The 543043-nt window shown below is 52.5% G+C and overlaps 149 protein-coding genes across 149 annotated transcripts; 65 read left to right on the forward strand and 84 right to left on the reverse strand.

The window, feature by feature from the left end:
• Nucleotides 1-2806: 2806 nt before the first annotated feature.
• Nucleotides 2807-4596, forward strand: Tigd2 (Tigger transposable element-derived protein 2; the record flags this gene model as incomplete). Its single annotated transcript, XM_066151887.1, has 3 exons — nt 2807-3348; nt 3405-3775; nt 3839-4596. The coding sequence occupies 3 exons, from the start codon at nt 2807-2809 to the stop codon at nt 4594-4596; spliced, it is 1671 nt and encodes a 556-aa protein (XP_066008680.1).
• Nucleotides 4597-6216: 1620 nt separating this feature from the next.
• Nucleotides 6217-6870, reverse strand: CGGC5_v007676 (uncharacterized protein; the record flags this gene model as incomplete). Its single annotated transcript, XM_066151888.1, has 1 exon — nt 6217-6870. The coding sequence occupies one exon, from the start codon at nt 6868-6870 to the stop codon at nt 6217-6219; it is 654 nt and encodes a 217-aa protein (XP_066008787.1).
• Nucleotides 6871-7361: 491 nt separating this feature from the next.
• Nucleotides 7362-9659, reverse strand: pxa1 (PXA domain protein 1; the record flags this gene model as incomplete). Its single annotated transcript, XM_066151889.1, has 5 exons — nt 7362-7473; nt 7537-7815; nt 8282-8999; nt 9054-9080; nt 9134-9659. 5 exons carry the CDS (start codon nt 9657-9659, stop codon nt 7362-7364), a joined length of 1662 nt encoding a protein of 553 aa, XP_066008786.1.
• Nucleotides 9660-10380: 721 nt separating this feature from the next.
• On the reverse strand, nt 10381-11993 carry CGGC5_v007678 (Protein MSS51; the record flags this gene model as incomplete). The annotated part of the gene is made up of 3 exons (XM_032024991.1): nt 10381-10408; nt 10458-11115; nt 11168-11993. The coding sequence occupies 3 exons, from the start codon at nt 11991-11993 to the stop codon at nt 10381-10383; spliced, it is 1512 nt and encodes a 503-aa protein (XP_031878379.1).
• A 317-nt stretch (nt 11994-12310) lies between these two features.
• Nucleotides 12311-16269, forward strand: msp-5 (Pre-mRNA-splicing factor rse1; the record flags this gene model as incomplete). The annotated part of the gene is made up of 4 exons (XM_066151890.1): nt 12311-12554; nt 12698-14612; nt 14670-14777; nt 14955-16269. 4 exons carry the CDS (start codon nt 12311-12313, stop codon nt 16267-16269), a joined length of 3582 nt encoding a protein of 1193 aa, XP_066008672.1.
• A 226-nt stretch (nt 16270-16495) lies between these two features.
• Nucleotides 16496-17396, reverse strand: CGGC5_v007680 (uncharacterized protein; the record flags this gene model as incomplete). Its single annotated transcript, XM_032024989.1, has 2 exons — nt 16496-17158; nt 17214-17396. The coding sequence occupies 2 exons, from the start codon at nt 17394-17396 to the stop codon at nt 16496-16498; spliced, it is 846 nt and encodes a 281-aa protein (XP_031878377.1).
• Nucleotides 17397-22065: 4669 nt separating this feature from the next.
• Nucleotides 22066-23507, reverse strand: CGGC5_v007681 (uncharacterized protein; the record flags this gene model as incomplete). Its single annotated transcript, XM_032024988.1, has 4 exons — nt 22066-22376; nt 22427-22909; nt 22959-23175; nt 23349-23507. 4 exons carry the CDS (start codon nt 23505-23507, stop codon nt 22066-22068), a joined length of 1170 nt encoding a protein of 389 aa, XP_031878363.1.
• An 11119-nt stretch (nt 23508-34626) lies between these two features.
• On the forward strand, nt 34627-36952 carry CGGC5_v007682 (uncharacterized protein; the record flags this gene model as incomplete). Its single annotated transcript, XM_032024984.1, has 2 exons — nt 34627-34686; nt 34760-36952. 2 exons carry the CDS (start codon nt 34627-34629, stop codon nt 36950-36952), a joined length of 2253 nt encoding a protein of 750 aa, XP_031878413.1.
• Nucleotides 36953-38416: 1464 nt separating this feature from the next.
• Nucleotides 38417-39046, forward strand: CGGC5_v007683 (uncharacterized protein; the record flags this gene model as incomplete). Its single annotated transcript, XM_032024983.1, has 1 exon — nt 38417-39046. One exon carries the CDS (start codon nt 38417-38419, stop codon nt 39044-39046), a length of 630 nt encoding a protein of 209 aa, XP_031878403.1.
• A 494-nt stretch (nt 39047-39540) lies between these two features.
• Nucleotides 39541-40075, forward strand: NUT2 (Mediator of RNA polymerase II transcription subunit 10; the record flags this gene model as incomplete). Its single annotated transcript, XM_032024982.1, has 2 exons — nt 39541-39580; nt 39639-40075. 2 exons carry the CDS (start codon nt 39541-39543, stop codon nt 40073-40075), a joined length of 477 nt encoding a protein of 158 aa, XP_031878414.1.
• Nucleotides 40076-40907: 832 nt separating this feature from the next.
• On the reverse strand, nt 40908-43138 carry CGGC5_v007685 (DnaJ-like protein subfamily C member 7-like protein; the record flags this gene model as incomplete). The annotated part of the gene is made up of 3 exons (XM_032024981.1): nt 40908-41196; nt 41251-42412; nt 42469-43138. 3 exons carry the CDS (start codon nt 43136-43138, stop codon nt 40908-40910), a joined length of 2121 nt encoding a protein of 706 aa, XP_031878415.1.
• Nucleotides 43139-46377: 3239 nt separating this feature from the next.
• Nucleotides 46378-47364, reverse strand: rlc1 (Myosin regulatory light chain 1; the record flags this gene model as incomplete). The annotated part of the gene is made up of 3 exons (XM_032024980.1): nt 46378-46796; nt 46851-47289; nt 47362-47364. 3 exons carry the CDS (start codon nt 47362-47364, stop codon nt 46378-46380), a joined length of 861 nt encoding a protein of 286 aa, XP_031878357.1.
• Nucleotides 47365-49902: 2538 nt separating this feature from the next.
• mesA lies at nt 49903-52524 on the forward strand (the record flags this gene model as incomplete). Its single annotated transcript, XM_032024979.1, has 3 exons — nt 49903-50751; nt 50806-52050; nt 52105-52524. 3 exons carry the CDS (start codon nt 49903-49905, stop codon nt 52522-52524), a joined length of 2514 nt encoding a protein of 837 aa, XP_031878416.1.
• Nucleotides 52525-52998: 474 nt separating this feature from the next.
• Nucleotides 52999-53925, reverse strand: ESD (S-formylglutathione hydrolase; the record flags this gene model as incomplete). The annotated part of the gene is made up of 2 exons (XM_032024978.1): nt 52999-53088; nt 53146-53925. The coding sequence occupies 2 exons, from the start codon at nt 53923-53925 to the stop codon at nt 52999-53001; spliced, it is 870 nt and encodes a 289-aa protein (XP_031878417.1).
• A 2845-nt stretch (nt 53926-56770) lies between these two features.
• Nucleotides 56771-58278, reverse strand: orsC-8 (Tyrosinase-like protein orsC; the record flags this gene model as incomplete). Its single annotated transcript, XM_032024977.1, has 6 exons — nt 56771-56929; nt 56981-57063; nt 57128-57631; nt 57685-57760; nt 57816-57972; nt 58049-58278. 6 exons carry the CDS (start codon nt 58276-58278, stop codon nt 56771-56773), a joined length of 1209 nt encoding a protein of 402 aa, XP_031878418.1.
• A 2097-nt stretch (nt 58279-60375) lies between these two features.
• RPO26 (DNA-directed RNA polymerases I, II, and III subunit RPABC2) lies at nt 60376-61097 on the reverse strand (the record flags this gene model as incomplete). The annotated part of the gene is made up of 4 exons (XM_032024976.1): nt 60376-60412; nt 60537-60656; nt 60736-61005; nt 61063-61097. The coding sequence occupies 4 exons, from the start codon at nt 61095-61097 to the stop codon at nt 60376-60378; spliced, it is 462 nt and encodes a 153-aa protein (XP_031878419.1).
• Nucleotides 61098-61470: 373 nt separating this feature from the next.
• On the forward strand, nt 61471-63099 carry sfc2 (Transcription factor IIIA; the record flags this gene model as incomplete). The annotated part of the gene is made up of 2 exons (XM_032024974.1): nt 61471-61555; nt 61625-63099. The coding sequence occupies 2 exons, from the start codon at nt 61471-61473 to the stop codon at nt 63097-63099; spliced, it is 1560 nt and encodes a 519-aa protein (XP_031878375.1).
• A 437-nt stretch (nt 63100-63536) lies between these two features.
• On the reverse strand, nt 63537-65266 carry ZRT3 (Zinc-regulated transporter 3; the record flags this gene model as incomplete). The annotated part of the gene is made up of 3 exons (XM_066151891.1): nt 63537-64940; nt 65009-65139; nt 65203-65266. The coding sequence occupies 3 exons, from the start codon at nt 65264-65266 to the stop codon at nt 63537-63539; spliced, it is 1599 nt and encodes a 532-aa protein (XP_066008735.1).
• A 1920-nt stretch (nt 65267-67186) lies between these two features.
• On the forward strand, nt 67187-68236 carry NUC1 (Mitochondrial nuclease; the record flags this gene model as incomplete). Its single annotated transcript, XM_032024972.1, has 1 exon — nt 67187-68236. The coding sequence occupies one exon, from the start codon at nt 67187-67189 to the stop codon at nt 68234-68236; it is 1050 nt and encodes a 349-aa protein (XP_031878395.1).
• A 741-nt stretch (nt 68237-68977) lies between these two features.
• Nucleotides 68978-71072, reverse strand: paa-1 (Polyadenylation factor subunit 2; the record flags this gene model as incomplete). The annotated part of the gene is made up of 3 exons (XM_032024971.1): nt 68978-70654; nt 70704-70819; nt 70982-71072. The coding sequence occupies 3 exons, from the start codon at nt 71070-71072 to the stop codon at nt 68978-68980; spliced, it is 1884 nt and encodes a 627-aa protein (XP_031878369.1).
• A 1625-nt stretch (nt 71073-72697) lies between these two features.
• Nucleotides 72698-74396, forward strand: DGAT1C (Diacylglycerol O-acyltransferase 1C; the record flags this gene model as incomplete). The annotated part of the gene is made up of 4 exons (XM_032024970.1): nt 72698-72977; nt 73030-73070; nt 73120-74125; nt 74176-74396. The coding sequence occupies 4 exons, from the start codon at nt 72698-72700 to the stop codon at nt 74394-74396; spliced, it is 1548 nt and encodes a 515-aa protein (XP_031878371.1).
• Nucleotides 74397-74548: 152 nt separating this feature from the next.
• On the reverse strand, nt 74549-75639 carry icmt (Protein-S-isoprenylcysteine O-methyltransferase; the record flags this gene model as incomplete). Its single annotated transcript, XM_032024969.1, has 2 exons — nt 74549-75308; nt 75620-75639. The coding sequence occupies 2 exons, from the start codon at nt 75637-75639 to the stop codon at nt 74549-74551; spliced, it is 780 nt and encodes a 259-aa protein (XP_031878370.1).
• Nucleotides 75640-77310: 1671 nt separating this feature from the next.
• CGGC5_v007697 (putative acetyltransferase) lies at nt 77311-78173 on the forward strand (the record flags this gene model as incomplete). Its single annotated transcript, XM_032024968.1, has 3 exons — nt 77311-77486; nt 77591-77713; nt 77771-78173. 3 exons carry the CDS (start codon nt 77311-77313, stop codon nt 78171-78173), a joined length of 702 nt encoding a protein of 233 aa, XP_031878387.1.
• Nucleotides 78174-78227: 54 nt separating this feature from the next.
• CGGC5_v007698 (Uncharacterized protein) lies at nt 78228-78716 on the reverse strand (the record flags this gene model as incomplete). The annotated part of the gene is made up of 2 exons (XM_032024967.1): nt 78228-78348; nt 78406-78716. The coding sequence occupies 2 exons, from the start codon at nt 78714-78716 to the stop codon at nt 78228-78230; spliced, it is 432 nt and encodes a 143-aa protein (XP_031878372.1).
• A 357-nt stretch (nt 78717-79073) lies between these two features.
• On the forward strand, nt 79074-81122 carry PEX8 (Peroxisomal biogenesis factor 8; the record flags this gene model as incomplete). The annotated part of the gene is made up of 1 exon (XM_032024966.1): nt 79074-81122. The coding sequence occupies one exon, from the start codon at nt 79074-79076 to the stop codon at nt 81120-81122; it is 2049 nt and encodes a 682-aa protein (XP_031878396.1).
• Nucleotides 81123-86048: 4926 nt separating this feature from the next.
• On the reverse strand, nt 86049-87000 carry DDR48 (Stress protein DDR48; the record flags this gene model as incomplete). The annotated part of the gene is made up of 2 exons (XM_032024965.1): nt 86049-86921; nt 86977-87000. 2 exons carry the CDS (start codon nt 86998-87000, stop codon nt 86049-86051), a joined length of 897 nt encoding a protein of 298 aa, XP_031878373.1.
• A 1473-nt stretch (nt 87001-88473) lies between these two features.
• CGGC5_v007701 (Sterol uptake control protein 2) lies at nt 88474-89923 on the forward strand (the record flags this gene model as incomplete). The annotated part of the gene is made up of 4 exons (XM_066151892.1): nt 88474-88578; nt 88648-89739; nt 89804-89831; nt 89892-89923. The coding sequence occupies 4 exons, from the start codon at nt 88474-88476 to the stop codon at nt 89921-89923; spliced, it is 1257 nt and encodes a 418-aa protein (XP_066008796.1).
• A 73-nt stretch (nt 89924-89996) lies between these two features.
• On the reverse strand, nt 89997-90839 carry RTM1-4 (Protein RTM1; the record flags this gene model as incomplete). The annotated part of the gene is made up of 2 exons (XM_032024962.2): nt 89997-90676; nt 90737-90839. 2 exons carry the CDS (start codon nt 90837-90839, stop codon nt 89997-89999), a joined length of 783 nt encoding a protein of 260 aa, XP_031878411.2.
• Nucleotides 90840-90880: 41 nt separating this feature from the next.
• Nucleotides 90881-93074, forward strand: CGGC5_v007703 (Sterol uptake control protein 2; the record flags this gene model as incomplete). Its single annotated transcript, XM_032024961.2, has 5 exons — nt 90881-90918; nt 90993-91010; nt 91373-91480; nt 91679-91793; nt 91869-93074. The coding sequence occupies 5 exons, from the start codon at nt 90881-90883 to the stop codon at nt 93072-93074; spliced, it is 1485 nt and encodes a 494-aa protein (XP_031878406.2).
• A 786-nt stretch (nt 93075-93860) lies between these two features.
• Nucleotides 93861-96080, reverse strand: CGGC5_v007704 (1-phosphatidylinositol 4,5-bisphosphate phosphodiesterase 1; the record flags this gene model as incomplete). Its single annotated transcript, XM_032024960.1, has 2 exons — nt 93861-94384; nt 94436-96080. The coding sequence occupies 2 exons, from the start codon at nt 96078-96080 to the stop codon at nt 93861-93863; spliced, it is 2169 nt and encodes a 722-aa protein (XP_031878358.1).
• A 1299-nt stretch (nt 96081-97379) lies between these two features.
• CGGC5_v007705 (uncharacterized protein) lies at nt 97380-99209 on the reverse strand (the record flags this gene model as incomplete). Its single annotated transcript, XM_032024959.1, has 7 exons — nt 97380-97395; nt 97462-97868; nt 97922-98526; nt 98585-98766; nt 98822-98883; nt 98965-99036; nt 99123-99209. 7 exons carry the CDS (start codon nt 99207-99209, stop codon nt 97380-97382), a joined length of 1431 nt encoding a protein of 476 aa, XP_031878404.1.
• A 1118-nt stretch (nt 99210-100327) lies between these two features.
• On the reverse strand, nt 100328-102027 carry TPK2 (cAMP-dependent protein kinase type 2; the record flags this gene model as incomplete). The annotated part of the gene is made up of 4 exons (XM_032024958.2): nt 100328-100355; nt 100408-100782; nt 100854-101107; nt 101167-102027. 4 exons carry the CDS (start codon nt 102025-102027, stop codon nt 100328-100330), a joined length of 1518 nt encoding a protein of 505 aa, XP_031878405.2.
• Nucleotides 102028-106217: 4190 nt separating this feature from the next.
• Nucleotides 106218-107437, reverse strand: CGGC5_v007707 (L-type lectin-like domain-containing protein; the record flags this gene model as incomplete). The annotated part of the gene is made up of 4 exons (XM_032024957.1): nt 106218-106998; nt 107094-107164; nt 107236-107259; nt 107345-107437. 4 exons carry the CDS (start codon nt 107435-107437, stop codon nt 106218-106220), a joined length of 969 nt encoding a protein of 322 aa, XP_031878420.1.
• A 575-nt stretch (nt 107438-108012) lies between these two features.
• Nucleotides 108013-108339, forward strand: TIM13 (Mitochondrial import inner membrane translocase subunit TIM13; the record flags this gene model as incomplete). Its single annotated transcript, XM_032024956.1, has 2 exons — nt 108013-108096; nt 108163-108339. The coding sequence occupies 2 exons, from the start codon at nt 108013-108015 to the stop codon at nt 108337-108339; spliced, it is 261 nt and encodes an 86-aa protein (XP_031878409.1).
• A 324-nt stretch (nt 108340-108663) lies between these two features.
• CGGC5_v007709 (Nuclear speckle splicing regulatory protein 1-like protein) lies at nt 108664-109884 on the reverse strand (the record flags this gene model as incomplete). Its single annotated transcript, XM_032024955.1, has 1 exon — nt 108664-109884. The coding sequence occupies one exon, from the start codon at nt 109882-109884 to the stop codon at nt 108664-108666; it is 1221 nt and encodes a 406-aa protein (XP_031878407.1).
• A 518-nt stretch (nt 109885-110402) lies between these two features.
• Nucleotides 110403-112542, reverse strand: CGGC5_v007710 (LIMR family protein; the record flags this gene model as incomplete). The annotated part of the gene is made up of 2 exons (XM_032024954.1): nt 110403-112173; nt 112232-112542. The coding sequence occupies 2 exons, from the start codon at nt 112540-112542 to the stop codon at nt 110403-110405; spliced, it is 2082 nt and encodes a 693-aa protein (XP_031878408.1).
• Nucleotides 112543-113569: 1027 nt separating this feature from the next.
• On the reverse strand, nt 113570-116430 carry opgH-1 (Glucans biosynthesis glucosyltransferase H; the record flags this gene model as incomplete). The annotated part of the gene is made up of 3 exons (XM_032024950.1): nt 113570-113928; nt 113983-115918; nt 115972-116430. The coding sequence occupies 3 exons, from the start codon at nt 116428-116430 to the stop codon at nt 113570-113572; spliced, it is 2754 nt and encodes a 917-aa protein (XP_031878391.1).
• Nucleotides 116431-121601: 5171 nt separating this feature from the next.
• sed4 (Tripeptidyl-peptidase sed4) lies at nt 121602-123428 on the reverse strand (the record flags this gene model as incomplete). Its single annotated transcript, XM_032024948.1, has 1 exon — nt 121602-123428. The coding sequence occupies one exon, from the start codon at nt 123426-123428 to the stop codon at nt 121602-121604; it is 1827 nt and encodes a 608-aa protein (XP_031878402.1).
• Nucleotides 123429-125353: 1925 nt separating this feature from the next.
• Nucleotides 125354-126068, reverse strand: CGGC5_v007713 (uncharacterized protein; the record flags this gene model as incomplete). The annotated part of the gene is made up of 3 exons (XM_032024947.1): nt 125354-125513; nt 125586-125817; nt 125870-126068. The coding sequence occupies 3 exons, from the start codon at nt 126066-126068 to the stop codon at nt 125354-125356; spliced, it is 591 nt and encodes a 196-aa protein (XP_031878401.1).
• An 8399-nt stretch (nt 126069-134467) lies between these two features.
• CGGC5_v007714 (uncharacterized protein) lies at nt 134468-137409 on the forward strand (the record flags this gene model as incomplete). Its single annotated transcript, XM_032024946.1, has 4 exons — nt 134468-135391; nt 135578-136307; nt 136355-137209; nt 137306-137409. 4 exons carry the CDS (start codon nt 134468-134470, stop codon nt 137407-137409), a joined length of 2613 nt encoding a protein of 870 aa, XP_031878433.1.
• A 357-nt stretch (nt 137410-137766) lies between these two features.
• CGGC5_v007715 (uncharacterized protein) lies at nt 137767-138192 on the reverse strand (the record flags this gene model as incomplete). The annotated part of the gene is made up of 3 exons (XM_032024945.1): nt 137767-137868; nt 137935-138009; nt 138070-138192. The coding sequence occupies 3 exons, from the start codon at nt 138190-138192 to the stop codon at nt 137767-137769; spliced, it is 300 nt and encodes a 99-aa protein (XP_031878432.1).
• A 1082-nt stretch (nt 138193-139274) lies between these two features.
• Nucleotides 139275-140144, forward strand: EFM4 (Protein-lysine N-methyltransferase EFM4; the record flags this gene model as incomplete). The annotated part of the gene is made up of 2 exons (XM_032024944.1): nt 139275-139327; nt 139391-140144. The coding sequence occupies 2 exons, from the start codon at nt 139275-139277 to the stop codon at nt 140142-140144; spliced, it is 807 nt and encodes a 268-aa protein (XP_031878400.1).
• Nucleotides 140145-140561: 417 nt separating this feature from the next.
• paa1 (Protein phosphatase PP2A regulatory subunit A) lies at nt 140562-142864 on the reverse strand (the record flags this gene model as incomplete). Its single annotated transcript, XM_032024943.1, has 8 exons — nt 140562-140915; nt 140965-141302; nt 141350-141450; nt 141511-141770; nt 141821-142312; nt 142365-142516; nt 142570-142675; nt 142799-142864. The coding sequence occupies 8 exons, from the start codon at nt 142862-142864 to the stop codon at nt 140562-140564; spliced, it is 1869 nt and encodes a 622-aa protein (XP_031878399.1).
• Nucleotides 142865-144539: 1675 nt separating this feature from the next.
• FRS1 (Phenylalanine--tRNA ligase beta subunit) lies at nt 144540-146537 on the forward strand (the record flags this gene model as incomplete). The annotated part of the gene is made up of 3 exons (XM_066151893.1): nt 144540-144592; nt 144684-146417; nt 146492-146537. The coding sequence occupies 3 exons, from the start codon at nt 144540-144542 to the stop codon at nt 146535-146537; spliced, it is 1833 nt and encodes a 610-aa protein (XP_066008617.1).
• Nucleotides 146538-147263: 726 nt separating this feature from the next.
• On the reverse strand, nt 147264-147929 carry CGGC5_v007719 (uncharacterized protein; the record flags this gene model as incomplete). Its single annotated transcript, XM_032026580.1, has 3 exons — nt 147264-147388; nt 147450-147789; nt 147879-147929. The coding sequence occupies 3 exons, from the start codon at nt 147927-147929 to the stop codon at nt 147264-147266; spliced, it is 516 nt and encodes a 171-aa protein (XP_031876942.1).
• A 70-nt stretch (nt 147930-147999) lies between these two features.
• Nucleotides 148000-151154, reverse strand: CGGC5_v007720 (Phosphoinositide 3-phosphatase; the record flags this gene model as incomplete). Its single annotated transcript, XM_066151894.1, has 2 exons — nt 148000-150381; nt 151128-151154. The coding sequence occupies 2 exons, from the start codon at nt 151152-151154 to the stop codon at nt 148000-148002; spliced, it is 2409 nt and encodes an 802-aa protein (XP_066008659.1).
• A 789-nt stretch (nt 151155-151943) lies between these two features.
• rps3 (40S ribosomal protein uS3) lies at nt 151944-152935 on the forward strand (the record flags this gene model as incomplete). The annotated part of the gene is made up of 2 exons (XM_032026582.1): nt 151944-151966; nt 152179-152935. 2 exons carry the CDS (start codon nt 151944-151946, stop codon nt 152933-152935), a joined length of 780 nt encoding a protein of 259 aa, XP_031876929.1.
• A 1034-nt stretch (nt 152936-153969) lies between these two features.
• Nucleotides 153970-155592, reverse strand: CGGC5_v007722 (putative magnesium transporter NIPA4; the record flags this gene model as incomplete). Its single annotated transcript, XM_032026583.1, has 7 exons — nt 153970-154456; nt 154519-154810; nt 154867-155118; nt 155171-155261; nt 155347-155372; nt 155432-155475; nt 155576-155592. 7 exons carry the CDS (start codon nt 155590-155592, stop codon nt 153970-153972), a joined length of 1209 nt encoding a protein of 402 aa, XP_031876956.1.
• Nucleotides 155593-159970: 4378 nt separating this feature from the next.
• CGGC5_v007723 (uncharacterized protein) lies at nt 159971-162751 on the reverse strand (the record flags this gene model as incomplete). The annotated part of the gene is made up of 4 exons (XM_032026585.1): nt 159971-159993; nt 160051-160479; nt 160780-161434; nt 161486-162751. The coding sequence occupies 4 exons, from the start codon at nt 162749-162751 to the stop codon at nt 159971-159973; spliced, it is 2373 nt and encodes a 790-aa protein (XP_031876944.1).
• Nucleotides 162752-163422: 671 nt separating this feature from the next.
• Nucleotides 163423-165188, forward strand: ARCN1 (Coatomer subunit delta; the record flags this gene model as incomplete). The annotated part of the gene is made up of 5 exons (XM_032026586.1): nt 163423-163425; nt 163482-163925; nt 163980-164182; nt 164238-165045; nt 165099-165188. The coding sequence occupies 5 exons, from the start codon at nt 163423-163425 to the stop codon at nt 165186-165188; spliced, it is 1548 nt and encodes a 515-aa protein (XP_031876940.1).
• Nucleotides 165189-165903: 715 nt separating this feature from the next.
• On the forward strand, nt 165904-168543 carry cut20 (Anaphase-promoting complex subunit 4; the record flags this gene model as incomplete). The annotated part of the gene is made up of 6 exons (XM_032026587.1): nt 165904-166123; nt 166175-166502; nt 166551-167136; nt 167185-167895; nt 167951-168008; nt 168065-168543. The coding sequence occupies 6 exons, from the start codon at nt 165904-165906 to the stop codon at nt 168541-168543; spliced, it is 2382 nt and encodes a 793-aa protein (XP_031876941.1).
• A 305-nt stretch (nt 168544-168848) lies between these two features.
• Nucleotides 168849-169938, reverse strand: gtr2 (GTP-binding protein gtr2; the record flags this gene model as incomplete). The annotated part of the gene is made up of 3 exons (XM_032026589.2): nt 168849-169707; nt 169768-169869; nt 169925-169938. The coding sequence occupies 3 exons, from the start codon at nt 169936-169938 to the stop codon at nt 168849-168851; spliced, it is 975 nt and encodes a 324-aa protein (XP_031876922.2).
• Nucleotides 169939-172083: 2145 nt separating this feature from the next.
• On the reverse strand, nt 172084-173365 carry CGGC5_v007727 (uncharacterized protein; the record flags this gene model as incomplete). The annotated part of the gene is made up of 3 exons (XM_032026590.1): nt 172084-172461; nt 172515-172910; nt 172964-173365. 3 exons carry the CDS (start codon nt 173363-173365, stop codon nt 172084-172086), a joined length of 1176 nt encoding a protein of 391 aa, XP_031876921.1.
• A 3461-nt stretch (nt 173366-176826) lies between these two features.
• Nucleotides 176827-177612, reverse strand: CGGC5_v007728 (uncharacterized protein; the record flags this gene model as incomplete). Its single annotated transcript, XM_032026591.1, has 2 exons — nt 176827-177216; nt 177283-177612. 2 exons carry the CDS (start codon nt 177610-177612, stop codon nt 176827-176829), a joined length of 720 nt encoding a protein of 239 aa, XP_031876961.1.
• A 3620-nt stretch (nt 177613-181232) lies between these two features.
• On the forward strand, nt 181233-182193 carry CGGC5_v007729 (uncharacterized protein; the record flags this gene model as incomplete). The annotated part of the gene is made up of 2 exons (XM_032026592.1): nt 181233-181334; nt 181414-182193. The coding sequence occupies 2 exons, from the start codon at nt 181233-181235 to the stop codon at nt 182191-182193; spliced, it is 882 nt and encodes a 293-aa protein (XP_031876960.1).
• Nucleotides 182194-183172: 979 nt separating this feature from the next.
• Nucleotides 183173-186141, reverse strand: Clcn3 (H(+)/Cl(-) exchange transporter 3; the record flags this gene model as incomplete). Its single annotated transcript, XM_032026593.1, has 6 exons — nt 183173-184483; nt 184535-184720; nt 184768-184859; nt 184911-185025; nt 185078-185230; nt 185284-186141. The coding sequence occupies 6 exons, from the start codon at nt 186139-186141 to the stop codon at nt 183173-183175; spliced, it is 2715 nt and encodes a 904-aa protein (XP_031876920.1).
• Nucleotides 186142-186653: 512 nt separating this feature from the next.
• On the forward strand, nt 186654-188709 carry CGGC5_v007731 (Uncharacterized protein; the record flags this gene model as incomplete). The annotated part of the gene is made up of 3 exons (XM_032026594.1): nt 186654-187081; nt 187144-187450; nt 187501-188709. The coding sequence occupies 3 exons, from the start codon at nt 186654-186656 to the stop codon at nt 188707-188709; spliced, it is 1944 nt and encodes a 647-aa protein (XP_031876919.1).
• A 925-nt stretch (nt 188710-189634) lies between these two features.
• Nucleotides 189635-190273, reverse strand: CGGC5_v007732 (uncharacterized protein; the record flags this gene model as incomplete). Its single annotated transcript, XM_032026595.1, has 1 exon — nt 189635-190273. One exon carries the CDS (start codon nt 190271-190273, stop codon nt 189635-189637), a length of 639 nt encoding a protein of 212 aa, XP_031876928.1.
• Nucleotides 190274-195889: 5616 nt separating this feature from the next.
• Nucleotides 195890-197014, forward strand: CGGC5_v007733 (Cell division control protein 42-like protein; the record flags this gene model as incomplete). Its single annotated transcript, XM_032026596.1, has 4 exons — nt 195890-195909; nt 196224-196343; nt 196517-196895; nt 196949-197014. 4 exons carry the CDS (start codon nt 195890-195892, stop codon nt 197012-197014), a joined length of 585 nt encoding a protein of 194 aa, XP_031876918.1.
• A 2325-nt stretch (nt 197015-199339) lies between these two features.
• GBU1 (Guanidinobutyrase) lies at nt 199340-200683 on the forward strand (the record flags this gene model as incomplete). Its single annotated transcript, XM_032026597.1, has 4 exons — nt 199340-199468; nt 199524-199531; nt 199571-199698; nt 199755-200683. 4 exons carry the CDS (start codon nt 199340-199342, stop codon nt 200681-200683), a joined length of 1194 nt encoding a protein of 397 aa, XP_031876925.1.
• Nucleotides 200684-202232: 1549 nt separating this feature from the next.
• CGGC5_v007735 (Asparagine--tRNA ligase) lies at nt 202233-204040 on the forward strand (the record flags this gene model as incomplete). The annotated part of the gene is made up of 2 exons (XM_032026598.1): nt 202233-203854; nt 203914-204040. 2 exons carry the CDS (start codon nt 202233-202235, stop codon nt 204038-204040), a joined length of 1749 nt encoding a protein of 582 aa, XP_031876923.1.
• A 7588-nt stretch (nt 204041-211628) lies between these two features.
• On the forward strand, nt 211629-214004 carry nrd1-1 (Negative regulator of differentiation 1; the record flags this gene model as incomplete). Its single annotated transcript, XM_032026600.1, has 1 exon — nt 211629-214004. One exon carries the CDS (start codon nt 211629-211631, stop codon nt 214002-214004), a length of 2376 nt encoding a protein of 791 aa, XP_031876959.1.
• A 1694-nt stretch (nt 214005-215698) lies between these two features.
• CGGC5_v007737 (putative acid phosphatase) lies at nt 215699-217307 on the reverse strand (the record flags this gene model as incomplete). The annotated part of the gene is made up of 2 exons (XM_032026601.1): nt 215699-215812; nt 215874-217307. The coding sequence occupies 2 exons, from the start codon at nt 217305-217307 to the stop codon at nt 215699-215701; spliced, it is 1548 nt and encodes a 515-aa protein (XP_031876952.1).
• A 3642-nt stretch (nt 217308-220949) lies between these two features.
• Nucleotides 220950-222482, forward strand: CGGC5_v007738 (Uncharacterized protein; the record flags this gene model as incomplete). Its single annotated transcript, XM_032026602.1, has 1 exon — nt 220950-222482. The coding sequence occupies one exon, from the start codon at nt 220950-220952 to the stop codon at nt 222480-222482; it is 1533 nt and encodes a 510-aa protein (XP_031876950.1).
• A 675-nt stretch (nt 222483-223157) lies between these two features.
• Nucleotides 223158-226126, reverse strand: cdc17 (DNA ligase 1; the record flags this gene model as incomplete). Its single annotated transcript, XM_032026603.1, has 5 exons — nt 223158-223694; nt 223767-224535; nt 224584-225739; nt 225794-225957; nt 226101-226126. The coding sequence occupies 5 exons, from the start codon at nt 226124-226126 to the stop codon at nt 223158-223160; spliced, it is 2652 nt and encodes an 883-aa protein (XP_031876951.1).
• Nucleotides 226127-226695: 569 nt separating this feature from the next.
• On the reverse strand, nt 226696-228162 carry CGGC5_v007740 (Pyruvate dehydrogenase E1 component subunit alpha; the record flags this gene model as incomplete). The annotated part of the gene is made up of 4 exons (XM_032026604.1): nt 226696-227204; nt 227258-227712; nt 227780-227913; nt 228031-228162. The coding sequence occupies 4 exons, from the start codon at nt 228160-228162 to the stop codon at nt 226696-226698; spliced, it is 1230 nt and encodes a 409-aa protein (XP_031876958.1).
• A 1134-nt stretch (nt 228163-229296) lies between these two features.
• FBXW7 (F-box/WD repeat-containing protein 7) lies at nt 229297-231480 on the reverse strand (the record flags this gene model as incomplete). Its single annotated transcript, XM_032026605.2, has 5 exons — nt 229297-229560; nt 229616-229964; nt 230016-230378; nt 230427-231022; nt 231076-231480. 5 exons carry the CDS (start codon nt 231478-231480, stop codon nt 229297-229299), a joined length of 1977 nt encoding a protein of 658 aa, XP_031876949.2.
• Nucleotides 231481-236677: 5197 nt separating this feature from the next.
• Nucleotides 236678-238121, reverse strand: SLC39A9 (Zinc transporter ZIP9; the record flags this gene model as incomplete). Its single annotated transcript, XM_032026606.1, has 4 exons — nt 236678-236858; nt 236910-237890; nt 237980-237996; nt 238089-238121. The coding sequence occupies 4 exons, from the start codon at nt 238119-238121 to the stop codon at nt 236678-236680; spliced, it is 1212 nt and encodes a 403-aa protein (XP_031876937.1).
• Nucleotides 238122-238877: 756 nt separating this feature from the next.
• Nucleotides 238878-240428, forward strand: HAT1 (Histone acetyltransferase type B catalytic subunit; the record flags this gene model as incomplete). The annotated part of the gene is made up of 3 exons (XM_032026607.1): nt 238878-238896; nt 238955-239230; nt 239278-240428. The coding sequence occupies 3 exons, from the start codon at nt 238878-238880 to the stop codon at nt 240426-240428; spliced, it is 1446 nt and encodes a 481-aa protein (XP_031876939.1).
• Nucleotides 240429-240641: 213 nt separating this feature from the next.
• On the reverse strand, nt 240642-241820 carry P5CR-2 (Pyrroline-5-carboxylate reductase; the record flags this gene model as incomplete). The annotated part of the gene is made up of 2 exons (XM_032026608.1): nt 240642-241606; nt 241742-241820. The coding sequence occupies 2 exons, from the start codon at nt 241818-241820 to the stop codon at nt 240642-240644; spliced, it is 1044 nt and encodes a 347-aa protein (XP_031876946.1).
• A 558-nt stretch (nt 241821-242378) lies between these two features.
• ctk3 (CTD kinase subunit gamma) lies at nt 242379-243271 on the forward strand (the record flags this gene model as incomplete). The annotated part of the gene is made up of 3 exons (XM_066151895.1): nt 242379-242537; nt 242590-242754; nt 242819-243271. The coding sequence occupies 3 exons, from the start codon at nt 242379-242381 to the stop codon at nt 243269-243271; spliced, it is 777 nt and encodes a 258-aa protein (XP_066008758.1).
• A 385-nt stretch (nt 243272-243656) lies between these two features.
• Nucleotides 243657-244307, reverse strand: CGGC5_v007746 (mitochondrial 54S ribosomal protein bL12m; the record flags this gene model as incomplete). The annotated part of the gene is made up of 2 exons (XM_032026611.1): nt 243657-243983; nt 244080-244307. The coding sequence occupies 2 exons, from the start codon at nt 244305-244307 to the stop codon at nt 243657-243659; spliced, it is 555 nt and encodes a 184-aa protein (XP_031876953.1).
• A 420-nt stretch (nt 244308-244727) lies between these two features.
• MDN1 (Midasin) lies at nt 244728-259598 on the forward strand (the record flags this gene model as incomplete). Its single annotated transcript, XM_032026612.1, has 1 exon — nt 244728-259598. The coding sequence occupies one exon, from the start codon at nt 244728-244730 to the stop codon at nt 259596-259598; it is 14871 nt and encodes a 4956-aa protein (XP_031876954.1).
• Nucleotides 259599-260275: 677 nt separating this feature from the next.
• CGGC5_v007748 (putative NADH dehydrogenase) lies at nt 260276-262025 on the reverse strand (the record flags this gene model as incomplete). Its single annotated transcript, XM_032026613.1, has 5 exons — nt 260276-260399; nt 260458-260600; nt 260659-261724; nt 261774-261816; nt 261878-262025. 5 exons carry the CDS (start codon nt 262023-262025, stop codon nt 260276-260278), a joined length of 1524 nt encoding a protein of 507 aa, XP_031876938.1.
• Nucleotides 262026-262693: 668 nt separating this feature from the next.
• On the reverse strand, nt 262694-268199 carry UTP10 (U3 small nucleolar RNA-associated protein 10; the record flags this gene model as incomplete). Its single annotated transcript, XM_032026614.1, has 3 exons — nt 262694-263596; nt 263648-267773; nt 267823-268199. 3 exons carry the CDS (start codon nt 268197-268199, stop codon nt 262694-262696), a joined length of 5406 nt encoding a protein of 1801 aa, XP_031876927.1.
• An 861-nt stretch (nt 268200-269060) lies between these two features.
• CGGC5_v007750 (Isoamyl acetate-hydrolyzing esterase 1-like protein) lies at nt 269061-269975 on the forward strand (the record flags this gene model as incomplete). The annotated part of the gene is made up of 3 exons (XM_032026615.1): nt 269061-269066; nt 269130-269226; nt 269290-269975. The coding sequence occupies 3 exons, from the start codon at nt 269061-269063 to the stop codon at nt 269973-269975; spliced, it is 789 nt and encodes a 262-aa protein (XP_031876948.1).
• A 2300-nt stretch (nt 269976-272275) lies between these two features.
• On the forward strand, nt 272276-274203 carry CGGC5_v007751 (uncharacterized protein; the record flags this gene model as incomplete). Its single annotated transcript, XM_032026616.1, has 2 exons — nt 272276-272471; nt 272528-274203. The coding sequence occupies 2 exons, from the start codon at nt 272276-272278 to the stop codon at nt 274201-274203; spliced, it is 1872 nt and encodes a 623-aa protein (XP_031876930.1).
• An 819-nt stretch (nt 274204-275022) lies between these two features.
• On the forward strand, nt 275023-275726 carry isoc2 (Isochorismatase domain-containing protein 2; the record flags this gene model as incomplete). Its single annotated transcript, XM_032026617.1, has 2 exons — nt 275023-275066; nt 275156-275726. The coding sequence occupies 2 exons, from the start codon at nt 275023-275025 to the stop codon at nt 275724-275726; spliced, it is 615 nt and encodes a 204-aa protein (XP_031876931.1).
• A 121-nt stretch (nt 275727-275847) lies between these two features.
• On the reverse strand, nt 275848-277621 carry thi4 (putative thiamine biosynthetic bifunctional enzyme; the record flags this gene model as incomplete). The annotated part of the gene is made up of 4 exons (XM_032026618.1): nt 275848-276615; nt 276676-277063; nt 277117-277252; nt 277336-277621. The coding sequence occupies 4 exons, from the start codon at nt 277619-277621 to the stop codon at nt 275848-275850; spliced, it is 1578 nt and encodes a 525-aa protein (XP_031876926.1).
• An 808-nt stretch (nt 277622-278429) lies between these two features.
• On the reverse strand, nt 278430-280673 carry CGGC5_v007754 (uncharacterized protein; the record flags this gene model as incomplete). The annotated part of the gene is made up of 5 exons (XM_032026619.1): nt 278430-279115; nt 279169-279452; nt 279504-279734; nt 279789-280502; nt 280558-280673. The coding sequence occupies 5 exons, from the start codon at nt 280671-280673 to the stop codon at nt 278430-278432; spliced, it is 2031 nt and encodes a 676-aa protein (XP_031876945.1).
• A 734-nt stretch (nt 280674-281407) lies between these two features.
• On the reverse strand, nt 281408-283357 carry CGGC5_v007755 (5-aminolevulinate synthase; the record flags this gene model as incomplete). The annotated part of the gene is made up of 2 exons (XM_032026620.1): nt 281408-282933; nt 282985-283357. The coding sequence occupies 2 exons, from the start codon at nt 283355-283357 to the stop codon at nt 281408-281410; spliced, it is 1899 nt and encodes a 632-aa protein (XP_031876955.1).
• A 1656-nt stretch (nt 283358-285013) lies between these two features.
• On the reverse strand, nt 285014-290635 carry ATRX (Protein CHROMATIN REMODELING 20; the record flags this gene model as incomplete). The annotated part of the gene is made up of 3 exons (XM_032026622.1): nt 285014-285250; nt 285349-285882; nt 285938-290635. 3 exons carry the CDS (start codon nt 290633-290635, stop codon nt 285014-285016), a joined length of 5469 nt encoding a protein of 1822 aa, XP_031876932.1.
• A 1657-nt stretch (nt 290636-292292) lies between these two features.
• GSH2 (Glutathione synthetase) lies at nt 292293-294030 on the forward strand (the record flags this gene model as incomplete). Its single annotated transcript, XM_032026623.1, has 4 exons — nt 292293-292600; nt 292681-292756; nt 292810-292958; nt 293007-294030. The coding sequence occupies 4 exons, from the start codon at nt 292293-292295 to the stop codon at nt 294028-294030; spliced, it is 1557 nt and encodes a 518-aa protein (XP_031876933.1).
• Nucleotides 294031-294339: 309 nt separating this feature from the next.
• Nucleotides 294340-294889, reverse strand: CGGC5_v007758 (Single-stranded DNA-binding protein RIM1; the record flags this gene model as incomplete). Its single annotated transcript, XM_032026624.1, has 3 exons — nt 294340-294392; nt 294455-294543; nt 294612-294889. The coding sequence occupies 3 exons, from the start codon at nt 294887-294889 to the stop codon at nt 294340-294342; spliced, it is 420 nt and encodes a 139-aa protein (XP_031876934.1).
• A 1122-nt stretch (nt 294890-296011) lies between these two features.
• On the forward strand, nt 296012-297629 carry STE3 (Pheromone a factor receptor; the record flags this gene model as incomplete). Its single annotated transcript, XM_066151896.1, has 3 exons — nt 296012-296549; nt 296599-297079; nt 297134-297629. The coding sequence occupies 3 exons, from the start codon at nt 296012-296014 to the stop codon at nt 297627-297629; spliced, it is 1515 nt and encodes a 504-aa protein (XP_066008616.1).
• Nucleotides 297630-298648: 1019 nt separating this feature from the next.
• ERF4 (Ras modification protein ERF4) lies at nt 298649-301035 on the reverse strand (the record flags this gene model as incomplete). The annotated part of the gene is made up of 3 exons (XM_066151897.1): nt 298649-298750; nt 298805-300129; nt 300228-301035. The coding sequence occupies 3 exons, from the start codon at nt 301033-301035 to the stop codon at nt 298649-298651; spliced, it is 2235 nt and encodes a 744-aa protein (XP_066008775.1).
• Nucleotides 301036-312069: 11034 nt separating this feature from the next.
• On the forward strand, nt 312070-313647 carry CGGC5_v007761 (uncharacterized protein; the record flags this gene model as incomplete). The annotated part of the gene is made up of 2 exons (XM_032026627.1): nt 312070-312548; nt 312618-313647. 2 exons carry the CDS (start codon nt 312070-312072, stop codon nt 313645-313647), a joined length of 1509 nt encoding a protein of 502 aa, XP_031876936.1.
• Nucleotides 313648-319471: 5824 nt separating this feature from the next.
• On the forward strand, nt 319472-322910 carry CGGC5_v007762 (uncharacterized protein; the record flags this gene model as incomplete). The annotated part of the gene is made up of 2 exons (XM_032027632.1): nt 319472-319763; nt 319825-322910. 2 exons carry the CDS (start codon nt 319472-319474, stop codon nt 322908-322910), a joined length of 3378 nt encoding a protein of 1125 aa, XP_031876011.1.
• Nucleotides 322911-322995: 85 nt separating this feature from the next.
• CGGC5_v007763 (uncharacterized protein) lies at nt 322996-323412 on the reverse strand (the record flags this gene model as incomplete). The annotated part of the gene is made up of 2 exons (XM_066151898.1): nt 322996-323055; nt 323272-323412. 2 exons carry the CDS (start codon nt 323410-323412, stop codon nt 322996-322998), a joined length of 201 nt encoding a protein of 66 aa, XP_066008773.1.
• Nucleotides 323413-324061: 649 nt separating this feature from the next.
• On the forward strand, nt 324062-325599 carry CGGC5_v007764 (uncharacterized protein; the record flags this gene model as incomplete). The annotated part of the gene is made up of 4 exons (XM_032027634.1): nt 324062-324218; nt 324285-324470; nt 324527-325456; nt 325550-325599. The coding sequence occupies 4 exons, from the start codon at nt 324062-324064 to the stop codon at nt 325597-325599; spliced, it is 1323 nt and encodes a 440-aa protein (XP_031876018.1).
• A 724-nt stretch (nt 325600-326323) lies between these two features.
• Nucleotides 326324-328077, reverse strand: BGL1B-2 (Beta-glucosidase 1B; the record flags this gene model as incomplete). Its single annotated transcript, XM_032027635.1, has 2 exons — nt 326324-327710; nt 328034-328077. 2 exons carry the CDS (start codon nt 328075-328077, stop codon nt 326324-326326), a joined length of 1431 nt encoding a protein of 476 aa, XP_031876019.1.
• Nucleotides 328078-337271: 9194 nt separating this feature from the next.
• CGGC5_v007766 (uncharacterized protein) lies at nt 337272-338116 on the reverse strand (the record flags this gene model as incomplete). Its single annotated transcript, XM_032025644.1, has 2 exons — nt 337272-337861; nt 337993-338116. The coding sequence occupies 2 exons, from the start codon at nt 338114-338116 to the stop codon at nt 337272-337274; spliced, it is 714 nt and encodes a 237-aa protein (XP_031877782.1).
• Nucleotides 338117-338684: 568 nt separating this feature from the next.
• CGGC5_v007767 (putative oxidoreductase) lies at nt 338685-339668 on the reverse strand (the record flags this gene model as incomplete). Its single annotated transcript, XM_032025645.1, has 2 exons — nt 338685-339113; nt 339168-339668. The coding sequence occupies 2 exons, from the start codon at nt 339666-339668 to the stop codon at nt 338685-338687; spliced, it is 930 nt and encodes a 309-aa protein (XP_031877793.1).
• A 377-nt stretch (nt 339669-340045) lies between these two features.
• Nucleotides 340046-342107, reverse strand: ctc-1 (FACT complex subunit ctc-1; the record flags this gene model as incomplete). The annotated part of the gene is made up of 5 exons (XM_032025646.1): nt 340046-340640; nt 340697-341068; nt 341124-341626; nt 341685-341907; nt 342097-342107. 5 exons carry the CDS (start codon nt 342105-342107, stop codon nt 340046-340048), a joined length of 1704 nt encoding a protein of 567 aa, XP_031877783.1.
• A 946-nt stretch (nt 342108-343053) lies between these two features.
• On the forward strand, nt 343054-345240 carry CGGC5_v007769 (putative acyl-activating enzyme 1; the record flags this gene model as incomplete). Its single annotated transcript, XM_032025647.1, has 9 exons — nt 343054-343390; nt 343452-343786; nt 343851-343878; nt 343943-344046; nt 344101-344219; nt 344272-344380; nt 344430-344826; nt 344882-344978; nt 345030-345240. The coding sequence occupies 9 exons, from the start codon at nt 343054-343056 to the stop codon at nt 345238-345240; spliced, it is 1737 nt and encodes a 578-aa protein (XP_031877778.1).
• A 2137-nt stretch (nt 345241-347377) lies between these two features.
• CGGC5_v007770 (uncharacterized protein) lies at nt 347378-347887 on the forward strand (the record flags this gene model as incomplete). The annotated part of the gene is made up of 3 exons (XM_066151899.1): nt 347378-347486; nt 347525-347588; nt 347833-347887. 3 exons carry the CDS (start codon nt 347378-347380, stop codon nt 347885-347887), a joined length of 228 nt encoding a protein of 75 aa, XP_066008636.1.
• An 830-nt stretch (nt 347888-348717) lies between these two features.
• On the forward strand, nt 348718-351084 carry FUSC3 (Allergen Fus c 3; the record flags this gene model as incomplete). The annotated part of the gene is made up of 2 exons (XM_066151900.1): nt 348718-348777; nt 349369-351084. 2 exons carry the CDS (start codon nt 348718-348720, stop codon nt 351082-351084), a joined length of 1776 nt encoding a protein of 591 aa, XP_066008637.1.
• Nucleotides 351085-353099: 2015 nt separating this feature from the next.
• CGGC5_v007772 (uncharacterized protein) lies at nt 353100-355682 on the reverse strand (the record flags this gene model as incomplete). Its single annotated transcript, XM_066151901.1, has 2 exons — nt 353100-355069; nt 355166-355682. 2 exons carry the CDS (start codon nt 355680-355682, stop codon nt 353100-353102), a joined length of 2487 nt encoding a protein of 828 aa, XP_066008638.1.
• A 15118-nt stretch (nt 355683-370800) lies between these two features.
• CGGC5_v007773 (uncharacterized protein) lies at nt 370801-372304 on the reverse strand (the record flags this gene model as incomplete). The annotated part of the gene is made up of 3 exons (XM_032025652.2): nt 370801-370924; nt 370997-371015; nt 371068-372304. The coding sequence occupies 3 exons, from the start codon at nt 372302-372304 to the stop codon at nt 370801-370803; spliced, it is 1380 nt and encodes a 459-aa protein (XP_031877803.2).
• Nucleotides 372305-373384: 1080 nt separating this feature from the next.
• CGGC5_v007774 (uncharacterized protein) lies at nt 373385-373694 on the forward strand (the record flags this gene model as incomplete). Its single annotated transcript, XM_066151902.1, has 2 exons — nt 373385-373533; nt 373595-373694. 2 exons carry the CDS (start codon nt 373385-373387, stop codon nt 373692-373694), a joined length of 249 nt encoding a protein of 82 aa, XP_066008634.1.
• A 283-nt stretch (nt 373695-373977) lies between these two features.
• Nucleotides 373978-375534, forward strand: CGGC5_v007775 (putative magnesium transporter NIPA7; the record flags this gene model as incomplete). Its single annotated transcript, XM_066151903.1, has 3 exons — nt 373978-374800; nt 374862-375450; nt 375513-375534. The coding sequence occupies 3 exons, from the start codon at nt 373978-373980 to the stop codon at nt 375532-375534; spliced, it is 1434 nt and encodes a 477-aa protein (XP_066008635.1).
• A 1026-nt stretch (nt 375535-376560) lies between these two features.
• On the reverse strand, nt 376561-378861 carry CGGC5_v007776 (putative RNA-binding protein; the record flags this gene model as incomplete). Its single annotated transcript, XM_032025655.1, has 1 exon — nt 376561-378861. One exon carries the CDS (start codon nt 378859-378861, stop codon nt 376561-376563), a length of 2301 nt encoding a protein of 766 aa, XP_031877775.1.
• Nucleotides 378862-379358: 497 nt separating this feature from the next.
• cnd3 (Condensin complex subunit 3) lies at nt 379359-382554 on the forward strand (the record flags this gene model as incomplete). The annotated part of the gene is made up of 2 exons (XM_032025656.1): nt 379359-382062; nt 382124-382554. 2 exons carry the CDS (start codon nt 379359-379361, stop codon nt 382552-382554), a joined length of 3135 nt encoding a protein of 1044 aa, XP_031877764.1.
• Nucleotides 382555-382732: 178 nt separating this feature from the next.
• las21 (GPI ethanolamine phosphate transferase 2) lies at nt 382733-385724 on the reverse strand (the record flags this gene model as incomplete). The annotated part of the gene is made up of 9 exons (XM_032025657.1): nt 382733-383301; nt 383355-383809; nt 383857-384119; nt 384169-384404; nt 384465-384835; nt 384885-385012; nt 385065-385356; nt 385416-385460; nt 385513-385724. The coding sequence occupies 9 exons, from the start codon at nt 385722-385724 to the stop codon at nt 382733-382735; spliced, it is 2571 nt and encodes an 856-aa protein (XP_031877763.1).
• Nucleotides 385725-386598: 874 nt separating this feature from the next.
• CGGC5_v007779 (uncharacterized protein) lies at nt 386599-387066 on the reverse strand (the record flags this gene model as incomplete). Its single annotated transcript, XM_032025658.1, has 3 exons — nt 386599-386720; nt 386783-386833; nt 386883-387066. The coding sequence occupies 3 exons, from the start codon at nt 387064-387066 to the stop codon at nt 386599-386601; spliced, it is 357 nt and encodes a 118-aa protein (XP_031877766.1).
• A 1230-nt stretch (nt 387067-388296) lies between these two features.
• On the forward strand, nt 388297-390276 carry pli1 (E3 SUMO-protein ligase pli1; the record flags this gene model as incomplete). The annotated part of the gene is made up of 7 exons (XM_032025659.1): nt 388297-388447; nt 388620-388853; nt 388906-388974; nt 389028-389341; nt 389404-389509; nt 389565-389790; nt 389841-390276. 7 exons carry the CDS (start codon nt 388297-388299, stop codon nt 390274-390276), a joined length of 1536 nt encoding a protein of 511 aa, XP_031877765.1.
• An 800-nt stretch (nt 390277-391076) lies between these two features.
• On the forward strand, nt 391077-391965 carry TRAPPC6B (Trafficking protein particle complex subunit 6B; the record flags this gene model as incomplete). The annotated part of the gene is made up of 4 exons (XM_032025660.1): nt 391077-391417; nt 391497-391614; nt 391683-391772; nt 391834-391965. The coding sequence occupies 4 exons, from the start codon at nt 391077-391079 to the stop codon at nt 391963-391965; spliced, it is 681 nt and encodes a 226-aa protein (XP_031877777.1).
• Nucleotides 391966-392233: 268 nt separating this feature from the next.
• CGGC5_v007782 (malate dehydrogenase) lies at nt 392234-394203 on the reverse strand (the record flags this gene model as incomplete). Its single annotated transcript, XM_032025661.2, has 10 exons — nt 392234-392240; nt 392398-392534; nt 392584-392728; nt 392795-393257; nt 393322-393409; nt 393490-393600; nt 393677-393708; nt 393765-393834; nt 393977-393981; nt 394134-394203. 10 exons carry the CDS (start codon nt 394201-394203, stop codon nt 392234-392236), a joined length of 1128 nt encoding a protein of 375 aa, XP_031877767.2.
• A 1629-nt stretch (nt 394204-395832) lies between these two features.
• On the reverse strand, nt 395833-396689 carry rpl44 (putative 60S ribosomal protein L28e; the record flags this gene model as incomplete). The annotated part of the gene is made up of 5 exons (XM_032025662.1): nt 395833-396013; nt 396097-396221; nt 396337-396360; nt 396425-396519; nt 396638-396689. The coding sequence occupies 5 exons, from the start codon at nt 396687-396689 to the stop codon at nt 395833-395835; spliced, it is 477 nt and encodes a 158-aa protein (XP_031877762.1).
• A 2329-nt stretch (nt 396690-399018) lies between these two features.
• CGGC5_v007784 (UPF0357 protein) lies at nt 399019-399405 on the forward strand (the record flags this gene model as incomplete). The annotated part of the gene is made up of 1 exon (XM_032025663.1): nt 399019-399405. One exon carries the CDS (start codon nt 399019-399021, stop codon nt 399403-399405), a length of 387 nt encoding a protein of 128 aa, XP_031877761.1.
• Nucleotides 399406-400287: 882 nt separating this feature from the next.
• CGGC5_v007785 (putative Delta(7)-sterol 5(6)-desaturase) lies at nt 400288-401444 on the reverse strand (the record flags this gene model as incomplete). Its single annotated transcript, XM_032025665.1, has 3 exons — nt 400288-400495; nt 400553-401134; nt 401194-401444. The coding sequence occupies 3 exons, from the start codon at nt 401442-401444 to the stop codon at nt 400288-400290; spliced, it is 1041 nt and encodes a 346-aa protein (XP_031877785.1).
• Nucleotides 401445-408297: 6853 nt separating this feature from the next.
• rco-1 (Transcriptional repressor rco-1) lies at nt 408298-410329 on the forward strand (the record flags this gene model as incomplete). Its single annotated transcript, XM_032025666.1, has 5 exons — nt 408298-408430; nt 408486-408567; nt 408635-409523; nt 409581-410048; nt 410102-410329. The coding sequence occupies 5 exons, from the start codon at nt 408298-408300 to the stop codon at nt 410327-410329; spliced, it is 1800 nt and encodes a 599-aa protein (XP_031877804.1).
• Nucleotides 410330-410592: 263 nt separating this feature from the next.
• Nucleotides 410593-411395, reverse strand: CGGC5_v007787 (Ribonuclease MRP protein subunit rmp1; the record flags this gene model as incomplete). The annotated part of the gene is made up of 2 exons (XM_032025667.1): nt 410593-411028; nt 411079-411395. 2 exons carry the CDS (start codon nt 411393-411395, stop codon nt 410593-410595), a joined length of 753 nt encoding a protein of 250 aa, XP_031877772.1.
• Nucleotides 411396-413805: 2410 nt separating this feature from the next.
• On the forward strand, nt 413806-416249 carry AVT1 (Vacuolar amino acid transporter 1; the record flags this gene model as incomplete). The annotated part of the gene is made up of 7 exons (XM_032025668.1): nt 413806-413969; nt 414080-414769; nt 414827-415239; nt 415299-415459; nt 415515-415580; nt 415643-416037; nt 416096-416249. 7 exons carry the CDS (start codon nt 413806-413808, stop codon nt 416247-416249), a joined length of 2043 nt encoding a protein of 680 aa, XP_031877773.1.
• Nucleotides 416250-418242: 1993 nt separating this feature from the next.
• ksp1 (Serine/threonine-protein kinase ksp1) lies at nt 418243-420162 on the reverse strand (the record flags this gene model as incomplete). Its single annotated transcript, XM_032025670.1, has 1 exon — nt 418243-420162. The coding sequence occupies one exon, from the start codon at nt 420160-420162 to the stop codon at nt 418243-418245; it is 1920 nt and encodes a 639-aa protein (XP_031877788.1).
• Nucleotides 420163-428971: 8809 nt separating this feature from the next.
• On the forward strand, nt 428972-429998 carry UTR4 (Enolase-phosphatase E1; the record flags this gene model as incomplete). Its single annotated transcript, XM_032025671.1, has 3 exons — nt 428972-429017; nt 429124-429164; nt 429366-429998. The coding sequence occupies 3 exons, from the start codon at nt 428972-428974 to the stop codon at nt 429996-429998; spliced, it is 720 nt and encodes a 239-aa protein (XP_031877786.1).
• Nucleotides 429999-430960: 962 nt separating this feature from the next.
• On the reverse strand, nt 430961-431863 carry BMT2 (25S rRNA (adenine(2142)-N(1))-methyltransferase; the record flags this gene model as incomplete). Its single annotated transcript, XM_032025672.1, has 1 exon — nt 430961-431863. The coding sequence occupies one exon, from the start codon at nt 431861-431863 to the stop codon at nt 430961-430963; it is 903 nt and encodes a 300-aa protein (XP_031877774.1).
• A 535-nt stretch (nt 431864-432398) lies between these two features.
• On the forward strand, nt 432399-433266 carry RL25 (60S ribosomal protein uL23; the record flags this gene model as incomplete). Its single annotated transcript, XM_032025673.1, has 4 exons — nt 432399-432420; nt 432576-432643; nt 432799-433091; nt 433179-433266. 4 exons carry the CDS (start codon nt 432399-432401, stop codon nt 433264-433266), a joined length of 471 nt encoding a protein of 156 aa, XP_031877771.1.
• Nucleotides 433267-433730: 464 nt separating this feature from the next.
• Nucleotides 433731-434105, reverse strand: TIM8 (Mitochondrial import inner membrane translocase subunit TIM8; the record flags this gene model as incomplete). Its single annotated transcript, XM_032025674.1, has 2 exons — nt 433731-433897; nt 433988-434105. The coding sequence occupies 2 exons, from the start codon at nt 434103-434105 to the stop codon at nt 433731-433733; spliced, it is 285 nt and encodes a 94-aa protein (XP_031877799.1).
• A 609-nt stretch (nt 434106-434714) lies between these two features.
• CGGC5_v007794 (putative metal ion transporter) lies at nt 434715-436641 on the reverse strand (the record flags this gene model as incomplete). Its single annotated transcript, XM_032025676.1, has 2 exons — nt 434715-435294; nt 435347-436641. 2 exons carry the CDS (start codon nt 436639-436641, stop codon nt 434715-434717), a joined length of 1875 nt encoding a protein of 624 aa, XP_031877760.1.
• A 1397-nt stretch (nt 436642-438038) lies between these two features.
• Nucleotides 438039-438824, forward strand: SPCS1 (Signal peptidase complex subunit 1; the record flags this gene model as incomplete). The annotated part of the gene is made up of 4 exons (XM_032025677.2): nt 438070-438095; nt 438287-438440; nt 438501-438560; nt 438633-438824. The coding sequence occupies 4 exons, from the start codon at nt 438070-438072 to the stop codon at nt 438822-438824; spliced, it is 432 nt and encodes a 143-aa protein (XP_031877768.2).
• Nucleotides 438825-439047: 223 nt separating this feature from the next.
• On the reverse strand, nt 439048-439565 carry Rbx1 (E3 ubiquitin-protein ligase RBX1; the record flags this gene model as incomplete). The annotated part of the gene is made up of 4 exons (XM_032025678.1): nt 439048-439146; nt 439197-439267; nt 439333-439411; nt 439461-439565. The coding sequence occupies 4 exons, from the start codon at nt 439563-439565 to the stop codon at nt 439048-439050; spliced, it is 354 nt and encodes a 117-aa protein (XP_031877759.1).
• A 9-nt stretch (nt 439566-439574) lies between these two features.
• On the reverse strand, nt 439575-440510 carry CGGC5_v007797 (uncharacterized protein; the record flags this gene model as incomplete). The annotated part of the gene is made up of 7 exons (XM_066151904.1): nt 439575-439743; nt 439906-439954; nt 440017-440091; nt 440163-440169; nt 440285-440321; nt 440380-440441; nt 440475-440510. 7 exons carry the CDS (start codon nt 440508-440510, stop codon nt 439575-439577), a joined length of 435 nt encoding a protein of 144 aa, XP_066008882.1.
• Nucleotides 440511-441687: 1177 nt separating this feature from the next.
• CGGC5_v007798 (uncharacterized protein) lies at nt 441688-442725 on the forward strand (the record flags this gene model as incomplete). The annotated part of the gene is made up of 1 exon (XM_032025680.2): nt 441688-442725. The coding sequence occupies one exon, from the start codon at nt 441688-441690 to the stop codon at nt 442723-442725; it is 1038 nt and encodes a 345-aa protein (XP_031877757.2).
• Nucleotides 442726-444605: 1880 nt separating this feature from the next.
• Tdp1 (Tyrosyl-DNA phosphodiesterase 1) lies at nt 444606-446981 on the forward strand (the record flags this gene model as incomplete). The annotated part of the gene is made up of 10 exons (XM_032025681.2): nt 444606-444989; nt 445059-445165; nt 445217-445289; nt 445345-445526; nt 445594-445631; nt 445705-445778; nt 445856-445916; nt 445993-446171; nt 446269-446459; nt 446612-446981. The coding sequence occupies 10 exons, from the start codon at nt 444606-444608 to the stop codon at nt 446979-446981; spliced, it is 1659 nt and encodes a 552-aa protein (XP_031877792.2).
• An 18582-nt stretch (nt 446982-465563) lies between these two features.
• Nucleotides 465564-467090, forward strand: sge1 (Global transcription regulator sge1; the record flags this gene model as incomplete). The annotated part of the gene is made up of 2 exons (XM_032025682.1): nt 465564-465636; nt 465709-467090. The coding sequence occupies 2 exons, from the start codon at nt 465564-465566 to the stop codon at nt 467088-467090; spliced, it is 1455 nt and encodes a 484-aa protein (XP_031877756.1).
• A 564-nt stretch (nt 467091-467654) lies between these two features.
• CGGC5_v007801 (putative cardiolipin synthase) lies at nt 467655-469026 on the forward strand (the record flags this gene model as incomplete). Its single annotated transcript, XM_066151905.1, has 6 exons — nt 467655-467695; nt 467746-467868; nt 467925-468068; nt 468171-468493; nt 468625-468871; nt 468927-469026. The coding sequence occupies 6 exons, from the start codon at nt 467655-467657 to the stop codon at nt 469024-469026; spliced, it is 978 nt and encodes a 325-aa protein (XP_066008717.1).
• A 362-nt stretch (nt 469027-469388) lies between these two features.
• Nucleotides 469389-471577, reverse strand: MTO1 (Mitochondrial translation optimization protein 1; the record flags this gene model as incomplete). Its single annotated transcript, XM_032025684.2, has 3 exons — nt 469389-471071; nt 471133-471397; nt 471450-471577. The coding sequence occupies 3 exons, from the start codon at nt 471575-471577 to the stop codon at nt 469389-469391; spliced, it is 2076 nt and encodes a 691-aa protein (XP_031877753.2).
• Nucleotides 471578-472114: 537 nt separating this feature from the next.
• On the reverse strand, nt 472115-473938 carry Vps45 (Vacuolar protein sorting-associated protein 45; the record flags this gene model as incomplete). The annotated part of the gene is made up of 3 exons (XM_066151906.1): nt 472115-472528; nt 472583-472729; nt 472799-473938. The coding sequence occupies 3 exons, from the start codon at nt 473936-473938 to the stop codon at nt 472115-472117; spliced, it is 1701 nt and encodes a 566-aa protein (XP_066008716.1).
• A 659-nt stretch (nt 473939-474597) lies between these two features.
• Nucleotides 474598-475871, forward strand: MMM1 (Maintenance of mitochondrial morphology protein 1; the record flags this gene model as incomplete). Its single annotated transcript, XM_066151907.1, has 3 exons — nt 474598-474644; nt 474730-475747; nt 475824-475871. 3 exons carry the CDS (start codon nt 474598-474600, stop codon nt 475869-475871), a joined length of 1113 nt encoding a protein of 370 aa, XP_066008715.1.
• An 86-nt stretch (nt 475872-475957) lies between these two features.
• On the reverse strand, nt 475958-477377 carry CGGC5_v007805 (putative CAAX prenyl protease 2; the record flags this gene model as incomplete). Its single annotated transcript, XM_032025687.2, has 5 exons — nt 475958-476440; nt 476500-476883; nt 476940-477021; nt 477154-477246; nt 477340-477377. The coding sequence occupies 5 exons, from the start codon at nt 477375-477377 to the stop codon at nt 475958-475960; spliced, it is 1080 nt and encodes a 359-aa protein (XP_031877794.2).
• A 5676-nt stretch (nt 477378-483053) lies between these two features.
• Nucleotides 483054-484291, forward strand: CGGC5_v007806 (uncharacterized protein; the record flags this gene model as incomplete). The annotated part of the gene is made up of 4 exons (XM_032025688.1): nt 483054-483088; nt 483459-483491; nt 483557-483978; nt 484032-484291. The coding sequence occupies 4 exons, from the start codon at nt 483054-483056 to the stop codon at nt 484289-484291; spliced, it is 750 nt and encodes a 249-aa protein (XP_031877748.1).
• Nucleotides 484292-485061: 770 nt separating this feature from the next.
• ale1 (Lysophospholipid acyltransferase) lies at nt 485062-486978 on the reverse strand (the record flags this gene model as incomplete). The annotated part of the gene is made up of 5 exons (XM_032025689.1): nt 485062-485492; nt 485548-486569; nt 486646-486745; nt 486848-486892; nt 486957-486978. The coding sequence occupies 5 exons, from the start codon at nt 486976-486978 to the stop codon at nt 485062-485064; spliced, it is 1620 nt and encodes a 539-aa protein (XP_031877795.1).
• A 1327-nt stretch (nt 486979-488305) lies between these two features.
• VRG4 (GDP-mannose transporter) lies at nt 488306-489656 on the reverse strand (the record flags this gene model as incomplete). Its single annotated transcript, XM_032025690.1, has 4 exons — nt 488306-488739; nt 488815-489195; nt 489257-489347; nt 489402-489656. The coding sequence occupies 4 exons, from the start codon at nt 489654-489656 to the stop codon at nt 488306-488308; spliced, it is 1161 nt and encodes a 386-aa protein (XP_031877796.1).
• Nucleotides 489657-490697: 1041 nt separating this feature from the next.
• On the forward strand, nt 490698-491820 carry CGGC5_v007809 (Oxidoreductase BOA17; the record flags this gene model as incomplete). Its single annotated transcript, XM_032025691.1, has 2 exons — nt 490698-490826; nt 490879-491820. The coding sequence occupies 2 exons, from the start codon at nt 490698-490700 to the stop codon at nt 491818-491820; spliced, it is 1071 nt and encodes a 356-aa protein (XP_031877797.1).
• Nucleotides 491821-492183: 363 nt separating this feature from the next.
• adi1 (1,2-dihydroxy-3-keto-5-methylthiopentene dioxygenase) lies at nt 492184-492924 on the reverse strand (the record flags this gene model as incomplete). The annotated part of the gene is made up of 4 exons (XM_032025692.1): nt 492184-492315; nt 492374-492433; nt 492502-492813; nt 492895-492924. 4 exons carry the CDS (start codon nt 492922-492924, stop codon nt 492184-492186), a joined length of 534 nt encoding a protein of 177 aa, XP_031877798.1.
• Nucleotides 492925-493756: 832 nt separating this feature from the next.
• On the reverse strand, nt 493757-494570 carry Derl2-1 (Derlin-2; the record flags this gene model as incomplete). Its single annotated transcript, XM_032025693.1, has 2 exons — nt 493757-494314; nt 494391-494570. 2 exons carry the CDS (start codon nt 494568-494570, stop codon nt 493757-493759), a joined length of 738 nt encoding a protein of 245 aa, XP_031877790.1.
• A 1053-nt stretch (nt 494571-495623) lies between these two features.
• Nucleotides 495624-496153, forward strand: hH3v (histone H3-like centromeric protein hH3v; the record flags this gene model as incomplete). The annotated part of the gene is made up of 3 exons (XM_032025694.1): nt 495624-495690; nt 495753-495877; nt 495935-496153. The coding sequence occupies 3 exons, from the start codon at nt 495624-495626 to the stop codon at nt 496151-496153; spliced, it is 411 nt and encodes a 136-aa protein (XP_031877791.1).
• Nucleotides 496154-496794: 641 nt separating this feature from the next.
• CGGC5_v007813 (uncharacterized protein) lies at nt 496795-497365 on the forward strand (the record flags this gene model as incomplete). Its single annotated transcript, XM_032025695.1, has 3 exons — nt 496795-497014; nt 497077-497156; nt 497216-497365. 3 exons carry the CDS (start codon nt 496795-496797, stop codon nt 497363-497365), a joined length of 450 nt encoding a protein of 149 aa, XP_031877749.1.
• A 14-nt stretch (nt 497366-497379) lies between these two features.
• On the reverse strand, nt 497380-499439 carry AMPP (putative Xaa-Pro aminopeptidase P; the record flags this gene model as incomplete). Its single annotated transcript, XM_032025696.1, has 4 exons — nt 497380-497805; nt 497863-498124; nt 498209-499292; nt 499364-499439. The coding sequence occupies 4 exons, from the start codon at nt 499437-499439 to the stop codon at nt 497380-497382; spliced, it is 1848 nt and encodes a 615-aa protein (XP_031877752.1).
• Nucleotides 499440-500640: 1201 nt separating this feature from the next.
• On the forward strand, nt 500641-504085 carry kap111 (Importin beta-like protein kap111; the record flags this gene model as incomplete). The annotated part of the gene is made up of 8 exons (XM_066151908.1): nt 500641-500682; nt 500738-500919; nt 500983-501324; nt 501376-501508; nt 501578-503357; nt 503412-503467; nt 503647-503927; nt 504001-504085. The coding sequence occupies 8 exons, from the start codon at nt 500641-500643 to the stop codon at nt 504083-504085; spliced, it is 2901 nt and encodes a 966-aa protein (XP_066008871.1).
• A 232-nt stretch (nt 504086-504317) lies between these two features.
• On the reverse strand, nt 504318-505482 carry CGGC5_v007816 (Tryptophan--tRNA ligase; the record flags this gene model as incomplete). The annotated part of the gene is made up of 5 exons (XM_032025699.1): nt 504318-504775; nt 504832-504950; nt 505024-505139; nt 505207-505287; nt 505369-505482. 5 exons carry the CDS (start codon nt 505480-505482, stop codon nt 504318-504320), a joined length of 888 nt encoding a protein of 295 aa, XP_031877808.1.
• A 712-nt stretch (nt 505483-506194) lies between these two features.
• Nucleotides 506195-507254, reverse strand: CGGC5_v007817 (mitochondrial 37S ribosomal protein uS10m; the record flags this gene model as incomplete). The annotated part of the gene is made up of 4 exons (XM_032025700.1): nt 506195-506424; nt 506479-506885; nt 506958-507112; nt 507195-507254. 4 exons carry the CDS (start codon nt 507252-507254, stop codon nt 506195-506197), a joined length of 852 nt encoding a protein of 283 aa, XP_031877802.1.
• A 375-nt stretch (nt 507255-507629) lies between these two features.
• fcf2 (rRNA-processing protein fcf2) lies at nt 507630-508437 on the reverse strand (the record flags this gene model as incomplete). Its single annotated transcript, XM_032025701.1, has 2 exons — nt 507630-508010; nt 508234-508437. 2 exons carry the CDS (start codon nt 508435-508437, stop codon nt 507630-507632), a joined length of 585 nt encoding a protein of 194 aa, XP_031877747.1.
• A 977-nt stretch (nt 508438-509414) lies between these two features.
• HAP5 (Transcriptional activator HAP5) lies at nt 509415-510625 on the forward strand (the record flags this gene model as incomplete). The annotated part of the gene is made up of 5 exons (XM_032025702.1): nt 509415-509499; nt 509621-509634; nt 509746-509799; nt 509869-510537; nt 510596-510625. The coding sequence occupies 5 exons, from the start codon at nt 509415-509417 to the stop codon at nt 510623-510625; spliced, it is 852 nt and encodes a 283-aa protein (XP_031877746.1).
• A 458-nt stretch (nt 510626-511083) lies between these two features.
• Nucleotides 511084-513963, reverse strand: sec15 (Exocyst complex component sec15; the record flags this gene model as incomplete). The annotated part of the gene is made up of 10 exons (XM_032025703.1): nt 511084-511162; nt 511223-511476; nt 511542-511698; nt 511783-512075; nt 512133-512268; nt 512321-512430; nt 512483-512584; nt 512642-512773; nt 512826-513836; nt 513913-513963. 10 exons carry the CDS (start codon nt 513961-513963, stop codon nt 511084-511086), a joined length of 2325 nt encoding a protein of 774 aa, XP_031877745.1.
• Nucleotides 513964-514918: 955 nt separating this feature from the next.
• mei2 (Meiosis protein mei2) lies at nt 514919-518391 on the forward strand (the record flags this gene model as incomplete). Its single annotated transcript, XM_032025704.2, has 13 exons — nt 514919-514951; nt 515605-515658; nt 515806-516288; nt 516341-516514; nt 516569-516817; nt 516893-517438; nt 517485-517606; nt 517666-517696; nt 517749-517766; nt 517816-517888; nt 517949-518028; nt 518080-518194; nt 518246-518391. The coding sequence occupies 13 exons, from the start codon at nt 514919-514921 to the stop codon at nt 518389-518391; spliced, it is 2124 nt and encodes a 707-aa protein (XP_031877807.2).
• Nucleotides 518392-518681: 290 nt separating this feature from the next.
• CGGC5_v007822 (Uncharacterized protein) lies at nt 518682-521420 on the reverse strand (the record flags this gene model as incomplete). The annotated part of the gene is made up of 1 exon (XM_032025705.1): nt 518682-521420. One exon carries the CDS (start codon nt 521418-521420, stop codon nt 518682-518684), a length of 2739 nt encoding a protein of 912 aa, XP_031877806.1.
• A 1882-nt stretch (nt 521421-523302) lies between these two features.
• On the forward strand, nt 523303-527155 carry CGGC5_v007823 (Vegetative incompatibility protein HET-E-1; the record flags this gene model as incomplete). Its single annotated transcript, XM_066151909.1, has 7 exons — nt 523303-523405; nt 523491-524504; nt 524620-524698; nt 524743-524828; nt 524880-526324; nt 526373-526654; nt 526781-527155. 7 exons carry the CDS (start codon nt 523303-523305, stop codon nt 527153-527155), a joined length of 3384 nt encoding a protein of 1127 aa, XP_066008886.1.
• Nucleotides 527156-543043: the final 15888 nt, after the last annotated feature.

The following is a 543043-nucleotide window of genomic DNA, read 5'->3' on the forward strand; positions in this document are numbered from 1 at the left end:
GCTGCTAAAGGTACCTTGCCCTCCTCTGCTTCCCTATCTTCACTGCCGCACCATCTTCTAACAATATCCAGACGCCAGGGATCTAAATACTCCGTCACTAGAGCTGCCTTGACTACCTCCTCCGTCTCCTTCGATTCTTCCCCCCTCCGAAGACGACCTCATCGCGACGGACATGTCTCCCAGTGCGTTTGCTCATGCGTCCACCTCTCCGTCTACATCTACGTCTACGTCCTCCCAGTGTGTACGCCCGTGTGTGCGTGTGGGTGGTAATCTCACTGGGAAGCAGGTACTAATGTCAGCTAATTGGCGCGCACTTTGTCCGTTTCCTCAACCCCGTTGCCGCCCTCTTTTCTTGATTATTGAGCCTTGCTAATTAGTAGACAAACAACCGTTTTCTGTAACATTTCGCTTTCTGGCTTGCTTTTTCCTCCGTCAGGCCAGCCTCACCTGCCTGCCATCGTTTCCGTTTCTCTTGGGTCATACAAAATCTTGTTTCCCTACAGAATCTCCCAGCATGGCCCGATCCGTGGTCACCTTGCATCAACCTGACAGACTCAGCTATGCCAGTCGTGATCTTACAACACGAGGCGAGAAACATGGGAATCTAGATTCCCCCGTTTGGTCGCCTGGGCTGTCTTAGTGGCCGTTCTCCTTTCAGCGTGGGATAAGCCGAGACATGACAGAGCAACCGAGGGCGAGCCCAGGCCCCAGAGGAGGCGCGACAGAACAAGACGAGACGAGACGAGACGGAAGCAAACCAGTATCCCAACTAGTGTCTGTGTGTGGCTTGCTCCATTCCCGTCAAAACTGTTCCTAGATCCGCCGTCGTTTCTTCCCATGCGGCAACGGAGACCAACCGAGCCAGTGGCTTCTTCTAGCTCATCCTCAATTCCCTAGCCGTGGCGGTTGTTAGTGGTCTAGACACCAATTGTAAGCCGACTATGATGTCTTTATTGATGAAAACACTCAATGCCCACCCTGCTTCGCCCTTGAGATACGCAACCTCATCAACTGCCATGCGCACTTACAGACACTCTGGAACTCTCTTCAACGGCATTTGCCTCACCACCGCCGCCCTACCTAACCTGCCTCTCTTGCCTCGATCGCTGCTTGCAAGATGCTCTTCTCCGCCATCGTTGACCCCTCGGTTCTTTTCGTTCCTTGCCAATATCATCATGTTCTATGCATAAGAGTCCGCTGTACCTCAGTCTTGTTGTCGCCCTCCCCTCCTCTTTCGGACCTATCATGACTGCAACCACTTTTCCACCCAGACTCTCCTGCTCTGACAACCATCTCGGCTCTAGCGATTCAACTCAACCTCCGACCCAAAGGTTTTTTTCCCAAGAATCGGACTGGCCCAGCCTGCTGACTGTCACCAAATCCTTTTCCCCCCTCGGCGTCTTCCTTTCACTCCTTGTCGAGGGCTTCTTCATGTATCTGTGGATGCATGTGCACGCACACAGGCTAGAGAGCTCCATCTTATCCTTCACCAGGCCCGCTGCCACACCAAGTCAAGACCCTAGTCAGACTTAGATTCAATCCTACCCACCACACCCCCAGTAGGAGACGAGACACCCCCGTACCCTTGCCGGCAGTGTACCTACTTACATGGAAAACATCCGCTCTAGTGTACGGCGGTACATATGTATAGTAGAGGACGGCCCACCACCGCACCGCACCGCACCGCATCGCACCGCACACCTTCCCATCCTTTCGTGCGCAGGACAGTATTACTATCTTGACAAGCCCGCCTACCCCAACCCTGACCTGCTAGCTCTGGCCGCCAAGCCTTGCATTGTGCGTCGCGGCGTCTGATTCTTGCAGGAGACCGCTTCCTACCCTTCTCTTCCTACTGGTCCGATTCGACTCTCCAGACCTGTCAGGCTTGTCTTCCTCTATCCTCCACTGGCCGGCCGGGTAGATACATCGAATCTATCTCCTCTGCCATCGACGCTCTTCTCCTCATCTGATCCTCGCTGTTGTCTCTTTCTCATCACCGCCATCTCTCTGCGGACGCTCGCAGATTGAAACATCAATCGACCACCGCCAAACCTGCAGTAAATCGATTGCCGGCCTGCTCCTCACCGTTCAGACGGCGGCACGAGAGAAGAAACACCCTCGGAACCGAGAAGGCGTGAGCGAATCCGGGGGGTCCTGATAGGGTAAAAGATCAACTGACTGGGTTGGTGGTTACCGCGTTAAAAGGCAGTTGCTCGTTGCACCCGCCCTCGAACTCGAACCCCCAACACCTGCATCAAGGACCGGCCCTTTTCGTTTAGAAGGCGCTGCAGACAGACAGCCCGAACCCAAAGCCAGACGGGCAACAGCCATTCACAAAGCAAGCAGTCAACCGGACAAGAAGACAAGACAAGACATCCTTTCCTGTCCCTTCCCCCCTCCCAACCCAACACGCTTCTGCAGCCTGCAACGCACTTGCATCTAAGTCACCCCCGGGGCCCAGGGCTTCTTGACCTACACAGCAGACCGTCTGCACGCCTGCACTCCTGCACGCCGCGCCTCCAGGAACCAATTGGCCTCCTCTGTCATGCATGCCGTCTTCCGTTCATGAAGTCGAACCCACCAATATCTGCTTGCTGGGACCAGGCATCCCCACACTTGCTTGGCCCGAGTGCCATCCCATCAGTCAAGCCAAAGCCATCGGCGCGATCCCCTCTTCGCAATCACCAACCCAGAACCTGGATTGAACAACTACAGGCCACCTAGGTAGCCAAACACACTTGCCGCTCGGAGCCTTGTCGAGTTGGCTTGTTGGCTCTTCCTGGAACTCGACCGAGTCATATAAACAATGGACCACTCCATCGTGGGCACCACCACTATGGATCAAGACAACCACATGGCTCAAGACGAAGACAGCCACATGTCACAGAGCCACACATCCTTCGGCAATGAGAGCTGGAACGACATGAATTCGTACACTCACCAAGCCACAATGCCAGACTACGGCCCATTCGGCGCCTTCATGCCTACTATGCCTCACGGCTTGCCGTCTGAGTCGATTGGCAGGATGCCTCCTCCTCCGGCGCCCCCTCAACCGATACAGCCGCATCATCAACAATCCCATTCACAGCTTCCAATGCTCATGATACCGTCTCAACCAACATGGCCCAGCATGTTGACGAATCCAAACAGCTATTCGGCACCACCTTTGGGCATGGCTCCTGTGGTCCCTCCCGCGCCCGCCAGGACGGGGAGACACGGCAACGGTGCCCAGCCCCAGCAGCGAAGGGTCTTGACGGATGAAGACAGGAAGAAAATGTGCCAGTACGCGGCCGAACACCCCAACGTCAAACAGACTGATATTGGTGCCATGTTTGGGGTTGAGCGCAGGTAGGCCTTGGTACCAAGACTGGCAACGTGGAATACCAAACTGACATCCTCCATAGCACTGTATCCAAGGTCCTCAGAAACAAGGAAAAGTACCTGAATCCTGAGGCGGACAGAAGTCAATCACCCGCCGGCAGACGCCATGCCAAAGGCAAGTACCCGGACATTGATCGCGGCGTCGTCTCCTGGTATAGGAAACAGGTCCAAGCAGGGTTAACTCCAGGTGATGAAGAGATCCTGGAGCAGGCTAGGCACTTCTCTACCAACGGCGGCGGTGAAGCAAACCAGACGAAATCGATCAACGCCACGTGGCTGGAAAGATTCAAACAGAGAAACATCCTCCCTGGAGGAAGGCTCTCGCGAAGGGCATCGGAAACGAACATCACGAACCACGCCAAAATCTCTGGCTCTCCATCTCTAGGAGCATCTGGTATCTCCCCAGCATCGCCAACAGGTCATCAGTCCCCTCTGTCCGCTGACAGAAGCGACGAAGACGTTGTTCACGGTCTTGGTTTTGTCAGCTACGGAGACGGTCCAGCATACAAACATTCCAACTCTCAAAGCACCACGTCTCTCAACAGTGCCTTGACCGATGCGGCCAATTCATCCTTCTCTGGGAGTGCCCTGAGTCCAACGGGAACCTTTACCTTCTCCCCTGACCCCAACGCTGGAGCTTTCTTGCCCCCTGATTCGTCTCGCCAGATGCACGGAACGGCTTCAAACTTCCAGAGGCCCAGAAGCCAGACGTTCCCGAACATTGACGTTGAAGCAATGTACCAGACTGCAACGACTGAGCCCATGACTCCGAAGTACCACCCAGCATCGACTGCCCCGTCTTCTGCACTAGAGTCACCGATCTACGAGATGGCGGCACCGCACTTTGCTCTGGATACCGCAATCACATCGTCTCCGCATCTGCATCACAGCAGCAGCAATAGCAGCATGGCCGGCAGATCAGCGACCACGCCTGCAGGCTCGTCTCCAACATCCCCGACGCAAGAGGAGGCCCGAAGAGCGGCCGACACGTTGCTGAGCTTTTTCTCCAGCACAGCTGCGAGCGGCTTGGTCGACCAGAAGGACTACCAGGGCCTGCTCAAGCTGACGGAGAAACTTCGAGTAAATCCGCAACATGCTGCCAAATCTTCGGTGGGCGGCCTGGATCGGATTCCCGAGGGCGACACTGAAACTCTTACCCATCACCCGAATCACATGTCTTTTGAAGTCAAGCCGGAGGCAGTCTTGACCCAGTAAAGGCCCGCGATCTTTTCTTCCCAGCGAGCACTCCATCGTTTGCTCAGGCGTTATGTCTTGCTTTTGTTTTGGGCCTGGGCATGGACGGGGTAAGGTACAGGGACGAAGCCACGCGATTAACGCGTGCGTATCAACAGAACAGCGACCATCATCATGGTCCCACAAACCCCTAGACCCGGCGAGGGTTCTGCAAAGAACGGCTCACACTCGCCGGGATCGGGTTACGGTTTCGAAAACATCATCGGCTTTACCTACACGGTCAATGTCTCGCGACAGCCACATCACTCCCATGATCGACATCTTGAGCGTCTTCCATCCCCGGCCCCCAGTCTCACGACATCGAAATATGGACACAATATACCTTATCATTACAGAGCCAGGGGACAAGATTAGCAAAAGACGAGGTGATGGGAGAACCATTCACTCCAAACTTCAACATATTCTATATACCCCAATTTCGCATCCTTATCCGCCGCTCATCAAGGAAAAGACCTTGCCGCTCACGCGAACACCGAAAATTCCCACCTTGCGCGACCTTTGCAAATACTTGTTCTTGGTTTATTTCAGTATCTAACTCTTTTTTTTTTTTCCGTCACTCAGCACACCGTTTCCAAGCGCTCTGTTATCTGCCCCTTTCCTTGTTTTCTTTCCTTCGCTATATCGACGATTCGCAAACGAACTCGCCACTGTATTATTTCCCGGGTTTCCTCAGACGCAGCTGCATTGCGAGATAAGGGGGTTTGGGATTAGGTCAGGGAGATTGGCTGAGGTAGCCAGGCATTGGGAGAAGGGAACACGGGAGCCCTCAAGGGATCATCACTTCATCATCTACGGACATCATCTATGGACATCACATAATCGGACAATCGGACGATATCTGAACGATTTTCTGACAGGAGAGGGAAACCGAGAAAACAAATGGCAGGAGACCTGTACAGAGCAAGGGAGGCCAGAGGATGATGGGGAGACGACGGAGAGAGGTGGAAAGGCACTCCACCTCCCGAGTCTGAGGTCAGGAAACTGAGGCCTCCTTGGCTACGAAAACAACAACCAAAGCAGCCAACCCAAAGAAGACTCGCGTTACCCCGGCCAGAGTATGCGCGAAATCCGAAAGACAAGAAAAAAAACGGGCGGCCCCTTTTGCATTTATTTCTAGGGATTAGCCCCTTTTTTTGTCCCCTCTACGACTGGTCTACAGAAATTACAAAAAACATCGTTTCTCCCTCGACGAATGCGTTGACAAAGAGATGGCCGTGACGTTTGGGAAGGTTCACAACCCAACCAGTGCAAGGAGAAGACTATCGTGATGTATACGAGCGAGCATTGGGGTTGCAATGGGGATAATCCTCGCCCACCTTCCGTGATATTGTCTTGTGTGTGTAACTCAGATTCGCTTCTGGAAACCGATGTACACTGGAAAAGCAATATGGCGTGTAAACGGTGTGATGTGAGACTTGGAATGGCATTCTGTGTAACATGTGGCGGTCATGATCGTGAACATCGTTGAACATTGCGAACATCGTGGAATCAAAACACTTCATTATCTTGGCAGAAGGGTATCTAGACTAAACGGGGATCAAGACGAAGCACCAAAAAGAAATGCATGGCAGCACACGAAGCTCATAGGCTCAATCGTTCCTCCCACAGCTCAACCACCCCCTTCTCCGCCAGCTCGGGCATCAGTCTCACCAGGATCAACTCCAACATGCCATACACAAAGTGCTTGTTGCAGTATTCGTCCGAGAAGACGTCGAGGATGCCCTCCTCAATCTCGGACAGCATCTGCTGCTGATCCTCATCGTCTTCAGGAGGCTGCGACTTTGTGCCGTTCTCGTCACCTGAACTATCGCAGTCGCTAGTGCCGGTGGCGACCGCCTCGACGTTGGCATCCCTGCTGCTGCCAGGAGCAGAACCAGCACCACCGGCCGCGGCGGTGTCATCCCCGCTAGCCCCAGCTTCTGCTGCTGCTCCTGTTGCTCTAGAGTCCGGACCGGACCGCCACCGGAGGCCAAGGCCTCGCCCGCCCAGGTAGAGCCTAGCCAGCCACGGCGGGATTCTGGCTAGAACCGCGCTAGCGCACCTGCGGCGCAGGGCACGCAGCTCCTGATCGGAGGAGGGGGCCACCAAGGTCGAGACGCCGGGAGCGTTGTTGGGAAAGAGGGCGGCGCGGATGGACCGAAGGAGGGTGGGCAGGTACGCGGCGTCGAGAACCCGTTGGTGTATGGTATGCGAGATGAGCCTATAATTCGCGCGCGACGCGGCAAGCGCTCTCATGTCAGTCCCGGCTTTGCTTCCGACTCGGACAGTCGCAGTTCATGCGTGGGGGCTACAGGGTCAATGTGTGTGAAGTGAGAGGATCTGCGGGAGGGGAATCCAACGAGAATGTGAGGCGCAAGACATTGGAAATGAATGGAAACAACTAAGGGGAAGGAAACACGAATTCAACAGGGATTAGACACGGCTGACGACGAGCGAGTGTTGGAAGGGCCGCGCGCATGTAGCGCAGCATGCGCCAAAAGAGGGGATACAAGTGAAAAGCTTGGTACGCTGGAGGCGAAGGTTGCGTCTGTGTCGCAAGGCAGGCAGAATATTTCCCCTGTCCGTCCAAGATCCGTAAATGGTTGCTGATGCTCCCCGGGCAAGGCTACCGTCTCTCCCCGTAATTATGTGTGCTTTCCATGCGTCGGAGGGTGTGACGTCCAATTCTTTCGGGCCCCAGAACCAGGGCTCTGTAGCAAGCCACGCAAGGACGAAGATTCGGGCTGTCAAAGAGACGTATCTCGTCTTGCCATATTGGGCCAGCCGTCATGTCGCCAACTGTCGAATCGGATGACGGTTGATAGACAGCTAGCCGCTGAAAGAGAGCAAGCTGCTAGCCTGCCTCACGGGACGGATCGAGTCAGTGGCTGCGTGACGCTTCAGCAAACGAGGTGCACTAACAGGCGGCCATTGACGAAGCCCGTGGGGAGCCCCATGATGATACTGCTAGTGAAGGCGGCCCGGTCACCAGCAGCAAGAATGATGCCAACCCGTGTACCGACTTCTGACGGAGTTTCTGGCAGGCGGATGCGGTGGGGCGACGGGAAGCGAAGGGCGTGACGGTTGAGTGACTGAGTGCCGGGTCTCCGTAGGTGTGCGTGGATGAAGGAGATGACGGTGGTGACCAGACCCTTGTAAGTCGGTGCTCGTTGTTGGAGCTGGGCGCGTAAATGAGGCTTCCTGGTGGATGGAAGCGCAGCCCCGCGACAACCTATCAAGCAAATCGGAGGCGAGCAACGTCGATTCCCTCTGCGATTGGCTGGCGCCCATGAGGTCCTGCAAGTGCGACCGTAGTCTCGAGAAATCGGGGTAGGAGGTCAAGTCTGGGTTGGGTCGCAGAATGGGCCGGGTGGGGGGTGTCGCACAGCATATTTCGGCTTTTTTCGCGCAGCATTCCAAAGGACTCGACCCCTTCACTGCGCGCACCCCGAACCGTTTCGTTACAGCTTGTATCAAGTCCATCGCCGAATGTGCCTTCTCAGCAGCCCACTAGGCAATTACTGAAGCAGCTCTCATCTTGCACTTGTTCGACTGAGCGTTTCCGTCTGCTCACTGGAGCGAAGCCAGGTCAAGTGACTTGAAGCTCATGCGGTGTGACGTGAGTTCGTCTGGAAAGGGAGGGAGGAGGAAGATGATGGATGCCTACCTGTCCATGGGTCCGTTTAGGGCGGCGACCCGGCCTGGACCTTTCATAGCTCCGAGCTGAAGCATCGAGAGCGTTCCGCTCAACCAAGGCATGCGGGCGTCCAATTCGATCAGGTCGGATATGCAGGTCCACAGCTTGAAGGCGAAGATGGGAGTCTTCACTGGCTGTGCTTCGTCCAAGCCCGTGAGCGCATCAGGTGTCTTTGAGTCTGATAACTGACCCGTCAACTCGTGTTTCTCATCGTAGGCAACATCTGCTCTTGGAGGCAAGGATGAAGACATGGCGAGAGTGCTGACAAGCAGGCGTATCATTGCAAATGACAGAAAACACCAGTGTACGAAAGACCAGAACACCCCTTGGATTGACCAGCTGCAGCGAGCCGGTCTAGGTAGAGGAGCCGCTGACCCGGCCTGCACCGCCTCTGCAACATCTTCCTCAATGGGTTCGGATTTCCGTTCAAGGACTCTCGTGAGAATAATCAGGCATTCGTAAATAAGCCATGGTTGAGAGAGCCGATTGGCCAAGACATTGCCAATGATGAGCTCAGAGAAGATTTGACCGACCAAGGAGGTTAGGCAGTCGTTTTCAAGGTCTTCGGTTGGCAGCAGTACGGCTAAAACGCCTTGTACCAACAATTGGCGGTAGATTGCCTCGTTCTCTTGCTGCTTCGCAACGGTCTCTGGTTGGTCTGGCCGTGGTATTGGTGACAAGGGCGCCACTGGACAAAGTGCGTGGTAAACTTCTCGAGGGTCTATCTCCGTTGGAGGCCTACATACGGGGTCATGCGCTGCGCGATAGGCTGAAAGGTGGTGTTAGTTCATGTGGAAACGAGCGAACAAAGAGCAAGCTTACCGACGATATGTTTGTCCAGCAAGTCGGGAAGCTCGTCGAAGAGCAAGCTTTCTAGATCGACCTTCCGTAGCCGTTGTTCCAGAGCTCTGGTACAATGGGCTATGATCTGGACAATCTCGTCGACAAAGGCCTCATCTGGTGTGATCTTGCTGTACCAGGCCTGTACGTATTCCCTCAAAATGACAGCAATCAGGGCGTAAAGCTGAAGGTCGACGTCGTTTCGACTTGTCAGGGGCGGCAGTAGCTCCTCGATCGGGGGCGGAGTGGTTCTCTCCTTATCGGAGAGCTGTTGGGAACATAGGACACGACGGATGAAGGCGGCAGTGGCCCTGTCGGAGAGGAAGTCGGCAGGGGCTGCGCGAATTGATCGGCGAGCGGAAGGATTGCTCTGCAACTGCGGACGGAGACGTTCGGTAGCGGGGGTCGAGGGTGTCGGGGCAAAGGAGGTGATGTCGTTCGCGAAACTGACTGTTGCGGGGGCTTTCGGGCGCGGCGTGGGTGCGCGAGGAGTAGCGACAGCTGTCATGGCCGTCTAACGTCTGTAAAGCCGCAGTCTCATGGTATGACTTGGTATCAAGGGCGACCGGGCGCACGCCACCAGCACAGAGGAGTTGGCGAGGAGGGGTTGTCGTCGACTTTGACTTGCAGCCAGCTAGATTTCGGACGACGCTGACCTGTGCTGTGACGGATTAAGGTGAAGTGACGACGGGACTGGGGACCTGCCCCCGGCTCCCAGGTTAATTACAGGGAATGCTGGTCTGCCGTTGCAGGTGCAAAGCGGCTCAACCTCCCGCAGCTGTGACCCCGTGCGCTGCAGGACGGCGCCCGGACCTTACATAAGGCAACCTACCTAAGCTAGGTAACAGTAGCTGAGGAAGCTGCGTCTGCAAAGGAACGCCGCTGGCACCGGTTTGTCTAACAGGCACAAGACAGAATTCTTCTAGAAGCGATCATTACCTTGGCATCGGTATATACATGCGACTTGGGAAAAGTTGACGGCAAATTTGCTGCCTCTCATCGATGCGTTCATGGCACCTCTGGATGCTACTCAAACGACAACGTCTAGACTCATAATTTCACAGGGTCAAGAAAGCGTGTGGAATGCAGTAGAGTCGGCTTGGTTTTTTCCCCTCCTTTTCTCCCCGTCTCCTGTTGTACAATGCACGTGTCGTGAGCAGTATAGTACACTTATTTACAACGCCTCTCTATGCACGGCCTAGAATCATTACCAGTATCCTCCAGGCCACTCAGAGATCCTTGGTCGCCGTTTCATACCTGCTTGAGTCAGTACTAATGTTCAAGACCATGCCGTTGTACAACATACCTCTTTCCACGGAATGCCCAGACTCCCCAGTTTCCGCAGCTGACGTCCTGAGGGTCGAGGTCGTTGAGATCCCACCTCAGACTGCGGAAACGGTTCTCGCCGGGCTCCAAAAGGATATCGAACTCGCCAGCGGCAGTCTTACGAACCCACTCAATGTCTCTCTCCATGTCGAACTGGGTGTATCCCGTGGCAATGATGGGAAGCTTCGTCTCAAGAAGCATCGGCAGAGTCTCGGACCATTCATGGCTGCTCGCCGGGTGACCCAGGCCGGGGTGGAAAAGGCAGAAGCAGTCAAAGTATGGGTCATATGGCGCAAAGTATCCCGTCTTGTGGATCGTATGATAGTAGTCCACAATAGTGCTGATCTTCAGCTTGTGAGATATCCGGTCTTCAATCACCATGCCGAAAGGGTTCTCGGGTGTTCTGGGGGGTAGCGGGAATTCGTCATCCCTGTTCGCCATACTTTCAGGGCCGATGAAAATGAGGTGAATCTTGCTCTCGGGGAATAGATGCGCCAGCTGAAGCCAGACGTTTCTCGGAAGCGACGACTCGGCGCGAGCGCCCAAGCAGAACACTCTCACAGGCGGCGCCTCAGGACGAAGGTCCTTCATATCTGTTCCCTTTCCTGAAAGAGGGGGGTGAAGTGTATAACGCAAAGCTGTTCACTCATGAGCTTCTTGATATCACAAGCTTCGCGACGAAGGACCTACCACTCAAACTCTTCAAACCCTCGCTTGTGAGCCTTTCGCCCTGCTTTACGCTGTACGGGCTAAGCTCATGCAGAATGCTGCCAATAGTAATGGGGTACGTAAGCATCTTCGTGACCTGCCTCATGCTACGCTCGTCGTTGATAGCCTCGAACTCTCGGCTGTACATGAACGTATCCCAGTTGGTCATGTTGACAACGGCCTCCGGCATTTGGTCGTCGGCCATGACGAACTCTGGGAAAGCACGGCCAGACCGCAGATCATGGTCATCCTCATTGATCTCCTTCAAAGTATCGCAGATCTCAAGGTGTGCCTCGTAATTATCCATCCAGTGCTCCTTGCTGCAGTAAACAGGAACTCCACAGTCGGGGCATTCGAAGTCAACATGCGCCGGCGCAAGGTTTCCAGTCTGATGTGTGTGCTCCTCGCCCTGCGGTGCAATCGTGGGTACGCGAGTTGCTCTGTGGTCTGGGTGCGGGCAGTACGCATGTTGTCTCATGAAGGCCGCTCGACGCCGGATCTCGGGAATGGGCGAATTCGTGAAGGAGTGGAAAAGATCGTCCGAACGAAGCTTCCGGGTTGCCGTCTCGGTGCTCGCGGGCTTAGCAGCCGCTGCCTCGCTAGAGACTTTGGTCGTTGAAGAGAATTGCCTCGTCGCATTATTCGCCTTTGATTTCCTCGGAACGGTGGAATGTAGACCCCTCGTCGAGTGGGCTGATGCGATTCTGGAAACGGTTCTGACACCGCTGTTGGAGACCAATTGCCTCCTCAATGTCGCGGAACATTGTCCGCAGACGCTGGAGGCTGCTCGTCGCAATGCCGGCTCCATCTTTGCCAATACCGAACTGTGAGATGCGGCGTGCGTCGATAATAGCTATGACCAGTGTATGCGTCCCAGAGCTCTGCCCGCGGTGGGTTGACCCGAAATTTTGGGTGGCCCGGATCAACTAGGTGCCGGAGGTGGGTCTCCACCGAACCTCGTTTCGAGCAGTTGCCAAGTGGGAACCTAGAGCTTCTGAAATTTTGTACTGGAGCTCTCCAGCCTCCTAGCCCACCTTCACTTCAAAACACCACCGCGTCGTGTCTCATCATCCAGTCGAGCTCGAATTTTGCGGCCGCGCAGGCTTTCTGCGCTTACCTGCAAACATGGCGACGACCTCGAACATGTTTCTTTACTCCCTGACCCTTCAGCCGCCAACCAATGTCACTTTGGCGGTGTTGGGTCAGTTCTCCGGGACGAAGGAGCAGAACATCGTCACGGCGTCTGGATCGCGCTTGACGCTCCTCCGACCCGACCCGTCCCAGGGCAAGGTCATTACGCTGCTTTCGCACGATATTTTTGGCATTATTCGGTCCATGGCCGCCTTCCGGCTGGCAGGAAGCAACAAAGGTAAGTTTTGTTCCTCGTTCCATTTGAAGCTTCACTTAGTGATTCGAGAAGCTTGCCAGTCGCGACGCGTGTCACTGAAGCCATTGTCGCTCAGTGCTGGCGATACTTGATCGTATCGAAACTTTGCTGACCTCGTGTCAAAGACTATCTCATTCTTGCGACTGACTCTGGAAGGATCACAATCGTCGAGTACATCCCCGCGCAGAACCGATTCCAACGGCTGCATCTAGAGACCTTTGGAAAGTCTGGAGTACGACGCGTGATTCCCGGAGAATACCTCGCTTGCGATCCCAAGGGCAGAGCTTGTCTCATCGCCTCGGTCGAAAAGAATAAACTTGTCTATGTTCTGAACCGAAACGCTCAAGCCGAACTCACCATCTCCTCGCCCCTGGAGGCGCATAAGCCTGGTGTCTTGGTGTTGTCCATGGTTGCGCTCGATGTTGGCTACGCGAACCCCGTCTTTGCTGCACTGGAGATAGAGTACACGGAGGCAGACCAAGATCCCACGGGAGAGGCCGCTCGCGAAGCCGAGACTCAGCTGGTGTACTATGAGTTGGACCTGGGACTCAACCATGTTGTCCGAAAGTGGTCCGAGCCTGTCGACCCGACAGCATCTCTACTCTTCCAAGTTCCTGGTGGTCAAGATGGCCCCAGCGGTGTCTTGGTGTGCGGAGAGGAGAACATCACATACCGTCATTCAAACCAAGAAGCCTTCCGCGTACCGATACCACGGAGACGTGGCGCTACGGAAGATCCTTCAAGGAAACGCCACATCGTTTCTGGTGTAATGCACAAGCTCAAGGGCAGTGCTGGAGCCTTCTTCTTCCTGCTTCAGACGGAAGACGGTGATTTGTTCAAAGCTGTAATCGATATGGTTGAGGACGCAGACGGCAATCCTACCGGCGAGGTTAAGAGGCTCAAGATCAAATACTTTGATACTGTGCCGGTGTCGTCTAGTCTGTGTATTCTCAAGAGCGGTTTCTTGTATGCGGCTAGTCAGTTTGGCAACCACCAGTTCTACCAGTTTGAGAAGCTTGGAGACGATGACGAAGAGAAGGAATTCTCGAGCGACGACTTCCCAGCCGACCCCAAGGCTGGTTACGATGCAGTGTACTTCTACCCCAGGCCACTCGAAAACCTGGCTCTGGTAGAGAGCATCGACTCAATGAACCCCCTCCTCGACTGCAAAGTCGCAAACCTGACTGGCGAGGATGCGCCTCAAATTTACACAGCATGTGGAAACGGCGCTCGCAGCACATTCAGGATGTTGAAGCACGGTCTGGAGGTAAATGAGATCGTTGCCTCTGAGCTGCCCGGTATTCCTTCAGCCGTGTGGACACTCAAGCTGAGCCGTGGCGATCAGTACGATGCCTATATTGTGCTGTCCTTTACGAACGGAACCCTTGTGTTAAGCATCGGCGAGACCGTCGAGGAGGTTAGCGACTCGGGATTCCTGACCTCGGTGCCCACGCTGGCAGCGCAACTGCTTGGCGAGGACGGTCTTATTCAGGTCCATCCCAAGGGTATCCGTCACATCCGCCACGGCCAGATCAACGAGTGGGCAGCCCCTCAGCATCGATCCATCGTTGCTGCCACGACCAACGAACACCAAGTTGCTGTGGCTCTGAGCTCCGGTGAGATTGTGTACTTTGAGATGGATGGCGATGGATCTTTGGCAGAGTACGACGAGAAGAAAGAAATGTTCGGTACCGTCACCTGCCTTAGCTTGGGAGAGGTTCCGGAAGGACGTCTGAGAAGCTCGTTCCTTGCAGTGGGTTGTGATGACAGCACGGTTCGTGTTTTGTCTCTGGATCCCGATTCGACCCTTGAGAGCAAATCGGTGCAAGCCTTGACTGCTCCTCCTTCATCCCTGGCTATTATTGCCATGGATGACTCTTCTTCTGGCGGCTCAGCCCTGTACCTCCATATCGGACTTCACTCTGGTGTCTATCTGCGGACGGTGCTAGATGAGGTTACTGGAGAGTTGACAGATACCCGGCAAAAGTTCCTGGGCCCCAAGCCCGTGCGACTCTTCCAAGTCACCGTTCAAGGTCGAACGTGTGTGATAGGATTGAGCTCACGTCCATGGCTTGGGTACTCCGACCCTATCACTAGAGGTTTCGTGGTCACTCCCCTCAACTACGTGGACCTGGAATGGGTATGGAACTTCAGCAGTGAGCAATGCGAGGAAGGTGTTGTTGGCATTCAGGGCCAGTCCTTAAGGTAAGCATTCTTTTTCTTTCTCTTTCGCTTTTTTCCCTTACCATGATGAGAATGGATTCCTACGCCAAAGTGCAGTGAGGTCTTACGCATTTTTTACCAATTGTTCCTACTGAAGGTTCTTCTTTCATTGGCATCTTTCGAATATTCACTTCGTGGCCCGCCTCTGACAAGAATCAGGATTTTCGCCATCGAGAACCTCGGAGACACAATCACACAAAAGTCGATACCCCTGACCTATACTCCAAGGCGTCTTCTAAAGCATCCCGATCACCCCATGTTCTACACTGTTGAGTCAGACAACAACACACTGCCTCCCGATCTCAGGGCCAAGCTCATCGCGGAGCCTGGAGTGGTGAACGGCGACGCGACTGTTCTCCCGCCTGATGAGTTCGGATATCCCAAGGGCAAAGGTCGCTGGGCATCCTGCATCAGTGTCATTGATCCATTGTCGGAAGAGCAACGAGTACTGCAGACCGTTGATCTCGACGACAATGAAGCTGCGGTCAGCGCTGCGATTGTCTCTTTTGCCAGCCAGGACAATGAAAACTTCCTGATCGTTGGCACAGGGAAAGACATGATTGTCAACCCACGACAGTTCACGGAAGGATACATACACGTATACCGCTTTGGCGAAGACGGCCATGAGCTGGAATTTATCCACAAAACTAAGGTTGAGGAGCCTCCCACGGCTCTCCTGGCCTTCCAGGGCAGACTGCTTGCTGGTGTCGGCAAGACTCTTAGGATATACGACCTGGGTCTACGACAGATGCTCAGAAAATCACAAGCAGATGTAGCGCCGCAGTTGATTGTGTCTCTGAGCACACAAGGCAGTCGCATCGTCGTGGGTGACGTACAACACGGTGTCACCTACGTCGTCTATAAGCCCACCACCAACAAGCTCATCCCATTCGTCGACGACACAATCGCGAGATGGGTCACCTGCACAACCATGGTAGACTACGAGTCGGTCGCCGGAGGAGACAAGTTCGGCAACATGTTCCTCGTTCGTTGTCCAGAGAAGGCGAGCCAAGAAGCCGACGAGGAGCAGGCTGGTTTGCACCTGCTGAACACCAGGGACTATCTCCACGGCGCACCTCACCGTCTCAACCTTCTCAGCCACTCGTACACCCAAGACGTGCCCACAAGTATCACAAAGACTAGTCTCGTCGTTGGTGGCCAGGACGTTCTCCTTTGGAGCGGTATCAACGGAACCATTGGCGTCTTCATTCCCTTCGTCACCCGCGAGGATGTCGATTTCTTCCAGAACCTCGAGCAGCATATGCGCACCGAAGACGCGCCACTCGCAGGCAGAGACCACCTCATGTACCGCGGTTACTACGTACCGGTCAAGGGCGTCATTGATGGCGACCTCTGCGAGAGATACACACTCCTGCCTAATGACAAGAAGCTGATGATTGCCGGCGAGCTGGACCGGTCCGTGCGGGAGATTGAGAGGAAGATTTCAGACATTAGAACACGTTCCGCCTTTTGAGGAGGCTTATAAGTGGTGGTTATCACCATCCATTTCTGGGAAGGAGACATGAATTGTTACGTGTATTGTACAAAGCGTAAGGTATATGTTAGCGGCGTTTCATACAGGCCAAAGAGCCGTTGGGTGGTACAGGACATGATGACGATGCAATGAACAACAGTTCTAATAATACCAATCCCCCAAAAACGCCTGCCAATTTCGTGTGAATCCATCAATCCTCGCAGCCTCACGCGGACCCCCTCCAGAACGGCCCCCGGTTCTTGGGCGCACTCTTATCCTTCCCACGTCGACCCCGCTCTTGCACCGGGTGGTCCCTCTCCCACACCTCGTCCGCAGCAAACGCCTCCATGGCTTCCTCGAGGTCATACCCGGCCTGCTCGAGATACAGCACGGCAACGTCGTAGTCGGAAACCTTGCACCCGGTCATGAACCGCCGGATCTTGCTCTTGCGCAGCTCCTCTTCCTCGCCCTCGATCGGCCGCGGCGACAGGCTGATGCCGGCGGCGTAATACTCCCCCGGGATCAGCACCGTCTTGCGGCCCTGCAGGAGGTGGTCACTCGTGATGTTGTTGGCGCGGCGGAGGACAGCGGCGGGTACGCCGTAGCGCAGCGACAGGGAGGCGACGGTGTCGTGCTCGTGGTTGAGGAAGTGCAGGGTATCCTCGGGCGGCGTGGCCGTAGCGGACGAGCCGGCCTTCTCGTCGTCAACGGGTACGTTGGTTGTCGCTGTGTACGGCGGGGGCGGGGCCGAGGGCCCGGAGACGTGGAGGTTGCTGCGGGCGACGGAGGTGTAGGCGGGCGGGTCTTTGAGATTCGGCGGGAGGACGGAGGTGGCGGGGTTGGACGAGGTCTGGCAGTAGGGGCAGTAGGACGCGAAGCGGGGGTTGTCCTGGACTTGGGTCAGCATCTATTGGTCTGTAATGACAACGGAAAGGAGGCGTTACGTGGATGCAGCTGCCGCATATGATTCGCGCGCAGCATTCCAAGACACGGTCATCGGGGAGCGGCTTCTCGGTCGCGGGGTGGTACCGGGGCACGGAGGTCAGCAGCTTGGCGCAGGTGCAGCAGGCCGAGTTGTCCATCGGCTGCCTCTCCTTCTCCGTCGCCAGTGTTCGCTCGATCTTCATGTTTCGTTGTTCTTGTAGCCGCCAGGACGGAAAGGAAAGAAAGGGAGAAGAATATTTTATCGCGACTTATCTGGTCGAAGCATGAAGTTGATGGCGCGCCGGGTCAGTTGACGCTTACGCGGGCGCAGAGGGGTTCATAGAGTCCCTGCAGGGGTCGCCACCCCGCACCGCCACCGGGGGAAGCGGCCGGCGTTTTAGACTGACGTCTTCCATCCGGAGAGTAGCGGGATTAGTCAGTGACATGTGCTCAGTCTGATGTTAGCAACGACATGATGGGTAGCTGCCAAGAACAAGCTTGTGTCAGTCAGGCTTTAATCTGGTACGCAATGTGATGAATTTGATATGCCTTTCAAAGCGATCGAACGAAGTCTTGAGAGAAGTTACAGTTGATAGGCAAGATTCCGACGATACCATGTCGGAGAAATTCGCCTTCTGTTGTAACTAAGATATCCGCAATCAATCTCCATCGATTTTGGAAGCTATCCTCAATCGCGCGAGTGATTTGTTGCGATGATAGGCAACAACAACAAGGCTTGCAATCGGCTGTAGCGAATGCCGATGGTCAGAGTTGGCTCCCGTGGAGGACAAGCAACTCCCAAGATGCTTATAGGAGCCATTTTGAATGTTCATTTTCCAGCCTAATAGCTGATTTTGCTGTAACTTTGTGAAAGACTCGCTCCTACTCCATCTGATCAAATCCAACCAGTATGCTCCTCAGCGGTTAATGAGATAACTGCGGACGGGTTTGGCGTATTCAGCTTGCCAAGAAGAATGCCCGAAGTGCGACTGTAAAGAGAATTTCACCTTTAGACTTTTCGATCCAAGATAAATAAGTGTGTGGGATGGTCGCTATGTCGCGGTCACTTCGCGGTATGGGTGCAAGTACATTTAGACAATGATCTTATGGCAGTTTGAAATAATGCAGATGCAGCTTCTACATGCACTTCCAACCCCCTTTTATATTAATCTCGATATTCTCCGCTGCATGCGTGGAATGCTATACTTGCGCTTAAGTTAAAGGCCATGAGATTATGTGCTTGTACGCAGGTGATTAATTTGTCACCAGTTGGGCTAAAAGAAGTGCAAACTGGAAGGCGGAGGTGAAGGACGAAGATGCGATCCTGAGTTAGCGACGCCAAAGACTCGATCCGCTACGATCCTGTAAAAGAATGACCGAAAGACAAAGAAATTAGTCTGAGCAAAAGCTCGGGTGCGGATTCGAACCGCAGACCCTACGAAACCAGCGATTGAATTTCATACCAAGTTCAAACTAACGATCTAGGACGTTATACCTCTGGGCCACGCCCTTCATCAGGCTTGGTTGGCAAGAACCGCACCGAGTTTGTCTAAGAAGGAAAGAAGCACTTGCTTAGTTTGGTTTTGGGCAGGTGCGTTGAGTCGCTCCTTCCCCTAACCCGCTACTCATAGACGAAGGCAGGACTTCAACCCACTGAAGCTACACTTGAGGAATGTACTACATAATAACGAAACTTCAGTTTGAGAAAGAGCTCACAGATGCGGTAAGAGGGGCAGTGGAAGATAGAGATTATATGACATATCAGTATGGTATTGGAAATGTGCGGTCAACTTGCTTTATGATTTCGACGAGAAATTTGCCAAATCGGAATCTTCTTTTCACATTGACTCCTCAATACCACGATATTTGCTCGGAATGGCTGGTAAGCTATCTATGGCCAGCAACTGTGCTGTCTGACAGGCCATGGATAGTTCTGCACAAGTCGCTGTGATAGTAATTTGCGACCATGGGAGTAGGCTGGGATGCTTATTTTGCAAGAAGTACATACAAGTTCGTTGGCGGCGCCAGCATCTCGGTTTGGAGAGCATACATAATGTCTCGGAACCAAATAACACAACTGCCTTCGACAGCAAAAACGTCAAGGCCTCGCCAACTCGTATCGATGTTTAGCCTGTGCCGAACACCATCTGCATGGCCTTATCCATCTCTATGCTGCCTAAACGGAGCCAAGGATAACCGCAACTCACGATCAATAACTCGAATATTTCAGCTAAACACACCCCAGGCCCCTGAATCATCGTCCAGAAATGCACCACGTCACAATGCAGATTCCGAATATTCTCACAATCTAAAGCAACATCAATTTCATCTTGGCCCTGAAACCAAATTTCGCAAAAGACACTTGGCTCGGATCATCAGCACAGTCATCCAAGGGTCTAGACCTTTCAGATGACAAATGTCCTCTGCCTGGTGCCCAGAGAAAGCGTCAAGATTCCTCATCACACAGATATGCAAGCCCAGATTCTAGCCAACAGAACGGTTCAAAACTAGACTGCGTCACATAGCCAAGGAACATCACGCACGCCTCGCCGCTCACCCGGAACACCCCCTTGATGCGGGCGCCTTCGGGCAAACACTCCATCATCACAGCTCTCCAACTCCAAACGGCCCCCCGAAGCCTCCAATCCCCACCTCCCGGCCATCCCGATCCATCAACCGTTCCCCCGGCGGGTCTCCCTTCGGCCCCAACGGAGTCTCGCTTCCCCCGGTGTCTCCCTGGCCTCTCCAAACACTCCAGCCAGGAAGGACAATAGGACTTTGACACCAAGCAAAACAAACCCCGTCACCGTCCTCCCCAAAAAGTCCTACTTACGTAATTCCCGTATGCCCTCAGTGGAGAAACCCTCCCGTGCTCACTCACACACACCCCCTTCGTCAGGTTCAACACCCCCCGACATTACCATTAGGTGATTCGGCTCCACTTCCCCGTAACACAAACTCACGATACGTGCCTCCTCCCCCCGTCTCCCCCAGCCGGTTGCGTATTCCGGCGCGTGCGTCTGAGGAGGGGGAAAGGAAGGAGACGGGGTCAATCAAACATGAAGATGGGGTAATCACAAACCTCCCCAGATTTTCCAAAAAAGACAAGATTCAGGCACATGTACATGCACATACGCGCACACATACGAGAAACGGACGCCCGCTGCCGGGACCTTCCCTCAACTGCCGTCACGTCACGTCACGCCTGGACCTCAATCTCAAGACGTACGGTCCCTGGTCCCGAATCACGCACAATCTTGTTACTAACACGTTTCTGAACTGCGTCGCTTCCATTGGCCTAAGAAAAGTTAAAAAGACAACACGTAGGCCATATGTGCGCTGCCATCGGTAACGCTCTCGCAAAGCTATGCATCTCATACATTTCATGACCAAGAAGAATCAAGGATCGTGGACGAGACAAACTTGAGAAACAACAGCCATGCCACGCCAAGCTAATACGAACCGTTCCGTCTCTTGTAGACATGCAGGATTTCCAACACAAGCTTCGAAAAGCAGAAAGCCCACTCACACACAGCCGTCTCTTCCACGTGTCTTTCAGGCACAAAGGCACAAGAAGAATCCTCTTGGAAGAAGCAAAAGGTACCAACACTTCTGTTGTAACTTTCTCGCAAACCCCGAGTCAAGCTCCCATTGCGCTCCCGTAACTATTACCTAACTACATGGGGGGTGAAAGCGGGCGTACGCAAGTTCCCACGATGGAGCACAAAATGACCCAACATTGCACCAAACTTGCATGCTACCTTTCTGCAAAAGAAAGTGACCAATCGCCTCGCAGAAACGATGCCACGCAATCTCAAACTCTCGCTCGTGATGCCTCATATATGCGGATGCCATGCTTAGAAAGCAGTTAAAGAGGCTGCCGCCTGAGACCAAGTAAGAAGGAAGGAACAATGTTGGCCAAGATATTTCACACGGACTCAGCTCCGATGCCGCGACTATGGATGCCGTCAGCCGAGACGTGATGAAGGAGGCTGGTTTCGCTCGAGGGCCACTTCCGGTCCTGGAACATCCGAGTCCCACTTTGTCCGCCGCCGGCCGATCTGGACCTCACAGCGGACCTCTCCTGACGACGAGCCATCTTACGCAGTAGGAGATCAACACCAAGCAAAGACCGCTCTCATAGACAACCACGACAGCACCGTGAAGACGATATCTCTCAAGAAGAAAGATGGAAACTTTTTCATGCAGAAAAATAAACAAAAACTTTTTTTGATCCCTCCTGTTTTTCCCTGTGCATCATCGTACGTGATGGGTTTGAAAGGTTTGAAAGACAACATAAACGCCATTAAAATCATGATGAACAGGCTTTCTCTCCTCATAGCCCTCCTATCCAATGTACAAGAAAAGGTTTCAGAGACGAGTGCTACAGGCCGCCAACCCAAACCACCGTTTTGGGGTATTTCCGCCGCCGAGACTGTGTCCTATATTCGAAAAAAAAAAAAAAGATGCGAAGGAATTGATTGTACTTTTATGTCGTGATCGCATTTCCCGTAGATGACCGCGGCGCGGGTATTGGTGCCATCTTTTAGAAACGTTTCGATGTCCCCGTCGCTTTGTTGTGATTAAGGACGCTGCTACAATGCTTCGCCCGTTTAAAAACAATCTCGCCGTCCGAATGCTGGTTTTTGGTCGTCGTGTCGCCCGGGTATCGAGTGTTTCGCTCGCCACAACCTCCCAAATAAAATGATTACTTTTTCTTTTCTTTTGCAAAAACAATAAAACAAACGGCCAGAGGCCGTGATGAGACTTTTTTTTCGTGGTCAAAACCATTTCCTTCCCCTCCAAATCATCGGATGGCTACACCAAGCTGTATCGCTGGCGCTGCAAGTTCGATCCGTCGGGGGCGTAGGGTTACCTCATGTTGCTGGTGTCGAAAGAGAATTGTGAAGGGAAGGCCATGCTGGCACTCAGCCCAAAGGGATCCCAGTCGATGCCAGTGTCCAGGAGCTGGGTCATGGAGGGATAGGCACCGCCGGTAGTCTGGGCTGGCTGAGCAGACTCGGCCTGGCTCGTCATGTGCTGGCCCGGTCCAACGGAGTTGGGGGAAGCCATCATGTTTTGTGGCGCGTCACCGGAGAAGTTGTTCGGGTACGGGCCGGGGCCGCTCGGGGTGTCGATCTCAGAGTCCTCAATCATGTCTGCTGGAGCATCATATTCTTGCTCTATACTCATGTTAGAAAACGAAAAAAAACACGGAGATGGCTTTGCTTACCGAGCTGCTCAATGTGGTTCTGGAACGCCGGGGTCGGGTAATATGGACCGTTGTTGCCGACTCTCGGGGGGCCGCCGGACATCATGTGAGCCCGGGCAGCCGGGTTCATCGGGGCCATTGGGCTAAGCTGTGACTTCATAGAGGGAGCCATGGTACGCATCGGGCCGTTCTCAGAGGCCGCCGGTGAGAGCGCCGGCTGGCTGCCATACGGGGCCGTGTTCGTCGGAGAGTTGGAGTGCGACGAAGGCGTCGGGCGGGTCTTGGGGGACGCCGCTGAATGGCCTCCCTGTATTGGCGGAGGGAGCGGGCTGATACCGGGCTCAAGCTTCGGAGCGATGCTCGAGTTGGATCGTCGAGACTGGTGGTGACGGTTCAAGATGGCCCGCTGAATAGGCGGAGGCTGAACCATGTTCTGCGGAGCATGGGTCGGTCCCAAGCTGGGGCTGCCCGTTTTGGCTCGAAGCTCAGCTTGAACATCGATGCCTATGACTGATAAGTAAGGGTCACTTGAGATAAGACATTGCCATCTTACCCTTCTCGAGAAGGATACGTTCAAGCAGAGAGTTCTTGTAACGCAGCATCAGACACTCATCGGCAGCCGTGCGATGAGCAGCCTGCAGGTTGTGCAGGTTGGACTCATGGACGCGGATGGCCTCTTCGAGTTGCTTGATGTACTCGGTTCGACGCTCACGGAAAGCAGCCTGAGCCTGGCGGTTACGCTGCTTACGCTCCTCGGACGTGGCGTAGATCTTGGGGTACAGATTAGCATTCGGTCGGGGTAGGAGATAAGACCAAACAAGGTTTCGTCCCAAGTGAAACCTTAAGATTGTGTGACACAGACAAAAGTCTGGGGAAACATGGTGTTGAGCCCGCAGTAGGTAGATAGGGAGTGAAAACAGATGACGAGAAAAGATTGACTCACGGGTTTGCGACCACCCTTCCGCTTGGGCTGCTGGTTCTCGGGGGCGGCATTGGCGTTGTTGCCAGTGCCGTTAGTCGCAGGTTGCTGTTCGGCCTCGGGACTAGAGCCCGTGGTCTCGGGAGTGTCCTCCTTGACGGGATCTTTGTTGTCGATGGACATCTTATCTGCCATTCCTTATCTCGTCCGGGGGTAGTTGAGGCAGCTTGCCGGTCGGCAGCGGCAGCGAGGACAGCTGCAGCAAGCACGGTAGACCGAAAGAAGGGTAGAGAGGTATCTCTCTAGGCGTTGAACGCGGCCGTTGTGACGTCGGGCGTTCCACACTCCAGCCCTATGATGTTCTGGAAGGTGTTCGTGTATGGGTGTTTGCGCGTGGTTGCGGGCGCAAGAGAGATGACAAGCAGGGACGGGGCAGTAAACAATTGCCCGAAAAAGGGATATCCGGGGGAAGAGATGGCAGTGGCGCCAGCGAGCGCCCGCACGGGAATTGGGGCGAAACCGCCAGCGTGGTAGACGGAACCTGAGAGGGTGGGAAAAATCTACGCAGGCGCAAGATAAGGTACAGAGCGCTGCGCTGCTGAGACTGTGACTGGGGGGAGAGGCATCCAAGCGGGCGCAATTGAGCTTCAGTTGAATCTTTGACAGTTATTTTTTGCCAGCCCAGAGATAAGGGATGCAGCGATGAGAGGTTGCAGTGTGTAAGGAAATGGAAGAGAGCGGCGGTCTTTTATGTAATGATAATAAACTGCGAGCTCGAGGGGGGGCGCTCTCCAGCCATTCGTCGCCCAGACCCAGCACCACCGAACAGGGCCGCCGGCGTGGGAGAGAGGGGGTGCGCAGAGGGGAGGGGCGTGAGCAAGTTGAGGGATGGGTTTGGGATGGACCGTCGAGTGTGTGGGTGGAGGGACGGTGGAGGATTGGAAGAGGGGATTCAAGGAGGAGGGAGGGGGGTGTGCAATGGAATGGGGTAGCGGGCACTCACACACACAAACACGCTCTCACTCTTTCTCTCTTCGCACACTTGCAACAAGTGCGAGAAGACACGACGGGAGGAGGGGGGGTATGTGTGGGGATGATCAGACCCTGTAGCTGTCTGTCTGTAGGCCAAGCTCTCGCCCAGGTCGATGTTCCTGTTAAAAAGGACGGTATGCTCTGCTTCGGAGAGCCCACACACGTTGACAAGATGGAACCTGCTTGTCTCTCCTCTTTCTTCCCTTTCTCTCTTCCCTTTGGCTCGTCTTCGGACGGGGGTAAGGAAATTCAAGCTGGCAGACAGGCTGGCTTGGCTTGGCTTGGCTGGCTGGACTGATCAGTTGGTTGTCCGTCCCGTGTGCCTCCCCACGTTTTGATGCAGCTGCAACGAGGGCAACGTTTTCTGGAGGACGTGCGGGCAGGCCCAGGAGCGTCAAGAACCACTGCGCGGAGATGGTGGCCACCCCCAACAACCTGAGAGGTTGGCTGAAGGAGAAAAGAGGATTTGGGGTCAGCAGCAGATGACGATGGACCGCGTGGTGTCTATCCTTCGGCAGAGCCAACCAGCAACAAGTCGTGGAACCCGGGCAACGACCAGGCCGCTCACGACGACGGTGATGTATGGATGGATGGATGGACGGCTGCGCGACGGTTGCTCCAAAAAGGTAACCCCAAGAAGGGGATGAGGCGAACGTGAGCCTGGTCCTGCTGCTGGTGCTGGCGGATGTCGTCGGTTGCGTATCGTGCAGCAGACAGAAGAGGCCAGCAGACGAACAACTCAGCTCGTCTAGCTCGACAGAGATGCAGCTTCACTGATCAGGTCGCGCGGCTGCTGCGCCAGCCCAGGAACCCCGCTTCTGACGGTGGAGGGTTTGGTTTTGGTCGTTGGGGTTCGTTCGTTTTCCTGCGGCGTGATGACGGTTCGCCGCGCGATGTCCGTCGTAGCGTTGTCTCGGTCTACTTGTCGTTCCAGTCGTAGCTTTTCGCTGGCCTGCACGGTCTCAACGGCGTCTCTCGTCTTTCGTCGTCGACTTCTCACGGGATTGACGTCAAACACAGCGTCGAAAACAGAGGAGATTCAGTAGTTGAAGAGTCCGAAAAGCTTTTCAAAACCCCTTCTGGCCAAGGCAGGAATATTGGGGTGGGACTGGTTATATGGCTTTGGGGGCGGGTACTTGGCTCCAGGTAGCTTTCGCAGTCCTGGTGTTAACGCGGCCCCCAGACCACCCCTGGCGCAAACCGTTTCCTGCCTACCTCATTTTTGTGGCACACGCACGAAGCATTAACATGAGGCTTCTGGCCGTGGAGAGGGTGGGAAGCTGGCCAGAAACCAAGGCATTTGCCTCGTTCACCAAAGTGGGCAATTATTGGTCCAGATGCTTCTCTTCTTCCAAGGCCATGGCTGCCATCGACGGCTCCTCTCGAGACCTTGGGGACTGGTCCAATACCAAACTAAGATTGGAGGGTACCTTGGGATGGGATGTGGCTGTCCAGTGCGCCCTATCGCATAGTGGTATCCCGTCGGTGTTGTGCAGCAATAGCAGCTTTTCCTCCGACCACCGGGCTGCCTGCCGTCACGTTCCTGACCCGAATTTTGTGCATCTTGCGGCATCCGACTGGGACCTGCCCGCGATGAGACTTGGCTCTAAGGTTCACCATTGAAAGCACAGGGAAGGCGTCATTTCGGGGAACCTTGTTGACATTCAGGACAACCAGAAGCTGTCGTCGTCAGATCGCTGCGGTAAGGGTTCCAAAGAGGCAGGCCTGCCTGCCAAAGTTGGACATGAACCGCAACAATTGCTCCAAACCAATTCAAATTGCTGACTCAAGGATCCAGCGAGAGCTTCTGCATCCGTGGTTCCTCGCGAAACTCGCAATTAGCCAGCGACAGACACAGAACGGCTCAGCAGATCGATATTGTGACAGCCTAGCCAAGCCCAGGTCGTGCAAGGACCGACAGGCAAAGAGATCCCTCAAGGATCCGCGCGTTGAATGATAAGGGGGCGGTATTTATATGCACCGTGATGCGCGATGGGCGACGATAGAGTGTGTCTCTTTTGGCCCGTTCCACTGTTCAAGCCTGGGTAGTGCGGCTCAGTGATGAACCTAGAAATGATGCAAGCGTTGAAAAATTCCATCAACCATCAGGTCAATCTCGCAGCCTCCGAACCGGAGGCTCCCCCACAAGCCTTTCCTTGCGTGGACGAAAAGACACCCAGATCACGGACGGGCTCTCTCGTCGAGCATCAAAAACGACCATCCTTGGCATGCAAGAGGTCATTTCACCAGACCTTTCAGACGTAGGACGTCCCAGGCGTATTCGCGGCAGCCGGTGTTGCTGGCGACTGGTCGATTTTGGCGGTCATCAGACGAAGCTGGGGCCGGGCTCTGAACTGGAGCGGAGCCACGTTCGCATCGAACAAATTTTCAGATCACCTGAGCTCCAGCCAGCATCCGGGAGGCGGAGAGCTTCCAGCTGTCGTCCAGTTGCGAGGCACCCCCAAAACCAACGCCCCTCCACCAGTCCAGGTGCAGTTGGAGACTTGGGGTACCTGTAGCGCATGTACCTCGGGGAGAGAAACGTTAGCCTGGCCAGAGAAACGCCATGTGCGTTTGTTGACGTCCACTGAAAATTGTTGGTCCTCGAGGAGAAGGAAACACGTCGGGAGACAACAAGTGTCCAGAGAAAGGCTGAGCAGGATGTAGAAAAGACGCCGAGTTGATTTGAGGTCCAAGGCTCGCCCCATTGACTCCATTGATGATCGCCAGGCTGGGCGTTTCGACCAGCAGACGTGCGGTTGATGACGCTGAAGCGCATTCAGAGGTGAGCCTAGGCCCTTGAGCGGTGCCGCGGTAGCGACTCCATGATCCGCGACGGGAGCAGCGCAAGTGCCGTAGCAGCAACGGCGGCACTGGAAGCGGACAGCGTGTTAAAGACGGCGGCCAGAGTCTGGACTCAGTTGTAGGCTGCAGGCTCAAAGCAGATTCCCGCGCTGGACAAGCCTGTAGCGTTGGATTGCATCCCTGCGAACTGTACGGTAAGGCGACGTTAGCGACGCACTAACGGATGCTTGCCTCAGATCCTTGGACTGTTGAAGAGAGAAACTTGTATCTCCGCGGAGTCGTCTCCAACTCTTCTTTTCGGAGGTCTTCTCCAAGTAACTGCCTGCCTTCGTAACGTGACGCAGAGCGACGTGATTGAAAAACTTGGTGTGGTGGCCCTATCCCGGTGCAGGAAAGGCTATTCGACGTTGCGGCGGCCAATAATTGTCGGACTCGACCCTCCCGGAGCGCTGCGCCGATGGTTACGGCAGGAACCGAGCAGTCGGGAGAGGTGAGGTGAGGTGATTGACGGTGTTTCGTCACATCCTCGTCTGTGCCGTGAGGTTCAAATAATTTTCACCCATCCTTCATGCCCGGAGGCCGCGATGGCACTGAGGTCATCCATCCTCCGGTCTCGGGATTGGACCGATCTCTCTCCCATCTGACTTTCTGTTCGAGGCAACCGATGTTCGTCCTTTTTGATTTCTTGGGGGCAGCAAGTCCGACGCCAAGCCTGCTCAAGGTTTGTTGCAGACAGCACTTGTTGAGCTGGCAGGCGATCTCGAACGTGCGCAGTTGCAATTGCCAGTGACACTTTGGGTGCCGTCTGGGCTTTGGCGCCGTCCGTTCGCACCGTTCATTTTCTCCGTTCGTTCTAAGCCGTTCAGCTGACCGTCTTGGACGAAATGGCCCTAGCGTCGGATCGGGGTCCAAATGCATGGCCCGAGCTTCCACTTGCACGTCCATGATCCATCTCTCAGTCTCGGTGCAGAAAGAGGAAGAAGACGAGGCAAAAAAGTGGAGAGGGCTTTTTCTTCCAGAAAACTTCTAGTCTCTCCGACTGGCCCCCGAGTCCGGACGTTTTCCGCGCCCTCAAGGTTCTCACTCATTCGCCGTGGCATCCGAACATCGGAAAGCCAATCATCTGACACGAATGCAAAAAGGCCTTTGCCTGCCCGGCGTCGCATTACAGACAGCAACACACCATCAGACATTTCCTCTGCCCTTTTTTCCCTCTCTTCCTTTGCTCTTTTGCAATGCATCAGTACGCATCCAGGCTCCCGTACACTACGCGAGCCCTCGGGCGGGGCATTCCGCTAGTGGACCGCAGCTGTGGATAGATTCCTCAGATGCAAGCCGTGTCGTTTCATTGCCCCTTTGGGCCAAACCCGTAGAGAGGGGTGTGTTCCCGACCGTCTGACTTACTGAGAGAGCTGGCCGCCGGCCACCCGCCATGTCAGCACCTGGCGGCGCCGTTCAAAAGTCCTACAAACACGAACGTGCCAGCTGCGTTGCGGTTACGTAGCGGTCAGGTGATGCTGTCCCCCGTGACTCACGAGGGTTCCGCGGGAATCGCAGACAGGCTGACCCGGATCGTGATCTTCAGAAGGGAGTGTGGAGTGCCCGGGCGTCGACATCTGCAGTAATTAGACATCAGACATTCCATTGGCACCTTTGGTCCGTCACGATGCTTGGCTTGATGCCTCACAAACGTGTTCGGGATGAGTCCGGCGTCCTGCCAAGCTCATGATGCCGCCGGGTCCGAAAGTCCTTCAAATGTGAAACCATGTCCGCGGCGGGATGGAAGACGTAACGAAGCGGCGGTCCGAAGACCGCTGAGCCTGATGTCTTCGGGGCATGTGTCGTAAGTTGAGTCTCTCAAAGCTGGGATGAGTCGGACAAGTGTGTCGAAGATGCTTGGAGAGAGGAAAAAGTCAATTGCCAGCATGGACCGGAGGCGGGCATGTTGAGCTTTTTCAATGTCGTCCGGTTCCCAAACCACTGACGGAGTCTCTTGATTCATTCGACATGGAGTATCCATATGTGCAGAAAACCGCTGTCATGGAAATTGTGCCTCCTCGGATTATGCTTTGGTTGGGCCAGCTGCGACCAGGTGTCGGCTCTGAGAGTTGTGTTCAACAGAAACACGCAATCCGATCACTCAAACTCTATGCGGCTCTTCAGTGTTCCAAATACTTGTTATTCAATCTGTTCCGAAGATGAATCAACCAAATAACTTAACAGTCTTTCAATGCAATGGTCCAAGCAGCTTTTACTGCCCTTTGTCGAGTTGCCCGGCCTCTGTCAAGCTCGGTCATGCTCCGTGAAGACTGTGTGCCTCCACGTCTGACTCGAGCCATTCCTTTCTCGGCCACGCCAACCCCAAACCAACTGCGCATTGTACCACACGCTCTGACGTGGCCTCCATGAGCTGCTTGATCGCGTCGCTCTTCAACAAATCAGCATCCGGCATGGTGTAGTGGTTAACATACTCCGCTTTCAAGCCGGTCCAATGGTCTGAGGCTCCGGAGAGCTCCGAGTTCGATTCTCGGTGTCGGAAACATGTCTTTTTGTATCATGTTTGATCGTGGGTTTGTGTTCAGTGTCCAATCTTTGATCCTGAACTGCGTGGAGAGGCATCTTGATGGAGACATGGCGCAAGGGTACTGGGTTGGGTTGTTGGAGAGAAAGAGATACTGACTTAACTCAGGCTTAATGATATCGCGACATGTCGAGCATCAGTCGAAAGGCAGATAAAAGAAGACAAACTCCATTGCATTCTGTCACCAAACATTACTACTCTCTTGTTGAACAAAGAATCTCGATGAGGCGATGTGGATTCGACTTTATGAGCCAGATGCGGGAGGTTATCCGCTATTGATTTGACAGCCAACGAGCATCAGATCTATGTGTGTCAATAATCTGTGAAGAAATTGAGGCAGCCACCACCAACTGAAGGAAGAACCTTGGATCATCCCCTCTGCATGATGGATCGTCAGGTTATCTTCTTCGTCTACCTCTTTCCCAGGCAGCCACCTCCGAGCTTCGTCGGCAAACATGCGCGCGGTCTGCATCGCTCAATTCGACAAATCTGACAACACGGCACACGACAGGATCAGTTTCCCTTACTTCTCGGTTGTAGACTTTTGTGATTTGACTGGAGCCTCGGCATGGATGTGATGGGTGTTTGTTAATGTTATCATCCTTCGCATCTCGTGCAACCTGCTGTTCAACTTTTCCGAAAGCCACTAAACACATGGAACTGGGACGGAGATGGTGTCAACTGCAGTCTTGAGATGATTACACAGAGGCGTAAAACTTTACTGAGTCTTTGTGTATCCCTTCCAAGCTCTCTGACCCATATCTATGGCCGTGTGTCCGCAACTCACAAGACGAGATGGCTGCGTGCCCATTAAACCGGGCCCTCCATGTGTTGTCCGAGCCGGTCAACGTATAATATAGAGCTGTGTTCCTGGCTTCTATCCTTTGACTCCTAGATCCACCGGAAACGCACCTATGCACGGGGCAAGAAAACTCCACTGCAGACGATGTCGGGTTTTCCGTCGTTTCTTCCCTGGTGCATCCAGTATCGTTCTTCTTCTGGACTGTCACCATTGGGAGCTTATCGAAGGTTTAATATCTCAATCTTTCCGTTGCTACCGTAGTCAAGACGTATATACTGGAAGTTATGGGCGAACTCTATGCACTTGTGAGAAAATCATGCCCCTCGAGCAAGAGCATCTTGAATGTGATACCACGAAGCTTCCACGTGAGTTGGCTTAAATTTATTCTGAATACGATGTCTACGCTCCATACCCCCGCGCCAAGTTGGTCGATGTCGCCTCAGTGATTAGCATTCGGAAGAGGCGTCGTCTCTAGAAAGGGCCAAGGTCCCAGGAGGACTTTTGTCTGCCGTATACCCAGTGTACTTGAAGTACCATCGAGCTTCGTTCAGGTGAACCATGCAGTCCCGTAGACGATCATGTCCAGTTTCCTTCCTGCCAGCAGACTCGATCGAACCTTCCAACGTCTCCCACAGATATCTCACATCTGGCCTCGAAGTGATATTACAACTTGATTCAACAAGATCACAACAGGCTTGTGCCTTCCTAATTACCGCTAGATATCTGCCCACCCCCTGACTCGATCGACTATTTAAACCTCCATTCCTTCGCTGAACAGTCAAGAAGTTGATTCACATTCAACAACAACAATAACCTACGCAACTCGTCACATTGGACATCAACTTCGATCAACTCCACCACTCACCTTACAAGATGAAGACTCAGACCAGACGTGATGGCCCTCAAGAAGTGAAGGAGACCACGAAGTCCAGCGCCGCGAGCATTCAGGGGCAGGCAGGCTCGCCCGAGTTCTACAACGATGTCTGGGCGCACCATCTAGAAATGCTTCTCGCCGAACAACCAACTCCTCCAAGCGCCTTGAACCAATTGACTCCTCCAACTATATATTCCGCCTTCCACCCGCTCGCAACCGACTGGCCAGCCGACTGGTACTAGATGAGGAAACTTCGGCACCTCATAAGAATGGCCTTTGATTGCGTACATGGCTTCAATGCCTTGTTTGCACACGTTGCCGGTAATCTGTGAGTAGCCAGCCGTCCCATACTCTGATGACAGTTGACGGAACACTGACATCTGATATGATAGGCCTGGAGATAGCCCAGGATGAGCTAAGATTGAAAAGATAGAGAGCAAGAATGACGGAGAGGTGCTGGTCTGCGAGTGGAAGTTTCAGAACGGGCGTGAGATGGAGCTGAGAGGTAGGCGTCAGATTGAGCAATATGAATACGAATTAAACCCGCGAGACCTACACATCTGGACCGTGACTGCTGATCGATGCCATAGGTGATGTTCACGTTCCTTCCATCCTGTCACCTACATTCTTCACCTGGTAATATCTAGTTCTAGCTGCGAAGGTGCGGGTGATATCGCTGCCTGCCGTCAGGTACCCGTGGTTTCTTTGGGGATATCTAATTTTGCGCCAGCGATTGACTTCTCTTTCTTTTTCAACACAAACACATCGTCCCCACACCCACTCTAAAGAAACCATTCACATTCCCCCGAACAACTCTTCAATTACAACTCAACATTCACTTCCCAACAACCCCGATCCAGCCATAACACCAACTCAACATGAAGACCACTGCTCGCCGCGATGGCCCGCAGGAGCCTCCCAAGACTCGCTACTCCCCTTTCGACAGTGAGGTTCTTCTTCAGAATTTCGCTGCGCAAAACGACCGGTGGATCAGAGCAATAACTCATCCATCCTGGTGGTCGATCCTGGAAGTGAACCTGAAGCCTCTTACCAGACGCAAGGCCAGCCAACCTCAAGCTCGGCTTCCCGCCACTGCCATCCTTGGGTAACAATGTGGACCACCCAAAGACGGAAGGACAGCCGCCAGAGCTTCGCAGGCAGAAACAGTTCGCAAGGCAATGCTTGGGTCTTCTCTACGTCACATGGCAACCGAACTATTCTGCGACGATTCTTTCTGACCTAGACGATGTCTGATGTAGGTCTTCTCTAGCTCTATCTTGCAGGACTTTCCGCCGGATACAAGAAACTGACTAAGTGACCACAGAGTATCAGACGGGATGGCTGCGACGGGAGGAAGGGCAGACAAGGGCGCATTGGATTGAGGACAGAGAGTGGTTAAGATGGAAATCGAGTATCAGCGGGGGTCAGCTACCTAACAAGACACCAATCTTCAAATCGAATAACGATTACGCTATGCATACCACACAAATCCAAAGAATTGAAAGCCAGAGAGACGATGATATCGACCCTGCCCGCAAAAGGACTTCTTCAGGGAGATCCGTCTCTTCACGGCAGCTAAGCGTGACCAACAGGATGCTCCAACTCACAGAAGAAGTGATTGTAAGACCAGAGTGAAACTGCAAAGGAATCGGGTTCCGGAACAGACTGTCCTTCAAAGAATGTGGCCGTCGAACACGAGACAAGGCTAGATGGATCATGTTGGACAGATTACCAGTCAATAAAATCACCAGATTAAAGCTGATGGATATCCTGCTAGAACATCCAGCGAGCCTTTCCTATCCCATAGTGGCAATTCTGTTCTAAATCTTAGCCTGTTGTATGGAATGCGGCAACGAGGATCTTGTGTCGTCATCTACTAGCATAGTGCTGCATCTGGAACTAGCCGGAAGGCCAGCATTCCGCACCATGAGCCTCATTCTGGGCGAATCATCTACTGTTGAGACGTAACCGGAAGAACGAGAGGCTGAAATTCGGTGTTTTGGCGTCAAGCCACGACTTCTATCGCATGTCCATATTTTATACGTCTATCTCTACCATGCCATCCGAATCATCCTGCAGCCGGAGTGTTTGTACAGTGTGTGTGTGTTCACAAGGCAATTGATGCTACATTTTGGCGAATTTGACTTCGAGTCGCAACTCTCAAGCCCAGGCGGGAAGATCCAGTTCCTCGGAGCCGGGTAGACTTCCGCTAATCTTCAGCCTTGCTGGGCTCTTCGTAGCACCCATCCATGGAATACAACACGAACCTTTGGAGTCTCATGCTGCGTCATTATGAAGGTGAAAACGATGCGGCAGCCCGGGCTAATCTTTTCCTTTCAGTCCCTTTCATCCTCGGTAGACAGCGTTTGCTCCCGAGACGTTGACCAATGTGTTTCGAACGAGGTTAAATGGAGAGAACCGGGAACTAGAAGTCTGTGGTCCGACACTGGCTTGCGTTGAGTTGCAGCCACCAGATAGTGGCGCTGCGCCTGTGAACGCATAGCCGAGGCTGGCTTTGTTGTTGTCGTGATCGCATCGTCCACTAGAATTTCCGTTCGCTGATATCTCTGAGTGGGAGAAGCACTGCCATCCAATCGAGCAGATGCAGCCACAACAGGAGGTGTCAATGTCACCGTCGTACTTACCGTGGCGTACAAAACAACGTGAACAACAACAAGCCACGTGAAACAACAGAGAGTTCGAGAAAGAGTAGACGTGGACCCCTAGACACGAGGTGCGCCTGCTCTGTTTGTTTGACCCACGAGATGTTCAGGGTGAACCCAAGGTGAACCCAAGCAAACACTGAGTGAAGGCACCGCGAACGGTAAACAAATGCGCCCAGAGTACGGTGCAAACACTGTCCGGATTGCGGCAGCCCCACTTGATCATCCAAGGCCCGGGGCGTGGAGCTTGGGCCGTCACTGTTTTTCTACCTCGAACGGACCAATCGAAACAAAGCAAACGACTGTGGAATGTAAACAAACGGCAGCCCCTCCAAGCACTCCCCCGTCGCGTTCTACGTACCCAACGCCGAACCTGTGAGCCACACCCACTCTCACTCTCGCCTGACATCATCAAATCTCTCACAGAGTCTCTTCCCAAGGACCTGGCTTGATCGACGATTTCTTCGTCTTGACCATCACCCATACTAACCTGACAGCAACATCAAACCGAAGTCGACGATACCCTCACGGAGCAGCAATCCAACATGACGCCGCCTCGCCGTCGTTCGGCCCGGTTGGCCAGCGGTGGTGCGAACACGCCCAAGGTAAGACAATCCGACCGCCAGCTGTAAACAAACGACTCGCGGGCCCCGAACTAACGTCCTTTTTCTTTCTTAGCCCAAGGCCAAACAGACTCTCGCTTCCGTCGCCGAGCGAGATGATACTCCTCCCTCTAAATCTGTCGCTGAGAGCTTGAATGCCCTCGTCGTCCCCGATCACGACCCAGCCACGCCTTCCTCCTCTTCTCAACTGAAGGCCCCCCTCTCGGAGATGCACCCGAGCAAGGTTCACCCTACCGTCGCTCCTCCCTCCGCTACCTGGCTTGGCTTCAGAGATATGAAGCCTTCTGATAAGACTACCGATACTCAGGCGACGCCCTCCAAGACGTCTGGCGTGCCTGAGTCGCCCTTTACTTTCCGCGTTGATCAGCCAACTGGAGACACCGGCTTGAGCAACGATGCCCAGCGCATGATGAATGAGCTGCGCGAGGAGGCCGCTAGAATTAAGGCTGAGCTGCTGGCTAAGCGCGAACTCGAGAGGGAGGACGAGGAGCTGAATGGACGAAGAATCGCAAAGGCGAAGGGCAAGTCGAGCCGCTACAGCGCTGCTCACATGGCCGAGTTCAAGAAGATGGACTCTATCGAGGGTCATCCTTCCGCTTTCCGCGCCCAACCCGGCCGCGTCACTCCGCTGAAGAGTTCCCTTAAGCGCTCGCAGTCCAAGGCTAACTTGGATGATACTCCCACTCAACCTAAGTCTAGCCTCAAGCGCTCCCCCTCAAAGGCCAACCTCGACGACACTCCGAGCCACCCCAAGTCGATCCTCAAACAGCCTTCTAAGCCCAACTTGCTGGCCGCTGGTACACCCAGCCAGAAGTCGAGCCTCAAGCGGTCTCCGTCTAGGGCGAACCTGGACGACACGAACTCGAACGAATCCAAGAAGACATTGGCTGGCCCTCACCCTAGGGCTCGAATCTTTGCCAACCTGGAGCCTCCTTCGTCTGTCAAGCGTGTTCGCCAGCGCTTCGAGGACGATGCTTCGACGGCGCGTCCTACTTCTCGCGATGGCAGCTCCCTTCCGCGCCCCAAGTCTAGCGGTAATGACGCTCCCGCTGCCTCTGCGCCTACGCCTGGCCTTCGGTCCCAGCCTAGTCTGGCTTCGTTGACCAGCCCTACCAAGTCTTCCCTTGCTCGCGCTGCTGGCAGCAGGATGCCTCTGCCTAGCTCGCTGGTCAAGTCTCCCAGCAAGCCTGATCTGGGAAGCCTTGCTAGATCTCCTTCCAAGCCCGACCTTGGAAGCCTTCGAAAGTCTCCATCTAAGCCCGACTTGGGCGGCCTCACAAAGTCTGCCACCACTAACGATTTGAGTGCGCTGGAGAAGACAGCCGAGCTGAAACGCCGGATTGTGAGCCCAGGACGATTCGAGAGAGTCAAGTCTATTTTGCGAGGTGGAAAGGGCGCCTTCGATAAGGCCAAGAGTGCCATCCCCCAGCCTGCGGCTGGTGTCGCGCAGACTCCCGCTCCCCAGGTCGCCATCGAAAAGGCACCGCCCGCTATTCCCTTCACTACTCCCCGACGCAAGCTATTCAAGAGAGTTGATTTTACTCCTGACACGAACCGCACTACCGACGTTCCGAACACGATCGCCCACAAGGCATTCGCCTCTGCTAACCCGATTCGTAAGCAAGGCGAGGTTCAGTATCCCAACCTCAATGCTGTTCTTGGCAACAACGTCACCCAGAGAACCAAAGATGATGGCCTGTACCCTGACTTGACGATTGAGAGCCCGTCTACGAAGGCCGCAGAGCCCAGCGATGCTCTGCCCGCGACCGTCCCCGGAACCTTCACCTTCCGCAGCGACCATACCATTCGGTTCGGTAGCGCCTCTCCCACTGGATTTGGCTCGACTGCAGGACAATCTAGCATCCGTCATGTGCGTAGATCGCTCGACATGCCGGGTAGCTTCCCCAACGACTCCAACACCTTTTCCAACAAGGAGAACCGGTCCCCAATGCAGCTTCTCGCTGGAAAGCCCCACGGAATGACCAGCAAGAAGCGTGCTCGAGCGCGTGAGGAGGAAGGCGACCTCGAAGAGGCTTCTGGTGAGCGGGCTGGCAAGAGACGTAAGGCTGAGCCAGTCCCTGAGGGAGACGCTCTGCTTGCCCCCAGACTTATGGGAGCCACCCCCAACACCGTCGGCAAGAAGCCGCAGACTCCCCGAGTCATTGCTTCGCCGAGCCCTACTAAGAAGCGCATCGGCATGAGTCTCAGCCGACTGAACATGCTGGCCAAGCCGAAGATGCGCAGCTGAATACGGCATGAACTTCCACATGGAAATATTATGAGCCAGCACATTGCTTCGCGACATCGTAAAGGTGTTGCTGAATTGTACTATATGATGACGAATGGGGAGACACGCGGCTGTTTGTTGCATCAGGAGACTGATTGTTCTTCAACTCCGGTGTCTCAGGATCACACGAAAGGCGTACGACGGATGCTTTGATTTGCAGATTGATTAGGTTGGCAGAACCAGGGGGTGGTCGAGGATGGATTGGCCATGGCGTTGTTTGGTCCACATGTGTACAATATGATGGGTGTTGACAAGAGGATTGCATTTTGTGTTTGGTCTCGGTCAAGGTATCACCTCAACTGAGTTTTAGGTTTTAAAAGTTGCGCGCCAATGCAATGGCCATACGAGTTTGAGCAAAATTTTGTGCTGCCGGAAAGTGATTCGGGTGATGTGCAGGTGCTAGTGAGAGTATTCCTGCCCGAGGAACAATGCTTCGAGCACTTGCCTGACAAGTCAACGTCCTACTACTGTTGAAGTTATGCGGCACTCCTCCCTAGGTAACATCACTTCATGGTCGATTCATTCTCTACCACACTTATCCGAATCATTAGACAGAAGGCATCACGGTCTTTGAACCACGGGGAGCATGGATTCGGCACGGGTTCCATTCACTTGTGCCTTTTGCTAGCAGCTCTCCGACGGCCCTCCACAGGTCCTAGGCCGTTCGGCCCGCCTCACCTGTTCATCTTGCTACACGGCCATCATCGACCTTGCGATATGCTGGGTTTGCGGCGAGATCGTCCTGCGCGGAGACGACTGTGTCAGCCTAGGCTGGTGCTTCTGGCATCGAGCATGCTACGGCTGTCTGTTCTATGGGAGCAAGATCATATACCGCGGGGTGCCGTTGTCGAACCTCTTTGACGACCACGGAGAGGACCATGACAGGGAAGGCATGCTAGGTAGGAGGAAGGGAAGAGAGGTTGATATCCCTCCGGTTTGCGTCGCTTGCTCCGTTGGCCTTGAGGGAGAAGACTTGGTGCAGAGTGGGCTGAAGAGGACCGAGAAGGTCGACGGCGGTCTTGGTCGCGTACGATGGGAGCTAGGTCAAGGGAAGACTGGGAACTTGGTGACAGCCCCGGCTGTAAGTGAACATTCGACTGATTGTTTTCGCTACTAACCGCTGAGTAGTCCATCCGTTCCGTCAGTCGAGACTCGTTGTCGGTGCGTCGAGCTGGGGAAGGATCCCGCGGGGATGTGCAACGTCCAGTGCCGCTGGATTCTACGATCTACGTCTCGGTAAACGACCCTTTGGAGGAGAAAACATTCAAACCAAGTCCAACGAAGCCAATCCCAACTTGGATGCAACCGTACCGACCCGTTGACCAAGTAGAAGAGCGTCCAGTAGTCAACAGTCCACTTCAAAGTCTGGTTGGATTTGCACAAACCCCAGAGACGTCGGTGTCTGGCGGCTCGACTGTGGGCACAATGGGGTCGCCAACGCCGACCTACCAGCCGACAACACCACAGTCTTCCTCGCCGTGCCCTTCGCCGATGTCTCTCCGCATGTGGCCACCGGACCAGCGACGTCCCCAGGCCCCCACTTGGGTAAGCAACGAACCTCTCAAGCGCCCGTCGTCCCGTCTCGGAGCTCGTCTTGGGGACCGTCTGGAAAAGACCGACACGACTACATCATCAGGCTACGTGACGCCCCCCGAGACCCCTGGCGAGAGAGAAGCACGACACATGACGCCGCCCCCACAACTAAGACGTGTCCGGCCCCGAAGCCCACTGGTGCCACCAGAATACGGACGCAGAGCTGTGCGTCTTGTGCGCCGCACACCGCCGCCCCAATCGTCCGAGTACCTGGAGCTGTACAACCCCATCCGGTCCCCTTCACCACGGCCGCGTGCCAGAGAGTCGGCCATGGTGGCGCTGAGGCGAGTCAGCAGGACGGCCAACGGTCTGGGACATTCGCGCGAGACACCAGAGACTGGGATCGATCGTGGCAGAGACCATAGAGACACGGAGAGAATGACGGCTGACGGCGCGGATTCGCCCCGCGAAGGAACGAGGAAGAAGATAGCTTGGAGGAGGGTATTCGGCGGCGCAAAGTGAGACGTAACGCGGGGTCCGATGTTGGACCCTGAGATTCATTGTCTAGGAGGTATCCTTACCAGAAGCACTCTAAAGTGTGGAATGCACCCGAAAATAGACTGCTTTAACCCGACGGCCATCTCAAAGTGCCATTAGCCTCGTGGGGTTATTCCCGGCTGTCCAAGGAATAAAGCCAAGGAAAGATTCCACCGTTGAAGTTATGCAGAGGGGTCAGCTAATATGACCAGGGTCCCGGACTGACACCCGCCAAACCCCTGTAAGACGGAGCCCCACACCTACCTGAGGTGCCTGCCAGAAGGTGCCGCCGGCTCATCCCGCCAACAACCAGCCGAACTAAAACAAACCACCAACATCCATCCACTCATCGCAAACCTCAGCCTCGCATCGTCGCATCGTCACATCCCACGGCATCGCATCCCCAACCCGCGAGCTCAACCACCGTCCCCCTCGCATACGAGCCCTCCACCTGATCCTTCAACCAAACACCCGCAAAGATGGCGCCAATGGACAAACCAACTCCCGCCGAACTCGAGCGTAAGCAACAACCTCTCGTCAACTCCTCGCGGCGCCCGCTAACCCTCACCCAAAACAGAACAGCTCAAAGACACGATCCAGGACCTGTACCAGATCATGGTTCAGGTGACAACCTACAACGCGAATCAAACCCCCACGGGGCCCGCCCTTGCCGACTCCGTCTCCGCGCTCTCCTCGTCCCTGCAGCGCGTGCACATGACCGCCACCGCCGGCGCGCCGCCCTCGCCCGACCTGCCCGGCGCCCTGCCCAAGATCCCGCCCGAGCTCGTGCAGTACGTCGAGAACGGCCGCAACCCCGACATCTACACGCGCGAGTTCGTCGAGCTCGTCCGCCGCGGGAACCAGCTCATGAAGGGCAAGATGAACGCTTTCGCGCAGTTCCGCGACGTCCTTGCGGAGCACATCGAGAAGGGCATGCCTGAGCTGAGGGACGATGTTGGGAGGGTGCTCGAGGCGACCAAGGTCACCGGGAGCGGGCGGCCTGGAGGGAACTAGGTACGGGGAGAGAGTCATGTTGGATAGACGGATGAATGGATGGATGGATGGAGACGATGGATAATTGATACCCAAAAGTCGTGACGACGCGACAAATCACACATTTATAGAGACTCACGAGTGTAACACAATTAAAAGAATTGCAGCATGCAGTAGGCGACATAAAACTGCCCGAGACAAAGTCTAGAGTCCAATTACCAGGTGTGTGAACTATGCCTAACCTTGATGACATTGAAAAGCAATCCCCCGTAGTAGAGATATGCAAGACGCCTCCCAGCCCACCCCCATAGTTGTTTGGGAAAACAAAAACTAAAAAACAAGACTGACGTGTACCCCTGGGTTTCTTTCTCTCTTCCTCATGAATTTGTGAAATTGGGTGTCGTAACTCTAACAAGAAAAACGCAGGTTTTGAAAAAGGGTTGGGTAAAAAAAAAGGGGGTGACAATCGATCGATGCCTTGGTAACGCCGCCGGTGTGTGACTTTTCTTGCGTCATGTCTATCCCGAAAAAAACAGATCATGGATGCCAGTCTGCAGTCGACTCATTCCCCGCCACGGAGCCGTATGCCCAGCTTCCGGGCCCCTAAGATGCAAATATACACGAATCCCACAGTTATCGCGGCCAGTATCAGGAGCTGCATTGGGACTAGGACCAAAGCGGCCACAATCCACACTCCGTACTGGCGTACCTTTTCCACAATTCGGCCACCTCTATCTTGGCGCCGCTTCATGTGGTTCTTCATCGTCTCTTGGGTGAATGAGCCGCCCGGCTTGCGTCCCGGCTTGGCCGACTCGTCGTAGCGTTCTGCTTCATCTTCCTCAGATTCGGATTGTCAGGTCGAGAAGTTGAAGCCGCGTCCACCGAAACCTTGGCCGCCGCGCGGGCGACCACCAGAACCGTCAGCAAACGAGAAGTGTGCACCGCCGCCGGGGAAGCCGCCTCCGTTGAAGCCGCCACCGCCGCCGAAGCCGCCACCACCTCCCATCATGTTGAACAGGATCTCAGGGTCGATGCCCCCGTGCATGCCGCCCATGCCACCCATGCCACCTCCCATACCACCGCCACCGAACATGTCGGAGGGGTCGATGAGGTCCTCACCACTGTCATAACGAGCACGCTTTCTGTAGAATGGTTAGCACTGGCCGAGTCGAAGTATGTTTAGACAGGCGACTTACTGAGAATCGCTCAAGGTTTCGTAGGCTTCACCGATGTCCTTGAAGCGCTCGGCGGCCTGCTCGTCGTTGGGGTTCTTGTCGGGGTGGTGGATGATGGCCAGTTTGCGGTATGCCTTCTTGATCTGGTTGTCATCCGCATCCTTCTCGACACCGAGGATCTTGTAGTAGTCCTTGCGCTGGCTCTTCTTGAGCTCCAGCTCGGCCTTGCGAACCTCCTTGGCGATGGTGCGGTCTTCGGGGTCGAGCTCCTGGATCGCCTTCCACTCACGCACAGCATCCTCCCACTTGTTGGCCTGGCCAAGAGCATTGGCCTTGGTCTTGCGGGCCTTGAGATATGTTGAGTCCAGGCTGATGGCACGCTCACAGTCGGCAATGGCATCGTCGTACTGCTTGAGCTTGATCTTGCAGAGCGCCCTGTTCTGCAGGATCTTGGAGTTGGTGCCGCGGTTGGCGGGGTCAACCTCCAGAGCGGAGGTGTATTTCTCAATGGCAGACTGCCATCGGCCAAGCTTGTAGTCCTGGTTGCCCTCCTCCTTCATGCGGTCAAGCTTCTGGACGATTCTCAGGTACTTGACGGCATCGCGCATATCGGGGTCGCAGCTGATAGCCTTGCGGAAGTGGCTGACGGCCTTGTCGTTCTCACCCTGGGCATACAGAGCACGTCCACGGAGCACCAAGGCCTCGGGATCCTGGCTGTTGCTCCTCAGCAGACTCATGGCAATGTTCTGCGCCTCGCCGAGGGCATTCACGGTGCCCATCTTCAGGTAGGCCTCGCCACGCATCAGTTGCCACTTGCGGGGCTTGGAAGCGCCGAAACCCAGCTGTCGCTCGGCCTGGTCCAGGGCGTGCAAAACCATGGAGCCGGCGGTGCCATCTCTCAGGGCGCTCTGGGCGGCGGTGATGTGCTTAAGCATCTCCCGGGCCGGAGCCTGGTCCTTCGCAGAGGGAGGCGGGTTGATGCGGCCGAAGACGAGAAGGGCCTCCTGGGGCTGTCCGAGACTGGTGTAGATGCGGGCCAGGCGGAGGAGAATCTTGGGGTTCTCGGGGTCGAGATCGGCGGCGCGGGTGCAGTCCTCGAGGGCGTACTCATACTGGGTGTTGGACATGTACGCGGCAGCGCGGTTGCTCAGGTAGGTGGCGGAATCGGGGACCAACTCGATAGCTAGACTGGACTTAGTAACTGCGGTGTCGCGGACTTTGCAACCGGCGGCAACATACCCTTGGAGTACTGGAGGATGGCATTCTTGTAGTCCTTCTCCTTGAAGAACTTGTTGCCCGCACCTTTGTAGGCCTCAGCCTCATCCTCGGTAGTGGGCACAGGGCTGGAGGGGTTGGACTTGTGAGGTGGGGGAGGAGGGGCATCGCCATTATCATTGCCGTTGACGTTTGTGTTGATGCCATTCGGTATGGGGACGGAGAATGAAGCCTGGGCAGAGGGTTGGGGGGCCGGGGCAGGAGAGGAGGAAGGAGCGGCGTTGGACTGGGAGGAGTCAATGTCCATGGCTCCGGGGGAGTTGCGACCGCTCATGGCTGAAAGGCGCTTTGCACGCTCTTCGGGGGTGAGGTTGAGGGGGTGAGTGTCGTAGTCGATCTTGCTGGTCCTGCGTGATCCGGGGTCTGTAGGGTGGCGGCCGAAAGTGCGGGATGTGCGCGATGACTTTGTCTCCCGAGGGCCTGGAGATGCGGGCTGGGAGGATTTTTTGGTGGGGGATTTCGTCGGCGAATGAGCCTTGGTGGGTGACCGGGGCTTGGTGGGCGACTTTGTGGGAGAGGAAGCCTCCGAGTTGGTGGGAGGAGGGAAGTGAGAGTAGGCTGGGGGGGCGTCGTAGTCGTTTTCGTCCTGGCCGGCTTGCTGCTTCTTGGACGACTTCTTTGCGAAGAGCTTCATTGATAAAGCAAGCACCCTCTGAGGGGAACCAAAAGAATGCGCGGGCTTATTTTTTTTGGTTAATTAGGTAAGGAGGGTCGGCAGACCTCGATGCAAGGTTATGCTTGTGCCGGATTCCCCAAAGCGCATTAACGGGCCTAGTGAAGGAGCCGGCTGCAGCAGCAACTTTTTTTTTCTGCGCTCAAGGTTCCTTTTCCTTTGGACCTTGGGTGCGCCCGGGTGAAGGCAGCTGTACCTTGTCTCGGGGAGCGGAATGCGGGAAGGGTTCGGATGGTGCAGGCAAGCGTTTGTCTGCTGCTTTAGGGGGCTGCAAAAGCAAAAGAAGCTCAAGAAAACAATAGAAAGTCGAAGAGCAGGACGAGAGAAGGAGGAAGAAGGAGTGAGAGAAGGACAGCGCGGGCTCTTGGAAAGGCGAGGTAGAGGTAAGGTGAGGGCGAGGGCGCGCGGAAGGAGAGGCGGGAAAGAGAGAGAGGAAGGAAGCCCAGGCAGGTAAGGTAAGGTTTAGGAAGAGAGGAGGCTCAGCCAGAAGACACACAGCCCATTGGCACTTGGGGAGTGGACACTGGAGGAGACTTGACTGGAGGAGGTGCTCGAGGAAGCCTGAGAGGCGGACAGGCAAAAGATAGAGGGAGAGGGGTAGGGGACGGGAACCCGGTGGAGGCAGGTAAACGTCGGTAAGGCAAGGTAAAAGAAGCCAAGGTAAGGCAGCAGCAGCAAGCAAGCAAAAGCTCAGTGGCAGCAACAATAGCTAGAGATGGAGATTGCACAAAGTTGCTTTTCAGATGTCATCCTGAGAGACGAAATAACGGAAAATCCCAAACAACAAGCGAGACGAGCCTTGCTCGCCCGGGGGACTTGATCGATTTATCAGCTGTGCACAATTTTTTCTTCTTCCCCTTCCTGCCTCTCCTCTCTCCGTCTCTCTCTCTCTTTGCCTGCCCTGTACCTATGGATACGGGGGAGACGGAGACTGTACAAGGCCCTGGACGCCCATGTGCTCGCCTGGGCGTGCGTGATGTGGATGGACGGCCATGTATATTTTACATAGCACACAACCCAGCGCTGCCAATTACAACACTTTACACTCCATTATCCCCATGACACCAGCTGGCGGGGACTGCTGTTGCTCGCCCTTGCAGCTGTTCCAGGCGGTGCTTCTGCTCCTCCCCAGCCCTGTCGGTTTGAGGAGGATCTCTCCCAAGAACCAAACCAAACCAGCCTGCCAGAGACAACTGACATCTCCATGTCGACCAACTGCTTGTCTCGCCTGGGCATGGCACTTGGCCTTTGCCATTGGGCGCCCGCGGCCGGCAAAACGTGTATATGATACCTGCAGACTCGCGTGCGCTGTGCGTGCAGTTGATGTAACCAAGACCGGTCGCCGCCACACATCCCCACAGGAAGCTTGTCCAAACGGTCCAGTCCCGTCTCCCGATGACTACTCGCAGCCGCCAGAGAGCCAATGGCGAGGCCAAGACGTCGTTGGCTTGTTTACCTAGCTGCACAGCGGTGGATGAAGAGATCGTCGGACGACTGGTCTGCGGACGACACAATGAGGAGAGGAGTGTTGCTCGCTGTTGTTCGTCTGTCTCCCGTCTCGTTTCCTAGCCACCGTGATTTCGCTGTCGCCCTCGGCCGACCAATGGCGCATCACGCGCAAAGTATTAGGTTCGTCGGGGGCCATGTCATATCCTCCCGGCGACCGACGCAGGCCTCAACTGTACTGGCTAGAAATAGACCAGGATAGTGACTAGACCTGATCCCGCGAAAGAGGAGCTTTTCGTGTGTTCAACCTCCATTGGAGGGTCCTCCAGCTCCAGGGCCCAGGGACGACAGCGTCATGGCGTTTGCAGGGGACCACAGCTGCCCTTCCTGACTGTCGGGACACGGCGGATATCAGACGTCGAGGATGAGATAATGCTGAGCACGTTCCTTTCACCGACTCCAAGACTTTAAGGGGGAGGACAGAAGAGGAAGAAAAGGGAAACACTGGATCCAAGCTGTCGTACAGCGGCACGACGCTGAGTTTTCAGGCTACCTACTGCGCATCTGCCTTAACTTACAGCCCAAATTGCCATTGCCGTACCCGTGCCGCTGCTGCTTAGGAAGGTTCGGGATACAGGCTAAATCGGCATATCGAGGCGTTTGCAACAAACGGCTATTGCTCTCCAAGTCCGCTGCATCCCAGCGGGCCGGTTCGAGAAGGTTCGGTGGGGCTCCGTCCCGGACCCTGCGAGGCGCGCCCAATCAGCGCCCACCATTGACCGCTGTCACCTTGGGCCGCCGAACCGCCCGAAGGTGCTGGTTGCTGAATGGCACCCGACCACCTGCACCGACCGCAACTGAGAAAAAGTCCCTGAAAAATCAATGTGCAAGCTCGGAACACCCCATGTCCCGGTCACTGCCGCCGGCCCCTTGTTGGCAAGAAAAAAAAAAAAAAAAAAAGAGGTGCCCTGCCAGCTGCTGCCGTTGCTGCTGCTGCTGCATGCTGTATGTACAGGTAGTCAGGCCGCTGCAGACTGCCCTGTGAGTGGCCCCGAGTGGCCTCCTCGCTGATGTGCATCTCCCAGCCTCCTCCTAAACCAAACTGATGGCATCACCACCCCCTCGGCTTGCCCATTCAAATTGCCCATCCCAAAGTCCAGATTGCCGCTCAAGGCCACCGTGGCCAGGGTTATTACGCAGTCCAGCGGGTCTTCCCAGAACCCCCCTCTGGATGCAAGTTGAAGCGGATGCAGAAGACGTGCATGCACTGCCCTCAACGGCCTGCGTCCCAGCCTTTTCCATTACACTGAATTCCCCATGCCTTGAGAAGAGACACCGTCGTTGCATGTGGAATCGTCCTCGACGGAATAGCCCTTGATCCCCCGCCCCGGCTTTGGCCTCTGTGGGATCTGTCCCCCGTCACTCGACGTCAAGTCATCGTCACAATGGGCGCCTGCCGCAACGGCTTGTTGACCGGCGCCAAACAACAGGCCTCTCTTGGCGCGAAATGCTGTGAAACGGAGCCGAAATTATTCCTGATACTTTCCGTGATCCGGTGTCCTTTGATTATTTCCCTGAATAAAAATACAGTGCAAGTCATGTCCAAGTCTGTTCGTCAATCCCTCCGTTTCCATTTAATTGTGCTCGTTTCCCCTCCCCGCGGTTACGGCAAGCTTCGTCTCCACATATTGCTCGCCCAATGTCGTCACAACCCGATCTCCCCTGTGCCATGAGACTTTTCTTGTTTTGTACCCTCAGTCCTCCGATCCTTCGGCCGAGTTAGGCTCTGACGCCGTGTTGGAGGAACCCATGATGGAGTTGACAAAATCTTGGTATCTAAAAACCTCGCCGCGCTTGCCCAATCCGCTTTGCATGCTGCGACTGAACGCTCTTCGGCCCGTGAAGCCTTCAATCACCTTCTCGACCTCGGCCTCCGTCAGCGGACGTTCGCCAGGCTCTGGCGCAGTATTGAGCAGCGCGTCTCGCAGCTCGTTCAGGTTGATCTGGCCACTGTCGTCGTCGTCGAACGCGGAAAAGGCGGAGAGAAGCTCGGATTGATGGGATAGAGAGGCCATCATCGTGGCCAGAGAGTTGAGAAAGGCCGCCATCGTCATCGTCTGAGGTGCGGATGGCGGGAAGAAATGTGTTACGTCGGATGCGTTGGATGGCAGGCCTGGAAAGTGTCAAACATTGCAAGCGAGGCAGAGCTGTCACCTTGTCGACTTACCCAGCTGGTTTAGCATGTCCGCCACATCGTCTCTGTTAATGATGCCGTCGCTGTCGCGATCCAGAATCTCAAATCCTTCTCTGAGTGTCCTGACTTGAGCAGGTTGCAATTGCGCAATGGCGCCGCCGTGGCTGACGCTCTTCTTCAACGCTGGCCGCGCAGCGATGGGCGAGGTCATGATGTTGCTGGTCTCGCCGCCAGTGGGCGTGCGCACTCTCGGTGTACGGCTCTCGACTGTCTCTGTTGGAGTAGTTGGGTTGCCGAATCGCCCGTTGTTGGTAGCGTAGGACGCCTTGGTCGGTGATCCGGACGGAGTGACTTGTGTTGAGGCTTGGCGCACGGCAGAAGGCGATGCTGGAGACTCTGGTCGTCGGAAGGGTGAGCTGCGCGGAGAGCCATATGGTCCTAGTGGGGAAGGTTTGTAGCCAGCGGGCATTGCCTGTGGATTCTCGACGTCAAAATTCATGCGCTCCTCGAGGCGATTCGACGCGTGAGATGGACCCTGGCCTACCATAATGAGGGCTTTTGCGGCGAAAATAGATGTGGTGGGTGGGAAATAGGGAATGCCTTGCTCAGGAAGTCTGATGCCGCGCGCCCACTTGGCACCAAAGTAAACAATGCGAAATATGGAGAGGCCAAGAGGCGTTGGTTCACTGTCTGAGAGGGTGGCAGTGATGCTGCAGGACGTGGGGAAAAGCAATGGCAAGATTAAAAACTGTGCACAAGTGTTGGATAGAGCCGATGGATGTTGGTTTCGTATTAGAGTCAAGCTGGAGGCGTATGTCACTTGGGAAGCGGTCAGATCCAGCCACAAGACGAAGGCTGATTTGGGGTCGAATGTAAACAGAGGCGTCTTTTCCACGACAACCGCAGCCTTGCAGCAGCTTCCCGCGACGCAGGGGCCATCTCTGACGTGGGGCACTCAGATGTGGCTGGTGGTTTGTGGCTCAAGAAATCCAATTGCCGAAAGCGTGCCACCAGCCACAGGGGTTTCACGTCAGGACCCTCGGCGCTAAGCGCATTTTAGGTTGGGTGCGACAGCATGGGCCACCAGGAACATCAAAAGGGGAAAGGAGGGAGGACAAGGGGGGGGCGGGGGGAGAACGTGGAAAGGGGAAGGGAAAAGGAGGGGACTTGGGAACGTGGGAACCTGCTTCTTGAGCACTGAGGGGGAGTTGTCGGAAAGTCGATACATGATCAGGCGGCATCAGTGATCGTTCATCAGGATCAGCAGAGCTACGTACGCATTCGTCGGCGCTTTCGCAGACACTGCCCACTGCCACCGGCCGAAGCCCACTCCTTTGCGGCGATACCCACGGACAATGGAAGACGCAGCCAGTAGTGTAGGTACTATGGTATGTTGCTGCGGTATGTACACCTCCCTCAGCGTCAATTGCGGACTGTCGAGTGCCAAGTAGAGGTATCCAACCCCGTACTCCGCCTACCAGCTGTCTCTTTGTTTCGTCTGCCCGTGAGCTGCCCGCCCGCGCACGCCGCCATCGGGCTGTCCATCTGGCATTCTGGCCTGACTGACGGACGGACAGACTGTGTCTGTGTGTCTGTTCAGCTACGGTATGCAGTGCCAAAGTAAGGGTAAGTGAAGGAACAAACTCAAGGTTGGTTCCTTAAGGCGATATCCGTAGGTACACTCAGCTCACTGCTGTGCCCGTGGAGCGCGAAACTTACCGGGCGAGGCAGAGAGCGATACCGACCTGACTCTGAGATTCTGCACACATAGTATATCCGTAACCACGTAACGACGACTAATTAGTTTGTCCCTCACCTGCGACCCGCGACCTGCTTGGGCGACACGCGGAGAGCCACACCGGCGCAGCGTGGGCACCAACCACAGACGGGCAATCCCCCCCTTTTAGTGTCCATCAGGGGCAGGCCTCCCTCCATCTTCAATCAGACGCGCTGTTTGGTCCAAAGAGGCGTACCTTGCTTCTGGCGTATTTAGCTGCGTGCTGTTCGTGCCGGTGGGGGATCGAATTGGATTGCACAATTTTAAAAAATAGGAAAAAGAAGCACCACACCTTAAACCAGCCCCTGTCAGGAGTTCTACAAGGTCCTTACACCACCAAGAAAGCCACCAGTGACGGCCACTACTACCATCACCATGGAACCCATGGACTGACTGACCATGTGCCCTTCTTACCTCACCTTACTAAGTAGGCGGGAACAGAAAAGACCCAAAAGACCAGGCCAAACGTCGTAGCAGATGGTGTCTCGGTGCTGTTCTCTTCCAACGCATTGACATTGAACGAGCAGGATATCCCTTCTCTGTTGTCTCCCATTCCCCGAGGGCGATCCTGTTTCCCTCGCCAGCGTCTGCCTGTGTGCGCCAGTCACTGCCCGGATCTGACGTTTCGAAGAGCGCATCCGGCTGTCGTCTGAGAACGCCTCCGCGCGCTACCCTGCCTGGAAATACAAGTGAACACCGCAAAAGGCACGCCTACGGCTACGTACCAGCTGCTTTTTTCCCGCCTGGCTGCCTTCTTGTAATGGACAGCTGAGGTGCCGCACCTAGGTCCCTGACTGGCTGGGAGTCCCTACAGGATACAGCGCCAATAATACCTCCCGCCTTCCCTCCCTCGCACTCTGCCTACACTGCCGAACAGTCGCCCTCCCTATCTCTATCTTGCATCTCGGGACCCCACGACTCGCACTTGGCTCTCCCCAGAACAGGAGTGCCTTACCTTACAACCACCATCCAACTCGCCTCCCGACTCCCGACGATACTGCGGACGCCGTACTCGATACCAGACGTCCTCCCTCTCGGTCGCATCATTCATGTCGCACTCGGACTCTCGTCGAATGTATCTGGCTGCCGCAAGCCGTCGTTAAACCGCTCCTGCGACCACCGCCGCCAACGCCCTCCCACTGTCGCATTGTCGCAGACAGCCAAATCTACTTCGCATCGCTGCACCTCCCCGGACGGACCTCGACACTGCAGTGCATTGGATGGCTCTGCCTACCGGCAGCCTGCGCAAGCCTCCCCCATTTATCGATTTGAACTGCTCCGCAATTTAGCAGTGCGGCCCTCTTCAACATGGCTTCAACACAGACCGCGCTGCCATTCCTTACGCGCAACTACTCCAACACCCAGCAATATCAATCGCCCAACGGCCCCTGGCCCAGTCGTCGGACTTCGCTCTCCAGTTTCCCTACCGGCTCCGCCTCGAGATCCCCCTCGCAAATGTCCAACACTTCTCGCCCCTCGCGATCCCCTCAGCCGCCGCCTATCGCCGAGACGGACCGCTCCTCGAACCCCAGCTCAAAGTCAAAGACGCCCTCCACCGGTGTGTCGTCGCAGCACTCGTCGCTGTCCGCCCCGCGCCGCTACAACCCCGATGCGCACCCCCCACGCAGGTTGCGCTCTCAGTACCCGCGGGGCTCGACCGAGAATCATGTCGAGTACATTCTGGTCGCCTCTTTCGACATTGACCGAGGCCCGGTCATGGAGCACCAGTACCCGGTCTCCATAACTGGCGACGAACACATGTTGGCGGAGCTCATGTTACCCGATCAAGCTCACGTACGCAACCAGGACTGGACCATTTTCTTCTTGCACAAGGATACGAGTCAGGAAGAGGAGGACGAGGAGCGCAAGGCAAAGGAGGCCAGGAAACGAAGGCGCAAGAGGCTGAGGAACCGCGCAGCTGGAATCATTGACGAGGAAGACGAGGGCGAGGACCTAGGAGATGAGGAAGACTTGGACGACTTGGACGATTATGACGATGACGAGACCGACGACGATGAGCCGGAAGGGGGAGAAGGGCCACCGCTGATCTATGTGCTGAATCTGGTCAATACGAAACAAGACAAGACGGTCAAGAGAGGTGCTGTGGTCAAGGCCATGGCCATCTGCACCAGGCATCCATTCTTGCACATTTACAAGGTAACGCTCCCCTTTCCATAGTTGTTTAATTTCACGAGACTAACCAATATCCAGCCCCTTCTCCTGTTAGCGCTGGATGAGTACTTCAAGGCTCCAGTACCCGAAACATTGGCTATGTTGTACGATGCTGTAAACGCCATGGACCTGTCCCTAATGCCGAAACTGAGCCTGCTCGAGAGACACCTGCTGCAAGCCAGTGACAACAAAGACCTGTTTGTGGAGAAGTTTGAGCAAATGATTCAAATGCGCATGGCCGAGGACCGTGGCGAGCAAATCAGCGACCAACCGTTTGACGCGAGCCGGGAGCCTCCGAAAATGCCAGGCGTCTCGAGGAAGGGAACGAAAGCGCACATCGAACTCGGCTCGACATATTCAGTGCCCCGGGATACGCACGAATTCGAAAGCAAGGTCATGTACAAGGGTATTCCGGTGCCAATCAAGGTCCCGGTTGCCGTCATGCCGGAAACCGTAGGCGACTTCTCCTTGGTCAAGCTCATCCAGAAATTCTCAGAGCCTCAGGGCAAGTCACCACAACCGTTCCCGTTGCACCCGCAGTTGACGACGAATGGCCCGCATACACACCCGATCATCGTGCTGGTCAATGCGTTGTTGACGCAAAAGCGAGTGATTTTCCTGGGCCATAACATGCCTTCGGGCGAGGTTGCGGAGGCAGTCCTGGCTGCGTGCGCCTTGGCATCCGGTGGTACGCTGAGGGGCTTCACGCGACATGCGTTCCCCTACACGGATCTAACCAAGATTGACGACCTGCTCAACGTACCTGGCTTCATTGCAGGAGTCACCAATCCGACATTCGAGTTGCACCCTGAATGGTGGGATGTCTTATGCGACCTGCCCACGGGGCGTGTCAAGATCAGTAGCAAGATTGACCCCGCGCCGGTGACAGAGGGAATGGTGTACTTTCAGCAGCAGAATCCGTCTTATGCCGGACTCGTCGGGGGCACATCCAAGGTTGCTGCTGAGAGCGACCTCACGGGCGACGCGGCATTCATGCAAGATGTCTTGAGGAGCATTGCGGCAAGGCACGGCGAAAGAGTGATACGCGCCAAGTGGAGAGACTGGGTGATCAAGTTCACCCGAATCGCAGCCGCCTTTGAGGAAAGCGTGTACGGCGCGAGCGCTCTCTACATTGGCGGCGATGAGTTGGAAATGGGCTCCATCGGTATCAACGGCCACGGCTACGTGTGGCCGGATGAACAGTCAAAACACAAGGAACTTGCGGGTAATGTGACAAGAATTGAAGGCTGGAGAAACACAAGGAGTTACTACAGCTTCATCCAGGTAAGAAAGAAAAACCATCGTTGTGGCGGCATGGCCTTGTACTAACCGTCTCAGGATCTCGCACAGATGTACCAGGTCAGGCCACTAAAGGGTCTCGATTTGCACCACATGCACGACCGGCTGCGAACGCAGCGGCTCAATCCAATGCAGAGCAAGGAGATTTATGTTCAGTTCTCCAAATACGTCCACTCCTACGATGAGATCTGCCTGCTTCTAAGCGTCGCACCGGAGTCTCATGCAGGACTGTTCTATATCGCCCTCGGTCTCTTCCACAAGGACCGCGAGGTACGACTGAAGACGGCGGACCTCCTGGAACGTATCGGCGAGCACGAGGCCGGGCAGCATTGGTGGAAGGCGCTCAGTCGCTTCGAGAAGCTGGCGTTCAACCGGATCCGCAAGGAGGCGGACGCGGAGATGCGGGCGAAGCTGGAGAAGGAAGGCTTGAGTCCCGAGGTGGAGAGACGGATCAGTTAGGCGCTTTTCCCGGACTCGTTTCTTGCACTTGCATGCTTCTAGACTTTATACTCCCATCATGGCGGGCGCTGCTCATTCGTACCGGCGCTGGCGTTCTTGCTTTGCGGCACCCCTTTCTTTCTCGCGCGGGAGGGATACATATATGTTTTACCCTTGCGAGTCCAAAAGAAAAAGGGGTTGCGTGGACGCGGAAATAGTTGGCATTTGGTTTTCTTCACGAAGGTTACGATGGAAACGGGTGGATGATACGTCGGCTATTGTTCTCAAATTCAAACAACCTCAGCAGCAGCGGCATACTACTAAAAAACTAACTTATTCAATTACGCGCGCGCAATACATGTTCCCTTCCGTCCCTCCGCACATACGGTTTATGGTATACTCCTTCCTTCTCCTCGCCTACTGCTCCAAACCGCAAACCTGGGGGATGGTCCATTTCATTTATTTACTTTACAGTCTTTGGTTCCGGCCCTCTAGTCAGGCGGAGCCGAGACCCAAGTGCTTGGCGGCGTGGTCTACGTGGTCCTTGGCGAAGGAGGCCATGAAGAAGTAGGAGTGATCGTAGCCCTGCTAGTTGTCAGCTTCACACCGTCACTCGTTGTTATCTTTCACGGCTAAACTCACGTAGTGGTATCTCAGGGACAGACCACCAATGTTCTTCTCCTTGGCGACCTTCTCAAAGTTCTCGGGAAGAAGCTGCTTCTGGATGTAGAAGTTGTCACCGAGGCCGACGTCAATGAGGGCGTTGAGGGGGCCGTAGCTCCAGTTCTTGAGCAGCTCGGTCGAGTCGTGCTTGGCCCACTCGGCGCGGTCGTCGCCGAGGTAGCCGCTGAAGGCCTTCTCGCCCCAGGGGCACTTGCTCGGGTTGGCGATGGGGGCGAAGGCGCTGACGCTGCGGTACATGCCGGGGTGGCGGAGGTAGAGCGACAGGGCGCCGTGGCCGCCCATGGAGTGGCCGGTGATGGAGACGCGGGCACGGTCAAGCTTGCCGGCGAACTCGCGGAAGAGCAGCTCGGGCAGCTCCTTGGTGATGTAGGTCTCCATTTTGTAGTTCTGGCGGAAGGGCTCGCGGGTGGCGTCGACGTAGAAGGAGGCAGCCTCGCCAAAGTCCCAGCTGTCGCGCTCGCCGGGGAGGTCGAGGCCGCGCGGGGAGGTGTCCGGGTAGACGATGGCGACGCCGCGGGCCGAGGCCTGGGACTGGAAGAAGCCCTTCTCGGTGCAGTTGTCCGGGGTGCAGGTCAGGCCGGAGAGGTAGAAGAGGACGGGGACGGCGCGGGTGGTGGCCTGCGGGGGCAGGTAGAGGTTGACGGCCATGTCGGTGCCGGTGGTGTTGGACTTGTGGGAGAGCTTGAGGAGCTGGCCCCCGAAGGAGGTGATGGTTGCCTTGGTTGTGAAGCCGGACATTTTGGCGGTTGGATTAGTCTCTTTGACGAGATGGGGTTTGGGGGTATCGATTGCAATTGGAAGCTGGGTATATATGGTGTGCTGCTTGTTTTGCAGAATCAAAGAAGCAAGAAGTGGAGAGAGAGGAGGGAGAGAGGTTGATGAGAAGAAGAGAAGAAGATTTGAGGGGGAAAAGCTGCAATTATTCTATGGCCTGGAAGTTAAAGAGGAGTAGTACAAGGGCCCTTGGGATCAAGAGGTGGCATCGGAGGGCGTCTAATAAATAAAACACCGAGTTATGTCCATTGAGATCAGATCGGAGAGGGTCAAGCTCGCCAAAGTGGAGGACGGACGGCCTTGGCCGTGTGTAGGCCCAGAGACGGTGCTGAGGAGTCGAGGTACGGTCTCTGCGTCTTCTGCCATTGCCCGTTGACCTGATCGTGATGATGCTGATTCTACCCCACCATGTATGTCTAGGCCAAGGAGGGGTAAAGGTAAAAAAAAACGGTACACCGTGTTGAAGGTAATGTAGGTAGCTGTCACTGCCAGCTCTCCGAAGAATTGTTGGTTGACATCGGCTTCGGTAGCGCATCCGACACTCGCAAAATCCAACGGCACCCTTCGGAAACCCGGGCGTGTACATGCCAAAGATGGTAAAGCTATCCGGGAAAAGGAACCTCTTCCACGATAGGTAGCAGCTACTATCGCAGCGCCCAATGGTGTGTGGGTGGGTGCATTACATTATTTTGATGGTGGTCTTTTCGCTCATGCTGCGACGAACCCCGCATTGCGTGCGGGACCGGAGACCTCAGCTGGGTGCGTCATCGGCATGGAGGGGGGGAACGCCTGGTCTGGCACACCATGTTCCCCAGCGGCAGGCAGCCCGCCTAAGCTTTCAGCGGATTGTAAGCAGCCCAGCCCAGCCCAGCCCGTCAAGCTTGCATTCTACAGCTCCCTTCCCTGAAATGATGCTTCCCCAACTCAACCTTTCCCCAATACCAACCATCCATCCATCCACTCAAAACACATAATTCTTCATTCTTTTCTTCTTCATGGCTTCCACGAAGATCCTTGAGCAGAGGCTCAGAGCGCGGAAACTCAAACACCCGGCCCAAGGCATTGAAACTCTGCATGGTGGTTTGGTGTATATCGACTTTAGGCACATACGCATCTTTCCTCCAGCACTGGGCAACATGTGAGCTGGTTGGCCAAGGATTGACTGACTCCCTTTTCCTTTTGCGTTTGCGAGGGGAGATATCGCATTAAGAGAGATGATTCGACGAGGTGGTAGGCAGTTTGACGGACATGGCGTCCACCCACCAAACTCTTTTGACTTCCATTGATAGTCGCTGGTCGACGCGATGTACTTGCAAAGACGTCAAAGCTGCATCGCTCCGGGCATACCAGGCTCGGTGCCGTCTTTTCTGGGCTGTATCCACCGTGCAAGGCGTTCGCTATCGGGCAGCCGATGGGTCCTCAAGCGATCGGCTCCTACCGAAGGGACGGGACGCACGCCGAGAACGTGGCCGGGTGAACCCCGAAGCTGGCGATGTCCAGCAAAAGCTGGTATCTTCGACAGTATCCGTCGAACAGGCGCAAGCCGTGGTCACACGTGTCAGGTCCGTTGCTGCCGGTGCATTTCCAGCATCCGAGTGGTTCATGCTGTCCTGTCAGAGACTTTCGTCGATGGGATGGAGCTCAGAGGTCCAGGAGTCCAAGCGGACATGGAGCGAGTCGAGTAATGGCAGGAGACGAGGGACATCACCTGACGAACTCGTGGAAGACCAAACCACAGACTGCATGGTCGACGTCGCGTTCGGACGAGAAACCGTGAGATTCAGACACCTCATGGCACAACAGCCTGCGAAAGCCTCACTCAACTGCCTCACTCGCGACGGATCTCTCGGAGTCGAGACGCCAAGGACCTGGAATAAAGGTGAGACGGAACACGCACGACATTCGACGGTCGACTCAGGTTCGGACCAGTCGCCGTTAGTCGTTCGATATTGACAGCAGATACACACATCAGCCAGTCGGCCTACCAACCTCTCTCGCAGGAAGATCCCGTGTTTACAGATCGACGACCATCAAGGCATGAAGTCGGACGGGCCCACCCTCGCCCGCTCGACCTTGGTGAAGCGTTCATCGCGATGCCGATATACCTGACGAACCGGGCTAAAAGGGGGGCGCGCTCGGTCGACGGGCCGCACTGTGGCACCTCCGTACGTTTGTCCGCGACGGCACGAACGTCATGCCCGGGCGGCCGGCATGCCCGGGTTGCTGAGAAGGCAAGGCATCCCTCACAATGAGAAAGCCTCGGAGAACTACGTCCGCAAGGGTGGCCAACCGTCAATTCGCGCTCAGGGCCTGCTTCACTCTCACCGTTCGCTCAGCACTGCGGATGTCACCACGCTTCGCATTCCCGGAGGAAATTCCGGCACAGTCTGCTTGTGTGTCAAGCCACCCGCTATTTTGTCGCACATGTGTGAAAGGCACTTGACTCGTATCATTCGTCCAAAACGCCTCGTTGAATTTGCACGTCGCTCCGTCTGATGCTCTAACACTGCTTTGCGGCCAACCACGCTATGCCATTCCGCCATTACCGCCCAGAGCTGGCTTCGCATTAATCCCGCCAGGTCACCCTTTACAAAGGAGATGGGGTGCCGTGTCTCCCCGCCGCCAATTACAGAATGCAACCGAGCCAATACTTCCAGAGAACAAGATGATGCCGCCCATGAACGAATGACTACCTGACACTATGCCGATCCCAGAAGAGTAATGAAGGAAAGTAGAGAAAAAGATAGAGAGAAAAGGTAAAGGAGACAGAGAGAGAAAGAGAGAGAGAGAGAGAGAAAGAATTGATGGCTTAGTCTGTCGCGTAGATGTAACAGAACGGCCCGGCCATGGTGTCCATCGCGTTGCTGAGGGAAATCTCGTCGTTCAGCGGTCCCAAGTCGAGAAGGTCGTCGAGCTGGACCACCGGGCTGGGAGGGCTGTTCTCCATGGTGCCGGTGCCGAAGATGGTCTAGATTTCAGTCAGCCCCTCTGGTCATCCCTTAAAAAGCGCAAGACTTACTTGACGGTTCTCCCAGTCCAGGTTCTGCCACAGCCAGTAGACACGGTCGAGCTGCGTGTGGTGGAGGTAGAACACCGGGTCGCCTATCAAGGAAATCGTCAGCAAAAAACAGCATCCTTCACCAAACATCTAGCCTCGTCAACATACCAGGGCTGATGTAGACGTCAGAACCAGGATCCAACCCGAAAGCATAGTGTCCCGCCCCATGGACACCGAGCTGGCCGAGACCGGAATAGTTGGTCTGGCCCTGCGCGATGCCCTGGAACCACTCAATGTTGTCGTTGTCCGTGATGAGATCCGTGACGTTGCGGAAGCTCGCCCAGGTCCGCAGGACGGCGCCGTTGAGGTCGCGCTTCAGGCAGCGCGGGTTGTCCGCCGTCGGGGTGTCCGAGTTGTTGGACACCACGGAGCCGAGGTTCGGCATCGCCTCGGGGCCGAGGTGCACCGTCATGTTGGTGAAGGGGCCCGACGTCACGCAGCCGCCGCCGGTGCCGGCGGGCAGCGTGATGACCTGCTCGGTGCTGTTGAGGACGAGGCCGTCGTGGGCGACGTAGGCGCCGTCACTGCCCATCGAGGTCGCAGAGCCGTCGAAGATCGGGCTGGAGGCCGGGTCGTCGCCGTCGAGACTCCATTCCCAGTAGGGGAGTGTTCCTGGGTTTGTGTCAGTCGCTGTCGAAGTAGAGGGGACTCTGTGGTTGACTTACCCGTGTAGCCACACTCGGTGCTGAGCTTCTCCTCGTAGGTATGGATGTAGTAGCGGTGCCAAAGGAGGAACGTGGCCTTGGTGAGGTAAGTATGCGAGCAGCATATCTGGAGATAGCTTGTGTGTACTTACCGACATGTGGACGTAACCAGTCATGTTCTGGTGCAGGGCCACAAAGTCGTCAAACATGGACTTGGAGCCGGCGATGTCGGTGTAAAGGGGGGCCTTGGACTGAAGGCAGGTGACGGCATCCGTGTAAGCGATGCGGTCCTCGCCAGGCATGTTTCTCCTGTCGAATCGACCTTGGTCAGCAACTTGTATCGTTCGTCAGGGGGAACGAGGAGGCAAGCTAGATAGCAACATACCATTCACGGCGAACGCGGACGTTGTCCTTGGTGCACTGGGAAGTGCCATTCGCTGCCAGGCGCGCAAGAGCGTTGTTGTAGGCCTGGGCGTGAAGGTCCGAGAGTGCTTCACCCGAGTCGACGGCCTCCTGGGTGTAGTTCGTCGCACGCGGCATGAGACGAGCAGAGGCAGACTGCGCCAGCAAGAGCGGGAGAGCGGCCGCCGCGAGGATGGAAGACGGGGAAAGCATCGTGAACGATGAGAAGGCGGCAACAAATTAAGACTATAGCCAAGAAGCGAGCGTTTGGCTTGATATTCAAAAGAAAATGAGAGGAGTTGTCGGCTCGTGTCGTGCTGGCTTGGCCCGAACTATCTTTTTTCTCTCCTTCGACGGGAAGTTCTGAGGCTCTTTTATATCGAAAACGATCTGCGAGCCAAGCCCGAGACGGGCCTAAGCAGCGGTGACGATCACCAGGAAACAAGCCTTTCACATCCTCGTTCTCGACAGCTCCCGCTGCGCCGTTGCCGAAAAGATGGTGTGCTCGCTGCTGCAGAGCTACCCAGCTAGTCGGCGCCCCCAATCCTACGAACCAGGGGATCGCTACACCTCAGAGGACTCATGGCGATTGCGCACGTCGACGCTCGACACGTAACGTCCTTATCCACAGGTTTCTATTCTAGAGGAGGGGGGGAGAAAGAAAGAAACGGGTCAAGGTTGTGAGGTTGTAGTCTAAGCTAGGCCCCAGGTGGGCCAAGAGAAGTTTGTACTGACAGACCAACGTGGTTGCATAGTATGGATCCCGGAGTCTGAGGCGAAGCAACACACACAGCGTCGAGCCGAGTGACGAGATAAGCGTCTTTGACAGGCCCGGATAAGTTGAGCCTCCCGCTTCGCTTCCACTCGCGTTCGGGAACAGTGTGGGGGATAAGCAAAAGAGACAACCCTACGCTTGTAAGGGCACACTTTTTGTTTTCGTCACGAGCGAGCCGAATCACCTGCACCGGACGAGTCCCGTGAAGCGGAGGAATCCTAACGAGGCGGTGGGCGCGTTGCGATCTCTGCTGCTCCTCTATTTCATGGCGGGGAAAAGAATGAGTAGTGTCTTACGCAACCAACAGGCCTATCCCCTGAGGTCCGAGCAGAAAAATGAAGACGACGACGAGAAATGTGAGAAGCGACGTTCGTTTCCCCGCGCTGTCAAGGCTCGTTCGCGGGAACGAGCGAGAGACCGAGCCGAACATCGAAAGAGTTGACGATATCAACTCACCAAGACACCTCTTATCGTCATCGCCAAGACAGTAAGCAAGGCTGGGTGAAGCATACTTGCAGAAGAAGGTGTTTACCGCGGATCGGCTGCACTTGGCTTTTCAGATCGAAAGAGACGTATTCAACCTAGATAGAGCACCCATGTCGACGGCCATAAGCAGCAATTAAAAGTGGCTCCCAAACAATGTTAGGAAGCCGTCTTGGCAACCTTCTTTCGTTAACCTTCTCTACCAATCTACATGAGGTGCGTTAGTACCTTTCCCTATTCTCTAACGACTTAACGAGGACCCGTAAATGTCCAAAGACGTGAACCTGGCAAAACCTTACGCGTGTAATTCGGACGACGGGGAGTGGCTTGGCTGTTGGCGACGTTTTGTTCTGTGTCGATCGCAATTCACACAAAGTCCTCCGGGGCGGGTCCGGTCTCTGGTCTCCGGAAGGCGGGCGGCAGGCGGCCCGGGATGGGATGCACGATCGGTGCTTGTGCTGTCTGACTCGCCCAGACCGGCCGTGTTGGGCAGGTGCTTTGGGTCCCTTGGGAGGGGTCTCACTCTCAATGTTTGTCCCCCGGACCACTCTCGCTCCCACCCGTTACACTGCAGGCGACCACTCGAAGCGACGATCCGAGGAAACACGTAATCCTGTTTCTCACGAACCCGCCGCTGCACTGCAATCCACGACGAGAGCAACATCCCCAAAAAAGAATGCCATGGGGCGGGGATCTGGTTTTCCTCACTGCGGATATGTAATTTTGTTTCTTGTGTGTTTAGAGTTTGATGAAATCCAATTGCCTAGAGAACGCCACGCTCAATGCAAATCAAATAAAGTACACTGCTTTTGGTGTCTTCTTTTTATAGTTGTGGTTGGGTTTGCTTCTTCTTTTTGTCTCCTCGAGCTTTGTTTTCGTTGTCCTGTGCATTCTGAAAGAGCCGACACCTCCGGAAGAGAGTAGACGCGGAAGGGGCGCAGCTTCGGGAATCTGACTATCCTTCAGGCAACGACAATAAGAGATGGGTATAAGTGCCTTGCATCTAGTCGCGTAGTCTTCTTCTTGCCCCGGGTAAAGAAAGCCAAGATCTCTCACTGGAGGAGCTCCTCGCAAGTCCAATCCTCGTAGCTGACGTTCGGTTAGCCTGCGTCGCTCACGGCATCGTCCATCCGGGCAGGCTTGCGTGGACTGCAGGGCTGGGGGCGGGGGTTGGATTGGGTTGGGTTGGGGGTCATCCGGGGTCAACACTTACTATCCGTCCGGCATGTATCGGCGCACGATAAGAGGAATCTTCTTCTCGCGCATCTCCTTGATGGCGATCTGAAGAGGATCCGTCTCACCTTCCAGGTCGACGAGTACCGGCGCATTCATGCTACAAAAGGCCCTGCGTCAGCAAAAGTCTCGACCGATGGCCTGCATCGTGAAGTGGGAATAGAATGGCGCCGTCGTACCTGATTTGCAGAGCGCGCGTGCCGAGGATACGGGCGCGTTCGTACTTTGTCATGTAGGGCGTGGTCGTGCGCTGGTCATCGGGGATCTTCTTGTCGCGGTGGCTCTTCTCGTTGCCCTTGCCAGAGTTCGCCGCAGCAGAGGGGTCGCCCGACACGACGACGTTGTCTGCGTCCTCCTCGTCGCCCTCGGCGCGCCCGACCTCCTCGTCCTCAACGGGGACCTCGGGATCCCAGTAGTCGGCGGCCTCGTCCTCGTACATGGGCTCGTCGCTGCCAATCATTAGAGTCGCGTTTCTTCCTCAATGCAGAAAACCTGTCTGGACGTACCCTCCGCCAACATCATCGTCGCCAAAGTCAGACATGTTTCTTATCGATGGTGAGTGCAGTTAACTGAAGGATGCCGTAGTGGAATTGGGTGGTGGTCGAGCTTCCGTCGCGTAATTGTAGGTGTCGCGGGGAGGGACGAATTGATTCTGCTGGATCCAGCCGTAAAAAATTATTGACGAGGCTGCGATTCAGCAGCTGGAATGTGGGTCTGCACTAGCCTTATCAGTACCAAAAAATGCTTATCCGGACCGAGGAGACCCCGGCTTCTCCAATGTGGCTGGTGAGCGCACAAAATTTCGTCTCACCGCCTGACGATATTCTGCCAGAAATAAGTTCACGAGCTGGTTTCTGAGACGATACTTTTCACCCCATCGTCAAGGAAGGCATGCCCTTCCCCAATCGCTCGCCATGACGAAAAGGAAGGCTTCAGAGGCTGTCCTCGTCTCGGAACCTAAGAGGTCCAAGATTGACGACCCCGAAGCCGCCGGCACTGGTACGCACATATCTGGCAATTGGGTGTAAGCCAAGTTTTTTTCTTCTCACTAACATGACGCCCGGGAAGCCCTCAGCGACGATGACTTCGACGACACGGCCAGCAACTCCGCCTCGACAGCCAACGCCGACGCAGAGACGGTTCTGACGGGACAAACCTCCCTCACTACCCGCTCCCGCAAATTCCCCTCGGACCTCAAGACAATTCCCTGCACGTATCCCGACTGCCACAAAACCTTCAACCGTCCCGCCCGCCTAGCCGCCCACTTGCGCTCCCACACCGACGATCGCCCCTTCAAGTGCACCTACCCGGGCTGCGACAAGGACTACCGCGAGGAGAAGCACCTCCGCCAGCATGTCAAGGGCTCCCACACCCAGGAGCGAGCATACACCTGCACACACGATGGTTGCGGCAAGTCGTTCCTGACGGCAACCCGTCTGCGCCGCCACCAGGACGTCCACGCCGGCCAGGAGCGCTTCCGCTGCCGCGAATATCCCCCGTGCAACCAGAGCTTCCGCAAGCACAACACACTGCAGCGGCACATCCGCTCGGAGCACCTGGGCGCCCACGCGTATCCCTGCCAGGAACCCGGCTGCGGCGCCGGTTTCGACTCCCAAGGCGCCCTGCGGAACCATACCCGGCGGGAACACAGCGAGCCGCAGTTCTGGTGCGAAGAGTGCGGCGGCGAGGAGGGCGGCGCCAAGGTCGGCTTCACCTCGTTCGCGCTGCTGCAGGCGCACATCCGCAAAGAGCACCTGAACTGCATCTTTTGCGAGTTCAAGTGCACCGGCCAGTGGGAGCTGGAGCGGCACGTCGAGATGCGGCACTCGGGCATACCTGTCGAGGCCCGCAAGACGATCGCTTGCACCTGGGAGGGGTGCGACAAGAAGTTCACCAAGAAGCACAACCTCACGGTGCATATCCGCACTGCCCACGAAGGATTCCGCGTAGTTTGCGGCGAGCTCGATGTGACGGGCACTGCGGGCTTGGAGGGCTGGTCGAATGAGCAGGGTTGTGGTGCTGGCTTCATCAGCAAGATGAAGCTGGAAGAGCACATTCGGCACGTTCACCTAGGTCTACCGCGACCGCAGCCTAAACTCACCGAGGGGCCGTCAAACCTCATTGACGACATCGCTGGCACGAAGCGAACCATCCAGTGCGCAATTGAAGGCTGCAACGCCCGCTTCATCCGCCACCACGACCTCCAGGTCCATCTTGAGAACCACCCCCCTGCGGCTCCACAGATGGACCAAGTCGAAGCGGCAATCCTGAGTCTGGCGGACACCCCCAGCTCAGAAGACATGAGCGCCGCTCCCTTTGGCGAGAACCGTGAGATGCCGGAGCTGCCCTTGTACGGCATCATACCCGGCGTCACGGACTTCACCGGCGGCGACCAGGGCCAGACCGACGATTTCTGGATCGGTGCCGCAGATGACTTCAACACACCGCCGCAGACGTGGCAAGAGGAGGAAGCTGCCATGCGCGCCCTCATTGACGAAGACTTCACCCGCTTCGTCGATCCGGCGCTGGGAAATATGGCGTAGAAAAAGGACACATGATTTTGACGACGTATTGATACCCGGCCACAGGCCACACCAAAAGTTGATGGATGGGGAATCACTAAAAGTTGTTGCTTTGTCACACATATATGTAAATGAAATCAAAGGAGCTAGGATGTTACGGTCACGAATGTGGTACCTCGAAGTGCGCTAGTGAAATCATTCATTTTCATTGAACCCATAATTGATGTCCCCCTCTATAATGCGCCGCTGGAATGCTGTTCAGCAAGTCGATTGGAACCAAGCCTATGACAGTGAAGCGGTAGTGATGATTCTAACACAATTAAAGCCTTCCGAATCCGAAACCTGCCTTGGTATAATGTATGTATGCCCGTGCCAACCGTAACCAAAAGACAGATCCTGTGACTCCCTGAACCGTTCGAGCATGACTTGAAATGCCCAATGCGAAAGCCCGTATGCCGTTAATGCGTAGATGCAATGGCGCCAGTGATACCCAGCAGAGCCATGCCTATGAACCCGAAAAATATGCAGAGGTTGCGGTTGTGATTCAGGCTGAGCGCCTCTACAAAGAGTTGCAGGCCGACGCTGACCATGATGCCAGCTGTGATGGCAAACATACAGGCGTAAGCTACTGGGGTTGGGCTGATGTGGGTGTGATTAGCGAGCTTGAACCACAACACAGCAATGCCGGCGCCAAGGGGCTGGCTGAGGCCGCCCAGGATGGCGGCCCAGAACATGGCCTTGAGACGACTTCCAAGGGCCATGTACAATGGCAGAGCCATGGCAAAACCTTCGGTAATGTTGTGCACGAAGAGAGCCATGAACACGTTGAAGCCGAGTGACGGGTTAGCGTGGTTCGTGGCGTAGGTGATGAAGCCTTCAGGGAACTTATGAAGCGCAATGGCGATGGAGGTTTGCAGGCCGAGTGACATGAACGCGTTCGTGGGCACATGGTGGTGATGTTGGGCCTCGACATCCTCTTCCTCGCCGTCCTCGCCGTGCGCCTCGTGGTCATGGTCGTGATGATGACTGTGATTGTGGCTGTGACTATGGCTATGATCATGATCGTGCGCTTCGTGGTCCACGTGATTCCGTGATGGCACGGGCTCTCTTGACGCCGCCCGACTGGTCCGTACCTGTCCACTGATGGGTGAATGGCACTGAGAGTCGCTCTCCTCCAAGTCTGTCAGATCGGTATGGCTGTGGTTATTTGGGTACAGCTGTGCGATGCTGGTTCTCACAATAGTTGGGTGTCTCGAGGAGGCCGCTGAGCGGTTGGCCACATGCTTGAAACATTCCTGGCCGCATGGATCGGAGTACCCAAAGCAAGGGCCCTCCTCATCGCAGTTCGATTTCATGTCATTCATGAAAGATGCGATCCGCTGTTTGACTTGAAGCATAGAGGGTCGCCTTTCCACCGTCGCACCGCGGCTTCGCGATATCCGCGGCGGGTGCGAGTGCGTCGTGTTGAGGGCCAGGGCGCTCCTAGCATGTCCCTTAGGCATCAGGGATCCTCCGTTCTCATGCGCCGTCTCTCCATTGAGCAGAGGCGTGGACTCGGTAGCGTGGCCATTCTTAGTGATGCTCTCCACAAAGGGCCGTCGCGATGATCGGCGACTGCCCGAGTACAAAGACGTCTTTCTGCTCTGGCTGCGTGACCGAGTATCGGCTTCATTGTGTGTGTGATCACAATCAACCACATGCGACGGCATGTACTGGTGCAGCAGACGGGAGATAACCTGTATACCAAAAAAGCCCCCAACAAAGCAGCCCATCATAATGAAGCCCGCCTTTTGGTCTTGGTAACCATCCTCCTTAAGGTACTGTTTTGATGATGGCAGCATGCTGTTTAACGCAGAGTAAAGCTAGAGACCGGGAGTGGTATTAGTAATAGTTCTGAGGTGTCGCGCATGGGGCTGCTGGAATGACATACCATAACGCCGAAGCTCAAGCTCAAAGAGCTGGCGAGAAAGACATTGCTTTCTTGTATCCTGAAGTTGCGCTGCCCTGGTAGCCATCGTACCAAAATGTCGATGCAAATGACGGACGCGCCTACGATACAAGCTGCCGAGAAACACCAGTCAGCAAGATTTCCACTTCAGACGTCCATGGAGTTTTGTCACCTACCAATTCCACTCACGATACTCATGATCCACCCCCTGGTATCGTTGTCGATCTCTGTCGCCTTCATGATGGGCGGCTTGGGCTCAGCGCCTCCAATGGTTGCCTGTTGCGATCGCGATCCTTAGCGCATGTAGCGAAATGGTGTCTCGATGTCTTTCTTGTTGAAGCGCAATTTGTTGGACCCAATTTAGGAAAATCGCCAGAGTCCTAGGTGTGCCTGGGGAACAGGTGCTGGTGTGGCGGCTTCGATTCGTCCTGCAGGAGAGCGGGTGACGTATTGCGGCGCGCAATAGACCCAGACGATGGGATATTGGTTCGAGGGTCCCGGGAGACGGGAGCGGATAAGTATGGGGATGTTGTAGATTTCGGGAGAGGCGTTTAGAACCTTGATCGTAGGTAGATTGTCCAAAGAGGTAGGCAAGATAGGGGAGAAGGGATAGGGAAAGTCGAAGAGGTTGCTGGAGGAAGCAAAGGGTATTGTTGTTGGTGGGAGAGTAGTGATGTAGACGGCTGCCAATAAGATGGAATGGGACTGGGCGCTGAGCGGCGTGCTTTCCAGGTTTGCGCTGGGGCCGCAGCCAGAGAGGTGGGGGGCTTCACTGGGGTAAGTAAACTGGGAGCGCCTGCACCATAAGCTTTCCAGCAGCGCGGATTGTACGCAGTAGTGGATTCGGAGGCGCTGGATTTGGCGCTTTCTGGAGCCACTGCGTTGTTTCTGTGTGATGGATCATGGGCGGTAGTGAAGTGGGCTGGGGGCTGGGGCCTTCTGTTGTTCATGATTGGACCGAGGCCGTCAAGGTTCTCAAAATTCCTCCTCTAGTACACAAGTCACTCCGCTACTCACGCAAGAAAAGGTCTCACGCCCAAACAAAGCTTGTTTCCCATCCATTCTCTTTTGCATATCTACTTTCCACTTTCCACTTCGGACTCCCCTTGCCTGCGCGTTATCAGTTGGCTGCCGCCCTGCCCTGCCTGCAGCTTGCCGTCTGACCCTCCCCGATCGCAACCCACCTTTTGTCTTTTGTTGCCTTTTGGCGCACAAGCAGGCGATGCGGCTCTTTCAATGAGAGAAAGACGGCGTCGAAGTCGAACTGCATATGTTTCTCAAAAACTTTGTTTTGTTCTACAAGGTGCAGTCATTCAGAAGAAAATAGACTGTACACAAAAGATGCACGTTGTCAGCCGCTTTGTTGGGATCCCCCCGGCGGCGAGTCAAGCTGCTGGTCGACAACACACCCATGGCCTTGGCTTGAGAACCCGGATGGCGCTACATGCCGGGTATCCTCGTACTCCCTCGAGACCCGTGACTCTTTGGCGATGTACGCCAGCTCATTGAAGCCGCCCGAAGCGCATGCTAGGGAGATGCCAACACATGTGAAAGGAGGGAAGACTGCTGCTGCTTTGACGGCTGTCGTTATTTTAGGTAGGGACCATGGATCCAAAGAAACTTTCTGAGCATCGCAGGGTCTTGCCCAGACCGCGAATCGGAGGCTGGCATTTTGTCATCCGCTTTTTTTTTGGGGGGGCATGGAGCCTCGTCTCTCGGTGAAGCGACTGCACGCTCGCCGAGGCCAGCCCCATTTCAGCCCCTCAGCCTGCACCCCGAAATCCCTCCAATCCTCATCCCCGCCTTCGCACCTGCCAGCTGTCGGCAAATGCTCGGGACATCTGCAGCGGAAGCCCCACACGAGCTCCTCCTTCCGATCGGCGGCCCTGGAGAAGTGAGATCGGTGCAGTCGGCGGACCAAGCGCCGTCGCAAGCCCAAAATTTTATCCAGCTCCGAGCTCCAAATTCCCGTCCCGTGAAGAACCACAACTGAGACATCCACCACACCACCACCAGGTCAGATCCACGTGCCCTTCCTTCCAACACCCGTGGTCGTCGCTGTCATAACCGCCTGACGCTGGCGCCCGGTTTCCGTTCTCCTTTCCTCCTACAAACTACTTTTCGAATCCCCTCAGAATACCGGCCGCGACCCAGCCCGCCATGTCGAAAGCAACATCCATCGCCCTCGTTGCGGCTCTAGGCGCGGGAGGCGGCGCCGCCGTCACAGCAGCCATGTACGGCCTCCGCTCCAAGCAGCCCGCCACCGACGCGCCCATGACCGCCGCGCCCTCAACAAACGCCTTCACCACCGCTCCCACCGTCCCCGTCCCGGGCGCCCAAGTCTTCGACAACAAAGCAAACCCCAACGTACCCCTGCCGTCGGCGCCCCCGCCAATCCCCGGCGCCATCCCCGGCGCCATCGTCGACCCCGCCGGCCTCTTCCAGTACGGCTTCCCCGGCCCCGTCGCCGACCTTGCGCCCCGCGAGGGCCTCATCTCGAGCTTCGACCGCCGCACACGCAACCCCCACTGGGTAGTCGAGCACATCACCCCCGCCTCCCTCGCCCAGAAGGGCGGCGACCGCAAGGGCAGCACCTTCCTCGAGGACCCCTCCGTCCCCGAAAAGTTCCAGGCCAAGCTCAAGGACTACTTCCGCAGCGGCTACGACCGCGGCCACCAGGTCCCCGCCGCCGACTGCAAGTGGTCTCAGCGCGCCATGGACGACACCTTCTACCTCACAAACATGTGCCCCCAGGTCGGCGACGGCTTCAACCGCGACTACTGGGCCCACTTTGAGGACTTCTGCCGCCGCCTGACTTCGCGATACCCCTCCGTCCGCATCGTCACCGGCCCGCTGTACCTCCCGAAGCGCGACCCCGTCGACGGCAAGTGGTACACAAATTACGAGGTCATCGGCAACCCGCCCAACGTCGCCGTGCCGACGCACTTTTACAAGGTCATCTTCGCGGAGGACGGCAAGGCCGGCGGCAACGTCGCCATCGGCGCCTTCGTTATGCCCAACGCTGTGATCCCCAACGAGAAGCCGCTCTCCGACTTCGAGATGCCGTTGGAGGCCGTCGAGCGCGCCGCCGGTCTGGAGTTTGCGTCAAAGCTGGCTCCGCAGCGTCGCAGGAGGCTGTGTAGCGAGGCCTCGTGCGCCATCATCGTGAGGGACTACGCCGACAGGCAGAAGGCCTTCACCAAGAAATGAGAAGGGCTGCTGTTGGGTTGAGAACACATCAAGGCGAGCGCGGGAGTTTGCGATCTAGAGGTCTGCATTCTCCAGGGCTATGGGGGAAGTCGCCCATCTGAAGAAGTTCCATTCATGTCTGTACATTTACCCTCGGAGAGAGGAGCACAAACGAGGAAACCCATCTGGGGAACATCGCAGGATAGCATCTGAGCGGGACCGTAGGGCGTGTGGTTTGCTGGCGGCGACACATACATGTACACTAGATAGGCCCGACGGCTAGACAGTTGATTGGACTGCCACTACATCACAAGCGATCTTTTTCAAACTGGATATGGGCAGTCTTGGTTGGGGAAACTAACACGCATGATCCGCAAGCCATTTTGCTGTCATGTTTGTGGAAGTGCTGCATGCATGGCAGTATCTTCCACCCGGCGTAATGATTCTTCAGGCCGGAAGACAATACTGCGCCAGTATCCTGTTCTCTTGTCAGGTTAGCGTGGAGAGATAATTCAGTTTGAAACACAGCGAACGATCAAACGAGACATCCGGGCAAGCATGTGTTATTTAACTTTGTTTATAACACTAGGGTATCACCACTGCCCTTCTCCCTTTTCGTATTTACTATTCTCACACCAAGGTGACTGTCCAATTTGCAGTTGTTGGTTACGCCTGGGATCTGTCCTGGGATTTGTCCTGAGATCTTTCCTTGGACCTTTCCTTGGATTTACTTCAAGATCTGCCCTGAGTACTGCCACGTGACTAACGAATTCTCGTATAGTTGCCGCGTCGCTGCTCCGCCTTGAGACTCTCCTCCTGACTGGGCAAAGGAGCTCTCCTGCCCCCGCGGTCGTGCCCGTTAAGGTCAGCTCCGGGCGGCGGCATAGGCATGGGAGGGAATCCGGGTGGTGGTACAAAATTTGGCGGCGGGACCATACCGGGAGGGAAACCGCCGGGCGGTGGAGGAGGGAGCGTGCCTCCGGCCTTCTGGATCATCTCGGCGATCTTTGCAAGGTCGGCAGGATTGCTCGGGTCTATGCCACCAGGCAGTTGGATAGGCGGTGGCGGAGCCCCGTTCAGGCCAGGCAAGCCTGGTAGAGGGAACGGCAGCGGCGGGGGAGCTCCACCGTTTGCGCCAACGCCTGGGATCATCGGTGGTGGCGGTACCGGAGGCCCGCCAGCGCCATTCGGTGGCATAGATAGACCGGGCAGGCCAGGCAACCCAGGCAAGCCGAGGAAACCAGGAACAACTGGCTGCTTGAGCGGCATCTTCTGGTCGACGAGGCCGTCCATTTCGTCCTCCATCTCCTGCTCCTCTTCTTCCTGTCTTTGGCGACGACCTCCGCGACGGTCCCAGGTTCCTTGAGCCTCGGCCGCCGCCTCTCCGATGTGATACCTGTCCTGGAAGACGTCGGAATCTCCCGGCCGCTTTCTGGACCAGAACCTCGTGATACGGTCGTTCGAGCCAGAAGCCAGGATGTGACCAAGCGGGTGCCAGTCCAGAGACCAGATCGCGAAATCGTGTGCGTATGGGACCTTATGAGCTGGGTAGATGGTCTGGGCGCTAGTTGTGGTTGGGTCCGAACTGTCGTACGGGGCGATGGTGGTGTGGCCAGCTGGCGTGTTCGGCTCGTCTAGGATGTAATGGTACAGAGAGCCGTCGTGTCCACCAGTGCTAAGGAAATTCGAGTGAACGGGATGCCACGCGATGGTTGAGATGTCCTTCTCGTGTCCCTTCAACAAGCAAATGTCTCGCATCATTCGGAGATCGAAGACGCGGGCAGTTTGGTCTCTTGCTGAGGTTGCAAGGCAGTCTCCTTGAACTCGCTCAAAGAGCGTCTTGGTAATCGTGTTCTTATGGCCGTGAAGCGTCGTCAAGCAGCGGCCGGTTCTCGGATCCCACAGCTTAACCACGTGGTCTTTTGAACCCGACACCAACAAACCTTTGGTGGGATGCCAATCACAACTCTTGGCGTCCCAGCCGTGCCCCTTGAGAACCGACTCTTCGACTCCACCTGCGAAGTCAAAAATCTTCAATGTCGAGTCGTCGCATGCCGTGACGAACTTGGAATCGTTCGGGCTGAAGGCGAGGTCTCTGATCGGGTCGTTATGTGCAGCAATACTCTGAAGGTTATTAAAGTTAGGCTGCCAGTACTTGACGCTGCCGTCGTGGTCCGCGGAGATGAGCCAGTCGTCGTTGTGAGAGTATGCTAGCGCTCTAATGGCGGAGTCGTGAGCCTGCATGATGGTCTCAAAGTTGAATCCGGTGCCGTTCCATAATGTGAATTCTCCGCTGGAGGAAGCCGTCAAGAGACGGCGGCCTTCTGGTGTCCATCGGACGACATTGATAGGATGTTTGATCTTGTTCAGTGATGAATGAAGGTGCTTCACGGGTATCGAATCACCAGGATCTGTTCTTCTGGCTGAAGGAGGTGTGAACTGAGATATGTTAGCAGGCTTATGAAGTTATGAGAGATGCAATACTGACATCGACGATGAAACTCGCACTTGGCCTCTCAGCCTCGCCAGTGTAGACATCTCCGTCTGCCGGCGCGCGATTGCGCATCCAGTGTGCGACGGTTGAGCCATAATCTGTTACGGGACCTGAACACGGTGTCAGCGGTTCTGCTAAAGCATCTGGTCTGTCTCAAGTCTCCACGTGAGCCTGACGGAGAGATGATGCCCTGCACGTGTCCGCAATCCACGCAAGTTCAAACATTCCCATCATGCACCGAGATTGCGATTTCGTCGAAGAGGGCAACTCACGTCGTCCTCTAGCTCTAATAAAGCCTCCGTCCTGACCGTCTCCTGGCGGCCCTCGCCTGTCGTGATGATCCCCACGAGGATCGTAGGCCATCTTTAAAATCCCATGCGCTGACACGTGCAGTAAAGAAATGCGGTCTTGTGGAGCGTGGTTATACTAGTCCGAAGTCGATTGCTATTTCTGTTGCAACCTGGCGCGTTTAGGTGGTGATGGATGCTTCCTGCTTGACGATGATCCACGAGGCCGTCGCCAATCACTGAAAATGACCGCGACGCGTGCACGGGCCCGATCCATTCTCTCGAGATCACATGACCTTGAGGCTGATTGAGCTGGAGCCAAGGTCGAGAAGGTACGTACCTCCCTCGTGGCTTCTGTGGTGTCACATAATACTGGTGGTGGCGTGCGTTAGCTTCACGGTTTGTCTTATCGGCGCCAACTGCCTGCTTATCCGGGCCAACATCGGGCCTGATGCTTCCATTCTTATATTCTCCGAAGTCTTCTTCTTCAGACCACGTTCTATCGTCGACAGAATGAGGTGATAATTAGGTACGGCCCATGACCCATCGTTTTTTGCCTAGCCGCAAGAAATGCCATGCCGCGACCCCTTCATTTTGGCATGTGATAGAGTTCAGCCACGGCTCCCTCTTCAATTTCTCTCATGGACGCCCCACGAAGCCCCGTGTCCCACCACTCAGAGCTTCCACCGGGATCGCCGTCGCTATCCGTGGAGCCGTAGGACCCCTGGAGCGCATGCATGCCGCTTTTCTCGTCGTAGCGTTAGCTCCCAGCAAGGTGATTTGGCCCGGCTGCCCGCTGTTGCTGCCAAAGTGCGTGCTGCAAATGCAATCCAGACCCGAGGACCTTGGCTGCCGTGGGTGCTGTCACCTCAGTGGACAGGTTCGGCGACCCTGACATTCTCAAGGTCCCCCCTTCCAATCTTTGCAATCCTTGGGGCCGTGCTTCCATCGGTCCATCCAGTTCGCCAGGAGCTCTCGGCTGTCAACTCCTCTGATCACCCTCATTTGTTTTGCTGTCTCTGAAATTTTGTCTCTCTTCTCCGACTTCGACAAGCCCGTTCTGCACGCCGGCTGCATTCTTGTCGTCAGCGCGCCTCCTGTTCCCTCATTCCTACACGTCGAGCAGCGAATCCCCACGCATCAAGGGCTGATGGCGTCGGCCTAGCCTCCTCCACCTGTTTTCCGCCCCCTTCCCCGAGCGAGCCCAGTGTCTCCCCCTGCCCTGTGCCTTGACGTACCCCCTTCCCTCTTTCTGCTGGCTGCGGCTTCAGATCCCCCCCCTCGCACGCACGACGTGCCCCTCCTCATCCAATCCACGCTCGACGCCAATGCGCTCACCCATCCAGATAGCTTCCCTCCAAGCTTAGGGAGCTCGGATCGAATCGCAAAAGCGCCGGCCTCTCTGCGTGTCTGCCCTTGGAAACACCGGCTAAGAAGTCAATTGGTAATTTCTTGGCTCCGACCGGCCTTGGTCTGGTGTCTTGCATATTGCTCCGATATCTTATCGTTACGCTTGCCACTCACTCCCTGCATTGCATATACAAAGCTTTCCTCGCCATTAGGTCTCCTCACCCTTTTTAAACTTTCACCCATTCTCCCCGTCGTCATCCACCACTGTGGCACTATTTCCTGTCGTCCTCTGTTCCTCCCATTGCTTCATTCTCGACCGGCCTCAATTGCGCTCAGGACGCATTGCCCGTCATGAACACGGCCACCGTGACGAGCGTCGAGAGCTCAACCATGACCACCACTCTGCGTAACACGAGCAATGGCAGACCCGAGCCGAAGTCCGCCAAGTCGTCCGTCTCCGCCTCCGCTTCCGACAACCAGCGCTCGACCGAGGAGCTGAGGAGAGCGGTCCAACGGAAATACAGACACGTTGCCGCCGTTCACAAGAGCGTTCGCCCTTCCACCCTGAGCCATGACTCCAACGCCGCCCCTAGCTTCCTAGGCTTCAGGAACTTAATGGTAATCGTACTAAGTATGTTCATCGACGACACTGCGGCTTGACGCCCTTGGCTGACTTGATACAGTTGTCGGCAATCTTCGTCTGATGATTGAGAACATCCAAAAAGTAGGCGCACTCCCACAGTAATCCTAGTCACGTCACTGACACGCCGTAGTATGGGGTATTGATCTGTATTGGATGCCACGACTTCCGTAGACAAGATGTGCTTCTTGGCCTGGGCCTCTACGCCCTCATCCCTTGCCATCTGTTCGCCGCCTACCTCATCGAACTGGCCGCTGCTCAACAGGCTAGGGGTCTGAGGGCAAAGTCGAAGGACGGCGCCGCCAGCCCAACGGAAGACCAACGATCTCGGTTCAACGCAACATGGAAGGTCATTGCCTGGATCCACGCCGTGAACATCACTCTCGCCCTGGCCATCACGACATACATGGTGTACTTCCACATCCACCACCCCTTGATCGGCACCCTGACCGAGCTTCATGCCATCATCGTGTGGCTCAAGACGGCCTCGTACGCCTTCACGAACCGAGACCTTCGACATGCCTTCCTGCACCCCGTCAAGGGCGAGCTGGCAGCCATGCCCGAAATCTACGCAAAGTGCCCCTATCCGAACAACATCACGATGGGCAACTTGGGCTACTTCTGGTGGGCGCCCACGCTCGTTTACCAGCCCGCGTACCCGAGAACCGAGAAGATCAGATGGGTGTTTGTCGGCAAGCGCATGGCGGAGGTCTTTGGCTTGAGCGTCTTCATCTGGTTCGCCAGCGCCCAGTACGCTGCCCCGGTTCTGATCAACTCCCTGGACAAGATCGCATCGTTGGATGTGCCCAAGATTCTGGAGCGACTGATGAAGCTCTCCACCATCTCCCTGGTCATCTGGCTCGCCGGCTTCTTCGCCCTCTTCCAGTCATTCCTTAACGCCCTCGCCGAAGTCACCCGCTTTGGCGACCGTTGCTTCTACGAGGACTGGTGGAACAGTGAGAGTCTGGGTGCTTACTGGCGTCTGTGGAACAAGCCCGTATACACGTACTTCAAGCGTCACGTCTACTCTCCCTTGATCGGCCGTGGCTGGAGTCCCAGGGCGGCTCAACTCGCTGTTTTCTTTGCTTCGGCGGTGCTTCACGAGGTTCTTGTCGGTATTCCGACCCACAACGTCATTGGTAAGTCATGTATCAAAACCCGATCGCAGCAAGGAGCTAATCATGACTAGGCGTCGCCTTTGCCGGCATGTTCCTCCAACTCCCTCTCATCGCCCTCACCACCCCGTTAGAAAAGATGCAATCGCCCACGGGCAAGATGATTGGCAATTGCATCTTCTGGGTTTCTTTCACCATTCTCGGACAGCCGTTCGCCGCGCTCATGTACTTTTACGCCTGGCAGGCCAAGTACGGCAGCGTGAGTAGACAGATGGCCTGCGCGAGAAGTTCTTAGACTGTTTAATTATAAAGACGAGGGCCGGGAAGGCGCTCACCCGTCATTTCTCATGTATCTTATCTACTGGGTTATAGAAAAAAATATAATACCGGCGCTGTTTTGACACCATCTTACACATAATGACACACTTGACGAATACGTCCGTCCCATCATCCGCAAAACGGAATCAACGTCCCGACGCGCTTGCGGTACTGGACATAGTCGTCGCCGAAGAACCTAATCAGGAGCTCCTCCTCATGGCGTATCCTCTTGGAGAAGAAGAACCACAGCACGCCCGCGTAGCCGAGCAGGGAGACGACGTTGCCCATGACCAGCTGGGTTCCGATAGCCCACCAGAAGAAGCCAAAGTAGGACGGGTGTCTGAACCACGCGTAGATGCCGGCCGTGACGAGCTTGTGCGACTCGGTCTTGTAGTGCTGCACGGTGTGGTTGAAGCTCTCGCCGGCGGTGATCATGGCCATGGAGCGCACCGTCTGCCCGACGACGACGAGGGCCAGCCCCGCGGCCATGAGCAAGTGTCTCGAGCCAAAGGGCGCCCAGACGGAGTCCCTGGAGAGGACGTTCGTGAGGAGGCACTCTGCGAAGGCGGTGGCGTGGGCGATTGCGTAGGCGGGCCAGTTGGCGGTCAGGAGGAAGGCGTGGACGGTAGCCTGCGGCGTGTTGAAGGCGGCGGTCGTCCAGAACTCGAGGAAGTGGAAAAGGGAGAGGGCGGCGAGGAAGAAAGGGAGGCGCCAGAGCGGGGAGGCGGTCGTCGTGAGGATGAGGGCGGTGGAGAGGAGGCCGGTGAGGAAGGCCGCGCCGAGGCAGAAGGCGCGGAGGGCGATGCCGGCTAGAGATTTGCGCTGGTGGGGGTAGAATTCCTGTCCCACGGGCGCGGGTGTGCCGGGAGCAGGCGCGGGGCGGGAGTCGCTGGGAAGAGAGTCAGTTTCTGGAGATGGTGATGATGATGGGGTGTCATCGTGGTGGTGATTCAATAAGCTGGGAGGGTCTTGGTAGAGGGGGTTCACGTGTCTGCGGGAGGACATCGTGATGGTGGGGTTTTGGTGTTGAGGGGTCGAGGAAAGGGTTGCATGTGCTGTGCGGGAGCAGAGCCGTCCAGGGGGTGAGAGCAAGGCAGGTAGGTCAGGGTCTGAGGACGGAGATTTCACGGCGAGATCGGGGCGGGTACGAAGGGAGCACGGGACCAAGGGAGGTGGAGGGGGCCTGGGGCTGCTACTTACACCCGACGAAAGCTTGTCATTGTGCGTATGTCGTGTGCCTCGTTGGCGAGAGCTAGCTAGCTTGCTTCAACGATCCGATGTCAAGAAGGAGGAGGTGGTGGTAGTGGTGGGTGTCGGCACTCGACGGTTTAGAATCCGCCTTAGACTGGGGGCCGCGGGACGCGGGGACGGTAGGAAGAGGCCGTGACACTTTGAGGACAGGTACCTGATGGTCAGGTCAGGCAGGGGGGTTGGCAGGGACGGAGAAGGGTGGCGGGCGGCTCTAGCTCCTTGTGTCCGTCATTCCATGCATGAACGACCTCGATCTGTACCTTTCGAGTGCGTATGGATATCCTCTTTCTATTCGACAATCCTGTTCAGCCCTAGTTCAAAGCGTAGAGAGAGAGAGAGGTGTTGTGAGTGAGTAATCGCCCGCTTCTGGCACTGCAACTGTGTCGAAGAGCTGGTGGAAGTCTGTTCCCTGCAGCGGGCGGATTCGGTTGCGCTGTAATGCTCGGATCTTGCGATGTGGAGGCTCAAAAAAAAATGACAGAGTGGACAGCAAAAGAGGATCAGCAGAGATGGACCAAAGAAAGGGAAAAAAGGGGGGACTCGACGTTGGAGTTTGTGGAGAGAGTCGGCATGCAAAAAGGGACTCCGAGGTCCCACTTCAGCCTGGGCAGGCGGACTTTGTCGTTGCATTCCCTCTGTCAGTGAATCCCACAAGGACAAACGCCGTCTCCGGTGACCACTTCGGTGAGGGAAACGGTAATAAACAGTGGGTGTGCACTGCGTGTTTGGAAGTCTGGAGGACAGGACGGGTGGGACGGGTAAGGCCAAGCGCCCAGCGCGGGCCGAAGGTCAGGGGCGGATGACGCAAGTGCGTGGACCTTTTCTCTATTCTGCCCCCATCAGTCGTCGTCTGTGTCTGTCTGTCGCTGCCGTGTGGCTCCATGTCTCCTGCGGTCTTCGCTGCTGATGCTGCCGCCGCTCTAGTTTTTGCTTCCAGGTTTCCATGCTGTACATTGCGCTTTGGGCCCTTGGCCAGGGAGAGCACGGAAAGCAACAGGTGCAGGCAGCATGTCGCCGCCTAGTCGTAAGCACCTGGGCTCTCGTTATTTTAGGGTGTTCGGGCTCACCGACACTGACGCTGGACCTGGACTTTTGCTCTTCTTCTGATCATGGGTACACTTTCGAAGAGCAGATAGACTACTGTAGCTCGAAACGGCCGGCAAATAACTCCCGAGATCTTTGTCACACTGCGGTGTTTAATTCTTTTTCTGGCGGGGGAGTAGTAAAAAAAGAAAAAGGGAAAACAAGAGACAAATCTGTCATAGGGCTGGTTTCGGTCTCTCATGTTTGGTTCCTGTTTCTTCTCTCCGTTTACACAAAAAGTTATTGTTGGTCCCTTTATCTCTTGGAGGTTCTATTTCTGCAACCCGATCTACACCACCTATCTGCACCGCATATCTCTCTCTCCATCTTGGCTTGCTCCGCCTGCTGCCCCCCTCGTCTGGTCCTGCCCGTCTCGTCAGTCTTCGCTCCTCATCTCGCTTCGCGTTGTTCCTTGTTCATTGCTCAACGAGTAGGAACGCGACTCTTGACCGCCCTCTTACATAAATCGCCTCACTCGTATTCTGCAGTACAGTATACACTACACCGACAAGCCGTCGCCTTCCCCCCCTTTCACCACACTCATGCACAAGAAAACCATGGACATCCGCACCATCGACAGGGAAGAGAACCGCCGGCGGATGAAGGATGGCGAGCTTTACCATGCCTTCACCCCGGATCTCATTGCGGATCGGAAACGCTGCCAGGCCGCCTGCACCAGGTTCAACAACGCCGGTGACGTGAGCCGCCGCACGCTTGTCGGCATGTGGAAGGAGTGAGTAGTTCCGCCTCCATTTTACTCTATTTCTCTCGGCAACCCTGAAGCCAACCCCTCGGCTCTTCTTTCCCGTCTTGAGATGTAGACCTAACCCAGAACAGCATCAACGGGGACACAATCCCTCTTCCTCCACCGCGGGCCCGCCGTGACGAGGACGACGCCATCTTGGAAGACTGGCCGTGGGTTGACGCCCCGATAAAGATGGACTACGGCTACAACGTAAAGTACGCATCTGGCCCCTCGCAACCTGTCTTGTGTCTCGTTAAGCTTACCGTCTGCAGATTCGGCCAAAACGTCTATGTCAACTCTAACAGTACATGGATCGACACCTGTACCATCACAGTCGGTTCGCGTACCCTGATTGGCCCCAACTGCTCTTTCTACAGCGGCACACATCCCCTCGATCCCACGCTCCGCAACGGCACCCGCGGGCCGGAGAGCGGGAAGCCCATCACCATCGGCGACGATTGCTGGATCGGTGGAAACGTCATCGTGCTGCCGGGCGTGACCATCGGAAAGGGTGTGACAGTCGGGGCGGGAAGCGTCGTGACCAAGGACGTGCCGGATTATGTCGTCGTTGTTGGCAACCCGGCGCGTGTCATTAAGGAGATTACGCCGTCGAAGCCGACGAACGGCGCGGTAAATGGGTTATCGGCCACCATCAATTATAGCGCTACTATGTAGTCTTAATGCCTTTACGCGTTTGTTCAACATGTCCGTTCGTGTTTGTGTGTATGTTCAGAGACCGCCCTGAATGGAAAAGGACGAGATGATAAGGACGAGGACGTTGATAATGCCCCAGAGAAGGGGGACCCATGTGGACATCGAGAAGTAGCCGGCGTTGTAGACCGCACCGAGACTGCAAAGCCGTGGGTTAGCTACGCTGTGTCGTCGACGGAACATTGCTTGCACTTACATCAACCCGACGACGCTCCCAGCACACAACGCCTGCACGCCCGCCACGAAGGCGTAGAACAACGGCACCGCCCATAGGTAGGTCAGCGACCCGCGCTTGTTTGTGTGCATCGCGATCGTAATGGCGGCAGCGCCCATGTGCACCGCGGCGTAGATGATGAAGGTCCATATCACCGTGAAGCGCCAGATGTCGCGGATGTAGAAGAGGCTCCAGCGGTGGTCGTCCGTGAGGTCCCGCAGCTGCCAGTTGATGCTCGGAAACGACGGAACCTTGTAGTTTGTCGGCGGGTAATTTTGCGCCCGAGAAGACATTGCTGAACGGCGGCCCTGGGGCTCGACGGGAGAAAGAAGACGAGATGTTGAAAGTCGGTGGGTTTGGTGAGCTTTGGAGGCGCAGTGATTGCAGCTGCTGATCGTCACTACCGGGGTTGGCTGTGGGATGTTGCAGGGATGGCGCAGCTTTGAGGGAAGCTTGAGGTGTGGCTTTAGGGGCACTTCAGGTGCCTCGGCAAAAACGCCCGCGCCAGTCCCGACGTCCTGCCATCGGCATCGGCACCATCGATTACAATCACCGCGACCCAATAACGGCCGCTTCCGCTGCTCCTCCCATTCAATCTCATCCTGACAGTCGCACCAGCCTCTGGTGAGCCGTCGCGATTGTAGCTCAAGATGCCGGCGGACAGACTCCTTAACACGGTCCTGCAACTGTACCAAAACGTCCACGATGATCGCAAGACGGACCAGATAGTCGGCTCTACGACGACCCTCCTGACGACACTCTCGAACCCGCTGAACCTCGGCGTCCTTACCTCCCAGCTTCTCACCGCGCCTGCGATTTGGCAACGTCGCGACGGTCTACGGACGAGCTTGCGCATCATCAGCATCTACAACAGCGCCGCGATACGAGTGCGACAGAACGAGATCGATAACGCCAAAAATGTTCATGGCCCGCGGCAGGGCGGGGGCCTCGGTTGCGACACATGGGTGCGCGCCGTTGCCAAGGGCGCGGACGATCGGTCCAATCGATGGCAGCATCTCCTGGTTTTGACAGGCGTCTTGATGGGAATGGAGGCGAATGATAGACAATCTCTGTCGAGGGGCTTGCGGAATACGCTGGAGGAAGCCGTTGTCACGGCTGCAAACCTCGCTTTGGAACGTCAGGACGGGCCGTTCGCCTCGGCCTCTGTGGTTCTGGCGCTGAATTACGTCTTTCCGTTTCTTTCCGACTTTCACCAGAGCGTGATTAATTGCAACGCGCTTCTACCGATCGTGGTGTTGGCCATCACCGGGGATGACGGCTTTCAGGATGGCCGGTTCTTGGATGATATCCGCAAGGACGTGCAGCAGTACGGACAAATGGTTGCATGGCCTCCCACCTCTCCCTCATTTGCGCTGCTGCAGACCATAGAGGGCAAGCCCCTGATGGGCGGCATGGGACCGTTGTCAAAGCTGGCAGGATTCGCTGCCACCAATGCGACTGACTCGGCAGTCGTGCTCGACGCTCAGGATGCTTTGATGGAGTTTACACAAAAGATGCTGCGGTACTGGCAGCACAACCCTCTATCGACGGTTGACGGCGCCGAAGAGACGGCGCGGTTGGAGCAGAATACGCTGGAGGCGACGTGGCCGGCTTTGTGGCAGTTGCTGAAGAAGACGATGTATGCGACGGTTGCCGTCATGCAAGCCATCGTCGGCCGGAGTCTTCTTGACCCGCGCATGAGAAACGACGCGATCGCCCCCCAGGTGGCTACCAAGGCGTTGTTCACCCTGAGGAACTTATTCTTCATCTCTTCACGACAAGGAGCCAACGCATTCCAGGCTTACCAGTTCACCTACCTGACAAGTCTGGATATCCTCGCACGCTTCCCAGACGCCTGCGTTGCGTTCTTGGAAGAGACCAAGCCCCCTCATGCCGGGACGGTCCCTCCCAGCTTTTATGATAGGACTCTGGACCTTTTCTACTTGAACGTGGCGGAACACTTGCCTCTCAACATGCCCACAGAGGCGTGTGACGCTTTGATTGTCCGCCCCGCGACGGCCTACCTCACCCATACCGGCGGCCTGACGTCCACAATGGTTGAGCTTTTTGAATCCGCCCACAGCGCTACGCTGTCTGTGCTGTCTTGCCCTCACAACAGCTCGCTGACGGTCGGCCTCGTTCCGTTCTACGTCGACGCCCTTTTCGCATCCTTCCCGGCGCAGATCTCAACACGCCAGTTCCGTGTGGCCTTCAAGACGGTCATGCAGATCGTCTCCCCGCCGTTCCCCATCTCCCTCGCCGAGCCGCAGCTCTCCGAAACCCTCTTGGAAATGGTCCGCTTCAAGGCCATGGACGCGGACACCGCCCCTCTCCCCCTGACCCAGGACGTTATCAACCAGGCCGAGAAGGGGCTTTCGCCTCAGGACCCCATGTCAGAACAGAGCTCACTTGTCTTGACGCTCATCGACTCCTTACCATTCCTACCTCTGCCCCTGGTCGAGGACTGGTTGACGTTGACCGCGCAATCGATGAATGAGATTGCCGACCCCGTCCTGCGTCAGCCTGTCAAGGACCGCTTCTGGGAGGTGCTCGTCAGCGGCGAGATGGACGTCGAGAGGGCTACTATCGGTGTCGCTTGGTGGACTACCAAGGGTGGGCGTAGGTTGGTCCTGGGTGAGCAGCTGGCTCCTGTGATGAGCGGTGCGATAATGGATGAGGGGAGGTCCAGTAGACTATAAGATGATAAGGGCGGTTGTCGTTGTATGGGGTATGATGGTAATGTGTAAGCGTTTTATCTTTCTTGGGTACTTTTGGGTGCATGGATATATCCAACATGCATTGATGCATGCAGATTATGTTCCTTGCTTTTCTTTCCAGCCCGTGACATCGATATCCGGTGATGATTCGTAGGTTACTGTAGAGGCTCCCCGCAAAAGGGAAGAGCCACCTACTTCAAGTTCACCCAGAATGTAGGCATTTGGCAGTCCCAACCACTGTACGCAGCAAGAAATCTCAAAGTCCGGTGCAGGTGCATCAAACGGTCGGTGTAAACATGCTGAGGAACCTGGCAGCCTCTTCCACTGTGATTCGCCAGGGGTGTGATGCTCAGCCGCACAATGCTGGCGGCAAGACGAGATCCCCTGCTACCCTACAACCAACGGTCCGGCAAGGGGGCGACCATCAACCTTGACGTTCCCCCCTCACCTCCGGTAATCAGTATGTCATTTCAAAGTCCTTGCTCACCACTTCCAACGTTTCAAAAGTCTAACTGTGTCGCAGAGTTCTCATATCGCTGAATGGCCGATCGGACAATTCGAGGATAGACTTGGACAATCGAAAAGATGGCACAGAAATGGAGACACGATGACTACAAGGTGGCATGGATCTGTCCGCTAGAGGTGGAACAGATCGCTGCATTGGAGATGCTGGATGATGAACATCCCGCCCTGCCAAAATCCCCAGCGGACCATAACGTTTACAGTCTGGGGTCCATCAATGGCCACAACATCGTCATCGCTGGCTTATACGAACCTGGGAACTGTCCCGCGGCTACGGTCGTAGCACAAATGAGGATGACGTTTCCTAGTCTCAGGTACGGTCTCCTGGTTGGTATTGGCGGTGGAGTTCCAGTCGAAACAGATAACGGGATAATACGCCTAGGTCATGTTGTGGTGAGCAAGCCTACGGCTGGCCATTCAGGCGCTCTACAGTATGATCATGGGAAAGCGAGGGATGGCCAATTCCAACGCATAGGGGCCCTAGCACCGCCGCCGGCAGTTCTTCTTAATGCCGCGCAGGATTTAGAGGCAAAACGAGCAAGACTGGATATCGACCCGGTGCAGCAGAACGTCAGCCGGATTAACACAAGGCGTCGTGGCCTGCGACGGTTCCAGTATCCCGGTATGATGAACGATTATCTCTACCCGCCACAATACGCCCATACGACACAGGGAGAGCCTTGTACAGTCGTATGCGACCCATTGAAGCGCATATCCAGAGCAAGTGACGACGACGAGACGTACGTAATAGTTCATAGTGGCAACATTGCATCTGGGGAGCTGGTGGTGAAGGATGCAAGGCTAAGAGACGCGCTCGCTCAACAACATGAGCTTTTGTGCTTTGAGATGGAAGGCGCGGGAGCGATCGCCGACTTTCCTTGTCTTATCGTCCGCGGTATCTCTGATTACTGTGATTCGCATAAGAATGATAAGTGGCACGGGTATGCGGCCGCTGCGGCAGCTGCGTATGCTCGACAGCTCTTCTTTCACTTGCCGGTGGATGAGGTGCAGCGGCGAGAATTTCCCTCTCATGGTTCAATTGCCCGCCAGCCTTCAGAAATTAATTAGAACCTATGCAGACCACCCATTAATTCAACCCATACGTTTAAGTTGCAAGGAGTCAACAGCGTAAACAACTTCGTCGCCAGACAAGCAGAGCTTGGACGCCTGCACGAGGCGTTGAAGTGGACTGGGAATCGTCGGACCGTTGTTGTGCATGGCCTGGGCGGTATGGGGAAGACCCAGACGACGATAGCGTACGCGAAACAACATCGACATGATTACTCCGCGGTGATCTGGTTTGACGCAAGCAACGAGACTGCCCTGAGGCAGAGTTACCAACGAGCAGCCCAACGAATTGCGAGCGGGAACGCGTCCGTCATGTACGTCCAGAACGCCGTAAACAGCAGAGACCTCGATGAGACGGTGGCGGCAGTCAAACGGTGGCTGGAGGACCCAAAGAATAATCGATGGCTTTTGGTCCACGACAATTATGACGACGTCGAGTTCCGTACACAAGACAGCTCGAAACAGACTACGCGATGCGTTGTAACGGACACGGAGTCTAATGTTCGCGGGACAGTCTCGAAAACATACGACATACGTCCTTATTTCCCAGAGACTGAACATGGCGCCATTTCGATTACGACACGGTCATCTTCTGTAGGCCGACTCGGACAAAGTATCCAGCTTGAGAAGCTATGCGACATCCAGGAAAGTATAGAAATACTGGCATCGACCTCCGGGCGCGTTGATTTTTCCAAGGGTAAGAAACTAGCTCCATGGCCGTACTTGAACTAAAAGATGCGGCAGATCCGGGTTCCAAGCTACTTGCACAAAAGCTTGATGGCCTTCCACTCGCCCTCGCAACAGCTGGAGCCTATCTGAACAAAGTTTCAACTAGCTCTACGGAATACATTCAAATGTACGAGATAAGTTGGCTGCAATTGCAGGAGCAGAGTCCACACCTTCTAGAGTACGATCGAGCATTGTACTCCACTTGGAATGTCTCTCTCCGACATATTCAGTTGCAGAACCAATACGCCGTTAAGCTCCTTCGACTATGGGGACATTTTGACAACTACGACCTATGGTACGAACTGCTGCAGGCAGGCAGACTGAAGAAGCCAGCTTGGCTTCATAAGATTACTAAAGACAGGCCAAGTTTCGACGCAGCAATGAGAGTTCTCTGTGAATATGGTCTAGCAGAGCCGAACGCATATAGCCAAGCAGACTGGAGACCGGAATCGAGAGGATATAGTATGCATCAATGTGTTCATGCATGGGCGGTCCACGTCCTCAACGCACAATCGAGCCGACACCTGGAAAAGGCAGCGATACGATGCGTTCTATCACGCGTTCCGCATGACTGCGACACTCAGTGCTGGTTAGTGCGACGAATCTTGCCGCATGCTGACCGAATGGTAGCGAAGATCGAAGGAGACCTAAAAGTCAGCCCATTGGTGTTCCATAGGTTTGGCAGGCTTTACCTTGTACAACGACGTTTTACAGAAGCCAATTCAATGATGGAACAGTTTCTTAGAGGCCTTGAGAAGCTGTGTCAAGACCATATACTACCACTCTCAGACGCCGTCTCTCTTTTAGGCAGACTCTACCTTGCACAAGATCGACTGGACGATGCAGAGGCCATGTTCAAGCGAGCTCTTCACATCCGTGAGAAGACATCGAGCTTAGACCACATTGGCATAGTCGCTGAACATCATCTTCTACGTGTTGTCTATTTCAAACGAGGGCAACTAGAGGATGCCGAAGGATTGTGCGAACAAATGATCGAAATCCACGAGAAAGCACAAGAGCCAGACTATCTATCGACAACCTCGATGGCCAGTGATCTTGGCAGTCTCTTCATAAAACAAGGTCGACTGGAGTATGCAGAGACCTTGTTAAGATTGGCTCTCCAAGGCTACGAGAAGGCAGTAGGCCTTGACGACCCAGACACACTCCGCATCGTCTGTGACCTAGGCATTTTTTATACCAAAAGAGGCCAGCTAGAGGAGGCCATGACAATGTGCGAACGGGCTTTCGAAGGCTATAAGAAGGCGTTCGGGCCAGATCACCCGGATACACTCCGGCTGTCCGCAGTATGGGCTCTGTCTACTATGAAAGAGGCCAGCTAAAGGATGCCCAGATAATGTACGAACGGGCCCTACAAGGCTTCCAGAATGCATTCGAGCCAGGCCACCGGGACATACTCCTGACCTTACATTGTTTAGCCGTTGTCTTCGAAGATCAAGGCCAACTTGAAGACGCCAGAATGATGTGCGAACGCATTCTTCAAGCATACGACACGACGCTGGAGTCAAGTATCTTAGAATTCTTTGTTCCGGCTTTAGATATGCTCCACAGTCTTGCAGGGTCATTTGAAGAGCAGGACGAGGCATTTAAAGCTATGTCATGCTACCAACAGGCTCAAAAGGGGTTCTTAGATGTATTTGGACCAGATGACGATCAGTACATCGATATATGTTATCAGATTAGCTCGTTGCAGTCTTCGATGAAAGAGCTCACCATTTCCCCAGATGCAGCTTAGGCAAAAGGATAAGGGAGGTCGACTGCATGCGAAAGGTCGGGCCCTGGAGGATAGACAGATGGAGCAGATTTGAACCGCAGAAGCGTCCACAGACGTGTATAAGCAATAGCGATTATCGCGAAGCTTGAAGAAGGGTATGAATCCACTTTATAATAGACCTCTTTCTTTTGGAATAATTTAAATTGGAAGCGGCTGCAGACTCTGTTTCGATATCGATAAGTCGCAAAATTCACTGTGTCATTGTCCGCAGTAACAAGACGGAGTTTGGAAACAATGAAGCACCTTTGGTCACTTACTGCACGTGTTTTGTTTGTTTTCTTTGGTGCACGTAGTAGGTCCAGGAACATGTATAGGACAGCTTCGTATCAGACGACAATTTGTCACATTAGAATGCTAGGTCGCCGCAAGACTAAGACTCTTCTTGCCCGCCCTATGTACTGACTTTCATCCGTCAGTAGCTCATCCCGATGAATCCAAGGCACGCGAATGATGAAAGATTCACTATGACTGGGATGTTCCACGTATATCTGCGAGCCCTGAGTACGTAGACTGCGAAGCTACGAAACTTGGCACTGACCGGAGTGATTTGACTGCTTTATCTTATTGTGAAAACCCCTACTGGGTGGGCTTAAAACTTCCTTAACATACATACCTGCGAGACCGTCACAAATACATGTAGGCGAATCACATCTGGCCACAGCGACGCACTCATGTATCACGGCTGACAGCCGAAAACGACATAACTTTTGGTCATCATGTTGTATTAAACTCGCTAGGCCAAGCTAATAAGACGAAACATCCCACAGCGTGGAGAAGACATTATAAAAACTGAAGGCTTAGTAGTCGTCGTTGCCGTATCCCTTGGCCTCCCTCTTCTCCTGTCCCTTGCTCTCGAGCTTGTCGCTGTTGAGCAGGCTGCCCGCCTTCTCGAGCACCTTGCCGAGCTTGCTGTCGCCGCCCTTGTTGCTGCTGCCGTAGCTGTCATCATTGTCACGACGAGAAGAGCCGTAGCTGTTGTCGTTGTCGGTGTCGTTGCGGCTGGAGCCGTAAGAGTCGTTGCCGCCGACGCGACCTGACGAGCCGTAGGAGTCGTCGTTCCGGCCCGTGGAGCCATAGGAGTCGGAGGTGCTGTTGTTGTTGCGACCGGAGCCGTACGAGTCGGAGGTGTCGTTGTTGCGGCCGGAGCCGTACGAGTCCGTGTTGGAAGACCCGAAGGAAGAGTCGTTGTTCTTGCGACCCGAGGAGCCGTAGCTGTCGTTGCTGTTGTCGTTGTCGTAGGTGCGGCCCTTGTTCTCAGAGGCGTTGTAGGAGAGGGAGTCGGCGCCGGCGAGGTTGGAGGAGGTAGACTCGGCAAAGGCGGAGCTCTTTACGTTTGAAGAGCCGTAGGAGTCGTTGTCCTTGCGGGAGGAACCGTATGAGTCGTTGTTGGAAGAGCCGTAAGAGGATTCGTTGTTCTTGCGGCCGGATGAGCCATAGCTGTCGTCGTTGTCGCGACGAGATGAGCCGTAGCTGTCATCGTTGCGAGAAGAGCCGTAGGAGTCGTTGTTGGAGGATCCGTACGAAGACTCGTTGTTGCGGCCGGATGAGCCGTACGAGTCGCCGTTGTCACGGCGGGAGGAGCCGTAAGAGTCGTTGTCGTTGCGAGAGGAGCCGAAGGCGGAGCCAGTGTTGGAGCCATAGCTGTCCTCGTTCCTGCTGGAACCGTAAGACTGGAGATGTGTTAGTGGCGTGTAGCTTGAAATGTAAGGCTGAGGTTGAACTCACGTCGTCGTTACCACCGTAAGACATGATTGCTATATTTTTATTTGGAGGAAATGATTTTGTAAATTGGTTCAGATGATTATGAGATGAGGCGGACCTACATCCAAGAGACGAGGGGCTGAAGGGGTATTTAACGGCCATGACACCTGCAGCATGATGCCAGTTACAACGGTCTCACTCTCACATGTGCGCTTGGCAGGAACCTGGACCCTCCCGATCGACAAGGCGGTGGCCCATCGGACGTGTGCGTCTGGGGGCCGCTAGGAAACGCATGTTTACGACATTTCTGGGAGGCCGTACGTGCTCGGGGAATGATGGGATGGATGGGACGTTGAAGCTTGATTTGGGGAGGTCACTGCCTTGCCTAGCTGAACCTGTTGGAGGTACAGAAGCAGGTTCGTGATACGCGCCACTTGGCAAGCGCGATTTAGGATGAGAAGAGCTTGTTTGGGGAAGCCCTAGGCTGTTCTCGGTCTGGTCTGGCGAAGCACATCCGATAGTGTAATTGTCCTGTGCAGCTCAGCTTGGTATGGGAGGGGGACAAGCAGGGACATGAGAGCTGGCGATGGGGACCACAGACTGGGACCCTGATCGGCGGGAATGATGAAGACTCGGTAAGACGGAATGCATTCCCAGCTTGCCGTCGGGGGCCCCTCGGCGACATGTCAGACGTACGGCATACCCAGTTGCCAAAGGAAAACAAGGCAGCGGTTTGTCCTATCGTCAATTAAAGATATTACAGAATTGAGGGCGACACCAGCGCGGATGTCATGACGGACTGACGTCCGATCCACCCACATGGCGTCATACCGGAGACCATTGCGCAGGCCTCCCCGAGATGGTGGGATGGAGAACTGGTTGGACGCTGCCCAGCAGGTAGGTGCAGGTGGTGGAGGGATATGTCATTGCGGCAGAGACAGCCAAGAGCTGAAGTTCTGGGACCGAGTGCCCGCACTAAGGCAATGGCTGCATGTCTTAGTGAACGTCGTTGCCGTTTACCCCGCCATGAAGAGGAAGAGACGGAGGGACCTTTTTCTCTGGGAGGTGGCAGATTTCTCGCGAATCGTTGGTCCCACGTTCTTGGGTCCCCTGTCTTCCTTGGAGGCCGCTGTCTTGAGGACGGCACTGCCGGTTATGTAATCAGCTACAGGGCACCTACCTGGCGCTAAGGCCCCTTTCCGTTGGTCTGGTGGGTTCTTCCTGACACCTTCCAGCTTGACAGGGATGCTGCGGCGCGAATACGTGTATTCGGTAAAGCTCAGAGACAATTTCCAACGACTAGCTGAGATGAACCATCCCGCGTCCAATCAAGCTTCCTTTCGAGACTAGAGGTGATGCTAAGCTTCAGGGTCTTGCACTGCCACCCGTGCCTGGATAGTTCCGTCGACCGAAGCTGGACCGGTTCTTGGCGATGGATTCTCTCCTTCACCACTCGTTGGGCGGCTTTGTGATCTGTTGGTCTGTCAATGGAGCCGGCGCCAGAGCCAGCCTTGATCGAGGATGAATATGACAACACCCTTGCCTGAATCTCGCGTTGTCAAGTATCACCAGATCCGGCACCACAAAAAGTCCAGGCGAGGATGTCTCGAATGCAAGACGAGGCGTGTAAAGGCACGTTTGCCCTCGCATCGTTACTAGGCGAACAGCAACAAATCACTAACACGTTGTCCGTAGTGTGACGAGAAGAAACCGACATGTTCAGCATGCGCAAGGCGAGAGACACAATGCCATTACGTGGAGCCAGGCCTCCGAAGGCCCCCTGGGCAGGAGAAGTCCGGCACTGGTAGTCCTCAGACAGACACCGACGACGCATCCCCCAACCATCGCCAGCCGTCACCAAGCTACGAAACCATCTACACCCCAGAACACTTGCTGCACCTTCGCCTCCTGCACCACTACAACATCTGCACGGTGCAGTCCTTCACCGACGCCTTCCAGCTCGAGGGCTTCAAGTCGGAGGTCCTCCGTCTTGAGGTCCCGAGCCTGGCCCTCCAGCACCACTACCTTATGGACGCCCTCCTCTCCGTGACCCTCCTTCACCTGGCCAGCACAGATCCGTCCACTGACCTCCCCGTCACCAAGTACCGAGACCGCGCGGTGAGGCAGCTTCGGCACCAAGTCGAGCAGGTATCAGAAGACAACGCCCGGCCCGTTTTTATGGCTTCACTTTTGCTGTCCGTGACTGCCCTCGCAGCCGATCGGCACACGGGCTATGATGGTATCTGGCTTACGAACTGGCTTGCGATGGCCATCGGACCGCGGATGATGATCGATGGGCTCAGGAAACAAGTGTCACTCCGCCCCACGCCGCAGAGGAGTATACCGCTCGAACACGCTGCCCCTGTAGCGATTCCACTGGATCTGGAAGATGCCCTGCGAATGGACGCGGACGACGAGGACTGGGAGTTTCGTGAAGACCTCCAACGTGCGGCAACCGGGATTGGAAAACTTTTTGGCTCGTTGGCATGTCCTACCTGCGATGGCTGCGTGGCATTCAAGGCCAGGGCATGGCCGTTCTCATTCGTCTCGTCGAGGTTTGTGGACATGGCTCGTCAGCTGAAGCCCAGGGCTCTGGCCGTGATGAGTTACTACCTGCCGTTCTTCCACTGGTTTCCCAGGGTTTGGCTCTACGAGGACGTGGCTGTCCAGGAGATGGAGAGGATTGCGTTAGCAGTCGGGAGCGAGTGGGCGACGCCTTTGGCTGCCCCAAAGGTTGCTGTTAGGGTCAAGGATACGAGCCTCCTGAAGGAGTACCTACTTGGGCTTGTGTCCCGGGAATGTCTTCGAGACGAGAGTGCTTTTGAGGGATTTGTCTGATTATGGTTGATAGAACCGAGCAATCGGAAAACAAAAGAAAGGTATGTATTATCTAATGTTCAGGAGTACCCCTGATTCTAACGCGGGCGGTTCAAAATCAGAAACCGATGAGACTTCTAGATACGGCTACTAGTCATACAGCCCAAGCTTGCTCGCATAGCTGGTCATGGCGGCATACTGTATTCACAGCACACCTCCCAAGAACATCAACCATCCATATCCTGCATAGCCATTATCTCCTTTTTGCCGGGCACATACTTAGCGGGGTGGAAGACCGCCGTAACAGCCACGACACCAAGCATCAGCAGCGCGTCAAAAATGTACAAATACACCTCCGTCGAGAGTAGGACGCCATCGTTTCCTTCGACATACTCGACGAGTCGAAACAGCGATCTCACAAAAATCAGGCCGCTCGCAACGTAGAGCACACTCATCACACCCCTCCATCCTCTGATGTGCCTCTGCCAGCCCGAGTTAGCTTCTTCGTGCAGGACGGCGGGCGGCACGCGGTCCAGGAGTCGACGATGGAACACGGCGGCCGCCACGACGAAGAGACCAAAGAAGATGAGCTGGACGGCCAGGCCGAGCAGGATGATGGTCTTGCCGGTGTTCATCGAGTTTGCCTGGGCGAGCAGACCGGCGCCCATGACCTGGACAAGGAAGGAGAGCACGTCGCCGACAACGAATATCTTTGTGAGGCGCGAGGGCTTGATCGGGGAGAGGGGCGCGCATTGGAGGTAGAGGATCAGCCGGCCGAGTACCATGTAGATCGAGGCGGCGAAGAGGGCGGGGGCGACGAGGAGGCAGAGAGTTTGGATCATGAAGAAGCCGAGGTTGCCCGTATCGGTGGAGGAGAGAAAGCGTCCAAGGTATCCGGCGATCTCGACTGTTGGAAACTTTTGTCAGTGGTGATGTGAGGTTGTGTGGCCAGTAGGGGACAACGTACGGAGACAGCCGATGATCAAGGGGATAAAGTACCATGCCCGCCGGCGGACGATGATGAACACGTGCCATGCGCACCCGACTACGAAGCCAATCAAGAAGATCATGGCAGCCGCCCCCGAGGGAGAGTACTTGTAGAGGTTGTAGGATGCCATTGTCGGGTTCCGGTGGGAGGAGGACTGGCGTGTAAGTGAGGTTGAGACGACGGAGACGAGATGTAAAGACTGGATGATTTGAATCTATAGACTGACTCTTGGAAGTACAAAAAGAAAGGCAGCGTTATATACAAATATTCCATTCGAGATTTTTTCACCCCATCCTACAAGTTCCACCGCATCTCTCCCTATCTCGTCAAGCAGCACCATCTCGCATCTCGCACTTCGCATTTCGCATTTGGCTATCGACACGGTGCAGTCGGTGAATTACACACACATCCCACGCTCCTCATCGGCCCTTTCCGCCCCACCACGGAGCATTCCATCGCATTGCACCACAAACGGGGAGGCTATGTTTGAAAAAAAGCCCAGTCTGAAGGATGGGGGCCAGTCTCTACAGCAGAACCCATCCCGTACGCACGAGATTGTGTTGTGGGGAGAGGCTACGCTCTGCCGGTGTAAAGACCCCCAATACAGCGTATCAGGACGTCCAGTACGCCTAGTGAGTCCCTGTACGCTAGTAAACTCAGCCCCTCCGGTGCCCGGGGTTCATCTGAAGTCCCGGGCTTGCCCAGCGCCCCCATTGCACTTTGGTATGTAAACTTCTGCCCACATTTTCAAGGCGTCGCCTCAGACCTCGCTTTCGCATTACAAGACCGAGGGCTGGAAGCATGATCCTTTTTCTCCCACTTCATCACTTCATCCTCACCCCCTGATATCTCACGCGTCGAACAATGATGACAATATAAGCAAGAACACGCTGTCGAAGGAGAACTGACATATACCGGCAGTACGGCACACACACACCACACACATACGACTCATATACGGCACCTGAATATGAACCGCCGGGCTCACAAAAAGTCGAGGAACGGCTGTGTTGAGTGTAAACGCAGACACATCAAGGTGAGTAATCTCATGAGTCTACCTCACAACAGCCTACTAAATAAAGCTTCGTCTGTACTGACATGAACAACTCAGTGCGATGAGACCCGCCCCAAGTGTAAAAACTGCACCATCATCGAGCGGGAATGCGTATACAGGACGCCGCCCCCAGCGGCGGTGCCCGCAGCAGTCCCCGCGGTAGCACCCGGGATCGGCGGCGCTGAGGGTGGTGCCGAAACTTTGCATTCGGGTCCGAGTACGCCGTCTAATACCGCCGGATGCTCTCCCTTCGCCGACGGCTCCTCCGGGACGCCGGCTCATCAGCAGCAGCAGCAGGGCGTGTCGCCCCTCGCGTTCCCGGACCCCTCCGTCATCCGCTCCGGGCCGCAGGTCAACATGGACCACATGGAGCTCCTCCTCACCTTCAAGCTCGAGCTCATCATCCCGGAACTCGACGAGCACCTCCGCGAGTGGGGCAGCCGGATCACGCTCAAGGCGGGCGTCGACGCCCCCTACCTCATGCACGAGATCCTCTCCGTCTCGGCGCTGTACCTCTCCCGCGCCAGGCCCGACCGGAAACAGTACTACACGGAGCAGGCCGTCCAGCTGCAGATGGAGGCCATCTCCCTCTTCAACTCCTCCACGACCAGCAGCTTCGACATTGACGACTCCAACTGCGTGCCCATCACAATGTTCACCTCCCTCCTCGGCCGCCACCTCTGCATCGACGCCCTCGCCACCCCCGCCGCCGCCGGCCTCGACGCCTTCCTCGACAGCTACCTCAACTTCGCCCGCCTCCGCCAGCGCGGCGCCCACGTTATCCGCAGCGCCCGCGCCGCCCTCGAGAGCTCCGAGCTGCGCCCCTTCCTGACCTGGGGCCCGGGCCTGCAAGACCTTATTGGGGAAGGCCACGCCTGCGACGGCCTGCAGGACCTGATCTCCGCGGCGACGACGCTGGACGCAACCTCCGCCGCCGCGTGCAGGCGCGCCGCGGAGCTGATCCAGGTGTCGTTCGACAGCTGGGAGGACCGCGGCAGCGTCCCCGGGCAGCAGCGCATGGTGCAGATGATCTTCACGTGGGCGTTCCTCGTGCCGGAGGAGTTCGTCGCCATGCTGAGCGGCCGCCGCGCCGAGGCCGTCGCCGTGCTGGGGTACCACGCCGTCATCCTCCACTTCGCGCGGGACATGTGGCAGATTGGCGCCGCCGGCGCGCAGCTGCTGACCGCGGTGGGGGAGCACCTCGGCCCCGGGTGGGAGGAGTGGCTCGCGTGGCCGCGCAGCGTTGTCTTTGGGCAGACTTGAGGAAGCGTCAAGGTTTTGGGGAGAGAATTCCCAAGTGGATCTTTGGCATTAGACCTGTATTGAGCCGCTGACGGCGCAGAAGCTTGTGCAAAGGGCCAAGGAGCTGGTTCTTCCCTCGTGACACAGGGCCCCCCGACGGGTCATGGGAAAATAGCGATGCATCCAAGATGCGTCCCATGACTGTTGGCATGCCCTTGGCCAGCTCGAGGCCCGAACGCGGTGGGAGGACCATTTCGAAGTACTCTAGGCCTCGCCCTAGTCAGGCTGAAGTGAGGTGCCCGCGGTGATGGCCAAGTTGCTGACAATGACCAAAAGAGCACTCGACGGTGGCAGCGGCACATTAACAGCTGATGGTACGGGTTGCGGACGATGACTACCTCGGCTTTGAAACAAGTCGTAGCTGTTGAGAGCGCACCATCTGTCACGTTCGGCAGCCCAGACAAGAGTATGGATTGATGGGCAGAAATGTCAAGGCCCATCCGTGGCAAAGTAACCAAGTTCAGTACGCCAATAACGCCGTATGTCGATCAAGGTCGACTGGCGTGATTGGTTTTCAACCGCTATCTATGAGCTTGCTGTTAGCCATGCCACCAGCCAGAAGATGAGTTGGTGACGCTCGGGCTAGATAGATCAAACCGATTCATCGGCACTATATGTCAGAGCTACCGATAGTTCTCTGTTGATAAACTTCAGAGATCTTACGAGGAGAAAGAAAATATGATTTTAACGCTGCATGCTACGCTAAAGACCACCCCTGAATGATACTTCAACCGATAATGGCTCAATTTAGTACACCTTCTTGGTGATCCTCACAAGGATCACACTCTCCGTCAACTTCCCGTCACAATCCATCAGATGTACGAAGCGGAATCCGCCCCTCAAACGGTCAAGTCTCACAGCCGCCCACGCAGCCAAGTCGTCCCGTCCGATCTCGTCGTCTCTAACGGTGAATCTCACAAATGTCAACTCCTCCACGACGCCTGGCACGCCCGTGAACTTGAGCTCTTCGCCCTTGAAGTCGGGGTCGATACCCCTGTTGGACTTGGTCTTGGCCTTGTACTCGCCCTCCTGCTCGTGGCCGTCGTTCTTGATGTGCGCGCCGGGCAGGCGTTCCTCGGGGGATTCGACGTGAATCTCGACCTTGACGTACGGCTTGAAGCCGGAGACCTTGGTGTCGCCAGGAGGAAGAGGAAGGTTTTGGGCAGCCAGGACGTCGATTTGGAGGTCCAGGGTCTTGTATGCGATCTGCGGCACGTCTTTTGCCGCGTCGGGGGCAGGTGGTGGTGAGCCGGCCTTGATACAGCGGTAGCCTGTTCTCTTCATCAGCACAATATCACACTACTAGAAAAGAGGAAACTCACCCTCGGGCTTCAAAACATAACCAGACGTGCCTGCGAACATGGCCTCATTGAGCATCATCCCCTCGTCCCAATTCTGCCAGTTGAGCGCAACAATCTGAATGCCCCTGCGCCAAAAGACAGGAGCGTCTAGGTTGGATGACCCGATACGCAGGCCAGAAGGATAAGCCCTCATCAGGTAGTGCCTGTTGTGATGGAATAGAATTTCGGGCTGCTTCTCGTGGACCTCCATAACGCCCTTCTCCGACAGCGAGAAAATGTGCGTTGGCATCGACGCCTCAGGCTGCGTGAGTGACTTGAACGAGACACCCCGTGTGTAGATGCCCAGCCTGCTCAGCGCCTGAATAATCTTGGATTTTTTCTTGTTCGCGGCGGCAGCCTTCTGGTGAGGGGCTTCACCAGCTGCCGCGTCGTCACCCTCATCTGATTCCACAGCGTCACCCGTCGGCGGTGCGTACTTCACCTTTACCAAAATCTTGCCCTTTAGGTCCGCCGGTCGTGGCAGTTCTGCAGCGTCGACGTCAGGTGTCGGTATCAACATGTCCGTCCAGCAGTCCTGCATAATCTTCACCATGACCTCCTGTTGTTGTGCGCTACAGTGAACCTCCAGGCTAACAATCAGGGGCGTGTCCGACGCGACAAAGCCATAATCGCGAATGGTCTCGCAAACGTGGCGGAAGGGGACCTCCTTGGTGAGCGTGTATCCGTGGAATACTTGAGGCTCGATGCCGTATGGCTTAGGCGACGGCGTCTTCACCAACTCAACCTCCTGCCCTTCAGCGGGCGGGCTTGTCGTAGTCGTTGCATCCGTTACTGGCTTCGTGGTCGTTGCATCCGTTGCCGGCTTTCTGGTCGTTGTATCCGCTGCCGACTTCGTTGCAGTTGCCGCCGCCGCGGTCGCCGTAGGCGGGCTGGCGCCCTCCTTCTTCTCAATCCTCTCATCCATCTTCTTCCCCAGGGACGTCTTCTCAAGTCTGCTGGACAGCGAACTCGGCATCTTATCCTTGAGCCTCGACAGCCGGCTCTTCTTCACCTTGGTCCCGGCAGCAACCTCCTCATCGCTGCTGCTGACCGAGGTGCCATCCTCGTTGTCGGAATCGTCGCCATCCCAGACGTCAATCTCGATGCACCGGCATCCCCTTTGCAACACGTTCTTGTAGGCATTCGTGCTCGATTCACTGTACAGTTGGTTTCCCGTGAGATATGTGTTGTGGCTGGAGCTGATGAAGTAGCTCGACAAAGGGTAGGTCAGGTCCGTCTCTACAGCAGGGCGTGTGATGGCGGAGTGAGTAGAGGTCATATAGTCCAGGAAACCGTTAAAATCCAGCTCCTTGTCCGAGACGCCCTCGATCGCCTTGAGATGCTCAAGGGCTTCCTCGTCGGCTTGAACGTTCTTGACAAACGATGCGATCTGCTCCTTGTGCCATTTCTGATCATCCTTGCTGGCGTGGACGTTGAAGATCTTGGTGAGATGAGGCAGGATAGACTCGTTGAGTGACTTGACGGTGCGGTGATGTTCGCTGGCGCCGCCGCCTGCCTGGGGCGTGGAGGTGCCCGTTCCCGTCGGGGACACCGTCGGTTGGGTCGTGGTTGCGGTCGCGGTTGCGGTCGCGGTTGCGGTTGCGGTTGCTGGTGCTGCGTCCGCCATGGCTAGTGTCGATGTTGAAAGAGCAAAAAGAGGCGGTGAGGTTGGCGATAATGAGTGAAATATGTTGTAGGGTCTAGGGAGAGGACGAACGAGTATCGCAGGCAAGTGAGACGCCAGATGATGCAAGTAGGCTATGAGATACAGGACGCGTCTCGTATGCTGGTGTCAGTCAACCAGTGAGCGTGGTTGAGCCGCGTGGTCGACGTCAAAAAAGAGATCGACTTGTTTTGTTTGAACCTGAGCCTGGTTTTTTTTTTTTTTTTTTTTTTTTATAACATGTGGCAGTACGTCAACCCGCCAAGCAGCGATACGTGTGAGAAGAGGACAGAGGAATCTTGTTTCCCGACCCGCTCCTTTCGTAGTGCACAAATTGCAACCGAGCGACGATCCAGAAGGTGCTCAGCTGGGCGGTAAGGGTCACAGAGGGAAGGGTCGAAGCTGAGTGGTTCCTCATGTGAAGTGTCCCCCGGTGATGCTGCCCCCCTCCCCTGAGCTGTCGGGGTCACGACGTGTGGTAATGGCGTCACAGGGTTCTGGCCTAGCTGATCTTTAGCGGTAACAGGCCCCCGGTCCAGCCCAGACCGCTGGGCTCTAGCTTCTTAGCTTCTCAGCTGGGCTCTGTCCTTTGGGGGCGATATTAATAGCGAATGGAAGCCCCTTATCGATAGCAACGACCTGGACACGATGGAACCCACGACCCCGCCAAACCCCTTCCTCTACCCCTCATTTTAGTGCCGGAATGTCGGTCTGGCATCCTTGCACCTGAAACCTCTGGTATCTCTCGGACCTGTGGTCGTCGTATGTGAAAGACGATTAGTTTTTTGGTGATAAGTTATTGTGATCACTATACAATAAGCATTTGACTCGTTCACTTTGGTCCGATGTTGAAATGCCGCCAAGGTCCCGGAACGGCTTCCCGAGCATGAACTTGCAAAGTACGAGGAACGGGCCGCACCCGCTGTGTGTGGGCCAAACTCATGCTCAACTCGCTTTCATCCCGGCCCTCTCTTGTTCTCCATTTGGTTTCTTCATGTTCCCGGGATGCTATATCGAATGTCGTTTATTCGTACTGTATCGCTCATAAATGTCGTCAGGTCGTAAGGCGTGATAGTGACAGTATGTACATATCCATCCACCACAAGCCCCCTCGCCTCTGAATGTTAACGTAATCGTACCAAGAAACTCGCCCATTATTTCGTTACTTCCTCCTCCTCTTTCCGACCTTCTTTCTCGTGGCCTTTCTACCCATGTCCCTTTTTCTTCGCAGCCATTGCGCCGCCACCTCTCCTCTCACTTCTCTTACTGCTTCTGCTTCCTATTCACCAGTCAACTTCTCTCCCCAAAAAACACCTCTCACGGCCGGATTGGCGATGTTACTGACGTCCACGTGTTGGCCTTGCTCATCGTCCGCTTCCTCATCATGGCCATAATGTCCGCCTCCATGTGCTCGATGTTCTTCTCCAGGTCGGCGTCCTCGACCGCAAATTTGCCTTCCCGCCGACGGTCGAACATGATCCATCCGACGACGATGACGACAGTCAGGGGTATCGTGATTGCGAAGTAGACCCAGAGCGATTTCGAGATGACGGGATCCGCGTCTTTGGCGAAATCAAAGAACGTCATGCTAAAGACCGAGGCCAGGAAGGTGCCGGGCAGGAACACCGCACCGAGCAGCGAGATCGTCTTCATCGCTGTGCTGTCCCTCTTGCTCGCGTGTGCCAGCCGCCTCTGCTCACCAGCCATCTGGAACTGAATCTTTGACTCTCGCTGGGAGAGCAAGTTGTACAACTGTCCGCGAGTCAGCACATCTTACCCGCTCTCCAGGGAGGCAGAACACATACCGCGCTTCGCTGGATATGGAGTCTCTCCAGCGTGGTCGCCTGGTAGTTCTCAATGCCTTTTAACTTGATCTTGTAAAAGTCCAGCCGGGCGTTCATGCTACGGTGCAGCTTGTGCAGCTCTACCGTGAACTTATCCATCGGCACTTTGTGCTTGAAAAGCGCCATTGCAGACTCGAGCTCCTTCACGACCTCCCGGTACGCCTGCGGCCGCTTCCACAAGACCTGGCTGTGGCACTCGACCAGGTCCCGGCTGATGGCGTCGACTTCGAGATATCCATCCTTGCTGACGTACCCCTCCTCGTCCTCGATCTCGTTGCGCATGCTGACGGCATGCTCCAGCCTGCGCAGCCAGTCTCGCGCATCGCGCTGCTTCTGGTCATTCTGCGACGACAGGTCGTGGGAGAGGATAATGACGGGGAGCAGCATCGGGTGGCCGACCTGCTTCGCGCAAAAGCTGAGGTGGCGGATCGCAGCCACAATGTCGGAGCTCGGGGTGCCCTTGACATACCCCGACGTGATGCCCGTCTTGAAACGGTGCGACAGCATGATCTCCCATCCTCGGGTTTTGCCCTTCTTTCGCACGTCGGACTTGCGAAAGATGATTTCTTGTGTTGAAAACGTCAGTGAAAGATGCAATGAGGGGAAAAAAGAAAAAAAACTCACGAAGCGTCGGGTCCTCGTCTTCCTGGTCGTAGGCGGACCAGAAAAATGGACCGACGACGCTGGTCCCCTCAATCGCCCTATAGGGCAGCCTCATGGCTCTTACCATGGACTCGTAAGCATCGGCCGTGAACGAGATTGTGTGAGGAGTGAAAGTGTCTTTGTGCTTGGCGTTCTTCTGAAGTCTGTTCCAAAGTCAGTCTCTCTTACCCCCAAGTCTCAATTGAGAGAGTTGCCAACACTAAACGAATGCCACTCATCAACTCGACTCCCTCCTTCACTTTCGGCGGCTCGAATGCACCCTGAAACAAACACAGCGTCAGCCCAACACAGCGCTCATCACGCGTTCCGGACAGTCTTGTAACTGGGCCCGGCATACTTACTCGTCGATACAGGAAGTTGTCAAACTCATCCATTGTCAGAGGATGCTCCTCGCACGAGTCGTAAAACGGATCCTGTTCAATTGGCTCAGTCTCAACCCACACGATGTGTCTCCGGTCTCATCGTCAGATTTCTCCAGACTAGACAGCCTTGTTCTTACCGAATAATTGAGTATCTCAACATAGTGCGTCGCCTCGGTGACTTGGCGGCACTTGCTGACATGCTCGCGGAACATGTAGTCGTCCATCTTGAACCTTCGAATCCTCTCTCTCGATTGGCCGTTCAAAACAAACTCGCCAATCCCTCAAGAGACGAACAGAAAAGCCAATAAAACAAAACCACGGCTACGTCAAAGGAGTTAAGGGGAAAAGAGTTTTGTAGGTTCCTGCAGGTCGTCCATCATGGCTCCAGACGGACTCCTTTCATAAGCCGCGCCCAGCCCCGTGACTTTCCGCCATGTCTGCAGCACAAGCGGTCGGGGGAACGGGTCCAGTCCGGTCCATCATCCATGGATCCAATGCAATCTGCACCTCGAAGCCCCCCTGCCAATTGGCCGGGAACACCACCCACAGCGCCCTCGCTCACTGGACGTCGCCCTTCCACAGCTTCCACAGCGGCCTCCGCAGGGGATTTCGGCGGGCTCCCAATGTCGCCTACGAAAAGCTTGTAGCGTCCCTCATGGATACCGTCCTGCTGCCCTGGCCACAATCCCCGCACTCCACCCTGTCACCGCCAGAACGAACCGTTGCTCCCTCTGCATTAATAGGCCCGGATAAGAACCCATTGGAGCTTGTTTGGACGCTTGGCTCACGGTTGCGTGGGGGTGTGTCCCCTCTAGTGCGGTGAATTGGAGCTGGGGCGTCGAGAATCCAACCCGGAGCACGAGAGAGACGCGCAGAGATGCAACTCAGCACGCACGTATCCCATGTCCGTCATCAGCGTGTGTTGCTTTGCGGTTAGTAACTTATGTTAACCAAATGCCGTGGCTAACCCATCTGGAGCTGTTCCTGCAGTGGTCTGATCCCGCAGCCCAGGTAGTCAAAAGGTCTAGACCTCGTCCAAGTCCACCAAACACGACGTGGAAGATAATCGCTGTTAGGTATTGATGTATCCAAATAATACGGCGACGAGTCTCGTCTTGTTGCACTTTTCCATCTTCCAGGTCCGTTGAAGCCTCCAACCGACCCCCGTCATTGCTTTCCTATCCATTTTCCAAACCACCAACCAGGCGCCCAAAACAGTGCAGACATGATTTATGAGACCCCCAGCGTCTGCCAAGCGCCTTATACTCTTCGAGCGCTATTCGCAGACCGGAACATGCGTACACGTTCACATTACTAGGTCGAACTTGATCCAAGAGACATATTAGAAGTCGGTGAATAGATGGCCATATCTGAAACCACACGTTAGCAGAACCCCGGACCGTTCGGGATAGAGAAACCCACTCGTCATGCCCGTTTGTGCCGTAGCGTTCGGGATCCTCAGGGTATCGGTCAAACTGGCTCGCGTCGCCCGCGCCGGCCTTGACCGGGGGCGTGTACGGCGCGTCAATGTCCTTGCGCGCGAGCCTGTCCCAGGTAACCTCGGTGAACCAAGGGTGGTTTTTCACATCGCCAGGACCGCCGTACAGGTTACCCAACCGTTTGGTGAGATCGGCCGTGATAAGCTTCTCCAACAAGTCCTGCGCGTCGGGGTTGATATAGGCCGGGTATTTCACCTTGCCCTTGAGGATGTTTTCGTAGATCTTCATTGGCGACCCGCTGTCCCAAAACGGTGTGTACCCGCACAACATCTCGTATATCAAAATACCAAGAGACCACCTATGCCAGGATCAGCATGTGAAAATGACTCTCCCCGCCGGCCACAAAAAAAAACAAAACCAAAAACTTACCAATCCACGGATTTGTTGTAGCCTTTGTTCGAGACAACTTCGGGAGCCAGGTAGTCTGGCGTACCGCATAGCGTCCATGTCTTGTCTGGCACTCTCTTGGCGAAACCAAAATCTGTTATCTTAAGGTGTCCATGCCGGTCGAGCAGCAAGTTCTCGGGCTTGAGATCTCTATAGATGATGTTTCTCGAGTGCAGGTACTCGAGCGCTAATGTGACTTCGGCGGCGTAGAATTTCGCAACGGGGTTCGGGAATCGCTGAGAGATCGCGTTAGCTCAGTCATGGATGACATGGTTTCTTTTAGAACTTCACATACCCCCGATTTCCTTAGCAGCGAGAAGAGTTCACCACCTTCGACAAAGTCCATCACCATGTACAGGTTCTTGGAATCCTGAAACGTACCCCATAATGTGATCAAGAATGGGTGCTTGACCTCGCCCAGCATGCGCCTCTCGTCGTTGGTATGTTCGACCTGCTTCATTTTGACGACCTGCGCCTTCTTCAACACCTTGACGGCATAGAAGCGCTGGTTGTGCTTGGATTGCACAAGGTGCACTCTTCCAAAGCTACCCGTTCCAAGCGTCCGCAAAATATCAAAGTCTTGCAGCGTGTATTTCCCCTTGGTCTGTCGGACCGCGTCTGCAGCTGCCTGCTGCTGCTGCTGCTGCTGCATGCTTTGCTGCTGTTGAGGAGCGTGTAACATCGACTGCTGCTGCTGCTGTTGGAGGCGCGAGGGATCGGTACCGGGGCTTGGATTGGGTTGAGGGGCTTGCGGATGCGCTAGGTATTGGCCGTTGTTGGCGGCACCGTCATGCTGGGGCGGGTTGATGAGGTTACTGATGCTCGGGAGGTTCTGCTGGTCGGCTTGGTTGTTGTTGTTGTTGTTGTTGTTGTTGTTGTTGTTGTTGTTGTAGTGAGGCTGGTGGGGTGCCGATTGATTAGGCGGATGGACGGTGACGGGATACATCTGCTGGTGTTTTGCGGCCTCGAAGGAGGCCGAATCCTCCTGCTTCTGTCCCTGGCCGTTGGAGGACAGGGAGGAAAGAGTGGTCGAGATAGAACTGTCGAAGGGCTTCGAAGAGGTAGGCGTCACTGGGCTGGTGGGTAAGCTGGCGCCCTGAGAGTCTTGATTGCCCTCCCTCGTCCGTTTTTTCTTGAGAAAGCCGAGGGTAGGCATGGGGATGTCGGAGAGGTTAAAAGGGCTGCTTGCCCCTTGGAGAAACGGCGGAAATGCGCAGGCGCAGGTGTCGGGGCCCACGACGTTTGCAAGATGGGTATGGGGAAGGAACGGTCGCAAAGTGATTCGTCGATTCAAGGGACAGCCCGGTTGGGTTGTTGGGTGAGCAGCGACGCGGGGGAGGGAAAAAGGGCCGCGGGCGTCAGTTGCGACTACTCAAGAGGGCAAGCCGGAAGCCGGGCTACGCTGGCAATATTGTCGTTAGGAACAATGAGGCCTAAGTCGGCGCATTCTTTGGCGGGAGGGAAGGGACAGATGGGAACGTACAGAGTTGCAAGTTTGCGAGAGTGCGGTATTACAAGAAGCGGCAGTCCAGGTCCGGCGGTAGTGGCAGTGGCAGCGGCAGCAACGCGCAGTTAAGGTAGGGAACCGGCCAGTTGGCAGTTATTGCAATTAGGGATTGCAACGGGAACCTAGGGCGGACGGAGCAAGCGGGAGCTTCTATTTCTTGGAGGCTGGGCAGAATAATGGTGTAAGTTTACGGTGCAGGTAGCAAATGTAACCAATGAGCAACAGGTTGCAAGGTCAAAGGGTTGGTCGATACACGGCACGCGGCTCCAGGAGCAAAGTAAATGTGAGCGTGAGAGCGCGACAACAAAGGAAGAGGGGAGATTCTGGGCAAGAGGAAGCTAGGTAGGTAGGTGGAGGAGGAGGGGAAACGAACAGATGATGAATTGGTCGCCGTCTTTTGGGAGGGGGTCGGTCCTCTCAGTCTCTCTGGTATGGGGATGGATGCTTCGGCGGAATGAATGCAAGGACTGCAAGGTGGGATTCTGTCTTGGTTTCTTTTTTCTCTCTCAGTCGGAAGCGACAGATGGCTCGAATCGAATGACGAGGCAGCTCTCAGTGTGAGGCGTCAGATTCGGCTGTTGCGTCTGCGACTGCTGCGTCTGCGGATTCGTCTGGCGTCTGCTGGGATCTCTGGGCCGGGCCAACAGGAGCAACGGGATCTCTTCCCTCCTTCTGTATGGATGAAGGATGGTGGGCGGAGTAATTAAGGTAGGAGGCGCCGGGACGGTGACTGAGTCGTTGCGCGCACCGATAACTGGGGACAAGATGGGACCAAAGATTAAGTGACAGCTGTTACCCTCAATTGATTGTATAGATGACACGGGGTTGATGGCGACGAAGCTGAGTTGTTGAAGATGTCGAGAGTTGAAGTTGGTGCAGAAAGAGTCGAGAGGAAAGGGGGGGAAGAGAAAGAAAGAAAGCTTGACCAGTAGCAGGCGAGGGAGGTCGAGGCCGATGATGATGTAGGAAGTCGTGCTTTGGCTGCTTAAGGCGGCTGCGGGAGAGCTAGGGAAGGCGGAATTGTGTGAAAGGTACCGGAGGTGGTCGCTTCTGGCCGCGGAGGGAGTGAGGTGGTGGATAAGGTATGGATGGATGCTTGCTGTTGGCGCAGGGCGAGAGGGCGTGCGTGTGGATGCAGCCGTGGCGGAAGAGGTACTTTGTAGCAGTGGTTCAGAGTCGCGGGTCGACGCCCACGTTTAGACGAGAACGGCGTAGCCACCTTCCTAGCAGTCCCCAAGGTACGACGAATACCTCGCCGTGGGTGCTTCTGGACAGAACGAGAAGCAAGAATGCCAATTGGACATGCCGAGGACGGTTGAATTGAAGTTGCCTTAATCTGACTTCTATGGTCGCGGGGACGGCCACCATCATGCCCAGCACATTCATCCCACGGCTGCTTTCTGCTAGCTACCTACCTACGTAAGGTAGATAGGTCGGCAGGTACATTTACGTTAGGTAGGTAGGTTAGCTGTGAGGTCGAGGTGGTGGTGACCAGCCAGCCCAGCAAAGGTGGGGTAGGGGCAGCCAAGTAACCTGACCTGAATCTCGACGGGTCACAGTTGCAGCGCCAGAGACATTTCCGACCTGCGTGACCTGGCCGGGCCCTCGATGATTGACTCGAACTTCATCCTGCCCCGGAAATCAATTGCTGTTTTCTGCTGCTCCTTTCAATGTGCGGGCTGCTTGCCTACACAATTCGCGTTTGATCAATGAATGCGCAAGCACTACACGTGAAGCACCGGCCAAGATGAGCTGCAAGACCATGACCATGACCCCTCATCATGGAAGCACTGGGATTGGAAGGTCAGGTACCTTACCTCGCCTGAGGGACACAGCTGCCCTCGCCCACTAAGGTGCCCTGCTCCCCCAACTTACCTGAAAAGAAGTGGGAAGGAGACGTCAGGACATGGTTCCTGCACTTTCGCTGCTTGCTTGCACTTGCACTTTCACTGGCTCTTGCTTCCACCCGACGACCCCTCCAACCCTCCTCAGCTCAGCTCACCCACCTCAGACCTCCACGAAAAGATACGTTCCCCGCTGCAACCTCGCCTCTAACCTCCCACCTCCTCTCACTTCAACAACCACCACCACCACCACTACCAATCCTCCATCTGCGACCATCACGCTACGCCTAGAATGTCTTGGACGATACCCTTTCACGTTCCCGTCACTTGTCGTCCTTTTCCCATCCGCACTTGTCAGCGATCGTCCACTACCCCCCATTGAGCCCCTCATTCCATCGATGATGGCCCATTCTTGCAAAGTCTCGCCATTCTCGCCGCGCCGCTACCGTCTTGCTCTACCGAAACCTTAACCAACCTGAGCTCTGAGCTGTCCGCAAGCTTGTGCAAGCAAATCAAGTATTTGACCCTCCCCGCAGATTGCAGTCCTGTCTCCCAGCCACTGCTTCCCAGTGAGACATAATGAGACGCTCGCCCTCCCAACAGCAAGCAACAAGACGCCCGCGGAGACAGGAGGCATCAGAATTCCACACCCAAACAGGACGCTTTCTTCTCCTCCCGGCCCTCGCTGCTGACAGTCCAGTCCCGGAAACCCGGATCGACCACCAAGTCTCTCCAGTAATAAGCAGACAAAAAAAAACATTTCGTCCGATGGTCCCTGGCAGTTGCCGGCCAACGCAGCTGGAGATTCCCGAGACTGACATGCGCCGCCGGGAACGGCTGTCATCCGGGCACCGACTCCTCACTTGCCCCCCCCGTCTCGATCCTGATTCCGCCGTAACCTCTTGACTGCAAGCAGCACGTTGAAACCGGGGTCATTGTATGGTTCCAAGATCCCAACAAGCCGATCCCAGCAATGGTGAACCAAGGATCCGAACACACCGCGGCCCTGCCCTGACTATCTCGGTTGTCGCCTGTCCAGTCTTTCTTTGGATGTGCCGAGAGAGACTGGCTGTGGCCGACATGTGTGGCGGGAGCTTCCCACCGGCATGAGCCACATAACGGTGTCCTATCAGGATAACGATAAGCCGAAGCCACCCCATCATCCCGTCTACAAAAGCCCGTCTGCGGTGCAGCATCGCGGGATTGCTTCGAGCGTCTTGCTCGTAGCGCTTTGGCCGTCGGCGTTCTTGCTACAAACGCTGAGAACCATCGGTATACCGATCGATAACCGATATCAAGTGCCCTGCCCGTGAGAGTGAAAAATCGAAAGAACAGACGATCCTTCCCGGCCATCCCAACTCATCCGACCAGTCCTACATTGCGCCTTTGGACCGTACAAATTTTAAACCTGCCAAGTAGTCGTGCCAGAGAGGTTGTCATCCCGTAACTTTTGCCAGTTTCCCTCTAGCCTCGAAGCGTATCTACCAAGATCAACAAGTCATCATGTTTCCAAGATTCGGATCTGGAACCAATCTCGGGCGGATTACCGACGGCCGAGCGAGCGAAAAGACCGCGGCATACCTCAGCCACCCAATCGTAAAGTTGCTGGCATTGAACTTTTGCGACGACGTACTCGCCTTTTCCAACTTACTGAAGAACGCACACACAGACACACATCTCCCTGACAACCATCGTATAAATACACTTGATTCATCTCAAACTGAGTATCATAAGAAACATGAGTGAGCGAAGGGGGGTTTTGTTAGAAAAAAACACAGCCTTGAATCTCGTTTTTTGGTTTGTTTGACCTGCCCATGCAATGTGTGAGTGTCGTTGGTATGTACGGTCATCTCTCCTAATCCAACCAAACTCGCCGCCCCCCTCCCTTTTCGTCCTTCTTTTTTTCCATCATTCTGTTGCCCCCGGAGACAACCTCTTGACTTCAGAAAAAAATAAATAAACTTCCAAACCCACCATCATCACAACTCTCCTGCTTTAAAAGCGGTGTCTCTTGTCGTTCTTCGCCCTCCAGGCAGTGTAGCCAACGTAGCCACCGCCGACGAGACCGAAAAAGAGGAAGACCTTGAGGAAGAACCACGTCCAGCTGCCGCCCTCCTTGGGCTGCTTGACAGATCCGGAGCCCTTCTTACCCTTGCCGCTGCCCGGCGTCGTCTTGCTGGACCCCTTGCCCGTCTGCGTCGTGTAGAGGTTCTTGGCCTGGATCGAGATGATGTCGTGGTTGTCGCTCAGCTCGCCCGTCTCGGCGCTGAAGCCGAGGTACGCGATCTGCGGGATGGCGGGCGGGCTCTCCGTCTCGAAGCACAGCGTCCAGTCGCCCTCGGACTTGTACTGCAGCTCGAGCTTGAGCTGCTTGTCCTGGAAGTACGTCACCTTGGCCTTGGTCGGCACGCTGGCGTGGCGGATGCCGCGCGCCGAGCAGCCCGCGAGCTCCGTGCCCTTGCCGTCGTTGTCCTTGTCGTAGGCCGTCTTACCGTCGCCGTACATGGCCATGACATAGGGGAACACGGTGCCGGGGCGGTTGTTCTTGTACGTGTCGAAGAAGACACCGAGACCCTCAAAGTTATCCGGGCTGCCGAAGACAGTGCCCTGGGTGCCGCGAGACTTGGTCACCCACATGGCGAAGCCGTCGCCGTAGAGCTGGTTCTTGCCGTGAATCTTGAACTCGACTTCGATCTCCCAGTTGGTCGCGGTCAGAGGCACTCTGCTAAAGAGCCAGCCCGTTTGCGACGGACGGTCGGACGTTAAGCGGATGTAGCTGTGGTAACCCCTTTGTTTAGCCTCTCTTTCTCTTTTTTGTTTTCTTTCTCCCCCTTTTCCTTTTCCTTTTGTTATGGGCGGGATGCGACATACGAGTCTGTTCGAATAATAGTGTCTCCTCCAAAGTCGTACCATCTACTCGCCATGTCGGAATCGAGGTACGGCTACATTGTGAAGAGAGGTCTTAGTATATCGCAGGTCAGGGGGGTGACACGTGGATGCGGGAATCGCGAACCTGGTTCAGGGAGTGCGTTCGGAGCTGCAACACCAAAAGTCAGTTCTCGTCATCTTCTGCAACTTCGGGCAAATTGCGCAATTGATGCGCTCGGAAGAAGTCAACTTACCGCGATGCTCTTAACCTCGCCATCGTCCGCCTTCGCGGCACCCCAGGCCATTGCGGCCAGCCACACGGCCGACACGGATGGCTTGAACCACATGATGAGGAAGGTGCCGAGTCAGAACAGAAGGAAGAAACCGGGGGGAGGAAGGGAAAAGAGAGAAACTGTCGTCGCGCGCGCGTAGAAACAGAAAGGAGGGCCGCCGGGTTGAGGGTGGGAGGTGAAGTAGCCGCGAGGTCGGTCCAGCGACGAAAAGACGTCGTTCGGCACACGAATGGTGGTGGTGGGTTTTGCTCGTGTGTTCTTCCCAGCCGTTAGCTGTCCTCTTTTTTTTGGCCGATGGATCCTGATTCCTGGGGTCAGCACGTTTGGAGAGCTACTACCCCTGTCTGAAGGCACTAAGGAAGATTCCAGGGGGCAAGGTGCCTCCCAAGAGTGACCTTCGCAACCACCAACAGCAGTGCACTCTAGCTGCTAATTGGCGGGTCGGGCGGTCTTCAGGAGCCCCCTGTCTTCCAATAAGTGAGTTTGTGGCTGAGGCCTAGAGCCTCAGGTGCGAGTGGTGCCTCAGCCACATCAGCCTCGCCTCGATCGCAAACCTTCCGACTTTCTTGTATGCCAATGCCGTTCAGCGAAAAGAATTTCGCCAATTCCAACCACCACCAACCGTCGCAATGGATTCCACCTCGGTCAAGCAGGCTGTCATGAAGCAGGTCCTCCAGGAGGCCAACCTGGCGAACGCTCGCGTTCTCATCGACGTAAGTGGAACCCTCGAAATGTACGTCAACGACAAATCAAATACTGACGTGCAATGTCTTCAACAGAAGCTCCAAGAGAACTGTTTTGAGAAGTGCGTCCCCAAGCCTGGCACCTCCCTCTCTAGCGGCGAGACTACATGCATGACCCAATGCATGGAGAAGTACATGGCGGCATGGAACCAGGTCAACACTGCCTACATCAACAGGATAAAGCAGGAGTCCGGCAACCAGTCTCTGCTGTGATCCAGCCACAAATAAATCGGCAGGAGTAAAAGTAAGGGCTGGATGTTTATGAATGTACTATCACTATACGACCACGAATCGCAAAGGAGGGCATCAACAAGCCCAAGGGAAGCATCAGCTTGGGGCGTATATAAGGGCAAAAATCTTGCATGAAGGATTTTCCATCAAAGGCTCTGCATCAAGGCTAGGTACGCCGTGTACAACAGAGGCAATAGAAAGGAAGAAGCATGGTCCACTCTCATAGCCTGTTTTCCCGAAAATATAAAGGGAAACAAGAGAAAGCTTTGTTCTCGGGGGGTATCTTTGATCTTGGTCGCTGGACATCTACTGCTCCGCCAGCCCCTTCGCCTTCGCCTCCTCCGCCTCCCGCTTTCTCGCAAGGTAACGCTCCCTTGCGCTTGAAATCTCCCCGTCCGTCTTCCTCGTCTTCGTGGCCCTCTCCACCTTTTCCTTCTCCTTCTCCTCTTCCTCCCGTGACCTCTTGAGCGCCGCCTCCAACTGCGCCTCCATCATCCGCGTCTGCCGCTCGCGCATCGCGCCCTTGCCCCCGGAGCCGACGAAGCCCGACCCGCTGCCGCGATCCGGTCTGGCTTCCCGCGGTCGCGCCGCCTCCTGTCTGACCTGTGCCTCCTTCTTTGCGCCGACGTTGAGGCCGCCCCTGAGCAGCTGCCGCTTGTCCACGACCTGCCCCTCCTCGTTGACGGCAACCGAGCCGCCCTTCTCGTTGATCTCTCGCGCCATGTCGGCCTCGGTCTTCTCTTTCGGCCCATCCTCCTCCTCCTTCTCGGACCCGGCAGGACCGGCCTTGGCCTTCTCCTCCGCAGCCTTGAGGACCTCGGCATGCCTCTCCTCGCCCTTGTTCAGCATGTTCTTGTAGAACGCGCTCATGCCCCCCGTCTTGTTCTTCTTCGCCTCCTCCTCCTCTCGCCTCTTCTCCTCCTCCTCAATCCGCCTGTTCTCCTCCTGCTGCTTCTTATACGCCTCCGTGACGAACTTCTCCTTGTCGGCGTACTCCTCCCCCTCCGCCTCGCGCTCCCTCGCAATCTTCTTCTCCTCCGCAATCAGCGCATCCCGCTTCCGCACCGACGCCGCCGCCAGCAGGCTGCTCATGTACTTGGGCTTCCTCTCCACGTCCTCCTTCGTCTCCTTCTTCGCCGGCTTGAACGACTCGTACACCCCGTCGTAGTCATACACGCTGGGGTCCAGCTCCTCCGCCTTCTCGGCGTGTTTGCGGGACGCGAGGCTGCTCGAGAGGTCGCCAAACATTGCGCTTTCCTGTTTCTTCGCTTTCCCTTCCGGCGGATGCGCCGGCGGCAAGGGATTCTTCGTCTTGGATTTTCTGCCGTTTTCTGATCTCGAGGTTGAGGATGGAAGATCGAACCCGCCTAGCTCATTGAGCGTCTCGACTTTGTTCGCTTTATTTGTTGCATCGTCGTCTGAGTCGTCGCCGCCGCCGAATGCTGTTTTCCGTTTTGGCGGGGCCGGCTTAGACGCGCCAGGCTTTTTGGAGAGGTTTAGTCCGAATGACAGTCCTGGTTTGCTCATTTTGGCGGTTCGTTGTTGAGGACGCAAGTTCAAGTTCGAGGTTACCTTACGGAGGCGCGCCTGAGGTAAGGCAATTAATTCCCATTGCGCCGTGCACGGTCCATTCGCGACCCACTCCTGCAGCAGCCCGTTCACCGGGCGCGGCACCGAGCTGCATCCGGAGCGGACCCGGCTGGCCATGCCGATTTATATGATCTGAAGCCTACGAGAATAGGCGTGTGTTCACCGCCAGACATTGCAGATGGGTATTGGCAATTGGTTGTATAGTTCGTTGCAAGAGTCTATGAAAAGTAAATCTATCTCGTACACGTACGGCGGTCTCGCCGCTATTACAACATGTCTATACAGGGAAGTGCGCGAGACTGGTCAAACTTCCGTCTCATCCTCTGGCGCGGGATCTCAAGCCGAAACTCCTAGCGATATGTTCTCCCCAGCTCTTGGTAGAGACTCGAATTCGACGAATGATGATCCAAAAGAACAAAAGGAAAAGGATGGCTCCAGGCAACCCCTAGAGACAATTACAGTCTTACGCGGCCTTCTCCGCCAAACCATCGGCGAATGTCTGACTCGACACCACCACCGTTGCTGCTGCTGCCTGGTTCGTCGTCATCGCCACCCATCCATTTGGGCTTCTTGATGTCCTGGAACCATTGCGGGGCCTCGAACGTGTCAATTGTGTTCTTCATGCGGTGACCGAGAGACTCAAAGAAGTTTTCGTCTTCGGGCTCCTCGTCCCGGTACGGTCTTGTGCGAGACGCTTGTCCAGGCTGGCGATCATGCGTGGCTCGAACAGGCGACCTCGCTGGAGACGCTGCCGCGCCAGTGCGTGCCCCTGGGATGGTCAAAACAGGTGCGGACCTTCCGCCAACTTCAAGCCGTGCAAAAGCTTCCTCTCGTCGTCGCAAGGCAGAGTTACCGCCTAGTTCACGCTCGATCAAGTCTCTGCCCTCTCTCCAAGACCCGGTTCCAAACACCCTGCCATCGCCCTCATCATCATCCATGAAGTCCCCGCCGAACCCGAACATGCGCTTAATCTTGCCATACAGGCCGAAAAGAGTGGCAGCAACGGGGACGAGAACGAAGATGGGGAACAGGTAGTCGGCCCAGCGACCCATGGGGGTGAAGTCGATGAGTTGACCGAGGAACCCGTAAAACCGTGTCTTTGAGTAAATGGATTCAGACAGGAATGTCATGAAGTTGTAGGACAGAGGGACGCTCAGCTTGGCGACCTGGCCAGCGTACCAGAAAGCCGACTCGTAAGCCGTATTGCGTCGGACAAGAGCACGTCCTCGCCACGTCTTCACCTCGGTCATGGTGGTAAAGGTAGCTGCGCACATGTACAGAAGCCAGAGCACCGAAATAACTTGACCGGCGAAACCGACCTGGCCCTTTTCGCCGACCCAATGATGAACAACTGTAAGGCGGATGACTGACAGCTGAGGGAATGCAGCCTTAATCACCTCAGACCAAACAATCAAGGCCGAGGCCACCGCCAGAAATGCTCCGAGAAAGATGGCGCCGTACGGTTCGCAGTGATAGTAGTACAGGTATCGGGTATATGGTGTATGTACGGTGAAGCGGTCCCAGAATCCCGCGTCGGGTGACGGCGCACCGAACTCGAGCTTCTTGGAGGCTGCAGAGTCGAGAATAGCTTGTGTCTCTGCGGCCTCCTTCAAAAGATCGTTCCATTCGTTCACGTAGCGGGACCGCGCATGTCGAGCCCGCATCAATTTCCTGGACAAATCCGCCATGAACTTTTCCGTAATGACAGTCGGCAGAGAACGGCTCTCGACAGCCACGCCCATCGTCGACCTGGGATGCGACTCTGGAAGGTTGGCGCTCTCGACGAGCTCGTCGATCCATTCGCTGAACTTGACGGCGCTTCCGGTCTTTCGGCGGCCCAGCTCTGACACCTGCAACTCGACATCCTCCAGGTTCAGTAGGGAGTCCTCCATCTTCTCATACAACTTCGGGGCCCGAATCTGTAATCTCCGCAGTCGCCCACTGATAGACGAGTATCGAAAGAGCCGTCGGGGTATCGAAACAAGACCGTGACCCATTAGGTATATCGCAAAAACCAAACCGTAAAAGTATGCAAGCGCCATGAAAGAGGTCTTGAGTGTCGTAATGCTAGGTTGGTATCTAATGAAGAGGTACGCAAGGCCGACACCAGCCGTGCCGAGAACCATGACGTGGTACTGTGCATTCTGTCGGAGTGAATACTTGAGGCTGTCTTGCGGTTCGCGGTATCCAGAGTCGGAGTATTCGCCCAGGATGGGAAGAATAAACCTATCGCAAAAAGCGTCAGTATATGGCACACACACAACAAAGGGGCAAAATTCCATACCATGTCAACGCGAACGTCAGCCAGTAAGTGATCCTCCACGAAACCAACAGCATGCGCTGGGGAAGCCAGACGCCGCGGGTTGCCTCATCGTCGGTTCTCGCGCTCGAAGCCAGGTCGATCGGGACTAACAAAACCATGCATGCGGGCAGCCATAATGCGAAAAAGATCGGCACAAGATAGAATGCCGGTGTGGTTCGTAGAGGCAGGTAGTGGCGCAGAATGAAGAGGACGATGACTGAGATGGAAAGCAGCGCAAGAAGCGCAAAGATTTCAGAGGGCACTGGCGACGATGCGCTCACGATGTGTAACATGTTGTCGGCAATGTCAGGGGCGTGTCCATGGGATGCGGTGCGATGCTCGTTTCGACCTGTAGATGCTGTGATGCTCTTTAATTCGTGATCATCGGGAGCTGGGGCTGGAAGAGTCGGCGTTGGTGAGATTTGGCGGGCGGACGAAAAGTTCGCAACGCGCAATGGAAGAAGGAGGGTGCCGTAGAGAAGTGAGGTACACCATTGTAGGCTCCCGGATACCAAGGAGCGCCCTCAGCAAAGTGTTTTGACAGGGGCAACCACACAACCGCTGCGCGAACAGGGTCATGTGCACGGGCCCGGAGTGTTGGAAGGTCCGCAAGCAAACAGCAAGGTGCCTTATCTCGAGGGCGGTTTACGTCATCTGCACGGCACTCTCTGGAATCCACCAGGCAATGCACGCTCCATTTTAATTGATGAAGACTTGCGAGGCCCAATTTTGGCTCCCGACGGGTCCGCTTTTTGCCTCTTGGAGTTGGACAGCCCGTTCTGGTCCAGTCCTGATCAAGTTTCCAACCCCCTGTTCCTGGTGGTGGTGGTTGAACTCGCACACGAGGTTGATGATCTCCAAAGTTTCTCTCGCACATTCCCCGGCCTTTCCTGGATCCAGTATTACCTTGGCCTAGACCTGAGCCATGCTGCCTGCAACCGTTGCGTCGGGCCCTTGATACCGTCACATTTGCATCATGCATCTGAGGTCAATCAGCCCCGTTTTATGCACGGCGTTTGGTTGTCTACACTCAAGTCCTGGGCCTCATTATCAGACGCAGTGTTCCGACCCAATCCCATGTTAGTTTCTTGAACTTGATGTGCAAGACTTTCTGGCATATGAATTGATAGCAAAGAGACATGCACGCTGGGTCACGTTGTATCCAAAATAATGATGGATTAATATTAAGAAATGGTAAAAGGAGTGGCTCGTATCGCTTGATGCCAACTGTCTATCCCACAGAAATGTCTGCCAAAGTAAACTCCATCTATAAATCCCATTTTCATGCCAGAAAACCCATCATAAACTGGGTCGTCGTTCTTAGAAAGTGAACTTCATCAACGCCGGGTTGAGGAGGACCGGCACCGCAAAGTGACAAACAATGACGCTGCACAACGGATAGATGGTCGCAAAGGTTCTGATCTGCCACTGCTCTGGGAAGACGAAATAACCACAAATCACAAGCGCTGTGAAGGCGAAGCACATGAAAAATGTGCCTGCAAAATTCTTGATAATCTTGGGTATCTCCTCGAGGAAGTTGCAATTCTCCACCTCCTTGGAAGTTGCACCCCACTGGATGTTGATTTCGAAGAAATGGCAAAGGAGCGCTCTCGAGACGTGAAGAGAGATACCGCCGAGGAAGAGGGTAAAGATAGGCATCCATTTGTAGTTTTCCCATACTGAAGGTTATGTTAGCATTCGCAAGTGTACTGGTGAGAATAGAGATAACTTACAGGCTGCGAGGAGTGATTTCTGGCCAAGGCGGTAGCGGAGGATAGCCAAGGCGAAATTGCCGACGAGGGGGAAGACGATGATGATGGAGAAATAGGTGGCGAATGAATCAAGATAGTACTTGTCCAGCTGATTCCAAAACCATCCAGTGTAGAAGTAGTTGAACAGGGTAAGAAGCCAAGATGCTCCGATGGCGTAGTAGGTACCAACATAGGCCAAGATAGTAATCTTTCTGTAGAACGCAATCTTGGAGAAGAGGAACCTCTTGAACAGGGGGGTGAAGGGCCCGCGAGTGATCCAGAAGCGGAGAGGGTGGAAGATCAACTCGTTGCTGCCGTACGCATACTTCTCCCAACGAGCCAACTCATCGTAGACCGTCAGAGAGACACCCTCCTTGAAGCCATCCCCAGTGTAGGCACCATATCTGATAGTGTATCCGGCTGTCTGAAGGCGCAGGGCCATGTCGAAATCTTCAGACACGTGGGACTCGGACCAGAACTTCTCATAGCCATCCTCTTCGTCAAAGTAAGACGCGGCATCCTGAAGAGCCGACCACCGCAAGACAGCGTTGTGACCGACAAAGGGCGAGATGTCTCCGTTTGCAACAGCGAACGTGATTGCACTGTAAATCATGTGTGTGAACCAAGTGACAGCCTTCTCGAAGAAGGAGTCTGAAACGTTCATAACGCCAGACGTGTACTGGAGAATGGCGATCTCGGGAGAAGCTTCCATCTCACTGACGGCGTCGAGGAGGCAGTCGCGGGGAACACGGGTGTCAGAGTCGATGAGCAGAATGTAGTCGCCAATTCGAATGTTGCCGTCCGCCCATGTGCGACCTTCGGACTCCTCTAGGACTTGGGTGAGAGCCTGGGCATAGACTTGGTCCTCGCTCTCCTGGCCCCACTTGCTACCGCGCTGGATTTCCAGGAGCTTCTCCTCGACTTTGTTGCTAGTCATGAGGGCATAGTTCATGTTGGAGGCCTTTTTGAACCGGCCTCTGCGGATGAACGGCTCCTCCCCGGAGTTTTTGGGGTTGGGGTTATGGCCAGGACGGGCGGTCCATCCCATGTTATGCTCCTCGTAGAATTCCCTGCGGGCCTGGGCCTCATCCTCATCGATGAGCTGCATACCGTCATCATTGACCAGGATGTTTGCGGTGCCCCCCTGCATCTCATAAGTTGAGATGGCAGCCTTGAGGGAAAGCACTGTAGGCTTGATGACAGAGTTGAGGCCTTCCTTGTAGACAGGCATCTGAATCGTGACGTGAGGAAGCTCGCCTGCACTAGGGCTCAACCGACGAGGTGGTTTGCCAGAATAGTTCTTAGCGTTGGCGTTGACCCCAGATATAGGGCCGAACAACTGAAAAATGATGGTGGATATCGTTAGGAAGAAGAACAGGGAGATAAAGATCGTGGCGGGCGTGACGGCAACGAGCGCCCAACGGGTGTAGTCGCCGTCGATCGTCGATTGCAATGCGAGATTTCGGTAGCCGAGACCCAAGCAGGCAATGGACAGACCCAGAGCCAGGGCGACAATCATAGAGCTGGTCAGTCTGACTGGGCGGACCTCAGCCTTGAGTGCCTCTTCAAGAGCTGCCGGGGAAAGCTCTTCTATGTTGACGTCGATCGCCTTCTCGTTCTTTGGCTCGTCATCTTCCTCGCCATCATCGGTCTTCCAAATCATCGAAATGATCATTTGCTCAATACTCTCCGGCCTAGCAAAAATTTTGTTCGGATCGTCATCCCATACCACCAGAAGAGGCGGATCCAAGACGAAAGCCGCATACTGATGCTTCTGACATCTAGGCAAGTCGGTCATCCTTGGAAGGACCTGCAGTTGCAACCCTCCTTCCAGAGCAACGGAGTCCTTGGGCTCCCTGCTGTTCAGAAGACCTTGTATGATGGACTGGATGACAGGAGTGTTCACTGTCATGGCACACTAGTCTATGTCAGTTCTAACATTATGTGACTGGGTGTCATTTTCCGACTTACGCTGACGTTGAGCTGGCCAACCATGTCAAAAAATCCATAGGGGACAGTCTGCATCTGAGGAGGGGCGCAGACGAAGTCATTGCGGCCCTTCTTGAGGACGATACCCTCGCCCAGGTTCCATGCCGATGCGTAACCCTTTCTCAGCTGTTCCTGGTACATGCCGTGCACCGTTACATCAGCTCTGAGATCGATAATGCTGCTCGCATGCTTGTCTCTCATGCCAGCAGTGAGAGCCAAGCTCACGGTGGACTGCCTGGCGGATGTCCTGGTGCTCTGGCTCCGATACGGCCCCGGCTTCTCGGATGACTGCGTCGCATTCGACGGCATAGGCAGGGTGTTACCCGAAGACTGTTGTCGGTGCTGTGGTGTCGACGGAGTCGGCTTCGATTGCCTTGTGGATTTGTTGGACTCGGAGCCTGCCGCCCGGGCAGGCGTGAGGTACGACTTGAAAGCATGCATCTCGTGATAATCTCTGAAACGAACGAACCAAAGCTGGTCAAACCACTTCCAGCGTCTGGATAAAGAAAGAGTGACGCAGACACCGTAAGTGAGTGGATGGTGGTGAGGAAGGCTCAGTCGTCCAGGGGATGGGAAGGAGGAGAGAGATATTTGAGAAGGCCTCAATGCAAAGTCCTCTCAAGTGGGCAAGGTCAGCAAGTAAGTCCAGGACAAAGGTTAGCTAGCCTAAGCCGCATGCACGGGGGCACCGGTAGCTGAGCAATATTGCATGGCCTGGCCGGCACCGCCATCACGACAACCACAGCAACTATGGGGCGGCGGCAACGAGAGGCCATGCTCGAGTTGGGTCTGGAGGGGAACAAACAACGGCTGGACTCAAAAGCCACGGTGTGAAGTTGGGTTCCACCGGTCTAAGTCACCCGCGCGAGACGGACTATCAGGTTAGCTGAGAATTGATGACAAGCGGCATCGAATGGCTTCGTCTATGAGAAGCTGGCGCCACCCGTGCGCTGCATGGAAGACGGGTAAGCAAGCACAAAGACGGTAGGGACATCCGCCCATCGTGAGGCAGTAGCGTGGCTCGAGGCGACAAAGCAGGCCGAGTCCTTATCGCGTAAACGCTGCCTACCCAAGCGCCGCCGAGCCAAGCCGTTAGACTGAGAAGAGACATTGCACCCTTGTGAAGCCAAACACGCTCTAGTCTATCGGCATCCCCTGCCCAGGCTCAGCACAGCATGCAGCCGTCATGAAATGGCCAAGGCGGGATGGCCAACGATATCCACCGGGATGGCGGGAGGACGTAGGATGCAGATAGATAGCCCAATTTCTGCCAGTACGCGATATCGGGAAAGAAGCAGACCGACCGTCTTGGTGGTAATGCCCGATTGCCTCGCCGAGATCTCCCCGGAAGGAACCATCTCTCCTCCGAGGGTCCGTTTCGTTGATCAATGCTGCTCAGAAGGGGGAATAGAGTAATCAGGAACAGGATCGTGGTTCCCGGTGCATCTAGCTCAGGAACGTCGAAGGCCGCCTTGACTTGGCGCCCTCCTAGTTGACGACGAAGCTGCGAAGGCTTCAGGAAGTGCTTTGAAGCTGGGACGAGAAAACAAAGCCAGAGACCACCAGCAACTGTCTGTAGCCTAGAGAGGAAAGGTGCTTTTTGCCTCCTTTCTGCTTCGAGAAAAGGCTTGCCGCGAGTTCAGCCTCCAAGAGGTCTTGGACCACTGAGACACCACGCTTGTTTATGTGGCTTGCGCCGGTCGGCTTAGATGCCAGCGCTAAAGTAGCGCCGTCCCTGAGTGCAAGGCAGTTGTTTTTAGACGACAAGTCCAACTCAACCCAGACCCCTGAGGGAACAAACAAGACATGCCAGGCCATTCCGAGGTCTCGGTAACCTTATCTAGTACACTTGTACGAAGAATAGAACCAACAAGGGAGTCTCACACCCGCCTGAGTCGAAGAGTCTCTGACCTGGGCTTCGGTCGCCACGTTTAGTGGGATGTCCTCGATGCCTCGTACGCGTAACAAAGATGCTGAGCCTGGCGTCATGTTTCCATTTTCATAAAGAAACTGAGTTTGAATCGTTCTCAACGGTGGGTTTTGAATCGGAGGTCGTCGAGAGTTCTGATCTCGCGAGTTGTGAGTTGGCACTCGCCACTGTGACTAAACAAATAGAAAACTCTAGGCGCTCGCTTGCCGCGAGAAATCGGTACTTTGACAGTTCCAAGTAATTCGGTCATGGCGGCCTCAGAGATATTCAGGGACGAGGATTTGTTAGTGAGCGAGAAGGACTGGGGTGTATGCCTCCAAATGCTTACTTTTGGAAGCGAAGGTATTGTTCAGATAGGAGGGAGAGATAATGAGACGGGTCAGAAGAGTAGTGTGGAAAGTCGGTGGGTGTGCTGTGGCTTGCTGAAGCTGCGACGTCTAGCTTAGCTCACCGCGTGTCAGGAGATTGTGCGTGTCCTTGCCGGCATAACAAACAACATTAGGAAGCCGTATTGATGCAAGCCTGCGAAGGTGGTCTCGTATGTATTCATGCGGGAGACGTGGGGGAGACGGCAGGACGGCAAGAGCTGGCAGGCAAAGACGGCAAGCTAGATTGGAAACTGCATGAAAAGGACGATAGGAACAAAAGAAGAAAAAGGCAGTGACGGAGGACGGTCGTGTAGATCCCAAGCCAGCCGGTGATCCCGCATCCGGCGAAGTCTCTTTTGCTGGGTGTCTTCCAGGGGTGGTTCCTGCTTTATGCAATAGCACCAGATGGCTTATTACCTATCGTGGCCATGGAATGATGCCCATTGGCCGGGGACGAGAGAGGTGCAGGTACCCGCTCCATATATGCATCTATGCCGTCTTCAGCTCGCCGGCACTACGCCAGCCTACCATTCCCTCTTTGGCCGCGACGAATCTCCTCGCTCAAATCTTCCGCTGCCCCCTGGTCTATGCATGCACCCATCTTTGCTGCCCAGCCGTCGTCCACGAATCCGATGCCCTGTCGTCCCGTTTATATCAACTGGTGTGCTGCACGACCAGGAATATTGGACGAAGTTCCGGCCGCATCACCCTTCTATCCCGATGGTGGCGCCTTTTCGGCCATTTGATTGCCTCTGCCGCGTCGCATCCCGCCGACGTATCATTGTCGCCTTTTTTGACCAGGCACCCAGGCTCGCTGCAGTTTCTGCTAGCTGAATGATGGAAGTGGAAACACTCGACTCCCAACAAAGAATGGTCCTGATGAGGTGGCTCGTCCGCCGATCAAAGAACCAGCAGTTGTCGGCTCTGCCACCAGAAAAAGTCAAACACTTCGTTCCTGCTTCGACCAGCCCCAGTGCGGAGGCCTTGTTGCCGTCCGTCGGCCCGCCTATCGCCCAAGGCCATCCAGTCACCCTCTCGTCTTTTACGAGCTTTATCTTCGACCGTGAGGCCGAGCGCCGAGAGGATCTGCGTTTCTTGGACGTGGCATTTCGTCAACAGAACGGCCCGTTCATCCTGCATCTGTGAGATGCATCGAGACGCATGAGATTTGTGTTGCCGCATGTTGTCATCGAAGAGGTGGCAAGTCGCCAAAATGTCATGGGGTACCCGTTAATTTGAGCTATCAAAGAAGCGACAGACGGTTTGTGCAGATCCCGTGCTACGCTATTGCCATCACGCATTTACACCTCCCGGTTTGCCATGTTGAACTAACCGATTCTGACTCTTGCCCAGCTTTGCTAGGTCGATGAGCAGAGTCTTCGACAGTGGACACACACCACGCCGACGATGACCCAGAGCAAATGTTCAAGGGTGGAAGCCCCGAATGGCCCATTGCCGACCCCCACTTGGAACACTCTCAGCTGAATCCATAGTTGCATTGTAGAGAATGTGGTCCTCTTTTGGTTTCAAACACCTTTGAGCACCTAATCGCACCACGAACGATTCAACGGCACCAATATCTACCCTAACGCAGAAATTGGGCTATCAGCTTAACTTCGTACCCGATTGACGAACACACGCCGCGGGTGCATATTCGTGCCATTCAATCTCCCCAAGTCGGAAAACTTGCCGCAACAAGCCACAGATCGATATTGTGGACGGTTTCGATCCAACTTTGCTATCGACTTGTGCAACCAAATACGAGTTCTGCTGTACTTCCGGCCCTCTTCGTCAGCCCCGTCAAGCTGCAGGCTGCAGTCAAGCGTCTCCTCCCGCCGCCGGTAGGTCTGGACCGACACCATCACACCGCTAGGCAACGAACCACGACTAGCTCTTATCATGTTGCTTTCCGCGTGGCCTCGATCCTGGCTATTTCAGGAAACCTCGTGCCTCGAAGCAGACATCATCGCGAAGTAGACACGTCAGAAGGCCCTCTCTTTCTGTCAGTTCTCGTCGTTGTCAACTGGGGCGGCTTGTTATCCCATCGCTCAACACTGCTCAAAGATATCTTGCTTTTTGCACCCGCGAGGCAGGATTTACGTCGGCCAAAAGCCAATATATGGATTGATGGTGCGCTCCAGGGGCATGGAGGCCCAATTTGCCCCTGAACAGTCTCTTTTTGATGCTAAGGGTTCAGCTGTCACCTCCATTGCGAAGTTCGTGCCTGGGCTCGGACCCTGCCGCGAGCCACGAACACGCTACCCTGACTCTCCAACTCAGCCCTCATTTAACCTCCAAGATGGAATCTGACAGGCTGAGCGCCCGGCGAGAAAAAGAATTAGCATTCCAACTTCGCAAGCAAGGAGCTGGTCCCAGGGCCATGGGACTTATCGCGCGCGGAGCTGGTCCACACTCCCGGAAAATTCTACCCTAGCCATGTCAGGCTATCCTCACATTTGAATGGCTAGTGCCGGTCTGATAGAAGGCCTAGTATATGCCAGGGTCCAATATCAAAGTCTGCTGTCACTGGGATGGCAGCGTAGTGCTTCCAAGGAAAGCTGCAGTTCTCGTTATCGTCACGTTTCACTCTGTCGTCCCCAAACAAATGGGTGGGGAGGCTGCACCCAGTCGTACTCAGCCAACCACCGCAGTTTCGTGGTGCTGTCGATGGATCCAAAGGCAGGATAAAGCAAGATAACTACACTTTGGACCCGTGGTTCTCATCTAGGACATTTACCAAAGGTTGGCAGGCGCTTTAGCTAAACAGTCTTAGCCGGTTCGCCAATTCATCACGCAAGATAACGCAAATGATTTCCCAGCCCTACCTCGCCGATAGTTTGGATCTTCTTGACCCACGTTGCCTTCGGTCAATCTGCGTTCCCTAGCATGGAGCACTACCTGGGGGCACCATTAAGGTCGCTCTTTGTTGGCGCCAGTTCAAGATTCTGGGCTCCTTCAAAGCCATTGTCCTTTCACCACAGGTTCGCTGTCAGGGCTTCAGGTCTTTCCTTCGTCATGCATTGTCAAGTAGACACTCTTTACAGAAAAGAAACCCATTTGAGGGGGTACACCCTTGGGCGGCCTGTACAGTTGGCAAGACGGTATCCCGTTGACAGCTTCAGCAGTGGCTGGAGGGCATTGCGCATCAGATCACACCGATGACCAGTCACGGGGCGCTTGTAGCATTGTCATATCACGGTGCCTAAGCCAATCCTGGTTTGAACGTGTTTATGAAAGAACATCAGCCTCTGACATGAATCCCTAAGTACACAGCATCCAAAGCGAACCGATGGCTGGTCTATAGGAGTACCCGCTCACTTCATCAGAGCAATCGTCTTCATCATCTCGAAATTAGGGAGACCTAGTCCCGTCACAGGATCCCAGCCCTGAGTTCCGTTCCATGTTGCAAAGGGAATGACGCCGGCGCCCTGCAACGGCTTTCCAGACTGCAAGTCCACACCGCCGCAGCCCTGCGCGACACCCGTGTTCACGTCCGTCAGGCCCCGGAATCCTCGCTTGTACAACCAAGGGTTCATGAAGCCCATTGTCGGCTGGCCGACGCGGATCCTAGCATCGTTGAGAAGGCCAACCAGACCGGCAACCAGCGGGGCAGATGCGGACGTTCCTCCCGTGCCGACGAGCCGGTTCGCGTTGACAATCGGAAACGGCGGGCTGGCGGAGTGAGCTGAGATGTCGGGAAATCCACGGCCGGTGAAGTTGGCGAACGGCTCGTAGTACTTCTTGGTCTCGGGAGAGATGCCCGTCGCCAGGTACGAGGTCACCGCGGCCTCCTGGTACCACGCCTGCTTGAAGTAGTTGCTGAAGCCACTGCCGGAGGCGACCCACGTGATCTCGGGGCCGAACGCCTGCGTGCCTCCCACGGCGGTGATGTACGGGCAGGTGGCGGGGAAGGTCGGCGTGAACTGGGGAGCGTTGCTGCCGTTGTTGGCGCGGCAGGGGGCGCCGACGCCAGTGTCACCGCTCGACTCGAGAACAGTCACGCCGCGGAGACCCATCATGCCGATGAGGTTGCACACGCGCGTGGCATACTCGATGGGCACCGTCTGCTCGTCGTCGCCGTACGAAACGGAGAGCACCTGCGGGATGGCAGCGTTCTCCTGCGTCATCATGAACTGGTAGAAGTCCAGAAACGGCTCGTTCTGGTTGTCGGCCTGCGTCGGCGTGCGGAGGTTGGGGATCAAAGGCGGCTTGCCTCCGGTGATGAACTGAGTGATGGGGAGGTTCTTGACCGCGGCGGCCATGACCTGCGCGTCCAGGTTCGCCTCGCCGATCTGGCCCTTGGGGTCCTGGTGGTCCTGGCCTCCGTTGACGAGCACGCTCTTGAAGCTCTGCGGCGGCAGCTGGAAGCGTGTCAGGAACGCCGTGAGGTCGTCCTGGCGCGCAGACTGGTTCAGGAAACTCGCAAAGCCGACGCGGCTGCCGGCGGCGGGGTCAGCTTGGTAGGCGCCATAGTTGTACGCCAGCTCGAAGCAGGCCGGGGTGAAGGCCTTGGAGCAGTTCGCCGTGGCGCCCGGCGGATTCTGTCCCTGTCTGCGAGCCAGCGGGGGAGGCATGGGCGGCATGGCACCGGCGGGCATCGAGGCCGCGAACGCGGGGTCCGACTTCATCTTTCCAAAGTACGTCGTGGGTGTCACCAGCTCAATGTGCTCCGCCATGGTGTCGGGGATAGAGTACTGCTGTGTGCGCAGCTTCATCGTGCCCTGGACGTCGTAGTAGGCAAAGTTGGCTCCGAGAATCCTGTTCGCGGTCCCCACGTCTGTCGCGAAGTTGACGAAGCGGCCCCCGTCTGTGTACGAGACGTCCTTGACGTTCTCCTTGGCGAGCCACGCCTGCACAGAGGCGACGGACTGCTCTGCCGGCTTGAACATGTCGTTGACCTGCGCCGCCGAGAGGTACTTGCCGTAGTTGGGGCTGTCGGGGTCGGAGACGTCCTTGAGCATGGGCTCGAGCTTGTCGATGTTTTGCAGCTTCAGGCCGATCTGGAGGTTGATCTGCTCGCCTTCGGCGGCCATGTTGACCATCGAGACGCCCGAGACGAAGTTGGCTGCTCGAGACATGAGGCGGGCTTCGACTACGACGGCGGCGGCCGCCAGGGCTAGGAGGGCCTTGAGAGGAGCCATTCCGGCTGGCCTTTTCGTTGGATGGACTCGGGTAGGGGATGAGGATTATCGAGTCGTCGTTCGCGTCTCTCAAAGGGCCGAATTGGAAGATTATTCACAACTAGGGACAATGGCCAACTACGACGAGGCACATGAAAGAGGCGCGGAAACCAAAAGCAAGTCGACAAGAAGACGAGACGATTAGAAGTACGGATCACGAGTCGGAAGACAGTCGGCTCTACGGTTGTATCCGAACTACCAACCCCAGGCACAGTTTCTCCTTCTTACTTGGGGGGACAGTACTGCAACTGCTGTTTGCCTTCGATCCAAAGGCCCTACCGGGGCCAGGTGTAATGGTTCAGACAGTACATGTCGTAGAATCACGCTGCGCAGTAGGGCAGGTACAGCCCTTCTCGCGCAGGTTTTCGTCTGAAGGCAACCAACCGGCGGGATCAGACTTTAAGGTTACAAGATCCCAAACGTGCAAGCTGCACGTTTCGAAACCTGGACCTTGCCCTCACGCAAATACAAATCTGGCCGCGGGATAGCCGACAGAGGAGAGAGGTATTTTCTGAGGGAGCGCAATGCAGGAACGCCAAACCTTATTTCCTTTTCGCGGAGTGCAGGAGCAGAGGAGATCGATCCCGCGCGTCCCACGGTTTGGTACGGCCACTTATTTGCCATCCATCGCCTTCCACAACCCACATTCCCAGGAAACTCAACGCTTGCCTTGGCTGAAGATGGTCATATACTCGCTGGAAATTTAAGGTGTGAATCATGTCAGTCTAAAAGTCTTTCGATAACCTGACTTGTCAATCACATCCGTGTCCACGACCACTCGATTACGTCTCCTCTGCAGGTTGACGCGGTTAATCTTTCGCCATGCCTTAGGTTTCCTTCCTGTCGTTCGTTCGTGTCCTTGGCACCGGTGGCTTGTTGTTCTCTGGTTCGACAGGGGGGAAAGCGAAATACCGGACGCCGGATTTGAATGCCTAAGATGCCCGGAATAGCCTCCGTCGCCCGCATTATGGAGAAACAAGACATGAAGCCGCATCACTTGGCAAATCCTGCTGCGAAAGCTTGATCGTCGCAGTGGGAGAAACACTCCGCCAATCTGCGCCGGGCGATCCTCCCCTGGAAGAAAAAGCCAAGAGAACATGCAAACAAGCAATTGAGCCGCGCTACTAGCGCCGTAGATCCAATCAACAACCACTGCCGGCCGAGTGCTCTTTTCTCTCTTCCCAGGAGATGACCGCTCGACGGCCCCTTCGCCTTCCGAGAAATGATTTGGATTTGATGGCCCCGGCGGGCGAGGGTCCACCAGGTGCCCGTGAACGGATGGTGCCTGGGAGTTTCCGACCACTGGCGGCCTTCCTGCCTCCCCCCTTATTTTCTTGGCAAGATGTGTAAAGTTGTTTCTGTGCCGGGCGGGCCTTTTGGGCAGAGCAAACGGGATGGCATGGTCACAGCGGCCTCTGCATTCTTTAGGTTCCGAATCCGAGCCGCACTCCGGTCTGGCGCCAGACCCCTTTCGGTGCTGGAGAGACCAAGTGGCTGACGGAGACGGGACGGCCCAGGAGCTTCTCCCGTTGGATCGTTGGTCTGGATCATTCTTCAACAACGTGATGGGGCGTAATGGGCCGGAACCGCATCCCAGAGAGACACATCACCATTGCTAGTGGTTTTTTTTGTTTCCGTGCAGAGTTTATCTGATCATTTCCTACATAATACCTAGTCATACAAAAGAGCACGAAACGCCTGACTTGAGCACGGGGAGGGAAAATCCGTCCCATCTTGGGCAACATGAGGCGGTGGTAAAACACGAAGCAAAGTTGTTCCGACCGGCGCGCACCACAACTCTGATGAACACCCACCCACAACCGACGGGAGGAAAACGTGACTTTCGTTGAACACATGAGACTGAGAGAGACCAAGGCCGGTCGTTTCTACGATAAACCGTCTGTGCGCTTCGATATTGTTGCTGTGGCGATGAATTCGAACTGGTTGACAGGAGGGACGAATGGAGCCAATGGAGGTACCGGATGGTTGTTTGGAATTTTGACCTCGACCATGGCTTTGCGACCGTCGTATGGAAATTGAAAGAATCTGGTTGGTCTATTGTTAGCACCATATTCATCCAAGTGAGTTGCGCAGAGAGTTTGCCGCCCGGGCCCTTACCTGGAGTCTTTGTACAAGTGGCTCACAGATATCATGAAGTTTGAGGCTGAACGGAACTCGACGACCTTGAACGAGAAGAGGTTCGTTGGTGACGTCCAGCAGAATGCTCCATTGATGGGGAAATCGTTGTTCGGGCCGTTGTCAGGGGTTATCCCGTCCCACGGCCAAGTTGCATTACAGTGAGCGCCGTTGACATCGACGACGCCTTCTGTGTTGTAATCGTAAAAGTCGACTGGCATTGCCATGTTAGCGAGGCACAACTATGATGTTGAATTGAGACTTACAATCGAGTGTACAGTTATACATATCTGAGGTCTCTGTCTTTTGGCAGACGGTGGCCAGGTTGCTCAGTGTCATGTTCAACCACGGATATCTGAACCGGCTGGCCTCTTGGTGGATCTTCTCGTCGTCTTCCAACGCCGTCGGCAGGGAGGCTACGAGAGGTATAACAGACAGCATGGATATGAAGAAGAGAGACTTCATCGTGATTAGCGTTGTGATGGCTGAGACAGTGTTGATGTTGTAAACAGAGACTAAACCTCTCAATGTGTATGGTGAGGATCTCGGCTTTACTCGTTAAATTTGACTCAAATACCGTCAAGTTATGGCCTTCAAGATTGAGCTTAGGCCATTATTTATAGTTATAGATTCGATGACAGCGCATTCTATGCAGTCTTCCCCGTCGCCGCAACCGAATGTCGTCGTAGACCGCCTCGGACTGCAAAGCCATTGGAGCAACGGCGTCATGTACCCGGCCGACGATATGCCCAACGCGGGCCGGTGCGAGAAGCCGTCGTTGTGCGCGGCTACAGGCAACCCCCGTTCGTCACAAATACGATATTCAACCGCCTTTCGAGGGAAGGCTGGATGTAGTGCCAGCCAGTCACCGGAACGGAAGAGCCGAAATCAGGACGAGGGTACCTGCCGAGAGGTTGCCCGTGTTTCCCGGAGATTGTTGTCACACCGAGGATCATGACCTTCAGGTTACCAAGAAGATGGAGAGAGGGCCCAGCGACTGTGGCGCAGATTGACAAGATGCTCAGTCTTGACCACTGGTGATGTGCCTGATCACGGTCTAGAGTCCCTTCGCCCAGATCATTCGCTGAAGGTGTCGAAACGAGGCGAGGTTGCTTGGCGGACAACAGGTCAGGCAACTGGAACAAAGTGAAACTCGTGATCAAGATTAACGCTTGGGTTGCAGCAAGAGCTTGTCGTTGAACTTCCTATTAGTGACTCGCAGTGAACGGTCGTGTAAGTCGGCCCGCGGGCGACCAGAATACCGATCCTGAAAGAGCCAAGTATGTCTGCACAAGTCATACCCATGCGGATGGCCAATCTCCTGCACATAGTAGGAGAACATGGCCCAATCAGGGTGGCGTGTGAGTTACTGCAGATAGGGCGGCTAGGCACAGATGATTCGTTTTCCCGTGCAACCAGCCCGGAAAGTTGCTTTCAGACGCTGCCTGTGGCACCATTTCGGTGGCGGAATGGTTGCCGGACGAGCTTTGTTTGCTTGAGCAGGTTGTTTCTCGGTCTTCTTCGAACCAGAATGCATGGAACATCGGCTCCCAGCAAGAAGCATACCCAGCCCCCTGGAATGCTTCGCGTAGCATTATCAATGCAGCCATCCAGGCCGCGATGCTGCGCATTGAGTCCAAAAGGGCTCTGGGTTTGTCCAGAAATGGTCATGTGTGTCAGAAAGTGGTATTCTCGCAGAGCCTCGACATGTTGTTGTCCAAAGGATTACTGAGGGGCTTCTTTGCGACTACATACAAGCGATATCTCAGCCTGTTTCCTAAGATCGCTTGAATGTTCCGTTTCAGGCAGCATAGACTATATGCCGGCGGTGAAGAATTCTCGCAGCGAGCCAATCAGTCGAGCCGGCCTCGCGATGATGTGCGTGTCGTCGATCTCCGAGGTGAAGCCGTCGTACTGCTCGAGGAGTCACAGCTTCATTGACCGACTGAACGCCAAACACTGCCTTGTCAACGTGATGTCAACTTTGAGGATGAAGATATTTGTGAAAGCGGCAAACACGCACACCGCTTCTTGGCTGCGAGTCATCAAGACCGAGCCTGAGTCCCTCATCAAAGCATCGACGAGCTCCTTCCATGCGCTGACCGGCTTCGTGTGACATGCAGTTGCTCAGAGCCGAGAGTAAAGGGGTCAGGCAGTGTCGCCAAACACGGCGTGCTAGCATGAGTTTTGAGTCCAGGGTCGTCGCCACGAGGTCTCGTCGTGTCGGACGGCAGCATTTGGCTCAGCGGACCATCTTCATCGGGAAGGGCCGTGGCAGGCAAACAAGGAACTCCTGTAACGGATAGAACAGTATGCTGAGGGCATAACGTTAATCGAACGACGGGCTCTCGCCTTGAAAAAGAGCCCCAGGGGTCAGCCGCCGCAATCCTCGGCAAGACTGGACAACACAAAGGGGCTGGATGGGCAGGAAAGTAGTAGACTTGCGAGGGTGATTGCATGGTAATACCAGGCCAGCCAAGACTAGTTGGTAGTGATCGATGATGTCGTACGCAGATATCTCTGCAATTTTTTCGATTGTTAGCGGTTCGAGGATGGTCAAGATATGACTGACTGAGTGTCGTTGAGGTTGATGCCATGGTGCGAAAGCACCAGGGAACAAGAGAGCGGAAAGATGTATCCTTGGCTCGTACGCCGGAATTGCAGAAGTCAAGTTCACGGAAGGAACTGAGATGGGCATTTGGGAAGGTATGTCTCTTGCCGTTGCTGCTGCCACTTCTATCCCGCCATCGTCTCGAGTCTGGATTTCCAAGTCGCTACTCCATCCGTCGTTCAGTAATGAATTCCTACTAAATACATTGCCTCTACTACCATCATCTTCACACGTCAGTCTCCATCTTAACTTCGGTGAAACTATCAAACTCTGTACTGAAATGTTGGTGAATCTGATTGCAGCGCAGACGCAAACACTCTCTGGGAAATCCCAAATCAGCGCTGTTTTCGGTGGCACCACGGCTCATAGGAAGAAGAAGACGTTCTCTTTCTCGAGCTCTACGTTGACCAATCCATGGGTCCTCTACAAGAATTTCCTGTTTTTCCTGTGCTAGAGCGGCTCCTTTTCCTGTGATATCGTACTCTACTTTATCATGGTCGTCGCTACCATTATCGTTATCGCTACTCCATCGTCCCTATTATCTTCGTTATCGTCGTCGTTACTACTACTATTATAACTTCTACTTCTATACTTAATAGGAGTGATTGACTACACAGAAAATATAGCCGTACACACACAGAGGAAATTTGGGCGGTCTCCGCTACAATCTCATCACCGGACTATAATGGCAACGCCGGACACTAGACATAACGCCCTACAGGCTAAAGCCCGACAAACATCTACGTCGGCAGTCCCAACCCATTTGTCGGGGGTACACCGACATGGTGGGCAGACAAAAGGTCCCAGGGCGGAAATGCCGTCGTTTGCCGGAGCTGGAAGCCGCGGGTCACGGACGGGACGGGACGGCAAGGCAAAAACGGAGCAAGAAGTTCAAAGGAACATGGCCGGCATCTCCGAACGCTCGGGCTCCGTCCCGTTCAGATACGACGCGCCGGTGGCGGTGCCGCCCTGCAGGTGGATCGCGAAGGGGAATCTGCTTCGTTCGATTCAGCCTTAATGCCAGCGTCTCTTTTTTCTTGCACGTGTACAATCTTGGGGGCTTCTATTTCCGCTCCGGGCCGGGTCATTTTAGGCTTTAGCACAGCGTTTTAAGGGCAGTCGATGTGCGTAAAGTAAGGTAGGTAATATCAACATTCGGACTGTGTTCCGCGTCTAGTGACTTTTGGGGGCCGCATGAGGTGTATCGGACCCGTTGACCGCGGATTCGATGTCCGACCAAGTCGCGCTATGCACGGGCGAGATCTCGTGTTTTTGGAAGGTGTGTGTGTGTAAGTGTTCTAGAACAGGTCTCGTCTGCATGTCAAGTTCCAATATATTGACGCAGAAGAAGTCTGGAACCGCGAGCTCAGCCATGACAGCGAGTGTTGGATTCGGCCCAATGCCAGGTCTGGCGTGGGATGATGCATCGGCATTCAGATTTGCCCGTCGAAACAAGATGACCTTGACGCAGGACGTCGATCATGTCGCTCGTCAGGTGAGGCACCAAGCCTGCGTATCTCTGCCAGATTGGCAGCAGGTCTTGACTCGACGTCATTCAAAGGGTCGGGCTCAAGAGATGTCCAACTCGCGCGTCTGTTCCAAGAACTCCTGCCAGGATTTCGCTTTGCATGGCAAGAGGTTGGACGGCGGGCATGGTTCTCTCTGCCACTCTGGTGGTGTGCAGTGCAGGTGAGATCTGCGGCAGGCAGTTAGACGGGATCCCTGAGTTCTTAGGTGAGCTGAGTCCGAGCTAACGCCGGATTGGGATTAGTGGTCTTGTGGAGAGATCCCGACATCCCACTGGGAAAGAAAGAAATGGGAATTTGGGAAAGCCCCTTTTTTCTTGCGCTATTAATAGACATTCGCCTGAAAACTAAGTTCTCTGGACGGAGCACGAACGAAGAAAAGGGTCCTCTGCTTCTGGTTTGGATGATAGATCCCTGTCGATACCACAGCCTTACTCGGAACGCCGCCTGTCTGCCGGCCGCAATGAGCTCGAGCGCTCCTCTGGTGAGGACGGGAGTTGCAATTTGTATCGGGGACGAATGTTGACAGCAGAGTATACTCCGTACATGCCACTGCAATCAAGTCCTAACGAACAACGTTGTATTCTACCCGCAGACATGGAGCGCCAACCACCTGGAACTCGGTTAGAAAGTTTCGCGAAGTTCCAAGAGGTCCTAGAGCAACATGTAAAGAGGGCGGTGAGCTTGTTGCTAAAGACGGGTTCCAACTTCACACACAGTCATGACCCAACTGGCTGGGAAGGGATTATGACTCATTTCAAATGACCACGAAGCTCGTAGTTTTATTATCGTAGCTCGTCAACTCGAACAATCAATTTGATGAGCTTACTGGTGGCCCGAAGTCTTGGTATTCTCCTTCAGGGAAGTGGGTTATTAGTAGCTCTTTTCCCTCAAAAGAGAGTGACTCCACTTGAGCTCTCGGCCGAGGTTTGTGATTGCAAAGTCGACAGCTGTCCGACGGTGTTGAACGTATGAAAATTGGCCTTTATATTGCAGTGAAATGGGGTGCGGATCGGAGGTTCAAACGATTCATGATACACCCTGGATTACACCCTGGGCAGCTCAGAGAAACGGCGCACCAACGTATTCGTAGCCGCATGAACAGAGTTGCGACGAGAATCTGTGATTAAGCATCTTGAGACGATATAAGAGTTGTCAAGTATGGGCTGCAAGGAGACACATCATGCCAACTCATGCACACCAGATACGACGTGTGGTGTTGCTGTGGGATTTCGCGTCGTTGAGGCCGCGAGCTGTGCTGTGCGAGGCATCACCGAGAATGGCACAGCGACGGGGCACACCGTAAGGTGGGAGATGATTGGACGGGTTCAGTCCATGTAAAGTTGAGCTCCCCACAGCACACATTGTAAAGTTTCCGAGTTAAAGAGATGAAAGGGGCCAAAATACACCTTGGCATCTTGAAGCTCCTGGAAGCAAGGTTATTTTAGGGCTGAGCTGTCCGAGAGCTGCTGCGCCCTTTGGGCGGGGGAGGTGAGGGGTGCTGGGACTCTAGGAGCAGCAGCAAGATTGTTGGCCTGGGACATCAAGCAGCTTCGGCGCTCGCCTTGGTTGCTAAGAAGAGTATTCAAGGCGATTCTGCAATGCGGCTTCTTGACATGTCGTCATTGTCCCTTTTTTTGAGACTGCCGAAAAGTTGGTGCATATGGCCGAGCAGGATATGGACGTGGGGTTGCATTATGTCGTTGCTTGCTCGGAGACAAGAGGCTGTGGCGCCGCGGCCGCAAGAGCGAAGGAAATGTGCGCGCATGCACGGATTGCGACGTAGTTGCATGCGATGCCAGGGTCCAGGTCGCCATGAGTGAGAGCCCAAAACTCTGTTCGGACCTGAATCCAGTCCGCAACCAGCCTGCTGGCACAACCCCTCGTCTCTCTCCGTTCAGTCTGTTGTCTCTCCCTCAGCCTCAGGCCGGGCAACGCACAAAGCGGTGCAAGCGGTGCATGCTTTCTGTCGGTGTCACGCTGGACAGGCTTTTCGAGCTCTCTCTTGGGCTGGGCATCTGTCAGCCGCAGTCGTGGTGTCGGTGATTTTTTTGACAACGGGGGCGCAGGGCCAAGGAGCCAGGTTACGGCCTGCGGTGTGGGCAGGGTGGCATCAGCAGCGAGACAGCCCACCGGTAGCTTGCCGAAGGACCGAGAGGACGGCAACGGCCAGCGGAGGCCGATGGCACTAGTGTGTTGTAGAAGACTGGGGTGGTGTTTCTGTGAGTGGCGAGTGACTGCTGAAGGATGTGCGCCCGTTTCGTTGTTGATGTTGGTAAAGTAATGGTGGTTGTGGTGGTGAGAACTGGAATTTTGGACGAAGCTTGTGTTTAATTAAATTGCTGGCGACCCTTCTCTGCTAAGGTAGGCAGGTCCAGCTCGCAGTCATCTCAAGTTGGGCCACCTAGACAGAGCTAGTGCCGCAATCCGATGTCGAGAATGGCCCGACCTCTGCTCGAGTTCGGACCTTCGTCTCATTTCCTGATCTTGTCATCCTCCAGCCGTCTGACTGGCGCTGGTGGGCTGTGTGTGAAGGGCACTGGCTGCACACCCTGTCGACAGAGCAAGTGGACAACAGAAACAAGACAGATATGCTGCTGCTGATGCTGCTCTCCAAGTAAGCCCGACAGGCTGTCTCTGTCTCTCTGTCGTGTTCTGAGATGGAAGCCGAGTCCGCCGTACTCCGTATGTGGTGGGGAGGAGAGAAGGACCGGCCCAGGGAAAAGGCAACTGATCAGCCCTATCCTGGATCCTGGCGTGGCATCCCCAACACGACGACGCTATTCGCCTCTCCCTCACCTTCCCTCTAAGGCTCAGCTCTTTTCTGAGTCTGATTATTGTCGCATTCCCGTCTAATCCGGCCAGGTGCTGCTGCCGAATCTGCCCTTCACATCCTCTTCAGCATCGGAAGCCTCTTTCGAGCCATCTGCTGTCCATCGTAGCTCCCCGCCTTTGTCAAGCCAATCTGTCTCTATCTTGCCGTCCTCATCGGCCAACAGAAGGACACTGCCATTCCGTCCCGATAGTCAACCCCCCCTGACGACGCTGATCGAAACCCGTCTGTGTTTCACCAAACGACCCCAGATCCCTCCCCCGCAGCACGCAGCACTCGCATCAGCAGCGTGTCGCTCATCCCCCTCGTCGGGTCGCAGCGAGTATCCGTACTGCACTGCACTGCACTGCACCTCTGCAGGACTCAGTTAACCGCCGTTCGTCTGAACAGAGCCAGAGCCACAGAGGAGAGGTAGACATCCCAGAAACGAAAGGCCATAGAGCCAGCCAGGCGTCGACCTCACGGAGTGACGAAGACGACAGACGCCCCCTTTTTGAACCCCTCGGGCCACTCGCTACCTTTGCTTTTCGACCTGCCATTGTCTGTCGAGAATGGCATAGCGCTGCATGCCGGGAAACAGAGACAGCTTCCATCAAATCACCTCTTCGTACCTCCCTCAGCCATCGGCACCACCCTAGCAAGCATTCGAGCAAGCCTCGCCCACCAGCGAATCCAACAGACGCAGACGCAGGCGCGGACGCGAACGCGGACGCGGACCTCGACAGACAGACGCCCAACCAGACAGAGCACCCTCCATCTCCATCCCCATCCCGTCGCATCCTAGACAGCTGACAGACGAGCTGCCGCTGGGATTGACTTGTGTGCACAGCCCCAAGGAAGCCCCTCCACGCTCCCCCTCCCCTCCAAGGGCCCCAGGGAACCCAGCACGGCATCCGCTTCTGCAGCCGGCGTAGCCAATCCAGTCGGAGCCGTCTGGTTCTGCCTGCTGCTCTCGCCGCTGGCGGGCTGGGACTATCTTCCTTTTGGCGGGCACAGGACAACACCACGTATCCAATCCGTACGGACGTTTGATTGAAGTGAGTGAGAAGTGGACAGACTCGACAGGGTCGCCAGACGCAGACGCGCAGAAAATAGGAACAGGGACCAGCTGGCCGGGCTGGTCAATCTCCAATCTCTCCCCGTCCCGTCATCCATCGGCCATCCTCTTGCTTTCCCTTTCCTGCTTGCTGCCGCTCCGCCGCGCTGCTTGCCTGCTTCTGCTGCTGCCGCTCCTTTCGCTCGCCCGCCCGCCTGCTTGCTTGTCTTGTCGCTGCTTGCTTGCTTCTGTCAACTCTGGGAAACTTGGAACTGACTGACTGGCTTGGGTGACTGGGAGACAGAGGGACAGAGAGTGAGAAAAGACCCCGCGCGGAAGAAACAAGAGAAAAGAAAGCCGAAGAAGACGGAAGCCAAAGACAGTGAGAGCAGAGCTGAGCTTGTCACTCACACTCGGAGCAAGAGAGTGAGAGTGAGAGAAAGCTCCATTCATTCCCCTCCTCCTCATCCTCCACCCCCGTCTCCCAGTCCCGTCTTGTGTGTCTGTTTCTGCTGCTCATTGTCAGTCGACACACATACAGACAGACACACATACACGGGCTGTGCCGTATTGCCTGCCCTGCGTGGTTTTTTATTTTTATTTTTTATTTTATTATCATTACTTTGTTTACTTGCCGGCGGCTTGCTGCTTGACGGGGACTGACAGACTGCGACTGGACTTGCGACTGACACAGCCAGCGTCTGTCCCGTCTGCATTTGCATTTGCATTGGCATTGGCACAGACAGGCCAGGGTAATCTTACCAACGAAAAGGAAGAAAACCTGCCCATCCATTCGCACGTCTCTGTCTCTGTCCAGGTTACTGCGGCGGCTGCGCACGACGACATATCGCAATTATAATGCCGAGCTTCGGTCGCATTGGGAGGCACAACAACCGCTCGCAACAAGCACTTGTCGAGCCGGTTGGCGGTGCCCCTTCAGCAGGCAACTCACCTACGCCATTATCTGCTGTGCCCGCCGCGCTGTCGGGTGCTGGTGGTCAAGTTCCCCTTCCTCCTTCAGGCCACTCTCAGTCTCACCCTCAAGGCCAAGGTCACGGCCACGGTCTCTCAATCTCCCACTCGCTGGCTCCTGCGCCCGCGCCTACCTCTTCGTCGACCACTCCCACCACCACCAACACCACCACTACTGGCGGCGCTAATAACCCAATTACCCCCCATTCAGCCTCGTCGACCGCCTTCAGCTCCATCGAGTCCTTTGACACCCAACACCAGCAGCAACACCAGCAGCAACAATTCCAAAATCTTCAACACCAGCAGCACCAACACCAGCAGCATCAGCAAGGGCAGCAAGGGCCTCCTCCACCGCCCCACGATTATCCTGCCTCTGCCTCGCCCGCCGCAGCTGCTGCCTCACGCAACTCCCTCCTCTTGCAGCACAACCCACTGCCGCCCGCCGATTCGCGCCAGAGGGGCCCAGGTCAGCAGCAGGAATTCGCCGACTCCGTCTCCCGCTCCCAATCCCAGCGCTATCCGCCGGCCGTAGCCCCCTACCCCAACACCCAGTACGGCGCAGCCTCCAGCTCCGTCGACAACCTCAGGGCATCCCTCAACAACACCTCGACTGCAACCGCCCAATCTCAGGCAACTTCTCCTACTCCCCAGCCTGCACCCCAGCCCGAGAAGCGCTCTGCACGGAGGTTGCTCAAGAACATTCTGGGAGCGGGCCGAGATCATCACAACACCCCGCCTCCTTCCCAGCAGCCTACCCCGCCAGGCTCCTACGATAACACTGGTGGCCTCGCTCGCCGACCGTCAAAGAGAGTGAGCAATCCACCACCCGCGAGAACCGCATTATCCCAGCAGCCTTCCCAGCTGTCGCTCGATCAGCAGTCGGCAGACTGGCCGTTGCCCGCGCTAAATCAGCAACCCTCCCCGCTACAAGGCGTCGGCGAGATCGAGGACCAACACCGCTTTGCACAAGATCCTAACAGAGACCATCGTCTGCAGACCCCCGATTCCCACCGCAATTCCATTCGTTACGTTCCCAGCGATTTAGACAATACCCCTTACGAAGACCCTGCATATCTCCAGCAGCAGCAACAGCAGCTGCACGCTTTGCAAGACCAACACCAGCACGCCCAGCAGTCTGCTTACGACCCCTCCCAACACCAGTACCAGCAATACTCCCAGCAGCAGGCTGGTCAATACCAAGGCGGACCGTCTCCCATTCACACTGGCCACCTGGGTACCGGTTCTCACCAAAATCCCGAGACCGTTTCTCAGTTGTCGCATGAATCACCGGTTACTGATTCAGACGCTCGCTCGGCAAACGTCCAGTCCGCACAAACCTCCCCCGCAGTAAGATACGCCGTGCAGACCACCGACAACCCGCTGCCTTCTACACTCCCACCCGCCCAAGGCAGCTCTCAGCCTCAGCAGCAAAATATGACGCCCCCTGCTGGAGGTCCCCCTCCGCGATCCGAACGACGACCCCAAGCAGAGACGGAGAAGACGTTGCGAAGTCAGGTCGACGCACCCGGTGGGCCCCCGCCGGGCTACAGACAGAGTCAGACTATGCCTACCACTGGTGCCGCTACTGCGAACCCGGCCTTCCGTACGGGTAGCGCTCAAGAAGGCCGCCAGTTCGAGGGGTCTGGGGGAGAGCAAGGTCGCAACAGCCCTCAGCCGTCGAACCCTGACCGCGACGGCACCGATCCTGACAAGTTCAAGGAGCTACGTAAGGTAGTCGCAAGCATTGTGCTGGCATCCGCTAACAGCTATCAGTCACCAAGTACAAGAACGTTAAGCGCCTTTACTTCGATGGCAAGACACAGATCGACAACCTGAACTCCCAGATCGAGCAACTGCAGAATGCCGTTGCGAACCAGCGAATGTCACAGTCCCGCACCGCTCTCGATGATAGCGAGTACATCACCAGGTTCAACCGTCTCAACGGCGCCATCAACAACCTGTCATTCAACATTCGCAAGGATTGGCGCACAGTGCCGCAATGGCTGGACATGTACGTGAGCATCGACGCTCTGAAGACCGGGAAGCAAGAGATGACGGCAGTCGGTCGTGCTGTCATCACGAGGTGGATTGTAGAAGAGATCTTCAACAAGTGCTTCCACCCGGGTCTCAACTTCGACCTCAGCCGGCAGTTGAAGGATATTGAGCTCAATATCCGGCGGTTCTCATACACGATGAACAGCCAAGAGGAGTTCGACGCCTTGACGAATAAGGTCGTAAGCTGGCGTATGGCAACCCTGGAGGGTCTTCAGAGGGCTTTGAACTCCCCTGAGAGCGCAGACAACAGAGCAGACTTCACCCGCATGTGCACGTCAAACCTCACGGCAACGCTGTTCCAGTACATGACAGATCCGCCGCCGCCTGGTGTAGATGGCAGCGCGTCCATGATCGTGGAGTTGGCAGTAGGCATCGCCGCCAACCTGCCGCTGGAGAGCAGAGACGTGGCCATTACCTACCCGCTGCCTGGAGATCCCATCAACCCCAACATTATGGAGGTAGAGAAGGCGCCTCTTCCGCCGCTGGAGACGCAAAAAGAAGGCGAGGAGGCCGCGGATGATTCTGACAAGGATAAGAACGGCAAGGACCGGCGGGCGGACAAGACCAGAAGCGGTATGTTCACAAACATTCTCGGTGGCGGACCGCCTCGAAAGAGCAGCAACGCTTCATCGATCGTACCTTCAAGTACTGATGCAGCCCCCCCTTCAGCGCTTCCACCCAAAGACAACAACAAGGTGCGGCTCGCCGGCTTCCCCGCAGTGGAAGTCCGGGGCCGTCAAGTGTTGGTGAAGGCGCCTGTCTGGACGCTCTGAGGACGCTGGAGGTGTTGAAGAGAGAGGACCGGAAGAGACGTCCCTGGGGCTGCACGACGGCCCGCATGAAGGAGGAAAACCTTCGTTGATGACGCTATTAAATAAGAAGAGCTTTGGGGGTGGAAGAATACGTTGGTTGGAGCTAGTCACTATTGAGAAGAAAGGGGATGGAGACTAAGAACCAACACCACGGAATGGGCTAGGGGCGATATTTCATGACTGAAGATTCACATTCATACCAGGACGGTATGCTTGGACGCTGGGGTATCTCTCTCTGAAGGGGAGAGCCTAGATAGTTGCCAAGGTACCTCCAAGTTGCTTGCTTTCTCGCTCTCATTACTCTCCCCGTCTTCGTCATCACGCTCCCTGTGCTCCCAGATATCCGCACCGAACTTCCGGTTTACGACTCGAATCTCCCCGTGGCTCGATCAAGACGCAGGGAGCCCCGTCAAAGGGACACTGTAGTGATGTTAACTGTTGTCCGACGTATCCCCCAACGCATCTGAAAGGGGGGATGCCACGTACCCTATTGTAATCGGCCGGACAGACCTGGTCATCGCGGCTTGCGAGATGGCACTTGTTGCTCATTTGTGTGCAGGTCTACAACGCATCGTTCAGCAACCATGACTCCCTACATGCTGGTGAGTATGGTGGACTTACACCTCTCGTCCTGGTCTCATCCTGAGACTGTCTGACTTCGAAAAAGGCCAGCCTCCTCGCCGAGACCGTGCCAAGGATCAGGAGCGCGGCGAGAATAAAGAGGTGGAAGTTGAACACGGCCATAGTCTTTTCTTCCCTTGAAACTGTCTGGGAGTATCGAGGACGTTGTTGGCGCGGTTGAGGAGAGGGGATAGAGTAGGTACGCGGTTGTGTGGTTGTCAAGCGAATGTAAGTCCTGCTCTGCACCAAACGAAGGGCAGTTGAATCAGAACAGAACGAAACTCTTTCGCCCAGGAAGAGAGGGTGCGGGGAGGAGTTCATCCTCTTTTTCTAACACACAAACAGACACACACGCACACACACTCACGAGGCACGTCCACGGGTGCGGTGCGGGAAGAACAGACGAAACGTCACCTTATTGCACCCGCGCGCAGTGGCGATACATTTTTGCCTACATCTTTGAGGTGGTCACACAAGCACACACAGACCCTTTCCCCTCCGCAGAGCCAGCAAAAAGAAGCTCAGGCATTGCGCGTTTCTTGTTTCCCCGTCGGCGAGGACAAACATGACTGCACCATTGTCGTCTCTAGTTGTTGTACTCGGTCGGAATGCTCGTGTGGTTGCAGTCGCCCTCCCGTCTTACGTAGATGTTATACGAATGGATCATTGCGAGAGGGGAAATGGAAGGGAAACATCGAGCGGAAATAATTACATCACTATCCTCCATTGTGATTGCCATTCATTCGTTCCTCTGTGTGCAATTACCAGCTTGGCTCAAGATGACAGGTGCGCCCAAGTCGAAGAGCAGTCATTGCTCCGGAGCTTCACAACACATCAGAGTTTCAACCCACCTGCCACTGAAGCTACCTACCTACCACCCTACCTTACCCTGGGTCCCTACCAAAAGGCAGCCCCTCCTCCATCGGGCAGCGAGGGGTTGCTTTGCATGGTTTGTGCTTGAAAAGAGGAGGGAGGGGGTGGGGGCCATCGGCTTAGGACTTGACTTGGCCGTCTCACCGCCTGCCGCTTCCAGCATGAAGCGGCGGAAACACCCCGCCAAAAAACACAATTCGCGATGGCATCAAAAAACCGGGTTTGGCCAGTGTCGTCGCATTGCGTAGTGATCGCATAATTTCTCTTCACCTCTCGCCTTGACTGCTTTGTACAAAGAACCACCGCGGCATCACAGAATACCACACTTAAAAATGGCTTCTCAACCCGCCCACCTGGAGCCCTCCAAGCTCGGAACAAAAGAATAGTACTGCTCCCCCTCCACACCCCTGGACTCCCTCCCCCAAGGCTAACGGACGGAAACCATCAGCTGGTCCTCTCTCTACACCACCGAACTCACAAACCACGCCTCCGACCCGACCGACCGCGGCACCGTCTGGTTCGACGACTCCGACGCCGAGTCCAAGCTCCTCACCTACCTCGAGGACCTGACCGAGTCCGCCGCCTTCGATCACTCCCTCCGCCAGCCCGACGCCACATTCCTCGACCTCGGCTGCGGCAACGGCTCCCTCCTCTTCGCCCTCCGCGACGAGGGCTGGCACGGCCGAGCCCTCGGCGTCGACTACGCGCCCCAAAGTGTCGAGCTCGCCCGCCGCATCGCCCGCCAGCGCGCCGAGGCCCCCAAGGAGGGGGAGGATGAGGACATGGCCGACGGCGACGAAGAGGAGGTGGACGTCAAGGAGCCCGAGTTCAACGAGTGGGATCTGCTCAACGGGCCGTGGGAGACCGTCCTGAACGGCAGCCAGCAGGACGGCTGGGATGTTGTGCTCGACAAGGGAACCTTCGATGCCATCTGCTTGAGCGACGAGAAGGATGCGCAGGGCCGGAGGATCTGCGAGGGTTACAGGGGTCGCGTCTTGCGTCTTGTGAAGCCCGGTGGCCTGTTGCTCATCACGAGCTGCAACTGGACCGAGGAGGAGCTCAAGGCGTGGTTCGAAGGCCCCGCGAGAGAGGGCGACGTCGGAAGGTTTGTTGCCGTCGGCAAGGTCGATTATCCCAGCTTCACCTTTGGCGGCGCCAAGGGCCAGACGATTAGCAGTTTGTGCTTCCAGAGACATGCCTAGACGCATGCCACGATGCAATGATTTGACGAGTAAAGAGAATCAAAAGAAAGATATGAATACCCCATGATCACGGCTGACCTCATGTGCTCGTTGCAACGCGTTCTTCTGACTGCTGCTGTGTATCATACATTGGTTTCTTTTTTATTGGGGAATCCAGGCAGCGTCACCTACCCTCAACTTTCCTCCACTTCTACTCCGTCATGCAACCGATGCCCCGGAGCCGACCCTCCTGAAGTTCTCCTTGAATGACCTCTGAACATCCGTTCCCCTCTTTCTAGTCTCTTTTTTTGTTTTGCGATCCGAACAAGCCAGCTAAAGAAGCACCATAGAACTGTCGTGTTGCCGAAGCATGCAAGGTTAAGAATGTTGGGGCGGGCTCGGGTAAAAGATTGGGAATTGCTTCATTACGTCTCTCATCTATGGTGATGTATTCATAGGTTCGCCAGCAGTAGGTCCAGTCACGCTGTTCGCGGACGTTGTCGCAAAGTACCGCACGTCGACGTCGTCGTCCTTTTGCAGCTTCTCGAGCTTGGGGACGACGCGCGACTGGATCAGCTCCATACCTCTAGGGGACGGGCTGAAGCTGGCACCCTCCTTCTCCAGCGAGTAGATGGTACCCTCTTCCGGCAAACGGCGAAGGACGTCGATGAGAACGCCGTATGTCTTGGCAACATTGAAGCGAATGTTGGGAATCTCGTCGTCAACCAGCTTGTCGAGCATCGGGAGAATCTTGTCGGCGATGACGTCCATGCTGACGACCGAGGCGAGAGTCTACTAGATGTCAGTACGTATAAGCTGTGAACGGTGCGAGGATACTCACCGTGATGGCGAAGCAGGTTGTCATGCGGTAGAGGTAGTTGGGGTGGTTGCCCATAGCCATAACCTTGGGAATGATTGCCTCACTTGCCCATTCAACCCCGAAAACCTCAGTCAGCTTCTTCAAGTTGTGCGTCGCAGCCTCGCGAATAGAAAAGACCGTGTCACCCAACCAGCTCATGCACAGGTTGCCCAGCTTCTCGTCGAAGAACTTGACGCCGAGCTGGCTCGCGAGCAAAGGAATGTACTCGATAATCGCAAGCCTCACGCGCCATTGCTTGTCCTCCGCAAGCTGGGTAATCGCGGGAAGGAGAGATTGCGAGAGCAGGTCAATGCCAATAACTAGAATCAGTCAGCTTTGAACTCGTATCTTCTGGGTTGTCACATACCCTGATTGACAAGCTCAAGCTTTGAGATGATGTGAAGACGGACTTCGGGGAACTCATCCTTCAGCATCTGCAAGAACATGGGCAAAAGGTGGTCGATAGTCCTGGAACACGTTAGTCTCATACGTACGCTGTAAAGCGCTCCCCGCAGCCAAGAAACTCACTCTTGCTTGCCCAGGATGGGTGCAAGACCACTAATCTGCGTTCCAAGAGCAGCTCTGACGTGCTGAGAGGTATCGGAAACGAGATCCTCGACACTGCCCATGATATCGTTAAGAAGCACAGTCCTGTCGACCAGAGCGCAGAAGCCGGGTATTTGGCCAGCGATCGCAGTGCGGACCTCGGCCTCGTTGTCCTTCAGCAGCTTGACAAAGGACGGAACCAGATCTCTCGACACGACCTCCTCATCGACAGCTTTGGAAATCTGCGCGCACATTTAACATCACCTCTTCTCTTGATCACCGACGAACTCACCTTCTCAAATCTGTCCGCAATCATGTATCGAACCCTCCAGCTCTTGTCCTCAATCAGGTTGCGCAGAGAAGTAAGGAGGACGCCGTGGCTAGACTGCTGCTCCTTGGGAACGACTTCGGCGATGGAAATGAGGATTTCGACGGTGAGTAGGCGGACGGAGTCCTGGTCGTCTTGGGCGAGGTGCTGGAAAAGGGGTATCATCTCCTCAACAACGACGGCGGCCGGCATCTCCTTGACGAACTTTGACAGGTTGGTGGCAGCCTGACGTCTGACCATGGGTGTCTCATCGTGGACGAGCTGGCCAAACTGCTTCCGAAGCTCTTCTTGAACGCCGGGAGAAACCTTCTTGTAGGGGGTTGTGTAAAGGCCGCAGCCAGAGACCTTGGAGGTGAACCAGTCTGCTTTTGACAAACGGACCGTCAAGGGAATGAAGTATTCTTCGACTTGTTGGGAGGACAGCTCCTCGCAGATCTTGTTGAGGGACTCGACGGCCTGTGCTGGTTAGGCGACGTAGGTTGCAGGTGGAGAAGGGGGCGATAGCTACCTTGTCCCGCACGACGGGCTCCTCGATGGCAGCGAGGTTCTCGAGGGGAGATAGGAGGACGTGGCCCCATTGAGGGCCTCCGACATATTCGATGAAGTTGCCAAGCTCGCCGCTGAGAGCGACCAAGACCTCATCCTCGTCCTCGACAGATTCTAGTAGGTTGTTTAGATATGGCTCAAAGAGGGATGGGACGCGCGACACTAACCGTCGAGGAAGGGGATCAGCTCCTCGCGCGTGCGCTCGGCGCCCAGGGCGAGGGCGATAGTAGAAAGGCGGTGGATGGCATTGAGGCGCAGGAGGACATCGTCGTGCTGTAATTAATCTGTCAGCATCGAAGGTGCGCGGCGGGTGGATGGATGGTGGTGGTGGTAGCAGCAGTCTGGTCGGGCAGGAGGCCGAGGACGGGCAGGGAAGAGGGACAGTCACCGCCATACCTTTAGCTCGTCGATGAGGACGGCGATGGGGTAAAGCTCGTCCTGGGTATTCGGCGCGTCTGCCATGGCGAGCAATTCGGGCGCAGGCGCGTCTATCGATGGGTTGGTCGAAGGATGTGAAGGGGAAAGGTTGTCGACGTCTTTTGGGCGATCGGGGTGGATCGCGTGCGAGTGATGCAATGGGTTGGTTGAGGGCGAGCGACGGTCGTTGTGGGATGGGGGGCTCTAAAATCTGAGACGACGCAACCGGGATGGTGGATGGTAATTACTACGAGGCGGAGGTTGCAGGTGAGCAGACCATGCCACGATCCGAAGGGCGGGTTGGCGGCAGAATCAGCAAGATATCGCGGCAATGGTGGAGAAGGAAAAAGGTGGTGTTGATTTCAGATGGTGGACGGAGGCAGCGAAGGGCAAGGAGAGGCAAGTTTGACGACGCCGTTCTGTTCTGGTCTGGTCTGGTCTCTGGCCGCTGGACGGGAGGTCGACCTGACGTTTCTGTCCTGTGCTGCTCGCCGGGCTGGGTTCTGCCAGCCAGTCCCACCACCGCAGCGTGGCCAGTGAGTGAGATGCAGCGTGCTAAAAGGTGGGCTAGCAAAGCTTCCACTGATCAACAAATGCCATGCCCTGCCCGAAGGTACACTGTATCTGTGACCACGGGCGGCACCTCAGGGCAGCGTCCAGTGCCCAGCTGAGATCCAATGCTGCCTTCCATTAGGTAAGGTACGTACTTTCCGGGCTGGATCTTGGCGCCTTGGACGACGTAAGGCAGGGGTGCAGTTCACAGTGGCTCTTTGGTGAGGGGAGGGGCTGCCTGCCTCTTGCCTCTTCTCAGGCGAGCAGCGCAAGCCTGCCTACCTACCTTGGGATACGAAGTTCTTTCTGCAACGCATCTTCATCGTTCTAGAAGGAAGGAAATGCACAAATTTCCCTTTTCATGCCAGAATGGCAGGATCCTACGGTGTAAACAGAACATGATCCTCCCGAGGCCTGCAGCAGAACACGGCCTTTCGATCAAGCACCAGACGAAAACTCCATGCAAGAGACTCACACTTGATGGAGGGGCGATGACGAGGTGCAGCTGAGCTACAAGTACGTATATGAGCTGCAAGTGCTTCGCCCAGAGGCACCTGCCTCACGGATATGGCCTCCGTGCGCTGGTGACGATGCTTGATTCCAGAAACCAAGCGCGCGCTTCACGCATGGGGACGTCACGTCAGGCTTCTGTCAAATGCAAGGCAACGCCAACAAACATGGAGCTCTCTCGTCTCTCACCTCGTGTCTGTTTCTCGGGCAAAAACATGTGGACTGGAATGTAGAACATATGGCTGCGTCTGGGCGCGGACGCACTGGTCGCCAGCTGTTATCAGGAGCCAACATCAACGACGACAGATCAGTCCAGCCCGTGGCTGCCCGTCCCGGTCTCGCTTGCCGAGCACGAGCCACATCGGACCCTGGAAAATTGAGATGCCGAGTCTGCCCGCCGCTTTTGCAGCCCCTCAACCCCGCACTCCCTCAATTGGCGCCAGGACCACTCCGATGACTCTTTTGGCTGCGTAAAGCAGCAACTTCATCCCGCCAGTGACCCTCTGTACATGCAGTTGCTTGACCTCCGACAATCCCCCAAAATTTCTGTGACTCAAGGCCACTCGGAGAAGGACAGCGACCACTTCACGGAGCCTCTCCCGCCCTCTGACGACCGCCGGACCGATATTTCCTCGAGAGATTCTCGTCAATTCTCACCATGCCTACCATCGCCGTTAACAAGTACGATTTGTACAAGGCCCTGGGCCAAAAGTGAGTCGCGCCGCGGTCGCACCGCCTGTCCAGACCCAGATCACGACCCCGCCATCCCGAGTGCCCCTCCGCTAAACATCACCGCACACAGCTTCACCACCCAGGAGTTCGAGGACCTCTGCTTCGAATTCGGTATCGAGCTCGACGAAGACACCGAGAATGACGAGCGACCTATCGTCAATGGCGTGCAGGAGCCGCCCCAGCTCAAGATCGAGATCCCCGCCAACCGATATGATATGCTGTGTTTCGAGGGAATAGCGCTCATGCTCAACATCTTCAGGGGAAAGGTCGCCCCCCCAAACTACAAGGTCGTTGAGCCTAAGGAGCCCGAGACTCAGGTCATCACCGTGGCCCAAGATACCAGCAAGATCCGTCCCCTCGTTGCCGGCGCTATCCTCAGAAACGTCAAGTTCACCCAAGAAAGCTACGACTCCTTCATCGGCCTCCAGGACAAGCTGCACATGAACCTGGCGAGACAAAGGACATTGGTGGCTATTGGTACTCACGATCTTGACACCATTCAGGGCCCCTTCACGTATGAGGCGCTGCCCCCCAAGGACATCAAGTTCAAGCCCCTGAACCAGACCAAGGAGATGAATGGCGAGGAGTTGATGCAGTTCTACGAGGGCGACAAGCACCTTGGCAAGTACTTGCACATCATCAAGGACTCGCCTGTCTACCCCGTCATCTACGACAAGAACCGCACCGTTTGCTCCTTGCCGCCCATCATCAACGGCGACCACTCCAAGATCACCGTCAACACGACAAATGTCTTCATCGAGATGACAGCTACCGACGCCACTAAGCTCGACATCGTTTGCGACATGATGGTCACCATGTTCTCTCAGTACACCGCCGAGCCTTTCACCGTAGAGCCTGTCAAGATCGTCTCCGAGCACAACGGTGCCTCAAGGACGACGCCCAGTCTCGAGCCCCGCACTATCGACGTCGAGATCGACTACCTCAACGCCTGCACTGGCCTGAACGAGTCACCCGAGACGCTTTGCGAGCTTCTCACCAAGATGGCATACATCGCCAAGCCGTCAGAGAAGGACAGCAACCTTTTGAGTGTCACCATCCCAGTTACCCGCGCCGACGTGTTACACCAGTGCGACGTTATGGAGGACCTCGCCATTTGCTACGGCTACAACAACCTCCCCAGATCCTCTCCCAACAAGAGCGCGACCATTGGTGCGCCTCTTATGATTAACAAGCTCGCCGATATCATCCGGAATGAGGCCGCCATGGCTGGCTGGAGCGAGGTCTTGCCCCTGATTCTGTGCAGTCACGACGAGAACTTTGGTTGGTTGAACAGGAAAGACGACGGCAAGACCGCCGTAAAGCTCGCCAACCCCAAGACTGCCGAGTACCAGGTCGTTCGCACATCTCTGGTCCCTGGTCTCCTCAAGACTATTCGCGAGAACAAGAAGCACAGCGTACCCATCAAGATCTTCGAGGCTTCCGACGTCGTCTTCAAGGATGAGTCCCTGGAGCGCAAGGCTCGCAACGAGCGCCACTTTGCTGCTGCGTGGTACGGCAAGACCTCTGGTTTCGAGATCGTCCACGGTCTCCTGGACCGCATCCTGCTGATGCTTCGCACCGCCTTCCTCACTCACGACGAGGGTCTGACGGCTGGCAAGAGCCTTGACTTCAAGGTTGCCGAGAACCCCGGAAAGCCGGACGGCTACTGGATCGAGGAGATTAACGAGGACACCTTCTTCCCTGGCCACGCGGCTGCCATTTACCTTCGCCTTGGTGGCAAGGAGCAGCGCATCGGCGAGTTTGGCATCCTGCACCCCACCGTGCTGGAGAAGTTTGACTTGAGGTACGACCCCCCCCCCCCCCCCCCCCCCCCCCCCTCCCTTGACTGCGATAGAGAATGCATATTAACCAATATAGATACCCCGTGAGCACCCTTGAGATCAACCTTGAGGTCTTCTTGTAGTGATGAGCATGATGGGACATGTGGACATGACGGTTGGCTACGGAATTTTAAAAAAATAAAATTAAAAGTTTGGCGATGCGAGGGCAGACAGACATAGACTTGTTCCCTGGACCAGAAGTGGGCCCAAAATATTGCCGGATAAAGTAGACTGAAGACAAAAAAAAGATCGAAAGAAAGATGCCGTCTGTTGTTGCAAGGTGTTGCATCCATGACAGCTTGCCTGTGTGAGGAACATACTCAGTATGCCAGTGTTCGTTCAGACTTCACAAGGAAAGCAAGACGCGACTTTAACTAATTAGAATTAAGAAACTTCTCAAAGAGTACGGGGAGTTCAAAACCGAAGGCGGATCTATATAATGAGCCCCAAGTGCATCCCTTTCCTGGTCGGTCGGACGCGTTCAATTGCTCCGCACCTTTTGTTTTCCAGACCCTTCCCATCTGTATTGCCCTATCCTTCTGCCCCTGGACCAACGCTCTTTGAATGCAGGTCGTTTCGCCTTGACGCCAGAAAGCAGTATCGGCATGTCTCTATTTGCCCCCCTGCGGAAAGAGGCCGAAAGCGAAGAAACACAATGGTCGTAATGAATGTACAAAACTCCTAGTGGCGTGTCATGAAAACCGTGAAAGTGTCGAAGGCCTCTCTTTTCTCACTTCTCCATTCGTACAAACTTTTCTCGTTTGCACTTTGTGTGTTTGTTGGAACGATCAAAGTTTGAACTGAACGCCTTAGACGCCATCTTCACTGGGAACCCATTTGAATCCCGTGCAAGATACTGCCGTTATCAGCTGAGGGGGCATCTTCATTGTCTTCCACCATGACAAAGACGCTGTCGTCGGCCATCTCATCGAAGCTGTTGTCAAGACCGTCAGGGATGAGGTCGCTCTCGGTTATGGGGACGATGGTGTCCTCACAAAGGCTCATGTCGTCGCTGTCGGCCGTGGACATGCTGTCGCTGCTCATTTGGCTGCCATTGGTGGTGTCGCCACTGATGCTGGTCTCGTCGCCACTGCTCTCGTCGCCGCTTGTCTCGTCGAAAGTACCGTTCATCGTGTAACCAGCAGGCGGCCACTCATTGTCGGACCCCTCGCCGATCATGTACCCGTGAAAGCTCATGACGCCCCAGTCCAGCATGCCTTGACTACCCCAATCTAAGGCAGACTCCAAATCCGACTCAGAGACTGTCGCCGCATCGGCAGAGTTCGTGGCTACTGACATATTCTGCGGTATCTTCGCCAAGTTCGCTGCGTTCAACTTTGAAACAGTCTCCGTCAGCACTTCTGTCATCCCCGCCAACTTCACTCCCACCTCTGGGTCTCTCTTCGATTCCGGCATTGACTCACTGTCGCTCGGGTAATCAGGATCCCAGTTCTCCCTATGGTAGAGGTCTGCATCGAAGAGCATAGTAGATTCGGTCTCTTCGATCAGGTAGGGCGGGTCGGGCAATTGCGCGAAATTGACACCCTAAGTCATCTCCCGTAGCTCTTGCTCGCCGCGAGTCGGGACCCTCGAGGTTGAGGCTGGACTGCCATTGCGATTGTTGGTACCCAGGTTGTTGAGCATGCCGGTGACGTTGCGACCAATATTGAGGTTTGCGATTCCGTCCGCAATACCGTCTCGAATAGACGAGAAGGCATTCGGGTTCTCAGCCGAGGCACTCCGTTGAAGGTGTCGCTCCTGTCCCTGCTCCAATCGTCGTCCCTGGCGTTGCTCCTCGGGTGTCAGAGTGGTGTGTGATGATTCCACCGCAGCGAGAACAGACTGGCTAGCCGCCAGCGAGGGTGGCTTGGAGCCGGGAGTGTCGTCAGGAGGTGTGCCAGGATGGCTGCTCGCGTAGGACTCTTCAGTCGCCGGCTGGAAGTTGGCCATGGCCGAGGCCTTGTTCTGAGCCTGCGCAGCTGTGGCGTGCAGGTTCGAGTTCATCTCCTCGTCAGACCGGTTGAAAAGCTGGTGCCACCAGATAATATCCTTGAGGTCTGTCTTAATGATCGAATCACGACCCTTGACGTATTCGTCAATGGTGGGATCGTAATCCTTGTTGATGAACTCCTGCTTGCGAGCCAGGAAGTAGTCCCAGACAGACTGAGTGCGCTCAGCAGCACGGGCATCGCGTCTCTGCTTCTCGGAGTTATATAGGAAGGTTCCATACTGGCAAGAGTAGAGGTGGTAGAGCAGCCGGCGAAGAAATCGCTCATTAAACTCAAACTTGGTTGGGTTCTGCCGCAAAAGCTGGTAGACGCAGTCCAAGAATTGGTGGAACACGGGGCTGATCATCTTAGGGACGGTGGCCTCGTCGTTGGCAACCTTGCCAGTCGCTGCCTCGCCAATAGCGTCAAGCTGCTCCGTGGGGTCATCCTTATTCTGGTTGAAGAACCGGCGCGCTCCGGCAATGACGTTCTGGAATGCGTCTGCGCGGCCGTCATTCTCGCCAGGCTGGACGGTTTGACCAGCCATGCCATCTCTCTGAATATTGAACCAGCTCTCATGGTTCAAGGGTCCAGACCGCAGTCTGAACATGTGGCCAAAAGACAACCAATCCTTCTCCACCAGAACCATGAATCCCTCAATGGTACGGAAGTATGGGTCCAGGAGGATCTGAGCAAGGGCGCTGAGCTGACTTGTGCGGTCCCAACCATCAGAGCAATGGATCAACACATGAGAGTGCTTGTACCAGATCTGTCGAGCAATAATCTCAGCACCGTTGAGCACTGCTGCGGTGTGCTTGAGCCAGCCAGTTGCAAAGAGGGCGTTCTGGTCAGGCGGCAAGGGCGAGACATCTGCGTCTTTGATGCAGTCCACAACCTTGTTCAGAGAGTTTCTCATGACGTGAATGTTCTCAATGTTCATAAAGGCCTTTGTGGCACCAGGGTAGCGGTCCATGGGCTCCGATCCCATTCCTTGGACTTGGTTGACCATAGCGTTGACAGTGGGCCGGGCGTCGACAATCATGTTGGCTTGCTGAGCTCCATAAACAAGCCTCTTGCCAGTCTTCTCGTCGTAAACCTTGGGCGCAGCACCCTCGATGATGCTCTCCTCGTACTTCTCGAGCTCTGAAAGACTGGTGGTCTCCGAAGCCGGCAACTGGGGAGGCTGCTCGGAGTCGACGCTGGTCCGGGGAACACGCTCCGCGAACGACGCCAACACAAGCTTCTCGTCCTGAACATTGTTTTTCCTGGTGATGCCCGACAAGGGCTGGGCGCTGCGAGTAATGGTGCAGTTGTTGACCTTGTGAATATAGCTAAGAGCCGGGATGCGGTTTCTAGAGCGGTAATCCTTGGCGTACTTGAGGACATTATCGGAGATGGAAGAGGGAACCACAAGAACGGCAGGGTACGTGTCGCAAAAGGTATAGTCCTTGTTGATGTTGCTGATTCTCCATCCCAAGTCCGCCGACTTCTCGCTAATACCCTGTCGACGGAACTCGGCTCTCGGATCGTAGATGTGCCAGCCATTGACGTGCTTTTCGACCTTGGAGGGCTCATGATGGAACGCGAAGAGCGACTCGACGGAGGGAAGCTTGCAGGTTCGGGCCTTGATGAACTCGAACACCTCCTTGGCAGCTTTGTCGTCTTGGAATGTGAAGGTGACGAAAACGAAGTCGCGACAGCGGATGCGGATTGAGCTATGAATGCCAGTGGTCGGGGGCATGAGCCGGAGTTGCACATTTGACAGGATAGGAAACGTAATCCATGATTCGCGAGTCTTGGGTGCTTGGTTCGGCGGTTGAGGGAGCGGTTGGTCCTTTGAGGCTTTGACCGGGACGCAGTAGACGAGGTGGTAGTCGGTCAGACGAAGGGTGCCGGTGGAGGTGACTCCGCCGCTGATGCCCTGGACGTTCTCGACCACCTGTTGGACAACACGTTAGTACACCTCTTTTTGGGAGATGGAGAGCGGGAGGGAAGGAAGCAAAATATTAATTCAGCTGAAGGGTCGCGTAACTTGCCTTTCGGGCCTCCATATTGAACTGCGAGTGATGATATTGCTTTTTAGCTAGAGGAGCATGGCCGCGCGGGATATCCGGAAGGTAAGGGAGCGTCGTAGGTAGGTCGGCAGGTTAAATCACTCGAAGAGGGCAGCTTGTGAGGCCGCACAACTCCTTCGAAGTGAGCTTGAGCAAGAGAGAAGAAATGCGAAGGGGAGAGATTTTCGTTGGACCGCGCGGCGTTGGATTTTGAAGGTTGCGCAAGTCAAGCAAGGTTTGGGATAAGGTAGAGGTCGGGTCAGTGGTCAGGTCGGCTGCTGGTGTCGCAGGGCAGGCGCAGGCGCAGGCGCAGACAGCAGACGCAGGAAGGAGCGACGGGTCGGCTGTGGCCCCACTAGCGAGGGGCTGAAAACAGACGTCACGGCCTTTGGTCCACGGGAGTGCGGCCTGGGCACTGAAGCACTCCAGCTGCTGCAGCTTTCATGTGCTGCTCTTCAGTGACCAGGTCTTTGATGTTTCTGGCCGCTTTGTTTACTTTGGGACGATGAAGATGTTTTTGCTGTTTTCTTGTGAGTTGTCTCTCTGCCTTTCTTTTGATTTTCTCAGGTCGATAGTCTAAGAGGTCATTCAACCAAGTCTCTGTCTGAGCAGGGAAATTTACGGGAGCTACCTCCAGCAGTTGCATCACCAGGGGCATGTGCTGGACATCATCATCAGGTAAGGATTTTGGCGGTGTGTTTCCCTCTCCTTGTGTGTATCATCATCGTTTGTGCAGCCAGACGTATTTGAGCTAAAACGTAATCTGTTCCTTGAATCATGTTCTGGAAAACACACCAAAAAACACCACCAGCAAACATCGCGACGTGAATCGCAGCTCCAGGTCCAGACGGACTGCCTGAAATGTCACCCACCTGACGTCTTCAGCTGTGTGACCTGTGACCGGCAGCTTCCAGTGATACCTTAGCCAGGGAGCATTCTGCCCCACCAACCCGTGGTGAGCTGGTCGCCCTGGGGTAGGTGTGGCGAGGTGTCTTCAGATGTGAATTCACTGTGACCCCTTGAAACCCCACACTCCCGTCAGGTCCCGCCCGGGAAACGGAAAAGTCTATCCCGATGGCCGACCTCTAGCCAGCTGGCTGCAGGTGGGAGGTCAGCAAGTCGACGCTTACCTAAGGCGAGGCGGCGCGTTGCAGGGAAAAAAACCACTTTGGCTGGGAGCAAGGCAGGCGCGTGGGGGGACGTGCGCCCGGTGCAGACACTGGAGGGAAGGAAAAAAGCACAGACCACGCAGGTCAATCGAGACTCTAGGGCTTCACACAATTTTCCTTCCCACAGCGAGAATTCCCGCTTCTGAGCCGAGCCGGACGAATCGAGCTGCTTTGACAACCTCATTTACTCGCCAACACCACCCCCCGACGACGTCGAACTTCTAACCAACCCGTCCACCTATCCCAACCCCTTTCGACACCGGGCAAAGAAAGTCAAGATGGCTGTTCCAGGCACTCAGATGTAAGCCAATTCCCCCTCCTCTTCCTCGGCAGTGACAATTACACTTTTTTTGCGTCTTGCGCTGGGAGGACGAACCCACCCCCGCCAAAATTCGAGGTTTCGCGATGATGGGAGAAGGGAAGAAAACGACGACGAAGACGAAGAAGAAGAACAGGCCTGGCTTTGCCATGGACTACACGAGCAAACAATGCTGACTTTTGTTTCTTCCACAGCTCCAAGCGCAGAAAGTTCGTCGCCGATGGCGTCTTCTACGCTGAGCTCAACGAGTTCTTCCAGCGCGAGCTGGCCGAGGAGGGCTACTCCGGCGTCGAGGTCCGCGTCACCCCCACGGTAACCGACATCATCATCCGCGCCACCCACACCCAGGAGGTCCTCGGCGAGCAGGGACGCCGCATCCGCGAGCTCACCTCCCTCATCCAGAAGCGCTTCAAGTTCCCCGAGAACTCCGTCTCCCTCTACGCCGCCAAGGTCCAGAACCGCGGTCTCTCCGCCGTCGCCCAGTGCGAGTCCCTCCGCTACAAGCTCCTCAACGGTCTCGCCGTCCGCCGTGCCTGCTACGGTGTCCTCCGCTTCATCATGGAGTCCGGCGCCAAGGGTTGCGAGGTCGTCGTCTCCGGCAAGCTCCGTGCCGCCCGTGCCAAGTCCATGAAGTTCACCGACGGCTTCATGATCCACTCTGGCCAGCCCGCTAAGGACTTCATCGACTCCGCCACCCGCCACGTTCTCCTCCGCCAGGGTGTCCTTGGTATCAAGGTCAAGATCATGCGCGGCTCCGACCCCGAGGGCAAGGCCGGTCCCCAGAAGACCCTCCCTGACGCCGTCTCTATCCTCGAGCCCAAGGAGGAGCAGAGCGTCGTCCAGCCCATGTCCCAGGACTACGGTGCCAAGGCCGCCCAGGCCCAGGCCGCTGCCGAGGCGCAACAACAGGAGCAGCAGGAGGGTGGCGAGGAGGCTGAGGCCCAGTCGTAGGAGGCTGTCGAGCCCCAGGCTTCTTCGACCGACGAGGTTGATGACTACCAGCAGTCTGCCAACAACTACCAGCAGCAGCAGCAGCAGTCCAGCATGTTGCACTCTATTTGGTAGACTGCTATTTTCGGACAATTGTCTCGCTCGCTTCCTTCTTCTCTTTTCTCCAAAAAGATTCGCAATTTGGGAAAAACAAAAAGGTGTCGCGCGAACAGCAAAGGGAGGACGGGGGTGGAATACTACTCAGGCGTCTTGATCACATTTGCATCACTCTGCGAAAAAGGGAATTCGGATAGTTGCGACTGGCTTGTAATGGTACAAACCATGAAATGAGCAACGAAATCATTCAATCAACATGTGTCAATCTCATGTGAAGTGACGTGATGTCTGCCCCCATTCCGTGGAGAGGAACAGAGCAGGAAGCAGTTGTGTGAGATGTGCCCATGACTTCATTGGGCCTATGTTAACAATTTCAAGATACCCGCATCATCCGTCCAGCCCGTCTCACTGAGATCATCGAGTTGCGACGGCAATTTTGCTTGTCATACTTAATTCAAGGCTCTGGATGGCCTGGTCTATGGTGCTCAATGCTCTGGACAAGGAATCAAATGCCGTCTCGCCCGGCGAAACAGAGCGTGCCTCTCTCACGCTCTCTTCCCGTTCGCCCTTAATCGTACAAGAGGTGCTTCCGCACTTGGAACTATGCAAACCCCGATGAACGCCCCGAATGTCCGTCCCGCCCTGTAATACTCCTCGTGCCGTGGCGGAAGTGAAAATATTATGGAAAACTGCTTTCTGGTTTCCCACTGCTCCCCTCCTTTACTCGGGGTGCGCCTGCACCTTTTCCGTGGGTCTGTGCCTCTTTCGTTGGATCCGATCATGTCGTGGAGAACTTCTCAGTCATATGGCTTCGAGAGAAAATGTACAATGCTGCCCTTGAAATCGGGCCCTGGGTAAGAGAAATGCTTCGAGAAAAAGACAACTACCTCCTCAACTTCTACCAATAACTAGGAAACAGACTTCCGTGTCTTGCCTCCTCACCTATCGGATCGCTGATTTTGAAGCTCAATGGTCTCGTTGTAGGACTTGGAGTGGCCATTGGCGGATCCATTGCCTCTGCGGTGGTCGATTTCGTCGTCGCTATCATCAGCAAGGTCGGTCAACCCAAACTCGGCTCCAGCCTCCTCGTCGTAGGCTCTCATCAGACCGGTCGTGTCACCGTGGCGGCTGCCAATGCTCATTCGCGGGTCGGTGCTTCTGCGCGCCTGCATGCTAAGGCGAGTCTGAATGGTTGAGACCATGTCCGTGCCCATGGCATCCGAACCACCGCGGCCAGCAACCAGGTGGTGTCCATTCGGGTCGGATCTCGAAAGGTTAAGCAAGTAGACACCGGTGAAGGTGACCAAGAAGCCGCAGATCAGGGAGATCGTATTGACGGTGTCGGTGGTGTTGAAACCGCCAAAGAGAATGAACGAGGCGCAAAGGGTCGCGGTCGTGAACGTTACGTAGTAAAGGGGGTTGACGCTACGTGGCACCTAATTAGCGCAGCCCGCGGCCGCCGACGCAGAAAATAGCATGCGACTTACATGTTTGTGGGGAACTGGGCGAGCGCCTTGTTGAAGTAGTTCATTTGGGTCAAGATGCAAACGGCCGTCAGGATCATGAACACGTAAGTCGACGGGTGGGAAAATTGGTTGTTTCCGGCGAATGTGAGCTTGAGGGCAATACCAAAAGCCTTGACAGACATGACGGAGACCGAGCCGACCGTCGAGCAGATCGAGAGGTAAATGAGGGCGTTCTTCTTTCCGTGGACTGGCGCAACCTTGTAGATCATGACAACTGCGAAAACAGTGACCGCGAAGGCGTACAGCAGGAAGCCTGGTACCGTGTTAGCTTCAGTCGCAACGCCGGCTCTGGCCTGCATCGAGACTCACCAGGCTGAATGGCGTAGTGCAGGATCTGGTCAATCGTCTGAATGTCCTCATCTGGAGGCGCATGAAGGACGATGATGACGGCGCCAATCAAGCAAATGGCACTGCCGAGACGGCCCAGAGTACCGAGCTCTTCCCTTAGGAAGTAGGAACCAAGTACAGCTCCGATGAGGACAGATAGAGCTCCTAGAGGTGTGACGAGAATCGCAGGCGCAAAGGCGTAGGCCGCAAAGTTGCAGATTTCTCCGACAACCACTGAGTAAGGGTTAGCGACAAGCGCCATCTGAGGGAAATCGCACAAGCTCACAAGTCGTAATACCAGCCCACCATACCGGGCTCTTGAGGTAGACAAAACCATCTCCCTCAAATCCATGGCGCTCTTCCGCTTGCATGAGACCCTATAGCGACCGTCAGTATCGGCGTCGCAAATGATTGATGGGTTGATCGAGGTGGCTCTCGATACCGCGGCAAAAGGTCGCGTACCTTTTTTGTGATCACGAAACTGATTCCTGTGGTTAAGCAATTAGCAAAGAGAAGTCGAGCTGCAGAACAAGTAGCAAATGCGTACCTATGGCTAAACTGGATGCCATGGCCAAGGCAAGGCCAATGTATCTGCGCGGGATGGTGTCAGCGAGCTCTGCTCTCAAGGCCAGGTGGACGCATCGGCATTGCGTAGCGAACGCTTCGTACGCCGAACAGATCGCAAACGTACTTCTCGTCTAACATCATGTTGCCAAAAATGAGCGCGGTACCGGCGACGGAGAGCCAAATGAGCGTCAGGTTCTGATAGATGCGTGCGCCGTGGCGAGGTGGTTGCTGAGAGAGTGTCGTGTCCCGTAGATGGGAGCTGGCGAGGCTCGCGCCGGGCGAGGAAGATGGAGAGGTTGGAGGTAAGGTCGAACGTCGTCAGCAGCGACACATGGAAAGACGATGCAACTCTCGAAGACTCCAGCGTTTGGAAGGCCGAGTCACAGGTTCGTGGTGGAGGGCGATGGTCGCTGGTCTTCGGGGTTCGATCTCGTCGGGTTCGAATCGAGTCGAGGGGGTCGCCTTCGTGGTCTCTCGTCTGGACGGGACAGGTCGGTGGGTTGGCGCGAGTGGAAGGCCGAAAGGAGAGGGAGAGATGTTTCGTGGGATTTTGCAGATAAAACTGTGAGGGCGGTACGTAGTGTGACAGGCCGAGCCGTGATCGGTACCTCGCAACGATAAGGCAAGAGGGCGGCAAGCCAAGGTAGCCTTCAGGTAATGAGGTGGTAGCGGGCAGAGGCGGGTGTGGTTCCTCGCAGTTTGGCAGTGGACGCGGAGTGGGTAGGTGCGTGGTGTCGAGGTCGGGAGGAATGCCAACCAGCCAGATAGGGACAGGTTTGAGTTTCAGAGGCCCCTGTGAAGGGTGGAAATGGTGCCCTGTTGCAAGTCACAAGTCACTCTGGGCAGGAGACAGAGAGAGTGTGTCCAATCTGTGTGTGTGCGGGAGAGAGTGAGATGCGTGGGTGCTGGATGCGAGAAGCTGTGGGGGAAGAGTGTCAGAGCTATGTACCTCTGTAGCCGGGAGGTTAGAGATGGTACCTGTGGCCGATGATGTTCCTGGATCAGATTGGCTAAGAGGTTGCTGCGATAGGTCCCTTCTTTTTTCTTCCCCCTAGTCCTCTCTCTGGAAAGAACTTGGCTGCGGCGCAGAGTTGTTGAGTGAGAGTGGGTACATTTATCGACCCCGACTAACCGCTGTAAAAATAAAAGATACTTTATTCGGCCCAGTATCTTACGCGACACGAGGGGCTGAGGCCGAAGGGGGACTGCTAGATCGAGTCTTGGTCTGGCCAGTGAGGTGGGCAGAGGACACCAGGTAAGGTACCTTACAATGTAGGTACCTTAGGTACCGTAGTGGATGGTGGAGTACGGGGAACGGCGTCGGCGACGGACCACGAGTGACAACGACCAGGACAGACTGTCCACTTTTGGGAGGGACAGCAGAAGCTCAGCCTGCTGCTGCAAGCTAGCTGCTGTGGGTAGCGGAGGAGGTCCAGTACCTCTCTAAATTGGTTGACCGTGTGGCAGGTCGCTGGCCGCGGGTGATGTGATGAGGCGAGGCAAAGGCGAGGTGGTGTGTTTTAGCGTGCTGCAGGTTGCAGGGCACTACTGACGACCGACAGGGCAGCGCAGCTGTGACAGTCAGCACAAGACTGAAGAACGGAACGAGGCACAAGGACGCTGCTGATGGCGATGTGCTTCTTGTTCCTCTGCTGCCTCTGCCATACAAGTCAGTCACTCGATTCATGCTGGCTGCTGCTTGTTGGAACTGCAAACTGTCCGTTCCGCTCCCGTACCTACCTACACTACCTTACGAACACCGTGGCGATGATGCTTGTATCCCGTCTGTGCATGGAATTGTACGCAGCCTGTACAGATGCTTGACGGATGACGGTCGGAATCAGGAGGATGGAACACCCCTCGCATGCGATTTTGGACGGAAAGCCATTTTCCTGACACAGACAAATTCTGCAGGGACGCCAAGTCTCTGTGCCGAGTCCTGTACCTTTTTTTCGTCTCTTGTTTTTTTCAATGGCTTTCTGCAGTTGCTCAGATAGGGCATTTCTGATTCTCTACGTTTTCTCGAACCAGATCCTCTGGATATTCCACTGTATAATCTCATCCTGGATCCTCATCGGTATCCCCCAGTGACAATCCCCAAACCAAGGCACGCGCCTAGCCCGTTGACTGAGGTCACCATCGGCCAGGGGGGTCGGAACTGGCAATCGGTCCCTGACTTGTCCCCCTCGCCTCTCCGTACCACGACAGGGGGTGAAAGTGAACCGCCGGCTGGTGAGCGTGGGAGGTTCCGCCGGTCTCTTGGGTTCTCCGCAGGGGGCATCGAGGCATGCCCAGCTGGTTGACACTGCACACTCTCCAATATCAGCGTTGGACGGGGGCCTGGATCTTTCTACCACTGGCTGCAAGGTCACATCCACACTGGACTTACGACGCCTACCAGCTTGTGTGTGTCTGTTAATTAGCGGGATGGCTGCTCTTTTCGGTCAGGAGAAGGAGATTTTTTGACGTTCCATACGAGATCGATCCCCCAAGGCACAAGCACCAAGCATCAGGGCACAATCGGCATTTCTATTTTTCAACTCGTGCATCTGCACCAACCAGCCAAGTGGGGTCGTTGAAACAGCTTCATTACGAATGACACTGTGAAAACCCGCTTCACTCCCTCTGTGCCTTCGCTCTTGACACGACCAAACGGGATCCTCTTTAATTAAACCACAGCCACACCCTCTAATACACATAGTGCACCTTCGTCGTCATCACCTTCGCTGCTGAACCTGTGAACGGCGAACGCTCCCACTGTAAATGTCCGTCTACCCGGCTGTTTCTATCCGTAGATATCAGGCAGACGTTGTATGCCAACATGTTACACCTGTGTTCAACGATCCATACTCTACCCAAGTTGAGGTATCCCACAGCGTCCCTTGAAGGAACTGAGGAATGCAGAGGCGGGACCATCGTGACCAGCCTCTAGGTATCTCACCCACGAGAGACTTCCTATCCTCCCCGGAATCCCATGCAAACCAAACAAAAATTACCACACGCAGCCTCGTTGCAGATGACAGCTCGTTTGTCCTTCCACTTCCTAGCGTCCATCACTTCCACTCCCCTCCCTCGTTCAGCAGTTAATGCGGCAACGCGGCCGCCCGGGAACCGCATAACGAGAACGGTTGTCGAAACAAACTGCCATAACGTCTGCCCTCTTAACGACGGGCCACCACCACAAGGATCCCCACGCCTGCAATAGTCGAGACCTACTCAACCAGACACAAAAGTCTATTCCACCACACCACTTTTTTCTGGCGACTCGATCCTTCTGCTCATTAACATCGTCGCTAACTGCATTTCGTTCGCGTGGTCTTGCATTGAAATGCTCGCCAGCGCAGCAAAGAAAGCCCAAGCTTCCATTGACCCTTTTCCTCGCAGGGCTTCTCGCATCCCATCGCGCCGTCATCCCCCTGGCCGTTCCTGATCCATTGCAACCTTCAAAGTCTCTGCCCACGTTGGAATCAAAACTAAGACTTAGGATGAAGTGAACCCAGGGCCACTGCTCGTCATAAACCAATATCCACTCCAATCATCAGGAACCGTTTTAAAATCCTTTTTGCCGAGTTGCCAAGGCGGTTCTTATAAGCGTATTTTGCATCTTGACTTGAAGACGACTAGTTGTTAGACCGTCAAACAGATGCTGTTTTATGATGAAGGTCGGACGAGCCCAATCACTCGTCCTCTATTCAGCGCCTCGTCGTCCCATCTGTGGTCCAAAGGCCTTGTTAGCACGTGACGAATTCAGAAGATGCACCAAAGGGTATCTCCTGACGAGGACATTCCCTCCAAAAAATGACTCGTCATATGCAATTAGCTTGTATCGAGTATGATGTGTATTCATCGTGACTACGGAATTATCGAAAAGGTCATCCATAAGAGAAACAGCGCAACCCGGTGAGTTGGCACGTCAACATGCCTACGTCTCCAAGCAGGCACCTGCATCCCGTGACTGAGTCTACCTCTCATGGAACACATTCCAGAGAAGCATCGTCAAATATTGGACCTGCCTGCCTCTCGTGCACAAAGGAGGGTCGTTGCCTTGCTGAGCAGGCCTTTTGACCACCTCACGATCGACCTGCCGCTGTACAAGAACATCGCCCACCGTCCAGGTTGTCCCACCATTTTCACCCGCCTTGTACGCCATAAATCCACCAACATCGCCAGATAGTAGACGGGGTATCGAGAAGATTGAAGGAATACTGTATGAAGAGCGCATCGTCCATTCAACATGCCAGGATTACCTCGGCACCTTTGGTTGCGAATTGTAAAAAAGCTATGGGTCAGTACAAAAATCATCAGAACCCTACCTGGGTGTCATGCAGACTTCAATGAGACCGTCATTCTCCTGGAGATTTGTCTGTTTGGACGGTCCAGTTGTCCATTTTGTTGTTGTATCGTTACGCCGAGAGTTCGCCGATTGCATCACCTGCACAACGCGCAAAGCCTGCCAGCCCTAGATCCGGATAATGTGCAGAAGCATATCATGGGAAGTTAGTGGAAGGATGTACGAAGTTTAAGAGCGACGACGCTTGACGTCTGCGACATTGTTAGTTTCCCCACATATCCTCAGTCTTTTACCGGCTTGCAGCGTACCTTTCTCAGCTTCATCATCCAGCAGGTCGTCCACATCCGACCGGGGGCGTTTGCCCACGACCGCAGGGGACTCCGAAACTTCGTCATCGCCTTGCCCAGGGAACTCTCTCCAGTCAATTTCCTCCAACTCGTCATCCTGACCTTCAACGTCGGCCCCGTCGTTCTCGTTGATATCGTTCTCGCCCACGTCGGCGTTCAAATCGAGCTCGTTGTTTTCGTACGTGACTTCATCGCCGTTCAAGGTTGAAGTTGCGCTGGTGTTAGGGGTTACCTTGTTCGTCGCATTTTCATCGGTAGCTTCGATAATTTGGTCCACGAGGGCTGCGCTGTCTTCGTCATTCGGCCACTGCGGATCGTTCTCAACGGCGTTGAGAAGGTCCACTTCGTCTTCCGCATCCGTGTTGACAAGTGGGTTAGAGTCGTCGATTTCTGGTACTTGGAATGAATCGTCAGCGTTTGTTGTTGAAGAAAATGCCATGCTAACATCCGAACGAGAATGTAAATGCCGTATATGAGAGCGGGGAAAGCCCTCAATGGGAACTTCCAGAGAAGGAACATGAAACTGTGTTGACTGGTGATTTTGAGCAGTCTGCCTTGTATTCCGCACCAGAGATGCGTAGGCGTAGTCGTTATCTGCCATGTCATCTGTGGTGTAGGCTGAGGCGCACTCAACGCAGAGACAGAATTGGGGATAAAAGCAGGGGTCAGATAAAGAAGAGTCGGGATTACCATTTTCCCCAGATGTCTGAGGCTCCTGGTCCTCCATCACCTCTGTCATTGCGTTGCTTTCGACGACATCTGTGTCTGCGACCACAGTCGATTCATCCAACAAATTGATGTCCGTGTCAACCATAGTCGCCTCGCCATCTAGGTCTTCAACAACGGCGGTAAGCTCTGCGTCAAAGGCGCTCTCATCAACTGTATCGTCGACCTTCGTGGCATGATCATCTTCTTCAGCAATACCAGTCCCAACGTCGTCATCTTCGTTGGCTGCTTCTTTCAAGGCGCTAGGAATATCTTCATCTAGGTCTTGAGCTTGAGCATCGTCCTGGTCGTCATGCTTGCTTTCAGCAGGTGAGTCAGGCCAAGCGGCGGCATCCGCGTTGTCGTCTTCTCCAACCATGCCCGGTTCATCATCCAGTATCTCTGGCTCGGCCATTTCGCTTTGTGCCTGAGATGCGAAGTAATAGCTCACCTCGTCAAGTCCCTTGCCATTGTAGGCATCATCGACGAGAGATAGCCACCTCTTCTTGCAGTTTGGCCGTGTGACTAGCAAGGCATACAACGGCTTTGAGGCATCGGCATCCTGGTTCTTGACCAGAGAATCAAACACGGAAATGACTTGACCCAGGGTAATATCAGAGATCAAATCTGGCTGGGTAGACTTGGACTCTGTTAGTAACGTCCCAGCAAATCTCCCAGTATGACAACTTACTTCGGCAAACTCAAGTCCCAACTCGTCAATTTGGAACACCAGTTCGTCGAAGGGACCCAGTTCGTTAGCAAGCTCACGACGGAAACCTGCAAGCACGCCTTCCATCTTGCAATGCAAAAGGGACAGATCGTCAAAGAAGCACTCCTTGCCTTCGCTGTCCGGCGAGTTGTAAAAGAAGGGATATTCAACACCCTTGTAGGAAACAGTTACAGCGGGGATCTCAGTGTCGTCATTCGAAGGTGCATCATCGGAGTCCGGTGACTTGACGTTCGCAAGCAGCTCATCTTCATAATCCATGCGATCATGGATGGAAGTGTCTTCGCCAGTCGCCGTGTACTCTTCTGCATCATTTGCCTGGCCAATAAGGTCTTGGTTGTGGGTATCATCTTCCTCTTCTTCTTCGACGGCAACAACACTATCTTCTGCTTCATGCGGAGAGAACGATCCGTCATTTTCATCAATGGCACGATCCGTATCTTCGCGGTCGGAATGGGTGTTTCTGACGTCTTCCTGGTCGAGAACAATGCTTTCCGGTTGCATCTCGGCGGCTGTGTCCATAGATGCATCCACAGCGGCGTTGCTGTCGTCGAAGTAGTCTATCTCGTGCAAATCACCATCCGCGTCGGCGCCTTGAAGGTCAGAAATCTGCTCTTGCAAAAGTGGCTCGGCATCTGCTCCACTAAGTCCTTGGGTGTTATCATGAACGTTCTCAGCATTGCCAGTGGACTCATGAGCATCTTCTTCATCTCCTTGTGGCTTCTCTTCAGTGTCCGCTATGCCTTTGGGCAGGTCCGATTCTTCCTCGGCCAAGTGTATATCATCGTCAACAAGCTGCCAGTCGCTCTTCTCGGCGTCAAGGTGGGCATCGCTTGCGTCTCCAGCTTGGTCGTCGTTGCCATCTTCCCAGCTGATTTCGTTATCGTTAAATGACAAGTCTTCAATATCCTGAGGCGCTTGGTTGACCATGGTGGCACTCTCGGAGTTGCTTGCTTTAAGCAAATCTTGGCCACTGCCATCCGGCAGGGCATCGCTGGCCACTCTAGTAACCTCAACTGCCTGCAAATCGATAGATTGGTCGTCTACTTGTACGGATTCTGCTGCCTCCTCGTAGTTCTCAGTGACAAGATGGGCGTTGGCCGAGAATGAGGTGCGGTTGGAGTTCTGGGCTGCAACGGCAGGGGCCGCTGCGTCATCTTCGGAATAATCGATGTACTCCTCATGACCTTGAGCTTCGAAGCTCGGCGGCGGCACTGCTTCTGCCGCCATGTCCTGTGGTTGGTAGGGATAACAATTCACTTGGAAACTTTTATCGTGGTAAATAAGTTGAAGGTTCTCGAGAGGAGTCAGGAACGGATTTGGCGCGCCGGTGGTGGTCGGTAATGTTGGGGGTTCGTGGCTCGGATACCCGGTCAAGCTTGGGGAACTCCAGCAGGGTAACTGGGAGAGGCGCGTCGGCTGAAAATGTGTCGAAGATTAAGAAGGTGAGGTTGTTTGAGTAGAAGTTCGAAAATATTTTTGTGAGGCCAACTATTTAGTCATGCCCTTGGACAGAGGGATGGAATGAACAAAGAGTGGTTGGTGGATGGCAAGTGAGGCCAAGCAGTATGACAAAGTGGAGTCCAACTGAGGCGCGTGGAAATTTAAAAATGGCCTGGGCGACACCCCTCTACGTTCCTTAAGCGCAGCTTGACGCGCCTGTAGCTGGAGCTTGAGCCTTCCCCTTTTAGGACTAGACCGGGCCGCTGTACGTAAGGCCAGCTTGGCCCGTGCACTGGCCAGATTCACACATTCGGACCTCAATATTCAAGCTCCCTACGGCGATGTGGTCCCGTCCCTCCTTAGGCCTGGGACCTTGAGTTGAAGTTGCGACAACCTATCTACATCACCAATTCGTCCAACCAACAGTCACAACCAACAGTCACAACACTCCACCCAAAATGGTGCTTGGTTTCCCCCATTTAATTTGTTCAATGTTTCTCGATACTGACTGTCCTAGGTTGTCCTTGCGGCGTCGATCTGCACCCGAGGCGGGAAAGCTGTCCTCTCCCGCCAGTTCAGGGAGATGCCACGATCCCGCATCGAAGCCCTCCTCGCGTCCTTCCCTAAACTGGCCGACAGCGGTACCCAGCACACCACCGTTGAGCAGGACAATGTGCGCTTTGTCTACCAGCCGCTCGATGAGCTCTATATGGTCCTCATCACCAACCGACAATCGAACATCCTCCAGGACATCGACTCCCTCCACCTGTTCGCGCAGGTTGTCACCAGCACATGCAAGAGCCTCGACGAGAGGGAGATTGTCAAGAATGCCTACGAACTTCTCAGCGCCTTTGACGAGCTGGTGACCCTTGGTTACCGGGAGAACCTGACCATCAGCCAGATCAAGACCTTCCTTGAGATGGAGTCTCACGAGGAGCGGATCCAGGAGATCATTGCGAGAGTCAGTCAGCTCAGCTGCCGAAATGACCAGAAGATAGCTAAAAAAATCCTGCAGAACAAAGAGCTCGAGGCTACCGAGGAGCGCAAGCGCAAGGCCAAGCAACTGGAGATGCAGCGCAAGGAGTCGGCTCGCGCAGGCCGCGTCGGCGGCGGAATGCCCAGAACCCCCGTATACCCGACCTACACTCCCCCTACTCGCCCGACCACGACGGACACATACGATTCGTACGAGGCCGAGAAGAACAAGACCTTCAACAAGTGAGTATCCGAGCTGCAGGATCGGGTAGTGGCAAACAGTAGCTGACGTTCGCAGGCTGAGTGCCCCCAAGGGCAAGGGTATGCAGTTGGGCAAGAAGTCCAAGACGACCGACATGTTCGAGCGTGTTCGTGGCGAGATGGGCGCCGAAGTCGACGACACGCCCCTTATCACTCCGGCGCCCGCCCACGCCTCGGAGCCAGCAGCCGAAGCTCGTGTCTCCTCAACTTTGGATCGTGACGCGATTCACATCGTCGTCAACGAAGCCATCAGCGCCAAGCTATCACGAGAGGGTGCTCTGAACTCTCTGGCAATTAGCGGTGACCTTAACCTCCGCATCTCCGACCCAAGTTTGACCAAGGTCAAGTTGAACTTGACGGCAAACCCTTCCCACGGTGCCCAGTTCCGTACGCATCCCAACGTCGACAAGAACCTGTTCAACAGCTCCAAGGTTATTCAGATGAGCAACACTGCTCGTGGTTTCCCCACCAACCAGTCGGTGGGTGTTCTCCGCTGGAGAGCAACGGCCAAGGCGGACGATACCAGCGCTTGCCCAATCACTTTCACTGTCTGGATCAACAAGGATGCAGACAAGTACAACATGACAGTGGAGTACGAGTTGACAGGCGGCGACACGCTCAAGGACGTCAGCGTCATTATCCCGTACCAGGCCAGCGAGCCTGTGGTGTCGAGCTTCGACGCTTCATACGAGGTTTCCGGCGACTCTCTGGAGTGGAACATCGGCACTGTGTCAGAAGATAACCCAAGCGGATCGTTCGAGTTCGAGGCTGAGACAAACGACGAGAACGACTTCTTCCCCATGACGGTCAGGTTCTCGAAGACGACGCCCTTCGTGGATGTTGATGTAAGTGATCGTATCCTGACGGTGGAAGAACCAGCAACTAACGAATAAAATAGGTCCTTGGTGTGTCTTTGCTCGAGGAGGATGAGGAAGTGACCTTCTCTAAGGATATCAAGTCTCACGCTGACAATTTCTTGATCGAGTAAAAGGGGCAGGCTACTCTGGACAGGTGTGCAGTGGTCAGTCAGGGGTTCTAAAAGTTGAGCGCCAAACCAGGAGTTTCCGAGCAGCGGTTTGACTTGTTAGACAATATTTGCCATGATACGTGGCTGCATGATATGAAACGTACTTAGAATACAGGATGTGAAGCTCCTGAGAGAACAAGCTGTCTGATGCTATGCTTTTTTTTGTTATCAATGTCTTGCAATAACCAGGTAGGTTGTCAGTATCCTTGTGAGGGTTGCTGTGCAAACGTGGTTGAGCTGCAATTAAACGATCACGGTGCAGCTGCCTACCTCTGACCGGGAGATACAGCGTCTTAGGCCCCCGCCAGTTTGGGGAGCCACACCTAGCTACAGACCCTCCCACCTTCCAGTGTCTTACCTTAGGTACGGTACCTAACGTAGGTACCTACTAGGTATTCCTACCCGTGGACCCAAGCTGCTCACAGCTGTAGCTGCGTACAACGAACCTCAGAAAAAGAGGCAGGCGACATGCAACAATTGATTAATCTGGCTGTTTAGAGTCCGCACGGAACATACATCAACCCAGCAACTTACGGAGATCAAAATTCGATTGTGCTTCTCACCCTCTTGTCATTTGACCACAGAACCTTCTTGCAGGGCCCAGACATGGTAATGTCTGCTGGCTGCTCTTTGACTTTATCACGAACAGCTTCGTGTTTGCGCCATGGCTGAAACAATGCAACTTCGACCCTTCAGCGAGACCAGGTTTGACCATCGCGTCATCGATGGCTTCCCTCCCAGCAATCCGACGGTGGACCTATCGGTCAGCTGGGACCCGTCCGGGAAGAACCTTCTCATATATCGGCCCAAGGACCAGGTCGTCTCCAAGATACACCAGTTCGCAAAGCCCGGCGAGACAGCACCAGAGCCCCAGGCAGTGAGATGGAAGCCTGATGGTGAGTTGACTTTGAACGAGACACATTTGAACACTTCTGACGACAAGGCAGGTCAATTTTTGGCGGTAGGCTGGAGTGACGGTTATGTGAGACTGATGGGTCTTGAGAATAACAAAGCTGCCCACCACATTCGCGTTGGCGGTGATTCGGACTCTGCTACTACGATCACTCACATCGGCTGGTCACGCAACGTTGTCGGGGAGCAACGAGCTCAACGCCAGCTAGCCGACGCGCAACCATGGAAGAAACTTATGTCTGAGGAGCTGAACCTGCCGGGGAAGCAAGACCCGTCAGACCTGCCTCGAGAACTAACCTTTCTGGAAGTCGATTCGGCTCTGCCCAAGATCAGTCCTCTTCCCACATCTAGCGCTGGATCCGGGTGCGTCCGCTCGCTTTGCTTGTTGCAAACATACTGACCCTGATATAGGGAGGACAGCCTCGTTTTCACGCTACGAACGGGTGTCGAGTTTCTGTTCCAGCCCTTCAACGTCGCCGACAGCGATCAGGTTTTCGTGATGGTCGTTGGAACCAGTGACGGCCGTCTTCACCTTAGCATATACGACTCGTTTATCATCGGCGACTTCCGGTATACTCTTCCGAGTTCCATGTACAAGCCGGGCGTGCTGCAGCTCATCCAGCACGCCTCTCATCCAGAGATCTCTACACACTCGCTTATCCTAAAGTCTTCTGTAGATGGCGATCCGGCAGTCTATCTGGTTCCAATGGACTTGCCATTCGTTCCTTCGTCTCCCATCAACATCTCTCTCTTGGCGTCCAAACTAACAACACTGCAAAAGCTGCTGCGGTACGTAAAGCAAGCGCAGCTACACATGCAGGTTGAATACAAGAATACGCGAGAGCTCCCCACGAGGTTCCTGCGCAGTGTTGAGGGAGATTTAGAGCAGGCCACGCATGGGCCGACGAACATCGTCCAGGCACTGTTCCACACAGTTGTCACCGGTCACGCATACGAGCCTGTTCGAGAATGGCTCGTCGACAGTCTTGCCGAGCGCGTAAGTACTTCAAATTGTGTATAGGGCCGCGTTGCTGACACATTCCAGGGCCATAAACGATGGGACAAAGCCGTAACCTCTGGGCTAGAAAACCTACGGTGTCTTCTGCACGAGAATCTCCTGCCCGTACTTGAGAGATGTGCCATCATACTCAGCCGCCTTCGAGGACTGGCCCAGTTCTATGATACCCGCGATGACATTGGCTTTTCAGTCGCCCAAATCAACCGGGCCATGGATATTGTATCCTGTCTGAACATGGTCGGCCACAAGATCCTCCTCAACGTCATGGATGAGCTTGATCTCTTCAATGCCTTCTCTTCGTGGATGCGCTTCCAGATTGACCGCCTCGCCGCGTCGAGCTCTTTCAGCGACGAACTGACAGAGAAGGAAGCAACCATGGAAAACAGCAAAGTTCTTGCGTACATACAGCGTTACTTGATGGAAAGCCCCATGGCTGTCTTTCTCGACGAAGTGACCAAAGAGGACTACGCGAGCAACTGGGAACGTGCCGAAAGCGGAGCTTCAATGCTTGATGAACTTACTACGCAACTTGCTCGTCAGGAAGAGGGTCATGCATACCTCAAAGCCTTTCCGAATGTAAGCTTCCTCGTCGACTGTCTGACCTCGCGTTCCAATGGAATATTCGGCGATATTGCCGAAGCACAAAAAAGGAGCGTTCGCTTCGGACAACCAACCAAGGTCGTGCTGGGCAGCAAGGTCGCCAAGTTGGACTCTGCGATGTACCCAACGAAGGCAGAGGTAAAATTAGCGAAGAAAAAAAAGCCTTTAAGGATTGGCGACTAACTTTCCATAGGACGGCGTCGATGGACTATCCTTCCTGGCTACTATGGCAAAGGGTCGGGATCAAGAGTGTGAGTTTGCGTTCCCGCAACGTTATGTCCATGTAGTTTTTCTGATTTGCAAGCAGTTTACATCTTCCGCACATCTATCCGAATCATCAACGGCATCAGCAGCAACGTCGACACGACCGTTTCAGCAGTCTCAATAGATGAGGGCAAGATCGTCGACCTCAAGTTCCTGAACGGCAACACCCTTATTCTGCTTGTCAGCAAACAAGGCAATCAATCCAGCATCATCACCATCCCCATTCAATCACAGGCTCTCAGCTACACACACTATGAGGAGAGTAACCTCCCCAGTCCTACGCAGCTTTCTAGCCCCATGGGACAATGTACCGCAACAACTCTTCCTGAGGACTCATCGTTCGTGCCGGTGCAAATGGATGTCCAAGACGTCACATCAGCGCGGGGCGAAATGCCTATCCGCATTTGCCTCCTCGGTTCAAACCGCTCCACGTACAAGGTCTTTGCACTTGAACTCAAGTCTAGTCCTGGTGTGGTCCAGGCGGAGGCCCCCCAGCCGGTGACTCCGCGACGAGGTGGTTAGAAGACGCCCGTTACCTTGTCTCCGGGAAACATGTTCAAGGTGGCGCCAAAGAGGTTCACGCCACGGAGCAAAAAGCGCATGGGTATTCTGGCATCTCGTTTGGAGTTTTCAACGCTGGACGAGTTGGCAAACATGGAATAGATTATGCACTCGAATCGATCTCAGGTAGAGCACTCGAGACCATAGAACTAGGAAATGGAAGAGAAAAGCATGTTGATATTGGTTTGAAAAAAGACGTATTATACAGCATGGCCACCCCCCCCCCCCCCTTTCTCTCTCTCCATTGGTACCGCTTTTTGGCTCGCTCACTTCCTCGACTTGGTGATCTCGAAGAACTCAGTGACACCCTGTACCACAGCCTCCACATTCATGTTCACGAGCGGCATGCGGTCGTAGGAATCCTCCTTCATGATGGCGACGAGGGCCAGGTACCGATCGACCTCGCGCAGCATGATGGGGCGCTGGGAGTCGTGGAGTACCATGCAGCTCTCGGCCCAGTTGCACGCGACCTGGTCCTCGACTTTGGCGTTCCACGGTTCCGCCTCGAGACGTTTGCGCTGGCCCTCGGAGCGCGGCCAGGAGCCGTACACCTCGGTGATGTCGATGATGACGTCAATGTAGTCGGAGCAGATCTCGTAGCTGGCCATGTCGGCCGTTGCCGAGTCCGTGGCGATGTAGATCTTGGACAGCACGTCGAACAGGTACGCCTTTTCGAAGCGGCACGTGCGGCACAGGTTGGTGAGCATGGCCTCCAAGGTGCCGAGCTGCGGGATGAGCTTCTGGATGACCTTGGAGAAGGCCTCAAAGATGGAGTGGTTGTAGATGGATGTCAGGTGGAAGGTGACGGGGGCGTTCTCGAAGCCGTGGTCCGAGAGCTCGTCCTGGATGCGGATGGTGATGTCGCGCTGGATGTCGAGCTTGTAGTCGTCCGACAGGCCGTCGACCTTGTGGATGAAGACCTCGATGTTGATGTTTGGGTAGAAGCGCTGGAGGTTGAGGACGGTGGCGTTGAGGCGGGCGACGGCCTCGAGGTAGTCGTCCTGGGCGTCGATGACCCAGATGAGGGCGCCAATCTCGCCAAAGATGGCGTCCATGTCAAAGTTTGGGTTCTCGAAAAAGTCGATCTGACCAGGAAAGTCCCAGACCTGATAGTCCATGAAGGATCTGAGGCTGTTAGTGGGATGGGGCAAGCTGAAGGCGAGGAGGGAGGGAGGAGTTTCTTACGCCATAGAGTCCTTTTGGATACGCGCTGTGGATTCGAGGAAAAGCGTTTCGTTTGGTGGGAGCTTGTGGAAGACGACGCTCGATATTGACGACTTGCCACTCCTGTTACCAGTCAACGCGATGCCCGTATGCTGCGGTCGAACGGGAGTAGACTCACCTTCTCTGGCCCATTAGGAGAAGCCTGGGCTTCCCCTTTCCCGGAGGCCCCGGGGGACCTTCTAGCGGCTTGTTCGCATCTTTTGCCTGTGCTCCTTGAAGACTCTGATCGTAGACACGTTGGAGCGTTAGCCTTGCTGGACTGAGACTACCACTTGTTTGGGGATGCTCTCGTTGGGGAGAGAAGCCCATGCCGTCGACCGCTTGGGACAGCAATGAAGCAACGGAATCGGGCGATGTAGACGAAGCCATCCTGAACGACACGCGCCGTGTCCTTTGGTATGCGATGTCGCCGATTCACACGCTTTTGGGGTGAAGGGGCTTCTTTCTAGTATCGCTCAATATTCCTTCCACGTCCTCGATCGCTGTTTGCCAGTGTCTCGGGAAGTTTGATGCCACAGACCGGCAAAGCCCATATGTTTGCACGGGTTCCTGGCGGAAAGACCAACCGGGAGCCCGACGACGGTCCGTGGCGGGACAAGTGATCAGACTACCACCGAACGACGACGCTGAGCAATCCTCAAGGTCATCGAATTCATCCGTCGTCCTTCAAGGCAGGGTAGCCCCCTCGAATACGACCACCCTGACGGATGCGCGCAGCTGAAAGGAAACCACACGGCGAGGCTTGGGCATCTTCGTAAACCGAGGAAAAAGAAAGATGAGCCATCTGCATTCGAGAGATGCTCGCCTGCTCAAACCAAGCGCAAGCCCCCCTCTCGAGTTCAATCCCAGCCATGGACTCGAAGCGCTGCGCGTGCTGATCTCACCGTCGCACAACGCCACATCATCCATGACACCATGCCTCAGCCAACCCGCTTCATCTGGCGAGGCCAGGTGGACGATCGGGGGGTTAAGTACAGGAGCGGGGGGGGAAGGTACCGTTGGACAACAGGATCCCAGTCCATTTTCGACTGTTATCCATTCATGACTTGAGAGGAAGATGTCCTCCTAATACGCAAACCAGGACGCATTGTAGCGCGACACGTCCCCCGCTGAAAGCCGTGTGAAGTTAAGAGAAGCCGTCTTCGACCATGGACATCCAACCCGAGCAAAAATACAGAAGGTAAGACTCTACAAGCAGCTCGCCTAGCCGAACAGGGGGAGGAGGGGGATGCGAGGAAAGATGCAGCAGCAGACGTGACGACAGACGGTAAACATTAAGAAATACGACCGATTCTCACCTCCATTTTTTCCTTGTCTGAGCCTCACTCTGCGGCTGAAAGGGGGTGTCAAATACGCCGCTGAGAAAAAGCTCCCCCAAGCTGACCACTTCAAACCACAGCAGCAGCAGCAGCGACAACCGCACCGATGCCCAGCAATCAGGCCCCGTAACCGATCGAACGAGATTGACGGTCCACTGATGCCCAAGTCGTTACGAGAAGACCAAAACAAAACGTTAACGTCCAAATAGATCCGTTTCAATGCGAAAATAACAATTTCCGTTGCAGTCGAGTTGCCAAAGGACCGGCGCACACCAGCCTATCACGGGATTCGATGTAGGCAGGTCACTAATCCGCAGATGTGGAGCGGGTAAGGTGAACGACGGGGTGAAGCAATTGGCAGTTGAGCACGAGGTGGGAAGGATGACGATGCAGCGTGCTTCCGATAAGATAACAGTTCGCGGGTACTGCAGACGGGACCCATTTAATTTAGGCGAGACCACATCCTGGCTACTTCATCCGACTACCTACGACCTGCCACCCAAACCACCAACCAGCGCTTTCATCCTGTCATCAGCATTAGTGCTTGCCTGTCCTCTGTCACATTGTCACTACATTTTAATGTTTCTGATTTGGCCAACATCGTTGTGCAATCATTCAGCCAGCCCGTCATGGAAATATGACAGAACCAGCGGGGAATCGGTCACATTGATCAGACCAAAATATCCGAATGCTTGTGTAGCAATCAATGAATTGAGACTCTACACCTGCTCCTACTCATGCTTCCAAGTATTAGACAATACAGATACCATTACAGAATAAGCGCCCCTAGACTATGACCGAAGGCCGCCCCAGGCAGGCTGGTATGCAAAACTCCCTCTCCCAGTTTTTACGATGCAGTGCTCCGTTGTTTCCGACCTTACAATCTAAACCACTGCCTTGATTCCGACAATGAGTGCAGCACAAAGGAAATCATAGTTGAAGAACGTTGTGAGTCCGTCTAAGAAACGGTCGGCATCGGAGAGGGAGTGTTCCTACCACGCGAGAACAGCGAGGTCACGAAGCTGCTCTTACGTTTCGCCGTCTTGGACTTCTTGGCAGGGGCAAGGCTGCTGGTGTTGGTAGGAGCCTTCTCGACCTCCTTGATGGGCGCATCCTTCTCATCGGTGGTTGTAGTAGTCGTGGTGGTAGCGTTCTGGACATGTTGCTCAGGAATAGCAGGAATAGGGGGCGCATCGGTTGCGCTATGAGGAGGAGTGAGCTCATTAGGAGGGGGCATCACTGAATCTCTTCGTGGTGCGACCGACTCTCTCCTAAAGTCAAAGATGGATCCCTTCCTAGGGCCGGCAATGGAGCCATGACGAAGAGCAGAGACAGACTGCATCAAGTTAGTTATCCGTTCTCTTTGTTTGTGAATCTCTGATGTCTTACCTTAGCACTGATGCTCTTACGGTTGCGTGCGCGGCGCTCAGCAATGGTTTCCTCCTCCTCGCCGGTCATCTCGGCAATATGGGCAGCCACGGTCTTGCTGTTGACGGCCATGTTCTCTGCAGGAACCTCGATAAACTTGACGAATCCGCGGACGGGCGAAACACCAATGGCTTCTTGCAAGTGCTTCTGGAGCAGGGCGGCATTCCTCTTATTCTTAGTGACGCCAACCTCACATGACAGAGCATGGACTGTCATCGTGTAGGCAGGGTCAAAAGTTCCGCCAAACAACATACAAGCACCATGTTGCAGGTTCACCACGATGGACGACACTGGCCGCTGATACCTAACAGAGAGCTGGTACGAAAAGTCCGTGATGAAACTGAATTCATCACTAATCTGGGAGGGAGTCAGTCACGGAAGGTCAGACATCGGCAAGTCGAAACACATACGATGACGTTGGTGCGGAGTTCAGCCATGACAATAGCTTCGCTGTAAGCACGATCCTTGAGGACGTTGATGTCTCTATCACCCTGGAAAGCCTCCTCATAGTAAGAGCTGCGGCGTCGAGCCAGGTCGGTTTGGTTCTTAGACTTCCTGTTGTTTCGAACGTCGCCGGGCAAGGAGTGGTTGACGTCTCGGGTTCCCTCGCCGGCCTCGACAATAGGGGTCGGCGCGGTAGATGGCCGGCGACTCATTCTCCTCTCGGCAAAAGACATTCCGGCGCCGGCTGCGATGGAAACACGCTTGTTGTTGTTGTTGTTGTCGGGAGTAACTGGCGTGGAGTTGACCTTTTCGTTGATGCTGCCGGTCGTGGTGGATTCTTGCGGGGAAGAAGGCGGAGACAGAGCCATTTTCAAGGGACGATTGGGAGGGTCGAAGCTGGGATAAAAGGCGGCTGCAGGTGTGTGTGCTTGGAGCTCGTGGGGGATGTATCAGACGTGGTCGTTTGGGAGCGGCGTCTTACTAGCAGCGGCCGTGTTAGTCTCAACCCAACACCCAAAAGCCTATCTAGCTTGACACGTACCGAAAGAGGCGCCGGCCGAGATATTGTTCAAGCGATACTAACAACCGCGTTGGTCATCAACTAGGGCCCCCTGGGACTTGGCGCAATATCTTCAGCTGTCAAGCTGCAATGGAGATAGGTCGTGCACTGGCGAATGGCAGAAATCGTCTTACTCGCGATGGCAAGGTCCGGAGGAAGACGTTGCGATGAGGAGGAAGGCGCAAGTCGTGTTGGATGCGAAGATGCCGCCACTGAAGCAACCGAGTGCCGATTGTGTGGTCTCGTGATGCACAAGACGTGGACGGCGGTGGATATTGTTTGGTGGTGATGAGTTGCGAGGGTTCAGCGGGAAACAAACAACTAGACGAACGAACCAAAAAGCTGGTGTGACGGTACGGTGACTGAAGGAGACTATTATATCAGGACGAGGACAAGAGATGCGAGGGCTGGAGCTAGCTGGGATAGTACACCACCGCAAAGAGCTACGACGGCCGCGAGTCGTTGGGACGGAATCGATGCAAGAGGCGGATAGCCACTCAGAACCGCGAGATGATGGTCGAAAACGGAAACAGCCAAGGCTCGATGCACGCACCTAGGTAGGTCTTTCTTCCCATGCTCGACGAGCCCGGTTTCAATGCAAGACAAGACAGGTCGATCAAGTTGAACGGAAGGAGGAAAGAGGGAGAAGGAAAGCGGTTTGGGCTGGACTGGACAGGACAGTACGGGCTTACCTCACCTGCCTCATCTTTGGTGTTGGTACTGGTCCCTGGGTTTGCCTCTGCCTCGTGTCCTTGGACGACCAAGGCAGAGTCTCAACTCTCAATCCACGCCGTGCGCTAACGAGCCAAATCATTCTTTGATCTCCTCACTAGGCAACTATGTTAAGGAAGGATAGGGCATCGCTCCTGCGGGGGGGAGTCCCTCAGTTTGATGGATCCAACGGGATCTGGAGGCATCGCCGTGTTACCCAACTCCCTGCGCCTGGACTGTTCTGTGCTTGTTGCCAGGGTTCCTCTGTTGATTGCGACTGTGAGGTTCCCTCGAGGTGTGTGTGTGTGGCATGCGGTAGCAACCGAGCCCATACGCATCATCCCATTACGCCTTCACCGTCCTTCGCCTTGGAGACGGGAGTTCCTGAGGCTGTTTCCGCAGTGTCCAGATGTATGCGGCCGAAGCTCTGCGACAAGATAGATTTTCTGAGATTCCGCAGGACTGGAGCGGTGCCGCCTCCACATCCAAAGTGGCATGGATGGCACTGGAGACATTGTCGAGGGCAGTCCAGCACGCTAGTTTGTGACTAGGCATCGGGACGACAGGGTCCAGGACCATCGTGTCGCCTTGGAATGCATGGCGGGAACCCCATTTGAGCTACTTCTCTTTGTCGTCGGTCGGGCATCAGGTAGAATGGAAGAATAGGAGAGTCATGGAGGGTCAACGGCACGCCGCAGACCAGCTACTCGGCCAGCTGCATGATGGACGGGCGTGGCACACGGGCGACGCAGCTGGCATGCCCGGCAAGCATTGTTTGCTGTTTTCGCGTGGTTTGCAGTGAGATATGCCGTATCTTAGAAACAGGGCAAACCTTGGACCCTTTGCTCCGTCTGCCTGTCTCTTCAATTCTGGGACCATGTTTGGCATAGGCGCCGTAGCAAGCGCATCAGGTAGGTAGTTAGACACAGGCCACAGGCTTTACAAGCCAAACCGTCGAGCGCCTCTCTCGTCTGATTGCGCCCTCAGCGTGGCCAGGAATGCAGCGGCGGGTCCAGAGGCGGACAAGCTAATATACTGGGGACGCGAACGCGCGGGTTCGGCGGGAGACCCAAGGAAATGTCCTGGTCTGTGACGGAATGCACATGTTTCCGGGCACTTTACGGTTGCCCGCCCATCACCCGCTGATCGACCGAGCTGCTTACCATCCTACCCAAGATGCCTACTGCGTATCCGCAGGATCCCTACAGTATCACCCTGTCAAAGGCAGGTAGGTTTTCACACGGTGCGTAGGTAGTGATCATCATCCTCAAGACGTTTCCAAGAGACAGCCACAGTCACGGCCCTCACCTGTTGTTGCTGTTGCAGGGGCCATGCGTGTGGTGCCCTGTGGAGTGGAGCTGTACCTGTGAGCTCGGAGAATAGTGCGGGAAGATGAGAGGCCCAAGCGGCGTTCGTCTCGTCTAGCTTCTGAGCACACTTGCAATTGATCCAATCATTCCACGGCAGATCCTCTGTGACCCGGCAGCGTCCAACTCCCGTAGCGAGCCTCCAGGTAGCCCAGCCTGGGCTGGGTAGTTAGCCTGTGTAGCTGGCGCTCGCGTGAGTGCGCCAGGTCCGTGTTCCCTTCTGGGTGGCTTGCGCGGGCGTTCCACTGAAATTTGACGAGACAAGAAGTGTCCTACCAGGTGAGTGAGGTCACTGAGCTGCACAATTGTCCATACCATACCTTAAGGTACCTTACCTGAGGTGCCTAGGTACCTATCTGAAGAACCTTAGATAAGGTAGGGCAATTGCAGGGGTCTCCTGAGTGCTCTAGACGACTCGTATTTTGCAGTAGTCTTCAAACCAAGGCCGTCGTAGCTCCCGGCAGACAAGAGATGAACTACTACGCCCTACCTAGGTTAAAGCCTTTCCCCAAGAAAAGCGTCTTATCAGACTTCCACCCTGCATTGGTCCCCTACCTTACCTGCTTCAAGCTGCGTCTCCGAACGACCTTAACCTGACCAACCGCCATGTCAGACCCTAGGTACGAGAAGCTAGACCGGCCTTGCCAGCGTACCTGATGGCCGGGACGACGGCATCTCCTGCTAGACCCCCACACCGCATCCTCCACCCGCAAACGGCCAGTATCTCAACTGATGCTTCCCCAGCTGCACTTGCGTCGGTGGAGGCTCCTTTCGCCACTTTTGATACCCTCAGTGATTGCGAGCTCAGTCTTCTCCCTCCCAATGCTGCCGCATGCGGCCATGGACTGTGAGTTCGTGAATCAGATTACGAGTCTGTCGGATAATCAGGAGGGTGGGGAAAGATCGGATTCCTGGATCGATGGGGATTCTGGATCGAAAACGTAATCCATTGGACAGTCTCACTGGTCCTGTTGACAGCAGCGAAATATTAACCCGTGAAAGAGACACTTCTTGGTACAAATGTGACGCAGCTGACTTCTGTATCTCCCTGGTCTTGCGTTGACCTGAACGCCCACTCCATGACCGCACATCGTCCGTTTCCGGCGCGTCTACCGTCACTGGCACCCTGACATCGTACCCGACCCTGTGGCAAAGGCAACCCCGTCGTCTCGACGGCTCCGCTCCGGACATCCTAGTGAGCCTCTCCCTCAATATCTCTGGCGGTGACTGACGAAGGAACGGGGCTGCCGGACTTGCGGCGTCCTTGAACTACACCGCTGGCCCTGCTGATGTTCCTCTCGAGTACCATCTGATACGCCCCAGCTCCCAGAGTAATGGCTTCGATTGGGATCAGGAGGATGGACATGTACAGTCCGGCCTTGCTCTGCTTGCAAAGAGTGCCAAAGTGAGGCCGCGTCACCATCACCACGTCAGACCATCGGCAGCTCCAGCTCTGGAGCGTGTCCACAGTGGTCGAGGCGTTGATGCTGTAGAAGACCGACATGGCGACCACTGCAGCCACAAGTCCGACAGCTGGAGCGGCGACGCTTAGTGAGTTGTGGATGAGGGCTCGCCCACGCAACTATTCACGTTTGGCATTAGTCCGAGTCGACCTGCCGCAATGCCTTGCCATGATGTATCAACTTACAGACTGGACCCGGCTGAAAAGCAGCGAAACAATGTTGGCAACAATGACAATGGAGCTGCCAACCACAAGAGCCACCGTGGGCCTCAGGTCAAAGGCATCCGGCCAGAGCGGGAGCAGGTAGCTGGTGGGTACGTGGGTCGCATCATAGACTGCGAGAGCATCTGCTGATACGCCGAGGATGGTGATGCCTGCAAGCAGAGCCACAGCCATCAAGCTGACTCTTGCCGCGTCGGTGGTCCCAAGGAAACGGGCTTGCGATGCGTATTGAGTGTCTTCGGGATCAACCTCGAAGCCTGAAGTTTGGGTGATGTTCTTTTCTTCGGAAGACATGGCGGAAGAGAAGGAGACGTGAGAAAAAAAATTACGATAGGAAGAAAAGATGACTAAACCTAGAGATCGACTGTTACAATAGAAACGAAACGTAGGAAACGAGAAAGGGAAAGGAGGCAATGCTTTGGGTTTGCCATCTCGAAACCTGGGAAGGGGGACTTGGATGCGTACAAATACAACAGACAAGTATCGGATAGGCGCCTTGAGCCGTGTGTGGTCGCGGCACGCAATCTTGTCAACCTCCGGGGAAGGGAGATGCGATCCAAAATTATCATGACGAGCGTCGCGCCGATGCAAGATAGCCGCGCTTGCGACGTGTTGAGGTGTGAAGTTGGAGATAGTTGGGAACCCTGTAAGAGCTGTCCGGTGTGGGATTGGTCAGACGCCCGCAGATGCTGGTCCCTATTTTGGTCATCCCAGGCGCTTAGAAGCGGGAAGGCCTGTGATGAGGCCAATGGCAGCATGCGAACACCCTGAAATAAATCCAGGCATGAAGCCTATTCGCCGACTTGAATAGCGTCACAATCGAGGTTACTTCGGCACAGGGGTATTGCTCTGAGGGCCTGCTCAGTTGCCGCCGTCAAGGTGATCCAGAGAATAAGCTCACGTCAAGCGGGAAGGGCGGAGACAGACTTTGAACGCAGTGGAACGAAACAAAAGTTCAATCCGACGTCTGGCTGAGTCATCTTCGTCACCGAGCATGCACGTGACTAGGAAACAATACGCTTATCTAAGCATTCCAGCTCCCGACTGATCTTTTGCGGGCCCTCCTTCTGACACCAGTTGGCAGGGACTGCACGGTGTTTTACCCAACATTCTCGATGTCGTCTTTGCCGTGGCGAAACAAGCAATTTTCATCTTCGTATATGCATGAAATACATCATGACTCCGGACCTTTGAGTTACACAGCTGGTTTTTCCCCCCTGCTGGCCCTGCATTTCGATGTTTCTCATCTCACAACATTTGCAAGGCATTCGTACGAATGCGGATTGCGGTTTCTGCATCCTCCCGGACCTTCAATACGTCGGAATCTTTATGATGGCCCGTTGCGATGTTGTCCGCTAAGCTCTGTTCCTGGGAACTAGACTAGTCGGCGCTGGACTCTCCATACCCACGAGTGAGTGTCTCGTCTGCGAACTGCGACATGCAGCACCCATTGGGATGGTGGCGTTTTTGCCGTCCCAAAGCTTCCTCAATGATTCCACATCACTGGGGGGTGTCGACGACAGGGGGTCAGACCCTCTTCCGAAGGGGCAGGCAATGAAGCAAGCACTCAGGCTCTTGCATGGCAGCCGCAGGCTGGCAGAAGGCGACGAGGCTCTCAGTGGACCAAACAGATCCAACCAGTGACCGTCAGCGGCAGGGCTGTCATCATTAGCAGAACCTTGGCCCTGTCACTGGAAATGAAGGCAACAAACACAACTTGGATGGCGTTCGGGCGGCCGACGGGAAAGTGTCACCGGCAACGGGACGCATCCACTGCCTCCCTGTCAGTCTGTCAACTTTGTTGTTGTTGCATGTCACACCAACACTTCGCCAACCTTCCCAGCCTCACTTCTATCGCTGCCAAATCGCCCACGAATATTGGTAGGCCTGTTTTCCTGCTGACAAGGGAAACTAGCATTCGTCGGCTGGGGTCGCATACTCCGCATGTCAACAATCCTCACCCTGCCGCTGATCCCGAGCCGAAGGAGGAAACAGTCCCCGGTCCGCCTGAGAGAACGGCAGCCTACCAAGGTCATCTTGAGCACTATCAAACTTATCGTCAATGTCAGACAACGCACAAGGCGGATGCGAATGAAGATCAACGGGCGAGGCGGGAGGTTAGCTGCTTGGCCTCCAACGTCCGCAGCTGAGGAATGCCGATCGGCCCATGCTCCGTGAAGCAAACAGCTGCCGTCTGAACCTCCTCCAGGCCAACTTTCAGCTAGGAATGGCCAGTATCGGAGTTCGGCAGCCAAAGACTGTGGGGTTCAAAGTTCGGCCATCGAGTTGCCAGCAGGTGACAGGTCAATTTGGCCTAGAGGAAGTCTCACAGTGGCGCCACGGGGGAAACACAGCGGCACAGCACCTCAAGCCCGTCCCTCTGGGTAAAAGAACCAAACACCCGGGTTGACTTCTGTGACACTGACACCAAAACCAACAAAAGTCGAGACCGCAAGCCGGTCGATGGTGATTACTATTCAGAGTTCCTCTCATGCCCCAGCTTGTTGCGTTTCGTGCAAAGCAAAGAAACGCCAGGTCGGAAAATCGGACTTTTCTCCCTGCAGGTTCCTGGCCAGAATGCCATCTAGTAATGCTGGAGCCTCGCCGAGCAGGTCGGCGGATCTACGTACCCTGATTCAGCTGAGATTGCTTGCAGGCCAGCCGAGGGGCACGGCGTTGACGCCGACTTGATCTACCAATCAGCACTCAAAGCTGTGCTCACTCACAGAGTGGAGGCATAAGCAGACTGCAGCAGCCAGCGAAACGTACCTTGTCTCGACCCCTGACCCCTGGCTCAGCCCAACGGATTGGAACCAACCACACGTCCATCACCCCCGCCTTTGCATCTTGACGATCTACGGTCCTGCCCTCTTACGGCCGGCCGGATATACAGACTTCCTTTCTGTCTACAACCACGAGAACCGCAGATATTGCGTCGTCGTCATCCCACAGCGAATCCCAGCTACAGTCTGCCCCCCAACGTCTGTCCGCACCTGGTTCAGTGGAACCTGACCGGTACGGATCCCCCTAGCTCTTTGCAACCCGCACTTCATGATCGGCGTGGTCTGTAAGAGGCTGCCTTGAACAGACCTACAGACGGCCTCGGATGACATCTCGCTCTGAAGAGGTGCAGAGATATGCTCAGTCGATGAGTTTCCGTTGAGACTATACAACAAAATCAATGTCAAACGACGATTGGCAGGAATACGGGAGCGGCTGCAGGCGTTCAAGCAATGGGACCCTAAGCATGGCTCAGTTCTGACACATCTGTGATTCTGTTGTGCATATGGCTATCCCTTCGATCGGTTCCGCTCCCAAGCACCTCGCTCCCGTCGGGCATCCTGTCATTTGGAGCCTCCCCCGGCTGCGTTATGTGGGAAATATTGACCATTTGAATCCTTCAGATGCTGAGAACCCCTGTCGACCCGACCCAAAGCCTCGGGTTCTGGGCCGCCACACTTTCTTCCCTGACCATGCGTCCATGACTGGGGTGGGGGTGAAGGGGGGTGTGGTCTTCCATTACCATGATTCACGACCGACAGAACTTGGGTATGCAGACTCTTGCTCTTTCCCCCCCGCCTAGGCCAGCGAGCCTGGTCTACCTTTACAGCTCGGCCGGGGCTGGGTATTTGTCAAAAAAGTCTAATGATGTCTCGGCTCGAATTGGACCTTGCGGGATGCAGGTTGGCAGGCATATCCTTTGTGTTCGTTTGCCCAGGATGGCGCTGCCAGCCTGCCGCGCCGCTGCGACCGATATAATAACCTCTCACGCTTGCCACCCCTCCGTCATCGTGTCCCGCATTGGCCAAATTACCCATCCACCCACCGCACTTGCGGTCCTTTCCTCCCACATTACCGACGACGAGTTCGCAATCATCGATAGATAGAATCTTGCGCCCGCGTTCCAACACGCCATGCTACCCATCCCGACGTCGACGACGACGCCCGTTGCGAGGACACAAACGGACGGCTCCCGCGAGCCAAAGACACCATCGCGGCGACCAGTAGACCACTTTGTACGTTTAAACTGCCGTAGCTTCGTCGATCTCCCGAGAAAGCCTATCTCGTTAACATCGAGTCTTCCCATCGCAATAGCACCTTTTCCCATACCTGCCCGCAGAACTTCGCCTCAAGATATGGAACTTCAACCTACCTCCGCCGCGCATCGTCCCCATACGGTGCGGCGCAAAATCTCTGTCCTTCGCTGCAGACGTCTACCCAGCCGCTCAGCGGCGACCATCGAATAGCGGCTGCATCTCCTACGCATCCATTCCCGTCAACCTCCACGTCTGCCATGAGTCTCGCGTCGAGGCCATGAAGTCCTACCGGCTCAGTTTTGGCATGACTCGCAATCCTGGCCAAATCTTCTTCGACCGGTACCGCGATGTCCTGTACTTTGGCGCTCGCGACGGCTACATGGCGTCGGAATCGCAGTTCATGACCGTCATGGCGCTGTGTGACCCCACGGACCTCGCCGAGGTGCGCCACCTCGCCGTCAACGACTCACTGTTCTGGATCGACTCCGTGTACTACCAGAGCATGTCGGCCGCGAACCTGACGGTGGAGGTGCTGAAGCAGGTGCGCACGCGCATGCCACGGTTGGAGAGTCTCGTTTTCATACCGAGGGACGAGAACCCGGTGTACTACGACCAGGTCGAACTCGTCGAGGCGAATCGGCAGTCGGAGCTGGTGCAGATCATGAGTCTGCAGATGGAGGCCGGCATGAAGGCCGTCTCGGAGATGTTCCCCGACTGGCGGCCGCCTTCGTGGCGTATCATGGCTCTGGGATGCGGGCTGCCTGCGGCCGTGGACTGGTGTCGAGGAGGGGATATTGGGACGTTACCTGTTGAGATGGAGATCGACGCGAGAAGCTGAAGATCCGACAATGCATGTGTGCTCGTGCGAGGACATTTGTTTTTTGACCTGTTGCATCAAGGGCGGTCAGACTGATTTTGGAGATACCCTGCACATCTGTTTAGGCGTTACGGTTCTTGGCGTCGCGGAGGATGTAAAGTATTATTGAGCATCTACGAGCTGTGTATTTGGACAAGCAAGCGTACGTCATAGAATGGTGTGCGCCTCTACGGTTCATCGTTTCGTGCTCCTTGCTACCTATGTGATGAAGTCGTATGTTCGAGCCCATTTTGAGATATCCAACGTGCCGGGATATCGAATGTCACGTAACTACAATGGAACCAACGTTATATTAGATCATTAGCTATAAGTATACATGCGCATCTCTGGATCATCAAGTGAAAGTCGTTACTAGAGTAATCTCCAAGCAGGCGATTCTAGCGCCAAAGACCTAAACAATCACCAAATTCATGCGGGTTTGGCCTTGACTCTCGCAAACGAGGTTTGAGGTTGATGTTTGTATTCTACCCTCCTGCTTCTAGAACAGATTCGTTAGACATGACCTGCAGGAAACTTGTCAACTAGCAATTGTGAGAAGGCACGAGGTGTGCGCAGCTTGACAAGAGTTTTTCAATGGTAGATAGAAATGACACTATGATGAAAAATTGTACACGCGAAACGCAATTCGTAAAGCCACTCATCTTGTACAGGAACAGCACTCAACTGCAGCAATGTAGCCGTCCAACGGTCTGCGTTCCTGGATGTGGACATGACAAAACTGTAAAGACTTGTGAAGAAGGCAACGAGGTTGATTAAATACGCTCAACCAGTTCAATATCTGCCTTTATACTTCCTTCGTTCTCCAACAACCCTATGTCGACGCCACACAGGCTATATTGCCAACTCACGAAATACGACAGCCGCATCAAACAATATGTAGCATGGCAAACAGTATTCATGTCTTTGTAAATCGTACACTGTCCTGAGATCGCACTCTATTTCATAAAATTGTATCTCGGTCATCGGCCGGGCTTATACCTTCCTCGTGCCCGTCGTCCCTCAGCAAGCCCCTCTGTTCGCCGCCACCGTCTTCACGCGTGAGGCCAGACTGCACCCCCATGTCCCTGCTCAGACCGCTCGTCCGGCGCGTTTCTTCGGCGCCGTTAAGGACGTACCAAACGTCCTTTTTAGTTAGGAGACCCTGCAGGGCCCCGCGATCGCTGAAGAGTACGTAGCGAAGGCCGAGCTTCTGGAAGTAAGTGACGGCCAGGTGAAGACTAGACCTCGACGGCATGGTGATTGGCGTCTGGTCCATCCACGGGCGCAAGTCCAGCGTCGTGCGGGGATCGGCCAGCGGCTGATGGGAGAAGTACGCCTCCGTCTCTGGAGGGAGAGATCGTGGAGGCGAGGAAGAGGTTCGCAGATTGTACGTGAGCTCTTGCCGCGAAATGTATCCCAATAGAATAGCATCGCGAGGATCCGAGATGACTGGGAAGCCGCGGTAGGGATGTGTGTCGAGGATGTTCTTGAGGCTGGCTATTGTGTGGCCCGTTGCCGTGAGTACAACCAGGTCCTCAATACGCGTCATGATCTGTGAAGCGGGTATGTCGGGGATGACCATTTCCTCGCTGTTGTCCAAGAATGGGTACTCATTGAAGTGTATCCAGGCTTCGTAGATGCCTCGTCGGGAAATCGCGTCGCCCACCCATTTGGAAATCATGACCGCAATCATAATGGGCAGGACGTAAGTCAAGGCTCCTGTCAGCTCGAACATGATGACCACAATCGACACAGTCATTTTAGTGACGCCCGCCAGACTTGCTGCTGCGCCAATGATGGCGTACGTCCCGGGTATTACGCAAGGGACGTCTGGCTCGCATGATGCGAACGGGAAGAAGGTTGGGTGGTTAGCGACCCAAATCTCCATGATTATACCGACTGCGCGACCGCTGAGAGCACCGATTGCCATTGACGGCAAGATTATACCAGCAGGTAGCTGCAACCCGAATGTTATGGTGGCTAGGAAGAATCCAAGCACGGCTCCAAAGACCAAAAGTACGATAGTCGGTGCTGATGCAACTCCCGTCTTGCAAAGTCCAATCTGGTCATCGACGTACTTTGTACATTCCACGAACAGGTTGGATACCAGTTCCGATGTCTGGAATTTCATGTACGAGTTTGGATAGTTGATGAGCGCTGTCAAAAGCGCAACAGCAGCAACTTGGGTAATGGGTCCTGGGAGCCACGGGGTGTTCTTCTTCCACCGAGCGACAGCCATGTTGGCCTTGACGAACAAGCCGCCGTAAATGCCCTGCAACGTTGATTAGCCTTGTTCCCGGGTGGTCGATCCAAAAACACTTACACCCATGATGCCGAGCAGGGCAAAGGGGATGAGCTCGAAGCCATGCCAGCCAGTACTGTACTTGACCTGATACATGACGAGCTGACCTGTGCGGAATGGGTCGAATGCCTGGAGAACGACAGCGGCAGTCATGGCACAAACGAAGCTTTGCCACATCGTCTTGTCGGGGAAATAGTATGAGATTTGCTAAACACAGTAAGTATAGAACAGGGTGGCATGCGGGCGTCACCAACTTCAAGGCTGAACAAGACGCCTCCAATCGGCGAACCGAAAGCCACTGAGATGCCAGACGCCGCCGCTGCAGACAACACCTCTCTCTTCCGAGCTGGAGTACTGTCAGAAATATGCCAGAATAACGATGTAAGGGACGGCCGACCTTCGTTTTCGTTGATGTTGCTAAACAGCTTTATAAATAGGTTTGCGCAGCAGCAAGCAACATGGACAAGGGGGCCTTCTTTACCCAACCACATGCCAGACCCAACAGCGAGACACTGTAGATTTTCGTGAGCGCGATTTCGTGCAGTGGGCACTAGATTGACATACCAGTCCCAGCGACTTGGTGATCAGGGTCCAGCTGCCAAGGAACCTTCTAATAATGAAACCGCCCAAGACCGTCTTGATTTCAGGGATACCGCTATGCTTGGCATAAATACCGTACTCTCTGACCAGTATAGCCGCTGCGCAAGCCAGGACGACCTAGGAAAAGAGTTAGCAGCGGCTCTTGACGCATCTGCCGAAACATCACCTACCGACAAGAACATGAAAAAGAAGTACTCTATGAACCACTTCCCGCCCGTGGAAGACACTCCCAGAGCCTTCGCCCAAGGCGTCCATCCGGCGCACTTGGAAAATTCATCGTACCCCCAGCAGCAAAACCCCTTGTTCAGGTAGAATGCGCCTCCTTCGGGGCCGCCCGAGCAGTACCCGGTCTTCAGATCGCCAAGCCAGTCCGTGGTGATGTCTATTCCAGCTGCGACAGCACCAACTGCCATACCAGTCAGGATGAGAATAATCCAGACCTGACTGGAGTCGACGAGCTGCTGGAAGTAGCCCAGAAGGCCTTGCGCGCTCGCGTACAGGACGCGCAAGCGCTGGCGCTCCTTTGTGTATTCGAAAATCCAATCGATCGCCGTCAAGTCCTCGTATCCAACTCGTCGGCCCGGCCCCTCGACGTACCAGTCCAACGGCGCGCCGTCTTTCGTCCCATGGGTCGTTGTCGCATTGCCGCCTGTCCTGCGCGGGGAGGTGAAGCCCGGTCGGCCAGCATCTTGGATCGGCGTTCGAGCTCGCGGGGATGAGTGGGGGGAATCGGTGCCTGGTCGCGAACCGGTGATGGCGGAGAGAAAGCGCCCAGGCGTGGACAGCACGTTCTGCTTCTGCTTGCGCTTGAAGGAAAGCGGCTCTTCTAGGTCTTCGCGGTCGCGGATGGGGTCTTCGGTGAGGACGTCGGCGATGTCCTCGTCTTCGCTCCAGAGTTCCAGCTCGTCTCGGTCGCCGGGGGGGCTGTTGCTGTTGCTGTTGCTGTTACTATTGCTGCTGCTGCTGCCATTGTTCAACGGTCGCGACGAGGACGAGGCCGAAGAATCATTGTTTGCGTGGCCGGTCATGTTGCGACTCTGAGGAACACCCGACTTCTCTTCAGTTCCTCGGAATGGCCATCTTGTTGTCGTTTCGCCTTTGTTGAAGGTTGCACCTTGCGCCTCTCTGCCAGATACCTGCTTGGTGACAAGCCGCGCGTGGCTGACTCGATATGGAAGCTCGGACCATTTTGCAGTCTTTCCTCCGGTGATCGCTTGCAGGGATGTTGATGTACCGTGGAGAATGCTCCTTCGATCTGCTGGGTCAAATCTGCGCGGGGCATTTTTTCCACGAGAGTGTTGTTCTTCTGGTCTTGGCTTCGGGCAGCTTCTATTTGCAGATCGGTAGTCTGTTGACCGACATTCTCTGTTTAACGGGGAGCCCTACCAAAACGATTGACGGTTTTCATGAAAGAGGGCGCGGGCGTTGTCAGATGTTGACAACTGGAAATTACCCTAATCCGACTTACAACTCACTCAACTTACTCTATACCCAGCCTTATTGTTTGTAGAGAACACCAGGTCGTCCTTATTCGAACGGAATGGATCAAGACGCGTCTTCAGGATCTACGGATCCGCAGGCGACTGCCTCGCAGGCGTCTGACGCTCCGCAAGAAACACAGCAAACAGCCTCGCTCGATCAGATTCAGACCATGCTGAAAGCCAAGGATGACACGTCGAGATTCGTAGGATTGGCACTTCTCAGAAGCGTGCTTGACAACTCCGAAGCACTCAGGAATGACGCAGAGACGGTCTCCGTCCTCTGGGCGTGCGTCCCCCCCAAATTCCTCGACAGGCTCGTGAAGACAGGCTCGTCCGCTCAGTCGGCTCAGGCAGCAGACGCCAGAAACATGTTGGACCTGGCCGTCTCAGTCATACACACATTCACATCATTACTGCCTGACCAGGCAAAGATAGACAAGAGGCTTGTCGGGAGGCTGCCCCTTCTTGTGTCAGGCTTGCTACGGAGGTGCGTCGACCAGAGACATTTTTCAGGGGGGAAAGTTGCAACGCTAACTCTCAAGGGGGCAGTTCTGGCGAGACATCTCGGCTGATTGTGCAGACCATTCTTGCACTTGTCGTCTTCCCAGAAGGCGCTCGGGTATTTTCAGAAATTGAGGATGTAAGCCCACTGGTTGAGATTGCACCGAGTGACCCGGTGGCTCTTGAAATCTTTGCTTTCGCGTACATCAACTGCATGGACCTTGCCGAGGACAGAGTCGTCTTGAGCAAGAAAATCGACAGCACTATCCAGGCCCTAGTCTCATCCTTCAAGGGAACAGATGGAGTCACTCTGCTTGAATTCCTCGGCAACTTTCTCCGAAATTCCGACGCAAAGGTAGGTCCTCCCCCCCAAAAGACACAGGCGGCTGACTTACACGCTTGCAGGCGCTCCCGTCGAATCCAACATGGATCAAGACTATCATCAACTTCATCAAGACGTTGCTCACAAGCAGACCTACGCCCGAGGCTAGGAACGCGTACACCATCGCGGCAGCCTCTTTGCTCGAGGTCTATCACGAGGATGCGGCAAAGCTTCTCTTCACCAGCGACGTCAAAGACGACAAGCCTTTCTCCTACCTACTCATCACCCTGCTCCTGACTGACACGAGAGTGACCTTGCCACGACTGCTAGAACTTCTGAATGACCCAACCTACCCATCCGTCGCCCAGCGTATTGGCTCGGCGTTCGACGTCACTACACACTTTGTCGGCTACTTAGTGAGAAGCCTTGACGACGATCAGTCGCCAGGTGCGATGATCATGCCCCCAGACTACCTGCTGAAGCTCCGAAGGACTATCTCGGAAGCCATGTCGTTGGCCATCGAGTTTCTTCGAGACAGGTGGGACGCGTCAGTGGCGGGCACGTTCGGCTTGCACCCCGACGCACGCACCAAAGAGACAGATACATCCGCCGGGAAGAGGCTCACGATTTCTTGGGAGTCCAAGAAGGATAACGTCCACGAAGATCCCCTCATCCTGGCAGCTGTGAGGGCCTTGGCCATCTGGCTTCGCGAGGACGACAACGAGCTTCTGCGGAAAGAAGCCGCGGGACTCACAGACATGCTGGTCGACCTGTTCAAGTCCAGCTCTCCCTCTGGACTAGACTTCCGGTCACCCGTCCTGGTTGGTCTGGAGGGAATTCTCGTCGAGAAGGCAGGACTCGAGGAGTTTTCCACCCACGGTGGCTGGCAGGCCCTCACGGCCGACTTGATAGCCATCCTGCAGCATACGTCGACATTAGGCGATCAGATCGAGGCAGCCCGTGGGATCGAGATTGTGCGTGTTCTTCTGCCGATCGTGGAGGGCGAGGATGGCGGTGCGAGGGAGGACTGGATGGCCTATATCACTGCTGTCGCCGCCTGGGACGTTCCGGAGGCCGAACAGCCTCTTCTCGTCCAGGAGGCCCAGATTGCTGCCCTCCAACTGGCAACAGCTCTGCTCGTGAGTGCTCATGGGGGCATGAGGAAGCGGTACGTACACTCTACGAGCGCCATTCTCGGCATAGCTGCGCGGCTACAGAGACATGTGGGCACCGGCCACCCGTTGAAGGAGTCCTTGGACGACGTCCTAGAAACCCTAGATAGATTCCGTTAGACGGTTGCCAAGAACGAGATCACCTGGTTTTCCTGCCTTCGCGGCTATATTTCCTGTGTACCCCGAAGAATTTGATTTGTACTTGAATTGAAGACGATGCTTGAGCGCAGGGAAAATAGGGGCTGCCCCAAGAACATCGCTCCGAGGGAGAAAGACGTAAAAGGGGCGCCATTACCATGCGGCATTACTGCAACAGATCAGTACATATTCTGTACTGTTGGGCAATTGTGCTAATCAATGAGGATGGATTATTGGCGTTCTAAACATCTCTGCAAGATCACAACCGCCAAACGAAACTACAAACACTGGCCGAGACTCACGTATATTGATAGAAGCATACCTGTTAAACGTTGACATGATGTCGTCGTTACCCACCAGGCCCGATTCAAGTTTTGCGCGCATCGTCTAGATACGGGCCTACACATACAATGCTATATAGGTCGACGCTCTCTTTCGCGGGATCATTCACCACCATTGGTACAGTCCTCTCACCGGTGCGCACACCGTCTACTGTCACTGAGTTGTCCAGATGAGAGCCTCGCCATTACAAAACCTACCCCACGCCACACTTAGGTTGTGTAGATCCTCGACCAGTTCATGTTGGTCTCCGTCACAGAGACACCAACAGCCATACATTGAAAATGGCCGCAAGCCAACAAGTCACACTGCAAGTGTATTCCTGATTAGGACGGAGGGTTGATGGGAATAAGATCTGATGGAGATATTGGCAGTAGCCGTTCTCATCTAGGGTATCTGCAAGTGACTTCTTGCGGTCACAGGCAGGCAGCTTCAAATGGTGAGCCTTAAGCTGCCCTCCGACCACGCTTAACTCGAGAAGAAAGAAGTAACAATACTCGTGGATGTCCTGGGTTGTAATCGACCATCATTGATGGTTTGAGAGGTTGCGGTTGCGTGGGTTGCCCGGTTACGTAGAATCAATTGCTGCCCTGGGGGCGTGCGACTCGCGACTTGCCGCCGCTTCGTCAATCTTCTTCTGAGTAGCCTCAGCTTTGGCCCGCTTCTTTTGTGCCCGCCTGACCTCGATTTCCACATGCTTCATCTCAGCCTGGACAGAGACCAGACGAGGAATCACGTCCTGCACCGCCTTGACCGACAACGTTTGCGCCTGACGCAAAGGCATCGGCGCGAGGATGCCGAACCACCGAATAGGGTCGTTGCTCTTCTTCGTTGCCTTCGTAGCGTCCTTTGCTTTTTCAGTTGGCTCGACCTCGTCAGCCGGAGCCTCATCTTGGCCGTCGGGTTTCCGCTCGCCGACTGGAGCCTCTTGGGTCCCTGGGTTCGTTACATCTTCTGCAGGCTTGACAAGTTCGTAGCGAGGGACACCCTTGCTGTCGGCAGAGATGGAGAGGATTCTCGAAGCCTGCATGCGCTCGTCATAGTAGTCCGGGCCGTATCTGACGCCCCTCTCTGCGGAGAAGTTGGCTCGTGCGATGTTTTGATACATGCCAGCCTGAGTCTTGCTGAGGAGCTCTCGCAGAACGGTATACTCATCCAGCAGGATGAGAAAGCGCTCCAGCAGCTGATCGATATGGTCCGTCTCCATGGTGTGTAATGCGGCACGGCGGCAGACGGGGGTGTCCGGAAGCTGGGCCGGGGCGGATGTAGTTGGTGATATTGTGGCAGAAGGGCCGAGACGGCAACGGTGGGGTGCTGTAATGTCCCACGGGAAAAAAGGAAAAAAAAAAAAGATGCACTTGAATGAGAGTGACACGTACTCGTAGGGGTAAGATGTCGTCAAAGACGGGAAATGGAGCGGTCTGACTCTAGGCGACGGTGATAAGGTATTCAGAGTAAGGTGGCTGCGCGAGGCGACGCATGAAGTTGAGGCAGCTGTATGTAGTAAGGAATTTGCGTGGCTTGAGCGATGATCTGCAAAGGAGGGACGGTGCAGGGGGGTGCCCTGAGCTAGCGACCCCAAAACCCGAGTCTGTGGCAGTCGTAGTGGCACTTGGCACTCAGCAAGCACCTAGTTGCTGATCCGGGTGTGCGAGCTGTCGATGAAGGTACCTGTACTTTCAGCTGTCCCCGGGGCTGGCAAGAGCACCTGCCTGTCAATTGGCCGCAGGACACACGCAATTGATTGTCCACGGAGCTGCAACTTACACTACTTAGGTAGGTATTACGAGATGTCGTTGGGCAAGCCCAACGGCAGGGCGGTCGTTCCGGGGCAATGGCAGGGATGAACAAACAAACCGAATGGGTGCAAGACAACGGCAATCTGGTGCACAAAGATGAGGCGAAGTTCGAGGGGGGACGGCAAACAATCGGAACAAAGGCGGCCGGAACTGTCAAGTCCCCTTCCTTTTCCACTCCGAGCCGCAGCCTTCACGGGAAGCCGTTGGGTCGTTTGTTTGGCTGGCTAGTTGTAATGCCATGACTTTCGTATTCATTCAGCGTGACTCTTCCGGCAAAGCTTCATGTTTCAGCCTCGACAGCGGCTAGAGAGCGACTTGAACGGCTTGACATTGCACAACGATGAGAAATAACTGCAGGGGGGTATAGATGCTGTCTGAAGAGAGCGGGACAATCATGAGTTAACACTAACACCTCAGTGACGGTGGGAGGAAATAGACCAATAGCCCCTGAGGAGCTGTTCCCCGTCGTCAACGCCAATCCGTTGCGCACGAGCCGTGGACCATCCTTTTATGTCGGAGATCCCGGTATTCGATCACGTTGGACCCTGGGACGCAGCGGTACTGGGATTCTGGGAATGACGATGGGCGGAAAAAAGGCATGTAGACTGCTTAGCTTCCCCCAAGACGGTAGATTGGATTGCCCTCCCTGCGATGGAACATCGGGCTGGAGTAATAGGGCAAGACGATGCGAGACAGCAAGCCGAAGCCATTATGCCAGGTGCCGGAGTCATGGCTGGATGGAAGCATTGAAGAAGTCTGCGGGTATCCGTTGACCGGTCCCCCGTCTGGCTAATTCCCTGCTCCCGGGACCTGCCTCGAGTGCGTGTCGTCCAAATGACTTGCGAGGGGATCGTCTGCAGCGTGGCGCCCGCCGTCCCCAAATCTCTGGCTTGCCTTGTCCTTTGCTGTCTCGATTTCCCACGTTTTCTGTCACCAACGGCGACGAGTAATTGCGGCGGCAGGCGGCAGAAGGAAAGTTGCATAGGGGACGTGTCTCTAGCTGACACGACATGCCACAACCAGCAATTGGGATGGCGTGTCAATTTTGGCATTTTGTGTCAAGGCCGCTCGAGCCAGAGACAAAGAAAGGGTTGCTGAAGTATTTGCTGGATGAACCCAACGCACAGGCGCCTCGGGCGTAGCAAGTTGTCCTGACGCTGCCTGTGTGAGTAAACACTGCTGGCAACATGATGCTTAGCCAACGTCGAGGAAACCCGGCTTTCTTATTCTTCGGCAGGTGTTGACTGAAACAGCCCAGATAGTTCTCACGGTCAAGTGAATGAATAGGGAGGTTCAAGTATCGCTACCTGGCCAATCTTAAGGGTCGTGGGCCCCGTGGCTTATGGAGGTGCGGATACGCCCGGGTAAGGTAGGTCACCTTAAGCCGATGCACCGTTCCAGCATCGGTGCAGGGCAAGAGGCGTGGGACCCAGCGGGCCAGGATTTGCAGCCGCTTTGAAAGTAACACTCGGGACAATTGGCAAAGAGAACGGTCTGGATCCGGCGCTCCTGCCATCTCGACACACGGCCGCTGCAGGCCATGCGAGGCGGAAGAAGGCCGGCGGCGGTGGTGGTCAAACTTACGATTTTGCTCCGAGGTGGGGAGGCCAGGATACGCATTGTGGCGGGAGCCGTCGGATGTTTACGTGAGAAAAAGGAAATGGCTTGAGTTTGGATAGGTAGATGGGGAAGAAATAAGCTTGCTGGACAAACTTGCGTTGATGTCCATCTGTAGGACCCCGAACTGCTCTGTGCATTCGGGGTTAGACGGGGAGGGAGAGAAAAGTATGAAGGTGGGTGAGTGGTTTTGACTTTGGATGTTTTAAAAGAGACATCAAAACGGCTTGAGAGAGAGGGTGTACTGCGTGGGGGCCACTTACACAACGGCATAGCTCTACTGAAGCGAGAACGAACTGGTGGTTCTTCATATCCGCGGATAGAGCAGGATGCCTCCGACAAGAGATATCACGACCCGAGTTGAGAGTGATTGGGGTGCACCGTGGCGGGCTGAGGTGACACAAGACGGCAATGGCAGGTGCAAGTGCAGTCGCAGATGCAGCGGGAGGTAAAAAGCAAAATGGGCCGCAAATTGGCTGGCGTGATGTCAGGAATGAGGTGCAGCTGTCGGTTCCGCTGCTTGTGCTTTGCTCTCTCTGCCTGTGCTCGTGCTCGTGCTTGGGCTTGATGCTTGATGCTTGAGCTGCATGTGCATACCATAATGGTATCTGTAGGTTGGTACCTAGATAGATGTTGGGCGGTGGTGGTGTTGGGAGCTGGCGGTGCACCTGCTTGGTTGGGTCTTGCTACAGAAGAAGCTTGGACTGACTGCACTGCACTGCTCTACCTAAGGTATAGTTGGGCGGTGTCCAGTGTCGCTCCGTCCACCAGTGTCGTCCTGGACCCGCTTTATCCTGGAACCGGTACGTACCGCCAGATATGCACATGCATTTTGCGTGTTAAAGTCGCAGCGCTGCATGGAGTGGAGAGACCATCCCCAATTTACGCAGGACGAGGGTCCTTGGGTCGCGGTCTTGAGATGCAGCACCACTTGGCACTCCATGTACATACGAACAGTCACTCTGCCGACAGATGACACCCAATGTCACCACGAACTGCGAAGTGCGTAGGGGTAGCCGCCAGCCTCGAGTGGCCGGGCCTGGCGCCATGGTTTTCGGAATGAGCCCGGCTAACGATCTTCTTTTCTGCTGAACTTCAAGCCAGCAGATCCAGCGTCCCGCTTAAACCAAAGACGAGGGACCGGTCCACTCTTTACGGGTAGCAAAAGTGATTGGTGAGGGCGGTGAGCAAAGAAAGAGGAGGTCAACGAAAACAAGCTACGAGTGCCCCGCGTCCGACCCCGAGCGAGACGGAACCACGAAGCCGAACCCAAGACTCGACCAACTCACCTCATCACCATGGTGGTGGAGATGTCAAATACGCAGTGCCAATGACAGGGACGACACCCCATATGCGTGCCTCAGTCTTGGGCGGCTGTTTACCCTCCCGTCCATGCTGCTGCATCTCGGGCAAGACTGGACGAGCGAGAGGAGGGACCATCCGGGCATTGGCTACTGGGACTGACTGGCAATGTCTTGTCCGTCTCGTACGGGTCTACGTACCCCTTGGACGCAGGCCAGCCCAGGCGTGATGGTTCGCTGAGGTTGATGGGAACCCCCCAGTCCAAACTCCAAACTCCAAAGGCGGTGCTTGGTTTGCCCTGGGCTCTGCTTCGTCGACCTTCCGGGGTTGTGCCATGCCGTCCAGCTCGCAGCTAATACTGCACCAACAGGCCGTCCCAAGTACCCGAGAGCCACTGGCCAGGCGCCATCCATCCCTTTGGAACAGTGAACTCCCGTCCAAGGGCAGGCGCCAATCCCAAAACTTGCAAGATTCAGCCTTGCAAAACCCCCTTCCCACGCCTCCCCTCGTCCTCCGAATCACCGACCTGTTCTGTCAAAGGTATTCGTGAGGAAAGGAGTGTGGGCTTTTCCCCCCCTTTCCAGATCGCATGTGTTGTATGTTTGTCCAAGGCAAGGTAAGATAGGTTGATAGGTTGTCATCTTTAGCCTCTGAGAAGGGCCTGCCATATCTGGCCTGCCTGGGTATCTGTAGATTGCCATTCATGGATCTCATTTACGTTGCTTTCCGGAACAAGCTGGCATGCTCCTGCCTACCAAGCACGAGTTTGGCCATGGCCACTGGACCATGACTTGGTACCACTATTCGTGCTACTGCAGCCGCTGCCTGCCTCCGTAGATGGGACCAAAGTTTGCGTGCGTGCCATGATCAACAGCAACCTCAGAGGGAACCTTTTAATTTTCTCTTTTCTTTTTCAATCCTCGAATACCTTTATTTTATTTGGCACAACCAACACAGGCCTCGCGGTGTAAGGTACTGTTCCTGCAGCCGCCCATCGTGTCTACTAATTACCGGTTTGCGTGCGGAATCTTTTCCCTTTTTTTTTTTTTTTTTTTTTTTTTTTTTTTTCCTTTTTCCCTTCTCTTTTCTTATTTTCTGCCCCTCGATCCCCTGCCGTCGCAGGTACTTGTAGTCTGTCCAGGTATCCGTAGTCCATGGTGCTTTCCTTCCCTGACGGAACACCTCGCACTCCAAGCGTTCAGGTCCTCAGGCTGCTGGTCGTCACCCAGAAAACTTATTTCATTATTCATTTTTGCCCGCTCCTCGCCTCTGGCTTTCCACCCCCAAGGTGACCCCTTTCCCCCCCTTCTATTACCTTACTTCCAGGTCGGGCCTGCTGTTCCACTTTCCCGCGTGTGTGTCGAGACCGCCCGGCGCCATCGCTGCTAAAAAAGAACACAAAAAAATCCCCGACGACATCTCACTTGCGACCTTGGTTGGGACGGCCCCCCCATCCACCCATTCACCCATTCATCACCATTCGCCAGTGTCACCTCTTGCCTTTTTTTTTCTTCTCCCTAACCTCGCCCGCCCACCTGCTCCTCTCCGTTGGCCGTTCTTACTTGACAACACCACGCACAACTGACCTCCTCTGCCACTCCCACCCACTCACCTACCCGACCCGCTAGCTTGCCTGGCCGGGCCCTGCCTTATTCCTGCGTCTGCCGCTATTGCTCTCCTGCCGCTACCGCTGCTGCGACGCCGCTACCTTACACTTCCAATCCCACGCCTACTCGACCTGCTCACCCTGGACCCTCTCTCCTTCTCCAACTAACCACCACCACCACCCGCCCTGCCTGCCTACCTGCGGCTTCGAACAAGGACCCGTTCCACGTTCCTCCTCCTCGCCGCGCCCCCCCATTTCGATTCGACCGTCTCCACTACCCATCTTTCGCCCTGCAGCGACGGCAACCACCACTGCTACCAACTACCACTGCCATTCTCCAACCTACCTGCCTACCTTACCCGCCTGGAAATCACACCCCGACAAGACCAGAGACACTCGACGACGCGCCGCGCGATAAGGGAGAGACTGAGAGACCAGTCTTATTTTTTTTTCTTCCCCAGGTCTCTGCTCCTGCACAGGAGCATCTTTGATCTAGACAATGGTCGTCGCTACTATCAAGTGCGTACATTTTCTCCCCGTTTTGCCGTGGCCCTATTCCCATCTCCATCCCCTTCCCCAGTCACAAGTTGTAGTCCCTCGACTCCAGCTGCGTCACTCTGTTCCACTTGCCTCAATATCTTCGCCCATCTAGATGTTGTCGCTCGTCATGGCCATACTGCCCATTTAGCCAGATGGCCGAGGCTGCCCTCTCTGGCGCTGGCTGCCTCTGGATTGGGCTGACCCCTCTCTCTCCCTCACTCTCACCGCAGTCATCAAAGCGCGCATGTCACTGGGCATTGTGCTCAGGACCAGAACTGACCCTCATCCTCCAGGTGCGTTGTCGTCGGCGACGGTGCGGTCGGAAAGACATGCCTTCTCATCAGCTACACGACGAACAAGTTCCCCTCCGAATACGTCCCGACCGTTTTCGATAACTACGCCGTCACTGTAATGTGAGTTTCTCCAGCGCTTCCAGACACACAAACACCAGGCTCCAAGGCCCTTTGAAGAGGGGGACCTAGCATGAATGGACGGGCAAAAGGGATGGGAGGATCAAGGGAATGGAATCTGCTGGCATTGTTTGGGAAAACTTGGTAGGCCTTGCGCTGATGGCCACTTTTTGCAGGATCGGAGATGAGCCTTACACCCTGGGACTGTTCGATACCGCCGGTCAGGAAGATTACGACAGACTGCGCCCCCTCTCCTACCCCCAGACCGACGTCTTCCTCGTCTGCTTCAGCGTCACATCACCCGCCTCCTTCGAGAACGTCCGCGAGAAGTGGTTCCCCGAGGTACATCACCACTGCCCTGGCGTCCCCTGCCTTATCGTCGGCACCCAGGTGGACTTGAGAGAGGATCCCAGCGTGCGCGAGAAGCTTTCTAAGCAGAAGATGTCTCCCGTACGGAAAGAGGATGGCGAGCGGATGGCGAAGGACTTGGGAGCGGTGAAGTACGTCGAGTGCAGTGCTCTGACGCAGTTCAAGTTGAAGGATGTCTTTGATGAGGTACGGCTTTTCTCCGTCATCGTTGCCATGATGCGCGACTAACCCGTGTACAGGCGATCGTTGCGGCTCTGGAGCCCCCTGCTCCCAAGAAGAAGTCGCACAAGTGCCTTGTCCTCTGATTGCGAACCCTCTCCCCACGGGTCTCGCTTCCTTCCGCCCTGCCCAGGTTCTGGCTCTGGCGGCGAGCGAAAAAGCCGAGAACCAGGCTTGGGCCTTTTCTCTTGCCTTCCAGATGCGCGCGCAAACGGTTCTGGACATCCGGCTTTGAATGGCATTTTGGGCCTCTTTTTGTTTGCAGCGCGCATGGCATAGGACACGCTGGATCTTGGTTAGCCGCAACTCTGGAACCGATCAGGGCAGTCATCTCTCGCGAATTAATGGATTGGGCTTCCTGGTTCAACGACAGCGAGGCTTGGATTGGACCATCTGACCGACAGTCCGGGCTATCAGGCATCTTTCGTCACGAGGGGGACTGCAGGAAAAGAGGGAAACGGATCAAAACGACGGGCTGTATTTCCCCTTGTATACTTGGTTCCCAAACTCCCAAAGGTCCTCTCATCGCCTCCCCTCCCCCCTTCTCTCTCTACCCCCAACCTACTACCCTCTTCCCTCTTCCTAGCCCCTCGAGCTCCTTGTCCCCTAGCCCGGATCTTGGTGGTCTTTCTTGCTTCTTTCTACATTTAGGGATGGGTAAATTCATCACACGCAGGCAGGAATACTTCGATAGGACAGTTTGGCGATTGGAGTGCACTTTAAATCGATGGTCAATTTTTTTCGCGCTGAAGTGCTTGGTGACCCTATTCTCTATTCGGTTCATTTTGCGATGATTGGACGGGCGTACAGACACACTGACGATGAGCACCGGCCAGTCCAGGAACCTTGCTTCGTCCATCGCACCACAGACTCGGTGTTTACACCACCTATCGGCCCGGCGAGTCATTCCTGCGTGCAAGTTCCTCTCTCGGCCCCGAGTACGCCATCCAAAGGCCCTGATGGTGCCTGCAGGAGAGGGAGAGGGAGAGGTGACAGCATTACCGCCACCACGTTGAGGCAGACAAACACACGCGATGGGCAATGGATGGTGAGCAGTAAGCTTTGCGACATGGACGGCATTGTTGTTCCGTCTGCCCAGCGGTCTTGACGCCGCCACACAACCGCTTTCTTTGTTCCGCTACGCCTATCTTGCAATCTTGCCCAGGAGACGACTCATAGAGGCGCAACGACCACGAGAAACCCCTTGGTCCCCTCGATCTTTCGGCTGAGGGGTGATAGGCGTATTGCATAAGGGGAATGACGTCGCACCTCGGGCGCCTCTGCCACCATCAATGCGAGACAGATGTGGTCAGACTAGTGCCGTTTACTAACGGGTTCAAACGCCCCGCGGGGGAGACCCGGGCTTTTTCCTCTTCTCTTTGAATCTCGCTCCTGCCTCCGCCGCATTTGGACTTCATCCTCTCGCTGCCTTTGGTGTTGCATACTATGTCGGGAGCCGGTTACGAACGCCACGAGGAAGGCCATGGGGCCCCCGTGGACAAGAGTGGAGATGTCGATGGTCAAGACATGCAAGGCTCTGTTCTCTGAGGGTAAAGGGGGGTTCGTGTTGGCCAACCGATGATGCTCAGTTGGGGTATTTTGGCGCCTAGGCACGTCAGCCACCCCTCAATCGGCAGGTTGTTGACGAATTCTGAGAGCATCGAGTGCGGCTGGGTTTGGATGGGATTGGCGATTCTGATGGATATATGCACCTTTTGTTGATCATTACATATAGACTGTTTGAAGACTTTATCGGGGAGCGGGAGGAAATCGGACGCTGCTTAGCTGCATATCCGGCCCCGCAGTCCCTTCGCCGGCGGCCACGCTACCCCTCCATCCTCCGCGGGGGCCATTCGACCCAAGGAGCAGAGGGCCGAAGATAGGCTAATGCATTGGTTGACGGTTTATTGCCCCCCTCGGATATGGAGGTCGATTGACTGGTCAGAACGGATAGCTTGCCTATTTCGAACCCGATGTTCTCCGCATTTTCCGGGAGCCTAGAAGCTCCGGCCAGGAGCTTGACACCGCAACGACGGACGACGGTGGATGCATTGGCCAATTGGGCCACGGCCAGCGGGTATCTTTCCCCTCGGGGGAGCTTCGACTGGAGACTAGGTAGCGCCCTTCTCGGCAACGAAGAAAGTGGGCGAATCGGCCATATCTATGAAAGTGGCAGACTGAAGCCATCTTCCAAATGGAGGCCGGGCCGGTTGCGGTGCACTGAGCCGGTCCCGCCGAATCGGCTGGTCTTTTTAAGTTGTCATGCAATTCTCCCGATAGACTTGAAACCAGGCATTTAATTTTTTCCCAGCCGTCTTTTCCTTGTCTGAACCTCGACCTCTCAACCCATCTGCCCCAACTTTATCAACAAGAGACGATTAACTCATACACTACGAAGAAAGACACGGACCATGAAGTTGACTTCTCTGCTGCTGGGCTGCTCATCGGCTCTACTAGCTTCTGCTTGCGGCAACCACGGTGACGACAAGGAATGGACCAAGGCTGAGCTGGATGAGCTGGAGGCCAAATGGGGCTTTGAGGTGAGCCCGACTCTCTGACATTATGAGTAGGCATCATGACTGACTCTTCTGGCAGTGGGGTTCGTAATCACCATCGGTGGCATCAGATACTCAACTCACAAGTATAGGCTTCACGGGCATCGGCACGTTTGCTCATCTCAAGCACGCAAAGTGCTTGACCACACCCCAAGAACTTTACGACATCGCCATCATCGGCGCCCCTTTCGACACGGCTGTGAGCTACAGACCAGGTATCAACGTCTCTGCATCGCTTGTGAGAACCCAACAGCTGAAACATGACCCTCAGGCGCCCGCTTCGGTCCCCGCGCGATTCGCCAGGCGTCCAGCAGACAGACGTCCTTCCGTGGCTTCAATCCCCGTGCCAACATCAACCCGTACGCCAACTGGGCCACCATTATCGACTGTGGCGACATCCCCGTGACGCCCATGGACAACGTCATTGCTCTCGACCAGATGAGCACCGCCTTCAGGGAGCTGGGACAGAGGAAGCCCGTCTCCTCATCTCTGAGCAAGCCCAAGCTGATCACCCTCGGCGGCGATCACAGCCTAGCGCTGCCCGCGCTCAGGGCGTTGAAGGAGACTTACGGCCAGCTCCGCGTGCTGCACTTCGACGCGCACCTGGACACCTGGCACCCGGAAAAGTACCCCTCCTACTGGACGTCGACCCAATTCAACCACGGCTCAATGTTCTGGATGGCCGGCAACGAGGGCCTCCTGTCCAACACCACGTCCGCACCCTCCGTCCACGCGGGCCTGCGCACCCGTCTGTCCGGCACGGACTTTTCCGACCACGAGGACGACACGGCGCAGAACTGGGTGCGCATCGCCGCCGACGACATTGACGAGATCGGCACGGCCGGCATCGTCAAGACCATCATGGAGACGCTCGGGACGGAGGACCCCGTGTACCTGTCGATCGACATCGACGTGCTGGATCCCGCCTTTGCCCCTGGCACCGGTACCCCTGAGCCCGGTGGCTGGACGACCCGCGAGCTGATCCGCATCCTGAGAGGTATCGAGGGTCTGAACCTCGTTGGGGCCGATGTTGTCGAGGTCTCGCCCGCGTACCAGAACACTGGCGAGGAGACGGCGCTGGCCGCGGCGCAGGTCGTGTATGAAGTGTTGAGCTCCATGGTGAAGAAGGGGCTGGAGGGGATGGGTAAGGAGGGCAAGGCCGCTGCTGCTGTCGAGGCGGAGGTGAAGGATGAGTTGTGAGCGATGTGCTTTGGGGAATGATACCGGCGTCGGGAGGAAGCGATCATGGTGAGAGGATGGGGTGTTCAAAACGAGGACTGGCTACGCCCGTGAAGCACACCCATAGCTTGGGGTTGACGAACTGGATGACAAAGGCGCGTTGGGTTGGGTTTTGAGGTAAAGGCGGCGAAAGGCATCTTATGATCGACTCACACAGGGCCATTTACGGCCTATCTCCAGCGAATTTAGCGGCTTATATTGAAGATTAGAAACTGATTAGTTCGTTTTTGTTGGGAAGGTGTCCGTCAATGAGATGATGCTAGGTGATTACACCAGAATTTCGGCCAGCCCATGTACGACTTATGTGACAATCACAGCGTGATCGCGCCTTGATATTGATATCGAACCACAAGTTCGAACCACAAGTTGGTTGTCTACAGCGGTTTCTTCCTCGAACATGCGAATCCCCAGCTGGGTTCACGTCAACTGCACCTTCTGCCACGCACGCCCGTCCTGACGTTCTACTTATTTGCGCTGTTCATCCTGATACGAGTGCTACTAGCATCGATTCGGCTCCAGTGAAGTGAATTATTACTCTCTTGACGAATAGACAGCGAGAGCCAGGTCACTTGCGCCGTCAGCCGAGTCTATATCCCCACATCCCGGCCGTATCTTGGTTTGGAGAACAACGGTCAACATAGCATGTCTTCGGAGATCAAAAACACCATCAATAACATGGCATCCCAGGACAGCATCAACAAGTCTGGCATGTCGGTGAGTTGACCGCCTTTCAATTTCCCTTCCACCTGCCCTGCTTGCTCTCATGACAACAAACATGCGAGTCAAGGGAGTGTGTTCGAAACTCCTATCTTCGGAGCCCAACCCAATCGTTCAAGGGCCCGAGCTCCTCTCCAATCTGGGCCCCTTATCTCTGAGCAATTGAAATGCTCAATTGACACCCGCTCAACCACAGGCATCGTCCTCAGCTCGTCCGGCGCGGCAGGCCAGATTCACTGTTGACTTGTGTGCCCTGGCGTTGCCCGAGGGCCGGTAGCAACCACGGACCATATATTCCTCGTCAGGTAGAGGTATCAAGGGGTCTGACCAGTGTAACAAACCCCTGGGAACGATGAGTGACTCACCCTTCCCTCGCCTGGTCTCTGGAATCGTAATTAGATAAACGAGGTCCTCGACGGAAGATGCTCGCCCGAGAGAAGCTCCTGTATTAATTCGCATCTTCTGGTGACATTTGTGTACTTTGTTCCCGGTTCGAAGGGTCAGGTTTTAGTGACTCACACAGCGCAGCTGCGGGAAGGTACATCAGGCCCACCCCTCCTCCGTCACCTCAGATTCCCCCTCCGTCTCGCGTTCCCACCAACTCAATCCGATTTTACTACCCCGCCATCCTCGCTCGACCGCAGCCCAAAAATTTCCCGCCTCACGTCCGGGACGAGAAACGAGTCAACAAACAACGTGTCCACTGCGGCCATCGTCACATACGCCCCCTTTTCCGAATTCGATTGAAAATTTAGTGGAAGAGAAGCCAGACACTTTTAGAAACACCGCAAACATGGCCGCCGTCCAAGAATTGGCCGAGCGCCTCAAGTCAGACGACAAGGTCTACATCGACACCGACGCCGGCGCCGACGAGCCCACGACCACGGGTACCGAATCCTCCCCCTTCAAGTCCCTCGCCGCCGCATACATCGCCAACATCGACACTCCCGGCCGCACGTTCTTGTCCCGCGCCTCCAAGACGGGCGACGACGAGGCCGCCCGCCTCGAGTGGAAGGAGCCTGCCAAGAGCGCCGTCAAGAAGGCCCAGTCCGCCCTTGACGCTCACAAGAAGAAGCTGGCCAAGGCCGCGCAGAACAAGGCCCAGGAGGAGGAGCGCGAGAAGCAGCGCCTGCAGACCCTCGAGGCCGCCAAGCAGATTGTCATCAAGGAGGATGAGTCACTCCCGCCCGCGAAGCGCATCACCATTGGCGAGAAGAACGTCGAGCTCGGCGACGGCGATAAGAAGGGCGCCCGCGTCAAGATTGCCGGCCGCATCCACAGACTGCGCGAGCAGAAGCAGGCCACTTTCATCACCTTGATTGACGGATACGGTCACCTGCAGTGCGTTCTGCAGGCCGGCGATCTGACCAAGACATACGATGCCCTCACCTTCGCGCAGGGCACTTCCCTCTGGGTTTACGGAGAGCTGAAGAAGGTGCCCGAGGGCCAAACGGCCCCCGACAACCGCGAGCTGCACGTCGACTACTACAAGGTCATCGGCAGCGCCCCCAGGGATGACGATGCCATTACCAACAAGGTCTCCCTGACCCAGAACCAATGGGACTCCCAGATGCTGGACAACCGCCACCTGGTCCTTCGCGGCGACAACGCGTCTGCTATCATGAAAATCCGCGCGGCTGTCGAGTGGGCCTTCACCAAGACCTACAAGGACCTTAAGATCACTAAGGTGTCCCCGCCTGCCCTCGTGCAGACCCAGGTCGAGGGCGGTGCCACGCTCTTCTCCGTCCCTTACTACGACGAGACCGCCTACCTCACCCAATCCTCCCAGCTCTACCTCGAGACTGTCCTCCCCAGTCTCGGCAGCGTCTACTGTATCGAGAAGTCGTTCCGTGCCGAGCGCAGCTTGACCCGTAGACATTTGGCCGAGTACTCTCACGTCGAGGCCGAGTTGGACTTCATCGAGTTCCCAGATCTGCTGGAGCACCTTGAGGAGGTCATGTGCCGTGTCATTGACAACGTTCTGGCCGACGAGGAGATTGCCGCCTTGATCAAGGAGCTCAACCCCGATTTCAAGAGGCCCGTCCGTCCCTTCATGCGCATGAAGTACACCGACGCCATTGACTGGCTCAACGCCCAAGATCCCCCCATCCTCAACGAGGAGGGCGAGCCCCACAAGTTTGGCGACGACATCGCCGAGGCTGCTGAGCGCAAGATGACCGACGCCATCAACAAGCCCATCTTCCTCACCCACTTCCCCACCGAGATCAAGGCCTTCTACATGAAGAAGGACCCCCAGGACCCCCGCGTGACCGAGAGCGTCGACTGTTTGATGCCTGGTGTTGGTGAGATTGTGGGCGGGTCGATGAGAATGGAGGGCTACGAGGAACTGCTCGCCGCTTACGACAGAGAGGGCATTCCGTCCAAGGACTACTACTGGTACACTGATCAGAGAAAGTGAGTTTCTCCCCAACAATGATGAGTCCATACATCAGCGCTAACCACGACCTTTCTAGGTACGGCACCTCCCCCCACGGCGGCTACGGACTTGGTCTTGAGCGTTTCCTGGCCTGGCTCGCCAACCAGCACACCGTCCGCACGACATGCTTGTACCCCCGTTACATGGGCCGTTGCAAGCCGTAAACAGGTGGGCTGTCGTCGTGAGACAGACGGTGATGTGTAGTAGAAAGTCTAGCGTGCTTGAAAAGAAAAGAGGAAAAACGCTGCGGCGAGGCATCAGCGAGATCATTCAGGGTTTTTCAGGGGACTTTGCAATGGTTTGCCGGCATAAAGCTGGGCAAGGGTATCGGAGACGGGTCGGTCTAGATAGGAGTTACGGAATTCAAACCATCTCTGCCGGAGCATGATTTCCCGGAGGACAAAAGCGGTTGTGAGCTCCGCGAAAGGTGACTTGTAATAAGAGACAACAAAAGCCAAAGCACCACACCGAAAGTGAGAGACGCCCCGGTTGCCGTCAGAAACACTGCCGAGTGCCGACATGGTTGTTTTCCAACTCGGGTGACGTCGACTTTGAGGATTGAAATTCGGTTCGAAAACTCGCCGATTGGGCCCTGGCATACTGTCACCTTGTCTTGCCTGCCGGGGGGGAGCTCGTCATTTTCGACAGGCGAAAGACGCGAAAACAACAAAAAGCAAAAAAAAAAAAAAAAAAAAAAAAAAAAAAAAAAAGAGGCCCAATAGTGAGACATGGTGCGCGAGCCGAGCCTAGCACGACATGTTTATTTGCCCAAGCTTCAAATCTTGTCAACTCAAGTCAGAGTTTAAGCTGTCGCCTTCTGCATACTGTTGGAACGGCAGGATAAAAAGCAGACGGACACACGCAGGCAAACCAACCACCACTACGTAGGACCGGGGGTGTCGTCTGTTCGCGGGCGATGCTTGCTGGTCTTCGACCAGGATCTGGCTCTGAACATTGGGCAGACAGGGGGAAACACGGATACTGGGTATGCTGGAGTCGCCAATTGAGGGACGAGGGGTTGTAGGCCCGGAGCCTGTTAGAGGAGCTGCAGCGTCTCCTTCGCCCTGGCCCGGCCGATCTTGTGTTTGAGGCGTCTACATCAGACCTCTTCTAGAAGTACTTGGTGCCATGCTCTTCAGAAAGGGGTGAGGAGACTTTGGTGGATGCCCGCCGAGTCGAGGAGCCGGCCGGCCTTCAGCCCCGGTCTGTGCGGTCGAGCCGTGGTTGCGAGGCGGCTGTCGTGCGTGGAGAGTATGTGGCAGTACCACCCGAGACCTTGGAGGGCAAAACGTTTTCGTTCGTCTTGTGCTTGTCTGTGGTTTTGCGGGATGCCTTTCTTTCAACTTCTCTGGAGCCTAGTCCCTCTAGTTCGGACTATTGATCAGGAACACGAATTGTACCTTCGATTACCGGCATACCATCGCGGCCGCCCTCGAATGCGGCAGATCGCGTGCGCACTGATGTCCCGGCGATCGGCCAGCAGGCGGGGACAGCGACCATTGGATGCTGCCAAGGGGTTCAAGGGGAAGAACCGAGCGGGCGCTGGCGCGTACAGCTAGACGATTCACGGGGCGGCAGATTGAAATGAACGGTGCAGTCAGTAAAGCAGGTGGTGGGGATGCGCGTCGGGCATGTCCATCACAGAAGCCGGAGCCATCGGACAGGGCGTTCGGAAGGGTGGCAAGGTTTGTCCAGCGAACAAGACACAACGTCGTAGCAGCCAATAGGCTATCCATGAAGCTTAAAACCCAATTATGGAGGGCTGCGGTGGGAGAATGCTCGCCGGCAGCTGGCTTCCTCGGATGTATGGCATGGCAGGGCGCCAAGGTATTTTTGGCTGGTGATTGTGACCGGTATTGAAAAGCGACAAAGCAACCAGCCTAGCCTCTCTTATGTTTGACTCAAGGACGTTGTTGCTCAACGGTGTGGCGTGGGTCGACGCTGCAAACGGAGGTGGCCCGAGAAAAACGCACTTCTGGCAGCGGAGGAAAGCCATGGCTGTGGTCAGTTGATGATCTGATGAGAGAGACAATTGGACGAGTAATGACTTGATGCGAGGCGGATCTAATGCGGATACTGCCTGCAGCTGACGGTTCCAGCTCCATTCAAGGGGCGTGGACGTTGCCGCTGCCGCTGTGCGTCTGCGTCGGGTCGAGCACATGCATTGACGCTTTTGGTACCATCGCGGCTATGTAAGGCACCACGGGCAAGGGGAATTTTGTCCTCTTTGAACAGCGGCTGGAATGTGCGCTGTACATCGCTTGACAGGTCTCGAATGTCGTTGGTCTTTTCATGTATCCGTTTTACATGTTACTTTTGAGTCGAGCAAACAATGAGTAGGCCACCACATTGAGCGGCCTGGGTAGGTATATGGCCAATGGCTCTGAGGCATGACAAACGTAAGACACGGCGTTGCGATGAGTTCGGGAAGTGATCTGAGAGGTCAAAGATATCTGGTTCAGATGGTGCAGCATTCGGCTTTTGCTTGGCGGCGCTTGGTGCCAAAGGAATTCCGAGTCTGGGTCCAGAAGCCAAGCTTGGTTTCGGCCAGTTGTTTCTCTCGCCATTTCTGTCAAGTCTCTACATATTTGAAGGGTACGAATGATGGTGTCGGGACACTGGCGAAAGCTAAGCCACGGCTGACGGGGCCAGCCGCGTTAGAGGTTTTCAAGATATTGACCTGAAGTTGGATTCTCGTGTCCCAAAGCCCCCCGTAGCAGTCTGGGGGTTTTGATGAACCCAGGCTCCTTGCAGCGGTGTTTCATCCGAATAGCTGGACAGAAGTGGAGGCAGGCCGAGGTCGCGTAGGGGTAGAAAGTCGATATCACGGTGGCAACACCGGTCGATTGTAAGTCCAAGATGGAGGAGTCTCGAATCCATTGCGTAGCCAGCCACAGACACTGTGCTGCATATTCATGGTCGGTCTTGTCTCCGAAGAGTGTCGTGTAGTAGTGGGGGATAAGCAGCGTTGGGTGCGAGCTGTATCGCAATTTTGGAGCAACGGCACGTCCGTCGATATTCTCGCGCTCTGGCGTTCTAGAGCGTGGGTTCAGAAGATGTTGTGGGATGAGCGGCGAACCGAGAGAGGGATGAGCGGGCCAGATTCCACGAGTGTGGTGTGCAAGATTGAGGTGCAGCCGGTGCAATTTCAATTCTTCATCAGAGGCGCTGAGAGACAGGCGGGAGTTCGGATATCTGGGAGGCTCGCACAACTAACTGCAGGTCATCCGTACAAAGTGTGGGCGTACCTGGCAGAGTATTGGAGTGGAGACCGAGCTTGCAAGACGCTCTGGCAAAGGCGGCTGTCAATGTTCCATCGAGCTGGGTGGGGAGAATGATGAACCCTTGGAGGATTGCCAATTGATCGGGGAAAGTGTTAGGAACGGGACAGACCAGGCCAGAAAAGGCCGTGCCTTCCCCTGTCGGCCAGGTGGGAGCAAGGGGAAGGCTGGCTGGAAGCGGCCAGGGATGTGATCAGGGGTTTTTCGGAGGGGACGCACCTTACTTACGGATACCCTAGGGAAGGAAAGGAAGGGGAGGGGCTTTCGGTGCAGAGCAGGTATTGAGCAAGAATGCCCGTACCTGACAAGGCAATATCGGCAAGCTGGCTGTGCACGCAGACAGGGCCATGCAGCGCCAGCAGAGCACAACCACTATTCACCCCGTCACCCAGTAGGGCAGCTAGTAGTAAGTAATGCTTATTTGCTTGACTCTGTCTGTCAGCTCACCTCTGGCCACGTCGCTGTGCACTTGCACTGCACTTCAGTGTTGTCTTGGAGATGGAGAATCGCGTTCGTAGATGGCTAGCGTCGACCAGATCCCCTGGATGTCTGCCCAGCTGCCGCCACTCAGCAAAGTCCACGATGGTCGACGGGGGCTAAAAGTCGAGGTGGCACTTGACCAGCCGACAAATCAGGAGAAACGAGGCTCAAGCTCCGAGTCTTCGCAATTGGAGATGGAGGTCCAAGGCCAGCCAGGGCCCAGGGGAGAGGGGCTTAAAGGGGGCCAAAAAAGGGGACCAGGCCAGGGGCCGCGAAGGCTGTAGATGTGGATATTCGACACTAACAAGTCATGGACGGAGGGCAGAAAATGGCTTAAGCCGACCGAGTCTGGAGGTAAGTAAGGTAGAGGGAGCAATTGCAAGAGTGAAGATGCGAGCCTGGTGTATCCGTACGGCGGTAGGCAAGTAGGACCTCTAGGCACTGGCTGAGTGGTTAGGTTGGTTGGTTGGCGGGTTGTGGAGATGGCGGCTCACCCGCATCCGCATCCAGGGCGAGGAGGCTGTCCGATTATCGTACCTTACCTAGAGGTACAGGTGCAATGTGCATGACTGGGACAGAGCAACAAGCAGTTTCCCGTAATTGCAAGCCTTGCCAAGTAGTATCAACTCGACGAGGCAGGCTAGTCGGAGCAGCAAATGCATCTCATCTCACCTAGAGTTGTGGAATTTCCACTGCTTACGGGCAAGGGGCCCAGGAGACGAAAACTTTCAAGTAGAACCTGTCGTCTAGAGTAGGTGACCGACTAAGTAGTGCTTTGCGTACCGACCTTAGTCAGGGGACTCGACAGAGAAGTACGAATGCAGTACGTATGGGCCGGCCCATTGCGCGAACCCCGTCCGACTAAAGACAAACCAGTGGTGGTCCGTAGATGGCGGCGTGATGACGCTAAAGAACCACCATGGCGGTAGATTTTCAAGTCTCGTGGCTGTGGCTAATGAGAAATGACGGCTGGCTGGCCCTACCCGCCGCGAACTTTTTGGGGTTTGCATTTGAGCTTGGGGGGAATGTGAGAGTCGATGATGGGCGCGGGTCCTGTTGGCCGTATCCGTATTGCAAGTCGCCGTTGATGCACGTCCCATCATGTAGGTGCTTCAGCATGCTGATGACAATAGAGTGGTTCCCGTCACATCACAATGAGCATCATCATCGACGATGCTCTCTGACCGTCTGACACTTTTATCCAATGTTCATCACCGTTGGTAAAGTCAGTGCCAGAGACCCCGGTCAGGGAGTTGTGCCACGGATGTACCTTGCGTTGGCTCCTGATTATTTGTGCAGATCGGCCTGAAATGCCAGGAACATGCTGTGTTTGGTACGTACCCCGTGCGATACAAGGTTAGTCCAATGTTCCGTCGCCCGTTGGGGACTCGAGAGCTCATCCTCGTCCCCCACTGCGTCCACCGTCCACCGCCCACTGTCAGTCGCCAGCACTGTGAGAGCGGTGCCTGCCTGACCTAAGAAGGCTCGTCTGATTGGTCACCCGCCTGGCAACCCCTTTCCACGTCTCTTTCTCCTCCCCACCTTCCCCCCTAACTGCAACCGTGCAGCACGCCCAGAAGGGGCCATCACGCCGTTGAAAGTATCTTTGACGTGTAATTTCTAACGCAGAATACTCACCAAGGGGGGCGACCTCATGCAAAGGCCCCAGGGGGGCCGCCGTTGGCACCGACTGACAAGACGAGATGGACTGACGGACGGATGGATGGGCACGCGGACAATCAACCAGTTGGGCCGGTCTGGTCTACGGCCTACCAAAAGTCTAGGTCCAGGTCCGTTCAGGTCCAACGAAACAGAGAGTTAGTTAACTGCCTTTGGGACTTGGACCTGGATACAACGAACGACCGTCCTACCGTCATACCGTCAGGGCGAGATGGCTCAACTCAGACCGTGGGTGTCAGGTTCCTGTCAGGGTGGGTGGTGATGGATGTGCGTGGGCCGCACGTAAGGTAGTGTACGGATACCGCGTGCCAGCCATCCTGATCAGTGACCAGCGCCGAGGAGAAGGCAGAGCCAAGCAATGGAGAGCGAGGCAGACGGACGAGCCGTGCAGTCAAACCCGTCCAGTGATGCTGAGTACCTAAGCACCGTCGGTCGTCTGTACTTTCCAGCCGCTGGAAAATGGACAAAAACATTTGAACATTGGCGGCGGCGGAGAATTAAGGTACTGGACATGGACGTGAGGTGTAGAAAGACACGCAACAACTATTACCTACCTATCCGTACACGCACACGCACGCATACACACACACATACCTTACATACCCACACACCCAAAAGCAAAATACCAAGTCTTCATATCGCGGCTGTCAATGGTCTTGGCCACGAATAAGTGCAGAACTCTCTCGCCCTCTTCCCTTTTACTTTTCTGCCCCGCCGGCATTGCGTGCTCTTTCTTTCTCTTGTTTCCTCTCTTCTCTCTCCCTCTTCACCTACCCTACCTAGCACGGGAATATCTCAAGGTGGTTGCCGGTCTGCCATCTGCCCCGTGTACGTGTGTGTGTGTGTGTGTGTGTTCTTGGGGAAGAGAGGTTTGTGAGGATATCTCACAGATATTCGTACCTACCTTACCTACCATTGCGGCGGGAAAAGACAGACAGGCGGTGTACCTTGCTGCCATTCGTCGAATCGTACCAACACCAGCCGACCCTCGCTGCAGTCTGCAGTCTGCTTGCTGCTGCTGCTGCACTGCTGCACTGTCAACCGCACCGCGCTGCTCCAATCCCCCGGGCTCTGCTAGCCTCCTGTGGGCAAGGCACTGTGGGTTCTCCTCCCCTAATCCTGGTCAACCTCATCAAACTTAGCGCAGCCAATTCTAGTTGCACCCTTTTGGGTAATCAAAAGCCTACACGAACCCCCCGGAACGCAGCGCGTGTACCCTCACTACCCTTACCTCTCGACTCCGTCCTGGGCCTGCCACCTTACTGCATACTCCTCCCTCTCCGCTCTTCTGCTTTTTTGCTCACCTCTTTTTTTTACGCCCTCCCTCTCACGCGCACACACACACGCTCTCTCGCTTCTCACTCTCGCTTCCTGGCATCTTCCTCCCCTTCCTTCTTTCTTCCCTCCTTTTGCTGCTTCATAACCCTGCTCTCCTCTTCTGGTTACCTTCTCCTACCTTACCCTACTTCTCTCTCCACCCGCCACCCCCTTCTCAACTTCACCTTCTCTCCTCCAACCCTCACCACCTTATACCTTCCCCAATCCTCCTCTTCACCCCCGTCCTCCCTTTTTCTTCTCCATCCGCCCGCCCTCATCCTTAACCTTCCCACCTTCTATTCTTTATTCTTTCCAGCCAATCCGCGAGTCGCCGCTGACGACCTCACTGGCTCATGCGATCGTTACGGCTTCTGCCATCTTGACCAATCTTTTACCTTGGCTTCCACATTCGTTGCCCGTATAACCTTCGTCTATAATTCTTTGACCACCGCTAGCTCGACCTGCAAGGAGCCATTCACCAAGTCGTACGACTCGATCGGAATCGCATACACGACCTTCACTCAGCAGACGGTACCTCAGAATCGACCTCGCCAGCGAATCGCAACTATTGCTTCCAACATTTGCTACACAGCTTAACAACCTGTTCAACTTCTTGCTCCAGCAGAGAAAGAGACAATCCGTCACCGGACTGCTCCCTGCCCAGTCAACCCGGCGAGATACCAACGCCAGTTCGATCCCTTTCGACAGTCCCGCTGCCTGAAGCGCCCACACGCGAACTTTGGGTTTCGTTGTTTCGATTTGTATAATTCACTGTATTCGACTTGGACACCAAAGCCTACTCCGTAAACCCTCCAGGCCAGATTTGAGACACGACCACTTAGACGTCGACGTTGCGGTTCTCATCGAGTCTCGTAGCTTGCGAACGCGCCAGTCTCCAGCTTTCCGTGCCTGCTCGGGGCACGTTTAATCTGTCAAAACGGCGGTTCTATCCCAAATCGGTCGGGACAACCTTGTCCCTCCGCATCTACTCGGGATGCAGGAAATCCAAGGACCGGTCGGCCAGGGCGGCCCCAGTGCGCCTGGCAACCGCTTCCCCGGACATGCTTCCAAGCCTTCCAATAGCGACACCGGCTTCTCTCATGGAGCTTTCACTTCCAACATCTCTGGCTTTGCCGACAGGCACCCTCGCCGCGGCAACATTCCCACCATCAACACCCAGCCCTTGACCCAGCACCAGCAGGCTCCTCCGTCCGCCGCCGATATGGCCACTCCCGGCACCGCTTTCGACATGCAATTCACCCCTCTGCTGCCTTCTCAGCTGCTCCTCGGAAGCCCCTTCCAGCCCGGTACCCCTGCGGCCTTTGCCAGCCCCCAGTTCCAGAACCTCCAGAGCTTCCAGCAGGCTCAGCAGCAGGCTCAGCAGCAGCAGCACCAGAACGGCCCTATGAGCCCCGTCCAGCAGAGCATGTCTCCTCAGCAGTACCAGGCCATGGTCTCTCCTTCGACTTACGGCGCTCCCCAGTTCTTCCAGCCTCAGTCCCCCACGAGCGGTGGGTTCAGCAACATGCAGATTCCCATGCAGCCCAGCTCCCCTGTCTCCATGGGACCTGGCATGGTAACCGGCACCAGCCGCACCGTCTACCTTGGCAACATTCCCCCTGACACTTCGGCTGAGGAGATCCTGGGTCACGTCCGCAGCGGACAAATCGAGTCCGTCCGTCTTCTGCCCGACAAGAACTGCGCCTTCATTTCTTTCTTGGACGCTAGCTCTGCCACCCACTTCCACTCTGATGCCATCTTGAAAAAGCTCTGCATCAAGGGCCAGGACATCAAGGTTGGTTGGGGCAAGCCATCCCAGGTTCCCACCTCGGTGGCTTTGGCTGTCCAACAGTCGGGTGCTTCTCGCAATGTCTACCTGGGTAACCTGCCAGAGGACATTACCGAGGAGGAGTTGCGCGAGGATCTTGGCAAGTTTGGTGCCGTTGACACGATCAAAATCGTCCGCGAGAAGAGCATCGCCTTCATTCATTTCTTGTCCATCGCCAACGCGATCAAGGCAGTCTCTCAACTTCCTCAGGAGCCCAAGTGGCAGGCCCCTCGTCGCGTTTACTATGGTAAGGACCGTTGCGCTTACGTTTCTAAGACGCAGCAGCAGAACGCTGCTCAGTACCTTGGAATCGCGCCTGGCTACGCGCACATGCTCACTGGTGCCGACCGCGACTTGATCTCCAACGCTCTGGCTCAGCAGTCGGTGGCTGCAGCTGCTGTTGCGACGACCGCCGGTGGTATCAACAACCTCGGTAACCGTACCATCTACCTGGGCAACATCCACCCTGAGACGACGATCGAGGAGATTTGCAACGTCGTTCGCGGTGGTCTCCTTCACCACATCCGTTACATCCCTGACAAGCACATCTGCTTCGTCACGTTCATTGACCCTACAGCGGCTGCTTCCTTTTATGCTCTGAGCAACCTCCAGGGCTTGATGATCCACAACCGCAGACTGAAGATCGGGTGGGGCAAGCACTCCGGTGCTTTGCCTCCTGCCATCGCCCTTGCTGTCAGCGGAGGGGCCTCGCGTAACGTGTACATTGGCAACTTGGACGAGACCTGGACTGAGGAGCGCTTGAGACAAGACTTTTCCGAGTATGGCGAAATCGAACTGGTCAATGCCCTGAGGGAGAAGAGCTGTGCTTTCGTCAACTTCACCAACATCGCAAACGCCATTAAGGCTATCGAGGCCGTACGCAGCAAGGACGAATACAAGAAGTTTAAGGTCAACTTCGGCAAGGACCGATGCGGCAACCCCCCTCGTCAGCTGTCTCAGCAGCAGGCCCAATCCCCTCGTACTGAAGGTGTCTCTTCGCCGCCGCCCACTGGCTCCCAGAACTCGGGTTCTCCCACCAACGGCAACACCCCTCAGCAGTCCGCCACCCTGTTCAATGGAAACAACAACCCCTTGACCCTGTACTTGAACCAGGTCTCTCAGCAGGCTCAGCATCAACAACAAGCCCACCAGCAGCAGCTATACGGTCAACAACAGGCTTTGTTTGGCACCGCTCAGTCCTCCCCCAGCGAGCTTTCCATTGACGTCCAGTCGCAGGGTCCCATCTCGGGCCACCAGCAGTCGGCCAGCATCTCCAATGGCTACCCTCAGAGTGCCTCCGGCCCTGGCCCTACCACGATCGGTGGCCTCTTGGCCCCTGGCAACGGTCGCGGCCAGCACAACCGTGCTGTCAGCTTGCCTGCCCTGAACCCCGGCTTCGAGAACGGCGGTGTTCCCTCGCACGAGGGCCCTGAGCGCCGTGGCCACCAGTACCAGGCCAGCTTCGGCGGTATGGGTGCTGGGTACGGACTCGCCATTCAGGGTGGCCTGAACGGCTGGGTTGAGGAGGAGGTTGCCAACTAAGTCAGCCGGTTGCCTTCCCTCCCCCCAACATGATGCTTTAGGAACATAGCGGAAAGATTGGTTAATTGTTGTAATCGCATCTCGCGTCTTCTCACTTCTCCTTCATTTCTTGATTCTTGATTCAATTTCATCTTTTTTTGTTCTTCTCATCTATAATTTTGGCCGGTTTGGCAAAGTGGTCTTGGGCTGTTTTCCCGATCCCAGGGCACGGGGAGGAGACTACCACACAAAATCTTTTGGCACACCCCTTTCATGCATATGATTGTGGTTGAACATAGCAGCAGACACCAGATTATGATATGCCTGGAACATGGCTTCATGATCCGTAGCCAACGTGGAATGGAATGGAAAAATGAGCCCACGGCGGGCTAGAGGAACGCTGAGAGAGGATCTAGAGAGCGGAAGCGATGCTGGCTTTGCGAAGCAGCAGCATCGCCAGCATGTACGTGTATTAGAGCGTCGTTCAGGAAAGGTATAGGTTTCCCTGAACAAAATGCAAGCGATCTCCGTTTGTAAAAATCTCGTGTCAATGTGCCGCTGTGAATCAGTTTGTTTGCTCGTCCTTGGCTACAGTAGTCAATGGGATGTGTCTTTGCAGGATGTTCTTGAAGATCTCGCTCACTTCAACGTGACTGCATTTGGGTCCATGTGTCACTCCCCCTCCAGCCCTCCAGGAACCGGCGATCTCCATGATGCGGCGCCAGGCATCGATACCCAACCTGTACAACATCCGCACTCAAAGTACGCTCTTGTGACCGGTTGAAGTGAAGAAGGATCGGTTTGATCGCCACCAATGCTTTTTTTCCCCAAGTAAACGTCACGTGTGTTGTATTCTACTCATTTCCCGAAGGCGCGCCTACAGCGGTTGTGATGTATGGGCCTCCGCCAACGCGCCTTCATGTAGAATCCCGAGCTGGAATTTCTACATTTCAAAGCGTTGGAGGATGATTATTGGACTAGCGGTTGGAAAGCCAGATCGTTCTCTTCACCGTGGGCACTGCGGTATTATTGACATGGTCGTGTACAGTGGTCGTGTACAGGCTCGGTTGAGTTTGAGAGGTATGGAGGTCACGTATATGCATGAAAACTCATTCAAGCATGGTACGTACGCAGGCCATGGCGAAAGAGGGAGACAGACTCTCTAGGTTTCTTTCTATCGATGCTGTGGTCACCCAGCAGGTCTTCGAGAAGCCAGGGCGTCCGGATCTTCAGTTCACGATTGTCTCGACGAGAGTGTCCAGGGACCAGCTTTTCTATGAGACGTGGTTCAATTAGTGGCAGAATGGATATGCTGACGGTTAAAGGGACTCATATTGCTCCTGCGTTAAATCCACCGTAAAGCCCGAACACCTTGATGTAACACCATGCTCAGCTCCGGCATGGTTCAGTTTGTTCACTTGGATACATGTGATTCTTGTAGTCTCTGCTCTGTATTTCTCCAGACTGAAACCCCTGCACAAGTTTGGCGGTGCTTTTGTAAAAGCCCATTACATCATCGGAAGCGATGAAACGTAACCAATCGGGTATTTTTCTGTGCAATATGATGAACGACTAAGTATGCGGCCCTGTAGTCCCTGTAAATGTGGCACATCTCTCAGTTCTATCCTGTAAAAAGCCCGCTCGTCAAAAAAACATGCTGTCTCTTTTGGAACCTTAACTGCCAAAACATTACTCCGTCATCTCAAGTAGAGTCATTAGTATCCAGCCGGCTCTGGGCTGGCCGGGATAGCCGGGGCGTCGAGGTTCGTGCGGCACTGTTGCTTCCAGTTCTTGGGGGTGTATTTGTCGACGATCGACTTGAAGGCGGCCTGCGTGACATGTCAGAATTGCGCATGTTGGGGCCGTTAGGGTCTGATCGGCAATGCTTACCAAGGTGCAAAACGACTCGTCGCCTTCAAGATGGCTTCCAGCAGGCTTGCAGCCGGGGATGGTGACGGGCTCATCGTTGTATCTCAGTCTCACGTAGTATCCGTCCAGCTGGTTCTTCTCAGCTTCAATGAGGTCGGAGGTGGGCTTACGACCGATCCCCGGCGGCGCGGTGCCGGGAGACGGAGTGCTGGAGCGGCCAAACGAGAACCATGAGTTGAACCAGCTGGCTGTCTGAGGGGTGGCAGCAGCTGGCACAGTGGTGGAAGTCTCTACGGCCGGGACCTTTGAGTCACGGAACAGTTCAATGGCGATGTGGCTGGTGAAGGGGGGCCACTTGTCATTGCCGAAAGCACCCAGACTGGACAACACACCTGCCAAGGTGGTATCATGGCAACCACTCATGCCAAATCTTACGGGATGGGGAGCGGCGCCGGGATTCTTGATTTCGTAGTCACCGTCGGCCGGAGTGTGCTCCACGCTGCCGACCATGCGAGCCACAACATCGCCCATCAAACCACCGATGCCCAGGGTACGGTACTCCTGACTCTCCTTATATCCGCTATACCACTCCTCGACACCAATCTTCTCTATGATTGAAATGGCTCTGGCATCGTAGAACTCGGAGGGAAGCTTCGTCTGTGGGCCATGGGCACGCGTGGCATTGATACTGTCCATGACACCACTCAATCGAGGACGGGAGTCGACGGCAACTCGCGAGCCTGGGGGCATCCACTTGCCGAGTTTCTTGTTCAGGTATTCCATCTCTGGCGTGTCGTTCCACCGGTCGGCAGTACGCTGGGCAAACGCGCGGGAAAGGACGGCAAAACGACGGCACATGCCATCGTTGGGGAAGAGAGTTTCGTCTGGCTGTAATCGGGTGATGATGGCGAGGGTCGGCAGGTCGGGGGCTCGGTTCTGAGTTGGGTAGAGGCCGGTAAGAGCCTGTTGCAGCGATTCCAGAGCTCTGGGGACAGGAGTCGAGCGCAGGTAGAGGGAGTCTGCGTTGGTGAGGTCCGCGGGAAGGAAGCCAAGGCGATCGATGTAGAGGTTGCGGAAACGACGGCCTAAGTTGCGGGTGGTCTCCCGACCGCGGTCGGTAAGCATGCCATGGTCACATATATCGTCGAGCTCGGCGTTGGGGCCGGCGGCGATGATGGGGCTGTCATCTGCAGGGTTGAAGGTCTCGAGGCGGCGCTTCCAGTCAAGATAAGAATACTCTCCCGTGTCAGGATCCAGGACGGCGGAGCGGAGGTGGCGGACGACACGGCAGTAGGGCCAGTACGGAGGCAGGCCGGTTTCCTGGAAGCGTGGGGTGACAGGCGTGCGCTCACCGTGGCGCAGGAGGATCTGCACGAGCTGGAGCTTGAGCTGCGGAGGGTACAGCTGGCGCAGCTCGGCATCAGTGTAGGGTTTGCGAGGCTCAAGGGTCGTCATAGTTTCGGAGCTAAAGAGACAACGCGAGAGAATGAGTGTTTGGAGAGGAATGCTTGTGACACTGACGCTCGCGGGGGGGAGGTCGGGGGGGAGGAGGAAAAGGGAAGGGCAAAGGTAAAGGTGGTGAAAAATACAACTCAGCCCAGCTTAGCAAACAGAGTAATTCATGGGATGAGACGGCGGAAGTGGAAAGAAGCCGGCGAAGCTCAGAACGCGCAGTCGCTAGAAGCAGATGTGTTTCCTTTGTTCCGCGAGGCAATCGGTTGGACCAGCCCCCTCGTGTGGCTCTGAGGTGGTACCTTGCGTGTGAGAAACAATAGAAGGCCGTAGACTGTAGGTGGGACGGAGGATGGAGGATGGGGATATGCGGGGCAGGGATTCTGACGTTGGGAGCAAAGCCAAGCTACCTTACCTACCTTACCTACGTAACCTACCTACCCAAGTGTTGTGGTTGCGGGTGAGGCTTTTGGCCCGCGGCTATGCTAGCAGCAGGCACCTTGGCGTACCTACCTTACCTACGCAGTACCTCACCTGCCTTACCTAGGTAGGTACGTGTAGGGAATCCTAGTGAGACGATAAGCTCCTTATCGGAAGAGCCATTCCACCACTTAAGGTAGGTAAAATGGGAAGGCACTTTACTAGGTAGGTAGTATGTGGCCCAGTACCGAGGTACCTCACCGCCGCACTGCTGCTTGCTCTTCGGGCAAGTATCGTCCATCCTGCGCCGCACATCGGCCTAAATCGCAATCTGGAATCACGGTAGAACGCCCAAGCAAACTCATCTGAAGTTGGAGGCAGGTTGCGAGTTTGGGCTTTTGTCAGGCCATAGCCTGAGCTTACCTTTTGACGGCGGCACCTAATACTTGCTTCTACCCACCACACGTCTCGAGCAATCGGGTCCGACCCGCGAGATTGCGTTCCCGACTGCAGAATTCCCTGTTATGCATTTGTCTTTACCCATGTGAAAGTCCATCCACAGCCTTGTATTCTGTCGATATGTATTTCGCATTGCTGCGTCTGTATGTTATTTCCTCGTTCATATACCCTCTCTTGCCGTAAGCATCGCCTGCATCCAGTAAGATCGACCAAGCTGCCTGATCGAAGCCGATCGACAGTCAGGAATACCGGGTCGTCGGGTGCCGCAATCGCCGTCGATGCCGGCCGAGGAGGGGGAAAATGGACCAATGACGTCTTCGCTAATTGGCGTCCGGGTCTACTATGTACTCGAGCATGCCTAGCGCGTGTGTAGCATGTGCCACCCACTGACATAATCAGACCGAGAGAGAAGTAACGAGGACTTGGAGCAATGCCACTGACTACACGCAAATAAACACGAGTCGCTTCACCGCGAGACACGATCCCATGCGATTGGAGCGGCCGCCGCAGCACAGGTGCAACGGTAGAGAATTCGACTCGAAACAAAACGCAAAAGATGGACTCTCTTCAAGAGGAAAGAAAAAGACCGGGCGACAAGACAGGATCCATCCGTGCTGGGCAAGGCGGAGTCTTCCATGCCCATGATAGGCGGTGGACACTTGGCGGAGCACACAGAGGGTGACTCGGTGAGCAAAGGGACAGAGACGGAGACGCAGACGCACACAGAGAGGAACATCAGTGAGATGAACGCACAGCGATCCCTGGCCTAGCCGCATTTGAATCTGGCAGCCTGAGCCTGAGCCCCCAAAGAGCCCCCTCGGACCGGAGATCGTTACGATGTACGACCGACGAAGGATCCCCCTGCCCTCGGGCGAGTGAGGCGCAGCTCTGTGCATATCAGACTTTGGCTCTTCGCTGCCGTAGTCCCTACACGGCGGGACGACATCAGCAAGCTTCCCTTCCATGCTCAAGGGCCGCCTTAGCTACGCGCTACCGCCGAGTACGTAGCCCGTCAACTCTTCGCGCTGCAAGGTACATTTCTTGGTGCTGCTACCACGCTGTACGTCAAAGTAACCGTTTGTCTTCTCGTCCTGCCCTCGTTCAAGGAACATACCTGCTATGCAGTAAAGCAATACCGATTCGGGGGATAGCTGGCAGCCACACACGTGGATTGCCTTTGCTGGGCAGTCTGCTGTTCTGCTCCAGCTCCAGTCGTGCGCTTGTGCCAGTGCCGGTGCCAGATAGTAGACGGTGAGTTACCTTAGGGTGTGGTAGGCGCGATTCAAGGCCATTCCTTATATAATTAAACTTGGTCCTTCCCTGCCCCCAGGGTCGCAGTCGTCATTGCCAAATCAATCGTTCAGATCCAGATTTCAAAGGGGGGTTGCATTGAACCGCCTTCTTTCAACCCCAAAACATCTTCACCAACTTTACCCAACCTACGAACCCAACACGAACCTCAGCTGGGGATTCCTCCCGTGGCGACCACTTTTCCTTTTCTTTCGGGCCGCCTCAAATCGTTCTCTAACCCAACTTCTCCCCCAGCTCTTGTACTTTCTTTCCATCTGACATTTTCGGTTTTCGAGCATTCTTTTGGGTATTCATCCGCATCTGCCTCGGTGCTGCGTTGGCTGGTGTCCACTCTTGCTCCCCCAAAAAGGACACTGAGCATGTGCTTGAACTAACCCCGGAACGCCCGGCTCTACAAATCTGCGACTTATATAAACAACCCTGCGACCCGACGATTCTCGTACTCTTTCCGCGTATTGCAGGAATCTCACGATGGTTGCCATGTCGCAGAAGGAGAATCTCACCTTAAGGATCAATTCGCCTCCAGGCCCCATAGAAAGAGTCCCGTCTGAGGATCCTGTCTATGGCGAAGACGATCAAGATGGCGCCCAGTCTGTCATGCAGCCCGCCTTGAACGCCGTCGCCACTCGCCTCACTCTACCAAAAACATCTGCTGCTGAAAAGGCTGCGGCTATGGAAACCAGGCAAAGTAGCCGAGCTTTTGATTCTGGTCTTCCTAGTAGTGAAGATTCTTCGAGCTCTCCAGAATTGACGCCTTTCCCGGACGAGATACCCACCAATTTCGAACCCGAATCCGACCTTCAAATCTCTCCGTCATCACCAGTTCGACGACAAACGCCCAAACTTCAAAAACCTAGGCCTGCTCCGAGAGAGAGGGATCTGCCCTCACCATGGCAATCGAGTCCTCGAAATGCCTTTTTTGGCGGTGGAGACGGCGCGGGTCATAAGAGTGCCCTGGAGTCGATATCCTTCGGCCAAACAAGACATAAACGCTCATCGTCTACCGGAGCCGACGCGTTGAAACGTTTCTCAAAAGCACTGCCCTCATTTCCAGCGCCGTCGTCGATCTTTAATTCCTTCTCGTTCTTCACGGCCGCTGCGGAGAAAGCGGAGCCAAAAGCCACATCAACTCCACGCAAATCAACTTTTCCTCAATCGAGTAGACCTCATAGTAACACGAGTCCTGAATCTCATCTGGCCGGTCGCCCTCGCCAGGCTGAAGCCTCAAGGGATGCTGCCAATGTCAGCCGGGCTTCTGTCTCATCGTCTCGACCGCCTACAGCTCGACCTCGTGCCCTTCGAAGGGTCACCTCCGATGATTCGCTCTTGTATCACTCTCTATCTCGCACATCCTCCATCGGTGACGACGACGGAAGATTCGAACACGTACGAGAGATGGCCAACGTAAGGATGAAGGCGATCAAAGACAGTTTACCCGAAAGACCGACCTTCAAAATGCTTAGTCTGCCCAAACTCCCGTCATCCCTCAGGCTGAACGAAGACGCGGTGAATAGTACAACATCGATCCCGAAGCTTCAACCGGACGATCCTGCAATTTTGGACAAAGTACTAGAGAAGCTCACAGGCGATATCGTGATTCTAGGCGGCTACCGTGGCTCAATCTTGCGGTCAGCTGAGCCACCGCACCAGCAGCTCTGGGCTCCCGTCAAAATTGGGCTGAACATGAGAAAAGTTGACCTTGAGGTTGGCCTCGACCACGAAGATGAGGAGAATATGGAGGAGCGTATCATTCCCTCGGGAATGCTTCAGAATATTGGCCCGATCGATATCTCGCGGAAACTATTCAGGAAAGTTGCGGCCTGCGAGAACGTCCGTAAAGGAAAGCTGAGACTGTGGGACTACGGTTACGATTGGAGACTCAGCCCTCATCTACTATCGCGAAAGATGATCGAATTCCTGGAAAAGCTTCCGTCCAACCAGCCGGACTCACAAGAACCAAGGGGCGCGCTTGTTTTGGCACATAGTCTCGGCGGCCTCATCACACGCCATGCTGTCAACCAGAGGCCAGAGCTTTTTTCGGGGGTCGTCTACGTCGGTACACCGCAAAGATGCATCAATGTCCTAGGGCCTCTTAGGGATGGCGATTCGGTTTTGCTGAACGAGAAGATTTTGACTGCACAGGTCAACTTTTCAATAAGGACTTCGTTTGTCTTCCTTCCCGAGGACGGCGCCTGTTTCGCCAACAAAGAAACTAAAGAGGAATATCGTGTCGACTTTCACGATGTCAACACTTGGATCAAGTACCGCCTCTCGCCATGTATAGAGGCAGCATTACCACCGCTCAACCCGAAGGAGAGCCCATACAATTTCAGCTCCCTTCTTCCGCTTCGCAGTCGCGCCTCGAGCGAGAAAAAGAACAGCCACGTCCCACCATCTTCCTTGGCTGATGCTGCGCGTCGAGTCGAGCTTGCACGAGAGGGCATTCTCAACCCCCAGATTGACGGAAACGTTCATCACCAAGATTCTCATCAGAATACACCGTCGCCCTTCACCAAGGGTGTTCCAGGAACACCAACGCCGCCCAACCGTGCCAGAAATCTTGCTTACCTCGAGCGCACGCTTGCAGAGGTGAAAAGTTTCCGCGCCGAGACGCAGTACAAGCCGGCGCATACGGAAGCTAACGTCTACCCACCTCTCGGCGTTATCTACAGCAAGGAGATTCCGACCGTCTCTGCGGTGAACGTTAGTAGTCGCGAGGCTATTGCTCACGCGGACGCCTACGACAATCTCATCTTTGGTGCCGGAGACGGCGTCGTTCTAAGTCGTGAGGCTCAGCTGCCAGAGGGATACGAGCTGGTGAACAATGGTCTGGTACGCACCAGGCGCGGCCACTTGACCATGCTCGGCGACCTGCCAGCCGTGGGCAAGGCACTAGAGGCTGTAATTCGGGGCCGAAGGAAAGGTATCGGGATGGGCCATGCGGTTCAGAAGGCCAAGGCGGGCAGGAGTCGCGTCGCCGAAGCTTAGCAAGCCATCGCTAGCCCCTTTAGACGATGCTTCGCATCTGATGGAACGGAGTCACAGATAGAAAATGAGTGACCAACCACCTTTGCACCTTCGCAGCTGTACCATAGGATAACTAACGACCAAAATATGCATACGAGTAATGTCTCTACGCTGAACGTACTCAATCCCTCAATCTGTACATCACCTACCATGCCCTTCCATCACTACTCTGGAGAGAGAGAGAGAGAGAGTAAATGGGCTGCCGTGTCAAGCACGATGACGAGCGAGCCCGCAGCAGCGACTTCCAGACGTCCGACCCGGTGCTGCCTGGATGCATGCGCATGCTAGGTCAAAGTAAATCGAGACGGGATTTCCCACCGTGAGACATGCACCGAAGGAACGGAGATATTGGACGCACGCACGCAGATAAGGTGATGTCGGCATGAGCACAGAGAGCCGCAGCTAGCAGTGGCAGGAGTGCATGGCGTTTCTGGAGTGAAGCAGATTTAGACCCATGTGGTGGTCGTGGTGTTTAGTCAGTACCCTCCCTTCCTTCTTTTTCTCTCTTACAAATACGCATTCCCTCAACTTTTCCCATCTTTCGGAAAAAAAAGGCCAGTGCTAAAACGCCCCAAAAGGAAACATCCCATTCCTATTTCTCAACATGTCCAGAGCGCATAAGCCTCATACTCATTATTAATACTCGAAATCGTCATCCACAGCAGGCCCCTTGCTCCTAGTGACGCTCTCCTGCTTGCGGTACATCTCGGCCACCTGGCGACTGGAGGTAGCCTCGTCAGGCTTCTTGTCGTCGCGCACCTTGATGAATCGCGGGAAACGCAGTGAGATGCCCTTCTCGCCGGCCGGGTCCACGCCTTCCTTGCACCCGGCCTTATAGCGCGGGCTGAGCGTCAAGTCGGCCGTCTTGACCTCCCAGACGTAACGAGGCTCGAACCAGACGTCGGGCTGGTGCTGTCCGCCCGAGGAGTGCGCGTAGAATGGCTTCGGAAGGTCAATGACAATGTCTGAGAGCTGCTTGTGCAGCTCCTCGAGGACCGCTTCGGAGAATCCCGTGCCGATGTTGCACACGGTTTCATACGAATCGGACGATGGGTTGTAGCACGCGAGGAGGAACGCGCCGTAGACCGACGTGCGCTTGCCCTTTCCGTGATACGCGCCCAACACAACGAGATCGAGCGAGTCGCCGATGCCGCTGAGGTAATCCTTCTTGATCTAGAAAAGAAGAGCGGTCAGAATATCGGCGCAAATGGTAGCGAGAAAACGAGGGATCATAGCGGCACTCACCTTGAGCCAGTTGCGACTTCTCTTGCTGGGCTCGTACCCACTCTCCGAACCGTCCAACATCTTGACCATGAGACCTTCACAGGACGCCTTGACACTCTCGTCAAGGAACTCTTGGATTTGCTCGAGCTCTTGTCCGTTCATGTGTGTTGCTAAAGCAAACTCACCCTCGACTGGCGCAAAGGCGTTCTCGAGAAGCTCACGGCGCTCGCGAAGGGGCTTCTCAACGATAGCTTCGCCATTGAGATAGAGCAAGTCGAAAGCAAACACACAAACCTTGACCTTGACGTCCTCGATCTTGACATCTTTTTTCTTGCGGGTCATTAGTTGTTGGAAAGGAAGAACCTTCTTCTCGTCAACATCCCAAGCAACAGTCTCGCAGTCCAGGACGAAGCTTTTGGTGTCGGGCTTGACCCAGGTGTGTAGCTTTGCCAGGATATCCGGGTACTTTTTGGAAAGATCCTCGGAGTTCCTCGAGAAGATCGAAGCGACACCGTCTGCCGCAGCTTGCGTAGCTCCCGGCAAGGACTGACTAAGTTCCTCATCCGCATTCTTCGCCACATAGTGTATCTGCGCTCTTTCACCGTCGTACTTGTATTCGCAAGTAAACGTTTGGTTCTCAAAGCGATCAAGTACCTCGGTAATTGCCTTTGTTGGTTTCGCCAACATGGGCTTCAGGGGCACGCCAGGCTTAAGCTTGCAATGCTCGCGGAGATTCATGATGCCATGCTCCACCATTGCTGGGATGATGACATCGTAGCTGGGAAGCTCGCTGCGCACAGTCAGTACCGTTTTGGCAAAAGAACCAGATCAAATATACCTGTAGACTTGCTTGAGGACAGCCTCCGCTTGCTCGACGTCTGTTGTCTTTGGGGACTGGCCTTTGGCGTCTGCTTCGTGGTACGTTACGGCTTGGGCCAGTGAGACCAAGACTGTCTTCTCTGCCAGACCCAGACGGAGCTTGCCCTCGAGGAAGCGAACGAGATACTTGGCTTCGCTGGGGCCTCCCTTGTCTTTAGTGATGTCCACCTTTCCGATGTTATGGGCGTCAGCTGCCGACAGCAGCTTCTTGATCGAATCCACCTTGCGGCCTTGAGCTCCGTTGCCAGAAACTGTGGCGATGCCCATCAAGCCCTTGTGAACTCCCCTGATCGTCAGAGCCTTAGGCTTGAACATGGTTGGCTGAGTTGATCTACTCTTGACCGCGACGAGGCCAAGATCTCCAATCTCCTTTTGATCTTGCTTGATGATAGCAAGACTGCGTCCTGTAGTCTCACCAATGGCCTTCATGATGAGCGACTCGCCGATGCCAAGCTCTATACCAGCATAGTCAGGGGCCAGCTTGTTGATCATGAGAAGAACAGTGGGTAGGAGATCATCGGGCGTCAGACGCATGACTTGGCGGAGAAAGAGCGAGCAATGAGCCATAATCTCAAGCCGCTTGGTTGTCATCTCAATGAGAGAGAAGGTCTTGCAGAGCGCCGCGTAGGGAACCGGTTCTCCTGGCTTCCAGTCGGGATAAGGGTCCTTGGTCGCTGTCTTGAGCTTCATCTGGACCTTCTCCAGGGTTTTCTTAGCCGTCTTGGACCTGACTTCCTCCTCTTCGTCCTCAATCTCTTCGGCCTCAGAGGCGGAAGCTGTTGACTCCTCATCTTCATCCTTGGTAGCGACCGCTGGAGAAGGAGACTTGGACTTTTTCGCAGGCGCCGTAGCCGTTGACTTTGTGGACTTGGCGTCCGCCGCTTTCTTCTCTACCTTCTTTGGGCCGTTCTTCTGTGCTTTTGTAGATTTAGGTGACTTGGCTGGAGCCTCGTCCATCACGTCATCTTCGTCCTCCTCGTCTACAACACGCTGACGGCCCCTTCGTGGCCTCTTAGAGACAGGCGCATCGTCTTCCTCTTCAACGTCTTCGTTCTTAACTTCAGGGCTCGACGGCTTGACTGTGGGACTCGGGCTTCGGGTACGTTTCCTCGCCTCTGTAGGTGATCTGTGAGCATTCCGTACAATGGAGCAGGCTGAGGCGGGCATACTAGATGCACCCTTCTTGTCCCTCGCATCATCAACGGTGGTGGCCTCCTCCTTGGCCTCCTCCTTGGCCTCCTCCTTGGCCTCCTTCTTTGGAGCTGCTTTGGTGGCAAAGCTCAGCTTGCTCTGCTGTGGCTCAGGCTTAGAGCCCTTCGCCCCGAAGAACTTGCTGTTGGAAAAGTCAGTACGGTGTCGTTTGAGCCATGCAAGGACCCCAAGACGCATCGGAGAAGCAGCCTGTGGTTTCCATAGTGATTCCGAGGACTTCGCCCTTGTACACACCCCAATGTCGTCTGCGAGGGCTTGACGTACCCCAGTGTGGCCTGCTTCGGCGCCATTGTACGAGTCGATCGACGGTAAACAGTGTAGGATCTGGTGTGGCAACTGAAGAGCGCTCTGGTCGTGGTCCTGTGAGGAATTGGACTTCTTAAAAGGCGGGCGCAGGCGAAGGCAGACATGAAGTTTGGCGTGCGACGATGGGGAAGCTCGACGCGCCGCTCCAGGCAGAAACGCGTTAATTAGCACAGAAGGTGCGCCGGCGAGGGACCTGCCAGTGACGCGAAAAGGACTCGTTCAGTGCATGGACCCACTTTGAAGACTAGGCGGATTGCCGGATTGGGCAGTTGGCTTATGCACCAATTGAAGTTTCGGTCTCAACTTTCACTGAGGCCGAAAGCATGATATACGAGATCGCTGGCAAATATTATGGCGCTACAATTCACTAGACGTTGAATGCATATTGTTTACGCTTCATAATGCATAACCGAACACTAGAGATGTCGAACCAGGTGGATATCTTCAGTCCCCGGCCGTGTTCAGATTGTGACCACTTCACCCTTTCTAGCTAGCAGGTATTGTACAATATGATAGGTTGGTTAGGAGACAATTATTCTTTCATGCGGGAAATTTAGTTGAAGTAGAAAGACTCCTCTGCGGTGCGTCCGCGGATGTACTTGGGCTCGGTGCCCTTGACGTAGATGTCCTCGTACAGGATCTGGGGAGTGGTCTGAGGGACGGCCATAGCCTCGGCGGCGGCAACCTCCTCGTTGACGAAGCTGCGGGCCTCCTTGTCAATGGCCTTGAGCTCATCCTCAGTGACAACCTCCCAGTCCATGATCTTCTGCTTCAGTCCGGCAATAGGGTCGTTGGTAGAGCGCATGCGCTGGATCTCCTCACGGGTGCGGTAGGTGGTTCCGGGGTCGGACATGGAGTGACCACCGTAGCGGTAGGTAACGTACTCCATGACGAGAGGTCCGTTCTCGGCGACAGCCCAGTCCTTTCCGTACTTAACGGCGGCCTTGACAGCGAGGACGTCCATGCCGTTGATCTTCAGACCAGGGATGTACTGACCACGCTTGTAGTAGTCGGTAAGGGCGGAAGAGCGAGCAGCAGCGGTACCCATGCCGTACTTGTTGTCTGATATACACGTCAGTCGGGCTGGTTCATCATAGTGTTGGCGGAAAACTTACTCTCGCATCCAAAGAGGGCGGGCAGACCCCAAAGCTTGGCCATGTTGAAGGCCTCAAAGACCTGACCCTGGTTGCTAGCACCGTCACCGTACAGAATAACGGAGGCGTTCTTGCGGCCGGTGTACTTGTGGGCGAAGGCAAGACCAGCACCGACGGGAACCTGAGCACCGACGATACCGTTGCCACCGTAGAAGCCCTTGGCAAACATGTGCATGGAACCTCCCTTGCCGTAGGCGATACCCTCACGGCGACCCAGAAGCTCGCCGATAATGGAGCGGATAGTGCCGCCGCGCATGTAAGCGAAACCGTGGCAACGGTAAGAAGTGATAACATCGTCCTCGCGGGTCAGAGCGTGCTCAATACCAACAGCGACAGCCTCCTGACCGGTAGACAAGTGGCAGAAACCACGAATCTTCTTCTCCTTGTACAATCGGTCGGCAGCCATCTCCATTTGTCTGAACGTGGGGTTAGTTGAGGGGTCGGATGGGCGCAGATTTCGCACTTGGATAGACACCACCATACCTGACAACAACCATGTCCTTGTACATCTGCTTCAACTCGTTCTTGGTAACCTCGAGGGTGTATGGCGGGGGGTCGAGCTCATAGGTCTCGAAGCTCTCGTCGCTCAGGGTAACCTTGAAAGGCTCATCGTCGGACTAAAACAGGCAAAAATCAGCCATTTTGAACCACTGAGTGAGTCGTGATCGGTGCAGGCGGTGGTATTCCGAGAGTTCGTGACCGGATATGGCGGCGGCAAAAGAGCGCAAACTGACCTTGGGGAGGCTCTTCTCCAGGGTCGCAGAAGCGGCATTGGTGGTGACGGACCGGGACGCGGGAACGAAAGAGGCGGGAGCGCGAGTGCGCAGAGGCACCGCTCGGTTTAACCTGATCGCGCGGGAGAACATCGTGGGGGTTGAGAAGATGGAGCCTCCGGTCGATGAGGATGTGAAGGGTTCGGGGGAAGGAGGGTGATAACAAATTATTTGGCCGCTGGAGCTCCGAAAAATCGCGGCGTTGGTTGGGAAGGGAGCTGCTGCTTGTTGAAAACTACTAGTCCCATATGGGCTTAGCTCCTAAACACGTGACCTTCAACGGGAGTTTTGCAAGTGCGCCTGCTCCAAAGACACCCTGCCACTTCGTTCCGAGCGGTGGCATTGTCCTCAATTTCTGGTGGGCCCGGCTTGCAACGGTCGGTCTTTTTTTCGTTCGGCGCTCATAGAGTTGAGCGACTATCGGAGATAGCAAGGGAATTGAGGGCAATCTTTCCCAATCGCCGCAGAAGCCCCCCGTCTAACCTGCTGAGGCGAGAACTCAATTCGTCCAGTTGGCGCTCCCGACGGACATCCCACCAGCGCGCTTGTTAATCCGTTGCTCGCCGAGCCGACGACTATACTCCGCCTGCACTCCGCTGTTTTGGGCACTTAGGTTGTGTTGAGGCTTACACGCATTCAATGCGCAGCATCGCCAGTCACGAGTTCTGATTGCGACTCCTGAACAGCCTACCGGATCTTTCAATAAGCGAACTCTTTCGCCTGACATTAACCACATGGCAACCTCGTTAAGAAGTTTCAGTCTGAGGCAGTATATAGCTCTACTATTACTCTACCATGGGGTATATTAAAAAAGCAGCCGGCGTGGCCGCTGAGGCAATGCTGAGCAACTTCAGCGCCTCCCAATCGTGAGTCCCGCCCATCGTCCGTCCCTGAAGACCCCAAAGCGAAGGACCCCACCCCCAAAATGCTGTCAATGGCATGCTCGTCTCCCTTCCAAATGCATGAATGCTTCCTGACCAACGCCGAACGAAGCCATCCTTAATCTGGACGGCTATCATAGTCTATGCTGAGAAGCGCGTCATCAATAAAAAAAAAACCTGCTGAAAAAGCGGTACTGATGCTGTGGCATCATGGGTCCACCGGCAAGTCGAAGATGCCCTGGTAGTAGACGCCGCCAATGCGTATGTACCAACTGTAATCTTTGTGGTGCGATAATCATCGCTGCTTGTAGGAACCCTCGATCTGCTCCGTCCGCAGAAGGTTCCTCTAGTCGTCATGGAAAAACGTCTTGTTACCGCCTTGAAGAGGGGCCGTAGAAGGGCCGGCATCCCTCATATCTACATCCTGGCTTCCGGCGGCTTCCTGGCTTCCGGCGGCTTCCCGGTTTGGGCCGGCGACAGTCGGCTGCTGTTGTCTAAAATCGAGTTGCATGGCGCTCATTGGTCGATTCGGAGTTTCTTGCAAAACGCGTTGCTGAAGGGAGAGCGGACGGTCATACAACACGTCCTCGGGTGGAGAGAAAGACCACACCTAGCAGCATGTCAGTGCCATGAAAGCCGTGAGTTGGAGTTGTGGGATATCTTACCTCCATCACGGTTCGATTCTGTCTCAAAGCCAATGCAACACACTTTTCGTCTTCGAAAGCCACTCGCCAAACAGCCTCCCCTTGGGCGATGAGCTCTCTGACCAGGTGACCAGTCTTGAGGTCCCAAATCTTTACTCTGCCGTCACTGCCGCCACTGACAACGCGCGTATCATCGAACTGCAAGCTGGTCACGCTGTTATCGTGCGCAGCGAGTCGATGAATGGGGCACATCTTCTCCAAAGACCACACACGTACAGATCCGTCAGAGCCACCAGTTACCAAAGTGTCTCCGCGCATTTGCAACTGTCCGACGAGAGATGTGTGGCCCTGCAGAATGGCCAAGCATTCACTGCATCTGGTCAGTAAATCAGTCACCATGCCACAGATTCTGTGTACTTACGCAGTTCTAGGGTCCCAAATCCGAACGTTGGTGTCCAAGCTGCCGGTGACCACCCTCTTGCCGTCGAAGGCAATGGCATAGATCTGACTGAAGTGACCCTGAAGTGTTTGAATGCATCTGCCCTCCGATATGCTCCAGACCTTGGCCATGGTGTCGTAGCTGCCTGACACAACGATGTCTCCCTTGATCTCTAAGCATCGGACGCTGGCGCCGTGGCCAACGAGGACGTTTCTGCACAACCCGGTTCGAATATCCCACACTCGAAGCGTCGTATCGCGCGAGCCCGATATCGCCGTGTTAGCGTCAGACATTTTCAAACAGCGCACAGTTGATGTGTGACCCCGAAGAGTATGGAGGCAGGCGCTGCGTATGTTAGCGAGATGATCAATGTCGCGACTTGTAATTGCTTACCCAGTTGCCAAGTTCCATACGCGCACATCGCGGTCACATCCACCGCTAACCAGAATGTCCTCCCAGGGCACCATCGCCCATACGCCCATGACATGACCTTGCAGAGTACGCTGAGCATTGCCCTTTGTGTCAAAAACGTGAATCTTGGCGTTGTCAAGGGCCACGATGATGTACTTGGGCGTCAAGTGTAGGCTTGTCACAACACCCCCTTCTTGAGTAATGTTCCTGGTTGTGCTGGTGCCGCCAGATCTCCAGGCTGCCTCAACAAGGTATCGTTGCTTGAAGTGGGACTTGTATGATCTCATTTTGGGCCGTGTATTTGAGCCATCGAGACTGCGTGAGCCAGAGGCATGAGCCGTCATAGGCAGCGCACCCGGGAAGCTGCTGCTGGCATACTCGTTGTCACCCCAAAGAGGCTGAGCGCCAGGTCGCGATGCGCTGCCCATAGGAACAGAAACCTCCGAAAGACGTCTGCCGTAGTCATGCTTCACACATAGGTTCTTCCACGTCATGTCGTCGCTGAGCAAGTCGCGCCATCTCCTTGATACTTGCGACGCACGAGCCAAGACTTTCGGATCATCAATGAATGAGAGGATCTGTTAGGCACGAAATTAGCACAGAGCCCCTTAGAATTTTCACGTTGCCTTACGCGTAGACACAGCTCATCTGGGAGACTTGTGAAAGGATCCTTCTTGAGCAACGGGCTGACGAATTGGTGTACGAAGCTCAGCTGTTGGCTTGTGCAAAGATTTAGAAGATCTGCGAGAAGTCTGGTTCGGTGCGGACCACCAGAGTTCTTGAAGTGGTGGCGAACTTTAGCCAGGAAGAAATCCTCATCATCTGCAGCGTGACTCCAGTCAAGCTCGTGGTGGGACGGGCCTGGAGAAGCTGCCGGAGTCGGAGGTGGTGGCGGCGAAGCAGTCAATTGTTGGTCAAAGTCGGCAGCAGGCGTCGTCATGCTAGGCGTCGGAGGGCCTCGCATGTGGCCAGGCCGCGCGGGCATCTTCTCCAATCTCGTCGAACTGCTAGACATTCCTCCGGTGTTGAGCGTCATGTCGTCGCTAAGCATGCTCCCCCTCCGTTCGGAAAAACTCAACGGACGGTTGTTGTATCCGGCCATGTCGGTGTGCAAGATGAGCCAGTTGTCCCCCAAAGTGTCGAGACCCGGGTATTGTGCGAAATCAGAGCTCCAAGTAGCACAGCCCAGATAACCGAGAGGGCGTCGTACGGGGTTTAGGGGATCGAGGCAGCGTCGGAGTGTGGAATCGATGCGGAGTGCTCATTAAACAGTGTTAACAGAAGATTTCCAAGCGGCTTGGATTGTCGTCAAAGCGTCCAGGCGAGGGAGTGCGTCAGAGTTTGGCGAGTGGGCAATGCGGTATGCGTCCAAGACGTGCGGCGATACAGGAGGCAAGAGGAGAGGAGGGCGCAAGGTACGGGTAGTCGCACCTCGCGGCAGGAGCGTCACGGATCGACGTGGTCTGGGTTGGCGATGTCGGATTTGCGAAGATGCAGTGATGATTAGAATGCGCGTATGATGGAGTATGTGAGGGTGTAATGCAGCGGCGGAATAAAGCGAGAATGACGGTATCGGCTGGAAACAAGAAGGTCGGGCTTGTTCCGGGAAATGGACGAGACGAGCGTCGGTTTGTCTAGACTGGGAGTGACACTGAGGGACTGAAGTGCGGTATGGGGCGCGGGAGACGGAAGCTTAACAATCGGAGTTGACAAGCGGAAAGCGTGGGTCGCTGGGCCTGGCGCTGGTGTAATGGAATGTACAGGGCGTCTCAGTGGAAAGTGGATTTTTCTGTGATTGCGGTGGTATCGCTGGTTGACGCCCAAATGCCTTCACACACCTCCCTGTGAAGGTGGCTGTCTCTGGATGGATTGTCGAAGGGCGGGAAGGAGAGGTGGGAGAGGAGGAGAAGGAGATGGGATTGGAGAGTCAAACCAACCGAGAGGTGTTGGTTGGATTTGGGGATTTGGGGAGTGGGAGGGAGGAAGAAGCGGAGGAGGAGGAGGAGGAGGAGGAGGAGGAGGATGGAAAGGAGATCAGATACTGGACGAGCACTGCGTAGCAAGTTGGGCAGATGAGGTAAGGAAAGGCCTGGGTGTGGTGCTAAGGTACGAACGGAGCAGGTAAGGGGAAGGGGACTCAGGACCAGCCAGTAATACGGATACCACCAAACGCAAGATCCAAGACCAGCGCGGGACTGGGGTGGAGGGACGCTTTTTTGCAACCAGTGAGATGGATGTCCAGGGCAAAGAGTCAAGGCTTGCTTGGTCGCTGAAGCACGAGGTACCCAATGTGCCAATGGAATGATGATGCCCTGGGGCCGGGCAGGTAACAAAGGCGGGTTTTAGGCGGGTTTTAGGCGGGAGAAGGCGAGATCAGAGACCACACTGCACCAGCTACCACACCTCAGGCAGAAGGGGGAAACGGGTGTGAGTGGATGGGTGGGTGGATGGATGGGCGGATGAATGAATGACGGACGATGGAAGGGGGAACTAAGACGAAGAGCGCCGAAGAAGGCCTGGGCTTGCGGCTATGTGGGCGTGCCTGGAAGGGGCCTGGGTAATGGAGGTTTGCTAGGTACCTTGCCTTCAGACAGGTTGGGAGTGGCAGAGACCAGAGGTATTGGTAGAGGTACGGCACTGTCGATAGAAAGGCAGAAGGTGCCACACGGGTCACAGTGCATTCGGCGGGGCCTGTTTCTCTTTGTGCTACCTACCTCCCGTCTTTCATCACTGGCATATTGAGGCCCGGGGGAGGCAAAGACGACGAGGAGGGGCGGAAGTGGAGGGACCGGGAGGCGAGAAATGCTTACTTGCAAATGCTTGGGATCCAGAGAGACTGAAGAGTTGCAGGCACATATCATGCGAACGGGAACAACGTCGAAGCCTGTGTCCGTACAGGCAGGCAGTGTTCTCTTACCTCGTGGCGGTTTACAACATGCAGCCATACCAAGGACATGGCAGACACTGGCAACGCCTCCTAGGCCCAGGCGCTCGCCCGTGAATCCCAAACAAACAGATTTTTATTCTGGGGCTTCTCTAGTGCTGTTTCGTGCCTGTTACCCTCCACCACGGGACTGACATCTGACACTTCAGCTGACCTGGCAATCTCGCTCTGAGCTGAACGAATGCAAGCCTACAAGCCAGGTGCCATCGGAACCATTCTGCGTGTCCGCCTAGAAGATGAGAACCTCTCCAAAGAACATGAGAAAGAACATGAGAAAGAACATCGATCGGGACTGCTCAGGTATTCCGGGGTGCGGACACCGCAGGATAGGAGCAATGGCGGCGGCAGCCAAGCGCGGCCTGCAAACGGCCGGTCCCGAATCGCTTCGCCAATCACCTGCCTTTCCTGCAGCTGGGTTGGGTGGGAAATGGCTGCACTTTCCGTTTGGTGGCCAACTTTACTTACAAGTCCTGACTACGTGCTACCTTTTTCTACACTACCTAGGTACGGACTTTTCAAGGGAGACATGGTCGGACGGACGTTTCTATCTTTCCCCATCACATCTTGGAGAACGACATCAGCGAGTGATAGTCATCTGACTATTGTGTCTATTGTCGAATGCGAATGCGGATGGAATGACGAACAATGCCGAGTCATCCATCCATCCATTGATCTCCCTTGTCCGCATCGACCAAGCCGTGTCTCTCTTCGCCCATCGACAGTCTCGAATAGCCGCTCTATCGAATGCGAACTCGTTATTTACAGTTGAGCCCCTACATTCCCACATTCCCCAGCTCCGAGGCCTGGGTTCGTTCTCTCTTTCCCAGGCCGCCTGTCATGAACAGCTGAGCAAAGTCTCACCTCTTCTTGTCTCGCGGCGAACACACACCAACACACACGCACATTACCTTCCTGGGGTCCTTGCAGGGTCCCAGTTAGCGGCGCTTACATTGCACTAGGTATCCATCGTCTGCACCGCAGTGGGTATTCGTGACGTCGATCAGTTCTTTCAACTCTTTGGGGGCTGCCGAGTGCGAATTTGGCTCAGTGCCCCGAGCCGCCTCCACCGCCGCCGCCGCCGAACAAGAAGTTGGAATCGACCAGGGCAACCTTCAGCAATACTTTGTGCGGCTTGCCCATGGAGACATCACCACGATGGCGCAATAGTAAAGAGGACGCTCTCCGCTTCGGCTCGCCTCCCTCGACGCCAAACGGCGGCATCACGACACTTGCGCCATAATGGAAACCCCGGTGCATATACCCCGGCCCTGACAGAGCCACAGCCGCGCCCCCGGCGTCACTGGATCCAGCGCTCGTTCTGCATTGTCTCGCACTCTATCTCCTTCGTGTGGTTCTGTCAGCAGAACTCACCTGTCAGTCAACGAACCAATTGTTTCTAACCCCAGCAGAGCTTGCTATACCCAACCTTACTGTACAACTTCTCCTACGACCTTCCTCATTAGATTGTCGTCGTCACACCTTGCCGAGAGTTTCGTGACTTGATGTTGTAACCTTCAAAAGACTTTTGTCGGCATGTGGCTTGCACGCAACTCCGGGCTGGGCGCATTTACCAGCCGATGATCAGATCTTCGTAAAGGTTAGGTACGCTCCCACAACGGCGAGGAAAGACGAACCTCCCATACCATACGCGCATCATCAGACGACGATTCCATCACTGCCTCTAGAAAACCATCGTTGCCGACTAGCCCGCCACAAGTGCCTCGACCACCCAGCACAAGGGCGTCAACAAAACAACAACAATGGCTTCTTCGGACCGTCGTGGTAACCCAACCGCCCTAGAGGTCAACCACCGACGGGCACGAACGAAACAAGTCATGACCGTCGTATCGCGGATCCGGCACACTAAGTTTAGCTACCGGCCTCGGACAAGCCCGCAGCACCTACCGCCAGAACCCCCAAATCCCTCCAGCTCGTATGTATTTTGGTATGCGTTGGTTACTCATCATCGTCTTTCAAAGATACGAAAGTAAGATGGATGGGATGAGCAGTTGCATACCACTATCCTCAAGTAAGCCACTGCAATAGTTTCAACTCATCATATCCAGAGAGAAACCCAGCAAGCATGCCATAAAAAGAAATGGTCCACGGTCTATCCCGCTCAGCTCAGCTCCTTCGCGTGTGTCTTCCCAGCTCCCCTTAAAAGGGCTTTGCAAACTTGCGACACTACCGGCTTGGATGCCTCAGATCTGCCCCAGTGATACAACACAGGGGTGCCATTCTCGAGCCTGCGCCGCTCAGACCTGTCTAAGCCGACCCTTCCAAAACCGAACCCCGGGGAATCCTTCTCATTTGCAGAGACAACAAATAGGCTTTTTTTTCCTTTTCGAAGGAAAGAACATTTCGGACTGTCCAATATTTGAGGAGGTTGACAATGCTAATGTCGGTCCCTAATGGGATGATCTGTGTCTGAAGAATTGCGACACCTGCATACCTCTCAATCTCACGCCCTCTCAATAAGCTCCAACCAGCCCCCTGTACAAGTGCCATTTTCAACTTCTTGACTTGCAGATCCCCCTTGGCTGTCGCAGAGGCATGAAAATCGTCAATTTATTTCTGGGCTGACATTCCCGTGTGAGAAGTTGATTAAAAAGCTTCCACATTCCGCTCTATGCTGGATTGTGTTCTAGATGGGACTGTGTCTCAGACTCAGAGCACCATCGCAGCTTCCAAAGCGCCGCAGGCCGCTCTCTCTGTCCTTTGAGCCTCAAGGTAATGACTGGTCTGCTGATGAGCGCAACGCGCACACACGCGCTCACGAGCCAAACGCCTTTAATCCCCATTACCCCTCCTTCTCGATTGTCCATGTTTCCTTGCGCCGTTGTAACGAAGCGCCACGAGCGCCTCGCTGGTGCCAAGGTCGTCGTACGAACTTGAAACACTCGGGACGGAAACCTAGCTCAACTCGGGCGCTTGGTGGACAAGGGTTTCCCTAGCTCTCCATGCGCCTGCTCTGCAGTAGTTTCCCTCACAACATGTTGCCGGTGCATCGACGGGCTCCTTGGCGGGCGAATCGTGTTTCTGGAAATGTCAATCAAGAAACTTTTCGACTTTTATACAGTTGCGGACGGCATCGATCGATCTAGTACAGAATCTTTTTTTTTTAAAAAAAAAAAGAAAATAGATATATCCTTTTGAATCTGGCAGGCCCCTACGCCGAACAACTACAGTGTATACAGTCATCATCATCATGAGTCAAGAGAGTCTTGTCGTACATCGAAGCCTCGATTCGTTCACACGGATAGGCCGAATGCTATCCCACATGGCAACGCTAGTGGTGATGCCCAAACTGAGTAAGGAGAGGTAAGAGCATGCCGGCGACGGTTGCAAAGGTATCTCGCATTTGCGGCCGGTGTTGCACCCGTTGGCTTCCTTCTGAGTATCCGTTCATTCCGCCGTGCTCGTGCTTGGGGGAGCTGCTGTCTTCCTGCATGGCGTGCATCGCAACGAAGCTTGTATGTGTCAGTCGTGGAAGTCTGATTCAGGGATGGCGTCCGACTTACAGGAAGGTCCCCGCCGAGAATAGCAGAAGCATACCAGTCCACCACTGGCCGGACTCTCCGTCGAGGTTGCCGCCGCCTAGGATCTGTATAATTGCCCACGTGCTCAAGGCACCGAATGGAGCAGCAAGGCTAAAGACGATCAAGTGGCCTCGCGCCGCACGCTTGGTCAGACCCTGCTTAAGGAGGACTGAAGTCAACCCAAATGCCGCAGGCGCTTTGTGAACCATAATGGCGACGAAAATGATCAGGCCCAGCTTCGTGTTCGAGGTCGACGTCGAAGCTCCCATTGCTATACCGTCGGCTGCTGCATGGATCACTAGGCCGATGGTGGTTGCAAGACTTCGAGATTGCTTCGGCGGGGGTGCCAGAGCCCCCAAGAATCCCTCCGACTCATCATCAACACTGCTGGACGCGCCCCCGAGGTTATCCAAGCTGACATGCCGCATCTGCGGTTCGTTTCCCATACGGTCTGTAGCGTGGCGGGGCAATCTGTCGATGAGGAACATGAGCACAAAACCGAGGATCATGGACAGGCCGATGTAGAAGGTCGGCACCTCGGCTTGTTTCTCCTCGCTGTGTTTTGGCTCGGCGCCCGGAGCATGAACCGGGGCAGTTCCGTCGTGGCCATGTTCGGGCGCAGGCGGCTCCTCTCGACCGCGCAACCGCATGCCAGCAACATCAACGTGCCCGACCGAGGAAGACTCCCCTCTCCGCCTCGTGGGATCGGTCGTCGTCGCTAGTCGCGGGACGTCGTCGCCTGTCGTCCAGCGTACATCCAAGCTATGTTGCCTGCCAACCGCGGTCGCTATGCTCCTCTTATCATGGTGGTGCCCCCCGGTGGTCGAAACAGCTTCAATGCCCTCGGGTATGATCACAATCATCGACGTCCCAACCAGAATACCAACACCAACGCTTGATATGAATCGAAGTTGCGACTGTGTTAGGGAGATAGCGAGGGGCAGTGAGCCGGCGAAGAAGGACCTATTGGCGTATTATATCAGTACGGATCGTTCGGGTCGTGTGCTGGTGTGTTCGGTTGGAGACATCGGCCTCATCGAGGAGCTACGTACGCCAGGGCCATCACCGTCTGTGATCGCAATCGTTAGCTTGGTCATCAGTTCGTAGTTTGGCGGTCGAAGTCCAGCCGAAGCTAAGTAAGACAGCTAGGTGTCAACTTACGCTCAGCATGAGCAGTAACAGTAGCCCTCCCATTTTTGGGTGCCGTAAAATGCGTCGGTCAATTACTTTGGCGCGAGATAAAAGACGTGGGGAGAGGTTGCCGAGATCGAGAACGTCGGGTTACGCCAACATGTCTGGTACCGTAATCAACGGCCACCCTGCTTGCCTGCTGCTCAATGGAAAGAGGAGGAGGGAATTCGCAAACTTGAGACCTTTTTTCTGCTCGTCGTCTCTCAGCTCGTTCAAAGGGATAATCGTCGAGGTTGGTTTCGGAGCTAAGCTGGGCACTCTGGTTGACTTTCCGAATGTATTCAGTGCAATTCATTGGCCATTGGCCCTACCTAACTGCTGCCCCCTTCAGACGGCCAGGGGGCTGCTGCTCCTGCCTTGTCACCACATGTCGTAATGCTGGTGGGTCCCCGGCCTCCCCTCCTGCCGCTTGCTCTGCGAACTGGACGGAACCTGGCCCGGGGAGCTATTTCAGGCTTGACGCTGCCACTATAGGGGGACCCATATTAAACCCCTCTAAATGCAAATCCATTTAGTCCCTGTCGCGTCTTGTCGCGAGTCGCTTTGACTGCGCGTCGCCACAGTTTGTCGCAAAGCTCGACCTGATCCGTACTTTAGCTCCCATTCAACCTTGATTGTCTCCCAAACCTCGACTTTTGGTGCGATTTGCACAGAAAAGCGATCCGTCTTAGCCAGCACATCTCACCAACTCTGTTGGCTCTATCGGTTGTGAAACAATCGCAATATTCGCATCCAACCCTGCCTCCAGCTGTCGACACCATGGCTGAGATTGATGAGTGTACGTTCCAGTCAGGTCGCTTCAATCCATCGTTGCAGGTCACTGATTATTGCTGCAGGGTCGGCGAACGCCACTGAGGCCGTGAACATCAGCCTGATTGCTCCTGCTGCCGGCGCAACGAAGTCGATCGCTTCATTCAACCCAAAGTTCACATACTCCATTTTCGGCGATGAGGAGACCATCTTTGGTTACAAGGATCTCAAGATCAACCTGCGATACCTGACCTACGATATGCGCCCTCATGTTAAGGTGTCGTGGGGCAAGAAGTTCAACTCTGTCGGTGAGACTGAAGCCGCAGATATTGACGACATTCTGAGGCGGCATCTGCCTGGTGGTGAGTGTCGCCTCCGTCGCAACAGGACCATAGCTAACCTCCCGAAGTCGCGTTCCAGTCAACCAAGGAATTCGAGAGCCGCGCGCAAAGTCAGCCTGACAACTTCACCCCTCCCGGTTCGCTTCACTCGAGCTTCGAAGGCGATGATGGAACATACGAAGTGTGGAAGGGTAGCTTGGCGGACACCGCCGTGCGCCAGATCGTGAACCGCGTCGAGGCCCTCGTTCCGATGTTCATCGAAGGAGGATCGTACATCGCGCGCGATCCGGAGAATGAGGAGGATCCTTGGAAAGCACCCGAAGACGCCAACCGGTGGACCGTCTACTTTCTGTATCGCAGGCAGCCATCTGCCGAAGTCTCAGAGACACCATCCTACACTTTCGTCGGCTACTCGACTGTCTACAAATTCTTCAGCTTCCGTCCTCCGACGCCACCCTCGAGCGATTGGGATCTCCCGAAGGAGGAGTTCAACCTCCTAGATCAGTTGCCCTGCCGCTCAAGACTTTCTCAGTTCCTTATCCTGCCGCCTTTCCAGGGTAAAGGCATCGGTGCCCGTCTCTACAAGACGATCTTTGACACATACCTTCAAGATCCCCAGACCTTTGAGCTGACAGTCGAGGACCCTAATGAGGCGTTCGATGACATGAGAGATCTCTCTGACTTGACGTTCCTCCGCTCTTTGCCCGAGTTCAGCAAAGTCAAGATCAACACCGATATCTCTCTGCCGAGGCCTCCTACCGGTACGGTCCCCCGGGACCTGGTGGATTACGAGTTGCGTCAGAGCCTCCGCCAAAAGACAAAGATCGTGGAACGTCAGTTCAAGAGACTGATTGAGATGCATACTATGTCTCAGTTGCCTGCTTCGGTCAGGGCAGGATTCGGCGAGGAGAAGAAGCCATTAGCTACAAAGGAGGACAGGCACCAATATCATCTGTGGAAGCTCTTCGTCAAGCAACGCATCTATCGTCAGAACGGCGATGTTCTTGGTCAGCTGGACATCAGCGAGCGAAGTGAAAAGTTGAACGAAGCCCTCAGGAGCGTGGAGCTTGAGTATGCTAGACTCCTGGATTGGCACGCACGTTGGGAGAAACACAGACTTGGTGCCACCGAGGCGGACGAGTCCAGCAGTAAGAGAAAGTCAGTGGATGATGCCGAGGAGCAGGGTTCCAACAAGAAGGTCAGGATCGAAGACGTCTGAGCTCTCCACAACTTATGACGATGGAAAAGGGCAGGGATTGGGTCCAGGAGTTCGAGGTTGTCATCGAGTCTATTCTGTCATTCTGCTTAGGCCTCTGCCCGGTTGATACCAAGTTTTTCATAGGCAGTTTGCGGCCACTTTGTCATTAATCAAAATTGAGCATCCGCTGCCTGCTCATGACCTATCCAAACTCATGTCTGGCGTGATAGTGTTTTAAAGGCTGGGGAACCCGGATTGCGCAGGGAAACGAGTGCCGTTGACGCCCTGGACGCCCTGGCCGAGCTGGCTAGCGACGACAGTTGATTCACGCACCGCACGTGCAATTGTGCCTCTAACACGACCCTCCTCGAGCACCATCAAGCCTCCGATCGTGCAGCCGCCCGGAGTGGTCACCTTGTCCCGGAGAAGCGCAGGGTGGTCGCCGTTGAGGACCATGCCGGCGGTTCCCCTCATCGTTTGGGCAGCCATTCTCGTGGCCTCAGCACGGGGAAGACCCATGGCAACAGCTCCGTCAATGGCAGACTCAAGCATGAGCGCGAAGTAGGCGGGGCAAGAGCCGCACAGCGCGGTGCTGGCGTCCATGTTATTAGGAGGGAGATAAACCACATCACCAATGCGCCTGAAGATCCAAGTAACCAGGCTGGAGATTTCGGGGGAAAGAGGCCAGGTTGAGGTGCCGATGACGGTCATACTCTCGCGGATCAGCGAGGCGGTGTTGGGAACAGCTCGGATTACGCGGCAGCGGCCGTCTTCCTCTGGGCTCTTGGTGGGCGCTACACCGTGGAGGATCTCCTCGAGGTCGGCCTCGGTGACGCCCGCGCAGACGGAGACAAGGAGCTTGCCATGCAGAGCGCGGGCCATGCCAGGCTCGCTCAGGATATCCTTGACCATGTACGGCTTGCAGGCAAGGAGGATGACGTCGGACTTGAGGACAGAGGGGATGTTCTCGTTCTGGACAACCTTGAGAACGGACGAGTGTTCCCAAAGAGCCTTCTTGACCTTCTTTGCACTTTCAGGACGGCGAACGCAGGCGATGAAGCGGGATGGTAGTCGGCGGGGGACTTCGTCTTGGAGAGGAGTGGAAGTCCCTGACCCTGAGGGAGTCTGCAGGGGCTTGGGAGCTTGCATCTCCTGTAGAGAAGTGAGAATGCCATTCAGTATGGCAATGCCCATGGTGCCTGTTCATGTGTTAACCATCTATTCTATTTTGAATGTCGTGTTTTTCTCGTTGAAGAAAAGTCGGTTGGACCTGGTTGAGATAACTTGAAAAAATGCGGAGATATCATGAAAATCAGAGACACGAGCTTACTTACCACAGCCAAGGACGGTCATGGTGAGCTCGTCTGACGACGAGGCACCGCCATCGTAGATAGTGAGTGCGTGAGAGGGCATGATGAGGCAAAGTGTGAGTTGAAATCGCGGTTGTAAGTGAGGTCGTGGCTTGCAGTTAAAGCAAATGAAACGTTCACACGCTGCTTGTCTCTAGGAATCAGATCAAGGGCACAACTAGGTTTGGACCAAAACTTCGTTTTCAATCGCAACGTGTCAAGCTATTAGCCCAGCAGAGCCCAAGTAAATAACATTATTGAAATATTGTTCACCTCCTTTTACAAGACTCCACTGTTCCCGATATCGTCCATATCATCCACTGGGAGCGATCATTTTCCGGGCAGCTACACGCTAACCCAAATCTCGCTTAGCGTCCCCGACTCGGGGTTCTCATAGTGCTGGGGTAGGAAAAATGAGAAATGCACAGGCCGTCCCTGTGAGAATGACACTTTCTGGTAACCAAAGTAAGAGAGCGCTCTGGTCAGCAACTCAATCAGATTCAACTAACCGAAGCTCATCCAGCCAACGGCTTACAACATCATCAGGAGGAGCACCCGTCGCTTTTATTACCAGGCGGATCAGACGAGCATATACTGGGGAGTATCCCCAACTGCGACAGACATGGCGGACCCTTTCGAGGTTCGGATGCGCTTTACATCTCAGCTGCAGCACCTGAACGCATCCGTCACTTCTGCTCAGAAGGCTGCCCAGTATGCGCTCAAGTACAAGGACATGGACGAAGACTTGCATTCATGCATTGTCGAACAGTTGGAACGTGGCGTAAGTCCCCTTCTTTTGCGTGAAAAGAATGAGAAAGCTGACCTACATACAGAACAATATGAATACCAGAGCCAACATCATGTACTTCATCGAGCATTTCCTGGAGATGGCGCAGAAAGACAACCACGTGGACTACGTTCGCATGATGCAACGCGACATTATTCGGATCGTCGATGCAGTCGCTCCGGATGATGGATCCGGTGCTGCCAACGTCAAGGTCGTCAGAAGGGCAAGCTAACTCAGCTCTCGCAGTAGAAGAATCAAATGCTGACGTTTCCAAGGTTCTCCAAGGACTTCAACAAAAGCAATTTTTGCAAGCTCAGACGGTGACTGAGATTGAAGAGGTCTTGAAAGAACGAGAGACAAGCGCCCGCGATGCTGGCTTGTCATCGCCTGTCAACGGCGACGTCGATATGGGCGACGCGCCCCCGAGCCACGCGATTCCGACTAACGGTAGGGCGCCACGGCTGGAGAAGCGACAGATCGAGCAGCGCATTGAGGAGGACCGCGAACGCCACAAAAGACTGCGCGAGAGTATCTGGGCCATCCCATCGCACGACAACGCTGAGACCGACAAGATCTGGGAGGAGACAAGCGACATGGGTGACGATGACCACATCCTTGGACAGGAGGAGTTTACCGAGTGGCGCCAGTCCATGGAACATCAGTGCGCCCCTCGTCCGCCCGCTGGTCCCGCCAGCACCCGTATCACGAATGGCAACAAGAAATATTAGTTGCTGCTTACTCGAACTCACAATAGGCATATCGGGGCGTTTGGGTGATTGAGTCAAATAGGCGTTAAACGGTCGGTTCTCGTAGAGCCATGTATACCACTGATCGGGTATGGTTGCTTCCATGGTTCCTGTAGTTGTGGGCTCTGCGGCGCATGAGGCAGTAGCCAGTCACAAAAAGAGAGGTCTCAAAGTCGTCAGTCAATGGTGGTGTATGTCTTTATAATATTGTTACATGGGTGTTTATACACTCATACACATCACATCTAGACCAATCCGATCCAGATCTCGACGTCAAAAATGTCCCGAGTTTTCATCATCTCCTCCCAGGAGAGTAGTCGTCGCTCTCGTCCACTGAGCCTAGCCAGCCAATGCAAACGGGCAGAATTTACTCCATAACGACGGTGGCACCAAGCTCCTTCATCGTGGCGATAATCTTCTCAGCCTCGTCCTTGGCTACATTCTCCTTCATCAGCTTCGGCGCGCTCTCGACGAACTTCTTGCTGTCCACCAAGCTGAGACCGAGCAAATTCTTGACCTCCTTAATAACCTTGGCCTTGGCACCAGCGTCGAAAGCAGTCAGCTTGAGGTTGAAGACGCTCTTCTCGGCGGCGGCTGGCGCTGCTTCCTCGGCGGCCTCAGCGGGGGCGGCTGCTGCGGGGGCAGCGGCGGCAGCAAAACCACCAACGGGAAGATCGGGGATGTTGAGCTTGGTCTGAAATAGTGTACATCGTCAACATCAGCGCATTCTGCATCTGGCGACATAATTGGGTTCCACTATCCGCCCCGACCATATCCGTATTTAACTCACCTTCAAGCTTGAGACGAGGTCGGCAGTTTCCAGAAGGGTAAGGGTGCTGATCTGGTCGACGATAGCGGCGATCTTGAGGTTCGTGGGTGCTGCAGCCTCGGTCGAGTTGTGCCTCCTAGCGGTCGCGGGGGTTCGGGTCTGGAAGAGGGTCGTCGAAGCCCGCAGAGAGCTGCTGGAACGGAGCTGGCGGGCGCAGCTCTGGGCTGCGTATCTGCAAGAGAGCGCCATTGCGAGTGCGTTTGTGATTGAAGGGTTTTTTTCAGGAGCGCAATTGAACCTTGGTTCGGGGCGTGGCAGGTGGGCGGGAGGAGTGGAATTGGTCGTCGGTTCGGCCTTCGCAGCACGCAGGGAGATTCCAAACTCGGGATTCACACTGCTTGAAGTTTTTCGAGCTCGATTGCCCAGTCGCGCGAGTGGTGCAGAGTTGTCTCCACTTTGATTGGTTCGGCCCTTTATACCGCCGCCTTCCGTCCAAGAAGCTGCCGCTAGGACGTACAGACCGGGACCCCTGTCGCTACCGAAAAAAAAGTTGCTGTTGGCTGGGGCGAAGGGTCCTCAGAGCGAGATGCAAGAAAAAAAAAAGTACATACAAACCAGCCGTCCGTGAACATCATCGCAGACGACATATCTCTCGATTGAGCCGCAACCATGGCCGCGATTGACGTCTCGTCACAGAGGAGCGCTCTCCTGAACGACGCGATCGTTCTTGAGCATCTACCTACCGAAATTATTGAGGTCATTAGAAATCACACGGCCCCAAACCTTCTCGACGCCATTGCGGAAGCGGCTCTCATCCCCCAACTTACAGATCGAATTTTCATTCACTTCGAGAATGTGTTTCCCGACATCTGCGCACGATGGCTTCTCAACCCCAGGAACCAAACAAGAAATGGAGCCGTCCTTTCAGCTATCGCAAGGATTCTGCCACTCGCTCCTTATTTATCGGAATTTCTGCAACAGGTCATGAGCGAAGATCTGACCCAATCACCGTCGCCAGGGCCGCAGACCCTGAGTATCCGATTTCCCGACCTCACTTCTTTCACTTCTACTCAGAGTTCTGACCTTCTTCAACTACTCCTTGCAGCATGGAGACTGGTCTGTTTTGACCAGAGGACTTACGCTGTCCTTGTCTCACCCACTCATATGCAAGGACTCTTCACACATGAAAGCCGCGCCGTCCGGTATATGGCGATTCGGATTTTTACACAGATCCTCCGCGCAGCCGATTCAAAATTGGAGGCCCTCATTGACGAGCATGTCGGAACAAAAGATGCCATTGTCGCTGAATTTGACGGGCGTGAGGTAGACTTTGGGTTCTTGAGTCTATTTGAGGATGCGCGTATCAAGAAGACCGCAGCAATCCGCGGCGAGCTTAGCGATGCCCCCGAGAGCAATCAAATCCAACCAATTCCACCCCAAAGTCTGACCCCATTTGTTGCGTGCTACGGCAACGCAATACTGCCGCGACCATCCGGCCCGGTCAAGAAGAACTCCTCCCTCGTGCTGACATCCACCACGACGCGCAATCTGGAGACTCTGGCCGGTCTCCTGAAGAATGCCAATCCTATTTTGATGCATGGTCTACCAGGCTCCGGCAAAACGTCTTTGGTCCACGAAGTTGCCAAGGAGTTCGGCAAGCATTCAGAGATGGTGACACTGCATATCAACGAACAGACAGACGCCAAGATGCTCATTGGCCTCTACTCGACAGACTCGAAACCTGGAACCTTTTCCTGGAGACCTGGTGTGCTGACGACTGCGGTAAGAGAAGGAAGATGGGTTGTCATTGAGGATTTGGATAGAGCACCGAACGAAGTCATCAGCACGCTGCTACCGCTAATCGAGCGTGGTGAGCTTCTTATCCCCAGCAGAGGAGAGCGGATCAAGGCTGCAAGTGGCTTCAGACTCTTCGGCACTGTCAGAACTTCTCGCGGCATGCACGGTCGGGAGACCCTCCCTAACCTTCTCGGATTGCGCTTCTGGCAGCTTGTTTCTGTACAGACTCCCACTGAAGCCGAGCTGCAGGAAATCATCACTGGATCACACCCAATCCTTCACAAGTTTGCCCCTGGAATACTCGCTGTGTACCGCCGATTATCCAAGCCCACCGGAAATTTGCCCTATTCACCAAGTCGTGGTATGGCCGATCGTCAAGCTAGTTTGCGAGACCTTCTACGATGGTGCAGACGCCTCAGAGCAACACTTTCTGCCGCGGGTTGCAGCACTGGAGACGAGCCGATCAGCGAAACCACCCGTGACTGGATGTTCATGGAAGCGATCGACTGTTTTGTAGCGGGTATTCCGGACGTCCAAGCCAAGAGGCATCTTATTTTCGCCATTGCTGAGGAGATGCACATGGCCAAGGAGCGGGTCGAACACTTCCTTGAGGCCTATATACCGCAGCTGGAGCAGAACGACAGCCAGTTCAAGATCGGCCGGACGACCCTGCGGAAACGCAAGGATCGCGTGAATAAGGCTGCTCTTGCCAAGAGACCGTTTGCGAGCACAACACACGCAAAGAAGTTGCTGGAGCAGGCCGCAGTTGCAGTAAACCTCGGCGAGCCGATCTTGCTCGTTGGTGAAACTGGTATTGGAAAGACTACAGTCATCCAGCAGTTGGCTGACACTCTGGGTCATAAGCTAGTCGCAATCAACTTGTCCCAGCAAAGTGAGGCTGGCGATCTTCTCGGAGGTTTCAAACCCGTGAACATTCGAACCCTCGCTGTTCCTTTAAAGGAGGACTTCGAAGATCTCTTCTCCGCCACAGGTATCTCGCAGACGAAGAACCAGCGGTATCTCGAGCAGATCGGAAAAGGCTTTGCCAAGGGCCAATGGGCTAAGGTCGCGAAGTTGTGGCGCGAGGCTCCCAAAATGTTCAAGACGATTATCGAGAAGCTGGCCAGCCGCGAGAGAGAAAACAGCGAAGCTGTCGAGGAGGCAACTCAGCCAACAAAACGTCGCAAGACGGAATCCAAGCTTCAAACCCTTCTCGAATTGAGTCCTAGGTGGGATCAATTCTCTCGGAATCTCGATCAATTCGAGGTTCAGCTGTCTGGAGGCGCAACCGCATTTGCTTTCTCGTTCATTGAAGGCAACATTGTCAAAGCAGCCCGCAATGGTGACTGGGTTCTGCTGGATGAAATCAATCTTGCTTCTCCTGATACTTTGGAAAGTATTGCCGATCTTTTGACTGGACCTGTCGACACACCTTCCATTCTGCTTTCTGAGACAGGTGAAATCGAACGGATCCAAGCACATCCTAACTTTCGCATCTTTGGTGCTATGAACCCGGCAACAGACGTGGGCAAGCGCGATCTCCCAATCGGCATTCGGTCTCGATTCACTGAGCTCTACGTCGATAGTCCCGACAAGGATGTCAAGGACTTGCTAACTATAGTGAAGACGTACCTGAAGAGCAGTAGCACAAAGGACGAGCAGGCAGCTGACGATATCTCACGGCTGTATCTTGATACCAAGCTCCGCGCCGAGGAGAAACGCTTAGTCGATGGAGCGAACGAAGTGCCGCACTTCAGTCTCCGCACGCTCACTCGCGTTCTAACTTACGTCAACTACATTGCACCTTTCTACGGTCTTCGCCGAGCGTTGTATGAGGGCTTTTCTATGGGTTTCCTTACCCTGCTTGACCGAGACTCAGAAAAGTTGCTCACGCCTCTGATTGATCACCGACTCTTCGGCCGAATTTCGAATCCCCAGTCGTTGCTCTCGCAGCCCCCGAAACAGCCCGACGATGGCAAGCAGTACGTGCGCTTCCGCAACAAGGCAAAGGATCGTCATTACTGGCTGGCCCAAGGGGAGATGACTCCTGTAGAGCGATCGGACTACATCATCACCAACTACGTGGAAAGAAATCTACTGAACCTTGTCCGAGCAACCTCCACCAGGCGGTTCCCAATTCTAATCCAAGGTCCGACGTCAGCAGGAAAGACTAGTATGATTGAGTACTTGGCAAACTTCACTGGCAATAAGTTTGTGCGTATCAACAACCACGAGCACACCGATCTCCAAGAGTACTTGGGCACCTATGTGTCGGATTCTTCGGGGCGGCTCCGCTTCCAAGAAGGTCTGCTTGTCCAAGCCATGCGACAGGGTCATTGGATCGTGCTCGACGAGTTGAACCTTGCCCCCACAGATGTTCTCGAGGCCCTGAACAGACTCCTCGACGACAACCGAGAACTTCTTATCCCAGAGACCCAAGAAGTTGTGCAGCCGCACGAGAACTTCATGCTGTTTGCCACACAGAACCCCCCAGGCTTGTATGGTGGTCGAAAGGTGCTCTCGCGTGCCTTCCGCAACCGTTTCTTGGAGTTGCACTTTGACGACATCCCCGAGGATGAGTTGGAGTATATCCTGCAAAAACGAAGCGTGAACACGGCCCCTTCGGACTGCAAACGTATCGTCTCTGTGTACAAGGAACTTTCCCGCCTCCGGCAGACAAGCCGTTTATTCGAACAAAAAGATAGTTTCGCTACCCTGCGTGATCTTTTCCGATGGGCTCTGCGAGACGCCGAGACTCGCGAGCAGATCGCAGTCAATGGTTTCATGCTTCTGGCCGAGCGAGTTCGTGTCGAAGAAGAACGTACAGCAGTCAGGGAAGTCATTGAGAGCGTTTTCAAAGTAAAGATCGACCCAGAGGTGCTTTACACCGCCAAGCACTCTCCTATCCTAGAAAGGATTCAGGCTATGCCCAATAATCACGGCGTCGTCTGGACCCGTGCGATGCGTCGTTTGTACGTCCTGGTCGACACCGCTATTCGCAACAACGAGCCTGTCCTTCTTGTGGGTGAGACCGGATGCGGCAAGACCACCGTCTGCCAGATTCTTGCAGAGGTGCTCGGAAAGGAACTACACATTGTCAATGCCCACCAAAATACCGAAACTGGAGATCTTATCGGTTCTCAAAGACCCGTAAGAAACCGTGGCGCAATCGCTGACTCGTTGAAGACTGAGTTGACCTCCGTTCACACTCTCCTTGGCGAGGATTCAACAGGTCCTCTGGACGAGCTGCTTGATAGATACCGCGACCTGTCGCCTGAGGTGCTGGCCAAGGTCGGTGCTGATACTCAGGAGAAGATCGCAACCTTAGAGACCAAGAGCAAGGCCTTGTTTGAATGGTCCGACGGAAGCCTTGTCCACGCCATGAAGTCCGGGCAATTCTTCTTGCTAGACGAAATATCGCTGGCTGACGACTCTGTTTTGGAGCGTTTGAACTCGGTGCTCGAGCCTGGACGATCTCTCCTCTTGGCCGAAAAGGGTATCGACAACTCCTTCGTCGTGGGTGCGGATGGTTTCCAGTTCTTTGCCACCATGAATCCTGGGGGCGACTTTGGTAAGAAAGAACTGTCACCAGCGTTGAGAAACCGTTTCACCGAGATTTGGGTGCCAGCCATGTCCGAAACCGACGACATGCTAGACATTGTTCTTTCCAAGCTTGACCCCGCCTTCAAGTCCTTTGGAACCCCTGTGGTACAGTTCGCGCATTGGTTTGGGCAGACTTTCAGATCTTCATCGTCCACGGCATTCTCTATTCGTGACATCCTCATCTGGGTCAACTTCATCAACCTCTGTGGCCCTGCCGCGCCTCAATTCGCAGTGGTTCACGGTGCTGCCACTGTCTTTATCGATAGTCTGGGTGCCAATCCGTCGGCTCTGCTGGCTATGGACCCTAAAGCACTCGACTCTCAAAGGCAGAAATGTCTCGACAAACTCAGTGAGCTGCTTGGCTATGACACGACAGCCATCTATCGAGCGCAGCCACAGGTTGCGGTAACCGAGGAACGCTTGTCTGTTGGCGATTTCAGTTTACCCAGAGAAGCCAGCCGCAAGTCTGATCCAAGCTTTGCCTTCAACGCTCCGACCACGAGACTGAACGCCATGAGAGTGATGCGGTCGCTCCAGATGCGGAAGCCCATCTTGTTGGAAGGAAGTCCAGGTGTCGGCAAGACTACCCTCGTTGCTGCCCTGGCTCGTGTATGCGGCCGTCCTCTTACAAGAATCAACTTGTCTGACCAGACTGATCTCATGGATCTTTTTGGTACAGATATGCCAGTCGAAGGCGCCGAGGCGGGTAACTTTGCTTGGCGTGATGCCCCTTTCCTTCAAGCCATGCAGAACGGCGAGTGGGTGCTTCTTGACGAAATGAACTTGGCCTCTCAGTCTGTCTTGGAAGGTCTCAATGCCTGTCTCGATCACCGTGGCGAGGTGTACATCTCGGAATTGGATCAAGTTTTCAAGCGGCATCCCGATTTTCGTCTGTTCGCTGCCCAGAACCCTCACCACCAAGGAGGTGGTCGTAAGGGTCTCCCAAGCTCTTTCGTAAACAGATTTATTGTCGTCTATGCCGACACCTTCACAGCAGAAGACCTTCTTCTCATTGCCCAGCACAACTTCCCCGGCATCTCTGAAGACATTCTCAGCAGAGTAATCCAGTTCATCTCTCGTCTGGATCACCAAGTCGCCATTGAAAAGGCTTTCGGTGCCAACGGAAGCCCCTGGGAATTCAACTTGCGAGATATCCTTCGATGGCTGCATCTCGTGGCCACTTCTGATCCTCTCCTAGCAACTGGCAAGCCTGATGACTTCCTTGACCTCATTATTCGACAACGTTTCCGCTCCGCTTCGGATCGCGAGGAAGTGAACAAGCTTTTTGCTCAAGTTTTCTCCAGAATACCGGATGGCCACAGCTTGTACCATGACACAAACGCCGGCTTCTGTCAAGTTGGACATGCCCTGCTTCCTAGGAACCAGACTTTGCAGCCTGTGCCGCTACCTGGCATTGATATCGTACCCCGACTTCCAGAGATTGAATCGCTCATGATTTGCATCAAGCAAGACATTCCATGCATTCTCAGCGGCCCCTCAGGTAGTGGCAAGTCCGTCTTGCTGGAGCACGTTGCCGCTCTTGTGGGCAAGCCGCTCGTCGTCTTTCCGCTTAATGCCGATATCGACACGATGGACCTCGTTGGTGGTTTCGAGCAGTCGGATCCTCTTCGCGAAGTAAATGCTGCATTGCGCGAACTTCACGAAGGCCTGCAGAGCACCATCTTGATTCGTGTCCCAGGTCAGGTACCGCCACCGGCTCTTGCTTTGTTGCATCTCTTAGAGTCTTATCGTGGCGAAACTGCTTCTCTTTCAGCCATCACTGCTTCTGTCAAGGAAGTACTGGGTGAAGTGCCCCACGAGTCCGATATTGGCGCACTTCTGTCAAATGTTTATGATATCCTTCAGCGACCACTGGTTGTCAGCAATCCCCGTTTCGAATGGTTGGACGGTGTCATTGTCAAGGCTCTCGAAACCGGCCAATGGCTGGTTTTAGACAATGCAAACCTGTGTAATGCTTCCGTCTTGGACAGACTCAATTCCCTGCTCGAGCCCAACGGTTTCTTGAGCATCAACGAGCATTGCGGGCCCAATGGAGAGCCGCGCATCATTAAGCCGCACAAGGACTTCCGGATTTTCCTCACAGTCGACCCACGGTACGGTGAACTGTCTCGGGCCATGAGAAACAGAGCTGTGGAGATCCACCTCAGCGAGCGAACGGTACAAGACCGCCCACCCCAGATCTCCCACGTTCATATCGAGAGCAGCCTTGAGAGATTTTCGTCATCGAGAGAGATCTCCACGGCGGTGCTCAGCCAAAACAATGAATCCGATGTCGCAGGCGCCACGCTTGAAAATTTGTCACTCCAGGACACGGCACTCATGGAAAGATTCGCTTCTTCAATCAGCCAGGGACTCGTAGATCTTTCGCCATCGTCGCTTGAGAAATACCAAGACAGCCTGAAGCAACAACTTACGTACTTGGAAGCATCAGAGACGAACAGTCTTCGACACGCAGTATCTCAACTCTACTCTGAGGTCCCTCATTCCGAGTCCAGCCTACGACACGCACAGCCCCTTAACCTGCTTCACAATGCGCCAATGGTACGAATTTTGCACGGCCATGATGGCGACTTGGCCTTCTGGCTGTCAGTCTGCTATGGGTTCCTGTTGGAGATCCAGCGCTGCCAGGCCATCATCACATCACAGGTCAATAAAGCGAAGGCGGCCAAACTCGCCTCTCTGAATCGTCTACAGCGCTCCATCGTGTCAGATCGCATCGCTATCAGGGACTCCACTGTCAAGGTTGCGAAGTTTCTTTCAAAAGTTCTGCAAGCGATGAGGGTATTCATCCAAACCAACCTCAATACACCTCAGAGCTGGAAAGAAAGCACCCAAATTCTTCGAAAGATGCTTGACTTCTGGTGGCGAACCATTCAACTTACAACCGACTCGGCAGCCACCTTCGAGGAAGCCCGATTCCAAGCCCATCTCCTGCACGGAGTCGAGTCTATCCAAAATTTGCTCTCGCCAACGACGGCTGATCTCAACAAACAGCTTGCTGGCCTCTATCTCCAGACCTTGGAAGACGACTTCAAGACTGGTTTTCAGCTTACCACCGGATTGAGCATGGAAATCATGTGGAAGCGTTTCAAGCCGCTCCCAGTGATGAGCGCTGAGACCCTGAGCAGGAGTCAAGAGATTGAGCGATTGGGTATTCGTCTCGACGAACTCAAGTGGAGAGTGAGGGCAAAGGTTTCCGATCTCGCCAACGCAATGAACACCCTTGTTAGGGCAGATAGCATTGTGAGACAGAGCGGATTTGACACCACCGAGCTCATCAGTGACCTTACGAAAGAAATCGAGCTTCTCGAGACCAAGCTCGGCTCGGAGTCCAGCGAAGTCAAGCCTTTCTTTGCTTCAGAGTTCGAAAGCCTCAGACAAGCATCCGTTCTTCAGTCCCAGGCTTCCGGCCACCCGCAGACTACTGCAAGCGATTCTGACCTGGTGGTTCTGTCAAACCAACAAACAATCGACCAGATCCGTTTGGGCAGCTTCGGCGAAGAGGCCAAGCCATTGACCGTTGGCCTTCTGGCTTCCGAGGATGCCAATACACATGTTTGGAACGGCAAGTTCTCCATGTCGCTTTTATCTAAACTCAATTCACTGCGGAATACCAGCTTGCGCTCTCTGGGCCTTCTTGAGACCGAACTCCCTGCTCTTGGACGTTCTGTCGCCTCTTTGGTGCCTGCTCTACAAAAGAGTCAGATAACTGCCCTCAACCGAGCCCTTGAGCCGCTTATCACAGCCATCTTTTCTCTCCATGGTCAGTCTCAGGAAAGCTTCTTGAATGTCGTCTACGAAAGAATTGCTCGGGAGCTTAGAGCCGATTCCGACGAAAACACTCCGCTTATCCAGCGATTGCAGAGTCTGGTTTCTCAGGTTAACATCATGCTTCCCGGAGGATGGCCAGCGCATTTTGATCAAGTCGCCAAGGAGCATTTGATTCCAGCGACGGTCGCACTCGCATTATCGCAGCATAGCCGCTCAAATGCGCGCTGTGTGGCTGCTTGGTCTGCGGTCGCTTGGGTTGAGTTCGCCATCGGTGCCATCAAACTTTACGTGCCTGACAAGTCTTTCGACCCTCAGCTGCAGCCACAGTTCGAGAAGGATGTCCATGATCAGTTGACAAAAGAACTTCAACACAAACTCTCGTCCCTCCTGGACTTCGAATCCCTCTTCACCGGTCAGGACACATCTCCCCGCATTCAATTGGCACGGGAAGACATTGAGGCACTTGGCCCAGCACCAGCTCCGACCCAGCTTCTCTATAGACCCTCTCGGTCGGAACTGAACCAAGTTCAGACAGACTTCAACAATGTTTTGAAGATGGTTCTTGGTCCGGACCTTTCAAAGGTTCATATGGACTTTGCTTTGTCAGGCTCTGCCGAAGCGAAGCAAGATATTGAGCTCCTCAAGCAAAACTTGGCCCTGATGACTGATCGCTTGGCAAACCGTTTCAATGCCTACCAGGACATGACACGACCTCTCGTCAACATTCTCGGCTGCCTCAAGCTTGGATTGTCACTGAGCGATGGCCTTGAATCTATCCAGACTCATGCCTCGGAGACAACTCTCATGGATCTCACACCCTTCCTTGGCGGCAAACCTGCACACCATGAGATTTCCAAGTTCCCCAACAAGACGCTGGAGTTCCTAGACTATGTCGGACTGATTGTTTCGGTCGAGGGTCTGCAAAATCTCAACGCTACTCTCCGCGAAGCTTTGTTTGAATGTGTACACGGATTCTTTTCAGAGTGGACTAAGAAGCTCGAAGCAGACCGTAAAGCTGAGGAGGCTAGAACGAGCCTCTACACGTTCAAGGGAAGCTACGAAGATGAGGAAGAAATGAACGAAGAGGAGTTCAACGAGCTTTTCCCCACCTTTGACAACGAGCAGGAAGAGAAGCCGTCAGTCGGACGCCAGAAGGTCCGAGATGTGTCTGTCAGACTTGCGGAATCGCACCGCAAGGTTTTCCTGGAGCCAGCCGTCGCTTCTGATGCCATTCAAGAGGTCTGCAAATCTGTGGGCAAGGGGGCCGCTGCCGACGTGTTGCAAAAGGCTGCGGTGCACCAAGAGCTCAATACGATGGTTCTTCCGCTGGCTCTCTGGTCGCTCGACGAACAAATGAAAGCCCTTAGCACAAGCACTGTTGGCTCTGACTACAACTTTTATACAGAGGCCAACATTCCCGAGGCCCGTCGTCTCGTTGCACTCGTTGACAAGGTGGAAGCTCGCTTCCGAGAGTTGCAGCAGATTGACGAAATTGCCCATATGCAGCCATTGGCGGACGTGCTGGCAGCTTGTGAACAGCTGCTTCAACTTACGCACACGGAGCCTTTGGCCAAGATACTTCCTAAGCTGGAGCATTTGCACGGCATCGTCTACGAGTGGCAGCATGGAGGCTATGCTCCTAGCATCTACGGTGCGCCGGCACTGTACACCTCTTTGACGGACACAATCATCAGCTGGAGACGGTTGGAGCTTTCTACTTGGGCGAAGCTCTTCGATATGGAAGCCCAGAAGTGCTCCAATGATGCCGATTCCTGGTTTTTCGTTGCCTACCAGGTCGTCATCGCAGTCCCGCTGTCCCTTGTGGACTCTCCCGATCTCAAGGAATACGGTGTCAGTCTCTTCAAGGAGCTCGAGAACTATTTTTCCACCGCAATCATCGGTCAATTCTCCGCCCGCTTGAGACTGCTCAGACAATTGCAGAAGCACCTCGAGCTTCTCGCCGTCGATTACCCTACTCTGTCTGTTATCCGAGATGCGGCTCAGAATTTCATCGACTTTTACTCCCGCTTTGAGAGGGTTGCGAACGAAACAATGGCCAAGAACAGGGCTCCTATTGAAAAGAAAATGAAGGAAGTCGTGCTTCTGGCTAGCTGGAAGGACACCAACATCAATGCCCTGCGTGAGAGCGCTCGGAGATCTCACCAAAAACTCTTCAGAATCGTCCGCAAGTTCCGCGGCGTGCTTGGCCAGCCTATGAAACCAATTCTGGACCAAGGCCTTCCTGAGGAGGAAGTCGCTCGCAGCATTAGCTCAGATTCAGCAGAAAAGGTTGAAGTCCAGTCAAACTCAGCCGCGGTCTCCGCCGTCAACAAGGGATTCCATGGTTGGCTGGCCCAGCATAAGCGTCTGTCGAATGCTTCCAAGACGCTGTCCATCATGGCTAGTGTTACGACGAAAGCCAATCAAGACAAGTTGGACGCCAGCCAGGAAGTCGACTCCTACGTCGAAAGCCTTCGCTCATCCATTGAGGAGTTGCGCAAGGAAACCCCTGGCACTTTGACCGAGGAAAACAAAGACCAGGTGAAGCATCTCAAGACCCGAAAGCGCAACCTCTTCGCGGACGTTTTGAAGGCCCTCAGGCAGATGGGCTTCAGACATAACCTTGGAACGGAGGAGTTAGCCAAGCAGAACTCTGTTGCTATTATACTTGCAAGCCTGCCTGCGTCCGATATCCTTCAGACATACTCCAACGATGCTGCCGAGTACTACTTCCATAAGGTTGTCGATATTGCGCCTCAAGTCAGACTTGCTGCCCATGAACATCACAGCGAACTCACCGGTGCTGAGGTTACCCGAAGCACTGGCTTCATGGAGGGCATGATGACAGTCGTTCTAAGCCAGCATAGCACTCTTACAACGGCGCGCAAGTCAATTTCCTCGCTAGACCGCGCCATCACCTCGATCCAGGCTCTCAGTAAGAGTTCTGATCTTAAGCATGCCAATGCTGATGATTCTGCGTACAGAATCAGCGTGAAATGGTGGATGCCTATCGTCGAGTTTGGCATCAAGGTTGTCGAGATTCACGGCAAGCTAGCGTCCATCGATAACCAAAACACCCTGAACATCCTCAAGGGGTATCTGGAGATGGCCGAGGGACTGTCAAAGTCTCTGCAAAATACAGCATCGATCCCGGAGAAGTTTGTACCCCATGGGCAGGACTCCTTGCAGGACCAAGTTATGGTCGCCATTCAAACTATCAACACGTCATTGACATTTGGAGATATGCACAATACTGACCTCAACTTCGTCCTGGACCAAGTGAGGGTTTGGTTCAACATCGATCAAGCTCAAAGCCACACCAGCAACGCCAATTTCGACAGGACCGCCAACCTGTTTAAGGATTCAGTGTCCAGCCTTTGCGATGCTGTTCTCGTCGCTGTTCAAGAGTACAAGAAGGCCATTGCTGACCTGCCTAAGTCATCTGATGATGCTGGCTGGCTGGCCAAGACTAGCACTGTCCGCAACGCTAGTCTCACTGCACTGCACATCAACGCTGTCGTGGACAAGATCAACGCATGTCTGTCTGCCTTGGAGAGCGTTGATCTCGAAGACACTGCGATGGGGGCCGCTGCTTCATCCCTCCTTGCAATCATTCTGCCGATCGTTCAACAATACGCCCTCACAGCCCACAAGAGCTTTGCCGAGCTTTACAACCTGCATGCCGCGACAGGAAACTTGACATACCAGCTTTCTCGCACATTCTCACAGCTTGCTACTAAGGGCTTCTGCACACCCCAAGAGAAGTATGACGAGCAGTCTGGAGATTCTGGCAAACTCGAGTCTGGAACGGGACTGGGAGATGGTGAAGGAGCGGACGACATCAGCAAGGACATCCAGCCCGACGAAGATCTCACAGAGCTCGCTCAAGAACCAAACAAGGAGCAAAGTGGAGAGATGGAGGATGAAAAGGACGCTGTTGATATGGCAGATGAGGAGCTCGAGGGAGAAATGGGTAGTGTCAATGGCGAGGACGAGGAAGACAAGGATGATGGGGACGAGAAAGATGGCGAGGAAAACGAAATGGACGAAGAGGTTGGCGACGTTGACGACCTGGACCCCACGGCTGTCGATGAGAAAATGTGGGATGGCGAGAACGAAGAGGAAGCCGAGAAGGACCAGCAGGGCGAAAAGGCCAAGGGACAGAAGAAGAAGGATGAGCAGATGGCTGCCGACAACGATGCCAAGGCCGACGAGAATGAAGCTGAAGATGATGATCAAGAAATGGAACAGGGAGATGAGGAGGCGGAGGATGAGGCTGGTCCCGAACAGGAAGACGTTAAGTTCGAGGAGGAGATCAAGCAGGACCAGAACGTAGAGCAGAATGATGCTCTAAACATGCCCGAGGAGATGGACTTTGACTTTGACGAGGAAGGGGAAGATGATGAAGGGTCAGAGGACGATGAACTGGATAAGCTGTCAGATATCGAGAAGGAGGAGCCTCAGCAACAACAGCAGGAGGACAACGTTGAGGATGGGGAAGAGGAGACACAGCGACCCGATGAGAAGGGGCCGGAAGAAGAAGAGGAGGAAGCAGAAGAGCCTGAAGAAGAGGACCTTGCGGGAGAGCCAGAGCCTGACATGGAGCCCAAGGCTGAAGAGGAAGACGACCAAAAGGAGCCTGAACAGCAAGATCCTCATTCGGATCAACCTCGCGACAATTCGAACGCTGATGCGAATGCCGCTCCTAGCGACGTGAAGGGTGGCGGCGAGGAACAAGACGCCGACCAAATGGACGTCGAGAACGACTTCAGCGAGAATGCGGCCCAGAGAGACGAAGGAGATGCCGGCGACGGTGCTGCTGAGCAAAAGGCTAGCGCAGGCAAGAAGGGAGCCCTCTCCCGGTCCGATGAACAGGCGCAGCCGACCGAGAAGGATCAAGACGACGCAGCTGAAAACCGGCAAGATCCTTTCAAGAAGCTTGGCGATGCTCTTGAGCGTTGGCACAGACAACAGAGCGACATTAAGGATCCTGAGAAGCAAGATGATGGCGAGCAGAAGCAGTCTCAAGATGTCGACGCAGACCTCGGCGCTAGCGAATTCCAACATCTCCAGGATGATGAGACCGCCGCTGATGCACAAGCCATGGGTGCTGCATCTGAAGACCAGGTGCAGCCCATAGACGAGAACATGGCCATCGATGAAGAGAAGAAAGATCCGACGAGCCGTGTGATGCCCGAGACGGAAGACGTTGATATGGAGCAAGATCCTGACAAAATGGACACGACGGAGGCCCCGGAGGCTCAAGACAAGGAGGGTGGCGCCGACAACGACGACGGCCGCTCTGGTGTCAAGACAAGGCAGGGCGCCTTCGACCGTGAGATCTCTCCCGAAGACGACGAAGTTGAGAGGATGGACGATGAGGAGGATGAGGAGGAGCAAGTCATTGAGGAGACCTCGGAGCAGCTCTCGACAACCCACCTCAGCGATGAGCGCCCTCTGCGGGACTTCTCTGAATCTCTCCAGTCATGGACGGTCTTCCAAACCAAAACTCACCCGCTGTCCCTCTCCCTCACCTCTCAGCTCCGTCTCATCCTCACACCCTCGCAATCAACCAAGCTGTCTGGCTCCTACCGCACCGGCAAGCGCCTCAACATCAAGAAGATCATTCCCTACATCGCTTCCAGCTACAAGCGAGACAAGATCTGGATGCGCCGTGCCATTCCGACTAAGCGCTCCTACCAGATTCTTCTCTGCGTTGACGACAGTAAGAGTATGGGAGAGACCAGCTCCGGAAACCTAGCACTCGAATCCCTCGTTATGGTCTCGCGCGCTCTCACTATGCTCGAGGTTGGCCAGGTCGGCATCCTCGGCTTCGGCGCCGACACTTTCATGGCGCACGACTTCACTCAGCCCTTCGCCTCGCACGATGCCGGCGCCAAGGTGCTGCAGCACTTCTCCTTCAACCAGGACCGAACCGATATCCAGCTGCTCGTGCGCAACACGATCGACCACTTCCGCACGGCGCGAATGCAGAATCCGGCCCGCGGTGCCGAGGATCTCTGGCAGCTTGCCTTGATCCTGTCTGACGGTCTGACCCCCTCCAACCAGCACGATGGCATCCGTCGACTGCTGCGTGAGGCCATGGAGGAGCGTATCATGGTTGTCTTTATCGTCATGGACGATATAGGTAAGAAGAAGGGAGATAGTGTGCTGGATCTTAAGGAAGCAAAGTTCGTCAAGGACGAGAGCGGCAACAGCCGCGTTGTCATTGAGAGGTATCTGGATACTTTCCCGTTCCAGTACTACCTTATAGTTCATAATTTGGAGGACTTGCCAAGCGCCCTTGCAGGACTGCTGAGGACTTGGTTCGCCGAGGTCAACTCGTAAAATGGGGATGGCGGAAATAAAAGTTTTTGTCTTTTTTGCTGGTTTCATGGAACAGGAGTTAGAGGTTAATGGACATTTCGCATTATAGAAATAGAATATGTTCGGAACAAACGAATTCATAAAACACAGCTTCATGAAGAAAGTTCACCCTCAATGAACAACGTTCGATCAACATGTTGAGGAGGAGGCCGTTTCCGAAGGCATCGCATCCTGCTGTCTGAACGTCACTCCGGCGCAGTGGGTCTTGAGTAACTTAGCTTCGCAACTTTGGTATCCACATCCGATATGGTGTAGTGGCCAACATGATGCCCTCTCATGAATTTGAGAGGTTAGGCATAGCCCCGAGTTCGATTCTCGGTTTCGGAATGTTTTTGCCTCGCTCGGCTGTTCATTTTACCTTTGGAGATGTGATCCACATCAGTCATTCGTTACTTCTTGTTGTGTTGTTCTCTTATGGCACATTTCTTTTGCCAAATTTCGTTATGTCTTTGACTGCGATTGTGCCTGATGGTGTTTGTTGTACACAGTGCTAGCAAGTGAATGCTGCCCGTCTATCTATCTATCCCAGCCTGGGTCTATCTTCGTTATGAGGTTGTTCCCTCCAAGTAATCTATCGCTTGCACAAAGAAAAGTTGTTATACATTCAGCCGTCCAGCACGGTTTCGTCAGCAAAGTCTTCAGAATCGAGAAATGTCGCGTCCAAAAACCCAAGTAATGAACCAATACCAAGGAACAAGCACCTTGTTCTTGATACTCATGGACTTGGTAAGATACGCTGTTCTCCACAGAATCCAAGCAGCACTACATGGATTCACGTCAGTCATAACGTACAGAACGTAGGTGAACGAGTGTCACTTACCGGCCCTTGAGCTCATCAGCTGAGCTCTGGTGAATAGCACGCCATGAGCCGAGATAAGTCATGGCGCCCCAGTTGCGGAAGCTGAACGGTGCCGGCTCCTTACCGCTAGTGGCACGGTTCAAGGTTTTGGCGAGGTACTTGGCCTTCGATGTTGTTAGCATCCGCGATCACAACGACAGCGAGCGATGAGGGAGTACTTACCTGCTGGCTGGCGACCTGCGCGGTGGCCGGCAAAGTCTGATTCTCAAGGATAGAACAGTCGCCCATAGCATACACATCAGGGAGTAGAGCGTTCTCGTTTTCCGGGTCATTAAGACGGACGCGGAGCATCGGGTCCGTGATAATTCCACCGCTCCGCTCCGCCTTCTTGATGGTCACTGTCTCGCCCTCCTTCTCCGTAGGACTACGAAGCTCCTTGGCAACGAGGGTCTGGATAAGCGGGTTCTGCATGAGGCCGGTGCTCCAGACGCAGATGCCGGCACCCACTTCCTCGTCGCCGTACTCCTTGATCTTCAGCCTCAGACCGCCGTTGTCGTCCGGGCGAACGCGCTGCAGGTGGTGCTCCGTCTTGACCGAGATGCCCTGGCGGCGGAACTGCTCTGTTGCGTACGTCGCGAGCTGCTGGTCGAACATCGGCAGCACCTTTGGGGCGATGTCGTAGATTGTGATGGACACCAACTCCATCAGGTGCGGGTAGATCTTGGAGAGGTCATCGTGGATGAGGTCGTGCAGCTCAGCCGCGAACTCGATGCCTGTTGGTCCTCCGCCCACGACGGCAAAGTGCAAGAGGTCGCGGCGCTGTGCGTCCGTTGCGGTGGGCCAGCTCGCCTTCTCGAACAGCTGCAGGACCTTGAGACGAATGCTCCGCGCGTCGCCAATGTCTCTCAGGAAGTTGGCGTATTCTTTGACACCCTCGATGCCGAATGTCTGCGAGTAGGCGCCGACGGAGATGACCAGCTTGTCGTACGGCACGTCTATCGTCTCGCCCTTGGGCTGGTGCTGCTTTGCGGGCAGAGTTTTGGAGGTGGGGTCTTCAGAAGTGACCTTTTCGATGCGGACGAGCTTGCGGGAGAAGTCGACGTCGTCGGCCCACGCCTGGTGGAAGGCGTCGAGGTTCAGCCGGCGGACTGGCTCGAGCGTTGAACGGAACTCGAGGGTGCCGACTGACGTTGAAGCTAGCAGGGGGGTGAAGACAAAATATGATCGTGGTGAGATGAGGATGCGCTCATATTTCTTTGGGTCGAGTTCGCGAGCAAAGGCGTAACCCCTGCGACGTGTGAGTAAGACGAGACCGAGGCACAAGTGATATAACTCACGCCCATCCCGAGCCTAGTATGACTACCCTTTCTCTCTTGTCCTCTTGAATGTGTGTAAGTAAATTGCATTTTCAACAAAAGTGAATGTCCAGTCGATGACTCACCCGTTGACGAAGACGAGCTTGTGCTGTTCCGATACTTGACCATGCTGGTGTTAGTCGGGGCCGACGCTTGCAATGCGGCTCCGGCCCCTGCACGTCCGGGGCGGGCCAGACTTCTCCAATATTGTTGGGCGACTTTTGATGAGGCCATTTTGGGGTTACAATCATGCCACCAGATGCACGAAGGGTTCAGTGTCTTGATGTCATATATAGAACCAACCGCAAGACCCCTAGACTGACGTACCCAGAAGGTAAACGGTCCTTCTTTGATGGAATATGGGGGCCACGAGAATGGATCGGAACCAAAAGCTTCGGTGTCCGGGGAGCTGGTAAAGAGCGCAAAGCGCAGGCAGGGGCGACTAAGACGGACGGGGTTTTTTTACGTGAGGATTGCTGGGTTAAGGCCGAAGACGGACGGTTGTGGGAAAGTCAATGCGCTGGCTGGATCAATCAGACCTCGTGCGTAGCTAATCTAAAAAGGAATTTCGGCTGTGACACAGCATAGCTTTTGTTTTGTAAGACGCCTAAATACAGATTTCTATTGACCTTCAGCTTTGCGTCATAGGTACAGAGCCTGAAAATAAGTTTGCGGCCGCTTGGCGGCTGCGAAAAGTCCACAGGCTAAAGGACGTCTACGCGCCCCACACTGGGCGTCTTCTCCGTCCCGAGCACTCCGGCCCCGAGACCCACTCTTTGTGTCCAAGGTATGACGCCCCCATGACTCTCAAAATTCTCACCATTACACGGCAGACGCCCGCTTTTTTCCGTCCGAAATGCCGCTCAGTATCTTCTAGCCTCTCCACCCTCAACGGGTCTAGTTTATTGCAGCATGGAGTCCAGACTCTCGCCAAGGACACCTTCGATCTTGTGAATCCACCGGTGCGTCTCCCGTTCAACGACCTCATCGTCATCGTCCTGGAGCTCACTGATGTACGGCAGCATCTCAGGTAGGGCTGGCAGCAACTCTTCTCCAAGCTTGACAACGAGTTCTTGCTGGCACTTGACAGCCGCCAGACGTACTGCAGCCTGTTCCGAACGGAGGTGACGGAGAATGGAGCTGTTGAGCTCCTTCTGGTGGTCCTGAGAGTCCGCAGCGGCAGCCAACTCCACGATCGCGGGTATAAGCTCGGCGGTCAAGTCCACGGAGGAAGCGTGGAGGAACTGGTCGACCAGGACCGGCGCAACCTTGCCGAAGTGTGCAGGGGCCTGCCAGAAGTCGTCCTGGTCATGCTCAAAGCATCTCGCCATAGTGGAGAGCACTCTCTGCCAAAGCCCCTTTTGTTCGGGCACAGTGAGGTCGCAGGACTTGACGATTTCGACGGCATCGTCCACAATGTAGGTCGCGTAACTGGTGACGATCGATTTCAAGCTCTCGAAGAAGCGCAAGAAGAAGCCGTAAACGCTGAAGCGGCGGAGCACCCGTCCAGTGATGTCTTGCTTGGGCAGTTGTGTAGACCACTCAACCATCTGGGCGAAGATGGGCCGGAAAGCAGCGTCGTTGAGCTTGTAAATGATGGATAGCGCCACGTCGTTGATGGACGCCTCGATGTTGGCCACGCGTTGGGAAGTTGCGCTGGTGAGCTTGCCCGTTGCCTGCTCGCGTCTCCGTAGATCCAAGGCGCTCAGGAGAATGGTAGACAGAGTGGTGACATTCTTAGTGACGACGGACTTGGTGTGACTCTCCACGATGACACTGAAGATATCCACCCATTCATCGGTTGCCTGCAAGATTGTTAGTCTGGTCGTACTTGGTGCCATTACATGATAACTTACATTGTAACCAGCTTCAGTGGCAGGGATCCAGTTCTTCTCTAAGCTGGCGAGCATGACCTTGGCATCAACCTTTCTCGCAAGGAACCTCAGGCAGTTCAGACGTTCGTCATCGGCCTCATCATCCACATCGGCTTCGGCAGACTTGTTGGAGGCAAGCAGGATGTTGTCCAGGTACTTGCCAGAAATCATGTATGGCAGGTGTTGGGCCAGGGCTGTGATAAAAGAGTAGCTGGCGTTGTGCAACTCGGTCGCCGGCTCGTCCAGCTCCACGCTTTGCTGGATGTAAAGAATTGCTTGGGGGACAGCGAGAGACAGTACGGGCAGGATGCCGTCTTGGAGAACGTCAACAAGAGAAGCAAGGCAGAGCAAAGACATGACACGGAGGCGAATATCCGGCTGACCGAGGCAGTGGACTCCAGCAATAGTCTGGGCTGCCGCAGCCACGGCCTCGACGTCCTTCTTTCCATACTTCTCTGCAATCTTGTCGACGCAGGCCACGGCCGTGTGCTTGTACTTGATGTCGTCCGTATCGCGGATGGCAGCAGTGAGCTGTGGGAGGAAGGCGAGGAGGGCGGCTCTGGATGTGACATTCGCGACATTCTCCTGGTCCACGCGGACCTCGAGGGCACGAAGAACCTTGCGTCTGAGATCGATCTCTGTGCGATCCAAGAGAGTTTCCACTGACTTGATAAACTCGCCGATGGACAGAAGGTTGAGAAGGTTGGCAAGGGCATTGCCGCAGCACTCGTGAAGAGGCTTCTGCTGCTTGACAGTCTCGGCAAGAGCAAGGACGTCTCGCAGAAGGATTGCATAGAGCTCTCGAATCTTGGAGGCATCCATGTCGTCCTTCTCTGTGAGAATACCAACTTCTTTCCGCAGCTTTCTGCTAGACAGCAGAGCAGGGAATACAGTCAGCTGTTGGAGGGCCGTGGTCTCGGGCTTCTTCTCGGACATGTCTTCGCCGACGCCAAGCAGAGTGGCTGACAAGCCCGGCTTAGGCTTGAAGATGTCGCTGATCAAGTCCAAGAGCTTCGCCAGAGTCTGAAGCTGTACCTCCGCGCTGTAGACACCGAGCAGCTCAGAAGCAAACGCCATGAGGCTATCGCTGGGGCCGTACCTATCGACCAGCATAGCCAGCAGGGCGTACAGGAACTCATCAGGGCCAAGAGTGTTGACAAGAGCGATGAACAAACCTTGCTTGCGGTGAGCCGGGATGTGTTCGTACGCAGTAACAAAGCTTGCCAAAAGCTCGGTGGCACCAGCAACTGGGTTGCGCTTGCCCTTCTTCAGCGACGTCATGAGCGGCGGAACAACCTCTCTGATGGTCTGGTTGACCACGTGAGCAGAATAGTCATCGTTCTGGCGCAGGACAGAGGCACCCATGAAAGTGAAAATGGGCATCACGCTATGAAGAACCAAATCAGGGGCGGCCGTTGCCAAGCTGGCGATCAGCAGAAGGGCAGAGTTCTGCACAATAGGGCTAGAGGACTTCTGGATGCAGTTGACGAGCAGGTCACCATGGCCACCTGAGCTGTCGATCTTCAAGCTCTTATTCTCTCTGTAGGCAGGTACCATAGCAATCAAGCTAGTAAGAACCAGGTTCTGCAGGTATCCCAGCTCAGATCCGATCACGGTTCGGAAGTGCTGCAACTCGGATAGAGTGCCAAAAAGGCTATCAAGGAGCTCTGGGTGAGAAGCCGGGTTGGAACCCTCGACGAGTTGAAGAACAAAAGTCACTGATCTCAGGGTTGCGCTCAATTCAGCGCTGGCTTGAGCACTTGTTCCACGGTTGGCCTCAGAGGAGCTCGTCCTGCGCCTCTTGTTTGGTGGCGGCTCAGTAATGAGCTTCGTACCAGTCTGGATTGACTCGAGGAAAGAAGACAGAATCTCTGTGGTGAGGTCAACATTTCTGAGGAAATCGGCAGCCTCGTCGGCAATGATATCCTCATCGTCCTGAGATGCTTGCCGAGCCTGGGAGAGCTCCAACATCGTCTGTGCAACATCGAACTTAGTGTCGGCCTTCATGGAGTTCCAAATGGCACGTATGCGTGCCGAGATAGACCTGACAAGCTCAGGACGCTTCGCAGACTCGGGGTTCTTCATAGTAGAAAGAAGGCATTCGAGTCCGTCGCTGTCGTTTGGAACAACAATCTCGGCGAATCTGGTGTGGAGCAAGGATTGGTCGACCTCCTCAGCGTCGCAAAGACGAACAGTCTCCTCTGCTGACAACGCTGCCCACCATTTGAATGCAGGCAGAAGTACCTTGGTCCTTGAGGTGGATGACACTCCCTTAATCCGGTTCAGGATAGAGAGAAGGTTGGATTTGACCCGGAGAAGAGGCGTCGCAACGATGTGGCTGGCAAGGAAGGAAAGAATAGCAATTCTGTTTGCTTGAGTGAGAATCTTCTTGCCCTCGCCGCTCTCTGACTTGGCACTGCTGTCGAGAGAAGAATGCAAGATGGCGCGGATATAGTCTTCGTGCATGATGCATTCCTCGATCGACGGAAGAATAACACCGTGGAGCAGGCGGGAGACTGCATCAGCGTCCATCCAGTGCAGCTTGGCGCTGTCTTCATAGACATTCTTTCCGCCCCAGACAGACTTCTTTGCCGCCTTCGACTGAGGAGGGAAGATCTGGCCAAGCTGAATCAGCAGCTCCGCAGCAGCCCGGCGGACCTTCTTGGAGGAATCGACCAGAGCGATGAGGCAGTAAGGGATGAGGGCTTGGAAGTCGAGATCATTTCCATCCCCATCACTAAGACGTTTCTTGACGGCGTCCACGGCAGCAGCACGAGCGAGCGTTGGGTATGGGCCGGACCAAATGCGAACGAAGAATGTGATGTAGGTGTGGTCGCTGACGGCGGTTTGGCGGCTAAGGGAGGGCAACTCGTCAAAGTTGGCAAGAAGAGTCGGATCCTCGGATTGCTGCGAGACGACACGGAGGAAGAGCTGGCTGAATTCGTCGTAAACCTCTCCCGGGCTGGTAGAGAGGCAAGACGGGAGGGTGCGCTTCTGAACAGCGAGCTCCCGGATAGTCTGGTGCAAGTCCTCCTTCGTTGGGGCAAGGGCGTTGGTGCCGTTCATATCGACATCGTCCTGGGTTTCGGGAAGTGCCTTCTTCTGCCTGATTGAGACATCCAGCTTCATCTCCAACTCCTCCACGTCGAAATCGACCTCTTCAAGAACGGTTTGAATGATCTCGCTCGTTTCGCCCGAGAAGCGGGAAAGGTCAATAAGGGTCGAGCCAAGCTCCTTACGGATTTCGCCGTTCTTGTCCACCTCGTCGTCCAATCGGTGGGCAGCCAAGACCAGGGACTTGAAAATGACAGCGACCTGTTTGTGCTTCAGAATCTGGCTCATCAGGATAACGCGGATAATCGGGAGACCACGAGCATCGCCCTTCTTGCACAGCCTCTCGATGAAGGCAATGCAAAGACCGTTGGTCATCTTGTCAACTCGTCTTTCCTGGCCCAACTCCACCAGAATTTCGCCCAGGTTCTGTACTTTCAGGAGAGCCTTGGTGACCTTGGCGGACAACTGCTTAGCAGATCGGTATTGCGCAAGGATGCACAAAGTCACTAGTCCGGGCCGCACAGTCTCGGTCGTCCAACCCTGCACAATCTGCTCCATGAATGCTGACAGAGCCGCGTCTTCAAAGGTCCCCTTGGCTGCAACAACCGTGACGGCCATGTAAGAGGCGATTTGCATGTTGGGCACCTTCTTCATGAGCAGAGCCTCACCGAAGATACGGCCCACGCGTGTCAAAAAGGTCTGGTTGTTCTCGCTTTGAATCGCCTGGCGGCCGGATCGCATATTCTCAAGCATACCATTGACTGCCTCAGTCATGATACTACCCCAGAAAGACACCAAAGTCGGGTATTGTTGCAGATTCCTGCAAGCCTCGAGCGTGTATTCGGAGAGGGTCTCGAGGAAGGCAAACTTGTGAATCGACTCGTGGACCAGAACGGATCGGGGAGGACAAGTCAGAGACTTAATGTACGGGCTCAAGAATCGATATTCTTGCGGGATCTGAGAGGGCAAAATCGAGAGTACGGTAACGAAAGCGGGGATCGAGTGGTACGGAAGGAAGGTCGTGATGAGGGATCGGGTGTTGTATTCGTGGATTCTGCCTTTTGATTAGACGAGTTTACGCGGCAAGATATAGTCCAACATACCGGAGTCTTCTCACCAACCACTCCAGGGCTCTGATCGCAGGCATCAGGCGCAGCCTGCTGCCAACAAGGCGCAGGAAAGACTCTACTTTCTTATCCAACTCCTCATTTTCAGCTGCTGTCATCTGCGTTCGGTCTTCGCTCTGGCTTTGCTCGCTGAATAGCGTGAGGGCGAAAGGCTTGAATCGGCCGTCGAGTTCACACAGCTCCTCGAAGCCTTCTAAACATATCGTGTAAAGCGTGTGGTAACTTTGCGTCGCCGCAACTCTTGGCTCGAAGATCAGAGACTTGGAGTGGGCAGCTTTTTGCGCCTTGACGTCCAAGGAGGCCTTCGAGTTGGCGGCAATCTGCGCCAATTGCGCAGCGAGAGAGGACGCCATATCTCACAGAAGTTGCGGCGTGCCGCGGTGATTCAATTAACAACGGCGGGGAGTTCGAAAGAACCGGGACTGCGACTGGGACTTTTTTTTTTTTTTTCCCTGAGAGCCTGTACCTGAGCGTTCGCGATGGATTTTTTTTTTGGACGGATATTAGTTTCACCGACTATTTTGCGGTGATAAGACAGACGGCCAATCGATAAGCTCGTAATGCAGAAGCGTGGGGCCGACCATGCCCACCATCCATTCCCATACCTGCATTTTTCCATCTCTTGTTGAAGCTTGGAGCTGTAGCTCAGCACGTTGCTGAGGTCCGACACTTTTGTGCAAGAGTTGCCCATCTTGGTTTGCATCCGATGATCCGAACTACGATATCTGAGATAGCATATGATTTTGAGCGGCTGCTTCGTCACGAAACACCAAAATGTTCCAACTCAAATGCGTTCGTTCCTCGGTCGATTTTACACGCCTGTTGAAGGGCGAGTGCATGCGACTACGTCTGGTGACAAGACTGTTTGTATTGTTGTTGTTTGCTGCAGTGCTGTTTTGCTGTTTCGGTGCGACTAGAGCGGCCATTTCGTGCGATTGATAGGCCGATAACCGCAACCCCCAGGAAACAAACGACCTAGCTGTATCGTGCCTTCGGCTATGCGGGTGACCTGCCGTACAAGTGGCTCCGTTGATCGTGGATGCTTGGAGCAAGGGACATATAAGACCGAGCCAAAGACACGGTTAAGTGTTCAATCCGTCCGCTTGGTTCAGCAACCTTGTCTTGCTTTTCAAACAGAACGTAGAGCTACATAAACACTCACTCCCTCAAGCTTTTGCCCGACTTTTTGGCCACGCCACAACCCGGATTCAAGAATGGCTGTAAGTCAACAGCCCAGTCTCTTTGGTTAGAGAGACCGAAACTGAAATATGCTAACCAACCAGAAACCATACCCCCAAATTGTGCTCTTCGGCGACTCCCTTTTCCAGGGATGTGCTCATGTTTCCGACGGTTTCTCTTTCCAGGCCTCGCTTCAGTGCCGTAAGTCACTCTCTTTGGAATCGTAGCGCCGGGGCCAGAGCTCACTGTAGTGCGTCTCGTTAGATGTGATGCGTCGGTTCGATGTCGTCAACCGCGGCTTTTCAGGATGGAACACAGCCAACGCATTGAAGTACCTGCCTGACATTATTGCCCCGCCTTCGGAGTCTGGACCGCAGCTCAAGTATCTTCTGGTGCTACTCGGTGCGAACGACGCCGTCCAGCCAATGGAAACGACAACTCAGGGTGTGCCTCTGGCGGAGTACAAGCAGAACTTGCTGAAGATTGTGACACACCCCAACATTACGGCTCACAAGCCCAAGATTCTTCTCGTCACCCCGCCGCCGATCGACGAGATTCGCATTACCGAGCTCGATCTGCCCTGGGGCCACCCGAAGCCCACGAGGACCGCAAAGATCAGCGCGGAGTACACGCAGGCGGCCCGAGACGTTGCGGCCGAGGTGCCTGGTGTGACGCTGATCGACCTGTGGGCGGCGCTCCACGACTACGCCGGCCGCAAGACCCCCGGCCTTGTCAAGGACGGAGGGCCTTTGCTTGGTACTCCGGAGCTCGGTAAGCGGGGCGGTCTGGCGGCACTCCTGCCGGACGGGCTGCATATGAGCGGAGAGGGCTACAAGGTCTTTTATAAGATAGTGGTTCCTCACATCGGTCAGGAGTACCAAGGCCTGCCCGAGGATGACCGTACGGACTACGTTCACCCGGACTGGCGAGACGTCAACCCCCCAGCTTGAACAGCAACACGAACACTTGGAATGAAGGAAAGCAGTGGCCGGGTCGTTGGGGGCCAGTGCGGGAGACTCTAACCGTGTGTTCTGCATGGTAATTTCAAATCGGAGGGCGGACATGGAAGACTAAACAGTCCTAGACCCTTCCTTGAAATCGAATCTATTTTAGACGGCGATGTACATGAAAACGAACGAGTGACAACTTGGCTGGTGATGATGAATGCTATGTATCGTGATCTTGTGTTGCCAAGCGGCCCGGTGGCAACAAAATCGACGCATCTGTGCCGCAGCATAGCATTGTGCAACACATTGGTGAGCGAGTGTGGACGATATTCAAGCATCATTGATGGACATCAGGCTTAGATTTCGGGGGCTGGCAGATGAGCGAGAAGGCATGAGTCTCGTCGTCATTCACAGCGGGGGTTGAGCTTGCACCGCCGTCTTGAATATCCACCAACACCTTGCGACTTGATGGACGGGGTTGGAAGAAGTGTAGCGATCGAGGGGGATTGCTTACCTTTTGCCATAGTTATGTGCCTGGGTAGGTAAGTACCTTGATTTGAAAGGTAAGGCAAGAGAAGGAAGGTAAGAAGGGCGTGTGCAGGATGGGAGGCATTGGCATCTCAGCATCGGCGGCTTTAGAGTTTGTCTGTCTGAGGTGCAGCGTAGTGAAAGTCAAGTTTGCTGTGCTGTTGCGAAATGATGCTTCCACTTTCCATCCAGCACGCAGCAGCACGGGCAGGCAGACACTCTGGAGTCTTCAGCACGTCCCCTGCCCTGCGCAGAACACGAACCCCCCGCCCCAATCAGCCCCTCCTACAGCGTCACACCTCCCAGCGCGGCAAATCACTGGTGGCTCCTGCCCGGACAGGCTCGCCCGTTTGTTCAGGTAAGGTACCTAGGTAGGTTACAATGGAACCTGAGGTGCAAGTTCCAGCTGGTGGAGGGCAACTGACTGGACCTGACGACTTGGCCTCGCAGCTCCACGGGTGTTCCTCCACTGCAATTGACATGACGGGGGGAAGGCTACACCGCACCAGACATGCTGCCCCGCCAAGGTATCCCTCAAGTACCGCTGGTGCCCGGCTCTAACGCCGTGCTGCCAGTGCATAGTACTAGTTTACCCGTGTCGCTTCGATAATTCCCAGCCACACAACACTGTGGAGAGATGCCGCTGGCTCCAGAGCAACCTGAATTGTGCATGCACTTCGACTCCATTCGATACAGTGGTACTTCGACGTTACCTCAATACGCCGACTGGCCTGTCCATCCACTCCCGCCGCCTGCCCTTCACCTCACCACCTACCTACTTACCTTACCTTGTGGTGCTTGGTTCCTGTCCTCTGTCCTGGCCCGACTCGTCCTGTCCACTTCACTAATCCAGTCCCGACTCCCAGATCAACTAACCTCCCACCAGACTTCATTGTTTGTCTGCCCATCTCCTTCACGCCCTTTTCTCTCCGCTTCTTTCCAAAGCAAACCCCCGAGTACCAGACACGAATACTCCCATACGTAACCTCGAATACTGTTCCCTTCGACCTCAGTTGGACAAAACTCGTCCTCTGCAACAGCATCTCTCCCGAAGAATCCACGACCGCCGCTCGATCCTTAGCAATCCCACCCTTCTGGGCCTCCTTGTGACGACTACGCCTTGTTCAGCGCGCCTTCTACTACAACTTGTTTCTCTCCTCCCGATTTCGCACTCGCGAACGCACGTCGGGTCTCGCAAACTTCTGTCCTTTTCAGTAGCGACTCGTGTCGAAATCTTGCCGACGCTCACACGCAAACCTGCCTAAAGCTGCCCACCTAACGGGCAAGTCCGTCGCCGGTGATCGTTGTGCAACCTCGCAATACTGCCGCCATCGCGCTCTAGCTGCCGCAGTCGCCCAGACCGACTGGATTGTGGACAGACGCTGAAATCAATTCGACAAGGACTCGCTGACGCGCCTGCTGCCGCCGCCGTTGACGACCTCTGGTCTCGCTGTGCGATGTGGTGGGGGAGGAGGACCTCGTGAACTGATACTGTAGGGATCGAGGTCGGAAGAGCCCACCGTCTTCCCTCGAGCCCTTCATTCGAGAATCGCCTGTACCTCCTGCGCAGTCAGTCCATGGGCATTCTCCCATCCGGATGATCTCATTTCTCCCTGTTGTGCCGATACCCTCATTCACGCGTCTTTCTGCCACAACTTGATCCCATCACGCTCGCTCGTTGTCCCTCGCTCCTATTCCTGCCCTCATATACCCCGTGTATCTGGACTGCCTGATCTAGACTGCACAACTTGAAATAGCTGGAACCATTTCCGGGCATGGATCATCGGTTCCCAATCACCCGAGACGACCTCTTCAACATCCAGATGGATTTGAAGCAAATCCAACTGGTTCAAAATAATCAGGGCGAGAGACTTGCACGACTTGAGCGACGCCAGGACCAAGATGCCAGCCTCAAATCAGTTTGGCAGCAGCATCCGTTTCCTGGCGTCTTAGCTGGAACACCTCAGCAAGGTTGGTCTACGTACTGGTCCAGTGGGAATGTTCATTTGCTGACTCTAATCTACTAGGCCCGACCCATATATCCCCCAACGACATGTTCGACGACTTTGACGAGCAGGGCCAGCACCTGCTGAGCTCCCTGCATCTTGGACCTGCCGAGGAGGAACCTGCACGAAGAGGCGCTGCATCCCGAGCTAACAGTGTTCGCTTCGATGAGAGTGCCTTGCGTGGGGCCGACTGGGCCAGCCAGAGCAATCGTCATTCTGGGGAATTCGGTCCTCCCCGCCCAAGCAGCGGGATGATGATGGAGCGCTCCCTCTCCCACAAGTCGGACGGCCGGCACAGCTCGGCAGGCCATTCCGTACACTCTTTCCACTCGGTCGCTTCTGGTCGCGCAAGCAGCCTGGGTCTGGATACCAACTTCATGGTCAGCAGCCACGAAGACGACTCTCCCCTAGAAATGCCTGAGCCTCCCCCAGGCTTGTTTATCCTCGGCTCAGTTCCCACCATCATCCGGTGCTGGCTTACGACTCAATTTGCACACAACACGATACTTTACGCCGACCTATGTACCGGGTCGCAAAAGTCTGTGCTAGACTACTCGATCGTTAGGGAACTCGACCTCCTGGAAGAAGTTCAACGCGATGTGGACGGAACGTTCAAGATACGGCTACCCGTATATTTGGTCGAAGCCACCGTCTCGGAGAGAAGTAGCCGGTCATCGAGTCCCGGCCATCAGATTCCTAGCATTCTGACAACCTTCGAGGTCTTGGGCATGGAGCAGGCTGAAGGAGCGGATCCGAAACGAGGTGTTCAAATCTTCATTGGCAGCGACACCCTGAGAGCACATCAAGCCGATATACTCTTGTCTCAGAACCGCATGTGTCTATACGGGAGTGAGCGCGAGAAGCTCTCAGTTCCTTTTGTGCGCCCGGAAGATGAGTCTGTGTTCAAGTACATCAGCACGATGAACTTTGTTCCGGAGAAGCCTCGACTCAATGCCAACGCAGCGCAATTCGTTCCTGGGGAGCCACGGTCTCGTGCAGCTTCGACACATGAAGGAATGGAGAACAGCGTGTCTAGCATGCAGCAGGACGACGGAGATTCTCTTGGACTCATCTCCCCTATGGAAAATCACTCTGTACCCAACAAGTCGATTGGAGCAAGCAACCTGTCTGAAAGTGGCGGGGAGAGTGAGAGACTCGGTAAAGACGCTGCCAGTGGGTCTGAGTCCGGGGCTAAGGAGACCGTGGGAACGCAGAACGGCTCTGCTAGCACAGACGGCAATCGACGCGAGTCTGCCAGCGGCATCTGGGGATCATGGCGGCAAGGCACGTCGGCAAACGGCTCTGAGAACGGACAGCGGGACGCCAACGGACCGCTGAGTGGTTATCAGCCAGCCGGGCGCGGTAGTCGGAATATGAAGGTACTGAAGCCCCTGAAATCGGGGTCGTCGTCATCTGCCCGAACCGGAGCTGCCTATGAGCCGGCGCCCGCCCCCAGAACCAGCGGCGAACATCGACGGAAAAGCCAGGCGAGTACTGTTTCGGAGAGTACCCCCGCGGGAACGATTCGTTGGGAGCCGAAGCGAACGGTTAGCAGCACGGTAGAATTGAAGGCTCAACGTGAAGCCAAAAACGCGGCGCCGCCGCTGCCGCGGTCGGCGAACCCGATTGGAGGAGCATCTGCCTTTTCGTGGATGAACCCAGCCTCCAAGGTGAAGCCTACGGCCACTGCTGAGTAGGCGGAAGGAGAAGCAAAGGCCCCGGCGGCAATTGATACGGAGATGGCCTGAAAGGCAAGCGCATTAATCTTCTTTTTATTTGCTTGACGGAATTGCCCCCTCCAACACGCAGAGGCGGGATGCTTCATATCGCGCGAGATGGGCCGACTGGTAGCCATGACAGTGTACCAGGTCCAATGTGAATTCCATGTAGCACAAGGGCTAGAGGAGATGACACAGCGGAAATAAAATACAAAATCGTCGACGTGAACATAGGCAGGCAGCGTGACAAAGTGCAATGATCGACAGCACATCAGTGGCGCCTGCAGAAGTGCCCTTGATAGCTTCATCCGCAGATGTTGTATGTAGGCGTATGTCATCAGTGCGGATATTGTACAATGTTCCGCTCTGCAACGGCGCAGTGGTCTTCCAACCAGATCAAAGGAAATTACCACCGCTACTACTTACAACGTAGAGGTACAAATCTTGTGGTGGGCGCGAGAGTGCAAAGCGATGTATCGGGTATCCTAGCATCGGTCACTCAGACCGGGGCCGTTGAAGGTAAGCGTGAGGTACACTAGGTACCGCCGCCATTTACCCCACCCTCCCCACGATCCGTTGCCCCGCGGTCCTCCTCGACATGTGGGCTGGGTAACCACCAAGGTCGTCGGAGCCGAGACCGGTTCATCGACTGATCCAGAGTCACATCAGGTTCAATATTACCTCGCCTGGGACATGACAACAGCGCGAATTCTCCGCACACTCTCAATATTTTCCCAATTGCGCCGCCCTCGACCACAACAACTCACCTTGCGACCCCGCTTCCTGACGACTGCGACAATGTCCGATCCCACGCCGAGGCGCCTCCAAAGGCCGGTCATTTTGTGCGTCACCCTTTCGCAATTCTATGTGCCAGAACTCAGGGCCAGCGCTGTGCAATATCTGTTTTGCTAATCCAGTTGCCCTGAGACAGTGTCTGCGACCTCCAAGACAAGTTCCGCAATGCCATTTTCGAGTTCGAGAAGGTAGTCAAGACAACGAGCAAGCTCCTCCGCGCCACCGAGACCCTCAAGATCCCCGTCTACACAACGACGCAAAACCGCGCACGCCTCGGCGATACCGTACCAGAACTCGCGTCCCTCCTCCGGGAGTCGGACCTCATCCGGGCCCCCGTGGACAAGACCAAGTTCAGCATGTGGGTGCCCGAGATCAGCCGGCAGTTCGACAGCGCGGAGCCGGCGCAGGTCATCATCGTCGGAATCGAGTCACACATTTGCGTCACGCAGACCGCGCTGGACCTCCTGGCGGCGGGGCACAAGCCATACGTGCTCGCGGACGGCGTGAGCAGCTGCAACCGTGAGGAGGTGCCCATCGCCCTGGCGAGGTTGAGGCACGAGGGCGTCACGGTAACGACAAGCGAGAGCATCATGTATGAGCTCATGGGCGATGCCGCGGTGCCCGAGTTCAAGGGCATCGTGGGGCTCGTCAAGGAGACGGGCAAAGATACGAAGGAGGCTCTGCAAGCTCTGGTGCCCAAGATCTAAGAGACGAAGTTTACGAGACACAGACGCACGAAGTTATATGGACACAGTTGTTATCTAGAATGTCTATAAATGAGTTTGCGTTTCTTGTATTGCACTTTTATGGTTCAACTTCATATTTGGCTCATTGGACCTCGACGGCCTCGACCTTTGCCCCTGACAACCATTTCAAGTCACCCCCGACGGTTTGGTTCCGTATCCTCGCAAGCTCGTCAATGAAAGCCGGCACAAAAGTGCCAGGGCCTTGCACATCGCCCCTGACGGCAGCGTGCTCGGCCGCGATCTCGAAGTGCAACAGCCCAGCAACCACGGCAAGAAGCTTGTCGTCAGACTTGGCCGCCAGCATCGCGGAAATGGTCGTGCCCAACACGCAGCCGGTACCGGTAATCTGTCCGAGCAGCTCATGCCCGTTCTCGACCGCAAACGTCCGCACGCCATCCGAGACGTAGTCGGTCTTGCCCGTCATCAATACCACGTTCCTTTCCCTCGAAGCCAGATCCTTGACGAGCTTGGCCTTTTGTTCGTGGGAGAGCGTCGAGGAGGAATCGACGCCCTTTTGCTGCTCCAGAGACTGTCCGTACACTGTCGCGATCTCGCCCTCGTTTCCTTTGATGAGGTCCAGGTACCCGCCGGAGAGGATGGTCTTGACGGCCGACCTCCGGATGGCTGTTGCGCCGGCGCCAACGGGGTCAAAGACCACGGGTCTCTTGGCCGCGTTGTACGCAGCCAGGGCCTTGATGTAGTTTGCCAAACCATCGGGGGTGACGGTGCCCATGTTGATCACCAGCGCGCCGCCTAGGCGAGCCAGGTCAGGGGCTTCCTCGCCGTAGTTGGCCATGATGGGAGAGGCGCCGACGGCGAGGGCCACGTTTGCCGCGAAGTTTTGGACCACCTTGCCTCTCTTGTCAGCCGACATCAACACGCAGCATTGTGGAGGGGGAAGACTACTCACCAGGTTTGTCATGTTATGCGAAAGAGGTGACGCCTGCGCAACAGCCTTGACGACCTCAGGAACAAGCTCGACAAGCTGCTTCACATCGCTCACGCCTGTGCCCGTCTTGACAACCTGTTGGTACGAGGGACTGGACCTCACGAGCTCGAGCAACCTCCGCGACTCCGCTTCCGGGTCTTCGGCCGCGACGATGGCGCTCACGACGGCAACACCATCGATGGCCGGGCCCGCGGGGGTTGCGGACTGGTAAAGTACGCGCTGGATGTTGGTCGACTTGATGCCGCCGATGCAGACCGTCTTGACGGCGGGGAAGTGACCTGCGGAGTCGATTGCGGCGAGGATATCACGCAGGCCTGCGGTGCCGATGATGTGTTTTGTGTTTTCTTTACTATTCGGTGTGAGTCTCAGGCGAGATAGGATACGAAGGAGGGGACATTTTACGTTGATGTTGCAAAGACGGTTCCAATGCCCAGGTAGTCCGCGCCGCCGTCGCACGCTTTGAGTGCTTCATCGATAGTGCTCGCTGTCACGCCGATGATAACATCCGGGCCCAGGAGTTTTCTCGCAGTGGTCAGGTCTGCTCACATATTAGTCTCACAGTCTCATGCACATTCTCATTCAACATATCATAACATGAGTAGAAGGGGTTGCGTAGCTCACCCATGTCATCCTGCCCAATATGCACGCCTTCGCAGCCCACCGCCAGGGCGACGTCAACCCGATCGTTGATGAGCAGAGGCACGCCATGCGCGCGGGTGACTTCGTGCAGCTTCTTGGCCTCGGCGACCAGGTCACCAGTGTCCTTGGTCTTGTTCCGGTACTGCACGCAGGTGACGCCGCCCTTCACGGCGGCCGCGACGACGGAGCCCAGGTCGCGGTCGCCGAGGATGGCGGGGGTGGAGTCGGTGACGAGGTAGAGGGCGTAGTCTACCTGCGGCTTGGGCATGGTTGCGGTATTTTTCTTCAACCTGAAAGGAAAGGATGTAAGTGTTGAGAAGAGAAAAACAGCCGGCTGTGCGTGTAACTGAATCAACGGTCCGCCGTTTTTTTCGCGCTCGTGTAAATGCGGATATAATCGGCCAAGAGTGACTCCGAGGCGCGGGATGTGGCTTGCTGCAGAGTGGATGACATCAACTTTCTGAGTTTTGCGGAATTTTGGCTACTGGGCAGCCGTGATTGATGGAGCTTCGGCAACTAGCGACAAATATTGTTGCAGTCTCTTTTCAGTCAAAGTCCCATTAACTTGAGATGCCTCATAAGCAACACTACAGTTGGCCTGAAATCGAGTCTGTGGCCCTTCTGGAAACTTTTTCATGTTGTAGTCAAAAATACATTGCGACCCGGACGGTCGTTGAGGCCCCTCCGATTCAGCCTCCGGCCGAGTGCGAATTATCGGCCCGGCCGCCGGATTGGTGCACCGGCTTCGAGAGTTCTGAATCAAATGCCCTTGCCATGTTTTTCAAAGGTTAAAGTTCAAGTGTCACAGTCTAATTTTCCCAATCCTATCCGAGGGGTCTTATTATACATTGCCTGTTTTTGCGCCTCCTTAAAACAATAACTAGGAGTAGTTTCCACAAGGATAGTGTTGTGCATTCGTACACTCATTCCATCATTAGTTTCGTCACTTAGTCCGGAGTTCACCCACTCATATGGGGTTCTGCTGTCTTTGTAGTCGTCCGAGAGATGGTCGATATTCCAGGATCAGGCGTGTATCCTGCTCCCGCCCCTGCTGCATGCGTAATTGTACAGCCTTCTCAAGTCGCAGTCCAGTCCATAGAAGAGAACATATTCCCGACATCCCAGGTTCCAGGATCTTCCCCGAGCATTCCATTCCAGAACGTCGCATCCAGATCCCTGATCATGGCCTGAGTGCCATCAGACAGGTTGGCCGGCAACTGGATGGGTTCCTGGATGGCAGGCTGGGTCTTGAGCTTGCACACCTCCCCCTTAACGAGCTCTTGGAAGTACCGCAGCATCTCGGTCAGACGCAAGAAAGGGTCGACAATCTTTGGACCGGGGATCTCGGCCGCGCCGACCGGAGTTGTAGCTGCTGCGACCGCCGCACTTGGCCGCCTGGCCCTCCGCGCGGTGAAAATATCCAAATGCGCTACTTGGCCCTCAACAACGCTAGCTAAGTCAATGTGTTTTTGGACGAAGGCGATATCCCAGCCCGGCACTTCCAACGTCATGAGCTTCAGGGAGACGATGAAGACGTAGAGGAAGTCGGAGGAGCTGAGGCACGTGAAGCGCGGTTGGATGATTGAGATATTGTTTTCCCTATGGAAGCGTCGCTCCAGGAACGTCTTGACTGCGTTGCAGCATCCCCACAGAAGCTCCAGGCTCTCCGTGAGAGATATGTAGCGCGCCGAACCTTCGCCTTCCGGAATGCCAATTTCGTAGAGGAGGATTTCCGCAATGCTAACGTGCGTGAGGAGACCAGCTAAAAAACTTGTGAGAAGATGCTTCAAATGATATGCAAGCCGGAATTCCTACCATTTCCCTTCAAGTGGTCTGGAATCGAGGTCTTGAAGATGTCAAGCTGCTGCTGGAAAGACTGGACCACCATGGTGAGGGGCAACTGGAGCGACTGGAAGCTCGTGCTCTCCGCTCCCACTCCCAGTGTCATGGAGATGGTTTGAGCCAGCTGTTGGATCTTGAAGAGCTGTACAAGAAGCTCATCGCTGGGGTATTCCACATTATCTTGAATTTGCCTACAGCAAGACTCGAGATATGTAGTGTTCATGAAGGCGTCCGGGCGCTTGTTTGTCGTGAAGACCCTTTCTCATAATCAGCATCGCAGCGGGTCTCATTGGCAGAATGCTACTTACAGCGTGTTGAGGTAGTAGCAACCGGCAAAAGCCCTCATTAGCTCCAACCGAGTTGACATCTGCTCCTTCGTCATGACTGCAGGGGCATCGGTATCTTTTACGTCGATGCAAATTTGGGTGTTTTTCTCCTTGACCGAGATGGGATTGTCCTTGAACCCCAAGCTTATACACATGGACCTCGCGAGGAAAAGCAGATTCGTCAGCTGGAAGCTGTTGATGTTGTAATGATACCTGGAGCCAAGTCAGCCGTCGTCGTCCACCGAAGTATCAATGTCTCCTTCGTACCAAGAAACAAGCAGCTGCAAACCCTGGAGAACATCCAAACTCTTCTTCGGCTTTGTGAACGCTGCCTGTACAATATCTCCAAGTAGCTCGTTGCCAAGAGTCACCTGCCGAGTAGCGTCAAGGTGGGATGCAGTCATCATGATGCCCTTCCACAGGTACGGCCTCTCGGCCGCAAGCTGCGCCGGGCTCATATGAGGCGGTACGATGACGAACGGATACAAAGGCTGAAAGTCATCTCGGAAAGTCTGCAGCATGATGTTCAACTCGTTGTTAAGCGGCCAAGGAGGCTCAACCCGCTCCGGCTGGCCGTGACTGCTCCCGGAGTGGTGTTCATCGAGAGTCGAGGCGCTCGGAGCCGGTGAAGTGTCAGAGCCACCATCTGCCGGTGCGTCTTCTGGCGGGAAAAGGTGGTCGCAGTTGATGGGAATCCGGGCAGATACCGGCTTGCTGCTGTTGGTGATGGGCAGAGGACTAGCGTTGGTATCGATACCTCCGCCCCCACTCCCGCTCCCGCTTCCGTTCCCGTTCCCGTTCTCTCCTGCAGTGATGGCTCCGGCGGATACTGCGGGAGTCCCGCCCTGAGTAGTGCCCAACTGCGTGGTTAACTCGTTGAGTCTCTTCTCCAGTTCCGCAACCTTGGTTGGTTTAGGGTCCTTCTTCGCTCTAGGGGGCGCAGGGGTCTGGGAACCGCAGGGCTTCCTAAGCCGATGGCACCTGATGAGAATGTCAAAAGCCGTCCCGGAGATGGAACCACGTTCGGAAGACTCACCTTTCGCACTTGTTACTCCCGTCCGGTCCTGGTATACACCGCGATTTGGCCTTAGCACATGTAGTGCAGGCTCGAGGTCCCTTGGTCTTTGATTCAGCGTCCATTTGCATCTCCATGATGATATTCGCAACTTCAAAGGTAGCCAGTCTTGAGTTAGGTGAGATGGGAAAGGAAAGCAGGCAAACTAGATACGACACTGCTCCTTTACAGGGACACACTCGCGTCGTAAGCCTTCATTAGGTTGAGCCTTCGTTACGGCTCTCCTGAAATCGTGTAAGTCATGGCTGGGCAGCTCTGGCCAATGGGGTGGATTCCGAGTGCCTTGTCCTTACGATTTTGCTCCGTCTCTCCGCTGGAGACGGAGTTGCGAGCACTCCGGCGGAGAGAAGACCTACGATGACTAAGCAATCTCCAAAGTCCGTTTCCTAGCCCGGCACACTCAGCACGGTACGTACTCTCAGCTGAACGGATTTCAACAATTGCCGTGGCCGGGTTCATCGTGGCTTGGGTCAGTGGGCTGTGATGCAACTCGCTTTCGGATGAAGTCTATCGATACGGATACGTGGACGGGCATGTCACTGAAGCGCATTGAGAGTTGATTTGATGAACGATGTCAATATGTGACATTTCATATATTGGATGTAAACTATTGGTGTTGCGACCAACACTGAGATTAGTCACCAGTAGCTGGTAGACAAGAATCTCAAATCGAAAGAGAAAATCAGTCACGGGGCGTGGTAAAATATCAAAAACTCGTTGATCGCTCCAAAGAACGTGGTCAAGGTCCGCTGAGCTCCCCGTAGATATCAACGTTGAACGCATTGGGCAAAATCCCAATCAGAGAACGGAATTAGATAGTAGAGCTCACGGCCTGACCAGCCGTCTTGGCCTCACGCTCCAACAGGGCCTCGACAAAGCCGCTGTTGATGTTGCCCGCAGCCTTAATCTCCTTCGCAGCTTGCTCGATGCCAAGCTGGCTGTCGGTCCACAGGGGCTGCTCGGGGGCCGCATTGGCCTCCCCAACACCGATGAAGCCACCCTCCGCAGCCCAAGCAGAGGTGCGCTTAATGCCAAGCTTGGTCCAGATCTCATCAATGGCTTGCACAAGCTGGTCGCGATAGTCCTTCTTGTGGCCCGGAGTGGGCGTCACACGCAGTCTCTCCTGCCCGACCGGAACGGTAGGGTAGTTGATGGACTGCACGTAAATCTGGTAGTCCTGGAGCAACATGTCCGATGCCTGCTTGGCAAGCTCGGCGTTGCCAACCAAGATCGGGATGATATGGGATGGGTTGGGGATGACGGGAATATCGCGGTCGCCGAGGGCTTCCTTCACCGCGCGGGTGTGAAGCTGCTGGAGACGACGGTCACCGTCATAATCCATCTGGTACTCAATGGCGGTCTTTGCGCCAGCCATTGTCGCAGGGGGAAGGGAGGTGGTGAAGATGAATCCAGGGGCGAGGGAGCGGATCATGTCGACGAGCTTGGCGCTGCCGGCAATGTATCCACCAACGCATCCATAAGCCTTGCCAAGAGTGCCGGTGATAATGTCGATGCGATCCATGATACTGCCCTTGGGGCGTCCTTGCTGGTGTGCTTCAAAGTCAAGGTGCTCCGCGACACCTGCACCATTAGGTCCGTACATGCCGACAGCGTGCACTTCGTCGAGGAATGTGATGGCGCCGTACTTGTCCGCCAAGTCGCAAATGGCCTCAATGGGGCCGATCGAGCCGCACATGCTGTATACCGACTCGAATGCAATGATCTTGGGAACATGCAAGGGGAGAGAAGCCAACTTCGCCTCGAGGTCCGCCACATCGTTGTGCTTGAAGACGATCTTCTTGGTTCCGGAATGACGGATACCTTGGATCATGGAGGCATGGTTTAAGCTGTCGGACAGAATGACACAATCAGGCATCTTGCTGCCCAGGGTGGCCAAAGTGGCGTCGTTGGCAACATAGCATGAGCTGAAGACGAGAGCTGCGTCCTTTGCGTGCAATTTCGCGATGGTGCCCTCAAGCTCGACGGCATGCTTGTTGTGCCCCGAAATGTTCCTCGTGCCGCCAGCACCGGCGCCATACTCGTCCAAGGTCTCGTGCATCGATTTCAAGACGTGGGGGTTACGACCCATTCCAAGATAGTCATTGGCGCACCACACAGTCACACGCTCCTCCTTGTCGGCCATATGGGCACGAGGGAATTCCTTGGCCAGACGGTTGATGTTGTTGAAGTAGCGGTACGACTTGTCCTTATGCTTTTTCTCCAGTTCGGACGTGTAATAGGCCTCGTAATTAAACTTGGCCTTCGAGGCATCCGAATTGCCCATGCCAACGTTGTTCGCAGAGTTGTGGCGAGCAGCCATGTTCGGGGGAAGCCGGGCTGGAACATATTAGCCCGAATGCTATTGGGTTTTGGAAACATATTACATACTCTTGTCATGTCCGTTAGCGAAAGGAGTGTCCACGGCGCGGGCGTCGTTGCTGCGGCTGGTATGGATGCTGGCACGACCGGACTTTGAGTTGGTGCTCAAAGCGCGAATGCCGGCGACAGACGAGTTCGCAGCCTTGGCAGCATGGCCATACTGAGCCGACTGAACAGTCAGAGCCTTGCCCATGACGGGGCAGCGGTGGGCAAGGAGCTGCAACTTGGACATGGTGCCGCCGCAAGGGGAAACGGCGAGGGCCGTCTGAGGGGCCTGGACGGCATGGGGACGAGCCGAGGTAGACAGCGCGCGAAGCTTAGCGGGCGAGGCCTTCTTCAAGAAGGGGCACATGGCCTTAGATTGACGCAGAGCAGCCTCCATAGTGACGATTGACAAGTTGAAGAGGAACTTCGTGTAACGTCGGTCGAGGATAGCGGTACGGAGTAGATTTTGGTACGGTTGTTTCGGTATGGCGACCAAGTGCGTCGTTGGCGAACGGGGTCAGAGTTGCCAGAGAAGAGTGTCAGCGCGCAGCCGAACACCAGTCAATTGGCGAAAAGTTGAAGGGGCGACTTTGATCGACAAAGACGGGATTTGGTAGGAAAGGAGGAGAAGTGCGAAATTGGCGGATGAGGAGAAGCGAGGAATAAAAGAGACCAGATTCTCGGACCGTCCTTTATTAGTGCGTCCGGTGAAGAGTCGCCATGACACAAAAAGGCGGCGGTGGGCGCAGGATAAGGTACCGCCCACCTCAGGAGGTAAGGTACGGTGCCGTAGGTACCGCACCACGAACCCGAGGACAGGCTACCTTAGGACAGCGGACACGCACATTGGACGGGAGGACGCTGACGCTGGCCCTCGGACGAGCTGACTGGCTGACTGGCGTCCAGTTGTGTTGCACACGTCTGGGGCCAACGACGGCGGGGCAGCCGTGGCAGCCACCGGCCTCTGCGGCCACTGAGGGACGCTCCGAATGTGGGTTGCCATCATCCTAGGTGCTCTTTTAGTGGGCTGGGCTGCAGCCTGCAGAGCGCTGCTAGTGCCGCTGCACGGGGGACATCCATGGGCGAGTTGCCCAGCCTAACACTTGCACGCATTCGATTTTCGGTGTCTCGGCTTCTGCAGGGTCCAGAAAATCCCGCCACTGAGCCAATCAAAATTTATCTAAAGCCAATTTCTGGGGAACTGCCCGCCATCTCGTTGGACGGTACCGAGCCCCCAGCCAACCCCTGTCCAAAGGGACCAGACCTCAGATCACTTTTACCTGCACGTTTTTCTTGCTCACCATGTACCTTGTTTTTTTTTTTTTCTTCTTGCCCCCTCCCCGGTGTCTGCTCCTTCGCCGTGTGCGACTTAAAATTTGAGAATTATCCTATCACAAATGTTCAAAACATCCACTTTGCTCATTTTCGAGCCTCCTGAAATCAACCTTGGGTGGACCCCAACCATCGTACGAAAGACGCCGGTTACGGCGCTTCCCGAGCTGGCCTATATACTCCGTCCAGAATACCTCAAAATGACCAACCTCCGGCCCGGCACCAACGTGTAATTTTCGTGATGGGGCCTAGAGGAGTCACTGTGACGCTGCATTCCCCGAAAACATTCCCGTTGCCCCTCCATGCCCCAATGCCCGCCGAGGTCATATGTCTTTTCGAATCTTCCCCAAAAGCCCACGCTCGCAGCATATCAACTTTACAAACGACGCACCACGCAAAGCCTCATTAGTCACGTGTAATGTATGGTGCAAAACAACTCTCAGGGACTAACTTGGCAAGGGATTTCGGGGCCTTTCTGAGATCCCACGTCGTCTTGATTCATCTCTCCGGGTCTTTGTGGCCCTAACGCCGTGCTAATGCAAACCTCAGGCCACCTCCCTTCAGACAGTTTCTCCGGATGCCTGACATCCCTCCTCTAGGCCTCTAGCAAAGGGTATCGTGAATGTCATGCAACTCCAATATCCTCCGTTCCTCAATGCGATGTGGAAAACGCCCTCCAAGAAAAAATAACAAACAGGTAAAACAAACATGATGTCTCCCGTTAGCCCTCAGGCGACGGTGATAGCTGAAAAGGATTCCGCGGCCGTGGTCGTTGCTCCCCGAAACTGGCTTCCTCGACAGCCTTACTAGCCCATGTTGGAAGTCTGGGTGTTCGGTGCTGCCTGCGACCTTCGACGTCCCTCAAAACCTGCATATCGTCCATCACGGAATTCGCCGGGCCACGTATATCCGCCGCCGTAGCATACGCATTCGTTCGACCGTCTACGTTCGGGAACTGCTGTTGATCAAGGGATTAGTCGTGACTAGGTGAAATTCGAGAAAAGAGCTGCAGAGAGGCGTATAAATCAATAATGACTGAGCATGGCGGGGTCATACGTTGTGCTCCTCGGGCTGGTCGGTGCCCAATTTCAACCGTTCGCGAAACTCCCGATCTCCGAGCTGCGCCAACGCCTTTTCCATATCTTCCAAAGCCTCGACGGACGGCGCGAGGGCCAGCTCAGCTGGAGTAAAGTGTCCTAAGAGGATTGCCGCTGCGAACCTCGGACTCTCCATGAGGCGGCAGAGTGCCTTCATGTGAGATTGGTTGGGCCACTCGCCAAATTTCTTGTCCTCCCTGATTTTCCACGTAGAGTGTGCGACCCGTTTTGCAATATCCTTGGGGTTTTCTGTGATCCGGACGAGCAACTCGATATCTTTAATCTTTTGGGACGCCTCCATGATCTTTTGCTCGAATTGGTAAGGCCAGTTGATCAAAGATGGGCGTTTCTTAGGCGCCTTCTTGGCCTGCGGCTTGGGACTCTCTATAGCGGCAGCAGATGCATTTTGTCCGTCCAGCACCGCGATGTTCTCAGGATGAGTTCCGAAGTGAGTGTTAGCACCAGCTATGGGCATCGGTGGAGCACCTCGTGACTACACATCGTTAGCCATGTTCATGAGGTTAAACCAAGTCTTGCGAGGGTCATACATCAGGAGTTTGGTGGGGCGTTCCCGAATTCACAACTGGTTGTACCGATGAAGTTGGTGTATTTGCAGATCCAGGAACAGCCGGATCAGACGGTAGCTTCTGCTCAGCTGCGTGACTAACACCTGTACTTGGCCCTCCAGCGGTTGCTGGGCTCTGTTGGTGGCTGACGAGAACTTGCGGGACGCTTGGTGCGTTGATCGGGGTTTGGCTTCCCAATGGAGCAGCGGTAATGGTGCTTCGAGGCAGCCCTGGATGGGGGATCGGAGTCTGAGGTATGGCTTGACCGGCCACAGATGGCATTGTGCGGCTCAGTCTCTCTTGTTCCAGTCTCCTGTACTCCTCAGGGTCAGTAATGCGAAGAGAATGCATACGAACTTGGTCTTCCACGTCTTTCCTGTCCTCAGCTGTCAGAACATCGTCTGGGTCATGCTCCTCAAAGGTATCCGTAGTCTCAATGTCACAGATACCCTGTGAGAGTTCCGGATTGCTCAGCAAACTGTCCAGGACGCTGTCCTTGCCCATGTGATGAGTCAAGTCCTGACGACGCGGCGTTTCGCGGTCCTTTAGATATTCATTGTCCTTTTTCGACCACCGCTTTGGATTCTCCTTATCCACAACGCGAGAAGCTAGCTGAGTTTTGAAAACGGATCTATTCTGCATTGCAGACTCAAATGTGCCTCCAGACAGAAGCTTGTAGACGAAAACCGGCTTCTGCTGGCCGATCCGGTAAGCTCGGCCGACTGCCTGCTGTTCGTTGACAGGATTGTACTTGAAGTCGAAGAGGACAACGCGATTGGCACCATAGATATTGAGTCCAATTCCTCCGGCGGTCGTTGAAATGAGGTAAACTTGAGTGTCGCCAGAATTGAAGTTTTTGATATGTTGCTGCCTTAAGTTGATTGGCGTAGAACCATCCAAACGCGCCACCTTGCGCTTTTGTTGGCGCAGAAGGTTCTCCAAGTAGTCCATTGTCGGAATTGATGATGTAAAAACAAGAACCTTGTCCTTCACCTTTTCGCTTTCGGCAAGAATGGCGACGAGGAGACGCGTTTTCCATGATAAAACCGCAGATTGAATGTCGACTTTCGGACGGTTCATCATCTTGAGTCCGCTACTAACCACCGCGGGAGATAACGCTAGGTTAGCTGAGCGGTTGCTTGGGTTTTTGCTGGTGTCTAGACGGCGTTCCTGTGCAAGCTTGTTCTGCCAACATCTAGGATGGTTGACGATAAGGCCTAGATTACTGACGATTCCTAGGATCCTAGACGAAACCTGTTGGTCCGCGTCGCCCCTCGCAGACTGAAGGTATGCGTCGTAAAGCCGAGCTTGTAGGTCCGTGACCGGGACAGTCAGGATGAATTCTGTCTTCTGCGGAAGGTCATTCTTCGACAGGCTTTTGATGGTAGCTCGATGTGCCTTTGGGGCCACTGTCTTCTCCAGGACTGCAAGCTGCTTCTTGGCCATGCGAAATTGGCTGCGGGTACTGTCTTCGTAGAGGCCTTCCTGAATTGTCCTGGTGTAAAGATCTCGGAATTCGGAAGGAGGCCCAAGGTATCGAGGTGCTACCCAGTCAATCATGTAGTAGTATTCCTCGACGCTGTTCGCAAGGGGAGAGCCGGTAAGCGCAATTCGGCTCTGAGTCCTGAACTGTGAAGCAGCCAAGCTAATCTTGGAGTCAGGATTCTTCAACTTATGGGCCTCATCGGCTACGACCAGGTTCGGGCTTTGCGTCAGAATATTCCAGGCCGTTTTGCCATCATTTTCCTTCGGCAGTTCTTCACCAGGTTCGTCGACCAACCGCTTGAACATGTCATACCCAATGATCATGACGCCACCCTCGTCGTCCCATCGACGAATGATGGGCATGCGTTCGTTCTGTTTGGTAGCAGATTCGAGTTTGAAGTAGGGCCCGAGAAGGCCTTCGGGAGCCCACATCAGCATCTCATCCAACCAATTATCGACCAACAGGGACGGGCACAGCACCAAGGTCTTCGATTGTCTCAGGTCATTCGGTATCTGAGAGTTGATGGGTTCGTCGGGAGACTGTGCAGACTCGGCGATTGCGACAAGCAAAGTGATGACTTGCATAGTCTTGCCGAGGCCCATGGTGTGAGCCAGGAGACATCCCTGTCGTACTTTGGGATCACAGATAATCTGGTTCCACATGAAGCGGACGCCCTGAATTTGATGGTCTTTGATTCGCCGGCCGATGTCCTCGTTTATGTAGATCAAGCCTTGATCATCCTGCTTGGATTCGTTGATGATCAACCGTGATTTGTCGCTGGGAATAATGGCGGACGCGGCCAGCTTCTTACGTAGCTCGATCCGTCGCTTCTCCTGCTCTTGCAAACGTTGCTGGTCGGTCTCTCGAAGATCTTTTGCAGTTTGATCGAGTACAACGGGTTTCATTCGTCTCTTAGACGGAGAATCTTCAATGTCGTCACCTGAAAGTCTTTCCGAGTCTTCTAAGTCGGCATCTGTCTCGTTTTGATCAACGAAGTAAGGTTCAATCTCTCTCATAAAGTCATAAAAAGGCTCGAAAAGTGCCGCTTGCGCCCGAAGTTTCTTCGCCTTGGTGCCAGTGATCCCTCTCGTAATGCTAGATCCAGAAGTTTGAACTCTGCAGAGGGCGAAAACTCTGAATAGCCGCGCTGCCAAGTTGCACACGTCACCAAAGAACTCTCGGCCCTCGTCGTCTGACAATGCCGGTAAAATGATATCTTCCCAGACTGAGCTGGAGGTCAGTCTCAGGAAGATTGAGAATACGTCCTTCTGCAACTTCTTCCTCTGGACTCTCCACAAGACGCAGATCAAGAGTCGTTCGCGGTCTTTATGATCCTTCCAAACTTCCGGTGGAGTAGCTGCAATTTCCGCTGGTCGATCGATCGGGATTTCAAGATCCTCGTCAGGGTAAGTTTGCGGCTCATCGACATCCATCTCCGTGCTCGGACGAACATCCCTCGGCTTAGTTGGAGTAATCAGGCTAATGTGAACTTTCTGGGGTGCTGCTGCTGCTTCGGATTCGGAAAATGTTAGATCGATAACCTGATGACCTCCGGGATCTACAGAGGTCTTGGCCATTGATTCTTGTCGCAGCGCTAAGGGACTTTGATCAATCTCTGCCGTCTGTTCCGGGTTGTCTAAGTCCATGGGGGTACCAGGCCGAGTCTCAACCGGCTCGGAAGTGAACGCAGTGCCTCTCATACCGTCGATGACGAAGCCATCGTCGTCGTCGCTTGTGATGACCTCACCGTCCTCATCGGACAGAACCTCGCGTTGAGCAGTCGGCAACAGGAGCCTTGGCAATGACTCTGGTCCAGGAGGCTCGGGGCCCTGCAAAATGTCGAGGAACCATCTATCTTTCTTCCGATCTTCAACGCTGGCCTCGAGACAGCGCATCTGCTTCTTCAGCTCATCCTCGTCGTGCCACTCGTTCCGTCGCATCTCGAGGCAGAGCTTCTCAATGCGGTTGGTAAACCCTGCCAGTCGTGCGTGGGCCTGCGCCATAGCCCGCTTGAGACCCTGCCGGCGTGCTCGATTCCATAGCGCCTTTGCATGTCTTTGCTTCAGGGGAAGCTTTCTCTCCTCCCAAGATTCTTCCATGCGCAGTATTTCTTCTTGCATCACGCGGTCGACATCGTCACCAGAAAGCAAGTGGGATTTCCGGGCTTTCTCTTGTCTGATTTCCTCCGCCTCTTCTTCCATTTCTCTCATGGTGTCGGAATCGTATTCCTCGTCGTCTGACTCGCCAAAAGCTGGCAGAATCTCGTCTCCTTCGTCCGAGGGTTCGACTTGGGGGTGAAAGCCACTGTTGAGACTGTTCAGAGATTCGTTATTTTTACGAAACAGTCGTGACATAGCCCGGTGTATCTGACGACGTTTTCCCGCAGGTACCTTGCCACGAGTAGCTAGGTCGAGGACATGCTCTCCCGCCGGAGCCAAGCCATTGATCTCACTCTGTGTGAGCGTACTGTCTTCGCTGACGACGAAGTTGGACTTGGGGACCAGGTCAGCGGTAATCAAAGCCTGAGTGCCAAAGTAGGCGTTGGATGTGGTATCCAACCAATCCGGTTTCGAGTAACTGCGAGGAAAATGTCGTGTAACGCCTGTCGCCGCGCGGGGAAAGCTTGCGACGCCAAGCCCAGCGACATCCGTGGAGATCAAGACAGGCGCTAATCTCCGCCTTTTCTGAGGCGGTTCCTCGGGGTCGCCGTTCGCCTTCGTATTTGCCAAACCGCCGAGCTGCTCTGCGACGGATTCTTCACAACGAGGTAGATCACTTGAGGACCGTGGTGAGCTAGACCCTTGCTGTAGAGGAGTTTGTTGGATATTGTCGAAGGGCGCTTCCTGAGAGCTGTTCTGAGACTCAAGCTCTTGACCCGCTGACTCAAGTTTTTGCTGTCGGTAGCCGGCGCTCTTAGACTTGAGGTAAGTAATGGCCTTAACCAGAGTCATCTGTTGTGCTGGTTTGGTGAGACCCAGGGTCTCAAGGAGGCCTTTCGTGGATGACATGACATCCTCGTATGTCAGCAGGGTCTCCCCGTCGATCTCGTTCTCTCTCAGGGCGTTGGAAAGAGTTTGGGGATCGGGTCTTTTGCTGGCCTGCCGGGGCAGCCAGGGGCGCTTGTCGGCGATGCAAAGCTCATGTACCACTTTGTCGACATCCCAGTCGAAGGGATCGCCATCGGTGCCTGCCATTTTGACTTTTCAAGCCATCAGGCGCGTTGCTTTTGCAGTGTTAGTAGCTGTCATCGGTCTCTGAAACCAGAGATAGGAAGTAGAAAGTGGTGCGTTGAGTCTGGCTCCCGTCAGGAGTGCTTGGGCACTACCTTCTTGGACAGGCAAGAAAGATGAGCTGTGTTCTTTCCAAACACGTCGTGAGTTGGGAAGAGCTCTTGAACATGCTCTGATGGGATAACGACAGAACAGAGAAGGCGGAGTCGCGTAGCCACGAGAGCAGAGTGTGTAAATTTTGAGGTATGACTTACGACGAATCTGGCAGCTGTTCGTGTTGATCGGCGTAAGTGTCGTGAGATAGAGAGACGTTGCATACAACGATGTAATCATCTCCGCATGAGGTAGAGACGCTAGTCGGAGAACCTCCTCCGAACTCGAGGTGAAGGCAAGGAATTTTCTGGAAGGTCCCCGGGCAGTAGAAAAAGACAAAGGAATGAAAACCCCGGCGAGGCAAACAGGTGGTGAGCGGCGGCTGAAAGCCGAGGACTGTCCTCGTCGAGACGCGAGGGACGGACAGTTGAAAAAACGGGGTGACGTTGAGAAAAGTCGAGTTTGAGTCCAGGCGTGTGGACAGTCTGCTTTTGAATGCGCAGGAAGGATAGAAACCAACTGACTGGGTAGACAGCAGGTGCAATGACTTCTCAATTCACGACGCGTGCTGGTGTAGAAGTCGCGGAGGAAGTCGTTCTCGCCCCACATCCCCTCTAGCGCATGTACAGATGCGACGGGGGTCGGGTAACTGTTACAGCAGGGTAGGTACTAGGTAGGTAGACACTGCCACTAGTCCTGCAAGGCTTTGATCATCCTTTACCTCACAGCTAATTTTGAGAATCCACTATTTACACGTGATGGATTTCGGTGTTAAGATAACTGATTAGGCACAGATAGGTAAGAAGAAGCAGATAGTGGGGTGGAGGGGTAAGTAAGACCAGCGCATTGCAGCTTGAGCCTGCTGTCTTTTGATATCAATCCCCGTTGATCTTTCTCAACCCCAAGATGAAAGAGCGGTGCCTCTTTTGTCATGTAAATGATTGCCTGCGACGTGATATTTTTCTTTAAGATACCTCGCCGCTTGGCCTGTCTAATTTTTCAACTCTCCGTCCCAGCCGTCTGCCTTTGCCTCACACTGCCGTACCTAGTTAGCTCAAGCACGTCTTCGCTGCATCCTGCGCGCAGGACAGTTACTCTTCAGCTGGGAAACCTAGTCGCGGGGCTTCGCAGTGGGGCCATCAGAGCCTCCCCCTCCTTCAATTATGATGCCCCCTCATCCTCTCAATTGCTAAATGCCCAGGGCCAACGTCTCTCAGCATCGTCATCGTCCAGATTTAATTTGTGCGCCATCTGAGAGACTCCACGCGTGCTGTATACCTAGCCTACGCAACACCACGCTAAGCTTTGGGATTGAGGATCACACAACGCTACTCGTACGAGTGATTTCTCAGCATGTCTACCACCTGCATAATTTTGAGCGCACTTCAATTACTAATGCTGAGATAGAGAGGACACCGTCCGGGCCTCATACTTCCTACCTTTGATTCTCAAACAACAGTTGTCAGGATTTCAGTGGTCTTTCTGCCTTCTGCACTTCCAACCGCTTTGTGGGCGCTGAAGCTGAAAGATGGCATCTGCAACACTTACGACGGAGCAATACCCCCCTCGGCTTTCTCAGCCAGAGCAGGATGCGCTCGTGCAGACCATCAAGGATTGGGCGATTGGCAACGGCTTGTCTGTTCGACCACCTCTCGCCGTTGTTTCAGCGGAAGTAGACCCAAAGGGAATCCTAGCAGTCAACGTGCCAGTCACGCTTTTCCCCAGCCCATTCCCCAAGCAGTGCTTTGCACAAGCACGGTCGGTCCAGAAGACCTACAACGAGCTATATGCCGCCATCAGTAGGGACGAAGAGTTCCTGTGCGAGATGGTCAATGAGTGAGTTCCTGCAACGCTCTATGTGGGAGAGTCGTAATGATACACGCTGAAGCCACTGGATCATGTCTGACTTCAAACAGGGTAAAGAGCGGCGACGACTTCATCGCCAAACTTTGGGATACTCATTTGAGAGTAAAGAAGGAGGGCTACGCCCAGGTTCGTCCGCTTGGATGCTGTGATACGTTGACGCTGGGCTAATTTGGGTCAAGAACCTTTCACTCGGGTTATTCAGGTCCGATTACCTTGTTCACCAGGATGTCTCATCAGGCCAACCCAAGCGCCAGGTGAAGCAAGTTGAGTTCAACACGATAGCTGCATCCTTTGGCGGTCTCTCGTCTCGTACTTCGCTCCTTCACAAGTGAGTCTGTCTCATCTGTTCGGGAGAGTGCGTTGCTAATACCAGCAGATTTCTCTCCGTCTCTGAGTACCCCCTGCTGAACCGCTCTATTGAGTCGGGCTCTCTGGATTTGCCAGAGAACCAGAGTGTCCAGGGTCTTGCAGGCGGCATCCGCGCTGCCTTCGACCAGTACGGCCCCTCGGAACTCGGCCACACGAAGTGTGTAATCTTTGTTGTACAAGGTGGCGAGCGCAACATTTTCGACCAGCGACATCTCGAGTATGCGCTCACCAGCTCTCCTGACCCGGTCCAGGTGTTTCGCATTCCTTTCTCCGAGCTTCTCAAGCACACCGAAATCGCAAACACGCCTAAGCGTCAGCTTCTTTACAAGGTGCCTAGAGATCCCTCAAAGGTCTTTGAGGTCGCTGTCTCGTACCTTCGATGCTGGTATGATCCGTCGGACTATCCCGACGAGAGCACTTGGGAGGCTCGCTACCACCTGGAGAGGTCATCGGCAATCAAGTGTCCTACCGTCTTGACCCAGTTAGCAGGCAGCAAGAAGATTCAGCAAGTTCTAGCAACGCCGAGATCTGGATCGTCTCCTTCAGTTTTGGGTCGCTTTATTGCCGATGACTCTCCTCAGACCGCAGAGGTGTGGCAGACCTTCACCAACATCTTCCCCATGGATGACTCCGAGGCTGGTCTCAAGGCGCGCAAGATCGCCCAGGATCCCGAACTGTGCAAGAACTACGTCCTGAAACCCCAAAGGGAAGGCGGTGGAAACAACCACTACCGCGAGGACATTCCTGAATTCTTGAAGAAGACCCCCGAGTCCCATTGGGGGTCATATATCCTGATGGAGCTGATCACCCCTCCTAAGCAGGACAATATCATTCTCCGCAACGGTAACCTTGAGGAGGGTGGTGTTATCTGCGAACTGGGCATCTACGGGACGGCGGTATGGAACCAGGGCACCGGTGAGATAGTGCATAACAAGGAGGCCGGCTACTTGCTCCGCACCAAGGGCGACACGAGCAATGAGGGCGGAGTCGCGGCTGGCTTCGGGTGCATGGACAGTTGTACTCTTGTCTGATGCCTCTTGGAGCAGACGAAGCCATCGGACTCCTCAGGCCGCCTGCCGCAAGCTTGAACCGGGACCAGTATCGAGCTTTGCGTGTCATCAGGGATACATATAGCATTAGAGAGCATAACCCGTGGTATCAATTATCGTCCCCAAAAAGTTTTGTACAACGTGCCTCATCAGGCCCGATTTGAAGTCATCACACAAAAGAAATCCCGGCACAGAGTGGAGAAGGGCCATTTTCAAGTCAACATCGGATGGTGGGCTCTCGTAGTCGTCATTCAACATAAAGAACTCGGTTCATAGCATTGAAGGATGTATTTACTCGCTGGCGGGAGTGCCGGTGGCAGGGCGTCTAAGGACCTCAATGTTGCCTGAGGGAGAGTTAGAAGGCTCGAATATTTCACTTTGTGTGAAGCGATCGATCGGAACATACGCTGGACGACGTTGAGAGAGCTGCGGGTCTTGCCCTCGGCATCTTGGTAGGTGCTCATGGAGGCATCGCCCTCGACGAAAACCATGGTTCTAAAGAGTCATTAAATGTCAGTCGACAGAAATTCTCGCAAAGTGAACGTGGTGTCGCTATATCGTACCCCTTGGGCAGGCTCTGGAGGAAGTCACGGCCGGGTCCCTCAGGAGCGAAGCTGGTGACACGGAACCAGCTGGTGTGACGGTTCTCGCGGGAACCGCTGTTGCTGGCGACAGCGTATTTGACGATCTCGCGGCCAGTGCTGGTGGCGTGAAGCTCGGGGGTATCAGCGAGGTTACCGATAATGGAGATGCGGGCAACGTTATGGGCGGGGGAGGTGCTGAAGGCACGGGCGGCAATGCGCGGGGCAACGGCGGCGCGGCGGAAGAGCATGGCGGACATGTTGACGGCTTGGAAGGGCGCTTTTTGTGGTGTTTGGGGTTTCAAAGGAGTGTATGAAGCAAGACGATGGTGAACACGAGTCGGCGAGAGGTTTGCGGTGAGCTAAACCCGCGCCAAACGCGACTGGACGCGATCACTAACTTCCCCAGATAGGGCCAGCATTGATGTGGCCCGTGCATCTGGGAATGAGGTTCATGCGACGCTTCGGTAGTGCTGCTATCGGGGGTTATGCATCTAAATGGTAAGCTGGCGACTTCTCATGAACCAGCAGGGGGTGTTTCTAAACGCAGGAACATCAGACCTCAGAACATGACAATGGCCTGGGTGATGTAAAGCCCAACAGCTCACTAACAGGGCGAAACCATCTTCTGAGTGAATAAATCATTGTATTTCTTTAGGAAGGCATAGTGTGTTCCGCTCGCAAATGTGATATGATCAGCTGGTCTGTCACATCTGATCCTCGACAGGTCAAGTTTGTGAGCCTGGGGCGGAGATTCGTAACCGCCACGTCCATCAGCCTTGGACTTTAGCCAAGGTCTTCACCATTACTCTTCCGTGGTAAAATATGATTATACCTTCATGTTAACGCGGCCCGCTGGTTGCCTGAGATGTGTTTCTACCTTACGCAGTTTGAAGCAGGACCTCTGCAGTTGCGTCCGAGAGTGCCCCTTTCCTTTCTCGTCAAGGCTTCGTATCATCAGGGCCTTCCTCCATAGCCGCCTTGAAGAAGGGGCGGGATTCTTCGTCTCTTCCCGGTAGGGCATACATCGCCCTGCTGTCCTAACCACAACGACTACTGTTATGTCAATCTGGCCTCGTTCCTCCTTCCCCCCCTCCAGAAAACTTCGGCTTGCGAAGGATACTTCCTCCAGTTACACTACCCGCCTCTTGCGTTCCCTTCCCACCAGCACATGGCTCTCATCCACTAACCACCTGGCAATTTATTGTGCCCTGGTCGCACCATTTGGAAAGGGCATAAAGCCAGGGAGTATTCTATCTTCGTTTTCCATGACCATCGGGTCTCTCGTTTTCATGAACATGGCACCCATTTCAGAAAGCCTGATGGCCCGCAGCCTCGAAGTGATTCCTCTTTTGCCAACAGCACCTTATACGACACCCTCTATGAAAGCCAACCTGATCTGCCGAGTGGTTTCCGCATGCCTGGCCAACCTGGTTTGTCTGATTCCGCTGAGAAACCTGTATCGCAACGGCGAGTTTGCGGCGGTTGTGCTCGTTTCGACAGTCATCCTTCTTAACCTTCTTACAGTTGTCAACTCTCTCATCTGGCGCGACGACAACATCAAAGAATGGTGGAGAGGCTGGATCTGGTGCGATATTCACCCTTACCTCTACCAACCTGCTTTAACCATCTACGCCACATCGATCGCCGCCATCATGCGAAATCTAGCAGAGCAAGTCAACTTAGACCGCGCCGGTCCGCTCACTACCATCGAGAAGAGGAAGAGGATGTGGTTCCAGGCTTTGATAATATTTCCGCTCCCCGTCATTCAAGTCGGCTGGCTATATCCTCTGGCAGGACAGAGATACATTATTGGCACACTCAAGGGGTGCTTATGGAGTACAACACCAAATTGGCCATGTATCGTCTTCTTTCTGCTGCCAATCCCAGTTGTGACTCTGATGACAGGATTCTATTCAGGTTGGTCAACTCGAGACATGACAGACCTATCTGCTAACCCCTTGCACAGTTCTCACCTGGAGACGATTCAAGCAGATTGAGAGCACAACTCGTTCTGCTCTCGTCTCAAACTCCTCAACCGCTGCGAGATCGAATCGAACACGGCGTAGGTTGTTCTTGATGACAACCTGCATTCTTGTTCCTTACGTCCCAATTTCCTGCGTCTATGCGGTCTACCAGATCAAAATTTACTTGCCTTTACAAGCATTCGACTTCAAAGAAATTCACTATGGTGACGGCGCCTGGCCATGGGATTCGGTAATCCTATACCCATACGACCAACTAACCTTCTTCGAACTCAACTCCAACTATCTTCCAATCATCACGACAGCAGCAATATTCGTCTTCTTCGGCATGAGCAAAGACTCAATGGATACATATCGTCACTGTTTGTTGACCATGCGTCTCGATAAAGTGTTCCCGAGACTAAGTGACGACGCCACATCAAGCACAGGTCAAACTCCAGCAGGCTCCTGGGGGACAGTCTCAATGTGAGTGTTAAGCGCCCCGAAAATATTATCATGTTGCTGACCAAGACTTACCAGGTCAACGCTCGCCAAGTCTCCAATGTATAGTTTCGGTCGATCTGTTCATGTTAGCCAGGTTTCAAAGGGACAAGGCTCGTTATCCTCGCCACCTCCACCATACACCACAGAGGTCAACGACCCTTCTGACGACATGAGAATTACCGTCATAGAACCCGAACCCTGTGCGATTAGCGAGCACAAAGATTATACCACTGCCAGGTGTATTTCCTCAGAGACAACTGAGGGAGGCTATCATCACGGGGACTCTCCCCTCAATAATCTCACTGGCTCTTTCCGCGGCCGACTGGGAGTCCACGGGTTCTCAGGCAAACAGATACCGGCGGCTAAGTCCCGTGTGCACGCACACTTGGGGTCGGACATGAACCACCTTCAAGCGGAGCAATCAACTCAAGACGATTGGTTACCCCGACTATCTCCTCAGCCGAAGTTGATTACCATGATTCAAGCGCATATGGAACAACCAGAAACCTACAGCCAGGAGCGCCGGAGATGATTTCATAAGTCTTCCTTGCCTATTGTTACGGGTCGAACTTTCCATGTGCTCTCGAACTTTGGCCACGACGCCTTCTGAACAGTTGCTGAAGGGACTCAGAGAAATTTCTTACAGCACCTGTTGAGAGCGTCACCAAGAAACCGCCAATTGTTTCTGCACGTCACACTCGTCAAGCAGGACGATCATGATCGTTGACCGACCTGCTTAGTGTATCACTCATATCCCGCTTGAAACGGCGGGTGTACCGTGAACCACACGACTGACGAGACACGGGAGGGTCTGCTTGACATCTGGGAAACGATCAGCAGTAATGGAATGTTGGGAAGACTGGTTCTCGGCGGTGGCGGTGCCGGCATCACCGCGATTGGCTCAAATATTGACAGACAGACGACGCGTTTGCTGTGGCATGGGATTTCATGAATACGTAGAGTCAAATAAGGAACCAGAGTAAACCATGTTCAAGAAGGCGAATAAGCCGATAGGTATCTACGTAAATTAAAAGCAGCTCATCATTCTACCTCACATCGTGCGTCGGAAAAGGGCCGAGCGAGCGAGCTCACTGCCTCCGTCCATCCATCATCTGCCCCATTCGTAAGCGGGCTCGGTCATCTCCTCCATCAGCCCACGTTCAAAAAAGGTTTGCAGACTGCCACTCTGGTGAATAAAAAGGGATAAGGTGGGAAAAAAAGACTTGAAAGCCAAGAAACCAAGGGAACAAAAAAACGTCGTCGAATCACATTCGTAACCGATTCCCCAGCCCGGGGACCCAAAACTCCGCGCCATGCCTTTGGTATAAGGAACTACTGTGGTAGGTGGGATGAAGAAATACTAATCCCGGTAAAAAGGATATCGAGAGCTCGTGAGAGCGCGGCTATGGTCGTATAAACTCATGTTGGTGGTGCAGCCGAGGTCGCCGCCGATCCGATATTAGAAAAGAGCGTACGGTAAAATAGCGGATTCGAAAAGAAGAACGCAAACATGTGAAGCCAGGCCGAGGGGCCTGTCATCCTCGCGTGGGATCATGCCGTCACGGCAGCCGGAGGCTCCATGGGCATGTTCCCCGACCCTGTTGGTGTGCTTGGGGCCGGGGCGATTTCAGGATCAGGAATCTGTATGTCCAGCTGCGAGGACCGTTAGCTTGAGAACGTTGCAAACACCGGGGGAGAAAGACTCACAGTCATGTAACCCGTCCGCCTCAACGAAATAATGCGCGGCGCCGTTGAGGGGTCTTCGTTGCCCACCGTCTTTTCCATCTCGTTGTTCCATTGGTCTACCCACCGTTCCAGACGCTTCAGCCGGGCCTTGACGCCAGTGAAGCCCAAGTCATCCCACAACCACCCCGTCACTAAACCCAGAACACTGTCCATTATGTTTCTCCAGTTGTATGGGCTGAATATTGGCACAAGCTCACCATTCAGCCGGTCGATAATACGGCGGAACTCTTGCTCTGACAAACCAGCCGGGTCAAGAATTTCGGGGTAGAGATTTGAGAACGTCGGAGCCAAATCTCCTTCCAACAACCAGTCCCGCCGAATGCGAATGATACGCGTGTTGTGATACTCGGGAGAGTCGATCGGAACGTGGGGATTTAGATGCGGGAAACACGGGTGCTGGGGGCCCCATTCCTCGCCGAGATCTGGCGGCAATTCCTCTCCCATGATAGATGAGTTCGATGAGGATATAGCCGAGCCGATTCCATCGCCGGCCGACACATTGGAAATGCGTGGAAGCACATCAGGTCCACGCTCCAGGTCCTTAGAAGTCCCCCGCACCTGTGCCTCGGTAGTCTGCTCCATGATTGCTTTTCCTTTGCCCTTGTCGACGTAGGCGAAGTCCACGACCAGAGGGTTTGACACGCTTTGACCTCGCTTTGGAAGGCCAGTAACTCGAGGTTCGACGGGTGGTTCTGCAGGCGCGTCGCCTTTATCGTCACCCAGGCCAGAGTCGGGGTCTTGAAACGTCGGTGAAGGGTCGGCGGATCTTCTTCCGTCGTATGAGTGACGAACCGAGGGCGGAAGGCTGATGCGGTGTTCGGCGTTTCTGTCGAGCTGGAGGCTTGCGCGGTTCGACGTGGAATGTCTAGTCTGACGTTGTTCGGGGAGTGTCAAAAGCGGGTAATCGCCTGCGCCGATGCCCAAGGGATCGGAGGGATCGACGGAGTAGGGATCGAGGGTCGGATGTGATAGGGGAAATGCGGGAGGAGGCGGTGTCGATGGACGTCGTTTGCGAATGGTCTTCTCAGGGAGTCGCGGGGTCGAGTTCGTTGGGTTCCAGAGACGAGCAGCAGAAAGGTGAGGTAGGCGATGGGCAGCGGAGGAGGCTGCACGATTCCGAAAGGGAGACTGCGTGAAATAGTCTTTGGGGTCGTAACCGCGAAGAAAGGATGGGCTGCGGCCCTGAGGCAGGCCGGCAGCGGCTACTGAACGGTCAAGGTCGGGCGAAGCGCCAGGGTAGGCAGGCTGCTGCGATAGCGTGGGCAGGCGAGTGTTCGCGGATGCATCTAAGGTGGCCGGGTCGGGGGACGGAGAGGTGAATCTCGCGTGGGAAGCCGTGGGAAAGATGGTTCGAGGAAGGCCGCCGAGAGGTCGACGGCCTTACGGGGAACTGTGGAGTACGGGTCTGGTCGAAGAGGAGTTTGCAGCGACGCCTGGGCCACGCTCGTGGAGATCGCCAGGGCCTCTCTACTCGACGGGAGCGACGGCGACGGCAGTGACGGGAAAATCTGGAAATGCGCTGGCGACAGAGATGGAGGGGACGTCGAAGGACTGTGACTGGTGAGAAAGCGACAGCGCAGGTTGGAGTCGTGCAGCAAAACGACTAGGTTTGCGGCTAGAAGAGTGGAGCCTCGAACAAAGAAATGCAGAAGACAGGCGAGAGAAGAAGAAGCGACTGCAGCGGCAACGACAGCGACGATGGTGGCTCGGACAGCAGGATTAGCTTTCGCAGAGGCGGTAGGGGTGGTGCAGGTGGAGGTATTGGTGCTGCTGGCGGCGGAGGTGGTCTCAATGCAATCGTGAGTTATGCGGCCAACAACGGCGCTTCGTCCTTGGAGGGAAGAGCAAAATGTGCTGTCGCAGGTGGTATCTCGGGTAGTGGTGGTGGTGCGGCTGCTTTTTCTGCTTGACAACGACGACGGCAACGACCCTGCAGCGGCAACAAGCCCAACGGAAGGATGGGGACCTGGACGGGGATGGGTCTTCTTGCTGCAGCACCAACGGGAGCAGCGCCTGGTCGCGTTGGTGAATGATGAGGGCCAATTATTGGCAAAACCTGGCGGCCGTACAGGCGTGACGAGACCGCAATGGGGCAGCGAGTGATGATTTGTGGGGCGAGCGTTCAGGGGGGAAAGGAGAGTCGCCGAGATTGGGTTAGCCTGTGAGTGTGCCCTGAGTCTCGGTCCCGGCATTTTGGGAAGACTCTTGCTCTGGAGGCTGGGGATGCCTTCCCTAAGGCAAGCTTCCCTACCTTACCTCACTGGTCCTTGGCTCTGGGCCGGCCCTGTGGAGGTGGGTGAGCTTTGAGCTTTGAAGCCCGCGCGTTGATGCAGGAACGGTGAAGAGCCTGGGCCTGGACCGCCCAGCACCAAAAGACTTTCCTCCTCGAATGCGTGAGTGCGTGCGAGCGTACGTGCTTGCCTGCTTGTGCCTGCGCTATGCTCTGCTGCTTGGATCCTGTCGGGTAGAGCGAGGCCCGTGACGATATGTTTCTGCCACCAAGCTGCTGCTGCTGCTGCTGCTGCTGGGTGAGGCGACGCGCTTGCTTGGTGACGATGTATCGCGTGGTGGTTGTGCGTAGTCCGCCGTCGGCCTCATGCGAGATCACGATTTGCCTGGTGGCCGGTTCCCCCGTCTCTGTCTCTTCGTCCTTGGTTTCTCTCCTCCAATAGTCGTCTGGTTTTCGCCGTTGGTTCCGGAGGCGCCCCGTGAGGGCGATGTCTATCGTGTGTCTTTTCGAGCGACCGATATGTCAGATGTCGGCCTGAAAACTTGTCGCGGGCGAGTCGAGGGTGGGAGACAAGGGAAGAAAGAAGAAGAGACAGACACCAATAGCTTAAAACCCAAAAATGCCCCGCTGCTTGGGGGAAACGGCCAGAAGTCGACGACTCGACAATCGGACGTTCCGCCGAGCAGTCTCTGTCACAGATACAGTGAACAGCGTCGAAGCTCCCTCCTGACGCAAGGCTCGGTGGAGGCGGGAGGGTTCACGGTAAAAAAGAAAAGAAAAAGAAGGACCTGACACGATGCGGAAACGCTTTCCAACTAGCCGTCCCCAGCCCAACAATATATGACGCCGGCTGCTTCAAAACCAACCTCACGACTTGTAGCCATCCCGGAACCTCCTCAGCCTGGCAGGACCCTGTCTTTCCGCCTCACCAGCCATGGTGCTTTAAATTGTCCATTTTGCACTCAGGTCTACCGTTCTGCAGAGATTTTCGCCCAACACCCAGGCTCCCGCTCGCCTTGCCTTGCCCTCAATCAACACGGGCTGGGCAACTTTTTCCAGCCTGGCCTCCAGGTGACGCACTCACTACTCCGTACCTTCCTTCCCATACCCTTTCCCGGGCCCATTGAACCATCCTGGCTCCCCTGGCTCCCCGAGAAAACGAGACCAGGGTTTGACCGGGTTGTCCGCGTCGGCAGACTTCTTTTTCAAGCGTTGGCAATGTTGCCGATGACACCTTGCGGCGCGTTTGGCAAAACATTCAGTGGTCCTGCTGACCGGCTCATCGGGATGGCCACGTCTTCGGGATGAGGGAGACGATTGCACACGATCCGAGCACACTCTCACGTATGTACAAGATTGAGCCTCCTCTCTCCTCTGATAGGTAGGCGTCTGCAAGTGGGTAGCCGACTTGAGCATTGCTTCGTCAGCGGCTTATCCTCGAAACTCCCAAAATGGTGCAACGGCCACAGCTCGACGAACCCATACGCCACGCGCTTCTTCGCGTCCCCATCGTCCTTCTGCGCGTTGATCAAGCAGATGCCGTCGCGACCAGAGCGTCTGTGCGTATCATCTCATTTTCACATGATGAGATGCCTTCCATGCAGTTCGAATCTTGCTGTGCCAGGTTCTTGGAGCTTCGAAAGCCCCGAACGGCTGGCAAATTGGCTGGCTGGGCACGGTGTTGCTCTCGCCCTCCTTTACCTTCTCGCTCTACCGAATTTTCTTGCTTGGCCCAAGACATGTCAATAGAACAAGAAATAAGCACCAAAAGGGACGCTGATCTACAAGGTTCCCCGAGACTATCGCGCTGAGATTCGACAGATCTCTCATTCGAACCACAATTCCTGGTCCCAAATCTAGCAACTTAAGTACAGCTACAGTCTATTGCACTAACAGCATCCGCCCCCCCTTTTTATTGAAATTATGCACGTATAGTCCCTATATATATATAAATCTACCTAACGCTATATAGATATTTATAGTATAGTAATTAACTTATTTTAATAACTTTAATTAATTTATTCTTATTAAATCTTATAATCTAAAAGTATTATAATACTTTTTAAATATTACTATATATTTTAATAAGTAAATAATAACTTATTTAAGTATTATTTACTACTTATTACTAATTATATATAGAAATAATAATATAGTTACTACTTTTAGTATATATAGTTTTCAAGTAATTATTATTAAATTCTCTACTTCTATTAGTAGATATTTCTTTTATTCAATTATTATTATTATTATTATTATTTATTCTAGCTTAAGATTTAAAAAAAAGCTTTATTCATAGTATACTTCTCTTTATTTTTAAGTAATTTTCTATATAAAATAAGAATATTTATCTATAGAAATAATAGAATAAATATATTTATTATATATAATAAGCGTTATAAGTTTATATAAGTCTAAAACTATATCATCTAAATAATTTAGATTTTTATTATAAACTTAAGGTTTATTAACCTTTATTATAAATTTATTTTAAAATAGGTTTTATAAAGCTATAATCTATTATTATTATTTATATTTATATTTATAGCTATATTATCTTTTATTTTTAAAAGAGACTATAAATATATATATATTAGATATTTATACTATGAATTGAAGCTATCATTATTACTATTATTTATATTATTATTATTTATTATATTATTATTATTAGTAGTAGGAAATTAGAAGAAATATAGATTATTTCTTTTTATCTCTATAGTAGTAATATAATCTTTATTAATATCATATAAAATAAGTTATTTCTATATAATATAAGTAATACTTAAAAAATTCAACTGAAATTAGCTAAATAAATTAATATTTAGTTTAAATATATAATAAATATCTTTTAAAATTATATTATTATTATTAAGATATATTATTAAATTACTCTTTATAATAGAAGTAAAAGTCTTTATTTCTCTCTATTTTATTATTTTATTTATTATTATAAGATCTTCTATAAAGTTAAAGTTATTAACTATATGAATAATAATTATAATATTAATATAAAAATTAATTATACTTTTATCTTTATTATTATAACTTTTTACTTTTCCTTTTTCTTTAACAATAAACTAATTAATTAAATAACCTAAAGAAGAATTATTAATATTATTTATATTATTAATAAAAATAGTATCGCTTATATTCTTAAAGAGAATATATTTTTCTTCTTTATTAGAAAATAAATCTATTAAATCTATAAGATTTTTAGGATTATTAATAGACATATAAAAAGTAATATTATTTATAGTAATTATATTAATTACTTCTTTTTCTTTATTTTCAATATTAATAATACTAATAAAGAGTATACTATTCTTTTTAATTAGTAGAGAGTATATATTAAAGTGTCCATATAGTGTTTTTAGAATTATATCTATATATAAAGTAAATTTTGCTATAGTCTTTTTATAAGGGGCTGCGTTATAACTATAAACTTAATACTAATAAAAGGCTTTTTCTACTAACTAAATACTTTTTTAAAATATAGAAAAGTATAATTTTATTTAATATAATTTTTTTTAATAATTTTTATAATATAAACCTTTTTATTTTTTCTAAAGTCTTCTACTTATTTTATTTTTAATTTTATTATTATTATTTTCTTAGTTTTTATTTCATCTTTTATTTCTTTTATTACTTTTAGTAGTAACTAATAATATTAATTAATTTTTTACTACTTTTTTTCTTATATTTATCTATAAGTTTAATATATAAAAAGTCTAAGTTTTATATAGAAAAGTTAGTCTTAAGAGATTAAATTATAAAAATTATAAAAACTTTACAGGTCTTATTTAAATTATTAAATATATAAGCTATAACTACTTAATTTAATAGTTTTAGCTAATTATAAAATAAATTATTTATAAGTTCTTTTAATTTACTTGTATCATCTTCTATAGAGTTAAATTTATTTAAAAAAGCATTAAAAAACTTTTTATAAATGAAAAACTTATTTATAAAACTAATAAACTTATATAAAGTTTTTAAATACTTTTAAGCTATATAAGTATTGAAATTATTTTTTATAACTTTTAGAAAATTATTATTATAAAATAACTATATATAGTTTAAAGTTTTATAGTTTTTATTCTTATTAATAAAAGAAATAAATTTAATAAAGCTTATAATAATATTTTTATTATACAATAAAACCTTAATATATATAATATATGTTTTATAGTTTTTAAAACTTATAAACTCAAAAAACTAAACTTTAGAATAAATTATTATTACTTTAATCAAATATAATATATAGTTATAAATTTTATAAAAAAGAAATTAATAATAAAGTTATATATTAAAAAGCTATTATATATATAATATAATAATATTCATAGTAATATTATAATAATTATAAACTTAAAAAATTAAGGTTTAATTAATAAAAAAATAGGTTTTTATTTTATCTCTTTAATTAATGTTTTCTTTAGCTAAACTTCTATTTAACTAAAGAAATATATATTTTATATAGTAAATTAGTCAAAAAGAAATCTATTATACTATAAATATAGATTGAAACTAAATTAAAAATAAACTGAAAAAAATGGTTTAAAAAGATAATTAAAAAAAATATAAATTAAATAGAATAGTAATAAAGATTTATTTATTGAAAGAAAAAGTAATAAAACTATAGTTAATTTATATAAGATTTATTATATAGATTAATGAAAAGTATATTTTATAAAACTAAACTATTAATTTAGTTAGTATATTAACTTTTATAAAAATAGTATTAATAAAAACGTTTAGAAAATTAATATTTAATATATATAACTCTTATATAGAAATAGAATTTTATAAAAAAATAGAAAAGAAGTAAAAAGTAAAAAGAATAAAAGTTATTTCTAAACTAAACTTATAACTTATTAGTATAAATATAAATATATTTAGAAGTATAATATATATACTTATATAGTATAAAGTTATAAATAAGTTTATATTATAATAAAAAGTAATAATCCTAAGTATTAATAAGTATTTAATTATATAGATGATAATAAAAGAAGTAATATATTATAATAATACTTATTATTATTGTTAGTAAGTTATATCTTCTAATAAAGAAAAGTAAAGAGAAGGATAACTTAAAATATAACCTACTAAAACACTAATTATATAAAATACTTATATAACTATATATATTATATAATTAATATTATAATTATAAGTTACAATAAATAGAGTATTTTAATATAAGGTTTTATACTTTAAAGTTTATTAGTTTATTTTATATAGAATATTAAAATAAGTTAAGTATTATTATTATTCTTATATTATTAGTATTATTATAAAAGAATGTTATATATTAACAACTATAAATACTACTAATATATTTACAAACTCAATAGAATAAAACTAAACTAAGTAATAAAAATAATTAAATTAAAATCTTCAGTAATATATTATTAATAGAGATATATTATTTAGAAAAGAATAAAAAAGAATAAAAAAATATAATAAAAATAATATAAAATTTAACTATAAGTTATATATAAATTTTTATATAATATATTTAATTATATAAAGTCCATCTATAGCTATAGATTTAATATTATTACTCTATATATATATAAAAGTAATAAAATTATTATAATTTGAAATCTATAAATAATATAATATATCTTAATACTTCTTAGTTAGTTCTAATTAAAATCTCTAACTATAGTAATACATTATTATTATAAATTACTACTATAAATATTAATAATATATTCTAGTTATGATATAAATAAAATTAATATATATATATATAACTATTAATAAAAATAATAAATAATAATATATTTTCTATATCTTAATATACTTATAATGAAATTTTTTATAATCTTATTAGCTATAATTATAAATCTAATAATTCTTATTTCATAAATATAATTAAGATCTATTATAATTATAGAATAAAATCTAAATTATTTATTAATATTTAAATTTATAGCTTATCCCCCTTTTTATAATTTAATATTATTAAATATATATTTTATTTTATTAAAACTAATGAATAAATAATAAAAATTACTTTTAATGAAAAATAAATAATCCTTAACTTTTATAGTATAGTTATATAGATATTTTATAAAATTCTAAATATTATTCTTATTATTATTCTATTCAAAATATATCTTTTTAATATATTACTTTAGATTACTAAAATACTCCTTAATCAAGTTAAAATTTAGTAAATATAGAAATAGAAACTTAAAACTAATACCTCATACTTAATATAAATCCTTAATTTAAAGTATATAATAATAATAGAAGTTATTTATAATAATAATTAAGTTTAGTTTTAAAAAATATTAATATTTTAAAATAAAATATTCCTATAGTTAATAAAAACAGCTATTACTATTAGTTAATTATATTATAATATATAGTTAAATATAAAATACTATTTAATATAAAGGTTAATGAGATTTATATATAAAAGTTTTAAAACTAATTAATCTTTATAGTTTAAAATATAACAAGTCTTTTTAATATTAATTTAGTTCTCTATATTTTAATATCTTTATTAATATTAAATTCGTTAATAAATACTAGTTAATTAGAATAATATTAGTATATATAGGATAAATACTTATATTATGATTTATTATTTTATTAAATAATAATAATTATAAAATTCTTATTTATTGAGTAAAATAAATTCAATTATTGATTAATCATAAAATAATTAATTTATATCCTAAAAGCTTTAATAAGAAATCTTATATTTCTTTAAGAAGTAGATTACTATAATATTATAATAATTTAAAAAGCTCTATATAATATTATATTTCTATTTTTTATTAATTCTAATAATACTGTTTATATCTTTATATTTAATTAATAATATTATATTATAATTTATATTATTAAGTTACTTATTGAGTATAACTAATAAAATTTATTAACTTATAAATATTTTAGTTTTTAAATAGTAATATTATTATAATTACTAATAGTTATAGATTTAATATTTTAAGCGCTATAATATGATTATTATTATTTAATATTTTTCTTAATATATCTAATATAATAAACTATAAATATATACTAATTAGTAGTATATAATTAATAACTAAATACAATTTATATAATAATAGATTTCTATATTATAAATAAGCTAAGCTATTAAGAGAGTTATTATTATTATTAATTATTAAAGCTATTTATTCTAAAAAAACTATATTAAACCTCTTAATATACTTTTATATTACTTAAAACTATATAAACTATATATTAAATAAATATATTAAGTTATATAATAAATCTTTTCTTATTCTTTAATGAATATTATCTTAATTTGTTATAAAAATAAAATAAACTTTTTATTAGTCAATTAATATAAAAATAGAGTAACTAGTTAAATTAATAGTATCTCTATTAACAAATTAACTACTATAGAAATATTATATATATATATTTTATATCTCTATTATATAGTTATATACTTAAATACTATTATAACTATGGTAATTTATAGTAATTAAAGTATTAATAGTAGATTTAGCGCGTTTTATATATAATATAGAAAAATACGCCTTATAGCGTAAAACTAGGGTTTTTCATGTTCTTATATAAGTGGGGGGAAAAGGGGGGCGGACGCTGTCAGTGTAATAGACTGTAGCGGGGCGGTGATTCCGCTAATCCGACCAGGGGGTCCGCCAAATGGGCTTAGGTACGATACACCACGATGAGGTACCCGGCGATGGCCCTGGACTAGCAGCCCGCGGCTGGATGAAGTCACTTCTGTCATCATTGGACAATTTGCCTGCAAGCTTGGATATAAGGGCCTTCCAATACGCCTGACTTCACCAGACTTAAAACACCAGGTTCTGGAAGGCTCAGAATGCAGACAGGTCAAATCCGACCGGAGCTTCTTGCTTTGGCTGGGAGCTGTCTCAGGGCGGTCAACCTCCCGTTGCAGATTGAGTCTACTTCTGGACATCAGACACAGCTTGAACTGGCGGACGAACGAGCAAAGTAATCCCTTGCAAACGGAAGGATGACATTCCTGGCATCTCAATCTGGCAACGTTCATGCCCATGGGGCACACGAGCGAGCAGGGCATTCTACGTGTCGATCGTGCTGTCCGGGTAAGACAGCCAACTGCTGCGCGCGGTCGCGCTTGCTGAGCAATACACATGGCGCCGGAGCTCTGTACCGGAAGATAATTTTGTTTTCGAGTTTGTAAATGACACATCTCGGACACGCGTACTCCGCTTTGTGTTCAACCGCAGGTTTCGGTTCCACGGTTCGTTTGTTCTCGCGGCTGGCACACGTCAATGAGACATTGCCGTGACCAACTAGGGGAATTGCGGGGTTCCGTTTGACACCCGACTCTCAGACATATTTCAGCCAGCCTCCATCAGCTCAGATGGGTTAGGCGATGCAAACACCCAAGTCTTGACGTCTTCTTTTTGCAACATCAAACGACGACAGTCCAAACAACTCGGCTAGAGGTGACCTCCAGCAGGGAAACTGGTCGTGCTTTGACTTGCCTATGAGGGCAATAAGGTGATAGCGGCCGTCCGATTGCATTTTGCGCTGTGGCCACATGGCGCAGTCGAGCCGCGTCTCTGACTGGGCTAAGGGACGCATTTGGTATCCTGTCACTACAACGTTCGCTCGCAATCCGACTTGCGGGGTCGAGACTGAACATTCCCAAGTCGACATGAAGAAAAATGAGAGCGGCGCGCTTGGAACGAGAAGGGCTGAAGGACGCGGTCGCGGGAATAAGACCTCGGTCACCTTACTGCACCACATGCTCATCCGAACCGCGCGGCAGCGAGGTGCAGATCGACATCCTGGCAGCTCGCTTGAGGTTATCTTGAACCATCAGGTCTAATTCAGACGATGACAAGGTCGCTTCGGCCAGCCCCGGGGCACGGCCAACGATGTGGAGGCCCCGTGACGAAGAAAGAAAGCACAGCAATCGCTCGTCCCAAGGCGATGCAGATGCAGTACGGTGGTCTTCCTCTGAGGTAGATTCGCCGCGAAAGCAAGAGATTCACTTCCCGTGCTTTACCTCCCACCGGGTCGATTTTGATCACCCGGTCTAGGCTCGTGAATTCAGACGAAATACTACAGAGGATTGGCTGAATATGACAGCATCGGTGCTGCAGCAGTCCATGTTTTTGTTGGGGCGGGGACGGAAGGCAAGGCGAAAGCCCGTGGCTGCATGTTGTTACCCGTTGTCATACAACGAATGACTGCAAAGTCGAGCCATCACAAGAAGTAGCCTGGACTGCGATGCCGGGGCATCAGGCGCCGCCAGTGATTCTCAACGCCAATTGTTGCATCAAGTAGGCAGAAACTGCCTGTGTTCAGATACCCATTTTAGCAGGTGGAAGTGATTCTAGATGATGACCTGCCGAGGAAGCAGATGGACGGGTCACTGGCGATGAGATGGCTGTTTCAAGTGCGGTCAATCCTCGGCGCTGGGCCGATGGGAGGAAGACAGGAGCACTGTAATACCGAGATGAAGATGTTACCAGCTTGAAGACGGTATCGCTAGTTGCGCCGATGAAGCACTCGCAGAGGAAATACGTGGAGATTGCGATTATGCACCGGGCAGCAAAGAAGCACGAGGGCAAGATAGGTATGTCAGGTAAGGTAAGGTACCTTAGGCAAGTAGGTACAGGGCGGGAGGCGTGCCATGGTGGTTGCAGAGGCGCATCCAGCAAGGTTGCAGCGGAGAACCTCTCCCGGCAGACGGCGTGTGCAGTGGATCCTTACAGGGTGGGCAGCCCTGGGGCGGCGGCGGGAGCAGCCTGCCGAGAATCTGGAGAAGGCAGCTGCAGCCAGTGAGGAACGCGAAGTGACCAAGGGTGGCCGGGTGGGGGTGACGTTGTAGGTGCATCATCCCCATCCCTGCAGTCCGCAGTTAGACATGCAGGAAACATGGAGCAAGCAGGAGGAACAGCAGCCCAGTAGCCCAGCAGCAAGCAATAGCAAGCCGATCTGCTGTCGGGTAGGTTGCTGTTGGGGCAGTTCGGCACAGCTGTACCAGTAAATATGGATTCGATCTGGTCAACATCAACAGAGCTTACCTTAGGTACCTTACCTTTACCTCCTCCCATAGATATCCAATGCACCTACCTACCTAAATAACGTAGATATCGCGTGCTCGACGACGGCTTCTCCTCACCTCTTGTCTGCTCCTGCATATCGTCGCATCCCCGCCTCCATTGGTCGAGCTCCTAGCTGCTCATTCCACGTCCCATTCTTAAGGCACTCAGGAACCGTACGGATACTTCGGCCATAAGTACCCGGCCCCGATTCGAGACCCCGACTCACGCATCAGCAGCAGCGTCGGCGTCAGCGTCAGGCTTGCCGCTGGCCCAATCACGGCGCGGTACCTTGCCTTGCGATCAAGCTGTCTTGGGTACCTTTAGCAGCTTAGCACCGTGTCTTAGCTGCGTCCAGCAGGGAAGGCAAGGCAAGACAAGGCAAAGGCAGGGAAGGGACGTTCCCAAGTCGCCACCAGCCAGTCCCAAACTAAAACCACGTCCATTCCCGCCGCGACGAACCAACCCTCAGCTCGTGGCGCTTCACTCGCCCTTGAACGACTGAGCCGGTTCGGTCGCACGTACACACACACCACGACTTGTGGCACGCCGCCGTCGCCGCCATTTCCCCCTCTTCCTCCTTCTCCTCTTTCCCTTCCGAATTCCCTTTTCTCCCCCTTCCTTAGCTTCCTCTGCTGCCTTATTGCTCAGGAGATTGTCTTGCCTCGGGAAACCCCCTCTCCTCTCGTCTTGCTCTGCACTACCTTAGCTCGCCTGCCCGCGTCGCGCATGAGGAATCCTCAAAACCCCTCGACTGCCTGTCCCTAGCCTGGACTTGCATGTCCGTTTCTTGATTCCCGACTGTCCCTACAACACGAGAAACGACACAACATCCTCCACCGACGGAGCTTGAAAGCGACAACACTCCGAAGACGCCGGAACTTGCGGCTATACAGAGTTGACCTAGACTGAACATTCACCTCCCTTTGGCCATGTCCGACGAGAACGGAGGCCCCCGAAGCCCGATTACGCCGGTTACGGCGGCGAGCAATATCAGCAGGAAGCAGACCGTGTCCTCGCCCGGCGCGACACCATCACCAGCACCCTCCGGCCATTCCATCAAACGCGCCGTGACTGTCGATGAGTCCTCGCAACTGCGGCGCCGGACGCCGTTTGGCCAGTTTCCAACAGAGACATCCTTCATCGAGAGAGCTGGTCTGCATAGGAGGAGAAGTTCAACACTGTCAGATTATAGCTTTGGAGAGGCGAGAGACCTGCTGAACCCAAAACCGACGGGCGTGCCGCCGCCATCATCCGACGACATGTCAAATTGGGCTTCAATCCCTCTAGCCTTTGCTCTCCTCCCTGCCGTTGGCGGTCTTTTATTTAATAATGGCAGCGCTGTCGTGACGGATGTAATGCTTCTGGGCTTGTCGGCCGTGTTCCTGCACTGGTCTGTGACACATCCATGGTAAGTCCGGCGTTTACAATTCCTCGTTGCGGGGGGCAGGATCATCCGAGCGCTGACATCGTCGCCCAGGAACTGGTACCATTCGGCACAGGCAGTGCGCGTTCGGGCAGAGGTCAGCACCAGTGCGGTCATCGACGACGAAAGCGAGAACGAACAGGCCGTAGGGAGCCCTTCGTCGACGGCGTCTACCTTGAACGGTCATGCAGTCAACGGAAGCCTTGACGATGCGTCCGAGGTCCCCACCACACCCACGTCGTCGGTACAGGAACCGGCGCTCAAGGTTCCTCAAAATGTGAAGAAGGATGACGCACTGGCCGAGCTCTGGGTACATGAGATCTTGGCTTTGGTATCATGCTTCATGTTCCCCATGCTGGGTGCATATCTTCTGCATGCCATTCGCGCGCAGCTGAGCCGTCCCTCCGAGGGGCTGGTATCCAATTACAACCTAACCATCTTTCTGCTTGCTGCAGAGCTCCGCCCGCTGTCACACATGATGAAGCTAGTCCAGTGCCGGACGCTTCAGCTGCAGCGAGACGTCCACGCGAACCCGTTCAAAGAGGAGGCTGTTACGCCGGACCAAGTCAGAGTATTGATGGCCAGGCTAGAGTTATTAGAATCACGACCGGAGCCGACGCCGATCAAGCAGAATGGTAACTCGGACACTTCCAAAATCAAGCAAGAGGCCGCCATTGCTCGCGATGTTCGCAACGCCATCCAGCCCGATCTTGACGCTCTGAATCGAGCAGTGCGACGGTATGAGAAGAAAGCTACGGTGCTCGCCTTTCAAACCGAATCACGCTTTGCGGCTGTTGACACGCGGTTAAATGACGCCATCGCACTTGCAGCTGCCGCGGCCAAAAACAGCGCCGCGCGGCCGGGATTCTTGCAGTGGCTGGTAGAGTCAGTGTGGGCCATCATCACAATGCCATTCTTTGCGGTGGTGGCGTTGCTGGTTCTGCCCTTCAAGACGGTCCGTGGGCTTCTGAAGCGTAAGAAGAAGCAGTTGCCGGAACGGAGCTCGAGGTCGGGCCGCAATGGAAAGACGATGGGCCACAGAATGGCGACAGACCGACCCCCGAGTCGAGTTTCGAAGCGATGAGCAGTCCAGGCGGTGAATGGTTTTTACAGGAGTTTGTGAGATTTCTTGTTCTCAGAGTGTGAAAAAAAAAAGGGGGGCCCGTCATAAGGAAGACACCGGCCGGGGGGGTTTATGCCTTCAAAACGGACGGTCAGGGTGACGGTATACACGGCATACGAATCAGGTTATTGGCGTTGTAATGGTTCCTGCGGCGCATAGCTCGCGCTGGGTTGATGAGCATGACTTATCTCGTATTGTTAGTGTCGAATCAAGCTATCGACGAGTAATCCAACAAGCAAGCAGCGTTGCAGGTGAAGCGGCGTTGCTGTGGAACTGAACAAGACGAAAGTTGGTTGATGTGTACCTGACTTGACGCCTACCAGAATGCGGTGATATTGATGACCAAGAATCGCCGTTGAAGCAGCGTGACCATGAACATTAGCAGGTGTGTCCATGAGAAGTCGTGTGTCTGAGGTTGTCAACTCCCTTACTATCAACCACGAGGTTTCGCGAGTTGCCAAAACCGAACCTACACAGCGACACGGAAGACTCAAGTACACTTCATTCCGTGCTGCCACGTACGGATACACGCACACATCTCCGACTAATGAAGGCTCGTCTGCCTGTCGTCAATATATGCTCTCTGACCCTCGTTTTGGCGCCGTGATACTAGACTCCAAACGACAGTCTAGCAGACCAGAGCGGATGAACCCAAGACGACGGCTCACAATGGCATTGTGCGGGTGGCTGGAACCGAGAGGCACGACGGCGAACAGACAGAGCTTTCCATGGACCCGAGCCCGGGCCCAGATCCCAAAGATCACACACGGCCCATGGTTCTTTTTTTCTTTGAAGCGAAGGGGAGGCGGGAGGACAGCTCCGGCGCCGAAGGGGGGAGCAAATGGGGGTGGACGAATGTGTCCTGGACGGCGATCAGGAAGAGAGCGTCAGCTATGTATCCGTAGGCGAGGCCCGTTCGGACGCACAACCCCCCGAGGGTTCTTGGATGGGGTAAGATGGAGCCGGCGGTTTCGGAAGAGCCAAAACTCCAAGGACGTTGACGAATCCTGGGGGAGATCCTTCTTTTTTTTGAAGTCTGATGGCCATCGCTCCGTGAATTGCTTTCTTGAAAATTTGGCTCTGGGGCGTTGAACGGACTTACACCACCAGGGTTGATTGATTGATTCATGGTACTGGGCCGATGGCAACATCTCGGCTGGAACGAACGGCAGGCCCTAGTTGACCAGTGTCTTTGACTCGCAGTCATCGTCGTTGTCGTTGTGTTGACAAAGTGCCGCGTGCATACATCGCAGTCTCGAGCAAGTCAAGGATTGTTCCCCGTGGCTATGAAGTCGAAGGCCGGGATTGGCATAGACAGTGGTCATCAACGTTACAGGGGACACAGCCCGACACGAGCAGGCGGCATAACCATGCCCCTCCTCTCCTCAAGGTCAGACGAACCGATCAGGGCAAAGTAGTTCAGTCGATTAGGGGAGGGAGGGGTTGCATTCGACGAGCAGCATGATTCACAGTGCATGGGGTTTACGGCGGTACGATATGAATCTTCTGGCCAAGAGGCTGAAAAAAAATGAAGGCAAGCAAGCCACCGGCTTACGGGAGTCCGCAGACACGGCTTTCGGTAGTGGGACCAACTAGTCAGTCGTTTGCGTCGGACAAGAGCGGTAGATGAGTCCGGTGTTGCGGCGCCGAAATTAGTTTTCTTTTTTTCTTTTCCTAGAAGGTCGGCTCAGATCAGTTGCCCGATTCAACCGTCCAGCCGGCTGACAGAGTTTTCTTCTTTGCCTCTTTAATTCTTTTTGATGACTGAGAAGTCTAAAGAGAGTCAACAATTATTCGCCAGGATCGTGAGTATGGGGGAGGCTCATGCAGCAGGCATTGCTTGTATCAAAGCGACCAGGATGCGGGAACCCCTTTATGCGATGAGGCGCAGAGCGGGTGGATCATATCCAACGTCTGCTGTTGTACATGGTCCTTCCAGCGACCATGGTCGATTGGGCTCCCCTCAGTCGCCCACTCTGTTGGTTGTAGCCGGCATGCCGCCGTCAACACTCGGTATGATGCTGGCAAGGGAGAAAAAAAACTTGGAGAACGACGAAAGAATCCTTCCCTTGCGAGATTAAAGGGCTCGAAGGAATGGGTGGACCCTCAATCTCCCGAGAGTCTGAGCAAGAACGCCTCGTGGGGACGACAACGCAGCTTGAACCCTGTTTCAGACCAACAAGTCGTTGTTTTTCCAATGGAAATGCATGCCTCGCGGTGCAAACGTTTCTGGCAGAAGGAATCGTTCGGCAGCATCCCATGTACCCCAGAAGCTAGTATTGTTTCCAGACGCAAGCCTTCGGAACAAAGCGCCAAAACAAAGTATGTTGAAGGTGATTATTATGCTACTGCAAACCCGACAAAAACAAGAAGCAAAGAGTCAAGACCAGCGAGAGGAAGAAGATTGGACCCTTGACCGCAGCGGCGTTCCAATAGCCCGGAGCCGATCAGACAAGGCCAGGGGGCTGTCAAGACTTTGAGAGCCGTTGTGACGTGAATCTCGCCCTTGCCGAGCTTCACCCACCGAAGCAAAGAGTGGGGGAGAGTTTTGCCCACAGGCTAAAGTGGGCGCCTCTGATTTTTCTTTTTTGTATAGGCTGGCATGTCGCATAGCTCGAGATGCGTCTGCGGCGTCGGCGATGACTAGTGATCGGACTGTTTGTAAGACGGGCACAGACAAGCACACAACCCCGACGGCGCTTTGAGTTCCCAGGTCGAGATTCTGGAATTTCTTGATGGCGAAACACAGACACCAGACCTGGATGATCGGACGGTAAGGGCTGGCATTGTGCCTTGGTAGGAATCAGCGAGGGATTATCTGAAATCTCGATCGGCGGGACAGAGATCGGCGAGCAGACGTCCTATCACGATACACCCGAGGTGGAGATGGGTGGAGTGGGGATCATGGGTCGAGATTCAGATCTATTGATGCTGACGATGATGTTCGGAGGTTCACGGCGAACGTTGAAGCTAGGAAGATGAGAGTTGGAAGCTGGCTAGCAAAGTCTGTCGTAGGCGGCGGTGGAGAGCGAAGGCGGTGATGTTGCAGTGGAGTTGACCATGCCCAAGTGAGTTCGTTCGCAGTTGCTGTACCTGCAGAGTGCATCGTTAGGTAGTTTTCCTATGTAGGTTGTAAGTTCTTGGAGATGCCGGGCAGAAGCAGGAGCCTACCGTTGTTAGTCCTCAAGAAGCTAGCCCTATGCAAAAAACGGTCCCGAGTGGGGTTAGCGTGGTTGGCACCTGCGTTTGTGCCCCGTGGGTGATCAACGACGGGACGGCGCCGGTGAAGCAGACGGTCCTCGTCCCGCCGCGCTGGTGCGACTCTCTTATTTTACGCATCGCGAACTTGCCATCTCCAGTCACGCTCCCTTGAGAATATTTTGCAGCTTCTGGACAGCCCACCGCGACGACCACGGATATGCTGCATATCCAGCTGCATGCTCAGCTGCAGTCTGCAGGCAGGTCGCAATTTGCAGCATGTCGACGTGCGGTAAGGGTTCGCTTCCCTTCCCTTCCCTTCCCTTCCCGTACGGGCAGCTGCATCGTGGACGCCACCGATCTCGCGGTCGGCCTGATTCAGTTTGCAATATCAGCTGTCGTCCATCAGACGTCGACTCGACTTTGGCATCGTTGCAGCAAGACGGCCAGAAAGACCCTGCCTCGGCCAAACTATGGGCTCGGCGCCGCCAGGAAGGGTGGGAAAAAAGGAAGCCCTCACAATGCACCTGAGGTCGCGGCGCACAGGCGGGCCGACGCGTCCGGATTGGGATACGAGTTCATGCTGGATTGGGGATCAATTATTGAGCGTATGTCCCGATTCTTCCATCTCTCGAGTCTCTGCCTAACCTGCTAATGGCAGACCGCACAGCACCCATTGCTGAGTTGTTGCCGTGAGCTGCACGCTGGCCGCAGACTGAGCTAAAGCAGAGCAGCAGCAGCAAGGCCGTGAACGCGCGCCCGCCTCGGGCATTTCTGGGGGGCAACCGTAGCGACCAACCAGGAAAGGACGGGACGGCACACGGCACACGGCTTCACTGAGCCTTTCTTGCGTGTTACCAACTCGATAATTGTTGGTTGGCTCAGCTTCACAGAGCCAGGGCAGGCGCGAATGGGCTCACCTCACCATCGTCCGGTATTCCACGCCCCTCCAAATCTCAAACCGCCCAACGTCCATCCCATCTCCCATCTCATTCTCATCCGAAGCCATCAGTCCACGCCCAATGCCGTCGCCCACTTGGCCTTGCGTCCAATCCGCCCTCGACACTCACTCGCACCCCACGGACCCCTCCTTTCCTCTGCCCCTCCATCATCAGCCTTTTTTTTTTTTTTTTTTTTTTTTTTTTTGGCCCTTCCTCTCTTCCTTTTCGCCCCCCTGTTCCTGTTCTTGTTCCTGATCCTAGTCCCGTTCCTGATTGTCTTGCTCCCATCCAAGTCAACGCTAACCGTGTGATATGCCGGGGTTACCCCCTGTCCCTGTAATTTTGGGATGGATGCGCCTCAACTTCCGACGTCGAGTTACCGCCAGCCGCTCACAGGTTACATCTCTTATTCCAGTCGTACATGCTCGCATCATCGTGCCTCAGCAGATACGCCAAGACCAGAACTTGCCTTCAACTGCACGTCGGCTCGTTTGTCAATACATCCTTGGCACGACATGCATACTCTGGCCCGGGATTGCTGCTGCCAACAGAGCCCCTCCCATCGGCCAACGAAGGGCCAATACGTACATCGCTGCGACGTGTAGCTGATGCTTCTCTAGACCCTTGGCCTTCCTCTGGCCGAAAGCCGCAGTCAGCTCGGCTGTATTCGACGACGCCAAGTACACTTCATCCTCGTGGTTGGCTCCAGTTGGCCACACGTTCCTCCGCCTGTCCTTCCAGCTTTCTTCTTTTCCCCCCAGCCTGACCATGGCCGTGGTCCTCATCTCCTGCACCCGCGCGTCCTTTGCCTCCCCAATCCTGCCCGCCATGGCTCATCTGCATCCTGGCTAGCCGGATGCTCCTTGTCAGGAGGCCGCACCGAGCATGCAACCCAGCTCTGAGCTCCGTCCGACCTCGCTGCTCCTCCTCCTCACCTTGCCGTCTGTTGCCTGCGTTTGCATGGCTGGGGATTTCGGATGCAGCAACTCTGATCCCCTCGCCTGCGTCTGGTCGTCTGGTAGTCCAGATGCGCTCTCGACTCATGAACAGGGTCACGCCGCACACACGTCCACACACATACGATTCGGACTCCTCTGCAATCCAGAGACTCGCGCCCTGCCTCATTATTACGCATCTATGATGGACTAAGCACTGCGTGAGCTCCGCTGGTTCCTCGTTCGGTGCAACTCACGAAATCCACTTCCATCCACATGGATCTTCCCCTCCGGCTTTACGCCCTCCTCCTTGTCCTATATAGTTTGATCACCTCCGGGTTGCTACTCCACCCCACGACAGCTGGGCTATTCCCTGTCCTTGTCTTCGCCCTTTTTGCTTCTCCTCTTCTGCCCTCCCCTTTTGTCAGCCTCAGCTCTCCGAGAGCTTCCTTGTCTCATTCATAACCCCACTGGTATCTGGGGTCAGGATACCCAGCCAGCGTGACGTCCGGTTCGACTAATAATACGGTCTTCCCGGCCTTATCTTCTCCTGGAGCTTGCTGTCTGCTTGCTCCCTCCTCGCCGGCGTCCCTCCCTCTGTCGAGCTCAGTAATGCCCGAAGCGTATCTCACAGTCACTCATTAATATTATTCGTGATTTACGCCACCGGTACAGCAAACCTCGACGAGACCAGATCCCTAATATTCAACCATGGCGAGGTGGAACCGATTGGTCGTGTGTTTCTTTCTCTTTCTTTGTCTTCAACTTGCTGTTGGTCATGTCGTGCCTGTAAGAAGACAGGACAGCTCAGCAACGGCCGTCACCTCTACTACACGGACCGGAACTCGAGATGTTGCGGCCACAGCCTCATCAACGTCGCCCGCCAGGTCAACCGCAGCCTCCGTCACAGGATCCATCCTCGCGTCGAGCACTTCATCCATTTCTTCTGCACTGCCAACCGCCACTGATGGAGTCACCTTCGACAACTCGACACTCTTGAACTGTAAGTGCATGGCCAACAACATATCTCCATCGCCCGACACATGTCGCTGACGCTTTACCAGCTACCATCCCGGAGGGCCAGCTTCCCCTTGAGCCAAAAGTGACCCCCGGATGGGCCGTTGCTGGCGTGATCCTATTGTGTGTCGGCGTTGGCTACACCCTCGTCGGTCTCAGGCAACCCATGATGCACAACACCCTTTCCGTCGCATATGCTGTTGGACTGGGTATCACAGTCCTGGTTGTGTATCTCGCCCCACTGCCTGTCAGCAATGGCGCCCAAGGAGGCTTTGTCGTCGCTGCGGTGCTCCCAGGCATCTTGGTTGGTGTCTTCGCTTCCTTGTGGTTCAATGAGATTACGGAGTGTTTTGCTTGCGGGCTCGGCGGCTTCTGCTTCAGCATGTGGCTGTTGTGTCTGCAAGAAGGCGGTTTGCTTTCTGGTGTGGCCAAAGTTGTCTTCATTGTCGTGTTCACATTGGCAGTCTTCGCAGCATACTTCACCCGATGGACCCGCGACTGGGCATTGATCGTCAGCATCTCCTTCACCGGCGCCACATCGACTGTCATAGGTATCGATTGTTTCAGCCGAGCCGGGCTGAAGGAATTCTGGGCCTATATCTGGCACTTGAATGACAACCTCTTCCCGGTCGGCGCAACTACCTATCCTTTGACCAAGGGCATTCGCGTCGAGCTTGCCGCCATCATCGTCATTTTCTGCGTCGGCATTATCTCCCAAAAGAGGTTGTGGAACGTCATCAAGGACCGCCGCACCAAGAGGCAAGAGGAATTGGCCGAGGAACAACGAGCTCGCGACGAGGAGGAACTGAACATTGGAAAGCAAATCGAGGCTGAGAATGCCCGTGAACGACGCGCATGGGAGAGAGTGCATGGTGACCACGATTCCGGCTTCGCTCGCGACAGCGAAAGTGAGAAGGAGCCTCGCTACAACCATAGCGCTTCGGTTCCTGGACCTGAGCCTCTGATGGTGGCCGAAATGCAGGGGTGTGACGCTGCCCCTCCTGTTCCTCCGAAGCCGACACCCCAGGGTCTTATGTCCTTGGACAAAGAAGACAGCATGGTGACAGTACGAGTCGCTCCTGACGAGGCCTACAATGCCCCTACTACCCCGAGACGGCTGATCGACGAGAAGGAAGCCATGGTACTCACCACGGAGATCAATGACGAAAGCACCCGTGAAGCCGACGTTCCTCCTGTTCCGGAAGTCGTGCCTCTGCCTTTCAGATTCCCTGTTCCTGACGAGAACACGCGTGGAAGAAGGGCGTCAACCGTAGCAACGTTTGCCGATGACGATGAAGACCAGGCGGGTGTTGTCAGCAAGCGAAGCTCACTCACGAAGCGTCTTTCCAAAGGATCGGTCAGCCTGATGCGGAAGGTTTCCCAACGCACGACGGGGTCACGCCCTGAGACTGGCCCTAACGAGGATGAAGTCGCCGTTCTCAAGCACCATCGCAAGGAGACGGACAGCTCCATCGCAGCAACGATCGACTCAGAGAATGACAGCGGCGCCAGCACTCTCCAAGAATCGCGCCCCCAGACAGCTGATGTCAACCAGAAGCTTAGCCAGGACTCAACCGAGAAGGCCTCAGCTGCCCTCGCCGATTCGACCGATGATGAGAAGGACAAGGGCGACACGAATGCCGATACTGCCGACAACGCGGTCGACAACATCGAGGAGAAGCCTACCGTTGAGAACCCTGCCGCAGACAACACTGTCGAAAAGTCCGAGGGTGAGCCGACCAAGCAAGCTGACAGCGGCGACTCGATCACGGAAGGCAACCCGATGAAGCAGGCCGTTGAACCTGCTACCCCCTCGCAAAAAGCCAAATCTACTGCCTCCGTACACTCGACACCGGTGAGCTTGACCCCGGATCGCCTGCCACCTGCACTTTCCAACGTGGCTCTGCACTACCGGACGAATGAGTGGGCGAAACACCTGAGCCATGCCGAAGCACCTGCCCCCGAGACGTTGCCGGTGGTTGAGTACACTCAGGATGCGCCGCAACGCGAAGAGACACCGGCGCCTCTGAACGTGGAGGAACTGAAGCAAACAGCTTTGACTGCCACGCGCGCTCCAGTTCCCACCCCTTCACCGGCACCTCTTCCTGGCCAGGCACACCCGAGGCCCACATCTACCTTCACTGCACCTCGTACTCACTCGAGAAACAACTCCTGGGGGTCGGGAATTGACAACCCAAACACGCCTCCTTCGCCCATGATTCGCAAACACCACCGCAGGGTTTCGAGCAAGAACCAGGTGCCAACAGTGCAAACTATCGCGGAGGAAAGCCACCTTCCATCCAGGTCTCCCAGTGTCAGCGGCTCCGAGCGCATGCCAATGGCAGCCTCTCCAATCTCACCCAGCGGCTTCGTGCCGCCCCCGCCCCCGCCAGGCATCGTGTCCTATTCGAGCCCGCAGAGCCTTCTCGCTCAGCGAAGCATGGCCATCCGAAACAAGACTTATGGGATCTTGACCGGTGCCAACTCAACGCCGGACTTTTCCGCTGCGGCGCAACGCCCGCCTAGTGAGGTCTACTCTGCTTACGACTACCCCGGGTATCCGCAGCAGATGGCAGAATCGTCCCTTGACGATCTGCCTTTGAGCCAGCGCAAGGAAATGATCCGCCGCCAGAGCAGCATGGGAACCATTCGAACTTCCATGTCAGACAACAGGAGATCATTGACCAACCCGTACCTGCCGACGACGTCCACTGAAAAGCTTCAATTTGACTCGCACCAGCCCAGCAGGGTGTTCAACGCGCCGTCCAGGGAGGCTCGCGAGGCCAGGCTGGCGTCTTTCCGCGACTCGGTGCAGGCCGACCTACGCAACGCATCGGCGGTTGCAAAAGTGGGCGCACACGGGCGTGATACGTCCATGATGTTCCGCGCCTCAAGCTCTGCGAACCTGGCCGCTCAAGCTGCTGCTCGGGAGGCAGACATGCAGAGAAACATTGACCTGCAGCGCAGCTTCCTGATGAGCCAAAAGGAGGCAGAGGCCAAGCGTCGCGAGAAGGAGAGGATCGAGAAGGAGCGGTCTGAGCAGGCCTTCACGAGAAGCATGCAAACTGGCGAGATGTTTGACTTGCACAGGGAGGCGATGAAGAGAATGCAGCAAGGTTCCAGGAACGCTTGAGACGACTTGGTTAACGCAGCAACTGAGTCGTGATTTACTTTTATTTCTTTTCTTTTTTCTCTTCAGCTTTGGTAGATACCCAGGATCAAAGGCAAATCTGGGGCGCGTTGGAAACAGGACGTCGAAACTCTGATGCAGCGACGGGCTATATGATACAGTGAGCGGTTGGGACGAACGACGAGACAATGACGAGCGAAATAGGTTGGAGATTCACGGAAAATGATTGTGGTAATAATGCCTTGAGAGGATGAGACCCTGAAAAGGGTGTCAACATGCCCGCATTAAGTCATAAAGATAATGATAAATTTAGCTGAAATATTAGATATTAGAAGCTCACATAAAGAGAATGGTGTTGCTTTACCATGAAACCCAAGAGTTGCTTCCCATATTCGGTCTGCTTTGCTGATGTTGGTCCGGTCAACTCTGTTGGACTTACAGTCCTGGCCCTGTACGACCGTTTCAGTTCGGCAGAGCGGACAAACGATTCAGCAGCCATGAGCATTGCCGAAGAACCTTTACGTCGAGGCAGTTCGGTCCCCACGTGTCACGCCGACCGCGGGGCCCCATATTCGGCCAAGCCGGCACGGCACCGAGGCGGACGATCCCGAAAGCATGTGGAATCCAACACACATTTTGACACGGCGGCATGAGCAAAGCATTCGGATGAGGCTCCATCCCATGTTGGCTGACGCTCTTCTCAAACAACCAACCACCTTCTTTTCGCTGAAAAAAGTTCCCCCACCACACCGCCCGTCGACCTTCCATCTTCGCTTCGGACGACCCCGATGTCGGGATTCTGGCCGGCCGGCAATAACCCGGGCCGCAGAGCCTGGGCGTTGGCGTCATCCATTCACAGCGGACGAAGACATGTCCGGCGGGTCACGGGGGTGGTAGATTTTGTCGTTTGCGGTGAATGTGCCAATTGCACCATCTGCTTTTGATGATTGTCTTTGTCGTTGCTGCTGCTGCTGCTGCTGCGTTGAAACGTCGTTGAAAAAGTGCAACCCTCCCGCCGACCGCGATTGCTTTCAATTCGGGGGGCTGTCTCGCGTCGACTCCACATCGCCGTGTTTTTCTAACGCCCCGTCCCCGGCGTATCATGTCTTTTTCGGCCGCTCCTAATTATCTCCGGATAGTATTCTAGTACCACCATGGCCGGCTCCGCCCAAGACAAGAAGGCGTCTGAGGCCCCGTCGACCGTGGGGGGCCGCGTCTGGGCCAAGGCCGTCAAGATCTTCAAGCTCATCCTCGCGCAGTGGCTAGTGATTGGGTTTGGGCTCAGCTGCGTGTTTGCATACTTCTTCCCCAGTAAGTTGGCTGGTCCCGTTGCTTTCAAAGTAAGAGTAAAGCAAAGCTGACGGACGCTCCAAAAAGACGTCGCGGCCCGCGGTGGACCCATCAGATCGGAATACTCCATCATCTACGGCGGCATCGCCATCATCTTCCTCGTCAGCGGCCTCCAGCTCTCCCACGCGAAGCTCAGACAGAATGTTACCAACTGGCGGCTGCACATCATCGTTCAAGGCATCAGTTTCATCATCATTCCCGTAATCCTGCTAAGTAAGAAGCCCCTATCATTCCATTTGACTCGTGCCCAGCTTACACTGTGACAAAAGTCATAATCCACATCATAATCGCCGCAGGCGGCCTCCGCAATGGCGTCCTCTCCACGCCCATTATCGTCGGCATGGTTGTCGCCTCCTGTCTCCCGACGACCATCGCGTCCAACGTGGTCATGACGCGCGCCTCGGGCGGCGACGACGCGGCGGCCATCATCGAGGTCGTCATCGGCAACGTCCTGGGCTCCTTCATCTCCCCGGGCCTCATCTACGGCTTCATCCCCAAGACGGACGAGTTCAGGGACTGGCAGCCCGCGAACCCGAGCACGCTCGGCGCCATGTACGCCAACGTCCTCCAGCAGCTGGGGCTGAGCGTGCTGCTCCCCCTCGCTGTCGGCCAGGCGCTGCGCTGGTTCTTCGAGAAGCAGGTCGACTGGGCGCTGCGGACCTTCTACCTCGCCAAGGTGTCGACCTTCTGCCTGATCCTGCTCGTCTGGACCACCTTCTCCGCCGCCTTCAAGACGGGCGCGCTCTACCAGACCCCGCACGCCTCCATCATCTTCAACGTCTTCATGAACGTCGCGCTCTACATGCTCTTCACCCTCATCTGCTTCTACGCCGCCCGCCCGCCGCTGCCCCTGTGCGACGCCGTCAACCCACGCGTCGCCGACTCCGCGCTGATGATGCGCCGCTCGCCCTCGCTCCTCCGACGCGCCGTGACCGTCCGCCGGCTGCCCCGGGAGCAGACCATCGCCGTTTGCTTCTGCGGCGCCGCCAAGACGACGTCGCTCGGCATCCCGCTCGCCACCGCCATGTGGACCCAGTCCGACGACCTCACCCGCGCCCTGATTCAGATCCCCGTGCTGCTGTACACCATCGAGCAGGTCTTCATGGCACAGATCCTCGTGTACGTGTTCAAGTGGTACCTCAGGAGGGGCGCCAAGGCGGACTCGGAGACGTTGACTACGGAGGACGAAGAGGCGGGTAGTAATTCTGGGGCGGGGGAAGTCAGGGAAGATGGAACCGGCGACGGAGACGGGTCTCATGGGGCTTTGGATCATGACTGTGAAAAGAAGCCAGGCGCAGTAGAGGGCGGGAATAATGCGGTGCCTGTCAAGACGATATCGTAGAACTTGCTCGATTATACATGCGCACGGGTTTTGGGATAGAGTTGCAAATGAGACACTCGGTTGGATAATGGCAACACAGTCAGACCAAAGATTCAAGCAGCTCCAAGCCATAGATCATGACTTTACACAACTGCAGTAATTCTATAAGCGCATAATGTTAAACGTGCCATTCTCTTTCTATGCTATTCACGCCGCCCACCGTGGTTTTATGCACAAAGAAAACCAGGGGTGAATCATTCGTCGTGACAGATTGAACCAGAAGAACACAATCTATGGGCCGGCAATTCTCTTGATGTGGCGTAGCGGAACCTTTGTAGCGCAGCATCATCCCATAAGCGCATATTCTCCATCATTCCAGACAAGCTGTACAGAGATGACATATAAGGTAACACTGGAATCGACTGACCAAGGTCATGTTTAACCGGCGTCCGCCTACTAGCCTAAATAACAAGATGCTTGAAGATTCCGATATTGTGAGAAAGCTCGGCGAGCAATTCACATCGGTGAAGTCACAGGAAGCAAGCTTTGCTCACATAACTCATGTTCCATTTGAGTATCTCCAATACAGACGCTACATCATGAGACAGAACAGGCTTCTTCATACATCAATCGTGAGCGGCACGAAGGCCCTCTTTACATTTCAAAAAGATTGCTATGCAACTCCAATCTACGTGATTGTCTTCGTCTCTGCTCTGTTGCTCTCATCTACGGGCTCATGCATGTCTCAGGCCTTCTTGATGAGGCTCTCAAAGAGAGGCTGGAGGCTCTTGGCGCTCTTCTTGGGGTATCTCTTCTGGTCGTTCTCGTAGTCGACATAGGTGACGCCGAAACGGGTCTCATAGCCCTCGGCCCACTCAAAGTTGTCCATGAGGGACCAGGCCATGTAGCCCTTGACGTTGACGCCGTCCTTCTCGTAGGCGTCGGCCATAGCCCTGACATAGTCGTCAAAGTACTTGACGCGGAAGTCGTCCTCGAGAATCTGCTCGAGAGGCATGTCGTTCTCGCCCTTCAGCGAGGTGCCGTTCTCGGTGACGTAGATGGGAGGGTATCCGTAGCGCTTGGAGAGCCAGGTGAGGAGGTTGCGGAAACCCTGCGGGTTCGGGCGCAGCCAGAAGGACTGGGTCTCCGGGCCAATGTTCTCGCCGCTCTTGGACTCGAACAGGGTCTCGAGGTTGCCAAGGAAGTCGTCGGCGGGGGGCTCGCCGGTCTTGTGCTTGATGAAATTGGCGGTGTAGTGGTTCATGCCATAGAAGTCGTTGGAGCCCTTGACCAGCTCGACCTCCTCAGGAGTAAACTCGGGCAGGCGGTCGCCGAGCTGCTTGCGCATGGAGTCGGGGTACTTACCGAAGTAGATGGGGTCGGCGAACCAGGAGATGGCGAACTCGATCTTGCGGTCGGAAGCCTCAACGTCGGCCGGGTCCTCGGGGTCCCAGGGGTAGGTGGCGTCGCCGTTGAGGGTGATACCGATCTGGCCGCCTTGGGTAGGCTTGATCTCCTCGCGGTAGACCTTGACAGCACGAGCATGGGCGAGAATGCAGTTGTGGCCAACGATCCAGGGCTCGCGCGAGGAGTCTCCGACGGGGGACTTGTTGCGGTCCGAGGTGTGGCCGGGGGCGAAGAAGCCGCTGCTGTAGCCGAGGATGGAGGAACACCAAGGCTCGTTGAAAGTGATCCAGTTCTTGCACTTGGGGATGGCCTTAAACATGACACGCGCGTAGTGCTCGTAGTCAAGGGGGAACTCTTCCTTGTTCAGAAGACCGCCATAGCGCTTGTCGAGTCCATCGGGGAGATCCCAGTGGAACAGGGTGATGAAGGGCGTGATGCCAGCATCGAGAAGGTCGTCGACAAACTTGACGTAGTGGTCGATACCGGCCTGGTTGATGGGGTCGTTGCGGCCACCAAGGGGAATGATTCTGGACCAGCCGATGGAGAAGCGGTAGGTGTTGGCACCAACAGACTTGAGCAGAGCAATGTCTTCGGCGGTGCGGTTGTAGGAATCGCAGGCAGTGACTCCGGAGCTACCGTCGGCAATCTTGCCGGGGATTTTGCAGAAGGTGTCCCAGATGGAGGGACCACGGCCGTCCTTCTCGACAGCACCCTCAACCTGGTATCTGTGATGGCGGGCAAAACGAGTTAGTAGGGGTTCGGCATGACATGTTGTTGGACTCGCTTATTAGACGACAAGGAGGGACGGAGGGGAAAGGTGTGAGTGGGGGGTGACGGAGCGAAATAAGTGTGCGGAATTGCAGGCGGGTAAGACGGAGGGTGGAGGGCGGAGGGTGGTGGTGCGTGGTTGGTGGGAGGATGCTTGCTAGTTGTCCGAATCGGGCCACGGGCCGGAGGCAGACGCAAAACTGCATTGTGACAGCAACTGAGGCACGATGATGGACCGACAAGAAAAGCGCAATGCAGCATATTGAGGTGAGATACGTACGAAGCGGTGGCAAAACCCCAAAGGAAGTCGCTCGGCAAAGACATGTTGGGCTATGAGTCTGAGGCCAAAGTTGTTGGTTAAAGTCTCGAAAGCGTGTTGCAACCAGCGTTGACTCTCACGAGAGCCCGAGTTCGCAACGTCTGTGGTTTGTCCGGACAGCAGCTATCAGCCACTCTGCAACGGTGGGCAAGTTGGAACGACTAGACAGAGGGTCGAAGAGGATATGTTGACAAGGAGAGAAGAGAGAGCAAGGAGGGGGGACAAATGCAGACAGAGGACCAGCAGCTGCCACGATACTTATACGCATCAGAAGAACGGAAGGAGAGGTTGCGGTGGAATGAATTGGGAATCATTATTCGTCTGATGGGGATACCTGGCAGGTTAAGGTAAGGCGAGGTCATGTCGACACGGAGCTACAAGGATGGCAAAGATGGGACAACCACCCGCAGGAAAGGGTAGCAGAAACAGCAGACATGGGACAAGCCTACAAGGGCGTCTCGTGGAGCGCCCTCCATGCAGTCAGTAGTCAATCTGGGACCTGGGAAGCTCCAGAAATTCTACCGCGTCGGACCGTCGTCACCGAGAAACGAAGACTGGACCATGTCCGGAAGTGGTGCTGCTGGTGGTGGTGGGATGAGAAAGAGACGTACACAACAACTATGTACATGCTGAAGAAGACCTACTTCTTTCTACCTTAGTCTTCTGCTCTTCTCCAGCGCTAATGCAAACGAGGCAGACAATTGACGCCAGAGGTCTTGGTGTTACAGGCACCTGCTTCTATCTGCCAACAGGCGACTGACATTGGGAAGGGTACCTTATTCCTCCGCAACAAAAAGAACCTTAACATGCCCGCCTTGTTCCGTCCATTGTTTCCAGGTTGCGTCGGATGACCATGTGCGACCGGGTTGGCGGTGTCTCTCTGCGCAAACTCCGGGTACTTACCCGTACCCGTACCTGGGTGCCTATCGGGCTCACCACGACATAGCGGAGTTTGCTGGCGGTAGCAACAGTTGACAAGGGCCTGCAGTACGAATATCCAGGCCAGGGGCAGTCCACTAGGTAGGCAAGGTAGGTAATTACCCCGCCGTGGGGTCCCTTTTCCCTCAGGTCAGTTGAGGGGAAGTCCCTTCCCCCCCGCTGAGAGAGCCTGCTGAGGACATCGACAATGCGGCCCGTCGAGCCGACGACCACCTCTCTCCTCGCCCAGCTTCGACTCGCAGCCGATTCGAAACACGACAAGCCTCGATCCCTCACCTGATTATCCCGCTTGCCGCCTCATTAGCGGCATGCGCGTGCGGGAACCTCGCCAAATCCTCGGGGCCACAAAGCCATCAGCAGCTGCTTATTACTACTGTATGCCGTTTGATTGCCTCTTGCGAGACGGAAGTTAGCTAGGCTAGGCCTGAGGCCTAAACCCCAGCCTAAATCCTACCTTTACGTAAAGGATTAGCTATACTACTTTATAGCTAGCTACACCTAGTATTTATAGCTAGCTACACCTAGTACTTATAGCTAGATTAATTAAACTACTTTATATAAATTATAAGTTTTCTAAATACCTAAATCTATTCACTAAATAGTAAAGTTATTCCTAAGTAGCTATTAAAATTCTAACTTTATAGTTTAGTAATTACTATAAAGTAATTAATAAATTATTAAATCAAATTAACTAAAGAAATAAACTTCTAATTTTAAAAAATAAACTTTAAAAATATTTTTAAAGTTATAAAATTATTTTTCTATTTTATAAATAATAAAGTTTTAAATAGATATAATAAAGATATAGTTTTTAAAAATAATAAAATAGCTATAATTAAAAATCTTAATTCTCTTAGTAATCTTATATTTATAGGATTTATACTTATTAAATAACTTCTTCTAAAGAAGGTTTAATATAACTTCTTAGAAGAGATAATTTATAATAGATTTTCTATTATAGCTTTAGTTTTTTAGGTTTTTAATAAACTTAAAAGATATATATAAAAGTTTAATAAACTAACTATTAGTAAGGTTTATAATAATTAAAGTAAAATATCTAAAGTTAATTATAATAATACTAAGGATTTTATATAAGATTTATATTTAACTTATAATAAGTTAAATAGTTTTAATATAAGCTTATTTAAAATAGTTTTTATTTATAAATTTATCTAAAAATTTAGAAGATTTAATTAAGCTAAAAAAACACTATAGAGAATAACTTTATTATAGAGATTTAAATTCATAAAGATTTTTTATAAAAACCTAAAAGTTTAAATAAAAAAGAATAACATAAGTAAACTTCATAATATATTAAAGCTTTATTAAATAAAAAAGAATTTGTTATAAAGAAGTAAACTTAAGTATTTAAATTTAAAAGTTTTAAATTATAAAATCTTTATATTTCTTATAATACTAAATATCTTAAAAACTTTTATAAGTACAAAATATATAGTTATTACTATAAAAGATAAGTTTATATTTTAATAAGTATAATAAATACTTCTTTAAATATTTTAAATCTTAGAACTTAATATATAATAAGTTTAAATATAGTTATTAATAAATTATAAACTTAATAATTAATAACTTAAGTATTAGCTTTAATATTTATTTTAAAAAATTAAACTTAAAATAGTATTTTTAGAAACTTTAATATTAAATAAGATGTTAATTAATAATCTAAAGCTTATATAGATATTTTAATAGCTTAAACTTAAAAGAGGATTTTTTAATTATTTTTAGTAAATAATATTAAAGTATTTAATCTATATTTTGATTTTTAATCTCTTACTAAAGATCTATATAAAATTAACTATATATAGAAAATTGAAAAAGTAATTAATAATAAGATCTAAATACTTTATTTTTAGTATTATAAACTAAGTTATAGAAATAGAAACTAATAGTTTCTTTATATATAATATTATTAAGAAAGCTAATAAAAGAAATTAATTAAAAAGTATAACTAAGCTAATATATTAATCTATAGCTTTTATTAAGAAGATAAACTCTTTTATACTAAATATTAATATTAATAAGTATATCTTTAATAATCTCTCTATTTTTAAGAACTTCTAAGATCTCTTTTAAGGATTAATTATAAATTATATAAATAAAAAGAACTAAATTAACTAAGCTATTAATATAACTAAAATAATTACTATTAAACTAAATAATAAATCAACTACTTTCTAATTGTATAATACTTTCTATAAACTTGATAATATAATATAAATTATTAACATTAGTTAATCTTTTTAAAACAAATATTTATTTTAATAGTCTAAACAATACTTTAGTTTATAAAGATATATCTAAAGCTATTATTAACTTTAAATAAGATATATAAATCCTTTAGTTTTAAATCTATCTTTTTAATTAAAGTAATAAATTTAGCTTTTTTAAGCTAAATTACTAAACATTTTATATTTATCTAAGATATTTATTTAAAGAAGTAATTATTACTACTATAAAAGATATTAATATAAACCTCTTTAGAGTATTCTTTATAAAATATAAATATTATATCTATTTTTAATAGATTTAATATAATAACTTAGTAATAAATAATAAGAACTACTAACTTAAATTTTCTAAAAGTTTTAAATTAACTTTTTAAAACTAATATTATAAAACTTTAGAAATATTATTTATAACTTTTATATGCTAAAAGCTTTTTTAACTTATAAATAGTTTTAAGTATTTAAATTAAAAAAAGATATAGCTATTTAGCTATAAAACTAGTTTCTAAAAAGGATTATAGTAATAAATAGTATTATTTACTTCTCTAAGGTTATTATAGATAATAATATAGCTTTTTTTAAAGTAATAAAGCCTTTTTTAAAAAAAATAAAGTTTCTATTTAGAGATAATAGCTTTAAATTATTATTAATAGAATAAAAAAGTAGAAAACTTGAAAAAAACCTATATAGTAAGAAATATAAATGATATACTTAAAAACTAGCTTTTTCAAATCTTTTTAGTTTTAGTTAATAAAGATTTTTATAAAAGTTAATAATCTACTATTTAATAATAAACATGATATTAATCTTTAGAATAAACTAATAAATATTTTTAATATATCTTTTATTATAAAAAAACTATATATACATTATGTTTACTACTAAAATTATTAAGTTTATATTTATATTTACTTAAATAGCTATTTATATATAAAGAAGTAGAAAATAAAGTTTAAAGCTAAACTTAAGAAATTTATAGAATATAATAACTTCTATAGTAATATCTTTCATATTCTTATTAAGAAAACTAGTAATATTTAATAAATAAAAGATATAATATTTAAAGAAAATAAAAATAAGCTTTTTTTAGTTAAATTTAATAGCTTATAGCTAAGAGAAAAGGTTAAGCTAAAAACCTATAAATATAAAAATAAGCTATTAATTATAACTTATAAAACTAAAGTCTAGCTTAATAAATACTACTAGCTATATATTAGTTTTACTAAATAAGAATAATAAAAAGAGAAAATAAGTAATTTATACTTAAAAGAAGCTTAATAACTAAAAAATAACAATAAATAAAAATAGAAAATAAGCTTTTTTGAAAATAAGAAGAAGTTAATAAAAAGAGAAGTAGTTTATTAACTTTAAACTTAGAATTATATATATTAATACTAAATATTAGTATTATAAATATATAAGTATAATTAATACTAAAAGAAAGTTCTCTTTTATAGTAATATTTTCTTATTACTCTATAATAGTAAAGCTCTTTAGTTATTTTATTTTAATTTCTTTATTTAATTAAAAAAAAACCCAAAAAGAAAAATAAAAGGTAATAATAAAAGCTTTATTTTTATAAGATTACTAAAAGTAATTACTTCTTCTTCTAATTAAATAACTTAAATATTTAAAACTTAAGTATTATATAATATAAAGAAGTTTAATAAAATATTTAGTAAAATAGAAGCTATAAAGTTTAATCTGATTATTAATAAAATAAACTAAGAACTAATTATTTTTACTTTTTTAGTATTTAACTTATTATAAGCTTTTAATTTAGAGATTTACTTATTTATAACTTTTAAAAAATAAGAAATAATAAAAGAGAAACTTCTAAAATTAGTTATTTTTAATACTATAAAAGCTTAAGTTAATATTTTAAAAAGAATAAAGTACTACTAACTTAAAAAACTCTTAGATAGTTTTAAATATCTCTTACGTAAATAAATATATAATAAAAAAGTTACTATAAATAGAAAACTTAATAAAGTTAAAGTAAAATAAATTATTTATAATAACTTTTAAAATAAAGATAATAAGATAATTTATATTACTATTACTGATCTAATTACTCTATAAATCTTTCTATTAATTATAGCTTTTAAAGATTTAAAACTCTATTAAGTTAATATAGTTATAGTTTTTCTAAATACCTCTGTAAGTGATTAAAATATCTTTATTATTTAACTTTATAAGTTTAATAATAAATCTAATTAGTTTTACAAGTTAAAAAATATTCTTTATAAACTAAAAAAATCCTCTCTTCTCTAATATAAATAAATTATTACTATCCTTAAATAATTAAAGTTTAATTTACTCTTAAAAAAACTTTATATTCTTATTAATAAAAATAGTATTATAATATTATTTTATATTAATAATATACTTATTATTATACTTAATATTAAATAAGTTAATAACTTTAAAAATAATTGATATAACTTCTTTTAAATTAAAAAATTTAAATAAGATATAATAGTTTTTTAAGTTTAAAATTATTTATTATTATAAAATAAAATAACTTTAGATCTTATAAGATAAATATATTAATAATATACTAATAAAAAAGAGTATTACTAAATATAATTAAATACTTTACTTTTTTAATAATATTTAGTTACTAGAGATTATAGAATAATATAAAATACTTATTAAGATATATGATTATTAAAGTAATTTAAATAAGTTATAATAGATTATAAATAATATATAACTAAATATTATAACGTTTATAAATAAAACTGTTAACACAGGTATAAGCGTATTCAGGGGCGTGGTATATACGCCTATATAGTATAGGGTTATAGATGGGCTTATGTTATGATGAAATGTAATAATCCTAAGCATTTATAGGCATTTAATCGTATCGAGAATAATAAAGGAAGTGATGCATTCTGATTACTCTTATTGTTGTTGGCAGGTTGCATCCTCTAGTAGGGAAAAGTGAGGGGAAAGATAATCTGAAACGTAACCTACTAAACTGCTAATTACATAAGGTACTTACGTAACTATACGTATTACATAATCAATATTATAGTTATAAGTTGTAATAAATAGAGTATTTTTATATAAGGTTTTATACCTTAAATGTTATTAGTTTATTTTATATAGAATATTAAAGTAAGTTAAGCGTTATTATTATTCTTATATTATCATTATTATTATAAAAGAATGTTATACGTTAACAAAAACCACTAAAGATTAATAATATATTTCTAAAAAGTATAATAAACTATTAAAACTAATATAAAGATATCTTTATAGTTGATAATAATTAGTACTTTATTTTAATAGCTTAAGTTATTTTATTAATAACTTTAAATTATTAGCTTTTTATAATACTAACTAATTTAATTATAAAAGAATAGATAAATTAATAGTTAGTTATGTAGTTATATATAGAAAAGTACTAATTACTTAGAAATTAGTACTATAATTATTTATAATTAACTATATTAACTTATAAAACTAAATAAATAAATCTAATACTTGGAGGAAAAGCTTTATTATATATTGTAGATCTCTTTAAAAATATAAATATCTTTATTTAATTACTTCTCTAAATATATATAGATTTTATAAGTACTTTTAATAATTACTTATTAAGTAAATAGTTACTTAAATTATACTATATTAAAATTAAGTATTGTTAAATTATTAATAATATTAATAATAGAGATTTTAAAACCAACTATATCTTAACTTATAAAATAATTACTAATAGCTTTATTAAACTACTAATAATAGAGAAATATTATAACTTTATTAAAATACTAGGTTTATTTAAACTACTTATAACTAATAATAAGTTTTAACTTAAGGATAATATCTTAAAACTTAATCTTAATTAAGTTCTTTTTATTTTTTATTTCTTTTATATATAATAACTTTATTCCTTTATATTCTACTAACTAATTAAGTTTTATAATTAAACTTTATATTATTTTAATTAATTTAATTTATTCTTTTTTTAGTTAAATTACTAACAATAAAAGCTTTTTATATAAGAAGTTATTTAATAATAAAGGTTTAAAAAGTAATTAAAAATTTTAATTTTATTAAGTTAGAAATTTATTATTAAGCTAAACCTTTTAGTTAATATTCTTCTATATTAAAACTTAGTAATAATAACTACTAAAAGAAATACTAATTTAAGTTTAATTTATTTAATTTTAATTAAACTTAAAAATATAAATTAGAATAAAAATAAAAAGAGAACTAAACTTTATAATATCTTCTAATAATTATTTTAGTTAATTAAGTTTATATAAGATTTAACTATATTTTAGAACTAACTTTTATAAAAATCTATAAACTTTATTATATTTTAAAATATTAAGTTTAACTATAAAATATAATATTAATATTATTTTATAAATCTTAAAATATAATTAAACTTAATTATTATAAGTTTAATTTAAACTTAAGATTTTAAAATTAAGTTAGTTATTAGTTTTTTAAATATAGATTTATATAATCTAAAAATAGCTAAATTATTAAACCATATAACTTTAGTTTACATTAAAATTACTTTAAGTTTAATAAAAATTCTATATTATAATTAAATATATAATAAGAATAAAAAACTAAAAATATTTTAAAAAGTAATATAGAATAATAAAAATAAGATAATATAGTAAGAATAAAAGAGAAAAATAAAAATAAATTATATAGTAATATAATTAACTAAATTGCTATTTTAAAATAAAAATAGCTTTATAAAAATACTAAAAGTATTAGTAAAAAAAGAGGTATAAAATAGAAGTTAGCTAAGCTAAGCCTAAGGCCTAAACCCTAGCTTAAATCCTACTTTTACGTAAGGGATCAGCTACACTACTTTATAGCCAGCCGCGCCCGGCGCTCGTAGCTAGATTAATCAAGCCACTTCACGCACCTCTTGATTGCCTCGCCCAAACCCCGGCCCAAGGCATATCTTGTTCAACCACCTGCTAACTAGGGCAGAACCTGGGCAGACGGGGAACTCACCCGCCCATGATACCAGAGTCCAGGTAACCGCCGCCATCTTTTCACTTCCCACACCAAAGCGCATGCCGAGCCCCCCTTGGCTGGCCCATGTGGGTCGCATTCGGTGAGCGGGCAAGGGCGCAACGACGGGTGAGCCTCCCTTCCATCCACTGCCGGCTCGTTCGTCCAATGTCGCCTGTGCTTCTCCAACAACGGCTTTCGTCCCATCATCTCCGTCTTGTCCATGGCGGAGGCTAGTCGACCACATCCCCAGCTTCATAACAGACCTAGAATATAGATACGACCCGGAGGACACCTGGCATCAACATCTGCGCGTTTCTTCCTACCCATAACCCAATCGTCTGTTCGATCAACACATACTCCATGCGGACTGCAACACGAAACTCACGGCAGACGTCCCCTGCCTGTTCAATTCCGCCCCTCCAAAACCATAATCTCCAGTTTAAATCGTCTTAGTCCACGCAGCTATCAATACGCGAAAATCACTTGGCCGTACAACCGATTCCTCTTCTTCGGTCGAGTAGCCCGCCCCGGCCGACTGGCGGGTCCCGCTCGTCGATCCAACGAGCCTTCGGCCCTGCACTCAGGTACATGTGTGCTGCTGACTTACACCTTATCTTGTCGGGCGGGGAGAAACCTCGGGACCATTAAACATCTTGCTATTGTGCCTTAATGTGCTAAATCCATGGTACGCCGTCGCCTCCACGGCTGCTTTTCCCTCAAGACTCCATAATCAAAGATTCCCAACCTCGGGCCTCCCTTCGATTCTGCTTTTCTCTCTTCTCATCGTACTTTCAGTCATTCGTTTTGTTCAGTCCGTCCCCGACAGGTCCGAACCTATCGCCGCTGCACCACTAAGCCTATTATCGGCATCTAGGTAAGCAGAAACCCCCAAAATACCAACCTCAGTCCTCACCGAGGTGTACGGAACGCGGGACGAAGGTGAGCCGGCCCAGTCCACAACACCCCTGGTGCTGATACCACCTACCCTGCCGCTGCGATGCGATGCATGACATGGCATGGACTTAACGCAGGCCCTCCAAAGCCGCATCCGCGTCTTCTCGCTCGCCTAGTTTGCGCTTGCCGTTGCCAGTATTGCTCGTCATCTCAACGTCCTCCGTCTTCCCGTCGTCCGCATCGGTCCATTCCACAATCTCCCACTCGACCCTGACCTTCCCGTCCCTACTCTGATCCACCATCTGGCTGTGACGCAGATTGCCCAAACGGGTGCCGTCGATCATGCTCTCAAACCAGGGGACGCCGCGGGTTTCCCTTCCAATTACCGTGGTCGTTGTCGGAACGACGGACTGTCTCTCCGTCTCCTCGAGTTCGGGGATCAAACCCAGGTCTTCCAAATCTCGCAAGTCTTCGCCGCAGAGGCTGGCCAATGTAAGATGGATATAGTCAGCTTCGGTGTGAGGAAGCTCGGTCCAGTAGGACAGTGGCGTTCCGCAGAAGCCGCAGAAGTATCGCTTCGAGGGGTTGCTAGACGGCGTCTCGAATACACGGCGAATCGCAGAGTGCGCCTCGTCGGGGAACAAGGCATGCGTTGAGCTGTGATACCAGGAAATCGGCACTTTGATCATTGCGGCCAGCGGGGTGGCCAAGGGAACTCCTGCGCAAGCTGTGGTCAGCTTCGAAGCTTGGGATTGGTGGGCATCGCATCTCATGCGAGAAAAGCAAGCCTAGGAAAAGAATCCAGAGAGACGGCAGACGAAAAAAAGAAGAAGGAGAAGATAGACTCACTGTGTCTGGCATCTGTGTGGAAGAGGACCTGCACCCTCTCACTCGTCTGTTGAGGAACAGGCTCGATGACGTACCGGTTGCGCCCGCACTGGCAACCGCCGCGCAAGGGTCGTTGCAAGCTCATTGCTGTTACTGTTGTCATTACAGCTCTGTCGAGAGTAGAATCGATAGCGTGCAAGCTGAAATTGGTTGGTGTATGGGTTTTAAGGCTGCCAGAGAGCCGGGAGGCGGCTCAATTTCACTACTGCGCAGTAGGCGGATGGCTTGTTGGTGTGTTTGTTGATCTTTCCCACATGAGAAGGGAAGGTCAGATCAGGAGAAGCTTCCAGGTGAACCCAGCAATCGCTTTCCGTCCCACCTCGCAGGCACCCCCGGCCCCTCCAGGCGCGCCTCCCGTGCGTGCTCCCACGCCCTTGAAGGTGAAGCTGCGGATCTCCCGCCGTCCATTCAGGCGTCTGAGTGGCCTGTGTTCCTCGCTCAACGCCTCTCACCGCGCTGGAAGCCCCGCCTGACGGCCGCTGCGTGGGGCACTTTCGTCATGCTTTCCTACCTACGCCCCAGGCAACTGAGCTTGTGTTGTTGTTTGTTTGTCATGCACCGTGAAAGCTTCATGCCTTTCTATGTACGGATACATAGTAAAACGGCATCGGTTGCTTGAAGTGGGAACAGGGGTTCAGATTTGCTTCCAATCGCTAGTTAACGTTGGCAGGAAAAAGAGCGCCCTGCGCACCCATGTCTAAGTCGTCGAGGAGTTGCATTTCCTCCTCGTCAAGCTCAAAGGAAAAGATATTGGCGTTCTCCTCGATCCTTGCCGGGTCGCTGCTCTTCACCAGCGGCACGAAGCCGTTTTGAACAGACCAACGTACAAGCACCTGTGCCTCAGTCACAGCTCTCCCTCCTATACCATCACTTTCAGTACCGGCAGCTCCGGCCCCTGCCCTTTCGGTCTCGGAGTCGGACGTGACTCCGGCCAAGACCCGCCGCCGAACCCGGGCAACGACCCGTGCCAGCACCGGATCCGACATTCTCTGCCCTCTGGCCAACGGGCTATACGCCTGAACAAGGATCCCGTTCTTCTGGCAATACGTGACTAGTTCCCTTTGTTGGCACCAAGGATGGATCTATGCGATGCCTCATCAGCGACTCCGCAGCTTGATCGTGAGTCAAGTACTCACCTCAATCTGGTTCACAACAGGCGGCCAGACCTTGGCGTAGCCCTTCATCTCCTCCAGATGCTCAGCTCGAAAATTGCTGACGCCGATTGCCCTCGTCTTTCCTTCCTCCAGCAGCCTCTCCAGCGCAACCCAGACCTCCTCGCGCCTCTGAATGGGCCGATGCACGAGGAACAGATCAACGTACCCGTCTTCGCCCGCGATGCGTCGAACACTGCGTAATACGCTGCGGTACGTCTTCTCGACAGAGCCTTCGTGGCGACCGACCTTGGTCGTTAAGAACAAGTCTTCGCGTTGTGCTTTCGCTTGTTCGAGGTATTGCTGCAACGATCTCCCAACATCTGCTTCGTTGCCATAGAGCTGCGCAGAGTCGATTTGTCGATATCCACAATTTAACGCTGCCAGGCAAGCATCTGCACAGTCCTGGGCTCTAAGCTGGTATACACCAAAGCCTAATCTAGGCAGGTGAATGTCGGTTCCCCGCAAGCGTACCGTTTGATCCATAGTTCCGATGGCCGCACTTGTTTTGATGATGTGAGTTGCGGTTTGCAGTTGCCTGCCTATTTCATTCATGGCCATTGATGCCTCAGCACAGCAATCGGCTAAGTTAGGCAGCTGCAACCCACCCGCACAACCTGGTTGAAGACCTCACCACCACCAGAGTGAAGGTAAAATAAATCACTATGGTATAGAATTTTCGTGGCAGCTACCTCTGTCCGCACCATGTTATCAAGAAGTCGTTTCCAAATATTAAACCTCTTCAGGTCCCTTAAGGGCAAGTCAGCCTAATAGGTAATTGTAGTGTTACATTCCCTTTCATTCCCAAGAACGCCAAGCAACAGCCCCAAGTCCCGAAAGCCTTCGACTTGCAGCAGACGCGCTTAACCAGTCTTCTTCTTCTTCTTGGGCCTCTCTTCTTGTTCCTCCTCCTCCTCCTCGGCGTCGTCGGCGTCATCGTCGTCAACGTCGCTCTCTGCGCTTCCAGAGCCCGAGCTCTCGTGTTCACTGTCGAACTCCTCGGCAACGTCACTCTCACTCTCAGCGCGGAAGTCCTCATCAACGCTCTCTTCGTCTTCGTCAGCCGAGCCGCGATCCGCTTTCGGTCCGACGACCTCCTCTTCAGAGTCGTCCATTGCCTGATCGCGGAGAGCAGTGGCCAAAAGCTTGGCGTCCTCGTCGATCTCGTTCTTGACACGCAGGCCCTTCAGTCTGAAAAATTCCTCGAGCCCCTTAAGATCCTCGCGATTGATGTTGCTAAACTGAGATGAGCCAGCACCATTCTTCATCTGAACGGTGATATCGAACGTGGAGAGCGCCGAAACGGCGCCGCCGACTCGAGAGAATGTGACGGAAGCAGTCTGCTCATACGCAATGTACGTCGCAGGCTTCGGCACGAACATAAACGCCTTCTCCAAGCAGTACAGGAAGCCTTCGCTGGCCTTGATGGAGCACTTGATACCGAATTGTTGTCGGTGCCTGCATGTATGTTAGCTCTCGGCATTTCAAGCGAGCGGGGGCTGTCTGCGACATACGTCTGGAAGTCCTTCGCAGGTGTGGTGACCTTCTTGTTGGCCAATCCTCTGAAGATGTAGGTGATGACTTGGTGAAGAGGCTGCTCGTAGTGAGGCTGCAAACGGTCCTTGTAGCGCTCGTCTATTTGCTCCTCGGTGAGGTTGAGATCAATAGTGACCTCCTCATCCTTCTTGAACTGCATGACGATGAAGGGGTATCTCGTCTGACCCTGACGAAGAGGCGGGTCCAAGCCAATGACCAGGAGAACGTGTGTCTCGTCGGGCTTGGGCAGAACCATGAACTTCTTAATGGCATCGTATTGAATCTTGTAATCGTAGGTTTTACCACGTAGGCGGAAAGAAGCATCGTACATATCGATGTCGAAACGTCCTCTGCAGGTTCATGTTAGCGACGGATTGGCTTGGTAGACAACGGAGGTGAGCGGACCTGGGGGTAAGGTGCAGAATGTCCAAGAAGGTGGCGATAGTATCACCAGCAGTCTCGCCAATCTCGGCCTTCTCCATAAGGGTGTCATAGAACAGAGCGACAGCGTTCTTCTCTTCCTCGCCGGCATCACTAGTGCCGTCTTCGCCGTCGGCCTCCTTCTTGACAGTTCCAGGGATATAGAATCTCATCTCCACGAGCTGATCCTTGCCGGCACCAGCCTTCTTGCCCTTGCCGCGCGCACCGCCCAGGGCACCGTTGGTTCCGGTGTCATTCTTGTCCGTTGGGGCAGAGAATTCGACAGCGACTTCGTTGCGACCAGCCAAGTTGGTATTTGAGATCTCTGAATAAGGGATTTCGAAGGCGGGACGGTTCTGGACGTGGAATGCCAGCTCGGCCTTTCCGAAATCGGCCTTGCCCCAGTTCCAACCTCTGAGGGAGTGCTCCTTATTCTCAAGATTGGTACTGTACCAGCTCTTGAAGATCTTGCTCAAGCGCTCGTAGTCCTGGGTAACAGAAGTCAATATGGTGCCGCTCGTGGGGTCTGCCTGGCGGGTGTTTTACCTCTTGTTGGAAGCCATCCAGTTGAATGATGCGCGAATCGCGGTTGAGGATCTTGATCTCGTAGCCCTTGGCAGCTCGGCTCCAATGCGCTGAGGCGATGTTGCTGTGGTCGAGGGTGAAGGTGTCGCCGCCACCAGCAGGCTTCCATCCGAGACCGCTCTCGGCGAATCTGCACTTGCCGCTCTCCTTGGAGAGGTCCAGGTAGATGCTGTCGAAACTCTCGCTAGAAGGAGCCATGCTGTTAGCTACTGCGACTGAGGAAAGCAGATTGAAGCAAGATGGGATGCGCGCGGTGGAATTGGAGTTCTGTTTGCGCAAATTTGCGCGGGGAGAATGCGCTCGCTTGGGAGGACCCGGGTAGCCGCAGCATTGATGGTTGAGACGGGGCGAGGAGCTGGCCTTGGACACTCACATGGCTGCCATGGTTGGGAAACCTCTCGAGCTAGAGGTCGCTGATTGTCGTCAAAGTAAGGTGGCAGAAACTGAGGCTGGAGCTTAAAGGCACGATGCTGAGTAGATAGGCGACGTCCGGCGCGATCTGCAGAATGCCTGGGGTGGACGATGGGAGGAACGGTGGTGATGACGGGTTTTTAATCCGTAGGCAGGTTGTCTTGTCGGTGATAAAATTTCGGGGCGATTGGGCCTTCGCGTGGTGCACTTCTCCTGTCGCGCGAGGCTCTGGTGGCACGGCGACGCGACCTCTCTAAAGTGAGTGGGCCCCCGTCCGCTCCCGCCACCCCCTGGTTGCCGACTTACTTAATACAGTGCAAGCACCTACCTTAGGTATTCGTAAGATACGGATACCTTACCTTACTTAAGGTAGGCGTTAGTCAGCTGCGGGTGTGGTCCTCAGTCGGGAATAGCGCGGTGACGCAGCTACCCCAACTTTTTCCAACCTAAGCTGGCTGGTTGGCTAGCAAAGCTGGAGACGCAGCTGGAGCTGGAGCTAGCTGGAGCTGGCGGGACGGCAGCACGCACCGAGCATTTGCCAAGTGTGGGGTAATGGGAAGGGAGGGATAGCACTAACCGGCCCTGAGCTTTCAGAACCTCGGGTTTGTCGTCTCAGACAGCCAGGAGCTTGGGGGTATTGCTCCAAGTATGGACGCGGGACAGACTAATGTAGGTAGGCCAGCTGGTCCTCTCGCCCTCGTCGGGGAACTGGAGGTGTTTGAGCTCCTCCTCCTCTTCTCCTTTCCACCTTCTCCTCACTTGCTTAGACCTTAGAGCCGACGCTTTCCAGACGAACACTTAGGACTCCAAATTTTGGATCAGCGTGTGCTTCTGTTTTGTATCGCCATTGAATCCCGCTCATAACTCTACATTTGAGACCATTTCCACAGTCGATCGCACTCATCTCGTCGACGTCATAATGTCCAGCCCGCCGTCCCGTCTCAAGAACATCTTGGGTCACCTTGGTCTCTCCTCACCTGCTCCAAAGCCCGAAGAGCCCAAGGCAGCCTTTCACATCCATCAACTTTCCCCAACCTATTTTCTGGAGCGTGCTGCCGCCATTGAACCCGACGCGGAGGCGATTGTCCATATCACTGCCAACAATAAGCTTTTGCGCCGCACCTACCGCGACTTTGCTGAGCGAGCAACCGGGCTTGCATACTATCTGAAGAAGCATGGCTTCCAGCGCGTTGGTATCCTGGCGCCGAACACGCCGGCTTTTCTAGAGAGCATCTTCGGCATTGCCCTGGCTGGTGGTTAGTTCGTTCCGTGACCCGAAATGCAGTAGAGTAAACGAGACTTACTTGCGAGAAATAGGGGTCAACGTCGCTGTGAACTACAGATTGAAGTCAGACGATATCACGTACATCTTCGATTATGCCGAGGTTGACTCAATCATCGTGGATCAAGAATTCCTCCATCTTCTTGACGAGTTCAAACAAAGTCACCCGTCCGTCCCATTCATTATCGACACCGACACCGATGCCATCGAGGGGGAATTGAGTGGCCCCTTTGACGAGGCCATCTTGGAGGGCCTGCAATTTGACCAGAGACAGGGCAATAAGAGGTTCGACGGCCTTCAATCTCACTGCGGCAACGATGACGACATGCTCGCCATTCCATTCACTTCAGGAACAACTTCTCGTCCAAAGGTGTGATTCCACGGATGTGCAAAACTGATACATCAGAACTGACAACTGTCTAAAAAAAAAATAGGGTGTGGTTTACACTCATCGAGGGGCTTGTAAGTCACAAAACTCTCATCACGTGTTCTGAACCAACTCTGAATGGCTGTTAACTGTACGCAGACCTCGCAGCCTTGGGCAATGTTATCGAATCGGGTTTGAATTCACCCGATGGGAGGCGTTGCAAGTATCTATGGACACTGCCACTCTTCCACGCCTGCGGATGGGTTCGTAAACCTACCTTTGCCTTTTTGGTTTGGCATACTCACCGACCTCTAAAGACCTTTCCCTGGGCGGTGACAATGGTCCGAGGAACACACTATACATTGAGAAAGATCGACTATCCTCTCATCTGGAAGCTCCTTAAAGAAGAAGAAATCAGTCACTTCAATGCTGCACCGTATGCGACCTCATGATTCCACAAGTTTCTGTGCATCCTAACGGCCTTTCAGTACGGTCAACACTCTTTTGTGCTCTGCTAAGGAGGCAGAGGAACTACCCAAACCTTGTCGTGTGACTGTTGCCGCGAGTCCGCCCAGCGGTTACTTGTTTGAGCAGATGGTTCGTCCCGTATAAGACAAAGCGTTGTGGACTATGTTGACCGAGGCAGACCAACCTGAACCTGATACCAGTCCACGTCTACGGAATGACGGAGACGTACGGACCTATCACCAAAGGCTACCACATGCCATCATGGGATAGTCTTCCCCCCAACGAAAAGTATGCCAAGATGGCCCGCCAGGGTCATGGCTTTTTGACGAGTCTGCCGATTCGTGTAATCAAGCAAGACCAACCGGAGGGTGTTCTGATCGACGTGATGAAGGACGGAAAGGAAATCGGCGAGATCATCTTCAAAGGTAACATTTGTTGCAAGGAGTACTACAAGGACCCTGAGGCAACCAAGAAGCTCTTCGCCGGGGGTTTTTTGCACTCGGGAGATCTCGCAGTGATGCACGAAGAAGGAGCCGCGCAGATCCTAGATCGTGCCAAGGACATCATCATCTCAGGTGAGCATGTTCGATTAAGAACTGTCTCCAAGTTATCATACTGAGTCGTACTTAGGCGGTGAAAACATCTCATCTGTAGCCCTCGAGGGCATGCTCGTTCAGCATCCCGATCTTCTGGAGGCTGCCGTCGTCGCGATTCCTGACAGTCATTGGTGAGTGGAATATCTGACACTGGCATCGCTGAATGGCACTGACAAATCCAGGGGTGAACGTCCAAAGGCCTACGTGACAGTCAAGGAAGGCAAGAGCCTCCAGCCGGAAGACCTCATATCGTGGGCAAAGCACCAAAGCAACATTAGCAAGTTCATGGCCCCACGCGAAGTCGAGGTCGTGGACGAGCTTCCGAAAACCAGCACAGGAAAGCTGAAGAAGAACGTTCTGAGAGAATGGGCAAAACATGGGCGTAAGGAATGAAGTAGCAGAGGGGAACGGTGGTATACCATGGAAAACAGCTGGAGCTGTTGCTCGTTGACTGTTTAAGTGGCACTTTTGCGTGCCAGAGTAATCCGTCAAAGTTTTGGAGATTATGACTATATGGATAGAGAAGATTCGAAAACACTGTCTTTGATTTAGCTTAATCGGGACTCGGTCAAACAAGACTTGTCAGCCAATGGAGTCAGTTCAAGACCTACCTACAATGAAGCCTGGCCGTCCCGATTGGTGCTGGAGCAATCGTTTCCCTTCCTCCGTTGTTGGATGCCCTGTAACGCAGACGCTCTTAGATGGCAAGAAGCCCCTGAAAGAAAACTGCGCAAGAAAGGCAAAGTGTATAATGGCCGGGTCATCATGCACAGCTTGACCAACCACACTGCGGCAGGTACTGGAGCACTAGAGCCCAAACGCAGTCCCTAAGTAGTCAAGTAATACGCGGTGAGGCAAGCAAGTGAGAACCACGACGAAGGCATACAGGCCTTTCCCCAAGGAACGACAGGGAATGGCATGCACGGAGGTGGTCTGAACTGCAAGTACGGAAAGTACAGCCCCATACCGATGAGATGAGCGGCCCTCCGGGACGCTCCTCTTCCACCACAATCTTGGGTAGTCCTAAGGGGGGAAGGCACTGTGCCTTCCACGCAGAAATGGGCTGACAAAGTGACGCATACTTTGGTAAGGCCACGAGCTGCGTAGTCTGCCCACGTAGAGCCAAAGCTTCGAAGCGACGCCATGCCAAACTCAAGTCGCGAGGCCATCAGAGTACAACAACCGACGCGCTATACACTTCTGGCGACGGCCAATATGGTGTCACCTCGTGCATGGGGGCGTGACCCGACTTCGCAAGCCAGCATCCAGGCGAGAATGTCCACCAATGCCCGTGCCTGGATAGGTGAGACAGCCGAAGGTCCGGAGAGCCAACGGATGGCGCCACGCCATAAGGAGCACCCCTGAGGAGAAGACGAAGAAGAGACGAAGAACCTGATGGAACCGAGCCACTCAGCTGAAGAGGTCGCCCCGTACGGACAAGAGCTAATCCTCAAGACGGACACCCGGCCGTTGCCAAGCTTGTCAGCTCTCTCGTAGCTGGACGCACGTACAACGACCCGATCTAGGGCAAGGTCTTCTGAATGTCACGGGAAAGACCCTGAAGACCCTTGGACAGTGTTTGGCCGATAGGAGACAACTTCATGAGACAACGGTTCACTCGAACGCTGTCACGGCCAAGATGGCCGTGGGGTCACCAACTCTAGAACATGGTTTCGACTTCCGCCGGGTACCAACTCAGATACGATGCAGTCTATGAAGGCACGACAGAGGCTTCTTTCTCATCGGGATCGAGATATCATACTCTTGGCTGCATTCTCACCGACAAATGTAGATCAAGGTTTCCCCTATCGCTGCTCAAAATACCCTCCGTCTTCCACGTGCCCCTCTGGTCAGTCCCATAAAGTCAGTCCCATAAAGTGCGAGGACATGACAACCAGCATGAAAGTCCGATGGTCGCTTGCACAAGCCCCATCACCAGCATAGAACTTTGGGGTCCTTCATATCTCGAGGACGCACAAAGGCGTCATCTTGTGGATTGATCGACGTGGGCGCCGGGGAAAGGGCTGTGGACGGCTTGCTATCAGTCCACTCGCGTCTACCTTGGTACAAGCTGTCTGCCTAAGCGCCCCTGATACGAGCATCCGAGATCCAGGGCCACTCGAGTCAGACATATGGCGGTCGTTTCTCGACAAGACGACCGATACCACCACTCAGAGAGGGCCAACGTTAAAATTTCTGTCCTTGATGAGGAGCGGCAGCTTCCCGGACGTGGTGAAACCGGAGTCAAGGTGAATGACGGTGCTTTTGGCCGGTCAAGACGCGGACCACGCAGACACGACAGAAGACAGCTGCATTATGCAGGCCACAGTGGATAAAGGCTGCTTCTCCAACCGGGCAAGACTGGGCGTGCGCGCGGGTTACAGCTCAGGATTGGGCGACAGAATCCATGTAAACGCACCTTGGTCCTTGGGGGGCCTTTCCGCGCCCCATATGCGTATTTTCGTCCAGCAACCGCGGATCCTTTCGAGCGGTCTGCGTCTGCGTCTGCGTCTTCCGAAGCCGAGCTCACATGGAAATTACCCTGTCGACGGCTAGGTTATTTCGCGCGTCTGACCCTCATAAAGCCCACCTCGACCCCTCCTTGGGGGCAGAAGACGACTCTGCTGAGCTTTGTCAACGTCAATAATGCCTTGAATGTGAAAGCTGACAGAGTTAGGCGAGGAAGAGAGTGAGACAGACAGGACAGAACAGGACAGCGAGTTGCTAGACTTGCCCCACAGGTGAGTTGAATTGAAAGAAAGCAGCCGACTATGAGATAAGACAAGGAGAGACAACAGAGGGGAAAAAGACGAGCAGGGTGGTCGAGGGAAACTGGCCACTCGACTGACGGGAACGAGCTCGGTACGGGTAGTGGCTCGATGAAGAGGGACGGGCAGGGTGGAAAGAATACTCATCACCCCGGGCAAGACACAACCGGCTTGCCGTACAAATAGGAGACGAGGAAAAGACTGACTAGGCGTGTAGATCGAGATCTTACAGGAACGACAACGACGACGACGATAGGTCATTTATAAATTAGTCAATAACCCAACAGCAGCCCTAGCCAGACGAGGCAACGACAGAGAGGGAGAGAGAGATACAGAGAGAGAGAGACCGAGAGGCAACAACGTCCGGACCTCGTTCGGTGTGTCTTGCGTCCCCTGCGCCGCAGCAAAAGATTTTTTTGGCGACAAGCCCTGGAGTGGAGTGACTCTGGCATAAAGGCAGGCCACCCCGATCCCCCCCGATTGCCGGCCTCCTTGGTCGCCGGGAATCATTCGCATCCCGCCGCCGCACGACGCCGAAAGTCTGTCTTGAGCGCACTACGACGAAGTCGGTTCACTTGAGCAGGTGTCGTAGTCGGCTGACTCTGTATTTCCTCTAGCATCGGGAAGCAGTGGTCCGCCTAGAGACCAAAGTCACTCCACGGCCACGGTATGTTGGCGAACCCCGTGCCATTACGGACAGTCATCTCCCCAAATCGCCCCCTTCTCTGCGATCCCTGGCACGGCCGTCCCGCGGTATCTCTCCCGGGATTGTATAGCTGGCCAGACGCTCGTCTGGTGGCTTCTAGCGCCGGCCTGTGTCCACTGGGATCGCCTGGCCTCGCGCCTCGTCCCGAGTCTCCCAATCGTGGCTGGCTTTGCTTGACCTCGCCCGATCTTGGCTCCTCGTGAATCGGAGGCCCCTCTCTCGGCTCCGGCTTCGAGGGGAACAACGTCGAAGCTTCGAAAAAGCAAGAAAAACCTCTATAAATCTCCAAAGGCTTTGCGGCTGCTTTGGGGGCCGAGAGAGCGGGACTCGAAAGGGGGTTCTCCAAACAACCAGAACGCCTTTGCCATACACCCCTCCCCTGGGGACAACGACGACATGGCTAACACGCCAACCGACAACAATCCCTTTTACGAGTATCTCGTGGACGATCCGGAGGTAAGTGAACAAAACAGCCCGGCTTATATCGCCATTTTTCGTCCGGTCATTTCTCCTCGGACAGCAGCCGCAAGGGGGTCCGCTCCTCCTCTGATCAGGTCCTGCTTCAACTCGCCCGCTCATATCATGCGTCTCTTCATATTCTGAACCCGCCAGATCTAGTGATGGAGGGTTACGCGACGTGGTCGACCAAGTGGCCGGAAGCAGTGCATGATACCACACCGACGTTGAGCCAAGCTCCATCCCTTAGAGGGAAGGGGGGATGAATGACAAGTCAAACCATGATCGGAGACGGCGCATATCTCGCTACGTGTGGTTCTTGAGCTACTGAAGTGTCGTGTTGGTGGTGGTGTGTGAGCGGACGGGAGGAGGCGATGGGTCCAGAGCTGAAAGTTCGGTTGTGTGTGTCCACCCCGGCCGGCATGGGGTGATGGCAAGGTGACGAAGTCAAAAAGCCCATTCAACGACCGATAAGTCGGAGCATGATGCGAGAAAGCCAAAGATGACCACAGCGCGAGAGATTTGCTTCTGGAAAGGAGGAAAGATGAGAGAGGGAAAAAAGAGGACAAAGTCTGACCATATTTCTATCAGCAGATGATGGCTTCGACGCCGTTGTCCCCGCACTTTTCACCCAACGTATTCGGAGGGGCCTTTGACGTCCGCGACCGCCCGCACCACGCCACCCGATCCGGGAATCAGGCCATGTCGAGTCCAGGCCACGACCGGCCCAATTCCATCAATGAATCAGCCGCCACGATCGCAGTTTCAGTTCCAGGTGTTCCTGGACTAGTAGTGAATGCGCAACAAATTTCGAGTCTTCAGCAACGGCTGCAACAACAACAGCAGCTCCATCGTCCAGCCTTGGGGGGGTTGGGGGAGTTGGAGCTGACAGCAGCTGGAACTGGAACTGGAGCTGGAGCTGGAGCTGGAGCTGGGTCAGCCGCTGCCGAGAACCAGGGTCACCACCAACATCACCAATTCGCCGCGCTGCATTCACAGTTCGCTGATCACCAGGGTCCGCTCGCCCTGCTCCATGCACAGCAGCAAGGGCATCGACAGGCACCTGCCACATGGTTCCCGCCCGGGTATGGGGCTCCGTCGTACCGTGACAGCAGCAGCAGCAGCCAGTACTACCAACAGCAGGCCGCTGCAACGGTCTCTTCCTCCTCCCCATCCTCCTCCACAGCCGTCTCCGTTGTAGCCAATCCGCCCATCAACATCACTGCAGCGGGCGGCCTGAGCAACAGTAATACCGGCGCGGGCGGAGGGCAGCTGTTCGACTTTGGCTTTGCAGCACCGCATCCAGCTGAGCAGTCATTCCTTGGCGGAGACTATGCCGACATCACGCCACTTTCCACAGCGGCAGCAGCAGGAACAGCAGCAGCACTGACAGCCCATCCGCAACCGACTGCCACCTTCGACTTTCACTCCTCGCCATGGCGTCCGAGGCTTCAGGACAGCAGCTCCGTCACCCTGACTCCCAGCATCGCAGCTGTCGCCGCCGCCGAACTGAATCAGGACATTCACAAACACAGCAAGGGCAGCATGGAGGACGACAGCGACGTCAAGGAAACCTCGTGGGCCGACGGAGATGACGATGACGAGTATCGGAGGCGTGCAGGCGTAAGCAGCAGCACATCGCCTCGGCCCCGGAGGCAGCAACGTAAAGGCAAGCGCCGCGCCGTAGCCGATGCCGGTGCTGCTGATGGCGCCGAGGACGAAGACGAACCCACCAGCCCTGCGGGCCGGACCAGCGTCAGCGGCCGATCCAACAAGTCGGTTTCGGTGGCGTCGACGACGGGATCCAGCAGCAAGACGGCATCGGCCCCGCGCCTGCGCAGCGCCTCCCGCACATCCAAAAACGCATCCCAGAAGCCAGCCGAGACCGCCGAGGAACGTCGCACGCGCGCATCGCACAATCTCGTCGAGAAGCAGTACCGCAACCGACTGAACGCCCAGTTCGAAGGGCTGCTGAACGCGTTGCCGGAGCAGGTGCGCGGGCCAGCCAGCACCGGAGACGGAGGAGGAGGCGGCGGCGGAGGCGGAGGCGGGGACGAATCGGATCCACAGCCGGCCGATCAGGAGCGGCGGGTCAGCAAGGCCGAAGTGCTGGACATGGCGCGTCGGCACATCAAGAGCCTCGAGCGGGAGCGGGATGAGCTGCAACGTGAGCGGGGAGATTTGCTGCGCAACTTGGAGATGATGGAGCGGGAGATGGCCGCCAACGGAGCCGGCCGGCTGCACGAGTTTCTCGACGTCGAGGGGCCCCCGGGCGAGCGAGGAGGACCGTCTTGGAGGAACGCGTGAGGGTTGGGCAGGAACATCTCACCCCCTCTCCCTCTCTGATCCTGCAGATATGCACAGCTACAGCTACCCCTCATTCGACGCTCTGTTGGTTTGGGTTGGTGTTGGCGTGTGTTCGCGTGGTCGTCAGGGTGCAGAAGAGGTGCAGAAGGAGGGAGCGCGTGAGCTCGAAAACTCGGAGGCAAGGGTGCCGGGGGGAAAGGATTCGGAGCCCCTCCGACCGACCGATGACACGCCGCGCGGGACGCTAGGCCACAGCCATTGGCCGATCCAGTCCTGCTTCTTTTGCAGCGCACTTCTCCGCCCCCCTCCTCTCCGTCTCAGATATCGGTAGGCGGAGTGGTGTTGTTCGCTGTGTTGCACGCACTTCTTGTTTTTTTCTGCCCCCTCTCCCCTGCACGTTCCCCACGTTTTGCCCCAGTCTGTTTTGCTTGGTTACTTTTTGTTGTTACCCCCTCACGTTCTGCAACCCACCTCGAGTGTGTCATGTCTGGTTTTCTTTTTTTTTTTTTTCCCGCGGCCGAATCATGGTCCAAAAATTGTTTCATATTGAGAGGAAGTAGATAACCTTGGTTGGTGGAAACGGCTGTACACTTGGCAAAGAAGTGATGGTGAAAGAGGAGGTAGACCGAGGCATTGAAGCCGAGAGCGAGGGGCGTGTGTGTGTGTGTGTGTGTGTGTGTGTGTGATTGTCAAGTTGGTGGTAGTGGTGGGGGGAGACGCGATTTGTTGGGTTGATGCGGGATGGAATGGGTGCAACGAATGCAAGTTTCCCATGCATGTTCTGTACGGAGCCATAGACTAGGAAAGTATGGCAGGGAGGAAAGACGAGGCGGAGGAGGAGGGCGAACGAGGGTCTGGCCATCTGCCGTGACGATGCAGCTTTGGCAGCGGTAGTTTGGAACTGATTGAGCACTGCAACTACCAACACCACCACCACCACAAGATTAATTATGTAGCCCTTTGGCATGTATGTCACTGCCGAGCGTCACGTCTTGCAATCTCAGTGCCGTCGATAGCGTCCCGTAATGCGAAGAGCCCTTTTGAATCTCACGACGCTTGGCAATTGTTGTGCGGACAGTGCGAGCGGTGATGAGGCATTCACGAATGATTTGGAAAGGGGCAAAGGTGCAGAAGGCTTTGGACGACAAGTCTTGAATGATGCTGTTTTCTTTTTGGATCCGGCGCGTCACAATATGCGTCCGTACCGCGTTAAAATAGACAAAAATTGGTGCCACGCCTTTTCCCATGGCAAACATACGATTCCCCCCGTCCATCCATCCCGTCCTTCCGCCTTCCTGTAATCCCCTCACTTCCTTTCCGCCCTTCGTCCTCGTCCCGCCCGTCTTCTCTGGCAGTTTTGCACTGCATGTGTCCCTTTTTACAAAGTTTTTCTTTTTGCCCCAAATGTCATAATCCATCAAGTCGTGTCCAGCGGTGCCGCCTTTTGCCACGGCCCCCCGCCTTTTTTTTAATAAAAAATAACAATAAGCGGTAGTGATGTGTGTGAGTCGGGGATGGGTGGTGGTAATAATAATAATAACCCTGGACAGTTGTGTCTCTGTCCCTGCGCGCGTCCAAGAGACGCACGCCGCGCCAAATGCCATGATATATAGGCCATGAATAACCGAGGAAGAGAAGAAAGAGGTGGTGACAGACGGACTAAGAAAAAGAGCGAGAGTGGTTGCTGATTGTTGCCAGCGGGGCAGGTTGCTTTTTGGTGAGGTCGATGTTTCGATGATGGATCGACGCTTGGTCTATTCGAGAGAGACAAGGAGAGAAAAAATGAAGTTTCCTTGGTACACCCCTTCCGGTATATGCCAACAAAGTCTATAGTGAATCACGGCATTGGTCAAAACAAAAAGGCGCCGAAATATGTCGAGAAACAGGAGGAATAAAAAGCAGGTGATGTGCGCCGCCTGTTTGTGACCCAAAACCGTGTCGCTTCGCCGAGTATGATGTGTGTATGTGTATGTGTGTAGGAGAGGTGTCAAGAAAATGGGCATGGTGTTTGGACTTTAGATCCGGCCGCCGGAGTAAACTGGCGGGAAAAGTGCGTACTGCCCGGGAGGTGGCGGGGTGCTCAAGCTGGTGGTGCGGGCACGTTGGCGCCGGTGCTGTTTGACGGCCTCCTTCGCCGACATGGCCTGGCTGCCCTCCGAGACTGCGCGCATGTCACCGGTAGAGTGAGACGTTGTGAGTACCTCCTCGGTCTCGGGCAACGGCGTCATGGTCGACTTGCGTGTCTTGGGCGACTCCAGACTGGGGAGGTCGTCGACGCTGACCGAACGAGAGTGGTCGATGCCTTCGGCCTTGGGGTTCCATCCCTCAAACGTTGTGCTCCCGGTGTATCTTGTCAGAGCAGTCCAGGCCGAGTTCGTCGAGGTGTGTCGGGCTTCCGTCAAGCTCGTCTGACCCGACGAGTTGCTGCCGGTGGTGGAAGTGCTGGCCCGGTCTCTAGCGAACAAACCTGGGGTTTCGAGCGTCATCGCGGGCTCGCCGTCGAACGAGAAGTGACTGTGGTGTTGCCTGTATTCCGCCTCCGTCTCCGCCATCATCTGCTGGCGAAAGTCGCTGGGAATCAGGAGGGATGGCGACAGGTGGAAACCGTGAGACTCCTTGAAGCTCGAGGCATGCGAAGCAGTTCTGACGTGCAAGTGAGACTGGCCGCGGTAGTTCGTCTCCATCCTGGGGTGAGAGAAGTTGGACCGCACTGGTAAAGCCGGAATCGTCGGCGTGATAGCCTCGTGGCCGTTTGCCGTAGAAGTAGGGCTTGACGGGCTGAGTGCCGGGATGTCCAACTGGGCCGTTGATGCCGGCTTCAAACCAGCTGACAGCGGCGCCACAAACACGTCTTCATTGAGGAGGGTCTGAACAACTTCCTCCCGGACCACGTCCAAGGATGGCCGATCCCAGGCGTAGTCGCAATCGGCCTCGGCCTCATGCTCGTAACAGTAGTCGATATCGTCCTCCCAACTGGCTCGATGGAGAGCATCGAGATCCTCATCCTCCTCCATGACCTCCTTCAAAGCATCCTGTACGCCGAACATGTCGAAGCCGCCCAAGGTGTCCGATGCACCGCTTGGCGGTCGTTGGGAGTCGTCACATTGGGTTTGTGCGAGTTGACGCAGAACAGGCACGGACTGGCTTCCTCTCAGCGACGAGTTGGTGCTGAAAAGGCTGGCGCGGGATCTTCGGCCAGAAGCATGAGCCTCATCCTCCTCCGGGACGTCAGGCAAAGCCATCTCGTATGAAAAGTTTGAACTAGCGGTCAGGGGCCACGCAGCATCATCGGGTGTGGTGATCGCGTGTGAGAATCGCGGATCCACATACGCTTCCCCATCAACAATGCCGTGAGGGAAATATCCATGAGCGGTTGCTGGGGGCTCGGCCAGGTCGATGGGAGCCTGAAGGCTGGATGATTGGAGGCTGCCACTGGTTGATGGTCGCTCTTGGGGATCAACATCTTCCATGGCATTCAGAATGTCATGTTTGACTCCGATTCGGCTTGAATGCCTTGGCGGGGGAATAGGGGGTGCTGGCATGTCAGACAAGATGAACTCCTCATCGATGGGCGACCTGGGAGGACGCGGCGGCGCTGGACGAGGTGGGCTAGTGCGGAGTTGTTCCTGAGATCGGGTATGCTTGATCATCTTCCGGGGCGCTGAGGTTGGTCCTGCTTGCCGGGGGATGACTGGTGGGCGGTTTAGGAAGAGCTCTGCATGAGTCTCGCCCGCGAGAGCGTCGTCCTGAGGCATGTTCAATGTCTCGGATGAGAAGTTGGCAAAGTGCAAGTCTTCGACGTCGATTCCTTTCAAAGTACCGGTAGTCGGGCGTTGGCCAGCACGGATGGCCGAGAATTCGGAGACCATCTCGGCACGGCTGCCCCGTTGAAGGTCCGGGAGATGGTCACGGTTGGTGTGAGTGACATGTTGAAAATTGTAAGGGCCTGAAATCTGCAGCTTCTTGCCCAAAGCCGGGTCTTCTGCTATTTGATCTTGTCTTAGAGTCTGTCGACGACCGAAGATGGACGGGATGAGGTGATTCTTGTTTGCCGAGGGCGGACCATCCAGGACGAGCTCACCAGAATACAAAGAACTTCCAGAGGAGTTGCTGCTGCTTTCGCGCTTCATCTTGGCTCTGCGGTTGAAGATCGTCTTGCCAAAGAGCTGAACGCTCTCGGGTCTGTCTCGGGATGGCATGCTGCTTGAAGTGGACCGGCCAGAAGACTTTCTAGACAAAGTGATGGTTTCCAAGGTGTGTTCCCAAGAGGGACGGCGTTCCGAGGTAATTGAGCGCAGCGAGGACGACGAGCCGGAGGACGTGGTGGCGTTGCTCTTGTGCTTGTCCAAGGCTGAGGTCCTCTTCATCTGCTTGCTCAAGGCACGAATCCTCTCCGGCGATGGCGGTCCATCAAGAGCGGGTTCAAAGAAATCTGGCGGAATGTTGTGGGAGTTGTGTTGAGCAGAAAGAGGAGGGAGGGGACCTTGGTTGTCGATGGAGGTTGGCAATGGCGCATCTTTGTTACTGACGCTCCCTCTGTCTTTCCTCCGGGTAGGCTTGTAAGCCGAGTAATACGGCAGTGGAGCGGTAGCCCACATCTTGTTTTCGTCTCAATGCAGAGGGCGACGTCAAGCTAGGCGTGCCCCCTCTCAAGGGATCCCCTTCTTCTCCAGCGTGTTCTGAACAAGCCCAAGCAAGTCGAGGCCCGTTCCCTGATGATAGTTCCTGGTGCTTCCTGGTGTTTACTTCTTTTTTTTATGGGCCGGGGATATAAATCTCGCGTGTTTGGTTCCCGTGCGAGCGAGGTTGCTGTGTGTTATAAGGTGTGTGTAAGAGGAGTCGGATGCGGGCGGGCGTGGTATTGGGAGTGAGTGCGAGAGCGAACGTGCGTACGCTGAGAAGGAAAAGTTTGAGAGAGTGAAGCGCGCGCAACATCAACCAGCAACCAGCATCAGTCGTCCGGCTTCCTTTTGTTCGGCCTAAGAGAGCGACGGATGACAGAAAACCACCCAAACTGTGGGGGATGCGCCTGGGACTGGTAATATATTTAAGATGGTGCTGTTTTCAATGCGTAGGAGCCGGGGGTTGGGATCCGAACATTGGGATCCGTCAACCTGTGATTTCTTTGGCGAGGAACCAGACAAGACCCAAAGCCAGAGAGGCCAGAGGGCAAGCAGCAAGAGAATGAGCGAGAGAGGCACACACTGGGAGCCGGGGGAGGGATGTCAGCGCCCCGTTACCACCCTGCCCTGTACTTGCAGAGCCTAGTCCCAGAATGCAACGCCGCAGCAAACCCCCGTCCGTCCCCTCTTCAAGGATATTCGACAAGGATGTGGACAGGGGATGGAGGGATCTGGCTGCGAGAGGTGCTGCTGGGGTGTGGTGTGTGTGGTTGTCCAGGGTGCCTTGTTATGAGCATTGAGGGGGCTTGTCGTTCGATGTGCGTGTGGATTAGGAGACGGGGCACAAGTCTTGCCGTCTCTCTCTCTCTCTCTCTCTCTCTCTCTCACACCCATTCATGAAGCTAGCAAAGCATGAAGCACTCGCACCAAGCTCCGTACCGATTGTGCAGTAGTCAAGCAAGCAAGATGCAAGCAGTCGCAGTATTAATTGCGGCAGCAGCATCTCCAGCCAATACCGCCGTCTGCTGGAGCAATAGCAACGACGCGAGGTTGACAACGGAATGCCGGACGCAGCGCGGCGATACTGGCTGAACCGTCCGTCAAGGACCTGGGGGATGCTGGCCGAGAAGGAAAGGGAAAAAAAAAAAGGGACATGATTATCCCTCCTCATGGGATGTTGCAGCTTGCACCCTGCAGAGTGGTCAATACATCCAGTACTGCGTAGTTGTTGTCGGCGCCGCATCCTGTCGCGTGCGCGGGTCAAATGGATGAATGTATAAATGGGTTGGTAATGGCAATATCGGCCCCAACACGGCATAGTTGCTACACTTCGGCAACCCTGAACCAACCCATCGAGATGCGCGCGCTCGTTGGTATCTTTAGAAGCTCATCTACTATGTAGACGGACGGCGAGCTTTCCGGCCAGGGTTGGAAGATATACATAGAGTCATAGAGAACACTAAGTAATAGAACGGACGGACTACAGAGGCAATGAGGTTCCGCCAGCATGGTTAGCTAATATCCCGGTGCGGGCTGTCTCTCTGCTGAATGTGGAGGTGTAACGAAGCCTTATGGGCGAATGGATGGATCAAGTCTGGTCCCTAATGGACGACACGGCCAGATGAGAGCTGGAACGCAGCGTGAAGAGCGAAATGAGATTTGACGCACTTGACCTTTTGCATACGCGAAGTGTGTGCTGCGAAATGGCTTCAAATTTGGGCGTGTCGGGACAGATCCCAACACAAAACCCATCATGCACTGTGCGCCACGCTCGCTCGTGTCGATTCGATGGCGCCGATTTGCCGTGTCGGCGTTAGCCGCTAATGTCGTGTATTGGAGCTCGTCTGTACTCACAGCCTGCCGCCGAGGTGCCGGTAAGAGCATTCGCATCGCTCACCCTCTGCTCTGTCTGCTCTGCTTGGCTTGTACCTTCGTCTCTCTGCCTTACCTAAACAGGAGCCCGAGGGGCTGAGAGGTCGATCGATGATGGATGGAGTCAAAACAGTGGACGACCCAGACGATTGACGAGAGTTTCTAATTGCAGCACGCCCTGATGCTGGCCTGACAGTCGCGGTCAACCGCGCGGATGGCGTCCAGACCAAACATCGAGGCCTTCTCGTATGGAGGGGATCGACCACCATTCTTATCGTCGCTGTTGTCGTGTTCAACATGACGCGGTCATTTTGCTTCTTGCTGCTGGCTCGGCTTCTCTCTTTTTTCTTTCTTCAACATCGGACCTGTGGCATCTTCCGCCAGCAGGAACTTGTGTGCCTAGCCCCTGAAAGCTGAAGCTAGCGGGTGATGGCAGGTTGTCTTACAATTGACGTCGCTGCCAGGTGGCAGTTACAAGGAGGCGGTAATTCTGGAAAAGCAAAGTTGACACGAAAATGGCTGGAGACTCGGAAACCAGGGCCAAGGAGGCCGCTCTCGTATGCGGTGATACCAATATCTCTCTACAAGGCCTTCAAAGAAAGGGAATGCCGAGTCCGTGTGCCTGGACACGCCGTGGTCGACTGTTTGCGCCTGTGGGAGACAGACAAACAGGGTAGCTCTAGGCTTACCGGCCGGAAGCCATAGTCTGCTTGATGTTGGTTGCACAAGCTGCTCGCATGTTTGTGGTGAGATGGTGGGAATGAATGATGGCCAATTTTGGCCAGCAGACTTCGGCCATTCTTTGATTCGTGTTTGTGACTTCAAGTCTTGCAGGTTGCAAGCATGCAAACTGGATGCGCCATGGATGCAGGCACTCCTGATGGTAGCAAGTCACCACGCAAGCAGGTCCTCCAATTTGTCAGGAACTGTTCGTGCTCAGTCAGGACATGACGAAAACTCTGAGCAGAATCGTCCGAACACTGCCAAACAACTCGGGTGACCCGCTGGGATGGTCGAATAAGGTTCCTGAGTCGGGATCCGCGTGCTGCCCAGAGCTTCAATTGAATTGACTTGCCGTTTCAACCCTTGTACATTTCATGGTTCTGACACTCCCGTCAGTGCCTTTCCGCTCTACTCAATGTATCCCCAACAATCAACCCTCTTCATCTGAAGTTTTGACACCCGATATGACTTTAATGCTTGGACCAACCGTTTCTGCCGTCGATTGAGGTAGATGTCGTGGTGCTAAACGGCGCACGTGATGGACGCTTTACTTGTCCAGATGATAAATGCGAGACGCATCGTCGGCAAGCATGCTAAAGCCGATGGACCTGAGTGATGCTGCTGGGCCTGGCAAGATTGCCGAGGATCTCAGCCAACCAAGTGAGCTGCTAACGAATGGTGTAGGGCGCGGTGGTTGTTGTGCGTGGCGACGGGCCAGACTCGGGTTCGTATAAATGCAGATATGATGTGAGAGATGCATGCAACAGTTCCACAGAGGACCAGCCGGCGATGTCATTTCGCAGAGTCAAAGCCCCAAACATCGTCATGTCCCCTAATCAGTTGGTTTTCGGAGCTCGCGATGGCTCATCTGTTTGGCTTGTTTGACGATTCCCAAAGAGTGCTGAACGAGGCCAGATCCAGATTTGTGACAGATCATGATCGACAACCTCCCAGAGGGCTGTGACCCCAGCTGGAAAGCTTTTCCCAGTGCCAGGAACACTGAAGAGGCGGGCAGGGTTGGTTCTCTAGCGTGGGCTCGAGGGACAGGGACCACGCAACTGTGGGCTTAGCAGGTTGCCGGCCGTATGGTATTGCTTCTTTGGACGCAAAAGAAGCTGTCCTTGGTGGCTGTTGCGAGGCGCCGAAAGCTACCGCTGCCGCTGCCGCTGCCGCTGCCGCGCATCGTCATCCGGCATCCGCCAGGGCAGGCGGGCGACGGAGCGACTGATGTTTTACGGCCACATGCAGAGAGAACATCCGCCGGTGCCTCTGGAAGCGAAGCGGTCAAGGCCTTGACGGAGCCAGCCCCCCGGCAGGGAGAGTCAATGTCGTACAACGCAGTGTCTCAAGTTCGAGACCTGCGGACTACGGTGCGGTTCGGTGCGGTGCTGCGATGCGGCGGGCGGTGGCCTGGCCGTTACCGTCAAGCGTGCGGAAGTAAGTGTAACGGGGGCTTCTGAGACAACCCAATTATCCGGCCTAGGTTGAGACAATGGCCGTTGGCACCGCAGCACGTTCAGCAACGGCGACGGTGAGGGTGACGGTGGGCGCTAATGGGGGATGCCATGTTCCGCGTAGGTGCCCGGAAAGCCGATACCCTAGCTCCAGATCCACGATTGATTGGCAATGCAAGGCGCAGGAGGGCAAACTCGACTCACGAGCCCGCTTTCACCGTCTGCCCTGTCGATATTTGTCGGTCGTTCGGTTCTGGAATTCCCCGTGAGACCCTGCTCTTGCCAGGAGTTCAAACGCCGCCGCCAGCCAAGCCAGGAGGCCGATGCTGGGCTGTCCATCCACAGTTTACTTAGTGTTGGTACAATCAGTCCACAGTCCAGCACGACCACACACTGCCCACGAAATTTGGAACAGGCCCAAGAACGGCCCCAGCCTGGGGCTTGTCAAACAACCAGCCACGTTTGGCCCGTGGGGGAACGGAGGTACTGGGCTGGTTGGTGGTGGGATCGAGAGCGGGAGCAATACCCAGATAGCGATAGCGATAGCAGCAGCCTAGGTATGGTGTGTCCTATCACGAGGGTGTTGTGCTCCGCGCGGGCTCCATCGGCCTAGATAGTAAGGTGAATATCGTTTGGTCTTTTTGTCGATAGCGACATACGTGATTCGAGATGGGCAGCGGCCCATGACGGCAGTGGGGTGTTTGACTGAACCTGGTATCCTGCCTGCACCCGGAGAGGGAAGATGTGCAGAGGCCGACAGGAGACAGAAGAGCATCAGCACAAGGCGGGTTGGTGAGCTGACCGTCGCATGGTTATGCCGTATTCTTGGCGAGGGTTGGTTGAGCTGGGTCGAATCGCGACTTCATCCCGAGATGCTGTGCAGTGGGAAAGTACGCACAAATCCAGCAACCCGGACCCGAGCAGCCAAGCAGCAGCGTAGAGGGCGATTCCCAAGTCCGTAGGTAGGGCGCCGCATGGCATCCCGGCGGGCGTGTTTCCCAGAGAACTGAAGCGCGAGAGCAGGATGCCGAGCCTCGGGGAAGCTGAGCTTTGGAGCAGCTTGGAAGTTGGGGGAGGTGGGCGTGGATGTGGACGTGGACGTGGACTGTGTGCGTGGACAGGGACGGGACCAGACTGGGGGACCCTCTGTTTCCTCTCCATTTCTCGTGTCTTTTCCCTCCCTCCCCCATCGCGGATGGTGGGCATGTGTCCGCCGGTCGGTCCCTGGGCAAGGCAAGCTGGCCAGGAGGCTCGACCGGCATTGGCTACCAAGGAACAGGATGGATGTTCGGAAGTGCGTCTTTTTTTGTCCTCGGTGTCTTGCTGCTAGGACTCGAGAGAAAGATGGGGAGGAGTGGATGTGAAGTGCAAATGCGAGTCTTGAGTGTTGACTCCTGTCGGGAGCGCACTAGTGTAGAGAAATGGAGGAAGGTTCATTGTACCGCGCAAGGTAAGGTAGGTACGGTAGGTACAGGTGCACCTTCTGTGCCTGTGCCTGGCAGTCCATGGCACCTGCATCATTCAATGCATGGCCGCCCAGGGATCCATTCCACATCCAGCGGCCCCAACGCACAGACGGTGACGGAGCTGGAGCCGTTTTGTTCAGTTCCAAGTTCCCACTGGCGCGTCCCACAGGGGCGGGACGCCAGCCTATTCGCTGAAAATCAGTGGCCAACCCGACGGCTCGAATTCTCTTTGCGAACCAGTCCTGCCAGTGCAGACGCACGGCACCGAGAGATAGGAGACATCGGCGGAGGCCGCGGGTGTGGTACGTAAGGTAATAAGCCCAAGGGCAGCAGCACCTATGTCTCTGCGCCGCCATGTCTCATGGATCATGAACCACGCAGCACTCATCGACGGCTCGCTCTCCGCCGAGGTTATAGTGCACTTATTACTGCCTACCCAGACGAGTATGAGGCCAGGTATCTTACCTTGCCTTAGCTTACCTTACCTTACCTAGGTACCTTAGGTAGGCAGGTAGCCAGAAAGGCTTATGTGAGCTTTGGTAGAGGTAAATGTCAGCACCACCAGCACCGCGGAGACATACAGCATCCGTATTTGCACGGATCCCAAAGTCGCATCTGCATCTGCGTCTGCGTCTGCATCTCCATCTCCATCGGCATCGGCAAACTTCCTTGTCTCCTTCCTACTCTGCCACCAAGGTAGCCAGCACAACCCGGGCAATCGAATTACGCAGCATGTAAGCCAGGTACTCATACGAACAGTACATTTCCAGCAAGGAAACCGGCAACAGATACGGGTGTATGTACGCACGTAGCGAGGCGGGCAGTCCCAGTCAGCCATGCTCCATACGCCCAGTCCCAGGCGGAGGGCTGCGGACACGGCGCCGTGCAGCGGCGGCGCGGCAGAGCAAAAGCAAGCGTCAAGCGCCAAGCGAAGGCCGTCTGCAGGGGCAGTGGATATGGGCTGGAGAAGCAAGCCGTGGCCCCCTCCCCTCTACACTACTCTGTCCCTCAGAGGTGTGAAGGCTTTCTTTCCAATTGGGCTCCCGAATTCCGTCTTCTGGGTTCTCGCCGGTGGTTCCTGCACCCGAGATGGAGCTATGCTGCCGGGCCAGTGAGAAAGAAAGTTTGCCCCCCTTTTTTGATAATATATTTTTTGATTGACTTTTTCTCAATTCCATATACGCAACCAAGGCAGCTCTGGGTTACGTAGGCGCCGACGTCGACTCAGCACAAAGTGTGAGGCGTAGCTTGAGGAGGGCCCGACGGGACGGAGTCTAGTGTGAGGTACCTTAGGTATGGACCTCGAGTAGGCCCGGGAAACAGGAGAGAGGTTCTCCGTCGAAAGGCAGAAGAAAAGAAAAACGAAAGGAAAAAAAAAAGAAAGGAACGGGATCCTGGTCGTCACGACGTAGCATCTGTATCCGCAGACGCAGAACGAATGGCCGGGTAAGAGAAACCCAGGGTTCCGGGAAAAGTGTATTGCTAGGAACGAGGCGTGTTGAATTGGGTTAATCTGAAAAACGTGCTGTTGATGGCGCATTGTCGTGTTGATGCTCAATCAGTTTCCAATATCCCCATAGGCACAGGGCAATTAGGCATTGATTTACATTGGCTGCCGCTCTGGGGAATTGACTCTGTGATTTGACAGACGGAACCGGCGGGGATTTTCTCTGAGAAACGAGATGAACTTTTCCAAATTGCTGGAAGGGATGCGAGGCGAAGAAGTGGTGTGTGCGTCAATGCAATCAACTGTCAAAATCCAATTACTCCGTCTTCCTTGCTTGTCTTGTGATTGTCTTGCAGAGAGGGGTCCTTGAGTCTTTTTTTCTTCCTTTTCTCCGTCTTGTCGTTATGGAACCTGAGGTGGGATAACAACCTACCCAGGTAACAAGCAAAGGACTTCGAAGCGGCAAGTCAAGGCTTGTCGAGCAGCTTACTAGGCTGGATTTAATTACCTCAAGTTGCGGACTCTGTGTGTGACATGAAGAGCTTCCAAGGTACATACCTAGCTTCCTACCTTCCTACCTACCTACCTAAGCTCTACCAAGTAACCCCTTCGCCGTAAGTGGCAGGCAGGCTTAGGCAATCCCGCCAGCCCACTGTAACGGCTGGGAACATCCGTCCCTCTTACTTAGTGATGCAATACTGCGTAAGGTAAGGTACGAATACAGACTGTGAAGGGATCCATGATGGGATATCGCGGGCACAAGGCACGATCAAGGAAGGCACAGCGGGCGGTCTCAAAGGCTCCATCTCCAGGTCCAACCGTTGGGGCCCACCCCGAGCTCGCCCTAGCGCCGGCTCCACCTGCAGCACCCCGAGTTTGGCCCAGTTACAACGCGACACTGTGCGCAAGAAACCCGTGGACAGCCCTGAGGCCCCTGGCATCTTGTCCCACTTGGTACGTCCAGGGTCCAGCCAATCCACAGCACCCACTGCCACAAGGGACTTGCTGCAAAGGCAGGGCAAAGCAGCAATCCAATGCATCACTAACAATTTTTCGATGCTGCAAAACCACCAGGGCAACCCGCATGTACTTTGCCCTGGGCTTTCCTCCGCTGCCCGTCCACACTTCGATTCCGTGTCAAAGTATGCTCGCCTTGCGCACACACAAGTCATGAATCTCCAGCTAACAGTAAAGCTAGCCCCGAGGGGAACACCTACGACAAGGTAGAAGAGCAGACAACAGCCCCAACAGCTACGCCGTGGAGATGACGGCCGGGTTCGCCAGGTGAGGTGGAGTGCCGTTGCGGTAAGCCGCCGATTCATCACGTCGAGCTAGAGTCTAGACCTCGGGATTGTCGCCTAGGCCCCAGAAGTTCGACCTGGACTGTGACTGTCACGGACAACATTGAACTCTCGGTTCTGGGGCTGCGAGCACGAGTAAGGCAGGGCTGCTGGTCAATGACTTGAGTGACAGGAACTTACGCCAAAAACAGAAGGCCAGTATCGCGTTCCCAGGTTTCTATATCTGAGAGTCAGTCCACCCAACACAACCTACCCAAACCGAACCATACCTTACCTTGCCTTAGACCAGGTATTCCTGGGAGAAAAACACTGCGGGAGAGCAAACCCAAAGTACATAGAGCACGATGAGCCCGTTGCCCCAGACCAAACACAACCGCATCCTTCTGACAGGCCACGGCCCCAGCCAGAGAGCTCCCCTCGACCCTGACGTGAGCTTGTGCCCTGCCTGTCTCCGAGGCTCTCGCTCTGCCGTTGGTGCCCTTCCTCGCGGCATCTACCTTAGTGGTACTATCCATCTCACCCAAAATACCACTGTAGACGTCCATCGACGCCTCCTGTTGACCCCTCCAATTGGATACATCCTGTTGCGTGAGTGGGCAGCTACTATGCGATTCAATGCACTGTGAGCAAGCCCGCAGCTCAGGGAACGGGACAGTGACACCGGCCCTTGTCGGCGTTGCACCCATTGGCCGTCAAGCATGTTCTGCAGGACACGGCGCCCTTTCCCGCCCCTCCAGCACCAGCTTACCTTGTCTTCCATCCATCCCACACATCCCAAGCTACCTATCGAGCCGAGCTTGCTTGTGCTCGCCTTGTGTGTGTGATGTCCCTCGGCCAGCTCTGTCTCGCATCGTGTTGCTTTGTTTCTTCGCTTTAGTTTCTTGTGGCAAATCTGTTTTACCTCTAACCGGTGCAGACAGTAAGCTTAACTACCCTAGGCATTACATGGCCAATAATAAACACCACTTGCATCATAAGCGAGTTGGACGTTTGAGCTTCTTGCGTCTCGGGCTACAACCCTCGAGTTGCCGGACATGGCATGTCGAGTTGCAACAGAAACGATGCGAGTTGAAGAATCTCTTAAGACAAGGTACTTCACCTAAGATATGGAAAGCAGACCCGACGGCTCGCTTACCAGACAGATCTCTGAGGAACGGCCGGCCTGCCCGCCTACCAACCTGCCCTGCCTACCTAAGGTAAGATACCTTACCTCACCTTACCGAAGGCTTCAGGAAGGTGTCAGAGCTCAACGTCTTGAACATACCTACCTACCTATGGATGCCTATCGCAGCCCATCGCGCTGTGCCCGGGCTAGAGGGGGAGGATCCAGCCACCTGTAACCGACATGAATGCTTTGCCTTGCCTTGCCTTGTGTCCCCATCACCATCAGCCACCGCCATTGTCTCCTCGTTTCTCCCCTCTGCTGCCTCCGTACACACGCACCCAAGAGCCAAGTGCATGCGGCCAGGAGATTAGATGCTGTTGTTGGAGGGTCGCTTCCTAAGCCAGTCAAGCGCTGCAGTTCTTCATCAAACTGCACATAAATGGATGAGGCGAGGCTCTCAACGCAGCTTACGGACGACTGGTGGTGGACGGACGGCTTGCTGCACATGCTGGGCGTAGGCAGGTAGGTATGGCTGGCCAGACCACGCGAGGTCGGTTCAACAACACGCTCGACTTCGTACGCGCCTCCCGTCCATCTCTCTCCGGATACGTACGAGTGTGCCTGTTGGGACCGGGGAAGAGGGCTAACCTGCGGGATCCCACTTGGCGACTGCAACGCCGTCATTTCCAGAACGTCAGCCCTGGGAGCCTACACCTCATCCGGCATCATCTCTGTGCGCCCTTCAATCGGCGTGGCGCTTCGACGATTGTTCGCTGGCGGCGTCATCGTACGCGAGGACCAGGCCGCGTCCGGTCAGCGTGCCGTCGGCGGCCGCGTTTTGGGACCACTCGGCGTCGTTCAACAACCGGGTTCCACAAAGATCAACACCTCCTGTCTGACTGCATGACTGAGCCGAACCACACCGGGATGTAGCAGGAACGGGTACTCGTACTACGCACGAATTGTTCTGGCAATATCCTTCTAGAAAAAGGTCCCGAGAGAAAGGGAAAAAGGCCGAGCAAGAAAAAGAAAGAGTGAACACAGTTTGGGGTGGGAGAAAATTCTACAGAGTTCCCGCCACGGCTTATGCGGGAGGCCGAGACACCTCGGGGTCTCCCAGCGAGAACCAGCAACCGGGACGGAGAAGCCCTGTGTTGGACTGATCTGTTGCTGCAAGTTGCGCGATATCTGGAAAAGTGCGCTTCGCCCATTGTACCTTGACCGCGGAGAAGGATGAATATCCTGGGGAACTTCGTTGAAATGCATGGTCGGCTGCAGCCTTTCGCCATTCTTGTTGACAAGCTCTGTTCCCAGAAGACGAAATGCCTCCAAGGGTGATTTAGTCACTTGTCTTTTTTTACCCCCTTCACGGCTACCCTGGACTCTGGAGACCTGGAGAAGGGCGACTGGCCTTTTTTTCCCGCCCGCCGTCCGCCATGCCTAATTGGAGGCATCAATTGACCATCAATTGACTGACGCCAGTAACAGCGTTGCGTTGGTTGAGATTAGCCGGGGTTTCAATCAACGGTCGGCGTCGCTCTTCTACCTAGCCTGGACAGACGTATGGATCGTCCATGATGCCAACCTCACTCGCCCTAGCACACCCATGGCTTATGTTTCCCAGGATATGGAATCGAACGTCTGTGGTGCGGTCTCGGTCTCGACACTGGACAGGTCTTTGCAGCTGAGGGTCCTGGGACCGGAGGATGCGCCGAGATACATGGCCCTGTGGGCAATTCCACCGCGAGGCGTCGTGTATCTCGTGGGACTTGCATAGGCGAGTGACAGATTCGTAAGTCGGTGTGACGGTCCAACTGCTAGCTGCGTGCAGCCAGGCCCCTCGAAATGGAGCTGATCGGCTCTGCGAGCCTGCAAGGTCCCGCGAAACTCACATGGGAGCCCAAGAGAAAGCCAGATGGCCTGTTTTGGCGGCCATGTCGATGCTAACTGCAAAGGGGCAATTCTTCTTGCTGATCGCCGGTGGTGCTGCGGTCTCGAGCTTGTCCAAGAAAAGAAAGAGCCCTTAGGCTTGTTGCAAGTTGGACGTTGGAAGCACATCACCACCAACAACAACCAACAACAACCAACAACAACGACAACATGTGGGCCAAGTGCCACACCCAGTCAACTACGTACATCCAGGGTGATGCTGGCTGGGACGTCCTCTGATATCGGTCCTGTCTGCTGTCAAACTGACAGGAAGCTTGGACGCCCGACCTTCGTTTTTCCATCCCAATCTCCTCAAAGGACCTAGACCCCCAACGTATCTCGCCGACATCACGCCACCATCACCAGCTCCCGCCTCAACCATTCTGCAACAGCGTCCATCTGGATTACACAACCTTGACAAACCGCCTCTCCCTCACACACCCATGGTGTTGATATTATTGTTGGCTCTATAACATGGCCTGGGGAAGTGGCATTGCAGCCAGCATCTTACCGGTGCCTGGTGACATTGATCGAGAGTTTCAACCATGTTGCGCCAACGCATCTGGCAAGGAAAATCCCGACAACTGGAGAACGACGCTGCCGTTGGCTGCCCAGGAACCGTCTGCAGTCCCGATGTCTTCGTCCCGACTACTATGAGTAAAACTAGTGCCCAGTACCGTCGTGAGCCAGTGCACACTTACATACACACACACACAACACACCAGCAGGCCGCAGCCATGCTGGCTGACAGCAAGATCTGCTTCCAGAATCGGACCGCTGTTTCACGTATTTTGCCTAGTTGGGCACCGCGAGACGTCACCGACACCGACGACAGCGCGGCCCTCTCCAGGAAGAGGCCAGCGGCAACGTAGCATCGCGGCTTTAGTGGTGTTCCCTGTCAGAAAAGACACGGCGTCGCTTTGACCCGGTGTTCTGCCCGCAGCTTTGGGAAACAGCGCATCTGCAATACGTCTTGATCTATTATAGCGCGCCTTCTATGGTTGCTTCACTTCCTTCGCAGTGTCTGTCGTTCCCGTTCCCCATTCCCGCCGCCTTCCCGTCGCGCTGGAGTTTCATCACCTCGGCGGAGGGCGGAGACTCGATTTTCTCGTGTTTCGCGACGGGACATTGATATACCGGCTTCTTAAGAGCGTAAATGATGGAGAAGAATCCATGCAAGGCGTGTAAGCGATGCAACGCCGGGGACCAACATGAACCTTTTTTCCCTTCTGCCCTTCTCTGCCCTTCCATGTCTGCTCTTCTTCTTCAACCGGTCTCCGGGTCGGCGACACTCGAAACGAGCCGGGCATGACCATGCCGTCACCCGGGAGTGCCCCCGGGGGCGCGGCCTCAAGATTCCAAAACATCCCAAGACCGTCTCCAAGTGCCGGGCCCATTGCCCAAGCCGGGCTGAACCCAGATGCGGTTTGTAAATTCTCGACAGCCATCGCGACTGGCGCGTAACATGTGTGGCCCCATTTTGGCCTGTCAAGATTTGCTTCCCGGCGCTCGGACGGTAGTGATCAGCACACAGATTTGAAGGGGCAGCAACACGTACCTTGGTTGGAGAACAAAGACGGAAGGGGAACAAAAACAAAGTCACTTCTGCCGCGCTCAGACTCGGACGTCGATCCCTACTCTACAGTAGCGCCTTACTGAGTACTTGGGCACCACCGCGTCAGTCGAACAGTCTCTCGGTGGGACCATGGAAAAGAAAAGGGACGAAATTCAGACGCTGGTCGAACCAGCCTCTGCTATTCTCGTCGTCCCCGTTCGTTATCGGCGAGGCTGTCCCGTCCATGACACACAACGCCTTCGTGCTCGGAAAGCCTAGGCGCTCCGACTCCACCAACGGCAACGGCGCCGTTTCCGTTGGCGTTCCGACGAACGAGACGCGCCAGCGGCGGAGGCGACAACGATGGACGTGAGCCCATCTCCCTTGTACGTTACAGGCAACGGGAGATGGGCGGGTGTGGCTTGCAGTCCTCGTCGTGATATCTGACATGGCATAGAGGCTAGAGTATCATCCCCCATGCGACCCAGGCTCGACTAGATATCGCGACGAGATCTGACCCATATTGCTGACAGCTCCGGCCATCGGCCGTGCGCTTCCGGCCCGCCTGGGCGAATGGCATTTGTCCCGATGGAGAGTGCTTCTTGGTACCCAGGCCATCATCGCCCATCACCTCCGTGGCCTCACAGACGATAGGAACGTGACGAGCGTGCCTTCGCGCCGTTCGTTGGGGGCGCGAGAGGCGCTGGCAGAGCCCGCCCGTGTCAACGTTCTTGCTGCAACTGCCGGCGTCCGTCACTGGGGTAAACGCAGACTATTGGAGTGAGCAGGCGGGTGGGAAGTCATGTTCTCATGCCCCCCCTGCTGTGTGATCGTCCAAGTTCGGCGAAATTGTTGGTGATCGTCAGCCCCATTCGGAGGATTGATTTTTTTTCTGGCGCGGGAGAAGCCGGGCTACTACCATATGAGTGCAGTCGAACTGGGGGGCTTTGAATGTGCTTTCGTACGAACACCTCGTGTTTGCTTCACGATGCAGCTTGCCTTAAACCCACCAGTCGGGGATGTTCTCGTGGACAGGGACCGTCAACCGCTTTACGCGCCTTAGCTGGTCCCAGTGGGTTGGCTGCGCCATTGTTCACGATTCTCAACGTTCCTTGTCCACTTAGTCTCGCTCGAATTGCCTCAAACTAGACCCCCTTTTCCCCCTTTCACTTTAGGAGCGCTTCTTGCCTTCCTTGACCCTGGAAGTAGAAGACACTCTTGGGACGAGGAAGACGGGGACGAGGAGGACTTGCTCCTATCGTTTTGGACGACAACCCGTCGCAAGTTTGTTGAATCACGTAGGGCACGTACCTAGTGCCAGTCCGCTTCTCCAACGTGGAGGCTAGGCAGCTGTTGTCTCAAAGTCAAAATCGACCGCCATCTTGGACAGCCGCCACCTCGCTGTGTCTGTTTGCCCGGTCGCGTGTTTGCCTTCTTTGGTATTTCCTTGCCAGCCGCCCTTGCGACGCGGTGTCTGCGAGCTTTAAGTTATCGTTGTGCCCAATGTCACCACACGTCGAGGCAACGCCAGGCACGAGTTGACGTTCCGCTACCGTCTTGTACTCTCGTAGGAAATCGGAGAGCGTACCGTCCCCCGATGTGGTCCGTATCGAAGCGCGGCTTCACGTGTACCAACATTCCCCGCCACCGTAAAGCCGAGCTAGACTCCTGAATGATGCCGATAGAAGAGCACTTGCTCGCCACCTCCAAGCCCCCTAGGCTCTTGCCCATTCTGGAGTTGAGCCGTTTCGCGTCCAGCAGAAAGGCCGCTTTAGCCAAGCTCCAAGGATGGTGTAGTACATGGGAAGCTTTTCCTCCGTCACTTTTTCCGTTCCCCGAGAGCGACGGCGTCGGACCGGTCCAGCAGGTGACAAGACGACGGCCGTACACCACACCTTCAGGAACGAAACCGCGGCGCTGGCCGCGATGGAGCAAGTCTGCAGTAGAACGACCTCAGAACCTGGGATAAAGTGCTCAGTATGGCCGTCAAAGTTGGAGGCTTGCAGATGGCTTCCACATCATCCTCCCGCCGGGGCATAGACGGTCTTCGGGAGGCTGAAGCTAAAAGCATGTAGCTACCTTAGGCCTGCCACTTGGCGTTGGCGTTGGCCCGAGATCTAGACAAGCCGTCCGAGGTATGTTTACAGAGGTAGTGTTCCTACTGCACTCCCATGAAGGAGGTAGGTACGACGAGATGTCGCCGACGCTGGTGGATTGGTCTGCCTCTGGTGGAATTCCCGAGCTACATTGAAGAGAAGAGCAGACGCCTGGTCTCGTCACATCCTGCAGGTGCTGGTAGGATCGCGAGTCGGACCGGTAGGAGCACGGAGCTGGGGTAATGGACCGAAAGGGAATGAAGAGGAAAACTGCATGACCTGTTACAATTCTTCTCATTCTCTTTGGCCCGGATTTTGCTCAAAATTACACTAGTCACTTACAGGCCCCCAAAACCACCCCCTTTTCCCAAAGAAGAAGATGCCGTTCTCCCTTCATTTCCAAAACCAACTACTCTTGTCATCGGTATCATTCTGTTGTCGTTGATCCTGCTTGTTGCCGCCTCCCGTCGAGAAGTTCGCCGACCAGGTGTAGTCGGACCGCCTCTCGGTCTGCCTGCCAACCTCTTCACCCTTTTCGTTGAACGTCGTTACTGTCTTTTTGATGCTGATGTTTCCGTTTCCGTTGTCGCGTTCCTGAGTCTCCTCCACCACCTTCCAGCCCGATGGGAGGCCTTGTGGTGAAAGGTCTCTAGTCGTTGAGCTGCTCTTGCCCGTCCCTGTCTGCCTCGACCCGCTGAACCGAGCCTTTCCCATGACCGAAAAGTAAGAGTCTTCTTCCGTTTCCCTGTTGTACTGTTCCTCCCCGAGCCGGTTCCGTGTCTCGCGCCCCGCGCCATCCGTCACACCCCGCACCATGGTTTTCTCAGCTTCCTTTGGCTCAAGTTCCTTTGAAGGGGTCTGGCTCGCGGCCGGGAGTGAGCGAGAGTCACGGAAAGGATCATCCTGTTCCTGCAGCCAGCGCTGCCACCTCTCGCTGATAGCTCCCTCGAGGACGTCAGATCTAGGTGCCCACCCATCCCACAGACCCTGGCGAGTCAGCTGGTGAAGCCATAGAATGGGAGGAAGTCCCCTGGGGAATTGCTCCCTCCACTCCTTCTTCACCCGGTGTCTTTCGTGGATGTCGGGCAGGCCTTGTCCACTGGTCACCATGAGCAAATCCTCAAAAGCGTCCTCGAAGCCAAACAAAGTTGGGTCGACGTCCGTCGGGAGATCCGTCGGTCTGGGCTGCGGCATGTCGCGGAGGGCCAGGGGCGAGTATGGGGATTCAATGAGAAATGAAATCCACATGGCCTGGTAAAGCGACTCAGTGAACTCTTCAGCTCTGAAGAGGGCCTGCATGGGCGACATGGCCGAGAACAGCTCAAACACGGTTGGCTGGGGGAATTGGGAGGATGGCGAACGAGGCTGGGGGCTGCCGCTGGCATTGCTGTTACCATTGCCATTGCCGTTGCCATTGCCGTTGCCATTGCCGTTGCCGTTGCCGTTGCCGTTGCCGTTGCCGTTGCCGTCGTCGCTCAGCGTGCGTTCATCTTCTTGGGGTCTAGGGGGCTCGGCCCAGCGACCGTTGTTGAAATTCTGAGTGACTGAAGTCGGGATGCCAAAGACACTGCGGAAAGCCAAGGCGATATGACCATCGACCTTTTGCTTAAAGCGAACGAAGACGTTGTCGGAGGGATCGTTGTCGGGCATTTTGCATGTATGTAGATGTAAATGAGGCTCGTCGGCTGTCTTGGGCGAGATTTGGATTTCGCGGTCGGTATTGTCTCAGTTGATGAGTGGGCGTGTGAGCGCGAGCGCAAAAGGGACGATATGTATGTGTGAGTTTGTGTATGTGTGTGTGTGTGTGAATACACAACTGAGCTGAATAAGTGCAAGCAATCACGGAAGAGATCCGGACGCGAAAGAGCACCGAGGTCTAGATATTCATGAACAGCGGGTTGTCGGGTTGATGGTCTGTTTGAGGTCGGGACGACAAGACATGAAATCTCATGGATATGACGGAGTCTATCGGGTCAGATCAGCTCACCTGGTGGCAAGCTGCGGCGGCGGGGTGAGAATGAGAGTCCAATGGGATGGCAGTTGAGATTCGGAGCTTCAGATGGGCCGAAAATCCCCAACAAGTCACGAGCGACGGGAGTATGGGAATTGGCCCAGGCCCGGGCCCAATGAAAAGACACTGGAATTCTCGAGCAAGTGACTGGACGGCACCGCACTGGAACACTGGTGGAAGCCCCCTCTCCGCTCCTGAAAATAAATGCGCCGGGTGACGGGACTGGGAATGGGCCCTGTCGCTGTCGGCCTGGGTGGTCTTCCACTGGGCCTGAGCCACCACCAGTGTGCTGCTATGAGCACTGACCAAGTGGCACCCTCCAGCACGTGCGGTGACGACAGGTCCACGTTCCAATTGGGCGTATCCGTACGAATACCAGCCTCAGCCAGAATGCCAGCGGACCCGTTGGCCCGGTCGCTTCCGACGCCACACCTCAGCCAGCAGCTCAGCGGGAGTTGTGAGACGGGAATGGAAGTGAAGGCCGGGGTCTCGGGCGCCACGAAATGACAGCATATTGCCGCATAGTTGAAGACCCCACACGTGCTGAGCCACACTTTATAGCACCCAGGGCCCTTTCGCTTCGGGGGCCTGTGATTGAATGTGGGACGTGCCTACTGCCCAGACCCGCGTCAGAGTCGTGTCGGTCCTGGCTTGCCGACCGATGCGTCGAGTGTCGGACCCAGTCCAATGTCTAATGCAGCGTGTGTGCGTGTTGCGTTATGTGTGTGAGAGGAAGCGGGAAACCTGCGGAGGAGCAGCAGCAGGAGCAGGAGCAGCAGCAGCAGCAGCGAGGGCAAACGACAACCAACGTCAGGTCCTTTCCTTCACTTGTGCTCGCTCGGCTTCCGTCACAGCAAGCGCAAGCTGGGTAACGCGGCCTCAACCTTTTGGCCATTAACCACCGTAACGGCTAATCCCACTTTGCTTAGACCATTTCCAACTCAATTTTCCTTCCCTCTGGCAATCTCCGTCCTGCTACCGCACATCCTCATGGCTGGCTACATCCAACATTTGCGCTACATATCCTAGGTTTGCTTGACTGCATCCGTTCCTTGCCGACTCCTCCGGTGCATTTCGTTACCATTCGTTGCGGCTGCCTCCTCGCCGTCCAGATGATACGACAGCTGCCCGAGTCCAACAATATCCGCCGCGCTTGGATGCCGGGCGAATCATCTTCTGGCGCCGTCGTCATTACCCGCAGCCTTGGTTAACTAGCACCATTTTCGCATCGCAGCTCGACAAAAACAGCTTGTGAAACCCGCCTACAAACTCACCTTCTGCTTTCCTCCCAAATCCCCCTCACGCGGTGGACATGGTACCCTCTGTGGTGATCGCCGCCGACCCTGCGGCACGACCGGGCCACGGCGACGGCGATGGCGGCAAGGACCTCCAGAACTGGTCCTCGCTAATCGGCATCATCACGGCCATTGTTGGCAATATCCTTATTGCCCTAGCCCTCAACGTCCAGCGATACGCCCACATCAGATTGCACCGAGAGCGCATTCGAGTCCGTCGGAGAGCAAAAGAAGCCTTGAAACATGCGAGCGGAGGCCCCCCCGGCGTCTACGGCACCGTGAACATCGACGACAGCGACCGCAGCCGCCTCGATGGACATCAAGAAAACGGCCACAACGATGCCTCCGAATCCGAACCCCTTACGAGATCCTTCCGCTCCGAGGAGTGCACCGGTTCCGACTACTCCGGCGACGACGAAAAGGCGCCATCTACATATCTCAAGTCGCCCTATTGGTGGATGGGCCAAATTCTGATTACGTTGGGCGAGCTGGGCAACTTCTTGGCGTACGGCTTCGCGCCCGCTTCCATCGTGTCGCCCCTGGGAGTCGTTGCGCTGATTTCCAATTGCATAATCGCCCCGATACTGTTCAAGGAAAAGTTCAGGCAGCGCGACTTCTGGGGTGTCGTTATTGCCGTCGCCGGCGTCGTCGTTGTCGTCTTGAGCGCCAAACAAGAAGAGACAAAGCTTGACCCCCACGATGTTTGGGACGCTATCACAACGTTGGAGTTCGAGATCTACCTCGCCGTAACAGTGTCGTTGATTATTGTTCTCATGTGGGCGAGCCCACGGTATGGCCACCGGACCATCTTGATTGACCTTGGTCTGGTCGGGCTCTTCGGTACGTAGTTCAGTCACGTTCAACAGTCTTCGCAATGCTAACTGAGGCGCTCCGTATCTAGGCGGCTTCACGGCTCTATCCACCAAGGGCGTATCTTCGATGCTCTCGTCGACCCTTCTTGGGGCTTTCAAGACCCCTGTTACCTATGCGCTGCTGTTTACTCTCCTGTTCACCGCGGTTATGCAGGTTCGATACGTCAACAAGGCTCTACAGAGATTCAGCTCCACTCAGGTCATCCCCGTCCAATTTGTCTTGTTCACTCTTTGCGTCATTGTTGGCAGCGCAGTCTTGTATCGAGATTTCGAGAGGACCTCGGCCGAGCAGGCGGTCAAGTTTGTTGGTGGTTGTTTCTTCACCTTCTCCGGTGTCGTTCTCATTACTAGTGGGAGGGTCGAGGAAGACATTGAAGATGGTATGTCCGACGTTGATGGTGTGGAGGAGACTATCGGTCTCGCCGAGCAAGATCCCGCACAACCACCCCAGCCGTCATCAACCTCAATCCCGTCACCGAAATCACGACGCTCCTCAAAAACCTCTGTCGGGTTTCCCGCAGGGAATGGCTCCAAGCCGTTCAGCATGCAGCATGATTCCGGTATTCCTTCACTCCGTGTCCCGACCGCCGCGTCAGCAGGGAACCTTGTCAATACAGAGTCCGAGCCCCTCCTCACCAACCCGTGGAGCAATTCTGCTGAAGAGGTTCTCCCTCCCCCAGGCACACGGACCATATCAGATGATTCTATCGCCACTTTCCCAGGTCTTGGGTTTTCTCCTTCAGAGCCAGTTACGCCGATGTACGATGGGCAACTGCAGCCCGGGTTTCCCACGGATCGACCCGTCACTCCTCGCCCATCGCTACCCAGCCAAAGACCTCACAGCCACCAGTTTACAGGACCACTGTTCTCACCATCCCCGTTATCGTCTACCGTCAGCGCAGTCGTCAAAGACACTCTGCTTAGGAGCACGGAGAGCCCTTTGATGCGTAGGGCATCTGTGAGAAAGTTAAGATCGAGTATTCGGGCAAGTCTTTTCATGCCGGATGACGCCGAAAATGCGAATGATGAGTCGGAAAGACAAGATTTGTTAGGCCAGTCTCACGGAGATGGGGGTCCCCCTGAGCGTACTCGAACAGCAGGCGAAGGTGTGCCCAGAGAATACCCGACTGGCAGGCCACGAAGCCTTAGCGACACTTTGGGTGATTTCTTCCGGGTCAAGAAGAAGAGAAGGGATACGAACACGGACGCAGAAGAGGAGGTATGAAAGAGCAAATATTCTAAGTGCGGCAAGGAGTTTCGGGTACACGTCTCAGTGTCTATTGGATTCTCATCAGGGCCCAAGGCTCGGGAGTTATCATTACTTACAAGCATTGCATATTGGCGTTCCTGGTAGAGTCGATACGGGTATGGTATACCATCCACTGTCTATCGTTTTCAGGCGTGCAGGATCAGGATTGGGGAACTTGGTTGGATTTCTTCTTGTGTATAGACACGCATTAATACTCCCATAGGCACAGGGGTTTTTGGCACAAATGGGATGGATCCTGCCTCTCCTGTTCTTGATGATGCATACCCTCGTATTCTTCGCAGCGCGTAAATCACTGACAAGTGCACTGTTGTCATCCGCTAAATGACGAGAACCAAGTATTCGAAATTGACAACGTAACAAACAATCGAGCTTTTGGACTTCCGGTGTAACATACGAGCCTCTCTGTTGCTGAAGTCGCAACCCACAACCCATTATTAACATATGTCGTACACGTAGATTTACGCCTTTCCTCTGCCGTCAGACTTCTTCTTCCTCATCAGGCGCTTTCTCGCAATCAACATCGGCTTTACGTCTTCGCGAGCCACACCTGACTTCTTTCCAGCACCTGGGGTTTCCTCCTTAGCCTCCTTCTTGATGTCTTCCTTGGGGCCCTTATTCATGTTGCCCTTCTTTCCCTTTTTGCCCTTCTTCTTCAATGAGGCCATCTTGGGGAGTTCTTTGCCCTCGGCCTCGGCGTCCTCGGCCTCGCCGCCCTCCTTCTGATCGTCTTGGTTCTTCCTGTTTCGGTCCAGGTTCTTCTCGGCGGCCTTGCGTCTGGCAACCACCGAAGCGTTCTCAATGGCGAACTCAACGATGAGCCGCTGCTTCTTGCCATTCTCGTTCTCCAGCTGGTAGCCGTTGAGAACGCGCAGACCCATCAGCGCCCAACGATGGGACGAGTACTCAATAAAGCCGTACCCACGACTTCTGCCGCCCGCAGCCTCTGTAACCTTGGAGCCTTCGCGACTCTCATACTCAATCTTGGCTTGGCGGACGATACCCTTCCGCTTCAGCTTGCGCTCGTGCTCGGCGTCCTTGGCTTCCTTTGCACTCCTGACCTTTTCTTCCTTGGACAGGGGCTGGCGTTTACCCTCCTTGACGTCTGTAGCAAACTCGACACAGGCCTTGCGGGCCAGCTCCTTGAGCTCCTTGGAACCAATGTCGCGCGGGATGTTGCGGACAGCCAGACGGGTCAGACTGATGTGCAGTGTAGGATTGCTCTGCACGAGCTTCTTGCGCTGATTGGCACTCTGCTCCCTCATCTTGATTTCAGACGGGGTCAGTCTCTGGTATAAGGCTGATCTCGTATCGATTTGACCCTCGTTCAACAGGAAGAGACGACGCTTGTCCTTTTCACGTCTCTTCGCGCTGCCGTCGGCAGCCAGGCGCTCGGCATCGTCCTTGCTGACTGCCTGCGCGACTTGCAGTAGTCTACTCTCAAGGGTGTACCGACCGTCCTGATCAGCAGTCTCGTCCTGCAACACAGAGTGTTTAGTTGGGAGGGCGCTGGTCTGCGTACGCGGCGCGCCCTTGATGCAGGCTCGCGCGTCCTCTTCCTTGACGAAACAGACGAATCCGGTACCGGCCGGGCGGTCAGTCTCCCGGTCTTTGACAACACGCGCATACCTGACAGGGCCGAATTGGACGAAATGTGTCTTGAGCTGCTCGTCGGTAACAGTAAAGGGAAGATTTCTGATGAATATCGTTGATTGGTTGCCGGTTGATGCCTGCTTTTTGGGAGCGGAGTCCTTCTCTTCCTCCTCCTCGTTACTGAAGTCCTCTTCGTCCGACAGCTCGTCTTCATCTTCGTCCTCTTCGTCTTTGTCTTCATCGTCTTTGTTGTCATCACTCTCCGGCTCGTCCTCCAAGTTTGCTCCGAAAGTTTTCATGAAATTCTCCAAATCGGCGTCCGCGTCGTTGGGATCTTCGTCATTCTTGGAGCTAGATGCCTTCTTCTTTTCCTCCTTCGCATCATTCTTCTTCTTGGTCTTCGGCTTCTCGTCCCCCTCAGCGTTTTTGTCGTCCTTGTTCTGCTTCTCCCACTCGCTCTTATCGACAGCCCAGTCAACGGCAATGGGCCTTCCATCAATGACCTTTCCATTCAGAGATTTCAGGGCAGTCTCGGCATTCTTTCGTCCCCTGAGGGTGACGAAACCGAATCCCTTGAGCTTGCCCTTGTTTTGGGGAAGATCGGCGTATTTGACAATGCCGTAGGCGCGGAAGAGGGCGGACAATTGTTCGGAATTCTTGATCGTCCACGGGAGGTTGCGAATAATCAGCTTAGGAGGTTTTCTAGCCTCCTCGAGCGCTTGCGCACGCTTTTGCTTCTCACTAGAGGCGGCTGCGCCGACAACGCTGTCCTTGTTGTCGCGATGTCTGGCTTCGGCCAGATCGATCCTGATACGGCGGCCCTCCCAGAGAGAGTTGTTGAGCTTCTTCTTGGCATCATTGGCATCGTCGGCATCTGTTAGGGTAACGAAGCCATAACCTCGAGATGCCTTGGTGGTCGGGTCGAGGACAACGGTCGCATGCTTGACAGGGAAGTGCTCTGAGAAGAAGTCGGTCAGAGATTCGCTGGTGGCGTTGGCAGGGAGAGACCGAACGAAGAGCGAGCGATTGGCTTCCACGCGTGCTTTCTTGGATTTCGGTTCCGAAACGGCATCTGCTGCAAGGTTCTCTGCAACAGCGGCAGCGACGAGCGCATCGTGCTCATCCTCCTCGGCGCGAGTCCGCTTCAACGGCTTAGCGGGTGACGACATGGCTGTGAATCTTGCGAAATCCAGCAGCAATGGGTGTCGGTTGGAAGCAGGAAAGTATTTCGGGTGGATGTCCGTGAGGTCGAGGAAAAACTGAGAGCCTCTCTACCTTGCACAGGTGGCTGGCTGTGATCGAAGCTGCTCTAGATTTGCGATAAGCATTTTTTTTTTTCTTCGGGGTCCAGCTTATCAGCACGTGCACGTTTGACGTGGTGTCTGACGGGCGGGGATGAGCGACCCCGCGCTATACCTGATTTGGAAGTCTATTGACTTACTTGTTGCAGACTGGATAAAAACAAAAAGACGCGCCAGGGGGTCGCCCACTGTAATTGTGTGCATAAGGTGCGTTGGCAGCCATCTCGTGGTCGGGGGCCGTCTGTCGTAGCCCATCAATCAACAACACATACTTTTTCTTCGTCCTCATTAACTCTTACAGCTATTTTTGCGTCCCATGTTCCCCCAAGAAATCGCCGGCATCTGACGACAACCGACAACCCAAGATGCCTGCGCGAGTCTCTACAAGATCCACGCGGAATTCGGCCGCCGTTTCCAACAAATCATCAGCCGCGACGCTCGGCTCCCGAGGATCAACAGCGTCGCGATCCTCCTCTCTCGCGCTCGACGTCCCGACCGAAAGACCCGACAATGAGCTTCGTCCCAAGATATGCGCCGTCTTCAGGGATGCGCAGAAAAACACTGCGTCTCACCGCAAATTGGTGGTCACCTTGCGTAAGATCCAGGAGGCCTGCGTCTACGAGCCCACCAGTCTGAACAAGTCAACCTCGAACGATTTCGATGAGGAGGCTTTCAACTCCGAATTCGTCCGCTGCGTCCTCAGGGTTATGCCTATCAAGAAGTCGGAAGGCGTTGGAGAGAAGACTGTCAGGTTTATTGGGCATTTTCTCAGACATGCGAACGACAAGGACTACGAGGTGCTGGGCGAGCTTGAAGAGGATGCTAGTACCATGCACGACACTCCCAGCACCAGGCTCCTCGGCTTTCTCATGGAGACGATCTTGCCACTTCTCACTGCAAAAGACAAGTTTGTGAGATACAGATCGACCCAGCTGGTCTCGCACATCATCAACTCCCTCGACTCCATCGACGACGACGTCTTCCAAAAGCTCCGCCACGGCCTTTTGAGGCGGATCCGTGACAAGGAAGCTATGGTGCGCGCCCAGGCTGTTCTTGGTCTTGGCCGTTTGGCTGGCAACATCGACGCAGCTGCGCAGTCCGACGACGACAGCGAGGACGAGGCGTCTGGACTGCTCGAAAAGCTACTGGAGGTTCTGCAGAATGACCCCAGCGCAGACGTCAGAAGATCGCTTCTCATCAACCTTCCTATCGCACCCGCCACTCTTCCATACTTGCTCGAGCGCGCTAGAGATCAGGATGCTGCCACTCGTCGAGCTGTGTACTCCCGCCTGCTACCCGCCCTCGGCGATTTCCGTCATCTTTCTTTATCTATGAGAGAGAAGCTCCTCAGATGGGGTCTTCGTGACAGAGACGAAAATGTTCGCAAGTCGGCCGGCAGGCTCTTCCGCGAGCGTTGGATCGAAGACTGCGCCGGCGTCGCACCGCCTGAAGATGGTGCCCAACCTGAGCCGTCGCCTCCCAACTTTGATGGCTTACTTGAGCTACTTGAGCGAATCGACGTCGTCAACTCTGGCGTGGAGAACGGAGTCGCCCTAGAGGCGATGAAGGGCTTCTGGGAGGGCCGACCCGATTACCGGGAGGCCGTAACATTCGACGACCATTTCTGGGAGACTTTGTCTGCCGAGTCGGTCTTCATGGCCAGAAGCTACAATGAATTCTGCAGAAACGAAGGTAATGGCAAGTTCGAGTCTTTGGTCGAGGAGAAGCTCCCTGAAGTGACTAAGCTTGCTTTCTACCTTGAACGCTACATCAGCGTTCTGACTGAAGCCATCAAAAAGGCCTCGCAAATAGGGGGAGAAGAAGATGAGGAGGAAGACACGGTCGAGCAGGAATTCATCGTCGAACAACTCCTCCACATCGCCATCACGCTCGACTACTCGGATGAAGTTGGCCGACGTAAGATGTTTGCACTTCTTCGCCAGTCGCTTTCTGTACCGGAGCTCCCGGATGAAGTCACAAAGCTGACTGTCAGTGTTTTAAGAGACATCTGCGCGCCTGACACAGCCGGTGAAAAGGAGTTCTGTTCAGTTGTTTTGGAGTCCGTTGCCGACGTTCACGATACCATCGTGGACGACCCTCCGGATGACAAGACCGAGGACAGCTTCCACTCAGCAAGATCCGAGGTTAGCGGCGACACCACGCCCACGCGAACCGGCAGCCGTGGGAAAAGTCCCGAGCTCAGCGAGGAGGAAGCCCGTGCCAAGGCCGTCAAGGAGATCATGATCAACATGAAGTGTTTGCACATTGTGCAATGCATGTTGTCCAATGTTGCTGGCAACCTGCAACAGAACGACCACTTGGTCTCCATGTTGAATAATCTCGTTGTTCCTGCAGTCCGAAGTCACGAGGCTCCTGTGCGCGAGAGAGGTCTAGTCTGCTTGGGTCTTTGCTCTCTGCTAGACAGATCTCTCGCCGAGGAGAACTTGACGCTCTTCATGCACTTCTTCACCAAGGGCCACACCGCGCTCCAAATCACTGCTCTGCAGATTCTCACCGACATTCTTAACGTTCACGGAGCTCAGCTTCTTAGCTCGACACCCACGCTGCTAAAGGTGTACATCAAGGCTCTCAAGTCTGGAACCAAGTCGCCTGAGGTCCAGGCTGCCGCTACCTTGGCCGTATCCAAACTGTTGCTCGGACGCGTTGTTACTGACACCGAAGCCGCAGCAGAGATGCTCAAGACCCTGGTCGTTCAATACTTTGATCCCGCTACCGCTCACAACCAGAGTGTCAGGCAAGCTCTCAACTACTTCCTGCCCGTATTCTGTTACTCTCGAGCCGAAAACCAGGATCTCATGCGCTCTGTGGCCTTGGATGCTTTGCACATGCTGGTGAATGTCCGCGAGAGCTTGGAAGACGACGACGCCGACGTGGATGAAGACATGGAGAGTCTGACAACCATCGGCGCCTGCTTGGTGGACTGGACGGACCCCCGCAAATGCTACAACCCGGCCCAGGGGCTCGAGCTGGAGAAGAAGACAGTCAACGGTGATATTCATTTGGAGTTTGCCCTGGACATTTTGGATCGTCTGAACGGAAACATGAGCAGTACGTTATTCGATCTAACCCCCTCTAAGTTGGAACTGCATTATACTGACCCCCACTTCAGAGGCAGAGAAGAAAATTGTAGCACCGCTCCTTGGCAAGCTCTACATTTCCCCAACCAGCACGGAGGAGAAGATCAGAGAAGTGTACGATGAGGTCTCGATCGCTGTGGACGATAGACTCATCACGGACACGACTGGCCGGAACGCCCTGAACAAGATCCACGTGAGTTTGGGCAAGATTGTCGCCACCCTCGGCGAGCAGGAGGCAGAGCCTCGTCGCGCAAGCAGGAGCGTGTCCGTTGTCTCTTCTGTAGCACCATCGGTGGCGACATCGTCGGCATCTAAGGCCGATGATGGCGACGGCGACAAGACCATCACCATGGAGCCACCGATTAAGGAAGAAGACGAGGATAGCAATGAGGGCACTGTCATCCAAAGATCGGCAGAAAACTCGTTAGTGAGCGAGCTCCTGTCGGACGAAGAAGGCGTTTAAACTTGATGACGTTGGTTAATGACTTACCCCTGGGATGTGGGATGAAAGAGCTTCATGGAATGATATTATACAAGGACTGATGATCTATGTACTACTAATGATGACTCCTTGCGGAATCGACGATTCTTGATTCTTTTGATCAACCTCGCACGCGACCGATTCCAATTGTCTTGCGTATTCAGTACGTCGCACCTAGCTTGTACAACAAGCCAGCAACTGCTACGTTGATGGCCAAATGCTGCCCGATGCTCCACGCCATGCTGTACAGATATTTAGGCGAGAAGACGGTCCAGACGAATAAATGGGTCCTGAGAACCTCGCAAGCAACCATGACGAAGAGAACGCTGCACGCCGTGAACAGCGTCAGGTGGCCTACATGCTGCAGGAAGACGTTACGGCTGTTGTGAAGCTTGCGGTATCGGAGGAGGAGTAGGTTTGTGGCGGAGGTCCAGTATACTGGCCCTGCCCAGTTGCTGACGAACGTCAGGATGCCCACTGCGACGACGTTGAAGCCCGCAACGCCGTTGTAGGCGCTCGACAGATCAACGGACGAGATTGCGTTTGTGCCACCGAAAGCGAAGAAGGATGTGAATTGCAGCAGTATTGAGGACGTAGATAGCGTGGGGAGATCGAGGCCGAGAGATGAGATGAAGGCTAGCTGAACGTTGAAGAGGAGAAGCAGAGGGATATTTGTTACGCGGGATTGGGTTGCCACCAAGAGGGTGATGAGGTGGTGGAGAAGTTTTGCTGTTTTTTTGTCAGGGTTGGATGGGGTTTGCGTGAGGCATGCGGTTGCTTACCTGTCTGAGCCGCCTCACTTGGTTTGGAGAGGGCAATGTAAGTAGAGTACCCTGCGAGTGCACCGATACCAACGAAAACGATTCTAGCTCTGGTCACGAGGGTCAGGCCTTGGAGAGCGACGTTGATGGCGGCCGGAACGCCGGTCACAAGCTCTGGCGAGTCTTCATGCGTGAAAGCTAGCTTGAAAGAGAAGGCCGAGAGCACCACCATGCCGGAGGCTGCGGCAGATGCGACAGCCGGCATGCCACGGAGTCTTCTCGTTAGCTGAGAAAAGTTCAAGAGGTAAGTTGCGCCCACGAGCGTCCAGAGTAGGGGTGGATTTGTTGTGACAAAGGTCTTGACAATGTCGGGTTCGCCAGCATGCTTTTGTCCTGTCTGATTCCACCCACGCACCAGTCTGGTGGCTGCTGAGGCGAGTAGAAATAGACCGATGGTCTGCAGAGGCTTGTGGGTGCTTCTGGCAAGTCAGAATTGGAAAGAAGACGGATGAATAACACTTACGTCTGCATGTTCTTGATGGCCAGTGAGCCAAACCAGGCCGACGTGAACCAATACCAGAAATGTTGCTCCTCTTCAACGTAGCTGCTGGCAAACATCATAATGCCATAGGAAATGGAGACGACTACCAGGGGAATGAGACTTGTCGTGACAGCAAATAGCAGGGAGCAAGTGATCAGGGCCATCAGGGCCTCGCCTAGGTGCAGCCTGCCCATGTCGTAATTGCTAGCCATGGTGCTCATCAGATCCTGAGCTTTACTCAACCACTGTGGATAGTTAGAAATGAGACCGGCGGCATGAGGGTCCGCAACCCACCTTGGACATGGCCCTGAGCCAGGCTTGATCCAGCTGCTCACTGCCTCCCATGGCCTTGAGCCCGTCATTGACTCTATGCCATTCGCACGCCAGTTCTTGTGCGTCATCCTGGGGATCCGCGCATGCCTTTTGTGTTGACGACGACTCAGTATCGAACATGCTCGTGCCAAACGTCGCCGTAACAATGTTCAGGATTTGCCGAGCATTGCGAACAAGCAACTGGATTTGATCGTTTTCTATGTCTCATAAGCATTCGTCGGATGACTGAGTGTCTGTTTTGGGGTATCCACGCTTACTATTCGACCAGAATGGGAGGAAATCGGCAATGAAGGCGCCCAAGTTGTTCTGCGGCACGGGAAACCCTAGCAAGGCCGCCAGAGTCGGCGCGAGATCGGATTGCTCGACCTTGGTGTAGTACGAGAAGTCCTCCTGGAACTTTACAGGCGAGTTCAGGCTGCGCTGTAGTGTCCTGAGCTTCGGTGAGATGAAGACAAGGGCAGGAGATGTCTCTCCAGGGGATGAGGCGCCGTGGTTTCCCGCGTCGTTCATGCCGTGATCTCCACACAGTACCAATAAAGTTGAAGACATGTGATCATATGTCTCCATGGCCTGGAAGAGATGCTTGACAATGTCGTCCATCTCCTGTTGTTTGGGGACCATGTGTGGGCTAGATCTTTGTTAGTGGGCAAGAGACCGGGCCGGCGGCGATGTCTCACCTTCGAGGTCCCGATTTGTGACCAATATGGTCGAGACCAAGATAATGCAACACCAGTGTGTTCCAATCATCCTTCTCCAGCTCGGTGTCAATGTGTCTTGTGACATTATTGTCGACCTCCGTAAAGTCCTAGATGGTGGTGTTAGATCCACATCTCATCAGTATTTGTGGCAGCGCCTACCGAAACGAAAAAGCTCGAGGTGCCGTCGGCGCGGTCAAAGGTCTCTGGGAACAGCTTGAGCCATGTGTCGTCTCCATACATGACCAGCTTTCCCGACTGTTTGGCCTTCATTTGCGCCAGCCACGTGTCCTGGGCGGCGAGAGTTGAAGACGTGTCTGCCTCATCAAAGTTCAAGATGACATCCAAGAAAGACGGGATGGAGCCGGTGGTGATTGCTTTGATCCTGGGCATAGTGATGGTCGGTGACCTGGCATTGGCAGTAAAGGGAAGAGCAGCACCATTGCGAATCAACCTGACCCCTAGTCAGCCATAGCCATGTGAGGCGACGAAATTCATGAGGGGTGTACATACTCTTGGGTGTATGTGAATCCAGTACCATCCGCATAAACAAAATCGCTTCTCGACCGTTAGCCCAATCCAAAGATTATCAGGCCCACCGATCTACTACCTTCGCAATGCATCGACGAGCATGAAAACGAGTCGATCAAAGGGCGCCTTTGGTGGCGGGCCATACTCCAGGGTCTCATAACGAGCCAGACCTGGAAGCACGGGCTTGTATGGAAAGAAACCAGTCGCGAATATGAGAATCGCCACGGGAATCAAGACATTGGCGATAGTGAGTTGGGTGGTCAGAAAACGCGGGCCATAGCGAAAGGACATGGTCGTCGCGTATCCATCAAGGTAGCCAATAGATTCGTTCGTTCAGGCCAGAAGGGTGAAGGGGAGAGAAGGTTGCCGATTAGGTGGTCTTTGCTGTGAAGGCTTCGAAGGAGACGGTTTCATAGCTTTCTAGTCTGGCGTCTGGTCATTGAACCATGGTGCACAGTAGGAGGATGAGTTCGAGGCACGAAAGGTGAAAGACAGATCGGGTGTTAGCGAAGCGGCGCGGTTGCTGTCCTCCAAGGTTGTTCGGGATCGTCGAGATTCTAATTGGGTAAAGCAGGTATCCAGCAGACAGGTTAAGGTAGGTAATAGCTATGCAATTGTTGGGCTGGCAGCTGAGGACACTGTGACGGCTCTAGCACAGGGATGAGACGCTCAGCCGAGTAAGGGAAATTGCGCTTGATGATTGGCTGAATACGCTGGTCAAAGTCCGAAAGTCCCGTTACAACACTTAGGCGGCCCCGGCCGATGCAGTGAAGAGGCGCATCGTTCGCTCAGTTCATTCCAATTGTCTTGAGGGATGTCTCGAGATATTGCCGCAGAGTGACTCGAGTTGAGTCTCACATCGCTGAAGGCCTCATGTCCCATTCAATGTTGCAAATACAATGTGATAACTTTTAAGTGCCCAAATCTCGACCGACGGGTGAAAAACCATTAAGCCGAATACCAGCAACCATCCGTGAGAGAAGGAAAAATAAAAAATGAAAATTGAATCCCTGCCCACCAACTCCGAGAAATGGGGAAAAAACAACAACAAATCGATGTTGAGAGACCCTGCGCCGGCTGTCACTTCCTCTCTTTTCGGCGGCAGACAGCCTGGGAACAAATCCTGCTATGCCAGGAGAAATGGCAACCTAGTGTCGCGTCACGATCAGGCCTTCTTCTTGGAGCCTCCGCGACGGTCCTTGTACTTGGGAAAGACAATCTTGGACGACTTCTTCTTCTGAATTCTACCGGATCTGCGACGGGGCTTTGCAGAGTCCACGTCCATGCCTGGGAATTGAGTCAGGATAAGTTTTCCTTAGTAGATGCTTGAGGAGATTGAGGCGGCTTACGGGTGTCCTCAGTCTTCTTGGCTTCTTGCTCCTCATCGGGGTTGATCTGGGCTGGGGTTTTTTCAGTGTCTGCTTGATTCCAATTGACCGAGATACTCACCATCGTCTTGTTCGTCGGTGTCCATGTTGATATCTGCCTCCTTTTGGGGCTTGGGCTGTTTCGCTAATTCCAGCAGCTTGGCTGAGAGGCGCTCTGCTCTCGCCGCCTCAGCAGGGCCAAAGACATCCTTCTTGAGTCTTTGGTTGTTGTTCTTCTTGACACTAGATCTCGAGCTCTTGGCCATGGTTTCGACGTGTCCTTGGAGGGAGATTTTCTGATGCGTTGAGGCGGTGATGTTTGGTGTTGACCTGCGTGGGAAATTTTGCACAAAGCGACGGACGCCCCGCCTGCCGTTCTACGATGCAGGCAACCAGCAATCACAATCCCTGGATGAGCAGCCATTCGCGGGGCCTGCCGACTACAGCCACCCCACTTTAAGGTACTGAGGGACTTACCTTCTGTCACAGGCGGGGTGACCCAGGGAACCTAAGATAGGTACTTGCTTTAGGCGCTGGGCTGCTGGAACAGTCTTCCGTTAGGGGAGGCACGCCGCACAAGGCACTGAAACAGCGGTCGCCGCTCGCCTGTAGATATCACCGGTGGTGCTTACCTAGATAGGTACCTTAGGTACCTTAGTTACATTATCTACCTAAGGACCGTCGCTGGTCGCGAATGACATCAAACTCGACTGCCCAGGCTGCCGACCCGAGAAAACACCCACTGGCCGCCAACCTTACTGACCTCACCTCACTTCAACTCGCCCTCCCCGTCTTACTCCATCTGCGGCTCTTCATAGCCTAGGTAGGTACCGTACTTTGCCTTATGTACCTTCCTGGCCACGACTTTTCCTTCACTTCCCGTCAAGCACCATCCGTCATTACCTACCAGACTGGGTCTTCTGGTCTCGCTTCCTTGCTTCCTCGCGTCAAGCAAAAACAAAACCCTCTTGGGCATTGTGCGTCGCCAAGTCCAGAGGCTAAGGCCCCTTAGGTAGGCGGACGGATTACCTCAAGGTATCGACACGAGCGAGAAGAAAAGAGCCGCATTCTGCGTCGACACGTCTCTCGGGAGGGACCCTATCTGCTGCCCGCCCTCAGTTGCACCACTCCCGTCGCACGTAGCAGCCCTTGCCTCCACGGTGCGGCGTTGCAGACGTGGACGACGTCCCCACGCACCCGCACCGCACTCTAGGTCCTTCCGTCTCGCTGTCGGTGTCGGCGCACCACGCAGCACGACCACCACCACGCAACCCCGAGCCTCGTCGCTCTTTCCTCGTGTGGTTGCGTCCATGGTCCTTTCCACTTGAACCAAGAGCTGCTTTTATTTCTTTCTTGTTTTGTCTTCTCCAACAACTCGGCTACCTTTTCCCGCCTTCCTCCGCCCCGAATCCAGTCTCTCCGACGTCGCATCCGCAAACCTTCATGAGGCTGTCACCGAAGGCGCCTCTGCGATACTCTTCCTTCGCCCACGAACCATGACCTCCATCCAGAGGCATGAGCTCCAGGCTCTGGTCAAGCTGGTCAACAGCAACCAGTTGCTTAATCGTCAACTTTCCAGCATCTGCCAGCTCAACGGTCTCACTAGCAGCGGGGTTAAGGCGTCGCTGCAGAGTCGCATCGTTAATGGTCAGTCGCATTCATCCCCCTCCCGATATGCCTCCGCCACCAACACCCTGCGTCTTGCGCCATTCTCCTTGCCGCTGCCAGGCTCCCAAGTCATTCATGTCCACGGCTCTTCTAAGATTGCCCAGGCAGCTTCTCCCACGAGGAAACTTCTCGCTGACTTGATTACATCCAGCTATCCAAGAGGCCTTCAACAACAACGATGCTACACGCTTTCAGCAAATTCAACGGAGCATCGAGACCACGCGAACCGGGGCTTCCTCTTCTCCTGCATCCCATAAATCCGCACGTCCTTCCGCGCCCGCACAACCCGTCGTGATGCGATCAGATCCATACTGGAACCAGCGCAGTAATGGCCGTCCCACGGGGCTGAATGGCCACTCGATGCACAGCTTTGGGGCCACAATCGGTATGCAGGATGTTCTCGTATGCTGTGTCCGACAACAGCTAATTGCGCCTAGGCCCAAGATTCAAGGATACTCCCTTCTATGCACTCCAGCACCGGGTCGGCGACGTTAAGGTCTGCGAGAGTAAGATACCGAGTCTGATTCCAACGCTTGTTACCTCCCGCTGACTCCCCTAGCTATGAGCCAACACAGAAATATGGTTTCCGTCCCGGTCAAGTTGAGCGATTGCCCAGGAGTGAACAAAGTTCTCGAGGACAAGTCATACCGTGTGATGGTGTTTTGCGCCGACAGCAATAGCAACAGTGAGCTCCAGAACATTACCTTTCCTCATCAGTCGGAGATCAAGGTCAACGGAAACGAGGTCAAGGCCAACTTGAGAGGCTTGAAGAACAAGCCGGGGTCAACGCGACCGGTGGACGTCACGAGCTATCTACGTCTGAAAAATGACAACCGGAATCTCGTCGAGTTCACCTACGCCTTGACACAGAAGGTGAGTGTAGGAAACATGAATACGCCCCGGTCATCATGCCCCGTACTCACGGGCTTGAACAGAAATTTTTCCTCGTCCTTTACGTTTGCAAGATCACGTCGGCTCAAGAGCTCGCTGAGCGGATCAAAACTGGGAAGAAGATTCCTAAGCTGTCGGTCATCCAGGAAAGTAGGTACTCCGAACGAGATTCGCATCTGACAACAGCTCACTAATCATGTTTCAGTCAGCAAGAAGGCAGCAGATACGGACATCGTCACAACATCGCAAGTATTGTCTCTGAAATGCCCACTATCTTACATGCGACTCGACGTTCCGTGTCGCTCTACATTCTGCTCGCATATCCAGTGCTTCGATGCTACTTCATACCTTCAGTTGCAGGAGCAAGGCCCTCAATGGCTGTGTCCTATCTGCAACAAGTCCGCACCGTTCGATCAACTTGCGGTCGACGAGTAGGTGTCTTTTGTGTGAGCTGGCGAGCTATCGACTAATATTCACATAGATACGTCAAGGAGATTTTGGCCAATACGTCCAAGTCATTGGATCAAGTCACGATCGAGCCTGATGGACAATGGCGGGTCAATTCGTCGCAAGACGATCAGTCTGCCAACGGTGGGAACGGCTCCGTTGATGACGATGACGATGACGACTTCATCATCTCGGAAGTCAGCGTCATTCGTGGTCGCAACCTCGAGACGCCCGTTCGATCAGTTGCTAGTACGGCGACACCGACCACAACCATCATGTCGCGCGAAAGCTCAACGATGCCTCGGGGTCTCGGCTCCACGAGTGCGAAGAGGCCTCACTCCGATAGGGTGACAATAGATCTCACGCTTTCTGATGATGACGAACCCCTCCAACCACCCCCAAAGCGGCAGCAGCTTCAACCACCGACGGCGAACAATTACAGCAACAGCTACAATGGCCAGCTGTTCTGAGGCATGTTCCTCCGCTCCTTGTCTCTTACACTCAATCTTTTGAAGTGGAGCCTTGGGTTGTTGGGTCAAGGCACGTACATATATCCTAATGCGTCCTCATGTGTGTGTATTTTACAGTTTGGCGTGGGAGGGAACGGAAGGATAGCTGCACAGGCGTTCAGGAGGAAAAACATATCCCATCCATCAAAGTCTAGTCTAAACAGCACGAAAGAAATGAATGATTGCCTGCGAATGCACATGGTCCAGCAAGCGCTTCGCGGTCACCTAGGGCGAGCTTTCTCGGCCGGAGTATCCCCGTCGGTGTTTGCGAATTTTATCAAACTAGAATCTTCCTGAAGTTGGTTTCTGTGTCTCACGGCGATAACAATTTGACTCTTTGTCCAGGAGTTGGTTGGACCGTGTGCATGATGGTGGAAGAAGGGATGGACTGAAGCTCCACTGCGCCCTTGTCAGAAGTACGTACCTTCGACTGCCTTTCTCGAAGGTAAGGTGCCGTCGCCCGTCTGTCCTCACCTTCAGCTAGACACCTGCCTACCTCTCACATTTACCATCATATTCCCCTCACGCTCAAGACCGATAAACGGCCGGCACCGGCAGCTACAGTACCCAGACTACGAAACAGTAAGGCCAATCGGGACAGAAACGCCAAAAAACGCCGAGAATCTTCCCTCCATTTCGTTGGATGCGCTCGCCCTACGTCGCAATCGGTCTCAACCGACCCTACACGGAACGAAACAGCGGCCACACCAGTCGGAAAGAAGACAGCAGCACGAGAACATCACCAGACCACAGTCGCGATCATGTCGTTCGAAAGCGTAATGCCCCCGTACAACGCCTCGGATCCGACGGCTTCCTTCCTCAACTCTTCCTGCCTCGACTTTCTCCTCATCGAGCTCGTGCCGATGGCGTTCCGCGTAACGAGGGAGCTCGACATAGCTCCAGCAGAGGGCTCATCGGCCGGCGGAGACGGGGCGTCCTCCGGGAGTCACAGCCATGCCGCAGCAGGCGCGGCGCTGTCAAGCGCAAGCGGGGCCGTCACCGCAGGCAGCGCGCGGAAGATGGACGAAGATGAGGAGAGGGACGCCGTGTTCTACCGTCTCGAGACGTTGGGATATCGTGTTGGCCAGGGACTTGTAGAGAGGTATGTCTTCTCCGCCCTCCCCTCCCCGATGTTGTTGGTCAGTGTCAATTAGAGACTAACGGGTCGGGCACTGGGATAGGTTTTCGAGAGACAGGCCACACTTCAACGATACGCTAGACGTCATCAAGTTCGTTTGCAAGGATCTGTGGTCGCTGGTGTTCCGGAAACAAGTCGACAATCTAAAGACTAACCACAGGGTGGGTGGTCTCGTCCATCTCTGGAGACAGTTCACGGCCGGTTTGCTAACTCGAGGCTCTCTGTGTAGGGCGTCTACGTGTTAACGGACAACTCGTTCAAGCCGTTTTCACGAATGAGCACCGAGACCGGGGGTCAGGCCGTCGTACGGGCACAACCGGTAAGTCGGACATGGCGTTGTGGAGTTCGTGGTAGTCAAGCTGACTTTGCTGTACCAACAGTTCCTATGGTTCCCCTGCGGAATCGTCCGCGGAGCCCTCGCAGCCTTGGGGATCAATGCCACAGTTCAAGCTGAGACGAATGAATTGCCGGCTGCCATCTTTCAAATCAAGACGCTACCTTCGAGCACATAACCTCTATGAAACCATGCGTAGTGCAATACTTGATGATTGGATTCGGAGGAGACGGGTACGCAGGTCCGTCAAAAGTACGATCATGTCGAGTAGATTCAATGGTGTCCTACTCCACATACAGAAAGTTCTTCACTAGAAGCAAACGGGATTATCGACCGGTTGCCATATCCAAAATACCCAGACGCCCCCACCCCCAAAGCCACGGAATCACGATATCAGTTGACGTAGTAAGCCGATCAGCTACACACACTCGCGGTCATCAGCCACCTTACAGCCTAGGGAAGAGAAAAATCAATCAGCCATTAATTCTCCCTCGCGGTTGTATTTCATCTATCACCGTTTTGGCTACGTTTGTTGGAAGGCGTTCAATAGGCTTCCTTGAGCGGGGGGAACGGGGGCTGTTGCTGTAAATGTACAATTGGGGGTATTCACTTTTGAGGGGGGTTGTGGGCAAAGTCAACACCCTTCTGAATGTTGCCCTTCAAGCCCTTAACAGCGGCCTCCAGCAGCGTCTTCTCCTTGTCCGTAATGTTTCCGAGGATGTCGACAGCCTTCTCAGCACCGTTGGGCTACTCGGCGTCAGCATCGACTGGGTCTTCATGGAGGATTGGAACTTACACCAAGCTCAATGGGGACGGAGAAGAAGTCAGTGCCGGTCTTGGCGGCAATCTCCTTGCCACCGGGAACACCGGGCAAGTAGACGTAGCTAGGCTCAACGAGACCCTTCTCGCCCTTGACGGCCTTGAGTACCTTCTCGGCAAATCTACTTCAGTTAGCCACACGCACTCTCGCACAAGACAATCCATGTTCCGAGTAGCTTGAATCTTACCTGAAGCCAGCGTAGGCCATGGAGAGGGTAGCGGAACCAGCACCGTCCTTGGCCTTGACGACCTCATCGCCACCGAACTGGACGCGGTTGACGAGGGCATCGTACTTGTCGTCGGGAATGGTGACGGAAGGCGTGACTTGGCTGAAAAGGGGAACAATGGTCTCGCCGGAGTGGCCGCCGATGACGGGGACGGTCAGCTCGTGAGGCTTCGCCTTGCCGGCAATCTCGGCAACGAAGGTCTCGGCTCTGACAATGTCGAGGGTGGTGACACCGAAAAGGCGCTGAGGGTTGAAGACACCCTTAGCCTTGAGGACCTCGGCGGAAATAGGAACGGTGGAGTTGACGGGGTTGGAGATGACGAGGATGAAGGCCTTGGGGGCAACCTCGGCCGCGATCTCGATCAGGCCCTTGACGATGCCGGCGTTGATGTTGAACAAGTCATCACGAGTCATGCCGGGCTTGCCTGCAGGGAGCTTTGATTAGACAACTGCGGCATATAACGAGCATCGCGGTTTGGACAGACTTACGGGGAATACCAGCGGGGATGACAATGATGTCGGCATCCTTGAAGGCGGCCTTCGCGCCGTCGTCCTTGGGCAGGTAGCCAGCGATCTTCTGTTTGCGAGGGAGTCTATTTAGCATGCGATGGCCATGATGGCATTGGGCATTACACCATCGAATTTGACTAGACATACCGCTTGTGAAGAGATGTGAGAAAGGTCGGCGGCAACACCGGGGGTGTTGACGACATCGTAGAGGGCAAGCTCGTCAACGAGGGGAGAGAGCTTAAGGAGGAGGGACAGAGGCTGCGGAAGAGAGACTTGGTAAGCCCATGCGCAGCTTTGACTTGTGCCCAGAGGCGGGGGTCTGGCGTCACTTTACCTGTCCAATACCGCCGGAGGCGCCAGCAACAACTGAAAAAGCAATTAGAGATGACGGGGCGAGAGATGCTGTCTCGGATGAAGCGTACCAGCCTTGACCATCTTGAATGTGTTCGTTTGTTTCGATCTGGGGATGCAAGAGGGGAAGGTGGTGGTGTCCTGAAGGGTTCTCGCGGATTAGCGGGGTGATCTCATGTAGCTCAGGAGCTTGCTCGGCAACCCCTCAAGCTCCAGCGGGGTCACATTGGAGCTGTGGCTGTAAGCTTGAGGGAGAGGGGTAGGTTGCCATCGTCAGACTGACTTTCACTCACGCGGCAGTTGCTTGAAGAGGCTCAAGATAGGATGGACGGACAGGATAAGACGAGAGGTTTTGTTGTTTGAGTACGAGGAAAGAAGAAGAAAGAAGAAGGGGATGCGGAAGGCTTGAAGTACTAGCAGTCAGAGCAGCCAGATGATACCTAGTCCGGAGGCTGTCGGCGGGGACGTAGGTTCAACCGCGGGGAGAATTGCGACCTTCTCCCACCGCATCCCCGTCCACGTATGAGACCACCATCGTCATTGGATGGAGGGGCAAAAAGAGGGGCAACTTTGGGGGGGTAGCAGCGCAGCGCCAGTGATGCGCAGAATACCTTTAGGTACGCGTGGTATGGTATGGTACGGTACAGCTAAGGTAGACGGGCGGGCAGTGCAGTCGATGAACAGAGAGCCGCCGCACCCAGCAAGATCCCGTGCGAGTCCTGCGCGCTGTGTGTCTCGGGACCTGGGCATGCGAGGTAACAAAGAGCTTGTACACTGCCGCAAATCTACCACCCAGAAATAGGCGAGCCGGCTGTCGCAGATACCTAAGCAAAGACATCGTGGCTTGGTGCCGCTGCTGCGACAAAACCCCCCCAGTGAGACAACCTACCTAGCCCGGCCAAGCAGGAGGAGCCATTCCCCTCCACCAAAAACAGCTTTCCCATGCTGGGGGGAATTCGGCAGCAAGGCAGAGAAAGCCAGATGCAACACCCACACCCCCGCCAATCAACCGCTCGCCAGGCACCTCCCTCCTACCAGCCGTCCGCCCTGTCTGGTGCATGTGAGAGCGGCATGCATCGAGAGAAGCTGGAGCCGTCCGTCCCCGTCAACTCCCGGAATTCAGCCAATGCCTTCCGATGACTTCCTGCTTATGGCGGTTTGACGGTCCCGACACAGGGGAAGCTGTCCTATGTATAGCCAAAACTCGGGTGGGGGAGAAACAAGCGTCCCCATCGCCGGTTCCAATGTTTCCAAGCACCTCCAGACCCAAACAGCTCCGTGTCCAGGCAGGTCCGGTCCCTAGTTATTGAAGGTGTTACTTCCATTGCATCATTTGACGACCAAGAATGTTGAGACAGACTCGAACTCGAGACCTTGCATTTGGACATGACTGGCCGTGGAGCAGTTTACCATAGAATAACTAAAACCGCATTCGCTATTAATATCCGTTGGCGGCTTCAGGTAATTATTACCTATTTTGCAGACCGCGGGGTTCCTAACTACGTCCACAAGTACGTACCGTGGACCCCCAACATGTCAAGAATCCTTGAGAAACGGGATCCCGTGCGCCAAGGTCAAAGTCGGCGAAGACTTACTCCGGTGATTTTCCTAGCTCCAGTGTAGATGCCGTATCTCATCCGCAATCCACCACGAACTCACGAGCCGGGCATTTTGTCGTCACTGGAATCGGCGACGAAAGCCGAAGAACCCGCCAACTTTCCGGCGTATGCCCGTTATCCCGAGGTTGAGCTGTGAACCACTCCCTCATGTTGTCGGGCAACGCCGGGTGACGACCGATAGACCGGACTCACAATCATCCAAGCCAGCGGCCAAGCTGTCGCCAGCCTCCCTTATGCACTCACCCTGACGCCTTTCGTAACCGCGGTCCGTCCACCATTAGCTAGATCATTACCGACTACCCCTCTGGGACAGACAACTCCACATGCGCACGACTGTCGTTCACGATCCACGACCATCACCATCGTTGGACAGAATTTGTTGGAGCAATTGCAACCCAGTCCAATCATTATTTTGGCCTTGACTCAAGCTTTTGATTTGTTCGCCCGTGTCTTCAGAGGTAATCTATTTGCTCGACATAACGCCCAAACAAAGTCGTTTCCGTCCACTCAAACAAGCAATTTATGCCTCAGTCTTCTCGGCGGCCTTCTTGGCCTTGACGCCACGGGGCTTCTTCTCAGCGGCCTCGGGCTTGACGGGCTTCTGGGCGCGGCGGATGGCAGAGACGCGCTGAACGGCGGCCTCACGGAGATCGGCACGGTAGCCACCGTTGGCGGCCTGGAGGGCGACGGCCTTGTAGGTCCTGTAGGTCACACCGTCAATACCTTCAACTTCCTATGCAGCTTCCATCCGGAGCCGTGTCGCTGAGGTTCAGAAAACACTCACTTGCGCGCCGACTTGTTGCCGCCGTAAGTGACCTCAGTGGTGCCCTGGGCAGGCTTGTTGGCGTTCTTCTGGTTCTTGCTGATGACCTTGACACCACCCTTCTCGTTGGGGACAACGCCGATCGCCTGCGTCGCAATTACTGTCAGTCAATGTATTCCTCGATCGACCAATCCATAATCGTCGCCGCATCGTTCTCGTTTTGGGAATTCGGTGCTTCGATTACAGCGGGGAAGTGTGTACCTTGTCGTTGACGAAACCAGCGTACTGCACCGTGTGTTAGCCAAATACCGCCCACAACAAAGCCTACCACGGAGATAATATGACGTACCTTGCGAGAGTGCTTGTTCACCAGGTTAAGGGGGTCGCGGGACAGCTGGAGGCCGCCAGCGTCGTTGCGGTTGACCAGGTAGGCATTCTGGTTGCCTGTACATCGCCAACGCGACGAAAATGGTGAGCAAAATGCTTGCAAGGGGGGGGAAACCCCGTGGTGTCGTCGTCCCGTTTTCCGTTCAGACGACGGGGTGACGAGATTGCAACTTACGGACAACCTCCCAGATGAGGTCGGCGGAAACGTTGGGCAGAGCGGCGGCCATTTTGACTGATTTTCGAGGATCACGGAATGGTTGATGAACACCTTCAGCTTCTCGCTCTACGGCCGACGCATGAGGTAAATTCGAGTGTGTGGGCAATCGCAAAACCGGTCGCTTAGCTTTCAGTTTACGGACTAGCGCTAGAAAAGACCCTCATTTTACGACCGAGCCACCCGACCCGGGCAAAGCCCTCCCGGATGGGACAGCTCGGATGTGGCTAGTGAAGGCGGTGCAGCGCTGCAGCCGGTGGGCTCTGGGGATCTAGGAAGTGTACTTGTTGTACCTTTAGTTTTGTCCTCCGGGTCTTGAGATGCTTGCTAACTGTGCTTACCGTACACCTTGGTGATTCCAAGTCACAATCCTTGCCACTGCATCTTGTAGCCCACGACCCAGCTTATCGTTATCTGCATTCCTTGAACCCGTTGTCCGGCATCTGAACATACGGTTCACCAATTGCTCCACAAGAACTGGGATTGGTTATTGATGATTTAGTATGTTTCGTACTGAATTTTCATGACTTTTATCGTACATTTATTCCTATGGCGATCACCAAAAGCCGACACCTTTCAGGCACGAAGAGGTAGATTGAAAGTAACAGCGGGGTCGGTACCGGGACCATGGTTGACATAGAGCTCGATATAGATGACTCGATGATACTCGCACAGGCATATAGATGGCGAAGCAGAAGAGATAAAACTCATGTAGCATGTGCTTTCAACTAGTGCGGACAACCCTATAAACTTGTAAAGCCCACGACGACAACCCAGAGGACTATATCTCGAGAGGAATGAAAACAACCAGGCCTGGTCGATGGCAACACATGTAAAATGGAACTGCCCGCAAGACGGCATCTCCTGGCTCTGCGGTCACTCCAAATTCGGGTTTGCTGTGTATATTTAGTAGTTTACGCCAAGATTGGGAGTTGCTTGTTTGTTTGTTCTACCAGGACAATGATGTACACGTGGTCTGTGGTAAATGTGCTTGTGGTTCTAGCGGCATCTCTTCAGTATGACTGACCATTGCATTGATGTAAAGCGTCGCTGTGCCATGGTCAAATACCGAAGTGCAGCAGCTGGGTCGTAGTCGGAGGCTGCCCACTCAGGCTGGGTAAAACTAACTCGCTAATGCATCACTGGAAAGAAACAAGTGCAAGGTCTCCCAGCTCACTACTAGTATCCGCGATTATGCGAACAGGGCGATTGGGTCTCACGCAAATTGACTTTTGCGTCAGTCGCATGTCCATCACGGACGGTGCGGCGACATTTGACCTTGTTCGGTCAGATTGCAATGCCTCTTCCTCCGAGATACACAACCTTACGACACAGATGGTCGGCCTGGGGCAAAGCTATCGGAGCGCAGCTGTCCTATGGTAAGATGGAAGTGAATAACTAGGAAGGCTTCGTCGAGAGACATCATCGTTTCTGGCCAAACTGAAACTGTGACCCAGCGATCTGGCCTGTCTCCACGAGCCTGCCTTAGCAATGGAACCGCAGGGCAGGCCCAGAGCTTCCCGCCGCCGGGTGCGCATCATTCCCCGACCAAGGGAACCCGGGACCCCGGGACCCCGAGAGGGGCAGCATCAGGTCTCACCAGGCATTTCACGTGACGTGCCTTACCTACCTCACCTAGGTACCTAGGCCGAAGGACGTGTCAGCGCATCTCTTCGCGCGCCTGCGGACTGCGCCTGCGTTCTTACGTACCTCCCTGGCATTCTAAGTGGGGCCCAGCAGACATTCAGCAGCCCGCCTGCGCGGTGACAGAGACTCGCTGAGGCTGCCCGAGAGCTCTCGCCTTTCTAAGGCCACTGGATCAGACGGAATGCACGGGGTGGTAACAGCCCCGAGAGCCCAGGAAAGGGCCCCAGAGTTTACCTCACCTCACACCCATCCTGTCGTCGCACATTGCCCAACCCGTCTCCTTCCTCACTCCTCACCTTAACAAGCTTCACCGATCCTACAGTGTAGCAGGAGTCTCCGGAATCCCCGCGCCTGTACAGGGCCCGACATGATTGCTTGAACTCACCAAACGGCAGTCTTTCTCGTCGTTTCGCATATATACTCTTTTTTTTTTTGTTCCATGATACCTCGCGAATCCTGTTTCCTCTGTGTACTCCGACTTAACTCCTTTCACATTTAAGCAGCGCGAACCTCACGCCATTTTTTTTGATCGCGTATACGTCCCCCTGTCAAACTTCCGAACCCAACGGGGCTGGTGACTTGGTCGCTGAAACCTACCTCATTGCGCGCCCGCTGTCGCCTGCACTCTGACTTCACGATCCTCCGACATCCCCGCAACATACCTCTCAAGCGACGCCGAACAACCAATCGACACCATGTCCTACCTCCTCTACTCGGTATCCTTCTTCGCCCTCGTCATCGCGACGGTCCTCTACCTCACCCGCACCCACTGGCAGCCTTTCCTCCCGAACCTACCGATTCCAGGCCGCGATTACATCTACTCCCGCCTGCCCTCCACTTTCACCGGCGACATGGAGGCGGGTCTCTCCAGCTCGACATTTGACCTCAGCGGCAACGTCGAGTCTGGCGACAGCCGCGCAGGCCTCGATGATCGGAGCAAGGCCGAAATTCTCAAGATCATGAAGAAGCGCAGAATGAGGTTCGACGAGGCTCGTAGGGTGTACATGGAGAACCGCTTTAAGGCCAACGGCATCGGTCCTGACGGCCGGCCCCTCGACCCCAAGGCCGTCACCTTCAGCTAAGATCATGGATGACAGTTGGTTCGAGGCATCCAAGCATACAAAAGCGTCCTGAAATAAGATCTCTTTCGTAAGAGAAATCACAACGACTGCCAATCTTTGAAGGAGGAGAGCTGTCTTCGCGCCCGCCGACGCAAGGAAGCCACCTTCAACGATGCCACCATTCACAATATGGTCTGCTATGAAGCGACTACAACAACCCACCCAACACGTCGTCTCCGACAAAACTTATCACCTTGGTTCATTCGTGTGCTTCTCATATATCCTGCTGGCGTGGAGAATTCTGGCGTTCGGAGTGTGCTTCCCTCTTTAGGATTGGGATTTCTTCTATTAAAGCCCAAGAGGCGGACGCGATGCTTTATCTCAATCGTTCCGAGGGTCTCTTTTCTATGTGAGGTTGGTTGGCTTCTAGCGTTACAAGCTGAGCAACTGATAATCAGGCTTTCAATGTCATGTGGTTTTTTTTTGGTTAAATCTCATGCTGATTAACGTTCCCAAACTGATTTATCGTGCTAGTGCATGTCACCACCACTTTAACCCTGACTCATCATAACTCAATCTCTGATAGGTATCCAGAACCATCTATGGTAGGGACTGGACTATGCCACTAGATATTATTGTACTTGCAACTCGTCTGAGCATACGAGATGCCAGATCGTCACGGGCGCACTTCCCCATGTTCAGTCATTTCATCATCCTCATCCACCTTTTCACCTCATCATGCAAAAGTGCTGAGGTTCATATGTACAGTCGAAAGTCTGGCAACGTCCAGGTATTACAAGCGTTTATAATGCAGTCGTAGGCAGCCGTTGCCAGCGCCGGATGAAGTGTTTTGGCCGTTTTTCGTGACAAAAGCCTGCCACGGTTTCAAGAGCATCTTCACTCTTAGTTATTCTTCTTTTGGTCGACGGATGCACCATACTGGCGGTCATCGTCTCCCTCGACCTCCTTCTGGATCTTTTCCATGTCCTTGATGCCGGACTTCCAAGTCTCTTCGGACATCTTGGTCTGCTTGTTGAACCATGCGAGATCGGGCTTGCGGTAGCTGCCGCCAAGACGATCCCACAGCGTGGTGAACTGGCCGTAGTTATAGCTGTGGATACCTTGTTAGCAACTTTGACTAACCTCTCTAAACGGGTTGACAACTTACTTGAAGTAAAGGTGGTGGGCAGTGTGGCAGGCAGAACCGTTGATGATCGGGTTGTCGGTAATGTACTCGCCGTCGTGAATGAGAATGGTCCAGAAGTTGATGAACATGAACAGAGCGACATAGGCCATTTTTTGTAGGGGGAACAGCATAGGATAAACGTGATAGGGGACGGACTGTGCAAAACCATCGAGGGGGTGGAAAGCGTGGGAGGCATAGGGGGATGGCATGATCCACTTGTGGTGAGGCTTGTGGAGGTGCTTGTAGACGGAAGGCAGATGCAGCCAGCGGTGAATCCAGTAGATGCAGAGGTCGGTAAAAAGAATGAAGAGCGGGAACTGGGCCCAGTCGTACCAACGGCCGGGTCCCTCCTCAGTGGTGTCGTAGAGCTTGCAAAAGCCGCGAACCTCAGCGAGGAAGGTGATGGCGGTGCAGAGAGACATGATGGGCATGGCCTTATTAGCCTGCTTCATCTCAAGCCACACCTGGTTCTTGAGAAACTTGGGGTGGTTGAAGGTCTTCTTGTCAAAGATGAAAATGTACGAGAGGGTGGCGAAGACGAAGTAGTTGAGCAGTCCGAAGATCCTGGGAACCTTGTTGTTAGCGATCGGACGAGACGAGTCAGGAGGGTAGTTTCGACATACCAGGTGACGAGGAAGAGCGAAGTGAACTGGCGATACATGTTGTCTCTTGGCCAGGCGCTCATGTAGGCGGCCTCAGAGGGCTCGAGATGAAGCCAGTGAGTCGCGGGCTTATACTGCCATGTCGAGAGCGGTTGCGCCGTGGCGTTGGCAGCGGTGTGGGGGAAGTCATAAGGGGCTGCGCCGGCGGGCAGCAAAGAAGCGTAGATCTTGTCGCCGACGAAGGTGTCGACGACCTCGAGAACGATATCCATGGCGAGGTCGGATGCGGAGGAGGGTTCTCTAAAGGGGTTTGCGACCAGCTGCCGATGTTTTGGTGACGACAGAGAGAGGAAAGAGAGGAAGAGTGCCGCGGAAGGGAGCGGCGCGAAACGATTTTGTAAGTGTTAGGCGAGTTGCAGCGCAACAAGTCGCGGTAGGTCGAGGCGAGACAGGCAGGCGAGATGCTGGGGGGGCAGCTCGGGAATATCGTTGGCTCCGAGAGATCTTATCGGACGTTTTGGTGAAAAAATTCTGGGGCCACAAGAGGGGAGCAATTTGCCTCTAAATGGGACCGCCAGGTTGAGCGTGGTGGGAAGCAGCCAGGGGCGGGATCGGCGGTGTCTGCACTGCGGCGGCAGCAGGCAAGGATATTGCTGTAAGTCGGCAGTAGCGTCGCAACAGACGGGCTTTCGACGGGCGTTTGGCGTGCCCGAGATGGATGGCGACGGATGAGGACGAGGCAGAGGAAGAGGATGACAACGCGAAAGCAGTGACAGCGGCAGCCGAAGGCCAAGCAAGCTGTTCTTGTCCGGAGGGATGGAGTTGGAACTCAGGTGCCCTCTATCCGGTAAAGTATGATGTCTGGCCTGCGCAAGGTACAGAAACTACTTTTAAAGTAACCTAAGGGTCCCGGGCCTCGAGACAGGCAGCCACCGACCCTTGCGTATCCGTAAGGGTTCTGTCTGTACGGATACAGAGTTGGGAGGATCCGTAAGGTTTGACGACAGGTGAGATGACAATTGAATGCGAGATGCGGAAAGGAGGAATGAGATGGTTGCTTAACTCACGGCCACACAACGCTGCACTAGAGGGAGGCAGGACGGCAGAGCTGGATGTGGCGGGAAGAGCTTGTCTTTTTATTGACACAGCCTGGAGATTCCCGCACGCAGCCCGCACACCGACTCGCCCTCACCATCATCACACGACGCTGCCTGAGGGCAATCTTGTAATGGGATGTTTCTCTTTTGCTCCAGCTACTCTTGGGCGGCACTTTGGCCTTGAATGGCATGATCCAACTCATGGACTTCCCGGCCTGGGAAATGGATCTTGACCCTTTGGGTGAGGTTCGACGTGATGGAGGGACTGGCGCCCAGCCATTGACGCCTCTGATTGGCCGCTGCCCCTGGACGCTACACTTACCGTGCTGCGGTCCCTTAGGGTGCTGACACCACCCAACAATCATTCACCTCACACATGGAAGTTCCTTAGATTCCCGCTGTCGACGGCCGCCTGTCGTTTCGTATTCGGATCCCGTTCCCACTGCTCAAAGTACCTCTCCAACATCTCGACCGCACCCTCACGCCTGCAAACTGCTACGCCACTACTCTTTCACGGGCCGTCCTAATGAATGACATCTCGCAGCGATCTCTGCATCTCGCCCTCCTCCACCTCCTGTGCGCAGTAGCGTCCACCAATGATCGGGCCACCACCACGCCGGACGCTGTCAGTCACAACCCGTTTGGCCACAGCCTCCATAACTTCTCGAAGCACGTCGTCGTAGTGTACACACCGACTCCCATTCCCCAACGCATTACGGATATTTCCACTGTCCCAGTCCTCCGCTATTCTGGCTCCAGCGCTGTGCGGCGCGTCGGGCACTTCGGCCCCAGGCAATTGGGCCGGATACCAACGGCCATGGACCATGTAGATTATAGGAAGTGACGTGACTTTTCTGCTTCGGAAGTCGTGGTTACCGGCCACTAGATCCACTTGTTGCCGCTAGACCGACTTTGGCCATCATTTTCTGAGCGCTGACCTGCAGGCATGATCAACGTACGAAGGCCATATGACGATGCCCTTTTACCCCTTTGCTGTCCCCGCGTTCCCCTGAATTGATGACAGACAGTGCACTTACTGTTTCTTCTCGGCGCAAACCCTCTCGGTCGGACATTGCGGCGATTTCCCACTCACGCTCACGGCACGCGATAGCAATAAACCTGATAAACCTGATGTTGATTCCCTTTCACCATGGCGGGTGTGTCTTCTCATGGCAACCCTGCGTTGCTGCGCTGATCTTGGAACCTGCGCCTCCCAGCGAGTCGGCACACACCGCAAGCGACGTCTAGAACGTTTCCAAAGGCTGTTGAAACGAGCCATGTTTGGTCGCCTATCTCTGCCAGCCTTGACCGCCTGCCTCTGACCCGGTGGCTTTTGTTCAACTCATGATCCTAACCCACGAGAAGCTTGTCCTTACACGGTAGACGTATCCCATCGCTGTGTTCGTGACTTGATCGAACCTGAGGCCGAGTGTCACTCGCGTTCACTGGGAAATCTCGGTGGACATTCCTAGGGATCTCTTGGGGATTTATCCTGAATACATGGCATACGGGTAGTAATCACAGTCGCAGACGGTCGATCTTCGCGACAAGTGTCTTTGATGTCGCATGATACCCGTGACTCGATTGCTCGTTTAGCAGAGCAAACCCCGGACTGGATCTACAAACACCGCAAGAGCGTCCACCCTGCATGAGCCTCAGAGTACTACTAAGTAGTAGTGCACCATCAGAAAATAGCTCGCAATCAACGATGAGGGAAAGAGATATGAACTATATGCAGTCGCGCGTAGTCACCATCATCATAATTGATAGCATGTTTTTCAAGCATCGAAGTTCCTCGAAGCGCCATTCTCACTTGCGAAGTAAATTGGCTTGCCCCGTTGAAGAAGCATCACATACAGAGCGAATATGCCTGTTGTTGCTGTGAGCTTTTGGCTGGTACTATATGACTATCTCGTGAGATTATGAACAGTGCGTCCCTATGTCATAGGTGGCCCTGAAAAGTATCCAATACTTCAACTTCATTGCCCGAGAGACGACATGAAAACAACCCAGATTCCCACACTCCTCGACTATCTTAAGACGCAGGCAACGACCAACGACGGATGATGGACGGCGGACGACGGACGACGGGGGAGACTCGGCCGGCAGGTTCCGACGGCTGCATTGCCGGCGTAATTATGGCCGGCGTCTGGCCGGCGTCTGGCCTTGGACCCGACCAATTTTGCCTCAGGCCACAGCATGGAGCGCCGCGGACCTTTCGGGCAGACTATCCCTGCCTCAGATATCTTACCTGAGGGAAAATGTTCGTGCCTCCTGCCGACTGAATTCACCTAACCCACCACCTATCTGGCTCTTCAACGCTATGGCACCCCCAAGTGCGCCCGATTCCTCGGCCGACGGCTGATGGAGAATTTCGCTGTCTATATGTTGTGTCCGACCGCGTTTACGCCGCCTTCCACTCGACTCTGCAACTTAAACACTGATGCCAGTACTGCAGATTGCGCATTGGAGTTGCGTCTGAAGTAGGCTCTGTTTGGAGAGGTGCCACAACGGCATCTTGGAACCTTGGAAACATAGGACGGAAACCATGGACGGTCAGCCGGCAACCATCGGTAATCCCTCCCGACCCTGATGAAAGTTGAGCCACAGTTGCACGAATTCCTCCGCATCGCTACTCAAGTAAGGTATGCAAAAACATAATGTCCAAGTTGACTATCGCTTGCCCGGCACGGACAATCCAAGAGTTGTCGAGCAACTACGCGCCGTTGGCTAGCTCGCTTGTTGTATGCGTTTCGCAATTACGGCTTGTCTCGTTTCTGATCCGATCAACGTCGAATGGCTATCCGTAGGCTAGAGGCGCATCCGGAACAGGCAGCAGGCGGTGCAAATGGGAGATGAAAAAAGCAAGCATCGTCAAGCAATGGTGGTGTGTGATGAATGATTGCCCACTGTTGCAACTTGCAGCTCCGAATACCCCACGTATCCGCCGCTCATCGAGCCATAAATTTTGCAGCTGGCGGCCCATCGCGGTTGGGTGGTACAGACATTGCATAGCATGGCATGACACCGGCACGGCAGGGTGTGCGGCCAATGCGCCAGTTTAGAGCTAAGGAAGGTAGGCTGCATGTTGCGAAAACCAATGGTGTTATATTTTTGAAGAGGAAAAAAAAGACCAAAGATTAGGAAAGGAAAGACATGAAATGAAATACCCACGGCACCATCGCCAGCTACTGTACATCGGAGTATTGAACGTCGCGGATCCGTTCATGATGATAAAATTGACCTCACCGACACTCACCGAGAAAATATTGCAAGGCGTCATGTCATGCCTCACGCTCTGCAATCCGAGGCACCCTCCTCCACATTCAGCAGCCATTTTAGTAGTTCCGCACGCGTCGGCGATAATCAAACGCTGGCACTAACAAGGCAGGTGCAGGTTCTTCCAGTCTTCACACGTCGTCAAACTCTCCCTCGTTTCCATCGTGCGCGGCGGAGACCAGACCAGACGATCCACCACAGACACAACCCTCATCCTGCTCCTCACACCCTCACCCTGACCCTGACCATGTCCATGACGGTTGAACTCCCCTCCCCTTAACCATCTTAGCACATTTAATTACCCTTACCCTTTCACACACCCCCAATCCAACCCAGCCAACCCTCTCGACCCGCCCTTACTTTCGCCTCAAGCTTAGCTGCCACGGCCTGGCAAACCCTCTGTCTCACCTCACCAAATGGAACATTCTCCAGTGTCCCCAAAACCCCCTCCCCCCCCCCCAAATCTGCACACCCCGACGTGCTTACTGCGTGCCCACGCCCAGCTGGCTGCAAGCTCTCAGTCACCCGCACGCCAGTGACCACACCCTCTCACACCCACCCCTGTACTTGCGCCTTGTGCCATCGTACTTGAGTGCCACGGCGCAACTGCAGGCTGCACCGCTGCATCTCACGATGATTACCCTTTTTGCCTTTTCCGCAACAGCGAACCCTGCCTGGCCATCATGCCTAACGCCTTCCCGTACCATCCCATATCACCGTCCTATCTCGTCCCATACCTTCCGATTGCCTTCGCTGCTATCCCGAATTTGCGGTTACTTCTGCTGGATGAGTCGCGAACGTGAAATGCATGCAATCTCTACCGCCCATCCTCGTCTCTTGCACTGATCAGCATTGTGTTCGTCGTTGTCGTCCTTGACCAGCAACGTGCTCATATTATGCCCATCTCATCGTGACATTCGTCCACGATAATGTACCAACCTAATGCCGAGCTACGTTCCGCGGCTGAGGGTCATGGAGCCCATTTGCAGAGCGCACCCAACTGCAGACGAGCCACCATCTACTTATCAAAGATCTTTCGAAGAATCGGCGGGTGGTGGCCGAGCTTCATATAAGAGATCACAGTATATTCAGCTATTCGGCTTTGGCGAGAGCCAAGCTGGGGCATTCTCTTCAAGGTTGGACATGGTTTGCACAGGGAGACAAAGACATAACGCCATCCATAAAGAAACGCGCCCAGTCGGCCGTCACACACCAGTACTCAGATGAGTCAAATCCTCCTCTCTCGCAAGGCTGCGCGGGGTCGAGGCGCCAAAAGCTGCGATTGAGAGGTTAGGTGAGTTGTTGCCTTTACCTTTACATACCTACGGATACCTACCTATGTAAAGTGACGGGACGAAAACCGCGACATGGGCCGTCATGGCAGGTAAGGTACGCCTCCATTCTAGGTCGGTCTACCTTAGACGAAAGGTAAAGGCATGTACATTACCCACCTTACTGGGCTTACCTACATGAGATGCAAGTACCTACCTAAGACATACCACCCGCGGAGAGCTGCACCCCACTGACAACGCTCCACTCCGAGCACTAACACCGAGTGGAGCTGAGCCGCCCTTGCCCCTGCCCCGGTCAGTGTCCTGCCGCAACTCTGAGTCGCCGCTGGCTGAGTACCCACATACCCACGCACCACCCAGATTGAAACTTCCCTCTGGAAGGGAATCAAGCGCCACATGGGAATGGACGGTACGGACCCACGTCTCGAGCCAGCTCACCCCCGAAAACAACCAAGCGCACAGACCTGATGCTTTGGCAGGGTATCCGTCTCCCGGTAGGTACTCTTTTCCAGGAGCTCCATTGCCCCTGCCGGTACCAGAATCGACGCTAACAGTTTGACTTCAGCCCACACCAAAAGAGGCACGCTCAGCAAGTCTTTCTTCTTGTACCTGTCGACACGCCTCTGATGTAGAGTCGCTCCGCCGGCTACTTCGTACCTTGGCGTGCGCCTGGTCCCACCTCAGGCGGGCACAGAGCAGTTCCTCCCCCAGGGGCCAGGGCAGGCGGCTCCCCGTCTCTGACCCAGTGTAGTGTGCTCGTCTCTGCCTCTGGTTCTTTGCCTGTGCGCCTAGCCTGGACACACACACACACACACACACACACACACACACACACATACGCGCTCACATTGGACACACACACACGCACACCTCACCTGGCCTGGGCTGTCTCCTCTTTCCACTCGCCAGCCTCTTCAGGTCCTCTCTTTCCTTCCTCCTTGCCTACTTGAGCTTTTTCTTCTCCTTCTCTCTTTTTTCCCGTCTCCGCCGTGATAACCTCAACGCGCGCGCGCTGCATCATCTGCATCCTCAATCGATCATCACCAACATCCCTTTCAACACGCGCCTACCCTGACGGCATTGGTGTCCGTATTGGCATCGCGCATCCACTTGCGTCTCCCTGACTGGACGGCTTTGCCGCCTCTCGCTGTTGCTGTCGCTGGCAGCCAGAACCCCCCCCCCCAGACCTTGCCTTAGGTAACCCGCGCCTTTTCTCCTGCACCCGCAACGCAGAAGGGGGCCCATTGCGGCGACGCCCAAATTTTCCGAGCTTCGACCACCAAGTACCACCCATCGTCACCAAACTGATCATCTTCTTCGTCGACGCCCGATCGCCGGTTGCTCGCTTTCATCTTCACCAGCATCCACACCTGTGATCAAACATCGCCGACCTTCGCCCGGCCGACGGATATACACGCCGTCTTCACTGAGACGTCTTCCAAACATCAATCGCAGCCATGTCCATGTATCCGCATCGCGCCATGGGCGCGGTGCCCCCCAACAACTCTGCCCGCCTCAACGAGCTGCTCGAACAGATCAGGACCGAGTTCGATTCGCAGATGCGCACCACCGAGGGCTATGAGCATCAAAGTGAGAGACGCGCCCGACGCCTCCATCAACGCTAGCACACTAACTGTGTTTATAGTCCAGGCCCAGGTTCAAGAGATGCAGCTTGTGAGGGAAAAGGTGTACGCGATGGAGCAAGCCCAGATGAACCTGAAGCAAAAGTACGTCACTCGATGCCACCATCCCAGGCGTAAGCCTACAGAATACTTACCATCGAGTTTCCAACAGGTACGAGGAAGAAATCGCGATGCTCCGCCGCCAGCTCGAAGGAGCTCGTGGAAACGCGCCTCCCAGCATCGGCGGGCCTCCTCCCCATGCCGGCCCGTCGCAACAGCCTCCTTCCATTGCCCCCGGCAACGGTCTTTTCAACGGCATCATGACCGGCGGTGGTCAGGGCCAGCTGGCCCCTCCTCCTCCTCCTCCGCCCCAGGACCAGCAGATGGGCCCGCAGCACCAGATGGCCCAGGGCCCTCCAGGACTCCCCGTCCCGCCCCCTCCCCCCCCTCCGCAGTCGCAGCAGCCTCCTTTCCAACAATATCCTCCCCAAGGCCCCGTATCCAACGGTCTTGCATCTCAGCCTCCCCAGAGCACCGCATCTCCGGGTCCCGGCAGACGGGGTATCGGCAGACCTCCTGCCGCCGTTGGGCCCGCTACTCCCCAGATCAACACCCCGATCCCTTTCCCCGGCGCGACCCAGTCGCCTCAGGTCAGCCACCCGACGCCTGATCACGCCCGCATGGGGGGCCCTCATGCTCCCCCGGTGGGAAACGCTCTTGGTGATCTTGACCCGGATCGCCTACCCCCTCACTCCAAGAAATCGGGTCACGACTGGTTCGTAATCTTCAACCAGCATGTTCCTCGTATGTTGGACGTTGACCTGGTTCACACTCTGGGCCATGAGTCTGTTGTTTGCTGCGTGCGCTTCAGTCACGACGGCAAATACGTGGCCACCGGATGCAACCGATCCGCCCAGATCTACGACGTTCAAACTGGAGAAAAGTTGTGTGTCCTCCAGGACGATAGCGTTGATATCACCGGCGATCTCTACATCAGGAGCGTCTGCTTCAGCCCAGACGGCAAGTATCTTGCCACCGGTGCCGAGGACAAGTTGATCAGAGTAAGTCGATTAAGTGTGGCGGCCATTAAATGTCTTGATGCTGACAACCTCTCGTAGGTTTGGGACATTCAATCTCGACAGATTCGCAACACCTTCTCTGGCCATGAGCAAGACATTTACTCCCTAGACTTCGCGCGCGATGGTCGCACCATCGCGTCCGGCAGTGGAGACAGAACCGTCCGTCTGTGGGATATCGAGCAGGGCACCAACACTCTCACCCTCACTATTGAGGACGGTGTCACCACTGTTGCCATCTCTCCCGACACCAAATACGTCGCTGCTGGCTCACTCGACAAGAGCGTTCGCGTCTGGGACATTCACCAGGGCTACCTGCTTGAGCGCCTGGAAGGCCCTGATGGCCACAAGGACAGTGTCTACAGCGTAGCATTCTCTCCCAACGGCAGAGACCTTGTCAGCGGTAGTCTCGACAAGACGATTAAGATGTGGGAGCTCAGCACGCCCCGTGGTCTGCCGAACCCTGGTCCCAAGGGCGGACGGTGCGTCAAGACCTTCGAGGGTCACAGAGTGAGTATCACTATCACGTGTCCTTTGAAGCGTGCTCTAGCTAACAGTTTCAGGACTTCGTTCTTTCGGTTGCTCTTACTCCTGACGCTGCTTGGGTCATGTCTGGCTCCAAGGACCGTGGTGTGCAATTCTGGGATCCGCGCACGGGAGCTACCCAACTCATGCTCCAGGGCCATAAGAACTCGGTCATCTCAGTTGCGCCTAGCCCGACTGGCGGCTACTTCGCTACTGGCTCGGGTGACATGCGGGCGCGTATCTGGTCCTACCGCAGCGTTCAGTAAACAGCTGGACGGCGAGTGAAGACACCAGAGATGGAGAGATTTGTCGGACGAATATGTATACCAATAGCCGTTGTAGTGTGGTTCGTAGTCAAGGGTCTGAGGCGGAAATTGTCCCTACCAATGTCTTGGGATAAACTCAGTCAAAGACAAATAGGACGGTAAGGGCGCATGGGTAGTGATACGTCGGAACCTCGCAGCAAATAGCCGTCGCTAATGACAGAATTGAAGTTTTGAGTATTGATTGTCGTAGCAAGGGTCAGGAGTTACATGAGTGAACTGAACAAGTCCGAGAATTCATCCCCCTTTTTCGACTTCTTCTTCGGCTTTTTCTCTATTTTATTGTCCTTTAAAGATCTGGTGGGGCCAGCATTCTCTACCGGGGAAACCATCTTGCGCTTTTTCCCCTTCGCGGTCTCCTTCCCTTCCGGCCTTAGGGTGGACTGTGGCTTTGCACCCAACTGGAGCTGATCTCGGGAAATGGCTATGCCAAGATCTACAGGACCGGAGGCTCCCTTCATGTCTTTGGCCAACGCGGCTGTCGGTTGGGCTGCTGACAGTGCGGCAGGCGGCTCATGGTGACCCTCTTCAACGCAGTCAGGGACCAGAGACGCCACTGCAGAGTTTATGCCGGCCAAAACACCAAGGAGGACCAAGCCCAAGGCAGCGTGTTGATTATCTGCTGTAAGTTGCGTGAAGGCTCTGGTACTACTTAGTTTCGAGCAAACGCGAGCGGAGGCGCATTAGCTTACAAGAATGAAGATGGTATGATTTGGCGAATGAGTGTTTCCACTCTGGTGGTGACATCTCCATCTAGATCATGTTTGCGTTTGGAGTTTTTTTGCTTCTGCTTCCTGTGACCCTGGGCCTGAGCGTGTTGGATGCGAAGGACGAGAGCGTCGTGGAGTCTCCTGACGGCGCGGCGCAAGAGGTCGAACTGGGTCCACCAGCGAGCGACGTGATGCTGGTTCTTGTTGCGATGGTTGAAGCTGTCGAGGATGTGCAGGATCGGGGTCAGGGCTCCTGTGATGTGTTCGTCGGATCTGCGATCGGTAGATGATGTTTCCATGACGGTAAACGTCAATTTTCGCGCAGCGAGCGTGTTTCTTCCCGTTTTTGCACAAAATACTATCCGTCTTTGGTGGCTGCGAAAAGCTGCTGCACTGACAGCGTCCGTGCAGCCGTACGTACCCAAGCTATTGGACAGGAGCTCAAGAAGACATAGTTGGTTTGCGTCAGTCAGGTGTGGGTTTGGGTTCCATGGTACCAAGGGACCTCCCGTGCTGAATTGTGGGAAGCCCAAGTTTTCTTGCATGGTAGTCAATCTCTGAAACCTCCCCAGCCTGCTAAGGTACGTTGAGAGCCGCAGGTATGAATTGTCTTCAACTGTAGTCCTTAGATACTGCAACTTTGTGACCGCTTTTCCCCAAGATGGTCCTTTTCCCAAAGACGCATCGCCTTGAGCTCGTCATCAAGGCTAATTCACCGGATGTTTCCCAAACCACCAAAAGGGTATTCGAGTTAGTAAGTTGTGGACAGGTAAGAAGCGGTGGTTTGAACAGGTGCCGAGACAAAGAAAGTGAGGACCGTGCAACGGGGCCGCCCGCGGTCGAAAAAGACGGTCTCTGAAGATCGATTTCGCGTCATGGGGTTTAATTTGCAACATATCTGGGTTGCTACAACGAACATTCGCCCAGTCAGAGAGGCTCGAGCATTCGCAGCAGATGGAAGTAAGCTTTACAGGCGAAAAGCAGCGCGACGGACCGTCCGTGATGATCAGAAGCTACAGAATAATCCCTCAGTCTCTAGCTACTTGAGGGAAGAGTTAATCAAGGCGACGTCCTCGGCCTAGAGTTGGGAGAGACTTTTGAGTCGGTGGTGGCATCAAATGGCCACTGACTACATGAACTTGTCTCAGTCATCGGATGGCATGTTAGGTGGGAGTGCTTATGCAAGTAGCGGTGAGTGGTAGAGTACGAGGAAGTTCCCTCTTGCTTCTACCCGAGGTACCTATTAGTGGAAACTGAAGTGCTGGCGCCAAGAGGCCGTACCGTGAGCCAGCACAGTGCCGGATCATGTCCAGAAAGCAGTGTGCACAGTACAGCCTCCGGGGGAGGGGGGCAAAAGTGGAAAGGCCGAGTCCGAGTCAAGTGACAAAAGCAAGCAATGGTAGTGCTGCATGAGGTGGGCGGACAGAGGAACAGCCGGCCGCTGAGGTCGAGGCAACGGTGGTGCGGCAGACTACCTAGGTAGGCAAGGTGCCCTCTAGGGTACCTTAGGCATGCAGCTAGGCAGAGAGGTGGAGCTGGGGTGAGTTCTACGTTCCGCTCCAGAGGCCTTGCAAAAAGCCTGCAATGGCCCTGCACGTCGCATAGCTGACGGAGAGCATTGTCCAACCAGAGGAGTTGGCGCGATAAGACAGCCAACTTTTGACGATGCAGCCCGCGTCATAAAAAAAAAAAAACCAAGATACCAGCTGACGTTCCAGATACTGCGATGCCTCAGTACGCTGCCCCCCTCCACAGGTTGGTTCGATTCCGTAATGTAATGATGTTGATCTGCGAGACATCATCGTCCCCTCCCCTTGGTAGATAGATCGATAGTAACGGAACAGGCACGTCCAATGACTAGAGAAGCACAAATAACCGAACCTAATCTTCCCATGCAGTCCAGAGCGCATTATACCAAGAAACACCACCACATGGCACGACTACCCACGGACGGGCATAGCACCGTGATCCATCCGATTCGGTTTTGTTAAAGCTGCAGCTTCTCCCCATCCCGCCTTCTCAGCACACAGACTTGGCAAGAAATCCATCGACTTCCTGGGTTGTCTCGGGGTCTTCACTCTCCCACCCTCGGAATCGCTTGGCACCGAGCATGGACAAGTTTTTTGTCGATTCTCTCGACTTCTGCGCAACCCTACTCCGGCCTTTTTTGCCTTCCTCGACCAATTTCTCCCCCTCTTCCTAGGGACCGAACGAGACTGAACACGCAAGAAACTCCTTCAAAATCGAGACTTCGGGCATCCCGTCTCCTCACCACGCGACGTAACCTCAACTGTTATCTCTGTCGTCCGCCCCTCATCCACTCGACGTGGAGCAGCCAGTTGGAACATCATCCGTTACCTGCGACAACCTGGCTCCGAACGCCCACTACACTAGCACCATCTCAATCTCCCGCGACTCGTCTCCACTTGGACCGCCAGGGGTGGTGGAAGGCAGACTTGCGAGCTATCGATACACGCTTTTGCCCATTGTGTAGCCAAGGCAAAGGCAGTGCGTCGTGCTAGTGTGCTATATACACGTCTGAACGCCCGCGCTGGCAAAGAGAAAAAAAAAACCCCGAATCGCGCCTGAAGAAAGCTCTCGTTTCTTCTCTGCGCGCCTCTCCCGTCTTCGCGTCCTCATCGGTGCCAATTCTTCGGAGAATCCAAGTTCGCGCCTGTCGCGTTGTCTTGTACCTGACGACGGCTCTCCATGTCCTCCCGGAACCCATCGACGTGGGACGAGTACGAACGGGGTGCTTCTCCCCAGCGCTCCGTGAGTATCGACTCCAACGCCGTCACTGAAGACCAGTCGCTCCTTGGCGACGATGAGGAGAATGCCTACGGAGGGAGTCACCATGGCCTGCGTCGTCGAACGTAAGTTTCTTTTATTCATCATCTTTATTACTTGGGAGCATCTTTGTCGTTCGCTGCTGAATGGTATGTTTGGTCTCGTGCTGCCTTCCCCGCTAACTCCCCGCTTCAAGGTCATCTGTAACGCGACACCTCGCCGCCATCACCGATATTGGCGGCGTCAACAGTATTCGCTCCTTCACCCGCAGTTGGGCGCGTGCGGCTGGCTTTGCCGAAGTCATTCCCCAGAGGCCCTCCTTCGTCTTCGCACCCGACCAGGCACCGATTGCCTCCTCGTCAGCAGAAGCTCTCGACTATTCTCGTAGCCTTGTCGAGCCCGAGTCCCACCCGAGAACCTCGCTATTGAGACAGCATCTAGAAGCCACCCCCGAAAATGGAGCCGGTTCTTCGCACGAGAATGGCTCTTCGGCGTCTGCCGTTGTCGACGAATCTTCTCCAGCCGATTTCCGCGACAGGGAGCGCAAAGCTGTCGATGCTGACATGTCGGGGGCTTTCCACGGATCGAGCTTTGGCAGCGGCCGCCGGCCGTCGCAGTCAATTTTTGCAGTTGCTCCTCATCTGGCAACACCGCCTCTGTTCGGGAGTTACGGATCGTACCGGACCTATGGCACGATATCCGACGTCGACGCGCCGTCAATGGCTCAGGCCGGTGAGCTATGGCGCCAGCAACAGCAAGAGGGTGGAAATGTGCCCGATGGTGAACACCCTCAAATCTTGGTGAAGGAGGTTGAGCAGGATGGCAAGATTGTCCTCACTGTGGAGGGTCAGTCTACGCTACCTCAGACCATTTTCAACTCGATCAAGTAAGAGAATCCCAGGTCTTTGGAAGTCAGCAAGACAAGGTCTAACGTTCAGCGCAGCGTTCTAATTGGGGTAGGTCTCCTGAGTCTACCCATGGGTATCAAGTATGCTGGTTGGATTTGCGGCATGGTCGTTCTGGCGGGCTCGGCTGCCGTGACGGCGTACACCGCGAAACTCCTCGCCAAGTGCATGGATCTGGATGCCAGCTTGATCACATTCTCTGATCTAGCCTACATCTCGTACGGTCGCAATGCCCGTATTGCTACGAGTATTTTGTTCACCATGGAGTTGCTAGCTGCATGCGTGGCTCTCATTGTGCTGTTCGCCGACTCTCTGGTTCTCCTTTTCCCGGGTTTCTTGAGCGTGAATATGTGGAAGATTATCTGCTCCGTGGTCATGATCCCTCTCAACTTCCTGCCTTTGAGACTGCTAAGCTTCACCAGCGTTATTGGCATTCTGTGCTGCTTCAGTAGTAAGTGACGCCTTTTCCCCTCCTTGTTGTGCAAGAGCTGCTCGATTAACTTGCTGCAGTCGTATTGATCCTAGTCGTTGACGGACTCATCAAGCCAAATACACCTGGCTCTCTGATTGAGCCTGCTACGACGTATCTTTTCCCGGCGAACTGGGGCACCTTACCCCTAAGTTTTGGCCTGCTCATGAGCCCTTGGGGCGGTCACAGCGTGTTTCCCAACGTGAGTCTCTGCTAATCTCCAGTTTCGTAGCAGCAATCTAACATCGGGGTCACAGATTTACAGAGATATGCGCCATCCTCACAAATATCCCAGGGCTGTCAAGACGGTCTTCTCGTCTGTGGTAAGTAATGCATCCTGTGATCGTCTCCGGTCCTGCACAAGGACTGACCGTCGAATTACTAGTACCTCCTGGACGCCTTCACGGCCGTAGTTGGTCTCCTGATGTACGGCGACAATGTCATGGACGAAATCACTGCGAACATCCTCCAAACCAGCGGGTATCCTCGTGCCCTCAATTTCTTGCTATGCATCTTCATCGCGATTATTCCTCTTACCAAGATTCCGCTCAACGCGCGACCCATCATCTCTACTCTAGAGGTATTGACGGGCATCCACCAGCAGGCCGTCTCTGACAACCAGGCCATGGTGGGTCGGTCGGCGACATTCCGTGGGGTGATGAAGATTGCCGTCCGAGTTGTCACTATCTTCGTCTTCCTGGTCATCTCCATCGTATTCCCGGCCTTTGACAGCATAATGGCGTTCATGGGCAGTGCTTTGTGCTTCACGATCTGTGTGCTGTAAGTGGAGCTTCGTGTTTATTCATCTTAAGCAAGCCCTTTCTCTGACACTTCACAGCTTGCCTCTGGCTTTCTACGTCAAGCTGTTCGACAAGGAGATCTCAGCCAGGGAGAGGTTACTGTGTTACGTTCTAATGACCATCTCGACGGTGTTGTCGGTTGTGGGTACCGTATGGGCCTTCCTTCCCAAGAGCCTCATAGGCGCGGAGTAGGAACCTAGAGCTTATTACGTTTGGCTTGACATGCATATCTGGCGTCCCATCTGTCGACTGCTCATTGCATGGCGCTGGCGACATCTGGTTATAACACTGCATGCCGCGTTTCACTGCGTTTTGTTTGGTGTAGCTATGCGATGCTTGCTGCGTGTTTGGGATTCGGCGTAGACTGCATATGGATGTGAGGGATACCGTAGATATACACGAATACATGCTGAACTTGATTTCATTTGACTTTCCATTGCTATTACGTCACCCAGTATCTCGTGCTAGTACTCACGCGACGTGCGAGTGACTTGATGTCCAGATCTGGGCAAGCGATAACTATCTGCGTTTGCTGTTGCCACTCGCAAAGTGTACACGAAGGAAGCATTAGCCTGTCCGTAAGGTCAGTCGTCGTCGGGCGCATGTTCGAGCATAGACTCCCCTACACCTTGTTTTACGTTCGGTCTGATCAAATGCGTAATTTCAAAGAAGGGCCACCTCCTTTCTAATAACCACTCAAGCTGTCTATCCTATACCCACCTTAACCACCTTCTTGCCTGGACTTCCAAGCTTGCTTAGAGAAAAGCTTGCAACGAGCTCAAAGAAGTAGGAGGAACAGCGGGGGCCGAGAGACATGGCAGAGACGAGCATAGAGACAAGAGCAAGGCCTTGACAACAAGAGGACGTGGGTGGTCTTGTCTACGTCTTGAGAGAGGCTGCAACGAGGTCTTCTGGAACAGCCATCGGGGCGGCCCCAATGAGAGAGCCTTGTGCTGAGACAAACACACCATTCGAGCAGGACTAAAGGACCTGCTTCGCTCTCATCCGGCTCACCCTCTAACATGGTGACTGCAGCCAATCCTTCCAGACCCGCTCTCATCATGACAATACCGCGTGTTGGACAAAGGTCTCTCAACACCATTTCCTTCCCTACAATCGCCCCCGACGTTACAAACACTAGCAACTACATATTTACTTTGTCTGGGTATTAGAAAATGAGAAACAAAGTTGAGTGTAGTCCCTGGGGTGCTTCATTCAAGTCTTGTAGTATCCTCCTAGTTCTTCTGGTCCACAACCTCATGAACAAGGTCTCCTTGGCACCATGTTGCTAGAACAGGAGTGAAGAGTGTTTCACCAAATGGGTGACCGGCAGCCAGGGCTTCAAGAATACCCGTCTCGGTGAACTCGGGTTGGCTCATGCTTGCTGGAGACTTTTGTGGTTTTCGCAGCATGTACCGGTCTCGTCCACGTACGTCTGTCAGCATTGCTACATCCCCTCTCCCTAATTTAACTTCTCCTTCTCCTTCTGTGTAAGATGCATATTGATGCTTCCAGGTCCATCTCTTGGCTCCGGTACCTCCTAATCTGCTCGTCAAGGCAATCGTCAACACGGATTTTTAAGTGTTGTCCTTGCCAGCCGCGTTCTTCATCTGCACTAACTGAGGCTGGTCGTGAACCCCCTTCACCTTCTAGCTTTCACGTCGGGTATAGTAGTATATAGCGTTGTTGTCAGAACAGATTCATGGTGGAACCTCGAGGGGTCTGCTTCGCCCAGCAGTCCTCATTGCACATGGAGTCCGCAGTGTGGACGAGATTCTTCGCTACTTAGTAATTCAGGAAGAAGGTATTAGAGCGTAGCAACCCGTTGAGAGTTGAACTAAATGTCACCTGGCGCTTGTCTATTTCCATTTTCTTTGGCATTCGTTACAAAATAACTTTTCAAAGTGATTGCCGTCTTTCCCCCAAGACCGATACTAGAGCATTCACTCTACCAATGTACGTTGCGTATGTCACGAGTATCGCGAATCGACAGATGTGATTGAGTGGGTAACTTCTGGTATTGTTCATTAATCTGGAGATATCTAATACACAGAAAGCGAGTTGAGTTCATCATCCAAACAGGTTCCAGACTCGATGCCGGAGACCACCAGACCGTCACGGCCAGATAGCCAAAGGACCCGACAATGCCCCTGTAGGACTAACCCAACCACAAGAGGTGACCCGCCTAGGAATGCGCTTCCTGCCAGCCACCAACCCACTCAACGTCTGCGAGATCAGTGCGCTTCTCCCGGCGCCAATAATTCCAATCTCTGCCCTTGTTCCAAGGGCATTCCCTAGCCTTTTCCTTAGGCGATTTGTTGTGGTGATTGTTGTGAGTTGCATTGTGATCCCAAACTCCCGCTGCATACGAATTGTATCCCAGCCCAATAGTACGTTGTTGTCGAGCAAAATCGCCAGACATTTTGTTTGTTGTCGAACTCGAATACTTTCTCCGAGCAGCCCCTAACTTGGCCCACTTGTCATTCTCCACTCGCTTAGGGGGAGATTGACGAGTAGACAACATGGGCCTCGATTTCGGCGGAGAGGCTTCCTGGAAGAAGAAGCCATCGGCCGCAAGGTCGCTGTCGATGTCATTGTGAATCTTGTGAGTGTCGTGGTGCGAGCGCTGCGGTGTGGTAGCGATGGGCGTCGCGTCGACAGTCTCAGAGTCGTCGTTCTCGTCCATCTTGCTGTCATGACTCCAGGTCCTCGAGTTCAGCTCCTGCAGGGACTGCATCTGCCTGTTTCGCTCGGCCTCCTCTTCCTCCTCATCCTCATCCCACATATCACTCCAGCTCTTGGAGACGGCGTCCTTACGGCCGAACACCAAGGACATCGAAGACAAGTTGCTTTTAGGCTTGGCCATGGTGATGGGCAGGGATCCAGCCATGGGCGAGACCTTAGGAATGGGTCGTGGCGCAGCCTTCATGGGGCGTCCAATGTGAAGTGACTTCATTGACGCTCCAAGGCTCGAGTCAAGCATGGAAGAAATGGAAGGTGTCTGCGCGGAGCTAAACCAGTCGGATGTTTCTCCAGACTTGGAGAACAAATCCTCAGTGTAGCTCTCGTCATCGGGGATGGCACTGAGCTGGCGAATTGGCTGGGGAGGGCTCGCATGCAGAGCCTTGGCCCAGGGGAAGGCACCCTGGTCAATCTGAGGGCTCTGAATGGAAGGCGTGCGCAGAGGCTCGCGGTTCGCACTGGCCATGACATGACGGTTGGCCGAGCAGAAGTCGTCAACATCCTCCTCGGTTGTGGTGAAGCTGATGACACGCTGGAGAGCAGCGCGGGCACCGACGAGTGACCGCTTCCTAGGATCCAAATTCATGCACTGGACAATGACCTCATAAGTGTCCTGGGACATGGACGGGAAAACATCGAAGAGCGACTGCTTGTCCCGAGAGAAGTCCAGGAAAAGGGGGTCCGCCTCGGTCGGAGTGGTGAAAGGGTTGCGAGAAAAAAGAATGTTGAGGAGGCAAATACCGATGGCCCAGATGTCGGCTTGGGCAGGGGAGTAACCAGCACCAGCAGAATCAAACTGCTCCGGAGCCATGTAACGATCACTGCCGACGGTGGTTTCAAGAGTCCAGTTCTCGGTAGTCGCCAGACCAAAGTCTCCGAGCTTCATGGCACCAGACTGAGTCAAGAAAATGTTCTCAGGCTTGATGTCACGGTGGTAGACACCGTTGGCGTGAATGTAGGCAACCGCATCCACGAGCTGCAGCATGAATTGCCGGACGTGTTCGGTCTCGAGAGGTCCGCGACCATTCCGAATAGCTTCATACAGGTCACCCTGAGGACAAAACTCGAGGACGATGTAAAGATGAGCCTCGGTCTCGAAGGAGCGGAGAAGGTTGACGATGTTGGGGTGTGAGAGCCGGCCGTGAAGGGCAAGCTCCTCAGACTTCTCGTCGATGGCGAAGTCGAGGCCGGCATCATCAGCAGCAGCCTTCTTGGTCAGGCACTTGATCGCAACGGTCTCGCTGGTGTGCATGTCCTTGGCCATGAAGACCATGCCGAAGGAGCCATGGTTGAGGGGAGAAATGGTCTTGTACCGACCATCGAGCAACACACCATTTTGAAAGTCGTCTCTCAAGCATGCCATGTCGAAAAGAGGAAAGATGGGAGCAAGGGTATCCGAACGAAGAAACAACGAGGTGACGAAGAATGATACAGCCGTGAAGCAAGCTTTTCCCCGCTCGGTAAGTTGTTCGTTGCTGGGAGGAAGGCGGAATCGAATGCGGTCGAGATGTCGAGGGTGAGGCAGTGTTGTCGACAGGTTGCCTGAGGAAGGAGGCAAGAGGCGGTTTTGCCCAAATATACAGTGGAAGAACAAATCTAACAGGAAACAACGCGGTTTCTAACTCCTATTCGTACGTATCAGAGGCTCATTGATGGGTATTTTTTTCGGCTGTTGTCGGACAAATGAAAGCGAAGGTCTGGTTGATGGTTGTTGATGATGTTGTTTGGTCGTTATGCGAGATGGGACGTCGGCAAGTCCGAGAAAAGACAAAAACAGTTCGTTAGGAGGACATTGAAGTAAAGCAAGTATTGTGAGTAAAGGAGAGAACGATGCCCGGAGGTCAAGAAGTGGCTCGCGAGATCGGCGCTGAGAGGCTGATACGCAAGAACGAAGCGAAGCTACCGGGTCCTATTCAAGAGGAGACGGTGGAGGGGAGCCGAGTTGGCACCGGATGAGCAGGTTATGCGTATCGGAATGCTAGCTCTTTCGAAGGCACGAATGCCGATAGGGATGGTCGTGTATGGCCGTGGGTAGAGTCGTTGAAATGTGATCGCAACGGCTTGCAAGCAAGCTAACTACCGATGTCGGCAACAGTGGTGGCTACGGCAGCATTCGAGCGTTAGAACGTGTGTGAGAGAACGAGTCGGGTGAAGAGATCGTTCGAGTCGAGGTCGAGATGAATGGTCGAGGGGACCAAGCTCCTTATTGATTGAGGGGAAGGAGTTGGTGTCACGAGAGCAGGGTGACGAAGGTGGGGAGGAGGAGTGAGTCAAAGAACACGGGTGAGTTGGTGTTGGATGACGGCGATGGTTGTGGAGTCGAAGTCGAAGTCCCAAAGGCCTCTCTTCTCTTTTATCTCTTCAACTCGATGATTGACAGATTGATATATTGGTCAGGTCGTCGGCGGAGATGGTGGATTGCGTGATTGCTTGCGGCTATGACTCGCGGGTGATGTTGGATTGATACGGAGAGATTGCGAGTGCAGTGATAAGGAGGTCGGCAGAGAAGAAGGGAGGAGGTTGAGGCGGATGGGGAGATGGGTAGTTGAGGAAGCAAGCAAGGAGAGAAGGAGAAGCCGTGAACGACGATGAGATTGCTGACGGATGAATAGGAGGACGAAACAAGGCGAAGTGGTGAAGGGGGAGGGAGTATTAGAGTAAAGTAGGTAAGGTAAGTGCAGGTTGTACGGTAAGGCAGGCAGAGAGTAAGGCAGGACGAAGGAAAGGGTGGGCAGGGAAAGGTGCGTGTGTGAGCGAGAGACAGTCAGAGAAGCAGATGGAGGTGAGAAGACGTTGGGGGAAGGATTAGACAGAGAAGAGGAGAGAGAGAGAGAGAGAGAGCAAGAGGCAGAGCCAGAGCAGGCCCCGGGGTCGTGGGCGAGTGGGTGGGTGGGAGCCAGGCGAGATTGGGACAGTGAGTTTGCCAGTGTCTCTCGCTGATCAGGTACACTTGGAGTAGAGATACTTTGCATACGTGCAGTGGATTGCGCGGTTCCCAGGTATCTTCGGATGACAGGGGAGACGGACAGAGAAGGCGGTAAAAGAGAGGTAGCCAGTGGGAAAGCATGGCGTACTTGGAATGGACCGGGGGGGGGGGGGGGGGAGGGTAGGTAGGTAGGCAGTGACCGGGGTCCAGTACCGGGATATGGCCATGATGGCGCTATGAGGCCAGGTGGGAAGTCAGGCCGCTTGACCAACTTGCAGACAGGGCAGACAGACAGCCAGCCAGCCAGCCTTCCAGTCCTGGGCCTGCAATGCATGCACTCGCTCACTCCCTGCTCGGCCATGACAACTCTCTGTCGCCTTGTCGCCATCCACGCCATTCTCCTGCAGGACACAGCTGGTTGACTGGGTTTTGCTTCTGGATGGACTGGCAACAGGAGGGACGCGATGCTACGCCAGACCGACAGACCGACAGACCGACAAACCAAACCAGCCCAGCCTTCGCAAGATGTAAAGATGAAGGCTGTTGCAATGCACACACACACACACACACACACACACACACACACACGGTGCAGGTGCAGGTGCAGAGTTGTGAACCTTCTATCCGTAAGGCCTGCCACCCTCATCAGCCCAGAGGCCCCACCTCCTGTCTCTCAGTGGCCTGTTTTGTTTCTCGCCTGTCCGCCGTCCTCCGTTTGCTTCCGTTTGGAGACCTGAGGGTGTGCACTGTGACACTAGCCCAACAATGCGATGGCAGGCTTGCGTGTACCAAGCATGGCGGTGACATAACGGAACGCCGTATTGGCTGCCGCACTGACGGGGCCAAGGTCCAGAGACCAAGGACGACGGACGACAGAACAGCTGTGTGGCAGACGGTGAAAACTGCCAGGCCAGGTGACATAGAGTGCTGTCTACGCAGTGTATAGGATGTACTCCATAGTAGATACTTATCCGTACCGGCCTCTCTCTCTCCGTGTGCTGCCCGTTCGCCCCGTCATAATCTCGGGTCCCGCAACTGACACTGCTCAGGTGCCTTGTTGATGAAGCGAAAGCTGGGAGTTGCCTTGTCCGCAACGAGATAGAGTCATCTTGGGAATGGGGCAATGAGGTAACTCCAGTGTCCACGCCGAGGCTCGCAGTCGATAGGTGGATACCGGACAGTTTTCCGTGCTGCGGTACCCGCTTCGGCGGTTTGCGACCGCGCTCCTGCTTCCACGTTACTCATCCTCGTCTTCCCCGGCGCGAGTCGGGTGAGGTGAGTGAGTCGTGGCAGTCCGGTGCCTCTGGTTGAATTGCCCGAATTGATTGATCAGTCGGCACGGATTACGGACGGAATGAGCGAGCACGACATCCCTCAATGGATCCATCACCCGCCCATGGCCCTTATTCCATCAGCTTCCATGACATGCCATCAGTTTCCATGGCAGACGCAATCAATGGCTCAGCCCAAGATACCAGCCACTGTGCCATCTGCCAATTTTTTGTCATGGGCTGGTCGCCCCTGCGTAGTTGTCGTGTAGATTCATGTCAACAGAGCCAACATATCAACATCAACAATACGGATACAGCACCTGCAACAACAACAACAACAACAACAACAACAACAACAACAACAACAACAACAACAACAGTCCAAGAACGCAGCGGGCGGAGAGGGGGTGCAGTCAACTCAATCAACCCTGAGCCAATAACCAACGCGCGAGCATGGTGGGCTATGACGAATGCAGATATCGAGATACGCGGCGCGACCAGCGCGTCCGAGCGGGACTTGGGGTATCTCGCAAACCACATGGAAAAGACCGAGGAGACAGTGCGACAGGGCTTAGAAACAGGACATTCGCAACATAGTCCAGTGTGTTTGGGAGCACCCTGCGAGCTGCATGAATGAGCGAATGGCTGGCAGGCTTCTCGACTTGGGGCTACGTTGATGCGGGGTGGGGGAGCTACGAAGCCGTTCGGCCTTCGCTGACTGGCTGCAAGGGACCGTCTGGGGTTAAACACCTTTGCATCTCGCTGCCTCTGTGTCTTTCACTGTATTCGTACCGTGGGTATCTATCATATCTATCATAGGCAAAGCAGTGGCGGAAGTTCAAACACGTACTTAGTACCGGCAGATAGCATACAACTCGGAAGCCCGTTACATACCTAAGCATCTTTATTAGGTGTCATGCCTCGTACATGAACACCCACTGCCCCGTTGAGAAGGCCACGTTCTGTTGACGGTGCCCAGGTACTTGTCGGCCCCCTGGGAATACTTTAGTTGCGCAGCTCTCATAATGCTAAACTGCCAAAAACATATCACGCTATTTACAATACCTAGTTGCCTCAACGTAAAGTGGCCGCCGTGGCTGGTTGGCGCAGCTGTCCGACCGGCTGCACAGCCGGCCACCAACCGCCGTGGACATGAGCGAGCGGGTACCTTAGGTAAGATGTCTTGGGTGCCTACCACAGTAGTTACCTTACTATGCAGTACACTGCCGTGCACTACACCTTCGTCCCTGACAGCCATTTGGATGGCCCAGCCCTTTGAAGACCCCGCTTTGCTGCGTTGCTAGTCGCCACACCGCCAGGTACGCGGCCAGCAAGTATATGGCAGCGGCAAGAAAGCTGCAACGTCGACATGGCGGCCGCGTATCCAGCTGCTCCTCCTGCTGCCATCCAACAGTTCTTCGTCGCGTGCCGCACTGCCTGATGCTCGTGCGCGCTCGATTCGAGTCGCTTGCTGCGGCGGGAAGCGCGCAACCAAACGACACTCCAAGGATCCCACCACCAAGAAACCTGTCGGCCGGCCGAGCCAGCCATTGACCTAACGCCCAGCGCCGTTTCTTCGCAATCTTGAGAAGCAATTCGTTCACGGACACGAGCGGGGAGCGCGTCACGTACTAGGCACGGGTGCTACCTTACTGTGCTTGTCTTGGTATGGAACGACATCAGCACTGTATTCCCTTCTGTCCCACGTTTTTGATTGTTATGGAGACGCCGAAACTTGGGAAAAGGGGTCCTTCTCGATTTGTTCAGTCCTCTGACTCTTTTTGGTCCTCCATCAAGATGAACTGGCCAGAGGACCCTCTGCAGGACAAGCTATCGGATCTCGGATACCACCTCGCCTTACATAACCCGGTCTGTTTACCTACGTTGGGTAATAAGGAACCAATAACCCGTCTTCTAAAGATGCCTAGGTAGGGGGATCAGACGGGATTGCAGGTACTTATATGGACCCCATTACGGCTTAGCTACCAAAGATAGAGTGGCAACGGCCCCTCCCACGGGTCCCAGAATTCGTGAAGCAACTCCTGGATCATGGCTGAAGGACATCGTCATTCGTGCCATGTGTCCTCGACTGTCCTCCTCGGCGAGCAGCACTGCTTGAACTACGTGTCGGGAGGTTCCCAGGAAGCATTGCACAAGAATAGCGTTCAATTATGTCAAGTTCTATTGCTGATCCGTCACTCGGTCATGCCTTCGACGGGGAGCAGAGGACGTGACTAAACTCAGCCGGGGAGGTGGATTGGGCCCCGATAAGGGAGAGAGTTCGATTTGATTGAAGCTGGTTGCCGTTTTCCTTCCCACATTGCGATCTGACTTCTTGGACCGTTCGAGACTCCGGCCGTGGGTAGCAAGGGGTCAGGTCCGTCGTCACTCGTCAGTTGTGCACCGTTAGCATTCCCGTTTCTCGACGTCTCCCGCTTCGCTTCGAGACGGTCGACCCCGGCACAGTTCCGTCACAGGAGATTGCACGGAGAAGCTACCCAGGCTCCTGCCTCTCCCTCTCTCTCTCTCTCTCCGTGAGTAACGCTAGATCTATGGTTGCTGGCACTGGCACTGGCAGACCTGCAGCTGAGTGTCTGGTCTGCTGTTTATCTCACACAATGCCTCGACTGGATTCCTTGGGTTTCTGTTTCACTTGCTCACCTGGCGTTTGTCTCATTGGCTAGCCCTCTCTGCACTCCTTTCTACCTGCAGATGGGCAGAAGTGTAATTCCCTTGTCTCCCCGAAATCCACATCGCGACGCTGTCCCTATCGCAGCAGTACGCAGTGGGTACAGAACAATAACAGTACATCCCTGGGCCTTGGTCTGAGGGAGCAGATCAGCATCCACGAATCCCCCGGATTCCTGGTGAGGTCGACCCAAGGGCCAACGCATCCAAGCGCACTCCGTCCGTGATCCTTCTCCATGGATGTTCCGGCATCAGACGAAAGCTGGCGTAAGCCCCGCCTTTCACCCGGGTCTGACGCTGGAATTGCGTGCCTCTCTCCCTCACCACGGACGGTGATAAGATACCGCTACTTGCACAGATACTAGAATGTGTAGAAGCACGGGATCACGTATCGTCTCGTCGCTGTGCAATTGGAGCCTGATAAGCTGAAGCTTAATGTTTGTGAAGTCGTATACTTCACATGCCTCATCTTATCTTCGCACGCATTCTCTGTCTAAGATGACGCGAAGCAACTTTGCCGTGGCATAGCTTCGTGATCTTCACCGTATGTGTGCAGTGCGCTAATTAGTATAGAACGACAGAACAACGTGTCTGTACGATATCAGCGCCTATCCCACCCAGGCGTCTACATTTGTGCCAAGGCAACGTCGTAGTGTTGTCTCTTCCTCCGACTCCGAGACTTCAACGTCAAACCTTCGTCCGGTGATTGAACGCTGATCTGACCCCTCCACAGTCCCTCCAAACGAGCTGCTTTGGTCCGACAGCTGCTGACTAGCGCCCGTAACGTTGGCTTGGCTGCCCATGGCCGTAATCGAGGGTGTTTCAGACATTGCGCTCTTCGTCATCCCCATGAACCCAAATTGGCTCACAGATTGTAGACAACGCGAAACCTCGCAGCCGTACGCAGATGTTTACAACGTTCTATCTAGCCGATTAATACAAGGCGAAGACTGACACATGCCGTAAGCTCACCCACTCGAAGTCGTCTGCTTCCGTGTCGCCAACCTCAGCTACACGCCGGACAAGGAGAAGCTCCGAAGGCGGGGAAATGAGATGAGCAAAGGCGTCATTCGGTGCGTTCGATATTGGCTTGTCTGCATCAGACGTCGCCGTTCCTGTCCACCCTTTCCTTATAGCCCCGGTACCGCCAGTCCCCCCGTCGGATTCTAGTCGTGTGACCGGCTGGCGGGGAGGAAGTAGATTTCGGGCGGAGTAGCGACTCGCCCGCCGGGAGACGGTCCCGTCAACAACGTGCTGTGTGCTTATCCGTAGTCTGTACGCAGACAACAGGTCCTGTCTTGTCTTGACTTGACCAAGAGGCAAGTACGCAAATAGAGCAACAGCTGATGCTGCTCCGATGTTCAAGTTCCCTCATGTCTTATCTTGCAACGCTGCACCTGAACTGGCACTAAGTTGTTATGGGTCGCCGGCTAAATGCTGGCGTTTTGCTGGCGTTTTGCTTTTTGTAGATTGGGTGTGGTATGTATGGCAATTCGTCCCTCGCGTCGAGCTTCCCGTTGGTCCTCGGCTTCCTCAGATACCTAGGTAGTGAACAAACATCGGCGTATGTTGTGCTGCAGTTGGGTACCGCTGATCACGGCAAGTTTAGCGGCAATAGCGTCGCGCGTGAAGCAGGATCTGTGGAGGAGCGGGTTGTGCGGATTCCCGCTGCAAGCTCCTACGGTCCAGTACGGGCCAGATTAGAGCTTCAGGTCTCCAGCCTCTGCCACGAGAATGCTGCAAGAGCTGCTGCAAAGTTACCCACTCTACGTCCCGACCAGGCATTTCTGCAGCAGCTTGCAGCTTCCCCTACTCTGGGCTCCCTTCGTTCCGCAGCGTTATCGGGGTGGCGGCAGCGGCGACGGCGACGATAAGAGACCATGTGGACAGCCGGGTCCGCATTGCTGCCTGCCGGGCACATTCCAACGTGTCGCCTCCGTGTCCGATACCTCACCTATATGAGTGACTTAGTGGGTGAGTGAGTGATAGCTGAGCTCGTCAGGCACCACGATGGCGCAACTGCCAGGCGTCCTCCGTCGTGTTGTGGCCGTTCGCCCAACGCCTCTCGGCGAGACACGTCGACATTATTGGTCAAGTGGATCTATCTCTGTTGATCGAGACAAGATGGGAGGCGAGAAACAAAGGGGTTCAACAGCTCGTGGCTACGAGTATCTGGCCCATACCATGGCAAGTGCATGAAAACACGCAAAATTGCTACCGTCAATTGGCTGACAACAACAACTGCCTTGGACCTGCGACCGGGACTAGGCACGGCGGACTATCGGCGGTGGACGACCTTGGTGTGGCTTTTCTCTGGCTTATGGCGCCTTGCTGCGCATCGAAATTGGTCCCAGGTTGCCAGGTACTGACAATACCTGAGTGGCTGACGGATGCGTCCTCACCCCCAAGAGCCTCTTCTCTTACCTACCTTACCTAGGTAAGGTAAGGTATCTCTCCTTTGGGAATCTACCTACCTTATGTACCCGTGCGCACCTAACTATGGTCCGGTGGTGGCCAGTTGTCGGCGTTTTCTTCTTCTTCTTCTCTCGCTTCTGGCGCTTCCTTTGAGTCACCGCCGTCGTTCTCTGCCTTTCCATGGGGCCTGACCGCCGACGGACTCGTGACAGCTCCCGCCGCCGGTTCCCTTTCCGGCTCCCGTGCCGAATCCGTCCGGCGCTTTCAAGGGCCCAGCTCGTCCAACACTCGGTCCTCCCGCAACGTGTTTTCAATGCGATCGTGGTGTTGTCGTAGTCGTTGTTATTGTTGCTGTCGCCAACGGACGGGCTCACCGCTGGTTCATCTAGCCTTTAGCTGTCTTGACATGCTGCTCCTATTGGGCCTACCGGAGAAGGTTTGTGTAACTCTTTGGCGCCTCATTCGTCGACCCCACCCCCACCTTCGTACAGCTCCGTCGCAGTCGCACACACACACACACACACACACCTACGACAGCTGCAACCCAACCTACCTACGACGCTGCATGCTTTTCCCCTTCCGGGCTTTCTTGAATTCCGGTTTGGCTTGACCGCCTTCTTCGCAATTTCCCGCCGTCCATCCTCATGCATGAACCAGTGTCAGCTTGGCCAAGTCAGCTACAGGACATACCAACTCACAACACGCGAAACCTCACTGAAGGATTTTCTTTCACCCTTCTCGCGTTCCTCTGACATTTCGCGCGTCGCGTCCCGGTCCTCACCGTCTCACCTCTATCCATATTTCTTCTCACCTGGTCACCGCCACTACCGACGCAAAAACACCCGACGCACATCGTGCCTGAACAGCCCACCATGGCACCGAAAGTCGGCAGTGTAAAGGTCGTGTTGCTTGACATCGGTGAGCCTTTATCTCCCCGCATCCACACATTTTCGGACCTGGATGGATTTGTTTTGTAGTTGACAAGAGAACTCACGCTGATTTGAACCACTCGTCCGCATTGCAGAAGGGACCGTGTGCCCCATTTCCTTTGTCAAAGATGTCTTGGTATGATTGTCTTGCCCGCAGCCACTTCCACCTCCCAACCCCGGTTCTGTCGGGTCCCGGGTGACACCCCGATTATGCTCTCCGCCGCTTGCCTTCTCCTACCACGGAGGTCGCTTGTCCATTCGTGCCGGATCACCGTGCGCATAGACCCGAGGCGGCACAATCCCTGCGTCCCGTACTGACACTTCATCCTCCCCATAGTTCCCCTATGCTGTCAACGTTCTGCCGGCCACCTTAGACAAGCAGTGGGACAGCCCTGAATTTTCTCACTACCGGAACGCTTTCCCTGATGATTGCGTGTCTGACCGTTCCGCTTTCGAGGCTCACTTCCGGGACCTCGTCAGCCGCGATGTCAAGATTTCTTACCTCAAGGCTCTCCAAGGCTATCTCTGGAAGGAGGGCTACAAATCTGGCGAGATCAAGGCACCCCTCTTCAAAGATGTCCCTGGGCGTCTTCTATCGTGGAAAAACGCCGGTTTGCGCCTGGTTATCTACTCATCCGGCTCTGTTCCCGCGCAGAAACTCTTCTTTGCCCACACAGATGCTCTGCCGTCGGACTTGACACCCCTCATCTCTGGCTGGTTCGACACTGTTAACGCTGGCCTCAAAACCGAGTCTAGCAGCTACACCAATATCTTATCCAACTTTCAAGATACCAAGCCTGATGAGTGGCTCTTCCTCAGCGACAATCCACTTGAAGTCTCAGCCGCCATTGCGGCAGGAATGCAAAGCATACCCGTCGTTCGCCCGGGCAACGCACCTTTGCCGGCTGATATGAACCCTCAGCCGATCAGGGACTTCAATGAGTTGGAGGATCATGGATCAACACAATGACAATCGCCGAATGATTGCGGGTTTGCCGGCAAATGCTCCTGCTAAACGCTGTAGCTCGATCGGGAGGGTTCGTTTGGGGTGCCTCGAATACAGTCTGCATCCGGCGAACATCACTTTCAGCTTTCCCGTCTCCGTCCTTCCCGCGAATCCACAAATCTTGTTCCTGCTCTCCTTTCTTCCAATCCACACAAAGACCGTTCCAGGCGACCCCCTCCAACTCTTCACAGCGCCGTACCACAACTTTGTGTGTAGCCACAACGACGCCAGTCGCAGCCCAGCCTAGACAATTGGTTTAGTGCTGAACTCTGGGCAAAGCGAGCAAGGGCACAACGAATCCAATATAAGAATCCGGGTGTTAAATGCCTAAATACTTGTTACACACCCAGCTTCATCTCTCACGGTAACGAAATGAACAGTCCAGCCACATTCAATTAGAGCTCGCAAGCAACACTCGAGCCATCTCTTGATAACTAGCGGCCAGGTACTCTACCGACCCCGAGCCATCCGCCACCTTTTCACGGTACATTGTTGATGCCGGTGATAAGAGTGTAGAGCGGCGGATGGGGGCGTTTGAGCGGGGTTCTTGAAGTCTGGAGAGACGGTACCTGGGCATATCACCAGGGCTAGCCGGTGCTGACCCTCTGGGCAACGTGACACTTTGTAGTGCGCATTTCCATGGTGATAACGCAAGTGATCGTCCGTCGATCTATGCAAGGCCACCTGCTGAGGAATCCCACTGTGTCGTCGAGTTCTCCCTTTTGATCGCCCATTGCCGTCCTGAAAAAGGAAGCCGCAGCCAGGGATAAAGCTCCGTATCTGCTTCGAACAGGAGTAAGGTTTCTCCACCCGACTTCGGAGGCCGTAGTGTTGGATCGCGCGTTGGTTAATCGGGTGTCCTCATCAGTCATCATTCTCGCCTGTTCCACAGCGGTACTGAAATGACAACTTCCGGGCCACTGGTGTCACGAAGCTTTCAGAGTGATAGCAAAGTTATTCCGAGTCACTCCTGGGTTGACCTCAGTCTTGGTAAACGGGGTCATGGGCTGCTGAGCAGGGCCCTGTCTCTTCCAGAAGGAGTAGGCCAATTTGTTCGTGAGCTTGACTCCGACCTGGGCGTATCCCAAGAGAGTCATCAGCTCAACAAGTCGAGCCTGGGAGAAGTAGCGTGAATTGGAGATGCAGCTTTTGGGTAGAACGACGAACAATGAGGGGAAAATGTTGCGGGCGCTCTCTGGAAGATCGTCGTTGGGCTGACGGAGAAATGACAGCGTACGGAGAAGCATCTCCCCACGTAGCGAGTGGTCAGGGACGTAGTTAAGAACCAGACTGAGTGAGATGATATCAAACCGCTCTGTATCGTCCTTGGGAAGAGGTCTCTCCATGAAGTCCTGTTGGAGGATTCCCGGCTGTTGACTGTTAAGGTCGATGAGCTCCATCTCGAAAAGCCCACTCTTGGAGCAAGCATTACCGACACTGAGTGCGCCCACCTCAAGCATGCGCAAGCGGCGGCGTTCACTGCCGTGGTTGTCGCTCGTCGCCGCCGCCATGGTCTTTGTTGATTGGAGATTCGCCGATCGCAGCCAGTCCAGAAGAACTTTTGAGCTGTCTCCGCCACGATCTGTCCTTTGGCCCTGGAGACTGGCCTGTTGATACTCCTTGAGTCCGCCGAGCGCAGAGATCTTCGCCGCCAAAGCCGCAGCTTCTTTCTCGTCGTTTCTGGCCAAGGCCTGCTGTCGCTTCTTCTGTAGTGTGTGATGAGTGTTGATGAGAGTTCTGGTTTCTTTCCGACTAATCGACTTCGCCTTCTTCAGAGTTGGAGGTCTACCACTTGACAGAAGCTTCGGTGTTGGTTTTTGTCGAGCCATAGCTGATGAGCCGTCACTTCTGGAAAGAACAAGTGTGACCGCACGAGGTTTTTGATACCGGTGGTAAGAAGTGTTGTGCAGGGTATTTGACGGTCGGGATGCGATCACGACAAACCAGATCTAGTATCAGAGAATCTCAAAGCTCGAGAGATATTGCGCAGCCATAGAGTATCATGTAGTCAAGAATCTCTCAGAACAAAATTTCGACATCCATTGGTTCTCCCGACCCGACCACGAACTGATCTTAAGGTGCCTCAGGTAGGTGAGCTCCGCTGTCAGCGACCGGCGAATAGATATTGCGTTTCTTAGATAAGTTTCCGGGCCCCCGCCGTCCCGGTCGTCGAGCAGCCCAGCCTCGAGGGTGCACGGACCATGTAAGCGAGGAGGGAAAAAAAAAAAAACCAGTGCCCTAACACAAACCACAGAATCTGGGGGGGAAAAAAAGGAAAAGTTCACGAGAGCCTTCTTTTTTTGACCTCAACCGCGACTCAGCCAGCTAACCCGACCAGCCAGCCAACGACCCCCAACATTCACAATGGCCCCTAACACCAAGAAAGGTACTTGACAGCAACACCATTCCAAGATGTTTCCAGCTCGATGAATCTTCTGCCCGTCGACGGCAACGGGGCGAACCTCCCGAGCATCATGCTGCAGCAGATTTTGCGAGTTCTTTGATCATAAAGAGCGATTGCTGATGCGACATCTACTACAGGCGGTGCCTCCAAGGCTCCCAAGGGCTCCAAGCAGGCCAATGCTGCTGCCAAGGCTGCCCTGAAGGGTGTAAGTACAACGCAAAAACTTGACGAGGCGCTTCCTCGGAACGAAGCGGGATCGATGAATCGCGGCGACCTCGACTGCTCGCTCCATGTCTCCCGCCTCCTCCAAGAAAGCACATTTCAAGACGGACGACCGAAGCTGACATGCAAACTTCTTAGACCAACTCCCACAAGAAGACCAAGGTCCGCTACACGACCTCCTTCCACCGCCCCAAGACTCTCGTTGTCTCCCGCGCCCCCAAGTACCCCCGCAAGTCGATCCCTCACGAGCCCCGTCTCGACGAGCACAAGATCATCATCCACCCCCTCAACACCGAGAGCGCCATGAAGAAGATTGAGGAGAACAACACTCTCGTCTTCATCGTCGACATCAAGTCCAACAAGGCCCAGATCAAGCAGGCCCTGAAGAAGCTCTACGACATCGACACCGTCAAGATCAACACCCTGATCCGGTAAGAGAAGTTCCCCCTTAGTTGGATGCGACGTGCGCGCAACAGACAGACCATCAACATCAAATGAACTAACAATGACTGGTGTAGCCCTGACGGCTCCAAGAAGGCCTACGCCCGCCTCACCCCTGACGTCGATGCTCTTGACATCGCCGCCACCAAGCTGGCTCTCGTTTAAACATTGAAATGACGGGAATGGGTACGGGAACAAAAAGCAATTCGGGTTCATTGACTGCAACGGCATTGGCATTGGCGTCTAAAGGTTGTTGATTAGATCCCCGAGGGTGGTATTCCAGGGGCACAAATCGATTCCCCAGTCCTCGAGCTGGGGTACAATGACCAGGTTGAGTCTCCAAAATTGCATATGAACGCGGAACCACTGCCGCCCCTCGTGACCCTGTCTTTGAACCACGTTGAACCACAACTGCTCCTTTTTGCTCCCTGTGCTCGCCAATCAATGTAATCACTAGAACTGTATGCACTAAATTGCAATGGCAGCGTGGGAAGTGTGCTATCCAATCACTCGTAACATGTCGTAGTCCTACAATGCTTGTACATGAGATGAGCGCCCTGAGGCGTCTTCTATTCCCCTCTCGGTATTTGAGCCCCATCCTCCTCGGCCCATGTGAGCATACAAATCATCTAGCCCGAACGCATGTTGTTCAGGTGCTTCATTGTGAGGAAGTTGACATCGAGGAAGCGGTCCACACAGTTGGCAAGGCACGACTCCTCTCCCCTTTCCAGTTTTGAGCCGCGAATCGAGCCGCTGGCGCACTTTTTCCAGCAAATTTCCGTGAGCGCGTGGGTTTCTGTCGTGATTGCATGTCAGCTTCCTCCCTTGCCTCGATTGCCTAATGCTGCCTCGCGCTGCGCTCTACAGAATCGGAGATTGTGCTCACGTGATTGTATCTGCGACCGCTGCTGCTCGTTCGCAAGGAATTGACGGAGCTCGGCCTTGTCCTTGTCATTGAGCTGTTCCAGGTCGGTGTTCTGGAGGGCCTGCTTAGATGACTCCATGGCTTCCGTGTCTGACGCTGCGCTCCGGAGAAGTCGTATTACAACCGGTTGCGTGTGATGTAGAAAGTTCCAGATTTCGATCTTCCTTGAAACAACGGTATAGGAGAACTGAGGCGTGCGTCGTTGCGGTTGTTCTTCGTGGTGAAGGTTTTGGAATAACAAAGGTTCAGTTGGCTCACACTTTTTCCCATTTCCCCACTCTGGGTCCCGCTACCTTAGTCTCAGTACCTACTACCTAGGTAGGTAGGACCTACCTCACCACATTGGCTCAGAATCCGCTTCGCTTGGACACCGTAGTTTTCTTCTGAGGAGAGACGACCAACTTTTTGACATTACGCATACTTGTAAGGAGCATACCTCGAGAAACACATGCCCAACTTTACCGTAGAGAACAAACTCACACTGCATGGAGGCTTTTGATTTTCCCCCTTTTGTTACACGGTTCAACGGTTAATTTGACACACATCGTCAGCAGATCCGATTGCAACGAGAGAAAGGTGAAATTACTACGTAGTCTAGTCCCAATGCCATCCTCTCCTTCTTTATTGCTACCGTCATTTCCTCTGATCACTCAGCCATAGTATCCGCCTAGCACACAGGACCGTGTCTTTAAATGTACTTGTATCTGCGAGCCAAAGCCAAGCTAACCACACAGAAGAAAATCAAACTTCCCAAGATGGTGAAGAATGGAGCGAGAGTGTTGCTCCCTGCGAACGGAACTGGAACGTTCATGCCAAACAAACCGCTGACAAGGTTCAGCGGCACGAGGATGGATGCCAGGAAGGTGATCTTGCTTAGAACCAAGTTCGTGTGCGTGCCCTGCGAGATGCTGTTGATCGAAAGTTGCGCCAAGTAGTTGCTGTGGGAGCGAGACAAGATCTTCTCAAAGTGACCTAGGTTGGTGACCATGGTAACGACGTGATCTTGGATGTCACCAAGATAGAGGCCGATATCCATGCGGGGAGTGACCTTGTAGTTCTCGTTGCAGCGCTTCGTGAAGCCTCGGAGCACATCAGCTTTGCCTCCCAGAAGGCGCATCAAAGCCATAGTGTTCTTACGAACACGGCCGATTGATCGAAGGAAAGCGTTTGAGTCGTCCTCACGAGCCACGAAGACGCCATCCTCGATAGCATCTGCCTCGACTTCGATTTCACGAATGACAGGCGCGAAGCAATCGACAATATCGTCGCTGGTGAGAAGGTTAGGAAGGATTGCCGACATGCGCAAGCAGAAAAACTTACATGAGGGCATAGCAGATCCAGTCACTGCTGAGCGCAACGTAGTCCTTGAGAAGGGCAATGCGCTTCCGCACGTGCGACGCATGTGCGTTTGGCTCAAAGCTGAAGCTTAGAGTACCCTCACGGAAGACGACGACATAGATATTGAAAGGCTCGTATTCGATGCCGTCATCTTCCTGAACTGCGTGGAACGATCGGAAGCTCGCAAAGTAGTAAGAGGGGAAGAGCTCAATCTTCTCCCGAGCCTCTTGCGTTGTGATATCTTCGATGGTGAGCGGATGAACACCGAAAGCCTTGCAGAGAGCAACAACCTCCTCTTTGGTCGGGTTGTTGACGTTCAGCCACCAAACACCATCCGACTCATCTGCAGGCAAGGCAAAGAGACCGCGGAGGTCCTCTCCGGGTAGCACGAGGTCGCCGAGTTCTGCAGCGTGGATCGTTGACTCCCACGCCGAAGAAAAGAAGCTGAACCGGTTGGGATCCACCGGCTGTTGTGCTGGGGATTGCTTCGCCTTAGGCTCCTCATCCACAGCGGGTTCCTTCTCGGGAGCATCCTGACCCGTGGACGAGTCCGAGGGCATGTTGAGAATGTCTCCATCAACAGTGTGGAGCTGCAATTGTGGCTGCACAGCTTCAGATGTCTGCGGTCTGAGGTCTGGGAAGGCACGAAGAGATTCGCGGCGGCTGTTGACCCGCGAGGCCCTATCCGACTGAACAAAGTTCTCGAGATAGTCGAAGTCAATGTACAACTGGTCTTTGCGCCGACCCTCCTGGAGAGGGAAGCAAACGTCTTCCTCGGCGGACTGATTGGTAGCCAGGCTGGCACCATCGTCCACCGTGTGCGGCCGGCTGCGATGGCTTCGGCGACTGCTGATTGAGACAGCTCGGTGCAGCTCTTCTTCGTCACCAGCCCGCTCCGCCTTAGACTCAGAAAAGGACATGCCACGCTCACGCCGACGCGCCTCAGCGAAGGCCTTGACGGAGTTTGGCGGCGACACGGATCGTTGATCAGTGATGGTCTCAACCGTCGGCCGACGAACACGACGAGCCGTTGGTGAGACATCAGCCCCTTCTTCATCCACAATTGCTTCTTCAAAGTCCCTCACCCGAATGTTGGCTGATGCATCCGCTGCAGCCGACTCGGGGCTCAGCAATCGAGCTCCGTAAAGCGTGTCGAAAGTGCCTCGACGGGGACGCTCTGGGTGAGGGGCAGCCGTGACCTGGTGACGGTGATCGTCAAGCTCAGGGATCGGCGTCTTGAAGGTGCCCTCAGAGATGGTCTCCTCGTGGTCCGACATGATGAGAATTGTTGACAGTACGCTTGCGGTGCTGCTGGTATTTCGATTGACGCGATGAAACAGGCGAACCAGTCGATTTACAGGACCGTAAGGGAGAGCGATGAGATGTGTTACTCGGAATCGCTTCTCTTCAAATGCCTCCGCAACGCTCAACTCAGATGGCGATACCCATAACTGATGCGTTTAGTGACGTGCGATGCAGACCGCAGTTGATAGCACCCCGCGCGGCCGCGGCGCGCTGTCCGCTGAACGAATAGCTAGCTTCCAGGGCAAACAGGGCTGGCGACAGTCCCGAGAGCCGTGATAAACGCTGGAGATGCCAGCAGAGCGACGGCGTGACGTTTTCGCAGTGATGTTTCCAAGGTGTATGAAATCGGCAATGGGGAAACCCAGTTATGGAGGCTTCTTGTTCACTCCGCTGTAGACCCAGAAACCAGGACCTAGGAGTGAACGGGAGGGGGAGGTAGCGGCAGCTGCGAGTGAAGCCAACTTGGTGGTGTTCTGGTTGAGAGGGTAGTTCAGTTGGGTCTCGCGACCTGTGAAAATGAAGCCAGGCGAGGACGATAATGCCGGACTGTGATGCAGTTACGCGGGTGCTGGGAGGTCGGACGAGCGTGTGCGATATCGAAGGTAAAATTCCGCGCGAGTTTGCGGTTTGACTATAAAGGACCAGAAAGAGGGATTTCCTGGCGATAGCAGCGGCAGAGGTACGAGAGGTGGTCTATTTGGGTCAACCCTAGATGCGGGACTCGTCGCCCGGAAACAGGTTCGTCCGTCGCAGTCCCGAAAGTCGACTGTCAAAGAAAAAATCAGACTGATCTGATGGAATGCTCGTTCTGTGCGAGGCAATGAGCAGAAACTGGCCGTGGGCAATGGAAGACTTGGGACGATTTGATCTTGCCCTCGAGCGGTGGTGCGGTCGAGTTTTTGTTGTTTCTCCTGTGGTAAAGAAGAGAGAGAGCGAGGCCATAAAAGGGAGGAGAGGATTTCCTGGTTGTCAGAAAAATTCCGAGCCAGGGAGACGCCCGGCAGAGGCGAGCCGAAGGAGAACTTTTTTTCCCTTCAGGTGTCAAGCACCACCTGGCTCCGGCCAACAGCAGCTCAGCAGTTGGGCAGTGAGGTGGGGAACTAAAGTCGTCCAGTGTCGCTGCAGCGGGTGGTCTGTCACGGGTCCTCTGAGTGAGGACTGCTGTGGTGCCAGTACGCGACGTGCCCTGTAGGAATTTAGTAGTGAGGTGCGCTAGTGTACATTCACAGTTGCGTAGCTGAGTGGACCCGGGCCGGGCGGCACCGTGCAAGCCCACAGTTTGTGGGTTCGTTCAAACGGTTCGCGGTACACTAATCTATTGTGCCCCTCCAAAGGGTGGTGCACGCCCAAGCCAAGTGCTTCCAGTGTCATGGGTGCGCCGCTTCGAGTGCTTCCGCCGAATGGGCTGCTACCTGTCCGTACTTAGGTAGGTAGAGCCAAGCATAGTGTCCGTGCTTCCAAGCACCTACCTTACTATTACGAACTGGCATACTTGTCGCCAACTACACCCAGCGGACTCCTCGTAAGCCTGATCCGTTGATCGCCTCAAAATACCCATCTGCTTACTTTTCGGGCATACATCTACGGGCCGACAGACTGATTCTATTCCTTGCCAAGCCGATTCCTTGCTGCACGCGTTTCTCGATCGCCCTTCAATCTTGCAGCATCTCGTACCGTCACACAGTCCTTCACTTCGACACAATTCCCTTCCATAGCCCGCATGGCTGATCAAATTCTCGACCAGGTGCGCGACCTGGCCGAGGGTCAGATTGTGAGTGCCGCAGGACGTCTTTATCCAAATCACGTTGCGCTGATGTCTGCCTCTCCTCAGGACTTTGAGGGCCAAAAACTGGCCGACCTCTTGGCGACCCTCGTCCTCTCAGCATCCGGGGTAAGTTCGCACCTCAAAACTTTCAACACCATATCCCTCTTCTCCGCGACCTTCTAACAGTTTACATTTTAGGCACTCGCCTTCCTCGTCGGCTTTTTCCTTCAAGATATCAAGTTGGCAGTTTACATAGGTCTCGCTGGCACCGCCCTCACATTTCTCCTCGTTGTGCCTCCTTGGCCATTCTATAAACGACACCCGGTGAAGTGGTTGGAATCTAATGGCACGGGTATACGCAATGTGGCTACAATAGAGAAATCGGGCTAAGGGTATCGAGAGTAACAGTCATAAGGCTAGGCGTAATCATTCCAGTGCTTCCTATGGTATCGTATCTTCTCATGTGCCTTTACTCCTGGTCGGCCACATTGGCCGGCTTTGCGCAAATTGCCGCAGCCCATTCATTGTACCTTTTGACTGTATTGAGGCGCTCCTGCGCGACTATGCGATGCCAAACCCAAGAAATAATATCTCCCCGTGGGTAACCACCATGTCAACGACCGTACTTCTGAAACTCCCAGTCACGGTTGTCCAGTGGGCACACTTGGCGGGCCTTGAGCCAGCGAGAAATACAATGGAAATGGAAGGCGTGCTGGTGAAAATGTTAGCATACGTACAGCTGCGTCGGGCGAGAATACGTACGTTGCAAATGCCCCAAGCTACGGTGCACTCCTCGCTCGTGGCAGAGGCTTGGTTCGCTTGACACTCAATGCCTGTGGTGGTGTCAGTATGTCCGGGGAAACAGCTTAGCAGCCGATGGTCCTTCTATTCGACGTACAGAGGTCCATGATGTGGTTTCTGCAGATGGCGCAGTTGTCGACGACAATGTCCCATGCCCAGAGTGCGACGGCGTTCCACTACCCATCCGTAAGCTCAGAAAGAGTATGCTTGGTCCGAGATGCTAACCTTCTTGACCTCGAAGCGCTTCTTGCCGTCGGCGGCCTTGGAGTCACCGTCAGCTCCCTTCTTGACGACGCTGCCAGGGGCATCGGTCATGTCGACGTCGGCCATGGTGGGATGCTAGAAACGGCGGGGTTCGGTGGACGTTTCGGGGGGCGCGGCGAGTGCTGCGAAAGCGGAAGACCGGGAGTCGAGGGGAGGGGTCGATGAGTTGTTGAAGTGGTGATGGAAATCGGACTTTGGCAGAGCTCTCGAATTTAACGGTTGGTTGTTCCTGATGCTGTAGTACCTGGTTGGAGGTGGGGAGGGTCAGCATCGATCAGTGAGGTCAAAGAGGTGGCAGAATCGGCAGGTGACAGCAGGGTACAGCAGGAAGGTAGACAGGGAAGGCTGTCGTGGAAGAAAGAACACGTCGGGTTGATGCGGTCGGGAGAATGAAGACATTCCATACCACTTTCCGTACCTCTTGGATGTTTTATTGTCGTGTTTCGTGGCTAGTTCTGCTCGTCCTCGCGGGCGTTGCGTTGGTGAGGCACTGGTGAGGCACTACTGCTTAACTTACCTTTGGCAGGGTAGGGTGGTAAGGCAAGGCTGCCACCAGTGGTTAGAGCAACTCCGTTTCGTAGGCAGGTGCGAGCTGTGATTGGATGGAGTTAAGCTGTGAACTGAGGGCGAGGCACCTACTGCATAGTACATACGGATACGTACCTAACGCCTGAGTACCTTACTTAGGTACCTAGGTAGTGTACCGAAGGTGCCTTATGGTGCCTAGTGTACCTACCTAGGTACGAATACCATAAGCACCCCACCCAGGATACCTACCTACCTACGTAGATGAGGTAGGTTGTGCGGCGAAGTTCAGTGTGCCTTTCATGTCAGCTCTGACTTCCGCTGGCTTCCATCCATGGATTCCAAAAGTGCCTACTTAAGGTAAAGTACGGTAGCCAGAAGATAGTCTAGGTACCGTAGTCGTATGGCAGCATTGCCCTACCTGAGGTCCTGTCAGGTAAGGTACGGTACCCGTGCCGCGTTCCATTTGCCCTGAGACACTCGCATAGCTGGTGGCATCTATTTGATGACGGGAGTTCGAATATCGATCGAGTGGTGCGGGCAATGCGACGCCAATTCAGTTCTCTGCCGCCCGCATCCCGAAGCCGAAAGCCGGGGCTGTTGGCTGGATTCGCAGTCATCAAGAGCAGCTGAAGACTTTAGCTTGACGAACTTCCAGGTCATACTACGGATATCTGCAGCACAGTCCACACTTCAAAGTATATAGACAGATGCTCAACCATGCTGTCTCCGCGTCACAGCAGTGACGCAGTTGGTCCTGGAAAGTGACTCGCGCCCTGCCATTTTTGGTGCACGGGAAACAAGGATGGTGAGGTGCCTATCATAGCAGGAGTGGCTTATCGTGAGGCTGGCATTGGGAACGGCCCGGAAAATGAGGGACAGCAGTGGCTCAGTTGCTTCTGATTGGATGTATTTTGGTCGGTGGTGTTGGACAGTTGCGAGGAACAGCACAGGTTGGGATGGCATGCCGTGCCTCGCCAGGCCCTGCCGAACGAGCCCAATCTTGGCGCCAGGGTTACTTAAGCCCCTCTCCCCTCTTTCGCCATTACCTAGCCGCATCACAGCTGCAGCCACTGCCCACCCCATCGCTGCTTCAGCGTCACCCTATCTACTCTTCGCCCTCCTTTTGCACGGCACAATGAGCAGAGCACCATCACGCGCTTCTTCTGCATCAGATAATTGCTTCTACTTTTCCCTTCCCCGAAACCCGCTTCCTCAGACAGACCATCCTCCTGGCGCTTGAACACGCAATCCGACCATCATCCGCCCGTAACCAAAGCGAAAAACCCAGTATCTTTAAGCATCAACACGACGCTCACAGCGGCACATCGACAGCCATAGTTGCACTCACTCTGCGGTCAACCGATCTACCCGACAAGCCTGCCTCATCTTAACGCATCATACCTAGCCTACGTACCTACAGCGCTCTGCCTGTACCGACTAGGCTCTGGGCACGAGACTGCCGTACACAAAGCACTCTTCTCGTTCCTTTGCCGTCTCTCGTTACATTAATTACAACGCAAAGCAAAACACCGAAAGCCGAAAAGCAACAAGCCAGATTGTCCCTTCAGACATCAGTATGCAGGAGGCAACCAATCAAGCGAAGCCTACAACCAACCGTCGCCGAGGTCGAAATGGCGGCGGGAAGGCGGCCGGGCAGAAAATGTACGCCTCCGAGAACGATATGGCACATGTGTCGAATTCTGCCTTTGATCAGTTCGGTCCACACACTCCTCAGAAGTCCTACTCGGGTTCTCCAGATCCCCAGTCGGCCGCGGGGGCTCAGACCGGCTCCAAGCAGCGCTCTCGCAACAAGCCTCGAGCGAAGAATCCCAGTGCCAATCCTGTAGCATCGCCAGACACGCGCCAGAACCGTCGGTCAACACCCCAGAGCATTCCCGTCAGCAACAAGCCAAACACCGCTGCAGCCTTCGCTGGCGCAACCTTCCACGCATCTCCCGCCCCTTCAGCTCTGCCTATGCCTAGCTTCTACTCGAAGTCGATCCCCGAGTCCCCAGGCAATCCGGGCATGAGACGAGAAGTTCAGCAGCAACCATCTCCCCCAGTGACAGAGCATGAGGCACCGACTCCGCACCATCCATCGACTGTGCCTGTGGCCCGAGAGTCTCCTCTTGATGCTATCTTTCGAGCAGATAGGGCTGAAAAGGAGAAGGCACGTCGAGTAAGCTCTCTTCACTCCTCTTCTCGGCCTCAGGGGCCTGTCTCGCCGCCGGCTCCCGCGCTCAGAGACAGTCCCTTCGCCGCGAAACCGTACAATACCCACCCGGGGCATCGAATGCCATTCGAGCGATCCTCCAGCGGCATTTCTTCGGCAGAGCTTGATGGCTTTCCCGGCAAGCCACTTGGCCCTGCTTTTTCGACTCCCTACCAGGACCGCATTCGGGCTGCCCGCGCCGGTCCTAGTCAACCTTGTACACCAAAAGCTTCGGAAAACTCACCATCCGAGGACCGCTCCGAGGCCTTGAAGAAATACTTGTTTGGAGGCAAGGGTATGACAGGCTCTCCTCAACCCTCGCCATCGATGCCTTCAACTCCGCACGCCAGTAATGGTATTGTTACACAGGACGAGGAGGCCCGATCCTCCGATCTTCGTGTCATGGAGGACAGTCTTCGTCGAATCCTCAAACTAGACTCCCCTCTGGCGGCTGCCAAATCGGGAGAACGTCCTTTGTACTCTTGAAGAAGCCACTGGTCTGGGCTATGAGGTGGACGTTTTCCGTACGCCACCCATCAACCAGGTGTCCATTATCTATGTATGTGAAACTTTTGGACCAACAATTAGCATGGAACGGGAGTCTCTGCGAGTTCTAGCTGTTGATTGTGATTTTTGTTGTTGGGTGTCTTGGGGTTACGGGATGTGGCAAAATTGGCAGATGCTTTTTTTGTGCCAACGTCAGGAGTATTCAACTTGATACCCGGAGGCGACATCGATGTTTTTCTTCAGTTAGGACAACTTCAATCATTTTCCGTCTGCATCTTCGTTGGACCGCTTCGTGGCGTACTTTCAAAGGTATATCATACTCTATTACAAACGGACAGTCTACCTTGTCTAGGGACCACTGGCTGTAAATGCCCGTCAGTGTGATGCACATCGAGAATACATGAATATGAGCGAGTGCTGTATTTTATTCCAAAGGCCGTAAGCTCGATCACTCTATCCTGTGTACTGGATATTGGGTTGATGAGCATAAACGTTGTTGAGAAATTTGTTGTATTTGTCCTACGCAATAGCTCGGCTTGAACTCGACGGGAAGCAAGGTGGGCATGACGAATATTAATAGGATTTTCTGCGGCAGCTCTCATACGGTACGGTTGTAAACGCAGCTGGATCTCGGAGTTTCATTCGGACATTACCTCGAGGTCTATTCTCGAGCGAGTTCGTAAATTGTGGATGGCGATGTGCTTTGCTAGATCAGCCCATACCACTTTGGGCCCATGCAAACATTCACAATACGCAGCATGCCATACAGTCTAGATGAGCCAGAGATGAAGCCTTGATTCTCGATGCTGCACGGGTTTCAACTCGTTTCTACCCTGTTGCCCAAGGCCATCATACTGACGCCGTGTATGGTGAATGCAAGCCCCCTCATCCTGTCATCTTGACACCGTGATAAGGCATGGCAGAGGCGAAGGGGCTGGGAGGAGGCGGGGAATTGAATTAGGTATGCTTGCCGGGAACCACAATAAGAAGAAACGCCACTTGTCCAGCTACCATGTGTCGTTGTGACGGATCAGACAATCGAGCCACAAACGCAAACAGAGCCACGTCCATATCTCAGCAGCTTGTGACCAATATGTCCAAGCTCTTGACATCAATAGTTACATACACAAGCGTGACGACGAGACTGTAGAAGGCAATAATGCAAGTATTGTCATAAGTCTCTGCGTATCAGACAGTGACGAGACGAGCAACTGTAATCAGGGACAAGTCATGAATACATGAGATCTGTCGTGTTTGCTACCTGATCGTGCAACTATCAAGCTGTCACATACTAATTCCACCCTTGTCATTGGGAGTCTGAAAAAATTGTAAAGAAATCAAGCAGATACGAGCGGTAAGTTAATTAATCGTACACCAACAGAGCGGCGCTTCTTTGCATCTAATGTACCTAAGCGGGGGAAGAATGGGGGAGTATGCAACAAAGAAGCAATCTGATCAGCACGTGACACCGCGACAGCTACTCGACCTAATTAATAAACGCTGTATGGTATCGCGACTGCCTTTAGCCCACGTTCAACTTATTCCACACCGAATTCAGCACAAAACAGACTCTGGAATTCAATTTCTCACCTTATGAATACCGAATCAGTCCGGAAAAGCGTATTTCTGGCGGCTTGCGCGCGACTATGAGTTCAGAATACAACCCAGCGCGTTCTGTATCACCAGATGCGGAAGATGACCCGGATCTGGCCTTGGCCATTGCATTATCTTTGCAACAAGAAGACATCGCACTTCACAATCGATCGGAAGCATCTAATGCGCCAGCGATCCCATTAAAGCAGTCCATCAAGCCTACCACTGGTGTTACGTTTGGGTCCCTTGCTCTTGACAGGAAAAAAATGGAAGAGGAACGTCTCGCAAGACTGGGAAAACGATCAGCCACGCAAGCTGACCTTGACGAGAACTTCCAGACGTCAAAATCTCAACGGACTGATGCCGCTGACAGCCAAGAGTTGAGAAACGCTGCCCCTGTTCTGAAGGTACAGGAGCAAGCAGCCAATGCCCTCGATCTACCTTTCGCCAAGGGAGCCTTCAGGAGAACCTGGGCACGAGGATACCCGAGGACGGGTGATGATATCAAGATCGAAGAAGTGTTGCAAAAAGAGCAGCTGCAGCTCGCCGTTCTTTCCTCTTTTCAATGGGATGAGGAGTGGCTTCTATCGAAGATCGACTGTCGGCGCACCAAGATGGTGCTGGTTGCGTATGCAGCAAACGACGCAGAGGTACGTGAAAAACTGCCAACAAAGCCCCTATCCGTGACCGATGACACGTTCACTGACAGTATCCTACAGAAAGCAGTGATACGGTCAAACGCCCCTGCTGGGCTCATCAGATTCTGCTTCCCGCCCATGCACGGCGGGTATATGCATTCTAAGTTGCAGATCCTAAAGTATGAAGGGTAAAACGTCTCCATTCTTTAGACTACCGGCAGCTACTGAGATTATGGCAGCTATCTCCGACTTGTGGTTCCTTCCGGCAATCTGGTTCCCTACGATTGGGGAGAAACGGGTGTTCTAGAAAACGTTTGTCACCCCCGATTCATCACAATCCTCCTCACGGCCTAGCTCACACTGGCAGATGGTGTTTCTCATCGACCTGCCTCGCTACGAGACGCAGCAGACTACAGCCGGTACGGAGACACTGTTTGGAAAGGAGCTGCGGCGCTTCCTAACAGCTCTTGGTATCGGTGAGAAACTGGTCAAGAGCCTTGACAATTACGACTTTTCCGAAACGAGTCGCTACGGATTTGTCCATACAATGTCAGTCAATCGAACGAGGGTCCCGGCAAAGATGGCATCGACTCTGACAGCTGACTTCAATCCGCAGTTCCGGGAGCCATGCGAATGACTCTTGGCAACACACAGGTCAGCATACCCCCCAAGGCGCCAGAAATTGATGTTTGTGGCGTGTCAAAATAAGAACTGACCGTTTAAAAAGGCTACTGTGGACTCGGAAACACTGCTCGTAGTTTGGGTTTAGCAACCGACTATCCCGTTGACGTTGACTACGTGGTATGTAGGCTGAACAATTTTCCCAGCTCTTGGCGGGCAGTTTGACAAGGGGGTTTCGCTAAGCAATTTGTCATCAGGCTTCTTCGCTGGGATCTCTGAACCATGGTTATTTGACAGCTATTTACAATGCTTGTCAAGGTACGTGTGGTTGCACTCAACCTGTCGAGACTTGACGGGGTGATCAGCGGACTAACACCCCACGGCACCCTTGTAGGTGATTCGGGCATGAAGGAATACGAAGCGAGACAGTCCAAGTCGACCAGAAGCAAGGCCGGAAGGTCAGGTCCTTCCGGTTCTAGAACAATTACCGCCGAAGCGGTCGATTTGCAGCATCATTTCCGTATTTATTTCCCGACCGAAAAGACCGTTTCGAGCAGCCGAGGCGGTAGATCTGTAAGTATGTCCCGGCCGGGATCGCCGCGGCGCCGGTCGATCCTGGTGCCCAAATGCCCCTGTCTTTTGAGAATGCTCATTTCGCGTCATTAATCAGGCTGCCGGCACTATTTGCATGCAAGAGAAGTGGTGGAAGTCTTCCACCTTTCCGCGAGAATTACTGCGAGATTGCGAAAGCACCCGAACAGGTCTGCTGTTGCATAGCAAGGCCATTTTCGTGCGAGAACGAGCGTGCAACGGTGCGGTCTGGGCATACATGGGGAGCGCAAACTTGTCAGAGAGTGCATGGTAAGTCATCGCGAGGCCTGATGATAGGCGGCACCAACGTCGCAATAGTAAAAGGCCGGGGAGGGAGGGGCCAGAGGAACCATATGCCGTCTGAGCAGGACGTCACGAAACGACGTGGATCGATCATAAGGCTGACCTAAATTGGAATCTAGGGGCCGGTTAGTGAAGGACCGGGAGTCGGGAACGGCTAAGCTCTCCTGTCGCAACTGGGAGTGCGGCGTGTTGGTCGCGGTGGGCAGGACGGCGGGCTGCGCGGATTCTGGGACACGGCGGGGAGCCGACCAAGGTGCCCAGACGCTGGAGCGGGCGCGGGCGCAGACTCACATGGGTCGCGGCGGAAAGGAGGGCGATGAGGAAAACCCGCAGCACCAGCACCGGCGGCAGCGACACCAAGGCGAATCACCAGGCTTCGATGAAGCGTTTGGAACGACGATGCCCATTCCGATGAAGGTGCCGGCGGGGCTCTACACGTCAGATGAATCGGCAGCCAGCCGGCCTTGGTTTTTCATGAAGGCCGATTGACCAGGGATGTGGGACCGGGGACGAAGCGAGAGGGAGGGGGTGTGATTCAGCTGAGACACCCCTGGCAATTGGCGGAAGAGCGTCCGAACGTGCACGATAGACAAATGGCCCTCAGCGACAGTCGTATCAGCTTTGTGTTTATGCTGTTTAGGGGGGCGCGGCAAAGGGACGCAGAGGAAAGGGAGAGCAGGCAAGTGCAGCACGGACATGGATCTTCACAGATGGCATGGCGTCGTCTCAACCTGGAGCAAACCCCGGGTCGGCCGGGCTAATTAGCCCTCCGATGGCGGGACCTCAGCATTTTTACAGGTTCTACCAATCGCGCCTATTCGTGCCTTGGTCAAGCGTTGCTGTGCTGCCGATTTTAAGGACTAGCGTCTATTAAACGATATGGCCTAGTGAATCTGCGGTTTGCATGTCCCGCTTGGATGGCATGGGGGCCAACAAAGTGCACTGTACGTACCTACCCATACGTGAGTCGCAATGAGATGGATCACAGCATGTAGTGACAGCTGTTGGTAGGTTGTGGACGGGGGCGGGCGAGAGGGAGAAGAAAAAAAAAAAAAAAAAAAAGACAAAGGGAAAAAGAAGGCTAGCGTCTAGCTGGGTATCCATAACAAGCTAAGAAGATTCGGAGTAATATGTTCAACTCGGGTACGGATATGCTGGTTTCGCAATATGGATTAGTACAAGTGCGAGACGCACATTTAGGTATTCCATGATACCGAGGGCATGGCAGTCCACATACCGGTTGAATCCGGTGAATTGGATATGGGTCGTACTGGGCAGGTCGCGCAGCATACCTACACCATCGTGGTACACAAAGCACAGTGTCAAATCCAAAGACGATACCAATACACTGCAGAACCGTGACACACCAGGGAGAGGAGGGGGCAATATGGGAGCAATAGATGTGCGTAGGGGTGGCGGACGGGACGATGGGAAAGTGGCCGATTGCCTACATACCCCGGAGAGGTGACGGGCAGCAGTGGGCATCTTGGTCGCAGTCCTTCTGGCACCCCCTAACTTGGCTTGCCGCCGCAGCAAATTAAGGCATGTGGTGACTTAAGGAACGGGAAGGATGGGGTTGGTGATTGCTGGCGGTGACACGGTTTCAACTTGCTCGTGGTTGGATCAGCCATACCGAAAACCAAAAACCGAGGTGACGAGGAAGCGAGATAGGAACCCGAGATACTGGCGAAACGGACGGCGAGTGGTTCATTATGCGTGAAGTGGGAGGATAGCAGTGCCGGCATCGACGGGGTAGCGCATTTCCCTCCGTCAAATTGCAAATACCATGCGTAGCACCGTGAGGGTGGCAGTTAAGTGAGAAGGAGGTGGTGATTGTGCCCAAGGGGCGATCGACCACAACCTTTGGCCGCTCCGGGTAGGGCAAGGCAAGATGAGACGAGGCGAGGCGAGGCAGAAGGGAGGGACAGAGAAGAATGAGAAAAGAACAGTCGAGTTCTACACTACCTTACTATGCAGTACATACACCATTGCTCGAGCATGAGGGACAGCGCTGCAGAATAGCCCAGTAACGGTACTGTCTGACGTGTGGTGCCGGCGATGATGTCGGCAGGTTCAAGGGAATTGCAGTGCAGCGTAAGGTAGTGCGGATACACGCTAGCGTACGAATGCCTTTGGACGCTTGGCTACGTACCGGACTTACCTCACGGATACAAGCGCTTGGAAGCTTGGCAAGTCGGGGTCCTTGTCGAGTTGGGCCGCTAGCGCGAACTCCAGATTGTGAGATCGCAAGTTTGGTTTCTTTTTCCGTGGGCTCTTCTTCATCCGCCGGCCCCCCTCCCCCCCCTTCCCCCCCGTGGCTGGGTTTGGACCCCTGGAGTTGGGTCCAGAACTACGACCAGAACCAGCCAGAATGGCAAACAGGCAGCGCAATGGGGTTGGATCACGGATGGGATGGGATGCATGGGGGATCCTGATCGGCATTGAGGGGCCAAGCAAGAGCAGGGTAGGGCACAGAGTGGATACCTATGCTATGTACTCTGTACGTGACCCAGAATACCTGGGAAGTGTACGTATCTACAGTGCCTACTAGTAGGTAAGGTAGCTTACTAAGTGCCGCAGCTTCTTCTGAGGACACCCACCGGCGCCACCCTAATCTGCCCTGTCTTTTTCTTTATTTCTTTTCAATCAGCCATTCCAAGTGGGTCGACGGTGGATCGGACTGATCCTTGCCGTCTTTGGCCTCGCTAGCTTGAGGCTGTGATGCACCGCGGGCGGGTTTGTGAGGTGGAGTTGCAACATTTTCTCGACTTTGTCAACGGCACCGCTTGATTGGATGGATGTTGCGGCTTCTGCGGCGTTGAGCTCGAACGGTACAGACGGGACAGTCGGATTGGCGACGGACACTTGTGATGCGTGATGAGCGGTGAATGTCTTGTTGACTCGATGCGACTCGATTCAACTCGAGTCCGTAAGGGTATGTATCCGTGATTGTTAGCAGCAGTACGGATGGATCCAATGCTGCGCAAGCGCACTCACTACCTTACATGGAAACAGACGGGCCGCAACGGCCAGCAACCAGACTAAGGTAGACTAGAATGATGCGCGGTGCGGACATCTAGGGACCGCACCTCACCTCGCTGTCCATCTCCAACAGCAAAATAACATGGCGAGGTGATGGCAAGGTGAAGGCGATCGCAGCTGGGCCTGGACTCGCCCGCCATTGGAGACATTGGCGTCGGCCCTCCACGTCGTCTTGGCCCTTACTGCGGTAGTCTTGGCAGATGGGCCGAGTTGCAGTGGGGCCGGACATGTTCGCATGTCCGCCCGGGCAGATGACTGACAATTCAATTTGGCCCAGAGAGAGACAAAGAACGGAGACGGGCACTTTTGTCGGGGATCTAATTACATGCACCCCGCCAACTACTACACGGCAATTTCTGTGCAACAATCTCCCCGGCAAGAACCATGCTGTCGTCGATGCGAATGATCTGACGAACCCGTGCATTGAAAGAATCCACAGAGCTCAAAAACAGAACAGCATCAAAGCCCCAGAAAGTCCGTATGTACTGCGTAGTATGTACGGAAAACAGTCACATTTCACAAATGCGAAAATGGGAGCTGCGCCGGGATTGACATTGCCTGTCGCTATGCCCAAGCCCAAGCCCACACCCACGGCGGCGGCGGCGGCTGCGGTTTCGGCTTCGGGGCCCAGGGGAATGGTTGACCTCTGATTCTTGACCAGGGCCCGACTTGTCAATCTATTACGTGCACCGTCAGATCGAGCCCGCATTTGCATCTGCGGATATGTGCGCTATCTGAGGTACTATTCTGCATGTGCATATCTGTGCCTGTGCTTGTAGGCTGTGTCTACACATCGCAAGGTTGGAACGACGTTGGCGTGGAGGGGAGACATTGCCTGATGACTTTGCGACTACAAACCCCGCCTTCACCGCGGAGCATGTTGCAGTTGCTCGATTTGCTCTCCTTGATCACTAATCCTTCGTGTTTCAACCCGACTTTGGATTGCATCGCCTGAATTCAATGCTCTGTTGGTTATGGAGCAGGACGCTAGCGACTGCTATTCCAGCATTGATGGATGGCCTACACCACTGCCTTTTTTCTGTGCCCTTACCTCGTGGTAGTGGTAGCGGTAGCGACATCAACAAGCCTCGCGTCGCGTCGCCTCAACGTCAGGTAGGCGGGTAGACGTTCCGGGGGCCTGCTAAGTGCCCAAGACGATGCTGGTGCTAAGGTAGTGGGACTCGACCGGCGGGGAGATAGGGTTAGTGGAGGGGACCGAAAAGTCAATTGACTACCTTACCCAAGTAGGTCTGATACCGATGACGATGGCCGATGAAGCCGCCCTTGAGCCAATACGTGGTAGCCGCGCAGACAAAATCGTACCATGCCTTCATCATTCATGTGTAGCGAAGGTCCAAATGCCCAAAGACCGGCCGGAGGGTCGAGATGCAATACCAGTGGAAACACACCTCAGGTAGCTCGCTCGGTCCTTGGCAAACCTGCTCAGCATGCGTCCGTGGGACTCCGTTAGCCATCCTCACCACATCGACGACGATAGCTAGGTGGCCAGCTGAGCAACAGTCACGATCTTGGCATGGCGGCACCTTGTCTACATACAGAGTATTCGCTTCGCTGCCTCATGCCGCGCCGCCAAAGACGCGTCTTCGGCATCACGACGCATCACTTTTACGAGCCTGCCAAGAGTTTGTTGCTTCAGAGCAATTGGATTGGAGCGCACTGCATCGCCGTAAAGCCAAGACCAGGGATTGGGCTTGGCGGTCATTCGGCGCCGGCGGCTGCACCGGCATCGGCCATCCGGCAGCCCGGCGGGCAGACATTACAGTCCGTCCGGAAATGTGGAGGCGGAGGAACATGCAAGGGGACGTAGACGCTTCAGGCCGGAAACTGACAGCTTGAGAGCTGCCGAATCCCCGAGATGGGTTCCGAAAGGGGTTGGAGGCAACGTGGTTTATATGCAGACAAGACGGGCGAATGAGCAAGCAAAATCGAGCAAACGGGGATCTAGTAGCTTGTTGTTCCTGCTCGGCGGATTTGCAGCCATCAACCATGGCCACGGTAATGTCGATTTCGGTAACTTTGGAGCAAATCACTACCCTGGATAGAAGAGGGGGGCTGGGGTTTGTAGGACTGGGAGAGGGGGGAATAGAGGGGGGGAAAAACAAGCAGAAAAGAAAGGGAATGCTGCCAAGAAAAATCGCGGCAAGGCGGCAAGCTTGAACTTGTCGTTCCACGTCCGTTATTGCCGCCCGTCAGAGGCTGGTCGTGTCTCATGGTGGCCGGTGCTTCGTGCTTTGGATGACAAGGTAAGGTAGTTATTGCAACTGCTCGGTCTCTGGGGAATAGCATCACGTCGCATAGCGGCAGCGGCAGCAGCGGCGGCGGTGGTGGCGGCGGTAAGCTAAGGGTTCTCTTGCTGCGGGCGGGAGCTGGGATCAAGGAATCAGAGTTTGGTGCAGGTGACCAGTCCGTCGGGGACCTCGAATGGGGTCCATCGGGGGGGGGTTTGACTGAAGACATGGCTGAACACACCATTCCTCGACGGGGGGTATGTAATTAACGTCTTTGCTGGGACTCCCGACGTTGTGTTTGATTTTCCTTTGGGGGATGGGGTTCCCCTGGTACGAGCCCCAGCCGCCATGTCATAGTCCAAGTCTTGGCCTGAGCTGATGCCAGAGATCAGAAACGGGAGATACAGGTGACAAGAGACGAGACGGTGCTCGACTGCGAAGACACATACCAAATGTCCAGGGGCTGCGACAGTGGCGACGACAACAACGTCGGCAGCAGCAGCACGGCGAAGGGAATGACAGCGCGGGGATCATCTGATAGTGAAGCCAAGAAGCATAGAGTGGCAGAGCCTCAACGGCTTTCCATTAGAGACAAGGTGCCATCGATAATTAGGTAGGGTGTGGATGGTGGATGGTTGCTAGTTGGAATCACCTCACGGATAGTCAAATGACAAGAGCCAAACACAGACAGAGAGAGGACCGGGCACCTACCTACAGGGCAGTCAGCACCTCTCAACTGATGGACCGTCTTCCAGACAAAGCACAGAGACACGGGCATCGATAGCAAAGTTAAGGTCAAGTCTTACTTTGCACCTTATCTGGACAACAACAACAACAACAACAACAACAACAACAACAACAACAACAACAACAACGACAACACACTCCCGACTCGACAGTGTGACGGTGATAAGGCAAGAAGGCTGGGACAAGGCGGCGACGCTCCGTACCGCACCGCACGGCACCGTAGCGACGCCCCGGGCATATGTTCGCATTTCATCTGGGGGCCCGGGTGGGAGCTGGAGGAGGGTGTGGGTGGTGGGCCGTGTCACGGCCCTTCGGATGTGATGTGATGCTGGACCACACACGCCTGCGGAAATGGTGGAGAATGGCGACGGGCTGGCTGTCTGAGGTATCGGTAGCACAATTGGAGATGGAAGGGAACAATGTTGAATCTAATCCAATGGCGACGCGTTTCTCGGCTGGATCTGGCTCCTTCTCTGCGTCGCTCTCGTGCGCCTGCTCTTTGCATATGTTTTGCTGGGTCTTGCGTGTGCAGATAGACATCTAGCCAACAGGTACTCCCGTCAATAAGTGCGACACTCCAAGGCTTATTGTGACAACATCGCATGCCATCGCCGTTGCGGCTTGGGGTTGGTTTGGATTGGCGTTACTCACGGGCTAGCCTCCGAGGTGATGCTATCAGACCTGCACTGCGGCTTCAGGCACTGGCATCATCAGCACTGGCATTGACATTGACTTTGACCGGCTCGTTTCTGGCCGCGGTGCTTTATTCTAAGTTGTTTGGTTTTGTTTTAGTCCCGCAGATGCAGCCGAGGGCCGTGGCCGCGGACAGGTACTTACCTACCTTCGGTGTAGGTAGGTATGTAGAAAGGTGGATAGGTAGACAGGTTCACTAGGTGCAGACGTGCGTTGTCTGTCGACTGCAGGTGCCAAAAGATGCAAGTAGGGTGAACAAGGACGTCTGCCAAGCCCGTCAGTCCTGCGGCCACTTTCTCAAGATGAGTGTGGACGTTGGCCTGAGCCCAGAGCTCCGAGAAGAGCCCAAAGAACCAATCCCGGTCCACTTGCATCGAGTCACATTCCGCTCACACCGGCTGCAAAGAGGAGGGGAGTGTGAGTACGGACACCTACGTTATGGGGAGAAACACGTATGGGCGGGCACCCTTTCAATCGCTTCGAGTTGGATCGAGTCAAGACGGGAAGAGATGGGATGGGGCTGCGTTGCAAACCGAATCATCAAAAAACATCAAAAACCCCCATCATCATCGCGACATGACCTGGCCAAGAGTTCTCGGGGAATGAGTGCGACGCACGAGACAACGACAATGCGCAACGGTGGAGACTAGATTGACAGTTGACGAGGCCACGAGACGACGGGGAGCAGGGCCACCGGGGAGGTGAGCGGGGAGCCTGCGAGCGGGCGCAATGACAGTGGAGGCAACAAGAAGCCGGCCACAGCGACGGGGTTGGGCTTGGAGATGGAGACGCAGACGCAGACGCAGACGCATATGGAGATGGAGATGGAGATGGAGATGGAAATGGAATCACTAGCAAGGGTAACGGGACGTCTCGCTCTCGTTATTTTTGCCGTCCGTCTGTCTGTTCCTTATGCGAATCGCCGTCCCGTCCCTCTTCTCGTGAGTCGGTCGTACTGATGCATAGGTATCTGAGACTTACAGCAGAGCAGAATGCTTGAATGCTCCTCTCCACGTCAATGGTCGCCCCATCATCTCGACTTTGGTTGGGCGATTTCCCTTCATCGCCTTTGAACATGGTGCGAGCCGGTGTCCAGCCGTGCCATCGCATCGCGGAGCCCCGCGGAGTGCGGAATCTCAGTGTCCGCCTTGGGCAACGGAAGTTTATCTCACCGTATCGCCGCGTGTCTGACCTGACCGTGCATTGATACCTGCCCTTCCCTTCATTGAAGGGTCTCACCACGTGAGGCGGACCAAGGACAGACAACAAGGCGAGCGGAAGGGCCCAAGCACAATCGACGTCTCGTTGGTCTTCCGCAGGACCCCTTTACACCACCAACACCACCACCATCCTCAGCGCCCAGGGCAATGGAGACTACTACCTTGGTTAGAAGTCGACACAGAAAGAGGGACGAGATGGAGAGGAGAGCAAGGGATGCGGAGGTTAGAAATCGGTAGAAATCAGGCCATTTGCCCATAAGACGACAGGCCGGCCGCACAACTCACGCACCGCACTAGTCGACTTTTGTTCGACGTTGTGCGACGCCCGCTCGTGGGAGCGGATTGAGTATCTGGCATATTGAAGAGATCGGCTTGACATCAAAATAGCATCCCCCATGGGTCGAGAATGAAATTGATACACACGGCACGCTGGCGGATACAGTTTCCCAGCTGAGGAGACTGCTTTTTGCATGGTCGCTGTCTGGCTCGTGCGCAGCCACCTCACACCACGCCAGGACATGATGCCAATACCTTACCTACGTGCCTTGGTTTTGCTACCCAGTTTTTTAGATGCCAACCTACCAATCCGGCTTGGCTGGCTATTTGGGGTAGGTTCAGTTGGGTGTGGGGACTCCTCTGATTGCCGCAGAGCAGATGGAATGGAGTTGGGGTTGGTTGGGGATTGGAGAAGCCGGCGCCATCATCACCAGAAATGGGTTGCAGTGCATTGCAGAGCAGTGCCGCCTCGGCAGTCCGCACACGCTTACGGCAGGTCGGAACATGAGGCGATTGGCGGCCTTGATCTACCTACTTCCAACGCCCCTGCTGGGCGTGCTTCAACCCAGCACGGAGGGATGCGAATCCCTAGCTATCTAGCTATCCATCCGTACCTATTGTGCAGTGCGATATCGCCGATGGCCGATGGACAATGCATTCTGCACATCAAAGTTAAAGTCCGGCCGGCCGAGATTCAAACGTTGTACGGACATCGGACTCTTCTAGACAAGTTGATCGCTCAGAGCAAGAGCGTCGGTACGGTATTCGTGGTCCTGCAACCTTGGGGTGCCATTTCGAAGAGAAAGATGGTGGATGGAGCTGGGAGTCGAGCGGGCGCTATCTAGGCTAGTCCTTGCTGGGGCTGGCAGTCCCTGGGGGACCACCTCGAGAAAAAAAAAAGAAAAAGAAAAAAAGACTGAACAACGAACATGGGCCCGGGTTAATTAGCCAGGTAACTGACTCTTGTTGCTCCCGCTCCCGCTCTCGGTCTGATGGCGGGCTCACATCCAAATTTGCCCCCTCCAGGGCGCGCAAGGAACTGGGAAGATGGTACGAGCAAAAACAGGGAATGGTGACATTTCTTAATGAGGGTGACTCGGAATGCTCACTACAAGGATGCGAGGCTGGGAGGGCGTCGATTCCGGGCTGTCGACGCGTGTGCGTTCATCGTGCCTCATTTGAGAGTTTGGCGGGATCAAGAGCACGAGCACATTCCTTAACCAAACTTGAGCTGGCTCGCCTCGCTTCGCTTCGCCTGGCCTCGCCCTGTCGAATGATGGCCGACTTCAGGACTGTTGCTCCGTTGGCTGGCAAGGAAGGGATTGGATGAGGAGAAGGGGTTGGTTGGACCAGAATTGGAGGACAGGATTGAATGGGCTGCGAGGGTGGTAAGGAACGTCTTCCATATCGCAACCCCGTCCGGCGGCAGAGGCTTGACGTGCCGGGGGTCGGGGCCGGGGCCGGGGCCGGAGGGTTTTGCACTCTGGGCCGAGCGGTTTGTTGTTAGTGTCAAGTTTCAGAAGCAGGCACTCGCCGGCATCAAACACTGGTGGAAGCCAGGCACACACTTGTTGATACCTCAGGAACCCAGATGCCTCCCTCGGTGCCTTACTCCATGTCCCAGGCAACAAGGCCTAAACCGCAGAAGAGCGGTACCGGGCTTCATTCAGCTTACTACTGCAGCAAGTGTTCGTAAGGCACCAAGTACACACGTGGATGGAAGACTTTCAAACCTCAAGGCACGACTTAAGCTTTCCACACCTGCCTTACACAATTGAAGGTGGCGCCCGCTCCATCATCTGTGCACAACCTCCTCAGCAAAGACTGTCGATCAAGCTGGCCAAGCTGGCATTTGGTACACACGGCTCAAGGTGCCTATGTACCCAGGTATCCTCAAGACAACCTTAGCACAGCGCCAACAGCCGCAAGCGTCCTAATGCTGAACTTCACCAAACTCCAGCAACGGGGAAAGAACAGGACGTGTACCGCAGTATTGAATCCGTAGACTGCTACTGCACAACACCTGAAGAACGAGATGGAAAGCGCACACAGGCACAAACGGCGACCCACTCGCACACACCCTCATGTGCGCCCGAACCTAGGGCACATTGCCGGCGAATCGGGTGAGGAGCAGGGGCTACCTTGATTCTTCACATTGTGAGGTTGAACATGGCATGTCCGTCCCCCAAGTCCTCGCATGCTTTGTTCCTGCAGACGAGATGGTGTTCGTTCCCGCCTCATTCCATCCATGTCCTACATACACTGTCTGACTTGCTCAAAACTCGGTGCGAGAGAGGCGCAGGACACACTCACCCACTCACACACACATTCGTTGTTGCACAGCGTCCATCACTGCCACATGCATTTCTGCGGTCTTGGCACATTGGCTTCGACCTTCCTCAACTTGACGCGCTGTCCAGGTTCCTAGTTTCGATACCTAGTGCATTCAAAGCCGCACGGGCTGCCACTCATTGTACCTTATGTATGTATCTGCGAACACATTACAGTTACACTGTGTAGAAGGCCTATGCTGCGTGACAATATTCTGCAGTGCATCGTCGAAATTGCTGTTGGATGCAGGAGGAGAAAACAACAACGGGGAAACAGCATGTCTTCTCCGGGCAATGAACAAAGGGTCCCAGGAGGCCGTTCGGAACGATGCGAAAACGTTGTCCCATCTGTTTCTGTTGTGTTTCCTGCCACCCGAGTAATGTGCCCAGCGAATTGGACGATCGCGCATCTTCTCAAGATTGTTGGATGTTCGGCCTTACTCTGAACCGCAAAGTTCCTCGTGCCGCAACTCTGTTCGCGTTGGCTCTCCTGCTGTGCCCTAGTGTTCTGTGGTTCTGCGCCCGTAAGCATGTCGCCCAATGAAATTAAAACAGAAAAAAAATGTGACAGGAGGCTTTGTTTCTCGCAGTCGCGTATCGTACCCCTGCCATTGACTTTACTAGGTATGTTCGCGCTTGGCGGAGCTGCCCAAGTAGCAATGCGGTCAGAATGAAAGGCTTGGCGAAGCGCAATCTGCAGGCCAGCGGCCGCTACTACATCGCCTTGTGTTTTCGGCGAGGCAATCATAGATCATGATCAGATACGCTACATTGAACCAGTATTGTACGCCACCAGCCAGCGCGGGGCCATGGTCGCTAAATGCCTACTGCGGATGCCACGCCGCCGATACTTCAATCGTGGCCTCCTCCTCCTCCTCCTCCTCCTCCATGCTTGCTATCAGGCGAACTTCGAAACCCTATATTGCCCAAGCAGTACAGATACCCCTCGTTGTCTACAAGGTTGATTCCGTCGTGGGAAAGGCCGCCTGTTTTCAGAGGCTAAATCTAGAGCAGCTGGTCAAGCGAGCGAGAACACGCGCCTCACACCATCTCAAGATATGATGAGATGGTTTGTCTCTTGTGCATGAGCATCGCGTCCAAGCTCCGTTGAGAACAGCGTTGCGGCAATGCGTGAAGAAGCACAGGCGACATCTGCATGGTACGGCAAGGTGATTAGGCAATGAGTGCGACCAAACGAATGATGTCTTCTCAGGTTGGTCACTCGCCATGTAATCCGGCATACTGACAGCAGTGAAGACTCAGCAGAAGCTGATAGAAATGTGTCCAGTCCGGGATAAGAGCCGAGACCCAAAATCATTCAACCTGATGTTCCTCGAAGCTCTTGCGCCGTAAGGATTGCATCACCACCACCACCCCCCCTCCCCCCGTTCAAGTTTATTTTGTGTACACGCCCCCCTCCAGTCCTCTTCGCCTGCTCTACCAAGTACGTACGGAGTACCGCCGTACAGACGTGCGTCTCTTCAATCCCATGCTGCCGTGGCCTCTCTTCCCGCCCATCGCCCATTTCTTACCATTCACCCACCCTTCCGTACCTTGGGCAGCCTGCCCATCCTGTCTCCGAATTCACAGCCATTCATTGGCCATCCATGATGCCCACCCATGTGTTGATCATTCTTCTTCATTCGGGGACCTGAGCCTCATCCACATTGCTGGGGCTCCTAGCCTTGCTTGTTGGCCGTCCAAGGGGGAGGGGGGGAGACGCTCTGGGGTTCCCGGCTCTGGGTGCTGTGCTTTGCCGCACTTCGCTGCCTCCGTCCTTGACGAAACAAGCACCCTGTCAGGCTGGCTGGCCGGCCGACTTGACAAGCTGGGTGCTTTGTGTTGTGTGGTGTCGCGCGTCGTCAGGCCGTGTTCGCTGGTCCGCGGCCCCGTCGTTCGTTCGTTCGCTCGTTCGTTCCACATGCCCGGGCGGTATTGGTATTGCCAAAGGCCAATCTATTATCCGTACCCATTCCAATAGGTCCATCTCATTCCATCCCATCCCGTCCCATCCCGTCCACACCTCACTCATTCCTGTGCATGGTGGCCGTCGCCGTTATCGTCTCTGTGCCTTTATTTTAGCACGTCGTGCCTGGGCCGCTTCGTTCTTCGGCACTTTGAGCAGGCCCCAAGGTGCCGGCTGCACGGAATGGAGGTAAGGTTCCTTAAGGTAGGTACGGAGTACTGCATGATAAGGTAGGTATCCAATGGACCCTAACCGTATGCGGATACTCCGCAGGTACTTCCCTTCCGGCGCTTCGCCCGGCGCCGTTCCTGGTCTTCGTCATGTCTCTCCTGCTGGTTCGTTCCTTCCTTGTACTGGCTTGGCATGACTTTTTGCTCAATTCATCGTTTCCTTCCCGTGCTGCGTTCGGAAGAATCTTGTGCCAACCAAAGTTCCAGCCGCGGACTACCTGACGGCGTAGTCCAATAGCCAGCAGTGGGAGCCATTCACATCTAATCGGTTCCCAATGCCACCCATACCAAGCCTTCTTCACTCCTGCTGTCTGCCAACCCTAGCTGTTCGTTCCTAGCGTAGGGTTCGGGACCTGGGCCCTGGTCAGGCACGAATCAATACCCGCGCGGGGTTCCCATACCAAGGCCTCGAGCGAAACCGACGAGCCATGGTGGGTGTATCCGTACGGTAATGAGATGAGGTGAGGTGAGGTAAGGTAAGGTGAGGCAAGGTATGGTGCGGTACGGTACATATGGCGGGCGATACAATCACTCAGTCAGTCAGTGTCGTCGACCGCACCAACCAAGCCAAGCCCTCGTGGCCCTCGCCCTGGCCCCCCCCGGTCGGCTTTCAGTCCAATAGCCGTTCTCCCCTTCCCCCCCCGCCCCTTTTCTCTCGCCTCCCTGAGTTCCTGCCACTACGAAAACGAGCCACAAGCACCTGCGGATACATAGTACTCTGTACCATCACACAGGAGGGAGGAGCATCCCGTCTGCTCGGGGCCCTACCTCGCAGTACCTCCATCCGTACCCTCGGCTATACACAAGGGCCGGTATCCCTAGCTAACGTGGCTTGGGCGGCACCCTGCCGAAAAACCAGTCGGCGTTTAGGACCAGTGCTAAATCCAGCAACGGCTCGTCTTATTTGGTTGTTTAGCCAGGAGCATTAAGAATCGCTATGCCTATGCGTTTGACGAGTTGAACCAACATTTCCTCAGCCAATGCCAAAGTCCCAGGCAAGTCAGCATCAGGTACGGGCTGATCTGATCTGGTCTGGTCTGGTCTGGTCTGTCTGACTGCGGGACCACCAGCAATATCTGCCTTCACTTGCCGAACACTGCAGGGTGTCGCCCAAGGCCCTGCACCTTGGATTGACTACTGCCTATGTCAATCAAAAAAGCGTGACATCGAGCGAAGCCAGAATCACAGGCTAAATGAGCGGTGCCTGAGTGAAAACAACCCCGTCCATCCAGTCTCCATCTCTATCGGTTCAGTCGGTTCAAACTAAAAGGGCCAGACGAAACCCAGCCGTGCTACCACCCTGCATGCTTCAAAGACGTTCAGTAGACGTTGAAGTCACGTCGTGGCACAGTGCCTCACCCGCAGCGTTCCCCGACAATGTTTCTCGGCCGGGTTCCCGGCGACGTTCGGATTCGGAGCAGCAGGTTTCCTTGTGACGGCGTTCGAAGTCGACGTCTTTGTCAGGGCGCCATGTCCAAGAAGGCCGCGCTAACCCACTCCGTCGACGTGCCTGCATATCTGCAGTCGGCATCATGAGTTGCCGCCATGTCAACGCAGCCCAGCCCGGTGTTACGGTTCGACCCCTTCGATATCTGCTGATTCGACACACCGCCTCGGCTTGTGCTGTCATGAGCCTTCTTTGCGCGTAAGAAGACGAGGTTGCTGGCTGCTCATGACGGATGGAAGGATGGAAGGATGGATGGAGGGATGGAGGGATGGAGGGATGGATGGATGGATGGCGATAGCCTGGTGCGCGTTGATGCGGCAGCCCTACGATACATCGACCTACCCTGCTTCGCCTCGTCTCTCCACCAGCCTCACATTGTGGTGCGGTGCGGTGCGGATACATTAAAGTTGAGTTGACTTTGTGTCGTTAACTACTTCGTCTGCTTTCTTTCCTTTCCTTTCTCAGCATGGCCGTCGGGCGTTGCCTTGTCTCCGACGGACGGACATGTTGGGCTTTCCTCCTGTGCACCGGGTAGTCAGTGTCCGGAGGGCCGCTACGTACCGTCAGTTCCCGTACAGACATGTTCCTTGTCTCAGGTCTTCATCCTCGAGGGCGTCTGTCTTCATTCACGTCGGTTTCCTGTGTCTGTGTCTGTGTCTGTGTTTGGGTCTGTCCATGCTTCCCTGGCTTCCGTCCCTCTTGCCCTTGTCCACCACTCCTCCACCATTCAACATTAACCGCTAGCCCTCTACCTTTTTCTTCGCCTTCCCTCTATCTGGAGCCGCCTCTGCGGTCAACCGTGGCCGTCAATCCTCTCCTATGCCACTGTCATCCGCATCAACCATGACTTAGCCCATCACCGGTCCTCCACTCTTCGTGCGTCCCATCCCATCCCATCCCATAGCATCACATCACTTGATGGCTCCCTCCCTGCCTCTTACGCTATCCACCATCCCTCCACCTTCCACCCACCCGTTTCGACGCAGCCATACCTGCGTCCCCGAGCCGGAGTACCCAACTACAGCGCGACATTGGCGCTACAGCCTTTGCAATGTGCTTCTGAGCTTACTCCGCCTCGTCCCTCCTTCACTTCATGTGGCTTGGCACGGCTTGGCCAAACAAGGACATACCATAGAAACGCAGTATGTAATCGTACGCACAGAGGCGGCGATTACGAGCAGAAGCCACCCTCAGATAGACGGCGCAGCAGCACGGCTGTATCTCACTCTCCCATCAGCAGGCTCGGCTCGGCCTGGCATGCCGTCGTTGTCGTCGTCGTCGGGGGGGCTCCCCGTCGCAAAAAGCAGATATCTTGCCTAGCTATGTATACGGCCCGGCTACACACTTCATCATGCGAGAGAAGAGCACAAAAATCACTAGCATTCGGCAACCATTGCGGTAGGACGCAGCTGTCGCAGGCTAATGACCAATCACTATGGATCAACAATGAGCTTCTGGGAGGATGAGCAATAACCGACGGAAGGGATGAAGTCGAAGTGGTGGCCTTCTTCTTACCTCAGCGTCTTGGGAGTGTCATGTTAGATGCCGTACCTCGTTCCTGGGCCTTGGGAACTCTTTGCTCCACGGCCTCTAAGACTCGACCCCTCATTTCATCTTGGCTCCACCAAGACGAGTTACGAATAGTAGAAGATTGGGGTTCCCTTACTGCGACGCACCCTGTGCCTGCATCATTTCCCAGCGGCGGCAGCATCTCAATCTGCATCTCGACAGCCAGCAGCGGCAGCACCAATACCAGCAGCACCACCACTATTGTCCTTTGTTCCCCCTCCATCTCCGCTTGGCAAAACACCTACTGCATTAGATGAAGCCAAGACAGAACAGCAGCACAAGACAAGACGGGGCAAGCTCCGCCAAACCGTAAGTAAGGTGAGGCATACCTACTCAGTACACACAGCGACAGAGACAGAAGCATCTGCCACCCGCCCCAAGCAAATTCAGGCAAACCAAGCAAGCACCGGCCAGCAGTTGCCATTTCATTTTCTGCCTTTTCATACCTTAACCTTGTCCTACCTTTGCTGGCCTCCTGGCTTGCATTCCCTGGCAATCGTTGCCGTGTCTACTGCCATGCCTACGTGTTGGTAGGTAGGTAGGTGGGTAGGTGCCTGCGTACCAAACTAAGATAATGCTTTAGGAAAGGTAGAGATGCCCTGGTGCCTTCTCCGGCGCCGTTCCCTTCATCTCGGCTTAGTGTCCCATTACTACGTCTATTTGAGCTCGTTGGCTTCAAAGACTGGGAAAAGAAAGACGATCATATCTCCAGTCAGAAGTCTTCCAGACAGACAAGCAGGTGTACGGAGTACAATCAGCATATAGTCTAGATACAGAACATCAGACAGAACACACCTCCCGCCGCCCGCAAGTAGCAGTAGGAAACCCCCCGTCAAAATCGGCTCAAGCCAAGTCCAAGTTCCCTTGTCTTCCCCGTCCATGTCCATGTCCATGTCCATGTCCATGTGCAGGTCCATGCTCATGCCCTACCTGAGGTACCTCGCGCGAAGACATGCAAAATGTACAGACCAGTCCCCGGCGTCTTCTCTTTCCCCTGCCATCCTCTCCAGTTCGCCCGCCCGCCTTTGATCGCCGACCGTTTCCCCCAAGGTCTACGGGCCTTCGTCCTTGTATCTCTTCCCTCTTCGCTCTCACACACGTGCAGAGTCTCTCTTCCTCTTTCCTTCCGCCTCTCCCATCCCCCCGTTCATCCACCCACCCAAAGCAAAAACTCAGGGCATCCAAATCTACACTACCCCATCCGTACACACCTTCTCTTCATTCTGCGGCCCTCCTACCCTTCTCTTTCGCTCTCTCTCTCTCTCTCTTTGACCATCTGTCTGTGCTAACCCCCATCCTTACCTTCTTCATTCCCCTTCATAACTTCACCCTCTCTTTACCCCCACCCCCTTACACCCCTTCCCCTCCTCGTACATACACAGACACACTACGGATACAGACTCACGCGCCTATCCCCTCTTCATCCCTCAGTCTCTCTCTCTCTTTCTCTCTCCCTCTCCTCCTCCCTCTTCCCCCGTCTCATTCACTGTCCCCCTCCCCGATCCTCGCGCACCCCTCCCCCCCTGCAACCTCCAACTTGCTGCCACCGACGAGACGTCCTATTATGGGTTGTGTGTCTTTGCGTCCCACTGCCGCCGCCGCCGCCGCCGTCGTCTCCGCCTCGTCCTGCTCCCCACGTTAATCGGCTCTGCTCTCTCAGAACCTGGTCGTCCACGACCACGTCCCCTCCTGATACGACTGCCAAATTGATGCTTGTTACCATTGCTCCTCAACCGCCGCTCTGCCCCGTCCGCCCTGTCTGCTTGGCTCTCTGACGTACATGGTAGAGCTTCATCAGCTACCCTGGTTCGGGTTCAAACAGCTTCCTGCTCTTGTCGACAACGGCACCTTGCCAGGCCGTGGCCGTGGCCCTACGTCGGCATCCCGAGCCTTGAGCCCTGAGCCCTGAGCCTTGAGCCTTGAGCCCGATCTGCCCTGTACTTGACAAGGCCTGCTTTTGTCGCTCTATTCTCTTCTCGTTTACTCCAGTTGCTCGACCCCCATGGTAGCCTGGACCGTTTCTCTCTACAAATTCGTCCAGTCTTCCGATCTTCACGCGCAAATACCAGTTCTGCCGTCGGGCACCGACATCATATAAGTCCATCGCCGGCTCCGCGATCTCCATCTTGGCCATTGACCACTTTGGTGCCTGCGTCTGCTGCTCCTCTGGTTCTGCTACTCCCCCAGCTTCCGAAGCTAAGCTAACGAACCTGGGAGCTCGAGGCCCAACCGCTCGGTTCAGAATCAAAAACCTCCGAGGCCCTCCCTCCTGTTTATATCTATTCTGGAGCCTCTCTTCGACATTCGAGGGTGCAAGATCATCTGCAATCACCGCCACATCATCTGCACCACTCGTTGTTACCTTCACATAACGACTGCCTCTTTCTACCTCTGGCTCTCTCTATATATTCCCCTATCTCTCACACATACATACGCCACCACCTCTTGGCTTCTTTTGGTCTGTCTTCGTACCTTCGTCAATCTGCAATCCGATACCTTCCACCTTGGGGTTCAAAAATTGCCCGCCACGCACACATACACATACGTACAAACAAACCTCTCTGTCCTTGACCGCGTCCATAACGAGGCAGAGTGATCGCCCACAGCACGTCGGACTTTTGGACCAGCCATTTCGTCTGTCTGTGCAGCGCTCGAACCTTAAAACGCTGGATCTTGCCATCTACCTCCGGTTCCTGGCCTACGCACGCCACAAGCCTCTTACACGGTCACCTACAAACCGCTGCCATATTTACGAAGAGTACCTGGTTGGCCTGTACAGCTGCCTAGCTACTTTCTGGACGCGCCGTGGACGCCCGTATCGAGCCCAGATCAAGCTTCCCTCTCTGTCCGTCTCTATTTACGACCAGGTGCCTCGCCGTCGCGCCATCCGACGCCCAACTGTGGTTAACTCGACGCGAAGGGTTCCGCTGTCCACCTTGCTGTGGCTGTTGACCTCGATTTTTTTCGTCGAACAAGGTCGATCCGCCGAAAAGAGGCGTACGGGGGGAGGCGGTACTGTGACCTGGATGTGACGACCAGCGCACACCGAACCAAGAACCGACTCTTTCCCAGTCCCAGCTCCACACACTTCATCGTATTCACCTTACCCATCAAGTGCCTTTCATAACCTCCCCTCTTTCCCACCCTGCCTCTCCCAACCGTCTTTTTTTCGAACCTTACTTAGTCTTGACACATATTAAGACACATCTTGGTCAGACTAGATCCCACACAGTCTGCACCATCATCATCACCAGCTTGGTCTACCGTCCTTTTAGAATCAGTTCTTCAACGCGCAACATCATATGCCCACCGCGACGGCAACGGCAACGACCGCAACTTCGTTACTCACTCCATCGCACTTCGCGTACTCTGTTGGTAAGTGGCGCAACTCTACTCTGCTCTGTTTACTTGGACAACGTTGGAAACCGAGAACTTACACACAATTAGACTCGACGCTGCCGGAGGCCAAAATGGCGAATTCCAACGTTCCGCTAAACCCTACGTTCGTAGGACACGTCGCATCTACCTTGGACGCTTTGGTGCTATTCGAAGCTTGTCTCAGCAGTGCTTTGCAGCACGTTCCCCGAAGGCCTCACGACCGTGAAAGACAGGACCTCATCAAAAGCGGAAATGTCTTCATTTACGAGGAGCACTCGTCCGGCATCAAGCGCTGGACCGACGGCGTTGCTTGGAGCCCCAGTCGCATCCTAGGCAATTTCTTGATTTACCGCGAGCTCGACAGGCCTTTCCCCCCCGGCGAAAAAAAGCGTGCCATGAAGAGGAACAAAAAGACGACCGGAGTTACCAAACCCAGTGATGTGGCCTCACGACAAGGAAGTGTCAACGGGGCTGCTGCCAACATGCCTGGTATGGGTGATGGTTCAACCCCGACGAAAGACGCCGAGAGGGCGTTGATCGGTTCATTGGTTGACTCGTATCCTTTCAAAGAGAACGGGCTGGTGAAGAAAACCATCAGCGTCACCTACCAGGGCGTTCCACATCACCTGGTTTCCTACTACAACGTGGAAGATGTGACCGAGGGCAAGCTTCTGACGCCATCTAAAGACCACCAATTGTCGACCATCATCCCTCGAGGCGAACTGATCATGTCTCAAAATTTCAGGGCACCTATCGACGAGGTAGAAATGGATGACTCGAGAGCACCTCACGGCGGTGGTCTTTTCGCCCATCCGTATCCCGTCAATAGTCACCACCAGAGCATGTCGCGCACCATGTCCGTCCCTTCCCTTCACCACATGGGTGGCATGGGTACCCAATTTGGACAAGCATCCTACATGCCACAGTATTTGAGTGCGGTGCCTGGGTCTGTAGGCAACGTTGGCTACGCGCAACCACAACACCACCCGTACTACGACAACATGGGCCGACCAAATAGATATGCCTCTGGCGCAGGTTTGGGCCCCGACTTATCACGGACAATAGCCTTGGAACCTCAGCATCACCCCCGTCGTCATTCCACGGCATACGAGCCCACATCAGGGCCGGACATGAGCCTGACGGGTAGCTTGCCTGCTGTGCCCGATCCGGCAAGATCCATGGGGGGTAATTATATGTCCAGCATGCTCTACTCGCAGCAGCCACAGCGGGTTACCGATATGACATCACACGAGGCTTTCCCTGCTCAGTCTCCAAGAAACGTACACTCCGAATCCGGCTTGGGCGGCGACAGGTCTGCACCAAACATCACCTTCGACGGGATTTCTCGGGATTGGAACTCATTCGACCAACTGGAGGATGATCAAAATCAATACATGTCTCAAGGAAACTCTGCGTGGCCAAGCGGGAGCAACGCCATGAATAGGACTTGAGAACTGGCGACACCTGCCACTGACAGTAGTCCGATCTGTGAGGAAACGGCAACTTGAAAGTGCAGAGGAACAAGTCGCCCTGAACGGGGCCTAGAGCGATCGCCCTTGAACGACAGTGTGCCAAATGTTGCGGGGCGTGACTTCTCAAACGGCAAAGGAATCTTACAATACTTCCGCCGAGAAATTGGAAGAGTGTGGGACAGAGGAAACCGAAGCAGGACGACTCGTGACTGGCGTAAGTGCTGGTGGTTTTGGCGCGCCTGTGGAGGTTTATGCGATGATGAAAAAGACTTCGCGGAAGCAGACATGGAGTGTGCCTCGAGAGTCGTGAAGTAGGGGAAGACGAGGCGGCGTTGCGCGGAGAATGAAGATGTTTGTGGCGCATAAAAGCAGTAGGAATGGGGCAAAAACAGTTTACAGATACAGTAGCGCGCGCCGTTTTTGCCGTCGAGCGTTTATAAATGCCCTCTTGTTCAGAAGCCTCTGAAGAGAACGGCTGGATGGAGCTGTTGCTATAGTCACAGTTGTAGTTACAGTGACCAAAATGATAAATCCAAAACCGTCATGCAACCAAACCTCGGTACTGAAATGGCGCACTTCCTAGCGTATGCCCCGCTACTGGCATGAGCCTGGCCAATTGCAAAGCCTTGCTTAGGAACCTTGCGCAGCTGGAACGAAAGTCCCCGTCGTCGAGTAAGTTCGGGACTGAGCGTGCCCTTCGCAACGGACCGCACCGTAGCTGGCGACTGGCCGACGTCGAGTTCCGGAACCAAATATGGTAATGCTCAGGCTTGGTGGTCGAACGGCCCTGACGCATTGTGGTCAACGACTCAGTAGATGGCCCGTCGCATGCTCGTCACCAGCGTGGCGGCCAGACACCAAGCTGACGGCTCCTCTTCCGACCAAGGCAATTCAGCTTCACCAGCGCCCATGGCCACTTGCGCCCTACACATCTCGAAGCGATGGGAAGAGTACAAGGTATGTTTTTGGACATGTGCATGGAGTCTCGCTGAGCTGCAATGGCTTCTTGTTTCGGTACCAACGGTTGGAGCGAACTACCTGACTAACAACGTCTTGCAGCAGTGCGACGACCTCGTCCAAAATCGCGTCTAAAATCACTGCGTTCCCAAAGAATCTCCATGAAGATATTTATACCATCCCGAATATTCTTACGTTATCGCGACTCGTAGCCGCACCCTTCGTTGGCTACTTCATATTGCACGATCAGCATGCCTGGGCCCTGGGTCTCTTTGCCTATGCGGGCATCACCGATCTACTTGATGGTTGGATCGCCCGCCGATGGAACCTTCAGACGGTAGTAGGCACCGTCATCGATCCTATGGCCGACAAGACTCTGATGACCGTCTTGACGGTGTGCTTAGCTGCCCAAGGCTCTCTACCAGGTCAGTTTATCCCAGTTTGACGGATATTCGGAGAGAGGGACAAAAAAGAGCGGCCATGACAAAGACAGAAAAGGTGGGATGTGGAGGGGAAATCAACGACGGAAACAGCTGACTTTGCTCTGCCCAAATAGTTTGGCTCGCCGCCATCATCCTAGGCCGCGATGTCGGTCTTGCGATATCCGCCATCTACTATCGCTGGATCTCCCTCCCACCCCCGAAGACCTTCGCGCGGTACTGGGACTTCTCTTTGCCCTCGGCCGAAGTTCGTCCGACGACCATCAGCAAATACAATACGTTCCTCCAACTTGCCCTGGTGGGCCTGACGACGGCCGCGCCAGTCCTCACCTACGACCTTTCTACCCCACTGACCGTTCTACAGTAAGTTGTCGGAAGCTTGGGCAAACCCCCGTATCACTACTTACACCACGGCTAGATACATTGTGGCGACCACGACAGTCTGGAGCGGGGCTAGTTACGTCTTCAGCAAGGACGCAGTCAAGATCCTTTCCGCCCCCAAGGATAAGCCAGCATAGGGCTCATAGGGCTGAGGCATATACGAAGGCCTGGAAGAGACGGAAATATCAATAAGCGCTCCCGCTGTGACCCGGACAGCTTCGGCCGTGAAGAACACCACGATGGACCCCAAGAAATTCCAGGGATGCCTTCACACTTAGGTACACTCATAGGACGCAGCGAGTATGGTATCTTATGTATGCATGCAAAACGGCGTTATGGGTGGGAAAAATCAAGAATCGATATAACGGGGCTAGTCATTGGTGGGCACCTCTGCCCGGACACTGGAGAGAATGTGGTCGCTTCCAATAAAAGAAACCACTGCTCAGAATCGTTTATTCATGACTATTCATATTCGTGAGAGGGCTTCCACCATACCTCATCAAGGCAGTTGAGGCATGGAAGCCCTTGGGTTCTCTAATTTGAACTGTCCGGTCTGCTTTGCCAAGCGCTCCGCTCGTTTGATGCGGACCTGATTCTTGATGTAGGAAACCAATCGAATGCACCCAGCAGGGGTGATGCCTTCTAGCCTCCTAGCTTGAGCCAGAGTCTCGGGCCTGATGGCCTTCAGCACATTCTTTTCCGCCGTAGCCAGTCCTGGGACCTCATCGTAATCGACTGATGAGAGATGTACCTTGTCATCATGGCTGAGGACTTTGCGCTCACTGACCTGCCTCTTTACCCAGGGTGTGTACATGGCCTCAATATGAACCCGAGACTTGATGTTCTCAGCGAAGTCACCGATCCCAGGGACAACAGCGGCAACTTGGTCCATCGTGACGTTTCGCAACAGGAGCATGTCAGCAGCGTCGCGATATTCAGATATTTTGCTGAAAGGAAAACCTGCACGAATCCAATCTTGGGGCGCTTTTGATGTTCTCCTGAGCAGAGACATCAGTTCATCCATCTGCTGTTTCTCGTGAGAGAAGGAGCTCCAACGCTTGTCTGTGACGACTCCCCATTCGCGTCCTTGTTTAGTCAACCTCAAATCTGCGTTGTCCGCCCTAGACGCCAGCCTGTATTCACTTCGCGATGTGAACATTCTGTATGGCTCTGTGACGCCCTTGGTGATCAGATCATCAATCATAACACCGATGTAACCGTCTGCTCTCGAAATAGAGGCTGGTGAAAGACCCTGAGCAGCTCGGCCAGCATTGATGCCAGCGACAATGCCTTGCCCTGCCGCCTCCTCGTAACCTGTAGTGCCGTTAATCTGGCCTGCCAGGTACAAGCCGGCAATGTTCTTTGTCTCCAGAGTAGACTTTAGGCTCCGGGGATCAATGTAATCATATTCGACACCGTATCCTGGTTGCGTCATGACAGAGCGCTCCAAGCCCCTAATTGAGCGAAGGATCTGTTCTTGAGCTTCAGGTGGGACAGTCATCGATAGGCCGTTAGGATAAATCACGTCGCTGTCAAAACCCTCGGGCTCCAGCCACACGATGTGCCTTTCCTTGTCAGAGAAGCGGACAATCTTGGCTTCCAAGGATGGGCAGTATCTGGGACCCCTGATGGTTTCCCGAATGTGTATTGTTTTGTCCAGATTTTCGCGGACAATTGCGTGTGTTGTTTCATTCGTGTAAGTGATGTAGCAGAGCATCTGATCCTGCACAGCGACCTGACTGTTCAAAAAGCTGAAGGGTAGGGGTGGATCGTCCCCTGGTTGTTCTTCCAATATTGAGTAGTTGATACTGTCCTTGGCAATACGAGGCGGTGTGCCCGTCTTCAGCCTTCCTAGGCTAAAGCCCGCGTCCTTGAGCGACTTGCTCAGACCATACGAGGCATCCTCTCCGATGCGACCTGCCGGGTAACATTCCATACCAATGTGTATCTCGCCGCTCAGGAACGTGCCGGTTGTGATGATGACCTGGGTGGTAGGGAGGACTTCGCCAGACTCCAGACGTACACCGGTAATCCTGTTTTTCGCCGCGCTCGTAGCATCAAGAGTGACATCTGTCACAATGTCGGAGACGCTGCCAAGTACAACGGACAAGTTTGGATACGTTTCCAGCTCTTCTCTCATGTATCTCTGGTAAAGTTTTCGGTCGATTTGCGCCCGAGGGCCCTGTGAGGTGAATCAGTCATGCAACCCGCCAGGACGACCATAAATGATGAAAAATCCTTACCCATACGGCGCGGCCTTTTGAACGGTTCAGGACCTTGAACTGGATGCCAGCCTTGTCAATGATTCTGCCGGCTAATCCATCCAGAGCATCGATCTCGCGCAAGATGATACCCTTTCCAATACCGCCGAACGAAGGGTTACAAGAGCAGGTGCCGAGATTCTCCATTTTCGGGGTGACCAGGGCCGTCTTTGCGCCGGCTCTAGCGGCGGCGGCGCATGCTTCTGCGCCGGCATGACCACCTCCTACGACGACAACGTCGAAAGGCCTGCGACCTTGTATTAGCGCAATGCGAATCGGATTGTTAAGTACGATCAGACCTTGTGCCCTCTGCCACAGCAGCAAATCCCCGCCTGCCTTGACTACGGGACGGATTTGGACGTTGCATACATCCGGAGCCGCAGAAGCCGCGCCGTCGAAGCCTCAGAGCCGCCGCAAGGGATCGCATGTCTCGTTGACAGGGGAAGAAGCCAACAATGTAGATCCGACGCGGGCAGCCAAAGCTTCAAAGTAAAGGAGGAGAGCAAAATGATTCGGGAGAGAGGCGTGTGAGGAGATGGTATTAAACCGTCGGCCACCCGATCGCCATACTTGCGCCGAGCCTCGTGTTTCCCTCTCTCCCTCTTTTTTTTTTTTTTTTTTTTTTTTTGCGCCTTCCGCGCTCGGCCCCAACTTGCTAGCCCCTTGACCGGCAGTCGGTGACAACAAACACCGATAGCGATGTGGCGCTACCCGACCTTATCTACGTAACTGCACTATGGTTACAGCGTGGCTAATAAGTAGTATGCAATCTGCAATCTAAATATGCCGTGCAAAGCAGACAATCAACAAACCTCCAAGCATCTGCCAGGACTTTGATTCACGACTGGCAGGCATCCAGCCAATTAGCCATTGTCATTGAAGAAGTGTCATAAAAAGATCGATACAGGCTTGCTTCCATTTGTCTGGAGTTCGCGGAACCAACTCTGTCCGGTCCCCGATGCTTTTACCGTCTCGTTCCCATTTTCTGCGAATCGGGCCATGAGGACACAGCATCTTCGACTTCCTCGAGATACGTTGAAGCATTATGAACGGTTGTGCCGCCCAAAACCAGTCGAACACCGGGTGTGCTTGCATTGATGGTCGCAACCATCTTGGCCTCTTCATATGTTGCACCTCCGACCATGAAAACAATTATGTCCTGCGGCTTATCTCGTGTAGTCCCGCCACCCTCGACAAATGGATATTGTTGTTCTTTGAGTCTCCCCCGGATCAAATTTTGTAAGGTGCTCTCCATCAGGGGACTGTGCTGGGTATAGACATTCTCAACACCTTTAAGCCCCTTGAATCGATTGCCCGCTGAGCCAAAAATACCCGCTGATTCGAATATGTCTGTGATGCCTGTCTGTGCCTGTGACTGCTGCAGAGACGATTGATAAGACACTAACTTCGGGACGAGATCTGCTCGCCGTACCGAAACCCCACCAGCTGCCACCAGAAGGTCAATGAGCATCGGAAGAGAGTTCGACGGGTTGCGCTCATATCGCAGTGCGTACAGAGCAACCAAGGCAACCTTGCTGTCACTTGTTACCTTCGGGGACTGGATGAGCTTTTGGATGTTCTGTCAAGAGAGCAGTTAGTCAACCTTGCTCGGGATCATGGTCGTTCGTGGGACTTTTCTGGCACATACCTTTACGTCGGCCGCATGGTTATCATTGCATGCTAGGCTCTGCTCGAGCTCGCTGACTTCAAGAAGATTTTCCGCGCCCACCCGCCTGCTCAACTCTGAGACCAAGGTAACATGCTTGCTCACATTGCCCGACAGCTTTCGGAATTCCGGATACTCCTCGATGAAACGCTTCATATCAGATATGGACTCGATGTTGGCGTTGTTTTGCGTTTTGGATTGGTACTGTTCCACGTAGTCCTTGATGTTTCCACCTAGGTCGCCGAAGTTGAGATACATGTTCTTCTTGAAGAAGGGATCTTGATCTTGAGACAGAACAATTTCCTTGAGCTCCGGCCGAATGTCCGGAACATCACTCAAATCGACTCTACCGTTGTTGATGCCTAGGAGATGATGCACCATGGCTTGATACGTCCACTGGGTAAGTAGCGGCGTGACCGGATCCTCGCGACGGTCAAGGATCAGAAGAATGGGAGGGGTGTCCACCTTTCTGAAATCGAACAGCTGCTCTTCCTGGGTGATGCGATAGCGGACTTCCGTTGCCAACTTCTTAGTGAGCGGGCTCGTGTTGGCATATCTAATCAAAGGCTTCTTCTTGAGCGCCAGCAATAGAGCAACGAGTCCATCCGCACTTCGCTGAAGCGCGTCCGGGTTCCAGGTGTGTGGGCCACTCCCCCAAATGCGTTGATGAGGAAGGCTGAGTCCGAGAGAAAATAAGTCCGGGTTAATGACAATGAAGTCGGCAAAATGCTCCTGAACTAGCTTGACCACCTCGTGATCGTCCGCCTCAGCAAGCCTTTCGAGCGATGATTTCTTCACAACGTTGGTGAAGTACAAGTGGTATTCGCCATATTTGGGCTCGCGCAGTTCATCGATGAGCAGCTGGATAGATTCTGGTGATGGCCGTACGAGACATAAGCATCGAAGATGACGCATCTTTTCTCTGCTGGGATTATCGATCCGGTCGATTAAATACACTTCGTGGTTAAGCAGAGAAGATTGCGTAATGGCGGTGGACACGATAGGCACGGTTTCCCGGTCCAGCAGTAGGACCTTCATCTTGGCCGACTGTGTGTTCGAAAGAGGGTCGGCTGATGAAACCATGCGTGATACGTAGCCGGCCACTGCTTGAGCCACGTCCATCTTGGCCAACAACACGAGACAAGCTCGGTAGGTCGCGAATGTGTATGTAGTGTCTCTGTCCGACGCAGGAAGGCGAGCAACTATGCGGAGCCCACAGCACTGCCAATTGTTGAGGCAGATGAAGAGGTCTTGGCTGTGTTGGCTGCGATAAACTCGTGGAAGAAGTGAGGCGTCGAAATTGTCGATGTTTGGGCAAAGGGATGGAGGTGATGAAGGATAGGATGCCTGCCTCGATTTGTGTCGTCGTCCATAGCTTCGTGGCGCATGCCACACAATTGAGCCACAATGAGCTTCTTACCTACTCGGCCACGGTGGTGCCTTAGGTAGGGAGGCATGGTCGAGACAGTAATAGACCGTGAAACCCACAGTGCGGGGCTTTGATTCAGGGGACCTGAGGCAGTACACCTAGGTAAGGTAGGCACCTACCGAAGACCTGAAGGAACTGCAACTCTCTACCATACCTAAGGTACCGGTAGGTAAGCAATTGCCACGCAACAACTCCTCTGTGTGGCCATCGCTATAAGCCAATCCACGCCCTGGGATATTCGCAAAAACAGCAAACCGAATTTCCCGGTTCTTTCTTCTTCAATGCAACTATACTGCTGTCTCGAGAACAACGCCACTCCACAGTCTGCTTGTTTGTTGGCTGTCTTGCGACTATGACGAGTCTACCAACAGACACCTGCCCGGCAAAAGCCGAACCTGCGTGAGTCACGACCCAGCGAATTCTCTCCAAGGAAAAGACGTTAGTATTATGTAGAGCGGATCTGACAATACGAATGCTCTCCCAGACTTTCCTTCACCCAGGGCTTAATTCTGGGACAGCTGTCGGTGGTCATCGTTCTAGCGGCCTTTATCAAATTCTTCATTTTTGGTGATCCTCCCTCGCCTGAGGTGACGGCCTCGCTCAGAGCTACGGAACGTCGATCCCGGACACTCGCCCACAAGCGATCTCTTTTGAGTCTGCGGACGGCCAACGCTCGGCAGGGCCAGCAGACGCTCAATCGCAAGAAGTCTAGCGTACTCCGGAATCCTCCTAACTTGACCATTGGCTCTATCTTGAGCAAAACATACTACAATGTGGACAGCCATCAGCCGGAGAGCCTTGACTGGTTCAACGTCCTGATAGCCCAGACCATTGCCCAGTTACGCAGCGACGCCCAGCACGACGACGCAATTCTTACGTCTCTCACGAAGGCTCTTAATGGAACATCTCGCCCCGACTTCGTGGACGAGATCCGTGTTACTGAGCTGAGCCTTGGGGAGGACTTCCCCATCTTCAGCAACTGTCGTATCATTCCGGTGGACGAGGATGGTTTGAGTGTGGGAAATGGCAAGACGCTCGATGCCAGCGCTGCCAGCAGGGAAGGAGCTAAGCTGCAAGCTCGGATGGATGTGGATCTCAGCGACATGCTGACAATGGCCATCGAGACGAAGCTTCTCCTCAATTATCCGAAGAAGCTAAGTGCAGTGCTGCCGGTGGCACTGTCAGTCTCTGTCGTCAGGTTCAGCGGCACTCTTTCGATCTCCTTCATTCCCAGCAACCCTTCGCAGTCGACCCCTACTATGATGACGTTCAACTTTCTCGATGATTACCGGCTTGACCTCTCAATTCGTAGCCTTCTAGGAAGCCGATCGAGGCTCCAGGATGTGCCTAAAATCGCCCAGCTCATTGAAGCACGTCTGCACCGCTGGTTTGACGAGCGATGTGTAGAACCCCGTTTCCAGGAGATTGCTTTGCCTAGTTTCTGGCCACGGAAGAAGAACACTAGAGGGCCCGAGGACGCACTGGCAGAGACGAATGCACCAGTAGGCAGGGCAAAAGGGAAGGAGATTGATCAGAATTTGCGAGCAGAGGCCCGAAGAGAAGTAGAGGCCGAAACAGGAGGCAGGACAGGGCGAGAGCATGATTCTCTGCGTCGGCGCAGATTAAGAAGCGATGACTTCTCGATGCCTGGGTCTTTACCGGGGCTAGATTTGGACATGAGGACATGATTCAATTGGTATTTATAGGCGGTCTCAAAACCGGCCAGGAACCAGGGTTGACGAACTCTCCGTGAGGGTAAGGAGGCCTTTCCACCACAGACCTGCCCCGGTAAACAAAAGTACATAGTAGAATACCGTCCATTTCCGAGCGTCTGCGTGCGTGTAATGTCCATGAAGATGCCAGTGGGGCTCGACAGATCCCCAGAACCGGGGAAGGCCCATGGAGTTGCAAAATGCATGTACCAAGACGATGGCCAGTAGACTACCGGATCGCAAAAAAAGGAATGTGGCATAGCCACCAAACAGAGAAGTGTATGCGAACTGAAGTACTGAGCGAGCGACGGCGGCGATTAGGGGTACTCTGGGGTGGGTGATGCGGAATTCGTAGAAGTGATGGACATGGGCGAGGCCGAATATGAGAGGGGATAGAAAGATGGTTTGAGTTAACGACATATGAGCGCACAAGAGTAGCGGCACTGAAGCAGATCGGAACAGCATTTCCTCGGTCAGAGGTCCCTATGATCCAAGTGAGTATGAAATTGCAAGAAAGGATACAGAAAGTTGAGGTGACACACCATCACAATGTTGCGCCAAGTGGTCCACCGGGTCCAGACATGCGTAAGAGGCTCTAGAGTTTTCCAATCCTCCCAGAGTCCGTCTATGAGAAGGGCTTCGTAGAGTGGGCCAGCGAAGAGAATGGAGGTGAGAAGCAAAGCGCTGCCAGATTCCGCGAGGCCCACTGGCCAGTAACCCATGGCGTGGAGGGGAGAGATGGGCAGGACGCCGTCCGGAAGTTGAGCCAAGACGATGTAAGTGATGGTGCAGCAGATGACAGTAGAAAACAGAACGGAAGTGACACGTGTACGAATCACTCGCGGGTCGTCCCTGGACAAAGTTGGCGAGGGACGACTGGACGACGAGATGTACAGCGGAAGCACATAAATGCTTGTGTACAGAACCTGGCTAATTATGAGCGGGGGAGTCAAGCAGTGGCAGTTGAAGAACTCGGACATACCAACATGGCGCTGACAGCGAAGGGATGCAAAGAGGGCGGCGACACCATATCAGACGGCCCTGGGTCGGGGCCGAAGCCGAAGCTAGGAGAGGACATGGAGGTATGCGCCGTCGCAGCCCGGGGGCGTCGCCAAGTGACTGAGAGACGGGACTGGCGATAGGAGAAACTCAAGACACAGGGCAACGAATTGGCTCGACAAGATAAAGCTAGCTACCTTAGGCCAAGGTTTGGTATCATGATGTGAGGCGGTATCACACTTGCACCCACGTCTCCAAGTTGCTGAAGTCCATTGATTACGTAACAAGGCCTAAGACCCAGAATCAACCTCAGGTACCTACCCAGGAACCCATCGGCAGCTGGTCCACGGGGACGGACATGTGTGCGGGATTCCGCCACGCACCTTATACTGTCGTGGCGCCTCTGGTTTTCGAAGCGCATTTTCGAAGCGCCGGTGCCAGGTTGCAATGCATTACCTTAGGCAGAAACACGGCCTCATTCTCACATATGCATTCGTTGTGTATGTCTTGCGTTCGAATGTGCTTTTAGCACATAAACAGCTGCGACTTCTCACACAGCCGCGGTTTCTTACACGACCGATGCACGATCAATTCAAGGCCTGCAGACTGCAGAGGGGGCCGGCGGCTAAGGTAAGGTACTGGGCAATGGGTGGCAGGGTGGATCCGACGAACGCGTTAGAAGCTGAGATGAGGCTGTTTGTACCGGAAATGTTGAACGCGACTGAGCCGCGCGATCTATACTTATCCTGCCATTGGATGCGCCGCGGCCCTCGCCTGGCCTTCGACTTCAACGTCCCCCGTATACGATAAGATGCTGTACCTACCTCCCTACCTACCTAGGTACTACGCGGTAGATTGGAAGTTTTCTCGGCTGGTTGTTTCTCCGCAGGGGAGCGCCCAGGCCCGGGCCCCGAGCAGGCCACTGGTTAATGAAACGTCAGGCCCTCCAGGCGCCGCTGTCAAAATTAATCGCTCTCGTACGGATGGCCTCAAGGCAGGTTCTCTCCTCTGCTACGTACCTATTCTCTATGATTGTTTGCATCTCTGACGGAAGAGATATTGCTTTCGGCAAGCCCGTCCAGTGGGAATGACGCACCGACCTACGCTGGCTGCAGCAACGAGATAGCTTTAAGCACACCAAAGTAAACAATGGCGGTCAGATAGAGCACAGCGCTGAAAATGACAAACGCCCTGAGGCTAGGATTTTGCCGGCCATCGACTTGAAGCTGGCGAGCGTTTGAGTCCTGCCGTATCATCATGGGCAACGGTCAACCGAGCGCCTCAGCAAGAAAGAATCTCGCACTGCGACGGTCTGCCAAGATTAGGAGGGTTGTTTTCAGTGTTTATTCACTTCCTCTTTCGGTGTGTCGTTATACGTATTGCGTATCCGTACCTTACCGTACCTCACGGACGCTGTCTCCGCATCTCATCAAATATCCTTCAAGAGTCTTAAGGTCAAGTTTGATTGAGAAACGTATTGCGGGTACTGTAGCGAGCAAAATGCCCACTTGTGCCTCCAGTGCCCAGGTGCTGTGGAAGGTTTATCCCGGCCCTGCCTGTCCAAGATGTGGTGGACCACGCAAGGTCCCATTTTCGAGTGCACGCTGAAGACGTGGATGGTCTTAGTATAATTAGTGTGTTGCCAGCACACCGGATAGACCCACGGATGCATGGATAGGATCACAGCGAGAAGCGCGTTCAGACTCGCACAACATCCATTCGTCAAGCGGGAGCTGCCAGAGCCGCTGGCTGGTAAGTCGCAACGGCGCGTGGCGGTTGGTTACGGGGCGTAGACACGGACTTAGGTACCCTACCTACCTAGGTAAGGTACCTTAGGTTTGGTGGACGTCGGGTGGTCCAAAGGAAGGCCGTAGGTATTCCATGACTGTCTCTGTCTCTTTCTGAGCCCTGCGCTAGATTAGCGTCGAAGGCCCTGAGTGCGTGCTAGACTTAGCTCTAGCAGGACATACCTACTCGGGCAGAATCAGACGAAGTCTGCCCGTCTGATGTCGTCGTCGGATGCCCAAGACCAGGTCTCCCAGACTTGTTCATGCCCTGGGATCCTGCGACTACGGCTTTGTTTTTGTTGTTTTCTGTGCGTCTCACGACTCCACGTCCACGTTCATAGCCAAATGGCTGCTCCAATATCCGTGGCTGTCGCCTTCCATGTCAAATACTTGTACCATTGGCCCCCGCCGCCGCTGTCGCTGTCGCGATTGACAATCTACTTACACATTGCTCACTTCCCTTCACCTTCTTCATCTGTCACTTTTCGCGATGGAATAAGGCCGCGGCCTTGAGATAGGATCAGGAGACACACGACCCTCGAGGCGATCTACTCTGACGAATTGCGACTGCGACGCTACCTACTGCTACAATTCGGCTGAACGAACCGCTGCCGACATCCATTCGTCGTCAATCAACCGTGGTTGTCGCCCCTTTTCTTCTTCCAATCGACTGCTCGACCTGTCACATCCGTCTGCTGATTGCCATTGGCAATCCTGCTCACCACTCACCACACACCCCGGCCGCTGCATCTCATCTGCAACAGAGAAGCATCGCGGCGCCGCACCGCCTCCCCGCATCACTTCCATTGTCGACTCGCTGGCTGGTCTGGCTGTCTGGTTTCTGGTTTGAATGTGGTTCGGTTCGCTAGGCCCCTTGTCTTCAACCCGTCTGCGCCAGCCCCTTGCTGCTCTTGCTGCCCCTGCTGCTGCTTCGGTCCAGGCTTCGGAAGCAGAGATAGGGAGACTCGATGTTGGCGGGCCAGTTAGATTATCCCGTCTCCTCAACCCCAGCTTGGCCTTTTCCCTCGACCGCCTTTTGAGAGACTATCCACCGTCCCTCAAAGGTATCCCTACCCACAACGATACTTGACTTTGGCACAGATGCAGCCCATACTCAACAACATCTCAATGTGCTCATAGCCGGCCTCATCCTGTCAGAAGCACAGGACCTGCATGCAGCCAGGATTTATCGCCAGTCGTTGCAGTATAGACAGTCAAGCTGGCTTCGAAGCGAAACCAACAAATATCCCAAGTATCCTGTCGGTTCATTGGACTCTGCCCACCTTGTTTCCTGGTTCGCTTCCATCTTACTTAGTAGTGGGCCTGCTCAAATCCACCTTGCCTCGCATCGCCCACACTGAGGTACCTTCATGTCAGTAGGTACGTACGTCTTTTGCTTGCTTCCATTGGGACTGGACATGGGCCTGGGAGCTTAGGTTGTGCTGGAACTTGCAGCAGCTAGCTGCCTTGGGTGCCTCTCCGGTCCCCATCTACCTACCATGCCTTGCCCGCTTTTGCTGCCCTTCCCTCCCGCCTCCATCTCTTGCGTTTTCCTTCGACCTTTTCGTTTTACTTTTTTATCCTTTTTTTTCCTGTTCGGTTTCTGCCTCTGCGCAACCGAGCAGCGCTTTGCCTCGTCGTCCTCGGCGCCTTTGTTCCCTTTCCTATTCTCTCTCTCTCTCTCTGTCTCTTTATCTTTTTTCTTGCCACCTCCCCTGCTTTAGTCATAAACACAGGCAATTCGCCAGTAATAATCTTCCTACTCTCATTTCTTTTCCATGGCTACTCAGCTGTCACCCGATATTTACATTGTTTAGTATCTCAAGCCTCGGTTCACCTCAGTCACTCTCTCGCTCAGCTTGATCAGCTTCCATCGATCCACGCAAACAATCGCAAACCCACCCGGCAAATTTGCCCTTCCGCTCATTCGCTTGTGCTGGTCGCCTTGCTCATCCCGCCTCGCCTTAATCAAAGAACAACCTACGCTCGTCGACAACCTTGGATTCAGCCAAGCGAATACTTATCATCGGGCATTTGCGGCTCACCCAACCTGCTCGAACACCGTTGAATTTCTATCAGTTCCGGATGATTTTGATCAAGACAACGAACGAACCTCTGTCAGAACAACGTGCGCCGCCGCAAGCCAACTTGTTCGCCCTCTTTCGCCCGACAAGCTCGAACCTCTGGACTTGACACCCGGCCAACTGTTTTTGCACTGTACAGTGTACGGCTGCTGAATCAAACCGGACCGCCAAAGCACAGGCCGGCCGGCGCCTTCCGGTACCCACCGAAGCTGAACCAACTGCTCCCGGCGAGTCAGCCACTACAAGCAGCCTTTGACCGCACTTGGCTCCTGTGCGTTACCCCAATCATTCCCGCTGTCGGCCATCTCAGTCCACGCCGGGACGCACCGGCTCTCCATGGCCCGGAGACCCCGGTGGCGCCGAGTCATCACACCCAAACCCAAGAAGCTGTCTCCGAAAGCTCCCAGCTACGGCAGAGTCTCCGAAACCTCCCCGTCCCAGCACAGCCCGGCCGAGAATGCCCGGGTCCGGGTCCGGGAGCCCCTCACGAGGGAGCCCCTCCCGGTCCCAACGGAGGCCGCTGCACGAGCGCTCCAAGTCACAGTCCAATTCTCTTGCCATTCGCGTTGTCCCCTACAGCCCTCCTCGACCAAGCCACAAGAATCGCGACTCTACCGCTTCGGCCACCTCATCACGCACTCCAACATCAACAACAGCATTGCTGTCGCCGAACACCTCCGAACTTGGTCACCGAAACTCCTCCAGAATCGATGATCGCTCCACATCCGCAAGCCGTGCTAGCGACCGCTATTCCTCTCATCGGCGCTCTTATTCCTCCAGCACGCTGACATCTGTACTGTCGCCAGCATCTTCAACTTTCCCATTGGTCGCAGCCAAGGACCGCGGTGTTTCAGGCTCGAAACTGCGATCTGACTCTTGGACAGGAGGCCCGTCCTCTCCTTCTACCCCTGTTCCCACTACTCCGCCTCATCTGACCGATAATTACCGCGTTAATGCACGATCCCGGTCGTCACAGTACAATACCGACGATGAACCTGTCACCCCTTCGGCGAAGCGCCCCTTGTCTCGTCGCCGCAATCTCATCACAATCAACGCAGATGGGAAGACTTTTTCTCTTCTACCCCAGAAAGGACAGCAGAACAGGAACTCGGGTGACCCGGGCTCGTCCAAAGCACCCACATTGTCACTTTCCTCTACAGCCTCGCCAGAGCGCTTCTCATCAGACGCCTCACACATCAGCGAAAACCATCCCAGCTCTACCACCGTGACTCCGGACCGAAGCTTTTCAGCTACACTAACCCCAGCATCCTCGACCACGCAATTAGCTGGAGATCATATTGCCAGCACCGTCGCCTCCAATTCGTCCCCCTGGAATTACCGCATGGTTGGCGGCCTACGCAAGGTTCTCAATACTCCTGATCTCAAGCAAAAGGGAAAATCAACTCTTCTGTACCCTGAAGCCAATCAAGCCCCATTCGCCCCATCCTCCCCGTCTGATTCTCGACTCGCGCCGCTGCCGGAGGCGCCAGCCGTCGACCCATACCCACCCTCGGACCCCCCTGACTTGCAGACCAAGACGTCTTTTCAATCATCCGTCACTGCGTCTACATCGTCGGACAAGACAAATTACAAAATCTACAGTTCCAGTTCCCCTCCTCGACCCGATACTGAGAGTGTGCTGCCGCCACCATCAATATCCTCCGATACAACAAATTACCAAGTATACAACTCTAGCTCGCCTCCTCGCATCCCTCAAAGGGACAGTTCGTTGCCGCCACCTGCATCGAGTCACTCCAACTACGAGATTCTTGGCCGATCTTCCCCCCCAGAAACATCCTCCGCTGAGCGTAGTCCTCCGAAGACTGCAGACAGCAGCGCCGACAGTAACCACAACTATATTCTACACGGCGACCCATCCCCTGCACCCTCTTCTGCGGCTACGGCCCGCCGCCGCCGTGTTCGCCCGGAATACTCGCAAGAAAGTCTGTTGGTAGCACCACTCAAGCCAAAGAAAAGCAAGAAGAAGTCCAGGGAGAGGTTTGGCTACTACAAAACTCGCTCGCGAGACTCTCTCCGGCGCATCGCATCGATTAAGTCCATATCCAGTTCTCGCAGCGTTGAGGCAGCCACGAACATAATCACCGCCCCTGCTGCCTCCTATCGATCACGTGTGCAGGCTGGCTTGCCTACGCGGCAGCCGGACGGAAGAGCTGAGCCATCTACCTCCACACCTGTCCCGTCCCACATGCAAGCTCATCCGCATCAATGGAGTTCACAACTATCTACGGTCATGTCGGAGAGTGAGGGAGGAAGCGAGCCCCCATCTCGCTCTGTGTCTCCCTGGTCGGTTCCAGCCAGACGTGGCAGCCAACCCCTTAGCAGCCATAGCCGGCAAATGCTCAGCATCTCCTCATCGCTGGCAGGCAATGAAGAAAGGTCTCTGTCTCACTCACGGTCATTTACAGACTCGCTCGAAAGGCCCCAAGCTAGTCACAGTCGAGGAGGCACCCTTCGTTTAGTAAGCGATCAGGATGAGCATGGTGATGGGTTAACGGAGTTGCATCAACTGAACCAACGTCCTTCCCGAACACGTCTTTCGAGCTTTTTCTCAAACACCTCGTCTGATCGTAATCTGCACTCATCGAGCAGCTCACGTTCGCGGGCCAACAGCTTCAACTCGGCATCTATTCCTACATGGGCTAAGTAAGTCAAGCGCACAGCCATACTTAAGGCACTGAGTACGGTATTCAGCTAACAGTTTTGGACAGGTTCTACTATGGAAGTGGGGAACGAAAGTTTCTGGCGAGCTCTTCGGGCTCCATCATGACCGATCCGAATGACAGTCGACCTCCCAGCTCGTACCAGAGTCGATCGCCAAGTGCGGAACACCTTCCGCTGAGTATTTACAGCCCCCGAAGACGGCCCCGAGAAGTCAATCCCCTGGCTCCCGGTCCAATATCGGATTCCGCTTCCATGGAAATCAACTCGATGCCGCTAGACAGCCAGCTTCGACCTGGTGTACGCAAAAAGACGTCGAGCATTTGGTCGCCGCATTTACGCCGTGACCAAAGGGCCAGCCGTTACAGCATTTGGGAGCCACCTTCCATGACATGGTCCACCGAGAATAGTCTACTTGGCAAGCGAAATATGCAAGTCGTGCTCTTTGCCCTCGGGTTCATTCTTCCATTTGGTAATGCGAATCCAGTGTTGAACTTTTCTGGGTCGACTGCTAACCGCACCTAGCTTGGATGATTGCCGCCTTTTTGCCCCTTCCTCCTGACCCGCACGCTGAAATGGAGGAGCGCGATCACCGATCAAGTCTCTTAGATGAGGAAGGGGATCTTCCTCGACGCATCGCGGCCATCGATGAGACTTTATTCCAAAGCGCCAGGTGGTGGCGCGCCCTCAATCGCTACATGTCCGTTATTGGCCTCCTCGTCGTAGGTGCCATTGTAGCTCTCGTCGTTGTCGGCGTCAAGCAGGGATGGGGACAAATCGCGTAGCAGCAAGACCCCGACCAACGTCTCGGAACCCAGTCTGGCTCGACAACTGCCGTAACTTTCGGGCATTCCGACCTAATGCTTTCAGCGTACATCACACAAAACAACCTCTATTGATTTCTTCGATACATCAGCGCATTAGATTTACGAATGGGTACTCATTGCCCTGCGACGGCCCTTTTTACGACTCTACGACACTTGGAATTACCTGAGCAAGCACACGAACCTTTTTGTCCTAACTCGTCGGACACTCCTCTTTTTCACTTCATCGTCCTTCTTCCGGGGAAACAGAGACGCTATCAGTGCTCTTCCATCCCTGTAAAAGTTATTGTACTATTGTACGTTTGCCCAGGCGGGCCTCCAGTTGACGACATGCTAGATTTTTATCTGTAATGGGTGGTGAGGCTGAATGACGATACCCCCCGGGTCTGACGCGGGAGTCATGAAGTGGGGATCGCCACGCCGATGTTCGAAGCGTTCGAACTCGGCTCTAGAGTCTCCTTTTATTTTTAAGGCATAGACATGGGTTTATAAAGGCTTGGTTCAGGAGCTATGTAGCACGAAATGTCTAATGACTAGCGCCCATGGGCCGTTTCTCAAAGTTCTCCGTCACAGGATATATGCCCCCCGTAGCGTGTTGCACATGTAACTTATCTCCCCAATACTTTCCATATCGAAATCTACCACACTCCATTGAAGCCTGTAACACAACGATCGCGTCGTGATTTAACTTTCAGGTATGAGAGGCTTTTGCATAAGTGATAGGCTCGATTTCAAGCAGCCTTCCTCTTCTGCCTGGCCTCTACTTCTGCCTTGATCTCCTCCATGGCTTCGTCGATCTCTCGTTGAGGATCAGCTGAGACTCCTAAGACCGGCTCCCGGCCAGAAAGACTGTCCTGGCTGAGAGAACGGGTGAGCTTAGCCCCGGCCTTTCCTTGACGCTCTTCCAAATGCTTCTTCAAAAGCTGCTTCGCCGGGGAGGCGAAGAAGGCCATAGAGACGATTGTGCCAATAATAGTGTAGAAATAAACGCGGCTCCAGACCAGAATCGAACCTGACAGCTGGAGAACTAGAAAAGGAGCCACAACGAAGGACATGCCCAACTGAGTTACAACGAACGATAAACAGTCGTAGTAGATCTTGGTGGTCGTTGGGGAACCGGTGCTGGGGTCGATGAAGAATGCGCGGAAGTATCGGCGGTAATCTGTGTCGAATTAGTTCCTGTTTGCAATCGCCAGTTCACATCCACTGCAACTCACTTTTTGCAACAGTCTGGACAAAGCTGGCGAGAATGAAGCTCAGGTAATATCCGGGATAAAACCCATGCCATAATGCGCTCGTGCCGAACGTGATCAGACTGGCGCGGAAACCAGGCTTCTTTCCGATAGGCGTTACTCGGAGGTAGACGTAGTTTCTCAACCAGTTGTTGGTGTTCATATTCCAGTTGCCCAGATATGCGCGCGTGTTTTGTGCCGTCTCAACTCCCCATGGATTGATGTTTTGTAGCCTGTTCCATGACACCTTGCCGGTGACAGGATCAACACCATGGTAGCCCAAGCCGGCCAAGATGCAAGCGCCTTCAGTCAAGGACCAAACGCCGTAATACTTGAGACGAGCCGTCAAGCCGGTCATGTGCAGGACCCAAACTCTACGTAAGAAGTTAAGATCCATATAGGACTGCCCCGTCAAGTAACTGATGGGGTAGTAACCCGAGAGAACCATGAAGAGACCAATCCAGCCCAAGCCGCTCGCAGCCTTCCATGCAGCTGGAGTGCCACTGCGAGGTATCTTCCGCTTCTTCCGCACAGGAGGCTTCTTTGAGGGATCGACTTGGGCAGGTAGGTCAAACATGGTGGTGTCTATCCATTTGCGATATTCGGCGTAATCGAAGGCGGGACCAGCGAGAAGCCCAGGGAAGAAGAGGACATATCCGGCATAATCCAAAAGACCCGGAAGCTCAACCAAGCGTCTCTCCTTCTGGAAATCAGACAGTTTGTCCTCTGACAGTCGGCCATCTGCCACATTCCAGCAGAACGCACTAAGCTTCATGAGCAGAACCATTTGCGCGCCAGTGATATCGACAGATGAGGGGCTGTCGGCGAGTTGGCGAGCGATATGGCTGATGGACATGTGGCCCATGACGAAGGCGAAACCAATCCAAGGCATGAACGGGCTACTGCGAAGATACTTGGCGATGCAGTAGACACCAATGGAGCTGATGGCAAGGGTGCGCACGCCACTCCATAGATCAAATAATCCAACCAAGTAGAAGGCGGAGGTGCTAGGTCACAAATAACATGGTCAGCGTAGTGAGCTAGGAATCAAATAGATGCGCAGGAGCTCCAGGTGTGTCATACCATATTATGAATAGATTCTTCTGGTCTGGCCGGGCATCTGGAACCCTCTTGAGTAGACCGGCGAGAGGGTATGATATGAGGAACGAGAAGACGAGCTTGACTGCCAGAAGAAAGACGTCAGCATGCACGGCATACTTGGAGCTGGCCTATATGGATAGGTATATATTCGATCGTAGGTAAACTCTCGCGAGGGAAGACTGACGTTCGTCGGGGGATGCGCCCAGGCGCGAAGATAGTAGCTCGAATGCTGCCGGTACACCGTGGGTCAGCTTGCGAAAGACTTCAATTTCAAGGAATGCCAAATAGCCTACGCTTGTTAATAAAGGGCAACATCATGTACGCCAAGGACAAAGCTGGCGATAGTGAGGGACTGGAAGGCTAGAGCGTGTGAGTTCAAATGCTTCTCAGTCCATTTCTTCGAAACTGGTCGGGGAAATTGTGTTGGGCGAACGGCGCGGAATGTCGTCTGCTGAGCAGGAGACGTAGCAGTTTGTTCTGGGTCCTGTTCTTAGGAGCGAAAGTCGGTGGTTAGCACAACAGGCTAGGTCATGTGGGAACGTTCGGACGAGAGATTGAAGACGTGGGATGAGAGACAAGCCAGGACGTGACTGAAGCCGATCGGTAGGTGCCTGTGGGTAAGGTACTTCAGCTGAAGGGAAAAACACTGAAGTGCTAGTAGGGAGAAGAGTTGCGGGTCATCCCAACCTGACAAGTAGCTGCGCATGCCCAGAGCAGCAGCGATATACTGGTGGTTGCAAAGAGCACGTGTGACGTATTATTAACCTGTCCCCCTAGCTACCTTAACCTCAGTCCTGCTCAGGGCTGGCTTTTAAGGCCGTTCAGACAGCGAGTTTGGCATGGCGGAAGGGGTGGGGCAAAGGTGTTTTGGCGGGTGGTCATGTAGGCAAGGCATGGTACCGAGTACCTCCCGGTTGCACCAAAGGTCTACAGACCGAGTATCTCCTGTCTACTTTACCCGACAGTGAAGTCTCCGCCCTACCTAGCCAGCCGAAGCCCACCCCCACGTGTTTCGGAAACAAGCTTCACGAAGGTGGCAGAACGTGTTGAGGGTGCTTGCACAGAAAGACCGACGTCAATTTACACCAAAAGAACAGCGTAGCCACACCAAAAATCATCTTGTCTTCCCCGACACCGACGCCGCTGCCGTCTATGTTGTCTGAAAAAGGACGAAGTTTTAAATCTACGAGCCAAAGCACGTTACGGCTTCCCCGTTGGAAACCAATCTTGTCTCTGCACAAGCGCCCCAACCGATCTCACCGCTTCGGCTTGTTGAATGGTTTCTGGGGTACACGATAAAGTCGTGGCTTTGAAACACAGCTACTCTATCCGCCTAACACTACACGGGTGGTGCGCAGTTTGACGACTCAACGCCTAGGCTCACATCTTGTCACTTGAGCCTCTCCCCGCCTACGCATCTCGAGGTCAAACGTATTACTATACAACATTTCGAGCATCTAATTGCGATCAGCGTGGGGAAAGCAAGACGGGCATCCTTCGCTTGCGTTGAGGCAATACCGCTTAGGTACCATAGATGCGCTATACACGTTGCTCAACCAGCAATTTATTCGGCTGCCGCAATGCTCTCCCACGAGACTTGGCAAGCCAAGTTCCGCTTTTCTATCAGGAACCCACAATCGTTCTACGAGTTCGCATCCTTGTTGCTCTGAGAGCTCGCGCTCATGGGTTGTGTAGTTGGCAAAGACATCTTGGCCGCCTCGCTCTGGCGAATTCTGGCCCACGCATACACGATGCCGCTGACGAACCCAATAATGATAGCCGACACGCTGCCAAATGTGACCGGCGCATCGAAGAAGACGAGGCCGCTTATGGCGATGGGAAGTTTGTTGAGAGCGCCAACCACGGAGTATGTCGTAGAGGAGGTGACTCGGATACACCAAGCCGAGCAGTACGAAATAAAGATTGCGCAAAGTCCTGAATAGATCATGCCGACGAAGAGGCTGTTGCGAGTCTCGATGGGGAAGTTCTTAGCGATGTTCGCTGACGACCAATCCTCCGTCAAAAGCGTGCAAACGATGAGGACAGGGATTGTCAACAAGTTGTTGTAGAACATTGCTGTATGAAGCATTTATCAGCCATCGTCCTCTGGGCTGTCGCATGTAAACAGCCGGGGTTCTCGGGGTAGCTTACTGTCCCAGTCCTTAAAGTTCATCTTCTTGATGACCTTGCGCATGCCGAGCACGTATGCGGCTGTGCAGCAAACATTCATCCCCATCCAAGCGTATCCGGCATTCAACGTCGAGACAGCAGCAGAAGCCTCAGCAGTGTGCGAGCCGCCACCCAGCGCGTGTTGAACATCAGCCCAAGCAGCCACGACAGAGCTGAGAACCATCAAGCCAAAGGACAAAAGCGAAAGGGGGCTGACGCTTCCGCCAAACCACAAAACTTCGCCATATGCGATGACAATGATGGTCAGATTCTTGAAGATGGTGTAGACGGGAACTGAGAGGAATTGGAGGGCCTTCGTGCCTGTGTAGATCATGCCGACGAGTAGAAGCGCGATAGGAAACCCTGTGGGCGTGTCAGCCTGCACTACACAGCTTGGTGGCTTTCGAGTAGTGTGTAAAGTTACATTTCTTCGCTTTTCCCGTGTCAAAAGGAGCCAGGTTCGTGATCATTCCCAGGTTCTTGCAGACGACGATGGTGAGGATACAAACGATGGACTGCATAGCGCGCGGTTAGCAGCATCCACAGGAGGGGGCCAATGGTGAGCATACCTGAACGGCGAGATATAGGAAGTTCAGATTCCAGAACTGACCCGAGACAACGTACTTGTTGACCACAGTCATACTAATGGAAGAGAAGCAATAGGCCAGGATGGAAACGCCAGGGCTGTTATCGATCTTGCTCAGAGGCGAGGCCAGGTTTGATCTTGGCCTGGGAGGTGGTCGCTGGGACAAGAAGCCATCCTTTTCTCCACCGAACGAGTCGGACCCGCGCAGCTCGTAGTCCTCATTCTTCTTGTCCGACATGGTTGGCGATGGTTGAGATTGTTAAATAGGTGTTGTCGGTGATGAACGCAAGCTGGCTTCAGTTTCGTTGGCTCGAGCTTGGGGCTAGAGAATCGGGAGCACGATTGCGCCTGACGGGAGAGAAGGGCTGAGTCGTCAATTCGTGAGGGGCAGCTCTGGAGGTTTTGTCGACGGGAGGCAGTGTATTTATGACTTGCGTCAAAAATGATTGATGTCCTCGGCGAGCCGTTCCTCGTACGGCGGGTTGCAACTGAAGAGCAAAGTCTGGCTGCGGGACGAAGATGTTGCGAACAGGAACGGTGCACAGCGTAAAGGGGGCACGGAGATATTCGCGAGCGAAGACGGGCGGTACGGGAAGGGAATGCAACGCAAGGGAACACGCGTGCACCTATCAAGGGTCGTGGAATTTCATGCCACAAATTGCGGCGTGGCCAGGTTCTCTGTATCCGTGCTCATACAGGCTACAGTGTCAAAATGCAAATTGAGATGCTGGGCCGCTAGTAGTGCTTCGGCGGGCAGCGCTCTCCCCTGGTAATGGGTTGACCGGGCTATAATGTGAAGCAAGGGACCACATTTGGTTCGGCTTCATGTGGATAATTGCATTTTTAGACTGGGGATATCTTCTTATTGCATTTCCAGTGCGCCAGCTCTCCCTCCCTGGGTAGTGAGGTAGTTTACTACGTACCTACTTGAGTAGGTAGGTAGGCATGTTCCCGTCCCAGGCATGTGGAGACACCGGGGAATCTCAGGCGACGGAACCTGGGTCGGCATGTTGGTACCTACTGGACGCCTAGCTTTGACGGTGATACCTTAAGATCGGCATGCTCTCAACCGCACAGCTCAACTCCCGGGACATGACACCTCCAACACTCGCCGTACGAATTGCCAAGAGCCAAACTTGCTGCAGTATCTTCGCCATTTAACGCTGGAATTTCATCTTCTGGCCGTCCCATCGATCCCGACACTAGATGCACTTGCTACTAAATCGGCTCGCTATAACATAGATCAGGCTTTGTCTTCTCGAGAATTTTTTAAAAGACGATGGACGTATCAAGCGAACACAGCGCAGGTCATTCGACAACAGACGGCGCGGCTAGAGCCAAACTTCAACTTCCAGCAAGTTGTGATCCACCTCAATTCGAGGCCCCCAGAAAACAACTGGTGTGGGTGGTGAGTTCGGAAAGCCTTGTAGTGACCTATACCGCATCTAAACCCCTCACAGGTGTTCGGTGGCACTGGGCATATGGGCCGGTCACTCGTGAAGTCCGCCTTATCCCATGGCGACCTCGTCACTTCTGTCGGTCGAGTCTTTGAGACGACTCCCGAAGATATGTCAGCACAGGACAACGACAGTTGCCTGGGTCTCTTGTGTGACGTACGAGCCAGAGATTCCGTTGCCCGCGTTATCGAGAAAAGTTTGGATCGGTTTCAGCGGGTTGATGTCGTCGCGAACTGCTCCGGGTACGGCGTAATTGGGGCCTGTGAGGACCAAGACGAGCATGAGATCCGGAACCAGTTCGAGACCAATTTCATGGGTACTCTCAATATCATACAGGCCAGTCTGCCCTACTTTCGCCACCAGAACGCTGGTCGATATTTGATCTTCAGCTCAACTTCAGGTGCTCTGGGCGTTCCGGGTCTGGGTCCGTACTGTGCTACCAAGTATGCCGTTGAGGGTCTCATAGAGGCCATGCTGTACGAGACCGACTCGTTCAACGTAAAGGCGACTCTTGTCGAGCCAGGTTTTGTGCGAAGAGACGAGCCAGATACAATGCCCACGCCTCTACCGACATGGGGTCACTTCCTCATCAAACCGGCCAGCGAAGCCTACGCACAAGCAACCTCACCAGCCCTGCATGCAAAGCGAATGGTCCAATGGCTAGGAGATCGGCAACCAACAAGCGCCGTCAAGTGCGCGGAGCTTGTTTGGCAGCTCGCTCACTGCTCATATCCTCCGCTGAGGTTGCTTCTTGGCAGCTATGCCATTGAAAGCATACGGGACAGGCTGCGGTCGGTCACCGAGGAGCTCGAGGACTGGAAGCATCTGAACTTCCCAGTTGCGCCTGAAACGGGTGTTGAAGCGGATGGCAAGGACAGCAAGGCAGATCACGATGAGTTCATGGCCGATTCTATCCAGGATGCACAAGGACAAGTTACGACATGAGGACAGCATACATGTCCTCATGAGACAACGCGCCAGCTGGCCAGAGCAAAACCATATTCCAGGTCTTGCGTTCGAATGCACCTTCGGCAAACGCGATAACGTTATGTATCTGAAACGAAGTGTTTAGTCCGTGATATCCCACTTACTGATACGTGGAAATACCCTGCAGTCCATCCCACGGTACGAGACACAAACTCCAACACGCGTTGTTGCGTACATGATGGGCATGGTCAGGAGTTTCCAGGCTCTCTTTCATGCGCAAGAGTTCTCAATTCCCTTTCCACTCGCGGCTCATCATTGGCTAGACTGTCGAAATACAAAAGGGTCACATGCCCCTCAGCCTCCTCACTCGTCACCTCCGGTCTATGCCGGCAAACTGCTTTGAAGATATTGCTGGACATACTCTTCCCTGTGCGGGTTCACATCAAGGTCTGATGTGCGATTCAATGGTGTCCACTTGGGCTCATCCTTGAAAAGCCTCATTGCCTTGATATACTTTATAACACTGTTAGCAAGATTTTGACGTCGGGAATGTTCGAGGGTCATCACTTACATTGGAGTCGTCAGTGGTAAATCGGTGGTATATGCCTGCAGGAAGGATGATAAGATCGTCCTGAATCCTGGTCAGCCGTCTAGATCGAACAATTTCTGCCAAAACGTTTGCCGGAGAAGACAACACACCTTCTCGACACGAATTCGAACCCATTGATCGTCCGCACTCCTGACGTCAAAGAACCCGTGACCATCGCGAACATAGCGGATTTCCTCGTCCTCGTGTAGGTGCTCATGGAAGAAGGACTTGACTTTCTCTTCGTAGACATCGCCCATCTTCTCCGGCGAAACAATAATCTCATCCCTGTTCCTATATCCTCGGTCCAACGCGAGTTTGTTGACGCCATCAATGTTGGGGATCTGATGGTAGTAAACGCCAAGCTTCTTCAGCTGTTCGACCGTCACCTCTTTGCCCGAGTCGTGCGCTAGACGCTGGTCGCCCTGCAACCAGTAAACAAGTTAGCTCGATGAGTACGTAGCCATTGGCAAGCCGACAGCAGTTGTTTCGGAAAGCCCACTTACAGCCAGATTATCATACCAATAGGCCTTCATGGTTTGTAGTGTTACGAGGGGTGATTGATCACGTATGGGCACAAGTTTCGGGCGGGACAGAGGCGAGAAATTTGGCCAGGAAGTAGGAAGTTGTTCAAGTGCAGGAAAGTCTGTATATCCAGTGGCTCCCAAGGAAATAGCTACCGAGTCGATATGTTGGCGGGATATTGAATGGTTAAGAGAAGCAGGACGAATAAAGGTTTGATTAGGGGTGGATTTTTACAATGGAAATGACGCAATTGGCTGTGAAGGTGGGGTAATTTGCTACCCAACACGGGCAGCACCACACTCACCTACCTAGATACACTAAGGTAGGGAGTTGAGAGTTGCTTCTGGCACTCCGTCGTCCAATCTTCAGCGGGGCATCAGCACGTGGTTCTCAAGGTAGGTAGGTACCTTAGGTACTCTAGCCCTCCGCCTGCATCAAATCCTCCCGTCTCCCGATGATGCTCGCTGCGGATGCATCTGAAAAGTGAACGACACCTTGACCGATTCACACGAATAAACCGATAATGCACGCCAGTGTAGCCCATTCACAAGAGACATCCGATCGTGCTTCAAACAACTGGAGAGGGGGATTCGAATGACTCTATAGTATGCCTCTAAAATGCAATATGCTTCAAGCTGGTACCTGTCGTGTTCTGTTTCCCCGTGACTGACTGGATGGCCGGGCATGCTGGTGATGAAATCAGGTGAATGCGAACAGGCAGGCGTGCTGTAGCGTTGCAACCGACTGACCCAAACGCCGCGGTAGCCACTCCATGCTGTGGGCAAAGCCCCTCCCTCCGGTATCATGCGTTTCTTCAGTAAAGGGCTGATTCCTACTCGCCTTTCATCGAACCTCGGGGGCGAGCTCTGGACCGCCCGCAACGACAATGTCATTGTTAATGCCATCTGCAGTCTCATCCGCTGGTCGCCTCTCGAACAGTCGCCTCCACCATCCTGGGGGGTCAAATGGCCGCGAACCATTGTGCAGGGGTGGATAGACATCGGAGAAGAAGTACCAGATGTGGCCGATAACGACACCCATGATCTCATCCTTGGGAATGGAGCCGTGCAGGATCAAGCTAAAGGCCATGAGAACCCAAGGAAGGTATGGAGCTGTGAAAACCAGCAGGCCCAGAAAGCTCAATCGCGTATCCGGGTTCCGTCGCGACCATATGTAAACCAGAGTTGATGACAGGGGATGGCCAAGAAATGGCATTGACACCAGCGGGGACAGAAGTAGCAGGCTGGTCATGGCGTAGACCAGGAGCCATGAGAAATGAGCGGGCGAACGGCCTGAAGATTCCTCCAGAAGTCGGGCGTATCGCTGTAGGAAGTAGACGTGAAAGAGGAGATCGAGGGAGAAGGGCCCAAAATAGAGAAAGGTCGTCAGAAGACGCCAATACTACAAACAGAAACACCAAGACATTAGTTACTTGGGTTTTCAAAGCGGGCAGCGAGAGAGACCGTGAAGCACCAACCTGTGACTTGGCGAATACTGCTCGGAAGCTGTAGAATAGCTGGAACGGAGTCACCATCTGGCACTGGACCAATGCGCTAGTCAAAACAGTTGCTGTTGTCCACCATCTTGTGCAGATGGGCATTTCCCAGAACCACGTCTCCAGAGGGAAGCGGCCCCCGTCACCCATCATCTGATCCATTTTGTGTGGGAAGGCGTTCGAAGGATGATGTGCTTCAGAGAAGGCAGGCTGAAGATCGAGAGTGTACGCGCATCGCCCAAAAAGTATGGCTCCCAGGCGTCGCAGCGAAGTTGGGAATGTCGGGTTCAAGCAATCAGAGGCGGAGCAAACGGGTGCAAGCTGTGGGGTATTGGACGTGGATTAGCAGGGCGAGAGGCAGTGGCTGGGAAGAGGATAATTTCGTTCTGAAGAAATTCAGGAAGAAATGCACCCAAGTTGTCCTTTGGCTGTCGCCCTGGGTTTCGTTGGGGTTCGATCCTTCCGACGTTGCATGTGTAGGTTTGGAGAGATGGACGTAGAGCGAGGTGGCCTTTGGAGCCCCATCAACCAGATCTCCATAACGCCCAGAACACTGCACCGGCCTTCCGTTGCCAATTATGGGTACGGGCGCAGCACAGGTGCCGATGACGGCAAGAGCGGGGCAACTACCTTAAAGGCTGGCGTGGGTCAATCAAGATCTTGGTATATTGCATTAAGCAGCTAGACTGTTGCGGCTGCTAAATTAATATGCCATAGAGAAGCATAGGCGCATACGCAGATCGGCTCGCGCATGGGCATGCCTGCCCACCCGACCTTAATTAAACATGACGCGCGAGATGCACGCGGCTAACGCGTCGTCGCAAACTGAATTGGAAAATCGCGGGGCTGGCAACGGTCAATTGACTCTTTTGCGCGCCTCACCATCGTCCCATCCATCTCCTTTAAGTCACTCTGCTCCTTTCCAACCTTTCGCATTGTTTTCCTCCCCTTGTTTCGCATCTTCCGACTTCTGCCATCCTTCTGAATTCAACGAGCTCGACTTCCATTCCGGATACAGCACCATCATTTAGCTCGCAACAACCCTCCTGACTACACTGCTGCCGAATCGATTGGCCTAACAGCTCGCTATCGCAACCGCCGCAATTCAATTTTGGTTCATCTACACTTCTCGCCTTTCGCAATCGATATCAATCTTCCATCGACCGGTGAAACCTCCGGGTGCTTTACCCACGTCCCTTTACATACCCTGTAGCCATGCCCCCCAAGAAAGCAAGGCAGTCAGATCCTGGTCGCCGCAAATCGCGACAGAGCGATGTTCAGCGTACGGTTCACTCCACGTTAACGAAATCTTTTGCCCTAGCATGGTGTGCTGACCACTCGCAGCCGGCGACCCAATTCCGAACCGTGGAAAGAGACGTTATCGCCCCGGAACTGTAGCCCTCAGGGAGATTCGAAAGTACCAGAGCGGGACTGATCTTCTTTTGCGTCGACTTCCCTTTTCACGTCTCGTAAGTAGATTAGCCATGCGAATTTATGTTACGATGATCGCCTAACTTATTATCCAGGTTCGCGAGATTGCCGAGTCGGTCATTCCCCGAGATCAGCCACCAATGCGATGGCAATCGCATGCCATTCAAGCTCTCCAAGAGGCCGCGGAAGCTTTCTTGGTTCATCTCTTCGAGGATACAAACCTTTGCGCCATACACGCCAAGAGAGTCACTATTATGCAAAAAGACATACAGCTTGCGCGGCGCATACGTGGTGTTTGGGGAGGATTAGGTTGAGTACTCTGTTACTTGGAAAAGGGCGATTCAGCATCTGCTTTGTATCAAGGTCATTGTGTCGCGCCCCTAGTTGACCACCTTTACTTTTCTTATATCGCGGTTGCACGGATACCCATGGCATGTGGAGGTTAGCGGTTGTGATCTTGTTTCGCAAAAATTTGGTTCGGAGTATAAGGCGTTGGCGGTATTAGTGCTCAAACTCGAGAGCCAACAGAAGAATAACGGAAGCATGTGTATATCTCGAGAGCTTTGCAAATGGAACGAAACCTTTATTCAAACGCAATAACGACATGTGGGGAGAGTACGCGGTTTACGCAGAGACTATTCTGTACCGCGTAAGGCTCTTTCGGTTTGGCTGTCGGTGCCCTAGTATGTAATTGGGGTTCTTCCCCAAATGTTTGGCACCTTACCTAAGCCATCGGTGAGGCACACATGCTGGCATCTCAATTCGTCTTAGCAGCTTTCGAACACTTACCTTAGTAAGGAAAATATGATAGGTACGTCACCATGCAGCCAGATAGTACTAATCTACAACTTCCTACGTAGGTCAGGAATTAAGCTTTATCCATATTTGCAACAATAGTTCGCTTGAGCTTTCAAACTTCTATCATCGCACCACTGCGCGTTCGCAATCCGTGTCAATGGGCCGTCTTTTTCCTCTTCACTTTACTGGCCGACATTTGGTGCTGCCTATCAGCACCGGCATCGGCATTACCTGCGCTCTAAGATCCCGGCGCCCCCCCATTCGCTTCGATTCGGGTCACGCTCAGAAAACCTCGCCTGCCCAGCGCGTGCGTAGCCAGCCTCGAGGAGGCCTGAGTCCAGAGGCGATGAGACAGCTCTCAAGCGGCAGCATGTTTGGTACATAAGCCATGTTCCATCCCCGATACCAACGGACTGGAATACTGACGTACACTGTCAAGGGTTCGGGGCTGGACTTCTTGTCGGTTTTCTGTCTCATACACTAGTTCTGCTCGCGGGTCTCACCATCTTTGCCTTCTACGTAATGCCCTTGCTTAATCTTCTGCGAATTTTAATCATGGACTGATCTGGCCGCTACAGCTTGCAAACAGATACGGCATAGACTTGCCTCAGCTGCTTGGCCTGAAAGAACGATTCAACACGGTTGCATCGAACAAGCCTTTCCGAAACTCCGTATTCCGACTCTCATTTGCCGCCACCTTCACCCTCGCCGCCTTCGTGCGGTTCTAGAGCTCACCCTATCACTACAAGGGCTGAGTCTCCCTTGTCAGCCATGCCAGCGTCAAGGGGTCATGTGCGAAGAAATCCCTGGTCTTCTGGAAAATATCCGCATTGTGGGCGTTGAGCCACTTCTTCTCCTCTGCCGTCAAGAGGCTGGGTTCGATGAGGTTTTGACAGTATGGTACCATGGTGACGTGCTCAAATCCTAGGTATGGTTTGTCGCCAAAGGAATGCTTCGTTTTCACTTCCGTGACCATGGCCACGTTTTCGATTCGAATACCGTATGACCCGTCTTCGTAGAACCCTGGCTCAATGGAAACAACGTTGCCAGGTGCGAGGGCAACTTCGGCAAATTGCACCCGAGTACCGATTCCTATGGGTCCCTCGTGCACGTTGAGATACGAGCCCACGCCATGCCCTGTCCCATGGCGGTAGTCCAAGCCCTCTCTCTGTAAGCACACGTCAGTAGATGTCCATCGCTAGGGTAATCGATCATCAAAACTAACCCAGAGGTGTTGACGAGCCAGACAATCAAGTGCAAACCCGGTTGTTCCCTTGGGGAAAATCGCAGTGTCTAGCGCAATATTGCCCTTCAGCACCAATGTGTAGGCGAGCTTCTCGGCCTCTGTCGGCTGTCCAAAGTGCAGGGTTCTTGTTGTGTCTGTAGTTCCATCAAGAAATTGAGCACCGGAATCGCAAAGATAAATAGCATTGGGGTCGATAACGGAGCAGGCGCCGCGCTCGGGTTTATAGTGAATAACAGCGGCACTAAAGAACAAGTTAGACACAGACGTTGGTGAGGGAGCTGCAACGTCCCTGGAAGGGCACGCTCGGTAGACCACGTCCACTTACTTCGCACCGGTAGATGAGATGGTGTCAAAAGAAAGACCAACATAATCCTTATGTTTCGAGCGAAGCTGCTCAAGCTTGTCGGCGGCCTGGACCTCGTCTAGGACGGCCTTCTTGGCGACCAGTTGGTCCTCAAGCCAGGCAAAGTACTCGATGAGAGCCGCGCCGTCTCGAATGTGGCACGCACGCATGCCAGCCATCTCAGTCTTGTTCTTGACGGCCTTCGAATCTCCAATTGGACTGCGAACCTCATCAACCAGTCCGTCACCGCCGAGAGAGCGCTTCAAAGCCCACGACGCCTTTGTGGAAATGATGAAGCGCTTGGAGACGAGACTGTCGTCAGCTCTTTCCACAGAAGAGCGCAGTGCACTTATGGCTTCGAAGATGCTCTCATATGATTTGATTGCGATGCCGTTGTCCGAAAGATACGCACGGGTGGCCTCTCCTAGCTTTGACTTGTCGATGTAGAGGGTGGCACTGTCGTTGGTGATGATGGCGTAGGAAAAGAAGACTGGGTTGTACGGAATGTCATCACCCCGAAGATTGAAGAGCCAGGCAATTTCGTCCAGCATAGATACCACGAAGGCGTGGGAGTTCTTCTTTTCCAAGTCCTGTCGCAAATCCTTCAGTTTAGACTTGACGTCCTTGCCACTGAAGGTCTCCGGTAAGACGACAACAGGATTCTTGGGTCTTGCGGGGCGGTCCTTGGCCCAAACCAAGTCGACCAAGTTTTCATCAAGGGCTACCAGATCCGAGCCACCGCATCTCTTGATTTTCTCTGCAAGCTTCTTGGCGATTGAAGCAGTGATCAACTCGGGGTCGACACCAACGACTTTGCCGCCAGCGGACTGCTCAGCCGACCATTCCTGCCAGGTAGGCACATCTTGCAGGCCCTGCTTCAAGAGCAGCCAGTTTTGGTCCAATTGTTTGGAAGCTTGGTTGAAGTATCTGCCGTCTGTAGCCAGGGCGGCTCTATCCAAAGTCACAACAGCGCAGCCGGCGGAGCCGCTGAAGCCAGATATGAATTCGCGGCGGGCATCACATCCAGCAATATACTCAGACGAGTGGGAATCTTCGGAGGGAATGACTGTGGACACAACGAAGCTATTAGCAAAAGGCGAGGATATGGCGAATATTCGAGAATTAAGGGAAGATTACCATAGACATCGATGTTGCGCTCTTTCATCAACTCTCTCAGGGTCGAGAGGCGACCGGTAGTATCGATTTGCTCCATATCAAGAACCGCAGAAAGATGCAATGCTCGACGGTGGAAGCCACTGGTCGGAGAGGCACGACAGCCGTGGAATAGCAGGGTTGAAGAAGACCGGCTTGTTCTGGAATTCGAGTAAATCCGACGGAAAATTACACTAGCAGGACGGAAACTGCTCCAGACCATGAGGTGAAGAGGGCACCTAGTAATGGGATGAGGTGGACGGAACAGGCAGAGGCGATGTCTCAACTCGACAAAAGGAAAGGCAGGCAGAGTCGTTTGGCGGGGGAACGAGGGGAACGAGGGGCGTGAGGGGCGTGAGGGGTCTTCCAGTGAGACGGGTAGATGCGGCGCCTACCTTACCAGGTAGGTAGTGGAGCACCTACAGCGAACTCACAGTGCTGTTGTTATGGGACACCTGGTCTGGAGGAACCACTGCCAGCGGTTGAGGCGCTCGCTGATTTTGGTGCAATTATATTTACCTGTCTCCAGTTCGTAGGTCAATGTGCCTAGCTACCTAGGTAGCCTGAGGTGCCTAGGTACGTAAGGTCCAACCCGACAATATGAAGCGGTCGTCATCAGTTAGGTTAGGTAGGCTGCGTACCCAAGGTAGGTAGGGTTTAGGTCGGCAGCGTAGGCGGGGTACCCAAGACACCTGGATATCTGCCTACTGCGTACCAGTAGGTATCTGCCTACTTACCTAAGATGGCCCGGGGGGTATGCTGTAATAGTACCCCTGTGAAGTGTGTCTCTACTTAATATACATTAAGGAACAACAGGCACAGCTGGTACCCGATAAGGGCATTAAGTGTGTATGCTCTTTTTTTTTTTTTTTTTTTTTTTTTTTTTTTTTTTTTTTTTTGGCTGAACCCCCATCACACGCATAATTGCATCTCCAGAGCCTGAGGCGTCACAAATGCCGTTGTGCAGTCAGTATCTATCAGACAACTGTCATCGCCTGATTATCGTACCTGGGCTGTCTCTAACTATCTGCTTCTCGTTTGCCGCCACGCCTACTTCTGGTAGGTACTCTTGTAACACAATTACAGAGACTACCAAATTTTGACCAAACCCCACCCACTATCACAACTAGGCTCATCACTACCGAACCCACCTCACCTTTGTTAGCTTCAACACACTCAGTTCTCTGACTCCGCCTGACCTAGGTAGATCAACATGAAAACATCCCATGCAGTTGTTTGAGCTCTGTTCCAATCTTGCTGCTATGGACGGACGGCTGCCAACAACAATTCAGGAGGCGGAAGCCGTAAGCGAAGTGTCTCACCATCGGTACTCCTTTCCCTATTGCTAATGATTACCAGCTTGTTCTCGCTCTTTATGAGCCAGCACCCCCCGAGGCCATTGCCCGCATACAGGAAGTATTGCACCGTCTGCAGAGATCACCCTCCGGCTGGTGGATTGCTCGCGATCTCTTGAGCCATAACGACGACAAAGTCAAGTTCTTTGGGGCCCTTACCCTCATCGTCAAGTTGAATACCGAGAGGTACACCCCCACTCCCTGACTTCTAAAAGGTGTGTATATTGTGCTAATGGCAGAATCACATAGCTCGTCTCTAGACAGCAATGATGCGTCCGAACTGTTGCAAAATCTTGTCGGTTGGTTTGTCAAATCACTCGACGACGGATCTGGTGCTTTGGTCATCAGAAAGCTTTCGTCGGCACTTGTCACTTTCTTCCTGCACTTTCCAACTCGTTGGGAATCTTGCATTCGTCATCTCTGCTGGTCCTTGTCAGAAGGTGCTCATTTGTCACAAGAGCGTATCAGCCCGACGTCGGATTTGTCGGGTCTGCTCCAAAGTCTTCACCCGCGCAAACTGCAAGCTGCTTTGTGGTTTTCGGGAACCTTAGTTGACGAGTCATCTAAGGTTGAGATGAACTCAGCCAAACAGTACCACGCCCCCCATCCGCTTAAGGAAACTTTCAACTCACATTTTTGCAGTTCGGGCTTATATAATTCCCTGATGAGCAACGCCCCAGACGCCTTGGCGTTGATGTCTTATGTGCTCAATCACGGCACGTTCGCTGATCCTGCGGATAGCAGCATTCGCCGAGATTCCATGACTTGTCTGCAGGTGAGTATTTCGGCTCTTTACACACACGCGGTGGCCTTCAATAGGGTAGTTTGCTCACTATTTTTGCAGTCATGGGTCTGGTTCTCTCAGCGAGTGTCCTCGCAGGATGACGAGCTAGTTGCCTCTCTCCGCACTTTGATACAGCCTGCGATCGTGGCCCTAGGCGATGAAGATTTATATGAAGTTGCGGTGGAATTACTTGCCGACGTTCTGTCCAATTACTCGGTTTTCTTGACCGAGAGCCACTACGAGTCCCTTTTTTCCCTTTTTGAGACTCAGTGGTCTCATGAAAGATACCGCCGTCTAGTTGAAGGCGACTTTGAATTCGACTCGATTCAGTACGGGCAGCTTATGATCTCGCTGGGTGACTCCAAGGTTCAGAGTCTCATTCACAGTGTGGACAACCGGTCATCAAACTTCCTGGCACGCCTTCGAGGTCTGCTGTCGGCCCATGGTTATCCTGTTAGCGAGGACAAGATATTCGTTCCCGCCCTGGAGTTCTGGTCTACATACGTGGAGACCTTGACGGACTGCATCTATTCGGATTCGGATTCAAAAGCATGGGTGTCCTCAGCCACTTCTCACGTGCTCGAGGCTGTGTCGACTGTTTGGCGACGAGTGGCATATCCGCCACCCAGTGTGCTAGCTAGCTGGGATTCAGCGGATCGGGCAGGCTTTGGCGATGCAAGGAAGGATGTTGCAGACCTTCTGCAGTCAACATTCACCGTGACTGGCCCGCCCTTGATTTCGACCTTTGCAAACTTAACGCTGCAGTCCATGTCGCCCAACTCCTGGCCAGATCTCGAGGCAGCCGCCTTCTGTCTCGGATCCTTGGCCGAATGTGTCTCTGGAGACGCCGGATGTGACGACACTCTCCGAGCCGTTTTTTCCTCGCCTCTCTTTGAACTTCTCCAGGCATCGCGAGAAATCATGCCAGGGCGTACTCGTCAGACGTGTATATCTTTGATTGAGCGATATTCTGATTACTTCGAGCGAGAATCCCAAAGTCTCCCGGCCGCTTTGACGTTGCTTTTCTCTGTTCTGAACGATCCTCATCTGGCAGGGTCTGCTGCGAGGTCCATTCAGAGGCTGTGCTTCTCCTCTCGATCTGTTCTGGCACCTGAGGCGAGTGCGTTCTTAGGGCAGTATCAGTCTATTACCTCACAGGGTCAGCTAGACTGTCTGGCTAGCGAGCGAATATTAGGTGCCATAGCTGCCGTCATACAAGCCGTGTCACCAGATGACGAAAGACTCGATCGCTTAGAAGTTCTTCTCTCATTTATCGAACATGATGCCCGCAGGGCAATACGCCTGCTATCGATGCCCTTGGGCTCGCCTGAGTTCCAGGGCGAGTGCGACACTCATCGTTGTTCGTTCCTGTCTGAGTTATCAGAGCTCCCGCTACACATGGCCCTGAAGTCGTTGAGGGGTCTCATCAGCATCGGCAAAGGTCTGCAGGCACCTGGAGAACTACCTCTTGACCTGGACAGCGAAAGGGAACACATCTTTGTCGACCAGGGCTCCAGACTTGGCCAGATACAGTCTAGAATTATGTCTGTGATCGTTGAGCTTCAAGCCTCTTTTCCACGAAGCGGAGAAGTGGCTGAGAGCATCTGCAATGTCTTCAAGACAGGGTTTTCTGAGTCAGAGACTGGGCCTTTCGTGTTCCCACCACAACTTATTTGCGACTACTTAGCCCAGCAAGCGTCCGAAGTGCCTCGTATTGGGTTGTTTGTGAGCACTGCCTGCTCTTTTCTGAGTTCTCTGAGAAACTTGAAAAGAAACGACGTGGAGGGCATTAGAACCAAATTACTCAGATGGGTCATAGGACTTTTGCGGCAACTGCCGGGTAAGTCAACAGTTCCAAGCCTCAGATGCAGCACTAAAGAAGCAACCTTCACAGAACCAGAGAATGACACAGAACTGGCGCAAAATGGCATCGAGTTCACGAATCGCCTGGTATCTCGCGAGCCGACTGCGCTATTTCGTCCCGAATGTCTCCCGCTAGCTGAATACTTCTTCGTATATGCATTGAGGGTGCTGGACGGGCGAGAGCCTCTACCAAAGGCTGCTGCCGCCGATTTTTGGGCATGTTTTCAGCCATGGTCTCTATAATAAGATACTAATGAGTCACCCAGGCTACGTTTGTGTCACTCAAGGATCCTGATAAGGGAGCGCAAGCGACAATTGACCATGCCGTTGCTCAACTGGGGCCGATGCTTGCACAGTCTATTGTTCAAAATATTGGCGGCAACGCCTCGAGGAGTGAGCTGGATAGGCTCGGTGAACCTTTGAAAAAGATGGTCAGCAATCAGGTAAAGGCCCGCGCTTGGCTCGAGCAAGCCTTGTTCGACCCTTCTTTTCCCGGCCAGCACATTTCGAGTGAGGAGAAGGCTGTTTTCCTGAAAAAGATTATCAAGTCAGTACTGTTCTTCGACAATATATCTCTGCGCATGCATCATAATCACTAACTTCGTATGATTGAATGATAGCCTGAGAGGCGCAAGAGGGACAGCACAGGTGGTAAGAGAGTTGTGGCTAGCCTCAAGAGGATCCAAATTCACCTACGCGTCTTGATCTCACGGTCTAGTACATCCAGGTTTCTGCGGGCCGGCAAATGGTGTGGAAACCTTGCAGTATGCCGGACTTTTTCTGTCCACGAGCGCAGCATGAAAGCGGAGATCTGACTGTGCCACGGATACGATATTTTCAAGTGCTGAATCCCTACAAATAATAGAATTTTACCCGCGGGACCATTCTGTACACATTGATACAATAATACCACATCCGAAAATGTCCAGATGTCAGCCTACAGGCCTGTGGCTTCTCTGACAACAACCATGGTCTCTTCCGCACTTTGACGGGCCCTCTCCGCTCCTCGGGCCTCAACGGAGTCAAGGTACCTTCCCTCATCAGTCGAGATAAGGTCTAAGTATCGTTCTCGAAAACCAGATAGACCACAGATGACAGCTTCAGAAACAGCCTGCTTGAGATCCTTCAAAGAAGCTTGAGAGTATTCTTGGGCTAGGTGGGATGGGGTCCGTCCCTTGCCATCGAAAACGGACAGGATTTCCAACAAGTTTGACACCCCCGGGCGTTCATTGGGGTCGTAAGAAACTACATTTGATGAATCTGTCAAGGCGCTCATCACCTTCTTGTGGATCTCTTCTGGCCGGTCTGTGATAACAATGCGTGACCTGGAATCTTTCGCCGATTTTGACATCTTCTCGGCCGGGTGTTGTAATGACATAACCCGGCGAGTAGGCGCTTGAAGGATCAATGTCAAAGACCTTTCGCGCCTTTTCTGGGATGGCAAGACTTACGAGTGATGGTTTCAGGTGGCACAAGGTGCGAGCCGAAGGTATGATTGAAGTTGTTGGCGCATTCCCGAGCAAACTCCAGATGCTGCCTTTGGTCGTCACCGACGGGGACATGAGTTGCCCTGTATTATCGACTTAATAAATTTGCCTTCTTACAATTTCTCCTAGGTCGGATAATGAGAGCATCTAACGAACCTGTGAACAAGAATGTCGGCGGCTTGCAAAACGGGGTAAGAAAATAAGCCGAGTTTCAATGATGTTTTGGCACTCTCGTCAAGGATTGTTGCATCAGAGGATAAGGATAATTTGCTCTGTTGCGGGTAAGTCGCTGGAACTTTTGTTGCTGAAGTAAGAGAATGGGACATTGATATCACCGACCTTCCACTGCGTCATGCGCGACAGGTAACCCATGGAAGCTGTGCAGCTCAAGATCCACATAAGTTCTGTATGGGCCGCGACCTAGAACAGCGATACCGTCAGCGACATTGTTCGTGCTGAGAATTCGATCCATCAACGAAGTGACAATGCGGTTTTTAATACCGAAGACTGATAGAACAATGTTGAACGTTCGGGATCAATGCCGGCGGCGATCAAGGCGGCCAGTGTTTCCCTCTTCCATTGTCTGAGCTGCTTTGCTTGCTGGGTCCCGGTCATGGCGTGGAGATCGACGACAGAGTATATGAGTTTACATTGATCTGCTGGTTCGCTTTGGAGATGAACCCATTGGCGGATGGCACCAGCATAGTTACCCAGGTGTGGCGTTCCTGTGGGTTGAATCCCAGAGAAGACAACCTTCTGTTTGCTCGTCGACGAGGCACGTCGGAATTCGCGCACGCCGACCACAAGTTGACGGGCTCCCGATCTTGCCTGCCGCCACATTGAGAACGAAAGTGATTTTGTGTGATGTCGAGAGTGGCTATAATACCTGGGAGCAAAAGGCGTGCCACGTACGACCTCCGGCCAAATTTGATGAGAAACGACGGATAATCGAATATATTGCTGTACCGGGGTGGCCATGTCTGCGAGAGGCTCCGCCGGGCAAAAAAGACACAGGAAGTACTCAAATCGCTTTCGGTACACGGCGCCACTGGGTGACCAGCTTGCGAACTGAACTGTTTTGACGGGCACACTAATAGTAGTACAGCAGAATGTCCTTAGCCTTCACCAGGAACCCCCAACGTTTGGCCCAGCATACTATACAAATGCTCATGCCGTCCGAAACACAGGCACGGGCTGACGCACAATAGTCTTAAAAAGTAGAAGGCAATTGAGCTGCCTCCTGATTTACTGCTGTCCTAACCTTACTGGGCGCTAGCCAGCAAAGCAAGGCGCCTTGGGCTAGACCCGACTTCCGCCCAGATCGTGCTCACTCAGCCTCTTTTCTCTTCATCATCTTTTCTCTTTTAAACTGTTCCTTTACGAAGCGGCGCTGTCCTTCCGCCCGCTTACCACTGTCGGTATTAAACCGCGAGGTGGCCAGGAACTCCTCAACTTTCTCGACCGTGTCCAGACTTCTGAGCTGGCTCAGTTGTTCCCACTTCGGTTCGATAGCCCCAAGTGCGTGTTCGGAGATGGCATCCATCGACTTTCCTTCACCTGGTTGAAGAACGTCAACATTTGCGCAAGTAGACGTCTCACGCGAGATCCTACCTAGCTTGCCAAAGTCCCAGATGTTGGCCTTCATACCAATGCCATAGTATGCGTGTTTTTGGAGAAAAGCCAGCCATAACTGCACCGTCTCCGGGTTGCCATCGCGAATCTGGATGAGGCGACGTAGGGTGATGCGTTCGAAGTTTTCTTGAGACTTCTTGAAAATGAAACTACTGCGAGGGACTGTCCAACGTTCGGTAATACGAGGTAGCGGTACTGGACCAAAAGCTGGAAGCTTGAGATAGTATGCTGCGCGAAGGGCGAAATCGACGAAGAATTCGAGGTTTCTTATACTGAAAGAACGTAGCTGCAGGTCGCATGAGGGAATGCCGTATTCAGCTTCGCATCTCAAGGGCTGAAGATAGAGAGCCTGAACACTTCGTGGGAATCGCAATTTCGGTGACTTCCTGACGAAAAGTTAAATGTCCGCAATCGGTTGGCTCGCTTGGGATGTCGTCCTCAAAAGGTCATTAACTTACCCTTGTTGGGGATTGGGGAGGGCCTTTCTAGTAGTTGACACTCTTTCGCGAGCTTCTGCAGAGGGAATCTGGTCGATGGGCGTGTCAATGCTCTCTTCGGCGATGGGTGCTCCAGTGGCAAGAAATCGCGTTAACGGCTGTCGCTGGACGACGGCCTGCATTGGAAATGGAATGTAAGCTAAAGAACGACTCTCCAAAGCCACCCAAGAACACTTAGTGATAAAGATGGGAACGCACCTGTGGTGTTGACCGCGCCAGAAAGCGGGTTGTTGGCCGCAATAGCGATGTTACGCGCATTTTGGTCGCTGCATGGGTAACCAGATAGGATCAGAGGACTTGTCGACGACGAGACCATGAACGGCAAAGAAATCGCTAAATTTCGGGTTCCATATATTATTCATATAAGAGCACGGCCTAAGGCGTGCAGACGCATATTGAAAATCACACTATCCGGGTGTAGCCCAAATTATAAGACTAAAGGGTTTAAGCCATTTTATTATCCTTTTTGTTCTCTCCCCTCGCATAGTCCCCTGCGAAGGTGAATGAGAATCACCTGCGACATGGAACGATAGCCAATTTCTTCTACGAAAAGCGCCCGGTCAATGTAGGCTAGAAATCACGGCGTCGGAGACATTGCGACGAATCGAGGTCTCGAGAATCCTTTATTTATTTTTACCGTCCGCCACGGCGACGTTGTTCTACCAGTTTCTTGTAGAAGGCCTTCTTGCCGCTCGCTTTCTTCTGCTGGATGCCCTCGTACTTAGACCTGAACTTGCCAGAGGCTTTTTCAGCACTCAACAATTCATCTACTAGTGTCTGCTTTCTCTCCTTGCGGGTCAGGCGTGCGCTGTAAAACTCGGTCGGCCCTTCGACGATACGTCCAATGTGAGCATAACGAGGCACTTTGGCCTTCAGAGACTCTTTCTTGTAGTGTCGTTTCGGGTCAATGGCAGTTCCTCTCATATGCAGGATTTGTAAATCCCGCTTGAGTTCTGGATCATTGGGGTCCGTCTTAGGGATGCCAAACCAACGAGGGCCAGCGTTGTCAAGATTCTGAGAAGACGCGTCAGCTTTGCTATATTAGGATAAACGACCGACAGAGACATCAAACGCGAGGGCGAGTTTCGCTTCAGAGTAACTATGAAATAGGAGATCATTTGGGCGTGGCGCGGCAGTCCAAGACGGATGCCGACACCACATCAACAGAATAAGCAAGGATTGCTTCTCATCACGAGATATTGGGGCGAAATGATGGTGAAAGTTACGAAAAACGTACCTTCTCTTCTGTCGGCCTAGGATCGCGAAGCGTGAGGCTCTTCTGGTCTCGTACCGTTGGCTGGCCCTGGTGCTCCGCGGTTGGCTCGGTTGAAGCGACCGCGATCAAGCTGCAATCCTTCGGCTGTGACGACTTCTTCGTCAGTAGCCGGCTGGCCGCTTGTTTCAAGAGTTCGTCAAGACGCTCATCGCACAACTCCGGCATAGCGGTGAAGTACGGTTGGACTGATTGAGTCGAAAAAGAGCTCAACGAGCAATCGAAAGGAAGGAGGATTAGCGATGTTAAAGAGATTTTTTATTTTTTTCTCTTCAAATGGAGCTTCCTCGTAAACGTTGGGGCAAAGTGGGGCGTGTAATCAGGAAAGGTGCCTTGGACGGGGACGAACCTCCGATTGGATTACGCAATGTGTCGGGGGAAAAATCAGCCGCGATTGAGCCTCGGCGGGGGCCGCGGGCGCGGGAATCTGACATGAACCAAGCTTCAGGTTTACACTCTTAGGACGACATTACGACCTCGTAGTAAAGCAACACAGGCAGATAATACAAACAATAATGCACCTGCGATATCGCTGGCTGACGGTTCGATAAGGTACAGATGCTAAGTACCATAATGCCTTAGGTATCCATCAGGCACTGGACAGTGTAACACACCATACGGCTCCAAGCCACGTCACTCTGGAGCTGCTGGCTAGCGTCATAACGCCTTAAATGATTAGGTGCTGCACAGCTGTAGGTACCTGACAAAAAAACAGAAAGAGAACGCTAGCTAGAAAAGGGATCGTTCATGCGAATCGATAACCATTGCTCTGAAGCTGCCGATGGACTGGTTGTCCCTCGGTAAGGTGCCCGACCACATAAGGTAGGTCGGAGGTGGCACGTCAGACGATGAACCGACCCAGCATGCAAGTCGCCAGGCATACAGCACCCATGTGTGCGCTGCAGAGCGGGCAAGTACAAATGCCAGCCATCGGAACCCCACGCACCAGCCAGTTTATCCTCCACTCCCATCTCAGCCTAGCCACACGCCTCGCTTCACTTCGTCCCGATTACGTCCTCGGGTCTCCTCCGTACAACCAAGCTTCCGTCCCTAGTCAACAATCGTGGTGCCCGCGCTACTCACACCATACACCCGACGCTGCAACAATCTCAACCTTTACAATAATCATCTGCACATAGATCGAAATGGACCCTCAGAACCAATCCGGCTCTCACGCGCAGCAAGGCCGCGCCCAGCCTGTTTACGATACGTCTCATGGAGGTCACTACGGTAAGACAGCTCTTCGCGCAATTCAAACGCGTCAAGCCCGCGCGTGCTTGCGCAAAGCATCCCCGTCGCTGTCGCTCGAAGCACATGTTGTTGCCATTGCTGACTTCTGCTCTGCTACTAGGTGCAAGTGCTGCGGTTCGTATTTCACTTCAAACAATCGTCCAGCGGCTATCCAACCACCGGTCGCGGTGTTGTTTGGCGCTGGTTAGCTTCTGATGATTCGGTCACATCTGACAATATGAACAGCTCTCTGCCCAGGGCTTTGCTCCCGCCGAACTGTACACCGGTCCATGGGCTAATGTGCGTGCCCATCAAACTCGAGAACACCCCTCCTACTTGATTTGCTGACATGCGCCTCAATCGCAACAGGTCCACCAAGGCCTGACGGGCCAGTACAAAGACATCCTGACGACTTACTGGCAGCAGACCATTAACCACCTGGAAAGCGATAACCATGACTACAAGCTGCACCAGCTGCCTTTGGCGCGGATAAAGAAGGTCATGAAGGCCGACCCTGAAGTCAAGATGATATCGGCAGAAGCACCCATTCTCTTCGCCAAGGGCTGCGATATTTTCATCACCGAGTTGACAATGCGTGCGTGGATTCACGCCGAAGAGAATAAGCGAAGAACCCTGCAGCGGTCTGATATTGCATCTGCCTTGGCCAAGTCAGACATGTTTGACTTCCTGATTGACATAGTTCCTCGAGAGGAAGCCTCTTCTCATGCCAAACGAACCGCAGGCCAGGCTGCCCCTGCTGGCCAGGGCGTGCCGGCGCAGGCAGCTTCCCAGATATCAGGCCAACACGGCGCTATTCCACAAGCTGCCAACCATTCCTCCTCATCTCATCCTATGGCAACGACCGACTACGGACTCGCCGGACATGCTCTTGGCCCCGATCAGGACTATCGCCAGAACCCCAACATGTATCCTGGCCAAGTACAACCTGGGCCTTCTGCGCCATATGGTCAGGCGCAGCAAGGTATGTACGGCGAAATTGAGGGAATGTACGGATACGGCACCATGCAACCTCAGCAGGTTAGTTGACTGAAGGAGAACACCAGCTTTGAAAACAAAAGACTGACAAGTCCAGCAGCCGCCCATGTCGTCGGAGGAGTTTGAATAGTGGCGAACCGACTTGGACATGAAAAGGCGTACAGGAAAGCTCAATCTTTACGTCGTTTCGAGGCCCGCATGAATCAGAAAGGCGATTGGTCGGTGAGGGAATGAGCCGCTCTCGGTTTTCTCCCGTTTTTTTTCTTTTTTTCCTCGTGGCTTTATTGGTGGCGTCGCGGCGTTCGAGGCTTTCCGGCGACCATAAGGGTTGACGATGGAAACATCTAACACGTTGGTAAACGACGTTCCTTCGTCAAGGTTTTGTACCCAGGCACGGTTGATGAAGCATGTCCTAAATATATGCCAGCCTAGTGACGCCCTGATGATAGAATTATTCAGTTGCTTCAGTCAGAAAAGAAAAAGGTCACACAGCTGGCAATCTGTAGATGGCAGGTGTGCCAGTCTGCCAGTCCATCGATGATCCTGAGCGTGGTTCGTGTACACTGTAGTCTCCAAATACTTCGCGACTCATTTCATGATGCCAAATCGTGATGAGAAGTTGGCAAGAGGGGCACTCCGAGTAGGGCCCTGAGCGTTCGACGTAAGTCTGCATAAATGTCAGTTGACACTTGGATTCGAGTTGCCTCATAAGAGTCGAAGTACATACTTCTCTAGAAGAATTGGCCCATTCATGGCGTCGACACGTCCAAATTTCTTGTTCCGGATGGAAATGTCAAAGAACTCGTCATGGTTGTCGGACTGCATCAAGTTCACGGTTTGTTGGAGCTCGTCTAGATTCTCTCGAAGCATCGCTCCATTCTCCAGACTTTCGACAAACTCTGTTAGATACTGGACATCTTTTGCGAGTGCAGCTACTGCATTGGTGTTGATATGCTTGACATCGGGAGACAGCGGCAGTGCCTGTGGGTTTATGGGTCAGCCTGTCAACAGGGAACAGCAACGCTATGGGGCATCAATTGACGTACAAGAATCTTGTTGGCAGCATGACTGAGAGCATCAAAATAGATAAGTTCCTTGATCTCCCGTGGCAAGCCTAAAAGCGTCGAGTTCATAATATTGGAAAGGTATCGTGTCATGGTCTGCATGTAACTGCTTGGGTCGGGGGATGTAGTTGTTGCCATCCTACGCCGTGTTGTTAGTTTCGAGAGCGAATAGCAATGAACTACTGTGGCCATGTTCCCCAGGAGCAGCAACAGCAACACATACCAGTCGTACTCCGCAGTATCCACCAGGTCATCGATCTTGGAATTGACGAGCTCGAATATGCGCTTCTCGGCAGTCTTCTTATTGTTCCGGAATTCTTCTGTGGCCACCAGTGTAACGGGGCCACCAGCCGATGTCGATGACCTTGCTCTGATGAGCAGCTGCTCCAGTTCCTGGCATGCTGCCTCAAAGTGCTCCAAGTTGATCAATATTTGCACGATTTGGCCCAGATATTGCGAGCTAAGTCTTTCAACGAGGGACTTGCACACTTTCTCTGTCAATAACTCGTCAAGTGACTAGAGTGTGCTCGATTAGTTGCCAACTCTCCAGAGTCACGTTAGTGAAGATCGTACCTTGCGGAGTGTCTCGTCAATAACATTGGGATGCTGGAAATGATCGTCGGAAAAGAAGTAGAACTGGTTCAAGAAGTTCCGGATATCGATGCAGCACAAGGGGTACATTTGGGAAAAGGGCAGGACGCATGGGAAGCTAGACAAGCATTAGAATGATGAGGCATAACTATCGTGAAGGATGGGCTTACCTGAGCTCTTCCAGGGTCTTTTCTTGGGAGAACCAGCTGACATTCACCACCTTCTCGTACTCCTCGCGCGTATTGATTGCCATGGGCATGTAGTCGTCTGTTGAGACGATCTAAAATCGTCAGCTACGAACTATTCCCTACAAGCGGGACATCGGCGCTTACCTCTTGGAAGTCTTCGCTGAAACGGCGCTTCAAAAGCTCTGCATACTTGTCGAAAAGTTTGAGGAGGAAGTTGTCGAGCATAGATACAGAATAGCCCCATCCCTAGATTTGCCTCAGCATTAACGGAACCCCAGCGTAACGACAGAGCGGGAAAAGTACCTCCATGGTTTGGATGAATAAAGCTATGACGCCCTTGATTTTGAGGAGGATCTCGGCATTGCTCACTTCGTTCAGGGCTTGCGAAGTCAGAGTGATGGCGGTGTGACACATCGAGTCCCATAGCTCGTCCACCTGTGGTAGTTCAGCAATTTGAGGCGCGGCAGTGTCGTTTCCCCCTACTCACGTCGATGGCGGACCGCAGATGAGGAGCCCGGCGCATTGTGGCCTTTTCAATAATGGCGAAGCCTGCGATGCCCTCGAGCAAACTGCTGAGTGAGGTTTCATCGTCTGCCACTAGTCCAACGGTACTAGGCAACAGAAGATCCTTCTGTTGCCTGCGGGTAGTAGCGTATTCTGCTCGGAATTTCTCGTTCTGTCCTAGGGCGTCGTGGATGTGGAGGCACTCGAATAGAGGTGTGAAGTCGACCTGCAGCTCCTCATTGTCCAACACGTCAAACTCTTCACTTTCATCAAAGACGAGCTCAATGGAGGAGTTGAGCTTGAATTTGGTAAGGTATCCGTCTTGCTCCACACGTTCTCTTTGTCTCGCTCTCCTCAGTTCGGTATGGTAGAACGCAACCTCGCCGAGGAACTGCGAAGTTTCGCGGATTCGAAAGAGCCAGGTATTCAGATCCGCCATCACAGCTTCCGATATGATCTTCTGCGATGCCGGAATAGACTTCTGGATTACGTCGGCAAGCCTATGCTGAGTTGCGTACTTATTCTGAATGGTCGGTATGAGGTGCTCGTTTTGCAGGTCATCGAGGGACTTGAGTGCGGCGTAGTACTTCTTCTTGCGGATCAGATCGTGGGCATGGTTGACAGCGTGCAGAATCTTCAGAGATTCTTTGAGGGCTTCGGAAGCATCGGCGATGTTCTGGCGCACAGCGCGCGTGTCGACGAGGGCTTGCTTTTGGTTCGCGAGCTTTTCGGTGCTTGCTTGGATGGACTGATTTAGCCTAAGGATCTCGGCCGTCAAAGCGACGGTACCTTCGCGGACAGTTTGTAGCTGGTTGACGGAACCCAGAAATTCCTCATGCTTCGTCAAGCCGATCCGCTCAATATCAGACTCTCTATCCTCGGCATATCTTGCGAGGTTCTGGGTGAGTGACAGCGTTCGATTCGAATTGGAGGCGTCTTTGAGCACGGGGATAAGCTGGTCCAGGAAGTCCGAGTCTGTGGAAGTCAGAATGATCTAAGGGTTGTTGATAAATCAGCATCACCAGCATTCTAGAAGGGAATGCAGCCAAAGGTAAAATGAGGTGCCCAACCTGCTGTACAGCAGCACCATAGTCATCATAGGTCTGCGGGCGACGGGGCATCTTCGTCCATAGGCTGCTAATCGGAGCCAGCAGTACTGTCGATAGCTCCTTGTTGCTATCTGGTGTGCTCAGGCTGGCTGCGTCCCTTTGGTCTCTTCGTTTCCGTCAGGCCACCTTTGTTACCTGCGATTCTGTGGAAAACAAAGGCAGTGTAATCAGAGATAAAGTGTTGATTGAGACACGTTTGTGAACAAGGGTAGGGTTGGCTAGCATAGGCTTAAGATCAAATGCTGGGGAAGTTGTGTTGATAGAGGGTCAGAAGTTTGAGGCTCTTTGGTGGACCTCCGCTAATGCAGGTGCAGGGGAGGAAGCAAGTGCGCACCCTGAGCCGCAGCGTTTTACCTACAGCCCCACCCACCAGGTAGGTACATTGCACCCTCCAGTAGGTACCTTACCTGAGAACGTGCACAACAACTGCTCCCGTCCAGTGTAGACAATGGCGCATTCTTCAGATGGGACATCCTGGAACATAAGCACCTACAACCATAGGTATATAAGGGGTGCTCTCACTTGTCTGGTCTGTGGAAGCGTCTTTCGTCATTCAATGCCCCTTCCATCTCTAACATTACATCAACCCAGCCTAGATCAATACACCCTAGAATATTGACGATAACTTGTTGAAACATAAGTCTCTAGCTACCAAAAGACAATTACATCTTGAGTACATCAGTTACATTTATGGGAGGCAGCACCAGCTAAAATCAGAAGGCAGCAAGATAGAAGGCTGAGCAGGCATCTTGACTATAAACACAGATGGCGCACTGGGTGCTTTGGTCTCTACCATCTTGGAGCTGGAAGTATGGCTATCGTGTATCGCAGAATGACGTGGTCTGTATGTGTCTGAACTGCAGTTGTCGGCCGTGAACTGGTCGTATCATCGTAAACAGGACAGAGGAAGGGTGGTAGGGAAGGTAGGGAAAGGAAAGTGCCTTCCGACAGAGGCTGAGCTCCACGCATGTCATGGGAACTCTTCAATTGCTTCCTCGGAGTAAGTCAGGTAGGCAGGGTCAGTGAGGAGGCACCTGCCCTACCTAGGTAGGTAGGCAAGGGCAAGGTTCCTTACCTATGGTAGGTAGGTTGGAAGATGTAGGCGTGGAAGGTGCAATCCACCTATCCTGCAAATATCATCTTTACAGGGAAGGAAGGAAGGAAATGCGACTGCCGCATACAGGCCTCGTATCTCAGTACCTTCGCTAAACCAACAGCACTTACTGTGGTTTTCTCGTTGGTCACTGCGCCTTCTAATTCCACGCACACAACGTTCGCGAAAAGGAAGGAAGCGGGAAAGCCCATCGCCATCAGCCGACCCTGCGAGCAGCCCTCGCGCGCCCTTCCTCTCCTTTACGTTATCAACCTTCCAGTCTCATTAGTCCTCTCTCCTTTCCTCTCCTTTCTTCTTTCTTGCCATTCCATCGTTTGAGATACTCACCCGTTCAGTTTCTCAATATTTCGCCAAGCAAGGACAAACACTCAAACAACCCAAATCTGTCTTGTCTTGTCCTGCCGTTTCTGGCCGCAAGGCTTACCTTACTTATCCCCAAGTCTAGGCCCACACAACTCGGTGTTCTCGATCTCCATTCCATCCGCAGTCACAGATCTACCTTACGGTGTATGCTGCGGGGTGTTTGACTGGTTCTCGAGGACAGGAAGAACGGCATCAACTTTGATATTCAAAAGCCTCGTTTCTCCGATCAGGTACGTGATGACAAGCCTTTGCCTCAGCTACCCCCTCCCTTGCCGGATGTGTTGATTGGGACGTCACTACTTCTGTCTTCTCTTGTACACCCTTCCTCTACTCCGACAGGGAAGTTTCATTCTAACCGTCCTCAATTCGCGCCGTAGAGCAGGGACACGGCACGCAACATGGCGCACAACCGCGAGTCGGTGGTCTTCAACCCGTCTTCCCCGCGGTCTTCTGTTGGAGGAGCCGAGTCCTTCAAGGGAACTCCAGACACGAGACTCACGGCTTTCTCTCCAGAAGAGGGCTCAGCGAGATCGTCTCGTCTCCTCAAGTCCCTCGGACAAGATTCCCCAGACACCACGCCGTCTAGGTTTCATTCCATCGCCTTTGGTGGGGCAATTTCCAATGCTGACAAGGACCCGTTCGTTACTACCACGTCGAATGTTGCTCTTCAGAAGCTTTCGCCGACAGCCTCAGCTTTTCAACCTTTTGTCGGCCCCGTTGCGACTCCTGATCATGTCAGGCGCAGGAACCGCAATCTGTTCTCGCCCAGCCAAAAGGAAGAGGGCGAACTGTCACAGTACCTCAGTATTTGGTCGTCTAGTCGGACTGTGAACGGAGCTGATCTTATGTCGTGTTTCACGGTGAGTGTCGATATCTCGACAGGTCATTTTGCGCCGACTGACACCCAGCCAGAAGCTCCAACGCTTAGGTCTCTTAGTTCAAGAGCCAAGGCAGATCCATCATCGGAGTGGGAGGGCTATCGTCCATTTCGGTGACATACGTGATTCTGTTCTGATCCACGACAATCTGCACCGCGTCCAGGCAGACTTCGAGGTGGAGTACATGTCTGAAGCTCATTTTTCCGAGGTACATGCTGCTCGTCCCTCCCACCCGAGAACAATCCTCCTGACTTTTACGCAGCACGCCGGACAGACCCCTATGAAGTGTGGCTCGTGGGTGTCGATCCTGGCCATTGCCACACCTTTGGGAGTCCTTGACATATCCCGCCTTGAAGCAGTTTTCAAGCGTCATCTACAAGCAAAGGGCCATCTCTTGGCCTATCACACGCAACAAGTACACGACGAGGACACTTACAAGGCTTTCGCAGAGTTCAGCGATGCGTCAGAAGCCTTGTCTGCGGTCGTCTCGCTCGACAACAGAATCATCGAGGTATGCCGTCGAGTTTCTGGCCTCTAGAAAGCCCTTCCTCTCGGCACCTGCACCAGACGCTAATTTGACTGCAAGGGAGCACACATCAGTCTGTCTTCCATTGACACTGGCGATGAATTTCAGACAACACACGAGGAGCCTGGTGGCTCCGTCGAAGCTCCTGGCCCCCTCCTTCCTAGCCAGGACCTGACAAACGCCTTCCAGGCTTTGGCTATGTCTAAGAACCCGACGCAGATAGGCATGTCGCCACATGGGACAAGTATGATGGGACCAGGCTCCACGTGCCCTCCTTTCGGAATCCAGGTCCCCCCATTTGCGATGTGGCCGATTCTGTGCCAGCCGCAGTTCCAACCGGGAATGGGATATCTCCTTGATGGTGGTTCTCGCTTGTCATTGCCGCCAGCTACGTCGAGTCCTGCTGGATACCAGTTTGTTAGTCCGCTCTTCTCGCCTCAAGCACGAGGTCTGTCTACGGCTGGATCGATGTCATGCAGCCCAAAACCCGAGCCTCGAAGACAGAACGCCTCCCGTGTTAACAGGTCCCCGTACTACAACGTTACAAGCCATCACAACCATGTCGACGTCAATCGCATCCGCGAAGGAACGGACGTCCGCACAACTGTACGTAGACCAAATGGATCCGACTTTCAAAGCTGACTGTGTCCAGATCATGCTTCGTAATATTCCCAACAAGGTTGATCAAGCCATGCTCAAGCGGATCGTAGACGAGTCCAGCTGGGGAAAGTACGATTTCATGTATCTGAGGATCGACTTTGCGAATGACTGCAAGTACGTTCCCCCTCTCATTCCTTCTCGCTTTGTAAAGACTAACCGCAAGATTAACACAGCGTCGGATATGCGTTCATCAACTTCGTAGACGTGAGTGTTTTTCTGACCTTGTGGGAAGGCCGAGTGCTAACAAATCATCCAGCCGCTGGACATCATCGATGTCGGTGAATACCCCACAGCCCAGCGGTGCAGTGCTGATATAGCCACAGTTTGTCAACACAAGGGGCAACCAGAGATGGAACTGCTTCAAAAGCGACAAGGTCGCCGAGATCTCCTACGCCAGTGAGTCATTCAGACTCTGGGTTGCAATGTCGAACCCAGTCGCTAATCAGACACGTGAAGCCATCCAAGGCAAGGATTGCTTGGTTCAAAAATTCAGAAACAGCTCTGTCATGCTTGAAGCAGCGCACTATCGTCCCAAGGTACGGCTCTGCATTCTGCTGAGATGGAAAGTTCTGCTCATTATCACGCAGCTGTTTTACACATCCAACGGTCCCATCCCGGAGCTTGCTGGAGAGGAAGAACCCTTTCCCCAGCCAGACAATCAGTCCAAGATGAAGCGAAGTTGCGAGAATGCAGAGCACGTCGGTAAGACAGACGAGGATTTTGAATTGCAATAGATACTCATACGAGACTCAGGTCTTTTCACGCCCAACGCTGGCCAGCATTTCCGTGACGAGCAACGCCGTAGACGCTCGCAGTACGACCGAGGAACAAGGCTGGCCGCCCTCGAGGAACACGACTTCGAGACCAATATGCAGTCATACATGTATCACCAACAGTGAGCGAAAAAGGATCTTTGGACGACGCTTGGTCGTCATACTGTCTGGGAGATTAGCATGAAACTGGGTTGTCCGAACGCATGGGCCCACAGCTTTGTTTGCTATATTACAGGAGCTTTCTGGAGGCGTCAACCATGTGTAATCATTAATAACTAGCTAGAGCCCGCAGACATATCATGGCTGTCTACTCTGATACTCTCATCCCTAGACCGACCGAGGACCCGATACTTATTTCTTTGCAGTCCCACTGAATGCACTGTTTTTCGTCTTCCACAACCAGAGCCAAGTGCTGTTTAAGGCGGGTACTCCGGCAGGGCAGGAAGTGGCTTGCGCGTAGTCAGCGAACCAACTCCACGACTGGATGGCAGGAACCTTAGATCCGGCACTGCGATTGGGGGCGTCTCCAGAGACGAGATTGCTGGTGGACAATGTTCTGTAACCTGGGTGGGAGAGTCTTGGGCTGTCAAGGGTTCATCTGTTAAAAATCCTCCCTCCTCTGTGGAAAGAGTACTGTGACTGGAAGAAGAGCACTGGTAACCAATGTCTGGCTCATTTCCGAGATACTGTACGTCTCGGACATGATCTGTCCCCGAGATTTGATCTGGGCCGGGCACAGCCTCATCATCGATGTAGGAACCGTGTGCGCTGTCCGATGTTGGCGTGAGTAGCTGACGGTGCTCATTCGGCGCTTCTATTGGAGATGGGCCAGTATCGAAGTGACCGCCGTCGCTGCATTCAACAAGCCGCCCAAACTTGTCATACCGAGGGGTGAAAGAGCTATCGACATTGCGATCAGTTGGTAGGCCTGGTAGGGGGTGGTTCAGGCTTGGGGATCGATAGGCATCAAAAGAGCCAGTCAAGATGGGTTGCGCCATAGCTCTCGAGAAAATGACTAATACAAGGCAAGAAAGTAGGAGAATGGCCTGTACAATTGCCATTCGCTTCTGGAACACCACCTCGTCGGCAAGAATGTTGAGTCGTGAGCTCAGCGCCACGGTTTCTCTCTGTGATTGCTCCCGTTGACTTTCCAGTGCAATGACCGTCGACTGCCAAATTTGGTCGTATTGCTGGCGTACTGTCCGCAGCTCTGAGAGAACAGTATGGTTTAGACTGTCCAAGAAAGAATCAATTCTGGACAACTGTTTTCTTTCGGTCAAATATTGGGTCGCCTGCAGCGAACGTGATTGATCTTCGATGTACTTGAGTGATAAAGTCACATTGGCTTCCAGTAATTGCAGCCGCTTACTGACAGCCTTGAAAAAACTCTCCTGCACAGTAGGAGAAGCAGGGGCTGCTGTTGAGTTGTTCTTGGATCGAGACTGAGCATTGGTCTGCGATGTTGCTTTGGTCGGGGAAGAGCTGGCATTCATATCCTCAGTCCCTGCTCCTGCTGGGCGGGGGGCCGGCGGCGTGTTGATTTGGTGAGAAGTTGCAGAGGCCGAAGCCGCTGTCAATTCGGGGCTAATCTCTGGTTGATTGCCGCTGATGATTGTGGCGACAGGTAGTTTGTTTTCTCCCATGTGCCCATTGGGGATTCCGGATGCTGACTTCTTCTGAGCGTTGGGCCCTTTGTCGGCAATATTGGCTTCTGACAATGGTGACGTCGCGATCATTCCCGCGACGGGACCCCTTGTAAATTTCGGACAAGTAAAATTATCCCAAACAGAGGATCTGAACAGTTTGAGTGGCTGGAAAGGATCCATTGAGTAGTCAAGAGCTGTTATGGTCTCGCCCGAACGGCCTGTTGAAGAGTGAGATGTGCTATCCCACGCTGCCGAGTCGGCGGCCGCATCAGAGCTACCTACAGAGCCGGAAATGCTCTCTGGCGGTTCATCAGCTACGTCCTCTTCGTCGGCGGGTGTCTCGGTGTCCTTCCAGGACTCCAACATTCGAGTGCCATGGACTCGTAGTAAAGACACCGGGCAATAGTACTCGTTCCCATAGTGGCTCAAGAACTCAACGCGGACATACTTTGCCCAGATCAGAGGGTTGGGTACAAGGAAAGGCTGTATGTCTCGAGAGTTCTTTGCCTCGAATGTGCCAAGGTCCTTCCACTTGTCGACCTTAACAGGATATCTGTCGCTGACACTGACTCGAAACTGCCGGATCATGCTCGAGAAGAATTCAAAGTTGGCGAGCACCACAGTGTCAACCAAAATGTCATCGCTCAGCTCCACGATAACGAACTTGTTTTCCGCCGAACACTCTAAAAGCATATAGGAATCCTTGTTTTCGACTAAGATGGCTTTCGCATTCTTCGCACCCTTGTTTGTCTTCAGAACTGTTGCACCAGCATCAAATGACGAGTACGAGAATCGTTCTTTGCAAGTCTTCCCAGCATCCTTGCTTCGATCGTATTGGGTCCTGCCATCGTCGTAGAGCACCGGTTCTTGGAGGTCTGACGCTCGCGGCTCAGTTGGTAATGCTTGCGGCGCCGATGCAATGTTGCTGATTTTCTCCGAGACAACGTCGAAATTTAGATCAATCTCGCCATCGTCACCCAGACAGTCCAGCCCCGAGGTCTTCGCTGCTCCATCATGATCTTCACCTCGATCATATGTCCGGCGACTTTTCAACTCGGATGGATCCTGCCCGGCCTTGCGAAGCATCATCTCTTTCCAGTCTTCGAATGACATGAAGGGCCTTGGGCTTGGTTCCTCGTCGCTACTTATGTCCGTGGGCGGGGGCATCGAAGTTCCGCCCAACGAAGAATTGGCGGCGGCATCTGTCGTAGTTGTCGCATGTTCGGCGCTGAGCTCGGCTGTTGGATTACCCGCGGCGGCATCATAACCAGGTCCTATTCCGTCTGTTGCGGCTTTCTCTCCAGGCCAGCTAGTTTTCAGACACTGCTGTGGGAGGGTGTGTGTGATGTAGTTGATCGTTTTAAATTCGCAAACGCCCACACATGCGTCCGCGGGGTGAGTACTGGATACGGTCGACGGTTGAGCTGACGATTGAACGCAAAGATGTAGGATAAATGCGGCGACGACGGGTAATTGCCTATGCAGCAAGTCCGGGCCGTAGAGCCGCATCTTGTCGCCGAGGCTTTGGCGACAATAGAGCAGGCAATGGCGGTTTAATTGGGTCGTTCATGATACGACAGGCAGCGCGATTATCGCTATATCCATTTGACCGGTTTGTAAACCGTCACTTGGTAATGCTGCGTCTGTGAGTGTGTACCCGGGCGTCAAAGCGTGTGGCAGGCTAATGCTAGCCCCCCTACGCACGTAAGGGGCGAAAAAAAAGGGTTTCTATATATATAAAAAGGGGTTTTCTACTTATATAACTAGAAATAGTATTGTTTACTATTAGCTATTAAATTAATAACTTTTTATAATATAATATCTTAGCTTTATTTATATAATTTTAAAATAAGAATAATATTATTATATCACTCTTAAGTAAAGCTATTTAGCTATGTATATAATATCTATATATTCTATTTAAGTATTAATAAATTTTAAAAAATAACTAAATTATTAGTAATATATTTCTATTCTTTTTACTATTTATATTAATAGAAGTATTATTATATTAAGAGCTGGTAATTAGAGGAGACTAAAGAGTTTATAAAAAGGCGTATATTATTTAAGAAGAAATTACCCTCTTGAGTATCTTTAAATTATAAGTTTATAAAGCTTATATTAGTTATATAACTTACTCCTTTAGTAAAACTTATTAAAGAAGTTATATAAAGTAGAAGATATATTATAAAATAAACTATTATATACTTCTTTAACTATAAGAATAGGTAAAAAAATACTTTATATATATATATAAAAATACTTATAAACTAAAATATTATATAGAAACTAATTATATATAAAAAAAAATAGAAATACTATTTTAAGAAAAAATAGTTTAAAAGTTTACTTCTTATATTATAATTAAAAAAAACTTTAATAAGCTTTCTGAATTTATAATATATTTAACTAGTTAGTTTTATAAATATATAACATATATTAACTTATATATTAATATTTATAAGTAAAAGCAATTAATTAGTTAAAAAATAAATAAAATAGAAGATTTTTCTTAAAATATATATAAGATTTTTTTCTTTTCTATATAACTTTTTGTATTTTTATAAAATTTTACTTTTTTGTTTATAATACTGTAATAACTTTTATAATCCTATATATTATATTAAATAATACTTTATAAGTTATTATTATATAGCTATTTATAATAACTTATATTTCTATTTATAGATATTATTTCTAGCTTTAAGCTGAATAAGATATTTTTTTAAGAAATTAAACTACTTATATAGTTAACACTACTTAAAAGTTCTTTTAATAAACTTAACTAATCGTTTATCTTTTATTATTACTACTTATTAGTTTTTATTATAACTTTTAATTTTATTAAAGATATTTATAAAGATTATTTTATATCTATTTATTTATATTAATACTTTTATTAATATACTCTTAATATTACTTTTAATAAACTTACTAAGTATACAGTTTGGTGCAAATGTCTCTTCCGCTTTGTGCACAAACATTCTATCTTTCAACAGCGGAGACGACTTAGCATTACTTTGAGGTACCTTGCAATTTCTCAGAGATCCAAATTAGGCTGCAGATTGGGCTACAAACGTCCCATAAAAGCATGATTATTTTCAATTGAAAGTACCTCAGGGTACTCTAAGTACAGAGGTCCGCTGCAATCCCATTGGTCCACTGCGGCCGTGTGAGCGGCGAAGCAGGCTACCTATCAGCTACCTATCATCTACCTTACCGACCCCTATCGTAGAGTGAGCTATCAGCAGGTAAATAGAATGGACTAGAATGCTTATGTCACGTGCAAGCCAGAAGGCGAGCAATTGCGGAATTGCTTGCAATGTCTGCGGGGGAGAATGCCTTCTCCATCTCGACAATATACCATTCCGCGCAGATATGCTTCATCATTATGCCCGATCTGAGCACTAACGCCAAACCTGACGATGACATCGGAACTATCGCGCGGACTAGCGTGGGGGGCGGGCCCAAGCGCAACCGTAGTGCAGAGCTCCGTAAGGCGTCATATCCCTGCGCTGAGAGATCCCCGACTTATTAAGAATGTATCAGGTGCTGATGTCGATAATTCGAACTCCTCAGCATCCAAGCGATTCCATACGATTGACGCGTCTAAGAATGGACCTGCTATAGCCTCGGACGAATACACCGTGGGCTGGGTGTGCGCCCTCCCGCTTGAGATGGCCGCCGCGAAGGGAATGCTCGACCAGATACACCCAGACCTGCCCCATCAAGACCCAGCCGATCACAACAACTACATCCTAGGCCAAATTCAGGGCCATAATATCGTTATTGCATGTCTGCCTGCAGGCATCTATGGAACGACAACAGCAGCTACCGTCGCTAAAGACCTATTACGAACCTTCAAATCCATTCGATTTGGTCTACTCGTCGGCATTGGAGGGGGTGCGCCTTCGCGAACAAACGACATTCGCCTAGGCGATGTTGTGGTGAGCCAACCAACTAGAACGAGTGGAGGCGCCATCCAGTATGATCGGGGCAAGACAGTGCAGGACGGGGAGTTCCAACGCACAGGGTCACTCAATAGCCCACCCCAAGTTCTGTTGACAGCCTTAAGTCGCTTACGGACCGAGCATATGACTGAAGACAGCAAAATACCGCAATACCTGTCTGAGCTTGTGCAGAAAAGTCCGAAGAGAATGAAGAAAAAGTTCAGCTATCAAGGCTCCTCAAACGACTGCCTCTATCAAGCTGAGTATGAGCATACTGAGCAGGATTCTACTTGTGACCAGTGTGAGCGGACGCACATAATTCAACGCGACGCGAGAGACGACACAGATCCTGTCATTCATTACGGAACCATTGCCTCGGGCAACCAGGTCATTAAACACGGAAAGACCCGTGATCAAATGGCCAAAGAACTTGGAGCACTCTGTTTTGAGATGGAGGCTGCAGGGCTGCAGGACTTTCCATGTCTCGTCATTCGTGGCATCTGTGACTATTCTGACTCTCATAAGAACAAGTTATGGCAAGAATATGCAGCTGCGACGGCTGCAGCTTTTACGAAGGAGCTTCTTTCAATCATACGGCCAGAGAGGGTCCAAGAGCAGAAGGCTATTCAACAGCTGTTCTCTGGTAAGTAACTTTTGTTTCTCAATGAATGCGATCGTCATTATAACTACAGGGAAGTTAGTCGACAACTCCAGAATGGGAGAATAATACGGAACTGACACACGAAACTTTCCATCAGTCGCGAAAGAACACCTGCAAGTGGCTGCCGATCATCGTGAAATTTCGTTGCAACAGCTCTCTGAGCATAAGCGCACAAAGTATGTTTCACTCTATTTTATAGACCTATGCTCACCATATATAGCCAAACACTTGAGAGTCGCCCTCTAGACCTTCCCATTGTCCTTGAAGCGCGCTACGACAGTGCCGACGTCCAAGACAGCCCGAGATGTGAGAGCGGCACTCGAATCCGCATCCAAGAAATGATTCACAACTGGGCAGACAATAATTCTGGCGAACCTTTCTTCTGGCTCGTGGGCCCAGCAGGGACCGGCAAATCTACCATCGCGCGCACAGTTGCAGACTACTTAGCCAAGAAGGAACGGCTTGCCGGCGGATACTTTTTCAAGAGGGGAGAACAGGGCCGCAATGACACGACGCGACTGTTCCCTACCCTCGCTGCGCAGTTGACTGATGCGACCCCTCCCTTCAAAAGCTGCCTTCGGAAATCCCTCGCCGGTCTTGAGAGGGACGCGGTGGAAAAGAAGGGTCTCGAAGCGCAGTTCGATCAGCTCCTCTGGCGCCCCTTGGCAGATCTATCCCTCGATCCCAGCCGACTGACTAAGGTCATCATCATTGATGCCTTGGACGAGTGCGAGCGCCCTGGTCATCTACGGCAGGTTTTAAACCTCCTTGCCAAGCTAGGTACCGTCAGCACGGTGCGCCTACGGGTATTAGTGACGAGCAGGTCTACCCTCCATATAGCGGATGCCTTTCGTGGCATTTGCCCTCAAAGTCTTGATCTAGAGACGGAGCATCAAGTTGAAACACGGACTGATGTTGCTATCTTTATCAAACAGAGATTCGCGAGTATCAAGGTTAGGTGGGAGATCCAGGAGACTTGGCCGGATGAAATACAACTCGATCGTCTGGTTCATCTATCAACAACACCCTCACCTCTATTCATTTATGCAGCAACTCTGTGTCGCTTCATCGATGATCCAGATAAACGGGAAGATCCAGTCGACCAACTAGACCTCTGGTTTCATCAAAGCGACAGCGACACTCCCCAGCTCGATCAGATTTACCGGCCAATTCTCCACTACGTCTTATTTGGCAGCTACAACACCGACGAAAAACCAAAGCCGCTGGCTGAAGATCGCCGAACGGAATTATTCCATCTGTTGGGAGCTCTTGTACTGGTCGCGTCTCCTCTGCCTTCTAAGGCGATTGCGGCCTTGCTTGGTATCCCTATGCGTCGAGTTACTCCGTGGCTCTATCACCTACGTGCTGTCCTCAGCGTCCCTCGCGACCATGATACTCCCGTAACGCTACTGCATAAGTCTTTTAGTGACTTCCTGCTTAGCCCTGAGGGCTCAAGTCATCGTGACTACGGAATATATGTTGCACCAACACACGCTACGCTAGTAGCAAAATGCATTCAACGTATGAAAGACGGACTCAGGCGAGATATCTGCGATGTTGAAAGGTCAGACACGCGGAGAGATGAGATCGACAAGGAAGTGATGAATACACATATCCCTGCCGATCTGCGGTATGCTTGCCTTTACTGGGTTTACCACTTAGAACAAAGTGAAGCGTCTTTAGGAAATGACGTTTACGTGTTCCTCACCACACACCTCCTTCATTGGTTGGAAGTCTTGGGACTTCTGGGCAACATATGGGATGGTGTCGCCGCGATTAACCAACTTTTAAAGATGTGCCAGGTAAGTAGTGGTTTTGTCGCGCCATACTTGGGCTAAAACTTCTCACAGGAGGATCCTCATGCACCTGCAGAACTGAGGGAGTTCATCACAGATGCAAGCAATGTTGTGGCTAGTTTTGGATCTACGATTGATCAGACGCCGCTTCAAATCTATGTGGCGTTAATACTGTTCTGTCCCGTTGCAAGCAAAGTCAGGGGAAGATATTGGAACCAACGCCTACCGAATCTGCCTCGTATTCGCGGCGTGAAGTCTGATTGGGATGCACTGCGGCAGACGCTCGAAGGCCATACGTCCTACGTCAAGGCGGTGGCCTTCTCGCCGGACGGCCAGGTGGTGGCGTCGGCGTCGTCCGACAACACGGTCCGGCTCTGGGACGCAGCCACAGGCGCGCCCCGGCAGACGCTCGAAGGCCATACGTCCTACGTCACCGCGGTGGCCTTCTCGCCGGACGGCCAGGTGGTGGCGTCGGCGTCGTCCGACACGACGGTCCGGCTCTGGGACGCAGCCACAGGCGCGCCCCGGCAGACGCTCGAGGGTTTCACGCAAAATCTCGCATTCGATCCATGTTCTAGAAATCGACTCCTCACTGATTTCGGCGCTGTAGACGTAGTTACAGGGTCTTTAAGAGCCGAACCATACCCTCGCGGAGAGACGCCATCGTGTTCAGCAAAATGTGGACTTGGTATTAGTCCCGACCGCACTTGGATCATGGAAGGGGAGAAGAACATCATATGGCTCCCTCATGAGTATAGACCCACAGCGTCAGCTATGAGGGGCTCAGTTATGTTTATTGGCTGTGTATCAGGGCGTGTCATCCATATCCAGCTATAAGTCAGTGTAGCAGGATCGTGGGATGGAATCCAGGCACTCTCTTGTAATCTCATTATTTCTATACATCGCGTGGCACAGGAAGGGTCTGGGAGGGCGAACATTTTTATATTAGACACGTCAACTTACAGCTTGTTAAGCCACTATTTTGTCGTCTACTATCATCGCATCCGGTCTCTAGCATTAAGCTTCGCACTAGAAGATACTGCGTTATTCTTTGATGCTCTCATTCCATCATGTTTATAATATAGATGAACTTTATGAACACTCTGAGGCGATGTGAAGCAAATCCACTAAAAGACCCATCCATCTCGAAAGTCTCGAATTAGGTTGCCTGGTGTATACAGTGCACGTGCTGAAGTCTCTTGACACTGTGTGGGGATCGCAAAACAAATCAGTGAGTGTTTTGAACCGGAAGACACATTTGCACCAAACTGTATTACTTTTACTCTTAAAGATTCTATTATTATAAAGCTTATTTATAAATAAATAAATAAATAAAAAATCAATTATAAATAGTTTATTCTTATTAATAAGAAGTTAAAAAATAAAATAATATTTTTTATTATTATTATTAATTCTTTTATAACTAAGGATTATAATATTTTTATAAAATTTAAAACTTATAGATAATATAGAATTAATATTACTCTCTTTTTATTAAATATAAATACTAACTAAAGCTTTTATTTATAAATATTAATAAATTAACTAAAGTTTTAAAAAATAAAACCTTTTTAAAGAGGATAATAATAATAAACTTCTTATAAGTATTAGAAATATATTTTCTTATTTTTATTATAATACTTTATTAATATTTCTCTAAAATATATTTTTTATATTTTTGTTAAGGTTAAGTTTTATTAAAATAATAATAATATTATTAACTTTATTCAACATAATAAAAATAATAATAAACTTTTTTAGTTTTTATTTCTTTTTTTTATAAATTAATGTTTTTTAAAACTTTATATTACTCTTTTTAATTATAAAAAATACAGTAATTAGATTAATAAGGATAATAAAATTAATATTTTAAATATTATTAATAACTTTTATAACAAGAAGTTTTATTTCCATAAATATTTTTTTAATTTAAGATATTATAATTAATATTTCTATTTTAGTTATAGTGAATATATAATTGTTTTATTTAAGATTATTTGGAAAGAAACATCTAAATATTATTTTTATAAAAGTTTTTATTATTTATATTAAAGCTAAAATTGAAACTTTAAGAGATATATATCACATTTACTTATAAAAATATTTTTAGCTAATAAATAATAATTTTTCTTATATATTTATAATGTTTAGTAAAATATTTAATAAAAATATAAGTTTTATTTATCTATATTTAAATATTATAAAATTATAAAAGTTTAAAACTATTTTACTATTTATAAATATTTTATTACATAATAGCTTATTATAAATAATTTATTTCAAAAAGAAACTTATAAAAAGAAAATATAAGTTTTTAAAATTATTGCTTTTTATAAACTTTATAAGTTTATAAAGGTTTAAAGTTTATTTTTTATAAAAATTAAAATAAAGTTTTTAAATTAAATATTTTTTGAATTTCTTTTTCAATACTTTATAAAGTAAAATTTCTGTTTATGAACTTCTTTAATTTTAAATTATTTTATAAGTAATATACTTCTTAGCTTTTTTAAGAGATTCTCTTAACTAATAGTTTATTTAATAATAAAAAATATTCTCTTTTTATTATATATTAATAAACTATTTCTAATAAGTATACTAAATACTTTTTCGAAATACTTTCTTTCTTATAAATATTTTTTCTATCACTTCTATTTGATAAAACCTCTTTTAAAAATATTTTTGAAAATAAATTTCAATTTTTATAATAAATAGTTTATATTTAACTTAAAAAAGAGGTTTTTAATATGATAAATATTAGCTTAATTAGTTTCAAAAAAAGTTAAACATATATAAATATAAAAGAATATATAAATATAAAAACTTATATAAATATATAAGTAATAAGAATTTATAAGAATTTATGCTTATTAACTTCTAATTATTATTAAAAACTAACTACTTTTTTTCTTATTTTAAATCTTATTTACTTTCTATTTCTTAAGATCTTTATTATAAATATTTTATTTCTCTTTATTAAGTTTATTAATATAGTTCTTAAGAAAAGAGATATTTGTCTTATTTATATTTCTAAAAAATAAATATATTAAGTTTATTAAAATTAATTAAATTTTAGATATAATATATAATATATATAACTTTAAAATAATTAAACTAAATTAATTAGTTATTATAAGTTTTTGACTTGATTTATATACTTTTAAAATAAAAATCTATTTTAAAAACTTTTCTAGAAAAATAAGATATCTTATAAAATATAAGAAGTAGTTATATATAAATAGAAATATAAAAAAAGAAGAAAAAGATTTATTTACTTTATAAAATATTCTAATAGTAATAAAAAAGTAAAATTAAAGTTTTAATAAACTAAGCTTATAATTAATAAGAACTAATAATTAGCGAAGACTAAGAAGTTTATAAAAAAGTATATATTACGTAAGAGGAAATTACCCTGCTATATATTTTTAAATTATAAGTTTATAAGGCTTATACTAGTTATATAACTTACTCTCTTAATAAGGCTTATCAAGAGGGCTATATAAAATAGAAGATGTATTATAAAATAAATTATTATATAGTTATTAAAAGTTATTTTTTATAGTATTACTGATATAGAAACATATTAACTTTTTTATAAAGTAATATAAAGCAGTTAATATATTATTATTATAAGTATTAATATAATTAGTAGAGCTAATATTAATAATAATAATAATAATAATTTAAACTTATTAATATTAGTAATATTATTATTAATTTAAAAATTACTAACTAAATTAATATTAAGTTTATAGTTATAATATAGCCTTACTATAAAAAGACCATAGTAACATTCACCTTATATATAGGTATAATTCTAGAAATACTATATAAGTATTTTAACTTATACTTTCTACTAATTAAGAAAAATAGTATAGAAACTTTATATATTCTTACTAATAAGTAAACCTTCACATATAGTTAAATATACGCCTTAGCTAAATAAATTAATATAATAGTAGTAATACTAGTTATATAATATGAAGCTAGTAGTATTATATATAATAAAGCTAAATATATTAAAGCTAAATAAGTTATTAAAGTTTTATAGCTTAGTAATACTACTATATAAGAGATAACTTCTTAACTAAAGAGGTTATTAGAAGAAGTTCTTATAACTAGAAATATAAAGACTCTATTATATATAAAGTTTTATATTTATTTTTCTTCCTTTTCTTTACTTTATTTATTACTTATAATAAGTCCCTTATGATATTTATACTATAGTTATAAAGAATATAAAAATACTAACTTTATATTGAATATATCTTTTTTTAAGAATATAGCTAAAGATATTACTATATAAAATAACATCCATATATATTAAATAAAGCTTTTAGCTTTAATAAGTATTTTAAGTTTAATTAGAAGTACTTTATTATAGTAGTATTAAATAAAGTTTTCAAGAATATTTTTAAAAAGAACTTTCTCTATATTATAATTAAAGTAATATTTTTTTTCAATAGCTTTAAAGTAAAAGCTATATATATCTCTAGCTGTTTTAAAAAGTAGCTTTTTTAATATAAACCTCTTATAATACTAAAGTAAGTATAACTTAAGTTAAAGTATAAATTCAACAAGGTAACATTAATAAATATATTTTATACTAAATAGAGGAAGTATTACTAATAATAGTATAGTTATTATTAAGCTTATTAGTTTAGTGTATTACTTTATTTATAGATAATATAAAGTATATTAAAAGTATTAAGTAGCTTAATTAAATAAAAAGAATAATAAATAATAAAGTAGTAATAAGGATAATATAAGTAATATAAGTAATATTTAAAAGAGAAGATAAGTTAATAGTTTAATGATTTATAATAATTAAGTAATTAAGTAATAGTAAACTATATTATTACTAAAATAAAATTAAAGATTATATGGTTATTTAATATAATAAATATATATACGTAAAGCTAAAGTTAAGATAGTTATAATTATATAACTAAAAGCTATATATATTATTAAAAGGTATAAAGTTAAGAGGTCTATTGCTTTAAGTGAGTAAAAATTATAATAAATAACTAGAGGCTTTAAATTAATATATAAAGTAATATTATTACTATTTTGTTTAATAAAGTTATTAATATTATTATAAATATATAAGTTATTATTATGAAAACAATACCTTTTTATAGCTAGTAATATAAATACATCTCTATAATACTCATATTATTATATTATTTATATAGCTTCTAGCTAGCTACTATAATATTTATTTAGAATTTATATTATAATAACCTCTAACTTTCCCCTTTAGCTAATAGCCTACTAGTTATATAACTATAGTTCTATTAAGAGCTAGTACTTAGAGAAAACTAAAGAGTTTATAAAAAGGCGTATACTACTTAAGAGGAAGTTACCCTCCTAAGTATCTTTAAATTATAAGTTTATAAAGCTTATATTAGTTATATAACTCACTGTTTTAGTAAAGTTTACTAAGGAGGTTATATAAAGTAGAAGCTTCATATATTATAAAATAAACTATTGTATACCCTTTTAGCTATAAAAGTAGCTAGAAAGTACTTTATATATATATAAAAACGTTGATAACCTAAAATGTTACATAAAAACTAATTATATATATAAAAAATAGAAATGTTCTTTTTAAAAAAAATAGTTTATAAGTTTACTCTTTATAGTATAATTAAAAAAACCTTAATCAGCTTTTTTAATTTATAATATATTTAATAAGCTTTATGAATATATAAAATATATTACTTTATATATTTATATTTATAAATAAAAGTAGTTAATTAATTAAAAAGTAAATTAAATAGAAGACTTTTCTTAAAATATATATAAAATTTCCCTTTTTTTATGTAACTTTTTATATTCCTATAAAACCTTACTTTTTTATTTATAAGACTATAATAACTCTTATAATCTTATATATTATACTAAGTAATATTTTATAAGTTATTATTATATAGCTATTTATAATAGTTTATATTTTTATTTATAAATATTATCTTTAGTTTTAAGCTAAAAAGAATAATTTTTAAAAAAGACTAAACTATTTATATAGCTAATACTATTTAAGAATTTCTGAATAAATTTAATGAATATTTTTTTATTAAGTATATTGTGTTTATTTTTAAAAGTTTTATTATTATAAAACTTATTTATAAATAGAAGAAGGAAGTAAAAGTTATTTATAAATAGCTTATTCTTATTAATAAAAAGCTTCAAAATAAAAAAATAATTTCTTTATTACTATTAATTCCTTTATAATTATTAATTATAATATCTTTATAATTCTTAAAACTTATAAGTAATATAAAATTAATATTCCTTTTTAATTAAATATATATATTAACTAAAGTTTTTATTTTTAAATATTAATAACCTAATTAGACCTTTAGAACATAAAGACCTTTTTAAAGAGAATAATAATAATAAGCTTTTTATAAATATTAAAAATATACTTTCTTATCTCTATTAAGATATTTTATTAATATTTCTCTAAAATATATTTTTATACTTCTATTAAAGCTAGATTTTACTAAAATAGTAATAATAATATTAACTTATTTTAATATAATAGAAAGAATAATATATCTTTCTAGTTCTTTTTTTCTTTTCTTATATATTAATATTTTTTAAAAGTTTATAGTACCTTTTTTAATGATAATAAATATAATAATTAAATTAATAAAAATAATAAAATAAAATACCTAAAGTATATTATCAGTAACTTTTGCAATAAAAAGCTTTATTTCTATAAATAATCCTCTATTTTAAGATATTATAATTAATAATTTTATTTTAGTTATAATAAAATAATAATTATTTTATTTAAAATTACTTAAAAAGAAAATAGTCTAAATGATATTATTATAAAGTTTTCTATTAATTATATTAAAATTAAAATTAAAGCTCTAAAAAGTATATATTATATTTATTTATGAAAATACATTTTAACTAACAAGTAATAAGACTTCTTATTTCTTATATATTTATAATATTTAATAAGATATTTAATAAAAACATAAATATTATTTACTTATATTTAAATATTATAAAACTATAAGAGTTTAAAACTGTTTTACTATTAATAAATATTTTAATATATAGTAGCTTATTATAAATAATTTATTTAAGAAAAAGATTTGAGAAAAGAAAATAAAAGCTCTTAAAACTATTATTTTTTATAAACTTTATAAATCTATATAACTTCAAAGTTTTCTTTTTTAAAAAAATTAAAATAAAGCTTTTAAACTAAATATTTTCTAAGTTTCCTCTTTTTTTAATACTTTATAAAATAATATTTCTATTTATAAGTTTCTTTAGTTTTAATTATTTTATAAATAATATATTTTTTAGCTTTTTTTAAAGATTTTCTTAATCAATAGTTTATTTAATAATAAAAAATACATTTTTATTATTATATTAGTAAGCTATTTCTGATAAATATACTAAATACCTGTTTAGAACTACTTCTTTTTTTTATAAATATTCCTCTTATTATTTCTATTTAGTAAAAGGTTTTTTAAAGGTATTTTTAAAAATAAACTTAAATCTTTATAATATTTAATAAAAAAGCTTGTATGAATTCTTCTTAAGAATCATAAGCTTTTTATAAACTTATTATATATTTTTAATGTTTATAATTAAAAATATACGTCTTATTTTTTAATGACTTATCTTAGCTATTTCTTAAACTAATATTCTTCTTTTAAATTTTTAATATAAAGTTTTTATTGCTTTTAGTTTTAGCTTTAAAGTTATTATTTTCTAAAGATTTACTTATATATTGTGTATAATTTCTAAATATTATAATTTTTCTAAATAAAATATATCTAATATTTATAAATAGTTAAAAGACTTTTTAAGAAATACAATCTTAACTTTTAATAAGTATATTATAATTTTTAAAGATGTTAAGAGATGTATTAATTTTATTCAGATATTTTAAGAAAGTTTCAAGAAAACTATTTATATTTTTAAATAAAATTCTTATGATAATAATAATTTCAATAGTTAATTTATCTTAGCTTAAAAGCTATGTAATTTTAGATTTATAAAAAACTTTTTAAATTTATAAATAGTTTTTCTCTAAATTTTATATATAATAAGAGTTATTTTGTTTTATTTTATAATCTTTATAATTATGTTATAATTGTATATATTATATTTATAAGATTTAAAAATAAATAAAAATACTTAAATTTTATTTATAAGAGGTTGTTTATAAATCTATTTATAAATATGCTATTTATTAATATATAAATAACTCAAAAGTTTATTTTTAATATTTCTATTTTAACTATGTATTATACATTTTAATATATTTTAAATAAATATTTATTCTCTTTTTCTATTTATAACAAGTTTAATTATTTATTAGTTATTATTATAAATATTCTACGTATTTCTAAGTTTAAATTCAATATCGTTCAGTAACTTCTAAAAAGTTTTTATCTTTTTTATTATTTCTATTAAACTTAAAAATTCTATTTTAGTAGCTAATATTATAGTTATTACTTATTTAGTTATTTTTTATTAAATTAATCCTCTAAATAGTATTTATAATAGCTGAATACTTTTAAGATAAATTTTTAAAGATTTAAAATATAAATATTATAATAAATATAATATTTATTTTTATAAATATAATAATATAAAATATTAATATAATTATCTTTTAAAAGATTTTAATTTCTTATAATATAGCCTATTGTAAAGTTTTTTTAAGTTTTATTTAAACAAGTAGAATTAATAAATAAGTAGTATTATACAAATAAAATTTTAAATAACTATTTTTATATATAAGTTATAAATTAAAAACAAAATTTAAGCTTTTTAATTTCTTATAATTCTTAGTTTTAAATATTATTTAATATCTCTTTATTCTTTAATTTGATACTCTTTTTTAATCTGATTAGTAACTTTTTAAGCCTTATGTGTATTATTTTTATAAATTAAAATAAAGAAATTATTAATATACAAAACAATTATAACTTTTCAGTTAAAGTCTTTAAAAAAATAAAAATCTTTTTTTATATTTTATAAACTAAATTTCTTAAAAGTAAAGTTAAATTCTTTATGTTATAAGAGATATATATTTTAAAAGCTATATTAAACCTTATTTAACTTAATAATATATTTAATAAAAACATTTAAATATTTTATAAATTTCTTAATATTTTATAATATTTCATAAATAATTAGATCTCTTTTTTTAAGTATTTTTATATTTAAAAGTATATCAATAATATTATGTTAATATATTTTATAATTAAGTTATATAATAATTACTATTTTAACTCAAGAAGTTTATAGAATAAGAATCATAATATAAATACTTTCAAGATCTCTTAATTAAAAGTTCTTTTTTATAATATTTTAAGCTTTTATATCTGTAAAGTATTAATTTATATTAAACTTATAAATGAAAATCTATCCAAAGAAAAGGAGGTTTAAATATATTTTTAAATAGTTTAAAACCTTTTATATCTTAAATTTAATAATCTTTTTAAATTTTTCATAATATATAGTAATAAATAACGTTTAAAGCTATTTAGATAGCTTTAAAATTTCTTATTAAACCTTTAGAAATAATAGTAATTAAATATAATATATTTCATTAACTTATAAAAGAGGATTTAAAAAAAGTTTTAAAGTTAATCTTTTATAGATAGTATTTCCTAAAAGTTTATTTAATTTATTTTTTATTGTTTTATAAAATATATAGTAAAGTCTTTTATTCTTCTTTATAGCTTTCTATTTTTCTACCATAAAAACTATAAAAGAAACACTTTACTTTTATTTATTAGATATTAAGTTTTTATATTTTGTTTTTTATATTAATAATAATATTAATATAAATAATAAAAATATTTTTAAGTTTATTTTAAAAATTACTTTTTTTATAAGAATAAATATTAATATAAGTTTTCTTTATATATAAGTATTTCTTTCTTAATTTAGAAGACTTTTTTTATATATTTTTAGAATTAAATTAATCTTTGAAAAGAAATAAATTCTTATAAAAGCTATTTATATCTATTATTTCAAATTTTCTTATATTTTTAATAAAGACTTTATTCTATTAGTAAATTCTAGCTTTTCATAAGATTTTTGAATAATAATATTATTATTATTTCTAAAACTTTTATTACTTAAAGGTTTTAAAGTTCATTCAAAACATTACTTCTAAATATTTAATTATTAAGTTTAAAAAACTATTTAAAAATAAAAAAACCAAATTAAAATATCTCAAGTACAATTTTCTTGTTTTTTATATTTTATAATAGTTATTATATTATAGTTCTTTTACTAATTATAAAGTTACTCTTATTTAAAATATTAAAACATATAAATATATTAGAAGTTAAAAATAATTTATCCATCTTTTTAACTATAGTTTTTATAATTATAAGTTTTAAGCTTTTTTAATATATAATTTGAAAATAAATTTATTTTTATTAAAAATAATATCTTATAAAATAATTACTTTTGAAATATTAGAATTCAGATTTTATAGAAATTATATATATATTAGATATATACTTCATAAAGTATTTAATATAGCTATATAAAATTATTTTAAACTTTTTTCTCCTTATTTCTCTTTTTTTCTTTTTTAAGAATAACTATATATTTTTATAACTATAAAGATATATCCTTTTTTAGTAAAATTAAAATTTTAAGTTTTATAATATATTATAAACTAATATTTGTAAATTAAGATATCTTTTAAATTATTCTTTTTTAACTTTATTAACAAACCTTTAGCTTATTAATATATAGACATTTATATTATATGAAAGGATATTTATAAATATTAATCTATCTTATAGTTTAAATACAAATCCTATGAAGTTTAATATTTATTTACTTTATATAATTATTTTTCTTTTTTACTCTTTTTCTTTTATTAATTAGTTTTTATAATAAACAAAAAAAGATTAAAGATTAATATTATTGTCTTAAATTTATTATTAATATTTAGTTATTATTTAAATTATAATAATAAATCTATTAATATCTTATTTTATTCTATATATAGAGAGTTTTTTCTATTCAGAAACTTAGTTTTTAAAAATCTATAATATTTAAAAGACTTTATAATAAGTTTTACTTCTAAAGTAAAACTTAAAAAACATTCTTATATATTTATATTTAATTTATAAAAATTATAAAGTTTTTAAATAAACTTCTAAGTAGTTAAATAAATCTTAAGAAATATATTAATATAGATATTTATTTTTAAATTTAAAAACCTTTTATAGATAATTTATTATAAATAAATTATAAAATAATCTTTATATTTTAAATCAAGTAGTTTTTTAATCTTTATTTCTTAGGCATTTTAAACTAAATACTTAAGAACTTTTTAACTAAAATATTTATCTTATAGATATTAGAAATAAGTATTATCTTTTTATATAAACTTAAAATTATATAAAAGTTATCTTTAAAAACTATAAATATTAATTATATAGTATTTATAGTTTCTAAATAGCTTATATTAAAGTAAGGTTGTATTAAAAATAAAATAAAATAATCAAAAATAAGTTTATATATAAAAAATAAAATATTATTAATATATACAAATATCTAAAATCAAATTTTAGGCTTTTTATAATAAACTTATTAATATATTTATTTAATTAAATATTAATATTTTTAATAGAAAATTCTAAAATGATATTAATTTTAAAACTTATAATATAAAAAATACTTTTCAAAATAACATCTTCTATTTATTCTCCATTATATTTATAAAAACCTTTATAAAAACCGTTTATACTTATTTTCTAAACTATTGAAATTTAATTCTTTATAATTACTTTTCTAAATGTTTTAAATAATTTATAATTTTATAAATAGCTTAAGTTATTAACAGTATAGTTTAAAACTATAATATCATAAACTATAAAAAGTTATAAAAAACTATTATCTTCTCTATTTATATTAAAAATAGATTTAAATCTTTTTTTAAATATCTTAAAAATAGTTAAGTTTATATATAATAATATGAATGTAATGATAACTATGTTATTAAAGTATATAATACTTTCAATAGTATATTCTTTTATTTTATAATATTTTTTAGTTTAAATTATTTTTTATTTATAAGGTTTTAATAGATTAACTTCTTTTTTAAAAAAAAATATTTTAAACTTAATTTTCTTTTAGATTTTTATAATAACTTTAAAAACTAATTAATAAATTATCTTTCTAATTAATATAAATTTAATTTTTATGTAATATTTGAACAATTAAATATATTACAAAAATTAGTTTTTATTAATAAATTCTTAATATAAATATTTTCTAGTTTCTCTACAAATATCTTTAAATTTCTAAACTTTTTTATTTTTAGATTTTAGCTTTTTAGATTTAGATCTTCTTAAAGTTAAGCTTACAGTTTATAAGTTACTACATCTATTATTAATTTTTATAAACATTCTAAAAATTTTAAACCTCTTTTAAGAAAGGTTTAAATGAATAATGTTTATAAAAGCTTTTATATAATATTTAAAATTAAGAAAATCTTAAGATAATTCTTTATAAATAGTAAAATCTTAGATTATTTCTTATATTTAATCAAACATAATTCAAACCTTAATAGCTTAAAATTTTTTCTTAATTATAAAGCCTTTTAAACATCTAAAATCTATCAAATTAATATTTAATAATAATAATTAATTGATTAACTGTAGAAGTCTATTCAGCGAATGTTTAAGTAAATAACTTTATAGAAGATATTTCAATGGTTTTTTTTATAATAGCTTTAATAATTAAATTACTTTTTATAAACTTATTTTTAAATAGTTTAACTACTATTTAAAAATAAAATAATTTATTATTTTTAATACTTAAAATATCTTAGTTCATGAATCTTTATAAATATATAGAGATCAAAATAAATCTATATTATTATTTAACTTAAAATTATCTAAAATAGATAATTTAAAGAAAAGTAAAACTTCAAGTTTTAAAATAAACTCAAATAAAATATAATTCTTATTAAACTTATTGAAAATCTAAAACTGAACTATATTTAAAAATTTCTTATTCATACTTATAAAAAGCTAATTCTAAATATATCTTAGAAATTAATTTTTAGTTTTTTTTAGTTTTTTTAAGCTTTAGCTATTAAAATAAACTATTATTTAATGAATACTTTATATTTAATTTAGAGAAAGAGATCTTTAAATATAATAGATATTAACTTAATCAGCTTAAAAAAGTTAAAAATACATAAATATAGAGATATACATCAATATAAGAGAATATATAGATATAAAGTTTATATAAATATAAAAGTAAGAAAAACTTCTAAAACTTTATTTTTATTAGCTTTTTATTATTATTAAAAATCAACTACTTTTATTCATTTTTCTTTTCAAACTTTATTTACTTCTTTTTAAGACCTTTATTATAAATATCTTATTTCTCTTTATTGAATATTTTATCATAGTTTCTTTAAAAAAAGATGTTTATTCTATTTATGTTCCTAAAAATAAATATATTAAACTTATTAAGATTAAGTAAATCTTAGATATTATATATAATATATATAACTTTAAAATAATTAAATGAAATTTGTTAATTTTTATAAGTTTTCAACTTAACTTATATATTTTTAAAATAAAAGTTTATTTTAAAAGGGTTTTAAAAGAAATAAGATATTTTATAAAATATAGAAAGTAGTTATATATAAATAGAAGTATAGAAAGAAAAGAGAGAGACCTACTTGTTCTATAAAATATTCTAATAGTAATAAAGAAGTAAAATTAAAGTTCTAATAAACTAAGTTTATAACTACTAAGAGATAGTAATTAGAGAAAATTAAAGAGTTTGTAAAAAAGTATATATTACTTAAGAAAAAGTTACCCTCTTAAATATCCTTAAATTATAAACTTATAAGGCTTATACTAGTTATATAACTTACTCCTTTAGTGAGGCTTATTAAGGGGGCTATATAAGGTAGAAGATGTATTATAAAATAAACTATTATAACTTCTATATATTATTATTACTAGCTTTAGCTCTATTTCTCTGATTTATAGTTAAATATACTATTATAGTCTTATTACTTTTAATATTACTTTAGTAATAACTTTATAGCTTTAACCAAGTTCAATTACTATAATTAACTTCTTTTAACCCTTTAACCTATTGATTAACTTTTATACATACCCTCTCTTAGCTTAGCTATCTTTCTTACTACTTATACTATATCTATTTAGGCTTTCTATTAACTAAACTAATATTTTTATAGTTTATATTTATTAATAATATCTATAGTATTATAATAATTAGCTTAGTTAACTTACTAGCTATATTACTCTACTAAGAATATTATTAAAATAAGCGTAAATAGTAAGACTAATAGTAAATATATCTGTATTTTTCTAATAAAAAGCTTTACTAAAGTAAGTAAGTAGCTTTTATATTATCACTATTAAAGTTAGTTTTTAAGACTTCAAAGTAAAGCTTAACTATAACTATTTAGTTTTTAAAGCTTTATATATTAAAAAACATTAAGCTACTAGGAAATTTAACTAATATTAACTATAAAAGCTAAACTAATCCTTTTACCTTCTACTAATAAATTTTAGGTTATATAACTATAAGTAGTTAAAACTTAAATGTTATCTTTATCCCTACGCTCTTCTAACTTTAAATATTATTATAAGCTTTAACTATCTTCCTCTAGCTACCTCTATCTCTACGCTATATTTAATCTATACTTATTTTCTATTAAAGTCTCCTCTAGTATTTAGACGTCTATACTACTCTACTAAGTATAAAGCTTTAAAGCCTCTATACTATTATACTATTTAAATAATGTTATCTATCCTACTATATAGTTTTAGTAAAAAGCCTTATTGCTATTAGCTTTACTCTTAATATTAGATTTATACTTCTTAATTTACTAGCCTCCTAAACTACTTTAGCTGTTTTAAAGAAGTTTAAAAGTATTTATAAGTATTAAGATTATAATCAATAACTTTAACTATCTCTATATTAACTCTGAAGCTATATAACTTTAATATCTTATACTTATTAGCTATTTTAAGTAAATACTTCTAAGTAAATTTAAATAACGTCTTCTTATTAGTATAGAGAAAGTTATTATATTTAAAACTTTTAATTTTATTAACTTTAGTTTTATAGATTAATTTATTTAACATAGCTTTACTTAGCTTATATATTAGTATAATAAAGGGAAAAGATACTATATAAAGTTATTATATATATAAAAAGATATAAAAAATAGATTCAAAGCTTTATTTAAATAGTGAAGGTTTTATACTATAGCTAAAAAAACCTTTTTGACTATAATAATAAAAAGTTGTATAATTAAGTTTATACTTTTAAATATAGTTTTAAGTTATCATTAAGCTTTAGCTAAGAATACTATTAGTATTCTATATTATAAATAACGCTCTTATTAGTATATTTTACTACTTTACTACTTACTTACTTACTCTTCTCTATTAGAGATAAGTTAAACTAAATATTAATAACTAGTTATACTAAGATATATTTATTTATTTTATTAAGATTAACTGTAAATTAAAATATTATTATTAGGTTTAAAGTATTAAGAAAAGAAGTATAGAGTAAACTATAATACTTATTTATATAAGTTAATTAGACTGCTAATATATTAAAAAACGTTACTGTACTCGTTATTATAAAACTGGCTTTATAGTTAGTATTAATCTTAATATCTAAAAGTATACTTTAAATAAAGCTTTGTAGTATAAGATCTTATAGATCAAGTAGAATAAAATATATTATAAAAGTATAGAAATCTAAGTAGTCTACTTTAGTAATACTAACTTAAGATTAAAGATAAAGAATAAGCTTAAAACTTAGTATAAATAGTAGTATCTTAAGTATCTCTATATTATAATATAAACTCAACTTATAGAAGCTTTTAAGCTTAAATAATTAATAATATAATATTAATTAAGTCTATTACCTTTTATTACTATATTACTATTGACTTTATTTACTTCTTTTCTTTTACTATTAGATTATTATTATTATTAAGTAAGTTACTTACAATATATTTTCTTATTACTGTTACTAATAGAATTATAAACTAATAAGCTAAAGGCTTTAATTAAAAAAAGATTTAGAAGTTTTAATAGAGGTTAATTTAATATATTAACTATATCTTACTTTTTTAAAGTTTTCAAAAAGTAGAGATTATACTATTAAAGTTAAAGATGAATTAGCTAAAACTTTAGTAAATATTTATTGATAACCTTACTTAGTAATTTTAATAATTACTCTTCTCTTTAGGATCTTAATTCTCAAAGTATATATATATATATATAGTTATCTTCAAATAGGTCTTCTTTATGATTTTCATTTGTTTAATTAAAACTAACTCTTAATTATACTTTCTATATATAAATTACCCTACTAATATATTTATATCTTTATACTTATAGATATATAGTTTTTATGTACTATTTATTTATTTGAAGTTATTTATATTATTCTATAAATTTATAAACTAGGAAATAAGTTTTTTATTCATAATTAAACTTTAAATAGTTTTTATGCTAACTAGTTCAAAGCTGCTAGCCTTATATTATAAAGTTTGACTCGTTTTAGCTATAAAAGCTAAACTAGTCCTCTTACCCTCTACTAATAACCTTTAGGTTATATAACTACTTAGATATTATAACTTTAAATATTATAATAAGCCAAGTTAACTATCTTCTTTTAGCTACCTCTATTTCT

This window comes from Colletotrichum fructicola, assembly GCF_000319635.2.
Source record: "Colletotrichum fructicola Nara gc5 chromosome Unknown KSG_Nara_v1_contig04, whole genome shotgun sequence".
In the NCBI taxonomy this organism is placed as follows: domain Eukaryota; kingdom Fungi; phylum Ascomycota; class Sordariomycetes; order Glomerellales; family Glomerellaceae; genus Colletotrichum; species Colletotrichum fructicola.